This window comes from Strix aluco, chromosome 7 (assembly GCF_031877795.1).
Source record: "Strix aluco isolate bStrAlu1 chromosome 7, bStrAlu1.hap1, whole genome shotgun sequence".
In the NCBI taxonomy this organism is placed as follows: Eukaryota; Metazoa; Chordata; class Aves; order Strigiformes; family Strigidae; genus Strix; species Strix aluco.
Genome location: NC_133937.1, coordinates 14213154 through 14623392, shown reverse-complemented (window position 1 = coordinate 14623392; position 410239 = coordinate 14213154). Strand labels below are relative to the sequence as shown.

The 410239-nt window shown below is 40.7% G+C and overlaps 2 protein-coding genes across 13 annotated transcripts in view; both read left to right on the top strand.

The window, feature by feature from the left end:
• The first annotated feature begins 39111 nt into the window (after positions 1-39111).
• On the top strand, positions 39112-399921 carry ZMIZ1 (zinc finger MIZ-type containing 1). Of its 11 annotated transcripts, XR_012623945.1 has the most exons (25): positions 39634-39747; positions 90277-90404; positions 162554-162636; positions 188793-188973; positions 233544-233653; positions 253587-253700; positions 266659-266764; positions 346495-346639; positions 362336-362450; positions 364688-364905; positions 366318-366516; positions 367513-367803; positions 369951-370133; positions 372320-372494; positions 373781-373967; positions 377320-377530; positions 378752-378857; positions 379459-379619; positions 379932-379999; positions 381799-381867; positions 382397-382644; positions 385650-385813; positions 391613-391861; positions 395478-398421; positions 399244-399921. XR_012623945.1 is itself a non-coding variant. In XM_074830534.1 (24 exons), exons 5-24 carry the CDS (start codon positions 233594-233596, stop codon positions 395583-395585), a joined length of 3177 nt encoding a protein of 1058 aa, XP_074686635.1. In that variant the 5' UTR covers positions 39112-39254; positions 90277-90404; positions 162554-162636; positions 188793-188973; positions 233544-233593; the 3' UTR covers positions 395586-399921. The 11 variants fall into 11 exon arrangements, 10 of the variants coding, with proteins under 10 accessions (XP_074686635.1, XP_074686643.1, XP_074686638.1 ...); XM_074830534.1 differs by lacking the exon at positions 39634-39747 and adding an exon at positions 39112-39254 and having other exon boundaries at positions 395478-399921; XM_074830542.1 differs by having other exon boundaries at positions 367531-367803; positions 373826-373967; positions 395478-399921.
• Positions 399922-409875: 9954 nt separating this feature from the next.
• PPIF (peptidylprolyl isomerase F) overlaps positions 409876-410239 on the top strand; it is a 7889-nt gene continuing 7525 nt past the window's right edge. Inside the window, exon 1 of one of the 2 annotated variants that reach the window (XM_074830529.1) lies at positions 409876-410104. In XM_074830529.1, the coding sequence (XP_074686630.1) occupies positions 409916-410104 (189 nt within the window). In that variant the 5' untranslated portion in view covers positions 409876-409915. Of the gene's footprint in view, positions 410192-410239 lie in introns of both variants that reach the window. The other variant, XM_074830528.1, reaches the window with a different exon arrangement.

The window sequence follows — 410239 nt, the reverse complement described above, 5'->3', positions numbered from 1 at the left end:
AGCTGCTAATTAATCTGCTTAGTTATCTGTGCCTCCCTTTCCTTACTGATTACATAGAAAGAAGGTGCCTTTTTTTTTCCTTCTTACTTACTGTATCCTTATAGGGGTTGGGTGCATTGACTTCATTCTACCAAAGTTTGCTCAAGTCCGCTAAAGGTGCCTCATGGAGGAGAGGGAGGCACTTCCCTTCAGTTTCCATGTTCCCACTGACACTGGACATACCTGCTGTACGTGCTTTTCCATCTCCCCTTGTTTGGTAGGACCAAGCTCCTTAGTTCATGACAGTGCCTAGCAGTTCCAGCCAGGCATGAGGACCTCTGTGTGTGCCAAGCAGCCAAGAAGCCCCCTTTGCCTAAAGAGGGCAACTCAGATATGACGAAAGATAATGGGTGGATGCCAAGAACTCAAGGCAACAGAAAGGTATAGTGGCTGTACTGCCACACTTTGGTGAAAGTAGTTCCTAAGTAGCTGGTACATGAATGGTACACTCAATCTTTCATCCACACAGCTGCCATCAGACAGCTGTGGAAAGATCCTCTGAGGAGGGCTGGTAGCCTGTTCATTCCCTAGCTGAGCTTATGGACATGGGGCCTTGTATACCCAGGAGGGCATCTGCTTCTATCTGAGTCGTTAAAGTGATTGCCATGCCTGCCACATCGCCACCTCACAGACATATGCTAGCATTTCTGGTACTGTCAAAATATGCTTTAAAGCCCATTTCAGCAGCAAGCTTGCTTAGATTCCTTGCCAGGAAATGTTAATTACTGTGGTGCAGTCTTCTGTTTTCTGTGGCACAATAACAATTAATTTACACTATTTGGAAAAACACTTACACTTTTTTATTAAAAACCAATAAAAGAAAATCAATACTGTGTAAAGTATACAATATCAAAATGAAAAGCTCTTGTTTTTATACTTGAGCATCCCTAATAAAATTTCATTGTTGATTCAAGCAGCTTGTCTATTCTAATCTAATGAGAAGCTGTCAAGTTTCTTTTTAGCATTTTGGAAATGACTGAAAATGGCTGCTCCCATACATGGCAAAAAAAATGCAATAATTAATCCCCAAGTTGTAAGTCAGTATGATGAAGCAAATAATGCTGCATTCATCTCTCTGCATTACATCACCTATGCACCTGATAGTCCATGGAATCCATTTTGAATCCGGATGGAGGTTAACTCTTACTTATAGCTGTAATTAGAAAAACACTAGCATTAATGGAGACTGCTTCATTGCTAGAATGTGTCACCACAGAGTAAATTCCACTGCAGTTTTTGCATTTTAACGTGTCAAAGAGTAAAAAAAAAAAAAAAAAATCGCTTCTTCCCAGGACAATGTTTATTCTTTAGACTCCAATGACTTACTAGAATATTGATTTCAAAGCTTCTTAGAGAAAAATTCCACGGTTGTTTCTTCTGCCACTGCTTCAACTAAGCTAGGTGCTGCAGAGTCTGGGAAGGCAGCTCATGACACTAATCTCATGGTTCCTAGGCTCCCCTGCTGCAAGGACCAGGCAAAACCAAGGTTTTCAGGTGGCTCAAATCCCAGCTCTTGCCCTCTGCCATTGAGGGGACAGAAGCTCTGGGACTTGTCCAGTGGTGATCCAACCCAGCAATTTCACCAGGTAAGTGCTCCCTCAACCCACAGTGGGACATTCCCAGGTGCTGCAGTGAGGAACACTTTGCCCTTTACAACATAAACTCCTGTTTCCATCACCATGACCCATTGCCATGGCTTGCACATTTCTGAGTGCATCCACAATGATTACAGCTGATATTTAGGAGTTAAATACAGAAAGAAATGGGGTAACTTTAATCCTGTGGATGGGCAGATCACCATTTCCTTTCTACAGATGGAACTATCATGGGTTTGAATTTGATGTGGGTTTTTTTAACAGTGAATTGATAGATGGTCCTTTTAAATGTGTGAAATGATCCAGATATGACAGGTTTTTCAAAGCCATTAGACAACTCAGGTAGCTCATGGCAGTGGGCTGGGAGGATGAGTGTCACTGAGATAAAAATATATTAACTAGACTAATTTAAAAGGGATGGAGAACTTGCACAAAACCACCAGAAAAATCGTGCTTTGCTACAGTGGTACTAGGAATCTAGACATAAGTGAACCAAAAAAAAAAAAAAAAAATCCAACTTTGAAATTAAATCAAAGTTGGGCAAATTAGGATATTTGGTTTGAATTGTCTTCAGAAATTCCAAAGTGTGGCAATATGTTACCAAGATATGGCAAAAATGTTGTAATCTGTTGTCTGTACATGGCATCTGTGTATGCACAGCGTTCCCCTCTGCAGCAGGAGCTGTGATGTAACCACCATTTTGTTACCATGATGAATGAGTCTAAGGTTTCTCTCTACCACAAAAAATTACATCAGTCCATCCTGCTTTTTGTGTGTGGTGTTATATGGTTTTTCAAGTTCTGGTCTCTGTGGGGTAAAACATAACTGCTCCTGACTGGCTTTCTGATACCTGCTCCAACTAAGCTAAGACAAGCCCTGCAAAGGTAGGATGATTATCTTATGATTCTATAAGTCTTTCAGACTCTCAAAATATGGGTCTAAGTGTATTAACTTCAGGCATATTAGTAAGTCCCACTGAGGTAGAAAGGATGTGTTTTAGGGCACTGATGACTATCAGCTAAGAAAAAAGGTGAGAGACTTGCTTCCTTCACAAGGGTAGTTTATTACCTGTGGAATAACTTCTCAGAAACTATCACTTGATCTGTATTTGAAGTGTATAAGAGTGAGCTTTATGTTAGTAATCTCCTCCTACTACAGAATTGATGAGTTTCAATAACACTGTAGTATTTCCAAATAGAAACAGATGTTCTGTTGGACATCCTACAACAGAAAATCAATAGTAGGTGAGCCATAAGTAGACCTTCCCTCTGAGAGGGGTCCACTGTGATAGCTGCACAGGAATGAACTCAGCATTGGGCTGGACTAGCAGAGTGACATTAAGACTAAAAAGTTTTTGTGGCAGGCTTATCAGATTCCCACTATTTGGGATCAGGTAAATTGGATGCTTTGTATGATGCTCTTTACCCTCCAGAGGAATGGTGTACTGTTTTCCATCTGGAACTGAAGGAGGCTCCCTTTCAGTTGTTAGCATGTATTTGTACTGCATTTTTCCATGAATAAACCAGGTAGAAATGTAGGGGGAGAGGCTCTGAAAATTCACAACATAAGATGGTACCTATCCCAAAAAGCTCACTACGTATCTCAATCTGACGAAGGATGGCTAGGGTAAAAGGCAGGGATGAAGCAGTATTTTTGCTTTTGTTCAGAACTTTACAAGGAGTAGAAATTGGGTTTTCCAAATATCATAACACATTCAAGGATCCTTTGGAATAGAAGATGCTGTCGAGGCTTTAAATATTCCACTGGTCCTCTCATTCAGGTAACCATGTGAATGTGTAAGAGGGATTTTCTGATGATACTCTTTTCTTTCTTTTAATGGATGTCATAACAGAGAGAGAAATATTAGATGCAAGTAAGCCCTATGGTTTTGATTGTGGTTAGTCTGACGGTTCTGGTTTGCTTTAAGTAGAAGCTGATGAACAATAGTTTAAAAGGAGAAAAGGAAAACGGCCCCAGCACTGAGGTCAGCCAGCCACTTCCTACACCCAGCTGTTTCGGTTTATTTTTTTAATTAAGTTTGGCTTAAATTAATGATGACAGTTTAAAGAGAACTCTTTCACCTATTTAGCTTACTTTACATCTGAAACCAAGTCCCTTCTGTCCAATTGCTTTTTGTTACAAGATTTGCAGTTAGGTTCCTAAAAGTCCCTGGTTTCTCCCCACTTTATTTTGTCATCTCTCTGCTCTACTATTGCCCTCTGCCCTCTTGTGCCCTTTCAAGGGAGGGCTAAAGCTATTGCTGCTGCGGTATGGAAACAAAGTGCCTCCTAATTGATCGTTAATACTGCTGGAGTGTGAGGATGTTGGGAATTGCTAGATCAAGCCCATTTACCCCAGCTTCTGGGTCAGCTCTTCAGATGGTATAAATCAGAATCAGCAATCCTGCCTGCCTTTCTCACAGCTTAGTATGGGTTTGCACTGTGGATGAGCTGGTTCATTGGCTCTAGTCTACAGCTCTGCACAAGCACCGGATCCTACAGGGCTTCTGTCTATCAAGCCAAAGTATACTCTCTGCTTCAGAATAGTGGTAGCTTGTTTCCAGAAGCCTGAGAATTAGCAGCTCTAGAAGTAACTGCTATAATTGTTTGTAATTTAGGTGATGGAGGAGAGAAACAGAAGTCTTGATTTTTCAGCTTAAACCAAGAAGTTTTCTGATCCCTTGAGATATCACAGAGTCACAGGTGTGTGTGTGGTCCCAATGGCCTTTCTCAGCCAGTAGAGTCCCTGCTTTTTTCAACAAACTTCACACTTGCTGTAGAGAAGGAAAATATAATCTCCTCTAGGAGTTTTGGCTTCATAAACATGGGGATTATTTAAACCCCTCATAACTATCAATTTAAGCCTTCTCTTCAGGCTTGACTACCTTCCCAATTACAGCAAATTTTTCTTCGATGGGGAGACCTTGCCTTAGTATTTAAGGCAAGAGGTGATGACTCATAACCAAAATAAGAAATGAAGTGCCACTCCTTGTACCTCTCCTCATTTGCTAGGAAAGCAATAAGAATTGCATCATCACTCATTGCAGATATAAACATGATTGCTATGGGTGCAGTCCTCTGTAAACAGTAAAACATTAAAGATTTCTTAAATTAAAATTAATCCCATGGCCTGAGTGGTATTAAGTTTGGCAAGTCATGCAAGACTACCCAGGGAACAGTCCTTAACTGCAGTCTTGAGAAAGCTGTCAAAAACAGACTTGTGGTGGTTTGGTCATTCATGAGTTAGAACTAAATTGTGTCTCATCCACTTCACTCTTCCCTGTAAAATGAGCAGAGGTAGAGTTGCCCTTGTTAATAAGATAATGACAAATCAGTCCCACACCTGATCTGAATCCCTGACAGAAATTGGTGTGAGCTAGGAAGAATGATGGAGGATGCTTTCCTGGGTGAGTTTTGCGATACGGTTCTTAAATTACAGCTCACTAGTGGTTACGAATGTTTTATGATGCCTAATTATAAGAACATTGTACATTTTTGCCATCACATATTCTTACTGAAACGACTACATGGCAGGTATGAGATCAAATGCAGTCTGCAGATATCAGGTGAAATCTCCTGTAGAAGTTTCTGGGCCAAATTCAGCTAAGATAATAAATAGCTGTGTATGTATCATAAAACTGTCAGAAATTGAGACAAATGGCAAAGGGGCACAACTTGCAGCAACTTGGTACTTCATATGTGTACAAGTCAGGGTCTAAAAACAAAAGCAGTTGAAAAAAGGTCCCTATCTCTGTCTGCTCCCCTTCAAAAGTACCTAAAACATCTAGTTTATTTTGGATGTCTTTTTCCTGCTTCATTATGAAGATATTTAACTTGAGTTTTAAACAAAAATAGAAACATTTGAAAAACATAATCACATGTTGTTTTCTTCCAAGCAAATCTGCAGAACCTACTTCACTGAACTTTGACAAATTCACAATTAACTTAAACTGACATTGAACTGTGCTTTTAATGTTCTTCTGTGATGAAAAGTGTCTTCTTCACTTCAAAAAATTCTTTAGCTGTATTTCTGGTCTTTGTCTAAGGTGTTAACAACCAGACACTAGCACCTTGTTTTCAATTTTGCCCCTGTTGGAGACACTACTTAAATTTAGGCTTTTCTTTTACTGGCAGTAGCTACAATGGTCTAGGCTTTAATCACCAGCAGCTGTAGAAATGAGAATAGGATTGCAAAAGCAAACGTCCCCTTGAAGATCAGTTGAATCCACATCTGCATGTGCACTTTTTTCCTAGTATTATGCTCCAATTCAGAAAGGTTTTGTATGCCTTGGGAACTCATTCTTGGCTCTTTTCCCACCTCTGAGTTAAAATCATGCGTAAAATAGTTATTGTGCAGGGAATGGTGATGTGAGCTGGGAAGAGTATCTTTTGCCTGGTTATTTCAAAGTAAAATTATACAGAATTTAGCTTATTGTTTTGTAGAGCCATAAACCTCCACAAAACTCCTCCTGAGATCAACCGGACTAGTTGTACTAGCCAGGCCTAGTGGATGCTGAAGTCTAACAAAAATCCAACTCGGCCTGATATTTAATATCCAGCTTTTCACACTGTAGTTAGATGGTAAGACACAGAAGGGTCTGGACCACTGAAAAACTATTACTTCTTGATGGCCATCCCACCACTCTGGCAGAAGTTACTGTGGCAGGGTAGGCAGAAGAGGTAGTTTCTCTGCTCGTGGGCCATCACAGCTCATAGCACGGTGTATTAACTCCAACAGCCATTGATTTCAATTTATGTTAACATGCTAGGCTGTGAGCTGCTCCAGGAGGGGTCTCTGGTTCATGACTCCTCTCAGGTTCAGAAGAGCTGAGGTTATCACCTCAGCAGTAACATCTTTAGCCACTAAAGTTGAATCCAATTCAATCATGAATCAGTGCCCTTAATTAATTCTCCTTTATAAAAGCCCAAAGCAATCATACTGATGTCAATGAAAAAAGTCCCAGATGAGAGTTTGATTGTTTCCTCAATATAAATTAAAAAAAAAGTAGTTAAAAAGCTAAAACTCAAATGGCTCCTTGGGGGAACGGATTGGTTCATTAATATATCACATGCATATTTCAAAAAACTTGTATGTTAACAATTTAACCCTCACAGCTTCTCAGGACAAAAATAATTACTCTGAAAGAATGACTTACCTTTTCAGTATTCCTTTGAACCAAATTACAGTAGCTGAAATGTAAGAATACATTTTCAGTGACAAAAATTATGCCTAAGACAATTTTACCTACACTGCCATATTTTAATGCATTGAGGTTTTCCTTTTAAATAAAACAACAAAACATGTCACAAGTTGGCCATAAATAGCTCATAAACATCACGGCTACCTACCAACTCTTCACAATTCACATCTAAACAAAAAAAATCAGTCTGAATCATTTTCTGTAGATCTATGTATAGAATAATCTTTCTTAATATCTGGCTCGACTTCTCCACTCTTGACATAGTCTTACTTATGATCGGTCCTGCATATTTCAGAGCTGTGAAGAGATATGCAAGCTATAAAGGACTGTATAAAGTTTTGGTCAAGACTCAATTCTGAAGACTACTGTGGTTAGGTCAGCATTGTTTTATTGTTCAATGCAGACATATCAAAAGAGGTTGGAAAGAAGTGCTGGTCCAGAAAAAATCTTTTTACTTTGGTTCTTAGATGTCCTTACATCCTCCTGACCTCATTAGAATATGTCTGGAAACACTATTTCAATGTGCAGGGGCTGAGTGCAGGAAAGGGCTCAGGGAGATCTAGGTTGGAAGAATCAATCACACCAAGAAGGCAAATGCTCTCACCCCCAATCCCAGGTGACCACACCAGAGAGGGAAGCCAGGACCAAAAGTTAACTGAATTGTGCTGAATAGAATCCACAATGCTCTGGGCTTCAGCCCTTTGGAGTGGATTAGCTGGGTCAAAATACATACTTGTGAGCCTCACTGGGCTGTCTGGTGACAACATCAATGACTTCAGCACACATATATAAAAGAGATGTTTTGGTTCAAAGTGCCCACAATGATGAGAAACCACACTGACAGCCACCAGCATGGTACAAATACAGTTTGCTTTCATGGAAGTGTGTTGTGCGGCATGATGAAATGTGGAGACATTTGAGGGCACAAACCCCACCGAGGTGCTGTTTGCCCAGCCTCAGGTTGGGAGACAAACTTTGACATAATGCAAGTCCTTTTGTTTCTGGTGTGGTGCCTGGGAGTGAAGCATGCTGTCCACTCTGTATGGGCTTCATCTCCACAGAGGAGTACAGCAGTGAATGGCATGTGTCGTGGTGGGGACGACTGGAGAAACAGGGTCTAGGAACAAAAGAGAGCCAAGTAAGGCCATGCTATAGGTGCACGCTCATTCAGCTGGAGCAGCTTCACTGTGGTGGGTTGCCTCCCATAAATGTCTACAGAATCCCTGGCATTTAGCAACCAAGTGATGCTTAAGCAAGTTACCTGCTGTTTGAAATCCTGATTCATGGCTGCTTTTTTTTTTCCCCCCCCTTTTTTTTAATAACTGAGCTTCACCATAGCACCTGGGAATATTTGTTTTGCTAATGATTAGGGAATAAAACCTCTGGCAGTAGGATTCTGCAGGAGGGAGGTGGGGGCAATTCAGTTTTCATGCAACAGCCTCACAAGCCTGGGTTTCATATAGCATAGCTGGATGTTTGAGTGAAAGCAAAATAATTCTTCAAGTTCAAATTACGGCTTATTTAATCTTCTTTGCAAGTAACAAAAAAACAAGACAGTGTGCTTTTAGAGAGAAATCTAATAGAAGTAGATGAGCACAGGCCAGACAGCCCTGCTTGAACCCCAACCATGGCTGTGCCCCATGAATGCATTTTGTCCTGGGAGAGCTGTCAGGAGCACAGCTGTGCATGTTCCTTGTGAGCAGAGGCCCTGCCGAGCCATAACCAACAGGTTGCAGCAAACAAAGCTAACGTGAAAAAGGCTTAACAATGTTTAAACTGGGAAGGGAAAAAAATCTCTAAAACAATCTCAGCCTGGTCCATCCCTAATACAAGTGTGGATTCATCAGCAGGCATGTCCCATGGAGGCAAGGCCCTGTGCCACCACCATTCCACACTGAATTTTTCCCGTTTATAGAACTAAAGAAAACGGAAACATTTTTGGCTATCGGCTTTGCATGAGCCTGAGACCTGCTAGGGACAGGGCTACCCTGAGCCTTGAGCAGACCCTGTCCAGCTCTGGGGGCACCCACCTTGCAAGGCGCAGCACTGCGGCTGCTTACTGCTGCACCTGAGCACAGGAGAACCCCTAGAGAGGATCAGCAGGGCTGGTGGTTAGCAAAAGAAAACGCATGTTTTGGTTTTTTTCCCCTAATTAAACACAAGCAATTAGAATGTGGCAGGTTTTTTACAGAATGCAGTTACAAGCGCTTAAGTTACAACTGCATCTTAAGCCTTCACTTTTGTTGCAGTAAGCCATACCTGAAAACTTGAGTTCAGAACCAGTACAGAAGGAGCTGCGCCTTGGCCCAGCCGTGGGGAGGAGCTGCTCCCTGGAGAGGGGAGATGGGTGCTGTCACAGATCAGCTGTTAAAATCCCTCTGCAGGACCCCTCCAGTGTCCCTATCTGAACTGGCACGAGGCCGGGGAGCAGCCTTGGCTTTGGTGTGCCTCAGCTGAGATGTGGAGCTCTGAGTCACCAGTGTCGAGGTCTGGGGTGCCTGGACTGAATTGAGAAGTCTGAAGGCAGGACTGTGTCCTAGCCATCACAGAGCGAGGGACAGCCACGGGCTGCGCCAGGGTCCCACCACTTTGGAGATGCGGAGCCGAGGCTGTGTGCTACTTGCAAGGGGAGAACAGCCCCTGGCTCCAGCTGCTTCCCGGTGATCTGTGTGTGCAAGTCCTGGGGGGGGAGGGTTTGGACACCTTCACCTCTGAGTGCCACTAGCCCCATAAGCACAGGTGACAGCAGAGAGCATTTATAAAGCATTTATAAAGCAGGGAGGTGCAGGCTGCGTAAGGCTTGCATGAACTGTTTCCCCAGATAAACTCCTTTCTCAAGGGAAGTGTAGGGGAAGCCATTTGCAAACTGAGATCTGCTAAACTCCATCTAAGAGAAAAATCATAATGCAAGCTGGGCTTTAAGACCTAGACAGGATGCAGATTTGGGTTTTTTTAATGGGTTAAAATGGAGCCAGTTGCTGCAAACAACGCTGTAGATGTATTCAGCTGTAGAAGAACTAGCACACAGCAGGTGCCTTGGAGGGACAGAAGAAAGGAGCAGGGGAAAAATGAAAAAGGCTGATAAGACCAAGCAGCCAGGGAGAAACCTCTGGAAGGTTCAGGCATGCAGGCGGCTGCACTCATGCTTTATGTCACTGCAGAACATTAAATGAGCACTTAAAAAGGTAATTAGCACCTTTTCATTGGACCAGAAATCAAAGGTGTAATTTACCAGAAGTCAGTGAACAATGTAAGAGATCTAATTTAATCACATTGCGTAGTTTAGCCAGGGTGAGAAATCAGAAGCCTGTCTTGACTGAACAGCAGCACTTAGAGCAAAGCCATTTTTGTTTCCCTGACAGGACAGTGCCACTGTCACCAGAGCCATGCTTGGTGTAGGCGGTGAAGTGATACAGGATATTTGTGCTATTTGAATTCTACTGCATCATTTTCATTATTCCACAGTAAAAGCCGAGGGTCTGTGATATATAGAAGAAAATGCTCTTGTCTAGAAGAGGCGGCAATTTGTAGCCAATGTTTGGCATTGGAGTTCAGATGTTCTTTTTCACAGCCTCTACACAGGCTGACAGGATCAGATCGCTGCAAAGTTCAGGAAGATGGGGACGAAACAGAGGTTTTGTTTTAGCCCATTGTAGTTGAAAGGTGATCTTTCAATATGCAGATTTCAGTTTAGACTTTGGACTGTCCAGTCGTGCCTTAAGGATTTGGAATGGGTGATTCAGCTTGCTTCTAGGTATCAAATGAAGTGTTCAAAAGATCAATAAAAGAAAAAACACTATTAAAGTTTAAGTGCCATATAAAGAAACTAAGCTTTAACTCCATTATTTTTCAAGCCATAGCCACAGCACAAGGCATATTACCTTTATTGGGATTTCTTAAATAAAAATGTGAACTGTATGTGAGCACAATTGTAAAATCAAGCTGTTACCTGACTAACAAAGCTGCAGTACAGCAAATCATGTTCAACATTAAACCACCTAATGAGGATTAAACTTTATCCCCTGAACACTACTGCCTTTCCAAGATTTCTGTCTTTTTCTTTTTTTTTTTCCCTGCTAAATCTTCATATGTGTTTCTGTGGCAGCTTGGAAAACCTGGAAATCCTAACCATGGTAGCCAGAACTCTAGATTAAAATGGTGAATCACACTGGCCACGTTTTGATAAACACGGGCAGATCCCCTGCCATCATCCCTCCAAAGGGCTTCTTCACAGTTGCATCTGAGAAAGGAGGCAGCAGGACCTGAACTGCAGAGCAGGACTATTTGTATCCATATGCAGTTCCTCTGTTAGTGACCATGGTGTGGCCAGCAGAAGATAACAAACTTGGAGGTGATGTGGCCTCTACTAAACATGGCAAGCGAACAATTACTGCCGACTTCTACATGATAGCCCCGGCACAAAGATCTGACCTCACTTTCTTAGAGCTGTAACCTCAAAAAAAAAAAACCCAACACGTGTAATAACCGTAACGTAACGGGACTACACAAACCAAAATTTCAAATTCGCAACTGCAACAGTATGTCTAGTTTATCTAAGAATTAGCTGTTGCAGAAGTGTAGGCAACTGAGATTTGGATAGAGTGGAGAATAGTCCAGACAAACATTAATCATTCCAATCCAAGAAAACTGAAAAGCAGTAATCAAAGTAGATATCTGGCAACCTCTAAGAAAGATTCAGTTTGGTTAAGAAAAATTCAACAAGCAAGAATTGTGTCTCTACTGCAAGACACTCACTCAACTCAAATAATATATTACCGTGCTCCTAATTATTATATCTAATTATAGATAGTCCTAAGCACATTGGCAAGGGAAATATGTTGTAAAATGTATGTTTGAAATATTACTGTGCTATTGTTGAGTCAGCTCCTGGGACATGAGGCGTTAAATATTTGAATCTCTGGCTGATTTCAGTGTTTTTATGTTGCTTAACCACACTGTTAAGCTGTATTGTTGCAAACTTCTCCTTGCTGGTTAAATTTAGCTTCTCTGTTCTCTGGGTGCAATCTGATACCTCCTAAAGAACCGTCTTCCCCATTCTCACACTTTTTTTCCACCAGATGTTTGTTTCCCTAACGGGCTTTATTTCTTTTATCTTTTTTTTAAAATCTATACTATAAACATTGATCATTTCAAGTTTCACTGTAAAACTGTGTCATGTGTTGCTTCTTGTTTTGTATTGCAGCCTGGTATCACTCTCCTGCAAACCCTACTATTGTGTATGCTTTGTACTCTTTGCCAGTGGATGTGATACACTGTCACTTGTATTCTATATTTATCACTAAATAATGTCCTACAAACCACTTGAAAGATTTGGACCTTGAGGATGAGTCCACATTAAGTGAATTAGGATATTAAGCCACAGGGAAAAGATATTTGGCTGTAAAGCATGGAAGAGAGAGCCCTAGAATGGAAGAATTATTTTCACTATGTCTGTCCATGAGCAGATAACAGGAGACAGTCTGACATAGGCACTGTGTTTCAGAACCCCCATAGAATATATAATGGCCTTTCTTTTTTTTAAAAAAAAAAAAAAGAGAATAGCAGTGATTAAATGTTAAAATTAATTGATCCAGGTTTTTGTTAATCAAGTGGGGAAAAAGGCCCCTAAATCAATGCATTTATTAATTTTTAACCACTAATCTTTTAAAGCAATCCCCTTAAAACACCTCTGAAATGCTTCAAAAATCTCCAAGAGAGTTTCAAAACATTATATACAAATGACTTCAAATAACTATTGTATAGTCATGTGGTAATTTGAAATACAACTCCTGCTTCTTTGTCTCTTAATTATGATTGTGTACTGCCCTTGATGACTGTATTAAAATGTACAGCGGGCCATGCTGCCAAAACAGTCTTATACTGTGAATGGTGGGATAAGGATGAGCGAGGAAGCCAAAGATGTGACTGACATGACTAGTTCTTTGGTATAAGCCTTTTCAGGTAATTAACAGACGGAATTTTTATCAAACATCACAAGTACTGTTGCATATGGAAAGATAACATAGATGGGACAAGCAAATTACAGTACTATTGATGTGCCCACTCTTGGGACATATGCAGCATAGAGGTTAAAACTATTATTAGCAGTGTAAGAAAGCACCTTGATTTTGCTGTTTACACAAACCACACAGATCTGGCATGGCATGACTGATGGTTTTAGTGAAAATGAGAATGAAAAGAGAAAGAAAAATCTCGATTAACTTCAGGTTGTTTAGTCTGAATCTTGTGCAAAAGTCTGAGGGAGTGGTGTTCTGTCCTTGGAAAGCCTGCATTTATCTCTTTGTAAAGGACTCTGATGGTGTTTTCTCCTGCCTCAGCTTCACACTAAAATGTCTTGAGGTTCAAATATTCCATGATGGACTTTAATTGATTTCCAGTCAAGACTTCTTAAATCACATTTCTGAAAAATCTACTTATTATTGGCAGGCTATTTCACCCTTTTTGACTAGTCTGTGGTTTAGTTTTACAGCACAGGGAGCAAAATATGTTTACATGCAAAAGTTACCTGAGACAAAAAAAGCAGAGGACAAAACCAGTGCATCGGAGCCAGCGTGGTACGGCTGTCCTCTGTGCAGTGCTGCAACTAAAGAGACAGGCACTTGCCTCTAAATATAGACACAGATATTAAAATGTTAAAAGTTCAATACACAGAAAACAGAGTGAGGAAAATTATAAGTTTCAAACAGCCCCTTTCTCTTTTTCCCTTGTACATGCTGCAGCCACAGCAGTCTGACCACAGGTCTATTTGATATTTATAAAGTTCAGTTCAGTCACACACCACAGCAACACTGAAGACAAAAACCCCATGCACAAAACCTGTTAAAATGGTCTGCTACGTGGTACCTACGGCTGATGAATATTGCATGTAATGACAGCTTTGGGTCTTCTCCCCTGGGCCTGGGTCAGACCTCTCCTTGTATTCAACAAGAACATTTTACCAAGTCCATGGTCTGTCAATTGGACCCTTAGATGTTAGTACAGGTAAAAGTTTCAAAGGGAAAGGACTCTGGGGAGAAGAGCATTTATTAAACCTCTTCAGTTCCTCATTCTGATAAAGAAAAAATCTTCAATGTAATAAAAAATAGTTCAATCTTTTGAAAAGATTTACTGACACAATCTCACTTACTTAGAAGTTCAACATATTAGCTGTTAAAATGGATTCCAGCAGCCCTCAGTACTTCTGTCTAAAATTTCCAAAACTCACCTGCCCAAGTGCAAAGTTAGGACCCATACCGAGGAAATGTAAATATGCTGTTATATTTTTCTAAGCTGCCAGCAAAAGTTTGTAAACCTAGTTTCCAGAGAACACCACTGAACAGAGAACGCTGTGTCCTGTTCAGAAAAAAACACACATCACCTTCTCTTTAACAGAGAAAACTTGGAAAGGGACGTGACTACAGCAAATTTCTTCATCTTTTTAACCATAGTTCCTTTAATTTTCAGGAGTACCTCAAGGTTATAGTACACCTCCAACACCCCGTGACAGCCAGGACATTAGCAGTTAGGAAAGCCCCCATCCTAGCTCTCGCAGGCAGTGTGGTCTGAGTATGTGCTGCTGTGTTGGGGCCAGGTTAGCACCGGGTAGTCGGAGGGGATTGCTCTGGGCCCCACAGGATAATGCTGAGATGTGGCCTTTTAACACGTCTGTTTGCACGGTTTCTGGAATGGCAGAAAGCTAGCAGGGATCTGGGGCAGAGCAAACTGCTATACTGCAGCTGTACAGGCAGTAGGAGGAAAAGAACTGCCAGAAGTGATCATCAAGCAGAATGAGAATTAGCGTGTGGAAGTGGATGGTGGTGTCAGAGAGTGTAGCAACCTCAGTAACAGATTTGTGTGGGACAATTCATTTCTGTGTGGTGCTCTCTTGCAACCAAGTAAAGCTTTGTGCATTCAAATATTTCAGAAGTGTTTAACGTTAGCTTAATTCTAGCACTGACATGAGAAGTAAAACTTAGATTGACTTCCAATTGATTTCATTATTATTTTACCAGAACGTGGCCAAGCATCACCTCGCAGCCTTACATGCTCATTACACCCCTACTCCTTGGGAGACTTATTTTTTAAAAGCACAACCCTGCAGAGCAGAGACCACCACTGCTGTCTGAACAGAGGGCATCGTACATATGATGAGTGCTCCAGAACACATTTAGTAAAGTTCAGGGAGGCACCGCTTCATGGCATAGACATGGAGGAGACCTCCTGCATGACTGGATACTGAAGAATTCATTCAAGAATGCAAACTATGACAGTATGAACCAAGTTTTCTTCCGCAATAGTCTTACAGGGCATTATAAGGTCAAACTGCACTCAACTTGATTAGATGAAAACTTTTGATCCTGGAATAGATACAGATAAAACAGAGGGGCATCTCCTGCAGCAGGTAATGCATATGTTATATCCTCATGATTGTAACACACTATGGGAGTCTTAGATGTGCTAGTCCAAAATAAACAGAAAATAAAGAAAATGAGAACAGGACCATCTCTGTTGAAGAGAAGGTAGAGCCTTTTCCTGAGTAGGAAATTATGTCCTTACATGAGTGCTAGCCAGAATGAAACTGCAGAATGAAAGCCTTATTTGGGGGATTTTATTTTTTTCTGTACCATCCCAAGTACACCAGATCTCCAAGAAAGCAACCTAAAATTTTCAAAACATTCTTCCTCACTACCATTTCTCAACATTTTGGCTAATCACAAAAATAACAGTGCTTCTGTGAAAGCTGTATCATATGATTTTTTTCTTCTCTGATGAAATATTTTTCAGTGAAATAAAGTGAAATTCAATAGTAAAATGCACATATTTGGATATTAAGTATTTTTTTATTTGAGAATCCTAATTTCTTCTAAAAATCAGTATTATTTCATTAGATTTAAAAAATCAAGGAAACTGTTTCCCAAACTGCATTTGTTTCCTAGAAATGCAGACAAATGCTGTGCAAAAACTCCTTCACACTGACATGAAGGCTGTCAGAGGAGACAATCTTGAAATCACAAAATAACTTTTCTTATCTTATCAGACACCACCACACAGAGCTTGTTTGAATTTTATACTGCTGTAACGCTGACAGTTTCCACAACTGTAGATATTATGAGTGACAAGTGCAGAGTTAGGCCAAAATTACAAAGGTAGTGGGATACAAACCTTGATGCCTGGTAGCATTTAAAGTAACAAATGGTTTTGGTGTCTAACTCCCAGTGAGTTGATTAGCTATTTAAAGTAAACTGCATCTCCTGAAGAGGGACATGTTAGAAGTTAGCAATCTGCTAAGCCTTCTCTGATGACAGAACTGAGTTGAGTAAACTCACTGAAAAAATCACTGGGCTATTTGATGTTATTGTTCTGTTTATGTGTATTTTTAATGGTTTAGAAAGGGAAATTAGAACATGCTGATTTTTATCTATATATCTGTTGTGAAAGGCAGAAGCTGTCATAAGAAGTGATAGGAACCATGATACTACAGATGAAAGTGTGTATCACAAATGGAGACTCTAAAACTTCTTTTTATAATGTGAGCTATATAACTCTTCAAGTAAGGGCATTGTTTGGGGTGTGGGAGGATTGGTAAATGAAGACTGAGAACTGATACCTTCCTCAAAGTACTCTACAAAACTAATTTTTTCCTCCAGCTTTATAAAGAGAGGATTAGAACTGATTAGAAAAGGATAATTCTGAAAAAAAAAATACTTTTTAGATTAATTTTCTACAGTAATTTTATCTTTCTGCTCCTAAAATCATTAAGAGTTTCAAAGGGCATTGAAATCCTTCTATATTTTTAATACCCATATTCATTAAAATATTATAAACTAATATTTTATGGTAAAAAACAGATAGGCAGGGTTGGCTAAAAATTACCCGCAAGGTGGCTACTGCCTCCATTCCTCCCTTCAGCTGTTTAAGTCCGCTCCTCATTTTCCTTGGCAAAAGGGTTATTCTTGTTTTCCTCACAGTCTGCCCATGGCACAGCAAATGTTCCGCCAAGAACAAATAACCATGTGCAGTGGTGGCTATTGCTGATGCACAGGGCAAGTTTGATAAAAAAACATTTTTGTTACAGTTTAAGATTTGCCATGCTAGCATGTGGAGAACTTTATCTATGCTTAGTGTGATCATGGTAAAGCAGACATAAGTAAATTAACTGGCACAAGACAAATGTCAGTGAAGTTAGTTTAAGAAATTTAAGCTGATCCGAAATGAAACATGCTCCCTTTGGACTTGCCTGCTGTAGGATATTTGTGTAGCAGATTTGCATCTTAATTTTAAAACCAAACTTAAATGTTACCTCCTATTTGATTTTCCCTTTGTTTTGCCACGGACTTCGGCAGGCGGCGGAGAAACCCCAAGCGGCCATGACCATGCCTCGACCAGGCAGACGAAGAGTTTGCCCGTGCCGGGAGGGCTTTTGCCAGAACACTGTCACTTCCACTGAATTGCCCCTTACTCTCCCTTGCACATGTGGTGTTTTATCTGCCAGAAAACCGGGGAACCTGGTCACTCTCAGTGTGGTCCACACTGATTATAACAAAAGATATAAATCAGATGAACTTTGTTTGACTTGCAAGGAAAGGGTTACAGTTTTTCTATAGAAGTTTATTCAGGCTGAGGCATTCTCAAAGATTACTCTGACATAAGGGGGGTTTTCTTTATTTATGGATCTATACCATGAGGCTAGAAATAAAGGCTAGACTGTGGCTTTAGTCCAAGGCCTCAGTATGAGTACTCGGCTGCAATACAGTAGAAGTAAAACAGAGCACCTTTGGAAGCTCAGAGGAGAAGGATGTGGAAGAAGTAATTTTCTATAAGCTCATACCTGTAAGCAAAGTCAGATGTCTCATTTTCTGTTCTTAATCATCTCAGCTGCTCTGACCATGAAATTTGGGAACTACATTGACATTTCAAATTCTTCCCTCTAGCCAATCCACCTGCCCAGGTCTTACTTCATTTCCTGCTTCTCATAGACTTATATTCTAACAAACACTGGAGCATGCATCTGCATGTCAGCCGCCCATGCACAGCATCTGATGTCCCAAAACATCAGAGATGGTCCATGGAGCAGTTACTGCAGTGGAGTCATGGGAAGGGGCGGTTCTGCACAAGGCAGCATGTTCCAGCTCCCATGTTTGCTCACTATATCCTGTATACTTCTGCTAGAATAAAATTCCTCTTATTCCAGGCAGCAGTATGAAATGCCTAGTGGTCAATAAAATCCTTCACAACCTGTGGGATGGCTACCACTGCTACAAGGTGCCTGAGGGACTGACCTGTCATGGTTTCAATTAAAAAGGAAAAGAAAGTACCCTTCATGTAATGGTGCTATAAAGGATCCCCCTTTGATGAACTTGCTTTGGTGAATTAAGAGATTTCTCCTCAGAGTTATGCTGTTTAATGAATGTTTTCCTGTTTATCAATAGCAGCAGTATTAGGTTAAGTGTGCTGTTACCTGCCTTTACAGGCTCAGAAGTAAAAGAATGACATAAAACTTGATGCACTACACCACAGATTTTCTCCTACCCCAGTACACAAACTATTGAACTATTAAAGACATGATGGGATTTGTTGTACCTGTTCCCTTACTAAATGTGATGTGCTGAAATAGGGCTGACCTTAAGGTCTCTTTGCCAGTTCGAGATCTGGTTTCTTCTGGTTGTCTTCTGCCCGATAGATTATTAAAATTGTCAGTGGTGCCTCAGAAGGTAGGTCTGGTCCTTTCTTTCAGAAAGAACGCTTGTTTATGACAGCTGCCTTCTTACTCTGTAAAAAAGTAGTAAGTGAGAGGGTCTCGAAGCCTCCAGAAGCCTTGGCCGTGCACAGGCGACTTCTGGGCAATGGGAACAGGAGCGCTCTCTGTGCTGGCTGGAATTTCCTTTTTCAGGAGTTGCAGCTGGCACTCTGGGCCGCCCAAAGACGACTGCAATGAAGTCCTTTTTTCCAGACTAAATAATCATGCTAATGTAAGCAACTCTCTCAGAGGCTTGAATGTTTTTAACAAGATTCTTTTGATTCAAATCAAGCAGGTCTCTTACCTCTCGCTCTTCCAGAAGCACAAAAAGTCTTGCGGGACTTCCAGGAAAGCGGTAAGAGGAGAGACTGCTATTTCTCTCTCTCCCCTGATCTCATTCACAAATGTCTTTACCATTTTCTGTGGGTTTGGATGAACCTTCCTGCCAGACCATCAGTTTGAATGAAAGTCTCACCTGACTCCATATGTGAAAGAGACTATATTATGGACTTGAGCAAGACCTGGATCAAGCCTCATGCATTTTAAGTGGCCAGTTCTTTACCAGTGAGCTTCACAAGCTGTATTTAAAGTTTTTCCCAGTCTCTCAAGACTTCCTTGCAAAACATTGGCAAACGCAGGAGTCTCTTGAGGAACTTCAGTTCTACTAAAGGAAATAGACTTGTGATAAACTACATTAGTGGATGCTAGGTTTTAGTTTTATCCTGAATGACACCATTTCAGGATCTTCCTCAGTAGCCATTTCATTTAAAAGTGCTCCTCTAGGTGGTAAGGACTCAGAGATGCCCCTTCTAATATATTTCTTCTAGGATCATCTGTGGATGCAGCTCTCAGACTTCAGCAGAGGGACCTTTCTGACTGAGCCTGTGCATTATGTGAAGTAAGAGACGTAGTGCAGCTAGATATACCCTTCTCCAGGTGAGCTGTGAAGCAAAGCCACTGGCCACTGTGGGCACTAATTAATCTCTCACTAGCAAAGTATTTTAAAAGTCCTCGAAGTCTGGCAGCTGCTGTAGTGCCCAGCACCCTAATGGGATTTGAGTATGAACTGGTAGGCTGGATATAAAAGATGTGTGTAACCATCCTGGTAGCTGATGACCTAAGTATTGCACAGAAATAGTCATAGGACTAAAGCTTTTATTCTCAAATGTTAGAAGTATAAACTGGGTTCTAACCTTCTCAAATTCCTTAAGCATTGTCAAGCACTGATGCTTTTTCACACCTCTATTGATAATGTGGTTATGTATCTGCTGCACTGCAGTAAAAGGTAAAGCAATTATCATATATTGTTTATCCTTCTGTTTTGGAGTACTAAGAAGCTCAATTGAAGGGTAATCTAAATGCATGAAAGACACTACTGACACACAAAATCTTGCTATTTCTTTCAGGACAGAAGAAGGACAAAAGAGTAGATAGTACATCATTTGTTAAATACTCTGGCTTCCATGAAACCTCAAAAGCTTCTTTTCCTTAAATCCATACTGTTTAGCAGTTTTGCTTGCATCCCTGTACGTTTGCTTCTGTGGTATCCAAAAGAGGCCAGCCTGTGCTAACTACAGAAATTTTATCTTATGCCTTACCGTCAGAACCCAAAAAAATGACAGAGAGCCTTTTCGATTCCCTATCCCCATTAGATGTTAAGCAGCATTTCTATCTACTTTGAGTGATGTTAGAGCTGATACTTGGTTTCAGAAGATGAATGCTCACCCATAGACAGGATTCAATTAACATTCTTTTAGGACTGCATCCATATTATTCTTAAAGAGCATACTCCTTGGTGAGAGTGAATATTTACCTTGTGGCATTAAATCCACAGTTTTCTACCACAGTCATTAATGACCACATAGCAAATGATCACCCCAACACCCTGGCTACATTCCAATTCAAGTAATTATATTCTGCCTCTCTTAATTTCCTTTGGAGAGTAATTGGACCTGATAACAGTCTTCACTTGTTATCCTAAACTGCTCTACAGCCTGACCACATCTCAAGGCTTCAAGGACTTAATCACAGCTCCCAATAGGTGAAATATTGATAGATGATCTCTCTGCTCACCCCATCTTTTTATCACATACTCCATTAATTATTGTAACACCAAATTACGGCATCTACCAAATTCAGCTCTGTAGGTACTGTAGACTATGTATATACATCTGTATATTGCTAGCTGCCTAGAGACTTAAGTCAGGAGCTTAAATGATCTCAGAAACTTATGAACTCATTGATTTTAGGAAGCTGATGATATGAAACTGTTGTACCTTTTATGTGCCTCTGACTTATCTACATTAGCAAGCCAATAGGCACAGTAAGAGCAGATCAGTAGGACAGTGCAACTGGCTGTGAGGGCTCTACGTGTACCGTGCATATGATTTGGCATTTTACTCCAGAGTATATTTAATTTGATTTACTGGATTGGACATCCCAAATGCATGTGGTTTGAATGTACCCTACGGATCTCTTTTACCCCTGCTAGGGGTTGAAGCATCACTGGTGTGCACCTGAAGCAGAATTTCTGGTTTAGTTTCCTCCAAAAGGAATATGATTTGTATGCACCAAAACAGCAAATCAAACCAGCGCACCATAAATGGAGATGATGGAGAGATTTGCTGCAAAGCTGCTCTACTGTTCTGAACGTTAACATGGCTGGGGATCCACTGTACATTGAAATGGATTGTCATCTATTCAAGGACTGTTAAGGGACAACAGACCTTAACAGGGGACTATTTTCTGACCAACAATGAGACCAGACAATAATAAGGAAACATATAACTGACTCATAATGTTCAAAAGGAAGTTTTTGGGGAGGAGAGAGGAAGAGACATGCATGCTTCAGTAGCCTGGTGGGGTGCGGTCTTCAGGAAAAAGACTCTTGAGCCCTAAGGAAACTGCTCCAGATGGCAAAGAATCTAAGACAGACAAAACATGTAGGGTTCATGTGATATGTGCTGGTTTATTTTTGAGTTATTCCAGAGAGTCCAAGAAAAGAAGCAGTGTTGTTGCCCATTTATACTGCAAAGCAGTTAGAACATGGAAGAGTTCTCAGTATGGCAGGAACTGCCACAGCTGTGACAGCGGATGGCGGCTCCAGAGTCACTCTATGGGGTACCTCACAAACCCAAAGTATTGCATCACAGTAACACGAAAAATCTTTAGCATCAGAGGGAAGCAATGAGAAAAGGTTTCTTTCATTTCTGATTTAGTCAAATTCCAGATCTACTTTTAAGTTATTTAAGCTTAAAATAATTTTGAAAATGTTTGATTTTAGAAAAACTCTACCAGAAAGGAAAAGAAAAGCAGAGAGAGTGTTACCACTTTTTTTTTTCTCTCTGTGAAGTTATTTTTGTGGGGAAAAAACCCTAACAAAATCATCTATAGCACTTTTTTTTTGCCTTTTTTTTTTTTTTTTCCAGAAAAATAAATATGTCAATGCAGAGAGATTGACCCAGTCTGGTTTTAAGTTGAAATGTACCCAGAAGTTCTCTGCATGCAATATATATCCCAGCAATTTATTACATGATGTGAAAGTCAGTCTCTCAGAAAATAAATAGTTTAGATCCAACAGTAGCCAAAGCTGAGGTGTCCTAAAATGAGCATTAATCTGGAAGGAAAAAGGTAACTAGCTGGACACTCAGGAGCTGTGTTGCAGAGATGTGTGTGGTTCCTAGGATCAGCTGCACATCCAAGCTGCTCATTCATGGCACATAACCCTTGCAGGGTGGTGGGGTTTGTGACCAGCCCTTCTGAGCAGGGTTCAAGCTGTTGCCAAATTGCCACATTTCTTCCAAAAGATATGGATGAACAGACAAGGGTCAACATGCTGTTTTATAAATCCCACACTGATTTTAAGGACTGTGGGCCCTTCTGGAAACCTCATGGGGGGTACAGAACATCACAAATGTGACAGGAGCCCAGCAGCTGACTAAAAACAGTCCTGGGGGACCTACTTATTCATAAGTTCACAACAGACATCCAATCATCCTTACTGCCATCACAAGTTGTAAGTATGAGGACTCAGGGTAAACCCCTACAGTATTCAGCCATAATTCCCAGTCAATGGGAATTGTCCCGCTTAAGCTGAGAATGTAGCTGATTGAATATTTGAAACTCTACTTAAAAGTAAATATTGACATGGTTTAAAAGGATTAAGTAAGATGACTGGATTCTTGTTAAAAACATTTTGAGATAAAAAAGAGCCTTTTACAAAGTCTTCACAGTGTTTTGAGATGTTATTTCCCGTGATAAAATGGAAAAAGGGGAAAACTTGCTCTAAAAGTATATGAAAATCTCATGTTCCTAAACACTTATCTTTAAATGACCAACTCTTAAAATAATAGCTCTCATAAAACCGCACATCCAAGTAGCTCTGTGTGTGACTTACTAATAGACAGCAGATGATGTCACACTGGCAGCAAAAAGGTAAATAGAGTAAATTTTCCAAACCCACATTCTTTAGTGTTAGCAACACAAAGTTGTCAGTCCTGAATTTTAATTGCTTGGCTACTTTTATTTCTGCTAAGTGCAGATTACACATTTTGCTTCTCTGCATCAGTCACCCCATGTGTACAATGGGAATAATACCTGTAATATCAGCCACAGAAGAGTTTTAAAGGATGGATGGATGGATGGATGGATGGATGGATGGATGGATGGATCAGGGCCTTGCCACACATTTCTGCTTTCCAGTGGGAAGACCAAGTTGCCACCCGAGCCCATGACTCGGCCCAAAGCAGGGGCTGGCTTTCCCCCAGCTGTGCGGTGGGATAACCCCTGCGGCAGCTCTGTGTCTGACCCCGCGCTTATCTCCCGCTGGAGCTGGAGCCTGCTGTTTCCCCACGGCTGTCTGCGCATGACAGTGGGTATCAGTTTTTGCCCAGGCAATGCAATAGCTGGCGCAGTGGAGAAAGCACGTCCCTTGCACTGCCTTGCCTCCAAGGCAGCCAGGCACAGCTGGGGCAAAGCCGGCCCTGCCAGCTCCAGATGCATACGCAATAAACCGCAGCACGCTCTGGTTGCTGGGGCTGGGGAAGAAGCCTGGGCTATTAAAGAAAGAAAGTGGAGATAATAATAGATAGATATCAATATTACGAAAGTCTTTGAAATCAAAACAACCTCAAAAAATGCTCCCAGTTTTCTCCCCGCAAAAATCCTGAAATTAAATCTTTGGCTTAGTAAACTGTTTCTTTTAGCAAAGCAAATTTAAAAATGCCACAGTGATGAACAATGTAATAAAAAAAGCCATCATATTATTCTTGAATGAGGTTTAATAAAAATCAAATAAAAGTAATTATCTGAATTTTCAAGAGGATCACCTCTTCCTTCCCTGAGGTACAGAAGAGAATGAATTCAGGAAATCATTAGAATCAGAAACTGGCACTGCACAACAGAGCCAGTGTTTGCTGTACAAAGACAAACAGAAATCTCCTCCCAGGCTAACAGGCTCCTTGCTAAAGCTGTTGGAGTGGAAATTCCACCTATAGGTGAAGAAGGGTAATTAAAGAGGCACAAGAATTTCTTTGTAGTAGGGCTGGCTTTTCTACTCTAGAGCAGGCTTCAGCTTTCCAGGTATTCATATTCTTCTTTATTCATACAGAAAGAAATTGGGCATATCACAATATTGAGAGCTGCCCACAAATTTCTGCAGGCGGGTACACGTGAATTAAGACCCATTAACACATATTGTATGGCACTTTCCACTCTCACTTACTCCTGTGTAAATCCAGAGGGCCCGATTTATCATTTCCTTCTACCTCCTACAGCCGTTTAGGTTGCTGGAGAGCATACACTTTTCAGTTGAAAAATGCGCTTTGAGTGAAATCCAAATCTTTTGTGAGAACATGTTGATTTCAATGACATTTTCAAAGGCAGAGAGCAGAAATGCATTATTTCAACACTCTCATTTGTTTTGATAAGAGGAAAACATTTCATGCTGACTCATTTCAATTGCTTTTGTTTCCAATGATATGGTATACTAAGTATTGCAATATCGATTTTGCTGTTTAATATTTTGATGACAAGCATGGTTTTTCAAATTTTCACAAGAAATCTTCAACGTGCCAATTTTTTTTTCTTCAGATTCTAAATGAAAACAAATTCTGAAGTAGAAATCTTACTATCAAACTAAAATGTGTGGCTGGATTAGACATATACTACTTGACAGTCAGACTCAGAGCAACTCCACTGACTTCAGAGGAGTAGCTTTAACTTGCAGCATTGTTCCAGGAGAGCCGAAGTATGTTCTCTGTGTTATCAAGCATTTGTCAATGGTGATAGACCATTTAGAAGAGTCAGACCTTACTCCATTTGACTGATATTCATAAATGCTCTGACTTCTGTAGAAGGAGGACAGCTGAAGTTGGATGCCACGCTTTAACCATGGATGTCTCATGGCTTCGCTGTACTCTTGGTCAAACCATTTAGGGCTTAATTCAGTCTTGCAGTACTCTTGGTCAAACCATTTAGGGCTTAATTCAGTCTTGCAGAACTGGGTTCTTACACATCTCATAAAATATAGTCACTTTTTCTGTGAGCCTGAATCTTGCTCTGAAGTCAAAATCTCCATGGCTGATCTTTGGCAGCCCAACAATTAGCAGAGCAGACACTGATTTAAAAGGTACCAACAATTTTTACTTGACTTCAGTCAAAACAATTTTAAAAAAAAAGACATAATAATGGAAAAATAAGACTCGAGGAGGTAGACAGCCAGGCAGAAAAGAGCCTCTGATCCTAATCTTGTAACAAATTGTATGTAAATGGTGCCTCAGGGAAGTCATTGGGCTTCATGAGTATCCCTGTTGAGCATTTTGTAGAATTTGGGCCTTAACTTCATGTCACAAAAGCAGAGAAAAAACACTGAAATGGAGGGAAGTTTAACTCTGCTCCCACTGATGCCCTGCGGGATTCAATTGTTCAGCTGCCCTGAAAAGAATATATATATATACTTGGAATATAAGTACCGTTGGGCCAGACTGCCAGGTTTTTGGCATACATTTTCCCCAGATAAACAGCTAAGTTCTTCAGTAGTCTCAACAGCAAAAAGACTGAGAAACACAGACTCTTCAAATTAAAACAGGAAAAATAATCTCACTACAGGTGTCTAAATATTACATGGATTACATGAATTCAGCTCTGGCAAGATGTGTCTTCCACATACCTATGAAATAGCAAAAAGATTGTTCATATATTTGTAAAGATCAGAGTCACTTCTCTCTACCCTTTCTTTCAGATAGGTTTAAAATAAGACAGAAGGGATGTTTAATATCAGGCTAAGGGAATTTTTTTATCACTTTTTGCTTTTTTCCATCTCTACCATTTGAGAGGCTGGTTGTTCTGCTGGCCTCTTCCTCACTCTGTAGGGCCAGACAAAGCCTCCCTTCGGTCCCCAAGGACTAATTCTAAAATATCATACAAGGAGGCAACACTGAGGAGAGGGTGGGCTGCATTAGCACAGATTGCCCATAACTGGGATTTCTCTCACCTGTGAAAATGATAGAGCAGTACAGGCAGCTTGAGAATTCGTACTTTCTCCTCACTAAGATTTCTTTTAGCAAAGGTGCCTTGTGATTTCAGGACTTTGATGAGGCTACCTGGTACTCCACTGATCTAATCTTCAAATCCTACCAAGCCAGTATAGGACATAATGTTGGAGGTGTCACTGGTAGCCTCTGCACTCCCCATCACATGAGATTATGGAGTCTGAACAGAAATAATTTTAGTTTCTAGCTTCCATCTACAAGTTTTATTCAGTATTTAAACAAAACACAATAGAAGCAGTCATACAATGTATGCTATACGTGCTTCCAGATGGGTCTGGCGATTTTCCAGGTTTTTAAAGGTGAAGTCTATGTAGTAGTAAGTGGTCTTAAAGCCACTTAAAGGGACTATTTTGTCCCCTACTCATCAGATAGGATCTAACTGCTGCATGCCAGCTGTCAAAAGAAAAGAAAAAATTTCACAAAGGAAATATGGAAAGTAGCATTCGTAAAAAGAATTTCATCAAAAGTCAGGAAGACATTAATTCAAGTCAAACTTGCTGCATGAGCCTCAGTTTAAAACAAAACACTGACAAAAAATGTAGAATCATTAACAATAACAGGAAATCAAATGGTTGCTGTTTCAGCATGTATACTGGAAAAATGTGTATGTACAGAGATTAAATAAAATAAAACCCACATCTAAAGAAATAGCTTAAATTATTACTTTTCTGCTTTTAAATTTTCAAGGGCAAGGGAAAGTGGAACAAGTGTAATTCTGCTTGGAACAATAGCATTATTATTCTTCTTTAAAAGAACAAGCACAGCAAACAAACAACTGTTAGTATGCTTCCCTTCATAGCCATATATCGTGACACAGCAACTAAGAAATAACTGCCCGGCTTTGGGTCACACTAGGGATGAATTTACGGGGCTGTTCCTGCTCCGCAAAGGGAAAACTCCATAGAGAGTTTGTAGCAGGTTAGTAAGGATGACACACTCAGGTGGTTTAAATTCCATTTAAATGACGATGACTCCACACAGGGATTTAAAATATGCAGACACTGTTGCTGACTTGTTGGAACAACGCACTTGACAATGCAGTTTCCCTGTCAGGAACAGGTTCAGGTACAGGTTCTGGTCATGCATCTGCTACTGATTTTTGAGTAAATCATGATGCCTAGATTTGCAAGAATATTTTCTGTTGCTTGGTGTTTGGGTTGCAAATATGTAAGAAAGGACATACTCACTGCAGACAGGCTGAAATAGCCACAGTTCATATATTCCAACAGTCCCTACTGAAATAACCTGCTGTGTCAGCATTTCTTGTGTGAGGATCTCAGAGAAACCAGTTCATTTCACAACCACCACCTGTGATGTACATTGATATGCATATATTTGTATTTACTTAGATCTACTTGTATTTAACAACATTTATTCATATTTTTCATGCAGGCCAAAAGAGTCACACAGATGTTTATTTTCTAAATAAACTGTTTGCTAACTGCAGGTATTTTCATGTCCAAGCTATCAATCTGAGACACTGTGGACATGATTTTCAAACAAGTTAACAATGCAACTCTTCTTGTTAAGGAATGTGAACAACAGCTGTACCAGCAAACTGCTTTTGCTAATCTGATTAATCAAATTAGGCACTGACCAGAGAGATGCTTCACAGAAGAAGGTGTTTGCACTGGAGCAGTGAAGAGAGAGCAGGACTAGCACTAAATTACCTACATTGCTGTCCTCTACTGCTCTTCTAGGTGACTGTGGTCATTTCACCTTTTGATGATATAGTTTTCCCACATGTGAAATGGAGATGCTGGTGCTGACCTCACTGATAAAAAGATCTTTGAAACATACTGGAAAAGCAACAGTGACATTTAGGCAATATGAAGAGAACAGCTGTGTGTTTGCACCAGGCCTGGCATCACTAGCATTGCAGCTCACAGCTGGAGTATGAGATACCAAAAGGATATATATGAATAATATTAGTAGATATCACAAATGCCTTCAATTCACTAGTCCTTTAAAAAATCCCTAGGGCCCAGACAAATTCATTTTTCTCCTTGTGACCTGTAAGTTTCCCCCAAATAGAGGTATTAGGTTTTTCTTGCCTATGCAAATGTATTTGGGCAGCGTGTGGAGGAGCATCAGGTCCAAGGGACCTTACTAGATTGCATGCTTACTCAGCTTGGATAGTCCTAATGCTGCAAGCAAGTGTTTATCATACAAGTTGCCGCTAGACATCAACATCCGAGAGACCTTTCCTCCTGCATTAACACAAGTTAAAGCTCTAACTTAGCCTCACAATGCTGCTGTACAACAAAGACAAGCTGAAATAAATTCCCTACAGACACACCGAACATGTGCACCAGCTGTAACCCAACTTGCTTGCTTTCCATTCGTGCCCACAAACCCCATATTCTATGGTTTTAGGCATCCACCATCCGTTATCTGAAGAACAGATGAATTTACCGAAAAATTAAAGGAAATTAATACAACAGATCACCGTTTTAGCAATACTTCTCTTTTCTCAGAAAGACTGCATTTGTGTGAAATCCTCTGTACTCCTACAAGATTCTCAATTAATTAAAAAGCATGTTACTGCAAATTGAAAATTTTAAAATGACACCTTACCATCTTTAATCCCTATCAAGCATGAGTATAGGCATTCTTATTAATATAAGAAATAAAAACCTTGAAAATATGTCTATTGTTAGAAGCAAAGTAGAAAATAGTCTGTCCTAGACAGCTTCTCTTGTTTGATTGAACCCCACCAATTAAAAGCTGCTTTTAAAATAATTTTGTACTAGCTTTGATCAATTTTTATCACATAGCTACATTTTTTCTTTAATTTTAGCTTTAAAATTGAAAGAGTATCTTCAAAACCACATTTTTTGGGGAAAAAAAAAAAAAAGCACCTGAATCATATGAAACTTCTTTAGAGCATTAGGAAAAATACACTATTTCAATTCCACTGTTGCTCTAGTAATTTATTTCCCTTATGTTTTAAGTGAGTGCAGAAACATTTATTAGTTCTATCCTCAGAAGCAAGGGTTTGGACATTTGAGGGGAGAAGGGGCTTTTGGGTTAAGGTTGGGGTTTGGCTTGGTTTGGGGTTTTTTTAAGACAAAAACATTTAGCACATTTTGAACACATTCAAAAAAAAGTTTTAAAAACAACAACAAAAAAGTAGTTCCTGACAACTCCTCCAGCCCAGGAAGTATTAAAGAAAGAACTAATTATTGCTCCAGCTGTGGCTGAGTAGCCAATTTGAAACAGCTGTACTAAAAATCTGCCTGAAATTAGCAGCTGGGTGTCCTGCATGGAGCCTTAGGGAAGGGCTGGGAGGTTTGCAGTGTAGTGCAGGTCTATTGGTGTATCAGAGTATGGTTTTATACCTGCTGTTATCCCAGAGCGGCCTGTCTTCAGTCCTATAGGTAAGAAACATGGCTGGTGATGTGCTGGGTTGCAGTAAAGGTAGGTGCTACAAACACAGAGCTTTTTGATCCCTGTATATAGGGTTAGCTTTAAACAAGTAACAATGTGTAGTTGTAAATCCTATAAGTCTTCTCAAAGCTTTGTTGCAAATCCTGAGGAAGCTCTCTTTTGTGTCTTGGCTTAAGCTATTAGGTCTTGGTAGCTTAAAACTCTTGTGTTGACCGTCTGTTGAGGTGTCCATGAGTGAAGATGGGTAGCTGTGTACAAACAAGTCTGATTGTAGCTGTGTAAGGGGGACAAATGAGCACACCCCAAATCAAATGGGGATGGTGGTGGTGTAAACAATATTTCTGCATTAAGTGCAAGTCAAGCTGATGATTTCTAAGTGGTTTAGGACTTGTGAATATAGATAACTTTCAGTGACTGAAAAACACAGCACTTAAGTGATTAAGGTCTCAAACAATGTGTTTTGAAACAGAAAGCTTTTCAGTGTGAAATGCTTAGTAGTGTTCTGAATTCATAGCACCTTATGTTAAGTTGCTGTGCTTCTTGAACAGCCTGTTGTGCTCCTGGTATAAGGATAACAGGATTGTTCTAGGGAGCTGCTCAGGTTTGCTGTCAGAGCTGATTAAAAACAGCTAAACAGCTGGACAATGGGTGTTCATATTTGCTGTCTTGGTATGAGGAGGCGAACACTGCGCGTTTCTAAAGCTGCGTTTTCTTCATATGCCTGAAGTCGTTAAGGAGTCAAGGTCCCTGGAGCACAGCAGCAAAGGCTCTGATGAGCAGCTGTGCTGTGGCACACCCGGCCTTGGGCTCTAGCGTGGGGCGGTGGGGAGGAACGGGTAGCTCCTGCCTGGCGCACTGGGGAAGAGCTTGCAGGAAAGTCTGGGTGCTCCCCAGAGGAAACATGCAAGTTTGCCTATGAACATTTGAGGGTGGAGGGAATGGCTGAAGTCTTAGGGGAGGGTAGAGAAGGGGGAAAACCCCAAGATGAAAACACCTTGAACGTACAGCGTATGACTCCTGCTCTAAGGCATCACACCATGCTGGGAGATTGATCGAAATCCAAGCAGTGCCAGGATATTTCTACTGATGTATTCAGTGGAGTGTGAGAAGGCCTCTGGGAGAGGGGGCAAACTGGTAGTATTAGCAAGCGATCACCACAGTAGCAAAAAGAGAGCACAAATTCATTTCTCCTCCTGCCTTTCATTGCCTAAATGGGAAAAGCTGGGATGTTAAGTGGAGAAAGTGGGGGAACGCTTGATCTTTAGTTTTAACCTACCAGGAAAAACTCAATGTGGTTTGGGTTTTTTCTAGATTTTTTTTTTTTTAAAGTCTGATATGAGACTCTGAAACAGTGCCTAGGCATGACAGCTGTACTTGATGATGAAGTAGTATCCTCTATCCCCTTATTTATGTAAAAATCTCTGTATTTTATTTAAGAAGCATGTTCTCCTGAGCTTCCTCCTCCTCCCCTTTCCCACTAGGTTACATGACTGACACTTTTGCCATGACAAATCCATGAGTGTCTTAAAAATTTACCATGAAAACCCTGGAGCTTTAATTATTGTGCATTTACATAATTAGTGCAAATACATGCAATTACCATGTGTACCTACACAATTACCAGCTACAATGATGTACTAACAATCCTTATTAAACTTTAGTGGGGGAGGGATTCATTGACTGTATGCACAAGTGACATCTGTACTTCTGTCTTTCTTTTTCTTGCACTTATTTGGAATAGCTATGAGTGTTTGGGGATGGGGGGTTAGCACACTGAAAGCAGTGACATACTGAAAGTAGGTCAATAAGCTGTCCAAATTAGAGTTCTAGTGAGATGAAAATACAAGATAAATATTCCCAGCAATGTTTCCAGAATGCAGTAGCTTCTGCAGTTAGCGCAATACCATCAATTCTTGATTACCCATGGGTTAATTATCCAAATTGTGAGGTAGCTGTGCTGCGTTGGTGGTTCACCTGAATAGAATTCCCAAATTTCTATCACATCTGCACTCTTCCTCCAGTTACAAGTGTCTGCATGGCTGGAGTCCTCATCGTGCCCCTTGGCTGCCATGTTTAGGTGAATGTCTATTACTGGGGAAAAACAAGTGTTTCCAAATTACTTAATTATTTTCTTAATTAACCTTTGAATTAAGATGGGGGAAAGTTTCAGCTCATGAATGCTCTTTCTTGCAAAACATATGCTGCTTTTCTATAAGAAAAGCGTTTAATGTAAAAATCCCAAGCACTAGGAAGCCTGATAATTCAGTAGCTCTCCAGGCTCTTCTGTTCTCTAGGAATTTCAGTGGCCTTCTACTTCTCTTGGCTCACAGACAATAAAATAGAGCAAATGATGTATTAGGGACCACACCTCTTCCTGTTGTCTTAAATTTTGCACTTATTCTCCTATTCAGCTGTAAGGAATTTGTTGCCTGTAGTACTTTCACAAGAGAGCTTTATTACTAAATTCTTCACTGCTCCCTCTGCCCTACAGAACAGGAAGAAAAATTGTCTGCTGCTTTTTTTTTTTTTCATTTTTTTTCCCCCTACACTTTACCAATCACAGTTTAAGCCTTAGTGGTCTTTTGTGTCACTTGCATGTATGCCTGTGGAGTGTATAGCCACACAGAAATGCTTGGGTTTTGTTTTGTTTTTTACCTCTTCTTTGAGAGTAGAAAACCATACTGTTTGTTAAAGCAGTGAAAAATTCAGAGGCTAATTGTTGCTGCTAAATGCCATAAAGTAATACTTTGGGCTCTCAGGCATGTTTTATGACCAATATGGCAATTACTGAATAAAATCCCATGCCCCAGAATGTTTATTTGTGTAAACAACTTATGGTTATTTATTCATATTTTATGAATTTATTTTTTTCTTTTTCCAAAATTGTATTAACCATCCTTTGTGGTGCAAAATAGTTGGTTGGGGGAAAAAAAAAATTAAGCTGCATGCTAAACGGGAGGACTCATTGAGAATCTAGTCCTAAGTGTGTTTAAGGCTACATTTTATTTAGCATGATTAGCTGTGTTACGAAGCATTATAATGTTCTGGCAAGCTCTGTCTGGTACAAAACAGTCCTCGCTGTCCTTCCAACAACATCTTATTTTACTGTTGTTTGCTCTCCTTTCATGTTGCTGGGCTGGCTAGTTTAGACTAAAACCTCTCACAGAAACTCAGACCAGAGTTCAACCTCTGAGTTCTCCACTTGGTGCTGGTGTTAGTGTTACTTGTCATCTCTGCCTCCTGACTGGGTCAGATATGAGCTGAAGACAAGGGGAGAAACAGAAGTAGGATTCAGAATTCAACATTCATGCCTGACACATGGCTGCATTTGTCGCTCTTTAAATCTCATTACCTTTCTCCATTAAAATTCATTGAGGCTAAAAGAAGACCTGCTTACTGTCAAAATCTGGCAGTAGGTAGTCAAATGATAGAAAGGCACAGTAGTATTTCCTCTACCATCTATGAAACAGGAATTCATACCATGGGTATCTCTGCTAGCATACCAAGTGAAATACTCTCAAGGTAGTTACAGGCATGTCTGGCTTTACGTAAGGTTATCCAATTGCATTATTTGGAGGAGATTAAAAATAAGGTCCTGACATTTGCGGTCATTCAAAATCCTTGGGTATTTTTTTTGTAAGAGCATGATGTTGCACATAGCACTCTGGCCATCTTCCAGCTTTGCTAATTATATTCTGCCTAAATACATTCCCCTGAGTTTAAACTTGGATAAGGTTTTGTTTTCTTTTTCACTTTTTCCTTCTGAAGCTGTATGGTGTAGCTAGAAAATAGTTTAATAACAACAGAAGTGACTAAAGTCCCTATTGACGAATCTCAGTTGCAATGTTTGGAAGCTATTTGTTTTATGGGAAAGGTTTGCACGAGTCAAGTGACTTCACCCCAGATCAAATTTTGATCTGAGATTTCTCAAAGTTGAGATGTGCTTGGTTCTTGAAATTGGACTTTGATTTGGCTCTGACAGGGCAGCGTCTTTATCTCCTTTTAGAAGGAAAGACTGTACGCGCTGGGGTGACTAATGTTTGTGTCCTCATAAAAGTATACTTTTGGCACTATATAAATAGCATGTTTACAATGCTGCATTTCCTCAGCTCACATATGTTAAGTTCCTTTTCAGTATGTTATAAGCACATGGCATGCCTTCTCTTCCTATCCTTTCAGCTTTTCTTTGTTTTTGTTTTTAAGCTGTATCCTTGACTCTTGAAGGCATACATCCTGGATTTCAGTGCTATCTTCCTACATGATATTTTTAAAGGCTTTATTCTCTTTGCCAAACTAATCAAATCACCTTGCTTAATCCAGCATGGTGTGCATCTGAAGGCTGAGTACAATGCCGCAAACTACAGCTCTCATCCTTCTCAGAGTATACCCTACGCTTAACTGAGCCATGAGTGTGAATTTGCTCAGTGGTTACTCAAGAGTCATTGTTACTTGGGTCTTGTTACTTGAGCCCCTAGAAGAGTTTTTAACTTCTGAGTACATGGAACGATTTGCAGAAGACTGGCATAAGTAGCAGCTTGGTTCTGAAAGAGTGCCTGTAAAAGGAAGGGTGAGCAAATTCCCACAAAAGATGTGTTTCCTTAGTGACTAAAAAATGCCTTGATGATGTTCCTTTCCTTCCCTGTCACACTGAAGCTCCTTTGGAGGAATCCAGTCCCTCGTTTTAGTCACAAATGACTATGTGACTTAGGCAGTATAGGTTGAGAAGGACCAAAGAGGGATCAAATTTAAGACAATATGTAAATGTTTTCAGGCTTCAAAAGGAAAAGGGAAGGGGAAAAAAAAAAAAAGAAAAAGCCCAAACCTCCAGCCACCTCCCTCTTAATGTCTCGTAATTGTTTCCAATTTGTTTTTCTCAGTAAAATTGTTTACTTTTTCCTCTAGGACTCCAGTTGCATAACTACAAATTTCCTTAATGTCTTTGCATAGCAATTTCATCACTAATTTAACAATCCAAATAAACTCTGTTTTCTTTCCCATACTATTAAGGAAAAGATAAAAATGGACATAGTCCTCAATAAACTGTACCAATTTCTCACTGTGCATAGCAAAATGTGTACAGCCTGACTGCAGCCTCACTTAAACTTAATCTCACTTTCACAATGGTGTAATTTAACTGCATCCAGTAGTATTACTCCTGGCATCTCATGCTGTTGCTAAGTCAAAAAAGACATGCTTTCCCTCATTTTGAGGGAATATTAGCTAAACTTCAGTGTAACTATTGATCCAACTAAGCATTTGCATGAGATAAGCCCATGGGTTATGACAAAAGAGTAGATGAGATATCTGTGTTGATGTATCAACAGTTCCGTGAGGGCTCAGAAGACTTCAAAATGTGTATCTAGGGAGCACGAGGTGTAGTGGTGCCATGCGTGTGACTGTGACATGACTATTGCAAACAGCTACAAGAAAAGCAATGCTGATGTCAGACCCTATTATGAAATCCACACTGATCACAGGCAGTTCTTTTGCGCATATTGTATACCTGCAGTCCATGTTGAGCTTACTCGAGTTAGCTCTTAAACTAGGCAGTTTAGTTACTAATGGCTGTAGCACCCAACAGCTCAGTGTGGACTTGCGGTCTAAGCACTTACTCCCTTTGGTGTCCCCAGTCTGCACTAAACCCTAACCTGCAAAAAGCTGCACTGATAGCAATTACCTGATAAAACTTGTATACAAGTAACCTGGGTATGTCTAGACACAATGTCTACATGCCATCTCAATCAATTCCATTTTCATTATGGTACAGTACGAATTATGATAGCAGCAAAACCTAATTTGAACTGCAGCTGAAGAGGGTTAGGGGGTGGTGATATTCTGGTTTAACATACAATCCTCTGGAGAAAAGAGTTCAGATCTGTCTTAGGTTATATAACAGAAATGAGGTTAACAGATTTGGTCTAATCCCTTGTGGACAGGCCCACCACAGAGTGTGGAATAATGTGGATAACTGCCTGCTCGCTGACAGCTCCACTACTGCAACAGCATAGGACTGTTAAGCCAGGATCCGAGAACGTGCACTGAAGTTTGCAGAGCTTCTGGTTTAAAGGCTAGTTACAACTCTCAACCTTGAAATTGTCAAGAGCGCTCATTTGCAAAAAGCAGCTTGGTCTCTTAAAACAAGCAAAAAGGCCCTAATCCTTGATCATGTTGCAATTAGTGCTTTTGCTTTGCTCTGACATTGCAACAGCGTTGGAAAATGAGGCTCATCAGCCTAACTTTCTTTGCAGGGATGTTCTTGGAAGACCACTGAACAACCTAAACCAGCCCTGCCATACATCTAAACTCCTAAACCCTTTTTTCAGTCCAAGTGGCCAGTCTGCCCTTTATGCCCCAGCAGGCAACTGGCAGCGACCTAGAGCAGCTATAAAAGTGCTTTATTCTTTGTTGTGGATTAGCCCAGTCCCTGGCTGAAAGAAAGCATATTGACATGGGTTAGAGGCACCTTTCCAATTTCATGAATCATATCAGCACAGGTCAGAGAAAACTAAGGTCCTCCTAATCTTTAGGGAGTTAAACTTAATTTACAGACTAACTGATAAATATACTAGATAAACTGACTGCTGCACCCACTTTTGGGCCAAAACCTAGTGGGTGACTAACGCAGCCTATGGGGGAAATCGGGAATGTCTCCTGCAACTGAGACCACAAAGGGCTCTGAACAGGCAGGGGTAGCAGTTGGGATCTGGCGGTGCTGGTTAACGCTGTCACTGCAAGTGCTGTCTGATCTCTAATGACTGCAAGTGGCCAAGGCTACTGCAGTTGCATGTCCCCTCTGGATGGGTATCGCTGCCAGCCCCTTTGGTGCCCCTGAACAGTGTGTGGCAACACCCATTTAGTACAGACGGGTTCAGGGGGCACAATGGGACCTGCTAAGTCGCCAGACTTATTTCCTGCAAGACCTTTATTTTCCTAGCCATGTACTGATCAAGCAACTTAGTTTCAGAAAGATGGCGGGATGATGCGGCTGGTAAATCCTGCACGATGTGGTGATGTAGGAAGTATTCTGCAGCAAAACTACAAAAAGCTCGAAAAAGTAAATGTGTTACTACCAATCTTTTTTCTGTCTGGATGACATCAGTGGAAGTTATGCTTAAGTACAGTGGACAGGCTATGCTCTTGTAATTGCTTTTCTGCACTGAGATATGTTTAGTTTTCTAATGTATTTCTGTAAGACGGTTTGAAGCAATTAAGCATCAGATCTACTGCTTGGCTTTGCCTGTGTCCAAGACAGAACTTTTGACACCTTACCAACCTGATGCCTTAAAAAACATTAATTGCAAATTAATTTACCATTAAGGTATGATGCAATGACATCTGTGTGATCATCAGGAAATGACTATATTGCTACAGTGCCATTGTCGGTTACTTAAAAGGCTGAGTTTGTTCAGCGACTGTTTTAATAACGGACATCAAACGCTGCGCAGGAGTGGAATATGACTTATGGGCTGCGTTGACTGAACACTATCCACTGTTTTCATCTGTGGACTGCGGGTTAAAGTCAGAGGGGCTGGCGGGGCTCTCGGAGGAGGAGGGCAGCGCACAGCGAGCGGCGAGCGAGTAGCTGCTGGAGGTGCAGGGGGTGGCAGCGCCCGCTCCTCGCCCCGGGGCCGTGCGGCTCGGCCAGCGCGCAGCCCCAAGGGCCCGGCCCTGCGCACGACGCGCCCCTGACGGGGAACAGGGCTCCGAGGGCGGCGCCTGGGAGCGGGGCCTGCGGGTCCCGCACCTGCCCCTGGGCCTCAGGCCGCGCCGCCACGGCTGCTACCGCCCCCCCCCCCCCGCTCCCCGCACGGCCGCGGCCGGCCGCCCCGGGGGGGGGGGGGGGGGGGCGGACGGGACGGGACACGGGGACAGGGGACGGGCAGCCACCGCGCCTCTGGGGCAGCCGTGGGGAGCGGCGGAGGCCGGGCGGCGCGGGAGGGAGCTGTGACACGAAGACTCGGCGCCGCTCCCCACCCGGGCGGGCAGTGCGCCGGCGGGACCCGCGGCGGGGCGTGGGGGTGTGCAAGGGGGGGGGGCGCTGTACCGGCCGCCCCCTCCCTCGCTGCCTCTGCGGCCGCGGGCCCCCGGCGGCCCGGCCGTGCGCCTTTAAGGGGCGGCGGGCGCGCGGGGCGGGCCGGCTGGCAGCAGCATTGTTCCCTGACGTCACTGGCAGCCTGCGCGGCGGCGGCGGCGGCTGCTCTCAAACTTGTCTTTGTTATTCGGCGCTCCCCGGCTGACACCGCGGCCGCACGCAAAACGCGGAGCCGGAGCCGCGCCGGAGCGGCGGGACGCGCAGGCTGGCCGACCCGCCCCCCGGCTGGCCGCCCCCGCGGGGGTGGGCGCCGCCTGCCCGGGGCTCCCCCCGCAGGCTGGTAGCTGGGCGGGCGGGCCGCCGCTCGGCCTCCCCGCTCGGAGTGGGGGGGGGGGGGGGCGGCGCAGAGCCCGCGGGGTCTCCCCCTGCGCCCCCCGCGGCGAACGGGGGGCGGCTAGCAGGGCAGGGAAGAGCGGCAGGCGGAGCGGGCGGCTTTGCTTTTCTGGGGAAGCCGCGAAGGCGCAAATGAGCGGGGCGGCGGGGGCGCTGCCCCGGGGGGGGCGCGGGCGGGCGGTGCGGCCCCGCTCGCCGCCGTCCCCGCGCCTGAACCGCCCCATGCAAATCAGTACGTGCAGCGGCGGCAGCCGTCGGGGCGGGGGGAGCGGGAGAGCCCCGGGGGAGGCCCGCGGGGTTACCGGCGGGGGGAGCGGCAGTAACGCGCGATTCCGGCTGCACACTTTTTTTTTTTTTTTTTTTTTAAAAAAATCCCCTTTCCCCGAGTAACCCGGCATCCCTTGAAAGTCCAGATCGTTCTCTTCCTTCAACAACAAGACGAATGTGACCAGCGAGGAGCTGCGCAGGGCTGTTTAAATTGCTTATCTTAATTGCATAATCTAACAAGCCCCGTTGGAGCAGGGATGAATATATTAGGCTTATTAACAACTCATCATAAAATATTGATTGTCCTGGAAGTGTTTTATCAAGGGGAAGAGAAGTCGAGGGAGATGTTTTTTAACAGATTGGTGCTCGTCAGACAAGGACGGTTTCTTGTTATTTTCTCCCTGGAAATCGGGCTGGATTTCCTGAGGAGGAGAGGAGAGGGGGGAAAAAAACCCAAAACCCACACAAAACCCCAAAACACACGCTCTATTGTTAGCGCTGAGGGCGGCGGGGGGGGCCCGGTCGCCACCGCCCCGGCCCGGCCCCCCCCCCCCCCCTCCGGCAGGGCCGCCTCCCCGGCCCGCCCCGCCGGACACCGCCGCCCGCCCGCCCGGCCTCCGCGGCAGAGCCCCGCTGGCGGGCGGGGACCCCCGGGAGAACCCCGCTCCTACCTGGGTGGCGGGAGCTCCGGGCTCGGAAAATAAGAGCGGCCCCGAGGGTGGCGATGGTGGCAATAAATGGGGGGGGGGGGGGGGGGCGCCTGAAATGAAGTACACGGAGCAGCGGGATATCTCGGCGTTCCCGTGTAATCCCCCTCCCCGCCCGGTAGTTTCTCCCATCCCTGTAAAAATTCCACCGTGAAGACGATACAGACGGAGGCACCGCATGCTTCAGAGTGTAGTGGGTCCGGGGTGGTTTTCCCCTATTTAATAGTGCACAAATACAGAAGGGAGGATAGGTACCTCCTGCTTTCAGTTTCCAGAGTGGAAGGGTTTCCGAGTGCCTGGTATTCGGGAAGATTAAAGCGAGAATCCCCGCCTTAAAATATACTGTAAGACAATATTTGTATTTTAACTCGCATCTAAGATTTTCAACTTTGTGTGATTGGGGGGGGGGGGGGGTGCGGGGGGGAGAGGGAAAGGGAGAGGGCGAAGGAAAGCACATCCCTGTAGGAGGCAGCTCCCTTTCAGATAGGAATCTGGGACAGATTTTGCCAGCAGCCACAAAGCATGGCCCTTTGGTAATAGAATAGCCAATGTAATTTGACACTTCAACTTGCTGTGCTCTCTGCTAGTTGATTCACTTACTCACCCACTAACATTGAGCTCCTTTTCACTGTCTGTGGGCAAGGGAAAAAAAAAAAGGGGAGGGGGGGAGAAAGAGAAAAAAGAAAGCGGGGGGGGAGAAGGAAGAAAGGGGGGGAATAAACAAAATTATCTATTTAAAAATACCCGAGTAGAGCTGCAAATCAGTTGGGGAGAGAGGATTTTGCCTGCCTTCTTCCTTATTATTTTGCTGCTGCAAGGCTGCTTTGCAATCTGTAGGTAAGTTTCGCGTCTATTTGCGCTCCCTGCTCGCACCTCCCCGTTCGCGGCCGGGCAGGGGTTGCGTCTCGGCGGAGCAGAAACAATGGAGCGGCCACGCTGGGGAAATAGGTGTATAGGGGGAAAAAACCCAAACCAAACCAAAACAACCATATTTATTCTGCGAGGGGAGAAAATGTGCGGAGACTTCTTAAAGGGGCAGGCTGTCCCCGCCAAGGGAGCCGGGCGCGGGCGGGCGGGGAGCCGCGGAGCCGGGCCCGGCGGCGGGGAGGCGGCTCTGCCCGGGAAATGCCCTTCCCGGCCCGGCCGCGGGGCCGCGGGGGGACCCGGCCCGGCTCGAACTTGCAGCAGCCGCGACGCGAGGGCGGGCGGGCGTCCGAGCCGCCGCAAAAACAAAGGGGGCCGGGGCGGCGGCTGCCCCCGGCCGGGGCGAGCGCCGCCGGGCCGGGCCGGAGCCCCGCGGCGGAGCCGCGGCTCGGGGCGTGCGTGCCCGCCCGCCCGCCGGGCTGCGTGTGCGTGCCCGGCCGCGCGTGTTGGGCTTAGGAGACGCGCGGGGGAGCTTGCGCCTGTTTTCCGGGCTCCGGGAAGCTTGCCTGGGTGTAAATTCCTTGTGTCTGGGTTTGGAGAGGCAGTTGGGACCGGGGCCTCTCTCGCCGGGCAGGAGGAAGGAGCAGCCCCCCCCCGCCCTCTCCCTCCCCCCCCCCCCCCTCCCCCCCCGTCTCTCTCCCCTCCCTCCCCTCGGTGCATCTGTCCAGGAAGCCGCCGGGGCGGAGGGGAGGGGGCGTGGGGGCAGAGGGCCGGGGGGGCCCGGCCCGGCCGCCGCTCGCCGCCCGCCCGCCTTTGTGCGAGGGGAGCGGGGGAAGCGCTGCCAGGGGCGGCTGGCGGAGCTGCCCGCGGGGACGGGGGGAATGGCAGTCAGTTAAAAGACACTTCAGGAATGTAAACATAAAAATAGGAGCCATCCAGCCACGCTTTTATTCCCCCCGTGCGGCTCGGGATAGCGCTCTGGGCTGGCTCGGTAGCGGGGAAAGGAGTAAGGCAGCCTGGGGCGGGGGGAGGAAGTTGTTCCTCTAATCGGGTTTTTAGACTGTAAACTTTGTTTTGCACGTGTGAAGTTTAATTTCGGTGCCACCTTGGAGGCTGCGATTAGGGGCACCGGAGTGGGGAGGCGTCTCGGGCTGTCTCCTCCGAGTGCAGCCCCCATTACCATATTTATTAAAGGTGAAACGCGCCCGGCGGTGGAAGCGTGACCCCCGCATCGCCGCGAAACGGCTTTTGTCTGGGGTTGTCGGGGTCCCGCTAAACAGTTACGGCAGCTGCACAAATGATTACAAATTGCAGCCGTATAGGCAGTTTATTGAGACTGAAGCTAACTTAAGGAATAGCTCTGCATTGCCGTCCGATTGTGCACGGTGTATATTTTTGTGCTTCAGTTAATAATCTGCAAACGGCTTAATGGCTCTGTAGTGCCAGAGGAATTGGTTTTCTCCATTTACTTCAGCAGGCCTGAGTGAAGCTGGTGTTCTGACTGCTTTTTTCAATGCATTGACACGAGAGAAGAGGATTTAACTTGGCAGCCTGAACAAATGCTCTATCAAAGGTTTCCTAAGAGACAGTAGGAGAGCGGGGGAGATGAATGACCTGGGGTAGTTTTAGGGTGCTACCTATGCAAGCTTTCTTTTAAATATGAAATGGCCATTTAGGACTCTGAATAAAACTGAGCGCATCAGAAAGGCGACAGGCTTACAAAATTTAAAAGGGCAAAAGCCCATTAATGCTGTGGCAAAGCCTTGGCTCCCAGCTCTGGTTGAGTAGTTCCAACTGCCTTGAAGTGCCAAAGCTTTTAAGGAATCTTTAGCAACAGCGTCTCTCTAGCTGCAATATGGACCTTGGCCTTGTGCACTGGGAGGTTAATGGTGCAGCCTCTCCTCCCCAGGCAGGGGAGCGCAGGCGAGGGCAGCAGGCGTCAGGGCACCAGGGGTAACCGAGAGGTGAAGCAAAACCAGGAGGGGGAGGAAGAAGAAAAAAAAAAAAAAAAAAAAAAAAGAGCTCTACGCTGGGATGCATGACTAAAGCCTCTTAATGGTGGGAACCTGTTCAGGTTGTGATACTGGGGCAGTAACATGGCACGGTGGCAGAACTCTTAACTCCAAAGTATTACCAGCATCAGCAGAAAAGTTTCACAGAGGAATATAGTAAAACTAAACACCGCTGATGGTCTTTGGGAGAAGGATCCCTCTAACAAACATAGCTGGTCTCAGATTCAAATCTCCACTTCCTTCTCTCGACTGGGGGAAATGTACTATGGCATCAATCTTCTCTTGGCGGGGCCTGGTGCAGGTCTCTGAATGCCAGAAGACTCACTCTGACCTTTTTCTGTTGAAGTTGAGGATGTTGAAACACCAGCCATCAAACAAAAGACACATTGAAAGCAAGATCTGCAATGAAGCACGTGTGACTTTGAGGCTAGTTGAGTGCATTTGGTGACTGTTCCCCTCGGAGTTTGGGGTGGGGGGGAGGAAAAAGAAAAGGCCACTTATTTTTAAAATGAGGCTATGGAAAACATGACTTGAAGTCCTCTAAATATCCCACAGTCAAGGACGTTTCTTCTTTTTATCTTTACTTTTTAAATGTAATCTTAAAAAGTCCTGATTTCTGCTTTTTTTTACACATGTATCTATAATTGCCAAATTACAAGAGTATTATTTTTTCTCATGGGTGTGAGGAGGACCAGGAATTTTGCAGAATCTCCCACATTAAAAAAAAACCCAACAAAACAACTCTTTTTTTTTTTTTTTTTAAAAAGATGTCTTTTTAGAACATGTTTTAAAAAACAATGAAAAATTTTCTGGGATTTAATTGACAGATTGTGGTTTTTACCTGCTCCAAGTAACACTACCTCAAAAGGTGGCTGATTTAAAGATTATTCTGTAAATTGTAATTTAAATTTACTTTGGGCTTTCAGAATTTAAAAAGAACGCCCTTGGGACCAGTCGATACAGGTATCTAACCTGCCAATGACATTCATGTCAACATGGACAGATGCTTTTATTGTTTACATTGTTTACAGTCCACAATACCTTAAATAAACGTTGATCATGATTAGAAACAATAATTGAGTCTGTGGCAAAGGATCAATGAAAACTTTGTTTCAGGAAAGAAGTGAGTTGCTGTGTATATATACAGAGAGTGTTTTGTGCTGTCTGAGATGAAATAAAACTGCAATCTTAATGCGGCATACAATTCTGTTTTTAGAATATTTTAAGAAACCCACAAAAGATAATAGATCAGTTTCTGTAGCATTTGAAAGGTTTGTCCTGATCGGCAGTGGTTACAAGGGGTGGAAAGGAGAGGAGGCTTTGTAGCATGTTTCCATTCATAACTTTTCCTGGGAGTTGCTTGCCCTTTACCCCAAATCTCTTCCACTTTTATAGGCTCCAAAGGTTTTGTGTTGACAAAAAAAAACCACCCAACCCACCACCTCAGGGATGGCAGTTACGTCACTGATACTATAGTTGGAGACAATGTTGGCTGTTTTTTAGCAACTTGATGTTTGTACTAGCAGCCTGGAAAGCCCGATTTCTCTCCTGAAAAGGAAGAAAAATAGATGCCAGAAAGGAAACAAAGTTGGAATTCCTTTTGCCTTCCACGCTTCAAGACAATGTGCATCCAGCCTTTTTCCAGTCACACAGAAGATAATGTGACTATGAGAAATGGATGTAGTGGCTGGCCAGGAGCTCGTGGTGCCTGCCTTGCTGCTGCAACAATGTGGGTGATCAGATGCTGCGGAGGGAGTGAGCTGGGACTGTTATGGCTTTACCTGGCAAGCCTGGTTCTCATAAATAAGTAGGACTGCACTTAATGCCTGTGGTAACAAATTTGACCACTATGCAATTGGCTGATTTGTTCACTCCTAGTTAGACCAATTTTTGTGAAATGCTATCCTGTATTACAGCAAAGAGGCAAGAATATTGCTGAAGAGTTTAGGGTTTGTTTTATGCTTGTTCTTGTCAACTGACTGTTGTGGGATGAGGAACACAAGCCCTCTTTATCCATTTAGGTGTGTTTTATGGGAAAGCACAGTGAGCAGTGCATCAATACAGACCACCACAGATGGGCACTGACACACCTCCTGCTCAGATATTGTATGTTTTCCTTTCACAGAATTTAGGTGTATGTAAGCTTTCCTGCTGATGATAAGTTGAGGCTGTCAGTGGTATTAGAAATCATTTCTGCTTTAAAATGGTTTGGCTTAAAAACAAAAGGTTTGTAAATTGAGATGTTGCTTTGTCATATTGATTTTTTTCCCCCCACTTCTTTTTCTAAAAGCAAAAACTTCTTATGAAGCAATTTTCAATGTCTTTATTTCCATTGGGTTTCACATGATCATTAGCATCCAGCTTGGTTAATGTTAGAATATTTTAGAGGTGATACAGGCTGCGAGAGAAATGTCCAGGCAATGGGTTGTAATGGATCTCCACAGCTCGACTGTTGGAGGCAGTAGTGTATTATGAGAGCAGGAGATGGTCTTACACTTGTTACATGTTATTTTTGGTTCTAATAGTTTAAGATACACTGAAGTTTACATTGCCCGCAAAGGTGAGGTTTGCCAGCTTCGGTACAGTGCCTCTACCCTTCCCTTTATGGAGCAGGGCAAATTTGTATGGGTATTATGTGTCTAGTAGAAAAGATAGAGTTGTTCTTAGGCAGACAAAATCACTTTCCATCTAATTTCTCCTCTGTCAACAGAAATTGTTACTCCATAGGGGGGTGACTCATTCTTAAAAGAACTTGCCCTTCTGAAGGCTCACATAGGTGATCACTTCATCTGGGTCACCTATAGTTTCCTCTAGTTGCTTATATATTTTAGACCTGTAGCAGAAGGTAGAAGTAGTAATTTGTACTCCTGTATTGAATCCTGGAACATCCAAACACAATCCCTTCCAATGGGGAAGGAGTGGTGGTTGACTCTTTTTAAAGTAAGGTTTAAGATCTAATGAAATATCTAAGCTCGAGAATAGACTTCTGTCGTTTCCACAGATAATTCAATAAATTGAGCTGGTTTGTATTTTGTGTAGTGTATTAATATTGAGGTAGTCACATACAAACTATCACGCTAACATTCCATTAAGATAAATGTGGGAAGCGTATCCCCTGGTTGGTAATCCAGGGTTTGTTTTGACTCTACAGAGTAGCTTTGAATTGATTGCCAAAGTGAAACAGGAATGCTATTGGTTCAACACAGGGGGGGAGGGAGGAAAAGAAATTGCTCAAAACCCGTTAATATGCACAACACTACAAGCCTGTAGAAGTTTCATAAAATGGTAGATTTAGATTACCTCTACTGCTCATTGCTTGTCTTCATAAGGATTTTGTTATTTGATTTTTGGGCGTATTTTTTGTTTTTCCTGACTTAATATTTATATGTCAGTGGATGGTGGAGAGCTGATTTATAAAACTGATGTCCTCATGCTAAGACACCCTTCTTCAGTCCTGAGAAACCTACCCAGACAATCCTTTGGCTGCCTGATGCATAGTGGTGTTGTCCTCCCCCTATTCCAGTTTCTTGGTAGTCAGTATTAGCTGCCAGCACAGAGGGACTGTGGTTGCTGCAAGCTTTTTTTTTGCTAGAGAAAAGCAGCACCGTTGTGGGTCTGACTTTGGGAAGGTGAACAACTCTAACATATAGATAATGCATATGTGTCATCAAAGATAGCATGAGAATGAAAGCCACAGACTGCGCATCTGACAGAGTCATGCGAAACCAGTGTGGGAATTGTTTGTTGTCTTTATTTGGTGGTCTTCAAACTTTTTCTTGTTCTGATGTTCTCAGCTCTTTGGTAACTGGTAAACTGTTCTGGTGACTTATTTTTAGTAGTCAGCTTGGTCAGGATAGCATTAACTAGAGAATACTGACTGGTTGATCTAGTGCACAAATGTGGATACGCTCTGCCCCATTCATATTGCAGCTCTTTGTACCTGTGAAATACTGTTTGCCATCTTCGCTGATTAGGTAAAAACATGTATGTTTGAGCACTAAGAGAAAAAGAAATATGTTGATAACAAGTTTGTGTTGTCTTTTGGAATTTTTTTTTTTTTTTTTTTTATTATTCCTGTGAGGCTTCAGGACTGCAATGACTGACCAGCTGGCAAAGCACATGGTATCCATCTCTCAGAGATTTCTAGATAGTCTCATAACTAATCAGAAGGGTTTATTTATTGGGGCTGCAGTGACATAGATATATGACAGAATAGTAGGGGCTTCAATTGGCCATTTAGTAGCAAAAACAGTTCCCTTGATGAATATCTTCTTGTTTCTTGGCTGTATTCCTGACTCCCTCTGAGAACAGCGGAGCCTTTTAGGCTGCCCTGAAATACACACCTCCTGTATCTCCATCAGTAAATTCCAAAGTGCAGGTTTCTTTTCCTCTCCTGTTTTTGAACACCCATTCAAAAAGCAGATGAAATGATCAAATACAGGCTTGCTGTGTAAATATGGGCATCGTGGGGTGGGGGAGCAGTGCAGGGCAGTGCCGAGGCAGACTTATTGCTGGACAACTGGTGCCTGAAAAGGTTTGAATTTGGACTTCCCTGGAAATTGTCTGGTCTCACACTGATGCTGAGAAGTGGGAGTTTCCCTAGTCTGATCATGATTTCTACCTCGTCAAAGGTAGAAATTGTCTTAAGCTTGTAAGGTGTTTTTATAACTTTTCTTTTGTGTATCCCTGAAGCTCAGACTCTTACCCTATGCTGTTCTCTTGGGTATGGTTGTTGTCCAACATCCGCATGGTAGATGGGCATCCTCTAGCTCAAAGGTTACCACCTGCTTGAGGTTATTTTAGAGGTGTGGGAGTGTGACGGGGGAAAAAAAAACCCACAAGGGTTGAGTGACAGTGAGGAAAGTCTCATGTCTTCAGTTGTGGGACCTCCACCCCTCCAACTACAGCCCCGTTCTCAAGGAAGCAAGAGAAACTTGCCAACCTGCCATCCTGCTGCCTCTGTGCCCAGTTTGAGCTGCATTTCCGTTCGTGCAGCCAGAAGGTGGGATGCCCTCAGAGATGCTTTGAAAATAAGAAATACCTTACGTATCACTGCTTTAACATAAACCTTAGTTTTCCTTAGCATTGCACATATCTCTATGATTTTGTCTGTTGTAAATGACAAAAAAGCCTTATAAACAGGAAAAATTTTTAGAGGATGTTTTTGCTTACGATACATTGCAAAAATAGAAGTTCCTTCAGCTAGAGTAGTTTGGCAACAAACACTGTCACTTTTCATTTTAAAATTTTAAACTATAACATATTCATAGGTCAACGGAAGACCCATTTGGTTATCTCCCTCCCCCAACAAAAAAAGCAGGAGAAAAGCTTTAAAAAGCGGTTTTACAGACTTTGTTGACATTGAATTCTCGGAAGAGCAGTTTGTTTATATATCTATCTATATACGAAAGAGAGAAGGGTTTATTATCCCACAGGTTTGCAGGGGGGAAGAAGAATGATGTGGTTGTCAGGCAGTCTACCCAATTTCTTGGTGTCTTTCTTGTAAATTCTGTGTTTGTTCAATGCTCTTACAACCCTTTTCCCAGCAGTGGGATCACAGAAGTTAACTTGTTTACAGCTGGTATACAGCGTATGTTGGCCTTCCTTACAGCAACCCAGTGCTTCCCCCAAGCCTTTTCAAAGAAAGCTTTTCTTCCCTCTTCCACTTAGCACAGGTTGATGCACTTTACATTTGATTAAACAATTTTTTTAAAATACTGGAATGCTTGTTCTAAAAAGACTCCAGGCCAGTGAAGTGTCGTCCCGCACATGCTCTTGGGATCCTGACTATCTGTGTGTTCAGTTTGCTGTCCTTCAGGTGCTTTACAAAACCATGAAGTCCCACCTTGCCACTGAGATACAGATACTCTGTATTTCAAAGAAAATCAAGACACTGAGTTGCATAGATGCAAATGTGGGTAGCAATTCTGTGACCGAAAACATGAACTCAACATGTGTTGCATTAGCAAGGCTGTTTCTCTACAAACTAGTGTTCAACCTCATCCCATTCACAGGTCCCTTCATTCTTGCTTCTGAGAGACCTACTTTGATACGTCTCACCTGGTGAGACTTAAAGCAGCTATCAGTCCTTCTTGTAAGAAATTTGTTTCTGGAACTACAGTCTTTTCCTGTCCTCCTCTTAAGTATGAGATTTCTCCCAAAATTTACATCACTGTTTTAAAAAGTATTGGATTGCAGTCCAGCTGGAGTTTGATACCATTAGACATGGGAGCCTACTAGCTTTCCAACTGAATGCGTAGCTTTGGCTTTTGGCACTGTAAAACTCTGACATCTCGCACATTAAAATCATAACAGTATTATGTAAGGAGAAGTTATTCTGGGTCACTAGCAGAGCCTTCTAAGACTTGGTTAAAGCAGCCTTGCGAGTTAAAACACTTGGGCTCATGTCCTTTTCCCGCAGCTTTTTGGTGGTATGAGCGTGTGGGTGGTGGTGTGTCCTTTCCCACTCGTCTGCCCTCGACTTTGCTCAGGCTATGGCATTGGCTCTGAACCTGTTCCTGCCGCAGCAATTTACGGTGCTACGGGGAGCCCTTGGAGGGAAGGCTCAGCGTTGCTCAGCACTGGCTTTCACCCCGCCAGCTGCTTGGGGTGGGACTGGAAGGAGGAACTGGGGGGCTCTGCGACCCAGCTGCTCTGGGGTCCGTGTCAGCTCCTGTGTCAGTGGGGGGACAGAAGTTACGTAGTAAGGTGGATACCCAGGAGGGCTTCAGACCCAGATAAACAAAGTCCCACCTCTGCAGCAGGCACCCACTTGTTTATGTGTAACTTGGGAGTCACTGTTTCAGTTGGCCTTGTTATTCTTTACCAAAGGACAAGTAAAACTATGACAGCAGCTGTTGGTGACCAGTGAGCGACAGTGCAGAATAAATCTGGGGGAACCTTTGAAATGTTTGTTAATAACAAATACTTAGTGTTTAACAAAGGTATAGCTTACACATGAAAGATACTTGGACTGTGGTGTAAATGCTTCCCTTCAAGACCAAACCTTGCATACCAAGTGATTCTTGGGTATGAATTACAAATAAAGGGAAGGCCATTCAGACTTCAGAAGGAATCGGCAAAAGGACACAAGATAAATATTTTAAAACATTCACATGAAGTTGCCCTGTCTTCTGACGTCTGTGCAGCAGGGAGCGTGGAGGTGGTGGGCACTGCTGCTGGTGGCACTAAGTGGAGCAGTGCAAGTTGAGAGAGCAGGAAGGCCCTCCCAAAGCATAGACCAGATGGTCCTCAGCGCTGCACAGGCTTGGGTGAAGCAGTGGTTCTCTCTGCAAAGGCTTTGCAAAGGATAGTGCTGTGGATGGTTAGCAGTTAGGCCCATTTTGATTAAAACAGGTTCTGAAAATGTTTGTGATCATTTTATTCACAGCAGATTGTTCTTTTGAATCGGTTGACAGCCACCTGGGAGGTGTGGGTTCTGCGGGGAAGGAGGAGAAGGCTGCCAGAGAGTTCAGAGCCTGGGTTTGAGGTTGGGGAAGCAGATGAACACCTTGAATTCCAGACTGTGCTTGTCTTACCCTTAAGTAAAATATCAAAGTAGTTTTGTCTCTAAATAAATATAAAGAATATGTGAAATTTAGGATTCATCTGTTGGAGTTTCTTTTATTAACTAATTGGTATGTTGAGTATCCATTTTGAAGAGTTTGGCGTGTTCCCTCTTGGCTAACCCAAAGCATGACCCCTCCCAGTGAGCGGTGGTTAGTACGCTGGGTTTAATGCAGTATTTTGTATTGGCTGTCTGGCTTCAGCACTGCCCTTGGCTGTGGTGGGTCCTGGCAAGCCCTGTGACGCTGGACTGGTACACCTAATACAGCCCTGGTGTCTGTTTGCCCTATAGCTGGGAGCACTAGGCATATGCAGGTAAACATATTAACAAGCTGAAATGAGGAGTAAAGTAGTCGATAGTCGGGCTGCTATTGTGCGGCGCCCAGGCTGTGCCGCGGTGACTAAGACAGCGTGATGGTTTCCTTATTGGCCACCATCTGTCTGCTCCTCGCTGGTGCTTCTTGGCTGGCGCTCAGCCTTCGGGAGCAGGGACCAGCGCCCACCCCGCGCAGGGACCTTTGGGTAAGGAACAAGAAGAGGTTGGAGCCTAGTAGGTTTCTGGTCACAGTGGCGTGATAGTTCTGTCATTAGATTTGTTTAATCACTATAAAAAATAAAAATTCTGAGGCAGCGTTTTCACTGTATCCTAAAAGGTTTTGCATCCTAAATGCATGTATAAATTATTTATTCAATACATGAACTTTTTGCAAAACCTTTTGTGAAAGGAAGTCTTGTACCAGTCCCTATTTCTAGAATATTAGTGTTTTTAAAATTTCAGTGAAACTTCTGATGTTTCTGGCAGTCTTATGGTGTCATATGATTTGAAGTTTAGGTTTAAAGCTTTGAATTTGGTCACCCAAAAAGAAACAGCATGTCACTGTAGAGTCTTAGTCCTTTGTCTGAAATTGCATCTATGGCCCTCAATGCCTCTTCCTCAATAAAGAGAAATGTAAATCAAAAATACTTTAATGTTGCCAGCATCTTGGCCTAACAATGTCCCAGTGTATTAAATCATAAAATGAAGAAACATAGTACATATCTCCTGTCATATGAAAAATATATTTTTAAGTATATCTGCTCTATTCATGCTGCTCAGTATTCATGAATTTATGCTTTATTTTACTGTAGAAACTGGTAGCCAACTTTACCTGATGATAAACTGTTTATAGAAGCAGCACAAAACTGGGGAGCGAAGCTCCCCTTTTCACTATTACACCCAACTTAGGGATAATTTGTAGGAAATGAAAGGTGAACGCATGTACACTAACCTCTTAAAGATTGCCTGACTTCTTTGTTTAATAAGGACAAAACCCCCAAAAGAAGCACTGAAGAGGCAGGAATTCTCTGGCAGTTGATCTATTTGTGTTTTTAACGTAGAATATTTTTAGCTTGAGATACAAAAATACGTACTTTTGTATCCAAAGAGACTGTTGTTTCCATTTATTTTAAAACCCTGGATGGGAAGCAAGATGTTAGACCTATTATAATGCAACCCAGTAATTAACATATGTTGGTCTGCCTCTGCCAAGGATTTCCTATGAGTAATGCAAGTTGCACAAGTAGAGGAGTCAGGTTGTTTGTCAGTGAAGAACTATACATACACGCATGAGTGATCAGATCCTAAAGACATCATCTGAGGACAGTATGTGAATCTGTGTTTGAATCTAAGAGCAATTATAGTTTAAATGTCCTCTCAGCTATGTTAGGTTTTAGAAAAAAAAAAAAAGGCTTCTTTTTTCCCCTGTTGCTAGTAAAATATTCTCTTGTCCGGTGTTAAGAAAAATGGGGTAATGATTGATGGAGGGAGTTTCAAGTTTTTGGTTTTATGGGGGTTTTCTGTGTGGTGGTTGTGGGGGGTTGTTTGTTTGTTTTAATTCCCCAATTCCTGAATGACTGGAGTGAGGAATCTTAGGGATGCTTTCAACAGTAAGGATCCTCTGTCTCTGACTTACAGACATCTGTGCATTGCAGTCACATCAGGGGAAATGCCAGGTAGTTGGATCCAACTCTTCCATTTGGATGGACCTTTCACAGCAGAGGAGTGGGGTGACTTAGTTAAATTGAAAATGTTTTCTCTGTGATCAAAGCTAACATACGTAAAGCTCATACTGCGTGTACTCTCTATAGATAAGTTACTTCCACCCAAATATACACATTCTTCAGTTACATATAGGAAGGGGGTCAGGGGGTAGAGTAGAAGCTTAAATAAAAAAATATTTTTAAAAAGTATAAAAACATAGGTGAGTTTGGCTTTTACATTGTAGAATTTTATTTTTTTTTTCCTAATGGAGTGTATATGATGAGACCTGTTTTCCTAATAAATGTTATGGGAAGACAAATGGTAGATTTAAATGACTGAAGTGCATCCTCAGAATAGTTTGAAGGTCATATATTCTTGAACTCTGAAATGTGCTTCAATTAGTGTTCTGTTTAAAAGCAGATTTTGTTTCTTAACCTGAAAGCAGGCTGTTGCATGCCAACTAATGGTTTAATGTGGGCTCACAGTTGGTGACTGCTCACTTCTGTGCGTTTCTCTCAATGTGACCCCATCATCTTGGTTGAAGGAACTGGAACAGGTAATAGGTAATAGGATTAATCAATATCTGCATACCTTGCAAGTATTAACATCTTCCAAACACCAGAGGTTCTTTGGTACTTTATCATGATAGAGTAAAATATGTCATATTTTTTCCACTTAGAGTTATGTGTTTAATTTGTAGTTTATATTTTGACACTATCTGTTCAGCTGTAAATAAAGCTTGACTGTGATAGTGATGGCCTTCAGGCTACCTTTTGATTGTAAGTTCACAATTGTTGGTTTTGCCTTGAGTGCTGTTTTCAAGCTGTGTAGTGGATGGCACTGAAGAAAAGAACTTACAATACAGAAAGTGGGTCTTGGTGCTTACTGATTAGACTAATTTAAGATTGCCAGCCTTAAAATATTCGGCCACCAGAAGCTAGGCCGATAGAATAATTTTGAATAATAATAAACTTGCATTCTTTCACAAAATCTGCCTTTTGGGGCTTGTTTAAGGGTTCATATTTTCAAGTTTTGTCCTGAATCACAAGCACTAGAAACTCATTAAATAGAGATGCTGTTATAATCAGTTGACTTAAGGAGTTGGAGCTTTAGGGTACACATGAAAGTCGTTATTAGGCTTAGCTCCTGGACTCCTTTTTTATTTTCTGTTGCATTTTCATGCCATGTTCGGTGGTGGTAGGTCCAGTTTGCACCTGGAGGCTGTTTGCCGCCCTTTCTCAGAGAAAGGTGGTGCAATTGGTAGTCATGCTTGGTAACACTGCTCGCCTGTTTTTCAAACCATCAAGTATCTTGTGGCTCCCCAAAAAGTTCAGTAAGGACTGCAATGGTTCAGAACTTGTTTGATTTGCAAATTTTTAATGTCTAGAAAGCACACTGAGATATTCTAAAAGTGGAATTGTTGGACGTAAAGTCTGCTTCCCCTGCCACTGCTGTTATTCTAAAATGGGCAGATTCAGCAAATTTTTAGGAGATACTGGAAAACCTGGCTAGTCTAAGGGAAAATCAGTTGGCTGGGGAAAATATCTGGTGAGAAAGGTGTAGTTGGGTTTACTGTCTTATTGACATTTTGGCCATAGAAAGTGAAATTGCTGAATTTGTGTTAATTATATTGTGCATTCAAATACCTGTCGTAAGGTTTTGTGATCTATGGATACTATTTTTATCTTCATTTACAAATCAGCAGGTGTTCACAGGCCTGTTGGACATCCATCCTTTTAAGGCATTTATGAGTAAATGTTTCTGGCTGTCATAATTTTGGTTGGTCAAGTCTATGCTAATTGCTGCACTCTGTGCAGTTGTTCTAACATTTAAATACTGCCTGTGAGTAGGTTTGATTAAAATTACATCTCTAGGTGCACACTAAATACCTTTGATACCTCACCTACAAACAACTGTAGAATTGTTGGTGAGAATGACAGCTGCAGGCAATAAACGAGGACAGTAATAGAAGTCTCAGTGCTGGAGAGAGCATCATAAATCATGAGGCGAGAGCAGCATGTGCACTGACAAATCGGTGAGCAGCTGCAAACAGCATTTTCCAGGTAAGAATTATGTGCTCGCTCCTGATAACTGCTCAGAAACCACCTCTTCCTTGTATGTGGGCGACTTCGCCCCTGCACGGGTAGTCAGGGTGGTGTAAGCCATTGAGCTCTAGTATTTTGACTGGGAATGGTAAGCGTTTTGCGTGGTGTAAGCTACATATTGTATGCTGGACCTTGGTTTCGTCCAAGTGCGAGTTTTCTCTTTCTGGGAGGAAAATTCCCATGCTTTTTGCAGCTGATGAGTTCTTTTATTTAGTGTTCTTGGAGACTTTGGAGAAGTGTTCTTGACAGGTGGAGAGAAGGGGATGTATTTGGCTAGTTTTAAACTATCTTGCTTTGTTAGTCCTTGCTGGGGGGAGTTGGGAAGAAGGTGCATGTTTCTCTTTAAAAAATAAATTAAAAAAAAAAAAAAAGCTGGAATGATTCTGTTTAAGTAAAGGAGATAACAATCTAGTCACCCAGAAAACAATCTTACTCTTCTACTGTGAGAGAAATGAAAACTATTTTAATGAAATAATGATAGGAAACAGATGGCAAAGAGCTAGCAACTGAAATATTTTTTGAACACTAAAAAATAAGTGTCAAACACATGTCCCATATTATAATTACAGCTAAAGCATAACATGACAGAATTTGTTTTAAAATGTTGAAGTCCTTTTTGTATATAATTCAACCTTTATCTTTTGTTTTTTGGTTGATTGGGCTTAGAAATTTTGATGACCAGAAGTTACTGCCACTTTCCTTAGTCAAGTGAGTGCGAGACCAATGCCACACTCCAGAAAGGTACTGCAGTAGGCAGGCATTCGTAGCTTTAATATGCAGTCTTTGAAGACTACGTGTTTGAATTCATATACTTTCAGTTTGTCTGTGACAGCAGAAAAGTTGCTAACACATGTGAGCTTGTTGCGATTGCAGCGTGGGGAGCTGGGTGGCTGGTGGGGGTGTGAGGCTCCACCTGGCTCTCTGCCTTGGAGGGTGCACACGTTCAGAATGCAGCCATCTTGTACACACCAGGAGCCGTAACAAGCACTGCCACTTCTTCTGCTACTGTAGATGTGGTGGCAGCAAAGTGTGCCTGGCAGTGGTGTCCTGTCCCCACTGTAAACGCTGTACTTGTGTATCTACAAGGAGTTGAGATGATGTTTTTGGTTTCGCTATACTATGCTTATGGTTAGACTGCAGTTGTCTTCCTCTGGTACTTCAAACTGTTTACTTAAATCATACAAATAAAACATTCCTAAGAAATAGTCCTTTAAACAGAATCATTTAAATATGGGATAACTTAAACACCCACCCCCACTGGGCAGCAGGATCAGGTCACTGACTGAGAAAAGGCTTTTGTTTTTTTGGGATGTTTTTAGTTTTCCTTTGTGTGGCTGTTTTTTGTTGTCATTGTTGTTGCTGTTTGTTTGTTTTCTTCTTAAGGTTCATCTTCAGCTGAATAAGCTACGGTTGCTATCGCTGCATGACTGCCCAGTCTCTGTATCAATGAAAGGCATGGTTGGGAGCACCCCAGCCAGGCTGGTGGGAGCACCAGGGCCTCCAGTTGGCCTTGGCTCAGCAGGTTTCAGACTGTAACACTTCCCCCAGGGTTTCCAGCCACCTTGCTGTTCCCCCAAACAACAGCAAGTGTTTGCACACATCTCAGAACAGTACACCAGCCTGGCTTTCCAGGAACACTTTTTTTTTTTTTTTATATAGAATAGTCTTCTGAAGTTGCTAAGTGTCTGATAAAAGTTATTTTTCTGTGTTTTTATGATATTTATGTAACATTTAATATGTTCAAACACATGTTCATGCGCATTTTTGTCTAAGTCCTGTTGCATCGAACACCTCTTTCCAGCCTCACTTGTTTTACTACTGAAATTGATGAAGGGTCCCATTCATCAGCTGGTGGCATGGTGATTTTTAGAAAATAAGCTGCAGTACATGCAGCTGCTCAAGCTTTGCTTTGACTGTGGTGTCCCTGGCGTGGCCGTGGTCCTGCCCTTTCCGCCATCCCCTCTGTCAACAGGAGCTGCAGAGGGGAAGGTGTGTCAGTGTGCTGGGTCCCATCAGTGCCACTCGTCTCCTCTTTTGGAAGACGGTGAGAAGTTACATCTCTTGGACGTGGTGCTGGCCATGCCACTGGCATGGGGTTGATGGGCACTGGGGCATCACTGGGACATCGGCAAGGGGCCATCACTACGCCAGGGTGGGTGGCTTGAGTGTGGGGCAGCATCTTTTATGGTTTTCCTCATTCACTTCTCCTGGCCAGGAATAAACAATACCATTAATACTGTGGGAGCTGTACCATGATGCCCAGTATAAACATGCTAGTCTGTGAGAAAGATGGACAATCCCTGTTTCCATCCTCAGGCTGTGGTTTCACACTGTCAGGACTACTTACGCCTCTTGGTTCCCTGCTGCATGTTATTCCCACCCTTACGTTGCATTAGCATCAATGTTTGTGCAGGTGCATGATGAATCAGACTGGTGAGCTGATGAAGATGAATACAAAAAACCCTTTTGTGTTTCTGTATAGGTTCTTCCCTCTTGCTCCCAGCCCGCTGGATCAGTTCCCCAGTCTGCTTCCCTGTGTGGCCGCACAAATCGCCATGCAGGCACCGCGTGGGCAGGAGCAGAGGACTGGGAAGCTGAACTGAGTGGCAGGCGTGGAGGTGGGGAAGAGTGCTTTAACTGGCACTCCTACCTAGGAAAGTCAGATGAATCCACAGCCTCACAATTAGCAGAAAATAATAAACCCAGCTCGTAAATAGATTGGATCAAGTGATTAAAACCACAATATTTTGATTTGCATAAACTTGTTTTCGTATTAGTACTAGAGCATCTGTTGCTGGGGGCAGGTAGATTCTCACTAAATTAAAACATAAATTGCATGTAACCTTCCCTACATCGGGCACCACTTGTTATCTGTTAGCACAGCCCCTGGAACTGATCAGGAGCCCTGAAAAGAAGAACTAAACAAAGAGAGGTTAGCTCGGCAGGATTGTGCCTGACTCCAGCTGGTTTCTGCCTAAAGCTCTTCATCAAGTGTATGAACTTGGGAGGCTGGAGGCATCTGCCATCTCCAGCGACGTGACCTGGAGAAGTGAAGTAATGCTGGAAGTGCTCAGTTTCCAGCTGTATCATTGGTCTGCAGTTGAGGGCACTGGGGAAGTGTGACAGGGCCAGGGCTACCCACCACAGACAGTAGTTCCTCAGCAGCCTTGTGCCTCCTCATGCCTGGCCAGACTGCATAGGAGCATCCTTGTTTTGGTGCTGCCCAGTGCTCTCCCAGGGTTGGGATGGGTAGTTTGGGATTGCTGGAGAACCTGAGCTTTTTAAAACTCCTTCATACCTGCCGCAAGGTGGGAGGTAGTGTGTGAGCTGGCACTGAAACCAGCTGTGGTACGTCCACTGGTTAGTTCCTCCAGTTCAGACAAAGTTCCCCTCACCACGCGGCTCTTAGATATGTTTGTAGAAGGTGACTCTGGTTTCCACAGACTGGAAGCCCTAATGTGGATCTTACAGGACACGTTGTTTTTCTTCCTCTTTTTTTCGTTTTGTTTTGTGGTGGGTTTTTTTGAACAGACTGTTTCAGCAGAAATGGATTATTTCCTTTTCTGTCAAACCAGGTCATGGGAACTCATGGGAACTATACACTGTACAATCTGGCAGGAGGTAGCACTAAGCTTGAAGCCCATCCTCCCAGATGGGTGGTGTGGCTAGAGGGTACACCTCTAGCACACACATCCATGGTGGAAAAAGCCACAGTGTATTGTCGGTGCACGGTAAGATCGAAGGCTAAAACCTGGAACGGGGAGCCAGGCGCCCATTGCAGCGCTGAAGTATTCCCAGTAGCATCTGCTCTTCCCACCCTTCCTGCAGGGAGCCAGCGGCTGGTGGGCGACCTCCTCTTGGTGCCCGCATGGGGCAGGCGGTCCAGCGCAGGCGGCTCCTTTCCGGGAGTCGCGGCCTCCACCGAGGCCAGCTGGCAGCAGCCCCTGGCTCTGTGCCTCTCCCGCTCCCTGCTCAATTTTTGCAGCTTTAGAGCCTCATTTGGGGGCTGAAGTGCCACAGAAGAAGCTGTGCCGAAATGGTGCGTTTCGCACGTTGTGCGGTGCCAGGCGCGAGGGGAGCCCTGGTTGGTGGCTGGAGCTCCTGGGCACCACGATAATGCAAATAACCCTTATTATTAAACTAAGCGTGTTGTCTAAATGCCAGTTGTGATTTTAAAGTGTTTTTCCTTATGTTCCCTTAGGACCATGGTGTGCTGTGTTTCTTTGCTCTCTGTTTTTAGTGTTGTTCTGTTGCTCCGAGTGTGGGGGATTGAGTTAACAGATCAGCCCGCAAGTGGCTGTATCAGCTTGGGGACTGTAGAATAAGTCGTTCTGGCTGGCTTGTGGGTGTAGATGAGTTCTATCTGTGGGTGCCTTATGGTCCTATGGAATTAAATATTCTCCCTGATTATTGGCACACGTTTGTTATTAAAGGATGTTCTCTCTCTTTATGCCTTACACAAATGAGGTGTCACAGACCTGTTGAACAGAAACGCATGAAAGAGTCATCTTCAGATTTTGGAGAAACTTTCCCCATAATAAAAGCAAGTAAGAGCTTAACCTGGCCAGTATTTGCATGCATTTTACTGTGGATACTTCAAGCAATCTCAATGAAGTATTCTCCTGAAACGTTCATAATACCTGAAGTTAACAGGTGACCTGGGTCTAGGTTTTGTCTCTATGTTGTGAACAGATTTTGAGTAGATTGCTGTTTGGGGTACAACACAGCATAAAGATTTTGATGAAGAAAATCACGTTCAAATCAGAATACAACTGATAACTTTGTATGCAGATGTTCTGTACCACCAGCCTTTATTGTAAAATAGCTTTTAATAGCTCAAATTACTTTTCTGCATTTTTTAAAAATCAAAAATTATTCTCAGACCTCAGCAAAAAATTAAAATGACTTATCGCTGAAAACAGAAATTGTGAGTATCCTCATGCCTTGCCTTCATTTTCTGTTAAAATGTTTTTATATAAGAACTGAATTCTTGAAAAATGTTCCTTTTTATAAATCAACTGATTCTTGAAAATGCCTGGAACATGCCCCTATTCCATTAAATGCAGTGCATGCTATTTCTGAAAATTTGACATTTTCAAATAATATCAAATGAGGCATCCAAAAAGTCTTTGAAGTTTTTCAAGTTTATAGACCATTTCTAAAAATCAAGGGCATGTACTCATTTTTGCAGGGGTTTTGCTTTTTTCTTTCGTGATTTGTACTTTTAATCATATTCCGAACAAATCACCATACTAAAATCTTTCTGTGTGTCAAGATATTTAGAGTAACACAGCATAAGCCTCTTCCATTAATATTCATTGTGATATTTTGTAATTGTATCTGCTGAGCAGCACTGATTGAATTTAGTGAAACTGTATTGTTTAAAATCCTTTTCATTAGTATATTAAACTCTCATAGCATATTATTGAAATCAGTTTGTATACAGACATTTGATTTTTCTTCTCTAGCCTTATCCAAGGCAAGAGATTGTTTGCAGCCATTAATGTCATGTTAGGGAAGTTTAGGCTAGAATTTGACGGGATGCTGTATTCTAGTAGCTGCAAGAACTGCACAGATTTCAGAAGTTAATGGTGAGACTTCAGTGTATTACAAATGAATAAAAAGTTATACAAGACAGTTATTTATATTGAAGCACAAAATAAATATTCAGTTTTCTTTTAAAAACAAAATTGTTGGGGGATTTCGGCTGTTGGTGAATCACTCTGCCAGGCTTTGTGGTTTTAAAGCCAGAATGCATATCCTTTAAAGCATTTCATTTTTTTTCTCTCCTATTTCACTATCAAAGGCTCTACACAAATAGAGGAAACTGGCAGGTGAGCTGGTCTATGGGAGGAAATAGTTAAAGTAGCAAAGCACAAGTGCTATCAAATGCATAAACAAATCTCTAAAAGTAACATTCATATTAACATCATTAACTTACTGTTTTAAAATGTTTCTTATGGCTGATGCTGAAGAAGGAAGAACTAGAAAAAGTATGATGTTTAAACTGATTGAGCATTGTTTCAACACTGGAAAGTTGAGCTGCATACAGTAAATTATTTCCCCCATCCTGTATTCTGCGATGCGGTGGGGAAGGCAAAGAGCAGGCTAAACCCTGCTTCCTGGGCACACGGTGCCCTACTCTGGAGATCAGGGAAGGGAATGCTGCTGCTTGTGTTCCCAAAACTTCTTTTGTATCTTTCCAAATTTCCAATCATGGTGAATAAAACTTAGATTAGACTATTAAAAAGTTTTAGGTTTTAGGGGTTTTTTGGTTTTTTTTTTTTTTTTTTTATCCTGAAACTCATTTAAACCCCCCTGTCTGTAAAGGTCAAGGATTTATCCATGTGCACACCAGGGAAATTGCCACTGTGGCACATGAGCTGCCTTGTAAGTAACTCCTATATAAGCTTTTGTAGGAAGAGTGTGAAATGGGTTTGCAACATCCATTTAGTACCCCGCTCAAATTAATCTGTGTGCGACTTTCAAAATACGTACAGTTATTCAAGTTTCAGTCTAGTTCTTTGACAATGTTTTTGCAGAACGCTAACCACTTAAAAGCAGCTTGGGGTTTTGGGTTTTGAATTTCCACATTGCTGCTCCTCTGCAAGCCAGGCACACAGGATAGGGATAATGCATGAAACTGAGAAAGCAGCTTGCTTTGTTGATCCCAGCCACTCAAGAGCCAGGTGATATACTGAGCATAAGGAAGGAAAATCAAAGTCATAGTCCTGTAAATATTTATGTACATGGTTAAGGTTAGACATGAAAATGGTTTTTTAAACTTAGTTGAACTCCTTGCACATAAAGCTAAGAATGTGTGTAAATATTTGCAGTCTGGAACCTATTTCAGGTTTTTAAAATATTTAAAGTACTTTGAAAAATACTTTTTTTTTTTTTTTTTAATAAATACTGCAGGGCCCCGTGCCGCAACAAGATGTGTTCAGACAATGCAAAACCGGCCACATGGGTAACTCCTCCTGGCCGCAGCAGGCAAGGTAACAGCTGGCCTACTGACCTGCAGGAGTCTTTTGTCTATGTGTTCAGGCTCTCTCGGCCAGAATGAAGTGTTCAGTTAGAGGGCAGGAGGCTTGGCTTTGGGTCACTGAACTCGGGGCTGTGGTTGTCTGATTCAGCTAATTCTTCCCTTCCAGACTTCTCAAGTAACTTTGAACAGATTGCTTGGACTCTGAGTGCCTGTGCATCCCAGTAATAAAACAGGGTTAATTGTGCAATCTTCCATCTCTTCCCTGGACTTCCCCAGTTTTTGTGCAGAAGCTACTTTCACAGTGCTACTGTAAGATGAGTAATTTGTGAGGTCCCTGGAAGTATAGGTGTTTGGCTACCTGGAATTCAGAAGGATTGCATCAGAAGGATTGCATTTTTGAGGGTCTCAAAAGATCAGCATATATCAGTCTATTGTCTTGAGAGCTGTGGTTTTTACTTATTAGCTCCTGGTGGGAAGGAAGCAATGTTATCCTAGCAACCTGCTGTCTTCATTTGGCCTTTTGGAGTATTTTTTTTTGGTGTGTGTGTATACGTATGTATTTTCTTAGTAGTGAGCAACTGAAAACATGTGCAAGCCAGCCATGTGCTGATGTTGCGCCGACTCTAGCTCTCACCCACCCGCCCACTTTCCTTCCTTCCTTGGAGAGCTGGCAAACAAATTACAGCCTCAATGCGTGTGCTGCTCAGGCAATGGCCCGCTGGGGAAATGGATGGGGGAGAACATTTGGATGCCAGATCAGTGTCTCATTAGGCATTTCTTAGTGTATTTTACAAGTCTGCGGACAAACAGTAGTTAAGACTCAGATGGAGAAAAATTTATATACTCCCTTCAGCGAATGGCGGGGCTGGAGAGCCTGCTGGGGATAGGCAGGGGTGTTGCTGCTGCACCCAGGCAGGTCCCACGTGGCCATTCACAGATGCAGTAGTGTGCCCTAAGCTGATGGACAAGAGGGGGTGGGTGGCTCTCCTGATGGCGAGTTCTGAAAAGCCAGATTAATTCATTGCTTTTTTTTAGAGATAAGGTTTAACAACAGATCCTGCACAAAATATTGGGGTATGTGTGTGGTGTAAATGTGATACTGGGCTGAATCTACCCAAAAGATTCTCAATGAATGGTAATTTGCTAAGTCATATGGTTGAATCAGATGACTTCAAATGTGTGTTTAAGTGAGGGTTAAAGGAAACATTAAGCTTACGTTTCCTTGTTGCTGTCATTGCTGTTTTACTGTATTAGAGTCTTAATGGTAATGTTTTCCTTTCTTTTTCACAAACAAGATGACCTTGGCAGTTAATGACCTGCTTACAGTCTTTGGCATGGCTCTGGTGGGGAGGGGGCATTTGTCATGTTTATTCAGTGATTTCACATTACGGAAGGAGATGCTTGACGCTGGCTGCGAGGAAGCAGCGAGTAAAGCTGTATAAAAAGACCTCATATCCAGGAGGAGGATGCTTCCATTTTTGGAAGGGGGGTTCCCCTCCTCAATTCACACAACGCAGAAGCTAGGGGGGGCTTGATTTTGGGTGGATCCATGCACGATGGCAGTAGTAATGCAGCTGCCTGATGCTGTGGAGGCAGGGAAGAGCAGCTGGTCCCTTGCCAGCGTGCTGGTGTGCTTTTTGCTGCGCAGCTGGAAGCTGAATGGCTTCGCTTCAGCAGGAGAGCTTGCCCCTCAGCACCCTTGTAACCACGCTGTGCAGACCACCACACAGCAAAGGGGGGCCTGAGAGGGGTGAGACACAGGACATGGGCCATCAGCCCTGCTGCTGCCTCAGCTGCTCTTCTGCCTCAGCCGCTCTTCAGTGAAGAAGTGGTTAAACATGGCTGTGCATCTTCTATATATCAAAAAAGCCGTAAATAAGTAGTACCAGGCCTTCCTGACCCACATCACACTTACTGGCCAGAGAAATGTTTAGCGTGCTTGATCTGCAAATACTTGGCGCCGTGCTCTGCCTCTGCGTACTGCAGCTGTGGTGCTGCAGTTGGGAACTTAACAAATAAAACCAAAGCTCAGAGCCCTTGAGTACAGGTTTTTTGTTGTTGTTTTTGTGGGGGGAGAGAGGGATAATGAGTTGTCCTTTTAAATCCAGGATTACCATACAAAGAGGAGTTATGTGTGAATTGCTGTGCTGGTAATAGATAAACTGGTGCCTTGGTAAGAATTTCTGAATTTGGAGCAAGTAATTTGCTTTTTAAGTTGCTCGGTCGTGTTTTCCTCAGTGTTGGCTTTGAGGGAGGCCCGGGTAGGTGGAAAAAATCATCAGGCAGGTCAGTGAAGGGCTGCTGTTGTCGCTGCTGCCGGCTGCTGAGGGGGCGGCAGGGAGGCTGCAACCATGTGAGCAGTAATTTTATTTATGTTGGTCTCCTTTCAAACTGTCACAGTAAATCTATTTTCCTTGTCACTTTGTAAATCATTATATAGGATTAGGCCTTTTACCAGCATTTAAGAATTCTGCAGTCGTTTTAAGGACTTTCCCCTTCCCTGGCTCAGCCAAGCGATTCTTATTCTTGCTGGTGTTCCTCGCTATTTAAATAACGCTGGGCCTGATTAGGAGGAAATGGTCTCTGGAAGGCAACCGACATTTTCAAAAGCACTGTTCCACAAAGGAGACTTTGAACTGTGCTAAGACTTTAAAAGTTAAATAATATTTTGAATGTTATAGTTCTAATGTTTTCCTATTGTCATGGGAGACTTGGATCAAGTCCCAGGATTGTGGTTAACTTTGCCTCCACGCTTCGGCCTTATTTATTACCACTGAGGAGATGAACTTAAAGCTACTTCACCTCTTTTTTTTTTTTTTTTTTTTTTTGTTAACTCTTAAAATTAAGACCTCTTTTTTTAAGAGCTTAAAGTTTATTTATTTTTTAATGGAGGGATGATGAAGATGAGCCAATGCTTGGGGGTGGTGGGGGCTGTGGCATGGCTGCTGGCGCCCCAGGGCACCCCACACCCCTCTGAGCCATGTGGTGAGGGCGTGAGGCTCCCTCTGGTGCCTCCAGAGCAAGAGCAGTGGAGGTAGTTAAAAAAGTCATATGGAAGGATCAGATGCCGTATGTGGAAGTCAAAATGAGGCCCGTGAACATCAAAACCAAGAAGGAGAACTGTGCTCTCTTGAGGCACGGGCTGCTGGGCTGCACTCGCCCTCCTGCCAGCGGCAGGGTTTTGGGACTGTCTTGGCCAAAGCCTTGGTCTTGTGCACAGCTGGCTGTGGTGAACTGGACAGACGATGTTTGTGGGGTGTTTGTGGCTTGGGGTGCCTCAGCCCCGTGGGTGTGAACAGCCCTGCATTCACCTCATGAAGTGAAACAGCAGAAACCTTTAAGCTTCAGCAAGGGGAAGGCCTAGAGGGCCTTCAAAGGGGTACGTGACGGGGGATGCAACTTAGGTTTGCGGTTCTCACAAACCGGGTCCATTTTCATCCGGGGCACTACTGGGGACCCAGTTTAAGGAGCAATTTTGATGGAACAAGATTTTTTAGGAAATAAATTTAATACTTTAAGGACATGTATGCACTTACTAAGCTCTTAGAAAGCTGCATGAACTATCATAATAAAATTCACCATGCTGTTACATGCTGGTCAAATCATGGCCTTCATTGTTAGGCATGGGTTTTTCCTGTCGTCATTCCCCACCCCCTGGGGATTTACTTGGCATAAGGTATGATTTATTTGGCATCACGTAATCTGCGTGTGGTAGTCATGAACTCTTGCTTTGAGGTCTAGAGCTCCTGTTGGTCGGTGCAGTCTCCCAGGGCCCATCTTCCAGTAGTATGTACTTCCTGCCTGTTCCCAGGAGCCTAATTATTAATATAATAATATGTAATAATGGCTTATCAGACCAGATTATGTTGGTGTAACTTGCTTTTACTGTAAGTCAATGTATGTTAAAAGTGTTTGTTGGTTTAAGTTGAAAGGTGGGTATGTTTCTCTGCTGAATAAATGTTCCTTTCCAGTTTCAGAACAGAAATTCCCTTCTGTTCAACAGTGTTTAGTGTCTGCTAAATGCAGAATAAAGGTGGCTTCATAGTTGCATTTTTGGCCCAGGTAAAAATGTAATAAATGAAGCATGAGGCAGAGGAAGGGGAAGAACCTAATCAGATGCTAAAGAGACTTCATGAATATTAAGTACTTTCCACTTAAGCAGTCTTTTTAATAATCTGAAACATTAATAGCGGTATGACTGCCTGCATCCACACCAGCTGTATAAGAGAGATAAAAGTCCCAGTTTAACATGATTTTTATCAGCTTGCTCATGCTAGTGTTCGACCTACAGAAGTAGTCAATTTGCATGTTGGAAAACAGCTTTCTAACAAACAGGACCGGCTGTATGCGCAAATAAACAGTGTAAGTGTCACTTGGTTCTTGATCTAGGGAATAATGGAGTAACTGATGGTAATTTAAATACTTTGGGTTTTTTGTTCCCCACCTCCCCACCCCCCAAGTTATTCAGCCTTAATGCCTAGAGTTGTACTTAGTGAATCAAGAATAAACCTGTAAATGCATGTTGAATATTTTCTGGTAACTAATTATAGGAACTGTTTGTTTCCAAGTTAATGAATTCCCTATTAAGAGTTGCCTGCATTCAATCTCTTACATGTATTGCAAAATACGATTGTGATGTTTTGGTTTTTTTGATGTGTGTATTGTAAATGTAAGCTGTGCCACTGGAGTATAAAAAAGTTTTGGTTGTGACTGTCCTCTAAACTGTCTGTGGATATTTAAATTTATGCTCATTGCCATCAGGAAGATACTTGGAAAGTTCTGCTTCCTCAAACCAATTGTGTTTTCCTGCCTGGTTTCCTTGTTCGTTTGGATACTACAAAAGGGAATGCTAACAAAGTACCTGTTACATCTGATGCCAGATAAAAGTATGGGTGAAAGTTTTGTACAAGTATAAGTGGATAATTAGATGGTGTTGTGTCTTTTTTGTTTTTAAATACTAACAAAAAACCAACCCACACGAAACCTCCTTCTTTGGGCTTGTCTGTTCGATTTCCTGCTCAGAAGGGCCGGTCTGCTCTGCCCCTTCCTCCAACATTTCTGCTCCTGTTCGGGAGCTGCTGAACTGTTTGCTGTACTGAAGTGAACCAGGACCCGTTTTGTTTGCCCTTCACGTTTGCAGGCTGTGATCTGTAAGGGATTAGTAGCAGCAGAACTGTCCCTCCAACACGCATCAGGTGGACAGTCTGGAGCAGGGCTCTACCTCTAAAATTGTGAATCGGAGCACAGTTAAGGCTGGGATCCATTTTAGATGAAACCGTAATTAATACAGGTAATTCTTCTGTCCAGATATGTTTGCTCTTTGCTTGGGGAGCAGAGCCTGGCAGTAGGATGGTGGCTAAGCCAACTTCATATATATTCCTCAAAGGTGAATGTATCGCATGCCTCTAAAATAGTCGACTGAAAGAAAACAAGAAAGAAGAATGGAGCAGCGTTTCCTACCACTTATTTGTGTAAGGTCTGGGCTGCATACCACATCTGGAAGCAGCTTGCTACTCTTGGTGCGTTCGCTAGTGATTAGCTTTTTTTTCTGTAGTGCTTGTAATTCGAGATCTTGCTATGGAGTTAGAAGTTTCTATAGAAGCAGATACAGTGCTTTGTTCTGTAGCAGGTTTTTTTAAGCATTCATATTGATCAGTTTGAAAATCTATCTCCTCTAATTACTCAAATTCATTTCTTAGAAAACTCAAAATCACTAAATTGCTGTTGTCAAGTAAAAAAAGAAAAAAGGTAAATGGGAGAGGATCTCATTCTACTTCTGCAGCACTTCTTGTTTCTTCCATCTGATGTATTCCTCTTGTCACTATGTTGCAGACCTTGTCAATCAAAGTAAGTGAGTAAACCACTGTTAATACAAGTGCTTGAAAATATTTTGTTTATGAAAACTTGAAGTTAAGAGATTAAAAATAGAGAAGGAAACCTGTATTTCTCTCTTGCTTTTTGGGTGGAAGATATGGACCCTTAAAATGACTTTTTTAAAAACTGTGACAGCATTTATTTGTTCTCTTTCAAACCTAAAAAGTGACAGGAATAACTAGTTCTCTGTTAGGTGTCATTGCCAGGCTTGCTGAAAGAAAAAAGAGGTATACTAACTTCGGGGACTTCTGGGAATAGATGCTCGATATTTCATGGAGATCCCTTCCCAACTGATACTGGGAATTTCAACTTACGTATATATTTAAAATATTTGGTTATGATTTAAAAAGACCCTACAAGCTTGGTTTGTTGTATTGCATTATTACATCTTTTTAGTAGCTGTGATAGTAGTTTGTTTGTTTTTTTAAGTGAAGAAAGCCTTCTAGGATGAAAAGGACAGACTGAAGTGGGCTATTTGCTGCAAAGAAAATATGTACTCTTTCTTTATGGTACCTGTGGAAACAATTTCAGTCTATATGGCAATATATTTTTAAGTGATCTTCTCCCCCCCTCCTGCCCCCCTGGGTGATTTTTATCTAGTGTCAGCAGCAGGGATTTATAAGACTTTGGGAAAACTGCTTTTTTTGGGAGCTGAAGACGTCATGTATCTGTTTGTAGCTTCTTGGCCAAATTAGTGAATATTAGTGGTGCATTGTTTATCGCACCATAATGTGTAAGCCCTTTTAGTTATGACCAATAACTCATGGGTTACACAGTGGTATTGGAGTGATTTGAAGCTCTCCTGGAGGGAAAACGGAGTGGCATGAAGCTGTGGTAACCATATTTTGCCCTAGCGTTTTGTGCATCAGCTGTGTAGCATTTTTAGTTATTGCTAGAATTTGTGGTAGGAAGCTGCCTGAAATGAAATGTGAGGAACTCTGTATAATAATAAAATCAATTGGACTGTTTCCCCAGTAATTCTAGAGACTGATGCATCATTAATGTTGGTAATACAGTGGCTGTCAGATCACAAACTTCTCAATAAATGTGCAGCTGGCAGGCTTTGATGGAAATTGGAGGCAAGCAGAGAATGAGATTTAGGGCTTTGATATATGGGGTGTCAGCCATGTGATGAAGTTTTTATCAATTTCTGTCACTTCTGTCTCTTATGCTCACTACATCTGTGGTCTTCCTTGCAGTTTCTGGTGGTGGCTGAAATAACTGCACCTTTTTAATGTTCAGTCATAGAGGTTAAAAGAAGAGCCAACTTCACTTTTAAATACATTGTTCTGTTTATGATGGCATCACATTGGGAATGTATTGCAGTGATTGGCTATTATACAGTTAGTGATTTATTAGCCATGATTAATACTTCTGATGGAAACTGGAAGCAGAACTAGTCATCAAGGAACTTGCACAAATACAACAGCAAAGCAGTTGTTCAGTATCCTAATTAAGCACCTGTACTAGGGAGGCATCAGGAGGACCAGTTGAGTGGCTTTTCCAGTCCTTCTGACTCTGTTTTTTGATGTTTGTATTTTAAACTGTGTAGTAAATCAGGATTTTTCCATATCTTTAGATAAACCCATTTGAAAAATTTCCTAGACCTAGAGCAGTTACTTGAAAAAATCAAATGGATATGTTGCAAATCACTGTCAACGTTGATTTAGGTCAGAATTACATAAACAGCTGGAAAGTGGCACAAATATCTTCAACATAAAGGAAAAATAAACAAACTAGTTTGCTAAGAGTAAATACTGATAAGGACATTTGAATTTGAACACCATCCACTTACTCCTTGTGAGGAACACAAGCTTTTGTCCTGGGCTACACTGATTTACCCATTCACTAAGATGGGGTGTGAGGTTTTTCTCTCTTCAGGCTCCTACAACAGAATGAGGTCTCCAGAAACAAAGCAAGCCCTTGCCCATTGTAAGGATAAGATTGTGGCTTTGCATCGAGTTAGCAGTAGCTTTGAGTGGCTCTGGGCCAAAGTTGACTGAAACAGTTTCCCAGTTGTAACTCCTTGAAAGCTCGTGGGACAAGTGTATGTGCACTTCGAGCTGCACTGTTGGAGGAGAGGGCATGCCCCCTTCCACAGAGTTGTTAATTTCAGATCTCGGCAAACTTTGGAGGAAAATGTTTTTCTTGTTTGGATTTTTGACATGAAAAAAGTGAGCATGCAGATGCTTTATACATAAACATCTAAAGCATAATGATGATTCCTCCCATGTCCTACCTCCACACATTCTTCTAGGGAGGATGTAACTGGTACTTCTCACGCCTGAAATCCCATGGAAATTATTAGTAATGTAACCCTGCGTAAAATACAGTACAGGAGTTTAGTTAAAAGAAATGCCCTTTAAAAAATTGATAAGCTGATTCTCTGTGGGCAGATATCAGAGTTAAAAAGGAATTTTTTTTCAGCGTAACCCAGCTCTTTTTCAGTAGTTCGAAGCTGGCTAAGGCTTTATCCACGTTCCTGGATTTGCTGCCATTTTAACTATGATGATTCTTTGATCTGTGGTCAACTGGCAAAAGCTTGAGCAAAAGTCTTTGGCCCATTTTTGCTCCCTTGGGATTGCTTGCATCTGTACAACTGTAGTTTTTAGTTCTGAACACCTGGAGAGAAGGTGAGGTAGTATGCCTGCTGATTCACTGATGCCCAGTGTGGCTTAGTGGTGTTCCTGTAGGTTGTGAATACTTAAGACTGTTCAGGCATGCTGGCAGTTTTGGGCAGGGCAAACGGAGGATGGGTTCTGAGCACTGAGAAGAGTTGCTGCATCTGTAAGCCATGGGTTGAATGCCTCAAATGATCTTGTAATTTGTCTGTCCCAGGAACTTGCAGTGCATGTTGGTGCTGAGTGTCCCACAACAGCATAAGATGAAAGTTTGTGGTTCGTGGACAAAAAAAAAGAATGCACAAGATTATTATTTTTTTTCCCTATTTTATGAAAGCAGTGATATTTGGCTACTAAAGTTGTTTCCTAGATAATAGGCCAAGTGCACAACAGTCAGAGCAAAATATTTTGATTTTTATCCCTTCTGCAGTTTGACATGAGTAATATGCAGAGTAAAGGATGCTGGAAACAGTATTTCCTGGGAAAATTTTAATTCCAGTTGTAACAAGTTTACTCAGTGTGTCTCTAACTCCTCCTGTGGTCCTAAACTTATCTGTTTAGCTCTCATCTGTTCCTGCTTTCCTTGGAGCCCTAGAACTGGAAGCTGTGTTTAGAAAGGAAACTACAATGCAAGCCCAAACTTTTCTTGCAAATACATGCATGTGGCTGATTTGCTACTTGTTGTTTAGGCACCACTGCTGGTTTAAATGTAGGTGCCTCCCCTTGTTCTACTCATTGATAAGTATTTCCTTAATTCAGGATAACTGGACACATGAGTGTGTGTGTATTTATATATATAGTACTTGTGATACCATCTGCGTATTTGACTTTCTTAAAGTGATGCTGTCTGAGGCTCTTTGGTATGGTATGATTCTATTTTTTTTTTTCTCTTTTTCTTCCTCTCTAACCTTTCAATTTTTCTCTACACTTCACCCCCTGCAGAGGGTCAGCGTTTAAGGCTTTGCTTCTGTGAATTTGATTAAAGATCTATAAGTACATGTTACGTATTTTAATGTGAGTAGAATTGCTTAAATAGATCTCATTCCCCATTAGCCCTTTAGAAGAGCTGCTCTGAACTCGTATATGTGAGTTACTAGGAATTAAAGTTGGAGGGGGTTTTTTTGGTGTTGAAAGCCAAGCTTGCCTTTTGTGGGTTAAACAGTGGTGTTTGTGTATGGGTAGACAATATTCATTTTAGTAAAAAGGCTCTGCATCTGGCACATAGTCTCATAGGCAGATGAAATCATGAGGAATAGCTGGTAATGTCAAGTAGAATAGATGATAAAATTATTAAATTATGTAGCATTGTCTAATCTGCTCACACAGCTTTGCCTGTTACAAGTGACAAACTAATATGCCATCAAACTTGACAGCCCTCTTAGTTTATTGTAGAAACTCGACACAAACTGTCGTTCATGTGCTCTAGAAGTGATGTGTTTCAGATAACAGGAAATACATTCCTCCAGCACCTTATAAAACCGTACAGTTGGCTGAGTGTTGCATGAAAGAAAGCATGGAGTCCAGTTCATAATAACAAATTCAGCTTAGACTGAATATATGTGCTTGTCCTCTTGCTTTTCCTTCATAGGAGTTTGTGGAACCATTCTTTTAAAAATGAATGATTTGGTTAGATGATAAGCAGAAAATCATATGCAGTCTGTTGCAGAGGTGTAGACCCAGACCATGTGAAGTTATGCCTTAGCATGGCATGATAATTTCAGTGGAAAGAAAACCTGCCAGTCAAATCTCTGGCTTGTACAATACTTGAAGTGGATGTTTTCATGGGGTTCAAGGCACGCCAGGGCAGAGCAGCAAACGGGAACCCAGGCTTCAACCCTCAGTTGTAGTGGTTGTATCCAGGTCTCAGTTTCTCAGTGCGTGATGTGAAGGGTGGGGTGAACATCATCCCTTTGAGGTAGGTCTAATGAGGGGTGATGCAGAGCATGTATCTCTACTGCCTTGGCCTGTGTTGCTTCATCTGTTTACTTCTATCCATATTAATATACATCTGGCTTCCTTCCTGGAAATACTGCACGTGGTGCCAAGCCTTGTGGTGGTTTTGTAATGGGACTGATGAACATGTGGCTGGCTGTTCAGCTGGCTTGCACCAGTCACATCTTGGAAAGAAACTTTTCTTTAGAAGCAAAGTGGTTTGCCACTGCACTGACCCACTGCTACACTGAGATAATACCAACCAGTTGAGAACGTTCTTACATCTTAAAATGTATCCAAGTCAAATTGCTCAGACTAGAGAAAATCTGAAGCTGCTTTTCATGTAGTTGCTGATGAGTATATGATGTGAATACAAAATTTTGCATCTTATTGGGTTGAGTGCATTCTCTACCAGTGAGACAGCCATAACAAATAGACCCATCATGTCAAGAAAACTAAACTTGCTCAACAGAACATTTATTTCTCGCTCTTTTAATCTACCTGCACTATTCTGTAAATTGCAATTGATTAGAAACAAGGTATAAGAGTAAAGAGGATCTCTGTTCTATTTTACTTTGTATAGTTCTCAAGTGCAACATCTAAGAAAAGCTGTTAGAGTGAACAGTTTTGTATTAATAGTGCTTCTGTCCCTTTCTAAGGTTAAAAGCCAACCTATACACAGAATTCTGAAAGGACTGGAGGTGATTTGCCCAAATTCTCTTTTGGGAAGAAGGCTTTCATCCCTTGAATAAATTCAGTTGCTTTATTTCCATCTGTTTGCTCTCTGGTGGATTGTCACAAGATGATCTGATATTTGAAATTTCTTGCCTTCGTACTACACTCATAATAAAATTTTGCCAAAAGTGCTGATCCAGATTAGCAAGAACATGACACATCCGTGAAGTATCAGACATGATAAAAATTAGTTTTAACACATAGAATCAAGGCCATTAAGATTCCAAACTAATTAGAGACTGAATTAGCCTTGAATTACAACCGATTTTCCTATCTTTTTGAGATGGAAAGTAGTAACAAGCAAAGAGATGGAGCTTTTAAAACTTCTGACTTGTCCAAGAAGGAGAATGGCTGGACCAAGATGAAGTTGCCTTTGTCTTGTTTCTCTTTTGAAAATACATCATTTAATTGTTGTTCTTGGAACTTAGCTTTAGTTTTCTCTAGGTGTTTCAGGAATGAGAAACACCACTAAATGATCATTCTTGATAAGCAGAAGATAACACTTAGGTGTCAAAATTGTTTCACTGTGCTTACTGGCACTGCACAGTGGTGCTGTTGCCCTCCAGCCACTGTGCAGTCCCATACACTGTATTTTTAAAAGAACATATGTGTGTGTGTGTGTGTATTTTCAGAAGTCTGAGGAGTGCATGAAGGGTGTTTCAGTTACAGGCGCCAGAAGATACACTGGGCAAAAGTTTAGAATTTATTTCTTTAATAAGGTTTACTGTGATATTAAACGGGTAAAGCTTACCTAACTTGTCTTAAAACTGCTTAGAATAATTTAGTTGTTTGATTGGATTTGTTTCCTGTGGAAGGAATTTCTCACAGATTGCAGCCTTTGTGTTGGGTAGGAAGAATGAAGTGAGTATTGTTGTCTTTGAGCCATTTGCTTGGAGATAAATCCTCAATATTGGATTGTCTGGGGGTGTGTGTGCTTCTCTTCAAAAACATTTTTACACTATATCAGTAGGGGCAATTGGTGAATGTTGATGGTTATGTATAAAAAGACAGGACAGAGTGTTTTGCTTACTCTGAAAACTAAGCATGTAGAAAGAGGCGGAGTGTATTCAAGTCTGTTCTGTGTGACTATTAATTCAGTCAGTTTTAAGTAAAATTTTAAGTCTGTTTGAGCTAAAGTTCAGTCAAGCACATGTTAATTTTGTCCTTATTCAGAAAACTGCTTACATTGACCATATGCTTAAATATCATCAGCTGCTGAATTAAACTCTGAAATCCCTCAGGTGTTCTGCTGGCTTGCTTTTATTGCAGCCTCTCTATCTCCTAACAGGAGGTTGGTATAGGAATATCTTTGGTTGCATAAGAATTTTAGGAGCAGAGCAGAAATTTGTAAGTATATCATGCTGTCTCATTTTGGCTTTAAGGGAAGCCAGGGAACTTGGTCTGCAGCTCGACATTCTTCGTGTAGTGACTTAATTACTGGCGAAAATATCAGATCACTGTACAATGCAATAATGAAGTTTTAAAGAGCAGTATAAAAATCTCTCCTTTCTTTCTAAAGGTACTACTTGCTGTAGTTTTTCTCAAATATTTGTGCAGCTGTTCTTTGGAAGATCCAAAGATTTAAATTGTAATTGAAAGCCGTTTCCAAATTTGTTGCTTTTTTTTTTTTTTAAAAAACCTCCAGTGCATTTTATGCTGCAAATGCTTTGTTTTCCTCTGGCACATAGATCTGTGCCAGTTCTACATGTTAGTAATAAATTATTATTTACATTTTTTATACTTGACACAGTTTTGCCTTGGAGCTTAAGTGTGAGAAGAGAAAGGAAGCTAGAATATTAATTTTGTTAGTTTAGCCAAATATAAGATTAAGGTGCAGAAAGCTAAGTGCAAACAGCTGCTGACTGTGACAAGGGGTACTTGGTGAATGATGTTTTAATGATGTTAAAGTTAGAAAATATGTTGATGAGTATCTTGAGCAAGATTAATTTATATAACTTGTTATAACTTGCAAGAGGGCTTGAGATTTATATCTAATAAATATTGATGGTTTGTAACTGAGTTTGTTGTGCAGATAAATGCCATCTGACTATTATTGTCAAGCTTGTTTTAACCTTCAGAGATAGCTTTTGCAGTATGCTTCTCTCCTAAAAAGTTATCTGGCAGAAAGTCAAGAATTGGAGTCTGGTGGTCTACTTAGAAATACTTGTAGCGAAAAAGATTGACAGTGTGGTTTGGTTTTTTTTTGTTGGTTTTTGTTTTTTTAATTTAATATATGTAATTCTTTAGCTATTGTTCCACCCAGTAAAGCATTTCAATGAATGCTTAATTCTGCAGCTGTCCCTTAATTTCAGGGAATACTGTTGTGGCTGAATGGTTTTCTGGATTCTTTATCAAGAGTCATCCGAAATCATATGTAGTCCTTTTGTGTAAATAAGCTAGCTTTTCTTTGAGACCCACAACCTGTTTACTGGTGCTAAAGTGCTGTAAGATAACATTTGTAGAAGTACCTGTGAGGACTTAAAAAGTATTTTTAAAAGTATATTCTTTAATACGTTACAGTGCTTTCTTGAATGTAGGCTAGAGACAAATGCCTGTATTAAACAGAGTGCAGGGAGCACGCAGGTAAAACAAAAGGAGTTTTACCCGGGAGCACCTGTCTTGGTTCTGCAAGGTGTGCTGCTACTGTTTTCTGCCCTTCTCCCTAGTCCTGATTCAGTTACGGTTATCTGAGAATCTGCTTTCAGGAAAATCTGAAAAGCAGTGGAGGTTACCCAAGTGGTGGGTTATGTGTATGAAAATGCAGTATTTACACCCAAGGGATTATTACATTTTGTGTGTGAGAGTATAAAATGTAGCACTGGATTCTGACAGTCGATAATAAGTATTATGCCATTAACATTGCATGGTGGAGTGCAATAGGAAGGGAAGCAGTGTAGGCAGGACAATGAGGTATGTACTTGGTTCTGCTACTGACTTCTGGGGTGCTAGTGCAAGTTGTGATGATTAGGTCTCTGCTTCTTTCCTGTGCCTCTCTTTCAATTGAAATCTCTTCAAGAAAGATGCGGTCGCTTGATGGGTTGTGGAATAATGTGAATTAAGGCCTTTATAAAATTATGTGACCTGCTTTCATCAATGGCAATTCACATGTAATCATGGTGAGACTTTTCAGAAAGTATTTTCCGATTTGACCATTAGATTAACGTTTTCACTGTGTTAAAAGTAACAGTTCTTGTTCTCTCTTAAAGACGTGTGTCAGGGCATCTTACTTGTGCTTTGAAAGAATGGTATAAAAAAAAAAAATGAACGTAGCGGCTCTGAAAACTATCGATCTGCTGCAGCCAACACTTGCAATCTGGGTTCTAGTGAAGTCAATGCCAAAAATGTGGTTGACTCCAGTACAGCAAGGATTTTGCTTGTGATCTGATGTGTTAATTAAAGTGCCTGTGTATTCAACAACGTCAACAGAGTTTCCTTGCAAGGAAAATAAAGCTTGTTTGCATCATCAGGTGCAATTAAAACTGTATTTTTAATTAAAGTTTTTCTCAGGAACATAAAGTCTTCATCATTTGAAAGCAAAATGCTTTAGATTCGCAGTGAGGAGATACTGGAATTCGGAAAGCATGATAAAGGTTCTACGTACTTACTAGGCTCACATTTTCAAAATTGTAAATTCTGAAATTAGTTTTTTAGAGTTTCTAGTCCAGTTAGCTCTGGCTGGTAAGCAAGCTTACTTTGCTCACCTTTCTGGATATGTGGCTATGAATTTTAGCTTCCATACAGAAGCTGTGCTTCGGCTCTAGCATTCTTGCACTAAGATGTTGATAGAGTTGTGAGCTTGGTTTTTCTGTGGTATATGTGAGGCTTTTAGGTTGGAAACATTTTGGAATAAACAGCTGATATGTTTTGGGGGTTTTTTTGTTTATTAAAAAAGTATGACTGCAAAATCGGCTTTTGTATTTTGAGTGTGAAATGGAAAGGAAGGACCTAGGAGTTGCAAGAAAGAGAAGATTTAAGGAATTGTATTCTATTTTAACCAACCTAATGTTTGCAGAACCTGGTTAGGAACTCTTGATTACTGTAATTACATACAATAACAAAACTAAAGTCCTTTGGAAAAACCTGAGGCAATTTCCAGTGGTGTTTGTGGATGGACTAATTATTTTAATACATTAGGAGTAATGCCTCCTAGCTCTTCTTATTTTTTTTTTCTTCTTCAGCATTGCTGTAAACAAAAACTTTCCTTGCAAAAGACTTAATTGGTTGTAATTTGTTGGATGGGTAGAAGCCATTGGGAAACGGACAACAGAGTTCAGTTGAATGCAAGTTCTGTGTGGTTTTGATTTATTTAGGCATTTCAGGCTTTATTGTAGGGTGCTGAGGTTTCAGCTTCTAAAAATTTGATCAAGGAAATAGTCCATCCTGTATTGGACTTCTTAAAATAATATTAGCAATAAAAAGGGCTGGCGCAATACCACCAGTCCTAGGGGGTTGAAAACAGTTTTAGAGCCATGGATCCTTTGGAAATATACCCATGGTTACTCTCCGCGCAGCTAGAGTCGCAAGGAGTAGAGGTAGCTTACGAGGCCTCAAGACTGACGGATTAATGGGCAGCTGTTAGCATTTGGGGTGCTGGGAGCTGACATAAAGGAAAAATGCTGTTGACTTTCTATTACTAGGTTATTACCTCTAGTAGTTTCCATTGCAAGTTCCCCTTTCTCTTGTTTCTGTGTACATGAACAAAACTTAAATTGCTGATAATTCCTCTGCTTGATACAATGATTTTACAGACTGACATTAGTGGTATTAGAATGAGTGAAAAGTCATTTTGATATCTTTTTTTAATTGCAACTGATGGAGCCAACATGCTGGGATGTGCCGTACACTCAGAATTGCTCTATTCATAATGCAGTGACACCATTAGATCTTACTAAATCAATACACTTGTGTGCTTTTCATCACTGTTTGGGATCTTTGGCGTAAAGTCTTTGAACCTTGGATTTTGTGCTAGGAGCCCTTAAGAAATACAAAGCTAAAACACAAAAAATTACTGTCAATCTGATAATAGAAATCCACTGATGGTAATAGGAGTGAGAATGCCAGCTAGAAGTAGTGTGTCTTGTCAGCAATTTTAATACTCTTTGAAATAAGGTCATTTAAGGTAGAAGTAAAACTGTTCTGCTAGAACTAGAGGCTGAGGACCTGTGGGAGATTAAAAAAAAAAAAAAGTCAAAGCTAGGTGTCAGCAAAATTTGTCTTGGCTCTGTTAGTTCATGTAGAAACAAAATTTTTTATGTCTTCATTAGCTGTAGAATTAGTACATCACTGTACAGCAGCTTGGCAATGTCATGTCAATTTTTGGAAGAAAAAATTGTCTGATTTTAGTAGTCTACAGTTTAACTTTCTATTTCTTTTAGTTATCTGCAAGTGTACTTGTTTGAACCCCCCAAGCAAAACTATGCCCATGTTTGCCAGAAGGTTCTTGGGCTGTTCAGGCAAGTCCCTACAAGTGCTTTTTTGGCAGAGTTTTGGTTGAAGTTCAGGTATTTGCACAGTAAGCTCAAAAGGAAACTTCGGTGTGTGAACCCATATGTACCTTCAAAAAAAAAAAAAAAAAAGTAAAAAAAAAAAAAAGTTGTTGTAACCGCAATTTGACACAGCTCCAGTCATTACCTACTGCTCATCAGCTCTAATCTGTGCGTAGCAGCTTGTTTCCTCTCTTCTCTTGAGGTTAAACTTGTATCAGCGGGGGAATGTGTTAACATTTGAGATCAGAAGGCTTCCAGAGACTTGCTCGGCAGAGCTGCCGGCGTGAAAAGGCTCACAGTCTGGGTCTAGAGGGCAGCCAGTTTAAATGTGGGTACAGGGATTGGAACTGCTTTGTTTGCATTCCTTCTCCATCTTTGCTGATCTAGACATTATTTTATTTGGTGATTTGGGAAGATAAAAACTGATGGGAGAATGGGCTCTGTTGAATTGAGGCTTCTCCCTGCCTTGGCTCCACGCAGACCTGGGTCAGGAGAGTGCTGAGGAAGCACATGGATGACTTTAGTGAAAGGTCCGAAGTGCAGATGGGCTGCTGTTGTGAGACAACAGCAGTTGCGCATGTGGAAGCAAGCACAACCTTCCCAGCACTCATGAGCGGTGAATATAGCTAAAAAGCTGGAGAGTGGGTCTGCCTTCCGAGAAATGATTGGCAGGGCTGGAACATAACTCATTACAGAAGCAGCAGAAGATTGGGAAACGTTCGTTTATGCCAATTCAGATTGCTCTGGTCCCTAGAGACTTGGCAGTGTGATTCACCACTATGAAATATTCAGGTTTTAATCATCATTGCCTAGTGCAAAAACTGTAACTTGGTCGTTTCTAAAATGCTGAGCTTTTATTCTGCACAAACAAGCGTGAATGTATATGGAAAGTGCATGTAAATAGGTACAAAGTATAGCTATATATTAAACTTTTAAAAACATGGGTATATCTAAAATGTATACACATTTATATTCACTTGTGTGCAGACTTAAAAGGACTGTAGAAGAAATTACCTGTCTGATGGGAATGATTTCTGTATGTTTTGATGGATGAAGAGTAACGCACAGAACTGAGCATTGGGTGTGCTAGCAGACTAGCAGTGGCTCAGCATAGAGGATTTAATGTCTGGTCATGTATTTTTCAGAGTAACTTAAATGTATGTCTGAATTGCTCTTAAGCTTTACTTAAAATACAAAAAACCTGGTTTTGTGAGTGGGTCAAACTTTGCTGGATCTGAAGGTGAATTTCTGTGAAAGCTGGTATTTCTGTTTCAGATTTGCCCAACTGTTCCTCCTTGCCAGACTTACCACTGCAGAACAGTCGACAGCTACAGATCACTGTTTTCCTTCAGCTGTTTTCTAGGAATCTCAAGCCCTAGTACTCTTCCTTCTGAATCTGGCTACTCGTACAGCCCAAAGTCATTATGCTTCCTGTTATCCAAATGAGCCGTCCCCTGATAAACATGGACGAGCCTTTCTGTTACACCAGATCATTGCATCGTCCAATTTCTGCCCTATCATCGAAGAGTGTGGCGCTCCTGGAAACACTGTGTTCCCAGCTCTCCCCTCCACCTAGTCAACATGCCTTGCCTGCCAATTTATTCTCTTTGAATGTGGGTTTGGTCATTCTTGTACAGCTATGCCAAGAATTACTTAGTAATTGCAACAGGATTTGGAGTGACCATATAATGGAGGGGAAAACAGATTTGTGTCCTTTCTGTTTCTTAAAGACAGATAAGTGAGGACTCACAGGATTGTTAAAACACAACTGAAGTATTGGGTCTCAACAGATGCTAAAGGCCCTCTGGGTCTGCTTGATGATCTGAACGTTTCTGTTTTAATGATACCAAAGGAAATAGAAGTGCATGAGACATGGGCTTTAACTGAACAAAAGGGGCATTTAAAAACCTAACCTAAATCTTGTGTGTGGATTTTTTGTTTGTTTCCTAAGTTCTTAAAGTTTTGACACTCCGCTTTCCACATGTATACTGTTGTAGCTATCTATTCATGTCTCTTAAGAATCCCTGAACTTGCCCTGAATGATAAGAATAATAGGAAAAAGTAAAATTCCTGCTGTTATCAATGCACAAGTTGTGTGTGTGAGAATGGTCTGTGTTTTGCTCTAAAATGCATCACTCTTACTTTAATCCCTGTCCCCTGTGCTCATGTTAAGGTCTTTTCTGCACAGCTGAAGGGTGAAGTAACAAATAGATGATATTTAGACCCAAGTTGTTTGTATGTATGTATGTATTTTTCTTCTCAGAATTTCATTGAAAAGGTGAGCTTTGTGTTTTGGCATTTGGAAAAAAGCATAGGGTGTGTTTTAAATCCAAGGTAAAATTGATTTTCCAAAATTGCAGTGTTTGAGGTGTCTGTGTTGGACCATAAGGCCCCAGAGCCCTGCTTGCTGCAGCAGGAAGGATTCAAATGTTGTCTGATTTTTCTTACAAGGCTTTAGCTTGTTGATTAGTATTGATTGCTGAAGGAATTGGCCACTTGAGTAGATGCTGAATCAAATAATCCCCTCAGTTCTTGCTTTGCAAATCCATTGTCGTGGAACAAGCTGCTGAGAAGCTTTGCATATATGCCACAGCGTGATGGGAAATTCTCTCACAGTCCGACTGGTAAAAATTGCACCTTTTTTCTTCTTCTTAAAGCACTATTGACAAGTGATATTTGTGCATAAATTTTAGGGTAATAGTTTGTCGTTACATCTGGCCTTTTGTTGTTATTCTATTAGGAGTAGCTTTTTGATATATCTAAATGATTTAGACACAGTGAGATTTAGCCTTCTAAATCACATAGGTAGTGTTGAAAAATTTCCCCACATATTTTTATCTGAAAACTCTCTACTACTGATTCAACCCCTTCACACAAACAGCATAAACGGAGCACCTGTACCTAATGCAGCTTTTAAATTTTGTATTCTAAACTGGTCTCTGAGATGTTTGTGACAAAACCATCAACTCTCCCTGCCCCACCTGCTCGAGACCTTTGCAGTAGTGTGGGGTGCATGACAGGTATGTCGGGATGCTGGCTGGGGGACCAGGGAGCAGGTGGTACCATAGAAAATAGCCAGGGATTTTGTATGCAAGTTTCAGAGAAATGCAATGGTTCTGGTCTGTGTTAATTGGAATTCTTAAGAGTATAAACTCCAGCTGATATTTGTAAGAGATTACTGGTGACATGTGAAGGTAAGGATGAGCCAAATGGGAGATGCAGGATCAGCCATGTAAGCCTTGTTTCTGCTAACTGACTCGTACAAAGCCCAGGGAAGTCAAGCGATTCCTACCGTGGTGCTATTTACAGACTCAGAGCCTCTGTCTGAAAGACGGTTGGTTACATGTTATGTACGCACTTTGGGGTCCGAGTGCTCTGTCGGTTACCTGTTTCGGTCCTTGATTCTGAATTTCCTCTCTTGACTGCTGCATTTTTGGCTGTTGTTCACAGAAAATGCTCAATTGAACTCTTCTTACTGGAATCCCAGTTCTGCATTTCATATTAGCTATAGCTGTAATTATTGTGAAGAGACTTATTTTAGTTGATAACTTCAGATAAACAGTTACTAAATACTTCACACTCAACTTATTCCTATTGTATTTTAAAGTATTTCAAATTCTTTGATTAGAGGAGAAAAGAATTCATATGGGAAATATGAGCTGTCGAAAAGCCTCTGAAGTTGGGGGAAGTGTGTGTGTGTGTGTATACTCCAAGTCATACGGTATCAGGCATCCACATAGCGCAGGTATACTTTTCTGTTAGAAATAGCAGAATTGTCAGTAATAAGAGTTTCATTGAGGAGATGATCCTTGTAAAGGGTCCTTTGGACCTTTGGTTTCTGATCAAATTCCTGAGGCTGAATTTCTTGTAATGAGAAATTAGCTGTTGGATGAATTTCTAGAGGAAAAGTATTGATTAAGAGCTATTTGTGACCATCTGAGCTTCAGGACAAGCAAATGTGCTGGAGGTGGGAAATACAGCCAAAAATACATGCACACCCAGATTATAGTTCACTGATTTTAATTCCTTCTCTGGGAGACTGATATTTAGGGTCTCAACCATTGACCACTGGTAGCAGAAGCCCATCACAAAGTAAAGTAACATCAGAACTGGCGAACAGAACAAGAGAATTCATTTTTTTAAGATGCAAAGAAAGTATCAGTAGTAGTTAAAATTTAGGTTATTATTATAAAATAATATGAAGCATTAATAAATACCTGAAAACATGTGTAGTGTAGAAAATAAGTGATGTTCTTAGCACTCTTTGAACATGGCGCATGAACAGATTTTGACTAATAATGGATGTCTTCCATTTTTGAGGGCTCTGAACTTGCTAGACCCTTGATCATTAGCAAATCTTCTGAAAACGATTGAAATTACTTTCCTAGCAAAAGAAGCGAGTTAATACGCACCGCTAATGCTCTATTCTCTTCCTCACACCCACCATACGCTGGTTCAGGGGGCAGTGGATGATCGAGCACCTGAAGCAGAACTGGTTGTCTTTTGCTGACTTTGCAAACCTAGAGCTAATCCATTGGTTTTAAACAGCTCTACTGTAGTGCATATGTAATATGCTGAAATCGTAGTGCCACTGTACAAGTCTTTACTAGTAGCAATATTGTTGCCAAATGATCTCTGCATATTGATAAAGAATTTTCTCTGTTATGTATGTAACTTCCCCTGGGGTGGTGCGAAACTAGATCACCAAAATGATTTATGAAATGGAAACCTGTTTGAAAGCTCGTATTAGTGGTGGTTTGACAGTTGTTTGGCTTTGTTATTTTAAGTGACTTCTATCACAGAATCAGTTTATAAAAATAAAGGGGGGCAGGTGGTGCATATGCACAGATACTGCCGTGTAAGACCCAAACATCCAATACAGAAAGGTCCTGTCTCTCAAGCTAACAGAAGTCAAGTAGTTAAGCCTTATGTGTGGATTTGTAATACTCAGTTAAACGTGCAATGCTATACTAGAAGATGCATCTCTCTTCTCTGATAACATATCCCTTAAAAACACTGATGAGAATTTGAAAGGCTTTATTAGTTCAGTGTTGCTTTCCATTAGACTTAGCTGCAGTTGTTATGAGACTTATATTTGGGGATCTGAGAAAGTTCGTTTTGCAGCCTTTGCTTATGTCTTCTTGTACAAGCCTTGCTTTTGGTTAGAAAGGGGAAATGCTAGGGAGTTGTACACTCCCACCACAGCTTTTAGCTAGAGATCCAGATTGTGGTATCAAAATAAAAATTCCAGGTAATTTAGTGGAAGACTAATGTGCTTTACAGGCTAGGCAAAATTTAACAGCAATTGTAGCTGCTTGAAATGCGCACTCTTGGTGGGGGGTAGGGAAGAAATGTGAACTTGAGTGGTTTTAAAAAAAAAAAAATGGAATAAGTACTTCAGTAAAAACAAAAAGGTTTGGCAAGAAGGATGTGTTACAGGTTGGACCAAAAAAAAAGAAATAATTTCCAACACATTTGACAGGGAGGTGCTTAAAACCAGTGTCAGAACTCCATGGACTTTCTGTAAGTGTATCTTGAGGAATGAAGAGCACCAACCAAAGCAGACCCTTTTCCTTGTCTCATGTCAGAGGCCAACAGTGGTGGGGAGGTGATGTCAGCCTTGGCATAGTTGGCTGCTCAACCTGTGGTTCGTTCAGCTGCGGCAGTGGCCTCGTGCAAGCAGCCATGGAGCTGGTCCCAGCGCCTCATCTCAGTGCCTTGATTTCCATTCCCTTATCCTTTGCAGTTAGTGCAGCAGCACACTGCTTATGGCCTGAAGGGCAGGTGAGCAACTTCTCTCTGGGCTTGATGCTGGCTCCTGGACCAGTGTGAAAGCTGGTGGTCATTGTGTGTTACATTAATAATCTCGGCTATTATTCTTACAGTTCTGTATATAGATAAGGATTAATATTACACTGAAATTGATTGTGAATTAGTTTGTTGATATATCATGAAATCAATTCAGTGATGTAATAGCTTTTGTATTATTACTTTAAATACTGTGTTACCTGCTTTGGGATATTCAGTATAATGAGACATAAGCATGTCTTAAACGAGTTGTTTTTTTTTTTTTCTTTATGTGATGTAGATTTGCACTAATGGTGGTTAGAAATAAATATCTATTTTATAACATAGTTGTCTGTAAACAATCAGGCTAGAAAATGTTTTCCAGTGACAACATCTTTTCCTGGCTACTTTTGTATCAACATTTGGCATTATCTAGTTGCTCGTCTCAGTGCATTCTTGAATCATTTTCAGGAAAAAAAAAACCTCCATAGGACTTAGATTTTGGGAGCAGACAAAGATTCTTTCTGTACTTTTTTCTAAATCTTTAACATTCGGTTTCTTTCTGCATGAACAGAAATGTTCTTTGAAGGAATTTATGTCATCGTGGGGAGTGGGACACTGGTTATGAGGAGTTTTTCCTGATAGTACTTTCTAAGTGGGCTCTGGGTGTGGGCATGCGTCTCTTTTGAACAGTCCTCGGCATGGTGTTTAGCTTTGGATGTGTCTGCGCTGTGCTCCAGAGCTATTATTACAGCTCATTTAAACAGACACAAGGTAGTTTAAAACAAATTAATTTGGGTTCCAGTAGCAGGGCTGCTGCAGGGCTAAGGTTTCACTGGCTAAATATCTAGCCAGAGCTGGTGTTTCTGTGTGTTTCACTTTGATAGTTTTATGGCCATGGCTCACCTACAGTAGCTGCTTTAGAGGTAAGTCAGGTAGGTCCTTGCATTCTGCAATCATGTCTGGCTTGTTGCTGAAGATTGTGTTCCCTCTTTGCCCCATTTTAAACTAGTGAATTTCAGTAACATTGCAGGGGATGAAAGTTGAGAGAACAGCTTTGTAAGACAGGTCTTCAGTCTGTGCGCAAAATGGACAAAAAAAAAAAAAAGAGATTTAACTTCCCTTCACTGGTAGCCAGCATATCACAGCCAGGCAAGGTGCCACCAATTGGCATCTGTCTCCAGATTCCCCATATTGACATGAGTCATTCAGAGCTGATAAAAACATTAGGTTTAGTCATAACTCGCTCCAGTAAAGGTTCACAATAGCTTCAAGAGACTATCTTAGTCTCTGTCATTTTTCTGAGCTGAGGCTGTCAGCTTGACAGTTGGGGTTTTCTGCACATTATCTGTTTTACTGGCTTGCTAGCTGGCGAGTAGCTTGGGGTGAAATCTTCATCTCACTTAAGTTGCTGGATGCTTTACTACTGACCTCAGTGCTGCTTTTTTCCCCCATATGCCACTGAATTAACATATATTTCAAATAGAAGTCAAATTTGTAAACACTGTCAGAGTGGTTGTAACTGCTTTAGGCTGCTGGGTGTTGGAGGTGATTGACGATATTACTGGCCCTTACAGGACATGAGGGGAAGTGGATGGGCCTTGGTCCCTAAAACTGCCACTCCCTTGTATTGCTACCTGTTTACTGCAAAAGACAGAAGTCTCCTTTCAACCATTCTGCTTCATGTTTTAGCCTCTCTCCTGCTGCCAAGAATATTTTTACTCTGCATCAAGAGAAAATGAATTCATGCCTTCAGGATTTGTACTCTTTGCTCTGTGCTATATGATAGCAACCCAGTAAGATGTGCAAGTGGAAACTGCATTAATGATTGATAAAAGCTGAAAGCTGTTTAAATTTTTTTTCCTGTTTAATGACTATCAATAATTTAATGCATTTACTGTATGTTTTTAAGAAATAACACCCATATTACAGGCTTAGGTTTAATAGGCTAAATGATTCAAGCTTCAGAAAACACAGATTTCCGACACGAAGTGTATCCTCTTTTTAATTAAGAATAAGACAGAAAAAAAATTAAATCAGGCTTGTAAGATGAAGATAGTTCTTGTGAAAGAAATGATTCTGCATGCCCTCTCTCCACCCCCCTTATCCTTTGGGTTGTTGTCACTTCAGCACGTGGCCCACCAACAGTGGCGAGCAGGAGCCCATGCTACCACCCCAGCAGGGAGCCCTGGGAGGATGTTGCTCTCCAAGGTGCGGCCATGCGCCTGATTTTCCTGTCCGTTATGTCCTAGGTTCCAAGTCCCACACAACACTGTTATTTTACCTGGTTTATCAACATCCGGTCACCTAAGTCACTTGAGAAAGGCTGAGGAGTGTGGCTTTTAGATCTAGAAGGAAGCAATTCCTTCTCTAGCTTAAAAGAGAGAAATAAATGTTATGAAAAATTATTCCCCACCCCCAACCCCATTTTTTGGGGAGGGACCAAATTTTTCAAGTCATGAGCATCTTCCATTGTGCTTGGGTACACTGAATTTGGTCCTCAAGGCTTTGCATATAAAATATGGAGTGTAAAATCTTACTTGTTCTAGTTATGTACCTTTTCTGGTGGTTAAGAGAAAATTAAATCTTTTTTTCATTATTGGTGGTTGTTGCAGTTAGATTGGTAAGTGAATGTCATGCATAGGTTGGTACGTTTTAATAAGCATGTTGTCTAAATGCATGCATATGAATAGTGCTTCTGTAAACTTAGATTTTCACATGGGCAAATGTCGTTTTGGGAAGAGATTTCTTTCAGGATCCAAAGCAAGCAGATGGCAAAATACAGATAGGTATAACATTTAAGCTGCAGAAAAGAATTGTGTGAACACCTCTAAATAAAGACATAGAAATATAATACATTTGGCATTTGCATTAAAGGTGATTCAAATTAATAAAAATTACACTTCTTGTTTAGGAGCTATATTTCACATAAGTAAAGCATAGAGTCTTATATTTAGACATCTATTGATGGGTAGATCCCATGAGTTCACTAAGACCTGGTCAAATCAAAGGAAACTTTATTTAGGAGATCTGTTTTGATTCACTCTTACCATGTTTTTGTCCTTTGTGCTTCTGCAGCAATATGTTGATCAACTTTTTCTTGGCTATTTGTAATATATACTTGAGAAAAGCTGCCTGTCTTTGTGCAGGTACAGTTCTGGGAATATAGTACTTATGTTTGAAGAAGCTTGTTTCTTCACAAATACTTCCAGTACAGGTGTTCATGATGGAAGTGCTTACCCTGTTCCATGTATACAGACACATATACATGTGCATGGACACATATATGCATGAATAATAGCCATATGCTTTTAATTCATGCTAAATTAAATGAGAATTTGATAATTTCTAGCTTGTTCTCTTTATGTTGCTGTAGGCAAGCACTAGGTTGTATGCAAGTTTCATTTCATACTGACTCTGTCCCAACTGTAGATATTAAAAAATAGATTGGAGAAGGAACGTGCCGCAGGGGGAGGTGAGGTTCCTGGCCTCAAAATGTGGGGTTTAGAGTCCTGCGCTAAGAGTTAAGGGAGGGTGCCCAAAATTACCTGGGAGGTGCTGCTGCCGTTAGTGGCAGAGAGACTTTAGACTAATACATTTTCTTAAGGTATGCGAGGGGTGCTGCTGATACTGTTCTAACAAACATTTTAACTACAAGTTGTACAAGAGTGTATATGGAAAAAGGTTTGGGTTTTGGTTTTTTTTTTTTTTTTTTTCAGCTTCATCATGGTGGTTAAGAGTAGGTATTTTAACCTTTTTTTCTTAACTTGCTTGGATGGTTTTTTACAGTGAGAAATTGAGATTACTTCTTCCTTTAATAGATATTAGTGGAATAGTTATTACCTCTCCTAGATCAATAGGCTGAAAAATAAACAGAAAAAAAGGAAAATAAGTTTTTACTATGATATAAACTTGACCTATTTGTATTAGTGTACACTGAGTGCATATATAATTCACCTGAAGTAAAGTAGCCATTAGTTAAATGTAGAATGAAGAACCTTGAGAACACTTTTCTTTCCCCCCTGTAAATTGTGTGAGGTGGTGGTGATGATTTACTTCGGCCCCCCCCCCTCCCCTTTGCCTTGTGTTAAGAACACGATTTGGGGGGGGGCTGTTACATACAGCAGAGCTCTGATCTAATTCCTGTCTGTAGTTCTTGGTGTAATGGAAGTAATAAACATCATAGAGCTAGAAAATCCAATGAACTAGAAAATCTTCCAGGTTGGTTTTGTATAATGGAGGCTCCCTTTAACAGAGTAGTTCCCCAAAGGGCTGATGGGGGCTCCTGGTAGGGGTCAGACAGAATAAGGTGAGCAAGCTCTTTGCCAGTCGTGCAGTGCAGACTGGAAGTGAGGGGAGTTATTTTCCCAAAACTCTTCATTTTCTGAACTTTAAAAACTCTCTAGATCAGTTAAATTAAGAACTAGATCCTGGCAAATATCATGCAGGATCTTTGCATTTAACTGTGGGAAGTGGGTTAGATTTGGGTAATACCTGAAAAAAACACTGTGCAGCAGGAGGAATAAATCTGGCACTCATCATTCAGAAAGAAAGGTTAATTTTCAGTCAAGATCAGATTTCAGAATCCCAGGTCCAGGTTTTAGTCTTCAGCTCAGGTACTGTCCAGGATCAGCATGCATAGTGTGAGATTTAATGAAAACCCTGCTCTAGCTGGTGGAATAGTGCGTTATATTTATTAAGCTTGATGCAGGAAAGCAACTTGGCTAAATCCACTGCAGAAGTTGACTCACACCATCTGAGGGTGTTTGTCTTAACATATGCCTCTTTATTTATCTAATGTTGATGTAAACGATTTGTTGGGTTTTGATACAGTGTTTCCCAGTTTTCTGTTTGTTTCCTTCCTGTAGTGACTGTATATCCAAAACATTTTGACATTTTTCTTACCCAGATTATCTCTGACCCTGCCAGAAATTTAGTCAGGTCTTTTGGTATCGTAAGTCATTTCGATAGGTTTCTCCACTTAGAATTTGACTTTTGAGTAATGCATTATTTCACTTTGTTTTATTTTTTCTTCTTGCCTGAGGATTTGAGCACAGAGCAATCTCACCTTCTTTGGGGCAAGTGATGTTGAGTCAAAGCTACATCCCTAAGTGGTGCTTACAACAGATTTCTCTGTCCCTGAGAATGTTGCTAAAAAACTTCATTTTTTTGCACTTAGCCTTTTTTGCCACCTCTTGATTTTGTTTGATTAAAAATATGCTTCCTCCAAATCTTGTATGTCTGCTTTAAATTATTTCTCCTACCAGTAATTGGATGAAAGTGTAAAATTTTTAAGCCCTTGAAATGTAACCAGTATGTCAGTTCTTAGGAGACTTTACCTGACATGTAGGGGGTTTCTCTTGTCAGGGAGAAAAATGATGTCTAAAACATCCTTTTGATTTAATAATGAAAAAGAAGAGCAAATGATGCATTTGACTTAGCGATACAAAACTAGTGTGTGGTTGGGGGGGGAGGGGATCCAATTTCTTATTTCCCGTTGTATTTTGCAACCTGGTCTGTGCTGAGCTGCTCAGTAAGTATTGATTAGCGCATAGCCTCGGGATATACACATGTCAGGAGCAATTCACTGAGGGTCATTTCTTCCTCAGGGTGAGGGCTGTAGCACCGTTTCCCTCTTTTTAAAACATACAGCAATTTGAGTATTCCAGGTGTTGGCTTAAGTTGCTTTGCATCAATTAGTACAAGAGGGCTGATATCTGACAGAAAGCAGAAATGAGACTGAGGGGTGTAAAACATCGAGAAACTGGAAATAAAGTGTGGGAAGGTTTGCCTTTAGGGAGGAGGTTGGGGAGGCAGGTTTTTGAGCAGGTACATTTTTGTGTCAGGATCTATTCTTTTGCATTGTCAGATTATTGCTAGGCCTATTTATGGGTGAACGTAACAAGGCAGAAGAGGTTTTGAATCACTGATCTTGTTCTTTCTCTCCTTAGTGCACATTTTCTGTGTGTTGTCTTCTCTGGTCTTTATTTAGTTTTTCATTGTTTATTTACACTGCCACTGTTACTTCATGAATTCTTTAAATCATTGCCTATCTAGAGGGGAATCTGGACAGAATTATTCTTTCAACTCTAAGTCTTGCTGACAGGAGGAGAGAAGAAGAGAGCTTTTGTCCCCTAGAGAAATGCAGGAACTGTGGCCATTTAGAATTGGGCGGACATGGTCGGCTTTGAGGGAAGATGCTGTGATGGGAATGCTGCCTTTTATGTTGTTTCCTATCTGTTGGGGCCCCTTGTATAAAATCTCTTTCGGGAGACTAGGATCTGTATGTAGTTGTGTGCTGTTAGCAGATAGGATAATTATCTTTTTGATGGATGATAGAGGTGTGAGGGGAAGTGTAAGGTAGCATTGACTTTTTTCCTTATTTTGAGAACTTGCATTCAGATTTTTCATGGGACAGAAAAGAGTAGAGTTTTCTGTATGAATATAAGCCAATAAAATGTGACGGAGAACAGACTGGACATGTTTCCTTTTGCTCATTCCCCATGGAAAACCTTGATTGCCATTTCCTCAAATACATTAATGTCTTGCATGCACCCTTTAAAATAATTTTCCACTTGATTTTCCTGCCTTTCATCAGAGGCAGGTACTGGAGGTAGGGAGGGGTCCATTAAATCTGGGTGTCTGTAAATCTCTTTAAATTCATGTTAGGAGTAGGGCAGAGAGATATGTTCTGAGGTGAGGGATTATGGTTTTATGGGAGTGAAGCTGGATTTCTAAATGATATCTTCAGTCACAAAAAGGCTTTTTTGTATGCCTTTCCCTTCGTTCTGATACTTAATATTTTTTCTCTTAGTGTTGCTGATAGATTCAATGTAGCTGGAATAGGTTGTCTTAAGAAAATAGATTGTCTTAAGAAAAAGAGTAGTTGTCTTAAAAAGAAATAGAAGTTATGATTAGTTGCACATACCTCATGATTGCAGGGAAGAGTACATAAGCGCTTGAATGTCAGAGTATACCTGTATGTTCAGTATGCGTGTTGGAATTTGCCTTTTGCCAACTATTTTGATAGTAAATGTGGCTTATTTGAATTTTTACAGGAGTGGGTGTGAGCTTGGCTGAAGCATATTTACTTAATAGAATGAGTGCTCAAGAATATTTTTGAATGGGACTTTATCCCATTCTGATGTGAATCCCTCTTTGTTTTTCTTAGTAGTAGGTGACTTGACCTTCATATTCCTTATTTTAATAAGGTGACAATAGAAGGAGAAGATACAGGACAGCTCCAGTCAGTATTTTGGAACTGGAGGAGAAGAGGCAGAGTAGCTCTTCCAAAGAATTATAATCTGTAGCCTCTTCAAAAAACATGAAAGCTAATACTTATTTGTTTCTTTTTTCTTCTTTTTTCCACCCCTTAGGAAATACTGTTGTGCTGAAGAAAACGGCTCCCTGCTCCTTTCCCCATCCCCCCTCTCCCCCCTCCTTTCTTCTTGTCTGAATTAGAAGCTCCAGGAATGTGCTAATTGGCGGCGGCCTCTTCAGAAAGGTAAGAGGTAATTGTTATCTGCTTTTCGAGGTGTCTTGCCTGCTCAGCTCCTTCTGGAAAGGAGAGTGATGTTAGAAGCTTGTCTACATAGAGTTTAGACAAGTCTTCTGGTTAATGTTGATTGCTCTTCTAACAGTGCGATACAAACAGAAGCTTCATGTGCTTCTCCCTTTACTTCTATGTCCACTTCTATACAGTCCCCTGGGAAAAAAATAGAAGACAAGATACATTTTAAATGCTTGCAGAGAAGAAAATTATGTAACTGTTGTATTGTAGGCTGATTAAATCTTTGTCTGAATACCAGCTTAGATGAAAAGACTGGAGAAGCCAAGTTGAAGAACCGTGTCTCAAAAAGTGCTTCTTTCATTATCATACATGTACATCTAATCAGATAACTACAGATTTTTGTTTGTTAACCTGTTTTGTTTTGTTGGTTTTGGTGTGGGGTTTGTTATTCTTTTTTTTTTTTTTTTTAAACCTGATTGTCTTCTCTGGGGTCCTTCATGGTTTCATGGCTGGTTGTACCACTGACAGATAAGATAGGAACCAGCTGGAACCCCAGCTCTAGCGCTGAATGGTGTGTTTTGTGAAGAGTTGGAAACAGATAACAATTCTTTACCTCTTCAGACTTTTTTTTTTAGTTTTGGGCAAGTGCAAAATGTGGTGGGTGAGAGTTCAAATGCAGTGCCTGAACTTACCTGGTGATGTGATCCACGTGTAATCCATGTCTGTTTTTCCACTTCAAGACATTCAATTTATGTGTCAGGATATATAAAATACAAAAAATTAGTGCTGTTATTCATAGAGTATCCTGAGCTGCATGAGTAGACTCAAGTCAGTTGCTAGACAAATTGCATATTTATATTAGTACCAAAACTCAGTGTTTAGATTTGTATTTGCTTAGGAACTGTCTGCAGTGCTTCGAGATGTCATTTTCCATTCCATCGTTGTGATAAATGTTAATGCTTCTTGTAGTGGAGGGAATATCTTCTGTCTAGACCTCATCCATTCCAGTTTAGAGTTGATGTCTTAACTTAAACCAGCTCCAAGAAGGGGTTTATGCTAACTTGGTAGGCTCTGAATTGGGGAGGTCAATGTGGGATTTGAATTTTTTTTGCCAGATTTGCTCTGTGGTGCTAACCTTTGTGGAGGGTTTGGGAAGACAGCGCTATGCAAATAATGTCTTAAATTGCCCCAGTGAGATTTGTCAGAGTTCATTTGTCAGACCCCTCAGACTAAGTACACTAACTTATCAAGGATAAGCTGCAGACAGGTAATGTGCCTTGGGATGTTCTCTTTCTCATTCTCCATCTCATTCTTGATGGTGCAGGGGCAAGCTAAGTCTTTATTGAATGGCCACTACCAGCTGCCTGGCTACCTTCTGCATTAAAGCTAATGACCTAATGGGCAAATGTTTCTTGGAGACCTTCAGCTGAAGCAGAGACGAGGAGTAACATGCAGACCAGCTAAAGGGTTCTCAAGGAGTTTGCAATTTCCCCAGGGCTCCTTCTGTGTAATTACCTGTCTATCTCTTTGTCTCCTATCTTTTAATGCAGGAGGAGTGTCAGACTCCAGGCCGCTAATCTTCGTTACTATGGAAAGGCTGGTTACACTCCTCTTCTTGCACTTCAAAAATGGCAATCGCTGGTCCCCAGCTGGTTCTCTGAATCTAACTTTTAAAAATAGATGATAGCTTTTTTCCTTGGTGCCAGACTAAATAATGCAGCTGCCTGTGCTGTTGCAGGCAGGCATTGCCTTGGCCAACGATGCTGCAGCATGCCGAGCAGCCTGCAGAAGCTGCCTTGTGGCCTCTGAACCTGTCTCCTCCCAGACAAGGGAAGGCTCTGTAACATTCCTTTGAAACACAGAATTTTGGGGCACACTGAGATGTGGGAGGCTTGGCTGAGCTGCAGGTGTGGAGGAAAGCTGCTATTAAGATTTGTAGCTCCAGCCGAGTTTTTGTATGGTTCCTGAATGCCATCAAACTCCCTGGGTTGGGGGCTGAGGGAAGCACAGCTGTTTTGCAGGATTCTGGGCATCAGTTGTTGTTATTGTCTCCCTCCCTGCACGCGTCTTACGCAGTGATGTGCAGCAGAGACAAGTGCCTCTGCTCAGTTCATAGGGTCAACTGAGAGGCTGTGCACAGTCCATTGCCATTTCCCTCTGGCTGGACACATCTGTTTGTCTCTCTCACAGGGCACTGGAAGTTTGGAGGGGATTTCCTGCCTGTTGCTCCCCTCCTCCTTGCCCTCTTCCCTGCCCCCCTGCATGTGCTTCCCGAGTTGCAACATGTCAGATGGATGGTCCCTCCGAAGCTGTGGTTTGGGAAACGGCTCCAGCACAGACACCTTGTTTCTGTCCACACCATTCCATCCTCGTGAGGAGAGGGAAGCTGTCCCTGTGTTTGACAGGATCCCTTTCCAACTGCTGCAGTGACTTGGGCGCCCAGGAGATGCATTTTGCCAAACCTCTTTATGGTACCTTTGTAAAATACACTTTAACTGTCTGCAAATGTATGGTGTTTAAGTACTAGAGTCCGTATTATCAAATGCAGTCATGCAGATAGTATTCCTCGGGGTGAGAAGCTTTGGGAGGAGAGGCTGGACATGATACTGAAATTTGAGAACAAAAGCAAAAGAAAATTCTTGCCCATGTGTTTGGACTAGGGCAGGTTCAGGAGAGGTGGAGGATGGGGAAGCATATACCCCTTCCCAGACTAGAAATGTTGAAGGGGAACAGAAAGGAGGGGAGAGGCAGGGCAGGGACAAGGCAACAAAAGATCAGGCTGGCTAGTGGCCCACAGGTTGCTGTGTTTTGTTTGCTGCCTTTAATGCTCTGCTTTCCTCCCCCATTTCCTCTAACTAAATTTGGGCAAAGATAATTTTCAATTTTTGTTTTTCCTTGAAAGAGCAACCATACTCTGTTCAGATTGTGTCAGAAGTTGTGTTTCTTATCAGTACATCTAGAATGATGATTTTGCACTGATTTTTGAAAGAACTTTTATTTCCCTCCGTTATTTCCCCGTTTTCCTCTTATTTGTATCAACCCGAACTATCCACCTCCAAAGGAAAGGTGATACTGCTGCTAACTAACCTTTCAGGTGGGTGACACTGTGTATGTTAAGCAGCGTGCCTGTAATAACTTCCCTGTCAGTGGGAAGCTTACCCTGTTTGTTTGTATTTCTCTTTTCATATATAAATCAAGTTCATAGCTCTTGAGCATTTGTAGAGAATTTCAACAAGGTATTTGTTTCAAGTCTTGGACTTTTTTCCCCCTCAAATCCTTTGAGATAAGTTTGGCATTAGGATTTCTCATTCAGTGACTGTATTCAGTAAAATGAAGTGTCTGTCAAAGCTATATTGCACTTTATGAGAGGATGACAGGTTCTTCCAGAGTCTTCAGTTTGCAAAGCCTTAACCATCTTCCAGTTTAAATCAGGGCTTTACCACTGCTTAAGGCCTTTAAGTACTTAATTAACTTTATGTTAACAATGAGCCTGTACTCTCTTGTTTTTTAATGAAACCTTTGATATTTTTCTGATTTTCATTTCATGAAAGTTGCAGGTTTTAGTTTTTTATTCTGATATGGGGAAGATTTAAATCTCCAAAACTTTATTGGAGAAGAAAAACAATTTCCATCCCAGCAGTGCATTTTTTTCAGGTCATTTGTATGTTTAGAATCTGTTTACTATGTAGTGTGTTTAAAAAAAAAATAATCAGAAAGCTGATGCTTATTTTGTACCTCCAGAAAGATAGTTTTAAATATCTTTGCTTTAAATGTACAGAAAGTGGAGAGTTCAGAGCTGAAACTAACTTGTTCTTAAATCATTTCTTTCATATACAAAGTCTAAGAAATATTATGAAGCAGAGTACAAATCTGGCACAAGAAACTAAATGCTAGTAAGAGTTGTGATTTTGAATTTTCTTACCCTTTGAATTGTTTGGGTCAGCCCTTTTCTGAGGGCGGACTTCACAGGTCCCAGGAAGTAAGTGAATAGGGTTGGAGGGAGAGGTAAAAAGATGCAAGGGCTTGCTTGCCTCAGGGCATCTGTTATCTATCTGGAGGGCTAGAAGGTACTGTCTTCCCCGTGTTAGTGTAGCTATGGCAATGACCATTTCTTGTTGCTGTTGCAAACCCTGCAGTTCTTTGGTGTTAGCAGAGCTAGCTCCGGGTTGCTTGGCTTTCCTCCAGTTTCTGCAGTTATGGCCTGCCTGCCTGCCTCAGTTGTCATTAATGCAGCGGAGTTTTCAGTACTCCTCACGATCATCATGTTTGAGGTGTACAGACCTACTTCTGAATACAAAACTGAGTTTACTTATTTAGGAGTAAGTCCTACATGGAGTGGTGTGTTGCCTTGTGCTGGGGCCTCCTCCTTCCCTGCTCCATCACCCCGATGAACTGCAGTTGGGTCATTGGTCGACTGCTCTTTGCATCCACTTGCAGGGTTTTAAGGGATGCTTCTGGAGGCCATTTGTCTGCCCACCATCACCCCTGGTGTGTAAGTAATTGTCCTGAGCACTGAGGTGGCTCTGTATGCTCTCTGGAGCTTTGCAGGCCTGCTAGGGGGAGTTCTGGCCTGAGTGACTTGCAGTGGCTGCTGCAGAGTGCTGGCAGTACAAACCCACGGTCTGCAGGAAGGAGTGTTTGGAAAGAGCCTGTGGTGCTAATCCATAATTAGTGGCTGAGAGGAACAAAGTGTAACGTGTGAGTACTAGTGTAGGTAGCAGGTTTTGGTATTTTGCTTTTGCTCCTATTACCTGTTAGTCCATCAGAAAGAAAGCTGGAAGGTCCAAATCAGATTTGAGTGTTCTTGTTGAAGTTAGCAATGGAAAAAGACCTGTTTTGTTGCCTGATTTCCTTAAAAGTGATGACTGTTCTCTTCTAGAGAATGACCCATCTGGGTGCATCCTACTCCAATCTTCAGCTATGCACAGATGCCTGTGAATTCCTTGTATGTTTCAACAATTTGCCTGTTAAAAAAAAAAAAAACAAAAAAACAAACAAAAACCAAACTCAAACCAAAAACTAAACCAGCAGACTTTTTCTTCCCTACACCAAGTATTTTAAAGTATGAACCCAAAATCACGAGTTGATGTTTCAAAACCATGTTTCCCAGTTTTCTTTGTCTCTTTTCTACTGTGTTTGGTATATGCATGTTTTAAGCTCTAGAAAATGTGCTGCCTGGGGCATTGGGAGGACTAGGTGCTACTTACAGCTCTGGTGGTGGTGGCAGGGATCGTTCATCCTGTCTCATCCCTTTTGGGTTTACCCAATGGGAAGACTCCTGTTCAATTAGCACAGACATTATAGTAGAGCGCTGTGCTAACATCTTGTCCGCTGCAGGACAGAAGATACTTGATCCTCCAGGAAGCCTTGTGTTACAAAGAAATTTTGTCTAGAAAATTATGTGCGGATTTGAACTGGATGGGTAAATTTATACTGGGAAGTGCTTTGAAACATGTGGTCTGAAACATTTTGATCTGGTGCTGATGGCCTTAAAAGCCAGATGAAGTGCATCAGTGACTCATGGTCACTTACTGCCCTGCTGTGTGATGTAAACCAGATCTTCCCACATACAACCCTGTCTGGCTGGACCATGAGTTTCAGGCTTGTGCTTATAGTCTATAACCTAAACAGCTCTTCTCTTGAAAGAGACCTCTTAAATTGCTTGTGACATAAATACAAAGTTTCCAGTCACTTTGGTAATATTCTACCTGTGGTTTACCTTGATTGAACAGGAATTTAGACCTAAATGTTAGGGTGACCCATGAACTTTTATTTCCCCTTCCCCTCACCTTCTTCTCCTCAAACTAAGAATTTGTTACAATTTTAGGCCTAATGATCTTTCCATCCTCTCTGTGGGCATTGTTGCGAAAAATGGATGCTTAACTTTTCAAGGAATAAAAAGGGAAGGTGGGTCAGGGTGTTTTGGTTTTGTTTGGGTTTTTTTTAACTTCCCAAACACCTTTAGGTATTTGTGGCATTCATAAAATCAATTGAATAGAGATGAAAATTGGGTATATGAAGCGAAGCACTGTTTGCCAGCAAAATGAGCAGCTATGATATATTTCAGTCTTCAGATGCTTGGCTAAAGAATGATAACATAAGTTTTTTGCTGCTAGAAATTGAGATTTTGGCGGTAATATGCAACTGTGAAATCTGTAGGCATATACTGTAGCAGAAGCTGTCTTCATATACAGCACATGGTATTTGGCTTGGGAGAAAGTTCTTCGCTCTCTAAGAAAGTCAGGTTTCTGATGGAACTGACTGCTGTTTGTGCTTCATATTTAAAATTATTTTATTCTGGAAAGACAAATGAGTTGTATGTATTAATGGTACTGTTATTTTACCCTTGTTCCCAGCAACCCAGTGTATTTCCCTGGCTCTTTCTTCTTTCCATACTGTTTCTTTCCAAGCTTGTGATCATAATTACAGTGAGAAGTAGATGATATCCATCTGTATGTTCCAGCAGGGAAATTGAGCTGTGGATGAGTTTTGGACTGCGGGACCTTTCTTTCCTCACCTCTCTCTATAAAAGTGTTTGTGGTATGCCTGAAGGGTACTGGGGGTGTCAATCCGAATGGCCTAATAAGACACTGTGGGTGTAGGGAGAATGGAAAATAAAAGGAAAAGGATGTAGAAGTATGCAAGCGGTGGTTCACTGGTGTCGCATTAATAGAATCCTCAAATCAAGTGCTCATTCATTTTAACCAGAGGTTAATTAATCGGAGTGAGTAGATAAAATGATAAGCTGCTTTTAATGAAGTGAAGCAGCTTTATTAGCAGTAAGCAAAATGCAAAATATTTGGTCTCTGGCACATGTGGTTTTCATGCGGACTGTGATTTGCCACCAGCTTTGGAATGAGCTAGCCTTTTTCTTGCTGCACTCTACAGGCCGTGCTCTCTGTGTGTCGCACTCTGTGGCCAAACCACAATGCAGGAGATTGAATCAAATCAGAAGCAGGTATAACCTTTTAAAAACAGAAGAAAAAGAAATGTTCCTTACAGATCTTTCTCTATGCCAGAGACTAGCATTTGCCAACTTTCATACTTCGGATGCTTTTATTTTTCTTTCGAGATAGAAGGCTTTATGCTTACACAGCAAGCAAACAAAACCCCTGTGTGGATTTACAAGAGAGTGACGCTGTTTGAAAGGCAGCAGTACAATACTGCCTGGTAACTGCTAAGGTAGCCTGAAACCAATCAGTAGTTACCTACCAATTTGCAACTTAGGAAAAGAAATGTACCAGGGAGATGCTACTTGTGCATATGTTTAGGTGGAGGGCAAAGCCAGCATGTCACTGGCTATTAAACTGGAGCAGACTTGCTTACTCTTGTTAAAATGATCTGCCCTCAGCAGTGCATCTGTGCCGTGTTGTGGTGTTCCCCAGTGTCTCTCTTGAGAAGCAAGCCGTAGAAGCCATCAGATGTGCTATGATGTGCATGGCAATGCAGGGCAATAATAGGAAATACCTAAAAAGTCATAGATTAAGTGAATGACAAACAGAACGTGCATGTATAAAGAGGGAAGCTTTGTGGAATGATGAAATCATTTACTCTGGACTAAATTAATTTAATGTAAACATCCACATTTAGGCTTGAAATGAACTTCACTTATGACTATGTACAAAGATGCTTCTTAAGTAAACTCAAATTAGCAGTTTGTTTATAAACGTCACCTCACAGCAAACTCCTTACAGACTAGCGATGTGACGAGGTTACTATAGTTCTGTGAACTGGAGAAGTTGAGCTGGTAGATGAACGTGATTTGAGAATAGGATGCTGGCAAGTAAATTCTCTTGCCCCCTCCAGCCTTTCCTTGAAAGACCGTGCTTCCCACCGCCATTCAAGTGTAAATCCCTTTGCAACAAAGGGGAGGCTGGCAGCTCCACCGGTTCAAGAGTATAAGTGATCTCGCATGCTTCAGTTGAAAGGTTGAATCCCTGAAACGGAGAATGCTGCTATAGAGGGAAACTCTCAAAAGGCTGGTGAGAATGGCGTGGGGCGGGGGGGGGAAGCTGTTGAGATCCTTGAAAGTGCACTGGCAATTTTTGTCTTTACCATAAAATGGCCCAGAGACGAGCTTGACAAAGGGAAAGCCGCAGTTCAGGTGAGGTTGCAATCACTAGCTCTAGGAACTGGATTTTACTTGCTGTCCCCTTTGGAAACACAGCATGCTGCTCCACTTGCCAGCACTGTATGTGGTGCCAATATTTTGTCTACAGTATGCATTGAGTCCCTCTTAGTTTTCCTGTTTGGATTTTTCTTTCTAACAACTTTGTGTTGCAAGTCTCAAGGCTTCAGAATTGTAACTTCTCTGTATGCAAAACAGAGTACAACATCTTGGACCTTTATACTGAAAGGATGAGGTTAATCTAGCACCTTCTAAAAACCTTGTAAATATTTGACTGGCTACTTGGCAACACACTGAACTGGTTGAGTTAATGCTTAATGTGAGAGCGGTCCTGAAGTGCACGGCTTAGGTGATGGGGCCGAGGGTCATGGGGTGAGCAGTAGTTCGCCACGAAGACGTCTGTGCTCCCTGCTCCCCATCCTCCAGGACTGCCACCCTCACAGATCTCCAGGCAGGAGGAGGTGTGAGATAGCCGTGTCCACTCCAGACAGAGTCAGTTGGGTGTGTTCAGGTGGCAGTGAAATTGGTTTGGGCTGTCCTCTCTGACTTTCTTGGCCCTGATGCTTTTGCTGGTCTAGCTCTGAGAGTGTGGGGGAGCACCTGAGGATCTCTATAAATACGTTTGGATTTGGAAGAAGGTTTTTATGTATATATGAAAATGTCACCAGTAGGCAGTTGTTAGTAACTGGTCACTGGGGAGGGGCAGCCTAGAGAACAGTGACAAATCTGGACCTGAGCATGTTAGAAATGTAAGAAGTTGTAGGTTCTGATACCTGTCATACCTTGATGATTTAGAAGTATCCCCCTCTTTTATCACTGCAGTATTCTAAATGAAATGCTTTCCAGTCTTGGAAAGCTAGCACAAAGATTACATGGGAAAATGTTTGCAGCTTTATGAACAAGTTGAATGAAAATCTCCTTCTTTGTTTTATGTGAACTAATAATTGCAAGACAGCTTTTGCTTTTCTGATGTAAAGATTGCTCGTTCATGACATTGTACCACCTCAGTCCTTCCAAGTGGCAAGAGCCTTAAAACTCAGTGCAAATGGGAGAAGATCCTTTCAGGGAACTTCAGTATCATAATGGAGCCGAAACATCATTTAAAAATAAGTACTTTTTTTTTAAGTAGCTACTGATTGTTTAGATGTCATGACTGTACCATATAGTACCTATGCCCAGTACTGCTGTTGGTTGAGGATCCCAGCAATCTATTAGTCTGATTTAGAGACAAGCATAGCATAATCCAGTAATTGCATAAAGAAGTAGCACTGCCCCACCTACTGCTCCATGAGATAGAAATGAGCAAATATTCGATTATTGAAAAAATAACTTGTTACATGACATTAAACATGTAGCCTGTTCTATAGCAGTGTTTTTTTAACAATTGTTTTTAAAAAAAAAATCCATTTGTTAATTTCTGGCAATAGTTTAGTAGGGACTATACTTAGAGTATTTACCCAATCTAGACAGCTACAGAGGCTTTAAAAATACTCACAGCCAATTTCCAGAGGAACTGTTTGCCAGTATTGGCATTGGTAAATTCAGAAAGGAAGAAAAAACCTCATAGATGAAAGAACAAAGCATGTAGCTGTCTCCAGAGCAAATACAGCGGATGATTAATGTGTAATTGAGAGTGATGGTATCTAGTCATGTGACATTGTACTGTCTTTTTGGTGACTGCTCGAATTTTTTTGGCTCTTGGGGTTCCCTCAGTGTTTCACTCTAGGCCTAACATAGAAGACTGTATTTCAGGTATAAATTCAAAATGAAACAAGTGCTACTGGAATAGTAGTGATGATGTGCAGCTGATTTTGGTGGTTCATCTTGATTTTGAAACCGTTCTTCACACAGAATTTAGATTTTTGTTTTGGTTTGGTTTTTTGTTTGGTTTTTTTTTAATGTGCTGAGAAGTTACTTTATATACCCACTTACAGAGAGTTTGGTAGTTTCTAATTTCTGTCAATAGACAAAAACCCTGTTTTTCTAGCAGATAGTTTCTGATTCCTGAAGATCAGTTCTGAAAATAAGATATAATTGTATTTTATCTCATTTGACAAAAATGTCTCAGGAGAAAATGAGTGTTCAAGAAGGCACTTGTGTTGGGAAAAAGTCTGCTCCACCTCCCATCCTAGTAAGGAGTTTTGCCTTCAAACTAGGGACTTCCTCGCGAAGGGTTCAGTACATTTGGGTCTCATGCTACTAATCCAAACAAGCCATAATGGAAGACAGTAGATATTATAAGGTTTGAGAAAATGGCGTTTTGTCCTGATGCTATGTGACCGGTGATCAGAGCACCTCAAACATAATTCCTATGCCACCTTCTTATAAGCTCTGCTTGTGGGCAGACACCTTTGTGGGCACTGAGCATAGCCCCAGCTGGCAGGTGTTAGTTTAGGTCCTTTTACATCAGGACAGAGTGCTGGAAAGGAATATAATTTTTTACATCTGGGATGGGGAATTGAGATCCAGGCAGTGGTTCTTCTGAAGGACCACAGCTTACCATAAGCTCAACCTAGATTCAAGCAAAGTCTAGCATTTGCTTCCTGAAAATGTTCAGCAGATGCCACTGTAAAATGAAAGAGTCTGTTGGGCCACTAGAAATGTCAACCCTATATTTCTAGCTGAACACATGGATGCACAGAAAAGCAAAGTTATTTCCCTGCAGTCCCCTGGCAAGTAAATGACATAGCTGGGAATAGAACTGAGATTTCCTGATGTCCACTCCCCTCTTATAATTACCAAACAGCGCTTTCTTCTTCTTCATTGTAAACATGAATCAAGCCAAATGGCATGCACAATTAGCTTTTTTTTCCAGCAAAGCTGAGGAGGGAAGAGGGAAAGAGGAGGGGACCGGAGCAATGAAGGGGGAGGGGAAAGTCATTCAGGGACAACTGTACCTGCTGGGGACACAATTTAATAACCGCGCCGAGTGGAAGAAGCAGCCTGTGCTGCAGATGCATTGTTATCTGCAGAGTCCCCGATCTGGGAGAGTGCTGCAAAAGGTTTAATGCAAATCTGAGACCTCTGCCATTGTGTGAGACAGATTAGGGCTCATTTGCATTCTTTCTCCTATAATAATTACCTAGCAAGGAGTGCCTGTTACCATTAGCTTCATTCTGTTTGCCTGTGATAACGCCATCAGCAATCTCTTCTCCACAGATTATGGACACTGTGAGGAAGGGCAGTGGGCCAAAAAAATTTAAAAAAAGAAATCTGTTGGAGAGGGTAGTAGAAAAATGTGAATGCTGAAAAATTAAAATGCAGATAGTTGTAGTAATAACCATTAAATACAGCTGGAGAAATACTGTGAGCTGAAGAGTAAAAGTCTATGTTAATCCATAATATTGATGAGGTGTATGGTTTCAAATACCAGGTTAGAAAAGCCAGCACCAGCTTTTAACTGAGCTTTATCTATGGTGCTTCAGTAGTTTTGTTCTGTTTTCAGAACTGGCTCAAACTGTTCTAAAATTAGCACAAATAGAGATGAGTGTTATCGAGATATAAATGTTAACAATCTAAAAATGATGTGATGCATCACAAATTTAGGTAAAATTCAGCAAACTTACTGCAATTTTGGGTCCTGGAACTCAAGCAAAGCAGTTTCCCTGGCTTACAAATAAAGGCAGATATCTGTGTTTGGTTTTTTTATTACTATTATTAAGATGGGAGGTGTTAAATAGGAGAAAAGAAATGCGACTAAAAGTGGTGGACTGAGGATGCTAAAATCAGCTATTCCCTCTACATGCTAATTGCACGTAGAAAGAACACTAAACCCTTGTGACCAACAGTTGCTGTTCTTTACACTCGCTCTTTTTCCTTTGGGTTTTTGCCCTCTGCGTCCTGCCGAAGAAGCCACTGGGCTCACTCCATGAGAGGCAGAGAGCCCTGAGGTGCCCATTCAGCTCTGGTTCCTTGTGGCAGCCCAGCTCTGGCAGCCAGGCTCCTGCCTTGAAGCCCCAGCCTTGAGCCCACACCACAGCAGCGGATTGCAGCTGCTGGGGATAGACCTGATGACCCATTTCAGGGCCTTGTTCTGTGTGATACCACAGAGGCTCCTCTTTGGATCCTGGTAGCACAGGATCGAGGCAGGGCTAGGTTTGGAAGAAGAAAACATGCCCAGTATTATTCCACATGCACATCAACATCAGAGAGGGGGCAGCGTATGCCTGGGCAGCCTCCATTTTGGTTGCAAATCCCCCCTGCTGATATTTTTACAGTGAGGTAATTCCATCTTTCACAGTGGTGGGGTGGGGAAGCAGGCAGCCAAATCAAAGCAGCCCTGGCATTAATCTGCAAGCAGCCATCTTAAATGTATTTCAATATATGTAAGCTTATTTCTGATCTGGAGCAGGCTATCAAAATGATGAGTCACATAGTTGTGTGGTTTTGGGTGGTTTTGTTTTTTAAAGTGATTTTTGAGGGCATGCTACCATATTCACCTTGTCATCAATGTGGAAGCAGCAGAGTGCCAGAGATGCTGCCTGAAAAGTTGGTTGTGGCTCTGTGCGGGGAGAGTGGTGTGGGGTTGCAAGGGCTTGTGTTGGTGAGCTGTTGGGCAGCCAGTGAGCTACCAGGAAAAAGCTTTGGTTACTGTGACTGGCACCGTTTCTGGCTGTTAAGGATTTGGGAGGGTACTGTGTTGCCTGTAAAACTTGACACAGCTCTGAAGAGTTTAGAGATCCTCACGTGTGTGGGCATACTTACTATACTGGAACCTAGTTTTCCAGTGTTTTCCCCTTGCTGTTGGATTTACATTTTACAAACAAAGGTTCCTATTTTTTCTTTTCCCCTTTCTGCATCATGATAGGAATACTTTGTTTCTCAGTGAGAAAACAAGGAATAGTTACTTCTCTGTGAAATCCTAAACAGTTGAAATACAAAGCTAGGAAGGTCCCTTATATTATAGACAGTTATCCTGCCCATCTTTTCTGGCAGTGGGCTCCGTGTAATAAATATGTTGAATAATAAAGGAAAATGTTCAAGGATGAACAAGGTTAACATTTCGTATGTACTCAGACCTTTCCCAGGTAGGGATGGATTGCAAATGGAGGCTTAGGTCTGGAAACAACTAGTCTGTCCTTTTCTGAAATCAGTTTTGCCTGCTTGTTTTTTTGTTTATTTGAGGATTTTCTTTAGCTGTGGTAGCAAGAAGAGAAATTTGGCAACACTTAAAAATGTCAAGATATACGGATAGGGCTAAGCACTGCCTTCAATGATATCACTAGATATTTAGTGTTAACCAGAAGTTATATCAATCTAAATGATTAGAGGGAATGACAGGGAACTGGATATGTTGACATATTTTTTTGTCTGATTTTTTTCCCCCTTTTTGTTTTGCCCACTATAATAACAATAAAGATCGCAAACATGACAGGTACACAAACATAAAGGGAGATGAAATTTTTAAAATAAGTTAGAAAGCATACATTTCTTAAAGAAAACAGATACTTCTAATTCTAAATATAAACTGAAGGATACCAGTGTGCTTTATTTAAAAGCAGCAGCTTAAATCTTTTGTTCATCTTCAGGTCTTTTTCTAGGAGGAAGAAATACAATTTGGTGCATGGCTAGTTCTATATAAATCATTTACAAGTTGTGCCACCATTACATAGGAATAAAACTGCAGTTGATATAATTGGAAAGGTTTAATGTATATAGTGTATGGAGAAGGACAAGGAAGTTTTGAAGTGCTGTCATGGAAGATAATGGTTATGTACATCTAAATGTAAGCTAAAACAGAGCAACATATTTTACTGTGTGAATAATTGGAGAAAATAATAAAAAATCTGACTACTTAAGAGACACTGCAGTATGATGTGTGAAGCTGTATGTTTATATATGTATATATACACACAAACACACACACAACTTGAAACTTAAAAAATGGTATAAAGATAATGTAGCTTCTTATGAGGCTTGTATTTTTCCTGCAAATTATTTTTCTCCATATGGGCCTCCTTTAGTAATTAATTTAGTATAGTCACCATATTTTCAATCTTTTCTTTTGATTCTGTAGCAATGCATTCCAAGTCACTTGTATTCTAAGCAGTATTCAGGTTGGTTTTTTTTTTTCTTTAACCCACCATATGTATGGGTATGTTACTGTTACCAAGGCCTCCATAATCTGGGAGAAGTGCATCAGAAATTAGTTTTCAAATCCCCTTCCTTAGGTACAGTTGAACTTGGGCTTTGGAGCCCTTTGTGAAAGATCCCCGTAAAGGCACGTGAACCGATGTGGTTGGAGGAAATCTCACTGTATTCAGCTTGCTCTCCTCAAGTGAAGAGGTGCCGAAAGCTGCTGCACTGTGAGAGCTCGGCGGCGCCCAGACTGCCGTTGCTCATCCTCCCTCATTGGAGGCAGTGGCCAGTCACACCCAGGAGCAAGGAGGCGTTCGTTTGCTCAGCTGTACGTTTATGCGTACTCAGCTATACAAGCTGGTCTGAGTTGTTTTTCAGTACTGCTGCATTTGAATGTAAATTTAAGCTTACCTTATCGTTTTGGTGAAATGCATGTCATGTCCTCTACCCCTCAACAGAAGTTCAAATACCCATTTGGAGGAAGGCAAACGTTGTAGGACAGATAAGCCAGTCTGGGAAATGGGCATCCCAACTTGGTAACATACCGTGTCTGAGACCAGTACATTTCCAAAAGGATAATTTAAAAAAAAAAAAAAAAAAAAAAAAAAATGTGGGGGGCTTATTTGTGCCATACACTGCATTAGCAAACAAAAGACCAACAGGTTTTCAGTATGTTAAGCTGTCCATCACACATAAATGAATTGAAGGAACAGTTTATTCTTTGGTATCTTTAGGCTTTCTGTGACTGATCGTTAGGCTATCCTTCCTGTTGTAACAGAGTCCAGATAGTAACCCCTTTATAGAAAACGCAAGAGAAGTTACTTTTCTAAATCACCAGTAGCAAGGCCACACAGATCTCAACTGTACTTTCATGCCTCACCATGTCTCTTTCCTCTCTCTTCAGCCAGTTTAATAGCATGAGGGTACTAGCTCAAGAACTGGCTTTGTTCACTTTTACCTAACAAAAAGCTTTCACAAGCTTTATGCAATATGACATAGTGATATTTTTCCCAAATACTGAAACAAAACGTACATACAGAGAGCATAGATATCCACGAAAGCATACTTAAACATATGCTTATAAAGTAATGTGGATACCTAAACCGTACACCCACACAATTGACAAGACTAGACTTATTTTCAGCTGCCTTATTATCAAAATTACAATTTATATAACATAAATTATGTGAGTTAAAGGAATTTATGAAGCAGAATTCCAGAATTGTTTTAACTCTCCTGTTTCTGCAGAATGTTTCTATTGTAGTAACTGCAATAATAACTCGGGGGGGGGGGGGGGGAGTGTAAAAATATTTTATGAAAAGGGCTGAAACTTGGAAGCATTGCAGGAAGCTTTGTTTTAACATTATTGGAAAGCTAATTGCAAAATATTTCTTTTAGACCTAGTCTATTACAGGGCTGGTAGCAATAATCTACAAAACAAATTATGAAGAGAAGACAAAGGATTTGCACACTGTTGTCCAGTGATACCCAAACTAGCATCGAGTGGCAGAATCTGGGTACCCAAAGCAAAGCAGCAGTGTTGTAGACGCAGGGCTCAGCCCAAGGTCATGAGCTTTCCCAAGTTTTAAAAAAAAAAAAAAAGTCTGCTTTCTGGGTGGAGCACCATGCAGGTATACCCAAAGACTGCAAACAATAATCTCTTTATGTGGTTTTGTGAACTTGGGTTTGTTTCCTAATTTGTGTACAGCTCTGTTAGGCAAAAACATGGTGTTGCCGCAGAGAGCATGCACGTGGGTGTACATGTTCTTGGCTCAGCCTCCTTGAGGAGGACCGACACACAGGAACTGGGACTTGTGGGATGTTTGTATGTGTTTGACTGATACAGACAAGACCTCATCCTCTTCAGGCTAACTGTAATAGTAGATATAAAAAAAATTTTCTACTTCCCCACCCCCCACCCCCCCCCACCCCCCGGCTCAGACTTAGCTAAGGGTTTTGTGTTTAGTCCTTGTGACTGGAGTGTGGCTTTGGTCAAAGGTCACGATCTTAAACTGTGAAATTTGGGTGGGTTACAACTCCAGCTGAATAAAGTATGCCGTCCTCACTTGTTCAGCAGTTGGAAGTTAGTTGGGTATTTGAGTAGAAAGGAGTTCACCATTATAAAAGCAGGCAATCTGGGGAGAATGAGGAAGCTGAGCACAAGCCTGTGAGCACAGCTTGTGTACATATTTGTTGAAAGCTAATTGGCAACACTGTTGCCTTTCAAAGTTGTTCTTTCACCTATCAGTAGAGCACAACTCTGGTACTTAATGTACTGTAGATTACGTAAACGCTACCCTGAAATATTTGTACAGGCAATTAACTCTTGTTTTTACACTACTTTGAGTTACAAATGGAATCCTGCTGTAGAGCTTGGAATATTTATGTTATGAGATATATTCCATAATTAGATTAAATAACACTTTTGCCAAACTGACTAGTATTAAGATCAGAAAAACAGGGGATTGATTATCCTGTGAGGAGCTGACAATCTTTTAAAATTCAGTATCCAAGAAATACACCCGCTGTGTTTGTACCACATCATGGAGGAAAAATGGTATTTACAAGAATTTTATCTGGAACAAATGTATCTGCTCTTGGTTATTATATTTGAAGACTGTAAATGCTTAATCGGTAACACTGGTCTGCATTTTGTGTGGCAAAATGTGGTTACTAATGAAGTAGCTTAAGGTGTGCATACAGTGTGGCATTGCTGTTGTCAGTATGACACTCCTCATCTAATGTGGTGCTGATGACTAAGGATACTTACATAGATGCACATTTATTTTTTTCCTTCTTGCTCTTTTCAAACTTATCTTACAAATATTTTGTCCCTGATAAAATTGTCACAGCTCTACAATTTGAGCTGAATAATAAATCTGTTAATGTAACCAATTGGTAACAACAGTCTTATAGCCAGTCCTCCATCCTCTAGAGTTTATTCACAAGCACTTGACCTAATACAACCATGAATTTGAATAAAATGTTAATAGATTTTATTGCAATTCGTAGTGTGACTTGCTGCCATGATAATAAAACAACATTTATAACATCAATGGCTGTAGCACTCTGGTGCTCATCAAACTGCTTTGTGCCTGTGCTTAACAGAATTGTAGATAATATGTTCCCCAATGGAGTGGTGAGGGACTGGTTAAATGAGTTCAGCAGTATTTTACATATAATCAAACAGGCTAAAAGAGGTAGAAAATAAAACTAATTGAATCAAAATCCTTCATACATTTTGTACATCAGGACATCACAACTAGATTACATTGTAGTTGATTAAAAAATAGTTTCTTTAGAAAGAGGAAAGTGTAATATATTGTAGAGTAGCACAAAAGTGTTAGTGCTAATATCGAAATACACGCTGGATGTATATTGATGCAGTTTTTTTTGCAGATGAGGACAGCTAGACTTGACCGGCATTTCTATTATGAAGGCAGCAGCCCACTTGCAGGTTTTGGATTTGTTCTCTAAATGGTCCAAATCAATTCCTTCTGTAGTCAGATATCCATCTGTTCTCTCCTGTATTTCTTTTCCCCTCCCCTAATATCCTCTCCCAGATAGAGAATTCTTTAATTATAACTGTAGGAAATTTCAAGCAGTTTACCTGAGACTGAGTCTTTTCTTAGTCTTTCGTAGATTGTTATAATAGGTTTTACCTCCCCAGTTCCCTAGCAAAATGTCCTTGACACAGGGAATCGCAGTTTGGCCTGGTTTTATATTTTTCATTTACTTAAGAGTTCTTCAAACTTTATCCAGCTCTTACATGCATGGAGACCAGTTACTCAGAGGAAAGGGGTGGGTATGCAAAATGGTTTTTGAAGTGCCTGATGTCATATGCAACCACTCTTCCTATGTGGCAGAAGATGCTAATGGTAAATATGGATGAAAGCAGAAGACTGTTGCAATTATTGATGATTTTCAGTAGTGTCTACAAGTTTCTCTTGGATTCCTTCAAAGTCCCTTGTGGCTATAGGAAATGAAAGATGTTTGAAGCATTACCTTCTTGCCAGATAAAAAGACAGGAGTAGTTGTAATGCCACCATCCAGTTTCTGTCTTCTTTTGAGGGCTATATTTGTTCATTAAAGTAACGCTAGAAGAAAACAGAAATAAATCACCTTAAGAAACAACTTTGGTTTTGATGTTTCTCTGCTTTAGAAATTTAAAGTTAGCACTTAGTGTAAAAATAAATAGACAGAGAGATTTCTGTTTAATTGGCAGGACAAGATTTGTAGGTAGAGGGTTTTTAATTAGGTAGTAGTGCATCAGTACAGCTGATGTAGTTTGAAAAATAAACTTTTGTGGACATGAATGTTTCTTCAGATTTACATTTAATGTTTTGATTGAGCAACTAAGTGTCATTCATTTCAGGACGACAGTCTGACCTGCCTCAGATTCTTAATCCAAGGTCAGGAGTCACTGGTTCTTAATGAGTGTTGCAGTGTGTAAAAAGGCCAGAGAGTGTGTAATCTGATCTTCATGACTAACTAGGAAGGAGGTGTAACTTTGAAAGAAGTTGAAGCCTATCGTAAAAGCCAATTTTGAAATAAATGAATGTGATAGAATCATAGTGGGAAATATGACTTTTTTTTTCTTAACATGTGTTTTAATTTGATGTATTATTTAATCATGGCTACTTCTGAAAACGCTGGCTGTTGCTGTAGCTCCATTTCTTCCTTTCTACAGTATGCCTGTCTTTCTTTCCTGGAGAGCTGGGACTGCCTACCCTAACTTCAGGCTTTTCTCCTAGTCTTTTCACTGGACTGTGTTAGGGGCTTGGTAAGCTACCATTATTTGAACTTGTAAGACAAATGATATAAATTGATGTGAATCAACTAGAAGTTTGTTTATAGTGGCTCTGAATCTGATATGTAGTTTATCCATTTGAGCTTTTCTTCAGTAGATTATACTGACTTTCATGTTAGACTATCTTTTTGTTGGTTTTTGTAATGACTGTAGGTAGGAACTAGTGCAATTTGGTGCAGTATTAGTTCATACACCAAGGCAAATAACTAGCAAATTTTTATCTTGCAAACTTCTCACTGCCTGGCTTCCTCTGTCACCGGTGTCACTAATCCTTATTCTCTTGTTTCCTTTACCTGTCACAAACCATTTGAGCAAGCAGTGAAGCCTATGTGGCGTACTGGCTGAATAAAAAAATAAAGCAAGTAATATTAGGTGATGGTGATTGACCCCACTCTTCTCCAAAAAAGTGGTTGCAATGGTCCTAAACAGTATCTGTGGCAAGCTCTGCATGTTTTATATAAGACCGTTTACTGTCCTATCACTGTGCTAAGGGACTTAGTTGTAATAATTAGACTTTAGGTCAGAGACAATCTGTTCATTATTCTTCTAGCTCTTCACACAGTATAACTTCCATTAAGCCATAGGAGTTGGCTGAATTAATGCTTTTGGAGCTGTGGATGCATGTTTTTTGGGGTGTTTTTCTTACTAATAATTTTGTAATACATACCTACAAGTGAATGTTTAAAAGTGTTCCTTTTTAAAATTTTTTTTCCTTAATTTTTCTTATGGAGACAAAATATCTAAAGCACATTAATCTGTGTGTCTAACTTCAGGTATGGTGGATTTCAAAACCAGGTAAACTGTAGGGCTCCGCCTCCCCTCCCCTTTTCTCCACCCCCACACCCAGAGAAAGAAGTAACCTAGTATCCGAAGAATGCAAGTTATGCAGATGTTCAAAAGGCCAAATAAAACAAATAGATGGGCTGCAGCTGCTAGAGCAGCATAAAGCAAAGAACATTTGCTGCTGTGATGAGAATGCTGTATTTCAGCATGCCACTAGCTTTTGCCTGTTTGAGGGAAATAGCGTGGTGAATTAGTTTAACCAGTTTTTATCTTATTTTGATTGTAAATTGTGATTGCTTTCATAATTGCTGAGATTTAAAAAACCCCAGCTTTCCTCTTAATGAGGAAGCAGGAGAATAAGAAGCAGTAGTGTCCTTTCATAGTAAGGAAAGGGGAGTTCTACAGAAGTACAAATGGTGTGTTTTGTTCCTAATCTTTCAGTGAGAGGTGACAGACTTTCAAGGACGTATCAGGGAAAAAAAAACCCCAACACACAAATGGGAGAAGTTAGCAGTTGAAGATGCCTTCAAATATCCTGAAATTAAAATGGGAGACCACACATCCTGCAGTACATTAAAGATCAACTTTTCAGAAGTTTGGGGTTGGGGGAACTGAAGAATATTCACTGCCCAACGTACTCTTCCAAACTGGGTGGCATCTGGAGATAAAAAAGGTTGAAAAATGATACCAGACTCGATGGGACTAAAACACTTCTCAGATTGAGTAAATCATTGACAGGCAGATTAGTGAAATTGTTCAGCAGTTGCTCTGCTGTTTTAGGGCATTCCTAAGCAACACAATGGAGTGCCATAGAGAGATGCCCAAGCAAATACTACCCTCCTCTGGTACATTCACATAGCACAACCTTTTGCAGAAATATTAGTATTGTCCTGGGAATAACATGGGCATGTCACAGCAGTGTAGCCATGTACCTTGAGGTCTATGGAAGGAGAACTTGCTTGGCTTCTGCCAGCGTTTGGTATTGCTACTTCAGCTCTTACAGCATAAGTAAACACACTTCCCTAATGTGACCCGTGTACATCTCATGAGCTGGGCAGCTAACTCCTTGTTCATATGTTTTAAGGATAGTATATAGAACAACAAGCAAGATATGATGTCTTTGTCCTGAGCCTTTGGAATTTGGTCATACTGAAGTGTTGGTTTTAGCTGTGGAATCGCATAGAGTTTGCCACCTACCCCTTCTCCTGGTCAGAGATCCTGCTCGGGGTTATCCATTTCCTTAATGCTGTAAAACCCAGTTTGACAATAGTTTTAACTTCTGAAAAAAAGACAAGGTCATGATTTCAAGCATTTATTTGAGTTAGTATTTTGGACTTGTTACATACATGTGTGGCAACTATATCATTGAAGAAAATTGTCAGCTTCAGTGTATTTGGGAATTTGGTTCTAGGTCCACTTCTGGTTTGGGTTTGTTGGGTTTTTTTTGTAAGGAACCAACAGGACCCGTGAATTACCCAGGGTTTTGATTTGGATATGCTTAGACCTTTTCCTATAGTGAAATCCCCCCAAAAGATCCAAAAGCTTTTAATCTCTGAAAGCAAGATTTTATTTGAATAAGTACTGGAATAATTAACTTTTTAAATAGAAAAAATGCAAACCAGCTAGATAAGGAAAATGGGAAAAAAAAAAAAAAGTTTGAGCAACTTGCTGTTTTCTGCTGTCTTTCTGCAGGTGGGTCTTAACCCGAAAGCAGATTTTATCCAACTCAGTGAATTTCTGAGTTGCATAAAACTCTGTGCAGTCCTGTCTGTCCCTAAGAAGCTCCTTCCATTTCCTCTGAGGCTCAGCTGTGTTTGCACTCTGTTCCTCATTATAGTCTGTTCTTGAGCTGTAGGCACCAAGCTGCTTGCTATGACTCTTACCTGCTGCAAACACAGTATTTAAACCTTCTCTTTCTTAAGTATGCTTAAAAGCTCTCCATGAAAATGAACTGTATTCTTGCATAGGGGTCTACTAATCCACTCACTGCTGAAAGAAACATAATGCATAACACAGAAATTAAATACTATCATGCATGTCTGCAGCTTCTTTTGTTCCTGAATTTCTTGACCAAAGAGGCTATATGATATGTTTTGTGTATTAATGAATACATGTATATGTATGCGCTTGTACCAGTGAATATGGTCTTCATAGAACAGGAATTCCTCTGTTTTTGTGAAGAAAAGTACCACAGCACAATTATTTCAATAGGCCACTGATACCTGCTTGCACATACAGAAATCCTCTCACTAGAGCATAATTAATGTTTAAAAAGAAATTAGCAATGGGATGTAACAGAACACTTTTGCCCACTTAAAATGGTGTTGAGTCATACCATTAAGGCTTTTAACTTGCTTATTTGCATTGCAAACTTGTTATGAAGTCTATCATTTTCTCTTGTGGAAGTATCTCTTGGGGAAATTGAACTCTCTTCTTCACTTGATGACATTTGCACAATATGTTCCTGATGTTTGAGGAGTGGTGGGTGCGATCTTTGAGCTCTACTGGTATGGTAATAGGAAGGAAAAAATAATAGTGAAGACATTTGTGTCTTGTGGTAATATCCACTCTTCTGACTTTATTTTGTGTTTTTTCTCTAAGAATGACTACAAATTGACCCAGAATTGAGGGCAGCTAAACAGGCTGGGAGCAAATCAAACCATTATGGTGGGCTTGATCACCTTGTTACTGAAACATGCTCTGAATCTCCTTACTTAATGGTAGTGGATAAAGCTTGTGTGAATAAGATCATTTAACCTAATGAAACTGGGTGGGTTTTGTTTGGGTTTTTTTTAATCTTTTATTGTATAACTAATAACTGTTATTCTTTAATATGTTACTATGTAGTAAAGTTTCTACTGCTTCAGGTTAGGATTTGGGGGGATTTAGTAATACAGTTAGTGGAAGAGGGTAAAATGGGTATTTGATTCTTGTGTGATGTTTTGAGGATTTTTTGTGCCTATAATGGCACATGTGTCTGGACCTGTACTTGTTCGTTCCTGTGCGTGAAACAGGTAGATGCCATTCAGAGGCATGCTGTATCTGTTAATCATGTGCAACACTTGATGTGTGTACTGTCCTGCTTCCAAATGCAAATGTGTCTGTGCTCTTAGTTGGTGTCTACTCTTTGATACCCCTATAAATACAGATACTAAAAGCTATGGAGTTCTGGTACCTATGTGTTGTTCCCCTGAAAGAGCTGGAACCTGAGTACATTGTTGTATGAAGGATAGATCACGGCTCCAGTGCTTTAGATGACAAGCCAGATGACAAAACCCCCTTGTAGTTAATTTGTTACTGGTGATACTGCAATAGTGCTTAATCTTCTGGAGGTGGACACCCACTATGGTAATCACTCTGCCCGTTCAAAGCAACAGGCAGTCCCTGCCCCAAAACTTCATGATTTGAGTCGACATCTGTGGGAGGAGAAATGCACGTTCATGAGAGACGTGATTTGTCCCAAGTCATGCCGAAAACAGAAGAATGAAGTACAGAAAAGAGCTCTCGACTCCTGCTCCAGTGCTCTCTCTATTGTCTGGTGCATCTGCTGAACCCACCAAGGTGCTTACAGGGTGGGTTTCTTTTGGGACAAGCTGCTTAACTAATAGTTGTGAGTTAAAATGACAGCCAGCTTTTTTGTGCCTCATTATAGTTCTCTCTTTTCCATATTCATGTTAGACTTTTTCCATATTTAGTGTTTGAGATTTTATGGAAATATTGCTAGTCAAGTGCTACACTTGTGAGAAGGTGAAATGAGGACAAAACACAGGGGACAGATCAGAATCTTTAATCTTTGCTGCTGCATGTAATTTATAAAATGTATTAATCTGGTTTCATTCATTTACTGAACTATTTTGCACTCCTTGTCTCTGCTGCTTTGCCTTCATTTTAACTGGTCTGAAGCCAATTTTGTTTAATGAAAAAGACTCATTTAGTTAGCATAGTGAGGAGGTTTAGCCCTTGTACTTTTTTGTCTGAAATCTTGAAGGTCTGCCCCCTAAAGTTGTGGGGGAGTGTAAGTAGTGATGTTAGACTTGACTTAAACAAATCAATTTCATTGCAGAGCTTTCCCTGTCATAATGATCAGTTTGCAGCACAAATCTCATTGATTTTTTCACAGCTCTGTGGAAAAAAAAAAAGAGTTGATGAATAGCACTGGAAGGGACTCAGGAGACACGCATTTTGTGGCTGGTGGGAGTAGCTGAGGCTGTTCCCCACCTTTCTTGCCGGCTTCTCTAAGCCTTTCCTATTAAGCCTGGCCTTTGGTTAGAAGAAGCCTGGAAATTTGGTGGTACTCATGAGAGACTGTGAGCTCTCGAAGACAGAGAAAGAGCAGCACTCTTGGTAACAGAGAGAATAATCTTGCTGGGGTCAGCGGTGCCCCATCAGCCACGGTGTGATCATCACCAGAACTGCCAGAGAGCCCCGCTCTGGGTGGCAGGCCTGGCAAGAAAGCAGGGCTGTCTGCACGCCCGCTCACAGCCTGACCCTGCCGCTTACCTTTTGTAAACTCAGAGTCAGAATAATTGGTGCATCACAGACTGCCTGCTCCTTTTTTTTTTTTTCTTCTTTTTTTTCTTCCTCCCCTGCTACAGATTTTTATAGCTCTTTCCAGGGGCAGAGGGGGGAAAGTGAACTATAGGTTTCTAGAAAAGACAGAAGACCACACGGTATTGGAAAAGCAAGGATTCTCTCTATAACGGTGTGTTAATTGTACTTCATGTTCAAGCTGTCTGCTTTATTTTTACATGCTGATTCTGGCAGAGTATTGTCCCTGTGCTGACCCCTTTTCATCTACTCTTATGCAAGGTGTATTTAAATAACTGGATTGTAAATCTGGTTCTGGAAAACTTCACACCTCGCCTGCCATTCCCCTTGATACTACTATTCTTGTTTAGCCAATGTGGAGAGTTGCTGCAGCGGTAGTGGGGCTGCCGTGCGCTTTCTGGCAACAGCCTGTGCCGCTTTTGGCCACTGCTTTCTGTCTACTATCGATTATCCACATATGTCAAACTTTTATATGCTCTGAGTTTTTTTATGTGCTACATTTTCTGAGCCTGGCTATATTTTCGAAGCCTGGTGTACCCATACTGGAAACTCTAGGTACAGACAATCTGTCACTGGCAATAAGACATGCAATGTTGTATGTTGTCCAAGGAAAAACTATAGTCGTGGAAGTATAGGAAGATCAATAGCGGACTGTTGAAACCGGTACTTGTTCTCAACTAAAGATTTGTTGGAATACCACAAAATTTTAGAAATCATTGGACTGCCTGTTAGAATGCCACCTTTTATTATTTTGAGTATTTGCTTTTGAAAGATTTGCTTTTCTACTGAGTTTAAATGTAAAGGATTATATTCTGACCAGATGGAAACTGTTTTTCTGATTTTGTTCAACGACATAAAGTTCCAATGCAAAAACAATAAAAGCATAGGGAAGTTTACAGAAAATGTGAATTTTGGTCTGATTTTTGTGATAATTCTTTTTTTCTCCTGCCCTCACTGCCTACATGGGGTTCCCAAGAGTAGGAGCTTCAGTGTACTCAGAGAAATTGGAATCCCATAAGAATTAACGTGAGGATCTGGCAGGAGACATTTGTTCAATCCTCCTTTGCAGTCTGAGTACGCAGAAAAGATGACTGTGCAGTGATCTGTAAGATGTAGAAAGAGTAAGTTTTTGACCAGTTTGTTTAGACTGCTGTTTGAACAGAAGAAAAAAAAAATGTAGAAGATAACAGCGGAGATGTCAGCCATTTCAACATAGGAAAGAGGCAGAATTTGACAGAGCTTAAGAACTGCAGGTTAGGAACTATCGGGTACAAAAATGCTTTAGCTATCCTAAGTGTATTGGTCTACAGGAGCAGAGTTAAGAGGTTAAAATAACTGCAAAATAACATATTAATGGTGGGAAAAATATTGTCGTCTTTATTGTCAGTCATTTTATGTGACTAAAAATAGGGTACTATTGTGCAAGGTGATATATAAACACCTTAGTTGTTGTTCTAATACAGATCTACCCTTTGGTGGACCAGGTAAGGGGGCAGCAAACCTAGGTCATTTCAGTTCTTATTTTTTGGGTAGTGGAAGTACTTCAGCTCAGGGCAAAGGAAGGAGTTGTGGGAAGGTGATCTCTTAGCACTTATGAGTGAAGTTTTGTAAGATAACTGAAGCAGTATAACTTTGCCACCAGCTAAGGGGAAGTTTCAGTTCCTGTCCCTGTGTTTCCACTACTACCCTTGAGTAGGTTCAATTCTCTTGTTTAGGTAAATATTTAGCTACCCACCCTTAACACTTACTGATTAGGTATTTAGCTGAATCAGCTCACTAAACTGTCAGAAAACCCCACCCTACTGAGTTGGTTCTTTGCTGAGTTAAAGTGGGTAGGTTTCTATAGTCTGTCGAGTGCCAGAGCCAACACAAGGTTGGCAGCAGAAGAGCATGGCCAGGAGTGGAACCAGCTTTAAGGACAGCAGTGAGCCATTCGATTATCTCATTTGCAAAAACCTCACTCTTTCAGCTTGATTTTGCATGCAGTGTTAAGAACAGGAGCTTCACAGTATGCATTCTCCATATTTTCCCATATGTGTGTTATGGTCCTCAAAGGCACGGTTGGCCGTACCACAAAGTGAAGTCTTCAGGAGAGTGAAGCACAGATGAGGACATGGAGAAACTCACTTTGCACAGCACTCTTCTTACTACATATCGCCTTCCCCACAGCCTGCCTGTGGCGGGAGTCCTCTGAACGCTCCCAAATCCCTTCCAGAAGCAGACAGGTTATTTTAAGCTGCTAGCAGTGTTCAGCTAATTTGTCTCATTTTGCATGTCTGGCTCAGTACTTGTATTTTCTCTTCCCACAGAAGAGTGGGGGGGATCCGTGATCACTGATCTCCAGCTGATGACTTGTATTAACTAGGGGCAGCAGCATCTCCAACCAGCTGAGCTGAAAGCCGCTGAGGATGGCAGAGTGAGCCCCAGGGAAGGCGCACGCAGTCAGTCAGAGCATAAAGTCCACTTGGGGATGTTAGCTGTCTGCTGAGTGTCTGGAGAGTCCTGGCTTGCTGCTTCTGCACCTGCGGGCTGGAAACTGTTTTTGCCATCTGCCCGAGGCATGGAGCGGCCTCCAGGAGCAGGAGTGCCCAGTCTAAATGTGTCTGAAGGCTTTTTTCTGTTTTCCTCTTGCACAGTTGAAGGGAGAACCCAATCTGCATGCGGTCCCATGTAATGCCTCCTCGCTGTGTGAAGGAAACCTTCCTGGATGTCCGCAGCTACTGCAGGGCTCTCCTGCAATGTGGTGGTGGTGTGCATAAGAAAAGGTGGACGCGGGGATCTGCGGGAGGGGGCTATTCCTGCCTGGTGCAGCTTTGTGTCATCAGCCTGGAAGGAGCACTAAGCGGCTTCTTGCTGAGGCCAGTGGGCAGATTGAAGAATAGCCCCATGCAGGGACCTTTTCTGTCCATCTGCTACAAACTGTGCTTTTCACAGGCTAGGTTTGGGAATGAGCCCCCATCACTGGAAGTGTTTGTGTGCAGCCAGGACCTAGACTGGCAGCTACCCTTCCCCAACCTGCTCTGGTACAGGAATGGGGCTAGCCAGTGGTAAAGAACTACGGGTGTATGCCCTCTGCATGCGCACGTTGAAGGGGATATATTTGGAAGCGAACTCAATTTAGAAATGAAGAGATCAGAATACAGTGTCTGGTTTGGCAAGGAGAATGTGAAGATGTGGTATCGATGTCTGTGCCTTTCGTGAGGAAAACTAATTGCTGCAAAAAACCCTTGCAGGGCCTCAGTCCATTTAAATAAAGAGTGTACATGTTAATCCTTGTATTCTCTGCATCTCTTTAATTGCTTTCTCCCACTAGATGTAAAGGATTTGAAATGTACCATGAGGTATAGAGACATGAAAACGTATGCATTTGTGATGGCTCTCTTTCTTTCGCAATCCAAGCATGCCTTTCAAAGGATTATAAAATCTGAGTTAATAATGCATTTCGGCAGTGTTGCCTTGTCAAAAACGCTACCAGTTCCATGGTAACTATTAATTGTTGGATTTCAAATGGCAGGGAGGTTTGAACACCATATGTGATTGCACGTGGTGTGCTGTATTGCAGCTGAGGTGGGAGGATGTCAACTGCTTTTGAAAAGAAGTTCATACTTAGGAATGACTTTGCCACTTATGAAGTTAAGAGAGGAGATTATGCATGTTAAGAATCAAATTTCTGGCCCCATTAAGTTGCTGTAGGAATTTTGCCACTGGCTTCAGTCCATCAGTGATGTCACTAACAAATTTAACACTCAAAAGAAGATCCAGTCAGCGCCTCTGAGGAGTTGAAGGGAGAGGTGTAAAAGACTGCTTAGTAAATGAGAGGAGGTAGATATTCCAGCTGTGTATGTTTCACTTCTCTGTAGCAAAGAGGAGAAAACTGTCTCAATATTCACTGTGCGTTTTATTCCTTTCACAGTTTTTTGATTTCACACAGGTTGGGGAACCCTATAGTTTTAACATTGTAATAAAATGAGGACATTAAGAGATATGCTGTGACATGAAATGTTACTGCAAAAATTCTTGAAGTTTCAATTGTTCTTTTCACTCTATCGTAATATCTAACAATACTATTATACAAGTTGTAATTGTACAGTGGTATTAAATAGAAATTATTTCTATTAAGGAATATCATAATAAAATGTTCATGAATATTATTACTTCTGATCAGCTATGTGTATATTCAGATATCTCACATTATAATTCTGAAATATAATTTTAACACCATCAATAAGCGTGAATCTTTTTACTGACTTTTTTTTTAAACTAGCCATTATTACAAGGTTTGTGAAAAAGAGGAACAGCCAAAACTTAAAATTTGTGTTCTGTTATCACGAATTCCTGTTTTCTGGGTCAGGTCATTGGCACAGTATTTAATACTGTGATTGGAAATTAGGGTCTGAATTGATGCCTAATGATAAAATGTATTTATTTCATACCTTTTTAAACTGCTTCCAGTTAGAAATAGAAATTTTAGCTAATCCAAACGGCAGTAAAGCCAATCTCTCAGGCATTTTTGATGTAAACAATCCTAGGTTGACCACTGTGGCTTATATTCCAACAGCTTCAAGATTTTTTTTTTTTTTTTTTTCCATTCTAGTGGCTGTATTAGTACCTGGGAACAGGCTGCCTTTGCCTGGAGTGTTTACTATCAAAAAAAGTTGGGAAGACTATTCAGTGATTTCATTGTGCTTTTGCGGATGAATACTGCAGGTGCAAAAGCACACTGTAATTTATGTAATAATGTATGGCAGAGCTGGAGCCTCATGTCCCTATTTCCTGCATCCAGACTGTTCATTGACTTTAAAATTTAGAAAAAAAAATCACTGAACCCTGAACATTTTAGTTCCATTAATCCACGTACCAAAACTGTTCTTCCTCTGCTTCAGCCCAGCACTTCTGCATGGCTCTGCAACCCACAAATCAGCATGAAGTGGTATAACCACTTGAGCAAAAGTGTATATACCACTCATTGGATAAATCAGCATCTTATAAATGCAGCGCATGGCTGTAGCTTATGAAGTAATGTGCCTATTGTTTTATGTCTGTAGGTTAAAGTTTCAAAAATGCACTGAATTTTTGTAGAATAAATTGTGTGGAGAAAATCTGATTTGAAATCTATAAGCAATCTGCTCTCACTTGATGAGAATTTAGTCATTCAGCCATAACCTTACTGACACTGTTCCTATATCGTCTATGAGTGTTTTTTGGAAAAAGCTAATATCTAAGATTTTATCTATTATTCAAGTTTTAAAGTAAGATTGTAATCTATACTTAGTTGGGTTATGCAGTCAGCTAAATGTACTATGTTTTGTAAATACATCTTGTCTAAAATGTTTGTGGCATGTCTTTTCCGTAAATATTAATGAAAACCTGTACTTAATTCTTCTGCATTTTTGTCTTTTTGAACACATTTCAGTGTGGTGTTAACTAAATGGTAGCTGCCAAAATCTTTTTGTTACAGTTAATTTTGCATATTTAAAGTTCCATTGAAAATCTTTCTGTACCAACTGGAGGCAAAGAAGTCAGCTTTTATAAATAGCATGCTGCTTTATTCCATCTTTTAATCAAGTTCAGAATTGGTGCTGTGCTTTTCAGTATTCTCAGTATTCATGTACAGGAGGGGTGGGTGTCAGTGGATTTTATTCCCTATCAGGGTGAAACTGTTCTCAGCAACTGTATTAACTATGGAACAGTAAATTGCTGTTGTAAATAGTGTTTTCTCCTTAGTCCGCTAAGGATGCATTCGTGCTTACGCTTAACTTTATGCACTGTTAGGCAGATCCTCCTCAGAGAGTTATGCTGAGTTGCACCTTTTCTCATGCCGCAAGTTAGTGTTGTCTATACATGCAATTCTTCATAGGTTTTTCTTTTTATGTTAAATATCTCTTTTCCCACTCCCCAAACAACATCCTCCTCTCAGCTCTGTTATCCACTTACAAAGAAGTCTACCAAGGTACATGATTTGTTTTGTCTCTATTGTATTTCTGAGGGAGTAATTTAGCCCATAGTAATGAAAATTTCAATTGGGGCAGACACTGTAATGCCTTGAAAAGTAGTAGAGGATTGTATGTTATGACTCAGTACTGGTCGTGAAACACAATAAGGTTATTGTATGACCATAATGTCTTTTGGTCCACTATCATGCAGTAAATGTTTCTGGTGATAGCTGTATAACCATGCCTCAGGCACGGTGCTTACATGCTGTGTCCCAGGACGTGCTCTCCTGGTCAAGTGCTGGGAGCAGGCTGTACGTGAATTGCTTCCAGTCAAATAGCAAGAGAAAGGTTTTGGAGCGTTGGGAGAGAAGAGCAGAGGTCCGTCCTGTTGCAGGGTCTCTGTTGCAGGAAGGATGACAAGAAGGAATAGACTTGAAAGCTGAATCAGTTCTTCTGATAGGTCAAGTCTAGGTTCTCTCCCTGGAGTTTCTCAAAAGAAAGAGCTATGTAACTGGGGAAATAAAAAGGTTTTCAAAAAATAGACAGCTAAAGCTTTGGTATACATGCTACAACATATTATTCTGTGTACAGAGTGCAGTTTTCAGTCGAGGAATCAGGCTGATAGTGAAATGAGTGTCTCCTGCACATCACCAAATACTCAGTTATCTCTTTCTATCCAGTTTATTAAAAAAGCAGATGACTTCATGTCTCTGCATAGCTGAAACACGTTCTCTCTCCTACGTCCTCTCCCATTTGAGTGTGTTACTAAGTTTGGTCAAAAAAGGAGTATTTAAAAGCAATTCCTCATCTATTATCAAAAGCAAATATGACTATTCTGGGTTTTCCTCTTTTGCTTCTGAAATATGTAGTGATGAAAATCCAAGGTGCCATAATGATCTTAAATGCCTGTCTCTGCCTGTGGAACTAATTTGTCTGTCCTGCTATCATCCACCTGGGGAGCAGAGGGTTTGGGAGTGGTAATGTCTCTAATTAATGTTCTAATAGAAAATTTATGGAAAGCTAAACAGCACTTCCTACAAAACTAATGTTGGTGGTGTCACCCTTGTTCATTCTTGCTTTAACAGCTGCTTGTGCTGCACGTACCTCTGGAACCAGGACAAGGCTAGCAACAGCTGTGCATTGAAATTGATGAAAACTCATGAAAATTGCATGGGTCAAAGTTACCTTCCTCAAGTTATTTGATTTCTCAATTAAATATAATTGGGTTATGAGGAAGAAAAAGCTGCTCCATGTAGGGATGCCCTGCACCACCTCTTGTGCGCTGCAGTTCACATGCTCTCAGCTCACCCTGGGGGTCTGCGCAGTGGCTGGGGATGCAGTGCGGTTGGGTTCTGCTCTCAGCATGGCACACGTGCCTGGAGGGGCTAGCTGGTACCTGAGGCAATTCCTCCCTCTGCTTCTGAGAGCTGGGTGAGTTTCTCCCTCGGAAAAGGATAGATCTTTAAATGCTGACGGCTGTTCTTTGAAAGCGAAAGATTTTGGTGTTAGCAGGGGCCTAAGCAGCAGAGATGCTGCTGCAGAGTCTGCATCGTCATAGAATCATAGAATGGTTTGAGTTGGAAGGGACCTTAAAGATTGTGTAGTTCTAACTCCCCTGCCATGATCAGGTTGCTGAAAGCCCTGTCCAGCCTGGCCTTTGAACACTTTCAGGGAGGGGGCATCCACAGCCCCTCTGGGCACTGGACTTCAGGTGAAGGGATGAGGGCAGAGGGAACACGCTGAAGTTAATTTCCGGCTTGTGGCAGAGGGTCTCATGAGGCTGCATAACTACCCTGAGCGCTCACTCTATGTAGTGCCCCTGCCAGACCTTTTGTGGCCGGCAGGTTTCTGCTCTCCTGACTGCATTATTTAGTACCTGGCTGAGCACTCGCAGAAGCTAAGAGAGGTTTTCCACTGAGGACCTGTCCCTGACCCCCACTAGCTGTAGGGCCAGCAGAGCCAGTGTGTTTGCTGTCCCAAGTCAGACAAGCACAGGTGACAGCAGGTACGGGGTAATGGACTTCGCTTGGCCTTTTCGTTTCCTTTCCTGATGGTTCTGGTGCTGGTCCTTGTGGAGTGACAGCTATAAAATTAGATAATCAGTTAATCACTGCTAAATTAGCCTTGTGTCTTTTCGGAGAACAAATACAGTATTTATGTAAAAGTTGTTAGGAGTTTTTTTTCTTTTTAATTAGCAGAAATAGATGCAAAATGAATGATGATTAGGCAGCTGATGAATTCAGTAGTACAATTAAGCCTAAAGCTGTGCCCCAGTACTTAATGATGGATGCTCTGAGCAATCAAAGAAGCCTATTTATATAATTTATTTATTAAAAAAAGTTAGAAATAAAACAAGACTCTGTATATTACAAGTATATCAACTTCAGTGCCTGAGAAAACCTTTCTAAAATTCGGTAATATAAATATTTTTTAAATATTTTGTTTAATTTAAGATTTAAAAAAGAAATAATAACAGAATTATTACTGTAGTAACTGTTAAATTTTAGGTTTATATGAAAGGCTGTTCTTTAAAAATAGCTTATCAAATCCTGAGCATTTGCTAGAAATGAGTAAGGGTTCTCCACGACGCAGGAATTGTAAAAACGGATGTCTTTTTCTTCTTCCTCCTTTCGGGCAGTCTGAGCCAGAGGAACAGAGGAAATTACAGAGCCCTGGGTGTCTGTTCTGTGAGGCTTTAAGAAAATGCAAGTCATGATGAGCAGCTGCCTTGTACGCAGCCAGTTGGGAAGGCTAAACTGATTAGTCTGTAAACACTAGGAGATGGTAAGTGTCGGTGTCAAAGGGACTGTGACAGTCATCAGATTGTGGTTTATCTCAGGCTGTCGTTTGAATGATGACTCTCCCCCACAGAAGCAGCTTTATGGCTTTGCAGAGGTATAATCTGAGCCTGGGCTGACGGATCCAGCTCTGCTCTAAGGGGCTTCCTGGTTTGCTGTTTTGCACTACCAACCCTGGGCTTTTCATGAGCAAGCCTGTTATTTCCTTTTCACCAACCAGGCATTACAAACATAAAATGTACTAGTCCTAGCAGAGTGGAAATTGACATTTGCACGTTTGCAGGGGTATTAGACAAAAACAGAGAGTCCATTCCGGGGAAAATGGGGCTGCTCACAAGAGCAGCAAGCGGGTACTTCCTCTCCTGTGTGTGTCTGGTGCAGTAGCGAGGTTACAATTTGCCCTTTGTGCTCAGAGATGGGTCACAGGAAAAGGCAATCCTGTAAACAGATGGACTTCTAACCTACCGCAGAGCTGGGCAAGAGCAAGAGGTGATCGTTTTTGCTCTAGTTCAGTGATGCTCTCAGGAGGGGATGCGATGTGGTCAGTGAGCATGGCAGTGGGTGGTGGGTACAATCACCTCTGTACTGGGTTCGTGGCTGGTGTTCTTCAGTGAGGCAGCTGAGGGCATACGCAGCCGTGCCTGCAGGAACTGTAGCTCATCTCTGATAAAAGTTCAGTAGCTGCACTACTTACATGAAGTTGTGTATAAAATCCACAGTCTGTTTGTGAATGCTGCAGAGAGGAAAGCAGTCTACCTTACTCCACTACGTGTGGACTTCTTGACTATTTTAAGTTTCGGGTTTTTTAGCACCTGTTGATGTAGTCGTAGGAACTTATCCGAAAATATAGTCCATGTCAATGGGAAGAAGAAGGGATTTACTTGCATGTGTGGGGTAGGGGACCTCCTCTAGTCTCATACTTCCCAGTAAGGGTTGCCATTTTCCGCAGCAGATACTCTCTGTTCTGGGTGATGAGCTAAAGCTTTTCTGGCAGCCCCTGAGGCACCATCACCTGGACACTAAATTATTATTTCAGTAAGGGTCAGAGGGAGCAGTCTGAAGCTCTGAAAGCCAGCCACAGTGGAGCTCCTCTGTGCAACCCCCACAGTTGCCGACAAGTTGAGTTGGGACTGAGGGGGGGGCAGAAGACCAGTTTCAGATGCTGCCCACTGGGAGAGCCAGAATAGGGGAATAAATGGAGTAAATGGAGATAAGTTAGAGAAGGTAAAAAGATAGCTCTTAACCCCTTTACAGCAGAGAAAATTTTTAAACCAAGCAAAAGCAAAATTGGAGAGTATGGAGGTGAAGAGGATATACAGATGTTTCTTAAAAGGGTATTCCTGCTTTTGGAGGTTCTGTAGCAAAGAAGGAAACAATTACAAGCTTTTTTTAAAAAAAATTCTGAACAAGAATTTCTAGGAAACTTGGCTTGAACTTTGGAGCAAAGGCCGGAGACTGGAATTTGGATGATTCAACAAGAGGACTGATAGAGTAAGAAAGGAAGTTTTTGGAGAAAGCTATGAGATATGTAGAGTACCATGTCTTTTTTTTTTATGTCTTAAATACAGACATGGTGTTTCTTCTGCTTTTTTTTTTTTTTCTCCTTATGTGAGTTAAAAAATTGTCATATTTAAAATCATTACATAGACGTGCAGCACCTTTCACAACTGGTCCTCTACAAACTACTTGTGTTTAGAACAGTAATTTTTGCTACTGTCCTTTGAATTGTATAAGAGCATCTTTCTCTTCCTTCCAATTCTCTTGAGAGTAAACCATCCCTAGCACATCCTGATGAGGCAATTCAAAATGCTTATATTCCTGGTATGAGCTGTTTCTTTATGGAGGGCCTGTAATGGTACCTCCATACTTGCTCAATGGAAAAGCATATTTTAAGACACAGGCTTTGATTTAAAAGCTGTTGGCAGCTGCTTTGTGAAATAGGTGTATTTATCTCCGCTTTCCTAGCTGAAGATTTGTATGAAATGCGACAAGTAAGAAACCACTTTTCCTGTTCTGGATGCAGTGGGCAGCGCTACTTGATCTGCAAGCTGGAAAGGTGGTGACATCGGCTACTAGTTTGCAAGGATAAGAGACTATGGATTTCTGGCAAATACATTATGGTGTAGGGCAAACATTCATAAAAGCCATGGAGAGAGTGTAATAATATTCAGCAGTGGAAATAAAAAATGCAATTGATTTGCCATGCTGCTGTAAAGTAGCACTCCTCCCCTCCCTGCTCCCCCCTACCCTGTCGCAGGCTCTGCCCCACTGCTGCGCCTCTGGCCAGGCACCCACCAGGGAGCCGAGGGCGCTGCTGGCTCTAATTGCCTGGAATTTGACAGCCCAGAGGGGATGCCACTCGCCTTGGCCTGCCTTGACATTTATAACTTGCAGCTGTGCCGTCTGGGCCTGAACTGTGTGGTAAACCCATCTGGGTGGGGGGAAAGTCGAGTTCTCCCCGCTCCCAAAGGCTCCCCCTGCCCCGTCCCCTCACCCCCAGCCCACGTGCACCTTCTGCGCCCTCCATTGCCCTGGGGAGGTCAGCAAGAAAATGCATCTTCTGCTGGGGCCGAGTCTTCCTTCCATCCAACTGTTGTGCAACTGGAAAAAATGAAATCAGAATGAAATCAGCTGCTTTTTTTTTTTTTATAATTGTCCTGCATGAAAATTAAACCATTTCTAGCAGTGGCTTGGTATATCATGTTTCTTTTTAAATTCAATTCCATGACTGCTTCATCAGGAACAAGGCAAATATGGCAGTGTTGTGCTAGTGGGATGCTGTTTCAGTTTGCTGTTTGTCTATCAGCTAGGGGACTTTTTCTTCTGCTTCCAGAAGGTTAAGATCAATGTTGCATGATTTTGTGGATGTTGGATGCATTTTTTAGGTCTTTTAAATATTTAAGTGGTAGGCCAAATGGGAGGGAAGGGAGATACTTTTTTCAGCCTGTCAGTGAAAACATAGATGCGAATGGATCTGGATATGACTTTTTAAGCTCAGAGGTCAAAGTTTGAAACACGCTTGAGACTGGGAGGCAATAGGTTTTTATCTTTTTTGCTTTAAAGTGAATTTGCATCCTTGGGTCTCCAGGTATTCCTTTACGCCTTGCCTTTTAATGGCACAAGCTTTTTTTCAGTCTAAACAATGATGGCAACATGCTTTTTATTTGTGTTTCTTCCCCTTTTCATAAGCAAGACAGCCTTTTGTAGTCTATCCCATAGTAGTCACCCAATCTGCTTCATCTCATGTGGCATTTCTGTCAGTTCTGGTTTGTCAGCCTGGCCTGCAGATGAGAGGTAGGGAAACCAGGATCATTATGGGATAAATAGCCCCTTCTTCCGTTGCAGCCGTACTAAAACCTTGAGGCCCTCTTACTAGATCATGACAGTGCACTGTTGTGATATAATTATGTAGTAATTCCTCTTAAGAGTTTTTTGGCTCAGTCTTAGTTTTTATGCAAACTGCCCCGTTGTGTTGTTGCTCTAGTTGGCTGTCACTCTTTTGCAACCTTGGTTACAGTTCTCGCTTCCTCTTCTCTCACAACGGAAAATTATTCAGCTTTTCAACTAGATCTCACTTATTTTGACTTAGAGTACTAAAAGAGGTTGGTAGGTTTGGAATTTTGGGGCTTTTAAAAAAAATATATAACATGATCGAAAAATGGCCAAAGTGTGTGCACACTAGCAAAAATATTGTATGGCTTCCAGTGTACCCTGTTAAAGTCTGTGCAATGTTGCTGTTTGCTGGTGATTAATGTTTCTGCCACATCATTAACATATATTTGTATTTGAAGATGTTGTCTAAAATAAATCCACACAATATGCATGCATTCATGTACATAGATGCACACACAGTATCACTAAAAAAAGTTTCAGAGCTAATTCATAATGAGTAAAGAACTTAATGGAAGATCAGTACAGTTTTGGAGGTGGCTGTTGGCATGAGATGATTTTAAGGCTGGATTGGGGAAAGAGACAGCAAAAGTTTTGTATGCTCAGCTAAAATACTGGCCTTTCCCTCTTACAGTGACTAGCAGCTTCAAAGATGACAGATTACTTTTTGTTGTTCTTATATAAAATCAGCCAAATCAATTTTCCTGTTTATGAAAAATTATTAGCTGTGCAACACATCATTAAATGAAGATACAGATACTTGCTTGTTTTGCCAACTGTGTCCAGCAAGTGACTTAAAACAAACAAGTAGTGTATTTCTAAATGCGGCAGGGCTGAAAGGTAAAGCCTTCTTCCTCTTATTATGAAAACATTACAAAAGTACTTGGTTTGCATTTTTATGTGTTTTGGTTTTCCACCTAAATTGTGTCTGTGACTGCCATGGCTGCTGTGTTCCAGCAGTAGTGCTGAGCTCTTGGATTATGAGGAAGAGGGAAGCATTTGCTCCATTCTGGGATGCCATGCTGAGCTTGGCCGTGTTGCAGGGAAGAGTTCCTCTGTCTCAGTCAGGGTCTAGTTCAGGGGGGTCTTTAATCTAGACTTTCATTTCTGCTACACTTCTGCAAAGCTTACCTTTGCCTTCAGACTTACGGCTTGTAAAGACAGCTGTATCTAGGCGAGGGCTGGTTCTAACCCTGCTGCTTGTGTACACATGGAGTTAGTTGGAAGCTGCTGTCTGTAGAGAACTTTGCGTAAAGTGCTACCTGCAGTGATGAGAAGTGGTCATGTGAACTGAGTCACAGGCAAGGTAAAGGGGGAATGGGTGAGTGCTGATACTGCTACAGAGTCTGAGCAGTTCCTCTGAGGTCCTCTGGAAATCAGTTGGTGCTGAGATGACTTGGCATGTTGCTGGAGATGCTCACTCTTTTGAACTGAACTGAGTCAGAGGACAGCAGCAGTGCTCAGACTCAGTAAGAGCAGAGGATTTGTATGATGTGCTTTATATCCTGGGTTCTTCCCAGTTCTCTGAATGAGACCTTTACTCATTTTACCTTCTTTGTATTTTTGTTATCTTCTCTATTTAGGGATTTGCAGTAGTGGCTATTGCTGTATTGCTGCAGGTCCAGCTACACTGGAGCCTCCGGTAGAAGTTGTGCTGCTATCCCTGTCCTCTTTTCAGACAGGACAGCTTTAAGAGAATAAAAAAATGTGTACACTGAAGAAACTTCTCAGAGTCATAAATTTCTTAATCTGCCCAGGTCTTGTCTCTTCTGCCACGTGGCCTCCTCAGGTCCACAGATAGTTCCAGATTGTCAAGTGCACAGGTAGGTGTTTATGGCAGAAGGTTTTCTAGATCACCTCTCACTTTCTGCCAGTACAGAGGAAAGAGGATGAAAAGCCAGTGTTTAGTAACGCTTGTGCCAGTAATAAGTTTGGGCCACACTTGGCTTCTGTTAGTCATTTGGGTTTGCTGGTCTGATCTGGAAAATAGAATTTCCAATGAAATTTGGACCTGAATTTCCATTGTCCTCACTGAAAAATAGAGTTACCTTGAATAAGGTTACCTCAAGGAAGGTGGCAGTTGTAGGACCTAGCCTATCGTGTCCTCTTGTCCATTTGCTTCAGGAAGCAATTTTATAATTCTTATCTCTTCTTAGATTTAGGTACCAAGTGTTTTGTGTTGGTTGCTCAAATTTGGAAATGAAAATTTTACAATAGAATGGTCTTGAACATTTGATGTGGGGGAAAGCGATGCTTGCTTCTGATTACTAGCATATCTTTGCAGATGCAGCTGAGCTAGTTTGGTGTGAACAGCTTTAGAAATAAAATGTACTATGGTACAGAGACAGCTCTCTTGGCACTCTACAGGCTTGAGCCAGTGGTTAGTATTGCTGTACATCACAGCTATCTTGTTTTCATATCTAAGCTAATGACTTTACTGCAGTTACCTGTCTGGTCAGCATGTCACACCCTTGGAAGGGGGAGAAGAGGATGGACCTTCACTGTGGACAGTGGGGTGGTATAGATGTTAGAGGTTTTGGGAAACTTTTTCTGCCGTGTCCATAATTTATATTCAGTAATCCCAAGAGTATATTCAAATATACAGTTTCCCACTCATCATTGGCTCTGTTTTCCTGCAATATTCCTTTTCCAAACATACGTATGTAAAGTCACAGCTTTCTTCAGTTTCAAACAGCCTAAGAATAATTAATTTCATAGCTTTCATCCAAAAAAAAAATAAAGCTTGCAACAACTTTACCAAAACCCATCTCTTGGTATATTTCTGGGCATTCATATTTTTATAAGTAGCCTTAAAAATGCTATGGGTCTTCTCTCTTTGTTCATTGAATTCAACCTTTTTGAAATAAAGATCGGTTCGTGTTCATGTGTTCGCACAGCGTGTAGCACAATGGACTTGCCGTCTTGTCTGGGCCTGTAGTGTTTACTGCAACACAATTTTTAATATTTTTTTTTCCACCACAAGCTCTAGTTATGTCCTTCTGCCCCAAAATCCAGCACCCCCTTTAGACTGTGTATTGTCCTCAGGGTACAGAATAATGCTAGCATACAAAAGGCTTTTAGAAACACGTGCCTTCTCTGTGCCCTCTGTGGTGAAAGCGTAGTTTCTCCGACCTGGGTCGATGCTTCATGTGAACTGCATTCTCTTGAGTATAAATACACCATGTTAAAAAAAGAAAAGCACTGACTGCAGCTTGCTTTCTGGTTTGTCGATGCTGCTCTTGGAACTGATGGGGCAATTCCTTTCTCCTGAGCTCATTGCTCCTGGGTGAGCTCGAGGACAATGTGCCTTCTCCCGCCCTTCCCTGCCAGTTGGAGAAATGCAGCCCTGGCACAACAAGCTGACCCCATAGGAGGATCTTCTCTGCCAGGAGAGAGATTCTGATGAGGTTTGTCATGTTACTCGCTGTACATCTTACCTGACTTACCATCTACTTTGAGAGGTTTGGGCTCTCTTCCCTCTCACCTCTAAAGGAGCTCTGTTTGTGATAATTTCTACAATTTTATGTAGCAGCAGAATGGGTGCAGGTCTCAGGAGGTGGGAAGGAAGATGACCTTAATTTGTTTAATTCCATGGAAAACCTGTGGGATATGCACATCTCATGAATACTGTCAGATTTTTTTTGGATGCGACAATTTGCATTAAATATTTTAAATCTGGAAGTTGTGTGCAACCTTTAGCAGAGGAACAGCGTATAACTTGACAATTTAGGTCAGTAGCACAGCTGTTGGAATAATGTCATGCACACTTTTTCCTCAGTGGCTGCCAGAGTAAATGTGATCTGGTTGTCTTTGAGTTAGTTCTCTTATCTTTACAGCATTTTATTTGAGGTTGCCTTTCATCATAGTTAGCATTGGTTAGCAAGTGTCATCAGCTTTATAAGCTGGCCATCTCCTTTCTAGTCCAAAAAACTCCCATTTGTGGAGATGACATTAGTATTCATGTGCTTAGGCAAGATAAGAGTGTTCTGGTTTGTTTTGCTTTTTGTGCTTTTTTTTTAAAAAAATACATGTTTTAGAGAAAAAAGTAATAGAACTTGTGGTTTTTTGGATAGAAAAACTGGCACGATCTACAAATGTTCGACAAATGTTATCTACCAGATCTTCAACAAACGTGAGGAAATTAATCTCTGTCTATATATTTTTCTAATGCAGTTCAGCAGCCAAAACAGGATGAAACACCATTTGCTTGTTTTCTTTCTTACTGACATAAAACCCAAAACAAACTTAATTTGGTAAGAAAACATGTCTTAGACGCTTATATTGTTTAAAGATTTTTCTTTTTAATGGCATAGAAGAACCAAAATATTGATTCCTAAAATACAGATCCACAGAACTGGGGAATGTGCATGTAGGCCATCTCCCGGTGAATGCAGTAGTCCTGCGGAAAGCAGAAAGCCTGTGATCCTTGTTTCCCATGTCTCAGAAGAGCTCCTTAATTCTACAGGCTTCAGGATAGTCTGCAGAGCATCACCCTTGGTTCCTACTCTTGGGGCTTGTGTTTGGGTCACTCTGGAAAATAAATCATTTGGCTTATAGGCATTTCACTTAAATACTTTCATATAAGCTGGAAACATGTCAACCAGAGAAATCAAGTCTTTTACTCTGAATATCCTAGAGTGTGTTAATTAAGGTAGCATTGGTTTCAACATCATAGTTTCATAGTATCCAGTGCCCCTTTTCATGTGCAGCTCTCAGATGTTTATCATTCCAAGACACAGAACAAATCTTGCTTTTGTTGGTTTTACTTTATTTTATTAGATAGTACTTTATAGTACCCCAAACATAAGCATATATCTACAGGAAAGGTATAAAAATACTTGTGTTAGGTCAAAAAGTCTATCAGAAGAAACTTCTGTGTTTTGTTTTTGTAAACAAAGATTTTGATTAATTTATTTCTGTTGATGTGATTATTTTTCTTTCAGAGTCACTGTTGCCTGGGATGGACTTTCTAAAGTGTTTTCAGTAGAGTAAGGTAGAGGTAGCACCGAGCTGCCATCTAAGTGTTGAAAACCCAATTCTAGTCAGAAATTACAATGAGTGGCTGCCTACACCTGAAGGCAGCTTAATCCTTTTTTTGAAATTATGGACTTTGTTGCTTGGTTTGAAAAGTGAAAATATGGAGACAATATTGAAGTACCCCACTGGTTTTGTGACATGGATTTAAGGTTGTGGTTGGGTCACCTGAGGCGGCGACCGGATTATTTATAGAAGGTGACCAAGCAGGATTGTTGCTGCAAGCCTGTTAAACTTTCAACAGAGTTTTGAAGAATCTGTGGTTTGAAAAAAACCAAAACATATTCATCTGCTATAAGGAATAAGTGAGAAATCGTTAAGTGAATGGAATCTTTCTGGATTCACTCTGAAATCTGGGACAAATTGAATTTCTGTTCTCCATCATGTGTTGTAGGAAGTTTCCGTCTTGGGATTGTAATAGTGCATTTCTTACGTATGTATTTTGACTTTAGCATTTGGACATGAATGGTACATGTTTAGGTAGTTTATATTTAATGTGCTGTTATTACTATTTTCATTATTACTATTTTACCAGAAACTGTGACAGATGTGTGTTTCTGAAAATTTTAAGAATAATACATTCTTTAAGAAAGAAAGCTTCAAGAAAAACAGAAATCCTGGTTCCGCTGAAATCAGGCTACACCTTCACACAAGTCAGAAGGCACATGCTAAATGGGTAGACCAGGGCTGTGTACTAGTGTTTTCAATGTGATTAATTTATAACAAGAAGCTATAGAGAACTAACCTGTGCTTGGTCTCATGGCTACAGTCCACACATGGTATTGCCAAAGATTGTTTGTTTATATGCAGAAATCTCAGTGATAGCGGTGTCTCTTGGCAGCTATTGGAAACTGCTGTTATTAAAAACCCTACGTTTTTCATTAGAACAACTCTATTGTACATATTGTTTAAATATAGATTGCTAATGAAATGCCTTTTTATTGCTTTCCCAGTGAATACTTTCAGTGTAAAGTTAATTTGCAGTGTTATGTAAATTCTGTTTAACTTCAATCAAGTTTTTAATTATGTTTTTACCACAGTAATTCCCATTTGATTTGTCATCTCCTGTTAGGTATTTAACATTGCACAGGGTGTTTTTTTCTTCTCCCCCATGCCCCCCCCCCCCCCCCCCCCCCCATTTTAGTCTTTGATGTCACCTGGAATAGAGCCTCATTCTAAAGCTGGGCGAGTTTGATTTCCTTTCATGCAAGTATGATTTAATGAAGAATTACTACACAAAAACAATATTGGAAATGCTTTATTGTTACGATATTGATTAGCAAAAATAAAATTAAACAGACTGAACTGCCACTGAGAGGACATCCAGCTATTTCGTTTGCTCTCTTCCCTTCGCCTTTCTTTCAGTTGCTCCAGTTCAGTGAACCTTTGATGCTGACAGCCCTTGGATTTAATTTAAAATGTCAGTTGCTATTTAACACCTGATGACCACTCAGTCTGTGGCCGCCTTGCATAGATACCAATTGTCCTTGCACATGTTTGCTTGCCCACTGAGTGGATAAACGGACCCTTTTTTGGGCAAATTGTCAGCACATTAATCACTTGTGAGATAGGACTTGTCAGGCAGCATCTCAGCTCTAGATAGATATTTTCAGCTTTAGATACATGTTTTTCAAGTCTTTTTCTGATGAAATGAAGTGGAAATAGTTGAAGTTGAGTCTGTCTTCAGAGGTCATGGTAAAAAGCCTTCTCCAAAAACTTGTATGATATTTTGTGTATTTATGTAGAAATCTTATATATGTGTGAAAAGATGGGGAATTGTGCAACAGTGTTTATCTTTTTTTAAATTAAAATACACAGTCACATTTTGCTGAAATCAGGGCTTCCTTGAACTCAGTAGTGATTTTTGCTCAAAAATTGTTCATGCCCAAGTAGAAACCATGTAAAGGATTTATGGCACATTCTGAATTCAGATACACTTGAAGTAGCTCAGTTGGATACTGAAAATTAGCAGCAAAATTTGAAATCTTTGCTTTGGGAACATACTATAAAATATAAATTAATTGCTATCTTAAATTACTTTCAGGGCATTTGCATACTTGCAAATTTATTTCTGGAAGGTTGGGATTATAAAGAACTTAATAATAGCCTAACTGTCCTGCTATTTCAAGCACTCAAGATACTTAGCTACCGCTTTTATTAAAAAATGTGGTTTTGAGTTATTTGCAAAATACTATTCATAGTATGCTTGTACACTTTTCATCCTCAGTTTGTGCTAGTATTCTAGCATTGTTCTGATAATACTATCAATTTGCCAGGTCTCCTATAGGAATGAAAGGGGAAGAAATAATTGACTCTCCCTCCTCAAAAATCACATTTTATATGTAACTATTACAAAGCATTTGATTGAGATGGGAATTGTGTTAGTTTCTCATGGGAGTTGTTTGAATTTTCACTGTTTAAAAATCAATTCAACTTGATGAGCAGTGGATTCAAGCAGTGGAACCCATTAGGACGATTTCATATCACCAGTTGCACCCTATTTAATCTTTCTGTTGGGAGGTAATTAAATTGAACTCATTAATTTGCACAGATGTTGAGTGTTTCCATCAAACTTGCCTTTCTCCACCCTCACCTGGCCTTTCTGCCCAGGTGTCTGCTACTGCCAGCAGCCCCAGTGGGGTGATGCACCAGGTGACCGTGATCTCCTTGCATGGGGTGTAAACTCTTCCTGCAGCTGAGGCCAAGCAGAAATCTCGGGCTCTCAGCTTTGTGTTAGGCTGGCAGGCGTAAAGATGACATTTTTCCTAATTGTCTGAGCTAGAATGGCTCAGTCTTTAATAGCATACCTATAGATGGTAGTTCTTTGAGGCCCCACGTAAGGTAGTTTGGTTTTTTTAAAGAAGTGTCTGTAAACCCTTAACCTGCTAGATTTCTGTGGGCCCTGAATGCATTCGGTGCTTTATCAGTATGTTGGCAAAGAGATGCTTGATTTTTGTAAGTGATTTTTCTGCATTGCTTTTGATGTCTAGGTTTAATTTCCTTTGAAACAAGGGTATTTTCTCAAGGTGATTTAAAGCTGGTAAAAACCCCTAGTGTCCAGGGCTGATTGTATTTTCTTTCATGTCCACAGAAGCCCACAGGAGTCCTCACTACACCCAAAATGATAGTGGTTGTGAGAAGGTCCTTTCTGTTGGCTGTCTAGACATTTTAGGAGAAGGTGCAGCAGTGCCTGATTGCCCTGAGTGTCTGATCACTGATGCCTGTGGTGTGAGCTCTTCTGTTCATTGTGCATGGCAGAGTCCATCTGGCGGGCAACAGACCCATAAAAGACCTGTATTTCACTAAAAATGGCTTAGGCTAACAAGGTAGAGAAATACTTCTCTGTTTTAGCTTCCTTCCTATTGGTTAGTAAAGAAGTAGTGTGTATTTTGCTGTATTTAGCTAGTTTCTAATACTCTGGTGCCACAGTTAAATCACAAGTAAAATAAGCTTCTCTTCCCCCCACCCCCTGACTCGGTCTATCTAACTGTTCCAGTTAAGCATCTGAAACTGAAGTCTAGAACCAAGTTCATGTGATAGCATCCAGAATTTACAAAATATGCATGCTCCCAAAACCTCCTAAAATTGTTTGATCTTGATTTTGCTGGTATTGAGTAGATTCTCTTCAGAGACACATAATTGCTTAGAGAAGGAAAGTCTTTTGGCAGGTATTTTTAACTCTTAATACCTTACTGGTTGCATGGGTGCTATGAGGAGGGAACTGAAATGGCAGGTGTCGACTTGCTTCTTTCCCGCAGTGCTGGATCCACCACATTATGCTGGGATTACAACACAATTAGAGTATAAATCTCAAAATAAAGAAAACTTATGTTTTCCTTCCCTTGAAATTAAGGCAAGGTTTGTAAAATTGAGACATTGCAACACCATGGCATATCTCTGCTGGACTTGTACATCATTGGGGGTATTTCTAATTCGTGTTCACGTGCTTGAAATTGTTCCAGGGCTTTTCAAACATAAAACTACACAAAATGCATGCAGTACATCCTCAGAAAGTAGTTTCTCCAGTAAAACATCTTGTGGAGATGATGGGTAAACAGAGATTCCTCTGTTGGTATTTTCATAATATTACACTAATTGTTGCTGTACAGGAGATATAAATGCTTTTTATTTCCTACTTCTTTTCCTTTGAAAAAGACCTTCATAAAGATGGAAAGAAAATAAATATTTGCCACCATTTTTTTAATACTTCAGAAATGAGAGATACTTGGGTTCTTGCCATATGATCCAAGCTTTCTTGAATCCTTTCCAAAGTGAGTGAAATCTTAACTACTTGTGTGACCCTTTTTCTCATTTGTTTGAGTAGCTCAGTCTAGGTGGAGCTGGAAGTGCCTGAATTTTTAAGCTCTTGTGTAAAGTGGAGAGACGAGGCCAAGCAGAAGGGAATGCCATTAGCACACAGTGACACCGACAGCAGAGCTATTTAGACAGCTGCACGTGTCATATCGTGTACTTGGGTCTCAGTCATGCTGCTATTTCTGTCTCGTTAGCACAAATCATAGCATCTACTTTTTGTGAGTGTGTGTGTGCTCCTTTGCTTATCTAGGGGCACTTCCTTATTTGAGCGAGAGTTGAAAAAGGATGCTAAAGACCAGTAATGAGTTGTTCATTGTACTGTAGAGCTCAAGGCAGTGCCACCAAGCCCATGGCTGGCCAGGAATCGGACATCTCGCCCCTTTGTAGACATTTTAAAATAGTACTGTAGTGCTCGTCTAGACTCAGAGAGGCAGCATTGCTTACAAAACAGTATTACCAGTGTAAGATGTTTGTATATAGCAAGTCAAGCTATTGAAATTTCTCAAGAAAGATGTCTAGAGGAGAATCCTTTGTCTGGGCACATATTATAGATACTGTCTGCAAATAGAAAGGCTAAAAATGTGCCTTAAAACTGAAAAAGAGTGAAAGGAGTTTTCAGATAACCACCAAACTCCAGGAGATGTAAACATTGCTTGTGATGAAACTCATGGTGAAATTATACTTTTAGTATGATAATTCAAAGCGACTATAACCAACATTATGCTGAATTAAGGAACTTAAAGGAGGATGAAAACAGGATAGTGCTGGGCAGTGGGTGGGTGTGTTTGGTTTTTTGGGGTGTTTTTTCGGTTTGGTGTTTTTCTTTGGGGGTTTTTTTGTTTGTTTTCTTTAAATATTTGCCCATGCTAAGCCATCTTATTTTTTGTACTTTGACTATATTCACTGACACTGAGCTGAATTTTCATTATTTTCCAAAGAGTTCATGTTTTCAGTGCAGGAGGCGTATGCTATGTTTCGTAAAATAGTAATGTGAAAGCATAAACACAATTTAGCTGTGTTAACTTCTGTTTTAATAAGGTTTATTACCTGCCAACACTGTTCTTTGTATGGCGTATTCATTTCAAGATTTTCCTGAATTCTGCCCATTGTTGCTAATGCTGTTCTGTGTGTAAGAGACAGCTCCAACTATACTGTGATGATGTGTATGTGTATGTATGGAGAAGTGAGTCTTTCTGAAGTGAGAGTTCATGTTGGATGCCCAGAAATATGTCCCCAGGAATTTTTTATGCTACTTAAAAATTTATTTCTTAGTTTATGGATGTTATGTGTTTACTGTTTGAAGAATAATGCATAGGTTTACTTATTTTAAAAGTAGCAGTGTTAATAACAGCTTACAATTTTAACAAAGTATGAGGCTCATAAAAGGACATAAGCTGAACATACTCGGTGTATTGATCTAATATTCTTCTTCATAGATTTTCTGAAAATCTTCCACTTCATTCAAAATGAAGGAAATTGGAGTTAAGTTTGTCTGTCCCTGACCATCTGTCTTGTGTTCTGCAGTAATGTATATCCTGCTTTATTTATGTCCCAGCTTTTAGCATCAGTATAACTTTTTGTGGTTTAATTATTTTCTCAATAAAGACAAGAAATAGAGGAAGAATTTTTTTTTTTATGAGATGAGAGAGAGCACACCAGTGAGTTCTAGGAGAAGCCTTACCAGGAGAGCAGGTTGATGTGGTCCTCACGAAGACAATTGCTGTTGCTGGTCTCTGAGCTTCAGCTGTCTATAGCACCGTGTGTGTGAACTGTTGTCACAATAGTGGCTCCTACATCTGTTGTCGCACTGCCTTTAGGCTTCCTAGTTAACTGATGCTAAAGGTGTTTATGTTGCTGTCCAGAAATATTTGATCCTTATTTAATCTAGGGAATAAATATTCAGTGATGATATTTCGTGATGACATAGTCAACTGATACTAGACGCTTTCAACCATGACTTCCTTAATTCACTATTTCAGATTTTTCTCACAGTAGCAGTATTGGTGAACTGAACCAAAGCTGTGTATAGCACATGTTGTATTTGCAAAGTAAACTACAGGGGAAAGATGATTTTGAAGGAATTTAAAATTTGTGAAATGAGCTAGGCTGATATCTCTTGATGTTGCTGTCTTTGCTTCTGAAACTGTGATGCCAGCAGCAAGCTGTAAATGCAAACTTCCCTCATACAGTCCTGTGCTGGTCTGAGATCGGTGAGAGGGGATCGAGGCAGCAGTGCAGGAAGAAGTCTCTGAAAAGGAGGCACAACAATCCACTTTCAGTGAGTCTTTTGCAGGCTTGTGTGTGTGTACATGTATCTTGGCTAGTGAGTCACTGGCAGCCTCAGTGGAAAGGGCCAGTGGCCAAACTCCTTGCGCTCTGCTTACACCACTACATATTTAATGGAACTAAACAGGCATCCAGTTGCTGTTGTTCCTCCTTCATCTGCAAACAAGCAGCGAGGTAGCAGTGCCTCAGTTACAGGAAGGATAAGCGGAGCCGCTCTGTGTAAGGGGTGGAATGGACTAAAACCACTTTGAGCAATTTGCCGAAGAGCCCTTTTCTATGGAAATGGTTGTTTTCATGTTTTTGTCTTGGAAACCCCTGAAGCTTCCTGCAGGGTTTGGGTTTCTGTCTTGCTACTTGCTGTGCACGCAGGCAGTAAGAGCTAGTCTTAGTGCTCATCAGCTGTGATTCATCATGCCTTTACCCCACAACGCCTAATATTGAATAGATTTGAAACCTTTGATACGTCTTCCTTTGTTGGTTTGTTTCCACAGCTCACTTCCTCCCCTTAATTTCTAGGGCCGTAGGGATCTTTGTTTTTATGCTGCTGCTGCTGCCCCAAACACACGCAAACATGCAGCTGGTTACGCCTGCCAGGCTTCAGGAGCAAATTCTTTCTGCACAAGCACACAGCTTGCTTGGTCTTCTCCCCACTCCTGTCTGGATTACGGTTTCATTAAGGTCTCACACATATGTGATATTTTAACTCAAATGGGCTATAATAAATTTCATCTGAATAAGCAGTGCTTTTTATGTGTCATAAATTTTGACTTTTCCTGTCCCCACTAATACACTTCCCCCCTTAATATTTCAGTTATATACTGATAAACTCCTCGACATTTAAATACTACTGCAGCAGGCTCAAGGTGGAGAAGTGGGTCATGCAGAGCTATCAAGAGAACCGTGACTTTTATAACTGGCTGAATAGGAAGCTCCTGGCTACTCAGATTTCTGTGAGGATGACTGCCATCACTGAAAGGAGAGAAATAAAGAATGCTTTCATTTTAAAAGCACTTTGCACACATGAGTTAACCTTTTCAGTGCTATGGTGTGAGATGGGTAAATGTTGTTGCTTCAGGTGGGGAAACTGAGGCAGGAGGCTTGTGTGTCCTGTTCTCCTGTGTGGCTGCAGCTGGGTGCTGACCTGCAGGCTTTGCTCTGCCTTACTGCCTTCCTTGGGCTCACACCACACAGCTGCAGAGTTACCTGATGTGATACAAGTGTGGTCCTTTCACTGCTGTACTGCTGTGTCTGAGATCCTGTTAGCATAAAACTTCCAGTGTTGCTATATGGTAGCTGGAGCTTGAAAATGTTAGGTTGCATATTGGCCGTTTCAAGATACCTGTGTGGGTTTGGGTTGGTTTTTTTTGCTTTGCTTTATTTTATTTTATTTATTTTCCCTGAGTTTTTGGCCCAAAATAGTTCTGCTTGCTGACAAAAATAACTGATGACTTTGGTTTACAGTTCTCCAATGAGAAGTCAGAATTTTTTCACTAGAAAAATACTTTAGTGTTGTAAAAGAGAACAAAAATACTGTATTTTCTGACTAAATTTCTTAACTCATTTTAGTAGGCTTCTAATTACCTACAGTATACATATACATGTATCTGTAACAAGCTTATCAAATCTGCTATGTGCTATATAATCCAAGAGTGACCCTACTGCACTGTGGCTCAGAGATCCCTGCAGCACTGAATGACTGTTAGTGGGAGTGGAGAGGTCATTTTAGAGGACTGCAGTTATAATCTTTTGGGTCCTTAAAATGTGTTGAAGTATTTTATGTTTATGCACTTCAATACTAGATTGTTTGGAGATTGTCCTCTGGTTTGTCTGTTGAGTGTCTTCATGGTTTGTGCAAATTCAGCTTCATTTCTTTAAAAAGAAAATTTTCATAGGTCATTTTTCCTCTTTAAATAATGTTACTTAAAAAGCACATATGATCATTACAAGACTTTCTTGCTTAATTTTGCGTGCTAAAGGAAAGCTATAAAGGTCGTTTGGTGAGCAATTTTATCTGGGATTTTCTCCTACTAGTTGAAACCACATGATGTTAATAACTATTTACATAATCCCTAAAAACTGGTAGGCAAATTGTGCATGTGGAAACATGAAAGGTAGTGTAAACAGACGAGTTGATTTATCCCGAGATGTGTGTTTTGACCGTAAAGCTGTGAACAGAAGGTTGGAAAATGGCAGAATTCCTCCATGTTTCTTTTGAAGGAGTTGGTGAATTGTGAGTCCTCTTCGAGAAAATGGATTTTTATTTTTCTGAGTGAATCTATAAACCCCCTTGAAATTGCTGTCTTTTGGCTGTTAGCCAAGTAGTTTAGTAAACAAACTTGATAGATTATCTAAACCAGTTATTTTTTTATGTTAATATTGGGTTGGGGATATATATTGTCACATAATTCACCTTCATGTCTTCTACGTTCAGTCATGTAAGGTATATTTAATCCTGTATCCACTTCCAAAGCTGAAGAAAACAGTATTTTCTTGACATATAGGTAGAGCAAATTCAGTTAACAGTAATGAATCCTGCTGGTATCTTCAAGCAGAAAATAAGCTGAAGTGTAGTGCCTTACATGAAACCTTAGCGTGTCTTTCAGCAGAGATCCTGAAAATAAGCAACCAACAAGCAAGCATCCTGCATTTTTTTAATACCGATGAATGAAATGAGCAGGTATCGAACTGTTTATTCATCACTGAGAAGGGAGATGAGCTGCTCTAGCAGGTGCCTGACCAGAGGAGGGCCTGGTTGGAACGGTTGGCTGCTCAGATTGACAGCAAATAGCTTAGTTTTTGAGGTAAAACCTCTCCTTTCACCTCCCACCCAAGTCTAAAATGGTTAGAGAGTTTCCTTTTAGGATTATGAAAACATTGCTGCTTCTTGTTAAAGCATATAGTTCAAAAAGCGAACATTACCAAAGGATGGGAGTGTTCACAGCAGCATAAAGATGGTGTTGGGGGGAAAGTTTATTTAGTGAGCCACTGTATTGGTGTTTCTGTCTGTGAACCTGGCTAAAATGTCACTCTGTGATTTAAAATGGCTTTGTGAATGTTTCCTGCTAATGAATGAGAAGCAACTTCAGTGCAGGGCTGTAAGCTATTTAACTCCTGTTTTGATGGGCAATGTACACTGAAAAGGGACTGAGCAATAGCAATGGATCTGAAAATAATAGTGGTGTCAATTCCTCAACCTGGCTCTTGGCCTCATGATGGTAATTTTATTTAAAACCCTGCTTTCTGGAGTCAGATGATTGTTTAAACCAAACTGATAAGATCGTTTTCCATTCCTAAAGTTCCTGGCAATGCTAAATCTATAAGAAAGATGGAAAATGTAACTTTAAGTATATCAGAAGAGTTTAAAGAACAAGTAACATAATTTCATGATTATTGTGGAAGTTTGGATGGTTGATTATTATTCATCATTTGTGGTTTTAAACACAGAAATAGCTAGTTATGTTTGCTTGATTTTAACTTCGAGACCTTAAAGATAATAGAAAATTACTATTGAAACTTTTTTCCCACCTACCATGGCATTTGAGCCTAGTAACAAAACCCAGAAAAATATATTGTGCTGTCTCCTTGTATTATTTACTGTATATACATCACGTCATTTCTATGTTGCTGTCCTCTGTTTTTCACATATTATGCATTCCATTTATAAGTAACTGGCTCTCGTCTGGCAGCAGTTACCATGGTATTTTCTGGATGCTGCAGAAAACAATAATTGTAATTATTTTCATAATTAATCAAATTGTGGCGAGTTTCTTTCCTTCCATTTGGAGAATTGTAGCAAAAGTTTTAGTTTTATTTGGGCTTCTTCTTAATTAGATTCCCTTATGGGCTGGTTTAAAAAAGAAACAAACCCCAAGACAACAACAAAAGAACTCAACCCATCCTCCACCCAAAAAAAAGGCCTAACCGACCCACCACAGGTATTTACTGGGTATGGTTTGTACAGTGGCCTGAGAACAAAGGTGGCTTCAGAGCCATAAGACTTTTCATCCTGTATCTCACAATAACACCCTATGGCTTTTGACAAATGACTTGACCTCTGTTGGCCAAGTTGGCTGCCGGCGCGAATGAAGCTGAATCCTCCCAGGTCTGTGGAAGTGCATCAGGTTATTGCAGTCATTAACTGACTCCTGTAGGTAATATATATTTCTCTCCATCTGTAAAATGGGGATGGTAATACTTTTCTGCCTGCCTCTCAGTGGGATCTGTGAGGATTAGTTATGTCTCTACAGCAGCGTATAAGTGGTAAGCATGATTACAAAGAACAAGATGCGCAATTACACTGGAGGGGCAGCAAGCTGTGAGTGTCTCGTTACACTTACATAGCAGAGCAGCTGGCTGATGAGCTGTCCTGACCTCTGCAGTCAAACCAGATTTCAGCACAGTTGGCTCATTTGTGGGCTACTCTGATTTCTCACGTCAGGACTTCTGTTTTCTAAAGGTGGCATCAGGTAGAGAAATAGAGATGACTGCTACCCACTGAAGCTGTGCACTTCTCTCTCACTTGCCAGAGCAATCTTGGGCATAGTGGATGTGAGCACCTGTAGGTGACTGTCCTTGCCAGAAGGCTGCTCTTACAGCAGTGTAAGGCTTGATGCTCTGGCCACCTGCTTCTCCCATGACAGTCTTCACACCTTTGCTGGCATCACCTTCTGCACATAGGACACAGTTCCTTATAAGATGCCTCTTTCCCTGCTTGCTCTGCTCAAATCCCGCCTAACAACTCAATACTTCTGCAGTGTTGGCAAGAAGTCAGCCAATAATAACAGTCATATTTATTTTCTTTTATGGACTTCCAGGTACACCACATCTATTTGATTTTGCTTAGACTGTGAGCTTTTGGATGGGCAGCCTCTTGGGTCTTGTCTCCCATGGGCTGCTGCCACGTTGTCAGCATTTTAGCAGTGTTAACCCCTGCTGGCACTGTGACAACTGTATCTTGGAACGCTTGGGACTCCATTTTTAGTTACCCTAAATTTTTCACTGAACAACATTAAAGGTATAAGTGAAAGGCAGTGCAAGTTCTTTCATTTGTACTCCATGTATGCTTTAAAGCCCTTTGAGCAGTTAAGTTATAGTGAGTGCTGAAATTAATGAGAATGAGTGATAAGAAAGAGGATTTACTTGTGTTTCCATTAGGATCTATTAAGACTAATGTAATCAAATGGGATCAAAACGTTATCACCTTCGAGGGTCATTGTCACTAAATGTAACAAAGTGATTATTCTAGTGTCTTGCCTTAGGGAGAATTAGAATGACTGAAAAAAAAATTAAGAGGTGTGATGCAATGCGTTTAGGTGTGTAACAAACACTTCTTTGAAATGGATGTTAAACAGTTTTAGTCCATGTCAAACAACTGTGTCTGGTTTTCACTTTGAAGCATTAACAAGGAACTGTGATGCAAATAAAGGGCTTATATTTTAAGTAAAAATTCAGTAGAGCAATAGAAACTAATAAAATTAATTTTTTTCTATTAAAAGTACAGGAAATAGGAACTCCAGGTTTAGATTTGGGTGTTGAATTTTGAGTTTGCCAGTTTGCATCTCTTAAAGCTTGATTTTCAAAACCAAGGTGCTGCAGCCTTTCTGACAGACATTAATGGCATTTGAAGTCAGTAATCAGTACAGTAAACGTACTCTTTGGTGTAAATGGTTCTGCAGGATGTTTATAGAATCAACACTGCACGTGTAAGAGTGAAATGGGTGAGAATCTAAACAGTTTAATATCGTGGCACAGTTTCAGTCAAAAGCAGTCGAGATGAAGTGTTCATTAAAATTACCCGCTTCAATAAAGGATTTGAGACACACTTTTGTCCTTACTGTTGCTCTGTTCTGCCAGTATCTCTCATAAGCAACACTATCAGTGCTGGCAGGATAAAGCCCTAAGGATATTAGAACAGCATGATTTTTATCTTGACTGTGTCCTGTTTGATGGGAGCTACTACTTATGGCTCAATGTTCTGCAGTCTAAAATTTAACTTGATTCATGTTGCTAAATTTTGTGCTAGGATTAGCATTGTCTGCCTAAATCTCCCACAGACTGACCTGAGAATATACCCCATAGTTACAGAAGAATAGCATATTGGAGATTAAGGTGACAAACATTTATCTCCACTAATAAAGAATAGACTTGTATTTCATCCATTTCAAAGCTGTGAATTATGGTGTTCACCTCTTGAGTGAGGATTAAACTATTTGTCCTGCCATTTGTTTGGTGTACTTTATTTGTATTTGTTTTATGCACATTGAGCCTTCTCTCACATTTTTAAGGAATATTTTTAGAGTGCAGATGTGGGGAAAGCTTTCCTAAATCTTACATTAATTAATGCTTTAAAGGAAGGAAAAAACCAAACATCTCATTTCCCCTCCATGATAATGGAGTAAGTTTTGGGATGCTCCTTCCTACAGAACTTAAGCACCCAGGTATTTTAAATGTGTAAACGACCCAACAAGATCAATACAAGCTCTTAAATTAATGAGGTATTCAGGAATAAGTGATAAAAGCATCTGATCTCTTTCTTCCTTTGGACATGCAATTATGACAAAGGACTTGAGCACGATGGGCAGAGAAGGAAGAAACCAGTCTGTAAAACTTTGAAAATAAGGTAAGATAAATGGCTCACAGTGCTTTTCTGCAGATGGCAAAGACTGACTTGGACTCTACAGGTTATGGTAAAATTGACTTATAGTTTGCAAAGTCCTTTTTTTAGCCATTAGGAGTGTCAAGCTGTTGTCCATAAAGAATATCCAGGCAGAGGGAAGGTCGTATCTTGCTATTTTGGGAACGACTGGCTGTGTAACTGTCAAACAAATAAGCTGAAAGGCACAGGAAACTTGCGTAGCAGTGTGGCTAGGGTATGACCCAAAGCTGTCTAAAGCCAATGGGAGTCTTTTTTGCAACCTTAATGGATGTTAAATCAGACCCTGTTTTAATTCAGACCTTTTTATTTCTTGATCTGCAGTCATTTGAGAACGCTGTTATAGACGTAACAAATCTTTAAATAACACTTCAGTCTGAAGACGCTTGCTTGCCTGAGAGTAGTTTCTGAAGCTCTGTGCTGCTACATCTTTTTTCTGCTTTAATTTTCCCGATGTTACTTGTGTGTTAAGTTACACTTAACTGGTAACTTGGCTGCAATACATTAGGTATATTTCTTGGTGTTTATGTATTACAATGAAAAATCATATTTGGGCTCTGAAGGCCCCAAATCAAGACCAAGCTAAGGTCTGTAGGATTTCTTAGCTCTATCTGTGAAATAAATAGCAGTTATACCATAACATTTTGTGCTCTAAATCCTGCATGTTTTTTTGGGAAACATTCAGTGGTTGTGCTTCTGACTTACTGTGTTTGTCAAGCAAGTTTCTCCATACATAAAATGGAAACTATTTTTCATGTTTTCCTAAAACTGTAATGGTACAGTTAAAACAAGGGCTACTTAGGACAGGAGTAGCCTTTACTCTGTTTCTGTAGGGAATAATGCTGGACATCTTTGGTGTATCAAAAGTGAGTAGTAGCTGCAACTGTGTCATTAGGGTCCATCCTTGTGTGGTGTGTTCACTCCTGCCAACCAGCGACATGAGTCCTGAGCAGATAAATGTGCAAGATCTTTCAGGTTGGTGAGGAGGCTAATCTAAAACATGTGAGTGAGCGTCTGATCCCTCTCATTTGCAAGGGTGATTTATGAATAACTTTTTTTTAAGCATACATTTTTCTGTTTCATGGGAGAGGATCAGGGTAGTTCTCAGTCTGGTTTTGAGACACAGGAAGGAGCTATTTTAACATTGATCTTGATTGTGAGAAGGATCTAATGCTAGATGTGCCAAGGATACCATGACCCACGGAGAAGACAGCCTGATTATGGAAAAGTTCTCGGTTTTACTCCTGATTTCACTTGCCCCTTGCTGTTTCACTGCTGCTAGCTCAGGATACTCCTGTCTCAACCTCACTACATGGAGACTTCTAGAGGTGTCATAGAAACTTGTTAGGTATTGTAAAGCACATTGTAAATAATAAGCAGTAGTAGAAAAATAATTATAATATTGTTGAAGTGTAATTAATTCTTCCAGTAAAACTATGAAGAATTAATTCACAAATTGAGAACTCAAATCGGGTTTTCTGTCTGTAAGAATCAAAAGACATTTTTGCGGTCATATTACATTTGCAGTTTATGAAATAACTTATTTTCATGATGTAAAATTACTGAGTATGCAAACTCTCTTGATTGAGTACTTGAAAACAAACATGGCTTTGTAGTAACTTGTTATTTTCCCTGAAGAATACGTGTGCCCTTTCTTGCACTCGGCATTGTACTGCTTCATGCGGTTTTATCTTTGGTATACAACCCACTGTGCTCCAGCTCCACACTTGATTAAATGGCATTATGAACTCTCTAATTATAATACCTTCACTTTATTACACTCAAAAGGATTAGCTCTGGTGGATGGTAGTACGAACGATGTGTAATGTGAACACACTTGTTTTAGTTTCCTTATTCGTGTTATTAATATGTGCATTATGATCTTGCCTTCTGGTCACCATCAAGGAGTTAAATATGATCACAGCACTATACATAATGAAGAGATGGTGCCTTTCACGATGCTTTACTATCCATAACCAGTTTTATTGCAGTGGCAAAGTCTACATTGAAATAGGTGTGTCTCACACAAATGCAATATCCAAAATACAATTCTTTTTTGGATTGATGTGAAGCAAGTGTTAAGACATAGCTTTTCAAGCAAGGTTTTGCTAGGGGAAAAAAAAAGATAATAAGGTGTTGTGTATGGTTTTTGTAGCTAATCTGGAGTCTGGAACCATAATTACAGGAAGTCTAGTGTGATTTGGAAGCCTGTCTTTGGTTTTCTTTCTCTTTAGCTTAATTAACTTCTTAAACAGTGGCAAAGTCTCTGCATGGTCCTCTGTATTTGTGAATTTGTCACTTGTCACTTCAACAAGAAATCGTAGAGGTCCTAAATGGAGTCTCAATTGATTGGCGGTCATATTAAAGTCTGTAAAGCTGTTAACATGGTGCTATCTTCAGACAAGGGTCATGTCATTTTAATAGTAAAATAGCAGTATGGAGAGTTAATGTACCTATTAACTAAAATTCTCTTAATACAGAAAGTCCAGGGAATTTGATCAAAGACGGGACAGAACAGCAATCTGCAGAGACTGGTCTGGGACAAAGTGTGTAGATTAGATCTTACCAGGGACAGAGGAAAAATAGGAAAAAGTCAAAGTTGTGGTGAGGACCTTGCTGAGAAGGAAATAGCGTATTGGACCTTAGATCCAATAGGATGTAGGGTAAGGAAGAAAAAAGCTTAAGAAACACAAATACTGGCGCATGCTCAGTGGAGGACTGGGATAAAAGTGGCTGAAGTTCTGAAGAGAATACATACTTAGGGAGTCGTTGCACCAAAACGCTAGTAATAATCATTCTGGACACAGGAGGAGCGTGACTACTTCTTGAGAGCAAGGGGTGGTCTTCCGCTTTACTCTGAGCAGATGCTCTTGCCTCCCTTTGAACGCAGTCCTCGGATAGTCCCATGCTAGGTTATGTGATTGCTCCTCCCAGCACTGCTTCTAGCTAGAGCCCATGCAGCCAAGCTCTGTAAGACCCAGTCCCCTTCCCTTCTTCGTAGAGGTGGCAGTCAGCTGAAATGGGATGTGTGTCCCAGGCGTGCTGAGGCTGAGACACTGTTTTGGAACAGCCGGTCTGGGGTTGCTACCTGCATCCATACACATTGGATGTGAGTGAAATGCTTTGGATTATCTTAAAATTGAAACAGTGTTGTTGAGGCACTGTGAAAGAAGCATCAGTAATTATTTGAGTGCTGCATTTTAAAATTTTTTTTAAAATACGGGGGGTGGGAGGTTGCCACCAAAAACCTAGTAAGATTATGTAAAAAAAAAAAAAAAACAACAAGGAAAAAACCCAAAATGGCAAAACCAGAAAACAAATGACAAAAACCAAGTCATTGAGTTTATTTAGCATCTTGTTTAGCCTGATCATGGGGGAATCATCTCTATAGATATTTTAGGTCCTGCAAATCAGAATTGTGGACTGCCGTTTTGTGTGTTTGCACCAGTGATTTTTGCGGTGGGCTGGCAGTGTCTCTGGGTTGAAACCAAGTGTTGGTGGCTGGCAGGCGTGGCAGCCAGCATGTCTAAACACGGTTGGGAATAAGGAGCCCTTGTGCATGCTGAAAGGAGGTGAGATTATAAATGTGAAACTGTTGAAACCATCCTTCATCTTTTGAGTTTAAAGAAATTCAATTTGTTTTAAAAATAGATTCAATACCTAGTTTTCCTGCTTTAACACAGCTTGATGTATATAGGATCTTGTAGAAGGCACGGGGCAGAGGTAGTTTTGGAGCAAAGCAGATCATTGGCAGATTTAGCATCATGTACGTGTGCACCAAGTTATTCTTAGCACGAGTGGAGCCCAGTCAAAAGACTTCTGGTTTGTGTGCTGTTCTGCTGTATTTTAAACTAATGCCGTACATAATTGGCATTAGTTAAGGGTAAAATGTAGTGCTGTTTGCTTACATCATGCAAGGTAAAATTAGTGACCAAATTAATAACAACTCATTTTTCAGCCATGGACTGGAAGTCAGTTGCATGGCAGTACTGTATGGGGAAGAAGCAGCCAGCTCAGTTTTTATATCGTTCTCATTAATATTTTCCTCCTTCTTCTATCCTTTATGTTGACATTAATGTTAATTAGTTACTTGCAGGAACCTAAAAGTATTGATGAAAGCCCGTGAACCCAGTGTGCTTTTGTAAAATTAGTTTCCTGCTTAAGCAGATATTTCTCTAGTAATTGACACAAACCAGCCTCAGATGGGAGGGCAGAGGCAAACTGGTTGCATGATTAATTCCCTATGTTCTGTGGTTATTTCATGTTTATAGTAAAGAGAAGACTGTAAATATAGGGCCAGATGCTCCACCTGTGTCCTCAGTTGAAGATCTGGCCTGAATAATTTATTAAGGTGCTATCCTTTACATTCTCTTCATCTAGAGGTCTTACCATAAAAGCACTAGAATTATAAAACCTTCCTCTTGTTTCCCTTTGCCTTTGTTAAAATAGTGGAACACTGTAGGCGATCCTAATACTGGCGCAGAATAATGAACCAGAGGTGCAAATGCTACAGTGTGTATATTGCAATATGGGAAAAATAGCCACCCATTTGTAACTGTATTCTCTTAAATGCTTACTAATTGCAGGTGTTAAAGTGACTCATATAATGTTTTAAGGACACACTGAAGCAGTTTGTGGGTTGTTGTTTGTTTGGTTTTTTTTAAATATTAATAAATAGTCTCTCTTGGTATCCCATATAACCTAGGAATAGGAAAATTCACTGAATAAGAACTCATCCCCAATACCATTTTCTCATTGAAGGGCTAAGTAGTTAACCTGGTGCCAACCTTCTGGCTTTAGTGTGATCTCCCAAATAGCACAGAAGCTTGCTGCTTTACACACTGACTTTCGAACAGCTAATATTCCCTTCTTACGGTGTCTTACAGGTCAGCTAATCCTCTCTGTTTTGTTTCCTGATTTTTCTTTTTGTGTAGGAATGTCTAAATATTGTAAAAGGTCAGGTGGTTTCTGTCTAAGTAATGGATTGCTCCAGGCTTTAAAAATGATGCCTGTTTATGGCCCTGCCATCTGCAGGAGCAGCAGCCTATCATAAAGTTACTGTATTGATCTGTCACTAGTGCTGTCTTGTCTGCCAAATGAAAAATGGCTTAAACTCATAACCTGGGCCAGCAGTTTTCTTATTGTAAACCAGACAAAAATGCTATTGATCTTCTTTGCTGAAGTGTTCTTTTCACAGCTTGCCAGCATCAACACACTGTTGTCCTTACTCAGGGCTAATTAGCTAATAATTTAATGCAACTGAGACAGCAGTCTCAGTTCGGTTTAGCAGCAAGGGAATATGCTGTAACTTCAAAAGTATGGGACCTTTTTAAAGCATGGTCATGCTTGCAGTGCTTGTCTCAACTTTTATGCTCTCAATTCAAGTTTGATTCCCTCCACACTAAAGAATAACAATCTTGTTAGATTGAGGTGTGCTGTCGCTTTAGGATTTATAGGAAGCAAAACCCAGATGTGGTGTTAGTATCTGTAGTCTTGTATGGTGCTCTTGGTTATGCACTCGTACTTTAGCTTTATGGTCGCTTCTTGAGTGAAATCAAATAGTTCATTGAATTAATCATGGGAAACCTGTAGTTCGTGAGCTACAGACCAGACAGGTTCAGTCACATCTGAGAAACAGTCAATTATACTTTTTTGGTTGGTTGATTTTTGCTGTGTTGCTTTTTTTGGTAAAACACCAACCAAAAAAAAAAATTCCACTGCTATATTGTTTTAAATCAAAGTTTATATGATGGATCCTTCTTCCTAAGAAATACATTTTCTTAATCCTCCTACTGCTATGGAGGGCAGAACATTGCAAGGAAATTCAGGTTGGAAGCATGGGAAAGATGTAATCTGCTCATACATGTTGAAAACTCACAGGAGTCTTCCACAAGGTTTTTTGATCTTTTTAATTCAAATATTTGGATAATTATGTGTATGAATGGAGATTGCTTCCAGTTCCTACATTGCATATAAGAAGCAATTGCTACAACTTCAGATGAGGGGATGGCTTAATGTCATTCAGTCCATGTTTAATCTTGTGGGTGGGTCTCCTAGCTTGTCTCATGATGGTGAAAGATACAGCCTGTACAGTGTTTCTTTTAGAATAAACAGTAATAAAAGCTTCTGAAATATAAGCATTTTGCCAAAAAGAGATGGCAGATATCATCTAGCAGTTTTCAGCTGTTACATATTTTTTAAAAGTTCTTGACCAAAGGCAGCTACTTCTGTATTCTTTGCCCAGCCAATGTAGGCCATATCTTGGTTTATATTTCAGAATTACGCATGATTCAAGTTGTATCTTTGTTTCTGTTCCACATTGCTGAGCACAGTCTGAGGCAGGGTGTACAGGAGGCGGAAGAAAACAGATAATCCCTCAGGGAAGTTTTTCTTTACATTTCATACATTAATTTCTCTGGAGTGTGGGTGCATATGTTAACTTTGTATATGAAAAAGGAGTTTAATCTATGAGGACACTTAAAATTTGCTTGAAATAAGGGAACTTCTAATCTCTGAAAGCATCCCCAAAGTGCAATTAACTACTCTGATGTCCTGATGACTCAACAGATGCCTCTGTAAACTAGAACACATCTGTCAGATTACAGAACTGATATGCCACTATATGTGATTTAAAATGACTGCCCATAAATGGACGTATTGTGATAAATATCATATAGATGGCAAGGATGTCTGTCTTTTTGATAGTCCTGTAATAACATTTTCACATTGCACTATTCATTGTCACTCTCTGGAAGGTTGCTATAATCATGTGAAATGGCCAACTCTTCCTTCGTATCTTTGTAAATTTGTTTGGGTTTTTCTGCATCTTCTTGGCTTCTTTTTAATGCATGCAGGCTGTTGAGAGGTATTTTTAATAAAACAGTAGAACTAAAGATTTTTCTAAGCCTTTCTGAAGCTTCCCAGTAGCCAATTCAACTGATTTTTAGACTGCACTCCATCTGTCTAGGAAAGAAAGAAAATACATTAGTAGTCCACACATGAGCAGCTTATTAGTTCATTTGGTGTGTGCAGTACAGTGATTCAAGACTGATCTAAAATATTCATCCACAATTACTGGCGAAGCACAGTTCAAAGTGCTTCAAATCTGTGGGTTTGACTGAGAAATTTAAGGAAAATAGCTGCAAATTGATTCTGTATGTAATTAATGAAACATTTCATTCTTATGTAAATATTAAATGCTTGGGTATTTTTTTCCCTTTTTTTACTTTCCTCTTACTGAGCTCCCCCTCCCTGACCTCCATTATATGTTTGTTTGTTTTATAGGATGGTGGGTGGGCTGGCATGGGGGCATATTCTCTTGGGAGGAAGAATTAATAGCTGAGTCCTGTGACTCATTCACTGAGCAAACAGCTGTTCTCCCTCTAATTCACCCCTCCTCAGATGTCCATCCCACCCCCGGAGAGGAGCTGCCAGAAGGCAATGTTTGCCTCTGCCTCAGTTGTTGAAACTCTCCGTCCGCTCTCTTCACGAAAATGCACTCTCCTTGACCGAACCACCCCACGCACACGTAAAGCGGAGGTGCGGGTGCGAGCGCCCCGGCCCCCTCAGCTGCGGGGAGCCTCCCCTCTGTTAGAGGGACATGGCAGACAGCCAGCGGCAGCCACATCTCAAAGTGTCTGAGCAAGATTTTCCAGGGCTCGCCTCATACAGAATAGTGGCTTTGCCATAGCAGTGACTGTTCCGAGCCGGGGCTGGAGGCTGGTGGCTTTAATACGGGTTAAAAGCTTTCGGTGTGTTGGAGAGAAAGGACTTTCAAGGACAGGGGAGAAGTGAGATGTGGATGTAAGGAGTGGAGTTGGTGAGGCAGGGCTGGGGTTTTGTTTAGGGTCTCTCCCTCCCTCTTCCAGTGTCACTGAAAATTAATCCGAGTTTTACAGCTGCTATCAGTTTAAGAACAGCCTGCAGTAAAACTTAGAAGATCCCGAGGCAAACTTCATCTTGTTTTGAAGTGACTGTCTTGCCAGCTCAGATGACGGCACAGAACACAGGTTGTGCAACATTGCCTCTCTTGGCTGCCTCTGTGAGCTGCAGATGACCTCGAGTTTCAGCGTGGGCAGCCTGGCAGGGCTTGGCATGAGGGGAGGCCCTGGACCCTGCCCTGCAGCCCTCCAGGGGACCAGAAAACCAGGATCCAGGGCTGCCAGTTCGGGAGTACTTGCGTAAGGGCTTGTGTGACAGACAGCAAGGAGTGCTCCTCTACTGTGACCAAATGACTTAAAGGGAAGAGTGGGGGAAAGACTGCTTCTAGCTATTAAATCCCAAGATATGACTTTTCCTTTGAGGCATCTGTGCTATTATTCCTTTTGGTGCTTTTATTTCTATGACGTTAATTTGCATTAAAGGCTTGGATCTCTAAAATTGTTTTTGCCTGCATTTTTCTTGGCTTGCAGTGTTGCAGCTTTCCTGCCATCCGCCTCCCTGGCCAATAGCACCACTCTCACAGGCAAAGCAGGCAGTAGCCCCCACGCTACACCGTGTGCAGACATAGGTTCACATGTGCATGTATGTGATGCTTAATGTTACAGAAGGTGGTTAGAGTATGGTAGTACTCAGTGAGCTGATTGTGAAGAAAAAGGCCTTGGCAGTAGATAGATTTGAACTTGAGCGAAATGCTTAGCTTCACTTTTGAAGATATGTGTTCATCCCTAGCATACCTGCTAGGGACAGTGGTTAAAACCAATGAAATTAGTGTGTGTAATTTTAAATTAATGAGTTGACTGGCAGCAATATAGGATGTTAAAATTACCTTTTTTTTTTTTGTTCCACAGGCATGAACTTGTTTCCATTAATGTGGGTCTTTAGCACATCACTTGAACTGTTTTCTGTTCAAATGCTTGTTTACTGGTGAATTCCATTCTGATTTAACTAAAAGGGAAGAAATACCCTTCTCATCTCCACTCTGATGAGTGAAAGATAATGGCAGGAATGGAAATCTGTATATTGATCAAGTTTAAAAGGTCATTAGGCAGGGACGGTAAAAAAAAAATGTGCCCCTGATTTCACATTGCTGATCTTTAAACTTTATTTCAGATAGGAGAATGTGGAAGAAGGAGATGGGTTATATATGTTTTCTTTAGATACTTTAGTAAGAGCTCTTAGATACAGTTCTTCAGTTTTGAAAATGAATGCAGCTAATTCTTGACTTCCTCTGTTTCAAGAAGTTAAACTAGAGGGGTTTTAGCTTTCTGCTGCTAAGGTCAGAGCCATCTTGTCATCGTTATTTAGGCAAGTAGACAAAAGGAAATTTGGGGGATTTCATAAAATTCTACAAAAGGGTTTTAGTAAATGGGTGATCCAGCTCAAAACTACAGGACACAAGTCAGGGCGGTATTTTCCACATGAAAAAATTGTTTAAAAGTACCTTTTAGCTAAGAAGAAATGAAGAGTTTTTCCTTATAAAACCTGGGCACAAAGCTCTGAAAGTGTTTAAAGCTTTGTGGGTTTTGCTTGTTCTTAAAGTTGTCTTTAAAAACCATTTTTCCTCACTTTTGTGCTCCTTTTCTGCATATGTGTATTGCTGTATATGCAACCCTGTTTTGTACTGCATTAGGGAAGGTTTTCTGACAAGATGAAACAAAACTTCTTGTTTATAAACAAAAGATGTTTAGTGTACTGAAACAAAGTCAAAAAGATATACCACCACCATCACGAGTGTGGTGGTTTAAGTTTCTTTCACCCCAGTGTTTTTCCCTTAATGTAGGTTTTGGGGTTTGTTTTTTTTTTTTTTCCCCTCACCAGCAAAGATAATGCATGTGTATTACATGCAGCTCTAAGCAGTTTGCTTTGCTATGGTGCTTAAGTACTAATGCCAAAAGATTTAAAAAAATATTCTACTGCCAAATGTAAGACATTTGTTAGTCTCAGAGATGATGGCTTAATTTTTAGTATTCCTTGGTGTTTTGTATCTTGACATTTCTTATGACCTACAATTAAAATGACTTTAGTGAAGTCTCAACTTATATCCAGATTGCTGAGTGTGGTTGAGTGTCTCCAGGGAGAGCCTTGAACCGCTCGCTAAATCAATTTGTTCTTTTCTCAAAACAGATTAAATATGTTTTACCACTGTAAATTAAAAAAACAAATAACCCCATATGACATAACTGCTACATGTAAAATTAAAAATGCGCTCTGCGCATTTTGAAGGGTAGTAATTTTGATGCCAAAGCTGTACTGATAGTATTCCACCAGAGAGAGAAATGAATGGTTAAAAACAAGCATGTCTAATCCTGTCTTGCTGTTCTGCTAGTCTTATTTGAGAATTAAGTTGATGGCACACTACTTGGGTGGGTGCTAACTGCTAGATGTGGCAATAATCTTCTTTAGCACAGCCTGAGACACTCTGCTTCCACTGTACTGCCTCCCTGGAGTTAGATTTATTTTTATTTTTTAAAATAATTTGTCTTGTTCATGCCTACTGCTTTCTTTTCAGGTCAGCCTTTTACCTATTCCTTTAGCAAGATTAGCTGCAGAACTTGCTTGTGACTCACCTGTACCCTTAGTCGGTGCTTCAAGTATAATTTTAGTAGACTCCTCTTGCCTACAGTTTATTTTGTATCCAACACACAGGAGAAGCAGAAGGGGAATCAGTAGCTTCTGGTGCTCTGCAAATCTGTGGAGGGTAGGCAGGCAGCTGTACATAGGGAGAGTCAGATGCACTGGCTGTGCCAGAAGCAGCCTTTGTTCCTTCAAACCACTTCCATGGCTGTGCTTGAGTGGGTTATTGTTTAAGGCTGTGTAAGTACAATAGGATATAAGGGAAAGGGAAGGGGAAAATTTTTCTAAAATAGAACAAAACAAACTAAAAAAGTTGCTACAAAAATAGATGGCAAATGGTCTCTAATAATGGGATTTTACAAGAGATGTCCAATCTTCAGAACAATGGTTCAGTTTGAGCCAAGGTTAATAGTGCTCCTTATCCTATGCCTGTGAGCTGGCAACTCAGTCCTCTGCTACAAACACATGCAGTCTAACATGCTACTGTCTGCTGCGGACTAGATAGGAGCTGTTACTACCATGGTCACTTACGAAATGATAATGAATTGCAAACTTTCATTGTTTTGGATTCATCTGCCCCGGGCTCATTTTTGCTGTTGCCGGCTGTGAGGCTGGAGGAGGAGCAGCTGGCTGGGGCGGGCGTGGAACTCCTCTGGGCTGGCTCCCTTGCACAGAGTAGACACACCAAATCTTTCTTGTTTCAGCTCAGGCCAAAGCCACCTGCATCAGGTTGTTGTTTCACAGCAAAGCTGTGGCGTGTGTCTTCACAAAATGCACCGAAGCGCCTGTCCTCCCAGTCCTATTTCCCTGTGCCTGCTTACACCCCTTCCTCCCTCCTGGTGCTGCATCTCCTGATCCAGCCTACTGACTCGTGTGCAGCCCCTTAAATCTGGGGTGTGGGGCTGGGAGGGAGGTGGGGTGCAGTGCTCCCCCAGGAACTTGCGGGTTTCCAGGGTTGTGACAGGAGAGCAGAGACATGGAAAACAGCGATGTTGGCCTGGTGGCTTTAGGTGCGCTGGACCCATCTTAAGTTCACATGCAGCATGGAAAAGAGAGCTGGGTTGAAAAAGTGGTTCTTCCAGTAATGAGAATTTTATGGAACAAGTTGGGAGGAGCAAAGGATTTTGTTGTCGTAAACTGAAGATTATGATATTGCTCACTGCTGCTGTTAGGTCTTATATATGGAGGGTATGACACAACCCTAATGTTCTCTTCCATCTCAAAGTGAGGAAATTACAACTTCATGGCTTCCTGTAGCAGAGCAAAAGTGTACTCCAGTTATGCTTTGATTTTTTTAGATAACGTGAAATACAATTTTGAGACTGAGTTAATTTCTGTTTATGCAGAGAAAAAAATTAAAGGTAAATTTTTGTTAAAAATTGGGAAAACTAACCAAGGAAATGGTGACTGAATAAATAAAACTTTTGCTTTTACCCCAGTGAAAAATAGGGGGGAGAAAACCAAGTAAAAACTTAAAATATTTATTACTGAGATTCTTTCTCATTTTGCTCTACGCTGGTAGCATTCTGCCTAACGGTGAGCCTGGAAAACCTCCCAGGAGGACTGGTGACTGGTTGCAGTAAAAATACGATACAGCAGCCACAGGTTTGATGGTGTGTCTTGAGTGGCTACAGCATTCGGCACAGCGAGCTTCACCATCGTGGCCCCCTGCGATCTGCCCTGCAGGGACCTGCTCTTGTTTTGGGAACAAACTGTATCAGGAAGAAATGCTGTAGTGTAGGAATGCTGGCTAAGGGTTTGCATGGGACTTCAGGGTGTGGGGAGCCCCGGTGGGATGCAGGCAGGGGGCTGATACCAGGCTTGCCGGGGCAGGGAGGAGGATGTGTTCATTGGTGCCAGGCGAGGAACATGGCAGGTTTCAGTGCAGGGTGGCTGCTTTCTGTTCCTTTCTGCTGCTTGTGTTTGGAAGGACTGATTGTCCTTTCTGTTCTGTCAGATGAACGTCTGCGTTCTGCAGCCATGTGGCTGCTGCATTTTGGTGCGATTTGTGCTTTTTGGTTCTTGTTTTAATAAGGGTTATTGAGGACCAAGTCTAAGTGTAGGCAAAGTTGAAAGTTTGAAGCTGCAGTCCCTCTGCCCCCCATCTTTCTGCTTTCTTCCCCCTAGATCTTTTCTTCCCAACATTAATCTCCTTCCTTACCCCATCTCTGCCCAGGAAAGGAGCACACCAACCTGCTTTGAGCATAGTCTCTCTCTCTTTCTCCTCTTTCCCTATCCAAAACCCCCACCTATTTTTCATTGCTTAGTTTAGCAACATTGTATGCTTTTCTTTCATGTAAAACTAGCAGACTACCCCTTTTTCAGCAGGGGACAGCATCCGTGGTTCTTCAGCCATACACATGGTGTTGATTTTGAGTTGCTTTCAAATTTCAAAAAAGCCCAAGTTTTTAGAAACTGAGTTGATAGAGGATTATGATACCTAACAAGGACTGCATATAATATTTAAACACTCTGTAGAGCTGTGTAATTTTCCCACATAGCAGAAGTACACTTGTTGACCAGTAAGCTTATTTAGGAAGCGCAGCACTTTGCGTTCTTTGCTTATGACCCAGTTACAGCCCTGGATAAATGAGAAGTTGGGATTGCTGACATGTTGTGGTTTTACAGAATTTTGAGTTTGAACATATTCTGCAGTTCAGGGAGAATAATGCTGGAACTTGGAAATAACTTGTGAACATAGAAAAATACCCTGAACTGCACCTGCCTTGTATATTTCCCTAAGAAGGCTGTACAACACACTTAACTGTCTATCTTTGCAGTATTTCTGTTTTCCAAGAATTTCCCAGTGTGTGTTTTGTATTTGCTATCTTTTCATTTTTGTTTGGGTATGTTGAAGCCAAGTGGTATTTAGTGTATGGAAACTGAAGGGTTTGCTCTTGGTTAGCCTCAGCATTTTTTTTACAGTTAGTTAAGTCTAGCACAGGCTGACTGCTGGGGTGTAGACACTGTGAGATATCCTGGGATCCCTCTTGCTTTCCTCAGAGGATAAGGCTGAGGAAGAGACACAGGTGGGACCAGGACATGGTGAGAAAGCAGGGAAGGTTGCTTGTGCTTGACCCAACTCCATTGCAATGATATGGCTGTGACTTAGGAAGCCTAAAGATGAACTCTGTGTTGCTTCCCTGCTGGATTTCTTCCAGTTCCCCCGTCAGTGTTTCTTATATGCTTTAAGACTTGCTGTGATGCACAGTTTGCTCTGGGTGTTTTCCTGATGTATATTCGTCTTGGCAAAATCACTAAGAACCAGAGTGCCATGTTAAAAGAAAAATGTTGAAACTGTGTGGTATATTGGGCCTAAATTGCTGGGTTTGATGGAGGGGCTGCAGGGGTGGGGGGCATCGCCTGGGCTGCCCTTCAGGAATGCCCCTGAGGGACCGTGACTGCACCAGACTGGAGTGAGGGCACCCCTGTGGGACTGCAGCCACCCCAGGCCAGAGCAAGGACATCCTTGGGGGACTGGGACCAGTGGAGGGGGAGTCCAGGCTGGGACAGAGGAATCCCAGTGAAGCAGTAAGGAGCAGCAGAAGGACAAATGAGAAGTGAGGAGAAGCAGACAGAAACCACTGCACACAACCCACAGCCTCCTGTGCTGCCTGTTGCCTCACCGAAGGTGCTGGGCTGAACTGAGTGTAAGGCATGGCAGAAACAAGGGAAGTTCCTCTAGGAAAGGGGGGGAGAAAAGGTGTTTGACTCAAGTCGAGCCTTGGAAAGATGGAGGAAGAGATTTTCCCTCTGTGTTTGCTGAACTGCTTAGTCTCCTTTTTTCCCTCAACTCCTGAAACAGTAATTAAAAGTGTGTTAATTGGCAATAAATAAAGTAAAATTATGTAAAATTCCCTGAGCTGAGATTGTTTTTCCCATGATGTAGAGACCACAAATTTTGGTGATTCTTGTACTACTTTTCCAGTTTTTGAGTCTTTGGGGTTTACCTTAATCACCTTTACAGCTTTGCTTTTGAACTTTGGAAGCCTAGAGATAATGTCCTTTAAAATAAACAAAAATCTGACAGTTGAAATTTTTATGTGATAATGACACTTTGGAGAGCTGGCTTTAGGAAAAGTTCTTAGTATTACAGGACACAATAAAATCGCCAGAGTTGGCAGCCCTGCTGTGTTTCCTCTCCTTCCTCCTCTCAACTTCTACAGCCTTCTTTCCTTGTGTTGGTTGTCTCCTTCACTGTATTGATTTTTATGGTGTAATCTACTCGGAGCAAGGGTTTTATCTATTATGCACTGGTAATGCACCACATGTACATTACTATAGAAATAATCTAATACAAAGTGCCTGGGTTTTCAAGCATCGAGCGGTTCATAGCCAAAAAAGCATTTGGCCAAAAAAACCTGCATTTTTGTGCTCCCTCTGCTGGATCTGGAAGAGGAGGAAACACTCCTGGGCCTGAGTGCGGCTGGTTCCCACCTCACTCTGCCCTGACTCGCACCTGGCCCCTGCCTTACCAGGCACCGGTGGGTACTTGCGGGAAGGACTTGAGGCTTTCCAGTGTCTGCTCGTGCATCTGCCTCATGGGATGTGAACCGGGTGTGAATGTGAAAGGGTGGAGATGGTGTAGCATCGAGTTGTGCCACAGCGAGGCCACGGTTTCACACCTGGAAAGGGTGGCTGATGCCAGGTTTAAGGTGTTTCCAGTTGTGTCCTCTTTGGCACACATCTATTCTCATTTTCAGGTGTAGCCTGCTACCCCGAAACTGTGCCAGTGCGGCTGTTTTGGAGATCTTCCTAGAAATAGGATGAGAATGGATCAGGCTTTAATAAAAAGCTAATTGTGTTTTTTAGAAACTGATTCTAGTTCAGAGCAAAGTGTGCTGGCAGAGCTGGGGCTGGCGTGAGGGCACGGGAACAAGCTGGGGTGGCGGTGGGGGAGATAGTAGCCCCTGAGCAGGTTGTGTGGTGAAACCAGGGAGCAGATGCTGGTGGGGACAGTGCCAGTGTCCTTAGAATAAGCTTGGACTTGATTTGTGAAAGGAGTGGGTGGTCCGTAATGTGAATTCACAGAAATGTTAATGGCGATAGCCCTTTTAAGAGGTGCTTTATAAAACAAAGTAGGAATTATGGTGCCAGTTTTACAGATGGGCAGAACTAAAGCACAGAGGAGGGGAGAGAAGGTTGGCTTTGTGTGTTGCAGCAGTGCAGTTTAAGCTGGTTTAAGCAGCCTCTGTTCTTACCCTCTGCCATCACGGCTGATCACTCCTGTCCTGTGCCCGCTCCCTGTGTTGTGTTGGCACAGCTGTTTACGAGACAACATGCTGAAGGAAATTAGTTCCCCCAATCCAGCTAACCATGCAGCTGCACAAATGCAGGGTTGGAAGCAAACGTCCAGGAGAGAGAAGTGAGAGGTAAAGTTTAAGCTGCCAAGTAAATGCTACTGCCCAGTTTGCCAAAGTCCCATCCCATCGCACCTGGAATGGTACCCAGCTCCTGGGGCAGACAGAACAGAAGTTTATCCTTTGGAGGAACAAACTTAGAAGATGGATAAATAACTAATTCCAGATTCATTAAAGACCCAGTCTACATTAGCTGAGAAAGTCATGTTAACACATACTAAATCTGAATCAATTAACATGTTTTTCCTGGCTTGTATAAGCAGAACAAAAGCACTGGGGAAAACTTCTGGATGAGAATAAATATGTTCTGGGGGAAAACATTCACAGTTCAATGAGGCCTTAAAAGCCAATCATTCACCCAGGGTGCCTGTCAATATGTAACTTCTCCAAAATTGCCATTTGTTGTGAGACAAGCAAACCAGCAGAGTTCCCGTCTGAAGCAGACGGTCCCTTGGTGGCACTGTACGTGTTGGGGTGGGATGAGTGTTTCTAACATATGGTTTTCAGACGTGTTTTTATTCTTTGTGAATTATCAGTGCATAGAATAAATATGACTGCAGAACAAATATTGAATGCGACTAACAAGTTATTAGTAATAAAAAGCTTAATGTTTTTCTTCTGCATTTTTTAAGTCACCTGTGACTTTTGCATCATACAAGTTGTTATGGAAGTGTCTGCTCCCACAGCTGGTCCTTGGGGAGGAACCTGGACTGGCCATGAATTGTGCACCTTCCTTTTTTTTTCATAATACTTACTTTTTCATATTTGATGGAAAATTCTTTTGCATGAAACTTATTTGGAAGTTACTCAAAAGAGAAGCAAAATGTGTTCCTTCAGTCATGTTCCTTCAATATTTGCTGAGTTTTGGAGCCTAGTAGCGTAAGGCTGTAAGGACACCTTGTCTGCCTGCTGAAACAGTGTGTAACAAAATACATACTGCCCATAAAAGTTCCCCCGTCTCCCCTTGCAGTCTTCATAGTTAAAAAGCATTTCCTAGAAGTCACGGTGCTGTGCCAATGTAATCCATAAACTTGCTTTGTTTTGCTATAGACAGGATGGTGGTTTTGAGGTATTTTGGTATATTCGTTTAAGCAGAGTTTGGGGGTTGGTTTATTTTTTTTTTAATGGCACTTAGCTCGCAACAGTCAGCGAGTACCCTTTATAAAGAGAATAAAAGAGACTTCAGCATGACCTTTAACTGAAATAAAAATTACCATTTGGCTCAGAAAATTCTGATAGAAACCTCAACAGAATTCTTATTATCTTTTCCTCATCTCATTGTTACAGGCAAGAAAACGTGTAAGACTTAAACTGCTGGAGTGAGTCTCAAAAGCTTGGGGGGGTGGCAGAGCTGGGCTGGATCTGCAACCCAGGCTCAGATCTGGTCCTCCAGGCTTGGTCCTGGGACTCCTAAATGCTCTTCATTCATTTAAGGTTTTTTCAGTGAGCCTCTTCAAATGCTGACGTGTTATGCAGGAGAATGGAAGCATGATCTGTCTGTATTTTGATTGCAGGAAAATGAATCTTGTTATGTGAGGGCATTGAGGAAACAGTCCCCTGCTACAGAGAGGAAGAAAGGCCGTTGGGAAATATACAGGTAGGAAAACTTTATGGACCACCAGGTGGTAAAAAAACTTGTGGGCCTTCAGTCTTTTTTCAGACGCTGCATTGTGTTTTATGTTTTAACAGCTGATCTGGTCACTATCAAAGTTTATTTGTTGTTTTAAGAAGCAGTCCTGTTTGGTCAATTGATTGCAACAACAAAACACTGCAAGCAAACCCCTCAGCACAAACATTCCTCGGGCTATCCCTGGCACAATATTGATCCTGATACAGAATACAAACAAATTACTCTTTGCATGAGCCATTCGAGCTATAAAACAGAGCAATAATATGTTCTACTTGCTGCCAATAAATGTGCATTTATAATAAACAAAGTAGAAATCCCTGAGTAGAAATGAACAGTAGTTTCAATAATGTGTTCAATAGCTCATGTCCCGCTGTTGTACAGAATTAAAAAAAGAGTGGGCACTACAGGGTTTCTGTTGCCTCCCACCCTTAAGAAAAATAATCTTTGCAAGCTTGTTCTTTGTTGCTTTTGTGTTGTTTTGAGGTTTTTAAGATATTTTAAGTATTTTATAAAGCAACAGGTAATCTCATTTTTGCCTTATTTTCAGTGTAGCTCAGAGCTTCTCAAGAATTTGGTCTACTTCTTAATTTTCTTGTGGACCAGCTGCCTTTCCTTACACTGTTATGTGGGTCACCTCCACTTTAACTCCTTGTCATATCCCTGTGGCATTTCCTTATATTGGGGAATAGCATTAAAGACACTTTCATGTATTGTAGTTGTTTTGAATGCAGCTGAAATTAGTGTGGGGGGGCGTCAGTACCCTTGTGCCCATCACCACCAAGGGTTCGTGGATGATAACTGAACCCATTTCCAAAAGAAAAAAAGTTAATGATCATCAGAACATACATTTTTTTAGTTTTTGATTTTATATTTTTTAATCTGCCCTACTGTGCTCATACAATCCTCCTCCCCCTCATCCATATTTTCAGTGCTGCACTTTGATGAGCTACAGACAGTTGACCTGAAGGGATTTCTTGATGAACATTTCTGTCTGCTCTCAGCCTTGAAAAACTCAACCTTTTCAAGAGCTGGATGGGAGAAAAATGTGTAAGACTAATATTTATAGGCTGAAAGAGAGGGGAGAGGAAAGACTAAAGTGTAAAACTTGCTTCCAGCAGAAATGCCATCCCTTTTTTACCTCTGATAATTAGAAGCATTTCTGACATGGCTACAAAAGCAAGTTAGAGGTGTGTGCCTGCCATTTGCTGTGCTTTGTGCTGCAGGACTGTTTTCCTTTTTGTGTGGTGATTCTTTCTTCTATTTTGTTTTAAGACAAAACAAATTTCAACTGATACTCAACTACTACTTTTTGATTCATCCATACTCCTACATTTTAAGCAATTACTTACAAGTACTTACACATGATTGTTTGTAAAAATGGAAGGTTGTTATTCAAGTTCACATTTTGAGTAGTTTTTCATAATGTTTAGAAAAGCTCATGGGCATAAAAGCTTTCATTAATAGTCCTAACTGAAATCATACTGGAACACTAGAAGGAGGAGAGGTTTGAACTGCTGTAATTTTTGCTGGGAAAAAGTCTTGGCTATATTAAGAAATACAGTAGTACTGATTGTAACTCTAATAGGGAGATTTAGAGGACATGGGAAATAGTTTTTAGTGGTGTCTTAAAGAGTATACTGTATTTTATACCCCCTGAATATAGGTCTAAGACTTTGGCCTTTTATTATAAAAATGTGTGCAGGCATAGAAATGCAGCAAATAATTAAAAAAACCCAAACACCACACCAAAACCCACCCTGTTTTAGAACTGTGTTCCTGAAAATTTCCTGGAGATTTCCCTAGACTTGGATCCTGGTTAAAATAAAAATCACTTGTCTGTTCCATGAAGAAACTTGGGAAAGAAGTTCCTTTCCTTGCTGTGCCTTTGGGTCACATGGCCTCGCTGCTGTAGAGCTGGAATGTTTGCCATGGTATTTCCGGAGGCTTCATAAACACACAGAAAGAACAGGGGGGTTAGGAGGGTTTTAAAAAAATTATTATATTCTTCCCTGCTCTCCGCCCCCCCCCCCCCCCCCCCCTTTTTTTTTTTTTAATCCTTACTTTTGGCAGCCTAAATGCATTACACTTCAGATATGGGATTTTTAGGAATTCAGAAAAGTGTTTATCTGATTAGTCCCATGAATTTTAAGAATTCATCTGTTTTTTAAACAAAAAAGTTAAAAGATATTTGGCACATTTTTAATTGCTGAATCTGTCTAGATTATTTCTTACTTAATGTAATACCTGGCAACCTACATATTAAGCTTAACTCCTCTATTTAGTCAGTCTTAATGGTTTACTTTTGGCATGTGTCACTGTGAGTGGCATTCAGTAATCTGACTTGATAGCTGTCATCTTGCAAGCTAGAGTAATGCAAACAAAAGATGAGCTCTCAAACAAGGTTACAGTGAAGAGCCATTTCCTAAGTCCTGCTGTGGCAGCGTAGAATCCCCACGTCAAATCAGAAAAGCATGGAATTAGTTCTGGCTCTTGGGATATGAGGGTTAAGATTATGCAAACCTCTTCTTTCTAGCACGTGCTCCTTTTGAGACTTTGCAAACGCCTGCTCGAACTGGGATTGTGAGGACTTCTGTGTTAAATCTGTAATGTCACAGATATGTTATGTGTTAGTGGCAAGGTGGGCTGAAGGAGACCCTGCAGCCCCTCTTGCACCCCTGGGCTGGCAGAGTTGCATCTTCTCCTTCTCCTCCCCTCCCCTTCCAGGTGAGCCGAGCTGCCTGTTGAACAAGGGCAGAGAAATGATCCGTTTTAAAATAACCTGGCAAAAATGGGGAGTGAGCGGGAGGATGAATGGACTATTTTTAGCTTAATCAACTCCATTAGCTGCACAGTACCATAAAGCTGTCCTAACACTGCGCAGAGAGGCAGTGCAGTGGGAACTGGTAACAAGCAGCCAGAAGTAGGAACTGCTTGTTCCCACTTTGCCGTGGCAAAAAACTACCCCAGCAAACATGCCTGTCTATTCTACTCAGGGCATGGTCAGTGGAAGGTTTATAACCATATCAAGATGTGCTTGTTGCTGAGTCAGATTATTAATTACATCAGAACTTGCAAAAAGGCAGCATAGTTTGTCTTAGAGATTTCCTTTAAAGTATAAACCACTGGATTTTTCCCAAATTCAGGCCCTGAGTTCACATACCAAAGAGGAGCCTCGGTAGGTCTGGAATTGAGCAAGAGCTTGGGTTGTGCACATTGACAGGGCTTTCTTGCTCCTTCCTCCTCTTCCCTATCAAACTTGTTGAAGTTTTGAAGTTCTTTAAGTATGACTGATTATTTAATGATATTCTCCTGGTGTGGAGATGTTACAGTAAGACTTATGTTTTAATGAAATATGTAATGCCTGATTGCCACAGGTGCCATATTGTCTGATTCCTGTGGGTACCCCTGCACACCTGTGTGAACACAGCAACACAAATGTTGGACAACAGAAAAAGGGAAAGAAGGAAGAGGAGCAAAATAATGAATAGAATATCTGGGAAGGTCTTAGGGTAGGAAGAATAAGGCAAAGACACAGCAGGAAAAAAGGGTGGAGATTTCAGGAAGGGAAATCGTCCCTCCCCAGACTAGCTCTGTTGACAGAAATAGATGTAAGGAAAATATGGGCATCTTCCCATCTAAAAGAAGATGGGAAGAACCGGTTGAGGTGGCTGTAGTGGTAATTTTGGAAGTGCTCCCATGCTGTAGGGGTAGGCAGGTGGGGTACAGCAATTGCTGTCTAGGCCACTGATGTTTGAGTCACTTCATCTGTTTGCATTTCTGCAATTTTTAATCTGTAAAGCTGAGTTGAGGCATGCTTTGAGTCTGAAGGTAACCAGCTGAACTGGTAATGTCCCCACTGCTTTCTGTGTGTTCTGCCCCTTGTCATGTCAGTTTTGGGGTGGGGACTGGGGAATGGAGAGTCCTGTTTTCCCCCTGCTTACTTCAGTGGTTATCGGTAGAAAACTCTTGGATCTTGTGACATGAAAGACATACTATGATAATTGGACAAAGTCTTCTGGATTGGTCTAGTCTAGAATGGTGGTACCTACTGGTCTGTAGCTAGAGCAGTCGTCTGAGAGGGAATGATATGGAGCTAAGAAGTGTACCTGAAGCTTTTGAACTGCTGTATGTGGGGAAAAACATACTGTTCCAACAATCAGTGTAAATATAAATGCTCTAGTATTTATAAGTTACCTTTCGTAAAAGTAAGCCATGATTCAAAGGCAGACTGTGCTTTAAGTTGAGCATTATCTGCTTGTATATGTTTTTTTACAAGTGAACACACAGAAATGTGGAGAAATAACAAAGAAATCTTGTACAGTATAACTGAGTAAAATGTTGGTAACTTCTTAATTGAGGTGTCTTCAGTGCTGTGCTTTTTAGTAAAATGCTGTAGCACCTTAAGTTTCAGGTGAAAAAGGGACACAAATCCACCTCTTTAGGTAGTGGAAATAGTGTATAAGAGCTGCTTTTTTTTTTTGAGATGTTCTTGTGTTTTTATCTTGTTCCTTAGTATATCTCACTGGTTTGTAGCTTCTGTGCCTTTATGAGAATGTGCAAAGACTTTTTACAGTTAATTTTGCAATGGTAATATGTATATCTGAATAATACCTTTCATGCCTTTTGGCTTTGCCCCTTGCCATCTAAGACTTTCCGGGCCTTTATAAGGAAACTTTGTTTAGGCAGGCCAGCGGGAATCATGGTTGAAGCTCATTCTCAAAAGCTCCATGTTCTTAATTGCCTTTGACAGTGGTTGGGAAAGATGTCACTTCAGCATAGTGAAAAGCAACCAAAATAAATTATATTTTTAATGAAGGATTCTCTATCTGGGTGAATGGATACTGGCAGGACAGTATTGGTTAAAAATAGAAGAACCTTCTGCAGACACACTGCAGTTTATCCTAGTTTTATTTTGTCGAAACAAAAAGGAATGTACACGTACCTACTGTAGACAGACCTTTTAGTCTGAGGTACTTCCCTTGGCAGATGGCTTCTGATTTATTTATTTATTTAAAAAGTATTGCTTTGAAGGGAGGCAAAATAGAATCAGTATTCAAGTATTGTGTTTATCATGTGACTGCATGGGAGATTGCTGTATCCTGTAGTAAACCTATTTTATGGTGATATGGACAAGATTCTTACAGCCTTACAAAGGATGCTAGCTTGCATTCCTCTTGTGCAAAGCAGTATTTCCAAAAGAAATAATACATTGATGGAATATTTGGTTTTGTTCAAAGCAAAAGTATTTGTAGCTATCTGGCACATATTTTACTTCTCTACCCTCCCATTTCCCCCTTAATCTTGTTTATCTCCTCAGTGTTTCCTTCCAACTATTAGAAATGTGTTCTTCTAGGCTGTTTCAGGTCAGCTGCTTTACAAGTCAAGAATTTGTATCTTTTCACTGAAAGCATATGTAAGGAAAGGGTCTGAATGGTTAATTTGACTTGTATAGCTTACGCATATGTATATTGTATATATTAAACATATTTTAGATATATTAGATATGTGTAAGTTGATCTTGTTTCAAAATAGGAGTTAACAGTTGACAATTATATATTATAATGTATTTTTAAATGACTGACAAATTTTAAATAAGGTTAAATTAACCTGCAATAATAATGCTGTTGTGGATTTTTAAATATGTTTCATATTGAACAGTATTTAACTAAATTCCTCTATTTAATCTTAGTGAAGTTAGAAAATTCAAAGTACAACTGTTTTTCACACATCTTATTAGGCCTTGATATTTCTGATAGCATAGCTTTCTTTTACAGGCCTTCAAGTGGGAAAAGAGAAAGAGAAATTTATTTCCTTCTCCAGACAAAAGAACAATGCAAGCGTAATCTCAGCTCTCAGTTTTTCTTTTGTCTATGGCTAAGTCCATCTCTTAACCTGGTATGATTAATCTGGTTTAATTTGTTCATGTTTTTAGAAGTTTATAAAAGGACAGGGAAAAGGGAGGAAAAAGAAATCCTTTGAAGCACCTATCAGTGATTCAAATGCTGCCTTGAATCATAAAGATACGTATAACTAAGGATCTGTGTTATCAGAGTGCGGGAAATACTTCATGAAATGCCAGCAGGTGTATTGCCCGAACTGATGATCAGGGCCAAGTATTTAAAGTTGTTGTACCCTGCTGAGAATGTATAGTCTGCACCACAGATCAAACTAAGGCTTTTCAAATAAAAGATTTTGAGCTAATAAATCATGGAAAGCCTCCATATACACAATGTAATCTAAAATCTCACAAGTGAAAATAAACCTAATTGAGCTGCAGAATGTGAATCTGCAGAGGAGTGTGTCTGCAACACTGTATGGGTTCCCTTCTGTCACTTGCTTATACCTGTCCCATACAGTGGGAAGCTCAAACAACTGAAAACTAAAAATACTGCTTTACAAATAGAGTGGGAGTAAGAAGAAAAGAGGCATGAACACCACTTTTCAAAGTTATTAAGTGTTTGGCACAGCAACAGTCTGGTGGCAGAGAACTTAACAAAACAATTACATGTTGAATAAGAAGGTGTTTCCTTTTGTTGCCTTTGAATGGGGCACTTTAATTTAATGGAATTTCCTCTTGCTCATGTGCTCTCTTACTGGGTGGGCAGAATCTCGCTAAATTCTGTAGGCCGTTTTCTGTTTAATATAGTTTAGCAATGACCATTTTAGTGCTGTTGTTTTAAATGTAAACATTCCCAGTCTCTTCGGGCGCTCTCCTTACAGCATGCTTTTTTTTTCACCTGATGATTTTCATTGCTACCCTTTGATTTTTGTCTTATTTTTCTCTGAATCCATAAGCTTCTCTTACAAACTATTGCCAACCATCAGATTATCGCTGCCTCTAATATAAACTACGTCATCAGAGGAGTGCTGTTTTCTCAGGTCCCAGTTTGAGAACAGATTTCCTTCTCTGAGCACATTCTTCTTTTGGACTGTTTAAACATCCACCAAATGGAGTGGATTCTTCATTGGTTGGTGGAACAGATGCCTGCCTGTGCAGAGAGTCCATTTAACATCATCTATATGGTAATGTGGGGTTTTTTGGCCATTATTGCCCTGGACCTGATAGAAACTGAGAAGATTAGAGATGGAGTGCTCTTTATCAGTTTGTAGAGTCTTGTAGTACTTTGCCCTGCCCTTCCCTCACATCTTCAGCATTTCTGGTGCCTGTCTCCTACATGGTGCCTAATACCTGCCTGGTCCCTTTTTTCTCAGGTTGCCTCTGAAGTTCTCACCTGTAGACCCTCATCCCCTCCATCTGCTCGCAGCCCTCAGATTTTGTTGGTTTGCAGTCAGATCACTTTGGGAGTTCATGTAGAGGGAAACAAATAGTTCTTGCAGTAGAGGGGTATAGCCCGAGAGAACATGTACCTACACCGCATCTCGTGGGCAGACACGAGCTTGATCTGCTCATCTTCAGCTGGCCGCATTCTGTGTGGAGTCAAACCAGAAGCCCCATATCCATTGTTAGCATTGTGTTGAGCTTGAGCTAATAAGCTCGGTCTCTTGGCAGGATGTGTTAGATCAGGCTTACTGCTGTGCTAATTGTGCTTACACAGCTTCCAGTTTGGAGCTGGCTCATTTACAGCTGGCTTGGATGGTGGCCAAGAAGGCTTGCCTTTGCCTGCAGTGTGCCATGTAGACATACACACATCCAGCACTTGAACGTGTCTGTCAATAGCAGGAAATTATATTTGGAGGGAGGGGAAAATCTTTGGCCTGGCTGCAAGCATAAACAAGGACAATATTAATGAATGAGGAAGTAGGTAGCAATTTTAATAAGAGAAAGGATAGACCACAGGTTGTTTTCGGCGCCTATATTTGGCCCCATCTTGTGCCTAATTTACCGCTGGTTTTGTTGTGTTTTTTGTTTTTTTTTTTTGTTTGTTTGTTTTTTTTTGTTTTTTTTTTTTTAACGATATTTCTTGGGAACATTTCCCAGATTTAAGAAACTTCATAGTAGAAGTGAGCAGCCTGGTACTTTAACTGGGAAATGGAAACTAATTTAAACACAAGGTTAAAAATGGGCAAAATTTCAGAGGGGAGAAATTTGCCTTTAAGATTAGCCCATCCTCTGTTTTTGTCTTCCTTACTTCATGTGTTAGCAAAGTAGTTTGTACATTGGTTATAATACAGTGTCAAGGATCTGCCCATCTTAGTGTTACCTAAAAGTACAAAATACTCACTACTAAGAGGAATTGTATAGGAAGAAGAAACCTAGAGCTGTAAAAAGCTGAAGTTTTTTATTTAGGTTTGGAAAACTAGAGCTCAGGAGGTCTTGAAAGCCACATCCTCAGCTGGCATAGATTGGTTTCATCAGTCACCAACAGTTGTGTTATTTACTTCAGCAAGAATTTTTCCCCTCAAACATTAAGAAATCTTCTGTCTGTGGAGGAGTGTGGTGGTGGATGGGAACATATGAGTGTATATGTATATAAATACAGAGAAATCTGGCCTAGTCTCTTCTTTTATTGTGAAATAATAAAATGATTCATCAGCCACATCACTATGAGCTCTCTTAATATTTGAGCCCATTTTTCTCAAATTATTTTCTTGGTCACAAACATCCATGCATCGCTGCATTAATTTGCTTGACAGTTTAGAGGCCACTTCTCTATTTGAGCAAGCCTCAAAGAGACAGTACCAACCTTTTAGTTCTAAAATTGCTGTTATTAAAACAACCAGGGGAATGTATCTCTACAAAGACAGAGCTGAATAATGATTTAGCTCCCAGAATTAATTTGAAATTTCAACAGCACTAAGTAATATTTTAGTGGCAGTATAATCCTGTACATTACATATTAAGTCTGCAGACTGCACTGCCAGTGGAAGAACCCTGCAGTATTTAAATGACACTAACACCATGGTATTATATTCAGGTCACTAGGGGGCATTTTACAGGATTGAATTTATCTGGCAGAATGTCAAGGGTGAATCGTATAATCTCTGTTTCTTTGCCTCTCCAAATATGTAGATTAGGGGTTTAAAAGACCCACACATTACACCTAACTCACCAGTGTTCCTTCTCTGTCTCAGCCCACTGTATCACCTGTACACCACTTGCACTCTCGACAACCGCAGAGAGCATAACCTAAGGAAAGGGGAGTAATAGCTATAGATGACTTAAATGACTGATGCTGTAAGTGGAGAAAACAGTGTACCGAGGATTGTTTGGTGGTTTTTTTTTTTCCCTGTATGAATCAGAGCAATTGATAGATAAGCATCAACCCAAATATTTGGCTTTTGTGGCAGGTGTCAGCGGGTGTCCAGAATGATGGAAAATGCTTAGCCCCAAGATGACTGTTTTCCAGAGCAGATCCCTAACGCTAACCTTCTGAAGAGGCAGGGACACTCCTGCAATTGAATATACCAAGGGAGACGGACACCTCTCTCCCCTTTGTGCCTTAGAAATTCCTTCTACATTCATGTGTGTGGCCCATCATAATGGTTTTGATACCTTTTTTCAAATGTACTCATCATTCAGACAGCTCTGGTTGAATTTAGAGAGAGATATTAGGCTGTGAAAAGCATGTGTTCTCAGCAGCTTCTTGCTGCCTCTGGCAGAAATTACTGCTATTCAGATCTGCTAGCTAGATAGTTCACATGATTATTCTGTGCACCATTAGAGACAAACTGAGCTGGGTTAGTTTAAACATGTAAATAGTAGCTTTGGATCATTCTTTCTGCAAGAAACAGATAATCATCACAGAAGTAGCCTAGCTGGCTGATAGGCGGTAAATTTCACCATGTGAGTCCTCCCTTTCCTTCACAGAGTTTTAACCACAGCTTTTGCAGTCATGTGAACCCTTGGAAAATATAAAAACAATTAAAAAAAAGAGGATTGGTTAAGGCAAGGGAAGTTGAAGTGATGTCTGACTTCCACTGGTGAGAATGGCAATGGTGACATGCTAGTTGGTCAGGGCCTGGTAGACTTCTCAACCATCAGAGTGGCCATCATGTGAATAGGACACATGGCTGTGCCCTTTCTGTGCTCAGAGTGGTTGAGGGGGGAACCCCAACAACAGTTTGCTTATTGAAGAGTTTGTTTTCCTCTAGCCTAGAATATGGGCTAAGTTCCAATATGGTAATTCCTGTTTTCTTCTTGCTGCGCTCCATGTGATGGGAAATTCTTAGAAAATCTCAGGGGCAAGAGGTGTATTTGGCTGCTGCGTACTACTGCTCGAAAGGAGTGCTGAGGGTACTGGAAATTATTTTTACAGGTCATCTTTCCAAAAATAGCCTTAACTTGTTATTAGGCAATGTTGCAAGACTCATGTTTGCAGAGAAGCATTGGCTATGCGAATGGGAGAATTGCCTTACTTGGCAGACCTGCTGCCGTAGGAGGTTGTGGAGGCAGATCAGCAGGTTAAACACAGCTGCGGACAACAGGTCCATGAACAGACACCAAAGGGAGCGTATGTTCCCACTAACATCTGACTGTGGATGCTGGGGAGTAAAGGCACTAAACTGCGGATAATGGCTGGGCTCATGTATGCTGCCTACACAGTATCTTCTGCTGTCATCCTTGGAGACAGAGTACTGAGCTAGATGGATGACTGGATTAACCCAGTATGTCGTGTCTTCTGTTCCTATTGCATTCAGGTATATAACAATACTTAAAATATTATTCACACTGTATTTTAAGTTACATCAAGAACAGCAGAAGCCATAGGGTATTCTTCAGTCTTCTACTTTTTTTTACATGAGAAAAGACTAAACTCTTAATATTTTTGTGGGTTTTATATAGCCTACTTTCACAGAGGATAAAGTTTTCAGTTTAGATTTTGGTGACTGTGCTCTCTTGATCTTGATGTTGCTTTGGTTGTCACTGGCTTTTGTTTTAAAACATACAACAGGAAGCCAGTTCTGCCCCACCATTTCTGCTGGGTGTTTTTTCAAGTTAAAGTTAATAGATAAAGAACTCTCCAGAGTGGGTCTCTACTGATCTGTGCAGGTAGCAATTACTCCTATGATCTGTCGTTTTAAAGTAAAAATAGAAAATGTAAAATATTGATTACATATGCAAGTACAACAAATGTACATCTGTATACTACCTCTCCAGAAGCTTGTAGATAAAAATAGATTTAAATCACATTTTTCCTTCTAATGTGGCATGACAAGTAATGGTTTTGCTCTTGAGGAAGTATGTATGAAAACATAAGGCTGTGAGCTTGTGGAGAGAGCTTTATTCCAGCAATATCGTTAAATGAAGTAACACTGGAAATCTTCTGGGACTCCTTTTCCTAAATAAGGGACACATGTTCGTTATCATAGTGCAGCAGTGAGCAATACCATGAAGTTCAGGATGGGAGAGATCTTTGTTGTTTAGCAAATGCGTACTGTATACCAGATATTTACTGTAGTCTATACACACTAGAAATAAACAGTGGCCTGGCACTTAATGTTACCATGCCACTTGTACTGCCTTTTCAATGTATTTGCTAGGGCTGAAACACTTTTTTGCACTAAGGTTTAGATAGTTTAGCATCTGCCTTTCTCAAACAAAATAATTGTGCTGCTCTCACTTGTGGTACACAGCTAAAGCCTGTTTTCCTCTCCACTCACTGAAGGCAAACATCTGGAGCACAGGCTTCACTACCCTTGGCCATTGCATCCATTGTGATTTTTTGGATGCAATCAGTTTGAACCATTGCCAGCTATGGTTTGGGTCCAGAATCGTGTCAAACCAACTTGTGCCTCTAGCTGCTTCTAAGGACTGGTCAGGGAGATATGAAGATTGTAGGACAATCCACATTATTTCATGAGATGATGTGTATATAATAAACTCTGAATAATTACACAATAAAGTAATAATCCAGCAAATTATTACATTCTTAAGTAGGGAACCTCAATAATAGGTCTGGCATAAATAGGACTTTTCTTCTAATAGCCATTGTCAAAGGGCTTTAAGTGTTAGCAGTGTTTATCTGAAGTTGAACTGATATCAAGTTCACTTTCCAGTTCTTTGTAGAATGAAAAGTCTTTGCTCGGAATGAACCTTAATGATGAGTTGAAGGTATTTTAGAAATAGGGTCTGCTGTGGAGTTTCATTTCCATGTCTATTCCCTTCCTCCCCAGTGTGGTGCAGGATTGTAGGTATTAGTCTCAAACTATGCCTTACTAAAAATTCTGGGTAACAAGTAACTACTCTGTTTCTTAACGTGATGATGGTTCATACACAAAACCAGGGAACTGATCATATTTGCACATTGTTTTGCATAAAGGTAGCTGGACTTCTGCAAACAGTTTAGTGGATGGGATTCAGTTTTGATATTGGTCAAGAATATTCCTGTGACAACATCCAGCATTCTTGAGAAGGTTTTGCCTTTGTCTTCTGTAGCTGGTAAATTTATTTCTTTGGATGTAAATACACGCCAAATCAATTTACCACTTGTAACATGAATGTGTACTATGCAAGGTACCAGAGTTGTAACATTTATAGATGTAATGTTCTCTGATGGAGATGCTGTACTTTGCAGTATGTCTGCTTTCTTTGCAAGCTTGCAGTTGATTTTTTTTTTTTTTTTTTTGGCAATGTGTGTGCATGCATACACGCACAAAGCGCATTATCAGCCTGAAGCTTCAGGCTAAATGTGTGAGCCCAGGTGTCATATTTCTAATGCCCTTTGCATGAAATGTGAAATAATTGCTCAAGTGTAGAAACTGTACGTATGTTTCTGAAACATGAAGTACAGGCACAGTCTGTGATTTCAAGTGTCTTATGAAAATGTGCATGTGGTAAGGCCATGCTATCTTCAAAACAAACTTTTCATGTTCTTGAACTTTAGACTTCTCAATCTTTAAAAGTGGAGTGAATGACAGAACACCTTAAATACCTCCGTATGGGTTTATATTTAGTAAGTGTAAAACCACTTACACTGAGCTAACTTACTGCAAAGGAGAAACATCTGCTGAATTAAATTTCATGAAGTAGATGGTTCTCTTAAGTTCCTGTGTTTTGAAATGGTGGCCTCCCAGCCAAGAGGGGAAGAAACATGCGAGTATAGTGATCTGTTAAATAAATGAAGCAAGTGAATCGTGGGTAAATAAACATGAATGGCAAAGAGATAATAGAGGGAGAGCAAAAAGCACTCATACACAACGAACAGTGGATGGTGCCTATCTCTCCACCATGGTCCCAAACTCCTAGAAGAATCAAAGGCTTCATTCTTACTGGAGAGACTGAAAGAAGGTTGAGTTCAAAAATAGCTTTGGGTCAAAAAGGAGGGAGGGGAGGGAGTTAGTATAGTCACTGAGATGAGTAACTTCAGATAATGTTTGAGTGTCTGAGATGTCATTGAGAGAACTGCTACTTGGGAAGAGGCCTGCCTTAGCTTGTATTTTCAGTACAGAGCCACGTGAAATCAATACCTGAAATAGGCTGCTCTGGGTGCAGGTTGTCATTATACCCTATTTACCGGTCTCTGTTGATCCTCTTTTTCCATGTGTGTGATGCTGGGACTTCTGAGACCACATGCCTTGGTTGTCTTGTGGCCATAAGCCAAGCCATTCTATAAATCCTTCCTAATGAATTATGGAGGAAAAAACCTGTCCTGTTGCTTAACTGGTTAAGATTTTTAGGAGGACAGTAAAGGTTCTTGTGTAATTTAAGCCTTGTACTTGTCCTCAACTGTGTCCTCACTTACAAAGGTATACAATGGCATGAATGCTGAACATACGCTCTAATCCTTATCACCACTGTATCATCTTGAAATCATGACTGAACTTTTGTTTTTGTAATGCATGGATACAAGAGATGTCAAGTCAAGCCGTACAGAAAACTGAAGTCAAAACAAGTTTTTCTAATAGAAAAAGTTGTTTTGACTAAAACGTTTGGTTTGGAAATATGGCTGTATCAGTATTGCTGCAGGTATTTGCACCATTTCTCTGAACCGTAGCAATTTCCTTGCACTACCAATACAGGATGAGTAAGAGCCTGGGTAACTTGTTAGAAATGCATATCCTAGAGGTAAATGTCAGTGTGACAGCTGTTAGGACTAGAAGTTATGTAAGGGGGTTTTTTTTTGATAGAACGGGACCAGTAGGAAACATCTATTTCCAGGTGTGCCTTCCTATTATACTGTTCGACTCTGATCTGCAAAGCCCCTAGTGGGAGTAAAAGAGTAATTTGATTTCTATGCCATTATTTTTGGCTCCCTCAGCTCTGCCTGCTAGAAGGAGTGCTAGTGCAGTCACACAAAGTCTAGTTGGAGGCCAGTAACTAGCAGTGTACCCCAGGGTTCAATACTGGCTCTAATACTGTTCAGCATCTTCATTAGCGATCTGGATGATGGAGCAGAGTGTACCCTCGGCAAGCTTACAGATGACACAAAACAGGGAGAAGCAGCTGAAAACACCAGAGGGTCGTACTGTCATCCAGAAGGACCTTGACAGGCTGGAGAAATGGACTGACAGGAACCTGATGAAGTTCAACAAAGGGAAAAGCAAAGTCTTTCACCTGGGGAGAGGAACAGCCCCAGGCACCAGTATTTGCTGGGGCCACCCAGCTGGAAAGCAGCTTTGCAGAAAAGGACTTGGGGGTCCTGATGGACACCAAGTTAAACATGAGCCAACAATGTGCCCTGGCTGCAAAGAAAACTAATGCTATCCCAGACTGCATCAGGCAGAGCACTGTCAGCAGGTCACAGGAGGTGATCCTTCTCCTCTGCTCAGCACTGGTGAGGCCACACTTGGAGTGCTGTGCCCAGTGCTGGGTTCCTCGGTACAAGTGAGACATGGACGTACTGGAGAGAGGCCAACAAAGAGGCCACAGAGATGATTAAGGGACCTGGAGCATCTTGCACATGTGGAAAGGCTGAGAGAGCTGGGACCATTTGGCGTGGAGAAGAGAAGGCTTGGGGGGGGGTGTGTCTCATCAATATATATAAATACCAGAAGGGAGGATGCAAAGAAGTTGGAGCCAGGCTCTGTTCAGTGGTGCCCAATGACAGGACAAGAGGCAGTGGGCACACACCTCGACTGTTCTGCGATTGTGTAACTCTGGCCATGTTTTCAGTAAGGTGGTTTCTCATGCACCAGGACCTAGACTGAGGTAAACAATGGATTTTTGTGTTAGCTAGGTGTGGGTTTTAGTGAACTTGGATGTGGTAATTTGAAAGATTACCACAGAATGAAATCTAAGGGAATTTGCAGTGAGCATCATGAGGCCAATACTTTTGCTGTGACATAAGGTAGCCTTGTAGGTAGTGTGGCCTGAAGAATGGGGATTGGGTGGTAAGTTGTGAAGCATTTGTAGCAGCAGAAATAGTTTAATGTTGCTGAGCGTTCTTTCTTATATGCATTAAAAATAAAAGTGGTGGTGGGTTTAATCTCAGACACATGTACAAGTGCTTTGACTAGATACTGTGGATTTAGAAACAAGGTAGGATCTAATATGCCAAGGAGGAAGGGTTTATTTAATCTTTTTTTAAAAAAACTTCTTAACAGGTTGAGTTCTTGATAATCTTAGCGGCAGACACCTGTGGTTAGATTTTGAGGAAGTGTGTGTCTTTTGCAGGCATCTCAATATTTTAAGTATAGTTTTCAAAAAAATTTTTAAAAAGTGAGGCGTAATGCTATCAAATGAGATACAAGAGTCTGAAAATCCCTGCTCAATAAACTGATATGTTCTTCAGGAAATTGATGATATATCAAAAGCTGTTTCTTCAGATAGCAATCACTGGCTTAGCTTCCCAAAATGAATGTGAAATTTGAACACTGAGAGAAAGCTGTATCTGCTTATAATGGTGCTGGGTTTTGTATACAGAGTTCTGGGCTTATCTTGAAAGGGATTCTGACATACAACAAAACCGATGAAAACTGTTTCAGCCAGCAGTACTTTCTTCTGACCTTAAGCATTTCTTGGTTTATGTGTATGAGATTAATTCAAAGACCATTTGATGTTTTTTTCTTCTTTTTTTTTTAAATTTTAAATAACCAAACATACTGGATGAAAACAGGTCCTGCAATTAAAAGATAAGATATATATTTAAACTGAAGCATATTCTCCTGTACTGGAATAAAACTATGAATATATGTCTTTCTATTAAATCTTTGTGTCCAGGGCATAGAAGACTACATCTGTGGCGGCGGTGTTGTTTTTTTTCTTTTAGAATAGCTGAATGTTTTCTTCGATTAATCTGTTTTGTGGCTAATCTGGAAGTCTTTGCCACCAGTGTAGAAATGAAGCACTGTTCACTGGACCAACTGGTATCTTACATTTAAGTCTGTTGGTAGATGGAGCAGCAAGACATGCATGACTCATTTATGGTTTGTGTATAATAGGTTGTATTTCTTGAAAGTGAGCATTCATAGGTTACTTCTATTAAACAAGAAGTTACTGTTGTAAAGGGTGCCCTTCATTGACAGGACTGCTTGTGGAGGGAGGCCTGTTGCTGTCCCATTCAGTGGGGCACTAGAGCCCCAGAGGTCAGCTGTTAGCACAGAGCTGCTGAACCCCACCGATCCGCTGGGAAACATGAAAGATTTGGGGTGAAGTTCAGGTTTTGAGATGTGGCTGGATGTTGTTTGGTCAGTCAGTGTATTTGTGTTTTTCAGCCCTGTCGGGATGCTTTTTATGTTTAGTGTTGTGAGTGGCATAAATGGGCACTGCTTGCCTGTACTGAGCCACAGCTTAGTTGACCAAATACGTGAGCTGATTTTTGTACTGAGCAGTTTTTTCACAAACTGGCATAATTCCTGCTAGTTCCACTTTCATATCTATCTAATAAAATGAGTGATCTTTTGTGTTTGCACATGATGTCTTGGAGTCATTAATTATTTATCTTCATGACTGCATGTGTGTGAGAAGGGATTTGGTTATCCTTGTTTACAGGAGACAGACAGGGCATGAATTGACTTGTAGACTGTGCCTGCACTATGGTAGAGCGCTTCGTAGAATGACTCTGTCTTAAAGCTTTACAAAAGCCACAAGGAAGGGTGTTTCACATTACGCTACGCTTTATTTTTAGAGGATTCAAGAGCAAACTGCTGCAGTCACCGGACTGGAAGTAATATTGCCTTTGCTCACTTCTTGTTTAATCTCTAAAAGTCCTTATCAAAAATTGTTAGTGTTTCAAAGTCTCATAATGGTTTAAGAGTCTTGCATCTACTGAAGGAAGCTCAATTGTTTCTTTTGAGGGCAAGGTGCAGTGTGTTGTTTGTGCAGCCAGCCTTGGCAATGCCTTCCCCTCCCCAACTTCTTTGTCCCCCTTCTTCCCTTCCCCCGCCTCCCCAATTATTTTTCCAGAGACCTTGGCTTGCTGCTTCTGGGGCAGCAGCAGCAGCTGCTAGTGCTGTCCTGTAATTCTTCCATCTCGGTCACAGGGGACTGGAAGGGAAAAGACGGTCTGTCTCAGCAGCAGTCCACCAGCTGCCGCTACAATCTATAATGCGTAAATTTGCAAAATATAGCTTTTAATTTTGCTTTGCAGTCAGAATGAAAAACTAGAGTGCACCACCACTGCCATCATTGATTGATTAATAGAAATTTATGCTCCCTGCTCCCTGGTTCAGACTCGGACAAAAAGTACTTGGAAGTGGCTAAAAATAAAAGGTAAGAATCCTGACAGACTTTCACACCGACAGAGTAATTAACAATACAATGTTGTGCATGTATGCTTGAGAATACGCTCTAGATAAAAGCTGTTGTGTAACACAAAAATATTCAACTAGAGTATAACATTATGCTTAGGGTCATAATACTTTATGAATTACATGGATAAACAGGGCTTCTTTGTTACAGTGTCAGTGAATCAGGGTGTTCCACAGATTCTAGCATAAGTAGTTTTCCTGAAAATGTATATTGAAACATATTTTTGGTTTTGAGGCTTTTTTTGAGGGAGAGAGAAGGAAGGGTGAAGGAGAGTTGGCAGCATAGTTACTGTTCTGTCTCTGCTGGCTATGAAGTTAGAGTAGCAACAGTACTGCTTGTTTTGTGTCCAGTCATACACCTTGAGTAAGGAAATAGCACATAGAAAAGGTAAGCAATACCCAAACTGCCATCAGAAATGGATTTGTAACCTCTTCAGTGTGTATTTATGAATGATGAAACTTTTTGTTGGACCATTCAAGAAAAAGCAGCCAAAACATGGCTGGAATTTGTAAAAGAACTTGTTTGCACTGAATAGTTTGACTCAGCGGGTAGTTCAGAAGACTTGAACTATAAAACACTAATCATCCATAAAAATATGTGGTTGTGGCACACATCGTTGGCCAAAGATAGACTGTTGTGTGTATAGCTGAGAGAACTAATTTTATGACAAGTCGATTTTGGAGCTTATGTCCCTAGAGACCCTGTTGCCACCTTTGTTTTCCTTTAAACGTTCTGAAGTCCTTTGTCATGGAAGTTGCATGGGAACCATAGTGTATGAAGGCTAGCACAGAAACCTTTGTACGCCAGGTCATTATGGGGACCGTGAGGTGGTCTGCATCCAGGCTTCCTTGCTGGTGGAAGAGCTCGTGGCAGCTGGCTATCTGCTTTTCTCAGTTGGTTTCATTGGGGACGAGGGACTCGGAGAAGCCAGCTGCCACGTTTGGCATGCCTGCTAGGGGTTGTGCACGAGGGACGTTAGTGATGGTGGCAGTTGCGGACTACTGCCCTCCAGCATGTGCTACGGAGTAAATCCAAATGCAGAGCAATCACAGATCTCTTTTTGACAATGTGTCCATATTTAAATCTTCTGCTGAACATCTGTGAGTATACTAGTGTGCAGGTTGTACTTTTTTTGCTACTAATTAGAATACACTGGGTCCAAACCGAAGCTTCAGATGCAAATTTGTCTGGGAGAGAGCAGATCTATGCCTTACCTTAGTGAAACAAGCTAATTCTACCAATAAAGTCACAGTGTAATCTAGTACCCATCCCCAGAATCACCAGTCCTCGTTCCTGTACATTTTACGTGATACTAATGTCAGCAATCTTAAGTCAAAGCATAAACAAACTCTAATCTCACAAGACATACTGCTTTCAATAAATACATTGTATAGACGTGCTGGCAGAACTAAACTAAATCTGGATGTGTCTTTGGGACTCCAAAGAAAAATAATTTAAAGTAGTTTAAAGAATCAACAAAGCATAGTGCATGAATGTGTGTGCACATCTTAAATTAGTTGGAATTTTTTAGCATGTGACAAATACAGCCCTGAGTGTACACCATGCCTTCTAGCTCCAGGGCAAATACAGTAAGAAGAAACTGTATAGTGACCCATTATTCAGGCACCTGGGAGGTAAGAGAAAGGAAGTGGGAGTGTTTTGCCCAGAAGTCCTTCCTGGTTATTTTTTTTAAAATGTGGTACACTCAAATATTTATGTAAAAGTGGTGTTTAGTGGTCTTGCTTAATTGGGCAGAGAAGTCAAATTTAGCGAAGTGCACACACTTCATGTAGTTTGAATGAAGTGGTTTGGGTACGCTACCCACCTGCTCACAGGGAGAGGATATAAATTAAACATCAGAGGCTGTTCACAAGTAAACCAGCAGAATTCTTGGAACTTCTACTCTAGCCAGTCATGACAATGTTGCATGTTACTATTGTTGCTGTCAGAGCTTAAGTATGGAAAACAATTTGAGCTTTAGACCTTAAAGAAAGACTGCTAGAGTATGTTTTTAAACCTCAGTGGTAGCAGACTGGATGAAAGCTTGCAAACTTCTGACTAGGTGGCAACAAAGGCCTCTAGGACTCGCAGTAAAGTCTCTTAGAAAGCAAGCTCCCTTTTCCAATACATATTTTCATTTGTCTTCCTATTGCAGTAAAGGCATCTACCTTCTGCCAGTGTTTTCTGAGCTATGCACTGAATTCTTCTGAAGATTACCGAATTAGCTTTTTCTTAATTTTTCCTTCCCTTCAAAATTAGTATCTTTATTTTAATGTTCAACCAGTCAAACTCCCAAGCACAGCTTCTTCCCTATAGAGATGGTTATCTCTGCACTACAAACAAGACTCTTACTAGATACTGTTACAGCACAGGCTGTTTTCCATCCATTCTGCAAGGACTGATTTTTAATGAAAGGAACAGCATTAAATTCTCAATGAGAACCAACCTTTCCTCATTTCTTTGCCTGTGGGGATTTGATCAGTCTCTGCAGCTTCCTGCTTAGACATTGTACGCAGGGGACAGCACTTTGGGGGTAAAGCTAACCTGGGAATAATTGAAGGAGTGGTTTTGAGCAGCTGCAGTCTCACTGCATATCTCCCATGTAACTGTCTACATCAAAGTTAGAAGGTGGCCCTTAACTGTTGTATCCTGTCTATGAAACTTTCCCTATGCAGTCAGCCCATAGTCTAATCTGTACATCCATTCTGGTACTTAGAATAAAACATTTTGAGAAAAGAATAATCGGAAATTGGTATTAAAAGAAGATATTTTAGGAAAGACACCTAAAGGCACACTGCAATCTCCCTGAAAGAATATGGTATCTAGACAATGGGAAACTTAATTTCTTAATTCCTCAGACACAGAACTCTTTGGTAGTCAGGCCTTTTAAAAATCCATATTCCCCCAAACCTCATCAAGGGAGGGAGAAAGAAAGAGGCAGAACAAAATGTAAGTTTTAAGCTTGCCTGACATGTCACTTGGGATAACATCACTTCTGTTTTTCCTTAGTAAACACAATGCCAGGTCAGGAGCCAGAGGATAATCTTTTGCTCTAAAATGTTTTTCCTGTAACATCTGAGTCTGCACAGTATAAAATCAAGAGTAGAGAATGCTATCCTGAGTCTCTCACTTTGCCTGATAGAAGCATGATTTCATTATACAAACATTTGCTCCATTAATTGTGATTATTCCTAATCCCCCATTTTCCTTAATGGCAAAACATTTCACTGGAGGAAAAAAAATCAGATTAAAGACTTTCAGACAGTAAAGGCTACTAATTGAAACCTGCAAGGGATACCCCCCATCATGGAAATTCAAAATTACAAAAGTTACTACTGAAATAGCTGGAGAAGTGATACCTGAAAGTCCTCAAACATGCACTTTGGGTTAAGTTTTTGTATGTTTTAATTCAGTATTTTTTTCCTTGCATAAGAGCATAGATTTAGTAAATGTGCACACATAGTGATACATGTGTATGTACAACGTGCATTTTTTTGTCTTCTGATTGAAAGTAGAGGTTTTGGTTGTACATGTGTGGACCTCTAAAAGGAGATAAATCACAGACAGGGATGATAGAACGTTTTGGTTCTGTTTCCCTCTGCCCTTTCCTTGTGGTTTTTTTTAGTGCCTGTCTCCTCCTGCAGTATCCTTGCATTGAGGTTTTGGAATAAAATATTATTCCTTGTGCAAAGCTTGGGGGGGGATGTGTGTGTGTTTCTGTTTTTTCCTCCATAGGCTGTGGTATACAGCAATGTAGAGTTCTTCCAGTTTTTATTCTCTTGAGGTTGGTAATACTTTAACCAAAGGAAAACAGAGGCATGTCGAGGTTTCCCTACCCCCTCTCCCTCCTGCAGGTCACGCAGGAAGTGGAGAGCAGTATGCTGCTCCTGGAGCTCCTTTCCTGTATGATAAACCCGCGGCTCACAGGCACACAGATGGGTGTTGAATGCATAAAAATATCAATGTTGACACTTATCTGAGAAAGTCAGCAACATTGTGTGCCTTCATGGAGTGTCTGTATAGTGGTAGGACAGCACTTCGTAAATGGATTTTGTTGCATAGCATTTGTTAAGGCTTTTGAAAGGAAGAAAATAATATTCTAAAATGCAAGACCCCTAAAATATTTGTCAATTCCTGTTGCTTTGAGGAGTTTAAACCTATACGGTTCTGGATCTTTGGGTTATTTCTTAGTTTCTTGATTTAACACATTTTTGGATGGATTGTAGAGCATGTAGGTTATATATGTCATTAGGGAACCCAGTAAAATACAAATTCATGAGGTTAAAATTACTTTCCCTGAAATGACCTGTTTTCTGTTCTGTGTCTCCTTCCATTCCCCCACCCTCAAGTCCATTAGGTGTAAGTCGGATTAGCTCAGTGACTCTTATCAGACCTCTTTTTCCTGTTACCCCCAGATAAATTTATGTGACTTAAAGAGTGGACTCCAGGCATAACCTTATTCCTGCTGGGGACAGGAGCTGCATTTGCTGAAGCTCTGTGTTGGTGAATAGTACCCCACTGTGCTCTATATGGAAAAGTGTGTGGGTGGCAATTTACATGGTAAACAAAGGCAGGCAGGGAAGGAAGATAGTTAAGTTTATGTTTCTTAATGCTTTAGATCTCCTTAAAACATGTCTGTTGAAAATTTGCAGCAACAAATATCACAAAAGATCGGTGTAGATTTTGCTATTTTTGAGTATCAGTCTTCATGTAAAAGGATTTTTACATATATTTGTTGTGGAATTGAATTTATGATGTAAAATTAACTTTATTAATATAATTTGTCCTGATTTTGTGGTAATAGAAAATAAAGGCTGTACCTGCAACTATTCCCTTTAAAGATAAATGGAAACTTTTTATTTCATCAGTAAAATAGGCTCATAGTTGTCTGTAGGATCATTCCCCTGCTCCTGCCACCCTAAATAGGTTCTTTGCTTGTTTGTCATCAAAGGTGTAGGGAGGCAATGTGAATTAGGTGGCAAGGGACTAGAGAGTGTGACAGGAAGTATTGACATCCTTATTTGTGTCGTGTATCTACTATGTGACCTTGGACAAGTCTCTTCACCTATGCCATATCCTGTTATTAGATTATAAATCTCTGCTGGGAGAATGCTTGTCGCAATTTAGTTTTGTATCTGGCAAAGGGTCTTATAGATATTATTGTAAAACAAATAATAGAAATAAGGGTAGCAGGTTTTTTTCTGGAACACTAGTCTTTGATGGAGATAGGAACTTCTTTTTAACCTTGGTCTCCTGCTCTGGTGCCCAACTCAGCTGCAAAAAGGTTTCTTCACTCTGTCGTTGTCCTAGTCTGATTCTTGCCAGCAAGAAAAATCCATAACTTGAAATTTGCTTTTTATTCAGATAAATAACTGTTGTGTTTGTGTAGCCCTTGAAAAGTTTTGCAAACACATTCTAAAATATGAAAACCAACGTATGATTATTTGCAATACTTTGTCCTAGATTAAACCTGAGATTTTTCTGTGTCATTGGTGTATAAATTGTGTATTTAAGTTGTGGTCACAATGTATGCTTCCTTGGGGGAAGGCTTGTCATTCAGAAGTAGCCAATCGATGTGATGACTGTTACCCGTGTACATGCTAACAAGCACAACTCATGCTGCTTCAGGGAAGTAACTGGCTTATTCCATGTGATGAAACTCTTGTTCCAGTTCATCTCTTGTTTTGAACTGATACCCTTCATGCTTGTGTTGACACTGGAAAGGAACTTCACATGGGAGACTCTCCCTTCCAGTTCACTGATTTGCATCCAGGCCACTTGCTGATGCTGCTGTGCAAAGAAGCTGCTGGTCCGCATGGAAGGAGAGCTTGTTGTGTAACGCAGCGTGTCACAAGGGTTTTGCCAGTACTGTTGGCCACAGACTGAGCTCTTTCCCTACGCTGTTTGATTAGCAGTGCAGTTGATTTGTGGGAATTCAGCTCTGTCTTTTGCAGGGTTTAATATTAGAACTTTTGTGGATTTGCATGTCACTGGGAGGAAAGCCTTACTTGCTTCTGACTGCAACTCTGTCAGCTTTTCTCTGGAAAAGCTTACAAATGTGGAGGAGCAATTTTTTTTTTTTTTTTCATTTAAGGAGTTTTTGGATTTGGGTGTCTTTCGTTGTGAGCTTGGTTTCTTCTTTTGTGGTATTCAGAACACTGGAATTACATTTTCAAGGTTTTTGCTACTAACAGACTACCAAATTTGAAAAATTTGAATAAGATTTCCAGGTGATAGTCACTTAATTGTAGGACTTGACTCTTTAATTACAAAATAACACTTTAATTTAAAATTACATAAGAAAGATTACTTTTAATTGTTTTATAATGTCAGAAAGGATAAATATGTCAGTCTAATCAATGTTCCTGTGTAGAGCCAGGGGTCTCCTTTCCAGTAATATTTCTGTCAAGCTATTTAATTTGTTGAAGCTTTTAAAAGATGTCATGTGATGCAGTAATTTAAAAAGTAAAAAATTAAGACAGTAGAAAGAGAACATAGCTGACATGAATACAATGTAATGTTCACGTGGTTCAAATTGCTTTGAATAATATTCCTATGCTGTCCCTGTTTGTTCCTTGTGCGTGACTTTGCTAATAGCAGTGAGGGTATTGACTAAGGTCTTTGTTGATAATTACTTCCTAAATATAATTAAATATGAAGGTGGTGCTAGCAAGATGCTAATTGGCTTACTAACATATGTGGGATTTTTCACTTTCCCAGAACCACTAGATAAGAGCACTTGGTGCAGCAGTTCTTCAAGAGTGGAGACTGCTGATCAGATTGCCGAAGACAGCAATGTGTCTTCTTTCTTGGGTGTCCTGTGGTGGGGATGGGGGCTTTGTGCTTAAGGCAGTAGTAAAATACTGCTTCAATAGCTGTGGGACCTTAGGCAAGTCACTCAGTCTCACTGTCTGAAAGAGGAGTAATAACACTACCTTTATTTCTTGTCTTTTAGATTGTAAGCATAGGTGGGCTTTTTTGCTATATTTATAAAGAGAAAGTTGGTCGTTAGCTTACAACATTGCTGTAATACAGGCAGGTTTAATAATGTGTTTGCCATTATGCAACAAAACCCTTGTGGGTTGTCTGTATTAGTGAGGATATGCCATATTGCAACTAGGCTGACTTTCAGCTATGATCAGCTGTTTGGAAAGGCCCCAAATGTTGCTTAGACAACCCACCTTATTCTTCCAGAAGCCAAAGCTTTCATGGAAGCAGTAAGTGTAATTTTCAAAAGCAGGCTGGCATGGGAGCACTATGAGATGTGAAAGACAAAAGGAAATGGAGGCTTTAATGAGCACCTTTGTAAAAGTTATCATGCAGCTGGTCCCCAGCAAAGCACGCTGCCCTTCAAATACGCAGTGTTTGTGTTGTATAAGTGTGACTAATGGCTGTGATTCATGAGGAAGCATGGCTTGTCTTGGGACGGCTGAGCTGGTTTCACCTCAAGCTGTCTGGTCCCTTTCTCAGAAGCTTGCTCTGCTGCAGCAGGGTTGGCAGAGCTGCTCACCAAGCAGCTGCGGACCTGCTGTGAATGACAGGCTGACATATGAAGGTAAACCAAAAAGCAGTGCTGCTGACAGAATAGACTTTGGGGTAGTGGTCTGTTTAAGATACCTTATACATTAAGCCTTGAGCTGAGACTGCTACAGAAGGATGATGATGCAGTGATGGTTTTCAGTGGGAACATGTTTCAGCAAAGGCTGAAATTGTATTCTGCTGTGAAGTACTTGTGGATGGTTTAGGAAGAAAAATACCAAGAATCATTGGCAGCACAAACCTCTACTTTTTTTAAAAAAAAACAACCTACTTTGGTTGAAATTTCCTCTCTTTAGGAAATAAAGTTCTTGCTTTACTGTTGTTTTGTTACAAGGTCAGGAAAAGTTTAAGTTATCACCAAATTTTTCAAATACAAGGGGTTTATAGTTGAGGCCAAGCACAGGAACATAACTGCTGTAATTAGTCGTGATACAGTGAAATTTTTTTGCCTCAGTAGGTATTATATTGAAAGTGATTTTAAACCTATTTGTTGCCTCACTTAGAGTTTTTCAGACCTTTGAGTTTATCCTGTAACTGCTCTCAAGAGCTGATTTTTATCAAAGTTTCATTATATAAATCTTTTTCAGTCTTAGGAAGATAATGTATCCTTGTGCAAAACCTGCTTCTTGCTGAAATCAATGAACAGCAAGACCCAGTTGCTTGCAGGGCAGTGGTATAGTTGCAAGGTTATCAGAAGGTTAAAGGTAGATGTAGGCTATTGGCTCCAGTAAACTCCTGTGAGGGAAATATGAAAAAATATATCTCTCTTTGTAAATAGCATAATGGGTGACTGCTAGATTCTGACCTTTGCTGTAAGATGTACAAGTGCAACAAGATTTTGCGACAATGGGTGGAGGAGATTTAGATGCTCCCATTTGGGCTGTGATTGGAGACAAACTTTTGCAAAGAGCATGCATAAAGCTTGTTGTGGGTTACCGTTGTGTATCCTGCTTCAAAAAAGCAAACCTTTATCTAAAGCTTTGATCCTTTTTAGGTGGTTCAGGAAGGTACAAGAGGCATTTTACAGCATTTTTCACATACCTCTGAACTGCTGGGTTTGTTTGGAAAAGGAAAGAAAAATACCACAGAAAAGGCTATTCTTGAAATATTTGTGACCATTTGGGAACCAGGAAGAATTGAAACTCTCCCAGGATTTTTAGACCAAAGAGATGCTGGTAAGTATGTCAACTTCTGGAAGCCAGCCCAAACCTCTGAGAGTTTGGAAGTTTGCACAGTGCTAGTGGCAATTAATGATGCCTGGAAAAAGATGCACATTTTGGGTTTTGAAAAAGGAAAACCTACTGCGATATATAAAACATAACACACTTTAAAGCATTTTGAGAGCTGAAGAATGATTTTGGTTTCTTCTACCCTGTCTTCCCTCTCTCCCCACTTCTATTCCAAATAAATCTGCAACACTGAAGTTATGAAAGTAATTCAAGAAGACTGGCCAACATGCTTCCATGTGAATGGCAGACATATTGAGCATAAGGTTCTGAACAGCATTTTGCTCTCTTATTTGAAGAAGCATTACTTTGAACATTTAACCCCACTAGCATCTCAACATCATAAAAGATAGTGGTAACATGTTTAAAATTCTATATGTTTTGATTATTCTCATATATGTTGTCATCCTGTGTTTATAACAGAACACACGGTATGTTTAAAACCTTGAAAATTCCTTATTTTGTAATTGAGAAATGTATGAGAAATAGGATTTTTCAGGCAGTCTATCTCAAATTAATTGGAAATCCAAAGTCTTTCAAATTTCCTATGAAGAAAATTGCTTTGAAACTGGTGTCTCTTAAATGAAGCAGAATGCGGTCATCCTCCAGTTTCCCAGTAGCATTGTCTACAACACCATTCTGTAACAAAAATATTAGTGTACTTGCATTGTTGCACAAGCTCTTGAGAAGCCGCAGTAGTAGTCCTGACCAAGACCCTGGCTATCTTAGTCATTGACTCAAGAGCAAGTCTTGATACTGCTAATTATTGGATCTGTGAAGGATCTGCAGGACTGTTTTTTAGTTCTGGAAACCAGCGTTGTGTGACCTGACTGTGCTGTGAAAGGGCTCTCCATGCGGGGGTCCTGCAGATCCCAGCAGGTAGGAGGGAAACGGGAGCTTGTTTGCTTTGGCAAAATTTGTAATTGCTGAGGAATTTTTAAGAAAGTTTTACTAATAACTCACCAAAAGAAGTGTTCCAACTGTTATGCCATGTTTTACAGTTATTTTGTTTATTTTTAAGCTCAGACCATTGAGAGGTAGTATGTTTCTGCAAATTAGCTTGTTCTTCTGTGGAACTTGCATTTGAAAACAAACAAAGCCTCGAAACATTACAGCTCAAGGAGAGCAGGTGTATCTTCCCTTTTGTTCTATTAGCATTTGTTCTGGTTTTAAGGCAGAGAATAAACTGCAATTTTGTCAAGTGCTGTCGTATAATGCTCGGTGATAAAATGTCTGCAAGTTCTAGTCCCTTGTGCATTACCCACAGTTATGAAAAGGGAAACACACTCGTATCTTTATGATAACAAAGAAATCGGTATGCTCTGTTTTTATATAAAATAACTAAATTTTATGCATTTAAATAATAGTGCCTGAAACAGTAGGGATTAAAAGAGCTGGTAAAGGTTTTGAGATTTTTGAGCTATAAAAATATTTACTGGTGTCACTGTTAAGACTGGAATTCAGAAAAGCACACGAACACATGTTTAACTTTAATCTTGATGTTATTTTCTGGAGTACTTAGTGTGAACATAATTACGTATGGTAGTGCAGTCCTGACTCAGAGCTATAATGTCAATCAAATAACTAAAAAAGGACTAGTTGTGCCCTGGATGTTACGCCAGCTCCAGGAACTCCAGGTGTTGGAGACCTGTAAGTCAAAGGATCTTGGCAAAACTCTCTTTTGTGACAAGAGTTAGAAGTAGGTATTTTCGTGATTGATTGGCCTGTTCTGACCAGGATATGTAGGTTCAGTTTTGGCTCTATCAGACTCTCCTGTATGGTTTTGGGAAATCACTGGATTGTTCTGTGACTTAGTGTTTGTCCTACCAATAGAGGTGAAACTATTTCTCTCTTGCCGGTTGACAATCTTGAAAATAAAACTGAGGCCTATAAAAACTTCAGGAGCCAACGAACTTGGGCCTTTTAAACATGTCTAAACGTTATTCAAATGTGGTCTCCCAACATCAGTGTAATACAGGGAAGATTGTGTTATGCTTTTTTGCATTCCAAAAAAAGTTTACAGTTGCAATTGGAACATTCAGAAATAGAGCTGGTTCTGCTGATCCCAGCTATCACTTTGTTGGTAATGATGCTGTTTTGTCAAAGCAGAAGAGCTGTTTGTGTTAGTGCTGGTCCCACAGGCTAGTGCTGCACACCTTTTCCAACGGAAGATATTTCTTAACAGTCGGTAAGGTTTGTTGCGGTCTCCTTAAAAATGGAAACAAAACCACAGGGATATCAAAGTTGAAAAAGCTACAATTTGTGGCACTGCTCTGTGTGCTTTTTAATCACATTGGGCAACATCCCAGGGGTGCCACTTTGCCATTGCAACCAGCCACTGACTTAATCTTAAGTACGATTTTAATGAAGATTCTGGCGAGGATGTAGTAAAACATCCAATAAGGGTACTAAGTTACATTTTTGTTACTTTCAGCTCCTGTAAGGTAAGAACTCTTTTTTTCCAAAGGATACTTTGGACAGCTGAGAATCACAACTCCTAAGGTTTTTTCCTTCCCTCTGTCCCCACCATTTTTCCTTAGGCTTAAGCTGAGACTTGTTTTTCTTCCTCAGCTGGTCCAAACTCCCTCCTCAGCCTGAGAACAGTTGCAGATGCTATCCATTAAGATCAGCTTCATCTGTTTAGCCTTGGAGATGAAAAACGCCTACCCTTCTTCCCTCCCTCCAATGGTGATTACCTTCTCTAAACCTGCTTCAAAACCTCCTTGTGCTGAAGAATGTAATATGGGATGGAGGAGGGATGGGAGAAAATGCACTGGGGAGTGTAGCAGGGGGAAATGAGACTGATTCAGTGTCTGGTTATACATATCTCAAGATACTCTACAAAGCTTTAGAACTTCACAAGCTTCCTCCCAAGTGCCTTTGTTCTTCGTATAGCTCACTTGCAAACCTGGCATGTGGAATTGTTTTATTCAAACTTTACTGAAAGACAGGATGTACCTTAGAATTAGAAATATGATGAGCTGTCAGCCGCTTCCCCAAATTCCATCAGATCTCTATAGTTCTTAATAAATGAACTGACAGCTTATTAACCAGATGGTACAACAGGAGCTTTGTTCTGTTGTAAAGTTTTAAATCATGTTGTTCTAACAGGTATGCAATTTATCTTCACCTCGTCTTCTTTGGGAATGAGAAATTAATAAGAAAAGGTTGATCCCCCCCCAATTTCTGGCAATATTAATAAAGAATTTGAGCTATGTGTAAAGTTATTGGATTGTATGTGTAAAGGGTTGGATATCCTGCAGAAATACTGTCAGGCACTAGAAATTAAATTACTTTGCTGCCCAGGGTTAAGTGAAAACTTGGAGTATTAAAGAAGTTTAATGCTTTTTTGTTTAGTTTTGTGATTCATGGTAAACAAACACTATATCTAACAGCAAAAAATTATCTTATAATTTAGTTAGGTAAGCTACTGGATCTTAATTTAAGTCTCAGTCAAATAGAGGTCTTAGTCTTTTGCATTGTTACATGATTCACTTGGTAAAATCAGTCTGAAGTTAAATCGTAATGAGTGAATGCTGTTGCTGGCTGCATATTGTTGTGCACTTACGCGAAGTGATGTTTTTCTTCCTCAAGTTGTGGAAAACTGTTAACATCATGGAAATTGCCACTGAGACCGATTCCTTTATTTATCTTTTCCCTTGGAAGGTCAGATAGGAGTCAAAAGAATTAGGGACTGTAGTGCTTTATCAGGTCTGTGACCAACTCCTTTACAGTAATTAAATAATACAGTGCAAGAAACTGTGCTTACAGCTGAAAACGCTCTATGTGATTTTCAGAGAATCAGGTTGGAACAAACTGAGCTGGACTGGAAAGTGTTTAACTGCAACATTTAGTTGAAGGTACTAATCTGTGTGACACTCTGGGTGCACCAAGGGGAAATGAATATCCTAAATACTGTTTTTTCTCTGTAAGAAACCATGGGATACTTCATGAGTGAGTTTTGAACTCTGTTATGGCTGGTGGCCCCCAAATAAGGTTTCTGTTAGTGGGAGATAAGGAGGTGCAGGTTAAGGCTGCTTGGGGGGTCCCTGGCCGGTGGGCCATGCCACACGCAGGGCAGCACAGGTGCTCCCTCACCCCGGGTGCAGCCATGCCCATGGTGTGAGATGTTATTGGGCTAACGCGCGGTGTTGTTTTACATCATGGTAAGCAATAACCTATCTGTTTGCAGAGGTTATGCTGAACTTTATTAATATAATCATATTTATCTGTTGTGTTGTAAGCGTCTGTCATCTCTGGCCAGACTTCACTGAATCTTAAACTAAACTGTTCTTTGGGTGTTGCCAATAGGTACCAAAATCTTCTCTGGCCGGTGTACATGTGGTAGATTTTCTGCCTTGCTACTTTAAATAGGAACGTAATTTTCCTCAGTAGTGCCTTTATCCCAGGCTAGCTACTAGTGAGAGCCAGGTAACTTGCTTTGCTTTGAGAAGCATGAGAAGTTATTAACTCCCTTCCAGCAATAACTGGCTCTAGCCAGGAAGAAAGCCATGCAAGAGCTGAAGTGCTGTGAAGCTTTGTGAGAGTGACAAAAATCGAAGTCTTCGGTGCTATTCCTCTGCAGGCGTGTGCTGTAGTGTTACTGTTTATTCCAAAGAGAGAGAAATGGAAAATATTCCGTGCGCTTTCAGCAAGTATTTTTATGAATCGGGCTTAGTTTTTTACCATGCGTTTTGGTCTCACGATTAGAGTTATATCAGAATGAAGGTGTTTATATGCACTTGCATCTTTTGAATCACAACTGTGTTCCAGATGCCAAAAATTCCTGCTCGTGCTGGTGTGTCCAAGGGCTTCCTCTTCGGTGGGTGAGATGGCTGTGCTGGTGTGTATCATCCCACCATCCAGCCCTGAGGAAGCCTACTGAGCCCTGGGTTGTCCCCAGTGGCCACAGTGCCAACCAGCTACCAATGGCACTTTGATATCTGAAGTTTGAGTTGGCTTGGAGAGAAACAGAAATCTACAAAATTGGATGAGATGCCTGCCTTGAAATTTGATTCTGTTTTTTCTTTGTAGGAGTCTATTCAGTATGTGTTAGTTTCCTTCAAGTTGCCATGCTGGGAAATAATTAGAACTGACCTTGGGAAAACAATAGTGAACTAAATTAGTGATTTGTTTGTTTGTTTGGTGGGGTTTTTGTTTTGCTTTTTTAGGGCAGCTCTCTTCTTGCACAGTTGTTGGCAAAAGCTGAATGTTAAGCAGATTGCTACTGGGTTAGGGAGTCACAACTGGTGGGAATCTTTGGATGCTGAGATGGAGGAGTTTTGCTGTTGGAGTGCAAGTTAAGAATTTGAGACAGAGAAAGAACAAGACTGGTTTGCCAAAGTCCACTGATGCAGAGTTTTGTAGATTTCCTCTGCACCAAAATGTTTCAGTAGAAACATTTTGAGTTTCACGTTGAGGATGTTTGCTGGTAACCATATGTTTTGCCTTTTAGAAGTAAGTGGTTTTTAGCCTAAGCAAAGCTTGCTTCTCCCCCCTCCCCCTTCTCCTTCTCTCCCTTTGGACATTTATTCTCAAGATGTGAATTATTCCAGCATGTGGAGGCTCTAGTATAATTCTTGAGCCTGAGCTTGTGCCTAACTCCATGTCACACTAAACACGGTGTTTATGCTTTGCTGTTGCATCCTTAGGAAGTTTCCTGCTTAAGTGCTCGTCACTTCAAGTAATTAATTCCATGCATATGAATGGAATTATTTGCATTCCCTTCCAGAACCTTTGTAATGTTCCAATGAAATGCAAAATCCTTATTAAACAAGTTCTCTTCCTAAGAAATGCAATATTGTTTTTTCTACTATAAAAGTAGAACTAGTATTTTTAAAAGCCTTTTTTCCAATTAGAGCTTTGGGCAGCATCCCACATCCTGGTCCTTTCACATGGTCCAAACTAAGTTCATGCATTTCTTAAGACAAGCAAAGAAATCCAGTGTTATTTTTTTCTCTGTATTAAGTTAGTGATTCTGGTTATTATACATGGACACTCACACAGATACCTAAATTATAATGTAAATTTATAATTATAATGTAGGTTCAGGGTGGAGGGTGGATGGAGTGGGCAAATGGGGAGCACAGAAGAGAACACACACTAGTCATTATGTGTGCTAGGAAAAATTACTACAAATTTAAATATTCCATAAACATACCTTTGAAAATGGAAATTAAAAGCTAATATAACTTTATTTTTTTAACCAGAGGGCAGTTGTTCTCTGTGTAGGAGAACAAATGAACCACCATAATTTGGTCAATGCTACTAATTAGAAGAGGCTTAAATAATCTTTTTTACCTTCAAAAATGTTATGTAAACATCTTTCTGTTTTGAGAATAAGCCTGGGTATTGGACTATGGAAATAATGACTATACTTTTTACTATGGCAATAATAATATATATGGGAGAAATTATTATTGATTCTGACTTACTAATCAATGTAAAGGTTTGAGTATTGCATAGAAATAATAACTTCTTATGATTTTTTTCTCCTTTTTCCTCTCTTCATCTTTCTAACCTCTTTATGACCTTTCCCAACATATTTGGTGGATGATAGCAAAGAAAATTACTTGAATGACAGCACATGTGAGAGATTAAAACCAAAAATGAAACTCTTGAGCACATAGCTCAGTAAAATATAAGTATCTTCCCTTTTGTGTTAGGAAGAATTTAATTGTAGCTAATTGGAAGTGGAAAGCAACTTATCATGTTCAGATACTGCAAGCCTATCGTTCAGTGCTATCAGAAGGGATTTTGGTCCAAGGATCTCAAAAATTTCTTTCCAATGTTTCTAATAGAAAAGATTCCACCCATGATGAAATAAGGCATAGAATAATTGGGCCACTTAAGTAAGGCTTGTGAGTCAGTGCCACAAACAGATACTAAACTCAAGAGTCCTTGAGTTAATAAATAATAATGTATAATAATAAGTAATAAATGCTCTGAGTTATCCTGTCTTCTACAACAAAGCTGTCAGGGGGATGACCTTTTTCTGATGGACCTCAAAATATACTTGTCTTTTAAAGCTGTGTTTTCCTTAAATACATGAAAAATGTGAAATAAAAATTACATAAACTTTTTTTAATCTTGCCATATTGGTTGAATGAGGATAAGCATCCACATAGTGACTGAGTATGTCAGTAATACATATGTTTTACAAACACTGACCTTAGTCTTTTAGTTGGAGGTGGTTTGCTGGATGTATTCAGAACCAATTTTAGCTGGATGGGTTGGCAAAGTCCTACTGGATCCTACTGGAATTGGCAAAAAGAGAATATGAACTTGAATGTTGGCTGTTGAGGTCTTTATTTACATGCTTACCCAAATATTTGGAGACACAGTTCAGACACCTCTTAACCAGGGAGGGTTAGCCTTTACATTTCATGATGATGCAGCACAAACATATTTTCTGTTTATATTTTAAAAAACTCATTTAATTATATACCTGGGGAAAAAAAATGCTATACAGAAGGTGGGTAAATATCCTTAATGGAAATTTCCACAGGGAAAACTTCCAATTTAAAAGTGTTTCTCTGCATTCCGTACTAACTGCAAAACTTCACAGAGCTATAGTATATATTTGTTGGTAAATATCAATATGGAAAATTTTTCAGAAAAGCAGCAGAGAGCAGTGTTTTGTCAGACTTGCCTGGAATATTTTGGATTGGAAAAGAGACTTCTAAAATTATTTTTTCTTTTACTGTTAGATCTCAGTGTACAGCTTTCTTGTGGTACCTTGTAGATCTTGAATAGTATTCTTACATAACATGTGCAGTTAAAGCAATTACGAATTGTTCACTTATATGGATAACACTGTAAAAATCAGGTTTGAGTTCTAAACATCCCCTATTGCCATATAGGGAATATTTACCTGTATTGGGGTCACCAGCCCTAAGCATCCCCAGTTTATCAGCTGGCTTTTAGAAGTCACTAATGTGTGAGTGTTTCAAATTTTCTCATCGCTCCCATGAGAGAGTCCATATTAAGTAGATTGTGATGAAAGAAATTTCAGTGAATTAATTGTTTGGAAAATAGGTGATTTTGAAAATGCTTTTTAAGCATTGATGTTTTTTTAGTAGTGATTTACCATTTCTTTGAGGTACATTATTTGTTGTTTAAGGTGAAGTAAATAAAACCCCTTTTTGAAAAAAAGGTTGAAGATAAGACATTTTAACTCAATCATAATATATTTATCAGTGACGAGTAGAATTTTTTGAGCAGGTCTGGTCATCTAGTGTCACTGAAGGCTGATAAGGGTATATTTTATCTGATAAGTTGTATATTACTCTTATAGCTTATCCTATTGGTGTCTAAATCACTAGGTCTGTAAGAATTTTACTTTTAATAGTCACTCATGAAATTAAGATCTGTATACTGTTGCCTACCTCCGTGGAGGAAGCAGTTAATTCTTAGGTTGGTAAACCATTGACCTAAATGTAGTACTTGGACATCTCTGTCTGAGAAGCTTTTAATTTCTTAATTGTGTCTAACAAGAGCTTGCTGCTCTGGAAATTTTTTTGAAATGCTTCCAAAAGTAAAAATTGATCTTCTTTTCTCTCTCTGCCCCCCCCTCCCCTGCCCTCTCCCTCTCTCTCCCTCCCCATCAGCTTGAAGGAAATATATCTTGCGCATGAACTGAAGTATGACTGTAGGTTGGTTGTTTTAATCAACACATGCTTTTCTGATGGATTCTGCTTATGCTAAAAAGATAAATGGTGCAACAGTTAGAGAAACATATAGCTTTCCTTTGAATTAGTCTTTTGTAACATAAGTAAATTATCCAGAAGGTACTCAACCACAACACTTTGATAATACAGGTGTTTAAATGGTAATAGCTATTGGAATTGGTATGGGAGTGGAACAATAAAGTCATTAGGGTGTTACAACATGAAATTAAGCTATTGCTATTACCGAGCAGTATTATTATACTAAAGTCTGCAACTCGCAGAGCAAAAGAAAACAATGTAATACCCCTCTAACAGTAGTTTACATTAGGATTTAGTTTAGGCATGATGTTTGCTAGTGTTGTAATATCTCTATCAGCTAGCACTTGTGAGCTAGTGCACTGTATTGTAACACAGGAGGAATAACATGGAGCTACTGAACATCTACCTGAGTAAATCCCATTCCCTACAAAAAAATTATCCATTGGTCAAAATTGTTGTCATAGTGGTGACTCTTATGTTATGGTTAGCAAGAATGTAGAGTATTAATAACTTTGTGCTTAATATTTACATTACTTAATTACCTAATGAAGACTTAGATCCTGTTGACTTCTGTATGTATCTATACAATTTGAATGAAAATTCTTGTTTGGTTGAAAATCTCAGCTTTCAATTTGCTCAGTAATTGTTCCTGAGATGAGGAAGAATTTATGGTTTGAAAATGACATCTGTGTTTGTGAATATGATGGGAAAAAAGTACTTCTAATTAATTTTACTTGAACATGTCATATTACGAGTGGACATTCGGTAGGACAGTGTTCTGTATTCAGTAGTGCATTCTAACAAAACCAGTGTAGGGTAAATCCAGTTATTTAGGGGGCTAATCAGCTTGCTTAGAGACAGTAGAAACTTCTTAAATTAAAACATTTTTTTTCATCTGAATTTAAAAGTTTCCTGGCAATTTTTGCAAACACTGTAGTTTTATAGACATTGAATCATCAAATGTATGCTGCTGCTTCTGTTGTTGTTGCTGTTTATTAGTGCATTAGTGAAAAGAACAAATTTCTTTTCACTGTTCAAACTGTTTGTGCTGAAACAATTCTTTCAGTTATTTATGATATTACTAGGAAGGACCCCACCTGTGACCTGGCTGCAGTTTGCTAGCCACTATACATGAATAGATGATAAAAGGAAAAGTAATTTTAAAAATACAAAGAAAATATTTTCATTGTCAAGAACCTGCACTGTTTCAGTGCAGATTAAAAAACTACTACTGCTACTTTGGGACAGATTATAAGCCAATATACATTATTACAGTGTCATAGAAGTAGATGGGCAATAAACATCAGCTGATAAATTACTTCCTTTTGTTTGTATAAGTAAGCTGATAAATTGCTTCCTTTTGTTTGTATAAATAAGAATTTTTCAGTTTTAGTATCATCTACACCAGGAATTCCCAGCATATCTTTGAGGGGTTCACTGTCACTTCTCCTTATAAGCAGCTTTCTGTCTTTCCGTGTTTTGCTCTGTGCCTGCCTTGGCTGCAAGGGGCTTGGCCTTCTGTTTATTCAGATCCACTGTTACTCTCTTTGTCTCCCGCTGCCAGCCTGGGACCAGGGACTTCCCATCACCGCTCCCCTAAGCACAGAGGTTGCACCCGTGCTGGGCCTTTTATAGAACCAGCATCACTGCTGAGAAAGGCACAAGCTTATGAATTAGGAGGGGTAAAAAGAGTGAGGAATCTGAAATATCTCAAAGAGCAGCAACCCTACTGTGCCCCATCTTCCGGTGATTCCCCTTCCTGTGCAGGGCATCAGCTAATAACCCCAGAAGATCTTACTGCCATTCGTTTCCCTTTCCCTCACCTGCTGACAGCAGGGCATGGGGAGCTCTCACTGGCGCAAAAGCCTGACCTCCTAACTGGCTCAGCAGCTGTGCCTCATGCCACAGGGTCCTTGGCTGCCAGAGGGAGGGGTGCTCTGCAGACAAGGATGTATGAATTAATTTAGGCTTGCTTGCACCTAAAGTAATGCTGTCAGGGGACATGGTTCTTGCTGAAGGCTGGTGCCATCCCTGTGTAGCACAGCTGGGTTATGCACACGTTGTGTTACAGGCTGCAGAGCCACTTTGTCCTCTCTCCCTTTGCATGCAAAGACTGAGATGGCTGACCCATGGAGAATAATCTCTTGATGTTCGTGGGATTATTCCCATTCACAGTCAGGCCCCTGCAGCACCTCCTCTGCTGGTGCGCTGGTCTGTGCCGAGAGCCTTGAAACGCCAGCGTAGTACGAACACTGACAAGTGATACTGAAGTACACCGCAGATTCGTTGCTGAATCTTGTTGAAATCACCTTTGTTTCTGAGGGAGTAGTGCCTGCTGCTGCTGTCTTGTCTGTGTGGATTAACTGGGACACTGTAGATCTAGGAAGAACAGGAAATTTTCCCTTCTGAACCCTCTGCTGTTGCATGCTCTGCTCTTTTGGTTTGTGTCCTGCTCTTTTACAGCTGTGTTCTACTCACCACTGTTTCTCCAAAGGAGAGAGGAGGAAAGAAAACAAATTAATCCTTTGGTGAATAGTTTGACCTGAATGTTATTGTGAAGTTTACCTCTAATGCTTCAAAAGCTTCAACATAACTAGTTGCTAGTGCAATTACTCTGCAATACAGTTCTTCGTGCAGACCCTGAAATTAAAAAGCAGGTTGTGGTTTTGTTACTTGTAAGAACCAGTGTTATTTCTTACAATATTTTTAAGAAATATTGTGTTACTGGATTTAAACAAAACTACCATTCAGTTGGGCTGACACTACAAAATGGATTTGTCTGTTGTTTTATCTGGGGAATTGTAACCTTGAATCTTGACTTAGCTGGTAGGAGCCAAAGAGCTATGTCTCAAGGTCTGAAGTGACAATGAATCTACATTCAAGTACTCTGGGCTTGTCTTGATTTATATTGCTGTCTTCCTTGCATAAATGATGGCAGGTTTTTTGGTATTCTGACAATAAGTGAGATCAGTGCAATAGTCTTCAGAATAGGGGTTGGTTGTTTGAAATTAGAAGAGGAAAGCGTGCGTGTGTGAGTGCATGTACAACATATTTGTAGTCGTGCCTTAAAATTCAGTCTTTGTCTCTTCTTGGAGCCCAGTCAGGTTTGGTGACTATATGCTTTTGATCTAGGGGGGAAAAAAAAAAAGTTAGAAATAAAGACGGGGGGGAGTGGGGAGGGGGGGAGATAAGGGGTGGAGGGGAGGAATGAGAAAAGGCATGCCAGCTAGTGCAGCTGCAGGTTTTGAGCTTTGTAGGAACTGAAGCAAGGCTGTAGGCTGTCAGAACAAGTGAAGAGCCAGATCTGACAGACATAAACATGACTGCTTTCTTCAGCTGTAGAAGTGCAAAGGAACAAACACTGATCTTGACGTACATCTTCCTCCTCCTTAGATAGTGTACAAAATATATGGGTAGTCACCCTGTTTTATAATCCATCGAAGCCCAGCTCACTTGGATAACAGAGAAATATTAGTTGGCTCCACCTGTGTAAACCTTATAGTTGGGAGATAATTAGAAATATCAGACATCTTACTGTGGAGATCTATGTGGAGAATATTATGTTTTGTTTTCAGAAATGTTAGGCAAGCTGGTGGCACAGCTATTTGAAATCCTGGGCCGGTTTGCGTGTCTCAGGGAATGTGCATTTCACAAACTGCTGTTATGCAAAGGCTGAAATCACCAAGAATACCCAGGCTTTCTCTACTTTGATTCCACAGCCCTTCCATGTGTGAAGAGAGCCTCCTGTGTATTAGAATGGGCCATTTCCTTACTCTTGGAGATCTTAACTCCAGCAATGGGAAAAAACCTTTAAGGTCCTGTATCTTTACTCCAGCTTTGTTAGCCTTTTTACTTTGCTATTAAAAAAAAATAAATTACATAAATGTGATTCCTAAAAGAAAAAAAAACTTTGTTCCAAAGCACTCACCTCCTTGGAGTGAAATAAGGAGGAGATAATCTGATTAAATGAAGGACATATCAACTGAAAACATGATGTTTCCTCTTTCAAGAATTTTAAAATATTGGACTTCATTTGAGTTTGGAAAACTGGCTTTCCCTTCAGGAAGTGTTTGCTCCCTGCTGCTCTGTGAAAACAGTGGAAAAGAGAAATCTTTTCAAGTCACTGTTTCCACTGTAAATAGAAGAACTTAAAATGCCTAGTTTTCATCTACCTCTTTGTTGTTTTTATTGCTGGGGATCTCAAAAATCTCTATTTTCTTTTCCTGAGTGAAGCTTACAAGGTAATTAGATAAAAAGTTAGAAAAAGGCTTGTGGGAGTGACAGAGAGAAGGAAGAAGAGGGGGAGAGAGGAAATGTCTGAACTTCATGGATCAAAGGAGTAAACAAGTTTCTGTGGTACTTATTTTTTGGAAATGTTGGTGTTTGTAAGAATCTCTTTAAAATACACTGTTCAGTAGTGGCCTTCAGTAATGATACACAGCAGAAATTGCTCAGCAAGCCCCAGTGGGCAAGAGGCCTTTCCTGGTGAGCGGAACCCTTTCTGCTTCCTCGCTCCTGACATATGCTTAGTTACACTTATTTTGAACGTAACTGAGGTAGGTAGAAAAACTTAGGGTGTAGATGTGAAAAGTACCTGTATTCAAAGAACCCTGTTTTTAATAACTCTGTTCCTTGTTTCTGCAAGTAGCAGGGATCCACAGCACAGCTGTAGAGGGACCCTCTCTGCCTTGCAGATGTAGCCTGCATGCCCAGTACCCAGCAGATGAGGCAGAGGAAGTTGTTGCATTGGTAATTCTGCCTGTCAGTGTTCATGAAAACTTGTTTTAAAAACAAGCACATACCCACACATCTTAATTGTGCTTTCAAAGTGCCCATTTGCTTAAGAAAGTAGGAGGAGAGAGAGAAGAAGGTGTTAGGTGTCTTATTAGCACGTCAGTAGTGTCCAGATTGCCACTTTCCTAGGAAAAAAGTATGAGCAAAACGTTTATTTCTGATTTATTCCTTGTGTAGAAGGCCTTAAAGAGTAACGAAATGCAGTCATGCTGTTGATTAATTTGCCCAGTTCTGTAATTATTAAGTGAAATATCAATGTAACTTTCTTTCTTTAACTCTTTTAGTTGCACATCATGGTTTTACTGGTACTACAGAAACCCTGATTATATTACCCTGGCATTCTCAGGGACTGTTAAGCAGGAGTCTTCTCTCTTTTGCTCTAAAACTCATCTAAATGGAAAACACATTGTCTTCATTATATGCCAGTGTTGAATGAACAGAGTTGCCATAGCAACAGCCATCTGAGGCCTTGCTGATTTCAGGCCAGTGAATGGGGTAGACAAACAAAGTACCTTCAAAACCAGAAGGGAACAATTGCTATTCATTCAAGCCAGGTTTAAGATCAGCAAATGTCTTTAGCAAAAGAAATGCAGATAAGAAAGTATCAGACATGGCCAAAGAAGAATAACAGAAAATTATCATAATCTTAAACTTTTCTGCCTGGTGGTGTAGCATGAAAGATGATTCTTAAGGTAAAAAAATTTAGAGAGAGGTGAAGAGACAAACCGCAATTTGCCCACAGCCTGGCACAGCAGTGTAAGCGTTGGGAGTTGATGTGCAGAGTCTTTGCAGCGCCAGCGGTGCAGACGATGCCCGAAGGACGGGTGGGCTGGGGCAGGGCTGGCACGGCAGGAGTGCCCACTGCGGAGGTGGCCGTGTCCCCGCTCAGGAGGCAGGCTCTGCCACAGCAGTTCACGCTGAGGGGGGAAAGAGCATCTTGTGTGTCTGAGGTTATTACTGAAGAGCTAAATGACATGACTTTGGTCATGAGCCTCCACAGGTTACTCAACAGCTCTTGAAGATAGTCAGGAGCACTGATATGTTTGTTTCACCATTTTGTTGCTCCTGAAAGACACTGATATGCAGCTTTATGTATGACATGGTTGACATATTCAACATAAAACGCGGTTAGACTTAATATATATTCACATAAAATGCCAAGAAACTGACTGTGAAATGTTTGCCTTGAATTAGAGATGAGGCACGTGTCTGTGTGTTTGTCTGGTATGTGTAACTGTGTTTTCTTTCTCCTTAGTCCTACACAAAAATTTAAATAATAATTTTATGACTAAAGTACTGTTTCTGATCTCAGTGTTGTCTAGCGTGTAGAGACACAAAGAGGCAGAGGCAAGAAAATGAGCATACACAGGTTGTGTATTGTGTTGGCAGAGTGCTTATAAGGTGTCTTTTGAGAGCAGTGGGGTGATGAAAAGCTCTCTCCTGGCCCCTGCATTGGATTTGACAATAGCCGTCACGTGCAGAGGCTGCATTGCAAGCAGCCAGTGCAGCAATGGGAGGAAAAGGACAGGAGCAGGTTCAGGAATGGGATTGCTTATGGGAGGCTGTGTCATCTTTTACCTAAGTGAGCACTCCAAGTCGCAGGCTCAGCTGGATTGCTGAATCCCTCTCTGGAGGGTCCTGGAGAAATTCTTCTATGTATTTATTTTTGTATGTTGAGTAACTTAAGAAAAGGGAAGTTGCAACAATACATAAGACACACAACTTGCTACTATTGAGGCACATTAGTCAGTGTGGTAATAGAAACTGTGTGCTGTACCAGCTGGGGAGTTGGAGCCAAGGTGCCCTTGTGAGAGAGAGATCAAACCCCCTGCCAATAACAGAGAAGTTGTTATCTTGGGAAACTAGTCTTAAAGACAGAGTCTGTCAAACTTCACCTGTTTTCAGTACCATATTTTATATAGACTGTGTATGTGAAGGAAGGGTTATAATAATTAGTGATCAGTTGCAAATGTCAAGCAAGCTCTTTAACAGTGAACTGGCAATGTGTATCACTGATAATACAGTGTATTTTCAGGCATATTCCTCTGTTAATCATTCTTACAAAATGGGAATGGTGTAACAAGATGAATTTCTCACCAGGAAATTTCTGTTAGTATAATGGGTTGGGTTTGTTTGGTTTTTTTTTCAAAATGGTGATAAATACTTAAAATACAAGGCTGTTTCACCTAGAACTTAAATGAATTTGGACTGAGGAAGTACTCAGAGGATGATGCTGAAAATAATGTAAGATGAAACACAGGTCATCTCACCTTGAATAAAAACTTATTTTCTGGTTGGTTTTGAATAGACAGCATAGACAAGATTTAAATCCTGGTAACAAAGTTGTTAGTCAGAAGGATGAAGAAACATTGAAGACCAACGTATTGAGTTTAGAAGACAACTAAATGGGAGGTGGGGGGGAATATGAAGTAAGGAATAGTATGAAGGTCATCAAATGTATTTTAGTCTCTCTTTGTAGCATGAGAGCAAAGATGGATTTGCTGAAACTGAAAGGCAAAAGGCAAACACATCTAACAGAGATGAATAACACAGAGAATGCTGTCATTGCAAGGCTGAGATGGTGGGCAGATTCAGAAAATTGCAATTAATTTTATTTGTGTGTATATCTGTCTTTGTATTTTATATATACACACCAATTTAAGCTTCCAAATCAGTTCCATTAATTAGATTTGTTTCCTTAGTAAAACACATAAATTAATGAAGTTGTGTCTAAATTGTAGATAGCAAAAACTTCTCACTTCTATAATGGAGACTATTGCTAGATTGTCAGCTGTAGCCTTCGATAGGTGTGGCTCTGATTGCTCTGAAGATACAATGCTGCAGTACCTTCCTTTCTGCTTTTGTTTATGAAAGTTGCCAAGAGGCACACACAAACGAGGGGTTTTATTTTTTTGTTGGTGATACTATTATCATTCTGTGAAAGCAGTGTGTTCTAAGGCTTTGGATCCCCTCTTTTTTATCCACCACAGAGAGTGATCCACAGCTATCTGTGCAGTGATATAAACAGACCAGGATTTGTCTGTCTTTACAGTTTTAGCAATTAGCAGTCTGATGAGCATTGTCTCGTGAGAATTTTTGGGGACTGATAATGGGCGGTTTGGACATGTACTTCCAGATACGTTTTTTGAGAAGTTTGAATGGATTTGATGTGTTTATCAAAAACCATAGATGTAAAGCAGACATTCGTGCGTCTATCTTGTTTAGAGTGTGATTGACAGCATGTTTCTCTCCTACTTCCAAGGAATTAACAATTACTCTGAAAAAGCTGGTTTTAAACACAAGTGTGTTACTAACAGGTTCTAGAGGCAAGGTATGCAAGTTGGTGCATACAGGATTGTGGTTCAGTCTGTTGTGATAACTGGATCAGGGTTATAGCTTTCTGATATTTCCAGCATAAGTGGGGGGTTTGGTTTGGGCCTCTCTCCTCATCTCTCACACAAAGTATTACTCCTATGACAAAGCTGTAGTGAGAACCAGTGTACCTAATCCCTTTCATCATCACTTGCGCATTCTGGGAGAAGTTATGCATTTAGTCCGTGGAAGACTGGTGAAATGCATGGGACAGCTGTCCTGTGTTGCAGGCCACACCATCGCTCATGATGTGAGCTTGGAAACTGGAAACATTTAAGGTTCCTCAACAGTGGTGCTTATACTGCATAGCTAGGGCCTGCCTTTCCCAAAGCTTTCCTCACTCTTCTGTACAAATGACTAACAGGGCTCAGGATGTGGTTCCTGTGTCTCCAGCAGTTCATGATTTCTACGTGTGTTTTCTGGTGTTAGTACCTCAGTGAACTTAAGCCTTATTTAATACAAAGGCAGAGTACAAAGAAAAATAGCATTATAGGTTGAGCAGCCGGATGAGGTGATGCATGTGTGCTTTGGAAGCACTCATTAGGAAGATATTTCATTTTTCTGTGTGGAATCTTGGTTAGATATGGAGCTTGTAATTCAGTAACTTCACTGAAAAATTACTTGATTAAATAAAATAGTTATGGGCAGCTTTTGAGTAGTCTCCTTTTTTCATGTTTTAGCAGCAAATTAGTTAAGAGATTTTAGGACGTTTTAATGCTTTGTGTTATGAGCGGCAAGAATAGTAAAAAGAATAGTTAACTTGGAGCAGTTCTAAACGTTAAGAGTTTCTCCTTCTTTTGCTAAACGTGACCTGTAGAATGAAGTCAGTGGTTCTTTTTAGCAAGGCATGCTGAGTGTGTTCTAAGAGGCACAGCAAGCGAAACAATCCAAAACATGGCAGTAAGACCCCTTTTATTTCCTTCTTGCAGTGACATCCTGTCTCATTTGTTGCCTTACTGCTTCAGTAGAGTTCGGTAGCTTCCATGTTACATTCTAGCATGCTCAATCCTGAGGACATGAGGAGTGTCCAGAGAGAAGTCCTTTCTGAAAGAGGAGCGCCCTGCTAAAGCATCATCACCAAACTTCTTTGGTTGAAATAGAAGAAAGTTGCTCCTAACTCTCCAAAACAGGTCTACCATGTCCAGTCCTCAGGAACTTGTAGTAGGAAGGGATAATCTGGATCATTGAATCTAGCCTTCTGCAGAAACAGGCAGCCATATCGTGATTCTTGACACATAGGCATCAGGGGATTTACTTCATGTATTGTACTCGTGTCTGATCCATCACAGAAAATGGGAGCCAGCAACTGTTGTTATCTCTGCATAGTGACAGTGCTCATGGTTTCACGGCTTAGATTCTAGGAGACACTGAAGATATCAACGTGCAGGAGCTTTTAAAGTCTCTTTGCATAGTATCCCAGTAACTTGTGAGTTTATTTTCTAATAGAAAAATTAGCAGAGAACCTTAGGATATGTTTTATGTGTAGAGCATAGGAAGCTTCACAAAAGTTTGTGGCCAGAACGTGTCTTGACAGTCTTGAAATACCAGACTGTTCCTGTTCCCAAAGGGGCAGTTTGAATAAACAAGGTATAGGACTAAAAAAAAAAAAAAAGTGTTTCTCCAGGATTATATTGTAGCCTGGAGATGAAGCTGGAATCATAGTATAGCCATTCAGCTGTGGTGAATGTGAATAACTTGGAGACCATAATGCATTAGGAAGCTACTAGACATGTGGATTGTATCACGCAAGATGAAGGGTAAAGGTATGGGAATTCTTTTCTAATGGAAAGGAAGCTTTTCAGTAAGGGAAAACAAAATTACGTGGTGGCCGAGGGGTAGGCGTAGCCTGGGCATAAATGAGAATATGCTCTTATTCCACAGTTGACCTACTGGTGGTTATCTGGACAAGCAATGAATAGAGGAGTTATCCGTTTTCTCGAAACGATGCATTTTATCCTGGAGACTGACACTGTCAGAATGAAGGCGTTGCCCATGCTGCTACTTCTCAGTCCTCTTTGGAATGTGGATAGTAATTGGAGATAAATACTTGTCCAAAATGTTTTCTTATGTGCTCTTCTAACGTTATATTGACTCATACTTTCACCCCCCCAATACAGTTATGCATGTGTGTGCCTTGCCAAACACTGGTATAATCTATGAAGGACAGTTATTTCCCAGGAATTGCTTTACTGCCTTCAAGTGTGTTGGAAGAAAATAGTTGGAGTAGAATTTGTTTTCTTTCTACCTTAAGAAAATATAGTTTACTTGGGTGTGTGTCAGTGTTGGGTGAGAATTCCATAAGCTGCAATTTATTGTGACTTTTTAAAGAGACTGACACTTCTTTTTTAAAAAAAAACAAACACAACTTTGTGAATAAGAATTTTTTCTTTTTGTTTTAAATATTCATATTAAATAATACTCATATTTATGAATTATAGAAAGCATCCAAAAGCACGTTCCAGATAACATAGCAGTGAGAAACAGTGGGAGTTGCAGGGTTAGAAGAGAGCACTCTCATGTTTCCCAAAGTGGTGTTGAAAGCTGTTGTTATATACTATGACAAGGAGAAATATCTGATTTGCGAAAAGCTCCACTTCACGACAGTTGTAATATGGAAATTGTTGGGCAAGCCTGAATAAGCTCCTCCTCCTTGGACGAGCCTCATGCTCATGTTAATGTTCCCAAAGATACGTATGCATGTACATGTTCTAAATTGCATAGAGCTCAGATTACCTCTCCTGGTAGGGAGGACAGCCAAGTTACTATCTGTCCAGAATTTTTCAAAGCTCATGCTTCGAGCTATCTTCTCTGGGCATCTGACATCTTCCTTCTTCATTGTTGACTCCAGCACAACACTTACTGTGAGAATCAAAACAAGGTAATTATAATCTGATTTCAGAATTAAAAAATACATGTATGTGTAGTGGGAAGAGAAACATTTTGGACTGTCTGTGAAGTCTTAGCATTTTGAGATACTGTTAGATATAGGAGTGTAGATACAGGAATTAAAAATAAGCAGCAGAATAAAAGCTAAAAACAGTTTCTCATGAGTATCAATATAAAGAGTTTAGTTAAGGTAGCTCTACTAACACCCTTCATTTGCAAATACCAAATTCTGCAAGAAAATAAAAAAATACGGTTTGCTTTTTTTTATGGTAATATCAGTAAAAATCAGTGCACCTTTTCAGTGCTGTCACTACCAGTCTCAACACTCAAAAGCACAGGTGGCTTTTCAAGCCCATTGCATGAAACACACTAGCACTGTGTGAAATAGTCATGGTGTGGTGGTGGCCATGTCTGCTGTCGGTCAAGCTGGAGGACCTGACCACCTCTGAACATTCAGAAGGCTACTGATATTTAGCAGTACAGTTGTATAAGCCCCAGATGTGCAGATGCTTTTGTGTACCTCCAGCTGATGCTAAAGAAAATGGGAGCCAGCCTAATAGCTAAATTTAAATCAAATTATAAATAATTTTATTCAATTCTGTTTCCATTTAAAAATTAATTTGATTCAGTGATAGGCATGTGACTGCAAGCCCTGAAGACTGAAATGCTCTTTATCTAGACAGCAAGCACACAACTGCCTTGACCCTTATCTAGAGGGACTCTTTAATCTATTAATTCAGTTTTTATGCCCATTCAGTTCTTGACCTCTCTGACTCAACTTCCAGTTAGTGACACTCATGATGTTTGTTTCTGTGATGGAGACACCTGCCCATTAACAATGGGACTGAGCTGGACAACCTTTCTTTTCTCATCTAGGCCACTAAACAGGCAGATGGTGACAACATTTGGTCAGCACTGATTGGGCTTGCATTTGAACTCTTGACCTAAAGGTGAAGGCCACTGTATTCTATTAGAAATATGAGCCATCAAATTTAGTTTTAGTTGTGATACCTAACCTGGGATGTGTGTGAAGTCAAACACTTCACAGATACGTGAAGGAAAGGAAGACATGTCTCCTCCATCTGTTCTTTCTTTTAGTGTTATATGTTATAGTTAACTCTGTCAACTCTTCATGTTAGCAGCCTCTTGCTTAAAGAGTGTCTCCTGTTAGTGAAAATTAACTATCAACAAAGCACACTCCTCCAAGATCCTAGCTCAGGAACAATTCATCATTTTCCCATTGTAAAGCACAATCTTTCTCACTCTCTCTCTCTCTCTTCTTTGTACTCTTCATACTGTTGTTGTCATTTTTGCTTACATAATTACTAAACAGTTTTTCTGAGAGATGGTTTTTCCTATTAGACAGCGACCCCTGCAATTCTCTTGCTATGCACTCTCTGGCTTGCCCACCTACAACACAACATGACTTCAGTGTTGTTACACCTGTTGGTCTCTTTAAATTTAGTGTGTGCATAACTATCAATATCCAGTACTGTGCCACTACTTTAATTATTCTGTGACCTCTAATACATAATTTGCTCTGTTTCTTTCCTCTTTATTTGTAACACTGTACGTTTTTTTGAAGGCCAAAAGATTATGGCTTTCCACTTCTTTCTTGAAAACCTCAGTCAAAGAGGTTGGGAGGGGAGAAAAAGTGGTACTAATCCGTGACTTCTAAAGTGTGAATATGTTTCTATTTAGATGTAGCAAAGATGGATATGCAAGTTATTTAGCCCTACAAAGGACTGCCATCATGAGCTGACAAAGAAAAGGTCTCTAATAAGTTAGAAAGTACCCTGAGGCTTATGCTGCAAGCACTGCTACCAGGCATGCTACAAGATTCACAGTTGCCTGAAGTTGCTGATGGATCAGTAGTTTTATAGTATGAAACAACAGGATGCACAATTTCTCAATCTGCTTGTTTGATCATGTGCACTGCATTTTACCAGCTTAGGTGGTGTCTGGATCTGTTCATTTAGGTATCATTTCCAGTTTTAGTAGTTTTAGTCTTATAAATATGAGCAATAGAATAAAGCAGGTTGAAAGATTAGAGGCAAGCATTTCAAAGCATATAATAAAAGGGCAAATATTGTTAGATGAGTTCGTGTTTGATGTCTGTTTATTAGTCTTACTCATGTTAACTAACACTGTGTCTGAGTCTAGGCATTCTCTGCTACTGAGCAAATAGCCCTTCTGTAGCGCTACAGTGTGTACGTGATGGGACTTTCTGTGCATTAGTTCTGGGGTTTCCCTAACCAGCCAGTCAGTGCCAGTTTTCTGGCCCATCAGTGTTGCATAAACCCACACAGTCTGCTCTTGCTTTCCCATACTTGATGTTGCATTATGGGAAGCACGTTATAGCAATTATACTCCCAACAGATCAGACCACCTATGAAGATAAAGTGCTAGCTGACAAATGTTAGTCGTACATGCTCCCTGTGGAATCTCACTAGAGGGCACTCCTGGTTTTAGCATTAAAAAGATTCTCTACCAACTTTTATTTTCTTTGCTGGTACTGGGGCAAGCTACCAGAGTGGCTTTGGAGACTCCACCATGACTATGGAGACTGATAAACTTTTGAAAGAGAATTGTCTCACAAACAAGAAAGGAGGTGCTTTCATAGGAAGAAGAGAATTATGAACCTTAAAACATTGTAATTGTAAATGTATGGAGACATTGTGAGCTGGAGGATTTGGATGTTGTATTTTGTGATTCAGTTTTTTCCAAAATATTTGAGATCTGGAGTTACTAACTATATTTGTGATATAGATGCCTTAAGGGAAGTTGTAAGGAAATTTTTGCTGACTTTTCATACTGACCATGCTGTCTGAAGTGTTATGTTTGCACTGAGCAAGGACTCAGCCTTTCTACTTCCTTAATAATTATTATACACAGTTGAATGATAACAGGAGTAACCAAAACTTGGTCTTAGTGGGCAGAGATGACGTTTGATGAGGGATTTAATGTTAAAGAACAAGACCAAGCTGCTAAATTCTGAAGGGAGCAGACCCAGGTTTGTAGTTCATCTTAAATCGTGACTAAAGGGAAAACGGGGGGTTTAGAGTGCCATTAGTGGATATATGATTTTTTTGGAAACAAGTTTTGAACTTTCAAACTCCCTGGGAACTACTAAACAATGGAGCCTTTTTTTGTTGTTGTTTAATAACACAGCTCATCCAGATGTCAATAATTAGGTAAAACAGTGTATCAGCTTGATTGCCCAGTGGTGGGTAATCAGTGCAGAGCTGAAGACTGCTTTGTAAACAGCAGTTGGTGTGTCACAGGCTGCCTTTGCAGGAGCTGTGAGCCATGTGAAGAGAAGAGATGCCCGAGGAGAGCTAACCAGCCAGCCACCAGCAAATGAGAAGCGCAAGCGTTATGTTAGTGAAGGTGAGATGAGGTGGTGGCCTGTCTGTTCCTGGGAATTCATGACATGCCTGCATGTCCCGAGAAGGGTGATAAGGAAGATATGTGCAAGAGATTTGCAATTCTGTTTACTTTCAAAGTTGTAAATCAGTAGCACTCTCCTCTATTAAGGCTATACCAGGGCAAACAAGAATGTGCTAATGGTCTTGCCCAAAGTGTCATGTTCTTTGTGCTCCCTTTAAAAATCTGCACTAGAATAAACTCCCTGATAAGGACAAAGAGCCTAAGTAATCTCAGAGTCTTGTAATTTTTTTTAATAAATCAAGGTGGTAATACAGCATACCGAACTCTAGGCTTGTTTTCTTTCAGGATATTCATCTAGGTGAGCTTTTGTAATTTGGCTTTGGGCGTAGCTGAGAGATGTATTTGTTTTACAGAAAACACTTGTATTGCAACATACTTCATCTAGATACTTTTACATTACCTGTGTGATTGGGCTAATTGAGTAGTTCATAATTTTTATGTATCTATTCCCATAAAGCCCCGGAAGAATGTATTATCCCTATTCCACTGCTGTTAAACAAGTGCATAGGAAGATGCTATGACTTGCCCAGGCTTCCATGGGAGGAATGACAGAGGAGTTGAATGCAGCTTCCCAGATCCCTTGACTAGGGCTAGAAATAATGGATAAATTCCTCCCATTGTATTATCTATGAAAAATATGTATGTTTGCACATGTTAGTGAAGAGAATGAAGCCTATATAAACTACTGAATATATTACATAAAATGTCTTACAAAACTCAAGCCTCTGAAAAGGTCTCTTCACCATATTTATTTTTAGTGATTTTTGGAATTGAGTATATTTATATTTCACTAATGGGCAAGTAGAATGTACAGTAACATATTTACATACAATATTAATTATGTAAGAAACACTTCTAATTTTTGTAGTGAGAAACCAATGATCATGTAATAATTAAGGACTCTCTTTTCAGATACTTTTAATTCTACCCAAATTAAAATTAATGCACTTCATAACATCAGCACACAATTTCAGAAGTGTCAAGGAAATGAAGTTTCATTTTCAAAAATGAGGCGGGCACTAAAGAGTCTGGATCATCCTCCAAGTCATTGAAGACTCCGGTTTCTTAAGAAATTATCTAGACTTGCTCTATAATCAATGGATAGAAATGCCTATCTCCAGACAGCAATTTGTGCCACCCATTTTTGACATCTCCCTTAGCAAGGGACACATTGCCCTCTGAAATTACCGCTCTCCATTGACTATTGATGGAACATGGATGATCAGCTTAGGCTATAGCCTCTCTATGAGATGGCTAACATTAAGAATTTATACTAACGTCATCTCTGACGATGCGAAAGTGGAGTTGTTTGGTCCTTTTGGTAGGACCTTAAGGTAGGAGAAGAGTCACTAACCAAGCTAAAAGTTTCTTTTCTCCTTTTTCTTTTTTTTGCGGTGTGGGAATCTAAAGAACCTAAAAGGATGAGTCAACCATATAACCATATTCTATTGAAATCAAATTAATTGTTTTAATTTTTTTGAAAGCTTTACTTGCTCTTAAAATGTTTGTTACACCACCACATAGAATTGGAAGACTAGTACTTTCTATCACGGGCTAAAATGTTGAGGAGAATTTGAGCTGTGGGTTTTTTTTTTAATTGTTGTTGGATTTTTGGACATATCATGATATATCAAAAAAAAAAAGCTTTTTCACTTCTATAAAACACAAAATGTAGGGATCTATTCTGTACCATACGCTTTCTAACAGTACACAATGTTTTTGGTATTTCTGTTCCAAAATAGAAGCCAAAGTTGATAGTAGATCTGTATGATCTGTAACCCAGTCCCTACAGACCTAAATTAATTGCACAGCTCAGCAAATACTAACTTTACATACAAAGTTAAATGTCTTATGGCTGTTTCTGAAGGGGGAGCAAATGCTTTTCATTTTTCTTATCTGTTGTGCTACTTGTGTATAAGTTTGACAGTAAAATTACTTTTTCCACTGATTTGTCTTTTTCCTTTTATATTGGGCAAAATATTTATTGTTTCCTTTTTCTAGTAGAGCTTGAAATTAATTTTTTAACTACATTTCTTAGTGCAAAATCCATGACCACAGTGCTCGAAGAAAGAAAACTATTTATTTTTAGCTGAGGCTACAGACCACAAAAAGGTTTTTACATAGATTTCAGGTTTGTTTTTTAAAAAGCCACTGGTGCATGTGCATTTTCTTTAATTGCTGTTTTATAAAGTTTAAGTAACCAGCTCAAACCTTACATAATTATATATAATATTCAAATTACAGTAGCATGATACGGTATGCTATTTTGCTATATTTCAATTTTCAGTAGTACTGTATCATTAATTCCATCTTTTTCACTGAAACTTTAATTACTCTGTGTGCATTTTATTTATATTTTAAGGCCCCTATGATATTTTATCAACAAAGCTTCAAGAATTTTAAGGAGTATAAAACTCTTAGTAGTTTGACTGTCGTATTTCTCCTGTAAAAATATGGATTCTTTATTTTTCCCAAATGACTTCAAAGGGAAACACGCTCAGTCCATGAGACAAAATTCCAGGGGTGTTGCAAACTCAGTCATGGAGTTGGTAATCTACTGATGTTTGTTTGGAGAGTTAGGACTTCTTTTTGTTGATGCAGTCTGCCTGATAATAAAGATTGTGCAGTCAAAACACTGCACAACAGTTGACAACTCTCTTGATGATACATCTTGATTTTTTGCAGAGTTATCAATAGTTAAAGTAGCCTTGCTTTTGTTTTTTAAAGTTAAAACAGCTCCAACATCCAGGGATGAAATATGTACCCCAAAAATATAGACCCTTTGCGTAGTAATTTTTCTATCTGTAATTTTAAGTGACAGAGCTGCTTTTTATCATAGGTTTTAAAGTGCTCTGTATCATGAGTTTCATGGTGTTAGGTTTAGGAAGAGATACTCCTATCTCTGACTTTCAAATATCACACAAAGAGCACCATTTTACATCACAGTGATAGCTAATGGAAGGAAAAAAGATTACAAATTGTGAAGAATCAGCGTTGAAAAACAGCAGTTCTTGATGAAGAACAATAAATGTTGGAATACTTCTGAAGGCCAGGGCAGGGGGGCTTGAAAGCTGAGAAGGAATTCTTCATGACTAAGAGCATCTTTGTAAAAAATCAGGTTTTGTATTTCTATTGATCAGAGTAAGCTGGATAGTTCCAGGGATAATTAAACCTGGGACAGAGAGACAGCTTTATGGTATTGTGCCTAGTTCATTTTTCACCAAAAATCATTATCTTAAAAATAAATATTTACATTTGTGTTCAATACTTCTGTTGGGAAACATAGATCTGTAGTAACAGACTTATTTTGAGACCTGCGCAAACAGGAATTGCATTCCCCTGCAAATTTCAGACAGAAACCAGTAGTAAATTATCTGGCTATAGGTACTTCATGCAAAGTGTCGGTAATTAAAAACCATAAAAGCCTGTAGCTTATGTCTTCAACTGTGGTTTATAGGCCTGGATGCCTCAGTGTTCGGGTTTTCAAGTTGAGACATCTTGAAGAAACCTGATTTCAGAAAGCAGAGAGCACCTGTCTTTTGAGGATGAGTCATATCAAGTACCAAGTTTTGATAATTACTCATTCAGTATTTCTGATATTTTGCCCTGGTCCTATTAGCAGATGGATCTGTACTTGGTTTTAGAGAAGATGTTTTATCCTGCTAAAACTGCTACAACTTTTTTTTAAGGAGGAAAAGTTTAAGCATAATTGTTAGTAGAATAACAGTGAGCATTTTTGTAGGCTCCCTTAAGTGCAGACAATGTTTTTGGGTTAATATTTTGAATATTTGATGCAAAAATGTAAATTACTAAAATACTCTGCATCAGGTCTTCCATTTAGCATTATCCTTTCACACTGTGGAGTAAACTAATGAATTACAGCATGATTACATAGCACATAATTAACTTTGTAATTAATATGCAACTGCCACTTAAACTAAAGTACTGCTTATAAAGATGTACGGCAACAGTAAATCACAGGTCAGAAGTAGCACTTTGGAATTTTCAAAAGAATGAGAGTAAATGCAGAATCACTTACAGCAGCGGAGTAAGTTAATTAAAAAGCAGATTAATTGTGAATGTCCTGTTTAATTTTAAATACCTTTGCTATTTCTTTTCCCTGAAGAAAGAACAAGTTTAAAGCCTAACTGGTTCATTGTTTTCTTAGATGACATATTTAAAAATGAGCAGTTGTTTAGCTTTAAACTGTCCTGGTTGCGATTAGGAATCGGTTAGTATTCTGTTCTTGTCTTGCTGTGTAGAAGGGTAGGATAAAACCAACTGCTTTTTACTTTGAATTAATTCCAGCTTTCTGCAGTGGGTTTTTTTTTCACATTAAGTCAGTGAAACAAAGTTAGGCAAACCAACTCCATCCTTTGTCCTGCTGATTTGTTTTTAAGGAAGATGAGGATGTGTGCTGTGCTGTTGGCACCAAAGAAGAATGAGGTGTGAGTTTGGTTACTTCAGACAAACTATTTTTACAGTAGCTGTCCACAATAGCTAGTATTTCCAACCAGGGGTGCTAATGCTAGAGGCCCTCATGCAAATAAACTGCACATTTCCACAGGCACCCAGAGCAATGCATCGGTAAAATTGCATGTCTTGCTGCAGGTTTACAAAGTAGTAGCCGGGAGTTCTGTCCTTTCCCACACACTTTTCCTTTCCATCTGTCTCCACCTGAAATGCTGTTGACCATGTCAGGGAATCAAAATCCCCAGTGTAGGTGTGGCCACACTGTCTTGGTTCAGATTGTGCTTGATCAATGGAAAACACCATTTAGTATGGTACTAAACGTAGTATGCTGATGGGTTTGATTTTTTTCAAGCGATGGGAATTTTTAAGCATCTTCACAATTTGTTTTCATGAAATATCACACAGCATTAATACATACTCTTTCTTTAACAGCCCTGATAAATATATGTGTTGTTAGGAACATTAGCATAGAATAAAACCAGATGAAATTAGTTCCCTGTCTTCTCCAGGTGGCATTCACAGGAGGGGTTTTAGATACCAACTGACCTCAAGGTTACTCTTTTCTGTACTATGCCAGCTTAGAAGTAGAAATAGACACACGTTGGAGAGCTCTGTACCCGGAGGCCATGGGAAACTAAGTGTTACAGCTCTTCAATACCTTTCTGACCATCTGAAGCTGATGGAATACAGGAACTACACCTTGCAAGTGTGTCAGATGCTGTTGCATGCTATTCAGTACTTCAGCATACTCTCCTTGGTTGGCTTGATCTACAGGGTATATATATTCTGCTTAGTGGCTGGTTAAAAGAAATTCAACAAGATATGTATCACAATAAGTACGAAATGGCTACCCTAAGCATATAATGCATCTTTTAAAAGAATTAATATGTTTTGTTAATGTCTCTTTTGTGAACCAAACTAGTTTTTTGTGTTCAGCAATACATGACAAACCGCTCTAACTTCAGAACTTCTGTGTTTCTGAAACACTTTGTGTATTCAGTGTTCATGGTGTCCAGTATGTTTTTGGTTGCTTCATCCACATTATGCTATTTTTTTCTTTTTAAATGGCTAGCTGAAACTTCTGACCTGGAACAGAGAGTGATAGATGCTTCACAGTTGTTCTTCATTCTGGATAAATAATCATTCAGGCATAATTATGTGCATCTCTCAGTACTCATAAATACCTACTGCCTGCTTGAATAGCTGGGAGGGAATATACACTGCTCTTAGAATCCTTCAGAATATTGGCTTCTGCTTGTATTGTGTTTAGAAAAAAAAAACAACAACAAAACAATAAAAGCAAAACCACCCAAACAAAAAACCAGAAATCCAGAATTTTTTTTCTGTTTGCTGACTTTAGTTTTCTTCATTGGTCAGTTGCTCAACAGGCTAATTACTATGGAAATTGACATGTAAGAATAAGTATCCTGAGTTACTCTCTAAGAATTAAAAAAATTACTGGAAGTAGGGTATGCACCATGAGTGGAATCTAACCTAATGGAACTTGCAAGGAGTTTTGTCATTTGAGTTTCATGTGTCACTTAGTGGGTCATAATATGAGAAATGGGTCAGTTTTATAATCATCAGATTTTTGCTTTAGTGGCTCAGTAGGACAATGAAGCTTTAGGGAGGTGTCTTTTTTCTGAAAATGATGTGCGGTACATTCTTGGAGGTTCAGTTCTAGGCATTATGAACAGATGCTTCTGAACTAATCTCAAATGTCACATTTCATGCATAAACCCTGGGGGATTAACAATATCAGGATTCCCTGAAAGTATTCCTGGAGCTTTAGCTTAATACTCTCTCCCAGGGAAGCGTCCCACCTACTAACTTGATGAATACTTCCAGGCCTTCCTTAAGGCTGATCCAAATAAGTCCAGGGGAGAGATGACAAGAGCAATAAACTGCAAAGCAGTGCAGCTTTGAGATGGCAAGTAAAAATCATGTGGCCTCAAAAAGTTGCAGTGGACTCAACAGAAGTGAAATCATGAGATGATTTTACATTAAAAATGGAGAGTCATCAACATCTGGTAGAGGAACAATCATAGCTCCATACTTATGATTGAGTTGTAATAGTTGGGAAGAATGCAGATGATTTAAAGTACAAAAAAGTTAATTACCTGTCTAGCAAATGCCCACCTTTCTATTTGTGGGGGTTTGAACTCAGTGGGCAGCCAGACGCCACGTGGCCGGCCGTTCATCTCCCCCTTGCCCCTCTGGTAAAATAGGGGAGGGACAAAAAGAAGACAATTCGTGGGTTGAATAAAAAGAAAGAATTTACTAAATATAACAAGAGAACAACAGTAACAATAGTGAGTCCAAAAAGAAAACGGATAAAACGCAGCAGTGGCTTACCGAGCTCGGCGACCGCCCCCCGCCCAGCAACAACTGACCCAACGAGCAGACGGCGCGGGTGCAAGCCCCAAGTGAAAAGCCGAGAGAGAGCGCCTGCCCACCTAAATCCCTGGGCATGACATCACATGGTATGAAATACTCCCATGAAAATTAACTCCATCCTGGTCGAAACCAGGGCACTATTTTGAATATTTCAGTGACTATTCAGAAAAGTTTTTATTTAAAAATAAATAAAAATAGTAGTAATTTAAGAACTTGTTGTCCAAAAATAGAGGTGCTTGTGATGGATGCTTCAGTAGGCTCTGTAACTGTAGAGGAATCCAATCTACAGCTGTGTTTTTAACATATTAACAATTTTAGTCTCACTTGTAATTTATATAATATGCTGGGGTCAGACAAAAAAGAGAAGTATTTCCTTAAGCCTCTGATAGAATGAGTTCCTGACTAAAGAGAAGAGAGGGAGTTTTGCTGCAGTTCTCTTCCATCTACATGGATTTTTTTGCAATGAGGTTATAATATATGTTAACATTATGCTGACATGGACAATTCTAGCCAATAGGTTAAAATTGTTAGGTAGTTTGTCTTTTTGACAGATCTTGTCTCCATGTCTAGCAATTTATATGACCTTCCAACTCTGATATTTTCCTTGCCAGTGTGTGTACTAAATGGCTCCCTTCTACGTACCAGCCCCACTTCATTCTTAGAGGATGACAAGGCAGCCCATGCTTCGCTGAACCTGCAAGGAGGCCCACTGGGTCATCGTCGGTGTTAAATGCTGCTTTATTCTGTTGAGTGTTAAATTGCTTGTTCAATTCTTGAGCATGTTTTGTTAAATGAATGTTTTAAGCCAATTTAAAAATTCAGTTTCTTGCAGGTAGGGATGTGGCAATATCATACAAAACGTATCATATTTCCCATTATTTTTCCTTTATTTTTTAGTACATGGGATGATTCATAAAAACCTAGGCCACAGCTAGGCACGTTCTGCATGATAGATGAATTAAACTGCATAATAAAATCCCTGTTTCTGGGACAAATCTGCTAAATATCACTTGTGTGAACTTTTCTCCTGTGTTCAGTAAAACTTAGGATTTGTTCAATCTTGCAAAAAAGTATCTACATGCGTTGGTGTATATATAAATTGTTTCTTCCCTAGCATTTCATCCTGTTATATCTGTGCACGTGTGCTTATGTATGTATTTTGTGTGTGTTAATTTAATCAAAGCCTTATAAATAGCAGCTCAGTTGGTTTTCATAAGGAAGGAGGCTTACTGAAAAAAATTGTATGCTGATGAATTATTTTTCACAGGCCAGTCAGAGAGCTCTCGGGAACTTTGCTTCTTAGACCCACCAGAGGGTTTCTTCCCAAGCTGTATAATAGCATTGCAGTTGCTATGCAGTCCATTAGTAATTTCCAACTCTAGAACAGGTGTGATGTATTATAAGTACTTGCATTCTGATACTGAGGTTTAAAGAAACTTGAGTTGCAGGTAATATAAACAAGTCGCATCTAGAGTTTTGAACAAGTCTGTAATCAGAATCTGAAACAAGGGGGAGGGCGAAGATGGAAACTCTGAGACGCTGAGTCTGAATGGGTGGCAGCAATAACTAACTTATGTCCTTAGCAATACTTGAGAGACTTGAAAACAAATGAAGTGTCTATGGAAAAGGTAGCTTAAAGTAGTCCTTAATTTGAAGTAGTGCAAGTTAGTGAGATGGTTTTTTTTTCTTGGGAAGGAAGAGCTGCTGTTTACTACATAACTCCTTCTTCATGGCTTGATTTATGTGAAGAGAAGCAAAATCAGAAAAAATAAAAATTCTTAGATCTGGTATACTAACTGCCTGAATTGGTTCCCTTGTCCGAGATGGGACGGGAGCAAATGGACTGCTCCTGCAGCGCTGCCTGTTTTCTGCCAGCCCGCCTTTTCATTTCATACCCCTGCTTGGATCAGCCATGGAATAGGCAGGAACCTTTTTAATCCTGTAATGTGGCATAGTGGGCAGCTAGACTTTTTAAAAAAACTAATCATCTTTCAAAAGACATCTCTCCAAAATTCAGATTTATTGAACCCCAGTTACTCAAGGAGAAAAAGGTGCCAAAATGCAGCCACTCAAGGATGACAAAAATCAAGAGCAAAGGACAAGGAGAAGTTGGATAGAAGTAGTTTTATTCTCTGCAAGGTTTGAAATTGTCACAACAACAGTGTCTCTCCTTGAGTTCATCGGAACCTTTTCAAAGGGGATACTTGTTTCCTTTTCGGGGGAGCTGTGCATTGTTTCAAATAAGATGTTACACGTACTCCTGCCTGCTGAAGGCTTTGCTGCATGGCTGCTCTGCCAGCTTTGTATGCGTGTCACCAGCACGTCACGTTTGATCAGAATGGAAGTCGCTCCAGAGTACGTCTAATCAGGCAGGGCTTCAGAAAAACTTGAAGGCTATAAAGCTGACCTCCAGAGCCTGTAGTGTTGCTGTTGGGAACAAAGAAGAAACGTGTGTAGCTTTTTGAGGTCTGTTTCACTGTGTCGTAATAACCATTTAAACAAAAATTAAGAAAGCAAGGATATGAGTAGAAGAAAAGAAAATGCCATCTGGACTTAAACTTCTTTTATCCAGATGTCATCTGGATGCACAGTGTAAGTTCATCAGGTTAATTTAATTCTAATTTTGGAAGTCTGGATGGATGTTGGAAATTTTGTTTAGAAGTTGCAGGAAGGGTAATACTAGATGTTTTGTCCTTAACTTATAGTAGTACATACATTAAAGATTTTATTATATCAGTTTTCATTGTTTATATTAAACTGGCATGTGGTAGCCTCAGTCTCAATTGTGATTTGTGTTAGGCACTTTATGTGTATTTGGTGGAGATAGCTTCTACCCTGAGGAACTCTTGATGTAACTGGAAAGCCAGAGGAGCTGAAGAAGTGAAGTGTTTGGTGGTGGTTAATCAGGAGAAGAGCTCAGGTATCTGTTCACAGGGATGACTGACTTTGCCCTGCGGTTATGGGAAAAAGCTTCTGGGCAGATACTTTCTGGTAATGATGGTGATACGAAAAACACAAGACAACCTAAGGTGTCTTAATTTATGCAACGCACTGTAAATAATTCATTAGCAATAGTGTTTCTGTTTACATTGTGTGTAATAAAAATGGGAAGTCTGGCTGTTTCAGTTTGTAAGATAGTTGTCACTCATAAGTTGTCAGGCTTGCTCCTGGCCTGTTCCAGTCAAAACAGGAGTGGTGATGATGGGAACTGTGCCCTCCTCTTCTGAACAGGGGATACCACATTGATTCCACGTCTTTCCCATCGCCACAGCTGTTGTTCAGGCCTAGTTTAGCATTTGTATAGTTGCTGCTTTCAAATACTTGAGAGGATTTTTAAACATCTGCTTGATACTTGTGTTGTGTTCTGCCAAATGCCATTTCAGCTTTGCTTGTGCTATCACCTGAGGGTGAGAGACCTAGTGAAGGTACAGCTAAGAGAGATCTGTGCTCTCAGAAATGCTACTGAAATCTGTTCTTAATTATCCCAAGAGGTTTGTGAACTGAGGAGGTGACAGATCTTTAACCATGGAATTCGTCAAACCTTTGAAGACTGAACTGTCTGTTAAGATTCTTGGTAAAATGAAAATTATGTAATGGAAAGTGTAAAACTCTCTTGATTTGCTTGTAAAGTAGGTCTGGGACACTGGTAATTCTCAAAGACTGGTTTTGAGATATAAAGGTCCTCTGAAGTGATAAGATAGTGAGAAAACAGAATGGGGCAGTGCAGATGATCACGGGTGTTTCAGTTATAATCTTGCTTGAAGGCAGCACAATTTGCTGTCTGAAACTCCTGCAGTGTTTTGTGATCTAGGTGTCTAGAAGAATTTCCGCCTTACTGGAATTATGGGCACTTAGAAAACAGGAAAAGCAACAGCTACATTATAGACAGTCAAATAATAGGGATGTGTGCAGCGTTGACTTTATTGAAATGAAGGTTCTGCAGTTGGAACTAGTTTTTAAATTACATTGCTTTCAAAATCAACTATAGGATGTCAAAAATATTTCTGGGCTTCTTCATAAAGTTTCAGTAGTAATGAAGCTGTCACTTGGTTGTGTTTCAGGTGCTTGAATATTAGCTGTTGAGACTAACATAAATAGCAGTCACATTTCAAGCCTCCCAATATATTGTGTTCACACAGTGCTTCGCTGCATGTGTACAAAAAAGTTTTCCTCGAGGGATGCACAGTCATTTGTTTTGCTTGTCCAATCCTGGATCATTTTACCCAGGCTGTCAGCAAGGTTTCTTAGGATTTGGTGGTGACTTGCAATATTGGACGTTTGTCTGCAGGACAATTCAATAAAACCAAACACCTTGGTTTTTAATGTATATTCTACAGGTCCAGAAGGATTAATATGGATGGATCTCCAATCAGTTGCCTTAAAAAGATGATGATAAAATAGACCATAGAGCTCACCAAAACTGTAGTTTTGTTGTGTCTAGATGTCTTTAGTGTAAATTATTTTAAAGAAATGGCACGTGCACGCGCCCCAGCCCACTCCCCAGCCCCCCACCGAATTGTCTTAATTCAGAGTAAGTGCAGAGTCAGAGAGAAGCCGTATTTGGGCAGCCGCTGAAAGCAGTGCAGAGAATATAATTTGGCTGCCAGTGACTACTCTTTCTCTGGATACAAAAATTCACAGCCATCCAATTTCTACCTTGTTTCTTCAGCTATGTTTAGCGTTTACAGGTTTTGCTGGTCCTCCTGGAATTTATCTTGCTTCTGTTCTGGGAAGTTGGGTAAATCTTTACTTAAATTTCATCAGAACAGGCCAGAATAATGACAGATACCAGAGTTGTTAGAGCCTGTGTCCCAGAGCAGCTATTCAGTTGTGCTAAAGACTCTAGGGACTTTGTTGATTGAGGTGATGCTGCTTTTCTTTCTCCTTCCCTCACCCTGCGAGATCTTCTCCAAAGGAGTGGCTTACCAGGAATCACTGGTCTTGGGAGCAGTTTCTTAGCTGTCATGGGATGAAAGAAAAGGTGAATAAATCTTACGTTTATGGACCATAAAGAGAAATTACTGTCTACTTTGACTATATGCCTTCTTCACAATGCTAAACTTGCTGAAAAAAAGGAGTCAAAATATATCCTCATTCCTTTATCGGGAGCAATATAGTTTGGGGATGGGGGACTGTTACGTTCTTCTGTTGCCACCCAGTAATGAAGAATGTAAGTTGTAATGATACAGTATCACAAGAAGAAATCAGCAGACAATTTCCTTCAAATGCTGCAGTTCAACTTCCAAAACATTCCTAGTTTCATCAGATAAGTAAGAGGGCATTCAGTGTCAGAATGCAAATCCTTCTCATTTCTAATTCACAATGGACTTGAGATGTTTCTTGCTAGGAGCGTTTCTTTGGGCTGGCCCAAGAGGTTTTGACCTCTGTTTGTTATATAGCAGACTGTCTGGTTCACAAGAGATGTTATCAGAGCATAGCAAATACAAAACGGCGTCTTCACTTCTTGATAGGTAGGTTATTGTTAAATTTTTAAAAATATTTTCTGCTAGTGCCATCTCTCCTCTTATCTTTCTTTTCTCCTGCTTCTGAGACCACCTTTGTACAGATTGATAGGGTTGTTACTCTGTACCTTTGTACCTTTAAGAAGTGCTATATTAGATTGTCTTCTGTAGCTCATCTTTCAGGTTTTAAGCAAATAACTTGGATGAATATGTCTAGACCAGTTAGCTTTCTTTAGTAGCTGGTAAATGTCTAGCAAGAGCAGGGAGAAGTTTACAGTTCACACATTCTTTGTAGCAACTCTATAGGCTCAGCCCCCGAAATGCATGTAAGCCAGATGATACTAGCAACACTTACTGTGCATGGCAGTATTCGGTAGGCAAACACAAAGAATTTTCAACAAATGCTTTACATCCTGCCACAGAACCTCTGAAAGAAAAGAGCTTTCATTAGGTAAATAAGCGAGCATCACATGCCAGGATGCAAATCCTTCTGAGTTCTTAGGCTCACCTGATTTCCTCTGCAATCCTCCCACTGAGCCTGAAAGGTGGGAAGAGATGTTAGATTCTGTCTTGGTTTAGGAATTTGCAATTTATCAGGAAGGCTTTTTTTATAGCATTGTTGTATGAGTGATCAGGGACACTGGTTATGAAATGATTTGAGTGCAACCCTGCAAGCTTTTAGGAATGGCTCATTTGCTTGTAGCTGTCCCGATGAGGATTAGCATTTCTTACCTGCAAGCTACAGTACATTTAATAAACCACTGGATCAGTGGATTCTGCTGTGGAACTGTCAATGTTTGTTCTAGCAGATCTGTCTATATTGGAGTGTGCAAAGCCTCTGAGAGCACTACAGCAGGTCTGTCAGCCTTGGCTCCCCAGGAGCACACTTCTATGCACTTTTGCCTTTAATTTTGTGTTATTACCTCTTGCTGTTTTAAACTGCAGTGTCCTTTTCCCTCCATGCTCTCCCTAAAGATAACAAGCTGACAGAGCTGATGACACTAGGAGCTGGGTGGAATGCAGGGAAACCAACCTTGTAATATAAGCATGCAGCAGGGCAATTACCCGAACCTGGGATCTGCAGATGCTGCTCTCGGTCTGAGGAAACCAGTCATTTCAGCCAGCGGGCTGGAGGTGAGGGCTGCCAGTGCAGGAGGCAGTTCATGTGCTTTACGGTTAGTGCTGGCCGGTGACCAACTTGCCCAGGCTTGAAGGAGCACTCTCCTTAGCTAGAGATGTGATATTTTTATGTCCCTGCGATACCACTCTTATTCAGTGGGGTTTTTTAAATATTTTTATGTCTATACTGTAAGCATAGGTCATATCCCAGTGCTCTGTGTGTGCTTCCAGCTACCCCTACCACCTTTGCTTTTGTAATCAGACTGCAGATGTGCTTCATGATTGAACAACTTCTGCGCACTGCCGCTCCTCCTCCCAGAGGAGTCCAGCAGGCTTGCTTATGCAAGCTGTCATGCTGTCTTTTTTCAAAAGCATGTGTGGGTTTGCTTTTGTGTGTATCCGGCTGGCTGTTCATGCCTGCATATAATAGGCTCTGTATATAAAAATGTTCCCAAGCACACGGCTGCGGAAACAGCTTCCTTAAACCCGACAAAACTGCCAGCCCTTGCAGCTCAAGCCACCATAAATTACAAGAACCCGCTCCCACCTCGCTGAAGCTGTGCCTGCTGGCAGTGCACGCACGCTCGCTTTCCCCCTCTCACAGTCAAAGATGATAGAAAGTCTTCTGGGGATTACTGCACATTTGTAGAGCAACAATGGAAAGCAGCACAGCACAAATATCTATTCTTCCTCACCCAGCATAACAAACGCTGCTTTGTCTCACATCTGGCCCTTTTTAATAGCTCAAAGCCAACAGCAGTAGCTATTTAGCAGCTTATGGTAAATAAAGCGTTATTAAAACAACTTCCTTTTTCAAGTGTTTAATGATTAAAATGGCCTTTCACCTGACATTTTATACACTTTTTTTTTACTACTATATGTAGCAGGGGAAATAAAACAGTTGTCGTGGATAGATATTAAACTTTTTCCAGAGAATAATCTTTAAGCACATCTTTGAAAATTCTCTTAATGAAAAGCAGACTTAAAGACCTTTTACTACTGTGTGAGGACATACACCTGTGCATCTGTGTCTGTGTGAATGCATACGTGCTGAGCTGCATTCTGCCTTTGCATTTTTGAGATCTGCCTACAGGTCTGTGTGTTTTGAGGTTTTTTTGCTATGCTGCAGGAGTGCACTAGCCTCATACTGAAAAGGAGAATTAATGCAATTATATGCAATTATTAGCATTAATCCGTGTGTACACACAGAGGTATGTTCAGATAGTTCAAGAAACAACTTTTTCAAAGATGTTTAATGTTAAGGAAAATGTCCAATGGAATTGGACGGGGTTTGTGGCTGGACTGCCCCGTTTACCGGGTGCTGAGGGAACTGATGTTTCTTAAATTTGTCATTGGAGGTGACAGGCTCCTGAGCGCTGCGGGGCCGTGTCTGACCCGTCTCCTCGGGGATCCGTGCTTCCAGGCGGCGGAACGCGCCTTTCCCGCCGCGCGGCCTCCGCCGGCCCCGCGCTGCCTCAGGGCGGCGGCGGGCGGGCCCAGCGCCCCGCGGCGGGCGGGCGGCGCGGCCCTGCGGCGCCCTCTGCCGGCGCGGCGGGGAGCGGGCTCCGCGGCCCCGGCCTCCCCTCCGGGCCCGGTCGGCAGCGCCCGCCGCCCGCCCGCGCCTCGCCTGGTGCTTCCCGCCCAGCTGGCGGCAGCTCTGCTGCGGGCCCCCCCCCGCCGCCTCGGCGCCGCGGGCCTCTGGCCCCGGCCTCCCGGCCCCGCACTCTCCCCGCGTCGTTAGCCAGCGCCGCCCTCTCCCGCCCTCACTCCAGCTTGGCTTGTTGCTTGATCAAAGTCACTTATTAGATAAAAATTGTCTGCTCTCTCGTATGACCCTCAGCACACTGGAGACGTGCAGGAAATGATTAGTCTTAGATGATTGAATAAACAGTATTAACCAACTTCTCTCTGTGGTGGGATGGGCCTGGGAGAGGAAGAGGGATATTTGAAAACCGCTATGTTGAATTCCTGCTTAGGGATCAGGTTTTTTCTTCCTTTCACTGTTAAAAAGGAAATTTCTGAAGTGATAAGGGTTTTATGTATGTCTTTTTCGTGTCCTTCCTCCAATTGAGTGCTTCGAAGTGGCTCCAAATGAGATGTTGTTAATTATAGCAGCCGCAGTTCCCCAAAGGTGGCTGGCAACGTGCTCGTCCCCTCTGGAAATGGAAACCCAGTGTTACTCGGTGCTGCTGGCCCTCAAACACCTCTCACAGCAGCCGTTTCCCTGCCTCGCCTGTCTCCTTGGAAGGTCTGTCTTTCTTTCTCTGCTTTCAGAACAGCTTTCTGGTGGAAAGATTATTTGCTAAATACTTGATTTCTCAAGAAATGGCGCACTCTTGCGCAGGTGAGGGGTGGGTGGCAGTGCTCAGGCTTGGTCAGGCTGTGGGGCCTGCACCACCCTCGGCCGGGCAGCAGGTGACATGTTTCCACTGAGCTCTGCCCTACTTCTGTGTCTGCCCCGCAGTGACGGAAGAAAATGTGTGAGAGGGGAGGAAATACAAAAAAGCACCGTGTGACAAACGTCTCTAAACTTAGGAAGAAGGTCGAGCCTGTTTCAGTGGGTGATTCAGGACTCCCATGACCGCAGGTGAGCAGGTTTCTACGGTCCATTGGTCCTGGGATGGCAGAGCTCTTGCTGTGGATGGCAGCCCTGGCCATGAGGAGAGCTCATCCAAGAGCAGAACTGAAACCACACTTACTTTCAAACTGTAGTATGTTTTTAGATATGGCAGTGTTTTGAAGCAGTGCTGAAATATTGGAAATTTTTTTAGGAGGCTGCTTAGACTGCATTAGGAACTGGTAGGGACCATGTTTTACTAAATTGTCCTTCTTAAGTGAGTTATTCAAAGTCCAGTTTCTGATACAGTAATTGCAAACTCCTGATTTGAACTTTCAACGAACACAGAGTGTAGGAGAAACTTGTGAAATTCTCTTTCTTACAGCTACTACATAATTTAATTTTATTTTTTTCAGTATTGAAGAGGGTTTTGTAGTAATGGTTTAAGAAAAAAGATTCAAAAAAAGTCTAACAGGTCGATACATCTGTTCCTTTAAAAAAACACATTCTCCATTTTTGAGACATCATAAATATGTAAATGAGGGCTTTTTAATTACTGCCTAGGGCTATAAACTCACATGCTAGAGGGGAGGGAAGAAGGAAGGCAGAGAATAATTCACATGATTTTTTTCTTTTTTTTTTTTTTTTTTTGAGAAAGAGAGAGAGATTGGTTTTTTACCTCAGAAAAGACAGCAGAAGAATGGGGCTTTTTATTGCTGAATTACCAGAAGGTGCTGGGAACATTTCTTTTTTTGTTTATCCTTTTGGATGGAGTTAGCATATAAAGCAGTAGCGTATGACCTTTCTGACTAATGTGTGCACCAAAGAGAGGGGATTTGATACAAACCACCAGGTAAAATTCCCTTCTCTATCCCACTCTGTCAGTATCCTTAATCCTGATCAGCAACATCCCCTGCTGTCTGTCGAGCTGCTCGCAGTGCCTGAATCTTAGCATGGTTTCTAATGCAGGTACACCAGAGACAAGCGAGAGACCCTGCAAAGTCATTTTCACTTGTGACCTGATAAGCACTCGGCACTTAACTGAATAGAAGTATGCTCTTATTCGGCCCTGCCGGCCCTTCTGTAACTTAAGCACCATTATTTTCAAGTAAGGTGATCTTGCTGCTACTTTTAAAACAGCATGAGGTTGACAGAAGGGGTGTTTTTTTAAATTTCAGGACCTGGGGGTGCATGTGGGGAACCAGACCAGCGTAGAGTAGTACTTCTTGTAGTAGGTATAGTTACTGGAAATTTAATTCTGCTGGTATTTTTCCCACACAAAATGGTCTGGTATCAAAACCCGTATTCTGCTTTGGTAAAACTTCAGATCCATATGATAATTTTCACTTTCCACATTTAATCTTTTAATTCTTGCTGAGGCCTGTGAAAGAATAATTTTCAGATAATAATGGTTTCCCACTAATGAGCTCCATGTTTTTTATAGCAGAAATGACTTAGAGCCAGTATACTTACTGAAAAAATTATTCTGTTTGATGCTTTTGTGATGTATCTGAGAGAAAGGTAAAAATGAGTCTTGTGGGGGTGAGGCAGGTTATTTCAAGTATAAAGTGTTAGTGTCATTGTATGTGGTGAGGCTTCATATGTACAGTTTTGGCTGTTTGGTTCATGCAACAAATGTTTACTGCCCCAGGGAGTTAGTGGACTGAGGGGTTTCTCTGGACCAGAATAGAATAAATGAGCTTGGGCTGGTGAAAGTGACAAACTGGTGGCAGTAAAGGGCTGGCAGGTGTCTGTCCATGCAATGAGGGGGAAGAGGTGGAGGGAGACTGGCAGGGCAGAGACTGTTTTAGCCAGAGAGCACTACTGATGTGAGAGCAAGTGGAGTTGAGGATGGAAGTGAAAATACTTCTAGCTACTAGGGGAAGGGTGAGAGTCAGAGAGTGCTTTTCAGTGGGAGCCATTGGGTTTTAAGAGCAGAACTATTTCTGAGACTGAATTTGATCAGTTAATGACTGAAATTTTATGACATGTCTGTGTAGGAGAACAGGGGATTGTGCTCCCAGTCCTGCCTCCAGGAGTCCTGTCGGGCTCCTGCTCAGTCGTGCAAGTTAGTTCTGTGCGTTCTGCCCTCTGCTTTTCCAAATGGGCTTTGAGAAGCTATGCTGTGTGGGAGAAATAACAATTTGAACAAGTACAATAGTAAGCTGTAGTTCAGGTAGCTGATAGCAACCTTCAATTTTGTTATGGCTAACTGGAAGGCAGAGAATTGGGGTGGTATCATATGTACAGTTCATGAATCAACGTGCAGGATAGTTTGTTGGCATGAGTGACAGTACATGAATGCAAGTCATTGTCTCTGTAAAATCTATCTTCGGTCTCCCAGCCCTGAAGTATATTGCCAGTAACACCAGAGGCAGCTCCTGATGCCACTAGCCATGAGTCTGAGCACTGCTGTATCTGGCTTTACTTAAAAACTGTGTTTTCTGGAAGTATAGAGTATGTCAATATATCTGTTGCTTGGGATAGATACTCTTTTCAGCTTGGCTCCCAATTTCTCTGTGTGGCTCTATAGCACTGAGGAGGTTAAATAGGTAATGCCAAAATAGACAAAATTTGTGTTACAAAGTCAACTAGAAATATGGTGTGTTGCTTACTGGTTCATTAAGCAAAAATCCTGACTTCTTAAAAAAAAGCCTGAGTTTTCATTTCTTCAAATATTTCAACAAAAATCTGTGTGCATGTATATGTTTGTATTTGTTTTCAGCATGCCCTTCTCTGTCTGTCCTGATGTTCAATTAAAATGCAGATAATGTGTCCCAGCTTGTAAGATGGATCACTGCTGAAATGGTGTCATGTCTGGGCTAGCTTATCTCTTGATAAATACCTCTGCTGTCCACTGAGAGATTAAACTTCATGACTCCTGAGGTCTGTTTGGGGGTCTTACAGACAGATAAGACTGTGTTACCCACTTCTAATAAAAATATATCAATTTACATTTGCCAAAGGACCTTTTGATGGCATTTTCTATTGAGAAGGTGGCAGTGTCATAATCAAGCAATAATACTTGTATGTGAAACTGGCTTTTCCATTTCATAAGTATTATAATTTATTGACAGGAGTGCTTTATTGAACCCTCTTGTGTCTAGAGTGTGGAGATGAGGAGCTTGAGCTGCTGTTATAAGACCTTATTTAGCTGTCTAGCAGAAAAGATTTCTTTCCCTGAGTCTAATCCGGTAGGAGCCATGGAAGAACATTATCAGCGAGGTACAGAAATCTCAGGCACTTTGGGTGTGTGGGACACACGCGGATGCTGTCGTCTGGAGTCTGTCTCGCCGTGACAGCCATGCAGTCAGGGTTCCCACCACGGGGAAGACTCTTCTCCTGGGGGTTGAGTATGGACAGTGTTGGATATGTACAGGTGCTTTAACTGAAGAGATGTTGAGTCACATGTAGTAGGAGTGGTGAGCAGCCAGCTTCTCTAACCAAACAACTGTCTGAAAAATTTGCTTTCTCTTATGTGTATGCAGGGAGTGGAAAGGAGTTTTGTCATCAGCAGCTCTCTGAATAACCAACTGCTCAGTGGCCACTGAAAAGGTTCATGAGGGAGAGGTTTCTGTGTGAGTCCAGAACCTTGCTTGTGCTAGTATAAAGTATTATATAAATACAGCATTTGGGTATATATATCTGAATCTGTGCCCACTCCCTGTTTGTGAGCATGAGGATACAACTCCTTGGACTGTACTGCTCTGTAGCAGTAAAAGGATACAGGAATTTGTAGGCAAAGACTGTGTTCCTGTTCCATTGCACAGTATCTATGGGTTTATTGCCATTTTAGATGCCATGAAAGTGATTGAATCAGCAGAGTATACATATATATGTGAAACATCTCTGGGCCACTGAGAAGTGAATTCTAGAAAAAAAGCACTTAAAAACTGCTCAGCTTATTAAGTACAGGCTGGAGTCTCATGCAGTTCTACTTCAAACATAAGTAGAAGTTCACAGTGCAAGCAGTTTGGTAATATGAATTATGGATTGAAACTGTTGATTAGTTGTTGGCTTCTGTCTTTATGATCTGCTGTTCTGCCACTTTAGGAAAACTATAAGGCAAGGCCAGAGAGGATGAATGGGTGGAAGGGGCCCAGGGAAATGCAAACCGTGCCCACACCAGGAGGCTTACTTGTGCTTTTAGTGTCTTTCTCTTGGTCCAAGTTTGAGTGGCATTTTGGCCATTCCCGCCTTTCAGATCAGTAGAGCTGTTTATGCTGTGGCTAACCCTTCACCCCAGTCTGAACACAGGGTTAAGGGAGAGGTAAATAATGAATTCAGCATGATGTGTGTGTGCTGATTTAGCGCCTACTGTTTTCCTTCTTGCAGGCATTGTTCTTGATTCCAGACACATACCGTTATCTTGACAAAGAGCCACTTACGTGTGATTGTGGAGTATGATGTAAAGCATGGCTCTGAGAAAGAGTTAATGAATACACCGAGCAGGGCTTGTCTTGATGGCACCAGTGTGTACCAAACTGTATCCACAAAAATAACTCATGACCAGCATCAGTGGTGGGTTTAGGGGACTGCAGGTTTGCTCTTTAGATCATTGTAACTTGTTGCCAGTTTTCATTTGATGATTTGATACAGCTGTAGCAACATGCATTAGAACTCATAACACCACTCTGAGCCTCATTTCCATTTTCTAAAATTTTTTGAAGTCACAGGGAAGTTTTAATTTGCCTTAAGTTACACAGTTTGTTAGAGATGGGTCTAGAGAGTGCAGAACATGTTTTTCTAGAACTAACAAGTAGTTTGTTCAGCTGTGGATACCTTAAAGAGCCCAGTTTTCCTAGAAGGCAGGAACTGCTCAGCCCTTTGATGTGAACATCAGGCCTCTTCCATATACGCTAGGTTGTGCATCTGTAATCGTTAGTCATTTCAAAAGTCTTGGTTGAATTGTGAATTCCAGTCCTTCACTTGCTGTCATCTAACCATATCAAGGGCTCGTTAAATAGATCTGCTATTTGGAGGAGAGTCCAAAGTATACCTGTTGCTTTTATTTTCAGTACAGAAATCCAGAGCCTTCATAACATGTTTGGTATTATTTTTGGCCATATAATACTCTGTCATATCTGATTCATTTAATACTGATGGGAGGTATTTTCTCTTAGAGGAAGATTAGGAAGAATCCCCATGCCCTTGTCCCTGCAAAAGCCAGACCATCATTGTTACTGAGATTATTATTTTATCTCGCAGTGTGCTATGGGGTTTCTTACAAGCATCTCTGCTCAGGTGGTAGAAGTGCACAGACTGTGCATAATGATCTTTACTGTTCTTTTTGTCTTGCAGATCGAGGGATTTTAATGGCTTTCAGGTAGAAGAAAGTGGAGACAATCAAAATGAATTCTATGGACAGGCACATACAGCAGACCAATGACCGGCTGCAATGCATAAAACAGGTAAGCTGAAAGTGGAGACTGTTACGTGTTGTGTGGCAGGTGTGTTGTAGGTTATGGTTACCTGTTGCTTGATGAATATCCTTGCCTTTTAGAGGGGAGGAGAGTGGTAGAAATGAGACCTTTTAAAAATCTCATTGAAGAGAAGAATATCTGCTACAAGAGCTGGTGTATAAACCTCAAAAGCCAAACTTCCCTTTCACCTTTCTAAGAAATCTTCAGCCTGGAGACTGAGCAGTTCTGTTTTTGCTGAAAGCAGAGTGGTGCTAGTTCTGCCAGCTCTGCCCTGAAGCTGTCACAGCGGGCAGCCATCGTACTTGTGCTCTGAGTGTAGTAATCCAAAATTTCGACAGGCCCGTTGATTCTAATCCAGTATCTGACCTGAGACCTGCACTGCTTGGAGACTTGAACTTGGACAGTTGGCATACCTCCAAGCGCTCGGGTTAATCGGTTTGCACGGAGATGTGAAAACTTGCATTTGCAAGGTAGAAATTTCAGAAGCATCTGTTTGTGAAGATGAAGGGCCCTTATAATTCACTGAAAGGCAGTGGGATCTAAATCTCATTTACAGATTTTCCCACTGTAACTGTGTTTGCAAATGCTTTTATAACCAAGTGAAACTACAAAGGCAAGGATGGAATGAGCAGATGCCATCTTTCCCTGCTCTACCCTTCTCAGTGAGCTTTGCTCTTTGGCATTGCAGGCAGCGTGTATTCTCCCCTCACATACATTCTTCTCTGCATGCAAGAATCCTTACAGCAAATTCATAGCAATGGTCCTTTGTGTAGAGGAGGTGGGCAAGAAAATGCTTTCTCATGTTGATGTTTCCTGTTTTTATCTCTGAACCAATTCATGCATGCAGCGAACAGGTACATAAATGCAGACTGAACACCGGTATTTTGAAGATTGGTTATCCCAGCTGGATCCATGAGATGAGCTCCGAAATTCATGGTTGAAATTTTCTGAATTACATTGAAAAACAGAAAGACACTATTCCATGAAATAATGTTCCCAAATAATTTTTCCCTGTTGTCTGAGCAGTTTTCTCTGTCAGATCAGGCCACAGCATGTTTAGAGGCCAGAGTCCTGCTGTTTCAGTTTTATATTTGTATTAACTAAGTTAAAAACCTACCTGCCTACTTTTGCTGTGGGACATGTGTATTGCTTCTTGAGGGAGCGCAGCTTTTCTCTGTTCACAGATTTTTTTCTATTGTAGACACAAGCACCTTAAATTAAAGGAACTGATAAAAAATAATCATGGGGGTCATACTGGATCAGTCTAGATTTTTTAACTTACTTTCTTTTATCTACAACTTCTTCAAGAGGGGCAGCAGAGGGGAAGGTGCTGATCTCCCTTCTCTGGTGACCAGCGATAGGACACAGGGAAATGGAATGAAGTGGCACCAGGGGAAGTTCAGGCTGGACATTAGGAAAATGTTCTTCACTGAGAGGGTGGTTGGTCACTGGAACAGGCTCCCCAGGGAAGTGGTCATGGCACCAAGCCTCTCTGAGTTCAAGGAGCATCTGAACAATGCTCTTAGCCATATGATTTAGTTTTAGGTAGTCCTGTGAGAAGCAGGGAATTGGACTGAATGATCCTTACTGGGTCCCTTCCAACTTGAAATATTCTACGATTCTATAATTATTTGTTTCCATTCTCTTAGTTTCAGCAGTCTCCATCATTATGTTTTGTCATGTTTGCCTAGGTATTAGTAGAAATTTATGTTTTCTAGAACGTGTAGTAATGCAAAGAACAGAAAATTATTTATTTGCAAGTCTGGCCATGCAGATGCTTTGGGGGATATAAAAAAAAGTCTAGAGTTTATATCTAAACCAGCTGATTTTCTCTCCATGTTTCCTTTATAAGAGAGGATTTCAGGATAAATCAAACAAAGCTAGTTCATAGGTCAAGGAGCAGAAATAGGAGTCTGTCCCTGCAGAAGTGCTGGTCATAATCCAGCCTTAGTCTGTGGTGGCTCTCTCTCTCTTTCATCACTCTGGTGAAAGTTAATGCATTCATGGCCCTTTAGAGGCCTGAGGGAAATATGAATTTTGGGATTTCATCCCTGTTTCTTATGAACAACTATCTGATTCAGGAAAAACATGCCCTTGACTGGCACAAATTGGTGTCCTTTTTGGCCATCCTAGCCCATAGGATGAAGAATGAAGTGACTTGCAGAACAATTTAACCTTCCAAGTGTGAGAACAGACCTTTAAGATCAAGTGGAGACAAATGGAGAATCCTTTTTCTAGAGTTATTGGTTTCTGTACATAAAGAATTTGTATTATTGTAATTAGATAAAAGAATATCAAATTACACTTCTTATAGTATTAAAGAGGTATTTTTGCCTATGTAATGGGTACTCTTGTCAGTTAAAACACTTAACTTCATTTATACATAGTGCTGGTTTACATATGCAGCTAGGATATTTCTTCAGTGATAAAGGCTGAGGGGAGGAAGGACAGACTTCCCAGCATTCATGAAGCATTCTTGGGTTTGTGTGATCCTGTCTGGAAGAAAACTCGAGTTTTTCTGGTGGGCAGGGGCATGCTTGCATAGCTGCTCTCATCTGTCAGACAGCAAAGGGTGCCTGACAAGGAGGTGTCCTACTTGGGCGTGCGCATGAATTCAGGGTGCCTGCGTTCTGTATAGGCCCGAATAAGAGAATAGGGATGCTTTTGTTTTCAACTCGTGAAAAGTGTAGTTAACCAAGACAGTGGCTGAACACCAAAAATACATAGCAGAAAGCTTTTTTGTGAAAGTGGCAATGCTTGTAGTTTTGTTGGAGAGGAATGGCTGATTTTTTGTTATTGTTGTTGTTGAAGAACTTAGCATAGAGGCTGCTCATTGTTTTTCTGTAGTTTCAAAATCTTGTGCCATATTGGAGAAAGAGACAGAAACTGACTCTGATTAGCTTTTTGGAGGAGACTCACCTCTCTGTCACACAGAATTTCCAGCTTGGAGAAATTTACCTTGTTCTTTGAGGGGGGTCATTAGCTGGAAAAATTAACATGGTACCACAAAGAGTAATCTCCAATTCACCTACAAAGAACTGGACTGCACACTGTTACGTGCACGTTGGTTTGGGGAGCAAAGCACTACTTTAGATGGCCGTATCAATGTATCTTCACTGATTTGGGGGATTAACTGCAGGGTCAGACAAAAATCTACCTGCCTTTTCTCCGCGCCCCCCCCCGCCCCGGTCTCCACTCTTTTATCCTTTCTTCCCAGCCCATGAACAAACAGTACTGCTGTTGGCCTGAAGGGATGTGTGCTTTCGGGGTGGCTAACACAGCAGTGGCATGGAAGGTGCACTGCAACAGGGGGAGGAAAACCGTCCTTCCTTGGCGCCTGGCATCTGCATGTTTTATAACCTTGCTGGCAGCTAGTGGCTCATGCAGCCAGACCAAGAGCTGTCTGCCGCCCTCCTCGCCCCTCACCCCAGCCCCTGAGAAATGCTATAAATGGTAATCCATGTGCCTCTTTAACTAGATCAGGTTTCAACACAGGGTCAGGACAGGCTTCTTTCTTCCCAGCTCTGTGACTTGTGAGACACCCACAATATCCTTGCTGACTTCTGTTCCAGGATCAAGGTTGTGTTTTACCTTCATCTTTTTTAGTGCTTTAAAGCTACAAACCCAAAACTTGTATATGATCAGCTAGTTAGGAAATGAAGTGTGTGTTAAGAAGTGTTTCAGAATAGATGAAAGGGCAAACTGAAGAGGTGGCTGTGTATTTACGCTTAAAAAAACCCCAGACTTCTGTGGAAGGCTGGAACAGCTTGTGTGGTCTCTTTGTAGCTGATTCCCTCAGTATTTGTAAGTGTATGTGCTTTAAAATCACACATAGTTTTTTTGATGTACAGTGGAAAAAGACCAAGTAACAGGCTTCCCTTAACACATACAATTAGTTTGTCATGACACAGGAGACTCTTCAGGGTACATTGAAGGAGGCTGGATCTTCAGGGTGCAGACTTCTTTTCCTTAAGTTTTTGTCCATACAGACAAAACCACAAAATGATTTTCTGCTCAGTGAAGGTCTGATAGCCCCTGAGAACTGCTCTATTCAAGGCTGCAGTAATAATCTGTTTATCTGCCGAGTACTCACAACTCGGGTGGCTCTGATGTACCGTCCACCATGGAGCTCTGGGGCAGCAGGAGCTGACTTGGGCAGGCACAGAGCTGAATTTGAGGGCATCCCTGGCATGTGGGGCCAAGGCAGAACCTTCTGAAGGAGGCAGCTTGGCTCCTACAGCATGGGAAGTCCCGACAGAGAACTGACTGGTTTTTGTAAACCGTTCTTCTTAATAGACCAGAGGGATGGCTTTAATCAAACACTGTTCCTTATTTTCCTTATGTGATACCAGCAAACACCAGGCAAAATCAGTGGGTTGCATGGCATCTCCTCTCCACTATCACCCTGATGGGTCCACTTAAAAAACTTAGAGCGATTTTTAAATCTAGGGACTTCTACATTTTGTTGTCTCTGTTTGCTGTCAGTCAGTTTGTAAGGTTTCTATATGTCTCTTCTGAAATTCTTGAAAAGACGAAGATGGAGAAATTCTTTCTATATTTAAGTTACAAGGAGGCCACTCCTTTCAGAGTAGGTGCATGGTTATCTTCCTGCTGTGCTGAGGATGGTTGTCAGGGTACATACTAAAGGTGTGCTGAAATTTTAGTAACAGGTTAAAGGGAAGTATGAAAAGGCTCTCTGGTGTCAAAAGTATTCGGTCATGGTGGGAACAGAGAAGGTTGTTTCTGCTGCTTGTGTCATGGTATGTCAGGACACGTTGAGCAATATCATCAAATGATGCTGGATCACTTGGGGAACCCCAATTAATTGGAGGCACACATCATATAGCTTATTTCTAGAAACAGATTAGCATTTCTCCCCTCTTTCCTTCAAGCAAGCTTGCTGAATAGCTGCAGTTGTGATGCTTTGTAATGTCTATCCAGCCATTCAGAGAGATAGGCTAAAAGTTGTAATTGCTGGGTGTTTTTGTTGATATTTTCTTGCTCAAATTGGAAACAACCATGCCCATCTCTTTCATCATCTAGCAACTGAGTTTTTGGTCGCTTACAATTCAGAGGAAAATAGAGTTCTTTGTATATTTACATAACTGTTAGCATTTAAGCCGTGAAATGTTTGAACTAATTCTTCTGCTCTTCAGTGTTACTGTTGCAGACTCATGTAAATGCTTAGCAGTCCTAAACATGTCATTTTTAGTATATTTTGGACTGGTTAATATGGACTGGTATGAAATTACAGCTGAAAAGGTTTTGATAAAGCTTCATGAAAATTTAATTCCTGAAGAACTTTGAAAATGAGAAGTATTCTTATGAATGGATGAATTTATTTACAATACATATATTTGGTTATAGCCCATGTAAGTGTTACAGGGTGTTTTAGCAGCTAAATATAAAATAACATATAGCAGTAAGGCTAATGGTGAAAAAGACCTTTCTTTTCCATAAAAAGGCATTTGATGGGCCTCAAGTGTTACAGCTTATTGGTTGAGTGGTCCATCAATGCCATCTTAGTAGCTATATTTTTTTCATTATTTTCTTTTTCTGAGAGCCATAGCTGCAAATTCTTTGTCTGCTTTCCTGCTCAGTCTGTTGGAATATTCCCCTGCTAGAGTTAAGTATGTTTAGGAAAAACTGACAGCAGACCAGCTTTCCTGGCTCCTCTAGTCCACTTAGAGACTTGTCAATCAACATTGTGTTAGATCCTGCATCCTGGTAGGGACTGCTCCGGCTCAGACAGCGAAGACACAAGGGAAAGAGCAAAGAGGCAGAGTGCTAGAAGCACTTCTGGTGGGGAGGGGGAAGAAGACAACTTCTTGATGATTGCAGTATTTGGCTGGTTTGTTTATCTGACGAGATTCCAGTGGGCGGAATATAATCCATCATCTTTTGAGGCAAGCTGGTAAAGTTGGTGTGGGCACACTACTCTCCTTCCCAATTCTGCTGATTGTTTCACTGCAGCACCTGCAGTGCTCAAGGACTGGGATGTTAGTGTTGTTAACTGTTTTTGAAAAGGAAAATATACATGTTTTAAATTTACACTTAAGACTTCTAGTACCCATAGTATTTAGAATAATTTTATTATTTTCTATGCAACTAACTAATCTGGCCTATTGCTTAAAATTACTTATTGGTAAATAAGGATGAACATTTGAAAGTTCTAGAAATCTGTAAGTTGGATCCATGGTGTCACCTCAGTGAGGTCAGATGAGTATAGGAAGTCCTTTTAGTCAGCAGCTGGGTCAAACTCTGCAGTGAACATGTGACATAGCTGGCAACATGTTTCTAGCTTCTGTCATGCCATTTCTGGCTCTTCATACGTATGCGGTTGCTACTCAAGTTCCTTCTGTTGTGTGCATTAGTGCAACAGCAAATCCACAGCAGGTGTGATTTATATGGCATTTGCACAGAAGGACTGTTGTACCTGTTTGCAAAAGCAGAAGGTGTTTTTGAAAAAGTTGTGTGAAGTGGTGATAGTACTGTTAATACCAAAAGCCTGCAGCTGCGCAGACCTCTACCATCATCTACTGAAGGAAAAGTCTCCTCACTGTCCGCTCCTTGTTGCTTCTGTGGCTAGCAGGAAGAGCTGTTAATAGGCAGGTCACAAAGCGCTTCATACTGCCGGCAGTTTTGTAAGCACATGCAAATGAAGATGATGTATGGGGAAGCATTTTTCCTTTTGACTTTGAAGTATCTCAGCAATGTCTAGGTGATGGTAGAACCCATGAGAATAGGTCATGTGAATTTTACATCTTCCACAGTGGTATCAGTTTATGTGGTGGTCATTTTAAATAGTCACCCTGAGATTTTATCTCTGCATAGATTAAGAGATTAAAATAATAAAGATTAAGTCAGTTGATTAAAAGTGCTATAAAAAGCACAATCAGTGAGTAAGTAAATTACTCAAGTCAAAAAAATTAAATACCAAAATATGTCCAACAAATGTGCTGCTGTTTGACTGGGTATACTGAAGACTACTGGTTATTTTTCAAAATCAGTACATTTATTCTCCTGAAATTTAGAAAATGAATAAATGTATTTATTTTAAATACATGTTTCAAAAGTTGGTTCAGTACATAAATCAGAGGAATTTGAGTCGGTGCTTTTTCTCCCCCTTGCCATCAACTCTTTAAGTAGCGTATTTTCTTTTTAAAGGGTGTGCTATTGAGAATAATCTTCCAGTAAAGGGATGTTGTAATACTTCATTAATGTCTTTAAAACACCTCGATATGGCAAGAACTGCAAAAAAACCCACCGAGCCAAACTTTTCAAAATGCTGTGATACGCACCTCAAATTATTAAATGGTTCATAACACAGAATTATTTATGTAGATGCCCCACTTTGCCTGTATTCTTCACTTAATCTTCTGCTAAAAGACATTGTGAAGCTAGATTTTTTTGTAAAGAAGGCAGGTAAACAAGTCTGGAACAAATTTTCGTCAATGAAAACCAAGAACAATTTACGTAAATATTTAGAACGTTTTTCTAATAGTGCAGTATTCTCAGAGAAGGAACATGGCCACTGCTTTGAGAAAATTAACTCTTTGATATGTTGAGATATTTCGGACTGAAACTACTGGCTGAAAATCATGAGGGCATTAGAGAAGAAAGCTCCTGTATCGTTACATCGTCTGTTGGAGTGATAAAGCTAAAGAAGTCACCTATAGAGACATCTTATGCTAGCACGTTATGGTAGGGAGATTCTAATGGAAAATGGTTTGTTTCAGTTGCCAAGAAGAGTGAGTGAACTGGTTAGGCAAACTGATTTCATAATTTAGTTGAGCTGTAATTGCAAATTTAAAGATAGACTGGAGCCTTGCGTTGCTGAGCATGGCCTTAGAGAAGGAACAAACAGTTGTACCTCTTTTCTTCCCATAAAATCAGTCTTTGTGAGTGACCAAGGAAATATAATTAAGAGCCCTCTGATTATTTTGAGTCTTTTGTAAACCATACTGTTCTCAGTGCTCTCAGCTGGCATAATAGCAGTCCAGGTGCTGGTGGTAAGAAGGGTACAAAGATTGGGCTGGGCACTGTTGTTCCATCTATTGATAGATTAACGAGAAGACATATTGCCACTAGTGTGCCCCATCTCCATCTTCAGTCACATCTGGATCACAGCCTTCAGACTCCCAAGTCACGGTTTCCTCTTGGGCAGGGAAGAGTGGGGTGGAACAGCAGTAGATGGGTTTACAACAGAAGAAGTTTAATTTGCTTGCATGTTCCCTTATATAACCCAAAGTTATATCAAAGTGTATCATAAATATACTGCAGTTATGTAGATATGAAAGATGCAGAGCAGGAAGACAGCAATGAAATTCTGATCAGCAGAGCTAGGGAGTTATTCTTGTTTTAGCTCTTCTAGCTTCTGTGTATAGTGCTTGAGGATTGGGATGTTGAATCCATCTCTAACACTTATGTAAAACTAATGGACAAGCCAAGTTTGCAGTGTCTTTCCTTGCCTCCAGCACATGCACACATATGCATGATCTTCCTCACAGAGCTCATGGTATAGGAGATCCAGGCAGGAGAACAAGGCTATTCAATTACCAGGTATTCAGCTTTTCTGAAACCAATACCAATTTATACCCACACTTTACACTAAAAGTGTGTAAGAGAAGCATCCGTGGAAATCTGCATTAGTACAGGTTTCGTTCCCTTACAGCTTACAAATGGACAACTTGCTTTTTTGCAGTTATTGATGCTCGCGTGTTTTATTTGTTCTTTTTCTCATTTGTTTAGCATGTGATCTTCTGTCTTTAGTGTTGACTCCCCTGCTCGACTTACTCAGTATTTTCGTGTAGCTAAAACATCTGATAAAGAGGTGCTGGTCTTTGCTCAGTATTTACTGTTTTCCTTTGAAAAAGAAGCTGCAGTGGACAAATGGGGCAAAGGTGACTCCCTTTCATGCTTTTTTTTATAAGTAGGCATGGCTAACACGGTTTTACTCTCTCTCAGTGTATCCAGTGCTTCTCAAAATGTGAGCTTAATAAAATATTTATAAAGCCTCTGATGGAATGAGCCATGTAAGTGCAAGATAATTCTATTAATTAGGGATCTCTCAATCTCACAAACACTAAATTGGGGAGGGGGAATTATCTGAATACAAAATGCACAGCTTGAGCCTTTTAATTTTTTGATAAATAAAACAATCTTTGATATTGAAGGGGACTGTAGAGAATTGAACTATATATAACCATATCCAGATAAACAAAAATCACACTCCCAAAAGACAGAAAATAGCTCAATACTCCCCTCTATGCTCTTGAAAAAGGAAAAGACCATTTGTTTTGAATCTTCATTGCAGATGAGTTTTTAATATACTGACTATAGCTGCTTGTGGATAAGGCCTTTGTATAATCGCACTTGACTGTAAAAAGAAGTAACAACAGAGAAACCACCTATTTCAGGCTACAGCATTTTCTACATTTAAAGCATATCCTCAGTTAATGTCCTGTATTTCTGTAACAGCCCCTGAGCTCTGTGGCAGCCAGTGGAGGGCATGCCAGGCAGAGAGGGAATTCGTGATGGATGGAGATCTGAAGTAGAGGCCTGTGCATAGGAAGGGAAGAGGGGCTTATGGTTGGGCTTGCACACGGAGCCTGCACAGGTTTTAAAGTAATAAAGGCTCTATTTAATGTGTTACAGCAAATGATCCTTGATGATTTGCAGGTCCTCTGCTGCTTGCTTATGGTGGTGAGTGAGCTATCAAATTTAGGTCTAGTGGGAACATACTTGTGCACTGAGTAATACACAGAGATCAGCCTTGTCTCCCCTTGGTTACACTCCGTCAAGGGTGTCTGACCAGGAATCCTGTTTACATTCTTTAGATAAGTGTTTAGTTTTCATTGGGGAGCTGAACAACTTCCATGCCCAACATGCAGGACCACAGTATTTCTGCTCCTGGGTTGTTTCAGTTGAAGGGCATGTAATCTTTCTGTTCTCTCTGTCCCTTCCCTTTCCAGGTTCCTTTCTTTCCTACTCCCCTCTTTGTCCCCACTTTAGCACAACAGTGCATTTTCGTTACATGTGATTGCAGGTGTGTCTGGATGAATATTAAGATAGACAAAAAAAAGTCTGAATTGCCTGGCACAATCTGCCAAAGCCACCTGGACACCAAGTCCTGTCTCTCAAGGGTCAGACTGGATAGGCACCAGAGTTAGAAAAGTCATGTAGACATGGAAAAGAGTGGATCAGCTCCATCCTCAACCAGTGTCAGTCGGTTTAGTTCCTGTTGTGGTTTGAGCTCAGAGGGCAACTGAGTGCTCAAACCAGGACAGTTCCAAAGGAACAACGCTTCTGCATTAATAGTTTTGAGCATCCTTATTTTATATATAAAGTTTGGTAGCTGCTGTATGTTTTGTTTTGCTTTTAAATTCTGTACAACTGTATGAGAATTTTAACTTCCATTGTTGTGGAGAAAGGCTTGAAAACCTGCATGCCAGCAGCTGAAAATAGCAAGCAGATCATGTGAACTTCAGAGTTGTATACATGCATTTCAAATGTCACAAGCTCTACGCAAAGTTTATGGCATGCTGAATATGTCTCATCATTTGGAAAAGATGGGTTTTGTATCACTTGAAATTCTGGACTTGTTGCAAGGTTTTGCAGAACTTGTAGATGAACCTGTTGTCTAAACTAGGAATAAGTTGATTGAATTCTGAGGATTAACCCCAGAGTAAATATGTACAATATCAGAAGACTAAAAATCATTATTTCCTTTTGGCACCTCTCTTCGTATATATCATGTGTTATGGACAATAATGAGGAATATTGATAAAAACAAATATTTCTTTAGGTTGAAATAATCAAAAGTGCCATTATTATTAAAAGAGGGGGGTGTTGTGAGACAGGAGGAGTGTTTGTACTGTGAACTTTATCTTCCTCTTATATTGATGGTATAGCTCCACCTTCGGGAGAAGTTTCGTGATGCGTTTAATCCAAAGTGTGGTCTGCTGAGAGCAGAGTCCTGGTACCTTCCCAGCCCTACCCTTTGTTCACTGCCACCTTCTTTGAGTCAGGTCTAATGATTGTGTAGTCCCATGGGGAATCTCACTGTAACTGATGACTGAAAATCAGTATTTGGGAGGTTAGTTCATGGTCAGAACGTCAAGCGTGATCTGATGCACTGAAAAGTGGTGGAAGTACACGGTTTGGAGAAGAAGCTCTCAGGCGCAGCCTGCCTTGAGACTAAGCATATCAAGAAAATACATCCTTAGTTTTGGGTCAGCTTCAGTCTAGTATTGGCATAAAAAGGTGGTGTGCTGTAACCCGTGACCATTCCCATGAGCTCCTGTGTGGCTTGCAGCTGGAGTGGCACACACTGCTGTTGTCTCCCCTGCTAGTGCCAAGGTTCAAGGAGCTGCACTGTATGCGATTTTGGAGAGCCAGTGCAGCTGAAATTACTAGTATAGGGTCAGGCTAGTTCACCACGCAGCCGTGCGTCCTCTTGTGCTGTGCAGGAGAGCTGGCAGGAGATGGCAGAGCCGTGGGAGGCAGGAGCCTTTCAGGGCTGGCAGCCACCGGTGCTTACGTTAGCTGGCAGTGCTTGTGGAACAGCAGCCATAGCTTTCTGTCCTGCAGGAGAGCAGCTGCCTCCTGGATTTAATTTCCCCAATTGGTGTGCCAGAAGTTTTGCCAAGCATGCAGCCTTGCCACATGGTGTGTAGGAATGGGTTAATTTCTGAGTGAAGAAAAGGCTACCTACCCTCTAGCTGTGTTTTCTTCTTCCATGCAGTCAAAAGCTCTGTGTGTTGCTAGTGTGTTCTGTCGCTAACCTAAAATTCCCAGACTCGTTGATTAGTGAAGCTAGACAGTAGACAGGGTCCAAGTGGCTAACCATGTGAGAAATTCAGTGACTGTAGGCTACTGTTAATTAACCTAGAATCTAGCAACATGGCATAGTGTCTGTGTGATAAGTTATATTATCTTCAGCAGCTCAATTAAATCAAGGAGTGAGACACAGAGCAGACATAACTCGGCAAAATAAACAGACAACTTGACTCAGCCTTCATAATTTGGTGCGACATCACGTAAATAAATGCAATAACTTGTTTAGCATAGTTAAGTAGTTTGCTGCTCAAAAACTTATTTGCATGACATGTGATTTTGAATAGGTTAAGTTGTGGCAAATTAGCTCTGTGCCTTCAGTCTAATGTATTCCACAGAAAAGAGTAAAAAAAATCCTCCACCAGAGAGATGTCATTTATAAATTGAAATTCTACATTTGTTTTCTATAGCAACAAACTGGAACATATGGTTTCCATGTTTAAATGATTCACTTTCCATACCATTGCTGTCATGTTAGCATTTCTTGATGTGTGTGTGAGATAACGTTAATCCTGTAATTGCTCTTAATTTTGACTGTTATTCTTCCATTACTTACTAGACTGTTCTGTCTAAAATATGAGTGTACATCTAGATTGTAGTCTTCTGTATTTAAAAGAGATAAAGCTGTAGTCCTCGCCATGGTTCAATGTGGTTTCTGTCTCTAAAATCATATTGAGTCTTTGGTTGCAGGAAGTGGTTTGCACTCACTTTGGTGTGGGTGTGTAGACTGAAAGTACTCAACTGTGCTTTAGTATCCTTCTAAAAAATAAGCTTCTTAGTACCTATACCTATTCCACTCATAGGGGCCTGAATTCCTATGTAGGATGAAGTTTATACTTTTGGGCGCACTGTAGAGTTTTATTGCATATCAAGACTTTTTGGTCATTGTTTAATTGGAAGGGAGTAACAATTTCAAGAAGTGGCTGTATTTTGAAATGTTTGCACCAAAAATTGCCACATATCAGGTGTTGTGTGTAACTCCCCATTGTGAATGTTGTTGCTCCCCCGCCCCAGGCAACTACACAGCAGCAAACCATGGGACAGGCACACAAACAGTGGCTGTGAAAGCCAGTGAACTTGGTTCATAGGGTACTTGCATCCTCTGTCCATGTGTCCACTCTAATTTACAAAGATGGTCAGTGCTTTATGTAAATAAAATGTTTAAGCCAGGGAGGTGGTCATAAGCAGCAGGTAGATGTTCCTGTCTTCCCTGGAATCCAGCCCAAATGTCAGCCCAGTCCTAGGAAGGGGGCTTTGCTGGTACAGTCCAATCGGTTGGACATAGTCAAGTGGAGAGCAAAGTCCTTTGCTGTTTTCTCCATCCCCCTACACCAGACTGTTAATTCGAGTGCTACAGAGAACACAAGATTCCTTCCAAGACCAAAAATAAATGACTTGGAGAGACTGTCTCTTCAAAGCACCACCTGGTGATCCCTGCAGTAATGATACACTCACATACATCAAGTATTTCTGTGATTTCTGTTCAATTCAGACTAAGGAAATATTAGGGTTTTGGAGTTATAATTACACTGAAAATTTTTTTAGGTTTTGAAGTAACAGAAATTGTCATGTTCCACTAATAGCCTTCTAAAAAGCAGATGTACTGAAAGCAATCTGGTAAATAACCGATTCATTCAGTTCATTGGCTTTGTTAATCTCTGCTTCAGATTTTATTCACACAAATCCTCTCCACTTGTTGAAAACACCATTGCTTGCAAGCGTGATGGTGTTAGGTGGCCCTTCACTAGTAGCTTTGAAGATACACCAAGGTGTGTCATAGCCAGATCTGGTTCATTGTCACTTTTTTCAAAACCATCTACTAATGAGGTGATTTTTTTTTTTTTTTCCTTGTTTACATGAAGCACAGTTTCAGACTAGACTCTTCAGGCACACGCCTTGCTTCTGTCAAAATGCTGCCAATAATTTCAGTTGAAGAGGATGGAGCCATGCATGGGAAATGCTTCACAACAAAGCTGATGGATGGATCTGGCATAAGCTTTGTTTTGTACTTCTGTTCTTGGATGAAGAGCTAAGAAAATCTCATTAATTTCTTGCTTGATGAGTATAGTAGATGTAATATTCTTCTCAAGCAGGCTTTCTGTTGTGAGGATGTGAATGATGTTGGGGCTTTTTGCTCCGGGTGCAGTGTTTAAGCTGTCAATAAATAAAAAATCACAGTAGGAATTTGGAATGTCTTCTTGTGTAACTGAGGGAAGGAATTGCACCTGCCTTCACACTTTGGTTCGTTCTGAACCTTCTCCTTGTTTTCCACAAAAGTAACCTTGTGCTCTGTAATCTGAAAAAGCAAAACTGGAAGAGAACCTTAATTTAAAAATATTAAGAAAGTCAGAAAGCTGTGCGAAGTATGTCCCAGACAGAACTGTGTGTGACAATGCAAGAAGTGTCCCCACAGGACCAGCTTTTCTCTTGTCCCAGAAACTACTCAAATCCGCTCCACAGAGATGGAAACCACTGGTTTTCTGACAGCATTTTCTTATGGTTTGTTTGGGGCTTTTTATCCTATAATGGAACTAACAGAATTGCTTATCTTGCCCAATGAGTTTCTAAACTAGTTTCAGTTGTGTAGTTGCATTTAACAAGTCAGGATTTCAGCATCCCCTTTGTATTTAAGAAGTGGGTTATGACAGCGTGCCTCAGTGCTCAGTCCCAATTCAGTGAAAGAACTTGATGGAGGGTTACAGAATAAACATTTAAATCAAGTCATTGAGGTCACCCCTGCTTTGACACAGGCAAGTAGAAAGAGCCTTTTGTTCCACAGGGAAGTACAAATTTAATATGTTAGACCTTTATTCTGAGGAAGGGATACTGCTTTTCAGTGGTGTCATGGTAAGTAGAAATCGGCATCATGTAGTGCTAAACTGAAAATTAAGCATATGACTAAGGTCTGCTTTTTATTTGTTAGCCTAAACCTATAAAACTTGTTCGGATTCAAGTATAATGTCTGTTTCTCAATAGGGAAATTTCATTGTAAATGTCAGTGGAAGATCTCATGTGTGTAACTGGCAAACAGCAACACTGGTGACAATAAATAGTGTCTAGCTCTTATTTAGGGCTTTACATTAGTGGATCTCAATTCATTTCGCAAGGAGGGAAGGATTATTAAAGACTATTTCAAGTACAGAACTGAGTAGCTTTCAGTGAATTTTCCCTTGTGTTGTTTCTGTGGGGAAGGGGTTTTTGCTTTGGGGGTTTTTTCCCTACTGAGAGATCTGTGACCTGTGTCCTACGGATGCAGTATGTGTTCAGCATGGTGTGATTTGTTCACCAGCTTACGTGCCTTTCTTGCCTTTTGGAAATCGTGTATTTGATAATAGCAGAGCTTACATGTGCTATTGTAGAGGGGTTTGAACCAACTTCTTTTTCCCCTGCAGATGAAAGTGGCATGCGGAAGGAGCAGTATACACTGAGGGATTTAGTGTCAGGCAATCACTTCTCTAGAGGATTAAATGAAGCCTTCAAAAAGGCATCCTTTTCCCTTTTACTTACAAGATTCGCAACCCAAACTGCTGGCTCTGTTCATGGGATGTTTTTTTACAAAAAGCCTTAAAATATGGCTTCTTATGTTTATTTACTTGGATTCTTCTCTTTAATTTGTATATGCAATAGTTTAACTCCTCCACCAACTAGATGATCAGCTGGCAAAGAAATGTTGTTCTGAAATGGAGCCCAGGTAAAGCTATCAAACTGGATGGTAGCGTGAGCTAGAGTACGTGTCTGTAGAGCAGAGGAAGAAAACCACATTGCACAATGCCTGTCTGCTTTTTCAAATTCTGCTATTATTTTAAAAAGCTGTCCCCCACACGTCAGCCACCTCTTGTTAAAAACAAGGCCTCTGACCAAGAGTCTTCATTGAATAAGAATTACAGTAATGTTATCCAAAAGCTCACAGACTGGGAACTCCTCAAAACTTGGCATGGGAGGAATTTTTTTTGTTCAGCTGTTGTAGAGTTAATATATGCGGCTTCTCAGGCATGAGGGGACTAGGGGAAAGAAATAGGTTGTGAACATTATTGTTAATCCAGATGCTTAGAAATGAGCAGTCATGTTTTCCCAAATTATACAGCTGATTCAAAAATAATAATGTATTTTTTAAATGATGCCTTTGGGTTTTGTGCCTTCCAGATAAAATGCTCATCTCATTTTCATGTTTTTCTTAGCTATCCCAAGAATTATAAAATTACTATTTAAAAAAATACCAACAATTCCTAAATACACTTCTTTCTTCTTATTTCTCGAGTTTTCATTGAAACATCTAGCATCACCAGAATGGGAGAATTTAGTAGCAATATTATTCATGTAAATTGAATTCCTTCTTTCCTGTGCCCTCCCTCTGCTCCTGCTAAAATGTTGGAGTACTTTGGCAATGTAGCACCGTGAGGGATGACAGTGTGAATGATAGTATCAGGTAAGTTTACTAAATGCCTCTAAAAGCAGGACTACAGAGTGTTCAGTACAAAGGCAGAGATGAATGTAACAGTTTAAAAATTGCGTTGCCCATGCAAATTTCAAAACAAAAACTTGATTTTTTTCCCCCAAAACTGTGCCAGCCTCTTCAGGAAAGGTAGGATTCCACTCTGAAATTTCAGTATGAGCAACAAACAGGGGGAGCTTGAAGCCATGATGCAGCACAAGAACTATGACATAGTAGCTATAACAGAAACGTGGTGGGATGCCTCACACAACTAGAGTGCGGCAATCGATGGCTAAAAGCTCTTCAGGAGGGATAGACAGGGACGGAGAGGTGGTGGAGTGGCCTTGTATGTAAGAGAATGCTATGACAGCTCAGAAATCAAGTATAGTGATAACGGGGTTGAGAGTGTTTGGATTAGGTTAAGGGCCAATAAAGTGGATCTTGCTGTGGGAGTCTGCTATAGACCTCCCAACCAAAGCAGTGAGGTGGATGAAGCTTTCTATAAACAGTTGGGAGAAATGTCGTGGTCACTTGCTGTTGTTCTTGTGGGAGACTTCAACCTCCCGGGTATCTGCTGGCATCACAGCACAGCAGAGAGAGAACAATCCAGGAGGTTCCTGGAATGTGTCTAAGATAACTTCCTCACACAGCTGGTGAGTGAGCCGACCAGGGAAGGTGCCCTCCTGGACCTGCTTCTTGAGAACAGGGAAGAGCTTGTGGGGGAGGTAAAGGTTGGAGGCCGTCTAGGGTGCAGTGATCATGGGATGATTGAGTTTTTGATCCTTGGAGAAACAAAGAGAGGGGTTAGTAAAACTGCCACCTTAGACTTCCGGAGGGCAATCTTTGACCTGTTCAAAAGACTGATTAACAAAATCCCTTGGGAGGCTGCCTTGAAGCTTATGGGAGTCCAGGAAGGCTGGACATACTTCAAGAGGGCACAGGAGCAGGCTGTTCCCGCATGTCGAAAGACAAGCAGGTGGGGAAGGAGACCAGCTGGCTAAACAGGGACCTTTGGCTGGATCTCAAGGACAAAAGGAGAATCTATGACCTTTGGAAGAGGGGGCAGCTCTCTCATGAAGACTATAAAGATGTAGTGAAGCTACGCAGAGAGAACATTAGGAGAGCCAAAGTGCAGCTAGAGCTCAACCTGGCTACAGCTGTTAAGGATAATAAAAAATGTTTCTATAAATTCATTAACAGCAAAAGGAGGATTAGGGAAAATCTTCCTCCTTTACTGGATGCAGAGGGAAACATGGTAACTAAGGATGAGGAAAAGGCTGAGGTGCTCAACGCCTACTTTGCCTCAGTCTTTAGCAGTGGAACCGGCTGTTCCCTGGACACCCAGCCTCATGAGCTGGGAGATGGGGAGAGGAAGCAGACTGAGGTCAGCACAGTTGAAGAGGAGGTGGTCAGAGACCTGCTACACCACTTGGATGCACACAAGTCTGTGGGACTGGATGGGTTACACCCAAGGGTGCTGAAAGAGTTGGCAGATGTGCTTGCCAAGCCACTTTACATGATTTACCTGAAGTCATGGCTAACTGGGGAGGTCCCATTGGACCGGAGGGTGGCAAATGTGACACCCATCTACAAGAGAGGCAGAAAGGACGATCCAGGAAACTATAGACTTGTCAGTCTGACCTTGGTGCCAGGGAAGGTCATGGAGCAGATCAGCTTGAGTGCCATTAAAAGTCATATAATGGACAACCAGGGGATCAGGCCTAGTCAGCATGGGTTTATGAAAGGCAGGTCCTGCCTGACAAACCTGATCTCCTTCTACGACAAGATGACCCGACTATTGGATGAGGGAAAGGCTGTGGATATTATCTACCTGGATTTTCGAAAAGCCTTCAACACAGTTCCCCATAGGATTCTCATAGAAAAACTGGCTGCCCATGGCCTGGATGAGCGTACGGTCTGCTGGATCAAGCACTGGCTGGATGGATAATCCCAGAGAGTGGTGGTCAATGGAGCTAAATCCAGCTGGCAGCCGGTCACAAGTGGTGTTCCTCAGGGCTCGGTGTTGGGACCATTTCTGTTCAACATCTTTATTGATGATCTTGATAAGGACATAGAGTGTATCATCAGTAAGTTCACAGATGACACCAAGTTAAGCAGGCGTGTCGATCTGCATGAGGATAGGGAGGCTCTACAGAGAGACTTGGATAGATTGGATCAGTGGGCCAACGTTAATGGGATGAGCTTCAGCAAGGCCAAGTGCCAGGTCCTGCACTTGGGCCACAGCAACCCCATGCATCGCTACAGGCTTGGGAGGTGTGGCTGGAGAGCTGTGTGGAAGAAAAGGATCTGGGGGTTCTAATTAACAAGCAACTGAACATGAGCCGGCAGTGTGCCCAGGTGGCCAAGAAAGCCAACGGCATCCTGGCTTGTATTAAATAGTGTGACCAGCAGAAGTAGGGAGGTGGTAGTCCCCCTGTACTCTGCACTGGTGAGGCCACACCTGGAGTATTGTGTCCAGTTTTGGGCACCTCAATACGAGAGAGATATCGAGGTGCTGGAGCGAGTGCAGAGGAGGGCAACGAAGTTGGTGAAGGGCCTGGAGAACAAATCCTATGAAGAGAGATTGAAGGAGCTGGGGCTGTTCAGTTTGAGGAAGAGAAGGCTGAGGGGAGACCTCATCACTCTCTACACCTACCTGAAAGGACATTGTAGAGAGGTTGGTGCTGGTCTCTTCTCACAGGTGATTAGTGACAGAACAAGGGGGAATGGCTTTAAACTCCAACAGGGGAGGTTTAGACTGGACATTAGGAAAAAAATTTTCACAGAAAGAGTGGTCAGACAGTGGAATAGGCTGCCCAGGGAGGCGGTGGAGTCACCATCCCTGGATGTGTTTAAGGGTCGTTTGGATGAGATGTTGGGGGATATGGTGTAGGGGAGAACTTTGTAGAGTAGGGCTGATGGTTGGACTCGATGATCCCAAGGGTCTTTTCCAACCTGAATGGTTTTATGATTCTATGTGTTTTCTGTGCACGTAAAAACATTTTCGGTCATGGCAGTATCCCACCACACTTTAGTCAAGAAATAATCCTCCATTTTTCATAATCCTGAAATTGATCACCCAAATTGCTCATGATGATACATCATGATGAACAGAAACCAAAACTCCTAGAAAGGATCAGTAAAGTAAGTGTGCTTTGCTCTGTCACTGGTATTCCCTGAGACTGTTGTGTTTGCCTCCTGGCTGGCAGGCGAAGGTTAAAACCTTGATTGTTGGAAGGCATTGCTGTGCTGGCATATCCCAACAATGGGGCATATACCCAAGGCAAAGACTTTGAACAGAAGACTGAAATTTCCCTCAGTTTGGGCTCAGACAGTTTTGATTTCAGAATAGAATCCATTATGATTTGCAGATGGGAGAGGTGATGTTATGGAGGAGGGAATTCAGGGGAGCTCTGCTATTTCAGCTACAGCTCACCTCTAACTACTGTGTTCATATCAGAAAATTAGAAAATGTGCCTAAGTATTAATAAAAATTAAGTAGAATTTTCTGTGTTCACTGTACAATTTAAGGTCTTGCTTCCAAATTATATGCTGTTCCTAGTTTCCAAACTTTGCATTAAGTGATGTAGAAAAGACTATGTCAGCCCTTGTGTATGTTACTTACCATGTTGCTTTGTCTTCCCTTTCCAGCACTTACAGAACCCTGCAAACTTCCATAATGCAGCAACAGAGCTCCTGGACTGGTGTGGAGACCCCAGAGCCTTCCAGAGACCATTTGAGCAGAGCCTGATGGGTTGTTTGACGGTATGTCCACTCCCTCTGTGGCGATGGTTCCTATCCTCTGTTTTATATATGTCATTTTATCTTAGACACGTGAAGCCAGATCCTGTTTGACTCCGTTACTTAACAGGAAGCAAAATGCAGTAACAAGAAGTTAAATCATAAAAGGGGAAAACATTTATATTTAGTTTACTTACAAATGTACAGGCTGGGTTACTTGAAATGCATATACAGTATTTATTTTCATGGTTTGAAATTGCTAAGCAAGCTGTGTTCTTACGCCGTTGACAGACTTTTCAGGCATTTATTTTCTTTTGCTCATTTTTGTTGGATCTGGAGGACTACCTGTCTTCTATCCTAAGTATGCTGTACTTTCAGCTAAACAGTGTCTCTGACATGCCTGTTCGGCTTACTTTATTACAGATACTGACTGCAGGTCTAATCCTGACATACTAATTCCAACAGTTTTATTACCTTCAGTGTTTTTCTTTCCATCCACTCTTTATTAAGACCACTGTAGTTTCTAAAGCAACTTCACTATAATGCATTGAAAATATTTTTTAGTGTGTACACAACAGCATTTTTTGTTTTGAAAGTTTTATGTCCCATGCACGCAGGAGCAGGATCCAGTCCAAAATTGTTATGTGGATTCAAGACGTTAGAAGAATTGAATTCTGACTGGAGTAGGAGTGCTCAAAAGCTTCACTGCAATTTGCAGAACAAACTGATATAAATAAATATCACAAAGGAGATAGAAATTTTAAAATTATTAATGAAGAGACCATCGTTGTATTTGTTGGGGGTCAGAAGTGCATGGATTATTTTCATGCACTATGTAGCTGATGTATATAAAACAGACACTGAGACTGAGATTTAGTTGCCAGAAATCCAAATGTTAAGGAATGGCTCCATCTTAATGTGCTCAAGTGTATAGCATCCCTCAGATTTCTACGTCAAAAAGTTAGAACAAATCCAGTGGTATAAGGAGGTACGTATCATTCTTCCAATCAGAAAAAAAACTCCTAAGATAATATATTTAACAATTTCATTTGAAGTAAAAGTTATATATAACCTCAGTGATGAGAAAATGTACATAGGATCTGGTGTGATCATAAATATATTTTATTTATACTTTTTTAAATACTGTAATAGCATTTTCAGGTTAGCATTTGGGAAAGGAGACGTTCAGCTCAAGTATACTTAGGCAGCCTGTGCACAGTATTTCTCTGCAGACCTCTGCTAAAGCATTGTAAATCTGACCTACGACTTCCTTGCTGTTTAAATCTTTTCTTTCTACATAAGCAGATCTGCAGTCTTGCCCAAGTGCAGGGTCAAAATAAGGTCTGACTGTCTTCATAGAGCGCAGGGAAAGCGGGAAGGAAATGCTCCGTAAAAAATAGTGAGGTAAAACACCCAATACCTGGTTATCAGAGTTTATTGACATGAAAATACTATCATCTGATGAGAAAGGAAGGAAAAAAATCCTTATCATCTAAGTACTGTTAAGATTTGGACAGCATGTATTGCTTTGCTTCATACTCCTCCCTGAAATTTGGACAGGGTGGCATGAAATCCCCCTTTCCCAGGCTTGTTATGGGAGAGCACTATCTGCACTGTAGGACTGACTGGCAGCAGCATCTTTATCACATGTTGTAATCTCATTGTATTTCTAACAAGGAAAAAACATGGGAACTTAACCAGTTGGCTTGTTTTGTGTTAGATAAATACACGGGATTTGCAGAATGCATATAAACTGCAGTGAATATGTGTTTCTTCTTCCTAAAATCCCTCTAAGGAAGGTATTCTTTAATTTCTCACTGTGTACATCCTTATTCCTGCTCCCCACTAAACAGACTTAACTACATGGTTGTACCCCAAGAGGTTGACACTTCCCGTATCTTCTAATAAGTAGCAGTACAGTGGGCAGGATTTCCTTTTTTTTTTTTTCCCCTCCTTACAAAAATTCTTTCTGTTTGAGCTTGCTCATATATAACTTCTTTCTAAATAATATTTTCTTCAAAATTTAGCAAAGGTGGATGTTGAGGCTTGTTGTCCTCTTAAAGGAAAATGTGTTTATCTACCTTTGTTTAACAAACATGATGGAACTTCAGTCTGTTTCCAGGGAAATTATTCAGAAAGTTGCAAATAAGTGAAAGGCAGCTGAAATACTGGAATATCATGAGTAAATTTAACATTAACTTGCTTAGCTGCATGTTCTGTACTATCAGGAGTCAGTTTTTCTTAATGCTCACAAAGTTTATCAATGTTGTTCTTTGTGAAGATTATGCTAAAATAAAAATGAAAAATCAGTATGAAAGTCTGTTCAACCGCTGAAACAGGCTTATTGTTTTATTTTGCCAGTCTTTAAAATTACCTTCAAAACCAAATTCCCTTAAAACTTCTGTACTTTTGGATATGCTTTTTAAAGCAAGTAGTCTCTACCATCATTACAACATTTGAGCTGTGTGGATTCCTAAAGGCAAGTGCATTTCATTCTGAAATTCTACAAATAGTAAAAATGCTTGCTTGCTTAGAAGGCTCCTCCTCTATAGTATACAGAAGGATTTTTTCTTTTATGACATTCTGTTCTGTTACCTCTCTAACCAGGGAAAAAGGGGTATACTAAACTGTTCTGAAACCATCAAGGGATATGAAATCATCCTATCCTACTAGTGCATAACAAAGTATATACTAATCCAAATTGAAACATATTAATGTGCCATGACTGCAGAAGGACAGGAGGACAGGCACTCTCAGGAATGAGTAAACCATCCATTCATACAGTGCAAACTTTAAATGCATCAGATGTAATGATAGAGCATCAAACCAGATCTCATGAATTTAATCATACCTCTGGTGTAACAGATTCTTTGCATTGTTTAAGTCTTATCTAAAATACTTTTGCAAAAAATAACCAATTAGATTTAATCCTGTTAATAAAAAGGAAAAAAAAATATGCTCAAATTCTTGAAATTGTGCTTTAATTTAAGAAGTGGTTGTTAGAAAGTAGTTCTGTTTATCCTGTGCACCATCTTCATGTCGGCACTGTCAGTAATTCAGATTCACTTTATAACACCAGTATGTTTTTACTCCTGTTGCCAGTCTAACAGACCCTGAATGGATACAAAAGAATGGTTTTAGAAATACTCTGCTTGGGCATCAAGAGAAAGGCTTCTAGCTTCACTTACTGTTTTCTATAATAATATATAGAATAAGCTGTTACGGAATGCTTTTTGTGCTTAAATTGTAATGCCAGCACTTACTGAAATCTTGACGACTTGAAAATTTCATGAGTTAGCCAAACAGCACCTGTTGAATGTCAACACATTTCTAGCATTCGTTTTCCTTGGTGATTGTTTTCTCTTTTAGAATAATAGATGTGCACAGTATGCATACTGGCTATTAGCAGTAGATAATAATTTTTATGTATCAGCAGTAATTGATATTACTGGAGTTACGATTGCTACTGTGGGCTTCAATGACATTGTATACAGGATAATAGGAGTGGTTTTCTTATCTCAAGAACAAACTCAGGATTTGGTACAAAATCTGAAATTTTACCAGAGAGGTGTCTAATAAGACATGTAAACAGGCTTTGTTTAGCTAGTTAAATACTTTAAATGATTGCTCTTTTAGAGGTGAAATAACTTCTGTTTGTGATAAAAAACTTAGGCTAATGCTGTGAAGACCTATGAATAAAACTGGAATAATTCTGTGAAGTGCAAACAGTCAAGGAGAAAAGGTTTAGGGTACACAGGTAAAGCTATAGCTTGTGCTGTAAAAAGAAAATACTTTTTCATGAACTAAGCCCTAAAAGCTGTGCCCTTTCTGGCAAAAATGTGTGTGACAGCACGTGTATTGCCATTATGTTCAAACAGTTTTGACAGTCACTGATTCTAGACCTTACCTTTTTGTGCTTCACCCATTACAGAAAATCACCAAAGTGAGTGGGCAATACAAGTTTATAAAGAAAATACATTTCAACAGATAAATAGAAGGTCAAGGAGGGAGGGGTAAGCTTTGAATAATATTTTTTTTCTTTCAAGCTACAGGCTAAATGAAAGTTCCCTTAAACAGCTTTGATGGAACTCATGCAAAAGAATTATCATCTTTCTCAGAGACAATAAACTCTCTTCTAACTTGCCAAGGAAACCTAGGTGTTATTTTTCAACAGCAGTTATTTTCAAATCAAATAGAACTGTCTGTAGGCCAGAAACTGAATTGAAATTGTTGATTCTATAAATTACTGAAATTGCAACGGATACAGTGTTCTTTGGTATGTAACATTACTTCTTGCATAGTGTTACAGGGAGCTGATTGAAATAACCTCCACTTTACACAAACCAGACATAGCTATGTTTGTATTATGATGAAACAGTTTCTGATTCTAGCCTTCATAGTTTATAAAGTACTTTGGGATGAGATTATATTATTGTAAGGCTAATATTCTTGATAAATTTAAGAATATAATTCTCTAAAAATGTGCTGTATATGGCATTACCTTACTGTCTTCTGAAAGAAATCGCTTTGGTTACTACACACAGTTAAAAAAAAAATAACCCTAGTTTGGTTGGATGAGGTTGTCTCGCTCTCTTCTGCCTTTTCTCAGATCCACTCTAGTCTTATCCCATAGGTCTGCTCTTGCCAAGCAGTTTAACATGTAAAGATCTTAATGAGGGCATTGGCTGTCTTTGGTGTTGATGCTGCAGCAAAAATGGAAAGAAGGGGACAGCTGAGAGCAAAATGGACAGATTTACAGACTTATCTTCAGTGGAGGACAATAAAGGCACTGCTTTGTTCTCTTACTGCGCTTCAGCATTAAAAAGCACCAAGTTTGTTGTTCTTCAGGGCTCTGAACTCAACAGCTGTGTGCAGTTACTCTGTAACTGTACCTAGAGGCTTAGTCTAAGAAATTAAAATCCATTGCCCCAGCAGTTTTGGACAGTAGGAGGAATTGAGGTAAGCAGGCTGTGCTTACCTGGGCTGGCTCTTGGCCAAAGCACTGAATGTAATAGAGCTTCTCTGGTGAAAACTGGGGTCTCTGATCACCATGGTTAGGACCTGGGCCTCTCTTTCCATCCAGAAGATGGTACTTCCTACCCCAGTTTGTCCACAAAAGCCTATGCTGAAGTAGTCGTTAAATATGCCTTTTTCCCCCCAGTATCATAATGTTCTAGATTTCCTCTCCAACTGTTGGGTCTACCACAGTCATCAGAGGTGGGAAACTCACCCATGTTTGTTTTAGAAATGTTTCTCTTTAAATTAAGAGAGTAACAGCACACAAAGTGGTAGTCCTAGTTGGACTCTTTCTGAAGATTATGGATTCCATATAAATCTTTGTTTCATTTAAATTTGATTTAATATGAAATTATGTATTATTATTAATTATTAAATTATGGATTTCATTTAAATCTGTGCTGCCTGTAGCTCTTACGAGATCTCTGTATTGCTGAAGAGAGTTGCTGAAATAACAAGCATCTGTGTTGAACTGATGGAAGTATCTGGTATAGGTTCACGTTTTAGTGGTACTGATACATGAATCAATAATCCTTTGAAATGCCTTTCTCTTCAGAAAATCCTGGAATTGAGACTGTTGAGATTTTTTAGGTCATTTTAAGAAAAAAAACCTGCTCTCAGTTTTATAATACAGAAATCTATTTTAACTCATCCAATATGTAATGAAAAATATAATAGATTAAAAAATACATCTTTTTAAAAAAGGCAAGAACAGTATGTTTGAATAATGTCAAATTTCTACAACGGGATGCCTCAGCAAAAACAACAAAGTTGAGCTAATGCTAATGTGTTCACAAGGTATCTGCTGCTACATTGACTTCACATCTGGCTGGGTTCATTCTGTTTAATGCAGAAGAGTATGTAATCAGAAATCAACATGTGACATTCAAAAAATCAGATTTCAAATCAGGTTAGGATCCAAATGTGAGTAATCACAGATGGAAGAGTTGGTTCAGCATATTTATACCCAGAAAATGGCAGGATGCAGCTGCCCATTGGAGCCCTAGAAACGTTGCATTTAGTATCCAATACTTCCAGAGCAAAAAGTTCACAAGGAAGAAATTCTGCTTCTGTCATCTTCTCCATGTGTTTGTTAAGCACACAGTTTTATGTGTTTGCAGTGCATCACAGTGCTCCAGGGCTCTGTACGTGCTGTACCATCAGAGTACAGCCAGCAGGCACAGAACACTCTGCTTCAGAGCAGCTCATAATGCTACCAAATAACTCAGTATTACTGGCTGTCCTATGACCTCATGGTGTCCTAAAGCCCTTTTCTTGGTTTCGTTATTGGTCAAGACATGGGTTATTTTACAACTTTAAAATACTTGTTTGAGATGTGTTGCTGTCCAAATTAAAATGCTTTTGGAATTCCTTTATCACTTTCTGATGGCTGTGTGTTTCATCCATTTCATTGTTCAAAGTCTGCCAGGAGTCAGATGGCCACAGGATTGGAGTGACCCCATGGTCAGCTTGTTTAATTAAAGCAAAATCCCTGCATCCTTCCCTCTGGGAGAAAATTTCAGATGGAGAGGGTTGAGTATAGTGACCTGCTCTTTTATGTTTATGGTTGTTAGAGACTTGCAGAGGAGAGGAAGAGGATGCAAAGGAGGAGATAGACTTATTCTGCATGGTTTACTTCACTGTTGCAGGAAGTGTCAAGAAAAGTAGTAGATGGCAGGGATAATGGTTTATTTTATTTTGAACATATGGTCCTTATCCACCTAATGGGGTGGGAAATATATTTTAAGAAATCTCTAGTTTGAATACAAGGGCTCTGTAGAATCTCTTACATTTGCAGAACCTACTTAGTGTCTGTTTTCAAGCATCAAAGGCAAGAAACTAGTTAATGATATATAACTTTACTCACCTGCTTTGCTTGTCTGTATTGTTGAGGCAGCCCTTCTGTAACTGGAGTGTAAGAGTCTCATCTGACTAGGACTATCAGATCACAAAGATTTCTTCTTCCCTCCCCCCCCTTTTTTTTTTTCTGTTTGAGGCAGATCACTATTCATGTCGCAGAATTCCTCAGTTTGCTTCCTGTTTATCTGATCTTTGTGTGTTACTGAGGGGGAAAAATTACCATCTACATTGCAGAATTCTAATTACAAAATTTCTGCTGTAGTCTTCAAACTGCATTCAGATAATTTCAAGTATGCACAAGTGGCTGAACACAGAGCTGTCTGAACTAGCAATCAGCTGGCATTTTTAGTTTTGAGCAGCCAGCAAATTGAATTGGTAAAATTCATTCTGATGCCAGCAGGGGGGGGTGCTCTTGACTGCTGCTAGTTAAGAGATTCATTGAAAGTGCAACATAATGGGAAGGGAGTTTTGTAATAAGCAGTCATATAGCTCTCTTGATTAACAGGCCTGTTAGGTTAAGAGGTACATTGTTCCAGTACTTCGTGGTGTGATGACAAGAAGGGCAGGGAGTGGAGCTTGCCGTGGTGTAGCTTCTTAGCCTTGCAAAAGGAAAAAGAAGAAAGAGAAGGAGGAGGGGTGTGAACTATTGTGGTTAAATTCAACAAAGAGAAAAGAAGTTGGTAGCTGAATTTCTCTAATTTTCATGTTACTGAAACCTCACTCACCGTTTTCGCCTCACTGTCAATGAACCTGAGAGTTCAGGCATCTGGAACTCTGCAGAGCTGTGTCACAGGCGGTGAATGCAATGTCTCCGTTATGAATACAATATTATTCAGATTAAAGTTTTCAAAGGTTTGGGGTGATCAGATTTTTTTATTGGCGGTTAATGTTACAATAATGTTTGTCTGCAAATAAGGTACGTGTTCTTTTAAAGACACACCTTGAAATAGTTGTTAGCACCATATCTAAGCTAAAATAAAAGCTAGGTGTTACAAGCATGTGTAGGAAATAGGCTAGCTTTTATAAGGTCTGTCTCAACTATTATTGTAAAATAACAAATATTAAGTGTTGTACCTTGGGCTGGCCAAGCACCTCTCTCAACCATGATAAAGGATGATGATCTCACTTTATGATTGTTGTATCACTGGCAACTCTTGCCTGTTTTGTTTTTTTCAAAATGCACTACTTTCAATGGAATTTTATGGCATGTATGCTTAGGTCAACTAAGATACATGTTTACAGCATTGCAGAATGTAGTCATGGTTGAACATGGTTCTTTACAGAACGGGTTGTTAGGCGTTGGAACGGGCTCCCCAGGGAGGTGGTGGAGTCCCCATCCCTGGAGGTGTTTAAGAGTATGGTCGACTTAGCGCTGAGGGATATGGTGTAGTTGGGAACTGTCAATGTTGGCTTGATGGTTGGACTGGATGATCTTCAAGGTCTTTTCCAACCTAGACAATTCTGTGATTCTGTGAACACATGATGCTGCCTGCATGTTGTCTGAATTTTGGCAGATGTGCTCAACTTGAATCAGCAGTTAGAGAATTATCAGTTACAGAAAGCCTGAGTATGTTTGCAAGTAGTATCATATCACTTAGCCATAACACTGAATGGATAATTGAAGCTGTGTTGACTTGATCCCATCTGACCAGCATTGTTACCTGAGGAAGATCAAAATCACAAGAGGTTTCAAACTTGGGAGAGTTCCTGGGATAGGGTTCAGGCTGAGCTGGATGGCTCCAGTAAGCAACAGGCATCTGAAACCAATGAGATTCGGCTTGGGATGGACCTGAGGAAGCATGGTGTCCACTCTTTTTCCCCAAGCTGGGATGTTATATAGCTATTGTCTGGTCTACTGTAAATCCCCTTACTCCTCAAACTCCAGGGATTGATAGGTAGCCTGTTCCAGTGCTTGATGATCTTTAATACCTAGAACATCTTCCCAATATTTATCCTTAGTCACTTGTACGCTGAGCAGATAAATTCTGCTGCATGCTCCTAATTTTCTATTTGGGCATTTGATTTTTCTTTCCCATCTGAGTATTTCATATGTCTCTTTGGCCTGTTTTTTTAAATATTTTTCCAGTTTGTAAAGATTATTTTAAACTCTTATCCTGTCCTCTTTTAAGTGTTTGCAAACTCTTCTGCCTGTTCTCATCTACAAGTTTTGCAATTTATTCTGTTTCATTATCCAAGTCATGGCTGAATACATAGAAATTACCTGTATCCAGGACAAGTTATGATTTGACAGAGGACTACTAATGAATAATCTGAGTGAAATTTATGCTACTGTCATCTGGGCTTTGTTCCTCTGTTATGACAGTGTAACATAGGGCAATGTCAAAAGGCATATTAGAGTTAACATATGTTACAGCCAATATCTTCCTTAAACTTACAAGGCAAGTTAACTCACCAAAGAAGAAAACTTCACTGTTCTGATGGATTCACGATGTTCTGTTTTACTCTCCTAATATTTGTTTGGTAATTTGTTTTGTTATCTGTCTGGGTACCTGTAATTTCTGAGATTCACCTTTTCGCTATCTTAAAACCAGAGATTTGATGTGCCTCCATGGTCTCTGTCTTGAATGAATTCCTGAAGATAATCATTAGCAGTTACAAGGTTTCCCCGGGGTAGTTCCTTTGAGGCACTCTAAGGTAAATTTCAGCAGGGTCTGCTGACTTGAATATATTAAACTTACCAAATGTCTTGTAGTTAGTTCTTTGCATTTTCTGGATCATATTCCTGTGACGCATTTGTCGTCTCATCTCTGAGAAATCTCAGTGTTTATTTAAAAGGCCAGGAGGTCCCTTGCATAGAGGTTCACCAGAGGAGAGCCTTCCAAGTACCACACGAGCTATGTCTGACTTCAGTTGTAGGCAACCTGAAACAGGGTCTTTGGAGGATATAAGTTCTGTTCTGATCAACTTTCATTTTGAAATAAAAGTAAGTCTTCAGCTGTCACAATTGAAATAAAAACTTCAAATACAGTTAATGCAAAAATTCGTAAGCCTATGAAGAAGCTGGAAATAAAAAGTGCACTGCCTTATTAGCATTGACCAAGGGGATCGCTGAGGAGCAGTGTACAGAAGCCAAGGGCTGGGGCAGAACAGCCCAGAGAAAGCCCTCTTGAGCACAGTTCAACCAGTTTGTTTTACAGAGCCTCTTTCTGCATTTAGCGGAGTGCATAGAAGAAAAATTTAGGTGGAAAATGACTCTTGGCAAAATGGAAATTTTATTAGAAATGTCTGTTTTCTATTAAGTAGCTGAGGCTTGTTTTGTTCTTTTGAGAAGAAGAAAGGGTTTTTGTACAGTTTGTCAGTGGAAGCACTTTCTTTCAAATTTAGATTATTTTTTTTTATTGCAATTTCTTTTCCCTCACATTTTTCATGAAAAACTTGAGTAATAAGTAATAGTTTGACTGGCTGACTTCTCTAGACTCTCAAGTTCAGATTCTGCCTTCTCATGCTTAGTCTTCTGCTTGCAGTGCTTGCTAAGGTGTAGCTTCACCTGCTTCGAGGTGGGCTTTAGCAGAACGATGCCATGGCCGACAGGGTGCCGTCAGCGTTGGAGCTGCACACCCTGGCATCTGGAAACTCTGCTCTTGGCCATGGCGTGAGGTACCAGAGCAGTGCTTTCTCTGGCAGAGGAAATTAAGAAAAGGAAACTGATGTCAAATGAGAGTGTAACAGGTTAGGCCTCAGCCTGTTGTTAGGACTTGGACTGACCCAGACTTCGCAATCTATTCAGTGAAGACATTGCAATCATAGATTAATTTTCAGGGGCTCAAGGTTTTATGATTCTCTATTTCCTGAGTTACCTTGTAGAATTTTTTCTGTCATTAGCAAGATGTCAGTTGAGAGGAGTGATTTGGCCTCTGGCCAGGAGGGTCTCAATATTTGTAGCTTCATGTTTTAAAATGAACCAAGCATATAAGCAGACAATGCATTTCTTAAGACTGATGAGCAGGTGTATCTGCCTTCGTTCCTGTCCAGTTCCAAAATAAATAGTTCAATGATAAGTGTTTTTTCAAAACAGAACATGGGAGGACCCTTTCTCCTTTATTTTACAGACCTGATTAGCACTCTGAAATGCATTCCTTTGTGATGGTACAGTAGATAAGGCCTAAAGGAGTTTAAATAATGTTTACACATTAATGAGACATTACCCTCAGGAGCCTTTAACAAGATGGGTTTTTTAGAGGAGCTTTCTGTCTACTTCCTGCTGATCCCCTCCCTAATGTCTACCTGTCAGTGGCTGAACTATGATGATATTGGAACTAGGGAAGGGGAACAGTTACATTTCCAAATGTGTAAGTGTCTTCCAGATCTCATAGCAGTCCGCCAGTCTTCACTCCTATTGCTAACTTAGCATGAAATATGAGATACCTTGTTGTTCTGCTGTTGTTCTTTTGCTTGTGTTTTTTAATTTTACCTTATTTTTGAAAGTTTGGACCCAGGGTCTTAGCCAGGATATTAACAACAATCAGACTTTTAAGTGTAAAGGATTAAGGGCTGATTATCAAATCGGAAATGTTTTTTGATTTATCAAAAATAATTGCATTCTTTCTCAGAAATTATTTTTTCCTTCCTATCTAAAACTTGCAATTGTAATTGTAAAGAGAAACAGGAGATAAAACAGTAGGTATGTTCTAGGGTTGTGTATTATATTACTGATTATCCCAAATTCTCATTTAATTTCCCTGAAATGCTCTACTCAATTTTGAGATTGAAATTTAGGGAGGAGACACCCCCACCTGATGATGAAGTCATGTGAATCTAATTTCTAGATTAACAGGAACAACAGAAACAAGAAAAATCTAGCTGGGAACTTCATCCATTGTAATTCATTCTTAAGAAAGAAATTTGGTTCTTATTTGTTAATTAGGAAAAATGGATATTGAAAAAGTTCAGAATAATGAGATTCAAGTAATAGTGTTGAGTAGGTGGGGCAGAATATAGTGCATTTATTTACCATTTGTAGGTTATCACGTATATTGGTTCTTCAGTCTGCTCTATACTGTTGCTTTTTGGAGGAAACCAGTCCTGGACACAGATAATTGCAGTGTCATTAATTTAGAAAGAAGCTTTCAGATGGAGATAGGGGTGGGAAAAGGCTGTTTTCCTGTGTTGTAAGCTATTTAGGATAGGGACTTTCTTTTGCTTCACACAAGGAAATGGTGTTCTGTTTCTTGTGGAGTTCCTTCACCATTGTTTCAATGCAAAGCAGTAATGGCAATGGTAAGAATAATCTATTCTATCTATGCCTCTGAGTCTGAAATCATCCTGTGCCACTAGAAGGCAACATAAAAGCTCTGCTGTGTATAACTTTAGCAGAGTTTGCCAGAATGACTGCAGTATTGTGTTTACACTGTGCAGATTTTCATGAGGATACATTCTTGGCTGATAGCTGAGTTGCTGGCCTGGAGAAACGGTTGACTGCTTTTCATCCTTAACCCCAGTCATTGATTTGTCTAATTTTGCTAGTCTTTCTAGATCAGTATAAAAAAAAAAAAAAAAAAATTCTTTCCCTATTTAATGTGTTCGGCAAATACTTCTTGCACAGGCCTCTTTATTCTAAAACTGTAATAATTGTGCTTCCCAGTACAGTATTGTTGAAATACAGCAACTGTGACACTGATCACAGTGTAGGAGAACGCTGCCCATCAGTGTGGAGGAGGGCATTTTAACCTAAAGGACCTGGACACTGCTCTTGAGAGCAGGGCTGGGAACTGCTTGTGACACAGAGATAGAGACTCAGGGACTTCTCAATCCTGAGTCTCAAGTACGGTAAAATGTGTTCTGTACAATCTTTGCATACAATTCTCTTGCATTATTTCTTCTGGAAAAGCTTTGTCTCCAATTTTCATGGAACTACCAGGCCTTTCTTCTGGCGAGTGGTTGAATAACCAGATCACCAGAAGACTTCTGTGTTCAGTTTGCTGTGCTTGCACTGAGAACTACTGGAGAGCAATGCCTCATACCATGTTTGTACTGTGGCTATCGCACAGATTCAGTTGCCTAACATTAGTGCTGATAAGCCGGCTAACGTAACTTTGCAAAGAGCTCAAGTAACCCCTAATGAAGCTTTCTCTTTTTCCCTTTGCAGGTGGTTAGTCGAGTGGCAGCTCAGCAAGGATTTGACTTGGATCTTGGATACAGGCTACTGGCAGTATGTGCAGCCAACAGGGACAAATTCACTCCAAAATCAGCTGGTAGGAAAAGCCTTACTTTGGAGTATTACTGATTCCTGAATGGTCATATTCTGAGTAAATGCTACCTGTGACTGTCTTGCATTCTTTAGAAACCAAAACCAAATATTTGGTGGTAATAGTGCTGCTGCTTTTAGCATTTCAGTTGGCATGCTGTTCTGAGGATACGTGACTTTGGAAATTCATATTTTCCCCAACTAGTGCTGTTCTTTGCCCTGTTTGATCTTATAGGTGAAATATTACTTCCAGAAGCATGGATATTCAGTAATTTCATGCTGGGAATGAACACACTCAGGCCCCTCCATCTTGGTAAACCATTGATTTTCTGTCATGTGTCAACCTCTAGATCTTTCACATTCATTCTGCACTCCCTGATATATCTATTGCCAGACATTTATTCCTTGACTGCATACATCTGTGAAAACAAGTACCATGGTTTCTCGTACGTCTAGTCATCAGCTTTAGAATTTTGGGCCAAGTAGGTGGCAATGCTATTACTATAGTATTAAGTAGCCATTTCTCCAGTATTTTATGTCAATAACCGGTTAGAGGGCTCTGATCATGTAGCAATATTTAATTATGATGTATTGCCATTGCTTCTCTGTATAGTAAAGGTAGAAAATGCACTTCAGGGTCTTTCTGCTTCTCACATGTTTGATTTAACTGGAGCATTTGATTCTGGTTCTCCTTTTCTTAGCTGATGAATGTCAACATAATGTGCACTGGCTTGGAAAACAGGCAGGTAACTGTTCATTCCAGACTGAACATGGATCAGTTTTCTGCTTAGTACTAAACTGGTACGCAGTCCCCATTTTAGAACATCAGAAAAGGTTACCTTCTTCCAAAGCAGCAATTTGTAGTCAACTGATCGGGTGTTAACATTTATTTTCATGTTCCTTTTCAGTTTTTATCAGCCCCAAGCTTCTTTACTCATGGCTACCTATTGTCCTAAGTGCTCTAGGCAGTTCCTTGTGCAAAAGTGGCTTTCACATCAAGCCATATTCACTGGACTCACTGATTTATTTTTTGTATGGGAAGGGATCATTAATTTTACTAAATGTTGGACAAACTGTGTGATGTTTCATCAGGAAAAACTATGTGGAAGATAAAACATTAAGCTGACCTGATGCCATGTCCCTTTTTTCTGAATTTCTAGTAAGTTTCTCCAATAGTTAGTGATCACATCTCTTCTTGATGTGGGTTTTTTTTTTTTAAAAAGCTTGTCAAATGAGGCTCTCCAGCTATGAGTGCAGACATTAAAACTTTGTTTCCTTTGAAAATATATCTACTAAAAGTAGTCATACCCCCTCTCTTCCTAATCCTTCCTGAGGTGTGTGTCTGTCAGTGTGTTAGTGAAAGTGAGGTTGTGAGTCTTTGGATCGTCTCATGTTGTAGTCCTTTTCTTTTAGGCGTTGGATGAGGGGATAGTCTTGAAAACTGCTGGTCAGTCATCATGTCCTAGAAAACCCCAGTGTCAGTGTTTGATTTCTACCAGTAATTACTTTTTGGGAATATATGCTTTTTTTCCAACTCATTACCGTAGCAATCTGTACCAATTTCAGTCTTTCCGTTGTTAGTTAATGCAGTACTGGGAAAGCTGGTAATGAAATCATGTGCTCTTCTCTCAGGGTATTCTAAAAGCCTTCTCAGTCCTATGCTTTGCTTCTTATTTCCGAGTTGCATATACAACTGATTTATTTCCAATGATCTTAAATATTTGGTTTCATAACTACTTTAGTTTTACCATGTGTACAGTTGTTTCACCAGTTATTCCAGGGTTTTCATAGTGCCCATCTACACTGTGGTTTTTAGTGCTCTTATTGTCTATATTAAATACTCATATTTTGGGGCATACAGTAACCTATTTTGTGAAATGTCACATGTAGTCACTGCTCTAAGGATGTCACATTCACATACGAGAGCTACATCGTTGAATGGGCAACTTGAAAGACTGAGAGGCTGGGATTACAAATGTGAGGTCATTTCAAACCATCCTGACTTTTTGAAAGGATTAATTTCCACATCTGAGTGCATTAAAATTTTCTGATTTCTAAAGCAGCAGTGGCTCTGTTCCCTCATTCAGTTCTTGTAAAAATGTTGAGATTGTCCTTTGCTGCTTTTTGTAAACATTGTTCATCACTGAAAGCTGCCTTTCATGATTTTGATATGTGGTGCTTAGTTGCTGGCTGGGGTTAAACCACAACAGTTGTCAAGGATGCTTGCATGTTGTTTTGAGTAACATGTTCTTTTTTCTGCTACATCTATTGAAAGACACCTTCAACACTTCTTCCAGTCACTTTCCTACAGAAGTCCCCTGATGGAGATATCAAATGGCATTATTTTTAATGAATAAGCATTTGTTTTTCCCTTCCTCCAGGCTTAAGGGGAACTTACAATGGTTTGAATTCATTCCTTCAAGTATGAATTTAATGCTGCCAAAGGGATCGCTCTGGAAACATTTTTAATCCTTATTGTTTAGTGTCTGACATTCTGAAATGTAAGGAGAAAAAACCCTTTTCTAATTAAAACACATTTGAGAAGGTGAACACTGAGGAGAACATTTGCACTAAATCCTTCCAAGGGCCCTCCACTATTAGTACCTCTTCCCAGCTTAGGTTGAGGCTTGTTGACCGATGCTGTGCCAGCTGGGGTGCCTGGTGTGGCCTGGCAGCAGTGGCTGGCAGGCTTTGCGGCTCTGCTCTGTGGAGCAGGTGGGCCACCCCAGCCTCATGTCCCTCAGGTCTACTGGTTTGCAGGGGCAGCTGAACCAGTGCAATTGGTAGTCCTGCTCCTGCTCTCTGGCAATTCCCAGCCTGAGCTTTCTCAGGGACCTGTACTGGCAGTAGAGCTTTTGCTGGTACGGTTTGGTTTTGAGCTGGCTCTCTGCAGGGCCCCAGGAGAGTGAGGGTCCCAGTGGCAGTGTCTGAGGGTCTTAGTTATCCCTGATGGAAGAGGGCTCGAGCCTGAGGGTAGAGGGCAGAGCAGCCAGGTGCCAAACTGGCTCGACTCTATGGGAAACCCACACCCCTGGCTCATTCAGTTGGCCCCGTGCTGTTTCATCCCAGTTGGTTTAAACCGTTTTGGTGGTCGCTCCCTGCTAAGGTGAAGAGGTTGAAGGGTGATTACAGGTGCTGTAGATGGTGGATCAGAGTACAGGCAAGTGTGGGGGGAAGCAGGGAGAGATGGGAGCCTGGAGCCATGTGGGACAGCAGCCTTCTCAGATGGCACAGCTTCAGCTGAGGGGAAGGGGAACAGACCAAGAGCTGTGTCAGCTCCATAGCATTTCCCATCCAGGACAGTTTGGTGTTGCCGAGACAGTGTTTGATGTCGTGCTTTTTTGTCTTGTTTTACTTGGCCATTGAGATAGTTAACAATTAGCTAATACAAATTGTTTGGAAGAATGCCTTGAGGGGAGACCCGTGTGGCATGAAAAGTTTTGAAAAGTTGTCATGTGTGCTTTTAAATAGTAATGATGATTTAATGACTGTGCCTTTTGTCTCTGCTTTCTGATGTTTGTACCTGAAATAATAGCTGTGCCTCCTTTTTATTCTTCTAGCCATGCTGCTGCATCTGGGCAGCTGCCTCAGCGGGAGGTCAAATACACTGTTTCCCACCCCGAAGACAAATGACAAAGCCTTTAAAATATACGTGTCTCTTTCGGTGACAGCTGCTCCCCGAACCTTCCATGGCAAATTCCTCTGCCTTGTTGTGACACCTATAGGGAATGGCCCAGCAGGTTAGCTGCCTGCTCATTTGCTTTCAAACTGCAGCAACCACAGTCTCTCTTAGTACGGGTGTTTGCATATTCTGTTTTTTCTTCCTGAAGCCTGAAGAAGACCTTCTTTCTGTGAATAGTGCTTGCTTGGACCTTTATTGAACATGGTATCTGCTGCTTTTGTCTTTCCTGTAGAAAATTTTAAGTGATTTGCTAGGTTTATTTTTAAGGTCTGCTATTCAAGTAAAAGAGAGTTGACTGATCAGTGCTTATTAAAAAAAAAAAAAAAAAAAAGAAAAAGAAAAAAAAAAGGGGGAATAATTTTCTGTTCTGAAATATTTTTTCAAAAAATACTTTTATCGAGCTCCTGAACTTGATGGCTCTTGTTGCTACTTTTGCTTTTGTCAGGAGGCCAAGCAGAGGCCAGACAGGGGGACGACAGGATGAGATCATACAGGGAGCTTTGTCAGAAGAGGACAGCGTTCAGTATCTCTATAAAGAGAGAGAGGGGGGAAGGAGCCTGAGGGCAGAACTGTGCAGAAAAGGTACTTCAGCAATCACTGGGAAGCTACAGCAAACAAATGCTGTGATAGCTTGGATGGGCAGCTGAGTGTTAGATGTTTGATAGCAGAGACAGCAAGCCCTTTTTGATACTGCTTTGTTTTCAGTCCCTCAGGCTCTGCCTGGTGTGACATGATTTTACTTTTCAAGAGCAGTATTAATTTTATATGAAGCATAAACTAAAACTTTATGGTATTTGAGGATTTTACATCATGTTTTGTTTATTTCTTTAGCTTTAATCATTGTAATATAACTGTAAAATAATAGGGCTGTTCTTAGTGGATATGATACCAAAGCTGTGAATAAATTGGACCTTGGTTTTAACAAAGGTATTTGCAGTGAGAATACTGGCAAATGGTAGTGTTAAAACATCACTGGACAAGATACTGAGACCTAAGGTGTGTCCTGCTCAGGGTGTATCATCTAACATGCTTTACTGCCTTGTTTCAAAGCAATAGCATAGACTGGGCAAAGTGTATTTTGGTGTATTATGAAATCAAACATAGAAATGAGAGAAAAGGAGAGAAGAAATGAGACTGCAATATGAATGAGGAAGAGGTAGAAAGTAAGGATAACCTCTAGATTATGGGGAACCATAAGACTAGATGAACGCTTTGCCTAAGTTTCCAATAATAATACTCACATTATCTGTGGAGACAAGGCAAAGTGAGGCAGCTAAAAGGATTACAAGTATAGAATGGAAATTACTACAGCCAAGGCTGATGGCATCCCTCCAGCTTGAAGGAACTGAATGATCGACATGCCTGCATTTGGAAAGAAATCGCATATGAATTGTCAGTCACATGCCTCACACCAAAGATTTTCAGCAAATCAGTCAAGTCAAAATGGTCTCTCATGACTGGAGAAGAAATACAAATGCTGTACCTGTACTTAGGAAAGTGGCTGATAAGAAGAATGAGCAGGCTGCTTTATGAGAGCAGAGTAGAAGAGCTTGGCTTGGGTTGTTCATGAAATGAAAGCTGAGCAGAGTTATGAAATGTAAGTAAATACTAACAAATAAACAACCTGGAACAAGAAGATCTATGAAGCTACAGGACAGTGCTGGCACAGAAACATAGGTATAAATTGAATAAATTATTGAAATAAGGGGGGAATTCTGAACTATGAGGGCTGTTGCATTTGGAAGAGGTTTTCAGAATGACAGCAGAGAGGGAGGGAGCAGAGGAAAGGAAAATGGAAAATCAAACTGCCTTTTTAAAGTTAAAACTCAATAAATGTATGAAACTGACTGTATTGTGGTTCTTGACATAGGTGGAAGCTAGTTATGAACCTTTTATCTGTGTAGTCCTAAATTCTTGTTATATTTCCATGCAGCTGTCTGATCCATTGGTACTTAGAGTTAGTGTCCTAAAACTGTCCACTTGACACTTCATTAAAATAAAGGCATCATCTCTTTTTAGCTGTTACCTTCTGAAACAACTTTTGATGCAGAAGACTGACTATGTTTCAGGTGATCTCTAGGTTCACTTCCCAGCTCTTAGCACAGAAGCTCACTGTGTGCCCTTGGCCACTTTGCTCTCTGTTTTGTAGTTTTTTATATATATATATATATATGTAGGATAATAATACACCTTCCATCTCACTTTTATTTGTCTGGTTTAATTAAATTCAATATTATGCAGGACAGAAACTCTCTCTTCCTCTGTAGGTATGTATCCAGTGCAGTGGAGCCATGGTTTCAGCTGGGACACTTAACGCTTTGTTATCATACAGATAAAATACTTCTGTTCTGGGACATATATTGGCAAGATATACCTTTGTTGCAACTAAGGCTCTCTTTCCTAAAGATTTATAGTATGGGCACTACAAATAAATGAGTAATTCATTCTTAATTCATTCAGATTATGGGGTTAGTTTCATTAGTTTCTGTTATGAAGTTGTCACTTCCTCTTGGCCAAAGGGAGGCACTGTCAGTACTATTGCTTAGTGGAAAGCAACATTAATTCATGCCTGTAGTCTGTGACAGCCACGTTTACGTTGACTTCAGAAAAGGGGATCACGAGGAGACACTGTGAACTTTGCCTATTTGTCTTGCTCATGAGTTTACTCGGAACAAAACTCTAAAAGACCTGCAGTTTGGAAAATTACTTCCTGTATCTTGAGCCTTTGTCAGGTTGGCTTGGCATGCGGCAGACTTGTAAGGAGTCAGCTCTCAAACATCTCGAGATGGAGCATCTGAAAAGCCCACAGAATGAGAGATGCTCTTCTCCACTGGGCCTTACTTGTTCGAGCTGTTCCTGTTCCCTTCCTCTGAGATGTCTGATGCTGATGCATTTGATCTGCCTTCTACTCTTAGAAGAAACACGATCATACTTGTGTCAGACTTCCATTATCCTCGGGTTGGCAATTCCTCTTTATCTTTAATGTGAGTTTTAGGGCCTCATGACATATCTGTGTAGATATGCATTATTTTGCTGGAATGGAAATTTACTTCCTTTTTGGTATTCACTGCTCTGTTGTACGCTTGAACACCTATGTTTATAAAGGAGGTTGCAAGGCTGAGCTGCTGCTTCTTTATTCTGTCTAGCCAAAATATCAGGTGGTTTATCTGGAGTGTTTTTTTTGACATTTGACAGGTTGTTGTTACCATGGTACCAATTCTGACTTTGAGGGAGGTAGCAGTAAAACTCTTGCCAATTTGGAACATTTTTGCACTAATGCCTTTACTGTAGCACTTAGGAAAATTGAAGAGACTCAACTAGAGCAACAACCTAGCTCTGCTGTTCTTGTCTGTGCCTTGGATTTTCATGAGGCTGGTATTTACCTGAATGCTTACTTTGCTGTGGATTTGAAGCGTTTAGTGAATTAATTCATCATGCAATTCCTGGGCAGTATCTTTTCCTATGAGCGCAACACACTTCCACTTGGACTGGAACTGGCATTCTCCAGAGAAGGTTTCTGTTGATTTCTATCACTGTTTTCTGTCTTCTGCTTCAGAAATCCCGTATGTGCTGAGAGCAACTGAAAATTTAGTGATAGAGAAAGGCTAGAGCTTGGTCTCAGTGTGAATTTTGATGTTTTATTTTCTGTTGTTGCTTTGAGTAACATATCTGTCCCTCTGAACATGAGGTAAGTCACAAAGGGAAAGTAAGAAGGGAGGCAGCTCTGAAAAAACATATGTTCATGAGAGAGAAGAAAGCAAACTCTTCAGAATGGCATTTGCCCTTTACAAGTTACCTTTTCTCAGCTTACAGCATACAGTCCTGAACATGTTCCCTTTTGAGCTGCAGTGCATCCAAAGATACCTCACTGCCAGTGCTCTTTTATCAGTCTGTGTGTCTTGGAGGCATTCAAAGAAGTTTATGAGGGTCCAGCTATGAGAACAGTAACATAGCAACTTCCATGGGGATTGGTAACTTTTTTGCTGCTGGAGGGCTGAACAACTGAAAGCATGAACTGTGTGAACAGATCAGATCATCAAGCTTCAGGACAGCAAGTTCACTTCCTAAATACACTTGAGATTCCACTGGTCAAAATTTCAGATCCATTCCTAATTTCTGCAGCTTCATCTACAGCATGTAGTAAGCCTGTTAAGAAAAGTTTTTACTCTGAATATTCTAAACACTGCTTAGTAGATAAGATGTTATATGTAGTATTTCTCTTTAAAAAGATATTTCCGTACTGAAGTCCTACCGAATAAGTGTTTTAATGTTTCATCTTTTCTAATGCTTATGTTCAAGTACACCTGTTCAAGTATGCAGATAACAAGGTATTTAAAGAAGTGCTTTGTGATAAAATACATTCATTTAAATATCAGTTAAAGAATAATCAAAAAATCATAAGGATTGATCATTGTAGATTGTTCTAATTTGTATTAGTCTTTGTGCCTCTTCATGAGAGGGAATTCAAGGAGAAAGACCACAGAATAATAGAAAATGGATTTGAAGAGAGCTATTAAATAATATATTTCCAAAACAAATGCAGTATTGTTCCTTATAATGTGTGCTATTTTTCTGAGAAGTTCTGTAGAGGTTAGTATGTTACTGATTGATAAGGCTTCTGGATTGTTTCCATTTTATGGATTCTTTTTGTCTCAACTTCAGTTTCAATAACACATGTAAAGAAAACCATCAAATTGGATTTCTGTTGTAGGCTTTCTGTATGCTGAGGTAAATACTCCCCTTTAATTTTTTGATAGTCTGAATAAAACTGCAAGGATATTTGTGTCTCGTTGTGAAATTTTATGAATATGCTAAGAAACCCATACTTTTCTTATTTATTCCTGATACATCTGTATATGCTAAGTCATGTTTTGTAGCAGTTACCAATAACACCTGACTTGAGGAATAAATGGAAGAAATAAAATCACACACACACACACACCCCTCTCTCTCATGAAGTTTAGTAGCTTAACAGCAATAAAACCCAAAAGGTGTGAATCTGAAACTAGAAACTTACGCTGTTTTGAATCTTATTTCTGTGATTTAAGCCAGGCTTTTAGCAAAGTCTGGATGTGAAGTCCAAGAAACAAGCTTGATGGTGAATGTGTCTCTGCTCCTGTAAGATGTTTCCAGACACATAGTTGTTGGGGCCTGGGTTCATAGACAGGATTTCCTAATGTGCTGAAAGGAAAAAATTATCAAGTGTTAAGATGCCTGGATATTGTGCAGTCCTAAGCAAATCTCTCTGACTCTTTTATATGTCTATATAGTAGGTATCTCTGTTGTACCTATGCTTTATTGTTGTGAACATGTATTTCTTCTGTGCACTGTTACAAAGAACCAGTGTTTCTTTGTATTTTGTATGAACTGAGTATCTGCTCAACTTGAGAAATTCACTCTCAGTAAAACATAAAGTTGTAGCATTTCATACAGAAAGCTAGCTTCTATGAAATATGTGTTCAAACTAATGGCTAAATGCAACCCCCTTCAATATAGTTCTTATTTCTTGGAGAAATGCCTGCATTTAAAGTGTGCTGGGGCTACTAATTTTAGTGGACAGAACAAGTTACAGATTTTTAAATCCTGCTTGACTGTGTTGTTGTTTCCCAAAGCCCTGTTTAGGGCTCTGTAGATTCAAACCTGCAGCCACAGACACCGATCCCTAATTTCAGGTTCACAGACTGGTTTAAAACGTGCATCTTCTAAAGCAAGCTCTCCCAGGAAACATAAATTTAAATGTTTTAAAAGGCAAATATTACTGACTTGGCTTTGAACTCAATAATGGAAGGCTGAACAGAGGCTGCTCCCAAGGAGATAAATTGAACACTGAACATCTGCGTACAAAGCAGGGTATTTGTTTCTCATGTGATAGTCTCCCCTATGATTGTCTGGTCAGACCCAAATGACATTAATCTTTCTCACTCTGGAAGATATTGCCTTTCCATCATAGAAAAAACAAATGAAATTATTTAGTGTATTTACTACAGAAGCAATTTCAATTAAGGCAAAGAACCAGAGAGACCTCTAGGTTCGCAGTGTGAAAAATTACTCACTGCTGGTCTAAAATGAGATTGGGAGATGTAAATTGTTGGAAATTTGTAACAGTTGCTGTCTCCCACTGGGAATGTTGGAGCTGTCCTAGTGGTCCTTGAAAAGCCAGATACCATTGCAAGCAGTAAGGGAGTTTTACTTTAGAGGTCTTCTAGTATTACAGCCAAATGTGTCCATTCGAAATAGTTAGCAGTAACTACAGTAACTGTGACTTGACCAAAGGAAAAGCAACAAGGTACTGGAGTTGTGTCACTGTTGTGCTGTCTTGAGAGCAAAAGCAAAGACTTCAGGTACGTTTTTGTTGGAATCAAAATTGTGTAAACCTCCTTCTTCTGTTCTGTTACAACATCTAACAGGCTTTACAGGACCGTAAATTATTTTTAAATTCTGATATAAAATTTTACTTAATTTAGCTAAATATACATCCAATATCTAGGATGAGCATCATTGTGAGCTGGAGAAGGGCTAGACTGACATGGTGGTCTAGCAACTGTCAGAATGGAAGAAAGAAAAAATGTTCTTTCAAAAGAGAGAGATTCTTTTTTCTTCTTTCAGTGTGTGGAAAAATTAATAGGTAAAGTCAGTCTTTGTTTGGAGCAAATTCTGTGTTCGTTTCTTTGCAGACAGTTATTGCTGCCAACTTGCAGTGATAGAGAAAGAAGGCAGAAGCTCCTCAGCCAAGGCAATGGCAGCACAGTATGACAGCTGCCGCTCAAGGAATTCTTGCCTCTGCCCTGCTCTCAGTTATATCAAACAATTGTATGAAGCTGTGTGCTTGGCATGGGATCTGGGGACTGATCCGCCTTTTAGGGAATCTTGATAGAGGAGTTGAAAGAAGTGTTGTGTTGCCTGTTTTGTGTAAGCGGGATCAGCCCCCACGCAGAATCATTCAGTGCCTCTAAAGGGGCAGAAAGCTGTGATAACAAGAATAATGTCTGAGAGCAAAGTCCTCAAGCCTGTGACACAATGCTGGTGGATCATCAAACCACTGCTGGAGGTTCAATGGGATCCTTTGGCTATAGAATCATAGAATAGAATGGGTTGGAAGGGACATTAAAGGTCATCTAGTCCAACCCCCCTGTAATGAGCAGGGACATATTCCACTAGATGAGGTTGCTCAAAGCCCCATCCAGCCTGACCTTGAATGTTTCCAGGGAGGGGGCAGCCATAACTTCTCTGGGCAACCTGTTCCAGTGTCTCACCACCCTCACAGTAAAGAATTTCTTCCTTATATCTAATCTAAATCTACCCTCTTTAAGTTTAAAACCATTACCCCTTGTGCTATTGCAAGAAGCCCTGCTAAAAAGTTTGTCCCCATCTTTCTTATAAGCCCCCTTTAAGTATTGAAAGGCCACAATAAGGTCTCCCTGGAGCCTTCTCTTCTTCCAGGCTGAATAACGCCAACTCTCTCAGCCTTTCTTCATAGGAAATAGGAATAATGGTTATTGATGATATCTCTGACACACACCAAAATTCATACAGTTAAAACTGAGTGAATTTATTGCTAATATGAGAATCCAAACCATGCATCGGTGCAAAGAAGTCAGCTGAGCAGAGTTCAGCAGCCAGGCTTCCTGTGGAGTCCTTGCTAGGAGCTAAGTTTCAAACAGACCTCAGTCCTTATGAAGGACAGCAGAGTGGTTTCCAGCATCCCTTTAGAACAGCTATGTATGCAGAGGTATTTCGGCATTTTTTCTTTTTTTCTTTGACTGTGATATGTGGCGTAGCAAACATTGAAGGTGATGTTAGAAAAGCAGAGGGGAAATCCTAACTGCCATGTCTGACTTGGCACAGTCCCCTTTCGTTCGTTCAGTCAGCACTACAGACTGCCAGACTTCCACAGTTGAAAGTATGTTCTGTGTTTCTCGTATTTTCTTGATCTGGTAGAATTCACATCTTCCTGCATCAGTGACAAATGCATGCTTTCACTCAAGAGAGAGTGGAAGAGCCACGGAGAGGGTTATGTTTTCAAATCAAGGGAGGATGGGAAATGCGTTGGCCCCACATTTAATTAAATCTTAAACTGGTCAATCAGATGGTTTTAAACTCTATAGAAGGATGATGGTGACCTCTAAGGATAGTCTTCAAAAAGCTAACATGGCTGGCAGTCTCTGTGTGATACAAATCATTCTGGAGGGGAATTTTGTAGTGAAGAAAATAAAACTAAACTGAGGATCTGGAAGGAATCTGAGCATATATGTGCATCCATTGTGAAGTAAATATAGTTGGACTGTGGTTTGAAAACATACTGGAAACTTGTAATAGTCAGATATTAATAATATATTTGGCCCATGTAAGGAAACCGTTTATTCTGCAGGTGCCATTCAGTCTACAACAGTGAAAAAAAAAGTCTGTAAAGGATCACTGTTCTATTGTTGTATTTGTTTGCATAGGTGATGTTTTTATCTGCCTTTCATCTCTGTCCAAAACCCTTTACTTATCATGAGGTCAATAAAGCTATAAAGGTCGCAGAGAGATGGAAAGTATAAAACTATGCTTGAGAAAGCTCACGTATGCAGCAATAGCTGTCTTCTATAACAATGCTGGAATTACTTTTTAAGGTTCCATGTGTAGAAGCATTATTTGTTAGTGATGCCTTTTCTGAACTTTAAGTCTCCCCTTCTCTGGAGAGAAAGCCTTGGATTGCTGGCTGCATAGTATGGTGAGAAATTGTAGATTCAGTGTTTTCAGTGTGCTCAGACCAAACATCATCTCTCCTGCACATAAAAAAAAGTGTCTGTTCTTTTGGCAGCTGTTTGTAAGTTTTTTAAGCAGTGGAATAATAGAGATGACAGAGTTGAAATAGGTCTATTCCTTTTACTGACGCAGCAAAAAGATGCGGAGCAAAGAGGGGAGAGGTCACAGTAGGGGAGCAGAGGAAAAGGACAGCGTATGCCTGCTCTGCCTGCAAAGCTGGCAAATTCTAGACAAATTAGTTAGGGCGGGAGAGCCTGAATCTTGGGATAAAAATAGAAATTTTAGGATGAAAAATCTGGATGTGTCCAGGGAACCCAATCATATGGTAATGCAAAACCCAAAGTAATGGGAATGGGATAACGAAGGGGTTTTTTATGAGATCTGCAGGTAATAAAGTGGTTCTCATTATGGCATGTGCAAGTTAATAAGCAAATAATACCACCATAACTAAAATTACTAGCTAAATAAATTTTTTCCCACATATCCTTCAACCCCAATATGTCAACCTATCTTAGCAATCTTTAGATAATTGTATTAGTTCTGTCACTTAAAGCATATTGCTTTAATAATCCAACTGGTACGTTCTTAATCTGTTTTTGTGTCTCCAAATGCAGTCATGAAGTAGATGGATAGTTGATTTCTTTATATCATCAGCTTTCTCTTCAGTGTAATTTGAGGCTGGACCTTTTAAAACTTTTTTTCCAGTGTTCTTTTGAAAGCAGAACATTAGATATGTCCAACAGTTTTTGAGTAAATGAGGGACTAGCCATCTTGCTGCATGCACACACTTGGAAGTGGGGTTTCTGAAAAATCACGAAATCAATGGGATTTCTGATGGATATTTTTCAAAATCCTGTTGGTATTTTAGCTGTGTGTTTACCAGTACAATTAATGCAAACTGCATAACAAATCCTGGGCTGTTCCAGTTGCTTTGCGCAGCTCAGGCACCTGACAGTCGTTCCGTCAGCAGTGTACCCCAGTGCAGCACACTTGTCCCACCCTGTGTTGCAGCATCTCAGTATAGAGGATCAGGGAAGCCCGCAGTGAGCTTTGTAGCTGAGGATTGGGATAGACGGCAGAGAGTCTTCAGAAGTACTCCTCTTTTGGGGTTCCTTGTTTATTTTGAGTAACTCTTTCTGTAGTGTCTTCCATAGTGAACTCACTTCTGGATTTTCCTTCTATTTTCCTCTTCCCCCTCCACTGCTGTATCCTTCTAAATCCACCTTGAATTGTGGTGTGCCTGCAGTTAATAATGGCTGTCATGTATTCCAGGTTTTAAAAGGCCATAAACACAGAAGAATGGCCTGAAGTATCTGAGTTAAAAGGCTTGTTTAAGATGCTATCTGTGTGCTGAATACAATTGCATGGGCATGTTAAAAGACATCGGATTTTCCTCTAGAGGTGTTTAGCAGAGCAGTCTGGCAGGAGTTGGGGCTTTGATCTTGCTTCTTTGCTCTGGTGTGTGTGCTGTGGAGGCACCTAGCTGTCTTTTGACCTCTGGGACTTGAACTGTTCTTTCTGTTGTCTGGATGAGTGGTGTTGTTCTTCTTGTCTTTCTTCATGCAGTTTTTTTCTTCTTTTTTTTTTTTTTTTTAATTTAATGCTTTATTATTTTGTGTTTGTTTTTACATGACTTTAAAATATGCTGGATATCGGTATCTAAAAGCCATCATTCAGATGAACATATAAGACATTTACAGCAGTCTCCTCCACACTGCAAGAACTACAACATGTCACAAAAAGGATTCCAATATAAAATTAATTTCTCTATGAAGTAGCTGCTTCCTCATAAATTTTCATTTATAGTATGTGGAGCACAACCTTTTGCTCTTTATTTACATAAATGGAAAAGATTTTCTATCTTTTAAAAAAATCTGACTCACAAAAAGAAAGACTGGACCCCACTCAATTTACAATATGAGTGAAATAACTGTCCTGTGTCATTGTTCTTCAGTCATGAAATTGTCATTATTCAGGAAAGCACTTAGGTCTATGCTTATTTTTTGAGACATGTTTAGCCTCTTTTTGCATGTTGTGAGTGAAGATAGGTTGTTTAAGTGCATTCCTGAATCAGAACCTTAGCACTAATCCTTCAGTCACTGCAAAGAATAAATGAGGGGCAAAGACAAAGGGCCAAATTGAAATCAACGAGATTCTATTCAGATGGGCTCTGCTTCAGCAAGCACATATCTAATTATAAGCACACAAGTAGGCTCACTGACGTCAAAGTTAATTAAACTGCTTAAATTTAGGCACATGCTTAAATTCTTTGCTGAATCAGTATTTTTGAGCCAATGAATAATAGGACAGCATTGCTGGTCCAAAGCATGATTTTGTGGATGGGAAGGAGTTTAAACTCCCCCTTCCCTCCATCAGTTCTTCTGAGGTCTGGCTGCTGGCATTTTATTTCAGTCGCAATGGTGAAGGTTTGTGTCAGTATGTTAAAGTTTCTTAGAGTGTTTGCTAACAATACCTCAAACATGACAGTTGGATCTCTGGTATTTTTAAGGCACCTTTCCTCTATGCAATGTGCTATGCAGTATGGCAGGACTGTGCCCAGTGCAGTAATCTTTTCAGCTTTGTTTTTCCTGATGCCACTCTTATGAAATGAATCCCTTTGTCCAGTCTCTGAAAGCCAAATTACTAACTCATTTTCATAACAAAACCAGAAACGAAGAAAGCATGTAGACAGAAGTGTTAAATGAAGAATGCAATGCGTGTCATACAGAATAAAGTTTGATTCCTTTGGTTTCATGTCTTATTTTATGATGTCATAAATAAATAACCCATTATTTGTTGGCCTTGAATCATTAAGGGCCTAATAAGAATTTCCCCTGTAGAAATATGAAGGACAGCATGATACTTCCTACACAGAAACACACATAGGGGAATTTCAGCCACGTTTCGTAAATGAGCTGGGACTGGTTGTGAGCTTTTAACTATGTTCCCTGCCTAAATAACACAGTAAAGTTGCCCTGATGTGCTAGCAAGGGATTAATCAGGGAGGTGCACTGCAAAAGATCAGATTTCTTCCACTTAGTAAAATTCACACCATGGGGACTTAGAGGCTGCAAAGGAAGTTAATAAAGTTATCAACAGCAGTAAGTTCAAAAAAGAAAAGCAGGTAAGAAAGCTAAATAAGTCTAGACTTCTGTTTTAAAAGGTACTCAACATTTTGGTCATGTGTATGGTATCTATTAATCACTATTTCTTGGTAATTGCGTGAGTCTAAAGCCTAAATTTAATCATCGTCCTTTAGATACCAGAAAATTACATGTATTCATATCTTTGTGGCTTCCAAAAAAATTATGCTTTTGCCTTCCCTCCTGATGACTTTGCATCAGTTTCACCAGTAGTGACTGAAAGCTGTTGCTTTTGGAAAAGTACTCCATTACCTGTGTAGGCTGCCTTGATGGAGAACGGGTAACCAACCTTGTAGTCAGTATTTGTCTGTTTCCTGTAAATTATTTCATGCCATTTAGCAGCTATATTCGCAGTCCACAGTAGCATGGTCTAACAGGTGGCTTGTAAGTCAAGTCAGAGCTTCGGTTGACTTGGTTCCCTTTGCTGGGTAAGGTAAGGTAAGGAGAGAGGGAGCAGCTGTTTGAACAGTGAACGACAGTTCTCTAACAAGAGAGCTGGGCTATTGTCAGTGACAAAGCACCAGCTTTCCTTGGGTGGGTATCTCCCACATTATCCTCCTCTGTCCTGTAGCAGCTCATCATGCTGCCACAGGTCAAGAATATCATCTGTAGAGAGTCAGAGCAGCTACTGCAACTGCTGAAGTTGTGTGCATGGAGTTAGAGGAAGGAAGCAGCCCATCGTGCAAGCAGCTTTCTCATGAATATACTATAAATTGTCTTTTTTGCTGGATGTCATTTCAGCCAGCAAAGTAGAAGAGAAACTCAGGCCTGAATGATGGATTTTTTTACCATATTTTTGTAGAGGATTCCTTGACTGCATCCCATGTGTCTCCCTAAGATGATGATTTAATTTAAACCAGGATATTCCTTTACCAATTTTCTTAGATTTTTTTTTTCAGTCATATCTCCATATTTTGCATACTAAACAGGATTAAAGTGTCAAACTATATCCAAAACACTCATCATGATAACAGAAGGATCAAGGTGGGGGCATAGTCATTTTATCCATAGAAGTTGTCTAAATGGATAACAGATTACAGTAGAACCTGTAATAAAATCACCTAAGTGGGCAGATTTAGTTATGATTAGAGCATGCTACTGGAGGTCTTGAGTTGCAAGTGGGGCTTCGCTAAAGACTTGTCTCTCTTTTCTTCACAGACAGCTATCTGGATTTCCGTTCTCAGTTACCCTAGATGCTTCAGAGGGAGAGTGGGTGGCTGTTAGAGCCATTATGTTATCTCTTGTTTGCATGGGGACTTTGAAATCTTTGTTTAGATGCATCTCAAATATAAATATTTGAGAATGGATAAAAACAATCAATTGAAGAGAGAAAACAGTAATTTGCTGACCACTAGAAAGAGTTCTTTGAGGAGCAAATCCATTTCCTACTCTTCCATTCTTTTCCTTTTATCATCTTTCTTTTTCTGGGATTGCTGTTAAGGGACAGTTGAGAACAAGCAGTATGATCTGTCTTTCATACTCACATTGCAGGAAGCAAGAGCATGAGGCATCCTGTGGACTACTAAGAAACAATGCATATCTCTTAAGTGTTTGTGGCAAACAACCATCCGAAGTGTACATACATGCAGAGTCTGTGCAGTACTCCTGCTATCGGTAAATAACTTACTCATTCAAAAGGCTAATTGCACATTCTTATTAAAAAAGCTAAAGTGGAGTATCTCCAGAAAGCATTGCTTTCTGACCTTTAAAGCTGTTACCTTCAGGGTATAGTCGAGCAGGATATGTGCCTCACTACTGACTGTGACATTGCTGTCCTAAAAATAGATCACTACAATCCCTTTCTGGTTCAGCCTGGCACCCTCTATGGGTATATAATATTCACTCAAGTCCTGATTTTCAGAGGTTTTGAGTAGCTGGATATGCTAGATGGAATGCTAAAGCCCCCAAATTGGACCAACAATGTGAAAAAAGAGGAAGGAAATACCTTGCTGTGTTTTCATTTTCTGTAAATGTTTCCTGTGGAAATCTGTAGCTTAATCTGAGTGTGCTGAGATCAGAGATGATTAATCCACTTAGTAGATTCCTCAGCAATGGAAAGTGGCTGCACAAATCTATGTAAACCAAGGAATCTTTTCTCTTCCCTCGATTTACATAGTTAAGAGTCATTATGTTCTTAGCTACAACCGTATGGGTTTATTCTGCACTGTAACAAATGTTGACCTAGACAAGGGGATCGGGTGCACCCTCAGTAAATTTGCAGATGACACCAAGTTGGGTGGGAGTGTTGATCTGCTCGAGGGTAGGGAGGCTCTGCAGAGGGATCTGGACAGGCTGGAGCGATGGGCTAAGGCCAACTGTAGGAGTTTCAATAAGACCAAATGCCGGGTGCTGCACTTGGGCCACAACAACCCCCAGCAGCGCTACAGGCTTGGGGAGGAGTGGTTGGAGAGCTGCCAGTCAGAGAGGGACCTGGGGGTGTTGATTGACAGCCGGCTGAGCATGAGCCAGCAGTGTGCCCAGGTGGCCAAGAAGGCCAATGGCATCCTGGCTTGTATCAGAAATAGCGTGGCCAGCAGGGACAGGGAAGTGATCTTACCCCTGTACTCGGCACTGGTGAGGCTGCACCTCGATGACTGTGTTCAGTTTTGGGCCCCTCACTACAAAAAGGACATTGAATTACTCGAGCGTGTCCAGAGCAGGGCAACAAAGCTGGTGAAGGGTCTGGAGCACATGTCCTATGAGGAGCGGCTGAGGGACCTGGGGTTGTTTAGTCTGGAGAAGAGGAGGCTGAGGGGAGACCTCATCGCCCTCTACAACTACCTGAAAGGAGGTTGCAGAGAGCTGGGGATGAGTCTCTTTAACCAAGTAATAAGCGATAAACAAGAGAGAATGGCCTCAAGTTGTGCCAGGGAAGGTTTAGACTGGATATTAGGAAGCATTTCTTTCCAGAATGGGTTGTTAGGCGTTGGAATGGGCTGCCCAGGGAGGTGGTGGAGTCCCCATCCCTGGAGATGTTTAAGAGTCGGGTTGACATAGCGCTGAGGGATATGGTGTAGTTGGGAATCCTCAGTGTTAGGTTGATGGTTGGACTGGATGATCTTCAAGGTCTTTTCCAACCTAGACAATTCTGTAATTCTGTGAAATGTTGTAGTTTAATAGCACTTACTATCAGTATTTTAGTAATGTAAAATAGATATTTACTCATACTACTTATATTCTTTGGATGTCTTTTATACTTTAAATGAGCTGGTTTGTATATTTAGATTTTTATTCTTGTGCATGCTTTGTCTATATGCAAAAATCAAGCATTTTTATGAATACATTCTATTTTCTGCTAGCTTTCATGACTGTAAAAGGCATTAAATGTGGGTCTACACTGGTCTGGTTGAAAAATGTTAACAAAAATGAAAAATTTCATAATGCATTTTATCTGTTTTCCCACGAATGCTTTTAGTCAACCAAGGCCATGCAAACAAATGTACCAATCCTGTTTAGCCAAATCTGTGCTGACCTTCATGTAGTTGAGTTGCTCCTTTGATACCAGTATTAAATGATAACATGGGAGTTATTGATCATTAATCTTTACAGCAGAAAAAACTCTTTTTCGGTGGGACATTCAGCTTGGGTAAATTGACATGGTTAGATAGAGATCAAGTTCGCTCTCCCTAAATCTGTTTGCCTACCTACATCTTAGTCAGATCACAGGCTAAATCATTTGAGGTCCTGGTAAGTCTTTCAGTGTTTTCAAGAAGACTGCATTGGCTTTTGATGTTGGGGAAAACGTATTTCCCTTCAGTGCCCTGGGAAAGAGCTGGCATGCCATTTCAGCTTAGACCGGCACAAAGAGCTGCATCAGATCTCTTTAGAAATGCTAAGAAGACACAGTAGAAAGTAGAAACTATAACAGTACAGTTCCTCAGGGACAATGAAAACAGTATAGGGAAATAGTCATTCATATAGCTCAGGCAGGTAAACACCAGTCACCTGCATGGAGGAATCTTAGTTGAAGATCTATTCAGATTAGCTGTGGGACTAACCTCTGTTTGTCATCTCAGAGAACTGTTTGCTCTTCTTTTGGGGATGAAGAGACAGGAGGAGAAACCACTGTGTTACAAGAGAAGATATGCTCATCACTCCAAACCCACCTACTGCTTCTACCCTACTGATCTTTTAGTACTACAATAAAGTCATGGAAAGTCTGTAACTTTTGAGCTGAGGAGACACATTCTTTGCATTAATAAGCAATTTCCCACAACAAATAGCAATGAGAACTTTTGGGTTCTTCCGCTGGAAAGAATGAAACTAATTGTTTTGCCATAATAAAATGGCTAATAGGAGCTCCTTCCACACACCCCCTTTTTTCAGGTCAGTGTGACACATTCCAATTTGTTTTTGCTTCAAGGCACAGGAGGAATCCCTCATGGAGGGGGAGGGTGGTTTTATCACGCTCGAGCCTGCAAGCAGCAAGCCTTTTGCTTTCTTCAAATACCCCATTTCAGAGTAGTTGGGAGGATTCTGGATTTCCCCCCGCATGCTCCAAAAATGCAGCATTCTTTGTTTTTCCACCACAAATGAACTGAAACCCATAATCTCTGCACTGAGCAGAAGTGATTAAAATAGTGTGGAACAGATGGTTTAAAAGCTGCCAAAGATTGAATCTTTTGCTATTTTGTTTCTTGAAACAACTACATTAGTTCCTGAGTCAGCTTTGAGTGGGCCATCATAACTCATTGGAGATGAGAGAGCATACTTGTTTCTCTGTCTTTGGCTACTCGTTAATAGCAATTAATTCATTTAAGGGTTTTTTTTTTACTTTTTTAAAAATATCTGTATGTGCTGTAAATTGAGGTAACACATCACTTTCATACAGGACAAAAATGGAAGTTTTCCACAGAGCTTTTAACAATATTTTTTTCTTGGAAATCTTGCTACTTGGGTTTGTTCTCTGGAGGGGAAGACCATGTTCGCATTATAGTACTTAGAGAATAAAGATACCACAGTACATTGAAATGGTATGTGTTTTTGATGCTCAGGATGTGCGAGTTTGGCAATCTATACACATTAATTTGTACAGAGAAGTTTCTAGACAATCTCATGGTCTGGAGACCTCTCATAAAGCTGTCAGCATCAGGTGTGCTCTCCCTGCTGTTCGAGAGGAACAGATGCCTTCTGTAGAAGGCCTAAAACCAGGGAACTGGCAAACAGTATGGAGTCTTATCTTCCCCAATGCATGTTGTGAAACAGCATCTTCCTCTTTTCAGCTACCTTCTGGTTTTTTTGAAAGCAATAGTCTGTAGTTTAGCTTAAAGGAAGATTTTTACTATCGGGCCAAAGCATGTCAGATCTATAAGTGAATGTATGATGGTAGACCACACCACACTGGTCTCTAGTCTCTCACTTCTGCCATGGAGCCACTCTGGTAGCTTTGTAGGTTGCAAATTCTGATGAGTTCTTTTGATATAGCTTACTAGTGCTACTTAGAGTGTATTTTACACAGAGGTTCTTTGCTCTCGGAGAGTAGATCAAAAGGTTTGGCATCTCCTTGAAGAACATTTTGAGAGATTGATTTTGTGAACTTAGAAAAATACTTACTGGTCACATAATTTTTGTGAAACCTTGTGATTATCCTCTTGTTGTACAAACCTTGCGTGAGCTGAGCCATTACCAATTTGTTGTCTTGATCCTAAGTAAATTTAAAGTTTTCAAACAGTAATCTTCCTAGTGAAGTAACATTTATTTGTACATATTTGATAATGCACAAAGTCCTGACTTTCACATTCAGGTTGGGAAATAAAATGCTACTGTGTATAGCACACTAATAAATGACTTCTAAAAAGGAGGGTAGCAAAACCAAGCTGCATTTGTATTTCTATTTAAACATGCTCTTAATTTTGTTAAGGTTTGCAGTTTTAAATTAGAATTTTAGAAATGTAATAACTCTGATTTCTGTAGATGATGCTCTGTTTAAGCAAAACAGTTTTGAAAAATGCAAGTCTCACCAAATGATCACTGGAACTGAATCTGATGGCCATCTCCCCCCACGTGCATGCGAACTGATCTGTTTGACCACCTCATTCTCTGTTTTCCTCTCCCACTGTAGCAGCTACCCGAGTAGAAAAAGCTTAGCTGTGAATACTCTTTCTTATCTAGGCTCTTCTGTGAAGTAAAGAACCTGACTTCTGAAAGATGTAACTAGAAATAAGGAGGCAGCCCAGTTGCTCAAGTCTGGGGGCTTCCATCAGCCATGCTGTTGCAAGTTAGAGACTTGGATTCTGGAGAGACTGTCCCCTGGCTCTTCTCGGTGGAAGACTTTTCTGTTATATATGCTGCAGGTGTATTCACTAAACCTGAGTTACTGTAATACACCTGAGACTCACTAGGACTGAGTAACGTTTCATCTTCTAAATATTTACTCTGTTTTGCTTTGTTTCCCTAAGGGATTAAAGGCTTGATACTAAATTGGTTTTTATTCCCTGGGGTTTTTTTTTCGTTCAGGGGATGCAGTGTCTTGTTGGTCAAACCTTGGTTACTCAGTTAATGGACTTTTTATCTCCTGAAGTACCAATTTTTTTTCTAAGGCAGAGGAATGCAAATGAGGGGAGAGGAAAGATTTTGAAGGTTCTCTATCGAAACTTCTGGTTTTGTTTATTTTTTTTAATTGTCCTAAATACGCAGTCTAGGAAGTGACATAATTGCATATACTTTTAATTTCCTCAAGGCTCTGTGTGGTCTTCATCCAGCTTCTCAGATGTTGGCTACAGATGTTTAAAATCGCTTCCTTCCAATTAAACATCTGCTCTGAAGTGACAAAGTGTAAGACCACATATGTCTGAAAGGCCAATGTATGCACAAACAGTTTTTGTTAGTAGATAGAACGGAAACTTTTTCCCTTGCCTTGGCTTTTAATGCACAGACGGTGGGAAACTGCTCTGCTTATTCAACTCCATGGGGGAGACTGAGCGCTGGTTTTAAGTACACATTTAAAAATGTGCCGCTTCTTGTTGATCTTCTGTGTAAATCTTTGGATGTCTCTTATTCAAGGATGTCATTTGCTCTACTATCTATGGGTCATTTGCTGTCCCGCTTGGGATCTTTCTAGATCAAAAGTAGTGATGTGAGCTGATCTGATGACTTTACTATTTAGTTGGAGGGAATATGAAAAAACTATTTTTTTATTAAAACTTGGTGTAGTGTGGCTGTTGTACCAAATGACGATTCATTTAGCCAGTCTTATCCTTTGATCACTCAGTGCCTAGTGGTCTTTGCCTGGAATGGCAGCAGAGTAGATGTATGCAAGAGGAGCAGTGACCATGAATAAATGGTAATAATGGTACTATATCTGCGAGAAGAATGGAAAAAATGGTATAACTTTTTGTTGTTGTTGACAGAGGTAGAATATTGAATATTGATGATGTTAGGTAGAGGTAACAAAAGACTAAAAGAAATGAGTTTCTGAAGACATCAGAGAAAAATCTTGGGTTTATTCCGTGGGGGAGAAAACAACAAAAAGCAAACAGTGGCAAAGAAAAACCTTTGCTGATGGAAATTCAGCAATTTAAGTTAGAATTAAAATATGTATGGCAAATTAACTTGAATCAAAACATGTATGGCGAGAGTTTGTGTGTGTGTATGTTGTTGCACCAGTGTTAGAAAATATTCTGTAGTGTGTTATTTCTTTTGTTACATCTTAGTCTGCAGGAGTGCAAATGGGTTGTAAAAGAATAATGTGCTTTTTTGCATCGGTCCTGCTAAGTAACTATTTTAAGGATTTTTAGTAGGAGAGAGAAACCACTAAATGAGAAATATTCCAAATTACAGGTAAGGGATGCAGCCTACTGATTAAGAGCTTATTAAGCATTAGATGACAGATGTAAAGTGAAATGTTTTGAAAAAATGTAACATTTCTCAGAGCAGAACCCCTAAGTATGAAATTCTCTTGAACTGTGGACAGTTGCAACATGAGCGAAAGATTAGCAAACTTTGAAAAGTAATTTAGGTCTGAACAAATTAACAAGGCAGTATGTTTTAAGTCCTTTACATCTTAATCAAAATAGATTTCAGAGAGGCTGACTTCAAGATAACAAATCTGGCAATGTAGGCACGTGAGCTTAACTGTGACTAGTGCGCTTATTTTGTATATGCCGCTGAATAGTAGCAAGCTCCTGATAGTAGCAAGAATAGCTCAGGCCATATCGCAACCCAAACCATAGCAAAAGGCCACTTAACCAAGTTAACAAAATCTGGAACTCAGTTGTTATAGTCGTGTCCTTGATTATAATTGATATGTCTTTTTAAAAGTAAAAAATATATCACTCCTGGCCTTCTTAAATGTATGTTCTCTTGTTTAACAAGTTATTAAAAACCTTAGTTCTTGCCTTAATCTGTTCATCAGATAGCTACTTATTTGGTAAACCAAGTACTGGCTGTAGTCAAAGTCGTCTGTCCTAAGAAGGTAGCCTTGTCTGCCACAGTCACCAAAGAAGAAAGTGCAGAAATTTTTCAGAAGGTCTGATGTATGGCTTTTCTGGTGCCCTGATAGAGTGTTGCTTGGTTGTGGTGTTGATGTTACTCACTGGTGCTCTGAAAGGTCCCATATGAGATCAAGGCCACCTGCACTAAGAAACTTTGCACGCAGTTTGAAGGTCCCTTCTTTGAAGAACTTGTAACAGAGATAGACAGGAAAGAGGGTAAAGGCCAGGGTTGGAGAGGAAGAGGTGGGAACTGAGTTAACCCTGTCAGAGAACTGGGAGAACTTGAGTCTCCCAACTGCCTTGATCATGCAGTTGTTCTTCTGCAACTGCCATTTTGGAAAGAGAGGATAAAGAATTTGCTGTAGTTGTGAGGCTTCCTCCTGGATTTGACATAATCTTCTTAAAAGTGATGAACCCTCTGTGGAGATGAACAGTGTTAACTCAATTACAAGGGCTTTTGGACTAATTGCAATTTACCGCAGTGAGTCCTTGTCTGAAAGCAGTCAGAAACCTGATTTAACCAAGCATCTCAGTTTAAGGATAGTGGTTTTATGAGACCTGGCTCAGGGCAATGCAGTCAGTGACAGAGGGGAGCCAGTCTTGCCACGGGGGACTGAGGGCTCTCTATCAGTACCCAACACTGCACCCCTCAGAGCAAGGTGACCTCCTCACCTTCTGCCTATGGGATATACCAACAGCCCTTGTCGCTCACTCATTTGTTCCCTGAAGTGAGGATAGCAGATGAGCAGTGGATTTACTGTTATGCACTAGTATAATCAATTACGTTAATGTGTTGAATTCCTCCCAAACAGGGCTCAAATGGCAACACAGTGACTTCTTTCCTTTTTCTCTTCTCGGTATACTGTCTTTGTAAATAGAACCAATTGTACTGGGGGTTGGGTACTGCTCTTATTTCATAAGTTTCTGGGCAAAAGTGCCTTCTTTTCTATGTCTCTGTTTTTTTCATTTACAAACACAGAATGGAAAGTGTGACTGGTTACTTGGGAGAATTTGGTGTAATTTGCACGAATTCCCAGTGTGGCTGCCTCCTCAAAGCACACCTCAATTTTGAAAGCTTTTCCTTCCTTGTGCTGCTGCTTCCCAGCTCTGCCCTCCCAGAAGGCAGCAGTGCCAGTGGCTGCTCCCCTTGTCTTGATTGCCTCTTCCAAGGACACCACTTGCTGCTCTGGTAGTTAAATGCAAGAGTTAAAAGAATGTATGGATTTGCAATCTGTGTTTGAGGTTACTTTCTAGCTTGCATTACAGTTGATTGACACAGTCATTCTCAGTAATGGTAACCATAGTACAGAAGAGTTGTCTTCCCACACCTTTCTTACCTTTACATTCCTTTGCCTGCAGGACAACTACCCTCAAAAAGCATTGTTACTTAAATATCAGCTCTTTAATCTGATGTAATTATTTAGAGAATGTTTTCATGTTTTTGACAAAATCAGATATCTCAGTCAATACTTCGTCTGAAAGTAACATAAATATTTTATTAGAATCATGTAAATTATGTTCTACATTTTAGTAGGTTTAGGGTTATTACTTGCCTTCCTGTGGCATTCTGGAGGAATTCATGACTTTTTTTTTTTTTTTTTGTCTTGTTGAATGCCCATAAATCATTCTTGCTGTTACATGAGGCAATGTCAGTGTCTTAAGAATTTAGTTGTATTTTTAAAGCTAAAATTTAACAAATAGTACTGTCCATGTCTGTTATGATTGTATTCTAATCCTCCTTGGGTCTCTGGGCAATAGTGTAACTCCAGTGATTAGTCATAGGAATATTAATTATATTGGACCCATACATCTTCAGCCTAGATAATGTCTCCCTATGGCAGTGGTGATACTTAAGACAAAAACAAAAATGTTGATTTGATCAATGTTCTTTTTTTTTTCTGCTCATCATAAATAGACAGGATTTGTATGCTTACTCCCAGAGTATAGAAACTACTTGTATGGGCTTTTTTCTTAGTTTTTTAAGTAACTCCAAATTTAAAGGCATTTCATTTTTTTTCTGACTGATCTGTTGCTTTATTTTGGAAACCATATTCAGTAATGTAAATTAAGTTGCAACAGAAAAACCAAGAATATCTGTGTCTGTGTTGGGTTTTTTTCATACTGAGGCCAGTGGAGAGAGCACAGGTTAATAGAGGTGAACTGCGTTATAAGTGTTATCATATGTGGTTTCCTCTGGAAACCAATAAAAAAATGGAAGCGCAAGAGTCATTACCTACTCCTATCCTTCCTAAAATCTTTTCCATAGAGAAATTTCTACCAAAACTGAAGTAAATCCTCGGTGCTTTCATGGAGAACCCAAGAAGAAGTCTGTTCTCCTCATGTGAAAAAAGAAAATTGTACTGTGGACTTGAAATAGTGGGCTTATAGTGTACCAGGAGATGGTTTGCAGTCAGTGGCATGTGTCTGGCATGGGACTAGGAGCACAGAGGTGATATATTGAGTGTTACTGAGAAACCAGGATTCTCTCTTTCCCATCCTTCCTTTTCCACCGATGTAAAAAATAATTGAGGAACCAAATTTCTGTTTCCTTCTATCTTTCTCCCCCATACTCCCAGAAGCGTGAGAAGATGTCCAAGAGCATTAGAAGACATAAGTCTTCTCCGCTTGCTGAAGCAGCCATTTCTCTCTCCTAAATGATGCAGCTGTTGAGGAGCAGTATTGAAGGGTACTCATTAACTTTGCTGTTCCAGTTTTGTAAAGCTGGCTTCCATTTCCCCTTCTGTGATTTTTGATACAGGAGTTTATGTCAGACCCTTCTGATCTGATAGAAGTCAGGAGACGTAGTTTGCTGAACCTCACTCCAGCAGAGATAAGAGCTACCATTAAATCCCAGAAAGAGATGGCAGATTAGAGTGAAGATAGTACTAGAATATAAACCCTAATTCTTTTGGTGCTATAAATATTAAAATTATAGGCCTTCACCCAGAAGAATGTCTTCAGAGAAGGTAATAGTGATTCAAAGCCAGAGAAAGGCCGTTTGGAGAGGACATCCTATGCATGAGAAAACAGAAATGGTTTTGATGAGATCTGAGGTGCTATAGGATGTCTTTTCTTTTTGGAAGTACCTGCCTCCTGAAGGTTTAGTATCTCTGATCCCTCATCACAGAAACTATCTTTAAGCATCAGACAAATTATTTTTTCCATTGTTGTTTATTTCTGTAAATAACCTTTCCCAAAGTAAAAAGAAAATTTTTGTAACTTTATTTCTTCTACCTCTGGTAAAAGCAATTTGCTTTGAATCTACTAATTTTTCTTTGCAGGTATGAAAGTATATTACATCTTTTTAAGAAAGATTTTGGCGTGAGTCATTTTAAAGACTGCACAGTGTTTTCCAGGCAGCAGTCCTCCAGGCCAAGATAACTGGCCTGCAGAGTAACACTAACGTGTATTAAGCTTCATTTAAATAACCTGCCAGCACTACTTAATTTAAAATGTTGATGATAAAGGTGCTGTAGTCAGTAACTAGTTTGGAGAGCTGACAGTGACTGTTTGGTTAAAAGTTAAGAGCTGTGGTGATACAGGCCACAATTCCCAAATCAGATTAATGACCTGTGGTAGCTCAGTTCTTGGATGCTCAACTGGACATATGTTGAAGATGTTTAAGTTCTAGCTGCAGGAGATTTAGCACTTTTAGAAAATCAGACCCAATTATACTTTCTCAAGTTGAAGTATCCAAAATTTTAATCTCTTTTGAGTGTCTTCTCCAGGTTGTACTTTCTCATTTAAGTCACTCACTACACCTGAACTTTCACTTCAGCTTTTGTAGTTAAAGGGGAGATGCTTCAGTGCATGTTGTTAAAGTACTTTAAGAAATTAAATGATTAAAAATGTGGTTGTCTGGTTAAGCTTCCAAAGAATATGTTCAGCTCTAATGTTTACTTTCCAGTGGATTTAAATATGAAACAAAAAGCAAAACCACATTTACAGCTTGAGGGAACATGCAAAATTCTTCTGTTTTTACTCTGAAGCTTCATTAAAAATAGGTCACCATCAGACCTTTCACCCTAACGCTTTTGTCTTTAACTGTTCAATTCTCAGTGTTCAATGTTTTGGCTGTGGACAATCAGCCCACCAAGGTAATGTGTTGTATATAGTGGAGAGAAAGATTAATCTGATGCATACCGATTAAAAAGAGGGCAGTTCCTGTCACTCATAGTGGAAGTAGAAAGATTCTTGACTTGATCAAGCTATTTCAAAGTGTCTCTTATAGACAAGATTCCTTTTTGGTGCCTGCACATCATTAAAGCACTACCTTTGTGAAACTATCCATGCAATGTTGCAGAGAGAAGTAAGAAATGGATAGTTTCCAGGTTATGGAAATATATATTTTCATAGCTATACTATTGCTGCATATTCTAACAGAATGTAAATTATTTAACAGATGGATGAAGTTATTAAAAAATCTTGAAGTGTGAACTTTAGTATTTCTCTGATTCCAGTTATAGGAAAAGTGTGTTTTGGGGACAAGGGTGGAGGTTAAAGCCCCTAATAAGCTTCTTTGCTGTGTCATGAATGCAGAAATTCACTACATTAAAGAATAGAAGCTTCTTAGGTCTTTTGTCAAATTTCCTGTGTAGGATTGTTCCTTTTGTTAGATTTCTTATGGCTGTCTATGGCATTTTTTAATCACATCAGGGAGTGGGGGTGATTTTCAGTAGTCATATTAAACATTATTTCAATTCAGAGAAAACATTGATAATATGTTACCTTATAATTTTGTCTCCTGCATTGCCTAGTTATTGGAAATTTTGTAATAGGTATAGTTGTTGGAAATACACCGTTCTTTTGTGTGATCACTGCACTGAGAATTAAGGGCTATTTTCGATTATAGTCAGTTTCCTGGAAAGATGTCCAGAGAGAAGTTCTGGAAAACCTCTTTAATTTTGCTTTTATATGAAAAGGAGCAGGTCCCATGTGGCAATTGGTGATTCTTCTCAATCAAAAAGAAACTTTTACTGAGAGGAGCTTCTGAAGGGAAGGAAAGTAGTTCAGTAGAGATACAGCACAGTGCAGTAGAGCCTGAGACTGTGGCAACAAACCTAGCTCTGGATTCAGAAACGGGGTAGTCAATAGCGAGGTTCCCAAGCTAATTATCCCTGCCAAGAAGAAGGGTTTACAGTCCCTGGGTATGATAATAGTGTCCTGTATGGCTTTGGGGACTGAAGTCGATGTCAAAGAACAGGACAGGCTTGCTGCACAGGAGCGTATCAACGGCTCCTGACTCTTTGTAGTTCACATCATTGCAAGGTGTAGACTTGCTCTTAGTATCAAAGTAAACTAGATTTATGCTGGAAGTCCTCTAATAAAATAAGATGTGTTTATATACATGCCAGAAGCCCTCTTTTAGTGAGATCACATAATCCCTTGATTGTAAACTTAATTTCAATGGGGAGCCAATAAAGGCAATGTAAGACATATCCTCTTGCCAGTATGAACTGTGTCTGTGCTTGGGTAGGAGCTGCCAGCGTAGCTCTCTTCTATGGTTGTACTGCTAAATATTTCTCAGAGCAGAGTAGGTCTAAAAGACTTTCAATATCCTTTAAAGAAATACATGTGCTGCTTTAAACAGAAATATGCAGAATTAAGATGGTAAAAAGAAAAATCCCAAATGTGAGTGTAGCTTTTTGGTAGGAATGTGCTGGATGTTTATTGATGATCTCAAATTGAGGGAGGCTTTTGTGTTGTGTGGCAATAATATGTTTGGTAACTCATGTTCTACTGTTCTCAGCTTCTTTAACCTACAGGCTATGATGCTTTAAAATGAGTTTAAGAAGGATTAAAAGCTCTTTGTGAATCCCTCCATATCTATATATAGACATATGGTTATCTATAGTGCACGCCCTTGTATTTTGTTCTGAGCTATTGCATTTTCATGATTTTGAGAAGACACAATTGTGCTATCTATATAAGGAAGGTGCTTCTTAAATCTAAGTAATAGGTGATAAAGGGTTAAAAATCTGAGGCTCTGTTAATGTAGGGAAATGCTGACACAAGTTCTTCAGTCCTTTTCCTGACAGAATACCCATCTTTAATTTGCTCATCTCTTTACCCATATAACATTGTACATCTGTCCTTGAAAACAGCTCTTGCAGCATGAGCATAGCAAGTGGAGTCAATTTAGCAAAGGTTGCTGTCTGTGTCCTAGCAATGCAGGCAGACAGCCTGGAGCTACTACTTATAATCAGCTAAACAGGTATATGAATAATTACTAAAGATAGAAGTCTGTGTTAATTGCTGGTTTTAATCTTGTTCTCATAAATTGTTACAGAATTATGTTCCCCCCCCCCCCCCCCCCCCCCCCGCAACATGTCAAAATAAGTATTTTTCTCAGATTCTAAGTCATCTAGTGGATTTTGGAACACTTTTAGTTTTAAGAAGATCCTTGCTAATATTAAAGCATACATATACTCCCTGAGAGTCCTTTATATGCACTTCAAAGCTTTGTTCCACTGTCAACATGGTGGAAGGAAACATGGCACTGAAAAAGCATGAAGCCCGAAGTATTTGGAGGTGACTGAGACCAGAGTTTGCCTGCTTCTGAAAGCAAAATCTGCTGTCAACCTGTTGTTTCTCTTAAAATGATTGTCTACCAAAATGTTTCCTTGGTGAATCTGAGCAAACCCACCTTCTTTTCAGACCATTTCCTTTCTTCTGCAATCACCGTATATTTGATTACCAAAACAGACAAAATGATAAAGATCCCTCTAGTTCTCTCTTGTTGTCGCTAATGCAGTAAATCCTTCACAGCAAGTGGGGAAAATTAAGGGACGCCCTTAGAGATTGATTAGTGTAGGGGGTATGACAGTGACTGCATTTGGTCTTCACCAACAACATTTTGCCTTATTAGGCTACTTTGCAAGCTAAACTGTACTTTATCTCACAGTTTGCTAAAAATAACTCTGTATGGCTTTCTGGCAGATTGATAGAAAAAGTGTATGATGATGGTACATGGATTTGTTTAAATACAAAGCTAGAAGCATGAGCTGGCCTCCAAAGGATGAATGTCTCTGTATTCCAGAATGGAAGCTTTCCAAGACAGTGGTGCCAATTTGTAACTTTCCTTTTAATTTGTAACTTTGGATTTTATCTATTTGTTTATTTATTTAACCTCTCATATGTTAGATATGGCATCCTTAAAAATCTTTGTGAACTTTTGATGGTTTTCTAGACTCTACAGTTGTCTTGGATAAAGTGACATTCAGTGTTGTTTTCATAGATTTTTTTTTTTTTTAATTACGAAAAATACACTGCATCTCAACTTTCTCATTTGAATGCTCTCACAGTTCACTCAACACAGAAAAAGGGTTCTGTCATTAACTTTCCCATGTACAGGGTGTAAAAACTGTGGCTAATGAAGGACATATCTTCTCTTTACATCTTTTCTTATTCCATTTATTTCCCACTCAGGATGTTTGTGTCACATATTCCTTCTCACTACTGATACCTTCCATATTTTCGTGGATTGATTTTAAAAAAGTAATAATAAAAAAAGGATACAAGCAAATAGCCTAGATTTCCTCTCAAGCCCATTTTTAGATTAGGGACACTCAGTAAAATGGGGCCAACAGGATTATGCAGAGGGGAGGATGACTCAAATTGAGCCGCTCCTCAGAAAGCCCGAGCAGCCCTGCTGACAGCACTGCTTCCGAGGACAGGGCTGGAGTAAGAACTGTCAACTGGAGATGCATGTGTGACCTAGAAGGAAAAAATAAATGAAAATAGTTACTGGAATTGGGTATTTTCATGGAGGGATTATTCTTTTGAGATCTTAATGAGGAATATTCATACAATCTATATTTCTGAAAAATACTGTTAACAGGTAAAACAGCACAAACTGGTTTACAATGCCAAGAAAAGCCCAGGAGCCCTAGCAGGACTTTCCAAGCTTCAGTTTCATTTCTCTTTCTCATCCCTTTAGTCCTACACAGCCTCACAAGCTGCTGTTTTGATAGTTCTCTGCCTTCTTTCAGTGAGACTTGATTAGGTTGCTGTCTTCAGAGCTGCCTCCTTATCCCCTTCAACAGTTAAGCAGGAAGAGAGGAAGCTTAGCTGTAATTAACCTACAGCCTGCCAGAGGTGGGGCTTCAGCTACCAATAGCTACGTGTTCGATAAAAACAAATATTTTGACTGAGAGCAATCTTGAGCATCTCAAAAAGCAGCAAAAAAAATTTTATTAAAGTGCATAGTAAAACTTTCTTAGAAAGTCCTCATTGCATTTGAAAGTCTTGCTTCATGTATAACAAAGTTTTTAGTCCTTTGTAGAACCATATGAACGCTAAAAGATTAGTTTGAAAGCTAAAGAAACAGCTGATCAGACATTCCCCCAAAGTGGTAGCAGGCTAAAAATGTCTAAACTAGATGAGGAAAATTGGGCAGTTTGCAAGATGTGGTATAAAATATTTAATCAAAAGTTACTGAAAAATATGGATGTTCTAGAAATCCGCTTGATCGTGCTGAAAAATTTGATTTAGTATCGAAAGGGCTTCAGTTAATTTCTATGTCTGTCTGATTTGCTAGAAGAGATGTCATGAACTCTAGCCCAGGTGCCAAAAGAGACTCTGAAAGTGGAGATGAGCAGTGAAGACCTTTGTGCCATGCTCCAATTTACCAAGGAGTTTGAAGGGAAGCATCTAGAAGTTAAGACATCTCTAACATTTGGAAAAACAATAAAGCTCCCCTGTCACAAAAAGCAGTTTTTAAAACATTTATTAGTGTTTGTAGCAAAATAGATACAGTAAAAGAAGGGCAGAGAATCACAGGTGGGGTATGTTCTGCCTGTCTTTAGAATTGCTTGATGGACAAGTCAGGGTGAGAGAGGCAGCTGCAGTAGCTCTGCTGCAGGTGAAATAGTCCCGGAGACAACTCTGAACTGATGCTGTCATTATACAGTGATTTTTTTTTTTTTTTTTAGTTCTGTAAAGCCTCTCTCCTGACTGTCATCCTACATTACAGATGTGATTTTTCCTTAGTGTACTTCATTTTTTATTTCTGCATGGTTTGGTTACCTTTGCTTCTCAGTTTTCTGTAAAAATATAGCTGTGAAGAGGACCAAAGATACGAACATAATGAATGTGGCTTCACTCTGTAATTCTGGGGATTTTCCCCCCATATTTCATTGTAATTTTATAGATCTTTTTGTTTTCCTGCATGTGGTAAAGACATTTAATCGAAGGAAGGAAGGAAGGAAGGAAATAGAGATTAGAAAGTTGCAATGTTACATTTTATTAGATGGATTTAAGGTAGACCTTCTTTACCAAAGAGTAGGGCAATTGACAGGTGTTTTTCATTGCGGTGCCTACAGGCCTATCCCAAGCCTCTGCATAGATTTGAAGGAACAATTTTTCATGATGGGGTAAAAAGAACATGAGCATTTCCATGGTCTTGGAAGTTAAACGGGGCGTAACTCTCTTTCAGAAGGTTTTAAGTGTTTCAGTCCAACTGTTGTGTGCATCCAAAACAGCATTTGGTGCTTCCAGATGTGTAGTCTGGATCAGAGGGACTGTCAAAGCATTTAGCTACCAAGGGCACATGCAAACAGTGGTCATGGGCAACAGGAAAAAGCAAAATGCTGTGTTGTTACATTTTGTAACTTTCCTACCTTTGTTTTATAAAGCTTGACAAAGAAGGGGACAGAAGGGTAAGTACTTCAGTCATAGTAATCTCTGCAATGTAGTAATCCTTGACTTAAACAAGACAGGACTAAACCACATAAAAGAGTCTTTTCTACTTTGCTTTTTACACTGGGTTTTCTTCTCACACCTCTCTCTGGATGGAGTTGGTTTGATTCTGGAAAAATGGGTTATGCATGAAAGACACTTGATGCAGAGTCAAAGGATTTTATTTTTTTTTATTTTTTTCCAAGTACATGGTTGGTTTCTGACTGGGATGCAGCCCTGTGATTTATAACAGCTTCAGCTGACTCAACCTACTGTGAAACAGTAGGAAAAATCCACAAGGCCACTGATCCATGTATTCTGTGTATTTCGACTATGTAATTGTAAGCCTTCTAAAGAGTTTTTTGAATCCTTTGAATCAATAGTACAATATATACATATCCAGGGAACTAATTCTTGGGCAAATAACCTGCTCTAGACAAATGTTGTAAGGAACTACCCTGCTGTGTTAAGCAGCGCAGCAAAACTCTGATGAATAAAGATTGGTCCCCAAGATAAACCTTTAAATCTTTGGTCATAGAAAATTTGCATTGCTAAAGGGTTATATTATGACTCAGTGGGCAATAACTGATATTACAGCTACTTGAAGAGAATTTCCTTACCCCTTATATTTTCTTTCTCTGAACAACTTTTCTGTTCTTTCCTCTGCACACCTCTCATAATGAAATTACAGTAGAACATGATGATGTCCTCCCTTGTACAGTCTGCTTGATACTGAAGCATCCAAAAGGGGGATTTGATCTCCGCCCCTCTGCAGCCTTTCCATCTTTTTGTCTTGGTGATCTGTTTTTATTACAGGTGTTCATGTTTTTGGTTCATTTTTGCAATATCACCAAAGAGGCGTGAGTAGGGAGAGAAGCAAAAATTACACCTAAAGGCCACCTCACTTGAACTAGTTGAAGATAAGCATCGTGCCATTTATGTTGAGCAGTCAAAGGCATCTGAACATACAAATCTGTCCACATCAGTATCTTGTTCACCGTAAGAATCAGTGTTCCATGGGCATGCAGGTCTGTTGCACCATTATGACTTAAGGATGGACTCTTCTGACTTTTTAAAAATACACTCTTTGAGAGAGAAGTGTCTTGGTGCAGAGAGCAAAGAGCAGCATCATGTTGATGCTGGTGGTGATTTGTTCCTGTGCGAAGCGTGACTGGCAGGATTGAGATTTGGGAGGATTCTGATCAGTAATATTGCTTGGCGTTGACAACAAACGGTAAACTGACAAGTGCTGTTTCAAGGTAAATGGGACTTCCTTGAAAATATTTCAACTCTTCGCCTTAATCAGCTAGAGGTGGGCCAGATGAGCGTCTCCTCTTTCCCCCCTGCAGGACTGAACGATGTCCCGACCCCCTGTGTCCCCTCCCTATGGGGGGGAGCGGCTGGCTGGCCCTGCAGGAGAGCAGCAGCTCGGGGTGCGAGCAGCCAGGCACACCACCACCCTGCGGGATCCCTGGGGCCTCAGTAGAGCCACACAGAGCAGGGCCAAAGAGTCTGCTCTCCCACCCCTGCATGTTAAAGGTGCTTCCCAGTACAGACCTGCTTCTCCCAGTAGTAGATGTCTTCAGTGAGTCTCGTTAATAGTTATCACTGCCTGAGATAACCTTCGCTGTGATGTAATTTGACATACTGCTGTCAGTGGGACTTAAACATAGTAATCTTTAAAAATGATTGGGAATTTGCCCTAGAGAAAAAACTGTTATGATTAATTTCTACAAATGATAAACCACTCCTTTTTCAAAATACTGCATGCTATGAAGTGTGATTTAATCCATTTAACTACAGAGCCTGATGCTTCTGACAACTGTGACTCAAATGTCATCACAGAAAGTGATATTTCAAGTGGCAGGGTGGGATTAGAAACCTGCTGAAGATTTGTCAAAGGAGAAGTAAGTACATAATTTTTAGATAAGTGATTTGTCTACTCTAAACCACTTCCGCTGAAAAGACAGGCAGCTTAAAAGAGAAACACTGTTAGACTAGAAAGAGCATTTAATTGCAGAGGGGGGCAAAAAGGCAATCTTATGATGGTAGTTAGGAAAACAAAGGATACTGGGGAATATGAATTTTCTATACAGAAATGACAAAATAATTTTTTTCCCTCCAAAAATAAGATTTCATTGAGGCTTGTATGAGGAACAAGACAGCCTCGCTATTTGGGACCTTGCAACTGCCTGATCCGTTCTTCATGTTGCTTTGTGCTTTTTTCTGAAATATGAAATAACACCATGATAGCTTATGAGCTGTGTAAAAAAATTTGTAAATGCAGTAAAACCTGAAACAAGCACAAAAATGTACATTCTGTGTCTGTCTAGAATTTATGTAGAGTTATGGTCAATGATAAATTTCATTCACATCCACCAAGTCTGAGCTCAGTGCAGTTAGGGAATTTGGTCCTTGCTTGGGATTCTTGCCATACTTCTCTTATTGCTTTGCCAGTCCTCCAAAACTCGTGCTTGCTATTATCTATTCTGCCAGCACAGCTGTGTAACTTACAGATCTTTAAAGCATCTGTCCACTCTGAAAGGAAATAAAAACAGTGGTACTTTTCTTTTGCGTGACTGAATCTCGAATTTGATCACCTGCAGTGGAAGCTGCATTTTGTGTGTGTTTGTTCCAGCAGCCCGGTGGGATCACCTCGATCTCTGAGGACCCAGCTGAAGGCTTGCCTGCGCTCTACGGACTATCTGCTGTGGATACTGGCCCAGCGCCGTGTTTTGTACCACCTGTAGCAGCCATGTTGTTAAGAAGTCTTCCTTCAGGCAGGCCTGTGCATCTCTGAAATTGCAGAAGTATTATGGAGGGTTTGGTTTGCAGTACTGCTTAGTCTGATGGCTGAGAAAGCAATAACCCTGTCTGACAGGCTGCCCTTGAGCTCGTAAGTCAGGAGTGGAAGTTAGGCAAAAAGCACACGCACCTTTTACTTGTTTGAAGTGGATTCCCTGGGAAAAAAATGAACATGAAATCTGACAATGCTTTTTTGTGGAATCATTTTTCAGAGAAGAGCTGCTCTTTGATATCTGTGATAGTTTGCTGCTCCGATCTGTCATGTTGCAGACTCTCTCTGCTAAGGTGTTTACGAACCGTGGTTAAGTGACTGTAAGCATGGCAAGGAAAGCTGAGGCCATTTTTTTCACCGAATTTTTCTGGAGAGCCCGTATTTTTTTAAGTCCTTCTTTTTTGTTGGTTTGGTTTTTCGCTGGAACCTGCAGGCTAGCCTCACTGCTAAAGGGCCGGGTGCGCCTTTAAGAGGTGGAGGTGCCTTTGTGCAGGTTGTGCCGGGGAAGGAAGTGGCTCCGCACCGCAGGAGGCTGGCAGGAAAAGGCTGGTGCTCGGCCGGCCACAACTTAAACTGCCAGTTTTCCCTCTGAGAGGGAGAAAAGAATTGTCACAGTAGCTTCCTGTTTGGTGTTGGTTTTTTTTTTTTTTATCCTGTGACACTGTCAGCTGAAGGGCTGTCCACCAAAGGCTGCGTTGTGCCATGGTTTGATACGTGAAACTTGTTTAAAACTTCGATGGGCAGCGCTGAACTCGGAGTGGCGTGGGAAAGGGGGATGCGCCTAGAGCAGTGGGCGGCCGGCGGAGGTGAAGGGCTTGAACTCTTAAAAAAAAAAAAAACACAAACAAAAAAAAACAAACAAAAAACACCAAAACCCAAACTCCCAAGCCAACAGCTCAAGCAAGGCTGTCCCGCGGGTGACAGCGACTGCAGCGGGCAGCGCCCACCCCCTCCTGCGTGCCTCAGTTTCCCCCGCAGCGGAGGGGCGATGCCTCCCGCCCCGCCAAGCGGGAGCGCTGCGCCGGTGGCTACCGCTGCTCGCCCGGCGGACCGCAGCCAGGGCCGCCGCCTCGGGCCCGGCCCGGCCCGCCGGAGCCCCGCCGGCCCCTCTCCTGCCCGGCCCCTCCTGCCCGGCGCGGGGCGGCGGCCGCTCCGGAAGGAAACTCCCGGCCGCGGGGGCCGCCCGCCCCGGGCGCTGCTCCGCCGCCGAGGCTGCTCTGGACGCTAATTAGCATGACTAGTTTGATGGATTTAGTCAACAGCATTCAGCAAACAGGGTAGGGGGGAAACAAGTGTGTAAGATTTCCCAAATCTAAAGACTTTTCAGCCCCGGTGCCCTTAATGGTCTGTTATGTGGACTCGAACAAGTGTTGCTTCCAATTAATTGATCGAGGGGATTTATTTTAGTATTTTGGCTGGATGCCAGAGACAGAGGCTTTGTCCTAGCGTTTTAAGCACCACCCCTCCTTGCAAGTTTGAAATGTGAGCTGCCTGGGTGTTTTTTTTTCCCTCCTCTCTCTTTCTCTCTCTTCCTTCTGGCAAAGTGGCTGCGTGTGTGCGTGTGTGTGTGTGTGTGTGTGTGTGCGCGCGCGTGTGCGTGCGTGCATGAGTATGAGAGAAGGAGGGAGAGGTGTAATGGGAAAGCAAGAATGGATCACTAGAGGCAGAAAAGAAAACCATCAATATCAGTAACATGCAGCTGAGGTGAGATTTTTCTGAGTGTTTGATTTTCTTAAAACCCTTTCAGAAGATTTAAAGCAGCCTGCTGCCGTGCTGTATGCTGAAGACGTACTCCTAAGCAATGTCACAGGGATGCTTACATGTATATTGCCGTTTTAGGTCTGTTCGCGTACGTGTGAAGTTTTAAAGCTTAACCTGATTCTCTTTATTGTCTCTAGAGGGTTGTAGCTTGAGCACAAATAGCCTGTTGGCAAGTACGGCATGAGCCCATTAGCAAGACTCCATCTGTGATTGGTTTTGCCTGGAAACCGGGAGACAAGCAATGAATAATTGATGTGTGTTGTGCAGTAGCTGGACAGGCAAAGAGGAGAGAGAGAGGGAGAAACAGAGCAGGGTGCCCTCAGAGGGGGGAGAGCGAACAAGCTTGGAAATAGCTACTGGCTGCCTTGTGCTGAGATGAAGGCAACCCCGGCTGTCTTTGTTCTGCACTGGCTGGTTTCTGCCTAGAAGTGTTTGCAGACATATGTGGCCTCTCTCCGGCGCGGAGGGAGGCAGGCGGGCAGCGGAGGGGGCGCGGAGGCGGACCGGCCTTCCTGAATGACATGTAACTTGGGGGTGAGTTGGGGGGCGGGGGGGCCGTACGTGTGCAAGTGGGAACGCCTGTGTGTGTGTGTATGTGTGTGTGTGTCAGCCTGCCTGGCAGTATGTGCGCGAGTGTGTGCGCGCTTGTGTGTGTGTGTGTGTGTGTGCGCGCGTGTGCCCGCGCGGGGGTGCATTGTGGGTAAGGCGGTGTGCGGCGGGCGGGGGGCGCGGCGGGGGGATGCCGCGCAGGGGCTGCCCCGGAGCGGAGCCGGGGGGCGAGAAGGGAATTCACGGCTGGCTAATTTAGCTGGACTTCACCGTATTTTTATTTTAGGGGGTGAACCGTTTAAATTTAAGAATATTGCTTATTGTATCTGCAATCATAAAGCCAAAAGGCAACGGCAGTTATCAGTGGCGTTTTCTCCAACTTTAGCCTGTCTGGCCCTGTCAGAACGTGATGAGCTGTTCTGCGAACAGCAATGACAATACTGCTGCCACCATTTCATTTCTGCTCTCTTTATAAAGACCTTGCCATGCAGAACTCACATCTGTGGCAAGTGGTTTCAAAGAAGATCCCGAAGAAGTATTAGTATCAATGGCAGTCACGGGTATTCAGGTTGACAAGTTTTTTTCCCCTTGTGTTGAGCACTAACAAGTGTCTTGTTTATCTCTTTGCCGGTGTAAAAACTAAAAAGATTGTTTAATTTTCATATCATTTATGGAGTTCTCAAAAAGTTTTGAACTAGTGATGCCAGACTGGAACTTGGCATGTTGGTTTATTTTTTGGTTTAGTTACACAGACTAAAGCAAATAATAGCTTTAACTTAAAACTGAATAAAATTAAATATATTAATGTACAGTAAAAATGAAATGCAAGGAATCTATACAGCTTCAGTGTTTGCAACTCAGACATTGACAGCATGGTTTGTTGGGGGAACAGACTTGCTATTGTACATAGCAGCTCTTGGATCAGTAAAATCCCTGTGTAAGGTGAAAGAGACTTTGCCTAAAGTAGTGTCAGTGATCCTGTGTCCACTGAAGCCAAAACAAGTGTTGACTTCAGTCATACGAACTACTTCCCCTGAGCTCAGGTGAGCCCATGATAAGATCTGGCTGAAAATCCCTTAGTATCTGTCAACTTTTGATGAAATAAATGCTCTCTGTAGACATGGGGTCAACTGGCCAATTTGAACCCCTGTTTATGACAACAACTTATCTTTGGTCATAAAACTACAGATGATGATGTTTGTTCTGCAAATCTGCTAGATTTTGGAGAGAAAAGTTACTGTGGAGACCAGTTTCTTTCAGGAAGTCATGTCTCAATCAAGTTAAGTTAACCAGGTCATTCGTCTGGGATGAAACAATTAGCATGGCTGAAACACTACCTGGAAATGGAAGTATGTAAAATGAAGATCCAACTAAAATTCCTCAAAGTTGCCTAACATTTCCTTTAATTTTTCCTCAAGTTAGAACTTTATTACAGTTATATTGGTAAAGAAAGTAATTATCAGCAGCTAATCATGCATAAAAGTAGAAGCTTCTCTCAGTCAAGCAATAGCATGTTTCCTCTGTGCTGTCACCGATCCGCTTAGCAGGATTTTGTTCCTCTTTTTGATTAGCACTTAAATCAAGATGGCAGCTGAAGTGCAGTAGAACTTGCAAGCAAGTGTTTGATTTTATGCAAATTTACTTCAGAAGAACTTGGTCAGTAATGCTTCAGTTTGAGTTTAAGCAGTGTTACAAAAGGCTCAGTTTTGAATTTAAGATTAAAATTTTGATGTAAAAAAACACTTAATTTTATTCCCACCCACCCCACTTACACCCTTCTAGAGGAGCCATCAGAAAATCTCTGGGGAAATATGTCTGCAAACTAGTGAAGAAGTCATCTGAATGTGCAAGGTACAGTGTCATGGTAGCAATTGAAAATACGATCATAAGAGAGGTTTGAAACTTAGTCTTAAACCTTTAATCTTAGACAGATTGTAGTAGAATGGGCGCAAATGTCAAATCCGTGCACGTCAGTGTTTCAGTGGTCCTGGCAGCAATGTTGCTGTGTTCATACTTAGTGAAACACACGCACTCCTACGGGTATTACTTGTGCTGAAAGTAGCATTTAGTCCTGGAACCCTTATGCTGGTTGCTCCAGGAACACCTGAGAAAGCTTGTCTCCATGTAGTGCACAGGGACCAGCTGTTGGTTACAAAGCGAAGAAGAGCGTGCAAACCAACAATGAGAGAATAATAGAGGATACTTTGGGCTCAATTAATAAACAATTTGTTGTTGTAGTAACAGGTACTGTATTAATTACAGTGAGATAATTTAGAGAGAATGGTCTGGCAAAACAGGCCTTCTGTTGCTGTAAAGGTTAATATAGCAATCTAAACCCCCAAAACCCCCCAGTTACAAGATGTGTAACTAAGACAAGAGAATAGTGTTTCTCTATGTTACAACGTTAGCCGAGGACACAGAAGTTCCCATGTCATCCTCAGTTGTCACTGGGGCTATGTAAAACGCAAGGCTGCTTTCTCATGACCAGGACACCAGCAAAAGGGATATTACTGATCAACAGCAGCGAAAAATCTTACTAGAGTGCAGCCAACGGGAAACTCACTCTGTGGGATTTTACCATTGTGATTTCTTTTTTTCTCTCACAATAAAAGACAGAACATTATATTAAATGGCAAAAGAGCTAATCAGAGAAGGAGCTAGCCAGGGGAACACAAATAAACCCAAGACCTTACCATGTGGAACATTGCTAAAATGATGTTCCAGAGGTCTCAATGAAGATGCTCTTTGGTTTTGTTCCTTTCAGTTTGAGAACAGAGACTGCCACAGGAAATACCTTCCTCTGAGGCTGCTCTTGCAAGTGGAACTTCTGTTTTGTCTTGGGTGGAACAAGCAGAAGAAGCTGCTGTTAACAGACTGTCATGAAACTGCTCGTAAGCAGCTGGACAGAAAGCTGCTTTCCTTTTGCTCAAGGAGAAGAAAAAAAAGGTGGTGAAAAGTGGCTTCCTCCCTGTGCTGCTCAGCTATTACTGCATTGTAGTTCAGAGCTATCCAACCTAGAGCTGGGCAATCTAATTTGTGTATCAGAAGCCTAGCTGGGCCATGTGGATAGCAGCGCAGGCTGAGTGGATGGTTTACTACCTCCGATACCTTGCAGGGTACAGCATATGGTGCAGCATAGATGTATCCTGGGGGTTTTAAAAATACTGCTGTAACAAATGACCCCACTGCCTGTCCTCTGAATTTCCTAGAGTTTGCTATGGGCGGTTTTCCTTGTACTGCCTTTCCAGAAGAAACCAGAAAGTTCTGTGAAAAACACTAGATGTGGCATCTGTTTCACGGTAGTGTGGAGTTACGGATCGTTTCTTTGGAGTGACCAAAACAAACAGATCCTTATAGAAAGAGGTAAAAGTTAACACACTGGAAAAAATACATTGTGTTAATATCTCTTGACTCTTCTAACGGCAGGATAGGGACAAAAGTTCCACCAGGTATACCTGCTTCTAAAATGCTTTAGCAAAAGGATGTTTAGGTATATAAAACAGCTGTTCAAGAAGTAACTAAAAATCAACTTCTTCAGTATTGGAACAATTTGAAGTTACTGACAAAGCGTTTTAAACTAGAATGTAAAAGGATGACCTAGCCTTCAAGTGAAACGGATGTTTCAATAATTATCAGAGGTACACCAATGCATGATAAAGCAAAGCAGTAATAGCTTTTAAGGCATGGTGCAGAGTGCATATCCGTTCATCATCAATGAGAAAGCAGCCAGCCAGTCTGGCATACGCGTAGGCTCTTCCACTGAAGATTCAGTACAGAGACAAGCCCAGAAAGAACACAAGACAGGTTATTTTCCCCATTTTTAATTGGAAGTTCCCTAAAGAATTTTCTCCTTAAAATCAAGACAAGGTGTAGTTATAAAATGAGTGACGCTGGGACAGTAGTTACTTCAGCAGTGTGGAAGGCTGCCACTCAGCCTACCTATAATAAATATTACACATTTCTCCAGTTCTTGACCTGGATCATTCTCCAATGTCTTGCATTCTCTGGAGTGTGTTACTAATCCTGATTCTTAGCTTGCTGGGGCTCATTCTGTTGACAGTAATCCAGTGTGACCAATGGCAGTTTTACCTATTCCAGGAAAAAAAGTTAATTTTGTTCTCAGTTGTCTTTATTAGTACCAATAAAATGTTCAGACACCCAGCTAAGCTTCTAATTCTTGTTGCTTATTATAACTGAAGTACAGCTCTCACCAGTTTGACAAATAACCTTTAACGTTTATCAACTTCTAATCCTCTTAATTGAATTTTCTTATTAGTAGTTGGTGTTCTTTGTACCTCCTGAGTTCCACTTACACCTCTTAAATCCCTTAAATTTCAGGAGGTAGGCAAGCTGGACTCTTGTCTGTCTTGACATCCTGTAAGCAGACAAAAACCCAGAATTGTTGGTAAATACAAGACTGTTAGAATGCTGTTTGAATATAATGCTATAGTACCTGAATGGGTTCCTTCTTTCACATGCTTATCATTAAAACTATTTTTGCACTGGATTTTCAAAATCATTCTGACCTAACTTAGTTACAAATTAAGGAAGTAGTGCTTCAGCAGAAGCAGAACTAGGGCAACCTGGGATGCTCATAAAATCACTCCCTTACTTATTTTTGGGTATATTTTCTTACTTCAAGCCCAAGAAGGTAACAGAGTGAGCTAATAGGAGACTATCATGTGACTTTTCAGTACTCAGCTAGCTCTGCTGACCAGCTTTACTGACCTGTTGTTTGTTTTACTGGTTTAATATATTTGACAATTTATTAACAACCTTATTTCTGCATTAGTAGTAGGAAAAGAAAAAATATTGCAGATTTTTTTGCCACGTACTTATCCATATTCTAGCCAGACTTCAAAGAAGGGTGTTAACAGTGCTTTTACTGTCTTATCTACTGACACTATCCAACTGTTTAAGAAAGTTGAGTTTTTCAAGCATCACCCTAACACCATGGCTTTCAGAGGAGCCTGTCATGATTTACTTATTCATACAGATTGCAGTGGCTTATGTAGTCTTGATCCTGCTTGATCTGCCAGCAGTACTTGCTTCTATTGATCACAGGCTGTTACTTGACTGCCTTGAGCAGCTTGTAGGTCTCTGGTACTGTTAATGGGGTGTGCTGGTTTTGGCTGGGATGGAGTTAATTTTCTTCCTAGTAGCTGGTACGGGGCAATATTTTGAATTTGTGCTGAAGACTGTTGATTAACACTGGGATGTTTTAGTTACTGCTGAGCAGAGCTTACACAGCTCAAGGCCTTTCCTGCCTCTCACCCCAGCCCACCAGCGAGGAGGCTGGGGGTGCACAAGAAGCTGTGAGGGGACACAACCAGGACAGCTGACACCAGCTGAGCACAGGGATATCCCAGACCATATGGTGTCATGCTCAGCAGATAAAGCTGGGGGAAGAAGAAGAAAGAGGGGGACATTCAGAGTTAATGGCGTTTGTCTTCCCAAGTCACTGTTATGTGTGATGGAGCCGGGCTTTCCTGGAGATGGCTGAACCCCTGCCTGCCAGTGGGAAATGGTGAATGAATTCCTTGTTTTGCTTTGCTTGCGTGCGTGGCTTTTGCTTTCCCTATTATACTACCTTTATCACAACCCACAAGTTTTCTCACTGTTACCCTTCCGATTCTGTCCCTAATCCCAGTAGGAGGGGAGGAATGAGCAAGCGGCTGGGTGGTGCTTGGTTGCTGCCTGGGGTTAAACCACCGCATGGGGTCTACTGTGGGTACTTCTCAACGTTCTTGTTTTGCTGCTGCCCATAGTTTTAATTCCAGCCTTCCTGCTCAGACAGATGTGCCACAGGGTTGTGTCACACCCTTTGTGTTTTTTGATAAATTCGGTAACACCTTAGTGAACTTTGGTGCTGTGACTGGGATTCTGTCCAGATTTGTCTGTTAGCTCTGATTTATAATGCATGTTTGACAGTGTGCCTGGCAGTCATGTTTGGTTGTGTGTAAAAACTCTTCCTATCCTAGGTGTAATAAAATGGCATATTTTTGGAAGTAAGCACCAGTCGTTCATGTTCCTACATATCTTTTCATCCATATACATTCCTACTGTTTTTCTAGCAATAGGGCAATTGAGGGGTTAGTCTGGAAGAAACTTCTAAACCATGTTGCCTTCTTGCAAATAGACCAGCACTGTTAAATTGTCCTGTTCCAGTCAGCTTTCCAAATGGCTATATATGTTTTCTAACTATTCCTCAGGGTAGAAATACTGTAATTCCTTAATTGGCTGATTTACCTGGAAGATCCTTAAAGTGACTATCTAAAGTAATTTGTGGCTGTCAAGAAACATGCTTCATTAGACAAAAGTTGCATTAGAATCAGGTTAAAACCAGAAACATTCGTGTAATCTTAGTCCATTACAAACAAGAGATTTTAATCTTTTTACTAAATGACTTTATGGGTTGTGAATATACTTTTAAGCTCTTTGAAAAACAGAAGCATAGATGGGCCTTGTGTATTTGTGTTTCTGGTTTGAATATGAGGATGACCTTCTTTTGAACATGCAGTTAAGCTTCTGTCTGTTATTATTTGTGGCTCCTTGTATCGTTTTCACAGCAAAATGGCCCAGCAGATGGTGTTTGAGCAGAAAGAGGAGATAGCCAGTGGCTGACTTCTTGAAGAAGTGTTTGAGATCGAGAATTATGAGGCCCAAGTGATTTTACTTGTAAGGAATACGTTTAATACATGATGACCCACTGTTTTCACTCTTCCATACACATTTTTACATTTAGTGAGACTAGGAAGTTGGCTTTCTGGCTTGCCGGACATTCAGCAAGCCTCTTCTTTGTCTCTACATCTACAAAAAATATCAGGGGAGATTTATTCTCTCATAGAGAGAGATTTGGACTTGGAGAGTTAGTTGATCGTTAGTGTGTAATACCCCATAATCTTGGATTATGTATTTTGCAATAAGCAGAACACACGATACAGTTTATAATTTCTGCGAAGTTAAGAGTGGGGTATAAGAGATCAGAAAAAGGAAGTTTTAAAGTCCCATCTTAAGTGTTGACTTAAAATGGCTTACTTAAAGCACTCACGAATCATGTTGCAAAGACAAAAATGTCCTTCTTGTTAAATGACTGTAATCTAAAATGTTATAGAGAGCTAAATGATTTATTGATGTCTATTTCTGAGGCATTTACCTGCACCTGTGGCCAGCCCATTCCATTTATTTTGGCTTGCTGACAAATTAGCAAGCTATTTGTATGTCAGATTTGGTCAGTAGTCAACTCCCTCCCCCTTACATATTGAACAGCTTTTAATTTAATTGTTTGTGGTGTTGGCAATTTATTAGCCAGATAGATGTCACTCAGAGGAGTTCTTTTTAAAAAAGAAAAAGACCTAAAGATTTTTTGTGACTATTCTCATAGTACCTTATAGAAGAGAATATGCAGAGCAACTTTCAAGCCTTTTCCACACACACAGACAGTGATCTGTGCAATATCTTCCTTTCCATTAAATAGTTTGGAATGTGAAATATTAGGTTTTATATATAATGACTGGAATAAGGTTAACTGTGATTATGGCCATTGTCATTGTATCTTGACACCTTTAAGGAATGAGCAATCAAAATTACATTGTTGGAGTTGCAACTGCATAAATGTGTTGCATAAATACTGAGGCAGAGTTGAAGTGCGGGTTGCCACCTGCAGTGATTACACCACCGTTCTTGAATAAGTTTTGCGGGGGATTTAAGACAAATTTATTGTGTCTTGCTCAATTGTTTTAACTGTTGGCTTAGATCCTTATCACGATGAGGATCTGAGTACTGCTTTTCCAAGTCAGAATGCTATACTGTTACACAGAGGCAATTGCAGGTTGCCTGACCTTAGCTGCCTGGATGTGTCCTGCCTTGCAGCTCCTCTGTGGCACTGCCGCGGCTACTGGCTGCACAGCAGCTGCCAGTATTTTCCAGCTGAAGAGGACTAGTGAAAAATCTATTGTGTGGGTATGTTTTGCTAACCTTAATTAATCCGATCTTGCACTTGGTGAATTTTAAGTAACATATGAAATTTGGACTTTGATATTGCAAAGAGGATTTTCATGTCACGTGAGCATGCCCAGTGCTGGCTGTCCTGGACACCTGATTCTGCTAGGGCTCCCTGAGATTGCAGTTGGTGGAAAGACCAAACTATTTTTTCTCCTCTCAAACAGTGCCATGATTGCTAGTTAGCATTGTTGGCACTGTGCATCTTGAAATGTTTTATGGTCTTACATCTACTTAACCTTTAATGTTTTCTGTCAACATCTATCATGACCTGGTGGCCTATGGTTAGTAAAATGTGCCCTTGCAGGCTGCCAGATACTGTAATGGAATTAGGCCTTTAAAATTATCAGACCTGTCAAAGGGGTTTATAATCCTGTGAGAGCTTTAAGTGGTTTCTTACCTCCACTTGAACACACATTTGAACTGGTTGAAGTGTTTTTTCTTGCTTGTTTTGTTTTTACTTCCTGTTAATACTTTTGAAGGGTGGAAGGGGTGGAGAAAAAAATATGTTTCCTTGGCATCTTTATGGGGAGTCTTCTCAGTTCTGTTACAGATGTCTTATTTTTTGGCTTCTTTTCTCTCTTGCACTTGTAGATTAAGCTCTGCAGATATTGCAGTGGGAACTTGTTCCCTTACGTAAGGGAATAGGGACACTTCATTATGTGCATTATTCAGTCAGTGTGCACTGACAGCTGACACAAGTCAGGAGAGAATGTCAGGCTTGCTCGGGGGGGTTGGACTCAACGTAGTGCTCGCAGAAGGTGCTGAACCAACACCTCTGGAAACAAATGTCTTCTTCAGAGCGAGTGTGGGAAGGAAAGTAACACACTGCACAGTTACTCATATTTACCACCTCTGTGTTTTATCCTGAGCAGAGGATAGTACTAGAGATGTGAGATGATTTACCTTTTGCTAGTTAGTTTTCAATTACCTGTGGAAATGCTGAAAGCAATTTTGTAGCACCTTGGTGGTCTCCCTGTGGTTATAACACAGTGCCTGGTGGTCATTAACACCATGAGAGTTTCTGTAATGTTTCTGAATTGAGAGACAGTACATGTGTCATATCCAATAGAAACTGAAACATGCGGTAGAGGAGGCGATTTGACCATGTCGTGCACAGCCTTTAGCTGAGTTTGGCAAGTCACCTTATCTGAGCCTGTTTCCTGAGTCCCACTTTAGAGCAGTTTCCCGATTGTTGCATCTGAGCTGTTTGCTTCAAATTATTGCAAGTTGTTAATACTGCTTTTTGTAGTTAAAGGGTGATCTGACTTTGGCTTCTGAAGTAGTGCCATGCTGACTCAGTTTCTTACCACCAGCAGGTTGATGCAAGGTGAGGAAAGAGAATAAAGCTAATAAAATGCTGCTGTTCGAAAATATGTCTTGTTTGAGACATTATACATAAGCGATAGAGGGAAGTGCACTGCAGCCATTTCATTTGCAAGGAAAAGACCTTCTATTACAGAGATTTTTTTACATTTCCATTGTTCTCATATAGCACAATCAAGCAAGGTAAAAGAAAATGTGGTTCCTGCTACTCAACTTGTGTAGGCATTAGTTCCATAAATTAAAATAATTGGGAAAAAAAAAAGTTTGGGTTGTTTGACATGACATTAATTGGGATGGATGCTGCAACAAATTGGCCTCTGAGACAAATACCCATCCTCCAGGAAAATTAATTCCTGTTTTATTTTTTAGAACAATTGCACTCAATAGTAAATCCTGAGCTGGAATGCTTCAAAATCCTGACCCTGCTACAGTTATAGGTGTACTGCTCTTTACTTTGGTGTACAAATCTCAAGAATCTCCCAGGGCCCCCACTGCACTAAGCAAGAAGAGGTGGAGATATAGGAATAAAATCAGTCATCAGGCAGTCCTGGAGAGTGTCATGAGATTGGCTGTCCCTTCTGATCCAAGAGCTTGAGTATATTGACGGCTAATATTTTTACTTCATGACAGTCTAGTGAATGATCTCATCAGCTGTTTCTAGCAGATGCAAAAATTATGAGCTTGTGGTAGCAAGACAGACATTACACTGTTTTCTGTGCTTGTCTTGGGATACAAGTGACAGACATGTCATCAACAGTTTTCTTTTTGAATAAAATTGTCCACAGCATTTTATAACGGTTCAAAGTAGATTAGAATTAATTGCTTAGTGAAGGGACAGGAGAGGACCCCTCCCAGGCAGCAGCTGCGCGTTGGTGAAAATTCAGGATTTTTTCTGGCTCCTGGGAAATGGATGTTTTAAAGGTTGTATAGCTGTCTTGAGAGGAAGTACCTGAACTGTTGTTATTTCTGCTTTCATGGCAAAGACATAACAGCTTGGAAAAAATGGGGAGCAATGAATGTCTCTTTTCAGTACTCACTGTTGTTTATTTAGGTGGATGACAAAGACCTCAGATACCTACTTTTTAATAGGTTTTTATTAAACAGCAAGGAAGAAGCAGTTTAGCAGTCAGGCAAGCAGCTTTCCACAGTGGCCAGATTCATCGGTCCTGATTCTCTGCAGCATTCTTCTTAGTGTCAAGTCAAGCAAAGCTGATGCAGATCACTGGAAAACAAGACCTCTGCTAATGCTGAGGTTATTTAATCCTCAGTGTTGATTCTCAGTTGTGATGGCTTCTGTAACCAGTATGTGTACTTTGAGCTTCCTACTTCTCAATTATAAGTATCACTCCTGAGCCAGAGCACATGTGCCTAACACTGAGTTTGCCTAAGTCATCCAAAATACTGGGTGATGGATACTTTATTTGAAATACGCGTTTGTTTTTCTAGTCATTTAATCAGTTTAAGGATGTACAAATTGCAAAAGGTGTCAGGGTGACCCAAAGCAGATTGAAATGAGGGAATTTATTTGAATGAGGCAGAGCCTGATCATAAAATAATACTGTATGCAAGTTAAACATCTCTTTGTTTTAGTGGAGTCCTAGGTAGTAGCCTGACTATTTCCTCTGCAGCTCAATTCTGACTGCTTTCAACTGTGTCCAATATGTAATGGCACTTTCCCCTAACATTGCCGCACATTTTGCTTCTGTGCCTGCATTTGTGCAGTACCCTGACTGTCAAAATGTCTGTCTGACTGCAATATGAAAGTTAATGTCTTAGTGTGAAAGTAATATTTATTATTCATTGTCTTTACACTCTAATGTGTCTGTATTTGTTGATCTTCACAAAGCATGTCAAACAGCTGATAATTTTTCAAAAATCTCACTTTAAATAGTGCTTGTTACCTTAAACTGAAGGCTAATTGTGGTGCTTGGTTTTCTATCAGTGGAATCACCATCAGCCACCCTTCTAATTTATGCCATTTCAAGATATTGTACAGTTTCCCTCAGTATTTGGCAAATTTTTCAAAGCCTTCATCAGAGGACTTTAGATTGTTAACAGACTAAGACATTTCTAAATTTTTTACCAGTTGTCACCATCTAAAACAGGAGTCTACAGTTGAGTTTTCCCATATGTATTTTCATTGTTTGTCTAATCTGTTTTGAGATCAGTTTTGCATCAATCAAGGACCCTAGGGGGGAAAAAAAAAAAAAATAATCTAAGTGGCTCTCTCCAGAAGCTTCTGCTGCAGATTTCATTGATAATTAAGATATTTTTGGCCTGTCCTTAACTCCCCTTTTTCTTCCTAATTACACTAAAGATTGAAGATTGTGTTACATACTGCATGAATAGTAATATCTACATATACCAGTATTGACTCAAGCAGCAAAATAATCCATAATCAGATTTCCTCCAATTATTGTAATTTCTCCCTTAAAAGATGGAAGATAGCTCTACCTGTGTAGGAAATAGAAAAGGCCTGTGTTCTGGTTTGACAGTACTGTAAGTAAGTGGGAGAAAAGAGGAAGAAGAGAGAGGAGAAGAAAAGGTTACCAAACCAACAATTCTCTGGCAATTGTGGAATTGCTGACATTTTAAATTTAAGTTAAACTTCAGCTGCTATAAATTAGCCATCAGACTGGTAACTTCTGCCTACCTTGTACAACCCGTTCACATTTTCCCACAGAGCTGCATATGCTTTTTTTGGTAATCTGAGCTGTGAAAATTTACCTACTCTCCACTGAACTTCAGTTTTACATGATGGGAAAGGCATGCACCTTTTGGAAGATAGTTTGTTACCTGGTTTCAGTGATTTCTCTGAAACCTGGAAGAAAGGCATTAAGCTATGATAAGGAGTTTTGTGGAGTGAGGATGAGATCACCTGAAGTGAGATCTACACATAAAACTTGTGTGAGCATGGAAATGTCATTAAAGACTGCTTATTTACAACTCTCAATACAGGCAAAAGTGCTAGTGTAAGTATACTTCTACAACAAAAATCGCCTTTTGCTGATGCAGCTTGTTTCACTCAAGGAATTAGTATAAGCTATAAACTAGCAAGATCACTTGTCTTTGATGATACAAATTGTATTTGCAATAAGCACACATATCAAACTTTTTGAGGGTGGTTGTGCTGGCAGAATATTTATTGAAATGGTAACAAGGAATGGAAGAGGCAAGAAACATACTCCTGGAAGTAGCTGCATCTCTTATTGCTTATATGAAGTTTCCAACCTTTTCACTAAGCACCATTTTCTGGGAAATGCTCTGTTGCTATCTCATACTGTGTATTCAAACTCAGATTGTGCCTTTAGTTTGTCAGTGTAGTTAGTATGAAAACATATTGGTAGTTTATGAGGTTAGTTGAGGTGTGTGTTCTAGCAAATCTATTTCCAAAGACTGGATATTCTGGATATTCTTCCATATCTCCCTCTGAAATAGTCCTCTTCCCCATAGCATCACTTTGTGTCATGGATAACATGAGTAACAGTCAACCTGCCTAGTCTGTAGGGGAATAAAAGGCTGGCTTTTAAAGATTGGTAAGCAGTTGAACCTCACCAAAACATTATATGCTAATTCATAAACGTCTTCTTGGCATTATGGAAATGCATAAATAAAGCTTTACTCCTTGAGAGGCATTTTTAGGACCAGTCTGATGCAGCCCTATATGTAATTTGGAGGCTTCAGTCTGTAAGGGCTTGATCCCACCCTGAGTTTCATGTTCGAAGAGCTATCAAAGAAATTATGAACTCAAGTGGGCTTTGACTTTATTGACAGCAACATCTTCCATATTCTTCACTGAATTTGCAGTTGCCTACAACTGTTGACCAAAATGCATCCCTAACTCTCTTGCTCTTTGAGCAACCTCAGCTGTGTTTCCTGAAGAAGCAGTTTAGCCTAGTTTCAGTATAAAAATACTCAACTCTAGCTCTGAGTGAAAACTGTTTTTCATATATTCCCAAGGCTGCTTGGGTTTTTTTGCTCTTCCATGCAGTGACCTACCCTTTGGAAAGAAATTGGGACTTGCCAGAGCAAGGCATATTTGCAACTTGAGCAACTCCTGTCTAAACCACATCTGTGAGCTTTTTTGTAAATGAATTAAAATGCAGTTATGCCTTTTACACCAAAATTGATGTGGTCCATTCTTTCCAGCCAAATGGTCTTTAACTGTATTTGGAAGATCTGTTCAAAGATAAGTATTGCTGCTGGTCTTGTTTTTTCAGTGTCAGTTTGCTTTTGTAGAAATGTGATCGTTTATTTTTCTACTTACCTTTTAGGTTTTGACAAATGAACTAGTATTTGGATGAAATGACAAAAACATGGGACAACCTCTCTACATATTCTGGCAATTTAAGTGTAATAATTATTTCTAGCATTTGATAATCACTTGTCTGGACTATCATATTTAGCCTCTTTAAATATCTTGTTAAACCACCAGTAATGGATTATTGATGTTACAGTTAAGTGAAGCCAACCCATAAAATGATAATCCAGTGATTGGCCAACCTGCTACCCAAGGTGGGGCTAGAATTCATCCTCATGTGGAGCCAGTTTGCAGAGTGGTGTAGTTTCCCTACCTGGGGAAGCCTGTGCATGTGCAGGCAGGGAGCCACAATGCTAGTTGCTTTGGTTATTTTGCTGCAGGTAGTTTTTCCATTTGAAAATTAATCATGTTTTCACCTGCATGCTAGTTACTTGAAATAACAATTTAGAGTAAAACCAAATCAGTAATTTGTTTTGGTTTTAATAATTACAGAATTCAGCTGTTTATCATAAACTGAATTCTTTAATTTCTGTTAATGACTATTAAAAGTTTCTATTTTCATTCGAACAGAAAAACTGGGAGGATGTAAGTTCAGGTAAAACCTTACAGCTGCAGTCCTACAAAAAGCTCAGGTTAGGTGAAATGCATTCAGGACTAGGACCTGCTGTGTGTGAGTAACCAGCAATGCGGTCCTGATCTCCACACACTGCTTCACTGAAATGACACACTCTTGTCTGTCTCTCATTCTCCTTCTTGGAGGAGATAATGTCTTTTCTCTCCACAGAAAGGTTGGGTCTGTCAGGAGGAAAGAAAGTTGTGTGGTCTCTTTGGGCTGCGTAACTAAAGGTGCTGTTAGTAATCTAATTCCAGAAAAAAGGCAGCTGAATAAACATCTAGAACATCCAAAATATAAGCAGAATAGCTTAAGTCCACAAACACAGGAATAATAAAATGCCAGTACACAAACCCTGGTAGGCAATACACCTGAATCTGATATCAGTTGGGGTGAGAAAGAACTCCCTAAATTAAAGAAGATATTAGGTACAGGTGAGGGGAGAATCAAGTGTCTAATAGCAATATTGAAGTTCAGATGTGCTTTTTGCTTTACAAGCTTATACTTGGCAAGAGTGTTTATGACTTTGAAAAGTTCAGCTAACAAAACCTTCAAAGAATTGAAGTATGAAGTGATAGGAAAATTTTGTCTTGAGTTTGAGAACAGGTTTTCAAGATTTCTTTCTTGCTCAGGGAAGGGGCTGGCCAATGTTATGGTAGATCTGTATGTGTAGGCAGATGGGTGTATGTACCTGCCTGACTTCCCTGCATGACAGCTGTACCCATTAGTCTGAATTTGCTATCTCAGTATCTCTAGTGCCATATGTTCTTTTTCTTTAAATAAACAGGTATATAATAGTTAGGACAGATGTGAATAGCAAAATGGCGTAAGCGGAGGAATGATTTGGAACAAGACTCAAATGATTAATCTTGACACCAGTAGTCTTAACCAGTTTATGATAGAACTGAATTAGTACATTCTGTACGGTTCCTTTCACTGTCGCTGTCAATGGAAGGGAATCTTTAATCAACTTGTAATTTTAGTTTCTATCTGTCTGCTTATGACTCATTAGTGTTTGTAATTCCATCCTTTTTGAGCTTAGTGGCTTGTATATTGCTTGCTAATATGCTTCAGGAGTGTTGCAGATTAGTTTTATAGACGGTCTAGTCAGTCTCCACAGCAGAGAGGCTCATGCAACTGTTTTTGTTTTGTTTAATTTAATTTCACCAGTATAGACTTATTGAGGTAAATACTTTCTTGAAACGCCTTAGAAAACAATGGTATTAAAAGCATCAAATATAAACATGAAGGAATTAGCATTAAATTACAGTGAAACAGCAGCTGGAAATGTAATCGTGTAGACAGCTACTTTATAGCAAGAAATCCAAAAGCAGTTACATGATATATTGTTGAGTTATACAGATTTTACACAAAAGGATACCAGGACTGTGTCAGAAGATTGGGAGGGGTAGGACATCCCCCTTCAAGTGTGCAGTGGAGAGGTGTAGTTTCCTCTCTCAGGGAGTTGTTCTTGGATTTCTAGTTTATCTTCATTTCTGAAGTCTAGAAGGTTATTTTTGTTTAGAGAAGAGTGTCTTTGAAAACAGTGTCTACTATTATGAATCTGATCTTCTTCTTCCTTTTCCTTGTCTGCTACTATCACCACATCTAGTTATGAACAAATACAGCTCTAAAACATGAATGGGATTTTCATTATTTGCTACCTGCACTTGATTTCTCTTTCTTCCCCAACCCTTGGTGTTAATGAGCCTTAGTTCACAATAGTTTCCTATTCTCCTATTCTGTTTTAGAACAGGCAGTTTTAAGATTAAGGAGGATAAATGAGGAACCTTAAAAAGGCTATTTTATAGTTGCTTATCAGAGTTTGATTCCCACATTGATAACATAAGGTAGGGATTTATGACACAAACACAGTTCTAGATTACCTGCTCCATGACTGGTTTTAACCTGATTTGTTGCTGCTGTTTGTGTATTTGCACTTCTTAAGGTATTAGGAGGAAATAGTGTAACGTAAATAAAATCAGAAGGCAATTTAGTATACACCTTAGCATCAGTTGCTAGGAAGATAGAAAAATAGTTTCACTGGCCCAATTCAGCACAATTTTGAAACAGCAATACTGTGTAAGTTTGCTGGGAGAAAGTAGGGAAATCCCAGTTGAGCCGAGAAAACTCTTGAGTGAATTTGCTATGGGATTCTCTGCTTAATATCCCACTTGGCTTTCCAGGGTGAAGCATGAAGATAAGCACTGCACCTTGGTGTATCCTTCTCAATGAGCTGCAGCGGTTAAACAGCCCAGTCAAGTCCTTGTGCCCACCGTAGGAAGCATACGCATGTGAAACTGGGGGTGCAAAGGGGGGCAGGAAAGGGTCAGGAAAGCCTGACTCAAAAGTCTGTACTTCTGCTCTTCCCAGAAACCAAAGGGTTGCTTTGTGATGGGTAGTGTCAGCATCCTTGGCCCTAGAAAAGTAGTTGGAATCCTACCTAGCAGATAAAATCCCATCCTTGTGGTAGTTGATGAGGTTTTGCCATTCTCCTGAGATAGACTTTATCAGATAGAAGAGTTCATTTTCCTGTACTTGTTTCTTCCATTCCCCATAAATGAAAGAGAAACTATTGAATAAATACTCTCTCTTGAATTCATGTGCATTTTAGTTTTGACATGATAGCTAACAACTCCTGATACACATATTATAATTCAACCTTTAGGTTTAAAGTGCTGCCTCAGATGTGAAAATGAACTAAGCATATTATCAATGAGACCTGCATATACCCTTGTCTTTTGGACGTATAATCTCTATGCTTCATCGTCTTTCCTTCTTCACATTCTATTAATTTTTTATGAGCTTCATCAGAACTGTAAAGCACAAGCTGTTTTCATGTAGATGGTTTTTATGGTGACTAAACACTGGAGAAAGGAAAACAAATAATTGTCCCAATACACATATTGCCTGGGATGAACAGATTGATTTAAAATGCACTGCTCCAGTGCTTTGTATAGGCAGCAGGCTTGTATGATTCAGTTCTTATTTTCTGGTCTTCAGTTTGCTAATCCTGATTTTTCAGCTTGTCATTTTTTTGAGCTAAGACTGTTGCATTTTTAACTAATACAAGAAGTTTGTATGTGTTGCTTTCATTGTGGATGTAAACAATGAATAGAATCATTAGGTAAGAATAATTGCTGGGTCTTTTTTGATGTTAGTAATCCTACAGTTGAAAAGATGACTCTTTCTTCCACTTTTGATCTTAGACGTCACATGTGATAAATGTATGAAACTTGCTATACTTCTAAGAACAAGAAGTAATGTTTAATGTCCATTTATGCAATTTATCTTTTTTTATGTCAGTGAGCATGTGTACATATAAATGCTTAATTTTATTTTGGGTTCAACTCTGTTGTTGGCTTCATAAATACATTGTAATAGGGATTTCAATGAACTTGATTGTTTGAGCTTTGTGAAAGACAAAACTAGCAGTAGTAAAAAATATGTATTCATTTCTGAATACTAGTAACAATTTTGAAACCTTTTCTGTCAAATATATCTTTTCCATGAAGCTTGATGTTTCTATATTCCTCCTTTTATCAGTAATATAGTTTTTTACTGTTCACTCATCCACATGTCTTCGTCTTTCTTCAGTCATTTTTGGTGATCTCTGTTCTTTTAACTGTTTGCTTAGCTTTTTAAGGCAAAGAAACCAAAACTATATACAGTATTCCATTGAACGGTAAGCCTTTGACTTAAGTAGCAATACTTAAAGTATTACTGCCATTTCCTTCTTATCTTCCATCTATTTCTTACCATGTATTGATTATTTAATGTAGTTTTTTACAGTGGCATGGCCCTATCCTGAAAGGCTGTACAAGTTTAGAACCTACTAATGTTTTAAACTGGTGCAAATGGTCATATTCATCAAAACAAAATGTAGTGTGGCACCCACGTACTCCTTCTTTTTTATGTCTTCTCCATGTTGTCTTTTTCTAACCCAGAGATGTGCCATCTGCAAATTCTGTCACCTTATTTTCAAACTCTTTTCCCAGAGACCAGGTGAATACATTAAACACCTTTCATTTTTGACATGATTTTGATCCCCTTTGCATGTTAATCGTTTGTCATATTGAGACCTGTTGATTCTGTTCATCTTTCTGTTAAGCAGTTCCAAACGGATGACAACACTGACTACTGAGTTTCTTGATAGTCTGTTGCCAGGGGCTTTGTCCAAGGCTCTTCAAAAGGGCAGTTGAGTTACATGAACAAGCTTCACTTCAGGCATGTCTTCACTGACACCTTCAAAGAACTGTCCTGGTTTACCTCTGTTGCATGTGTACTTACATGTCTCTGGGTATTAAATTAAGGTTAACTGATCTGAAACCCTTTAAACTGGGACTCGGCACACTTCAGATGCTTCACTGTTAAAGAAAGCAATAGGATTAAATGGCCAGCTAATCTGTGCGCTATGAAGAAGGACAGCACTACTTGTTACTGTTGCTTGTGCTGTTGCCAATGCAGAGTGTTAAGTAATTTATATCCTCTGTAATTGTAAGGCACATGGTAAATTGAACTCTTGGAGCTCTTGTCTGGTGCTGTAACTGTCCATATTAACAAATATTAATTGGTGCACCTCTCCTTGAACAAACTTTTCAAATGTCATGTTCATAAGACTCAGATTTCATGTCGGCAATAAAAGCCTTTCAGGCAAAGTAAAAGCAGGGATTTTGCTGACATTCTAGTGCAAGTCAGCTGTCTGCCCCTGCGCTCTGTTTTTATAAATATGGTACATGGCCTCACAATCCAGCGGATCAACAAGGTCAGTTTGAGAAAGCAGATAAAGGAGACAGTATAGTCTGCCTGCTGTTTGCACCATGCTGGATAGATGGACTCTGGTCATGTTGCCTGTGTGGGATTTTTTTTTTTAATTCATCATGCTCTACTGTAGTCATTTGCACAAAGGATGCTTTTAAACGAGTAATGAGTGCTTTCCTGTTTGGCAGTTGGTTAAACTGAACTTTGTGTCACAGCTCTTTACGATTCACCATACAAGACCTAAAATATTCAAGACTGGTAGGGGGGGCAAAAAGCTCTGTCTGGCTCATGCTGTTTCTAGGAAAAGGGAGTCTTGGGGAGGGGGGAAAACCCTGCAAAGACCTACAAATTATGCGGTGTTCTTTCTGTCCATGAATAGTTTCTCTTGTGAGTGAATGAGGCTGTATTTTTGGACTCGCAGACAAAGCAACTTTTGCTACAACTGGCTTTCCTCCAAAGCACACTTTCTGTGCTTATTCTATTTATTTTTATTATTTTAAAAATATAATGATAGACAGCCTGAAAGTGATGTGAGGGCCTGAGTCAAATATCCAGCGTCCAGTTAGTCTTGTCTGTAGTAGTAGTGCAGATCATCTTCCTGGGCAGCGAGGCTCCACTGAGCCTCTCAAGCAGAGAGCCTCTTTGTTTTGGCGGAAATTTCATTCTCTGGCTTTTCATCTCCCTATTGAGCACTGCCTCATGCTTACACAGAAAGTCAAAAGCTGAATCAAATTCAAATTTCAGACTGTTGTTCTTTACCTTTTACTGCACCTTGTAAATAATGCTCTAAAATGATACGGTTTCATCCTGAATTAAGATCATTAATGTAATACACACACTCAACTCCTTTGACTATGTGGCCCTCTGTGACCTCAGGACCTAATTTGAAATATGGAGCCAGTGGAGATCTGGTAGAGGGTACCAGCTTGCTTAGCTTCAATTGTATTTCATCCTACTGTTTATTCCAGGTATGAATTCATACTTTTGTGGTTTAGCCTACCCAACTTTCATGTGGGAATAAAGCAATTTTTTTGGCAGATTTTGTGAGAATTCATTTTTAACTTTAAAAAAGCATGTGCAGTAAAATCTAATAAGATGACAGAATTTACGGGCCTTTATAGAACACTTCTGATGTAATCTGTTTTTAACTGCAGGGTGTTCTAATAGCTATTAAAACAAGTATGTGTTTATCAATTTCAGTATGGTTTTACAAGCTTTGCCAATCATTTCTCAAGACACTTGCATTGCAAAGTCCAGTTTCCTGAGCTGTAAAAATTAAAAGATATCTCATGAAAAATTAAAATAACTTGTTAAAAGTGAAAATAGCAATCCAACAAGGTGAGGCAACGTAAAATACATTTTATTACAATTAAGAGACCCCTCTTGCACAGTAGTTTAAGAAGTGTCTCCTTGGTGGCATCACTGGCAGAGGTAAAAAAGAAAATCTCTGCTCAGTGGGTATCTTTACAGTTATACTGGTCATGGAGGTGGCAGCAAGTGGTGGGACGAGCAGACTACTGAGAGTTTGCAAGACAGCACTGCTATTAAAAGTGCTTGTGAATTTACATTCTTGTTTTAACAGCTGTATTTTTAATATCCTTACCTGGACGTTTAATATGGTCCCACCTCTTCTCTGTGTCACTTGTCAAGTACTGAGAGGAGATTACTAGCACACTAACAGTACAAAAGCTTCACATTCATGTGCCTGTTGACTTAGGGCAGCTGTTTGATATCCCCTTTCAAATGAGATGCTGACCTTGTTCCCGTTGGTAGTGGATGGGGGTGTATGGCTTTCTGCCTGATGTGCTGTAACATCTGAGAACCGTTGTTAGTGCACAAGTAAGGGGACTGGACTTCAGTGGGTGTGGAGAACCTCAGGGTCTCCAGAATTGCTAGTCTCTGTGAACTAGGCTTGTAGATTAGTGATTGCATGAGGCAGGAGAAGCCTGTGAGGGAGAGGTTGGTTGGTTTGGTTTTCTTTTTGAGCTCTTCTCAAAAATAGAAAAGCTAAGTAGATTTTCTGTTTAACTCTCAAAAGTTACATAGAGGTTGTCATGTCAAAGAACGTCTCTGCTATCACTATCATGAATTCCTAAACTTTCACTTGTTAAAAAAAATAAAAATAAAATCATTTAGTGCTTTTTGCATACTGGGAAGGATTGGTGGGAATGTGCTTGCAGGCACAACCAGAACTTACCCCATCACTGCCACCACCAACAAAATGCCTCCCAGGACTTTGTATCAATTGGAATTACGGGATACACCATAATGGTTCATAAGACCTATGAAGAGACGAGGAAAAGGGATTTTGAAATAAAGTCCTTAAAAGAAGCCCATCCTCCAGTAGCGGAGTTTCATTACTTAGGAAATTTTATCCAGGGAAGGTTGGTGTTTTGTGGGGTTTTTTTGTTTTGTTTCAAATTAAATGTAGTTAGGAAGCGGCTGACTTGACCAAGGACAGACCAAAATTAAATAGCCAGACAGGAATCTTTATCAAGGTTTTATGCCGTATGCTCTAAGCAGTATTGTAGTACAAAAATGATTTCAGCGGGTACAAAGACAATTTCACCACTTGGTCTTTGTGGATTTAAAGTGGTTGTCAGAGCATTTTTTTAATTAGTCTTGCATGGGCAGGTGGTAACATTGGAGCTCAATTTTAGGTATATTTCTAATAAAGGCAGGATTGTTAGGGCTCATTGTTCCCATCATGAGACTGGTTTTGGGTCCTTATCTTTTTGCTAGGTTTTAACAAAGGTAGGCATCTGCATCTGAAGGGAAAAAAAGAGGGTAAGGAAAGAAAGAGGAAGGAAAGAAGGAATATATATATATATATATAATAAAACTATGTATGTATTTCAGAGAACAGGCTAGGCCATTGTTTATGGAAAAAATTTCTATTGACCTTTTCCTTCTACATAATGTGTTTCCCATTTGGCAAGATGCTGCTCTTTGAGTAGCAAAGTCATCAGGGTTTTTTTGCCATTTTAAAAAAAAAAAAAAAAATAATACCCAGAGTTGGCTAAGTTGATATGCAGCTGAATAGCTGTGGTTTGCAAGTACTCATAAGGGACCTCCTTGGCTTTGGAAGAGAAAGTCCCAGAAGACCTCCTCATGGCTGACCATGTTTCAACTGCTCCCAGCTTTGACTGCTAACCAGCATGTTCAGGCGCCGGCCCGACTTACCAGCTGAGCAGGCATAGCCAGGCAGCACTAGTGAAGCCAGACCTCTTTGGCAGCTATTACGAATCACACTGAGAACAGAAATAGGTCATATTATCAGTGTCTAGTCATAATAGCTTAGATTTCAGCTGCATAATACACCCATCGGAAAAATTACAGCATTTACACTAGCAGATGCCTTGTCCTGTGGTGGTGCTTGTCAGGACATTTGCATGTTCTGCTATCAAAAGTATGAGGTAATTCCCACCTGAAACAATGTGGAAGCTGAGTCATTGCTGAGATGGACCATTTTGAATTTGTTACTGTTGAATTGATCTAATATAAATTGAATGCAACTTACTTTACTGTAACTGTGCAAAATGGAATACTAATTTGCAAGTAGTGGAGTAATGCCCAGTTTAAGTGTTCAGATAAATGATTTTTTTATTCTTCATAGTTAATTTTTCTAGTATGAGCAAGCTGTAAAACCTGAAACAGTTTTGATAGCAGTAGAGATGTTGGAATTGATTTGAATAATGTGAAACAACATCTCAGTTTTTCCTTTAAGGATCAAAAATTTGCGGGGCCATTTATTCCATCAGTCCCCTGTCCAGCTCTGGCTGGTTACACAAGAAATAAGCATTAGCTCAGGTACACCTGTGTTCTGGCTCGACTTTCAGTTACTGAAGTGTCAGCTTATTCTAATATAGATGGGGTCCATCTGCTTTCTGAACGACAGTCACTGGTTAGAATAAGGGGCGGGGGGGAAGCCTTGTATCATCAGTTTTTGGCCGAATATCCAAAGTATTTATGTGCTTTTATACATTAGTCTTCTCAAGTTCAGACATCACCAGTTAGACTTGAATTTGTTTGCAACTGAAGATTTGGGTTAATTGTAAATCCTCAAAAAACTCAATGTAATTACTCTTTGTAGGAAGAAATCACCATAGCTAACTTCTACACTACCATGGGCTAATTAAAATAAAATCCTTGGAGCTGGGCAGTTAGTGTCCCAAATTGTTGCCGTCAACCCAAACCTTTCTTCAGCCTGCAGCCTGCTGCTAGGGTTAGCAATGTAGGAATTGGGTGTCCTCCCGTGCCAGGACCTGTTGGGAGCTCACTCCTTTCTGGCCCTTGGTAGACAAGGGGTTCTCAAATTGGGGCATGGCATGTGTGCAGGGGGGTAATGGAGGAGTTCATGAAACATGAGATTGTTTCACTTTCCACTGCTCACCCACCCCCATTTCTTTACCACTTTTCCTCCCCTTTTTTCCCATTCTTCCCAGAGCAGATCTGCAGGTCTGTCATGTGTACTGTTTCCAAACACAAGTTAGGCAGTGCCTTCCTACTACTTGTGCCCATTTCATTCTGGGTTTTTTTAGTGCATGGGAATCGTGCCTTCACCTGCTGTGTCTGTCCTTTCTCTTGTTTACTTTTTATGTTTCTTGCACATTGTTTTTGGTGTAAGTCTTTGCTTATCCAGTTGTGTTTACCATGTCTTAAGCAAGGTAACAGCAGTTAATATTTTTCTTGTAGCCAGTGTCACTGGTTTCTTCTGTCTTGTTCTGAGTGTACTTTACTGCTACTAGCCAAAGCATTCCTTAATACGGAGTTTTAAACTGAACAAGGTAAACCCAGAACTGCTGAGTCCCCATGGTGCAAGTTGTGAGCCAGCACATGATAACGTAATATTTTTGATGTTTTTGATAGTAATTTTAAATGCTATGTGATTTCATCAGATTTAGGCACTATCACTCTTTAATATTTCACTAGACAGCATTTTTTTTTATGATCCTGATTTTTTCCACCATTAAAAAGTGCCAGTTACAGATGTGCTGTTTTATTGAGGTTAAGGCATTTGCTATTATTAGTTATTTGGTTGGTGCTCATATCTAAATCAGAATGCCCATTGTGCTAAGCACTGTACAAACACATTTGAGGAGACAGACTCTGCTTCAAAGAGTGGAGCAGATTTATACTTTAGTTCTTACACCTTAATGCTGCTTTTTTTGCACTTCAGTTATGTTTATCTAGTGGATCTGTATGTCACTCGTGCCCCTCTGTAGTTATAGTAGTGATATTTAGGTAGCCAATTTTTATCTTGATCAAATGCAAGTTCCCAAAGAATTAAAAAAAAATTCCAGTGTATCATCAAATTGGTGGACAAAGACTTTGAAAGACTCCAGTGCCTAATGGAACACTTCGGGGTGGTCCTTTCTAAGAAATTAATGTTTTCTGTATTTTAAAGGTTTGTTTAGAATTGGGGATTAATTATAACTTGCCTGCATGTATGTTAGGATTGAGATTGCTGTACTTTCAGGTCTACATGTATGGAAGATGATTATTCGATCTCAAGTTTCTGAGCTGATGTTGTCTGTCTGAACACTGGAAAGGGCTTCTCTGACTCCTCTAAGGTGGTGCATTTGACAAAGTTAGCACATTGGAAATACTTTCTCCGTTGCCTAGGATGGATGAAAATACTCTGTGAACTCAAGAGACCATTGGTTTGATCCACTGTAGTTTCTCATCTTTACTGAAAGAGGTCTTTAGTAAAGACCTTATCATTTCCAGTCATAGACTGTCTGAAACACAGCAGTATGAGTTGCAGCATCACTTGCAAGAGATTACAACTCTCTTGTTAATTGCTCTGTTATCTCTCATTAGTGTAGTGACTGTGCTTCATATCTACTCTTTTTCCCTCACCTTAGTCCACAGAGGTCCAGGTTGTGGGTTTTGCTGGTTGTTCTTTTAATCAGTGTCTATCTGCAGAAATTTGTTAGTCAAGAACCTGTCTGATAGAAGGTTGTCATTTGTTTCATCATGATACCTACAGTAGTGTTTGCTGCAGATCATGTAACGTTCTTCCAGTCTTCCCTTATGAAGGCTTTATACCTTTTTTAATGCATCCCTTTACCTTACAAAGCTGTTCATGTTGGCTTAGCCATGTTGTGTTCTGCTGTCCTTTTTGATTCCTAGATTTTTCCAGGATGAAATACATTTTTGCTTTATAAGGCTTCCTTAAACATACCTTCCCTATTAGTTTATTCTAGTCTGTAATAGCGGGGGCTTAGTCTGTACTCCATGAAAGCTTTGAGATACTACCTTTTATAAATACTGCAGTGAACTAGACTATTTCACTTTAAAGCTTTGATTGCTTGATCCTAGGCTTCAGCTTTGAACCCTCTGTTCTCTATTTAATGTTCTGGCTCAAGTTGCTGGACTAGTACTGGAGTTCTCTGCTGTCGTTGCTCCGGGTGTCAAACAGGCTGCAGAGTGGAGCACTTTCCCAGCACATGCACATGCTTGGAAGCCCCCTTAAAAAAGAAGATTTTTAACCTTTGCCACTTTGTTATTATTTATCCTCTAGCATTCGTGGCATATTTGCTTGGGCAAGAATTCGCAAAGAGGTTTTAGAATGCCCATTTTATTTTCTGCGACATGAATCTGTGCTTTTTTTTTCAGCTGCCTTGCAGGAACTCCCTCTGTCAGATTAGCATGGTCTAGTGGTCTGCATCCAAGCTAGGAAAAGAGCCTCTGAGCTCTAATCCCACATCTGATGTTGAGTGCATTGATCCTCTCCTCTTCAGGATGCTATGGATGACTGTGAATGTATGTCCTTAATGACTGGCATTATCCTCCTCCAGAGCAGTTCCTCTCTCTCTTTTCAAGACCCTGCTCTGTGGATGTGAGGATCCTGTTTCTGTGCTGATGTCCAAACCCATTCTCCCTGGTCTTTTTGTCAGCAGTTACCTGAAAGGTCCCTCAGGGAGCGGGGATAGTCTCAGCAGCAGAAATGTGTAGAACAGACAGAAATTTTAACTTAGACCTACCAGTCAGTAGCCTCAGAGTCCTTCGCCCTAGCAGCAGCTAGATGTGATTTCACTGTACCTTTAGACAATAACTAGTCTCTCTGGCATTCGAACCTGAGCATTTTCCCCAAAGGATTAGTTCACTACCTTAGCTTCCCTCTTTGTGAAACTAGGATGATGTTCTCTTCACAGGATTAGGTGAGGATTAGCTAGTGTTTATCAGCGACTTGCAGATAAAAGAAGTGCTTTGTTTACACGGATATTTTTTAGACTGCACGGTCTTGATCACATGGCAGTGCTCAACTCTGCATTTGAAAAACATCTGATTTAGGATACTGCTACAAAATAATTGTTACAGACAGTTATTAAGATGTGCATATTTTTAGAATTGAATCCTGGTTCCTGAAAACTGAAGCATTTTGCAATTTGGAAATACTCTGCCCAACTCTTTTATTACCTTTGATTTTTTTTTTGTATTAATGTTAATACATATTATTTTTGCGGTCATGCTGGAAATTTCAATAACATTTCTGGCCTAGTGGCTCTAAGTACTGTATAAGGGTAGAAGGAAACACAATGCCATCCTTCAAGAGTTACCTTGCTAGGCAGACAAACAGACAATGTCTGCTGTTACCCTTACACACCAAATATGCCTGGTTCATGAATTAAAGTATCTGGAACCTGAAATTCACAGAGTTTTCCCTGCTTCTTTTATCATTTCTGAAAGTAAAGGTTTTGCAGCAGCTGGAATCAGCTGACAGTCTTGTTGAAAATACATCTTGTTCTTCCCTAGTGATATTGGCTCTGTGGGGCTTTCTTAGTAACATGAACAGATATGACTCAGAAGACAGAGGGAGAACAACTATGTTGTGTAGGAAGTTAAAAAAAGGGTTTTTTTACCATTTTTTTTGGCCAACACCACAGTCAAGCTGCACTGCCTGCCTTTTTTTTCCCCCCTTTTTTTTTCCCCCCTCCCTCACCCTTCTTGACAGCCTTTGGAACTGAAGCTGGTATCCTGAATTGATCTTAATAATCAATGTGAAATCCGAGAGAGAACAAACCAGATGTTCTCAACAGTCTTTTTTTTTTCTTTCAAGAGGGTTGTGCTAATAAAGAGGTGGAACGATAATGTGTGTATAGTATACAAGCAGGAGCAATGCCAGTGAACAGCTTTTTCTCCAATGTCAATGAAATGATCCAAAACATGAAATCTTGAAATACTGTAATTTCTATTTTTCATAGCACCAAACTGCAGGTTGTTAATGCAGATTGATTTATATTTCAGTAGGCAAGATTAGATGGGGTATTGCATGAAGATACTATTTGAATATGGCCAAATTTGGACAATTTGTCTTTTGGGGGGGTTTCTTCCGTGGAGAGGTATATATATGGGCTCTAAGCAGGAGGAAAATGTAGTAGAAACTTGTTCTCAAAGTAAAATACAGGACCAAAAGTATGCAGAGGGGAAAAAAAAAAATCACACCTTCTTGGAGCCTACGTAATTACCTATTCTCCCTTCTCATTAAACAGTCAGCCAGTGCCCTCAGGTCTGTTCCTTGTTCCCTCCGTCCTTGTTCCCTTCCTTTCTGTTGCTCTTGAGGATTGTCCTCATCTCTTCCCCCACCCTTATGTTTTCAAAATTACTTCAGTCTATTCCCTTAGAGAAAATTTCCTAATACTTGGCTGCAAACCCCTTCTTTCTTTCAAGCCCTTCAAGTAACCAGCTCCTTCCAGAAAACATTCCTGTGTTAATTTCCCTGAGAAATTTTTGCCCATGCCATCTTGGTTTTGAACTTTTATTGCATTTCTTTCAAGTTCCTTATGGAAGGAGCCAGTTCTTACGTGTTTGTGAAAGGCCATTTATATAGTCCCCAGACAGTAAGTAGCCAGGCTCACTCTGTAGGCAATAAATGCATCTCCCTAACCTTTCAGAAACCTTATCTTTAACATATTATCTTATCTTTTGCTCTCATTTCTCATTTTTAACCCTCTGTTCTAGCCACTTTCCCACATAATCTCTTAGTTTACTTCGCTGGAATTAAAATTGTCATCTGCTAGACTAACATGAAATTACTTATCAGCATATAAAGGAGAAATTATGTTTTGTAAAGTACACTTAAAAATGGTGTATTTTTTTTTGAAAAAAGATCAGATTGATAATGCATGTGTAAATGTAGTATAAGAGATTCAGCCTTCCTGCCGTTAAAATTGCTTATGGTATTTTCCACCAACTTCAGTAGGAGCAGGAGCTAATCCAAAATGGTTCTGACCAAGAACTGAGAATTTTATTTTCTGTCTGCCTGGACAGCATCTTACTGTGTGCTTTACAGTAATATTTAGTGTTTTGATGTCCATTTTGATTTTTCTTATCCACATGTTCTGGAAACATAAAATAAACGTGGTTGCTATTTAGATAGGATGTTTGCTCAGTGCTGGTATAAACTGCTGCTTTTCTACAGACTGTGAAATAGAAACGCTGTCCCTGTGAAAAGCTCTGCAGAATTAACAGGGCTTAAAGTCTTGGGAAATCCTCTGGGTCCCTCACTGCCCTCCCTCTTCCTTTCTCCTTTCCTCCTCAGTGTATGCTCTCTTCAGTTTTACCTTTCGAAGATGAAAATCTTACCCCTGATAATGTCTTGTGGGTATTATAGTCTTGGATAAACAACATTTTTTGTAGACTCTATTGGTCATGTCAGGTTGTATTGTAGTCATGTTCCCAGAAAATGCCCTGAGGAGTCACATACAACTCATCTGAAATGGTTTCCTATTTGTGTTTGTTACTAATGCTGTGGGGTTGTTTAAGCATCTCAATATTTTTCTTTTTTTTTTTTTTTTAAATCATCCTTTTGCACTGCCCTAACAGATTTGCTGTAGAAAAATGGTGCTAAAACCTGGTTCCGTGTGTCATTATTTTTTCTGTTGTCCCAGTCCTCCGCCTGGCACGCTCACAGGAGGCTGGGAAGACTCACGCGGCAGTTCCGCGCAGGATCGGAAAACTGCTCCAGCGGGCGGCATCCTGCTGTGGTGGCTGGCTCGCCTCCTCGCCCCCCCCCGCCCGCGGCTGCCTCGCTCGGGCCCAGTCGCCTTTTCAGTGGCTGAGATAAGATGTCAATGAGAGGGGAGGGAGGGTTAGCAGAGCTGCCGGAGGAATTGATTCTTGTCTGCCTCTCCGAGCAGCCTGTCTGCGCAGCAGCACATGATACGGTTTTGCACAATACCCCACTAATGCCCTAGTCAGCAGCTTCCAAGGGAAGAACAGTATTGGAAAAAAAAAAAAAGAAAAAAAAAAAAAAATTAGCAGTCCTCCGTGAGCCGCAGAGTGCATGGACCAGAGCTAAATTTGGAAAGCTAAAGCTTATTTTGTGCAAGATTATTAGAATTATTTGGGTTTCCAAATGCATGCTCACACACATGTACGTATTGCTGGCCAGCTTTTCCACGTGACTTGGCTGGATCCAAATGCAGTTGTTATTTATAGATGGCAAGAGCAGTGATGGCATTATCTTATAGCACTCCAGTCCTGAAATTATAGCATTCGTGCAGGGAGAGGGGGCCAGATGCCCTCTGTGAGAATTTAGGCAGGCAGCTCTTCTGAAAATGTCTATAGGATGAGATAGTCATGAATAACCCTTTCCCTCTTCCCCCCCCCCCCCCCCTTTTTTTTTTTTCCACATAGGGAAAAGAAAGGTATTCAAAAATCAGTGCAGGCTGTGATTTCTACTGGCTTCTTCCCTAGATGCATGTAAAAAGCAATTAGCCATGTTCATTTTTTTACCTCTCCCGTATTCCATAGATAACCTATTTCTACCTATGTAAAACCATAAACATTCCCCTGAAGACAAGGAAACAGCAATTTCTAATCTGTCTAAAACTAATGTTCATACTTAGGTTTTTAAATGAAGCAGTCTCCTGTTCAAAACCGCTGTGTGCTTGTAGCTCAGCTAATTGAACTGAGGCATGTTCATGTGCGCTGGAGCTGTGTCTTCGGATACCGCCTGTGCAGAGAAACAGCTGGCTGATTTCTGCCTCTGCGGAGTGCTGTAGCCTTGGTGCTGGGGCCAGACTCTGAGATGCAGCAGGAAATTTCATCTAACTGGGGGAAAAACACAAAACAAAACCAAATAAATGTGTGGGGGAAAGAAAAACAAACAAACAAACAAAACCGGTCAAATCAGATTCCTGGTCAGGTTCACAGGGTGGTCATGCAAAGAGGTGCTGCAGCACAGCTGGGTGCATGCAAGCCACAGCAGGGCATGGGCACAGACAACAGAAGATGGGGCTACCTGAAGGCAGTATTGCCGCGGAACACTTTGTATCATGAAAATACAATCAAAATAATCTGAAGATCAGGGTAGCGTTATTTAGATGTTTCTTATTTTACGCCAACTTGAGTTTTCTATGTGGTCCTAATCATAACAGAGCATAGATGATTTGCTAGATCTGCTTTATTGGTAATAAATTAAATAAAAAAGCACAGTGCACATTGTGTCCTAAAGGGTATTAGAACGATTTAACAAGACCATCCATGGCTCACAAAGTCTGCTCCATTAATAAAACCATGTTTGAGGTGAGACATGTCCATTAGCCCAATGGACACACTAGAAGAAACAAACTTTCAGGGTACAGAAGCCCTTCTCTTGCTCAGATTAGTTTACCAAGTTCCCAGTGCAGCTTGGGAATGATTATGTGGCATTTAACTTCGGTATGTTAATTGAATGTTAATTAATTAGGTGATTCTGAAGAAAAGGTGATTAGTACCAGAGGAGCAGAGCAGGTTGCTAGTAAAGGGAAGATGACAGGGTTTTTTGGGTATGGTGGGACACACATGGAAAAAGAGAAGTAATGACTTTGTTAGAAAACGCATTAACAGGGCAGTGAGATGAGAAACATCTCTGCCTTGAAATTGCAGTGCATGCACTCATTTGTCTGCTCTGTATTGTTCGAACATAAATAAGTTAAAAACTCCTGTAAGCTGAGTTTCTATTTGCTGATGTCCTTAACTGTTTTCATGTTGAGCACATAGATTATTTTATACACAGTTGTAATTTTCTTTCAGAATTAAAAACAAGATGCAAGGATAGGGTCAGAGTGCTTTCAGCTCAGTTCTGTTCAAGTACAGTTTGTATAGTGTGAAAAATGGTCTTGGAACCCCCAGCTTTGAAAACTAACATTTTTTTCCTTTAACACTTAAAGAGAAGTTGGCAAAAGTTGTATTATGCTAATTGTGCAAAAATAAAAAAAAATTCTGAGGACACCTGATAAAACATTATTTTCCCATAAAAATGTAAAATAATGAAAAACTAAAGCAGAGCGAGCCTGCAGAACCAAGAAGCAAATTTCCTAAAATAGCTTTTGGTCCTCCTCAGAAGTTCTGGCTGCACACTGTTAGCTTTGGAAACACGCTTCTGCAATAAATTTTGGTTGTGTGGTTTCTGCATTTTTTTTTTCCTCTTGAAAGCCTCTCCAGATGTTTTACAGTTGCTGTTTGAAAATGTTCCCTGGCAGGCACAGAGACTGTGGGCACAGAGCAGTAACCTCTTGATGTGGTGGTTGTGGTTTTTCCTTGCAAAGAGAGGAAGGTGTATGATCCTCTCTGTTCTGGGACTCATTCTGTCACAAATGGTGTGACCTTCAGCACATCACCTGCTCTCATTTTCTTTCATCTTTAAAACTTAGCCAGCAAGCCATGTAGCTGGATGGCCACTTCAGCAGTCTCTGCAGGAACTCTCCACTCTGTAACTGAGATGTTAAGTATTTTTTACATTTCTTGTCTCTTTGGAATACTTATAAATACAAGACAGATTTAAATTTTTCCAATGTTTGAGTGAAAATCCTGTGTTGACAATCACAGATTCATTTGTTTGTAAAAAGCTTCAAAAAGACATCTATGCCATGCTCCCTTGCCTGAAGAATCCCTAATACCATTCTTGCTAGATGTTTATCTGACCTTTCCTCAGCATCTCCATTGATGGAGATGCCTCACCTTAGGGTATTTAGGAGCATTAGGATACTCCTAATACCTAACCCGTGTCTTTTCTGTCTCTCTGTATATTATATTTTGGTGTTTCTACTGTGGATATGGATAATGCTTTGTTACTCAGTATATCGGAATACTGCTGTTGATCTCCTCTCTTCAAAAAAAAAAAAAAACCCAAGAACCAACCACCCAACCAAACAACAGAACAACAAACCAAAACCCTTAGTCCATGCAATCTTTTCTTGCAGGTTATATTGGTAGGTTTTTTCCTAATCATTCTGATGGCTTTTCTCCCCCTCCGTGGCTGTACGTTCTGATGGGGTAGAGAGAAAGGAGAACTGTGCATCCTTCAGACTTGGCTTCCACTCGTGCAGCCAAGGAGGCTGGTTGACTTTTCTCCGGCAGCACAGCTCGGCTCAGCCTCTGCACAGCTGCTGCCTTCAGCTCTGCTTCAGAGAACTCCTGCCTTTGGAGATAGTTCTCACCCTGTTGTTGGGAAGGTACACAGTGTCGTACTTTATACTTGTCCCTGTTGGACATAATTTCAGACCACTTCTCCCGCTTTTCAAGATGGTTCCAACACCAAATTTCTGCAGTGAAGTGATGCTTCTTTCCAGCTGGTGCCATCTGTAAATTGACCCAGAACATGTTCTAGCCCTTTATCCATCTGCGTCATGGATACCCATAAATGAAGCATTCAGTAATTTCAAACCCAGAACAAACTAGTGCAAAAAGTGATCTGATAATGCTCGTTTCTGTTACTGACCGTTGGTTTAATAGTTTTAATAGTAAGCTTGAGTTTCCAGCCGTTTTTTGTGGTGTTCAGCTAGACCTAATTTCCCTTGTTTATTTGTAAGAATGATACATAAAGCAGCACTGAAGTCACACTAAAATCTAACTAATCTGTGCTCAAGGTCTCCTGTCTGCTAGTGTAAAGAAAGTACAGATAGGTGGTGTGATCTGTTCCCGACAAATTCATTTTGGTTGTTACTAATTTTTTACTTTATTCTTGGTCCTTTCGAACAGTTTGGGTTATTTTTCCCCAGCTGGAAACTGGACCTCCAATTCTGCTGTTATTCCTTTTCCTGTTTTGAAGATAGCAACTACATTTTCCCTTTTACAGACTTACGTCGCTGTGCTGTTTGTGCATGGGTTCCCTATGTTCAAACTGGTTAAATGCCTCTGGTCTTTTTTTCTAGCACGTTTGGGTATTAGTGGTAGTGTTAGATCAGGAGTTGTTTACAGTAATAATTGGAGGGCTCAAGATGAATTAAGTGAAACTGAGCCTCTCACCTGCAGGTCACCAGTTTGAATCTAGCCAAAGATGGGTTAAAAGTGAGTCACTTCCATTTTTCAGATGTCTGTATTATGTGTGAAATCTGTTGATGACTAGAACTGGCATTACAAAATAAAAGCGTACAGCAGTAGTGAAAGACACTGTTGTTTGAAATCTAAGCAGTGAAACCAACAATTGGATGAGTAAGAAAACAAGCACTCTAATGCTATTGGAGTGCATTTCCTTTGAAAAGCTGTATCCAAGATTCACTTGCTGGTGGCCTTTCACCAACTTTGTCTTCTCTTTATAATGGGGCATGTTTTCAGATGTAGCAACGTGGGTACAGCTAAGCCTAAATGAGATGCTTACGTATTTTATCTGGATCCATGCAGAGTGTTTTGTGCTTGCCAAATTGAGCCATTGTTGCTATGTTTTGTAATGTATTACTTCAAAGTTAATGTAGTGAATCTGGTAAGATGTTCTGCCAAGTTTTGGCAAGTGTAGAATGAAATTGGGGAATCCCGGTTCCACTGAAGTAATGGGATAAGGATAGCAGGATTCAAATCTGTGTCTCCAGCATGTACTGTTGCAGTTGGCAAGAGGTTGTGGTGAAGCCTATATATATGTATGTGTCTTAAGAGGTATTTGTGAAAAGCTAAAGATATGCCAAGGCAAGCTGGACGCATATTCAAGACCAGACTTGTACATGGTGTTGCTGTCATGCAGCAGCCTTGAAAGCACATGCTAGGTAACTCTCAGGTTTGCAGTATGGGTTTTGTTGAATAAAAGCTCTGTTAATTATTTTGATATTACATTCAGTTTAATTAGGCATTCCCCACGTTATCTATTTTGCTACAAACCTGCATGGTGTTTGGTTTTTTAATGATAATACATAACTGCATTATAGATTCTACTGAGTCAAAGCTGGGTATTTCTGTAGGACACAGCTGTAGCTATAGTAAGGAAGGAGGCATTGGGGATAAAGGACACATAGGTGATAAAAGACATTACTAGTGGTAGAAACATGTATCATACCCCGTTTCACAATGTTGAACCGTGGCTGTTGACTTTGTGTTCCTGTGGTGATTAGCAGGGCAGTTCATGCCTCCCAAAGCAAGGTTTGAGCCAGGTGCCCCCTTAGCTCTGCTGGGGAATTCAGTTCCACTCACTTTGCTGTGCAGTTGCTGGGACTAGCGCTTTTTAAACCTGTGTACGTTTGGAGGTGGTACCAAAGATACAACTTGCTCTCCTCACTACTAGTAGAGCAGGCTGGTGTTGGTACTTCTACTTCAGGTAAAATCAGTGAGTTTGATCTAACTTGTCTACTTGAACTGTTTAAGCTAACATCACTGATTTTGCCTGATGGAGAACAGCAAACACAGTCCTCAGCTGCTCCAAAAAAGCAGCCAGCTGGGGTGTAAGCCTCCTGGGGTGAGGTGGGAGCAAACACCTGGGAGCAAGGACTGGCTCTGTGCCGCGGGCCCCTGCGTGCTGAGTGGGCATCTGCAGGCAGGCAGAGCAGAGCAGAGCAGAGCAGTAGGCCTGGGAGGGAGAGGTGGACTCCCTGGGAACCGCTGCGAGTCCACGTTGAACAGCCAGACTGCTGAGAAATGACTACTTCTGCTTTGTAATTGGCATTATATATACTGCTTTTGTGCTCTCAGCATTGAGGCAGATACAGAGCAGAAGCTGGTGTAATGACAGGGGTAGGGCTTGTCTGTCGCAGGCTTAGGACACATAGCGGTACCTTGAAAGAACTGAAGAGGAGGGACAAACCACGTGTACTCTGAATAGTTACATCCTATTTCCTTTGTGGCCTTGCTTTCCTGCCCTGACTGTCTGACCGGGTAGCCAGCCATTGCCAGGCTATGCTGGAGTGTGTGAGGAGAGCTGCAGTAAAATCAATCCTTGAAATAGTTTGGGATGACCAGTTTCTCCCTCTCTCTCCATTTCCCAGCTCTTTAAAAGCAAAATGGCTTTTAAAACATGAGGAAAACATCTGATTTACTGATTCCCAAAATTGTGGACAAAGATTCCATTCTTTTAGTGCAATTGAAGTTATTTTTCTGATATTACTGTGCATTGAGCATTAGGTAGTTAACATTTTTAATATATTTTTCTAAACAGTATATAGGCTCCATTTTTCTGTCTAAAAAGAATAACATTCTTAAACAACCAAGACAATAGTTATTTCCACTCCTTTCCTTCTCTTCACTGCTTCCCTTTGCACCCCACCAAATTATCTCACTGGATGATTTATAAAAACTGTATTTAAATTGCAGTCTATACAGAAGAGGCTAGAATGACCTCAGTAGCTCTGTATTCCACTTATCTGGAATTCTCCATGTAAGAAATATGAATTTGTTTCTAGGAGTAATATAAACTTAATGGATATGATTGTGAAAAAAATGCTGTGTTTTCTTACTTATGCTGTAAATATCTTTTCAGTCAGATGCATTTCCTTCTGAGACACAAAACCAAACTAGCGAGACAGTGCTGAACAGATAGTTCTCCGAATCAAACTCCTCCTTTTTTTCTAATATTTTCATTGCAGTGAGTAAGAAATACGGGTCTGCCAGTCTGCCTATTGAACTATCTGCTGCAGCTTAACTGCAGCAAGGAAGCGGTAATCCTATTGTGCTCCTCCAGCAGTCTCCCGGGAAGCAGACAGCATTGAAATTACTGAGCTGTTGTCCTATCCCCTCCTCACCTGTCTTTGTGGCTGTAAATATAGTGTCTGCCTGTAAATAACAGTTCGCTGCACCTTTAAGCCCGTTCCCTAACAAGAGGCGGCGATTTACTGAGGTGATAAGCTGTAACTAATACTAGGGTATCATAATAGGTAAATAGATTAGCACCGTGCTTCTCTGTATTTTGCTTTCTAGGGAGCCCACTGGCTCATTCACTCAGAGATGCTTACTATGGCACTTTGCACTGCAAAGTTAAATCAGTCAGTTACAGGATTGCAGCCGTCGGTGCTGGTGTGGATGCAGCTAATGAAATGCATTAGTGAATCTGTGGGGTGGCATTGATCGCTTAGCCTGTTTTCCTTCCCCTTTCTGTTCCCTGGCCCAAAAGGGATAGTAATAGGTTGTACCAGTATTTGATGCCATGGCTATAAACTATCCTTCGAGGTGCGTCATCAGCATCCATCACATAATTGTTGCAAGTACAGTGGCATCGTTTGTCATCAAGAAGTAAGAAGCGGTGCAGGCAGCCTGGGCATGATCTGTGGCTTCCCCCAGCTCGAGCTCCTGGGTTTTCCCAATGAAAGGGCCCAGCGCTTCCAAAGCAGTTGTGATACTACTGCTGGGTGCTGGGCACACACGGCTCCGAGGGATGGCAAGTGGCCACAGAGTGGGCAGCGGAGGCCTTTGTTTCTATACTGCTTGGCAGGTTTTAGGCACAAAAGGGCCTTCGCAGGAAAGGAACAATACTGGGGGATGTGGCCAGTCCTAATAATTGTGTCGCAAATCTTGTGATATTTGGCACATTCTTAAAGACCTGGCTCCTAGAGGTGGGGGATTAAATAACAATTGCTTCCTTTCTCTTTCAAGCGAAGCTTAGCTCCGTGGTTGCAGAGAAATGCTTGAAATGTCACTTGGGCTGAAGGGAAAAAAAATAAATCTTTGCCTTCCAGCCCTCTTCCCTCTCCTTGTCCCCAGGATCCCAGTGTGGATACACTGTGATATCTTACGATTTTTTCAATGAGTGTTTAAAACGATTGGAGGCATCCAGAAGGACATAAAGTGTGGCCAGCTCTGGGTGTGTGGGAGTATTTATGAGTATTTTAAGGAGAGGTTGGTCACATTCTGTGCTGAGACACACTCTTGCAACGTCTGGTCCTCTTCCGAGAAAGGAGAAACAAAAATGGGACTGGATAGCAGCAAGCTGAGTATCTCTGAATGGTTTTTTTCTCTCGCTTCCTTAGGGAAACCCCTTGGGCTACTTGTAATTGAAATTTCTCTTATTTTTAAATCTTTCTGTTTTTCTCTATTTCACAAATGTGAAAGCTGAGGCTGCTCATTTCTGTGTTGGTTTCTTAACGCAGTCGTCATTAGCAAATCAGTATTGATTTATTCCTATGAAAATACATCAACACTTAAAGTAAAACACAATCCCATTAAGAATGATACAGGGTTTGCAAATGGAGAAAAGTAGGTCAAATATTGCACCAATCATCCCAGAGTGTGCCCCTTTAAGCCAAATAAATGTGTGAATACACTTAAACTGTCAGCACGTCATTTAACTGCCGTTATTATGCATCTTTTGGCATGAGCTGGCAGAGCCCTCTGTGACTGAACAGGGGTTGAAAACATGAAATCTGGTGTATTAACCAGGTTGTATTTTACACCTGGGCTGCGTACAGGGGCATGGGGGGTGTACGTTTAAGGATTTTTGTTTTCTCCCCGTTGCAACAGTTGACTTCAACTTAAGCAGCAAAGCCACATCATTATATGCAAGGGGCATTGTAGCAATGCAGCACAGGAACACGATTTAAATCTGATCATTAAACTGCCGCAGCAAGAGACTGCAAGAGACGGTGTGGATGGTCCATCTGCAAAATCTGTGCTCCTGTTGTACAAGGAGGAGGGGCGGAGGGGGGAGAAAAAGCAGCTGCTTGGCTGTGCTATGAGAGGGAGAGACTGACTGTTGGCACCATCTGTAGCTGTCCTTTGTGCTTGCTGCTTTATCTGTTCATTATAGTATGATACTGAATTTCTCGTGCTTTGAGTGTAAATGAGTTGAGATGTGCCTAATACTGTCAGCATAAAAAGCAGTAACTAAGTACACTAAAGATGAATAGTGTAATCTGTAAATTCATTTTGAGTTTGTTTCATCTTGCTTGAATAGCCCAGGAAGTGATGTTCTCCAGAAGCCAGCTGTACCAGATGTGTGTGGGGGGTATATATTCATCTTACCAAGTGGAGAGCAGAGCAGTGGAGGTAGATGGGGAGAAGAGGGGCCACCCCAGCATTTCCAGCAGAGGAGAGCAGACTCCTTTAGAGGGTTCTTGCTCCTGCTGAGCTGGATAGAGGCGGACTGGTAACTCCTAAGGTGGCTACAAACAGCTCTGTTTTCATTCTGTGCACAAACACCAATGCAGAGAAGAGAGCAATTATACATGGTACATGAGTCGAAATGTCCCAGGGGAGGAAAGGTTAAACCTCTCCATAATGAGTGCTGTGATAGGGATGAGTAAATTTGCTGCGTTTTATACCTGCAGTCTCTTAGTTTCTAAAAACATGAGTCCTCTCCAGATAACTTGTAGAATGAAACTGTCCAGCTTATCTTGAGGACCTCTTTGTTCTTTGACAGCTTACATTTCACCTTTATAAATGTGTGTATTGGATATTGCTGATAATAACTCATTAAGATCTTTTCTTCACCTCACCAAAGCAATGCCATCTCATTGGCGTATTCCTTTTCTGGGAGTTACTCTGCTTTTTTTCCAAGCAGGTTTGATATCTGTTTGCAGATTCATGCCCTCAGACCCATCAGGTTGTTGCTTTTTATCTTATTTGTCAAGTGTATATAGGTGCACAGAAGGAGCAGGTCCCTCCTCCCATCAAAGCCTTGTTTAAGATGGACGATTTCCATTTGACGCCATAGTAATTACACTCGGCTGTGGAAGTGCTCAGCATCCAGTATTACTCTGCTACGGCTGCGTTTAGCGTTCAGCAGAACACTTTGTTTGTGTTTCTCAGAGCTCAAGTGGCCGTGGTGTGCGGGAAGAAACCCTGCAAGGCAGGGATTTGTATCCAGGTGGCTGGAAAAGGGGGAGGGGGGCCTTTGTCGCTGGCACATTAGTAATGATATGCCAGGGATAAAAGGTGAGTATAATTTGATCAAATGCTTGTTGACAGATTCCTTGGCTAATAGAGAAGCAGCTTAGACTGACACTCGTTGCTGGAACATTTCACAGAGCTCGGGGGAATGCTTTCTGTAAGCTACATGTGAGGCTGACAATTTCCGAGTGACCATATTTAGTTACATGAAGAAGCGGTGTCCCCTTTTTGTCACAGCAGAGCTCTAAAATGCCTCCCTAAACACCGCTCTTGACCTTCCACTTGACAAATGCAATGAAATTACTACCTCTCCTTTGTCCAAATGTGTGATTAATTCATAGGAATGGCCCGGGCTTTAAGCATTTTTCTTGTGTGGCCGTTAAACTTGAGAAATCCCAATTGTTTCTTGTATTGAAAAATCATATCTGTGGGTGTTCTTGGCAAAGCAGGTTCCTTCTTTTCCCCTACAAATATGACTTAACAATTAGTCTCTTTGGAATTTGTTCTAAGTATGTGTTAACAGTGCCTGTGAGTAGCTACTGGAAAATGAAGGTGGTGTACCCTGAAATGATAGTTTGCTACTGCTTATGATTATGTTATTTAGTGAAAAGACATCCATTAGAAAAATAAGAAGTAAAAATAAAAGCCTCAATTTTAGAGAATTCCGCACTTGTCTCTTTTAAACCTAAAATTACATGTAGAGCTCTCCTCCTCTAAACCACTGTGGCAGCTTGGCTTTTGAGTAGTCTTTGGGTTCTCACCTACTTGTGCAATCTGTTGATTTGTGTTTGGTTCATAACACCTCAGGAAAGCACTTAGTTAAAAATTAAATATGAAGCATTTTCTTGTTCTGAGGGTTTTGTAAACTGTACTTTAAAGAAGGAAAAACCCCAAGCGCTTCCACTTGAGAATGTTTCTTCAACTGCAGAATTTTGCAATTATTCTGCACTTCGTTCCAGTGAAACTCTTCACTGTGTCATACCTTGGTGACTTTTTACCAGAGCCACTTCCGATGCTGAAATTGAACAGGCAGCTTTGAGGCTCTGTCGGGTGTCGCTGGAGGCTTCAGTGGGTTGTCTTGGCTGGGTGTGCTCGTGGGAGCCAGGTTTCACCCGCAGTCACTTTCTGAGGCACTGCTTACTGCAAAGTTAGGTGGTTTCTGTAACAGAGGTTGATATTTTCTGAGTGTGGGTGCGTAACGAAGAGGTCATGTTTTCAGAGATAATGACCCCTTTCATGTCTTCAGAGGGAGTTGCAAGCTTTTCGTCCCTCTAGGAAGTCTCTGCATCTTCATAGTTCATAAGCATGATTTTCCTGTAAGCACAGAATTACCCTCATTGACCAGAAGATTAGGCACATAATGGAAATACACATTTAGGGGTTGTGCTGGGTCAAATATAGATTTAAGTGCCTAACTTTGTATCCATAACATGAGTTTGGCCATATTCTTCTGTTTATGTATTCAAGACTGGTAGCTGATAGCAGTTTGGAAATGAATTCCTGCACATGGGGGTCTCTTCATGACTCTCCAATTAATATTTTGCACAAAAATAGCATAACAGAAAAGAGATCTTGTTGTTCTTTGCTCCCCTCTGTGAATGATGTCTTCTGTATGTTTTTGTTGCGTTTCTATTAGTGTGAAATTAATTTTTCTGTGTCTTTTTTCGCTCACAGCAGCTATCCCATGTCCTTGGGCCTCACCAATTCTTCATTTCTGTGCCGCTCGCTCAGACAAGTTCTCTTGGGCTGCGCAAAATGTTTGTAACTTGTGTAAAAACATTACAATGATAGTGTAGGGCAATTACAGACTCAATTTTGTAGGATAGTAATGTGAGTTGTGGTTTGTGGACAAGCCTTTCACTCCTGGGGTTTGTCTGTTCAGATTGTGACTCCCCATTACAGTAGCTTGTGTTTTTACTCAGCTGTGCTGGTTCTTCAGTTGTGCGCTTACTGTCACTGTGTTCTGTTTGCACAGCGCTGCTTTCGTCGTGGTGTGAGGAACTGGGACGGCTCTTGCTGCTTCGCCACCAGAAAAGCCGGCAGAACGATCCTCCAGGGAAGCTACCCATGCAACCCCCCATGAACTCTATGAGCTCCATGAAACCCACCCTCTCTCATAGGTGAGTCTCAGCCCAGTGCACTGGAGCAGCAGTCTCTACAGATGTACCCGTGACAGATCTGTTAATTGAAATGCTTGTTCCCATTGACAGAGATAGCTACACTGTTTCATGTGCTAACAGCACTACAGACAACAGGGGATCTGTAATTATAGCAAGTACTAAAACTTGGGTTTTGTCTTTGCTATTGTCTGGTGCATAGTGAAGTGACTCTTCCATCTTCAAATCTGTGCTCAGATCAGGTGAGCTTGCTTTCAAACTTCAAGTTGTGCCATAGAGATAAACTTCTACAATGTGTCTCTCACCAGACGTTTTCCTATTGTTTATTTAAATACAACTGGCTTTTCTTGAGGTTGACAACATTTCACTGATGTTCTGTTTTGTAAGTGTCCTTGGAAATGTATACAAAGCAATTGTATCGTGGGTGTAGCCATAGGTGGGAGAATGTCCTGTACCACCTTATATTAGTTGAGGATCACAAAGCACTTGCGTTAATTTGAAGAAAATGCGAGCATTAGAGGATCCTAGAGGAAGCTAAAGGTGTGAAGCCTTTGATTACCACATTACATGGAGGAGCAGTATTTGTGGTTCTTGTCTGCAGAGCCTAGGTCAAGGCAAAAGCTGAAGACGAGTGTAGACAGGATTAAACATTCATTTTGTGCTTTACGTTTCTAGGAGTTTTTTTCAAGGCTTCCTTTCCCTCAGCATCGCATTAAAGAAATCACAAATAGTATAAGTTATTCTACTGTAGGGTACTTTTGTTAGTAAAGGATTATAAGAGTGTGGATGAGGGTAAATTCCTTGTACCTAGATTCCATGGCAGCGTAAGTAACTTGAACTTTTGTGTTAGAATGGAGCATAGGGATATCTTTGTACCAGTGCATTTGCATGTGTGAATTCTTCTGGAAACCACTTTTGGTTTTGGGTTGGGGGTATTTTCCTTGCTTTTGTTGTATTTATGGGAAAACCATGCAAATGCTATGCCTTTTATTATAGCCCTTGTGAATAAAGTCCTTTCTTGTAGTATAACATAATATCACTGTCTTCGGAGTACCGGGATTGCCTCTTTTTTCAGTTGTTTATGAAATGATCGATTGTAAACACACTTAAAAAGAAAAAACAGAAAACCTTCTGTTCTAAAATAACTTATTTTTACACTTGGGAGAAGCTTTGCAGAAGCCAAGGTGAAATTAGTGGCCAGTCTGCAGAGAAAGCTTGGTGCAGTGTATACTCTCTCCTAGGTGTAGTTTTGTAGTTTTTAGATGCCTGATTCTTGTCCGACCTTTTAGCCTCTGTTCCCCTAGAGTCCATAAAGATGAAAGCACTGTTGTATCTCATAGGGGCTGTGTGCTGCGTTACTAGATAAGATAGGCACAACTCTTTTCTTTCACGGCAGTTTTCCACTGAAACTCTGTCACATGTCAAAAAATAAATACTTTCTTCTGCTATACCTAAATACCAGCATTTCTGGCAGTACCAGCTTACCCAATATTCTACCTAACAGTAGAACTGCAGTATCCTGCCCAGTATCAAACAGTCCCTATAAGTTTCTCTTGAGTATTGCCCTCAAAATGCTTTACTGAGGAAGACACTGGGCATCAGTTCTAAATTACTGCTGTTTACCTATGAGATGCCCCTCTAGAAACAGTATTTCTGTGGCATAACTTCTTATCTATAATAGTTGCAGCAGCCTCTTAGGGATTTGGACTACCTGCATCACTGCTTCAGTGTGTGCTGTTGTCTTGTCTGTAATTTAGCCATAACCGTGACTGCTCAAAATCTCTCAGGTGGTACATTAGAATGAGACATCTTGTGCTCCGACTTCTTTTTCCAGCTGGAACTGTTTATTTTCATGGATGTTTTATAATCAGTCTATAGGACAGTAGTGAAGTATGGGGTGAAGAAGTGAGTTTTCTGTTTGTTTGAATTAAACAAAAGCTGAAAAGCCATTAAGTACAATCTCAGTGATAAAGCTGTTGATGAAGCAACATTTGTATTTGCATTAGATTACGTTTGGGTCAGAAGCTTAGTATTAAAGTTCACAGTGTCTTATCTCTAATTCACAAGGTTTTTATATGAATTCAAACCAAAAAAAAAAGTATACTTTGCATTTTCTACAAGAAATTAATGTAGCCAGCTACTTCCAAGTTTTGTAAAAAAAATTAGATATGAAATTAGAACAACAAAGAGCATTTTCAAGAACCTTACATAGCTTAACAGAGCTATATGGGATAGGATATATGTCAGCCTCTGAATATCACTAGACAAAAAAAAAATCCTTCCCCTGTCATGGGACTATACTGAGTACTTCACACAGAGCTTTTTCTGCTGTTGCTTTTACTAGCAACAAAATTACCCAGAATTCTAGTCAGGGACTAGAATCCCCATGTACCTGGCACTACAGAACCACAGCTGCTTAGTCTCAGAGTTGAAACAGGGCTCAGCTATTTAAAATAAATTCTGACTCAAGAATGTATGACAAGAATTTAAATGTATTTAAGAAACTGTGGGCACATACACTGGAGGGAATTCAGGTCTGGCCTATTTTTAGGGACAACCTTTTATTTTTAAAAAGTTAATCAAATTGTGGAAAAAAACTGAAGTAGACAGATCAAGGAGGGCTTTGATAGTGATACTCTTGGTCAAATGCACTTACAGAGAGCAGAATATAAACCATACAAAGATGTGCACACATGCAACAAACGCTTTCAGAGTAGGGACTCTATTGTGCTAATTTCTTTCTAAATTTAGTTTTTCATTAACAGAATGATCAAGTGTTGCATATAAACAAAAATTCAGCTAAATACTTCCTAATGTAGGGCGGTTGGTTGGACTGCAAACTCCTCTGCTTTATGAACAGCATGAGCACTGGATTCTCAAAAAAATCCTGATCTTTTTTATTTTTTGCTTTAAGTCAGTGCAGTGTAATAATAGGTCAAACTTGAATGTGAAATTAATTGATTTTTATTTTTATTTTTTTAATTTTATTTTTCGACTTTTTTACTGATTCATGTGGGTAATCTTCACTTCTGGACTCAAACACCAGTATGAGACCTATCCACCTCTTTAATCCTGTATAACTTCTAATTTAAGTCCTATTTAAAGCATTTATGGGGGACTTAAGGAGAGCTGGTAGTCTTTGGGCTGGCCCTTCTGCTAGGAGTGAAATTTCATGCTTGCAGGGAGTAATGTAACTTCTTCGTATTGTAGTTTTCCAATCTGACATAATGTCTGTAATAACAGATACTACTCAAGGTGACTGATTGTTTACTTCTAAATGAATTTAAGGTCTTTGACCAATGCTGTTGTGTAAGTACAAATTATTGTCATTATGCACCTTTCTTTGCTTTGATCAAGTTCCTACTTGATGCTTCATTGCATTAAGTGGTGGACCTTTACATGTGAATCAAATTGAATCTTGGTTGAAATGGGTACAGTTTCCATCAGTCCCAGCAGGAGCTGCACCCTGGTTCAGTTTAAGGTGGATCTGACACATGCAAACCTTAGAAGGCTTCACATTTCTTGCATAGCTTCTAGTAAAGCTTACTTTGTCAACAAAAACATGTGAAAATAGTCAACTGTTAGTTGCAGTTTGGTATGTTGTCATGAGCATCGTTGGGTTCTTATTGTCTTCTCTCTTGCTCCAAATTTTGGTCTTCTGTATTAATTGCCAGCTGTCTTGCAGTTAAGTGACCAAAAGGTAGTAATGTCTGTATAGGGCAGTCAAGCTTGATGAAAAATATGAAGATAAAATTATTTTTATCACAAGTTACTTAGCACTAGAGGTTTTGAGAAAATTAAACAGTAGATCAAATTAAGTAGTGATTCAATATTACGATAGGTGCTTTATTTATTATCATTACTGGTTTATGTTCAGGCAACCGCCATAAATACCTTTTATTGGTTAGACTTGCTTTACGAAGGGTGCTTATTTTTAGTGTTTGTTTTGTCATTTTTTTCTTCTAGTTTGAATTTTTCCAAGAGCTGAACTTTTGGCAGTGGTAGGAGCTCTTGGAAGAAAATGGCAATTCTGTGTCTGAATTTGTACTGGGTGATTAGGACTGTCTCTTACATTGTTTGTTGAGAATCAGAAGTGATCTGTCTATAATGTACCAGTAGAAAAAGTGTCAAGAGTTTCTGCTAAGGTTCCTGCCTTTTCAATTTTGCCATGATAGGCAGTTTTGACCAACTGTGAATAGTCACTTTAAAAATGTCTGGATGAGAGAAATGGTTGAAGTGTAAGGTCAGGTGCAGCATATACACACTTTCATGAAAACAAGCACAGTGTGCGTGTTTTATACATCAGTTTGAAGTTAGGGATCACTTCGTTACTGCGTGTGGCTGTGGCATGCAGGAACAGCCTTTGCAAAAGAATTCAAAACTCTTCAGGTGAAAGATAAGATTGTTTCAAAGCCTTTCCATCTTTCTGTTTGTTGAAGTTGTGAAATAAATATAATTAGGGACTGAACAGATGGTAAATCCTAATATAAGAGAATATACGCAGTAAACCAACCTGTATCACTTCTGATTCTGCAAGAGCAGCCTCTCTTTTTCTTCTGTCTTCAGTCAAGAAATGTTAAAATCCACCATCAGAAGAAATTAAGGGGAAAGTTCAGGATCCAAAAATGTTTCTGCAGAAGTGCCATTTCTTAGAGAAAAAAAAAAACCTCAGGATTCGTTCAGAACAGTATTAAGTAAGGCCCCTGATGCTCTAAGCATGGTAAAGACAAAACTAATCGCTCGAAAGTACTGTCCCAAGACTTGTTTGCTCATCTTGTCCTCTAAGTGAAACCACTGATACTGGTTTCAGCACATATGGGGATATGGGGAGGATGGGGAAGAAAACCTTGAAACAACGTTGAAACTAAAAGGAAATGGTTAATGCTCTCTAGTTGAAAACTGATAATGTGTAACTATTAGCTGTTAATAATTAAACATATTATTTTCATGTGAAAAATCTGCATTTCATTTTAGGTGAGAGAAGTGATCAATTCTTGTAACAGGAAAGACTGAGAGACACGATCTCTGAAAACAATAAATGGGCAGCTTCTCGTCAAATATATATTCTTCACATGCTTGGTAAAAGGTTATAGGATAGGGATCATCTTTCATTGTGTGTACAGCACCTTGCAGAGATGTGAAAATAGGGCTTCTGTATTGATTAGAGTCAAAGTAAGCACTATTGCAATAAGAGTATGTAGCAACACAACTACTATACTTTTGTGATTTTTTTTCTGATGAGTACACGTAAGTGTTACATACTTTAAATTTTTTCCTCTAAGCGTTGTATATACTAGATAAAAAGTTTTAGGGTTTTGTTTTGTGATTTTTTTTTTTTTATTTAAAAGTGTCTGTTGATATTTTTGAAAATCCTGATAAAGACTAAGCAAATATTATGAGTATGTCTGCTGACTGAGGCAAAATCTGACTTCAGGCTTTGCCCTGTCTATGCTGATTTTTAAAATACAATAACCAAGACCTTTGAAAAGACAGCTGTCGTTCTTACGTTTGGGCCACATTGAACATCCAATTCCTGAAAATGTCTCATTGATTGGAATTTACTGTTTAGGGATCATCACAATAGTATCATGGTCTTTACATGAGGGCTGCTCTCAAAAGCAGATAATCGTGCTGAGTCTAGGTGATTTTCCTCTTCCAGTGTGTTGTGAAGGTTCCTTCTGTCACTTATTCTCAATGAAACCGACTCATTTCTGACGGCACTACAGTTAAAAATCAGTCAGCTGTGGCAACACCCCTAGTTTTTACCAATTTTGACTGTCAGCATGATAACTGTGTGGTGGCACTGGAAGCTATACTTTGCCTAGCTCTTTGACGCGAAACTCATTAAAATCATCTGGAGTCTTAACTGGACTGAGTACCTTTGGGTAGGGAACATCAGAACTGAGTCAGTGCCCTTCCACCACGGCAGCCTCAGGTCCACACGGGAGGTTTAGCAGTCCCTCCACGCACAGAAGGGCTGGGGGAGGGACAGCCCGTGGTTCAGCACAGGGTGAGTTGGGTGTGAGTAGCTGTTTGCTGGGTGCCCACGCTGTTAGCATCGTGCTCCAGCCTGCCTGCCAGGAGGTGACATGGCTTCTAAGCAGGGTGGGAGTTTTACAGTCTGGCGACGTTTTCAATTTTCAGTGGAGTGAAAAAAAAAAATTATTACCGGCATAAATGATGGCAAATACCTTGTCTTTTTAAAAGATTTCTGTTCTTTTTGGGTAATTTGACAAGAGGAACACAGGTGTGTATTTTGTCTAAAACCTCATCTTTTTCTTGATGCCTTTTCTTTGCATGTATCTGTCATTCATTCAGTTAGATGAAAATGTGACCCTCCACAGGATTTCCCTGTAAATAGATTACAAAAGGAATGAATTCCTGATAAATGATTTTGTCATTTTTTTATTCGTTATTCCCATACACTTGGGCTCTCAAGTCTCTTTAGTATCGCATTGGGAAGAAAAGGAAATAGTCATTACTCTTTGCAGTCATGGAGGGCTTTTCTAATGGTGTCCCTAAAATAAAATGGGTTAGAAATTCTTGCTAAAGAATTCCTGACTGGTTTTCGCTAGAGATGACAACAAAGCCTGCTCAACAGACAGAGCACATCAACAACCTGTGCAGATGGGTTGGTGACATTAATTAGATACTGACAGTGCCTTTAGCAGGACTCGGTGGTTCCTTCCCGTGAAAGGGCTGTTCCAGGAGTGAGGAATAGCACACCAGCCGGGGCATCTTCTTGCATGTCCTCATCTCCACCAGGCTGAGAATGCGGGGAAGGTAGCACGGTCTGTTTATGCTCTCCGTTCCCACTTACCACGTCAGGGGAGATACGATGTGATGGTTTGTTTGCCCGTGTCACTGTGTCAGCAACAGCATTTCCAAACAACTTTGACAGGCAGAGTGTCGGGGACGGCTCGGGGAGACGTTTCTCAGACCTGCCCTGTATGTGCCCGGAGCGCAGCCGTCCTTCACCGGCGAAGTCGTTTTTGCCCGGGCTCCCCCTGCCCTGCCCGGCCTGGCCCGGCGGCTGCCCCCCGGTACCTCCCGCCAGCCGGCTCCCGCCCCGTCCCGTCGGTTTCGGCCCGGTCGCGCCCCCAGCGCTGCGGGAGCCGCTGCCGCCCCGGCCCCGGCCCCGGCCCCGGCCCCGGCCCCGGCGGCTGCCCGCGGCAGGCTGGTGGCCGGCGGCGCGGCTGGGCAGGGCTGGGCAGGGCTCGCCCCCGCTCCCCGCTCGGCCCCGGAGCCCCCAGCCCCGCTCGCTTCCAGGGAGCCGCGGTGGGGCTGCGCTGCCCCCCTCCCCGCCCTCCCTCCCTTCCCGCCGCGCCTCTTGAAGAAAGCGGTTTTTTCTGTTGTCGGGGAGCGTAAATCAGCTTCATCTAAAATCTCGGAAGTGCGAGTCCATCAAATCTTCCTCCTAGCCGCCTGCTACACCTTGCGTGAGTCAGACTGCAGAGCTCCCGGTGCCCTTCTCGCTGTGCGGGGCTGCTCGTGGTTCCCCCTGTCTCAGAGGCAAAAGCAGAAGTGGAATCTGCTCACGCTTTCAGCGGTTCCTTCCCCGGTTGTTGTAGCAGTCGCTGACCTCCAGGCACTATGAATAAACAGCAAAGCTGGGAACAAAAGGAGTCTTCTGGCTGCCATTATCTCACATTAACATAGCAGACGCGCTGCGGTGTGAACAATGCGAGTCTCATTCGCCGATAATCAGCGAGTACCCAGGCATTTGGATTACCAAGGCAACAGGCAATGGTAGAATACTGGGTGGGTGTGTTTTTTATTGTAAAGGAGCAGTCGGATATGGAAACCCAGGTATATTGATAAAGCAGAGCAGAAGGCATGCCTGGTGGCAGGGGGGGACTGAGGGCTCGGGGTTGCATTCCGACACACGTGAGATAAATAAGACATGGATGAAGCAGGTCTGTGCTCTGAGATGCAATAAAGATTAAACTGCATTTGTCAAGCTGAAAACGGTCATAAGATAATTTCAGCATTTTGAAAAAGGTAACAGGTGGCATGTTAATAACAGGGCTGTTACCGGTGGATTTTGTAACTGTAATCTGGGCTGTAGTAATGCGTTGCATGGTCGACTTGTGTGACAATAGAACTGGGTGTGATGCTTTAATCTTTTTTCCTTTGATCGGATGGATGCTGTACTCCCATAATGTCAGACGATGGTAACCCCTTCTGCTGCTTCTCAGGCAGGAGCGGGTCTCAGTAGCGTTCTTGTTTCTTACCTGCATAGCTGTGATCGGTTTTTTCCCATGGACAGAAATAAGTTGTGTTATCTCTGTATCTTTGCGTGCATGCGCACACACGTGTGCAGGGACATATATGAAATCTATAATGTAGCAGGACTATGTGTGTATGCAGGGGGGTGTGGGTGTTTGCAGGTTCAGAAACTTCTGCATTAATCTAATTATTTGGCCTGATGCATTTTTCTCGTATCAGGGGTTAGATTCAGATGCACTAACTCTTGCTGAGCAGCATGGTACTTTGCAGGCATGGCTTTCTAACTGATGAGGCTGTGTGTAGAGTAAGGCGCCAGGAAGCAGCAGCAAGCATGTCACAGCCTGACCTGTAGCAACCCAATGTGAAATGGAAGGCAGCTTTCCCACCCGGTGCAGTCATAAGTCATCCAGGCCTCACAGGCCTTGTCAGGACTATAAAGAAAAAGTTAAGGGCTTTCCGCTTCCAGAGGTACTTCATATCACCTGCTGAACTGCTGGCTTGATTCTGCCATCTCAGTCTCCACGCAGGCGGCTGTATTGTGCGTATGTGTGCGGCTGCATGAATGGTTATTGTAAATGCGTGTGCTGATATTTAAAAGAGCAGAGGCAGGGAGGGGTGATAGCCACCTGCTAGCTGCAGGTGCCATCCAAACCACCGAGCTGATAAATGGCTTGCTGCTTTCACCTTTTGACTGCTTCACCTGCATCTGCTCACCTAGAAAGGGTTCAGAATGCTTCTGTGTTTTCAAATGATTTGCCAAAAAACAGCCTTCCTTCTTTTTACAGTGAATTATGAAATTTCTAAACGCTTTCAGTCTTCCTCTTCAGTTTGCATTGCTCATAGCCCGGTGCAGCCAACATCCAGTACTGAAGCAACACTTGAGGTAATTCTTTATTGATAGGGAGGGACTAGGTGTGGATCCTCAGTGCATTTGGAGTTGGGAGAATCTAAGCTTTCCAAAGGGTTAGAGAACATATTCATCTAGTTCGAAAGAGTGGAGGGAAACAACAGACTTGAAATTATGGAGGGATAATTTTGGGAGCTGTATATTTTCTCTGTAAGATCTGAATGTTTGGAGTCACGCCATGAAGTAAAGGGAAATAAAGTCTTGCAGAATGCTTCCAAATTGGCTTTTTTCACTTTTGCATTACATAAAAACATCCAGTGATTTGGATGGGACTCTGTCTGATGTGTTTGTTTAGTGAAATACATGATGGAGACTTAACTGATGTCTATACAAATTAAACTTCTTCAAATAATACTACTAAATAGAGGAATGTATTTGAGGAAGGTATGCATCACATAGGCAGCATCAGTCAAAAGTAAATTACTGGTAGCCATCCAAAGCCACTATTAGTATACAAACTTACTACACCACCATCTTTTTTTCCTCATCTTTAATGTAAACACCTTAGAATACCTGTACACAATATGGGCTTTTAGTGTGCTTTATGTCAGTGTGTGATGTACGGTAGTTACTCTGTGTTTTCTTTAAAATATGCCTTCATATTTCCTTGGTGACTGTAAAGTGGTCTTAGTGTCTTTTCTCCACGGGTGTCTCCTTGCTCTGCCATATTCCTTCATGTGAACAGAGAATGGATTGTATAGAGTGGTTTCTACAGTCTACGGAAAACACAGCACAAAAGACCAAGGGATAAGTTGGTTAAATTTTGTGTTATGAAAATTTTTTAACAGTAATGTGTTTTAATATCTGTTAACTAGACTAAAAACTAATTACAAGTATTTAAAGTTGAAACACTTTGGCCAGACACTTTAGCCGTATGAAGATGGTGCATGTATCTCAGATGGTGAGACATTAGTTTTGTTCCCCTGCAAAAAAATCTCAATGAAAAATGAGAAGTTAGTTATTTCCTTCTAAATGTCTGGGGTTTATAAAAAGAAAACAAAAGCAGATCTCGGAAATATTTTTGATTGCCAGTAAGTTGGAAACAAATTTTGGCTTTCAGGTGTCACATTGTCTTTTTCAGATTGGTAGTCAAGGCCAAGGATATTTTTGGTGGAAATTTGACCAGCAATAATAAAAAAAAATAAATCCATATGATCTGTTATTTATTAATGGATTGTTAGGGATTCCTAGGTTAACGAATTGGGAAAAAAGATAGCTGAAGTCCTTCCTGGAGCATTTTAGCGTTCCAGGAAACTGCTAATAGTATTTCATCTGTTCTTGTGATTTTATTTTTAAAGAAGTTACTAGGTTTTGTTTATACTGATATGAAAAATTATAAAAATGTGGTGAAATTCATGCCTGTTCCATAACATGAACACACCAAAAAGGCAGTTCAAATTCAGTATTTGCACTGCACCCATGCAAGACAGCCTTTTTCTTAAATAAGGGTATGCTTAAAATAAGTTTATGGTGGTGCCCTAATCAGGAAGGATTGCTAACTGAATCCGTGTTAATAATTAAAGGTACGTGCGTGGTGTTCATTCGAGAAATCCAAGTAAAACAAAAACTAAACCTGAATGAAAGAAGCTAAGCTGCCTAACTTGTGAGACAGTATGGGCATGAAGCACATGTATTGGTGCTACAGTTACCCAGAGCTTTATTTCCTGTTCTGATTATGGGATTTGTCATATTTTTCCGCTGCAGACGGATGAGGTTTTAGGGGGAAAAGAGGGGTGAGGCAGGAGCAAGGAGCCTTGTTTGGAAATCGTTACGTTTTAGTTTGCATTAAAGTAGTGTCACCTAGAGGCTCCAACCAAGAATACAGCCAAGGGGTGCTGGGCACCCTGAGCACACGAGTGCCCAGAGGTAGTTGCAGAGGCGGAGCAAAGTGCAGACACAGACAGGTGCCGGCAGGCAAGAACAGATCAGGAGGCCCAGTTCTGGACTGTATTTGGACCATTCTGATTTTTGGCCATGTGTAACTGCAAAGGAGTGAGTAGCCATGTGTAACTGCCTGGGTAGATATCCGACACCTCACTCCTGGTCGTCAGATGCTCTCCTCTCTAGGTGTCAATGGGTGACAAAAGAACACATGAGAGAAATGACAGTCAGTGTTACCCTGGCAATTACCTGCTCATCTTGGCATCAGCTGAAGAAGTTACAATAGAGTCAGTAGATTTAAAGGACTGTGTGGACTCTGTGTGTGTCAGCTACCCGTCAGGTGGGATGACTGTGCTTCAGAAACATTAAAGACCCCTGCAAAACTGTAAAGCCAGCTTGAGGGTAAGCAACAGAAACTAGCCACTGAAAGCCCAGTTGTGGGAAGCCTGATGCCAGTGGTTGAAGTGAAAAGGTTTTTTGATAAAGCCAATACCTGGTGCTTTTCTGCAGTAGTTGATGGATTTCAGTGTTTAAAGCAGAGATAAATGCTTTATAAAGGTAGTGCTTTAGACACCTGGCATTCTCAACAAGCGATGTGGAAAATCACCGGGAAGATATAATTCCAGTTTTTACCCTCCTCCACAACACGTAAAGTACTAATGCTCTAGGGATGCGTACTTCACTAAACCATCTGAATCTCTCCTTCCTCAATCAATGAAGACATGTAAACAGAGTATCAGATACACATACAATTGCTTTAATGACAACATAAACATATTTAAAATACAGCATTTTCAAATAATGCCACAGATCATATATAAATTACAGTAATTCACTAGTATTAATTTACTATATGGAGCTCACTTTTTATTAAGCAACTTCTATTAGAATTAACTAACAATCTGTGTCTGACATGAAGTCTGTAACTATTGCAAAGAGGGTGGATATCTGCCTGATTCTGTTTTCCTAGAACTGGGATTAAGAGAACCTGTTTAGACCTAAGTACCGATGTACCTCTCCGACGTGAGTGTTGTATTATTGGTGATTTCTGTACATGTACCAGCAGCTAAGAAATCCTTCCTTCTTATTCCTTGATTGCAGTTTCACTACATCATAGTTTGAGAAGTAATTTCTCTCCATCTCTTCCTCTTTGCTCTATGGCTTCCTCTGCTGTTTGGCCTTTAATGCTGACCAGTAGTATGTATAGGTTCATTAACACTATTATAAATTTAGTCAATACTCTTTTAGTGGACTCCAGCTGAGCCCAAACTGACTCACTGCCCTCCAGGGTGTAGTGAGAGACTTAATTACCCTTGTACTGTTCAACGGGAACAATGTCATGGGCAGCATTTCGCTGTGTCTGGAGAGGTTGAAGCTTCTGTCTCTATTGGCTGCCATTTTCAAGTTTAAAGAAAGGGATTTCAGGATAATTCACAGCTCTGTATAATAACAGCGAAAAGCCACTGCTCTTTTGCAAATGAGAATTGGATTGGTCACGTTTCATTACAGTACTTACATGGATTTTCCTTTGATGGTGGGAGTATTCCTTTGGGTTGTCTAAGTACAGAAATGGAAGTTGAAAGAGTAAAGTGGAGGGACAAGTAATCCCTTAGTTGAGTGGCACGTGTTTCAGCATCTCCTACTGCTTGAAACCAAAGAAGCCTTCATGTGATGGAGGAAGGGTGGGTATTGTATCCAGTATGGCAAAAGTCATACTCGAACATGCACGTAATTGGTGATGGGCCAGAGTACCACACTGGGGAGTGCAAACCACGTGAATGCCATGTATTTCTCATTGGGGTAACTAAAGTGATGTTTGAGTGAAGTGAGGTCTAGCACAGTGAGTGTATATATTAAGGTATATAAGTTGATGTTCTGCAAGGCACATCTACCACTACTATCAGTGTCGCCATAATTTCTGAAGTTAACGTCTGCAATTTAAAGCGAAGTCCTGTGTTGGATAATGTGATAGTCATGTGATTCAATGTGTGCAGTGAATGTTTCTCAACAGATCTGTACCTGGGGTTTTTTTTCTGGCTTTCATGTGTTATGCTGGTGGCTTTCATCATATGTCAACAATATAGTTTCTTGAGGTGTCACCCATCTAAACTGTAAAACAGTAAAAATTGAGTGATTTACTCTTCTTTGTAATTAGATTAAATGATTGTATAGTCTTTGAGAACCCAGTGCAGCCTTCCACTAAACAAATGCTCTGACTACCATTGGAAATTAGGGATGAGTAATGCATGAAATCTCTTTTGTGTACTGTAAAGGAGAGAAACGGGTAAGAGAAACATGCTTTGGAGGAAAAGAAAGTGAAGAAATAGTTACAACTTCTTAGCAGCAGGCCAAGGCATCGCTAGCTCAAAGTTTGAGTATGCATACAAATCATATGGCATATTTGCATTAGAAGAACCTTCAGTGACTCTGTGGTTTGATTCCTGCCTGTCATTACCCTTCCTATTTACTCATGCACCTGCAAAATATTTGCCTTGTCCCTCAGGTTTTATTACCTGTCCACAGCACATCAGTGGGGAATAGTGAGGAATGGCTGCAGTGAGTCCTTTCACTGCTTATGTCATGGAGAGAGCTTCTTTGTAGTCATTGAAGTATACAAACACTCATATGTGCCATAAATATCCAAACAAATCACAGAGCAGACATCATCAAACCCAGTCAGAGAAGGAAGTAAAGTAGGAGGCATTGTTCAGAGCAGGAAGAAAGAGGAAGGCTTCATAGCAGTCACAAATTCTGGGTTAGTCATCATTTGTCTCCATGCTGGTAGAGGGGACTTGCTGATGCATTGCGTCACTGGCAAATATTAGTCACTGAAGCCATTGTCTGAGCCTCTGAATGAGAGGGGCAAGATTTTCAGCCTTCTAAGAGAAAATACTTTAAAGAAAAATGGGCTACGAGGACTTACTGATTGCAAGGTGGTAAATATGCCCTTATTCACACATCATTTTATATGGATGCCATGAATGTAAATATTACATGTCAAGCATCTTATAAAGAATTACTATTTTCCATTAATTTTCCATAATTATTTATTAGGGGAAATAATTATTTTCCCTAACTATTATTTTTTTTTTTTTGGTGATTTTACTGCTTAATTCAATTTGGGTATTTCGAAACAAGTAGGTCAGTTCAAATTCACAGTTATGTTCTAATACAGTGCTGTTGTGCTGGCACAGCATTATGGAATTTGTTTGAAATTTCCTACTTGTTTGTAAAATGTATTCACTGTTTCATTTGACCTTACACAGTTGCTGTTGCTGTTACTAGATTATTTGTTGCTTGGGACATAGGCAATTTTTATCACATGTGTGTGCACTTCTTTGTGCAATGCAATTCCTGTTCCTAAATTATTAACACGAGGTGTTATGAACAGGCTAAAGAATGAACCACATAGGTAGTCCTTGATTTTGGCTCCCAGCACGAAAGGAAGGAAAAGTGGTCCAAGCCTGGAGTGTACTGTCAGGGGACATGGGAGAGTCAGCTCCCTGGTCTGCCACAGAGCCCTTTTTTAGGACTTGGGCGGGTTGGTTGTCTCAACATGTCTTGTATGAGTTAATTGTGTGGCACTTCATGGTGCAGGCTTTGGAGCACATGGACAAAGCGCTCATAGAGCCTGTATAGATTCTTTAGGCAAGGTAGCCCTGTATAGAATTCCAGTGATAGCTGGTAGTCCAGGCAAAAATGCAGTTCTTGATAAAAAGTACAAGTCAATGGCATTTGAAAAATGAAAGAGCAGTATGTGTGTGTGTGTGTGTACTAAATGGTATATATATCTAGATGTGGAAAGATCATGTGTGTGTATCTGTACATATATGCAAATAGAAATCTAATTTGCAAGTTAATAGTATGAGAACGAGCAAATTTCAAGTGGCATATATTTTACAGTTATGGGATTAATAGTTACTTTCACTGGATTTAACATATTTCATTAATTACTCTAGATGCGTACCTATCCTGTGTTAATTTTGAAACCACCAGTGCTTTTGTATGAAAAGAACTGTAAGAAATACTTGCTTGTATCTGTGGACAAAGCTAATGGAAAAACCCAATCCTCTCATCCACATATTTATCTGAAAGATGTGTTGTATATCTGCGGCTGATTTTCTAGAATGCTGATTAGCTAATACTGGTTTTGGCATGCAGCTTATCCATCGTGTGGGAGAACACTATCTGAATTTCAATTTCCTTTTCAAAATGATGTTGAACTGCTATTCCTTTAAAGGCTTTTCTGGCCATTTGGGGACCCAGTGCAGACAGTGGAGCTGCAGTCTGGTCTCAAAATCTAATTGAATTGATACGAGGCAGCTGAAGCAGTGGTTGTTGAAGAGCTTGAGATGGATTGCAAAAAATAAGTGCTTCTGAGCAACTTGCTTAGTGTCCTTGTTTGAAACTCTGCCCCGAGTTTATTTTTACTTTCATTGGTAACAGACCTTTATGGTAAAAGCCCTGTGCTTCAGTACAGTTAAGGAATTCATTAGTTCTGTGTGGTTTTGATATGATTATGTTGCTATTAAAGAAACTTTATGCCTCTGAGAGTATCAGGCTAATAATGGAAGGAGAGGAGAGTTAAGGTAATGTCAGGTGTTAATCCTTTTGTTCCTGCCAGCAACTTGCCACTGTTTAAACTTCCAAAATCTCACTCCCCTCAACACTTGTTTTTGCAGTGATGGGTCTTTCCCCTACGATTCTGTTCCCTGGCAGCAAAATACCAACCAGCCTCCAGGCTCTTTATCAGTGGTCACCACAGTATGGGGTGTGACTAACACCTCTCAAAGCCAGGTAAGCTTGGTTTTTATGCTTCCTCCCCTCTAGATAAGGGTTTTCACTAATGTTTGCAAAATGAAAAGCTTTTTGGAAAATCCTCTCGGGATCCATAACAGTGTCTGATGTTCTCTTTGCTGTACATGGTGCGTTTTCTTCCCTGTCCTGTCCTCTTTGGTGGCATTGGAAAGGAGGTGCCCGAGAGCTTGAGTCAGTAGCTCCTTTAGCTGCATGCAAATGTCAATCTTGGGTTTAGCACGTATTTTGCACTGTATGCTTTCAACACTGAAAGCATGATTTTGGGGTAATCCCAAACCTTTAGGGAATTTCAGATTGAATTTGAAGAGTTGTTTATTAAATATAAAAATTCTAGCTAGATTCACCAAATGACGGTTATTGTTGATTTTACCTGGGGTTGTGTCGTACTTGTGGGCTGGTGAAATCCAGTGCTGTGTCTACCCCCACGCTGAGGTGCTAACTACCAACTGTAGGCTGTGCTTTTTTCAGCCTCTTCTGCTAATACTGCCTTACTTAGCAAAAATACTTCAATATGCATTGGACCAAAAGCATGAGCTCCTGGCTTCCAAGTGAGAGCCATGCTTTCTGAATTTTCATTTGGTTCTCTCCGGTCTTACCTCTCTTTTTCTTCTGCAATGTATATTGAATTATGCTATACAAAAAGAAGCAGCTTTAATGAAGGAGACGCTAATTATTTGTGATAGTGTGCTCTCCAAGGGATGTGGCACAAATCAAGCTCTCAGTCTAGCCTTTTCTTACACTCTAGTTGAAGTGCTCTAAACACATCGCCATCTTTAATGAGTGCTAATGGTACATAAATCTAACCTGTATTTTCTACCTTTTTCAAATCAAGTGACATTAGATCCAATACAAAATTTTGTGTGGATTTTAAAAAAAAAAATATTTTAATTTTGGTGAGAAGATTGAAACCAAAATTACTATAGTTTGAAACATTTGAAAAAGAAGTTATTCAGGGGCTAAGTCATATAGATGCTCACATGGCAGTTATGTAAGCACTGGTTGTCGCAAAATCTTTCCTCAAAAAATAAAGAGAGGAAACAGTTATGGGTTCTATAACATGATTTATTATTGTTGATTTCTCTTTAACACCTTAAAAGAAAAGGTATCCCCTTCTGGGAGAGAAAAACCTGAGTAAACACATAGATCTATACATTGGCCAGAAAATGGAAGTACAGTTTCTTGTGGAAATCTTTCACACGTAAAAAGGCAAAAGGAGGAGAAAAAAAAAAAAAAAAGACTCAGAGTTTTGTTTTGTAATAAGAACACTGTAATGTTAATTGAACGCTTCATGATACTTCAGAAGAATGTGCAATAAAAGAAAAAAAGTGCTTTGGTAGAAGAAAATGCTTCTTCAGAACCACTGCAAGGGAAGGGTGAAACTCTGGAACATGAAGCTTGGTTGTAGCAGTTCAAAGCAGATTTAAATGAATGACAAGGTTTACCGTAAGTCTTCATGCTCCCCGAGCAAGAGGAGTGAGTTGGCCTCACTGGTTCCCTTTCAGAAATTCCCAAAGCTGATGACTTGGTCTTCTGCAAAAATAATGACCACTAAATCTCTTCCCAAGTAGGAGACAGGTTTCTGTGCAGGTGATCCATGAACAGCCATACTTACATCTCAATGGAAATCATAACAGTTTTGGTTCAATTGAAAAAAAAAATGCTTCAAACAAGCAAACCAAGTCATTTTAAAAACAGAACACAGGATTCTTCTAAGAAGCCATAAAAATAACTGTCAGACTTCTGTACACTTTAGAGAGAGTTAGATTCAAGAACAGGTTAAGCCACTGAAATGCATTCTTTCACAGTTTTTGTATCTGTAGTACTATTTGCAGTATGCCAGTGGAACTGAATATTTGCAAGTTATTTTAAAGTCCTACGTCCAAAAAAAAGAAAAAGCATGTACTTAATTGGATGAATTTGTCACCTACAGAGCATGGTTCTAGCAGATCTTTATCACAACTTTTTTAGTGTTAGTTTGGGTTCCATCTAGTTAAAAATCTCCTGTGAAGGATAATTAGAGGTCAGAAACTCTTGTTTATTTGGTAATGGCAAAAGGAGAAATCGCCAGGAAGGTATATCTAGACATGAACAAGGGGTATGCTCATTAGAGTTCAGAGGACAGGGTGGTTATATTTTAATCTATCGATTGCAGGAAAACTTAATTTGCTTGATGTAGTTCAAGGTACAGCCCCTTATTCTCATGTTCCTACTCACAGGTGCTGGGAAATCCAATGGCAAATGCTAACAACCCTATGAACCCAGCAGGAAATCCCATGGCTTCTGGGATGACTACCAGCAACCCTGGAATCAATTCCCCTCAGTTTGCTGGACAGCAGCAACAATTTTCAGCCAAGGCAGGCTCCACTCAGCCGTACATACAGCAGGGCATGTATGGGCGACCCAATTATCCTGGAAGTGGAGGCTTTGGTGGCAGGTAAGATTTACTTGTCTGAGGTGGAAAATGGATGTAAGTAGTTGATGAAGCTTGTTTTAGTGACCTGGCAGAAGTGTCATGGGCTTATTTTAATTATATAAAGTCTCAGTAGCTATTTTATGCTGGTTAACTGAAGTGCATACTGCTTTTACAGCTTTGGAAATCAGCTACCCTAAACTGCAATGAAATTCATCACAGTAAATGGAAATGGCTTAGGTCAATCAATTAGCTCTAATAAACCCCCAAAATAAAGTTTTAATTAAGAGAGATTGTTAAACAGACCACAGGCTTAGGAATGATTAACATTTAATAAGGCCAGGATGTGAAAGGTATTGATGGTATAATTTCTACGTGCGTATGGAGGAATAAGCTTGAGTATTAGTCAAAGTAGGCTCCTATGCAATGGGATATTTCTGCCCAAAGACTTCCTCCACAGCAGGAATTAGAAAAGAATTGGGAGTGAAGATGTTTGTTCAGAGAGATGGTCAAGCTGTGTATTTATTTCAGGGAAGTAAATGCTGGATTAGCAAAATAAGCCAAAACTAATAGCCTGGGTTTTGTTACATTTTGACTTTCTGTGTCTGTGCTTTGTAAACAAGGGTGATAAGTGCACTTAACTGAAACCACTATTTATGGTCCCTCTGCAAAGCTTGCTGAAAAGGTTGTTAGCATAGTCAGTCTAGTGTGAAGAATATAAGCCTGGGACTGAGGGAACTTTCATCTCTGCCACTGATCTACTGAGTGACCTTGAACAAGTCAGAAGGTTTCTTTAGCTTTGTAATAACATCTCTAAAATGGGCATAGTAGACTGACTGGCCCATATTTATAAAGATAGCTGATGTCTTGGAGTGGGAAAGGCATGGTCATGGTTCAGCTTAATTTATCTTATGATCAATAGGAGAGCCGGGTAGGAACTGCAAAATGCATTGTGTGGGATCCAGTAGAGCTGATTGCATTGCATCTCTCCTGGCCTTTCTGCTAAGGTTTAGGGAGGAATGCTTTTACAACGTTGGGAACACTTGGCATAATTCACCAGTGAGGCAGATGAATGCACTGTAGTGGAGGAAGCTCTCTGTTCATGCTGCTGTGCAATCTGCCCCTACACTATTGGGAAATGGAGCATGCATTACCTTTCAGGATTTCAGTTCAACTTTGCAGTAAGCTACAGAGCTGCAAAGCAGTTCACTGCCCCCAAAACAACTGACAGTGGTGCCTTGCAATCCCAGTGACAGCACCTGAGCAACACTAGTATCTCATATACACACCTAATTCCCCGTCCTGCTGGCTTTAGGCACTGATATGTAATTTTAGAACAGTTCCAGATGAGGATCACACCAACGTTCAAAACAAAATCCACCAGGCGTGTCTTAATTCTCTCTCTCTCTTTCTTTCTTTCTTTTCTTCCCTGTTAGTTACCCTGGAGGCCCAAATACCCCTGCAGGAATGGGGATCCCCCCCCACACGAGGCCACCAGCTGATTTCACCCAGCCAGCTGCAGCTGCTGCTGCTGCTGCAGTTGCGGCTGCAGCTGCTACAGCAACAGCTACAGCTACAGCCACTGTGGCAGCCCTTCAGGAAACACAGAATAAGGACATGAACCAGTATGGACCGGTAAGAGAGTAACCCTTATATCTTCGTACCTGCCTGAGCTGGACCATTACATGGAATTGGGCTGTCCTTCTCACTCCCCTGTTTATTAGGGTGCCTACTCTTTTTTTTTTTTTTTTTGTGCATGAGCATGGTTACAAATGCTTGTGAGAAACTGCTGGAATGTGTGTATGTAGGTATGAGTCAGTCTCCCATGTTTTTCCTGACAAATCCTGCCTAAGTGTGTTTTGTAGTTTGGAGATTGCCCCTTAAAAAAATTGAAAATTACCCAAAATTATGGCTGCATCTGATGTGATATATTATTGTTGCCTTTGCCAGCCCTGTGAACCTCTAAATTTGAGTACCTGCTGAAATGTTCCAGAATCTTGGAATAGGTTTTGTATCACTTGGGTAATTGTTTATTTTACCAACTACAGTTAGTTGGTTGTTTTTTTCTCTTCAAACAAGGAAATGACAGTAGAAAAGAGATTTGCTTTTTAATAATGTTGTCTATGAGAACAGCTATGTGAGACATGCATTTCTGGTGATCCATACCCTCCAGCATGTCATGACTTCATGTAGTAATTTTTTCTTAAAATAAAAGGGTTTGATCAATTCAGGTTTTTTCCTCCTGAGCTTTTTTACCTCTCTTGAGTTTTGAAGTATGTGGCCTTTTATGCCAGGTGATGTAAAGAAGCATGTCTTAGAAATTGTAGTCTTATGCTGTATTTACACAGCCAACTTCCTAACCTGTTATCTTATAGGAATAGACTAGCCAATTTAAATGATTTAATTGTGCACCTTAGACTTCTGTCTTTCTCTCTGATGCCTTCTACAATTCCAATTCAATTTTTAATATAAATTACATCACTGCCCATCAAATGTTGGAGGACATTGAAGGAAAATGCGACATAAATCCTCCCCTCTTCCCTCCCCCAAAAGCATGTTCAGCTCCCTCCTCCCGTTTTAAATGCATGTCGCATTTTATTCTTTTTTTTTTTTCTTCTTCTTCCGTTGAAGGTTTGTTCCTCTTTCCAGATGGGTCCAACTCAGGCTTACAACAACCAGTTTATGAACCAGCCTGGTCCTCGTGGCCCCGCTTCTATGCCAGGCAACATGAACCCAGCAAGCATGGGAGCCGGAATGACGCCTTCCAGCATGAGTGGGCCACCCATGGGCATGAACCAGCCTCGGCCTCCTGGAATGAGTCCCTTCAGCACCCATGGGCAAAGGATGCCTCAGCAAGCCTACCCAGGCCCACGCCCCCAGTCTTTGCCTATACAGGGCATAAAGAGACCATACCCAGGAGAGGTAATAAAATAAATTCTATTTTGTTCACACTGTTATTTTGACTGAAAGTTGCAACGTGCTGGGTAATATGTGGTGTGCATCCCTGTACAATAGGTACATCTTTGTTCCAGCCTTGGTACAAATACTGCCATTAAAATATGAGCGGCAGCAGCTCTTCCTTTTTAACTTCTAAAGTATTCAGCTTGGCCCTTGCTACGTTAGTCAAGATGACAGTCATTAAAACTGAGAAAGGCCCAAAGTTGACGGAGCCCTCAAAATGTCCCTTTGAGATTCTCATGCTAGATGGCGAATTCATAGACTTTAAGCAGACTTCCTTCACAGGAGTGGATTTATTTAATGTGACAACTTAAAAGAGATGTTGAAGGTGAAATACTTTATTTGAGCCCAATGCATATGTGATCTGCATTTTCTTGGATGGTTTTATTGTTCTAAAGAGATACGTTGTATAAACACCAATAGTAATAACATTTATTTTAAGGACCAATTGCTTTCCAAACTTCTTGAGGCTTGATTTTCATGAGCACTGAGGTGAATATAAATCATGTTGAACTCAAATCCCCTCTGTGTCAGCGTTTATCTAATAGAAGTTTATTTGGAATGTGGTATTTCTGTCTAAGTTCCCATGCTGTTATGAGAACTGAGTGGCTTTGTAGACAAAATTACATTGCCATTGACTTGTATTATGACCTTGGACAAAACACTTAGGGTCAAAATTTTAAAGAAAATTAGACAACCAAAGATGTAGACAGACAAGCTTTTGGATTTTTAAAAAGCACTAAAGTGTTTTACTGTGCAAATTGGTGTGAATTGGGCAATAGAAGCTTTTGAGAGGCTCACCAACTCTTTCTCAGCATCTGTATGCACCTAAATGTCTTTACAAATCTAGCCACCAGTTACTAACTTCAGAGATAATTTCCTGGTAAAATTCTGTATTAAACTGAGACCACAACGATAGCTATAACTCCAGATATAGAGCTTTTTTTATGCTATTGCCCTGACTATAATAATGGTAGTAAGACTTTATAGAAAACATACAGCAGAGAGTACCATGGTGTGGAGAAAATGTAGCAAACATTTATTACTGAGCTACCTTTATTTCCTGATCTGCAAACTTTTTTTTCTTAATTTTTAAAAAAAAAGATCAGAAATAAAAGTTATGTGCTTTTGCAGGAGTTGCTTCTCTGGGAAGGCTTTTCACTCTGTAAATACTGCCACTTACTCTACAATTAAGTTAAGAAAACACAGAATGTGGCTTGTTCAGATAATTCTTATCTTCAGATTTCATATTTGAAAGAAGACTGTAAATCACTTCTTTGCTGCTTCAGAAGCAGGTTTTCCATTGTAAGTGAATATGATCATGTTCCCAAGAAGTCAGTGCTGAACAGTGACCTAAATGTTACATGCTTGCTGGTCTGGAGTTCTGCAGATCCTGTAGATGCTATTTGCTTGTTTGGTTTTTGAAAGCTTTGTTTACGGAAACTTATTAGTCAGTTAATTTTTCAAATTGACATTTTATTACCTTTAAAGTTCCAGTTTTCATGACTTTGACTCCAAAACTGCAGCACAGTGCTAGCTAGCACTGGCAAGGTGTTTATGTCTAAGAATAGCTTCTCTTCAGTTGTTAGGGTATTGCTGAACACTGTAGCACAGGGCCAGCATAGCAGTTGTGTTGAGAAGACAGACATGGACAACACAGCTTCTATTCTCTGCCCATTCTGGGATTATTTTTTTTTGTTACTTTCCTTTTTGTACTTTCATTCTCCATCTGAAAAAGGAGCCCCAGGGATGGGACTGGTAGCACTTGCAAAAACACAGAGATTTTGCGAGCATTGCATCTGGTTGTAATTCTGGTTTCTTCAAAAACAGTGCCCTTTGACAGCGCTGCAAGGCTTGAGTGTATGTGTGTGTTAAGGTACATGGTTATTCTTATCCCACTTTGGTTTGCAGGACTTTTATGCTTTTGAGTGAGTGTTCACCTCCAGCCATCAGGGCCTGGTTTAGGCATAAGTGGCACTAAGTTGAGGAGTATTCACCTGGAGGGTTGTTTTGTTAGCTTTGATTCCGCTATTGAATGTGTGCTAATAATCAATTCTGGTCAGCTTGCATGAAACAGATCTTTGTTTCCTTTCATCTCTGTTATGAAATAGCCGAATTATGGAAACCAGCAGTATGGACCAAATAGCCAGTTTCCAAACCAGCCTGGTCAGTACCCCACTCCCAACCCTCCAAGACCCCTTACGTCTCCCAACTATCCTGGACAGAGGATGCCAAGCCAGCAAAACACAGGGCAGTACCCTCCTCCAACAGTCAACATGGGGCAGTATTACAAGGTAAGAATTTTTAGATTATCTTGTTGCGTTCTGGTAGACGTTTATGAATGAAGTCACATTAATGACTTCGTAGATACTGCTTTTGTGTAATTAAAGAGAAAAAAACCACAGTGTTTTTACTTATGTTGTGGATCTCAGGATCAAGTCAGTCAGCCAAATTGCATAGGAGCTTCAGAGCAGTTCATAAAGAAAATTGAATGTTACTGCAGCTCATTAGAGGCTTTTACAAGAAAATGTTGGTTTTGCTTTAAACATAGCATGTAAAAAGAAGTACCTAATGAAGTTCAGGTGTAATATTTTCACCTATTCATGGCACCCTGCAAGAAAACAACTTTGGAAATTTGTAATAAACGTTTCGCATTGCAGCATCCCAATTTCAGACCTGCAGTCGTCACTGTTGGATTAACCCAGCCCAAACTTAAAAGCTGTTCCAGCTGTAGAATTCATCTTTGAACTGAAGTTTACGTGACTTCCTTCTACCTCTCCCTCCTCTTTTCTCCTTTTCCCTCTGCATTGCTTGTTTTGGGCAAGAATTAGAATTGTTAAAATGTTGCCTAAAACCTGTTTTATGGATATATGTTGAGCATTTAGTATTAGCCAAACCGAGTTTGTACTGAGGGCCTGCTGATGTTTGATATCTCTGAAGTGCGTACAAAAGTGACCTTTTGCCCACGAGTACTCCAGTGAGTATAAAAATAGGGAGGACCATCAATGGTCTGACCTGCTCTTAAAGCATTAGCTGTTGAAGTCTCTGGACTACATTCTGATTTTGAATGTAGGCTGGAAGAATCCAAGATGTGCATTGGTCTTGAACCAGAATTGTTCCGGTGTGATTCACACAGAAAACACCATTGAAAAAAGTGGAAACATGCCCCCCACCACCTCCCCCCTTTACTATAGAGCATCTGTTCTGTGTGCAACCAAACTGTCCACTGTGGTACCCAAAGGAATGCCTGTTGCATCGTGGCAGCTTTTGCAGTACACTGCCAGGAGGAACACGAGGAGGAGACAGATCCTCAACTACTGTAATTCCAGTGGAGTCACTTATGCTAAAATAACAGCAGAAGATCTCTGTAAAGTTTTTAAGTAAAAGATTTTAAAATACATTTTACATGTGTTTGTTTTAGATGGCGGTTTAAGTTCTTTGTTTACAGGATAGTTCTAACAGGGAATTTGTGGTCTTTCCAGTGCATCCCCTATTTTGTACTTAAATATCAACCGTTCTGGAAACAGTTAGAAAATAAGAGACCTTGTTAAGAAGGGAGATTATCCTGGCTAGGGGAAAAATTCGAGCTTGCCACAGACAGGACCTGAACCTTTGGATTGTAGTGATTGTGGAGATAGTAACTGTATGTGTTAAAGAAAAAAGCAAAGATGTTTGGAAATGTAAATGCTTAAGATTTCAGAATGCAGCTGTCTTATGTACTTTAGAGTATCCTAGGCTAGCTGTGCAGCATTTATATAGAGAATCGGATTTGAAGTCCTGATACTTTGACTGTCTGTAAAGATTTTCATCTTCTGACACTCTCGTTGTATGTGTTTATGGTGCATGAGCTATTACAAGAGAGTGCCATGCAGTTGCAGTTTTTGGTTAATGGCAACTTCCTGCACATCATCGTTTCTGGTTTATTCTGTTAACTGCTACCATCAAATTGTAGGTACACAGAATGAAAGACATCCCCTGACCTCCAGAGCTTTCATTCTGAGTAGATGAGTTGTACAGGGGTAGAAGGATAGATGGAAGTAAAAGGGACACAGACATTCTAATCGTGTGTCTTTGTATTTCATTTTTCCTGTAGGCTTTTGCGCACTGGGGCTATTCTGGGAGGAAGCCAAAGAGATACAAAGTGCTGGGTGGGTTGGGGTGGTGTGGAAAAACCGAAGCGAATGGCTGGTTGGTTTTAGGAAATAGAGCATTCAGAGGAACGTGATAAGCCTCTTGGCAGCCTTTCTTGTATCTGGTCATTGCCTGGATTAAGCTGGCTGGTCTGCTGGTTTCAGTTCCTGCTTTGCTCTCCTAGTCTGCCTCTTCCCCAAAGGCCTCATGGGATGTCCTGTGGTTTCTTGTTCTTCTGGGGCCTCCCTACCTTGTTTGTAGTCTTTGGTGTTTGATAGCCGTACGTTCACAAGGCTTATTATTCTTATTTTCAGACCACAATAACAATGTGATGTTATTTATTTTCTAGCCATCAAGGCCTGTACCTGTGGCAAATTACCCTCATTCACCTGTTCCAGGAAACCCCACGCCACCTATGACTCCAGGGAGCAATATTCCTCCGTACCTGTCACCTAACCAGGATGTCAAACCACCATTCCCACCTGACATTAAACCAAATATCAATGCTTTACCACCACCTCCAAGTGAGTAGCAAACAGAATACCCCCACAGTCATTTATAGTTCCTCTCTTCTCTGCCACATACATTTCAGAGTCTGGAAACTAGCTCTGATTGCTGCACTGGGAGAGGCTCGAATTGCTAAGTTGTGATAGGTGACAAGCACGGTGCAGGCTCACTAGAGCCAGTGGAGGACAGGAAAGAGAAAGATTGCTATCCCCTTCTAAAATAGAGTATCAGAAAAGTTCTTCCAAGTTAAACTTGTAAGGATTTTACTCCTGAGGTATTCCTTTAATACCTTCCTGATGATAAAACACATGATTTTGTGTTGCATTGTGTGCTTGGTAGGCTTGTTTATTGTATGAACTTTCATTGTGGTCTGTTTTGTTCAAGGGCAAAGCCGTTCATTGAACATCACCGCAGAATAGCATATAATGTGAATATTTATAGCAGTGTCTCTATTGTGATCCATACAGGCTTCTTAAGAATATTCAGCAGTATGCCAAAAATTGATATATGTTCCTTTCAAAGCCAGTCAACATCACAGCTACATTTGGCTGGGAACAGGGCAGGAATAACAAGATCTCTCTGGCTGTATACTAGCACAAGATATTTGAGGTTTTGAAGTGACTGATGAACAATAGGAGATATCATTTATTAGGGAACTGGGAGACGCTTTATGTTTTCTGTAAAATAACTGCTGCTGCATTAGCACTTTGCAACTGGTACTTGGAGTTCAGGATAGCTGAAAAATGAAGTAGACAAAGGTGGCCTGCAGTATTATTTGGGCAAGAACACAGCATTTAAAGATATTTGGACTTCATAGATTAGCAGTAAGTTACCACAAAACCTCATTTTGTGAGATCAAATAGTAATTGAATACCATGTCTTTGGTCATGGGATAGTTTCATGTGATGAAACTGTCGGAACTAATTGGGTAATGTTGATACCAGTTCAAAGTGGGGAAAATAAGCATTGTCACAGTTTGCCATGATTAAGAGATTTGTTGTCAGTCTTCTGCCAGCAAAGTAAGCCTGGACACAGAACCTGTCCGGTAATAAAAAACAGGAATTCTTGCCATGCCTGGTTTCTGTTTGTGGCCGGAATGCTAAGGCTCTAATGTTAGAGAATAGAAGAATTTGGTTTGTCATTTCTATCAGTTTGAGCCATGTCACTTATATCGGTTAGATGATGTAGTTACTTGTGACTTCCTTTTTTGTGTGTATGAACCTGCTAAGTTAGACCCAGTAGCAGATCACTATGTCATTTGTTACTATTCTGTATAAATATACACATTATTATTGCACTGCAGATGCTAAAGGGAAAGTTCACGCTTTCTCTCCCTCTTCGATCCCAGCCAACCACAATGATGAGCTGCGTCTGACGTTTCCTGTGAGAGATGGTGTTGTACTGGAGCCTTTCCGGCTGGAACACAACCTGGCAGTCAGTAACCATGTCTTTCACTTACGGCCAACTGTTCATCAGACGCTGATGTGGAGGTAAGCTCAGCCTTGTTGTGAGGAAGTCTTGCACCCAGTAATGGAGGAGTGGCAGGCCAGATGAACTTCACTTAGGTTTGCCATGAATTTCACTTTAAAACTTGTGACCTAAATAGGAAAAATGCCCTTTAAACTCACAGGCAGTCTCACCTGTCACTTTCCAGAGACAACATGTTCTAAAATGCTTCCTTATCTGTATTGCATCTCCTTGCTGATAGCATACCGCACGCAGTGTTTGAAAAATCACCGCAACTGTTCCATCCTTTCAGCTCTGGGTGGAACAGGTGTGGGACATGCACAATCAACACCAGTACAAACTTCCATTTGGGAGACTCTGAAGTCCTAGGTGCTTTGTGGCTTGTGAAGTGTTAGTTACAGGAGTAACTGTGCAGGGCTGTTATAGTTTATACATAAATTAAATGGTGCAGAGTATCTGATAATAAAAATAACACACTAATGAAGGACATGATTTAGAGGCTTGGTATCATTTGGAAAGACAAGTGCTTAAATCCTCCTGACTTTAGAAACTAACTTCCTAGAATCTCCCTCTCCTGTGACTCCACAAGTAAGGACAGGTTAGAAATATCGGAGCATAGCTTTCCACGTACAAAGGCTTCTGGTTTTCACTTACAGAGAGTACTACTTTCCAGCACAGAGCAATAGTTTTCCTGGGTGGTACCTTCCTGCATTTAATGTAGATCTGCATGAGTGATTCCAGGCTATGTCCTGATTCCACCATGCTCATGAAAGGGCTTTAGATCAAATGACAATTGGAGCCTTAAATTTTTTTTTTTATTTGTATATTTTCAAGTAACACAGAATATTTTTGTCTTCTCGTTCTGTTTTTCTCAGAAAACATCTCAGTGTTTATCTCAGCTGCTGATTAAATTGTTTGAGCCTGTCTCTGTGCACTGTGGAGGCTGGTTAGATGCTCAGGATCTTGTACAGAGATTGTTTCGCAAATGTAGCAGCTGAGATGGTAAAATGCATCATCTTAAACACATTTTCCATTATACCTGCCTCACTTTCAGTTTATTCCTGAGCCTGGACCACAAACCCCCTGACCTTAATGGAAGTGATAACGTGTAGTTTCAGCTTTTTTCCCTGTGAGGATCATCTTCCCATTCACTGGAATCCACTTGAGACTTCTATTTTCAGGAGGGCGTGATGTGGGCAGAGAGGCATGCTCAGTTCTCTGCCACAGGGATGGACTCTGACTCTAAAGCTGAGGTGTGATGCAGGACTCCTTGCTGCCACGGTGCCCCCCTACCCTGAGGTGGCCTGGGGGTTGGGAGGGAGAGAGATTGCAGGCAGACCACATCCAATAATTAACACCTAACTTTGAGGTCAGTTATTGCTTACTTGCATTTCATTATCGTGGAGTACTCGCAGCAGAGGGAGTTTTGGCAGTTATTTGCCGGTTCTTATTAATAAGTAATCACTACTGGGGATTGTGCTGGCTCATTCAGTAGATTTATAGTGCTGCACTGAGGCATGAGGCTGTTTCTTAATATCTTCTTTCTTTCTTCCTTAGCTCACCAAACACATAGCCTTTATTTAAACTTATTTTAATGAAGACTCATAGGTAAACTGTGCTCAGGTCTGCTGTTTTGAAAAGCTTGTTAATAGTGGGGAGAACGGATGGTCCTGTAATGAAGTCATTTCACATTTAACTCAGGGTTGGATGGATTCCAGAAAAATGAATTAGTCACATGTGTGGATGGATTTTGGTTTTATAGAGAATGGTGGAATCGAGCCAATTCTTAATATTTGTCTGCCAGTTAAAATATTTGGCAAAACCTCTCACGTGTACACACATAATGAATAGCAATGCAACTATTTTTCTCCCCGCTGGGAACTTTTCATGGTTATGAGAAACAGAAAGGTTGAAGGCTGGGAAAATGTCGCCTTGAAGCTGGTTCAGTCTTAGCACTGCTCAGTTATTAATAACGTCCCATGGTGGAGACACTGTCTGCTAAGAACATGAGGGTCTCTTGCGCTCTGTCACTGCTCTGTGACGTTCAGCAGGCCTGCTTAGAGTCCTCGGGAACACGCTTAATCTGCATGGTTTTTATATCAGAGGTACCAAGCCTTGTTTCCCTCCAGGTTTGGGTGACTGCAGTGTGTTCTCATGAGGTGAGACCCTCCTGTGGATCTTGCAGAGGGAGCTTTCAAAAAATTGTTAATAAAATGTTGAAAAAGAAGCCTGGAAAGACTTAATGTAGATGGATTATGTTGAAAGGTTGGGTAGTTTGTATTCTATACCTTTCTTTTTAAAAAAAACCCACGTTTTTATCCAGTGCTAAATCTTGATATTTTGAAATCCAGAAAAGATGATGTTGTCAGAATTGAAATCTCTGTTTTTGTATAAAGAAAATGGCAGTTAAGGTGATGATCTCCTGAATGAGCTGTTGCTCATGGATCTTACAAAGATATTTTCCTTCAGGCAAGATGAAGAAATGAGCACCTAAATTTTCAAGCATAAAAGATAAGCATTCAGCTGTCTTTTGCTGTCATGAACAGCAGAATCCTGACATTTCATTTCAGTTCTTCATGTTCTTTTAAATTTCTTCTTCAAATTACTCATTCCTAACACAAGGTTAACATCCATGTATGAAACTGAAGTTATATTCTCTACCCACTTAATTTGTGATTAACTTAATCTCAGCCTTTTCCTTTTTTGGAGGTGTTATAAAACTAATTTTTGAGGAGCTAAATAGTGTGTGAAAGTTACTAGTGGAGGGGTGGAAGTAATTCATGCTCTGAAAGAAGGTCTAAATTTGGTAGATTTAATCCACAGCAGTGTTAATTTGGAATCACAGAAACAGAAACACAGGGGCTGAGATACAGCAGTCATTTTATTTTAGTTGATTTACCTGTTCCAAGGCAGGACTAGCTGTACCTGTATTTTATCCAACAAGTGTTCATTCAAATGCTTTTTTAAATGCTCTGAAGTAGTGAAGAATCCATAGGCTTCCAGCACAACCCACTGCAGCCTATCACTTTCTTGTTCTTAACTCTTAACACACAGGAAGGACGTACCTGCTGTTAACATTTTTCCTTGTGCAGGATCATTCCATGGTCTAGTTTTGCAAAGTGGTTTGAGATGTTCCCTTGGAAAGTCCTTTATAAGTGTAAAACATTAACAACAACTTTGTGGCATGCTTGCATCATTAATTCATTGTGACTTGCTTCTGTTAAGGGCTTTTATGAAGAAAGTGTGTTAATACCCTTTACTGGCAATAATTGTAGAAAAATAATCTGATAAAGAAAAAGCATTCCTAGCATCAAAACAACCTCCCTCTGCAATGTGAAAGCAAAGTTAAAGGAAGATTTATTGGTTGTTGTACAGGTCTGATTTGGAATTACAGTTCAAGTGCTATCACCATGAAGACAGACAAATGAACACAAACTGGCCAGCTTCAGTCCAGGTCAGCGTTAATGCAACCCCACTTACCATCGAACGTGGCGACAACAAGACATCTCATAAACCTCTGCACCTAAAGCACGTCTGCCAGCCAGGAAGAAACACGATTCAAATTACAGTCACAGCATGTTGTTGTGTAAGTACATTGAGCTCACGGCTGCAGCTGCTGATGCTGAGTTTGCTATTTAGTACAGTTTGGAAATGTTGCCTTAGCTGAAAGAGCCTTACTCTCTTTTTTTTTTTTCCATGCATTTTTCTGGTAAGGTGCTTGTTTGATGATGTTGACACAGTCAGAGTGCTAATATGGAATTTTTTGCTGCTGAATTATTGCAGAATGTAGTGGTGTCCTTCCAGTGTCTCTGAAAAGGCTTGTGGTCTAGGGGAGGAAGGGAGTTTGATCTCCTACCTATTTAGCATGTGCTTGCGTAACAAGGCAGCTAAAGTGTATTAACGTAGAAGTAGATTATTGTGATGCAGTCTGTTGTCCAATACTAATTTCATTTACTTAGAGTACTGTGTTTGGTTTGACATGAGAACATCATCAATATCATCATTGGTGGTGGTGATGATTTTTCAAATAGCTTTTCAGATGAAAAACTCATATTCCATGATGCAGTCTAGACGATGCAACTTTCCCCTTTCTCTTTTTCCATGATTTAGTTCCTCTCAGGGTCGAGTACTGTATTTTTAATGCAGACTGTTGCACACATACAGTCTGAGCTTTTGACTGTTCTGTTGTCACTGACAAGAAAGCAAGCTGCTACCTCTCCCAAGGTTGCAGTGTGAGGCACTTTGACAAGAAGCCATCCACCCATTTTGCTTTACTTCACACTGATGTTTCTCCACATAATGTCATTTATCTGGTGGCTAGGAGCAGGGGCAGCATCCTGTGAATCCACAACGAGCTCTGTATTGGGGAAGGAGATTCACTTGGTTCCAGACACATCAGTAGCAAATCGTTTTTGCGACTTCCAATGTAGTCTGAGGGCAGGCAGGTAGGCTAGACTGTGTCAAAGAATCCAGGGTTTTAAAAATAAACCCTGATGTCAGAGATGAATACGTCAGCCCTGCGTATTCTGAATATTAAGGAAGGAGAAAATGAAGAAAATCATTGCTTTTTTTAAAGCCCTTGTATACATTATGCTCCTGGAGCACGGAACATCATACTGTGCAGCGTGCAGAATATCCCTAAGGGAGCACATGTGTGCAGCAGAGCAGAACCAGAGCAGAGCTTTTGTATTTAAGCATCAGGCTCTTGCAGAAGCCACGTGTCCAAGGGAAGAATGCAGCTTTGTTCAGCACTGTTATTTACCCTGTGTGTTTGGTTCTCTTGGTAACAAAATGCATTTTCTTTCAGTCACACTTGTTCGTGTTGCAGTTAGTACACCGGCCATCAGTTCGCTCCGTACTTCAAGGTCTACTAAAGAAACGCCTCCTCCCAGCAGAACATTGTATCACTAAGAGTGAGTTTCATTCTGCATGGGGGATGACTTTCCAGAATGGCTATGTTCAGTTGTGATCAGCTATTTCTACACAAGATTTACTTGCTTATTGAAAACTTTAAGCTGGACTTGTCAGGAATTTCCAGAACATCGTGTGCATAGATTAAATCCTTGGTATCCTCAGATGTTGAGGGCTATTTGGGTGGGGATAACAGAGTACCAAGGACACAAGCTTAGTTCCCAATGAGAACTCTCCCATTCCAGGAGAACCTTTCAGGATTTTCTTCCATCTTTGTTTTTGACTTACCTAAAAGCCCTGTTTAGAAACATTATTCTTTATTTAGGGCTGCTTTAAGTGCTTGTATGGCACTTTATTTGATTAAGGGTATAGCTGATACACATGTTTTTCAAGTAGTTTGTGTGTGTGTGTGATGTGTGTGTGTGATGTGTGTGATGGTTTGTCTGTTCAGGAATGTTCTAAATTACACAGAATACACTGTGGGTAAATTGTCTCATTAAATTGGCCCTTGAAGGTTGAAGTGTTGGTCTTTCAGATTTCTATGTTAGAGTTTACAGTACACTTGATTTTTCTCACACATACACATACCTTCTTTCTAAACAGTAAAGAGGAACTTCAGTAGCGTAGCAGCTTCCTCTGGCAACGCGACACTAAATGGGGAAGATGGAGTAGAGCAAACTGCTATTAAAGTGTCTCTGAAGTGTCCGATCACATTCCGGCGGATTCAGCTCCCAGCAAGGGGTCATGATTGCAAGCATGTACAGGTGAGTAAATGCCAGTGGCCTGGCCATATTCCCTCAGTCATGTGTTACTACAGTACCTTTAGCTTGGTTATCGTGTGAGAGAGCCTAATGAAGTGGGATTTCTTTGTGTCTGTCAACCTAAATAACTATATATATATATATATATGTTTAATGTAGAGGGAGAAAGTAAGCTATTTGGTTTAGTTTTCTGTGCTAGTAGGCTTTTTTTCATGGCAGTTTTACTTTTATCCAACTGATTCAGATAATATAATATTTTCCCTTGATTTCCTCTTTTTTTTTTTTCCTTCTTCTCTGTTTCTTTCTGATACCTAGTGCTTTGATCTGGAATCTTACTTGCAACTGAACTGTGAAAGAGGAACTTGGAGGTGTCCGGTATGCAAGTAAGTGCAAGCACACTACATGAAATGCAGTTGTACATGAGTTGACCGAATTCAGATCATATTTAAGGTCATTGAGGGAAGAAAAAGGAAGTGAAATAAGGCATGTATATTACATTTACATAATAGCATAAATTCCAATGAGAATTCTTGCAATATTTCATAAATTGAGGGAACACCTGGATTATTAGAAATTTAAAAACAGATAATAAGAGGTATTTTCTCACAAAATACATCATCTGCAGGCTTTCATTACAGGCTATCAATGGGTTGTGTAGAGTTTAAAAGAAGCTCAAATATTTACATTAAGACAGATACCTACATAAATAAATGAACTGGGAGTTTGTCTTCCTCTAGATTTTGAAGTATAAGCAACTATCAGTCTTTTCTAGAGTTATTTTTGTATAATTTTAATGTTGTAATGCCCAAATTACTGAACTTCAAGTAGTAGCTGAACATTAAGTTAAGGGTGCCAAACAACTGTCTCAGGTACTGTGCTTTGAGTCGCATAGATATGCAGTTAGTGTTCAAGGAGAGGGGGAGTTTCGGAGACTGCAACATTTCACATTAATTTGGTAGGCAATGAAGTTGGATCCTCCAAAGTCAAAGTCAACATCAAGTGCAAATCAAAGTGAGAGCAGAAAGTAAGAAGGATTCTAGTCCAGAATAAGGCTGATTTTAAAAAAGGTAAAATATTTCCGAGGAGCAAAAGTTTGAGTGATTACTTAAAGGAAAAGACGGATACCATGGCATACTTTCAACCTTATGTTTTGACCAGAGAGCTAGTATACTGCAGAAGAAATGAAACAAAAAGCTTTGAAGTGGTTACAGACTGCCCATTCTTATGTTTAACTAGGCAGAAAGAATCTCAGAAGGTCTGCAGAGCAGTTCAGTGTCTGTAGCCTACTGTGCTCAGTCCACAGGGTTACAAGGTTGTTCCAGCCTCAGCTGAGGAGCCAGAGCTCTTAAGGTCAAGCAGCTGTAGCCGTAGCAGCTTGTACTTTATCTCTGCAACTCTCCAGGTTCAATCCCTGCTGCGCCAGCCAATGTTAGGTATAAACAGGAGTGGAGATTGTCCATTCTGTCTGCTTCTGTGGATATTGCAGGCTTGAGATGAGCCTGTTTCGATGACTATCCGTGATTGATATGTATCCTAAAGTGCAGGTGCTTTCTCTGAACTACCTGAATATTTTCTATCTTATAAGTTAATATCACAAGAATTGGGTGTCTTGCTTCTTGATTTATGTATTCATACATCCAGGCCAAAATTTTTGTCCTGTTTCTCTGAGTCTGAGCACGTTCATTCAGATCTAAGTGCCTACATGACTAAATCATTTCCGGTTTTGTTTTGTGCTGTCCCCATCTGTGCTGATCTTAAGTAAAATAGCTGTAATATGTAGTTACTTTGAAGCCATATTACTGTGTAATATCTTTCCAATTTGGAAAAAAAAATAGTGCCAGTTGGTGTTCACAGGAGAGATCTGCTATGTTTGAAAAGCCTTTAAATTCACAATATATTTCACTAAAAAAATTGTTTGAAGGACATGAACAGCTTGTGGGCACACACAGGTAGATGTGTCCTTATCTCATCTATTTGATGTAGAATACTATTATCCTGGTAATGAAGATGTAGAACTAAAACTATTTGCCCCGAGTCATTACTGAATTATGTGTTACAGATAGTAAGTTGGTGGATCTCAGTCCGCTGACTTCATCAATAACCTGTCCTTCTTCCATCCCTCTTTTAACACATGTATAGCAATATTCTAACATGAGGTTGGATTTTTTTTTTTCCTTTCTAGTAAAACTGCTCTGCTGGAGGGCTTGGAGGTTGACCAGTATATGTGGGGTATTCTGAACGCTATACAAAAGTAAGTGAACTTATTCATTTCTGATATCCAAGACTAAGCAACTAGGAGATATGTTAATGACTACTGAGATAGTCACGCCAAAGTAGGTCTTCGTGATTGAACTTGAATATTCTATTTCATGCCTCCTTGGTGGAGTTACTGATACAGTGAATCAGTTTCCATCTACTTAATAGATCTTGTTTGGGTTATCTCTTGATGGCAGCCTCACCAGTGAAGCAAAGAGAAGAGTGAGAATGGAGGATTAAATGCTTTCTCATGTTTCCAAGTAGTTCCTCTGATGCACATGTGGCAGACCATATAGATATGTTTGGATTTCATTGTGTGGATAAACACAGAAATGTGTTTTCACAGTTGCCTCTTTTAAAACTTGCTTTCGGCACACACTTGAGGAGCAAAAGATCTTGAGGTGGTATTAGTCTAGAGCATTTCAGAACATTTGTTACCATATTCTTACATAAACTTCAGCAGAATTGCTTTTTTTGAAAAAAATAATCAATTAATGTGATAAAATTTTCACATTATTTTACAGCTCAGAGTTTGAAGAAGTTACCATTGATCCAACTTGCAGTTGGAGGCCGGTCCCAATAAAGTCAGATATTCACATCAAAGATGACCCAGATGGCATTCCCTCAAAAAGATTTAAGACCATGAGTCCAAGCCAGATGATCATGCCAAATGTGATGGAGATGATTGCAGCTTTGGGTCCTGGCCCATCACCTTACCCATCCCTACCCCCTCCTCCAGGAGGCAACAACTCCACTGAGTATGGTAACCAAGGTTAGTTTTACAGCTTTGTGCACCCAGGTGGTCACTCTAGAAGTGAGTGGTTCAGTCAGCTTTGTGATTCAGGTATGTCAGTGCATCTTCTCAGAGAGATGCATAAGGAAAGCAAAATATATGTCTGCAATTCTGAAATTCTGCATCAGTCTTTTCATTTAAGATTCATCTGTTTAGAAGAAAATATATTTTAGTAAGGAAATTGGTGCTTGTCATATTTACTGCTGTGCAGCCCTCCCTGAATCAACAAACATTGTATGTAACCTTATATATTCATGGCCTGCCATAGTATACATCTTTCTTCCATTTTTTCTGTCCATTTTCCTTCTGTTCCACTCTTATTCAAGTGAAGGCTCCTAGTGCTATAGAAGTTACAAAGTATGAACCCTGATACTTGGGCCAGGTGGGTGACATTTGGTAGGCCACCCAGAAAGTGGATGACTTTTAAAGAGCTTTTAACTGCTTTGCGAACACCTTTGCATTAGAAAATTACTTCTGAGTTCCTCTACCCATGTGTTGCCAGACTGAGAAACAGGGAACTAAATACAGGCAGTGGAGATAATGTTTTCAAATGACTGGTATATTGTGTATAACTCAATTATAGTGACAATTCTGAAAATATGAAACCAGAGACTGTTTCTTTTGCAAGTAATATGATATGACTCAGTTCAGCTCTGGGAAAAGACCAACTGTTCACACCATCAGAATCCCCAAATTGATTACAAGGTGATATATGTGCTTTTTGCAGGCGTTTGAAGAAAAATATAGATTGCATGCAAAATATGGTTAATTTGCTTCAATGACTGCAAAACTGATGGCAGATGATAAAACTTTTCAGGTTTTCAAACAGATGAATGATTACTATAACAAAGCCAAGAGCACTGAATCACAAATTTTTCACTCGTTTAGTAGGAGTGAAGTGCAGCAGAGCGTGAGAACAGAGCCATCTATTCTTCATCATCTTTCTAGCTCATAATCAGGAATGGACAGGGTAGTCACATAAAGTGGGGTTTAGGGTTTGTGCAACAATTGCTGCCTAGACTGTTACTTCCTTGCCTTTCCCTGTGGATCCTGTAGCAGAGGTAGTCATCGTTTCTTGGAGCCCTGACTAATCACTGGCAGGTGAAACCCACACTCTCCTATTTCCCCTGCAATAGGCGTATCAGTGCAGAGCACCGCATGATCCTAAATGTTCTGTCCCTCAGCATATGGCAGAACTCTTACCCTAAAGAAGGGCATGTTGCTGCACAGCTGTAACTCCCTGGGCATACTGCCTTGCATTTTCATTCTCCATCAATATGTGCACTGAAACTTGGTGTTTAGAATTAGGTAATGTCGTCTGACTAACAGTACTCTAGAGCAAAGTAGTAGTAGTGTTACTACTGTGGTTTATGTTTGTTTATTTGGGTTTGACAGTAAGAATACTGAAGTTTAATTTGCAAATATAACAAGTACTCAGTAATACAAGACCTTATTCCAACTCCCTGCTATTAAATCTTTCCTGAGAAGCAAGGCAAGACCAGCTATACTCGGTGAGACTCATCCAGTTTGCAGATTAACAAAATGAGAATTAGTCAGGCTCTGCAGTATTTACATGATAGATCAAAGTCCTGACTTCTTTGAGAAATACTCTTACATGGCTAATGACTTCTATTCCTCTGAGATTAAACTTCTGTTTGTGAAGCTGTGCTAAAGAGCAAATGATGCAGCTACTTCAGTTTGTCAAACTCCCTTCTTGACTTGAACATTTAAAGCTGCTGTACTTCAGCTGATGAACTGCAGGCTCTCCGTGCAAGCTCCAAAGCTATTCTATTATTTCAGAGCTCAGTATCATCCAATTCAGCAGCTTATGTGAAATAGCTGAGTGGCTTTAGTTCAGTTTTTGCTGCTCATAGCAAATAAGCCACCAGAGTTGGTATCTCAGTTGGAAGTGTTAACAGAGGGATCTGGATGGAAAAAATATGGAAAATAAAATCCCTGTATTGGGAAACATGCTTGCTTTAGTATTCAAGTGAAGATCACTCAGCTGAGGTGGGATGGATTAAAACATACCGACAGTGGTCATACAGTAGTTGTCCTGCAGATCAGCAGGGGGCTCCAGGCTTGTTGCTAGATGGTAGATGTGTGTGGGTAAATCCAGACCATTTATTCCAAATTGGTGTGAAATTTTCGGTGCTTTGGAGAATATAGTTTCAGGCTGAAGTTAAGCAGATTTCATAAATTCACTAACTTTTCATTATAAGCGTGTGTATCCACATGCTGAAACACAAGCTACAGGCAACCAGTTTGTAACTCTGAAAATGAGAAAAATAGATCCAAGAGGGGAAAATTGATGTGTTTGCAGTCAGTCAAGTGAATTTTATTAGGGTTTGTGGTAGCAAGGAGAATTACATCACGAACCCCAATTAGACATGAAGACCTCTTCTGCAGTATCTTAATGGAAGTTGCCTGTTTATACTGCAGAAGAAGAGGTAAAATAGATGTGCTATGAACTGGTACTGTGACATCTTCCTGATAACAGTTCTGTCAGCTTCATCAGAAACTGGAGTAATGCTCAGTCGTACTGAGTGTGTAGAAGCATAGACATAAATAACACAAGTGTCCTATAAATAATTTTGGACTTGGGCAGTCAGTCTCAGTTGCACCGAGATGCATCCAGATGCAAATATTCCATAGAATTTAATACGCTTTTCACTTCTCGACTTGGTGAAGTTTATGTGGTGACTTGACAGTAGTTTTTCAAAATGTCAGCAGTTTTCAATTAGTTTCAACATGTACATGAGCTATTGCAGTGGCCAGTATTTGAAACCTGAATGCCGTTTTTTCCTCCCTATTCCTCCAGCTCGTGCCAGCAGTGGGGAGCGCAGTGTTGTCAGGGTCAGCGTTGCAGTTGCCCTGTGCTGTGCAGGGAGGATGCCATGCCGCACAGCTTTTACAAGATACACTGAGAGATCAATGTTGGGAAACAAATAATTTCTTTCATATCACATCTGTTTCTCTTTTAGGCAACAGTTACCAAGGTCATGGCAATTTTGACTTCCCACACGGGAATCCCGGTGGCACATCTATGAATGACTTCATGCATGGGCCACAGCTGTCACATCCCCCAGACATGCCGAGCAGCATGGCAGCTCTCGACAAACCTCTCAGTCACCCCATGCAGGAATCTGTAAGTAATGGTGCTGTGGACGTAGATTTTCCTTTGTGGGGGGTAAGGAGCTCTCATCCAGCTAACGGACTTGCCTTGTGAACTGCTTTTACTTTTTGTGGATTCCTCACTTTGGAAGTTTGTGAAATAGAGTAGTCCTGAGAAATGCAAAAATGCCATTTTTAGTTTCTGGCCTTTTTGAGTTTTCGGAGAAGCATTTCTGAGCTTTTTGAATTGTCATTTAAGGTTGTTTATCTGAAAGAGACAACCTGGCTCAGTGTGCTTGTGTTAATCATTGTGCTTTGCTCTGACACCTGAGAAAAACTAGACTTCATTCCCTAGGCCGGCAGGGTCTGTGAATATCCATCTTCAGCAGACAGCTTGTTATAGCAAGACATTGACTGACTTCAGAGCAGGGGCAGTATCTTCCCTGTCTTTGTCCCTGAGGGCAAAATTTACATCAAAGCATTTTGAGGGGGAATTCTACCCAAGTAGCATGAAAGGCACCTTTAAGCTGTTGGGAATAAGGCAAACCTGTAGATTTCAAGGAGAGATGCTGCCACTGGTTTGAGAGTGTTTCAATGTAAGAGACTAAAAAATGGAGGTTCCTCAGGTCTCAGATAGAGAGGCAGAAATGTGCGTTGGAAAAACAGCTTGCTCAGAGCACTGAGTTTTATACACAGAACTTTATATATCTCCAGAAAATGCAGTACTGCAGCAGCTAGGTGATAGAAAAGCTACCAGCAGCATTTAGCTCTGAGGCATGGCTAGTCATCTATTTTAACTCAAGGGGGGTGGGGGCTGGGGTGTATAGATCCTTTTATGTTCATTTAAGTTACAGGGCAGGGGCTTTACAGTGTGCTGTTACTGCACAGGAAGGATGTTTAACTTCACAAGTCATCTGTGCCATGTCTTTAGTGAATACTAGAAAGTACAATTTCAGAATGTAATGAGGAAATGTGGTAGCAGATGCCCAGCAAAAGCCTACTCAGTCAATGTCTCCTCTAGCTGGCAGTGGATTTTCCAAGGAGGATGGTGAGAAGTAGGAAGAGAGTGGAGAGAGAGTTCTTAGTATAGCTTGGAGAGAGCCCAAGTAACAAGACTGTCTGCAAAGGAAGAGTCCAGGAACCGTAACGACTTTGCCACTTTACAGGCTAATAAAGGACAGAACAAACATGCTGTAAAATTAATTTTACATTGGCGAATTCCACATACCCAGCTTAAAGAGCAGTCTGAATTACCTGCATCAGAACCAACCATACAGTATTAGAATATAGTAGTGAGGGGGAAATACTACCAACCTGAACCACTCACAGCTGCTTTCCTTTGAATCAAAGCCCCAGGGAATTACTCTTTGCCTGCCATTATCTGACACCTACTTCTTGACTTCATCAGTTAACTGCTATACCTTTGCTATAGTAGTTGCCCCAGTGAAATTTCTGAAGTGGTAGGACGTGAAGTGGTTGAATATGAAAGTGAAGAATCTGTGGCTTTCTGAAAATGAGACTGCTTACAGATGATAGCAAAGGTGAAAGTTGCTCAAGGCTATGCATGTTCCAGAGCTATAAGAGGGTATTTGGGCAAATGTTAATAGATTTTTTGGTTCTGTGGGCCAGTCTGTAGTAAATCTGATACTTGCTTATGATAGCTTGCAATTAAAGTAGACCTTTGCCTCACTTCTCCCTCATCTATCACGATACACAAGCTGTACTGTTTGGGAAGGGAGAGCAGTGCTAAAGCAGGTTCCGCCTAGTTTATGTCAATGGCTGGTTTTCTCTAATGAGGACCAGTTTTCAGGTCTATAAGCACAGGTGAATTATATTGACCTTGTCAACATAGTCATATAGTCTTGAGGACTGTTAGTGCTCCCACACAGCTTTTTCAATATTACAAAGTCTCTGCTTTTCTCTCCTTTTCTCCTTCTTCCTTTCTTCTCTCTCAAAAAATGAACTGTTTGTCTGTAGCAGACACTCAGGAAAGGCAGCTTTAAATTACTGCTTTTAGAGAAATGCATGCCATTAACACATTCCTAAATTGTGTAGCTGAATGTCTTTAGACAGACATCTCTGTACAAAAATAACTATAAATCACATTGCATAATTGAACTAAGGTTTTAAGACGTTGCCTGTGCTCTTCTCTGGCTTTCTGTCTTTCCTTTTTACACGTTTAAGGTGTATTTTGTTTTCATCTACTACTCACTTTGACCGTTTTGTGTTTACAAAGTGAGCCAGGATCAGATGTTTGGTGCTTTTAGACCCAAGGTGTATCTCTAAGTGGAGCTGAATGCTGCTGAGGAAGTTCCTAAGTTTTCCTATTATGAGGTTTTATGTGATGGCCCTTATATAATGGTAGGCAGAGAAAATTGATCCCTCCAGACATATTCCATAGATCACTCCAGGAAATGCAGATGTGTTTGTCCAGTGTAGGTAGGGCTGGGTAACCGCGGCTGGATCATCAGAGCTACTTTCTCTCAACACTGCTGTTCTGCTCCTGTGGAAGAAGAAAAAACCGAGACCTGAAATGTGGCTAGAAGTAATACCTCTTCCCCGGTGTAAAGTGGTGTGAGAACTATAGAGCAGATGCTTCTATGTCAGTGCAAGATTGCTACAAAATAGCTGCCACAATCGGATCATGTTTGTTTTCAGAAATTGTAAACAAGTTTTAGACAAAGGTGAGTTCAGCGTTAGCTCTAGCTTAGTGTTTATTGTGGTGTAAGGAGTGGTACATGACTGAGCAATGGATGATCACACCATAGTTTCATATACATGGTGAGGTGAGATGAGCTGGTGCCACTGTAAAAAGTCATTGCTCTTATTTCTATTTTCACTTTACCTCTCTCTCACAACAGTGTAAGTGTTACTGCAGCCATGAAGTGATCTGGATCCAGGTACTGATGTGATTGAAAACTTAATTCAGAGCAAAGGGGAAAAAAAAGTTTAGCTTTTATTCATGTCGGTTCCCCAGTTGAGTTCACTGCATGTCTGCAAGGATGCACCTGATGACAAAAGCATGTATGGGAAAAGTGATTGAGAACAGCAGCAGGGCAGGATGGCATCTTGCAGTGTGTGGTTCTGCCAGCTAACCCAGCAAAAGAGTTGGTAAAGCTATGAAGCCAGTAATGGAAAGAGATATAAGCCATCACTTAACCTGATGATCTGTTTTTTTCACCATCAATTTTCTCCTGAGACAAAAGGAGTATTGTCTACATCTGACAGGTCCTGTTGCTCTACAGCTGTACATTTTGGCACTCCTGGAGGTCACTGTTGGGCTTGTAAAGAGTTGTGTTGTTTTGTGCTACTAAGCTGAAGATGTAGTTGTGTCTGCTGTAAGCTTGTCTTTTAGAGATTGTAAATGTTTTAAGAGTGCCAAAGTTTATGCTCCTAAAACAACTCTGGAACTATGTTGCTATGTAGGCAAAGGCAACTTTGTTAGACTCTACATTTATATTGTGGGTTAGTGTTTTTAAAATAAATTGTGGGAGTTGCAGACATAAACTGAACATAAACAAACTGTATTGCTTAGAATGTTTTTGCACCATGGCAAATTTATCATTAGCTGAATGCAAATAGAACAATGTTGAAGTCCTGAGCATTTTCCTTTCTCACAGGTAGGCTGGTGGAGTTTGTGGCCCAAGTCAGATGGATTTTGAACCTGCAATGGCTGTTTAAGGTTATGGTGGCCCTCAGACTTACAGTGAATAACGGCTCCCTATCCAAGAGTTATCTCAGGGCCCAAGATACTGCCTTATCAACTAAATATTTGTATATATAAAATGCTTGCCTATATAAACATAATGTAGAATTTCTAACCTGCTTACTTGTTCTGAAATATGTCTGAGAACATATGAATGCCTCTTGGTTTAAATAATTATTGATATAAACATGCCAGGATGACTCTTGCTTTGTACATTCAGGGATAAATTTAAGACACTATTCAAGATAATCCTGGTTTGTTGTGTTTTTTTCCGGAAACTGCTTTCCCACTTCAGCAACACCATCTTAAATTGCTTTTTACTTTTTGTTATTATTAAGCTTTCTTAATTTCCACACTTTCTGTTGCACGTGTCCTCAATGAAAGAAGAAGGAAAGTACTGTTTGGATAGACATCTACTTTCACTTGGACTTCTGCAGTTTTTAGGCTGCAGATTCATTTACATTGAGGTGTGGTCTGTGCGCAGATTTTGTACAAGTTTACCCCTAAGTAACAAAAATAATGTTGCAGAATACTTTCCAAGTAGTCAGACTGTGACCCTAATGGAGAGAAGAGTGTGTGTATCAGTACTTTTTAACACTTCATTTAAACTCTCATATGGGAAAGAGGCCCAAATGCCATGTTGTAGATAGAATCCTGCTTGTTTCCACCAACCTTCATGCTGCCAAAGCATTGGAAAGGACCTCCATGTAGTTGAGTATGACTGTCCCAGTGGATCAGTATTCAGGTTTCAGTTTTCACACAAGTGGTGAAATGTATTTTTTTAAACGCTTGTTTCTGTATTTTTTTTTAAGTTTTGTGGGAACATTTTAATTAAGTTTCATAATAATCGCCCTTTTGCTTTCCAAAACTGAAGACTAAGATTAAAATAACCTTGCAGTTTACTGTGATATGAAAGGGTCAATGCTGACATAGCATTTTGCTGGTTTCTGTTGGCTTGGCTGGATGAATTTCATGCTGTTGTCGTATGTATCTGTTATTTCAGCTCCACTTTGTGGCAATCTGTAGCATTCCTCAAAAAATGTTTACATTTTTTGCTTCTCCATATACCCAATTAATATGAGACATGTGATTCTGAAGGATTCAGACGCTTCTTTCTCATGGCACCAAGGTCAAGCCCCAGAGAATCCACTAGCATTAAAAGTGACATGCAGCAGAAGGAAGAATTGGGCTTGTGCATTTTTGTTGCTTCTCTGTCATGTGAGAAAGACATTTTCCCCCTTCTTCCATAATGGGATTTGCAAGATGCATGTGGTTTGGTAGTTTATTCTCTACGGAAAACATACAAAATACTGAGCTTTTGCTAGAGAACTTACCCATGGCATGAATACAAAATAGAACTGTGATCATTAGCTTAGTTTAAGGCTAATGCATTGTACTTCACAGTCAGCAGGTATGCAGCCACCTACAGCAGCTCTGCTGATGGGTGGGGAGCTCAGTAGCTGAGCTGACTTCTTTTTTTGTCAACCATCAGAACCCATGAATATCAGCGAGAAAAATCTTCAGCCCTTAAAAAGGGGTGTTGCATTCTGAAAAGGAGGGGAGGAGTGGGGAAGACCTGGTCTTTGCAAGGCGTTTGTAATGAGCTGGAACACGAATAGGCAGGCGGTGTCAGGAAGCTACCCAATAAGGGAGATGAGCAGAAATGATGCATTTTCTCAGTTAATCAGTTTCCTGGTGTAGGGATCCTTATTCAACAAATTCTTCATTCATGAATTTTTTTGGGCAAAAGCATCGCCTTGCTAATGCTGAGCAACACCCGTAAGCCTCCTTCCCTCCTCTGTGGGGTTGGTTATTTCGCATCTTCAAGCACAGTTTCCCACATCACAAGGAAGCAAAACAACAGCACAAATCCAATGGATTTATCTCCCCCTTCCAGATAACCTTCAAAAAGCTGAAACACTTCCTCCAGCATTGGGATATGGAGTTTTCTTTTCCAATTGCACTTTTTTATTTCTTTTTTGGTTTTGTTTTGTTTTTTGTCGTGTGTGTCTTTTTTAAATTTATTTAAGTTACTTCTTTTTGTAACATGCGGTTACAGAGTCAGGCACCGCGAGCACTGTACCTTGTGGCCTCACTTTCTTTTCCTGCTTTTTTCCTCCTCCGCAGATCCCTCATCCCGGCAGCACTGATCAGTCCCATACTTCCATGCAGCAAGGTTTGCACGTCCCTCACCCCAGCAGCCAGTCAGGGCAGCCATTACATCACAGCGGGCCTCCTACCCAGCAGTCCCGGCAGCCGCCCCCGGCCGCTTCTAGCAACCATCCACACAGTGACCTGACCTTTAATCCCTCCTCAGCCTTAGAGGGTCAGGCTGGTGGACAGGGAGCACCCGACATGCCGGAGCCCTCGCTGGATGTAAGTCTGTGTCATACTATCATCTGCCTGCCATAGCGTGTGCTTCGCATCGCGGCGGGAGGGTGGGGGTTGCGGGGACGGGGAGCCGCTTCCACAGCACATGCCATCCTTTCATGCTTTGGTACATGGGTGCAGATGCTGCAGCCGAGGTGTCAGGGTGCTCCTGGCTTGCTGGGAGAATGGTTCTGGTTTGAGCAGCTGCATGGCGTGCGAGCCACAGCCTCTTCCTAGCAGCAAGGCAGGCATTTCTTCAAGCGACAGTTCAGGCACCAGGTGGGGAGCCATCTCCTCTCTTCTCTCTGATCGCTGGACGGGGCTCCTGTGTACTCATCTAGACCCTGAAGCCGTCGCAGTGCCTGAATAAGAGGAAGGACGCAGGTGTGTGTGGTTCTGACTGTGGTGGAGCTGTGCCAAGCAAGCTGCACGCAGAGCCCTGCAGCATGCCCTGGCCAGTGCAAGGGGGATCTGTACCAGCCCACCCCATGGCACTCTCCCTGCTCCCTGTGGCCAAAAACAGGCTGTGCCCATCCACACCCGCTTGTGCGGGTAGCTCAGCAGCACAAGTTCTTCCTCACAGTACACCATTTCTGACTCCTTAGCCACTATGGAAGGCAGCTCACAATTAAAAGATAAACCTAGTTTTAAGGACAAAAGTAATCTTCCATCTTCTACCATCCATTCAGCGGAGTTGGAACTGAATTACCTGAGGTATCTCTCTGGTTAACCGCCTACCTCCCAAAATACAAATTCCTTAGCGCTAGGATTGGATTTTTGTTTGTTGTGCATTCCCGTATGTGTATCTTCTGTCTGTTCCAAAGTCTGCTGCTGCACAGTGTAATTTTCTTCGAGAAATGCTCACCTCTGTGCCTCGGATTTATATCTGTAATTACTGTTGCTGTATAGTTACGTCTTCCGTGTCACACATGAGGTAGCCTCACAGAGAGGAAAGGGGTTAGGGGAGGGATGGATGCTCCAGGTGCAGGAACAGTGCTCAGTGGAGTAACTTCTATCTGAACCAGGCTGCTGCTGTTTCACACAACGCAGTCACGTGCACATCCTTCGGGAACGATAGTTCATGTGGCAATTAGAGTTCTGAACCCTTAAGGACCCAGTATGAGCAATATTAATAGGTGAAATAAAAATGTCATTTTTTTCTTCAAATATTTAAGAAACATAAAAGTATGCTGTTACGGGTCAGACACTCATTCCTCGATGAAAAGCAAAGTAAAAAAACCTGAACATTTATCACAGTACCATGGTTATCACTGATGGAGGCATGCTGGATTCTTATGGGAGGCCGAAATTATCCTAGCTGAGTGAGAAGGCAAGTGCTCTACAGTGTGGGGAATATAGTTCTTTGAAATATCTGTGAGCTCAGTCATCCTCAGGTGGATTATTTTAATTGGTTTAACTTTCAGTGGCTGTGTTGTGGAACCAGGCTGAATAAAGTCCCATGCAGCAAACTAAAACAAGGGACCATACCATGGGCAGCTTGGTCCGCTCCCTACTGACAACGTCATGTTAATTCTTTAGGACGTCTGTGTGATGCAGTCTTAAGGTTTAACCTGGGTTAGAGGCTATATCTTGTATAGATACAGCTATAGATGCAGGTAATCTGCACTTGTCCCTCTGACAGCAGAGGCACAAGACTCAAATGGCTGGTTAGACCTCTCAAATATTCGCTTCAGGAGCACTGGGTGCACCTCTCCAAATTCTGCCCCTAAGTCTAGCATGTTCCCATAGCTTCTGCCCCCGTCGCTCCTCCATCTCTTAGCTCTGCTCCAGCGCAGCACTCTCGCCACCCAGCGTGTCCTTTCACGCCAGCTGGGCAGGAGGCAGGTTGTGCTGCCTGGCGCTTGTGACCAAGGCAAGCCAAGGTCACCCTCAAAACTTAGAAGACTTCCTCTTCAGAGATACTGAGCATATCGTTTAAAACTTTCACCTTTCTAAAAAAGCATTTTTTTTAAATCCCCTGTATACAAGAATGAGTCTAGAGATGTTATGTTAGATTTTTAAGAATTAGGTTGTAAAATTGTAGGACAAATTCAACCATTTTTTACTTTTTACTCATTTGATGAGGCCGCAATTCTCTTTTGGGCTTCTGTACTAGGTGTTCATGAAAAATTGCGGTAGCAGGTGAAATACATTTAAAAGCCTTATATCTTTAGTCTAGTACTATGACAATAGCATTTTTACCATGAATAAAAGGAGGCAGTATTTTAAGAAGAGCATTCATTCTGGGAGATTCTGTTTATGTAAACTTGACATTGCATTTTTTTCAAAATGCTTAGGAAATAATAAACTTCTTCCTGCATTTCATGTTTAGCTTATTGAAAAATATAACATTAGAAGATGAAGCTGCATTTGCACAGTAGTAACAGAAGCATATAAGTATTTGCATGCTAAATGTGATGCAGTCAAGCTTTTAGTTTTATATTATTTGAAAACAGAACAACTTAAAATTGATTTCTCATACGTACTATTAAGTTTGTTAAAGCAGTCCTATGTTTTCCTGTCTTTGCTTTAACACAACACTGAATATAAAGGGAGTTTGTTACAAACTCTTCCCTGCCATTTTTTATATATGACACTTCTACTTTTGACTAGGATATGGCAAGATGCAGAATAAAGTAGAAAACATTGCCTGGTACACAACCCAGGAGTTACAATTTGCTTGTTACCTGCAGATGAAAAAGAATCTGATGTTTGGGAAAACAAATTTTTCTATTTGAAACACAATATTAATAAAAATGTAAATAAAACCTGCACAACTGTTCCTTTTGATACTTTAAAACATTGTGGAGATTAGTGCATCTTGTTGGATGGGGTGTTATGCCCCTGGCCCTTTAAAATGTCTGGAATTGCATGTGATGCTGTAGTCGAGTAGGTACTTCCAACCACTGTAAACTTACTGCCACAGAAAGGAAGGGACTTGCCCACCTGCCTTGCCACTCCTCTCCCCATACTCCTTCTCAGTTGTTTTTTTTCTAGTTTGTTTGTTTGGGTTTTTTTTTCCTTTCTGGGCTGGTTTTAACCCTGGACAAGTTCCCTGCTCCAGCTCACTGCCCAAGAGCTTACATCAGTGCACAGAGGGGTTGGGGGGTGGCTGGGGAGTGTGGAAAGGACAGGGCTGCCTCTTTCTGTAGGGATGCAGGCTTCGGGTGATCACCACACCGATATGTGCGAGTCAGATAGACCAGTCTGTGTTGATCTACGTTAAAGCTCAAATAGGTATTGCTCAAACTGCATGTTTCAGGTTTTCATTCAGTGCTTTATATGAAACTAACATAACGTAACAAGCACTTACTGAGTTTTTGTCAGCATCACTAGCCAGGAAATATACTTTGTTTATTGATGAACTTTGTGATGGGGAGGTTTATTGAGAAACCCTAATTGAGATGGTAATGTAACTCACAGGTGAAAACTGAGTAATGCAGACTCACAAACAAGTGGATACTGCATCATCTTAGGGTGTTAGGTTTGTGTCACTGCCTTCCAATTTATTTGTTTATATTCATATGAAAGCCAGTTTCCAGGAATGTGTGGCATTTAATCCCTTTTTTCTCAGTTGTGTTTCTGTTATCTGTAATTTTCCTTTTATCTTTATATTTTATAGCTGCTTCCAGAACTCACAAATCCAGATGAGCTGCTTTCGTACCTGGATCCTCCCGATTTGCCAAGCAATAGCAATGATGACCTTCTGTCTCTCTTTGAGAACAACTGAAACCATATGTATTCTCCCATCCCTTTCACTTGTTCACACTTGTGTGGCTGCACAGCGAGGAATCTTAACACTCCTTTTCCACAAGAGAAGAAAAAACTCACAACTTGATCCAATGGTGCACTCCCTGCTTTCTTCATCTCAGAACTGCTTTTGTCAGCTTCAAAGACTGCGAAAGTGACGGGAGAAAAAATACAAAAAAATAAATAAATGCAGTAATCTCCGAGTCTGCCATGCTACATGTGACAAAGAAGCATAGACAGTTGTGCAGCTATTGGAAACCCCATTTGTTGTTCATCCTCTAGAGAGAGAGTTCTGTGATAAACATAGTGTGAAGTATCTTGGCAAAAATGAATCTTGGCAAGGGAAGAAAAGGCAACAAAAAGGAACCGTCTTTAATTGACCCGTCTCAGAGTGTCCTTCCAATGTGTGTTCTTCCATTTTTTTTGAAACTGTATCTCCCTCCACCCCACCTCCCCTCTGCCCTTCTCCAACCACAGGTTTGCGTTGGAGTGATTGTCCTGGCCACACACGAAAAATGAAAACACATACAAAGCTCAAAAAAGCACAAATCCTACAGTCAAGTGGCAAAGATAGGGAAGACATACAGGCCCATCAGAGGGAGCCAGCAGTTTAGCTAATGCAACTTCAGTAACAGAGTCCTGAGAATCTCCAGGCTGCAGCCATGGGTGTTGGTATTTCTGCAGGTGCAGGAATCTTAACCACCTCTTTGCGGAGGATTCCTCTGGCCAACACACAGATTGGAAACACCCAGGAAAAATTAAAAAAATAGTGTTTGCAATGTCTAGGGATATTTTTTTGTGGTTTTGGTTTCAAATCAGTACTGTTTGTGGCTGCGTTAACATCCAGCTGTTGAGATTGCTGTAATAGATCTTTTTGCCATATATGCCATATGGAATGGAAAAGAGAGGGAGGGGGGATGCAAACCAAACTGTTCCTGATTATTACCTACAGCCTTCGGTGCCCCGAGTGTCTGTGTCACTGTCTGTACTGCACAATACATAGTAAGACAAGCTGGGTTGAAGGCAGCCAGGAAATCATTGCAGGATGGAGGGAGAGTAACATCACTATCTGCATAATTATTTTTAATAATCGGCTTGAGAAGGGGCATTGACATTGAACAGACATCTTACAGCTTCATTTTTGTTTTGCTTTGCGTTCTGTTTTTGTGACTGGTACAGATAGTTCAGCCTTTTTCTTTTCTCCTCCTTCAGTTTCTTTTTTTAAACTTTGGCTGCTGGGATGAGCTCTTTCTCCTGAAGGACTGGGCATGGGGAGAATAAGTAACTGTCGGAGGATTGCTACTGCCCTCAAGAGACCCTGCTGCCACAATCACTGTCTTGCCCCTGTGATCTGTGCTTCTCGTGTGGTTGCTGCTCCTGCATGAGCTTCCTATTGCTTCTGTGCCCATTTCTGTGCTCTTCGTCTCTCTCTCTCTCTTTCTCTCTCTTATAAATGATGTACAGTAGCTGTGTAAGAAGTGCATGTGTGCCAACTTTGCCCTTGTGGTGCAACATTTCAGCTTTTGCCCACTGTAGTTACTGGTTTTGTTTCTTTTTGTTACTAAAGCAAATTTGCCCCTACTCCTTTTCCTCATCCCAAATCCAATCAAACACCCTTTGTTTGCTCACCACAATACGTTTTAAACTGAAGTGCCAGGCAAAATTTTGTTTGTTCCTGCCAGTTTGACTAGATAGTTTCCTAGCCCTCTGTGTTTAGTTTGCAGTGGCTGTAAATGGCATGCTCTGTGCTTACGACTCTGGATTTGCTTTCCTCACCAAAGTCATGTTTGTAAATTCTTTGCAGTTTTTGTTTTATTTTGCTCTTTTTGTTAACGTTTCCCACTACTGCTGTACATGCGTCATGATATATATATGCTAGTCAGCAGCACCTTGCTGTAGATATTAAAGGAAATGGCGGTTTAGTTCTTTTATTTTCCAGTAGGAGTATTGAATCTGTCAAACATTATGTAGAGATGGTCCCACACTTATATTTTTCCTGTTTCAAGTTTTTTTAAGAAAGGCGCTGTTCATTATGCAAAATCAATTATTTTAAGAATTGCTATTGTAAATATCTTTGTGAATATTTTAGTATCGTCTTTGATAATATTCAACATTTTCATGATCTGGTTATACTTTTGCTGGTGTTTTTAAATACCTTGTCTGAAGAAAAATATGGGTCCTTTTTTAAAAAAGAAAATTGAGGGTTCTTTAACAGAATAAGGGAATTGGTTTTTTTCTTTTTTTTTTTTTTCCCCCTGTTTTCTTTTGATAAATTAGCGCAAATTTCATATCCATTTATGTGATGAATGAATTGATACATCAGGCAGTACCTGGACAATCAGGGCCCAGCTCTGTCATGGAAACATAATAATAAGTGATTGCCTAGGGCAAAAAAACCCCCAACTAACCGACCGATGTTCATTGACTGTGGGTGATTGTGGACTGGTAATGGCAGAGATTTTGTCTGTTTGCCCAAGTGAGCGGAACGCCTAGGACCAGCTGTCTGAACAGGTAAAGATGCACTAAGGCAAACAGCAAGTATGTAAGGTACCATATTTATATCACTATGTTGGTGCTCCGGTCTCTGCAGATGGGGCACGGTAACACTTAGGGATGTTGGTGGGTGGGGGAGGGAAACAGTATAGTATATTTTATTCTGCTTAGAAGTGTCTTTTTTGTTATGTAGGCTTGACAACCTGTAGAGGATCTCTGCAGAATGTTAAAGATACCTTGGTGTAATACATGGTAATATGGTTGTGGTGTGGTGCTGCTATCACACAATTCCTAGGAAAGACCGTTCTTCAGTTACAGATGTGGTTTGTAGCCATTTTACTGTAGTATTTTCCCCCTGTATTTTTGCTGCATTGTTTATTGAAGTCATTTGCAGGGGTGGCTAATAATAAACTGACTTTATGCCCTTAGAGTTTGGGGTTTTTGTTTGGGGGGGAAGTTTCTTAAGCCATAGGTTTGGGAATAAAGAAGATTTTTCACTATTAGTTGGAACTGGTTGCTCAGAGTTTTTTAATTGATTCTATTTAATGTTCCACCCTCCATTGATTCCTGAGCAGCTAAGTTAGTCACCTAAAATGATTTTTCTCTTAAACACATTAGTATTTTAAACCAGGTATGTTAAGGATTGACCTTTTGCTAACTGGTAGTATTTAAAATGTATCATTTAAAAGTACCTGTTGGAAAGAATAAAGGGAAAAAAAACCCCATAGATATTAGCAATATGTTTGGAGCAGTGTTTGCATCTGCTTTGTACAGTAATAGAGAATTAAAGTGGACCGTTGACATTTTTAAGCTTACAGAAACGCTTGGTTTCTAAGCAGAACGTAAGAGAGAAAATACGATTTTTACCCATCACCCAAATGTTGGACATTTGAGACAGTTTTAAAACTTACCTGTCAGCTAAAATCAGGTACTGTATAGTGGAGTTCGTATGAAAAAGCTTCTAAATGAAAATTTAGTTATTTTTTTATCTGTTCACTGCCGTATTAAAGTTTAGAGAAGAAAACCTAGCAAATAGGGTAATCACAGTCATTTCTTTTAAAGCTTAATTATTATATGAAATTCCAGTAGTATTTTTATTCTTCTTTTTTTTCTTTGTTTACTTTTTAATTGTTTCCCTATGGAAGTTCATCTGGGAAAGAACCCACAGAGATCTACAGTTCTGCTGCCAAGACATTATTATAGGACTGACAGATACACGCCAATGTCTGCAGCGGAGACTCAAGGGACAGCTGTACATATGTAAATGACAAATAGAGACATGTTAACAGAAATGCATTCATTTTCCTTGGAATGTGCATTGTTTTTATTTCGCAGGAAAAAAAAAAGCTTGAAGCTCCATCTTATGTGGAAAATGAATCCTGTTTGTTAGCGTTCGTGGAGTCTCGGCATTTGTTTCACTTTCACTTCTGTAATATACTCTGATCCTTTGTTTTGTTTTATCTACATGTAATATTTAGCTTACGTGTACTAGTCTATCACCTGTGTATTTTTAGGGTGCTACAGAAATAATGAAGAAAAATAAGGGGATTAAAAAAAAAATTGTAACCAAATTCATACTTTGTACAATTTTTGATATCACGATCAGAGGAGAATTAAAAAAAAAAAGTACAATCTGAAGTAACATGCAAAAATGGCCATTGTCTTTGTTTGTACATTGTATGTACAGTACAATGCAATCATTTCATACTTTAAACTGGTCAGAAAAAATAATTGTGATTTTTAGTCTTGCAAAACTGTATGTAGTTAGATGATGTGACAACCTAATATTTATCTAATAAATATGTATTCAGATGAAACCTGTATATTAGGTGTTCATGTGGTTATTTTGTATTTAAAGATCAAATTATTTGACTATTGCTAGACATTTATATACTCTGTTGTAACACTGAAGTATTCTCATTTGCTCATGTTAATTTTTTTTTTTTTCCTAAATAAATTTGCAAAATTAAGGTCTGGCTAATTGGCAGCTGCTTTGTAAATTCTGAGTTTCTTTTTGAAACTACCAACTTCCGCTTTGCCCTCCTGGTTTGTGTTACTGTGGAAGTCAGTTGCACAGGATGTACCTCGTGAGGGAGCAGGACTTGGTGCAGGAGGGGAAGAGCATGAACTGCCCTGGAAGAGAGGCAGGATAAAAGACTATGAATGCAAGTTTACTGGTAGGCATGGGATCACATAGAAAAAAAGTCCCTGCTGAGCAAGGTGTCGGTGACTTACAGTTCAGTACATGAGGCACTGTGTATCACCTAAACAAGTAATTACTTTGAAATGAAATCTTTGCGTGATATGAGTAACAGGAAAGGAGGTGTCGGCACGTGTGGAGGGAGTGAAATTAGTGACCTTGGAAGATGACTAAAATGAGATGGGTTTTTTTAATGGATCCCCATCTTTAAAGTTGAAGGACTTTATTTCAAAATGCAGCCTTTGAGTTACAAAGTCTGCTTAATTCATCTGCCTGTTTAACTGTGAGCAGATGGAATTGTGACGCAAGGGATACACACGGGGTCGTATCAACAACAGCCGCGGCATGCACAGGTCCTGTCCCAGCAGAGTTCTATGCCCAACCTTAGCTGTGACCACAGTTGCCCATCACTTTACATCTGAGAATTTGTTTTAATAGAAAATTACTGAGTATCTCCATGTGGCATTTGTGGAAGTGTTTAGTCTAAACCCACCTTTGAAATGCATTCAAATACATAGGAACAACCATTTCACAATGTGAGTATCTATACAGGTATGTAATTGAGATACAGCAATTGCTCCACAAGGACACAAGTCCTTATTGTTGATTGAGATACACGCAAGTATATATACAGATGGGTATACATTATATATACAGATAAATCTAGACTAGAGATTTGTTTTCTCAAAATTGGGAAAAATCATTTGTTTCTGACTCTCAACTTCTGCCTTCCTTGCTGGCACTACCCATTAAAATGGGCTTTTGGGATAACAAAATAAAACTGAGTTACAGTGCATCCAGTAGTGAAACAGAAAAAATATTTATCCATTCCAGCCAATAATTAATGACTATTTTGTTCTTGGTGTTCTGTTTCCCTGGAAGCTCCCAAGAAGCGTCAGCGAGACACTGTGCAAACCCACTTCGGCACTGTACGAATGGAGAAAAGTATGAAGAGTTCAAGTGATGTCCTTAAGCGCTGTACATTTTTCAAGCTTACTTTGAAGTCTGAGGAGGCTACGACAATTCTGAAAGTGCAGTTTCTCCCAGATGTCACCTGAGGACCCAGGATAGGTATGATGTGTGTATCCCGCTGATGTTGGTGTCTCCCGTCTCGCGTGCTGGCAGCGTGTTCTGTGCGTTGTGCACTCTGCGTGTGCTTCCAGGCAGCGCCTACAGGAGTACCTGTGTGCGACTTCGCTGCTTATCAATGCACTTAGCAATTGTTGAACAACTTCACAGCACTCTTATTTCCCTACACTTTTTCTCTACTCTTCCTAATCGGTATGGATCTTGGAATCACGCTATTCGGTTGTGCACTTCGTATTCTGTTGCCATGCACTTTATCATGCCTTTTACGGGAGCAAGAGACTGAAAACAATTAGAAACATGGAAGAAGGACCCCCCATTTGTTTTCTGCTTGGGCAGTAGGGATGGGACTCCTCTGTGTAAATAGAGCTGCTTGCTTTCCTTTAAAGAAGTAAGCTAGACAGCATATAAAATGGTTGTACAATTCTCACCTAATATGCTATATATAATGTTCTCCTTTGTTATCCTTCTCTGTTTCCGTTTAAAACTAATCAACGTATTTTTACATTTGTGTACCTAGTCTTTTATTTGTATGTATATTTAACCAGAACCCACTTCCCTCTTACCTGTCTAAATTCCAAGTCTGTACAAATCTTCCTGTATTGTGAACTTCCAGTCGTGAACCTTTCTTTTTTACAGTTTGAATTATCACGAGCGTGTAACCTTATTACAGTTTTCCACTTTCTGTGTCACTGAAATCCTACTGACTCTATGTAGGATATTACTCCTAATGTCTGTCTTTGTGTCAGTGCACTATTCACATTTGTTCTCTCTCAAAGGAACACGGGATTTTTCCTGTATCAGACAGACCTCCGAAATCTGCTGAGATATCTTGTCTCCAGCAGTCTACAGAATTTTCCAGGGGAACATAAAAATAGTCGGCAAGGACCCTAATCAATTATGCAATTTCATTTGTAAAGCAAGCAGACAGCAATAACGTTATGACTCCTATAGGCGTTAGCAAGCAGCATGGTACAGATGGATTTAACTGGTTTGTTTGCTACGTAGTTCATCTGCATTTGCAGAAACTCCTCGCCTGAATCCTAATAACTGGTTTTCTGCTATTTAAGTCTATCCTTCTGTTAAAAACCTCTTTTCTAAGTGTGTGGACTAGATGAGATTAAGCTCTTTCCCCTTTTTATTGAGTATGTCTGCTTGGTGTGAAAATACCCAGTTCATAAACTTATGCAGAGTATGTTGCTTCACAAGAAATGCTATTCGGCTAGCAGTTTTCCTTTCTAAATTATGAATGATGGTCCCTCTGGGAAGTAGCATTACTTTCATATTGCCACTGATAACTGATGGTAAAATGTGCAGGAGTGACACTGAGACAGAATCAAAAGTTAAGGAAACCTAGACTCTGAATTCCTCTGAATGCTAATAGAAATTCTTACCTTGAGCTTTTAAGTATTTCACCAAACACTTAATTATCCAAAAATGATGTTCTTCAATTGTAAATGTGACATACCTTAATTTACACTGACAACTTGTTAGCTCAGTTGGTGGGATATAGTGTATTCGGATGATTGTCATGTGCCATTATGTCATATAAGTATGTTGTAACGTTCCATAGTAGCTAATGCAGTAATGCTGATGTATGCTGATGGTAAGGAATCCTTTCGGTAGGGAAATGGCAAAAAAGCAGAAAGGAATCTGAGAGATTCTGTATTGTGAGGTTGGTTCCAGCAGAATTGTTCATTAGAAAAACTGGTGGAATTTTTTTAGTCTTGTTACATCTGTGGACCTTTAAGTTCTGGGTGATTCTTGTTCAAACTGCTGCTATCTGACTATTTTTAGCTTTCAACTCCAGTTGTGAAGTACAACTGAAAAACATGTCTCAGAACTATGATTACAGTTGAAATTAGTTTAACACAGACAGGATAATTAATCTTATACAAGGTACAGAGGCAGCTGTTACCTCAAAGAGTCATCGTTCAGATTTACACACAAGACAAATTCAAGGAAAACCCAAGGCTTTACCAGACAGCTGATTAAAGCAGAGCTCTTGAGAAACAGTGTAGAGAAGAAAGGTCATGAAGACATGACAATGTAAGGCAAATAATTGTGTAGAAAGCTGCTAAGTACTGGGGAGGGGAAAAGATCAGAAAAGGGACCAAATTGAACCAAAGACCCATGAGAAAATAATTCCAAAAAATCAAGTACTATAGCAGGGATGGAGAATGAAAAACATATAGTTGGGAATCTGGGGTGCTGATGGTGATGTGCTGCATGGGACCATGGGTCCCACACAGCCCTGTGCCTCTGTGAACACTGCAACCATTTCCCACTTGAGTTGCAAGTAAAATTAACTTCTAAAATGCACCTCAACCTAGAATGTCGTATTACCACCCCGTCAGTCTTAAAATGCTAAATGTGTGCTGTTCTTCTCCTTTCTTTCACCTGGCTGCATTTTCTAGTGTTCTTGACAGTGATTGTAGGAAGTGTCAGTACTCCTCCGGTTTTGGTTTTATCAGTTATACATTTGCTATATCACAGAAACGAGACCTGGTCAATGCAGTCACACAGCAAGAGAAAAGACGAGGCATGGCAGGAGCTGGTGGTGGTGAGAAAAGAGATGTAGGTTTCCATGCAAGTAGTTGTTGCGACAGCCTCTTGGGATGGAGTAGGGGGCAATGGGGTGCTGACTTCCACTCCCCGGGAAGGAGCTGCTAAGAGTCTCTTCTGATGAGTAATTCCTGCGCAGTTCCATTTTCAGTAAGATCATCCCAAGCTTCAGACTCGTCTTACTCATACCAGATGAAGTAGCATGACTAACCAATTCTACAAGTATTTCTGATACTATTACCTTATTACTTGTTCCTCAGACCAGAGGTGGTACTTCACAGGTAAATAAACTGAACTGATCCCTCTGTTATAATTGAAATTTGTGTTTTATAAGATAGAAAGGCTCCCATAACTTTTGTTGTATCTTAATACTGTTTCATAAGTATGCAAAGCATCTACCCACCCACCCACAGACAAATCTGGACATCCTGAAGCTTTGTGTGTCCACTGGGAATAATAGCTGCATTTTTCTTGTAGCCCAAAACCAGACATTCAAAATGTCCCACAGCCTCACCAGGCTGTTGTGATCTATCCGTAAACATTCATGGACCAGCTGTAGTGGTGTATGGACAACCTTCTGGGAAGCTGCAGGCAGCTGCAGGGTGCCCTGGGCACTGCGTAAAGGCGCTGTGTAACCTGACGTATTAGCAGTGAGTTTCCATACATTATGCAGGGAGATTGAGTAATGAATTCCAAGCAAGCAATGTCACTCAGAACTTCTGAAACGAAAATGCTAATCACAGCTGTAAAGAGCATGAGTGGATTGAGGTTTTTCTTGTATGACTATTTGTAGGTAATTAGTATGAAGTCATGGGGGGAAACTCCTCCTTTATGTACAGCGTGTGCTGGAGAGAAGGTTCACGTTGTGAGCTGGGTTACTACAAGTTCCTAAGAGGAAACCTTGATTGGGGGAAATGTTTATTAGCATTTTTTTCTTTTTATCTCTAAATGTACCTGTGTGGCTACTCTATGCCCTTTGAGCTCTTGTACGACTTAATTTCACACTGCAATCACTTTGTATAATGGCAAGGCCTTTCACCACCTCCCCCACTCTAGTCCCCATTCATAAATAAATGCATATCTCAGATACAGATCACAGAAATCCTTTCCATCTCTCAACTCATCTTCTAGCTTGGCCAAAACCTTGAAGAAAAAATTATGCTGAGTGTTTTGAAGTGCAGCACATCCAGGCCTTGCAGGTGGAGGGTGAGAATGCCCACTGCAAATTCCTGCTCTCCCCACTTAAAATCAAGCTGAGTCCCTGGATGACCTCTCCCTCTACTAACAGTCCAGATTAGCAGAGTCCTTGAGATAACTAGGTCCCAGATGTGCAAGGGCTCTTAAAATCGATGTTAAATTCAATACTATGGTAATTCCCTGTATCACAGTATCAAGTGATGTTCATGTGAAATCCACTTAGTAGTTTGCCTATATCTGAGTTTTTATTTGCTTGGTCTAAGCATACAGCCCCATGAAGAGCGTATCAAAGTGTGCCACAAAGATGAGTTGTATGTAGTTGCATTCTAGCAGGTGGTAGGCTGCAAAATGTGATCTTGCTACAGCTGCCAAGATCAATCCAACAGCAGCAATCCAAGATTGAATAATACAATTGACCTATATTCCTGTGTCACAAACAAGTCGGACAGTTAGAATCAGGAATGTGTATTGCCTTTTTACCAGTGCAGTGTCTGTCTGCTGGGAGGTTAACACCATTTCAAGCCTCTTGAAATCAAAATCACCAAATTTAGGTCATGTTTTAAGCATTTATTCCTTCTGTTTCATTAGAAGAGTCTCTTAACTGCTGTTGTTGCTTCCTGTCTGTCTTGGCACATTGGTGGTAATATTTATTCAGTTACTTCATAGTCTTGTTTATGAAGACTTAAATTGTAAGCAATGTATCAATATGAAATACTGTTACTCTATCATTTAAGGTTCTTTTTCCTATGCAGGAATTTCTCTGCTAGGACATAAGAAGGGTCCTTTAATAGGTGTGTTTCTAAAAATACCTATTATATCAAAAGGATCCTCCTTGTTTATCCATCTCTAACTTCTATATTGGCTTTTGAAATTGGGGGCAGGGAGAGAGAATGATGAAATTTGTGGGGTGGGTACCCACCTCGCTGCCGGCTCTGCTGAAGCATCTACACTTTTGTCTGTGCTGCCACACTCTGTTGCCTACCGTGTATAGCACAGGGATGCCAGGTGCACATGTTTTCTAGCCAAATGTACTTATCTCCTAGCCAGATGTTGCAGCATTTCAACGATGAATATATCTTCAAACGGATGTGTCCAAAGCTCCTCTAAAATAATTTCAGTTTGCTGAGCTAGCTTTAAGCCTCATTTGGCCATGGTGGTCTTTGACAGAGTTTTTGCAGCATTTTTTCGGTCCTTCTTGGAAAGTGACCTCTGTAACTCACAAGTTCGTAGTCATACTATCTGCTTGAGTTTTAATTCACCTGAGTCTGCAGGAGTAGACCATAATGAGTGATTCAGTAGCTTAGAGAGAATCATTCAGTCCATATTCCCAAATAAAAAAAGTCACCACTGTGAAAGAAAGTGAGTTGTTTTGTCTTCTCACCAAGGCCTGCAAATGAGGAAAAGTGCACTATTTGCTCTACCAATGACGCCAGTGAACTCTTAGCAAAACAGTTCAAAGCTATTCTGCAAGTGTGAAATAAGATGGTATTTTCTTTTGCTTTCAGAGAACTTGGGAAGTTCTCTGAAGTGGAAGCAGTAGGAGGTTGAAAGCATACTGGCCTACAACACACCCCTCCCCTGTTTTCACTCTTCCTTAGGCATTCCTTTGAGACAGGATTTGGGACAAGATGGATCCTTTGGCATAGTCTAATATGGTTCTGTGGTTATAAAGCATGGTACATGCTATAGTCATCCCTACAATACCACCAGCTGTTTAATTGCTATCTGAAAACTCCTAACTTGCTAAATTTATCCCTGATGTCCTTCCAGTTAATGGGCATGAAGTATGGGTCTCTCTGGAACGTGTGCGTGAAAAATGGTGTTCATCTAGGATTTCCCAGTGGTCTGTAATTGTACATTGTGTAGTTCTGCCCTGAACTCTGTGGTCAGAGCAGTGCCTTGATTGACAGCTTTCAGATGATTCAGTGAATGTCACTGATTAAGTCACTTTTAGATGCTTGACAACACAGAACTTAAGCGGGATTGAAAGTTTGCTGTTCCTCACATTGGGGCTGTCTTTGTGTGATTCTGTCATACTGTATTACACGGTTCATTACTCTAACCTTCATAAGAATAACTTAATTTATAATACAAGGAACGTGAAAGTTACAGGCACATAACTGCTAGAATCACCCTTGGTTTTCTTTTTTTTTTTAAGAATCACTTTAGGAGCTATTTTCCCACATTCAAGGGCTATAATTTTTAACAAGGGTAGCCTGCAGTACTGTAGATGAATGCTTATTTAGTTTTGATGCCTTACCGTCTTAAAATAATCTGTATAAAACTGTGCATCCTTTCTGGAAATGTCTTAATAGAAATCCTGTTTCCATCTGGGAAGCTGAAAGAGCAGAGCAGGCAGACAGAATGTCATGTATGTGCAGAGTTCATTTTGCAGAGTCTCAGCTGACCAGTTGTTTCCCGTTAACTGCAAGGTTTATCATAAGTGAAAAGCATCAGGTGTCCTGTGTGTCCTTTCCTTCAGGTGTAATGGGTATCCTGGGTTTGAGTGAGTGGCGGGGGTTTTGGTAGCAGCGGAGGAGGCTACAGCAATGGCCCCTGTGAGAAGCTTCTTGAAGCTCCGCCGGCTCCAAGGCGGACCCACCTTTGCACCAAGGCCAGGCCAATTAGCTGTGCCTCTGAGATAATGTATTTAAGAAGGGGAACCTGGGACTAGTGAGAAGTTGTGAGAACATCTGTGCGAACACCGAGGTCAGTGGAAGAACAGAGGAGAAGGAGGGGAGGTGCGCTGGTGCCGAACACCCCTGTATCCCATGGTGAGACAGCAGGGCCCCCCCCCACCACCACCTATGGGGGTCTGTGCTGGGACAGATGCCCATGTGTGGCCTGTGGAGGCCCCATGCTGACCCAGGTGACTGTGCCCAAAGGAGGCCGGGACCCCGTGGGAAGAAACCCCACTGTAGTTCAGCACTGGGAGGATTGCAACATGTGGGGGTGACCCACACACCCATGGGAGCGACTGATGTCAGAGCTGGTTTGTGGAGGACTGTCCCCTGTGAGAGGGGGACCACGCTGGAGCAGGAGAGGAATGCCAGAAGTTCCCTCTCCCTGAGGTGGAAGAAGCTGCAGGACTGAGCGCACCCCCCATTCCCTGCCCGCTGTGCTGCTGGCGGGGAGGAGGTAGAGATATCAGGAGCAAAGCTGAGCCCGGATAGAAGCGAGGGATGGGGGAAGGTGTTTTCAGGATGTGGTAATGCTTCTCATGGTCCTACTCTGTTACATGGTGGTGGTGGTGTTAGTGTCTGTATTAAATTTATGGTTTTGGGGTTTTTTTTTTTCTGTCCTTGTCTTGATTCCTGAGCCTTTTGCTTTACTTTCTCCTTCCCAGTGCTGGGGGGGCGAAGGGGGGAGTGAGTGGCTGCGTGGTGCTCAGGTGCTCTCTGAGCCCAAACCATGACAATGGGGCAGAACACTGTAAGTGTAGCGCACTTGCATGAGCTTGTTGTGGAGAACAGAACTTATTTTGCTGTTTATTTTCAATGAGAAAAAAAAAAAAAGGCCTCTGATACCAGTGGGCTTGCATCAGTGATATGACTGCTGGTTGAAGAAGCGCTGATACGGTAATGGTAGGTTGTGGTTCACCTAGCAGTGTGGAACTGCACCATCGGTTATTCGGATGAAATAAAATGTATGCAGACTGTAAAATATCCTAACAGGACTAGTTTTTTTAGAGACAATGTATACTGGCTTATGAGAGTTGTCGTGATGCTAGTATGCTAATGGAAGAGCTTTCTTTGACTTCATAGATCAAGAGCAAAGCAAAGACATTTTGTGGCATTAAGAATTTGAGAAACTTTTGAAAGTTCTTAAATACAGAATCAGGATGGCAACTGGAGAGGATTTCAAAATAACATCTGAATATAACTAAAATACATACTAAGTATTTTGATGTAAGTAAAATACATACTAAGTATTTTATGTAAGTAAATTGGGAGAACTAGATGTTATTTTCATATAAAACATGAACAGTATTCCCCATTATAAACCATTTAACCTAGACTATACTTTTGTAATCCCTCAGGCAGGCTTCCTGGCAAAGCCGAGGTCAGGCTATGAAACAATGTCATGGGCACCCCTGGGGGTCTGTGATGCCAGGGTGATGCCACAGGCTCAGGTGCACCTGTTTCGTCATGTGTCATGAGGTAATTCCCTGGGCGCTGTTGGTGAACAACACTGTGTGGGCAGCCCATGACTCCCATTTCTCCGCTGCACCCAGTGATCCCGCGCCCGTGGTGGTGGCAGCCCAGCCTTCCCTGCGGGACAAGCCCAAAGGTGTCGCGTGGAATTACAAGATTTTAGAAACTTCCCATCACTGTTGATCCCTGGGGTAAGGGACTGTGATGACATGTGCCAAAACCCCCACCAACACCCAAACAAACAACAAACAACAGCCCCTAAAAATCGTTGTGAAATGGCAGGCGGCGAGGATGGTGCGGGTCCCTTTCGGTAGCCGTGAGGGCAGCCGGAGCCCGCAGCGGCCCGTTGTCAGGGGGAAGCACCGGCTCCCTCCCCGCGCCCCGCCCGGAGCCGGCTGCCGGCACCTCGCGCCTGAGCCCCGACGGCCGCCGGCGGGCGCAGCGGCAGCCCCTCAGCGCCCCCACCGCCATTTTGCCGTGCGCGCCGCCCGCCGCCCCCAGTGGGCGCTGTGGCGCCGCGACGGAGCCCATAAAAGGCCTCGGCGGCAGCGCCCGCGTGTCTGTGTGTGCCGGTGTGTGCCGCGCCGCCTGCCTGCCCGCCCGCCCGCCCGCGGCATGCTGGCGCTGAGCGCTGCCCGCCGCCTGCTTCGCCCGCCCGGGGACCTGCTGCCACCGCCGGGGCTCGCCCGCCTGCGAGCGGCCGGTGCCCGCGGTTACTGCGCGGCCGGCGCCGGCCCGCCGAACCCGGTGGTGTACTTGGACGTGGGCGCCGATAACCAGCCGCTGGGACGCGTCGTGTTGGAGGTAGGGGCGGCAGCTCACTTGGCGCCGGGGCCCAGCGAACGGTGCCCGGGGGGCCGAGGGCGGCAGGACGCCCGGGCATGGCGGCCGGTGAGCGGCAAGGTCAGGGCAGGCCGGCGCGGGCGGAGGTGGCTGGCG

Bases quoted from the DNA above. Each gene is read 5' to 3' on its own strand.
- ZMIZ1 (XM_074830534.1), top strand. From the start codon at position 233,594: ATGAATTCTATGGACAGGCACATACAGCAGACCAATGACCGGCTGCAA. The intron at 378,858-379,458 runs GTGAGTTTCATT...CTTTCTAAACAG, and splicing joins AGAACATTGTATCACTAAGA to TAAAGAGGAACTTCAGTAGC. The intron at 385,814-391,612 runs GTAAGTAATGGT...CCTCCTCCGCAG, and splicing joins GTCACCCCATGCAGGAATCT to ATCCCTCATCCCGGCAGCAC.